General features: G+C 43.2%; 5 protein-coding genes across 13 annotated transcripts; all 5 read right to left on the minus strand.

The window, feature by feature from the left end:
• Positions 1–8,699: 8,699 nt before the first annotated feature.
• On the minus strand, positions 8,700–14,682 carry TLR7 (toll like receptor 7). The gene is made up of 2 exons (XM_068163123.1): positions 14,460–14,682; positions 8,700–12,927 (listed from the first exon to the last, which is right to left on the minus strand). Exons 1-2 carry the CDS (start codon positions 14,460–14,462, stop codon positions 9,787–9,789), a joined length of 3,144 nt encoding a protein of 1,047 aa, XP_068019224.1. The 5' UTR covers positions 14,463–14,682; the 3' UTR covers positions 8,700–9,786.
• A 2,694-nt stretch (positions 14,683–17,376) lies between these two features.
• PRPS2 (phosphoribosyl pyrophosphate synthetase 2) lies at positions 17,377–37,042 on the minus strand. 2 transcript variants are annotated; one of them, XM_068163125.1, is made up of 8 exons: positions 36,880–37,042; positions 31,793–31,976; positions 29,039–29,059; positions 25,447–25,545; positions 24,779–24,903; positions 21,539–21,712; positions 19,018–19,177; positions 17,377–18,114 (listed from the first exon to the last, which is right to left on the minus strand). In XM_068163125.1, the coding sequence occupies exons 1-8, from the start codon at positions 36,999–37,001 to the stop codon at positions 18,022–18,024; spliced, it is 978 nt and encodes a 325-aa protein (XP_068019226.1). In that variant the 5' UTR covers positions 37,002–37,042; the 3' UTR covers positions 17,377–18,021. The 2 variants fall into 2 exon arrangements, with proteins under 2 accessions (XP_068019226.1, XP_068019227.1); XM_068163126.1 differs by lacking the exon at positions 29,039–29,059.
• A 23,033-nt stretch (positions 37,043–60,075) lies between these two features.
• On the minus strand, positions 60,076–346,725 carry FRMPD4 (FERM and PDZ domain containing 4). 5 transcript variants are annotated; one of them, XM_068163129.1, is made up of 17 exons: positions 346,640–346,725; positions 168,465–168,581; positions 127,706–127,866; positions 125,501–125,603; positions 93,171–93,216; positions 83,521–83,625; positions 82,244–82,351; positions 78,884–79,015; positions 77,156–77,275; positions 76,290–76,426; positions 74,835–74,961; positions 72,043–72,132; positions 71,266–71,448; positions 69,495–69,633; positions 67,835–68,896; positions 66,227–67,498; positions 60,076–65,055 (listed from the first exon to the last, which is right to left on the minus strand). In XM_068163129.1, the coding sequence occupies exons 1-17, from the start codon at positions 346,681–346,683 to the stop codon at positions 63,704–63,706; spliced, it is 5,298 nt and encodes a 1,765-aa protein (XP_068019230.1). In that variant the 5' UTR covers positions 346,684–346,725; the 3' UTR covers positions 60,076–63,703. The 5 variants fall into 5 exon arrangements, with proteins under 5 accessions (XP_068019230.1, XP_068019231.1, XP_068019229.1 ...); XM_068163130.1 differs by lacking the exon at positions 346,640–346,725 and adding an exon at positions 312,742–312,963; XM_068163128.1 differs by lacking the exon at positions 346,640–346,725 and adding an exon at positions 190,767–190,817 and having other exon boundaries at positions 71,266–71,445.
• Positions 346,726–432,321: 85,596 nt separating this feature from the next.
• Positions 432,322–448,478, minus strand: MSL3 (MSL complex subunit 3). Of its 2 annotated transcripts, XM_068163132.1 has the most exons (13): positions 448,138–448,478; positions 446,122–446,204; positions 445,489–445,584; positions 444,830–444,930; positions 443,831–443,922; positions 442,953–443,075; positions 442,402–442,562; positions 441,278–441,436; positions 440,592–440,854; positions 440,118–440,227; positions 439,845–439,944; positions 439,335–439,419; positions 432,322–433,227 (listed from the first exon to the last, which is right to left on the minus strand). In XM_068163132.1, exons 1-13 carry the CDS (start codon positions 448,234–448,236, stop codon positions 433,128–433,130), a joined length of 1,572 nt encoding a protein of 523 aa, XP_068019233.1. In that variant the 5' UTR covers positions 448,237–448,478; the 3' UTR covers positions 432,322–433,127. The 2 variants fall into 2 exon arrangements, with proteins under 2 accessions (XP_068019233.1, XP_068019235.1); XM_068163134.1 differs by lacking the exons at positions 445,489–445,584; positions 446,122–446,204; positions 448,138–448,478 and having other exon boundaries at positions 443,831–443,894; positions 444,830–444,918.
• A 3,008-nt stretch (positions 448,479–451,486) lies between these two features.
• LOC137453686 (uncharacterized) lies at positions 451,487–470,205 on the minus strand. 3 transcript variants are annotated; one of them, XM_068163136.1, is made up of 3 exons: positions 469,099–470,205; positions 466,595–466,642; positions 451,487–451,539 (listed from the first exon to the last, which is right to left on the minus strand). In XM_068163136.1, the coding sequence occupies exons 1-2, from the start codon at positions 470,191–470,193 to the stop codon at positions 466,634–466,636; spliced, it is 1,104 nt and encodes a 367-aa protein (XP_068019237.1). In that variant the 5' UTR covers positions 470,194–470,205; the 3' UTR covers positions 451,487–451,539; positions 466,595–466,633. The 3 variants fall into 3 exon arrangements, with proteins under 3 accessions (XP_068019237.1, XP_068019238.1, XP_068019236.1); XM_068163137.1 differs by lacking the exon at positions 451,487–451,539 and adding an exon at positions 454,474–454,492; XM_068163135.1 differs by lacking the exon at positions 451,487–451,539 and adding an exon at positions 465,448–466,508.
• Positions 470,206–475,292: the final 5,087 nt, after the last annotated feature.

Below are 475,292 nucleotides of genomic sequence, written 5' to 3' on the forward strand. Positions count from 1 at the left end.
TTTGTATACCTCAGGTTTTTTTCCTACTCCATACAATTTAAACAGAGAGGCTAGGAATTGAATTTGAATTCATAGAGGGTGTTTGCACTACAAGGATTGCAGAGTTCATCTCGAGTTTCATTGCTACTGTAGAGAAATGACATGCCTCCCTCAATAAATGCCAACAACACAGACTATAGAGACTACTTAACTGAAATAGGATTTATTGCTAATGGAAGATGGAAATGCTGGAAATCTTTCATCCCTCTGAAAGACTCAGCAGACTTCTGTTACTTTCATATGTTTGTGTATGGGAATGTGTTTGTATTGCTCTTACAACGTTCTAAAGCCAGCTGAGGACAGGCAAATGGCTCTCACTGAATGTGCCAGGTCAGGCTCATAGTGCCATCTTTCAGACACCTTTATTTCCCTGGTCAGCTTTGTTCATTTCCTTTTTTGTGTGTAGAAGATTAGGTATCATGGAAAGAGAGCTGTACCAGCCTCAAAACTACAGTAATATTTGTGAAGAAAGACAAAGCTGGGAGTAGGAAATTTTTAAGAGCATTATTATACAATAAAAATAGATGCACATGGTGAGAGAGGATTTATTCAGATGTTGTGGGCACCACTGCTACAACTCAACCTGGTTTATTCTATGTGTATTCTATGTATAACTCCCAAAGAAGAAGAAAAAAAGGGAAGAATGTGATGTCAAAGAGATGAAAGGACTATCATCAAAGACAGACAGTCATGGAAATCATGATTAAGGGGTGTCATGATATCTATTCAGTTGGTATGACCCCTGAGAAGATTATGCTCCTCAACTAGAATGCAGCAAAATGCAGTAAGGATGGAGCAAAAAATATCAAAACCAACTAACCATATAAAAATATTTAATAAAAGCATTTGATTTTTTTAGAGCAGTCTGAAGCAAAGATGAAACATATCTATAAATCAAGGGTGCTATGCTTCAATGGCAGCACTGAATATTTGATTAAAGTACACTGCTGGCTAAAAAAAAATACACCTTTAAGAAATATGGGAAAGTTGTTCTGTTTTTCCACCACGAGTGAATTACCTGGGAGACTTCATCAGGCAATCCCATCTTGTGTAATATCAAAAAGCACACATTCTTATAAAGTTTTTTCTTCCAGCAGCACGATGATTCTTCAGTCAGAGCTGTGAGTTTGATTCCAACAACACAGACACAAAACTATGTGTCAGTGCAAATCAGTTTTAAGAGCAGTCTCAGACTTTTATGTCTCGAATTCCTGGCAGCATTGCATGTACTTTGACAAATGAAAATACTCATCCTCTTGATCTCTCTGCCATTAAAGAAGTCTTTGGAATAAAGGAGAGCAAAAGATTTGTGCATTGTAATGACAACACTGGAAACTGTCATCTACTGATCAGTTGGCCCAGAGGCACCAGTGAATAGGCAGAAGTCATCTGTGGTGTTTGTCCTGGAATAGTTGGAAGTCACACTTGACTTTAGTAATAATTTCCATCTTTACCTGGTGTTCTGCTGACAAAGTATGGCCAAGTGGGACATGGCTTCATGATGGATTGTAACATCAGGAAAGATCACAAAGCTGGATTGGCAAAGGCTCCAGGGAGACCTTCTTGCAGCATCTTGGTACATTTCAAAGAGGACAAGGTGTAATGGTTTTAACCTAAAAAAGGGTAGATTTAGACTAGATATAAGAAGAATTTTTGTACAATGACTGTGGTGAAACAGTGGGTCAGGTTGCCCACAGAGGTGACAGATGCCCCATCCCTGGAAACAACCTAGGTCAGGTTGGATGGGGCTCTGAGCAACTTGATTTAAAGATGTCCTTGCTTACTGCAGAGGGGTTGGACTAGATGACCTTTAAAGGTCCCTTTGGACTAGATGACCTTTAGAGGTCCCTTCCAACTCAAATCATTCTGTGATTTTATATCTACATGTATAATAGGAGTTTGGATGTCATTTACTGTCCCGTTGTGTTTCAAGGTGAGCAATTAGGATGGTTCATTTCAAAATGGTCACAATGTGTTCACCGACTACTGGGTGTAATAAGGAAAACAAAAGATTATTCTAAACAAATTCATTGGATAAGTCTCTAGAATAAGAGGAGCTGGACCATAACAACTCTTCCCTTTTCTCTCCTCTTCTGATCTCTGGCTGTTTTGCTTCACTCAGGAGAGATAACCTGCTTATTGGCTGGCTTTGGCTAAGTCTAACTTCTCTGCTCCTTTCTCTTGTCCCTTTTGTACAGGGGGGTAAGGGAGGCAGGGGAGGAGAAGCTAGTAGCTTCCCCTGGTCCTTGTGCTGTTTATTAATATAAATATCTGTAAATGTTGTAAATCCTGTATATTGTGTACATATTCATTGCATCCCATTGTAGAGTGTAGTTCTTGCTTGTAAATATAGCTCATTTGCTTCTAACTGAGGTGGTCTGGCAAAGCTAATGCTGGGGGGGGAAACTTCAACCCACCACATCCCTATATCAACAAGTACTCATCGTTTGGGTTGGGAAAGGTATGTGCCAAACTCAAGCAGGAAACGTCTGTGATTTTGTGTGACCCATACCTGCAGTTTATACATGATCATGGGTTTCATGGGCATGAACTAAGGGAGCAAACTTGAAAAGGTGATCCAACCAGTGCCTTATCAACATGCCCTTAAACAGGGTAGGTTTTAAATCAAGAAAAAAATGACAGCAAGTTTTAATCCAGAAATTGTGGAGCGTAGCTCAGTTAGCAGCAGATTTCAGAAAGCATTTAGAGACTGAAATTTGTCTGGGCTTATGGAAGCATCTGACAGCTGCCAGTGCAATTCACCCTGGAACACCTTGAAGGTCTATTGCATGCCAACAAAAATCATGAACCTCATCAGAGTTTTATGCCAAGGTTCTGCTTGAACAGTTAAGGTAAATGGGAACTTTCACAAAGAGGTTAATCAAACTTGCCTGTCAAGCACAGACTTATTCATTCAAAATCCCTTTGTCAGACACTGACTTTGTTTGAAAAAAAAAAAAGACTGGAATTGTATGAAATAGGCATGGCAAATCAGAAGAGCACTGCACCAAAATACTACAATATTCAAATGATGCTGTCATGACAAGCTTGCTAAATTACAAGCACAGATGAAAGCCTTAACGGACTGTACTTCCCCACAAAAACAGAGATATCAATCAGCCAGGAGAAAATGGCCTCCAGAAATGGACCTGCTGAGCATGCTCCATAGTGTATCATATACCTTCCCCCTCCAGGTCTGGGGATCTGCTGGAGGTCACCAGCCTTCCTTATTTGCCTGCAGCTCTGGATTTGCTCACTGTGGCAGCTTTAGGCTATGCCTTTAAATTTAAACTGCAGATTTCGAGCAGCCATAGCAAAGATGATCTCAGCCACTGTAGATATTTTCCCTTTTCTCAGCACAAGCATCCTCTTGGCCAGGACCTGCAAAGACTCTTACTGGGTCCTTTTCCATCCTACAATGCTGCCCTTACTACCTTCCCAGGTTTCTCCTATGGGCAGTCACACTGCTCAGCTCCCCCATGCCTCACCATGTACTCATGCATGCAGAGACTCCTAGCTCCTTGGGACTATACTCAAAACCTCTATTTCCAAGGAGTTCAGAATGCCTGAGCTACCTTTGACTTTCCTGAAGAAATCAGTGCTGGGTGGTTGGAGACTACCATTTACCTGGTGGCTTTCAGGTAAGAGGTTACTGACTTCACATAATCACTTTAAATAAAGCTTCCAGAAGATGGAACAGACCACAGTCGCAGATGCACCTGACCTTGTCAGAGACAGGAGTATCTGATAGTGCAAAAGTTCACTGCTCTTCAGCTGTCTAAATATGCAGCTGGCTATCCAGTGGGATTTACAAAAATGCTGGCACCTACATTCATAAAGCTGCTCCTCAGGACCTACTTCAAAGCCGTTGTAGTCAGAGAGAAATTAGCACTGACTTCAGTTTAGAGTAACGTTGCACATGCCCTTGCTGTCTATGCCTGTGACTTGAGTTGTTCCATCATGGCACTGAAAAAAATGAATGAATGATGGAAATGTGAGCAGGAGTACAGGGGAAAGTGAATACTGGTCCTCCTGATTTTGACAGTGTCTCTTCAATCCACAAAGAAAATGATTACTTTTAAGCCTTAATGAAATTGTTCTGTTCCTAATGAAATTGTTCTGTTCCTAATGAAATCGTTCTGTTCCCAATGAAATTGTTCTGTTCCTATCACTATGTAAAACAAAAAAGAATTAAGACAATTATCTAAACCAAGGTGGTGAAGCCTCACTACCTGGAGTAGGCTGACTGAAAAACTATCCCATGCTCCTGCAGTAAACATGGCCATGGAAACCATGCTGATTCCTGCATCTCTGTCAAATAAAGTTTGTCTTCAGAAAAATCTTGTCCAATAAATCAAGGTGTCTAATGTGAAGCAGTTATGTCAAAATCTCCTTCTCTAGCTGTCCTAGGCATCAACCCAAATGCATCAATTAAAACATGACAGTACCAAGCTACATGCAGAATAAATAAGGGAACAAGATTTTTTGAAGAGTACAGAACTGTATTCTGCCTGAATTTAAAGAGGAAGATTAGACAATTAGAGATTAGCTAATTAGCCTTACTAATATATATGATTATTACATCAAATTAGATATTTCATAATTAGACTGGATAAAGAATTTCTTCCTCTTATCTAATGTGAGAGTGGTGAGGTACTGGAACATTTGCCCAGAGAAAGCTGTGGGTGTCACCTCTCTGGAAGTGCTGGAGGCCAAGCTGGATAGGGACTTTGAGCAATGTGACCCAATGGAAGCTGTGCCTGCCTGCAGCAGCAGGGGTTGGACTAGGTGACCTTTGAAGGTCTCTTCCAACCCAAACCTTTATGTGAGTCTGCAATTAAAAGGAAGATGGAGTCAAGAGCTACGAAACAGGAAACTGTTACTTTACAATTCTGTAGTGCAGGGGAGGGGAGAAGGCAGACAAATTGAAAGCAAGCAGAGTGTCACCCGGTTGGTCTGCAGTGGCAAAGAGATAATTGTTAATTTAAAAGACTCAGCATTTATCCCAAGCTTGGTACTATGAGATCTTATGCACAGTGTAACTAGTCTGACTGAAGAGCTATTTCCAGCATCATCTCTTCTTACAGACAGCAGAGAGGAACTGGCTGCAGAAGCATGGACCTCAGGAACGGAGAACTGCTCTTTGTGGGCATGTCCCAGCGCAGTGCAGGGAAGTCTGCTAGTGGGGAAGGGAACTCACTACTGGAAGGAAATAAGTTTATCAGCCATTCAGGTTTGTTCTCCTTGGTCTGCATCCTTATTTTTAAATATATGGACACCAAAGATTTCCTACAGCCACGTGTGTATTCTGGATGTGCACTATTCCTACCACTCAGTCTCAAATGCACATATGAAGTGGCATAGGGCAAGCAGTGAAAGCTATAGCACACACATAGAGCATGCATGTCACAACTGCCCAACAGCTCAAAGGAAAATCAGATTTCCTGCCAGAAAACCTGGACAGATGGCCAGCCCACAAGCAGCAAGCCTGCCTCACCCCAGAAGTATTGGTCAAACAGCACATGTGCTCACCACAAGGCTCTTCGTAGTTGGCTTGGCTGAAGTCTTACATTACAGATATTTAGCAACAGTGAAGACACTTAGCAGCTAGACTTAGGTGCTCACACAAGAGAGAAATTGTACTGTTGATGTAGGCTTCCTTTGGTAAAAGACAGCTGTTGACATCTGACTTTTTCATGAGTCCATCTTCAAGGGGAGACAAAATAGGACTTCCAAAGGATAAGCCTTCTCCTAAAGTAGGTAGTGGAACAAGGTAAGATGGTAGCAAGTGACTATGCTGTGTAAAGCAACAGGCACGTGTCAGGAAACTTAGCAAAATGGAAAACTATGACATTTCTGCATTGGTTGGTTGGGTTTTTAATAGCAGTCTGCAGGACTGGAAGTATCCAATTAAAGGTGTTTAATAATTCCCTCCTGCCCTCTGGCAGCTGCCATATGGCCGTAGCACCTTTTGCATGTTTCTTGTGAGTGCAAACACTTCCTTTCTGCCGCCTTTGACCTGCTGAGCAGAGCTGCTTGCTGTAGCCATACCCAGCTCCCAGGCTCTTCTATCTGAGCAAAAGAGGATCCACTTCACCCCCCTTTCCTCCAGCCTAGATCAAAGCTCAGTGCTTTCCTGGTAGGTCACCACAGCCCCTTGGGTGTCATAGTGTGCGTGCTTGGTTGACTAAATTCATGCAGACAATACAAGACAGGGATTTGGGTTTTCTGGAGTGAACAGGAGCAATGGAAACAGTTCCATTTTGATTTAAGGGAATGTGTATATTTTCCAGTAGGAATATTTTCTTGTTTAAGGCTTGAAGTTGGTTACAAATCAACTTTAGATATAGTGGACTGCAACTCCATCAGTCAACCCAGCAGAAATGTTAGCAATTATGCTGTGTCTCAGACTCAGTGTGAAGCAGCTGTGGTTATATAGCAGTCTTTAACTGCACAGCTACCTGTAGTCAATTCTGACTTAAATCAAGCAGCTCCATGGATCTGAGATAGCTAAGACTTTCCCAGATGAGAATCTATACTCAGTTTTTATTGAAATACAGTTCACTTAAGCTCCTTGGCAGATTTGCCGAAGCTCTCAGAGGGATATATAACACTCCGTTATCAGAAAAGTTTAAATGTGTCAGGTATTGGTGGTGCTTAAAACATCCTAGCCACTGTGTCTCCCTCTCTGTACATACTAACAAGATAGCTCCCTCTGAAGCCTAACTTTTAAAGGGAGTAACTGCTTAGTTTGGCTGAGAGGAGAAGGTGTACTCTCCTGAAACAGAGACCACAGCAAGCAGAGGTCAAGCCCATGCCATGCACAGACTGCCATTACAAAAGGCTTCAGTTGAAATGCTGTGTTTGATAAGGCTGTGCTGGGTGTGGGCCCAAACATTTATGTTTCTAAGCAGTGTTTCTTCCCTTTTTTAGAATGTCTTAACATCACAACCATTCCCAGCTCAGAGCTTTACTGGTGTCCCAGCAGCTGCTGTGGGAGAGGAACCTGCTGTCACTTCCTGCTCAACCCAAGAGGGAGGAACGAAAAGGGAGTGTTTCAGATTCAATGACTTGCTTGGGTTGAATTAAGGAGACCTACACCATAGGTCCTTATGAAAAGAGATTTAGTTAACTGCCTGTCTAAATTTATGTATGTGTGTGTGCTTAAAAATAAAGGGGGCGGAGGGAGGAGAAAGAGGCAGAATAGGTAAAGATCTGGATCACCGCCCAGGGTTGCAGCAGTGTCTCACCTTGTCCCTTCCTTGGTGGTGGGTGTGTAACTGCCAGCATGTCCAAGTCCCTTTTGTTCCTTGCCAAGAGGGGTGGTATTTTGTTGCTCCAGGAATTACCCCTTCATTTGCATGGTGAGCGCTTGAAGGCAGTGCCTATGACTGTGCACATGTGTGAAGGAGGAAGGGCAGCATTAACCCTTTCTACCAATTGAGTCAGGGGACACAGAGACCATGCATTTTATAAGCTTTTCACAGTATTCACCAAACTTCCTTACCTTGGTGGAACGTATGCAGCCTGGGGGGGTTGGAGGGGGAGGCTATACATCCTCCAATTTATTCCAAGCTCTCCTGAACTGGTGTATTTTGTTCCTTCTCTTAACTGCAAAGCACATTTGTCCTAACTGCAAGGCTACTGCCTCACACAACATTTGAGACATGAACTCATTCGCATCAGACTGACACCTTACTGGGAAACAAGGAGGTTGAGGAGGGCTTGAGGCTGCTCTGGAGCACCACAGCACAGCTAGAGAAGCAGTGCTTTCCTTGTGTGACTTGATCTTACACTCTTTGCACTCTGAATGACTGTTGTGTTCTGGAGAATGTCTGCACAGGCAGAGACAAGTGTGTCACTTCAGCGTGTCCTCAGGCACAAGCCCTGGCTGAATCTGCTAACACCATCCCAGTTGAGACACAAGAGTTTGTAAAACATGTTTGGTGGAAACAGGAAATCTGAGCTCCTAAAGCTGACAGCTGAATACTGAAGGGAAGCCCTAAGTCCTCAGGGAGGAACCAGATCAGCCAGAAGCCAAGGAGGCAAGTGAAAGGTGATTACTTGGAAATCAGCAGTAAAAGCTTATTAATGGGTTTCCCCCATTCTTTACACTTCTTCCAGTTTCTCTTCTTTTTACCTTCCTTCCTTTGTTTCTTCTCAATTCCTCTTTCTTTTACTTCATTTTCACAATCTGCCTTTTGCCTTGCCCTCAGTCTATCTGCTGTTCTGCTTCCTCCTCACTCTCACACGGCAGCTCCATGCACAGGAACTCCCTTTAACTCATTCTGACACACAACCTGCAAGTCTGTCTTAATTTGCTTCTAGCATACATTCCCACTTTAGCACATGCACATGCTAGAGTCATTGTCATGACATTTGTCAGACTTATGAGATTCTTGACAATGCAACAGCGAGTTCCCATACCATGCCTCTAAAAGCCCCTGACCACAGTCCCACCAGAACTTCCTTTCCCCAGTGATCAGGGCTGTGACCCAGTCAGGCAGAAATGGCAGGCTCCAAAATGAAAGTTAATTGTTCTTATAGAACAGAATAGAACAGAATTAACCATGCTGGAAAAGACCTTCGAGAGCATCAAGTCCGACCTGTCACCCAGCACCATCTAATGAACTAAACCATGGCACCCAGTGCCTCGTCCAGTCTCTTCTTAAACACCTCCAGTGATGGTGATTCCACCACCTCCCTGGGCACATTCCAATGGCAAATCTCTCTGTGAAGAACTTCTTCCTAACATCCAGCCTAAACCTCCCCTGTGACAGCTTGAGACTGTGTCCTCTTGTCCAGTCCTCTTGTTCTGGTGCTGGTTGCTTGGGAGAAGAGACCACCCCCCACCTGGCTACAACCTCCCTTCAGGTAGCTGTAGACAGCAATAAGGTTTCCTCTGAGCCTCCTCTTCTCCAGGCTAAGCAACCCCAGCTCCCTCAGCCCTCATCCAAAACCCTCCCCAGCTTTGTTGCCCTTCTCTGGACACATTCCAGCAATTCAACATCTTTCCTAACCCAAGGCGCCCAGCACTGGACACAGTGCTCAGTTTTCCCCTGCTCCTAAAATCAAAGCTTGAGCTGTGCTCAGGGTATTTTCTGAGGCAGATATGTGGGGAATCTTTTTTGCATTGTTTTGTTTTCCATAAATACACCAAATACAGAAACTACGGTTTCCTATTAAAATCACTTTTACTTGGAGAGTGATCTGAACAGCAGCAACTTGAGGCCCGGCCAGACTCCTCCCAGCAGTCTGTGTACCAGAGTAAGCCCAACCAGTGACTTATGCACTACACCTGACCCCCCCACAGGAGGTGCTGGAGGCCTCCAGTGAACTAAAAGCTGGAAGTGGAGATTCTGTTCTAAACCATGGACTTCCAGTGGGTAGTGCATCTTGTCTTGCTATGCAGCTAGCAACACCAAGCAAGGTGTATGTCAGCTAAACAGCTGTGCTGGCAGCAGTTTCTGTTCAGTGTTGTCACAGCAAAACAAGTGAACAATCAGCTTTGGGGCTAATTGTGCATTTCATTTTGGGGCATGATACCACAGTTACATTTATCACAGAACCAGCAAGGTTGGAAGAGACCTCAAAGATCATCAAGTCCAACCTGTCACCACAGACCTCATGACTAACCCATGGCACCAAGTGCCACATCCAATCCCCTCTTGAACACCTCCAGGGATCCTCCATGCTTCCACAGTTTCTCCAAATGAAGTTTAGGATTTTTTGCATCGAAGTGTAGAGCTAAACAGTTTCTTGGAGTAGCTTATTGTAAGCCAGAGTGTTGCTCGTAGCTATTGCATTTTTCAGGCACTGCCAGAAGTAGGGCTGAGAGCGAGGGTTAGTTGGCCACTCCAGCACAGAACTTCTGCACAGCCTTTTCCTCAGCCGGACATACCGGGACTTCTGCAAAACCTTCTCAAGAAATATCAAGATAACAACATCCATTTTCTCATCTAGAAGCCGCTGGTGGGCCATGTAAAATGTTGTCTTGAAGCTGCCACTTTTAATATACTTGTTGGTCAGCACAAATATGGTCTTTTTGCTCAGCTGAATGCTGTGGGAGAGGTTGTCAAAGACTGGCTGTCCTGGGAGCCAGTCCCTTTCTTCCAAGCATAAATTGAACTGTCTGGCTTTTTGATCTTCCAGCCTTTCAACCAGTTCTGTCATCACCCACTCATTCACAGCTGGGTCTTCATTGTCATAGGCCACAAAAGCATCATAGCAAGCATCTGGCGAAGAGAAACGTTGATAGCCCTTCAGCTTGGCAGCACAGTAATGATAACTATACCACACGTCCCAGAAATAAAGATGGCTTGTCACTGCAAGGACCATAATGCCTAGGACAGTAGAAGCTGACAGAGCATACATGATCAAATATGAGGTGTCTAGCTCACAGGTGTACAGATCCAACAAAACAAGGCTCTTTCCTTTGTGTGCCCCTGGGCCCGCACAGGTCACATCTGTGGCCAGCAGAGGAATGGTCACTTGAGTCTGGTTGATCCACCAAACAAACCACACGGCGTCACAGTTGCACTTGAAAGGATTGTTGTGCAAAAGCAGCATCCTGAGGTTGCTGATGACATTTTCAGGGAAGCTAGATTTCTTAATTATTTGGATGTTGTTTGAGCTGAGATCCAAGTACTTCAGTTTAAAAGCCCCTCTGAGAAAATGTTTGGTTAGTTCTTGAATGCGATTGTTTCTGAGCATCAGGTTCTGGAGTGTCGAAGAGCAATTAGAGAGTTGCCGGGGAACAGTGGTCAGAAGGTTATTGCTGAGGTCCAGAGTTTCTAATTTCTTTAGATGCTGGAGGCCTCCCCAGTTGAAACTCTTCATGTTGTTGTTGGTGAGGTTCAGGATCTTGAGTTCTGGAGGCATAGATTCAAAAACTCCGTGAGGTAAAAAACTAAGCGAGTTGAAGGAGATATCCAGTTGCTTCAGGCTGGTCAGGTTCTTGAAGAATGACAAGTAGATAGCATTCCCATCCCTCCATAAAACATCCAAACGGTTTCCTCTGAATTCTAAAATCTGGAGAGACTGACTTTCCATTCCAGTGCTAGAAGAAGTAGAAATCGCATTCTCATTCATCATCAGCTTCTTCAGGTGGGCCAAGTTTTTCATGAAACTGAGCACATGAGTGACACCTTCTGCTAGGAAATAATGTTTGTTATAGCTCAGGTCTAGAATTTCTAAAAGCTTTAGCTCTTGGAAAGCAGTTGAGTAGAGCAAATCAACCCTGTTGTTAGAAAAATCCAGGTATTTCAAGCCAGACAGGTAGGAGAATTCACTTCCATTTAAGGTCTGACTTATGGCATTATCTGACAAGTTGAGACACCTGACGGAGCTAAGATTGCGGAAGTCTGAGGGGTTAATAAAGAATATGTTGTTTCTGCTTAAATCCAGCGTCTCTCCATAGCTCAGGCAGTCTTGCTTAACTGGAGATTGGTAGGAAGCAGCCTCTTTGTCTTTGGACCTGCAGCTTCGCCCATACACGTCATAAGTGAAATAATGCATCTCTTGTAACAGTTGCCTGTTGTACTGCTCTACTGAGACGCTAGGACTAGAGCAAAAGCCATAAAAGCTGTTTTCACCTGAAGAAGGAGAAATTTTATTCACTGAGAGGTCTATGAGTTTAAGAGATGGAAATTTCCTGAACACTCTTAGGTCAGCGACTTTAATAAAATTAGTCCCAAGATCCAACACTGTTAGATTTCTCAGACTGAGCAGCGGATCCAGATTTTCTTCTCTCAGTTCTTTAAAGACATAACCCCTGACCCTCAGAGTTTCCAGACTAGTGAGGGAAGAAAATGTCTTAGACAGATTCAAGGAAGGAGAATACATCTTCACTTCAAAATTAAAGGACAGATCAAGGTCTACAAGGCTGGGAATAAACTTCAAAAACTGAGCATCTCCAATCTCCTTCAAGAGGAAGTTTTGGGAGAGGTCAAGGGTTTTGAGATTCCTGGTAGTTTTAAACCAGCTGCTGGGTATGCTCTGAAGAGAGTTGCTGTGCAGTCGCAAAGTTCTTAAGTTTTTCAATGAATCAAAAGCCTTTGAGTGTATCTCAATTGTGCTCTTGGGGCAAGGAACACAAGGATATGGGGCATTATAGCAACGTGGGCAATTGCCACTTAGATCAAGAATTTCTAGGTTGTAAAGGGCACTTAAATCCTGTTCTTGAATCACCTGAATCATGTTATTGTAAATATACAGTTCCTTTAAAGTAGAGGGTAAATTGGGTGGAATATGAGTTAGGTTGTTAGACTTCAGGGACAGAACTGTTAATCTTTTCAGCTCCAGAAAGGTTGTGTTTTCAATTTCAAATGAAACATTGCAAGGATTACGGTAGTAGCAGTTCTGCCCCAGGTACAACACCTCTAAGTTTGTTAGCTCTGAGAAATTGGATTTTTTAATAGAAAAGATAGTGTTGGCTTCCAGGCTCAGCAGACTCAAAGTAGTAGGAAGACCCCGGGGTATTGCCAGCAGCTGGTTTCCATCCAAATACAATGACTTCAGCCTGGTCAAGGATGCAAAACTGCCACTCTCAATCTCTAGTCTGCTGGCGCACACCCTATCCTTGGGCCCCATTCTGACAGGCACACAGTTGCATCTGAAGTCAATCTCCACGAGGTTGACGAGATGAGCAAAAGATGTTGGATAAATATGGGGGATATGGTTAATACTCAGGGTAAGGTTGGTAGCGGTTTTAGGGATCCCTCTGGGGACGTCGGTGAGGCGCCGATCGGTGCAGTCCACTATCACCGTACCTTCAGAGGCTTTGACATCACAAGGTAAGCTTTTGGGAAACCAAGATCCTGACAGCAGCACAGGAAATAGGAAGAGCAAGACAAATGGCAATCCATTTGACATCTTTCCACAAGGTGCCTAAAAATAAGGAAGCAGGGAGGTATTAGTTTAGTGCAATGAGAACAGCTCAGAGGATATCACACCAACCGCCTAGTGGCTCAGGCCAAATGTGGCTAACCGGATGCCAGTTACAACTTCAATTGATGTAAGCCAGGACGTGAAGTGCTGACCTTCAACAGCCATGGACAAGGCACTTGCAGCCACCATGGGAAAGAAATACTGACAACTGCTGCAGATCAAACTCCAGCAGGCCACCTTCCTTTATAAGAAGGAAGGAAAGCCTCTTCTGCAAACTGAGGTCAAACCACAGATTTGCTGCTCTTGAAAAAAATAATAAATTAATTAGAATAAACTTTTAAAGATTTGCTAAACCAAATGAAAACCTTCTGTCCAAGCACTGGAGCAGGACTGGGGCAAGGTGAGATTCCAGTCTAGATTGCCACAAATTTTCTAGGTGAACTCATACTCAGCAACTCATACTCAGGCAACTAATTTCAGGTACTTATCCAGGTTCCCTAATTCGTTGCCATCAACCTGGGCTGCACAGAGATTTACAAGACAGCAGGGGAGAGAAGTGAGAGGCCCTTCTGCTGCAGGGTCCACTCTGATCTGAATGTGGGTGGAGCTCTCCTGCCTATGCACCAGAGATTGACACTGCACGTTTAGGTGCCTAAAATTAGGTGCAACAAATCTGGGCCGTAAAAATATTCATAAATACGTTTGTAGGTTTCCTAAGAAGTCCAAAAATGCCTGAGAGATTCACAGTGCTCAGCCTTGAGCTCGCACCTAGTGCAGTATTTTTAGACACCTAAGTGTTCTTGTAGAGCCATCTTTGTGCCTCATCGCTTTGTATATCCTTCTGTTTGCTGATACCTTTTTGACACATTAGCTATTTTAACTGTAAACTGTGACATTCTGGTGCTGTGCCTATTTGCATGTGTAAAACATTGTGTCTGTTACAGTACCAGAAAATAAATGCAAGAGGACTGATTTAATTAGAACAAGCAAAGCTGACTTATGCAACATCTTTGCAACAAGAAGCCAGCTTCAAAGTACAGGCTAGAAGTATGAATAGGAATTGTCCTTTTCTCTGTGATCTATGCTTCACTTAGTAAGAAGTGTAAGGAGAACCAACCTGGTGATATTAACTAGCACGTGCACAAACCCCTAACCATTTAGGGTATGCTTCAAAAATTCAGCAACAATCCAGCTAGGTGTTTCTGCAAAAGCTTTTCTGTATGTGTTCCATATGTATTTTATGAGGTGACAGGGAAAAGAGTAGAGAAAGAAGGACACCTCAGAAGTGGTATCAGTTAGAGAAGACATAATTGTACAGAATTGTAGCATGATAGTACAACTAAATGTTAGCCAGTTGGTATTACACTTGTAGATACTTTCCTTTCTTACCATCAAGTATTGCAGATTCTAACTAGAATAGCAGATTGTTAACATTTAGAAAGCATACAGTTACATTATGTTCTTGAGAGTATTTCACAGCAGTTCCAGCCAAAGATGTCTGCAAGTAAGTTTAAAATGCAAGTCTAACTTACCATTTCCTGTCTCCTTCCAGGTCTGGCAGATTAGTCATTGGAGGAGACTGTAAATCAGAGCAAAAGAGAACAGCATAAAAGGGTCCTCACTGGTTCAGCTGAGGTGTGGAGAAGAATAGAACATGGCACAACTCACTCAGGACAGCAGCAGTAATCACTACTCCATCACTACTCTTCAGCTGGACTGCAGCTTGAGAAATAATCGAATGTGAAACAACTGCTCTAACCTACTTCCTCAAACATATGTACTTAAAATTAAAGCAACAGCATCTCATTTACTCCTCTACTCTTCATAAAAATGAGTACTCTGGTTTTAAACAAATGCTCCCATTCCTCACACCTCCAGGCGCTGTTGTGACAAAAGCGATATGTTTTTATTCGGTTTTATGTGTTTTGATTGGTTGCTTGGGTTTGGGGTTTTTTTCCTCTTGGTGTCCTGCAGTGCAATTTGCTCTCTTTGCTACTTTTGAATATGGCTTTCATTTCAAACCATAGATTTTACCTATCTGCAGTGTCATACTATAAAGGACTCTAACAAAAGCTATTGCAAGCAGATCCAAGTCTTTGGTAACCCCAAAGGGTTCCCACTTGCAAAACACTTGGTGACAGAGCATAAGACCAATCATCTAGGTGACAAGTGCATTACATAAGGGTAACATTTACTTCAGACAACTAAGGTTTACAGAAGCTTAAGTTCCTTCTTCCTCTCTCCCCCTTCCCCCCCCCCCCTTTTCAGTGTAAGCAGCACAAACAGAGCAACGGAAATTGGTAATTGATACTGGCAATACTTTACACTTTGAAATTCAGTATTTATTATTATGATTTGGAGCTCATTTCTCTTGCAAATACCTTCAAGAATTGGGACAAATATCTTCAGCTGAATACCTTGTGGAAGAAATGTTTATTAAGTAAATGGGACTTCAGGGGAGGGAAACAAATAAACCAGGAGGAAAAGTATAGTTGTAAGTGCAGAGGAAACAGCATACACAAAAGTCCAAACTGTGTGGGAAACTAATCCAGATGACTCACTAAAATCCTGCTGCGTTCTACAAGGCCATTCAGTGCATTTCTGGTATGAGGAAAGTCTTCATTGCAAACACCCTGAAACAGCTATTCCACTCTGAATATTTCACAGCCTGCATATCAGCAGGAACAAAAGTTAGTTTCCACTCATTTATAGTTATTCACTTTATTGTACAGCCAATGTGCTTAATTAGTTGTGAAACTGTGCCCAAGAGAGTAACTCGTCACAAGTCGGATAGTGAAAGTTCATTTCTTCAAGCACTAACCAGGTTCCTGGTATGAGACACTGGAACATCACTTAAACACAAGATACTTAACGCTCACTTGCTGTGGTCGTAAGGAGTGTCCAACAGTGCCCAACTACCCAAGCCTGTAATTTCAGCAGGTGGTCAGTTTCTTTGGAGATCTGCCTTGGAGGCTATACCTACAAACTCTGGAAATGTCAGTAGCTGCACCAACACTTGGCCTTCTCTTTTGGACTAGGCTAATCTTAATTTTCTCATATCAGGAGTGCATTGTCACCCAGCCAAGAGCACATGAGTTTCAGTTCCACACAGAATGAAACTGCAACTTCAGCTGGGCACTAACAGAAACACAGAGTGCTTTTCTGCCTTGTTTTCTTTTATAAACCTAAGAAGTAGCCTGGAGAAGAGGAGGGGAGACTTCATTGCTCTCTACAACTACCTGAAGGGTGGTTGTAGCCAGGAGGGAGTTGATGTCTTCTGTCAAGCAACCAGCACCAGAACAAGAGGACACAGTCTCAAGCTGTGCCAGGGGAAGCTTAGGCTCGAGGTGAGGAGAAAGTTCTTCCCAGAGAGAGTCATTTGTCATTGGAATGTGCTGCCCAGGGAGGTGGTGGAGTCACCATCCCTGGAGGTGTTCAAGAGGGAGTTGGACGTGGCACTTGGTGCCATGGTCTAGTCCTGAGGTCTGTGGTGACAGGTTAGACCCAATGATCTTTGAGGTCTCTTCCAACCTTGGTGTTACTGTGAAATGTGGCAAGCAAAGTATATTACTTCCCTTCAAAAGATGGGGTGTAAATGCAGGGGAGCTCAGTAGTCCAGGACTTCAGAATTATAGTTTAATTTTCAGATGCACAGGGAGTCACTGGTTTATGGATTACACAAGTTCATGTTTTCTTCAGACATTGTGCAAAATCTCTTTTTCCTCCTGTGAAATGTGAAGTAACTGAAAGTGGGAAAGTACTTCCTACTGTGTCCTGTGCCAGGGGAGGACCCACTGGTAACATGCATGTCTTTTGGCACCTCCGCAAGTGAAGACTGCATAATTTGTCCAGGTTACCAATTAAGTTGCTTACAACAGTCTGACAACACTCAAAGATTTGAAGACCTACAATCACAGTATTAGATTGATTCCCCCCCCTCAGAATCCATTGCTGACTGCATTGCCAATAATTAACCATAAGCCTTCTCAGCATACAAAAGGTAAAACTGTTCTCATGATTCTCTAGTTTGAGAGTAAGTTGTCCAACTGCAGCTCATTTGTTGCACAGTAAAGCAGTGTGATACTCTGTAACAGAAACCCAGGACCCCATGGACCATGCACTTTGAAAGAGCTGAAGTTCACTTTCAGACACTTATTCTTCAAGTAAGTGTGGGCAGAACCAGCTTGTGTAAGTGGTAAAAAAATAAACATCACTGCTTGGACTTTGCATAATAAGATTTACAATGTCAAGAGAAAATACTATGAAATGATTCACGCAATCACAATCAGGGACTGTCAAAACTGGGGGAAAAATGGAGGGAGAAAGAGTTGAAACACACTGAACTGCTCATGACTAGAAATTAGTCCTCATTACTGCAATGCATGAAATGAACCATCCCAGGAATATTGAAGCATTAATCTTGCGAGTGAAGACAGTAACTCCATGGAATAGATGTTATGCAAATGATTTAATGGAATGAGAGCTTTACAAAGGAAAACAGCAGCTACATATATCTTGGGGGGGGGGGGGGGGGTGGGGGGGTGGAAAAAAAAGAGAACAGGAATTGTATGAAACAGTTAATATTATGGATGTGTCACCAGTTCCTCAAAATTAACATTAAGTTTATATTCTGTTAGGGCTTACAAAATACTGTTCATGACAGTTAAACATAACAACAACAACAACCACCAACAGCTGCTTGCCAGGCGGTTGAAGAGATAAAAGATACCCCGGCCTGAAGCATTTAGCTTAACAGAGCAAATGATCTTACATGCATACATCCCATTAAGTTCTTTGAACAGTTTCTAGTTCTGTATATAAAAATGGATCTGAAGCAGCAGTTTAGCACAAAGTGAGGACAGCCACATAAAAGAGAACCTACGCAACAAGGCTTACAGACTCTCAAGGGAATTGGGAGTTTCTGCAAGATGGAGATTTATTGCCCATTTACAAAGAAGAAATGGTAATTACAGGACAAATATAATAATTAGCTCTGGAATTGTACAAGGATACTAATTTCTGGTGGTTGAGATGCATTGTTAGAAACAGTGCCAGCTGAAGGGACCTTTGCAAAGATGCAACAATCTCCTGCTGTTACAAGGGGACATGACTGAAGAGGTAAGACACAGATTCACCGTTGTGTGTTCTTCGAATTGCCTCAGCCAGGATCATGGAGATGTCAATGAACTGAGAGAAAAAGCAAACAAACAAAAGAAAAATCAAGAAGATGAATTTTGAGATGCTAAGAACAATAAGCTACGCAGTTTATACACATATGAACACATGTTCAGTTTACTGTAGTGCCCTCATCTCTTTTAGGCAGTAAAACAACATTAAAGCATTAGGTGCTTAACATACAGAATAACTGCATTAATACAAAACACAAACTCAAATATGGCAGAAAGCACAGAACAGGACTGCTGCACAGGCATACTGCTGAAGATTTCTGGCACAGGGCTTGTTATCCAAAAAACCAAACCTATTATAGCCATCAGATGGCAGTGTCCACTTGACACAAATAGCAGTTTTAAGGAAGTATAGGAGTTTAGGCTGGAGGTGAGGAGAAAGTTCTTCCCAGAAAGAGTAATTGGCCATTGGGATGTGCTGCCCAGGGAGGTGGTGGAGTCACCGTCCCTGGAGGTGTTCAAAAAGGGAGTGGACGTGGCACTTGAAGCCATGGTTTAGTTAGTCAGGAGGTGTTGGGTGGCAGGTTGGACTTGATGATCTCTAAGGTCTTTTCCAACCTTATTCATCTATGATTCTTTCCTGTGGTATTCATGACAGCATAACTATTGTACAATTACTATTGATAAAAAAGCCAACCCCCTTCCCCAAGCAGGCAATTTCATATCTACCACCCTTCCAGTTAGACAATCTATCCTGTTGCAAATAGTGTATATTCTGCAATACCCTATTGCACTACCTGCATCTCCTTAAAACAGTTCTATGCCATGCAAGGTGTTCTGCAAGCAATGTATTTTAGAATCTTACTGCCCTCTCAAGGCACAAATTCCAGCATCAGTGAACACTAAAAATACAAATCTAGAATTTAAACAGATGACAAAAAACACCCCAAGACCACTGCTTTACCTGAATTTTTGGGCAGTGCTTCATTTTCTCTTCTTGGGGGATTGTATTGGTTACCACAACAGCCTCAAATGATGCATTATTAATCCGAGAAAGAGCAGGGCCAGAGAAAATGCCATGAGTCAGAATGGCATAAACTTTGGTAGCTCCAGCAGATATTAACCTGTGGAGCACAAAGGGAAAGTAGCCTGTGATGCAGGTTTACACACAGGGCTATAAAGGAAGTCAGACACAAGTCTTTAAAAGTACATTTTACACACAAATTCGTCCTAAAAGCCACAGCAAGATACAAGTACCTACAAAGTCATTCAGAGGATTTAATTTTTTTCAGGTTATACAAATAAGTCTCACAAAAAAACCCACCCCAAAACCAAACCAAACCAACACACAAAAAAACCCCATCACAAAAAAAAACCCAGATCAACAAACCCAATCCTGCTCATTAACTAAAAGTTCTTATCGGTAGCAGTGATACAAAGCTACAATGCTGTACTTTTAACCATACCAACACAATGTAATTGAATTCCAGCACAAATTTTCTGTCTTAATCAGGCAAGAATGCAGTAGGCTGGATGGCAACACTGACAGATTTGTTGCCCCTCCATTATTGTCTACCTTGATTCAAATCTGCAGCTCAAACAAGTCCGCTTGGAAAGAGTTGGAGGAAGAAATGTTACTGATTAAAAGCCTAGCTTGTTGCAGGGTTATGGGAAGATATGCTGCTGATCCAAGTACACAATGAAATGATGCCACAAGGGGAAAATAAAGTAGTGCACCTTGTGAATAAGTCAGAATCTCTAAATTAGGTTTGGACTGGCCTCTGCTTCCACACACTCAGCTGTGTTCTAGATGCTTTAGTAGTCTTAAAAACTGAGGCCCTGAAGAGTGATATTTCAGTGAGCAAGTCTAATTAAGCACAAAGTACATCTCACCTAGATTTGGCATTAATGAAAAGAACTACTTCATGCCAAGAACATAAGGCAGCACCACTGAAGCAAAGGTTTGTGATGGTTTTACAATTTGTAAAAGCAGATGTGATGCACAGGGACATGGATCCGTGGTGACTTGGCAGTGTTAACAGTTGGACTTGAATCTCAAAAGGTCTTTTTTTCAATCTAAATAATTCTATGATTCAAATAGAGTCAGGCAGGAAGTACCACATGGACTTGTTGTGGATGCAAAACTGTGACACTCTGTGTGTACAAAAGTGTTAGACACAAATACAAACTCAAAATGCTGTCAATAGAGACATACTCGCTTCAGGAAGGATTACATCCATTCCTTTCCACTCCAACCCATCCAATGCTACAGTAAATGTTCAGCAACATCCATTTAAAGTATTCCCATGACTTGCTCCTCAGTAGTTCCTTCCCACTTTCAATGTGCATTATTTACAGTCATGGGGGGTGGGCTTTGCTGTAAACAGTATCAAAATGCAAGACCTTTGAATAGAATATTTGAAGACTGAGGACTCTGGCCAAGATGAAACTGCAACCCTTCATCTTCCCAGCTAAATCTGGTAGCACATATTTGGATATGAGTGGAGGCACAGAAGCACTTCCATATTGCACCGCTGTAATACCTCACATTTGTTTGTAATGCATTTCAGTCCATTTCTCCAGTATGTCAAGGCAGTTTTGAAGCTAGAATTACTGCCATAGACACTGAGTTTTGAAGCTACAGCAATGCAAAGAATGAATCATTTCAGAAATTTGCCATTTTTTTAAAGGCTGCAATCATTACCAAACTTTAGTGCAGTCAATAATGCCAAGTTCTGTGTTCTACTGCCCTGTAACCTACCAGCATGGATTCAGCTGGAAAACCAGAAAGTAATCCTTTTTACTTAGCACTATGAGGGCCTCAGTGAAGACAGTGAGTCTACATTTACACACTTCACTTCAAGAAAGGGACCAACTAGAAAGAATCCAGGAGGCATCAACAACAGAGAGTAAGTCTAGATACCATATGGAAAAACTGGACAGACTGAAGTTATAGTCTAGAGGAGAATGAGGTCACTTTTCAGCTAACTTCCAGACAAAAAGACAGGAAAACTTATTCTTGTGTCCCCAGATGAAGAGGACAAGTAGTTTTATACTGAAGATGTACAGTAAAGATTAAACACACATTGAAAGTATTTTCTCCACGGTGTTCAGTGTTAAATCTAGTACAGCTTTGTGAAAGATTGCTTAAGGAGAGTGAAAAGGCTCCAAGGTTTGTGAAGAGAATGATTTTCTTTCTGTGATTTCTGTGCTGGAAAATGCACTAGATGGCCCTTCCAAGTCACATTTATTCTGTCCTCTTTCTAAATACAGATAATACATTTCTGTAAATATTTTCTCAGTTCCCCATTCTAAAGGAGGACACAGCTTGATCGCAGGACTGTGACCTAAAGACTCAAGGATCAGAGTGACTTCATGCTACAGAGGTCAGGTTGGGTTATAAGCATGCAGGGAACAGCAACCCTGTCAGCTACCTGCAGGTAACAGTACAGTGAGGCAGCAGGCCAGCTCACAGCAATACTTACTTGTCTGCTGCATGACATATTGTGCCACATGTGTCAGCCATATCATCAACAAGAATTGCTACTCTGTCTTTCACATCACCAACCAAAACCATTCTGTCCACTTCATTTGCCTTCTTTCTTTCCTTATGAATGAGAGCAAATTCCACGTTCAGTCTGTCAGCAATTGAAGTGACCCTAAGTTAAAAGAAGACATGTACCACATTCAGAGAATTCTTTCACAAGAAAGAGCAGAGCCATGCATTTGTCATAAACCACGGGTTTTATGTGTCCCTGGTTTCCAGATTACCACAGCACAGATTTTTGCAAGCAATGAGCAGGTTAGACACACTATAAATTCACTGCTAGTAAATACAACCAGAATCTTCAGTGGTGCTCCAGTAAGAGATTTCTTCTATTTTTCATTCAATTCCCTTTGATTTTCTGTCACTCAGTGCCTAACTTTGAAAGCATTTCAGCTATTCACGAGCTTTCACTAAGCTGCTGCAGTACTTAGTCACTCTGGATAAGTGATAAGGGTCCTGCATCTGGGTCGAGGCAATCCCAGGCACAAATACAGGCTGGGCAGTGACTGGCTGGAAAGTAGCCCTGAGGAGAGAGACTTGGGGGTGCTGGTGGACAAAAAGCTCAACATGAGCTCTCAGTGTGCACTTGCAGCCCGCAAAGCCAATCAGATCCTAGGCTGCATCAGGAGAAGTGTGGCCAGCAGGGCGAGGGAGGTGATCCTCCCCCTCTACTCAGCCCTGGTGAGACCCCACCTGGAGTACTGTGTCCAGTTCTGGAGCCCCTATTACAAGAGGGATGTAGAGGTGCTGGAACGTGTCCAGAGAAGGGCCACAAGGATGATCAGAGGGCTGGAGCACCTCTCCTGTGAGGACAGACTGAAGGAGTTGGGGCTGTTCAGTCTGCAGAAGAGAAGGCTCCGAGGTGACCTCATTGTGGCCTTCCAGTATCTGAAGGGGGCTACAGGAAGGCTGGGGAAGGACTTCTCAGGATCTCAGGTAGTGATAGGACTAGGGGGAATGGAATGAAGCTGGAGGTGGGGAGATTCAGGCTAGATGTGAGGAGGAGGTTCTTCACCATGAGAGTGGTGAGACCCTGGAATGGGTTGTCCAGGGAGGTGGTTGAGGCCCCAGCCCTGGAGGTGTTTAAGAGCAGGCTGGATGAGGCTCTGGCCAGCCTGATCTAGTGTGGGGTGTCCCTGCCTATGGCAGGGGGGTTGGAACTAGATCATCCTTGTGGTCCCTTCCAACCCTGAATGAAACTATGAAACTATGAAAGCCCAGGTAGCCTCAATGAAGCAGCATGCACTTTAACTTCCTAACTGAAAAGATCATTGCAGGAATGTGAAACCAGACCAAAGGGGGAAAAAACCACAAACAAGTTAGATTAATAATTCTCGTAGCAGCACTTGACTGGTAATCAAGTAGCTCTTTTCATCAGTGATTCCCTTAGCAGTACAGCTGCTTTACGAAGATCTTTCAAAACCATTCAGGGTGACCTCTGGCGGCCAGACAAACCTCCAGTAACAAACCTGGTTTATTACAGAGGTCTGAATGAATGTTTTCAGCTTTTCTTTTAATGGCCCAGAGCTAGTGGATAAGCAGACAGAGGAATACACAATACCATGCTTTTTATGTGCCAGTACAACCTTGTTGCCTGTCTTTTTAGAAATAATTTAGAATGTTAACGACAGGGTTATTAAAGTTAATACTTTTCCTTCTTTACCATTTAAATATGAAATTTGTTTCTTACTGCATTTCAGCATCTGTGTGACAAACAAAAAAGCCAAGTGTTTTGGCACTTCTTATGAACAATACTCTAATTGCATTGCGAGTCTCTTTACCTGAGAGGTATTAAGAGCTATAGAATTTGCATGCCTTTTAACACTCAATATTTAGTAAGCTGAGGAAAAAACAAAACCCAGATGTTATGAAACAAAAAAAGGAACTCAGGTATTTGAAATGAGTGTGGGAACATTGAAAGAATTTATTCACATTTAAAGACAAACTTTCTTCAGGTTCTACTCACTTTCCAATAATCAAAGTATTATTCTGAGGGTCTACATGCCTTAAATGGAAAGGGCTAAAGCATTTTCTTTATGTCACATTACTGGAGGTGAAGGGGAATCTGTGAAATTATTGGAAGCAACAACTTCACCAGTGACTGCTTGGCTGTATTACAGCAGAAATGTACCAAAGATAGAGTCCTACACACAGTGAATGTGACCCTCAAAAAACAAACTCTTATGATCATATACAAATACTTGGTAGGGAAAAAATGCTGTCTTCTGACACACTCCAAACAAAGGTGGTACTTTGTTAAGAAAACCACCAACCAACCAAACAAACCAACCCTCCCACAAACAAAGCAGCTGTGAAAACAGCACTATCCAAGGTAGGAATGAACAAAGAAATTGAACTGAGTCAGCTGAATTTTAGATTACTGTTATTGATATCCTTAACATCTTTAACGTGGTTAATCTAAAATGGAACAACTATGGAGTTCTAATTAAGCTCTGTTTTCTTATCATTACAACAGGAACACACAAAACAGAGCCAAGGACTTCAATTAAAAGCAAATTATGATGGTCTTTAACATTTCCCCTTATACTACAGTATAGATATTTAAAGTCCTGTGAGACTACTGGATTCTGAGTTAATTTGCCATGTTCATATTCAGTTACGTAACAGTAGCAGCATGAGCAATAAAATCTGCGAAGACTTTTGCCTCAATGGCATGCTTTTTCACACTAACCCCAAGCTGAGCACTAAGTTTATAGCTGAAATGCAATAATGTAAAGAACAAAAAAGAAAAAAAAATTAGAAAGAGGACTGAAGCAAGCTCTTACCTACAGGCCAGCAGGCACAGTGGGATAGGCCATATGCTTTGACAGAGGAAGGAAACTTAGGCAATTCCAGAGCGAAGCAGGAAGAGGTGCAGCAATTGGACTATAGAAGCAAGCAGCGGGAAAAATCTCTCCCCTCCTGCAGAGGGATTCAGCTAATGAGGCCACATCCAGGGAGAAACAAAAAGATTTTTCTTTAGAGTGTAGAAAGCTCTTGGCTGTTCTCATTCATGAACAACACTGGAATAACTAGTTGTTCTGTTTTTACAATGCAGTTGGATTCATCAGTGATGTACCCTGTATCTTGCACAATTCACAGAGGTAAGAAACCCCAACAGACTAGTTCACTAACCACAAACTGCAGGGAAAACAAACGTTTTCAGCTTGTATAGTACCTTTTTGCACCACCGGCATCAGGTGAGACTATGATACAGTTTCTCCACTCCATAATGTTCTCTTTAATCCACTGCAGCACTGCAGGTTCTGCATAGAGGTTATCTACTGGAATGTCAAAGAAACCCTAGTCCAAAAGAGAAAGAGTTTTGTGAATATATGTCTCACTTGGAATGAAGACACAGGGAATAAACAAGACTGATTTTCATGTATGGTAGGTCAGGCTTGAGAGGCTCTGTGCAACCTGATGCTCTGCTCACTGCAGGGGGGGTTGGACTAGATGACCTCTTGAGTTCCCTTCCAACCCAAGCCATTCTGTAGATAGTATTTCAGAGAATCATCATCTCTGACTATTATGACCAAGATTAAGAGAACTGGCCCCAAATAAGTATTTTTTATGTTCTGGGAGCTGTTAACACTGCATGTAGCAAATTCCACTTAAGACAAGCATTCAAAGAGCTTGCACAGTCACCCCATGGAATTAAGGATGGTCTCTTTCAATAAAGGAAATTGATTAGAAGAAATGGGTAGCAAGACTTTCTCTTAACTCTGAGAATTACACTTCCATCAATAGCCCTCCAAAACAATGAGAACCCAGAATTATTATTATTAGCCTTTCACATTAACTCAGCAGAGCCCCTGCCCACAGGCAGCAAGAACTCACGGCTACCTGGATCTGAGAAGCATGCAGGTCCATGGTGATGATGTGGTCAGCCCCTGCAACTGACAGCATGTTGGCAACAAGTTTTGCAGAGATTGGAGCACGACTCTGAGGAATAAGCACAAATGTTTAAATATTTAAAAGATTTCAACTGGATCCAAGGAGTCAGAAAATTAGCTACTTCTAGTGATTTATCTTCTTTTCCCTCTGAAATATTTGGAATCCTGATACGAAGAGACTCAGAGCTTTAGCCAAAGCAGCCTGTCAATAGCTAATCTTGCTACTGGGATTCTGAGACTCGGCAAAACATTGAGGACTATCTAAATCAGCTCACACAATCTACCCAAGAATGCTTTGTAGTAATTAGTCTAACAAGTAGACAAAACTAAGGGGGTAACTTTTCAGTCTTGTTTAAAACTTTCACCTAGCTTTTCTATAGCAGAAAGAAAAATCTCTACTTCTCTAAGCCACTACCCTACATCAACATCCAACTCTCAAGCAACTATCCTCTTCTAGATGGGCAAAGACTGAAGGCAGAACAAACTCAGCTTTTGAAAGCACTACTTTAAAACCGAGTCAGTATTGAGTGTTTCTTCATGTTACAGTGAAACTTGTAACAGATCCATGCTGTCCTATTTATTTATGTAGCTAATTCAGGCTTAATTGTTGGATACAATTAGAAGTCTAGAAGTCCCTAAAGAGACAGGAGGGATTAAAAACAATAAAAAAGTAGAAAGAACAAAAGAAGGGGGGGGGGGGGGGGGGAATAAATCTCTAATTAGCCAAGTTAATGCAAGAGATTTTTGGTTTGTTTTGTGGTGGGTTTTTTGTTTGTGGGGGTTTGGTTTTGCTAAGTGACAAAGATGCAGAACAAACACCACCACAAAAAGATAGGAAATCATGCCTGGAGGGTAGCTCACTGGTTGGGGATTTTCAGTGGCTCCAAAGACTTTTCAGATTTTAAACTGGAAAGAAAAAAAAAGCTGTGTGACCCCAGATAGCTTTTTGTGTAACAGAATCACTAATCACAGCCTCCTGTTTCCTTTTCACCAATCTTTACATAAGGGCTGTAGCTGGCAAGAGCATTAGCATGAACTGCGATTCAGATGCTCCACCTCTCTTTCAGGCTGTTTTCAGCTGGTGCTGCATTCTCTCCTGCCATATCTCTTTATCAAACAAAGTCTCATGTAGACTCCCAGAAGCACCCTCACCCCACCACCCATACACAATTATGAAGTATCTCTGCTCTCTTTCCACTGATGTTCAAGGCATAACCTAAAATAAATGGAACCACCGTCAATTCAAACTGGCTGCTTTTATGTCTATGCCGTATCAAGCAGCCTATACTCTCCACGGGACTATTGCTGATTTAGTTGGAAACTCAGCATTTCTCTGCTTGAACCTGCAGATGGACAACAAACTTCCAGAAAAGCAACTGAGCTGTCTTTCTTATGCCTAAATCAAGTTCTTCATCATTACAGAAATTCTTCATTTTGAAAAGCACCCCTTTTGGTTGTGTGCTCACAGAACACTCACCACCTTTGGTCTGTGTGAACACAAAATACATGCAACAGCCAGAGCTGCCCCAGGCCTCTGCCATTCGGACACACACAGCTTCGTTAAGAGTTTGGTATCATTAGTGCTTCAGCACAGATGATTTTCCATTTACTGAGAACTATGCTGCTCCTCATTTAAGCTCAGTTCTGTAAGGTCCAAGTCAGCCAAAGCTTCTTGATGTTTGTATTATTAGTAGTAAACTTTTGGTTCATGCCACTCGAACTCCTGGCCACTTCAGCTCATCTTACCATTACAAACTGACATTTTTAAGCTGGAATAGTCACAAAATATTCACAACTCTCTGGCAATACCTAGTGAAACAAATCTGGTTTCTACTCTTTTGGCTCTACCACAGTGTTCTCTTATCAGCTCTTTGCAAAGATCTTGGGCTAAGCTGGACTGATAGGTGATGCTGAAAACAAGAGGTTGGCTCCACTGCTTGTTCCATCCTTTTTCCATGGCTATGCACTTCCATCACTTTCCTTGCACCGCACACCAGGACTTATCTGAAGCCACAGCAGCCAGGTAAGGCTCTGGTAGAAACAAATAACTAGTTGAGGCTAGCTGCCAAAGGCAAATTACATTCCAGAATGCGGTGAGCCATTTCCACTCCACCTAGCACACTGAATTTTTCTTTCATCCTTTTCCATTTCTGTTCACCATGAATGCCACTTAGCTTGTCTCACACACTAATGTCACGAGTACCACCATCACAAAAAAGATCCCCAAACTTTTCTGCATCAAATACTAATGTATACATTACCATTGGGTACTTCTCTGAGGTGCTGGCCCTTCAGGCTGCCTTCCCAGAAGGAAGAACTGGAAGGTTTTACCACTAGGTAACTCATTTTAGCAGACATGCACTCATCTGATTGCCTACGTGTTGGTGGACAGAGTCTTGAAAGGAAGAATAGCCACACACCAATACCTGTTTCTCAAGAATGGGCTAACAGAAGATTAAGACAAATGAAGTTTGCAGCTATCTGAGTTTCCTTCACACAAAATTGTGGGTAAAAAGAAAGCACATGACATGTTTAAAAGGATTTAAGGCTTGATTGCTTGCGTAGTAAGGAAGTTTTGTGCTACAGCATGATCCCAAGTGAAGATTATTTTTAAATCAAAGGAATTATATTCATGGGAACTTTGGGCAACCTGTTATTCAGAAACGTGGATGGCAAGTTGCTTTGTATTGGCATTTGTAAGGTTTGCTTCTGATCAGAAAGGCAAGAACCCAAAGATTCACTGTATTCATTGTCCCATTCTTTGACACCATTGCAGATTAGTATCAGAATTAGTGTGAAATGCAACATTCTATGCAGAAACTAAGTTGTAAGCCGATCGCTGCTGCTTTAGTTCCTAAGCAAGATCCCCACTTAGTTATTGCCAGTTACAGAAAGAATTTCTTCTTTTGTGATGCATCACAGATTTATTCACAGTTGTTAAAATCACCAAGGGCAGAAGAGAATCCACAAAGCTGCTATAAACCACCTCAGGAGAGAAACTACGCAAAGGAGACAGCTGGCAGTAAACAGTTGTCCATCAAAGATTAAAGCTCTGTTGTCTTTTAAGCACCTTATTGTCTTGCTCAAAATACATCACATGCATCCTGCCAAAAAAAAAAAACATTGACAAAAAAAAACCCCAAAACCCCCACCCCAAATAATCCAAGAATACCCCAAGATATATAACTGGAACTTTCACTTCCAAGAAAGCCGGCTGTAAAGTGTGTGGGTACTGAATGCTCACTCATAGGTGAACTGAATTTGTCATTTAAAGGCTGGGATGCGCTTCGAGGCTTCAGAAGTCGACAACCATTATCTGGAATGTCCAGACAGTTTTCACTAGAATCCAGGAATTTTCTAGCAGCAAATTAATCCCCAGGATTACTGCCATGGCCTAGGTGAAACACAGCTGAAATCAAGAAGTGAAACCGAAAACGTTGCCAGTTATACATAGCGTGACCCGGTAAGTTTCACCCTGTAAGGCCACATTAATGGAGATGCAATAGTGTTAGGTGGGGAAAAGAATAGTAAAGTATACCTACCCAACGCTCCACGGACCCCTTCTACAAATCAAAAAAACAAAGTTGTGTGAGCTGTAGGGCACCAAACTTACCTGGCACTCTACTTCTAACTTATCTCAAAGACATCTCTGCAGCATCCTATATAAACACATCCTGCCAATGGCTTGGAAGGCCAGCCATAAATGCAACTATGGCCAAGGTACAGATACACCCAGGCTAATTTTCTGTTGGCTAACTCGTGTATGAGATGTATTCTAGTTGATCATGCTTGATTTGGTCTGAGTTAGTTTACCAGCTTTGATTTTCAGCAAGCTGTTTTATTATTATTTTTAAACAACTCTGTTTCTCATTCAAGGTTAGTCCAGGTTTAAAGCTAAAGCTTCCAGAATGGATTACAGAGGCCTTGTTCACAATGTTTTGTTGGTTTTGGGTTTTCTTTACTGCATGGCCTTTTCCTTAAATAAATCAAGAGCATTTTCATTATCCTCAATCATTGTAACTACAACAGAGGCATAAAGAATATGGGGTTATTTCAAGCAGCAAGGACTAAACCTATTTAGTTCTTTATGGATTAAAGCCAACTTAAATTCAAATCAGAAAACAGCGTCTAGCTAGTGAAGATTATACTGCCTCACAGTAAGGCAAACTACAACAATCTTTCACCACAAAGAAGCAAACCTGTGTACAACCATAGGAGGGAAATGGCTGGCACTCTACTGACACTTCAGGCAGCATACAAAACTTGTGCACTCAACATGGGTCAAAGACCAAGTGACATGATGCAATGCAACACCAGGAAAGATCTCCCTGTCAATAAGCTGCCCAATGTTGACAGTTATATTATAGCTTACTTTGCAACATGGAGGTCACCTACCAAGGTTAATTTCCAAATATTGCAAACATTTTCTCAGTTGCAAAACAGAAGGGGGGGGAAAAAAAAAGGAGATAAAAAGAGAAATGGCTTGCCTAGAATTGCAGGAGAACTCAGTGATGCCCAGAGAAGAGTCTAGAACAATGCTTAGTGTCTCTTAATCAAAATCACTCTCCTAGGCTATCCGTCTTTGGGTGGCATTTTCAAAGGACAAAATGGCACACTGGGCCACCTCACTAAGTGCTTTAAGTACCTCTAGGAAGCCTGCTACAGGCATTTTGGGTGTTTTTGACAAGACATAACCTAGGTACGTGGGAAATTTAGGACATATTCATCCTTTTCCCAGAATTTAAAGGATGGTCCAGCAGAATCTTCCAGTACAGTCTTGGAAATCAGAACTGATGCTTTCCTTCTCTTTCAACAAAATGTTAATCAGTTCTTATCAGCTCTTTTGATTAAAATAAGTATTTCAGCTCTCCTGATCAAAAGAGCACGTTATTCAATGCAAAACACAGCAAAAGTGAAGTTCCAGATGATGCAGGCAAAGAACAGGGAGCTACTACCTAACTCCTTTTTGGAGCAGTAACAAGTGGGTCTTGATAATGTTAGCATGGTGTTACAGAGCCTGAACTTGAAAAACTAGTATACTAGAAAATATCTTTATCATGGTTTGATAAAGTTGAGTCCTCCAGGAGGTCCAGAAAGGTCCAGGAGGTGGAACCTGGAAAATGCTAACTGTTACTCAATCCCATAGTTCTGCTATCTCTTTATAAGCCAGCAGAAAGGCCAACTCATTCTCTTTTCCTCCCTCCCTTCAGCTCTCTGGAGGGAGTCCTTGTCTGGAAGCATGGGGGAGTAGGCTTGTTTATGACCTTCAGAGGCCTGACTAATTGTCTTCTGCACAATTATAGCCTGCTTAGGCCAGGGAGACCATGAGGGAGGGAGAAAAGGTCAACTGGGATCTGTGGTTTAGTCTGGGGGAAGGCATTTGGGGTTTGTCATGTATCCTGTATATATATATTAGATGTTAAGGATGCATGTATTCTGTATTTTCCTGTACATTTTTGAACAGAATTTCTGTATTTCTCTCCAATTCAGCAAAAGCATCTTCGTTTTCCTTCCTTTGGGAGTGAAATTATTTATGTCTGCTCTTTAAACTGAGACAATCTTGTATGTATTTAGCTTTGTTATCAGACATCACACACAGAGCATTATACCTTTTGTGATGTCTGCTGTGTATTTTCAGCTCCTGTGCTACTTTACAGCCCTGTTATGGTCTATATAAAATAATGTAAAGAATAACAAAAGGCTTTCAGGATGGCTTCCTGATGCCCAAAGTCAAAGGGATGCCTGCATCAATAAAAATAATTACTGCAGATATAATTTGGTTTTTGTCTGCATTGCAGCACAAAATAGTGCTTTTATTAATTATTGCTATGCATTGCTGATTTAATCACTTCCTTCCACTTGGGTCTCTGTTTTAACCACCTACATAATAGTTAGAAAACTTAGGATTTAATTCCATGCAATTAAACTATTTTAAAGGGTGTACTTTCTTCATATATTGGTGTTTAAAAAAGGGCAGCTAGAAAAAGCAGGGAAAATAGTCACCTAAGGTGAGGCTTGCTAGGAAGAGTACTCTGCAGCATATGGCACATACAGGATGTACCTATTTTTTCAAACTGAAGGCATGTCACAAACCCAAAAAGTAATTCATTCTTTTCCTTGATTCAGCCAGAGAGGATATAGTTGCACATTTTACCAAAAAAAAAAAGAGATAAAATCAGCTAATCTTTCAGAACTCCTAAAATGTTTGTGAAAATATATATCTCATCTCTAAAGATTTCATGAGATTACACTGAAACAACAACAAAGCCTTATGAGACTACACAGTTCTTACCTACCTTGTCTTTCTTGTCTTGCCTGGCATATGGAAAACATGGAATTACAGCAGTCACTCTGGAGGATGATGCAATCTTGCAAGCATTGATCATGATGAGCAGCTCCATCAAGTTGTCATTTATTTCTCCACAACCACTCTGGATGATATACACATCTTCTCCTCTCACACTTTCACCAATCTCTACACTGGAAGAGCAAGAGGTGACCATTTAAACACTTGGATTACTGGAAAAGCATTATTAAAGAGCAGAAAAAAGTTTTTGTTTAACTTTGATAGGTTTATCCCCATTTAGAGGGGGAATACCTCTTTTTTTAAAGCAATTTGGATAACTGTCCCCTTGATACAAAAATCTATTTCAATATAAGCCAGTGTAAAATTTACTTTGGTGTAAATATGGTCTTTGTAAGGTCAACACCAACCAACATATAATTACGGCACTAGTACTGATGCAGCTCACATTGCTATTAAGTTTGATACTACTTTTTTTGGTTTAGCCTGTATGTTCTGTGTCCTTGCCAACTCCCAAGGAGATGATCATTTAAAGAATTACCTAGACAAGTACAGAAAAACCAGAGCCAACTTTGGAGCATTGAATACTACCTGCAACAAAATTCCTCCTAAAAAGGGACAACTATTTCTCTATGACAGCGATGTCACTACATTTCTAAAACACAGTAGTTTTTCACAAGAGAAGTATGAAGTTACACCACACCCCCCCCCAGAATTCTGGTTAAAATTTACACCCTGCTATAAGAAGTAGGTACCAGGAAAGCCCAAAGCAACAATAAAATAGCCAGAGATGGGTTTAAGTGCAGAGCTGTCCCCTATCTCCTGACACCCATGGTCTCCTCCGAACTGCCCTTACACGTTAATTAACACCTCCAAGACCAACCCCCAACTGGAGCTTCATTGACAGTTGGCCCATGCTCATGGTGGGCACTGGGATGGGGAGCAACACAAGATGGGAAGTGTGTTCTAAGCCTCCACTCTGGCACTCAGCCTGCCATCACCAGAAAGCACCTTCACTTGAGCAGCTCTGGGTAAGCCATGTACAATCTGAAAGGAACCCTCAAAAATTTGGAATCAGAATCTAAAAGCTTGAGTATATGTAGAGTCTTCAAAGGCTAAACTCTGCAGTTACAGAAGTATGTGATCATCAGCCATTATGCACACAGCTTGATTTGTGCTTTTAAACAACAAGCACTTCGCATTTGCTCAAAGCAAAGCATACAGTATACAGCAAGGTCAAAGTGAAAGTCTCAAGCCAAAAGCTCTGAAGCATTTTGGGGGCTTTTCAGCTTCAGAGCAATGAACAGTGTGATAAATGGCCACAATCACTGCACCTTCAATTCCCTACATAAACAAAACTTCCCCAAGCTGGTAAAATCTTTCTCCATCCTCCCCTTGCCCACTGTGGCATAAATGAGCAGAGAGCAAGGGAAGTGGCTGCCTCCACTGCCACACAGAAAGCACAACCACCCCAGCTGTGAATCACTTGCTCAGCAGCTGGCAGTGTGAGGAGACTTAACATCCCAGAATGCCCCTAATGGATCTCTTGAGAAGATGTGCTAGAAGAGTCACTTCCTCCAGTGAATCTGAAAGGAAGAAGCAAGGAAGTTCACAGGAATGGGTGGAAGCACTATCTTCTTCCACTGGGACAGATGTGTGTAAGAGGATGCTGTCTATAACTCCAGTTTCTCCACTCTGTGGATAACAAGTAAGTCAAGGTCAGAGCTAAAATAAACAGTCTTCAGAGAAGCAAATACACCTTATCATGTAAGAAAATATTTATTTAAGATGTGATGTACATTCAATGATCATTTTATCAGCTGACTCAACCAAAAATACACAATAAATACTATACAGTTTCGATGGAAGGAGAAAAAGAATGGTATAGTGGTTGAGTCCACCAGCAATTTTCTTCACCTGCTCTGGCAGAGATATGACATGGCTCAGCTACAGACCTGCAAGGATACTGAATGCCTAAATCAGAAGAGAAGTAGGATATTGCTACACATACTATTCTTGCTATAAATTAGAGAGAAGCCTTCCTTATTTTAAATGTTCTGGAACTGTGTCAATGTCCTTGTCAGTGGGGGGTACTGTCCCTGGCTAACCTCGGGGTACAGCTTTAGTTCCTGGAACCCATTTACATTTCCTGTGGGTTGGGGTGGAGTCCTAAAGCCTTTTTGAATGGCAAACATAATGCAAAACATTTAATGACTCCACCTTCCACTCCATTCTGCAAGCCAGACTAACTGTAGCTCTCAAATCCTTCAACAAGGACTTAAACCTGGCACTGCACACATTTATCAATGCACACATAATTTACATTCATATTTAAGGGAATGCAGCAGAAACAGCAAAAGAGTTGTTAAGAAAAGCTGAATTTTTTCTGCAACTTGCTAACTTAACAGAGCTGGCAAAGCAAGAGTTTGTTGACCCTCAGGCCCAGGCTTATCTGTTTGCACAGGGGTTTGCCTAAGTGTCATTGGGAAGGCTTAATGTTCTTGGGGCATACTAACTGTCAGGTTCTAGTATGCTGCAATACTGCAGATGTATTTTGTAATGCCAATACCCTTGCTTATAAATATTTAAATGCCACAAAAGTAAGAGAGAAAATCATCTGTGCTGGATGATCATTGTATTGGAAACAAAACATTTTTGCTCGTACGCATGAGGAAACTTTGCTACACAGACTGAACATCCAGATGCCCCAGGAAAGGACCACTGCAGCATAAACATCAACTTTAGCTGTAGCTTAGCTTCAAGTACACTGTTGGAGAATTATTTTATTATTGTTGCCAATTGATTGGTTGTTTTTTGTTGCTGTTGTTTTGGTTTTGCTTTTAGGAACATCAGTCTACAAAACTGGAAGGCCAACATCCTGAAATAAGTTTCCAAGAATAGTGCACAGATGACAGAAATATGAATTTGGGGAGGGGGGAGGGAGGGAAAAGCCAAACCCAAACACTTCAATGTGTTTTAAAGTGTGAAGACATTTTAAGTTCAGGGAAAAAAAAAGGCAAGAGAAGGACAAAAAAAAAAAAAAAAAAGACAATGTGAGCCTCAGTGTTGCAACAGAAGCAACCAGAAATGACGTTTAGATTAGATATATTCCTCATATCTGTACCACACTGCATCCCTACTTGCCTAAGAAAATAAACTGGCAGTGCTAGATTAGCCAAGGCAGCAAAACGCTGCAGTCACCACTGCCTACTTGTTTAATGGCAGAGGCCAACACTGCACACCTGCAAAAAGAGGTGGAATGGTAAGACTAGACATTATTGTATCCTGAAACCTGGCATTTAATTAGCCTACCTCATATAATGACTGTGCAAACTTTGGGGATACATTTCTACCTTATGTGCTTAAAATGTAGCAAAGCAGCAGAACTAAAGATAACTGTCTCTGGAGAACAAACATTTGAAAGTATTAGACATAGACATGGCAAAGAAGCCATGCAATCAAATACACAATCTTTTATCATGCAGAAGAGAGATCAAAGAGAAATCAAGTGAGTATGGGGCTGGAAAGACTTGAAAGAAGACTTAAACCTTCATTTAATCAGGAATGAATAGAAGAGTTAGAGTGTGCAAACATCACATTGCATAAACACCAATGGGGAACGGTTTATAGTAATGCCAGTGAGCATAACTAGGAACAAGAGCAATTAAACTGAGAATGTAGAAACAGACAGAAGGACAAGCTTTGAGAGAGCAATTTCTGAACACACCACGTTAATCTTTCAGAGGAAGCAATGAAAACACGCGTGTTTCAGAAATTCAGGACAAGAACAACTAAAAGTAAACATAGAACAGCCTCAGAGACTAGCCAGCTACTTGAAAGTTGGGATCTTGTGTTTCAGAATCGGCTGGCAGCCTAGTCTCATACACCTATACAGAAAAGCAGTTGCACACTGGTAACAGCTGCATGGGATGAACATACAGCTGTTGGTTCAGTTTAAAACTGTCCATCAAAAGTGAGTGAATAAACTACATAGGTCAGAAAGCTGAGATAACAGACTACTAGAGAGAGGCCATACTGGTAGAAAAAGCACTGGCAAGCACATTCTCTGAGAGTCAAGGTGAGCAAACTGTCCACATAGTTTCACACAGGATATTTTGCAGTGTTTCTAGAGTCACTTCTGCATTTGGCTGACCAGAAACTTAATATCCCTGCACTTTCAGAAGTAAGCCAAGGCCCAGCTTGGCTGCATTACCCTCACACAGGACCAGCAAAAGCCTTGGACTCAGGAGGGGAGTCATATAGGAACTGTTATTAGTCCATCATACACACAATTGGCTGCTAATGCAGAATAAAGACAAGTCACAACAGTTCCTCAGGTCACCACAGTTCCTTAAGTGTGATTTGACCCAGGATTTTTTCAAGTATTGAATCCATCAGCACCATCCTCTTCTTACATCCACTCACGTACAGAATCTGTGTAACATACTCTAATCCATAAAAGCAAGCAATCATTTAATTAGCTATCTGTGCACAGTGGGATGAGCACCACGTTGTAGATGGGCAGCCTGTTGCAAGCACCATCCTCACCCCACCGGAGGATGCTCTTCACTTGGTTGCTTGGGGATGCGGTTTAGGGGTGAACCTTGTAGAGTAGGGTTATCGGTTGGACTTGGTGACCCCGAGGGTCTTTTCCAACCTGCACGTTTCTACGATTCTGTCAGGTGCCGTGCCACCTCCCCTCCAGCGCTGGCGCTGCCGAAGGGAGCGCTCCCGAGATGGGTCAGTCCAGGTGAGCCGGGACCGCTCCGGTGCGGCGCTTGTGCTGCGCAGGCCATTTCTGCCAACAGCCGGAGGGAGGGCCAACCAAGAACCGGTGGTGGGCGCCCGGGTAGGGCATATCTGCCCACGCCGTACCCCTACGGGCGCACCCGCACCTAGCAGGGGCTATTGCTGCGCTTGTACGGCGCAAGAGCTACGCGCGGCTCCTGCAGCGGCAGGACCTGCCGGCCCGGGGCGGAGAGCGGCAGCCCAGCGGCCGCGGGGGTGTGGCCGGGGCGCGCCCGTGACGCCGGCGGGCGGCGAGCGCAGGTAACGCTGCTGCCTGCCCTACGCACGCACCTGGTCTCCTGGTTGCTGAACTTCTTGGTGACCACCTTGCCCAGCTCCAGGCCGAGGCGGTCCGCCACCCGCTGGGACAAGTCGTGGTGGGAGCTGCCGCTGAATAGCACGATGTTCGGCATGGCGGCACCGGGGCTGCGGCTGGAGAGAGAGAACGGGCAAGAGGGTGCGCGGGGTCAAATAACCGGCGCTGCGGGCACGCCCCTGCCCCGCCGCCAGGAGCGGGGAGGGCCTGGGGGGCGGGGCGAGCCGGGGGGCACCGGGCGCAGGTAGCGCCGGCGGTCGTTAGACGGCCGGGAGGTGGTGTTAAGGGAGGGGCGGGATGCGGAGGGACTGAATGGAGCGGTAGGCGCACAGAAGTGGCCGCGCTTGCTCCCAGCCCTCTCTCTCCTCTTCCAGGAGCTCCCTTGCCCAGATGCAGCCCATGCCACTTTCTGGACAGCGAGCTGCCGCCTCGGCTCTGAAGCAGGACGCTGCTTCTCTCTCTTATTTTTCAGACGAACAGAAGATCTTAAGAGGGGCTTGGCTGCCTAGACATTTGGTTATACATTGTACAAGTGACACTGTCACCTAAAAGAGCAATCGCCAAATACAGTTATAGCTAGGTGTATGTGTGGTTAGATAGCTACCTAACTACCTTCAGCTACCAGAGCTGTCCTTGAATAACCTGCAGCCCATTCTATATATACACCATTCATTTTCCATTAACATGTTTGTTTTTCTTGATTGTTGCTTGGAAATAGGCTCATGTGGAAACCATGGTCAGGAAATTGAACATAGGCAAAAAGGTCTTAGCCTTCAGCTAAAGTTATTTTAGCTTGTATGTATGGAAATAAGTACATTGCATTGGATAAGTTAGTTCAGAACCACCTCAGTTTTCCTGCCTTAAGCAAACCATTGCTTCAAAGAGCAAGGTCTCCAACATGTGTTTAATAATGCTCTATCAGTGGGATGATTCATGACTAGGTAAACCCCAGTGCTACATAGTTCACCTTTACAGACAGTTTTAGAGCTGGTCAAAAAGTCCTATCAAAGTAATTTTTCAACTCCATGCTGGATTTCTGATGAAATTTAATTTCTGCAAAGCAATGCTAAGTTTTTTTCCCAGTAAGAAACAATTTTTCCATCAAATATAAAAAATAATTCAAAAATATTCAAAAAGACCAAGTGCATTCCCAAACTGAATGTCTTAATAAACATCTCAGTAATAACGGGTTTGGGTTGTGGATTTAGGTGTTCATAGTCTGGGCTGCCATCATTCTCATTCTTCATGGTCTAGAACATCTAGCCAGGCACTTCCACAACTCAGGCACTCCTTGCTGAGTACTGCATTAGTGCAGAGGCAATATACACAGGACAGCTTATGACAAGAATGGGAACAGTAAATATAGTGACTTGCCACAGCATAATTTCAGAATCTATTCCAGGTTTTGCTACTTTGCCAATATCTCAGCACAGGAGAACTGCTTTATGGCCCACTCACCATTTTGCCTTCTCTGTGTTATGAGGAGTGTTTGTATTATGCAGTTAGAAAGAAATGGGTTTAACTGTCAGCACTGTAGGCTCATAACAGCATCTTGAAAGTCAAGCCTGTGTTTCTGCTTGTTCCTACATCCTCTTCCACAACTAGTTTTACAGGCTGCATTTTGTACTGTTACTTATAACTCCACGTTTTGCCAGCTGCCCTGATTGTGTTGTGATTTTTAATATTGGCAGTTCTAAACTCCTTAGCTTCTGTGACAGGAGATCTCAGCTTCCACTGGGACTGCAAATGTCAAGTGTGTGAAAAGGAAAATTTGCTGGTGCAACCTCACGAGTATCAAAACCAAAACCATTTCTAGCCAGAAAGGCGTGATTTGACTTAAATAATCTAATAAAGGAAAACCACACTTCACTGTAGACTCAAAACAGTTAGAACTTTGGAAAGGATCTGCAAAAGACCTGAAAACAATTTGGCCTGACTAGACTTTTGTAATACGTGTTTAGCAGGCTGACCTTCACAATGAAGTAGCTCACTTGGTGAGTGGCTTGAGCCGCTCTTGCTTTTTCATCCAGTTAAAGTTCTGTAGGTTAGTAAATATTCTTCTATTGGTTGGCTTAGTGGGATCCCCAGACAATTCTTTTCAGCCCATTAAGACTTTTGTTCCCAACAGCTAATTGGTGTTTATCCCATAGCTACAGTGTAGAAACTGCAGCTGTTAAAACCAGTTGTGGAGACTGACATATGAAAGAAGTAGTGCTGAATGACATGCAGAGTATCTTCCACATGGTTGTGATAGACTTAAGCAGCAGGCTGGGATTTGGAAGTTTGTGTCATCACCACTTGAAGCTCTGCACTTTCCTAGAAGAAAAAAAAATAACCCTTATTTCCCCTCGTTCTCTTTTAAGTAAGAACAGTAAAGGAGCTGGCTGCCTAATAGCAGAAAGTAAAACTTCCACCATGAAATTTCTCGCTTGCTTTTATCATCACTTTGTGGTGCCTTGCACAGGACATAACAATCAGTACAGAACTAGTAAATGCTGTTTCCTGGTAACTAAAAGTCAGCAAGTATTGATTAGCTAAGCTAGGAAAAAGACTGCAACAATTACTAGTCAGGCATATGTAATTCTGCTCCTGCAGCAGAAAGCCTTTCCACCAAAGGTGTGAGAGCAAAGGAATAACAAGGGACTTTAAGGTATCAGAAGCAGAAGCTGAACTATCAAGAGACTCTGATTTACATAGGACTGAAAAATATTCATCCATCCTGGTTTCATTGCAGTGCAGAGTTTTGATGGCCTTAGCATATAGCTCACTCTACCATTCTCCTGACAGTTCCCAACTAAAATTGCTACACTCTGGGAACAAAACCAGTAACAATACAAAAGTCATTCAGAGTACCCCCGGCCCTTTGTGCCTTTTAATAGTTTTTAAATGACTTGTGACATCCCCCCCTCCCATCCCCCATCCTCCCTTATTTTTTTTTCCTTTCTTCCAAATTAAAAAAATATCTTTACAGGGGAATATCAGCTGAGGAAAAACCTCCAGCCTGTAAAAAAGAATGAATGACTTCTTGAGACTAGAATACCAAGCTAGATTACTCCTTCCTTTCACGTCATAACTTGCAAGAGACTCTACTGACTGATTTCTGCTCTCCGTTACAGCATTCAATTGTCAAACTTCAGCAAATAGCTCTGGCCACAGAAGAGTTGATAATGAAAAATCTGAGATATAAAACAAACAGTTGTGTTCCTTAAAAACAGTGACAGCTAATATTTGCTTGTAATCACTTGTCTCCAAGGGCTTCGGCTTGAAGAATAAACAGCAGATATTGGAGGGCTTGATATGGAATAGCAGCAGCTGACAGCATTACAGTCACATGTGTCCAAACGTATTATCTCTGCATTTCGAGACCTGTGACTCTATTGTCTTCAAATGCTGATCTGGTTCTTTCAAAGCTTGTTCTATCCTGCAAGTATCAAAACATAAAAAGTTGTCAAATGAATAATGGTACTCAGGAAGCATAAAGTTTTGTCGTAAGACCCAATAACTTAGCGTGTTCTTCATGAGCTTATCCTCCCACTGCTCCCAAATTGCCTGTGGTGTTCCCAGCTTCCATATAGCTCCAGCTATCTTTACTCCCAGCTGTCATCCAAATCCCCATGGTTTCCCTGCTTTGCTCCATGGTTTCCAGTATCTGTGATCATTTCTAACATTACCTCTCGATATTTTCTGAATACTGAATATTTCAGCTGCTGATTCTCTTTCAGAGCCACAGCTCTATGATTCAGCTGCTATGAAATCTCTTTGATCACTTAGCTCCACTTTCTTTGTCAGCAGATACAGCTCCTACTGCCTCCCCTACTTTATTCTTTAAAAACAGCTTATTGCCCTTCTTACATGTACTCTGAGGGAAGATGCTAAGCTAAACTAGGTTTATAAATCTCTCCTAATGCACATCGTAGCACAGCTTTTCCGGCTCTAATCATCATCTAACAAGTGGCACCTTACACAATGCATGATCAATGGAGAGGAAAGAAAGACTTTCCAAACTGCAAGATATATAAATGTAACTGCTCTCTGTATGCATTGTCACATCAATGGCCTAGACTTCGGAGCCCTCGACTTATCTCCATAGCAATGTTCTCTTCTTCTCTAACAGATTTTCTCTTAAACTACCTTTAACTGAGCAACAACAACACAAAAAGCCTTTAGGTGGTGAGAAAACTGGAAAATTCATCACTGTTCTTCCACTCAGGTTTGAAGGCTCTGTTTCAACTGTAGCAAGCAATCATTTCATTATTCTAGCTATGACAGGTTACCAAACTTATGTGTGAATGTCACCTCAGAATGCTGCAGTTTTCCCAGACAGCTTACAAAGTACCTTTCAGGATTCTTATAACTAAAAAGGTACTATCTGGGATTTGTGGTCTGTCTTAAGCATGAATTTTCTGCAGCATAACAGCAGGGAAAATGGTCTAGTGAAAGGATTTTTGTAGATCCTGTAGATGTTGCTATGGAGGAAAGGGCAGAACTAGGTGATTTAAGTTCCTTTATAAACCTTCTTTTCTGTAATGCTACTATTAGTCTGGATTTTGTCACTGCTGGGAGTTTCCTGTGAGTTTCACAATAACATAATGCTTCATCATTTAGACTTTTTCTGTATTAAGTCATCATCCAGTCATGACTTTGTGTTCATATATCACTGCTTCTCTTTGCCAATAAGTACTAGCTAGCATTTATGTCCTTTATGGAACTGCTTTGAAGATTGGCTAAGTTAAACCAATTTTTCTTGTCATTTGCATTTTTTTTCTTCTGCACTAATGATAAATTGCCCTTGTCTGACTGTTGAAATGGCTTCTCATGGGGAACAAGAGGACACAGTCTCAGGCTGCGCCAGGGGAGGTTTAGGCTGGAGGTTAGGAGGAAGTTTTACACAGAGTGATTGCCCATTGGAATGGGCTGCCCAGGGAGGTGGTGGAGTCACCATCATTGGAGGGGTTCAGGAGGAGACTTGATGGGGTGCTTGGTTGCATGGTTTAGTTGGTTGGGTGGTGTTGGATGATAGGTTGGACACGATGATCTTGAAGATCTCTTCCAACCTGGGCTGGTCTGGTTCCATTCCATTCCATTCCATTCCATTCCATTCCATTCCATTCCATTCCATTCCATTCCATTCCATTCCATTCCATTCCATTCGGTTCTTATGGAGCAGAGAAAATTCTAAGCCTGCAGGAACTGTCATGCATTAAAACCTTGTCCAGCCAGCTTTGCTACATGTTTGATTCCCTCTCAAGATGACGTCTCAGATCCTTAAGTTTCTGTTGCAGCTTACCCCTATTAGGAAGCTGCAAGCTGAAGTAACCTACTTAATAGGAAGCAGTGTGATTCTCCTTGTTTTGTCCCAATCATATAGACTGGGGTACTTCAATTTGGCTTTCCCAGTGAATCACTCAATTTTCAAGTTTTTGCACAAAGATTTATTTCCTACTGCTAGATAGTTTCTGAATGGTTTCTAGGCAAACATTCACATGCTGATTTAATTACTCTTTCTTTTTCTTTCCAAAGTTTTTGCAGAACTTCCACTTTCTGTAATGCCCTCTCCTTCCATTCCTTTCCACTGTTTTATCTCTTTTTTTTTTTGCAGAAGTCCAAAGGAACACTAGGTCCTAATCTTCATCCTTTGAAAACTCATCTCTAACAGTAATGCTTTTACCTCTCTTTCCCTCAACCAACCACCCATCTTCAGCACCTTCTGTGCTACCACTTGCATGAGTAAATAAGGCAAGACAGGAGATAATCTTGGACTGAAAGATTTCTTTTGCAAGTCTGTAAATAAACAGGATTCCTGTTGCTTCACAAACATAAGCTCTGGGGACTACACCATTGGAGAAAGATGCATAGGAAGACCAAACTAAGGTGAGAGGAGATTATTGTATCTCATTCATTAAGAGGCAAAGGACCCAGACTCTCCAGAACACCATTTTCCAGCCCTTTAAAAATAGCCTAATTCAAGATAAATGATCAAAGATTTCAGTTTCTGTTTCAAGACTAAAGCTTATGCATTCTGCTTCAGGCAAATTTAGAAGGGTTTAGCATGTCCTTTATGCATCTTGGTTCTAAGTCTAGGTAGCCATTGGACTCCAGTTTAGCCTGCAAGCCTGTCTGCTTGTTCTCCCCTCTAATCTTCTACTAAATCAACACATTACCATGCTGTGTCTCAGTTCTGTCAAATCACATTTTCCAACAGAAAACCATTCTGCATGGACATTCTGACTGGCAAAAGATAAGGAAAAAGAAGCAAACAAGAGAAGAGATCATTATCTGAGACTGCACTCTTTTACATCATACTTTCACAACCACAGGCATTTGCTTTTGGCTCTAGTCAGAGGCAGAATGTCAGATACCTCTGTCAGATTTGGTCTGAGCCAATACAGCTTTTCTCATGTTAGAGAAATCATGCTAGAGGGACATAGCAAAGGTCTACTAGTAGTAATAACAGCAGCAATAATAAAAACAACCAACAAGCCCATTTGCTTACCAGGAAAGGAAAACTCTTTTGATGTTAATTCCAATTTTGACAGACTGATTTACTTCTGGAAGTGCCTATAGCCACTGACTTTCCAGGGAGCCAAGTACAAAATGAGGCATTTCTGTTTAGTGTCAGAATGGTGACAGACAATTCATTTCCAGCAGTGAAAAGGGATTACTCTACACAGAAGAGAGAAGAGGGTGGAGAGGTAGAGTAGAAAATTCAAACAGTCAACTGTAAACATTCTCAGAAAGTAAAATACTCTTGACACAGCCTTCCACAGTATCCTTACAGCCACAACAGTGAGATGTGCACTACTAAGATGGACGATAAGGTGGGTGAAATATTCACTTGCTCATCAGGCTCAGAGGATTGTGGCCAACTGTACAAAGTTCAGCTTGCAGCTGGTTACCTGCTGCTTGCCTCAGGGATTGATACTAGACCTAATATCTTTAAAATTTCTTTATTAATAACCAGAGCAATAGGACAGAGGTGGACATTCAGGAAGTTCATGAACAATACCAAACTGGGGACAGGGATTGATATGCTACAGGGTAGGCATGCTGTTCAGAGGAGCCTCAACAGCCTGCAGAGATAGGCTCCCAGGAGCATCATGAATCTCAACAGAGGCAAATGACCAGCACCTGGAAAGCAGTAAGCCCATGTGGGCACTGACCAAATACAACATAGATTTGCAGAAGAGGATCTCGGGTTCCTGATGAAGAAGAAGTTGAATATGAGCCAGGAGAGCAAAGCCAGCCAAGAGCATCCTGGGCTTCCTGGTCAGGAAGCCAAGCCAAGTGTTTCCACCTCCCTCACTCAGCACTCATGCAGCCGCTTCTGGGGTGTTGTGCCCAGCTTTGAGTTCCCCAGTACAAGAAAGACACTGACATGCTGGAGTGCATCCAGCAGAGAGCCACCAGGATGGTTAGAGATGGTTGGAAATGGTCACAAATACATCTGAGTACTGGCACTCATGTCTTTATTGCCTTGGGAAAATATGGGCATCCTAACAGCCTCTCTAAAGATTTTGTATGTGTCTTCATGCCCCATTATTCTTCACTTTCACAAGAGGTGTGTCATTTCCTCCATTTTTATCACTTTCCTTTCACTTAGTAGCCTGGGGCTGGGTATTCAGGGTCTGACCACAGCTGCATGCATATCCATTTCAGTAGCATTCCAGGACAGAAAGAGAGAAGCAAGGTGTTGTCATATAAAAATGTCAATCCAATTTTATTGCTAGAAGTAAAACAAATAATGAAACTTCCTTGAGAGTTTTGGAGTTTTATTAATGAGAATAAGAAATTAATTTCATGACCTGAGTTGTAGCACTTTCATGAGTAAATACATACTGAAGGCATTCAAGTACTTTTCCCAGCTATTGCATTTGTCTTCTTGCATTAAAATGAATTTGATTTGCTTAGCTTGGGATATGTTATATGACCATGGAAGCATCCAACAGGAAACATTTATGCCCTAAATAATTTAGTTTGTTGGGAGCACAGGGAAGTCCTTCAGTGTTCTCCATTCCAAAGGCAGTTTCAGGCACTGTATTGTCTTACCTATTCTTAAATGTATGCAAATACTCAAATGTGATGTTTACCTGATCATGCCACAGACAGATTAGAGCTTTTTTCTCTCATTGTCATTCTATGATGCTCTGGCACAGGACCACATGATACTGTAGAAGAAGCACCATTTGGGATTCAGATGATAAAACTCTGGATCATCTCCAAGAGGATCCTTTTAGGCCCATTTCAAATCTCCCGGCTTGTTAACTTTCAAAGGTCATTTCAGACTCAAGCAGCACTCAGTTCACAGTATTTAACAAAAGAAGAGTAGCATCAAAGTAATTCTGTTACCCAAGGAACAGTGCAGAGACTGATGAATGGATGGGGAAAAAAGTGAAAAAGAAGGAAAGGAAAAGAGACTGTCTTAAAATACATGAAAAAGGGAACCAAAAATGGAAACACTGCTGAAACCTCAATTCCTAGGTCTCAAGAAAAGACCATTAGCTCTAATTCTTGGCAATGACTTGCAGACCACTGGCTTGGATCACAACACAGCAGAAAGCCCTATATGACTAAGCCCTTTAAACTTGCCTGCATTATTTATCTTCAGACACAGAGACTCAGCAGGTCAGGTGCCTGTTTCTGAGCGCCTAAAGGGACTGTTAAAAGAGAAATTACTTAGCAAGCTTATTTATTGTAGCAAGTTAAAAATTAGCTAGTTTGTGGCTAAAATTGCAAAGCAAGCATTAAAAAAGAGTGGGCAATTTTTATGTATAACCCAGGAGTTTTTAAATCAACTCAATGAGTTACAAACTCAGAGAGGCCGCTGCGCCTCTCTGAAACCCAGATCTCTCCTTGGAGGTAATAATGTGCTGATAAAAGCCTAACTTGATTCTCTTCACAAGTTCCCAGACATTTAATAATTCCCAAGAAATTGCAGCTGAGCTCTGAAAAACTAAATTTAGTTCTTTCCAGCTCTGTAACACTGCTTATGAAGCCTCCATCTGTGCCCTTGTCTACACCAAAAATGTTTTCAGATGACCCAACCAGCTTTGCGACAGCTGCTGAAGAGAGAATAACAGTGCTCCAGAGTGCTGGTCATCCCGGCTGTTTGTCCAGAAGGAGTATTCCATGGGACAGAACGCTAGAATTAAACATTTTTCACCAAATAGTGTTTTTTTGAAGTGACATTTTAACAGCAGGAAAACTCAGCACAACATAATTACAGTTCCAAAACCAGAAACAGTGGAAGACATGGCTTTGCCTCTAAAGCGTCTTTCCCTGCTAGGTGTGGGGCCGCTCACTGAACTGCCTGCACTTCCCAGGCTCAGAGAGCAGTCCAGTCTCTCAGGGAATGCATGGGAAGGTGGTTTTGCTTATAAAAGCCTATCTGAACTGCTCTGCCTGGTGTACTAAATGAACACCCACAGCTTTTACACCTGTACAGCAGATTGGGAACTTTAATGAAGAATGCATGAATCACACAGAACCATTTCAATCTAATTTCCCTCTAGGTGTCACAGGCAGTAATTCTTATTGACCTTTAATCTTTTAAAAATGATTAAATTAACAGCATTAATAAAAAGTTAGTCATTAGTGTTTCCCCATAATTCTGCAGTGAATAACTAGCAATTCACCACTGCTCCAGGCTTCTGTGATTTGATCCAGTCTCACAGACTTAATGGGTCTGATTAAATTATTATATGCAGAGCAAACATTTGCAGTGTTCCTCTTCTTGCCCCTGTCCCAACCTAAGCAAATAAACTGACTGCCAGCATCGATCTCATGCTTCTCATGTGAAACCTATTGTGAACTTTCAAAGCCCAGAACTGTATTAGAGAACCTGATGTACTTCTAAATAAATTCACAGATTAATGTGCTTAACAGTTTTGAACAATTAAGGTTTTGGTCCCAGCCATTTGTCTACTAAGTATTGTGTGGGAAATTGAATGCAGCAGAAAGAAAACAATCCTTCTCTTTTTCTTCCCTGTTGCCTCTCCAGAATATAGCATTTTTCTCACATCCCTTTGCAGTAAAAAAGAAAAAGGGTTTTCTTTCTTGGAATCTGAAGGGAGTTTTCAAGGAACCAAAGGTTATCACTAATACATTGTACTTTTGTAATAAAAGTTTAGGTTTTTCTTTGACTGAGGAAACAATCCAGCACAACTCAATGCAGATTGGTTGCAGAACCATTTACTGAGCATTGCTTTCCTTCACGTGCATCTCATCGGCACCGTCCCTGGAGGGGTTCAAGAGGGCATTGGACGTGGCACTCGGTGCCATGGTTTAGTCATGAGGTCTGTGGTGACAGGCTGGACTTGATGATCTTTGAGGTCTCTTCCAACCTTGGTGATTCTGTGATCCTGTGATCTGGTATTGCCAAATCCCTGATGAGACTTCCGTTTGGATGTGTATACACCACACACAGCTTTGAAACCAAAGACTTGCTTCAAAGAACTATTAAAATCCTTTGACTATCAATCCTTTAAATCCTTTTCATTTGTTATGTATAAGTGAATTATTCAAGATCATACAATCAGTCAGTGGCAAAATTGGGAGTGGACACCAACAGTATTTGAGGATTTGGCTTCCTGTCCTTGTAGGGTAGGAAAAGAGATAACAGGCTCCTGCCATGTGCACACACTTGCCCCCTTCTCTCCCATGCACAGCTTTAACATAAGTAACACTGGTTAGAGAAAGCTGAACAGCAAGCTGTGAAAGAACCTGTTTCAGGACTACCTCTAGGTTATGACAAATGCACTTTGAGACTTTGGTGTCTGCTCAGATCAAGTTTTCACCCTGAACATTTTGGACAAATTCCATTCACTGCTTCCAAGTCAGATGGTGGTAAAAAAAAACCCCAAACCCAACCAACTTTCACTGTTACAAAACATGAGAACTTCCTCAGAATTCTCAAGGAAGAAGTAGTTTACACTTTGTAACCCAAATGTTGTCATGGCATTATTGCCACACCAGGAACTGCAGAATAATAGATTTTTGTTTTCCTAAACAATGTCTTCAACTGAAATTTGCATTTCAAATGAGTTTATGGGAATCACACACCAGCAGCTTTTCAAAGTTCAGACGTGACACAGTGTATTCATTGTTGGAGGCACAGGTGAAGCCTGCACTTATGTCATCAACAGCAGTTTCTGGAGGGTTTGTGCTCTGCACTTTCTGCTCCTGTTGGTGTAAAATGAATGTTCCAATAGCATCAGTGAGATGGCAGCAGCTTGGCTGCAGCTGCAGCAGAGGGATATGCAGGGGTCAAAATTTTTCCTGTGGAGTGTTTCCAAAGGCCAGTTGTTTCTTCCTCCCAGATCAATCATCAGAAAGACCTCATGAGAGTAATGAGAAACCTGGGTTCTGGTGCTTACGATCCCTGCCCTAAACCTCTTGCTTCTCACAATGACTTTCTGTACACATTCTCTGATATTAGGATGTGAACAAATTTGCTACAATGGGCCTATCTTGCCTAATCAGTCGAGCAAACAGAGGATATGACAAGAGTAAGACCTTTCTTTTTGCAGGGTTATTTGTTTGAGGGTTTTTTATCTTGTTAATTCAGCTCCCAGCTGGCGACCTTCAGCGCTTACGAAATGCAGAAGGTAGCAATAGTAACCAGGACAAATGCCTTTGCTAGCCAGGTACTTGCAACACTCTTGTATACAAACAGTCTCTAACTGCTCTTATTCAGGCTGTCTCTTAAAATCATTGGTCAAGGGAGCTGATGCAAACTGTAGCATTCTCCTAATCTTGGGGCACTAGGTGAATGCCTTGGTGACATTATGGAAAATGCAAACAGAATTTAGGGTCTTGCTCTTGACCTATAAATGCATTTAGAGACATTTTTTTGACCATTCATGCCTCTCCTTTTGCAACATCAGTCAATATTTGCAGAGGTGTCCAGCTTCTGAATGTTGCAAAAAAAAAGAAGGATTTCTTTCAGGAATTCATCCTCCAATGGAATCTCTGAAACGGTCATTCCAGTTATTCTGGCCTTTTAGGGCATGCCCTGATGCTTCTCTGGGCTTTTCAGTGGAAGTTTTTTCACTGTTTCCTTTCCTTGGGGATGAGAATATACTGTCACTTTTATTCTTAGTTGGAGTCCCAATTTTCACACCTGCCAGAGAGATTTGGGCAGGCCACTCAAAAAGCAGGGCTCTGAGTAGCAGCTCCCAGGCCCAAGGGGACAGAAATATTTTTTTCAGTGTTGGCTACATCTTAAGAACTGAAGTGATGAGAGCCAGAAGGTTCTCCAGCGGCAAAGGCTGGATGTAGACAAATGCATGTGGTAAGTGTGGAGGAAAAGAGTTGTGTTACAAAGCTGCTGATGTCAGCACTACCTCAGGTTCCTGACTTGACAGCAGATGTTGACCAGAAATATTTCCACACTGGTAGTGCCTGGAGCAGGAAAATACTGAACTGGGGAAAACTATTGGTAGGTAATGGCTGGAAGTCTAAGAATACTTCTATTTGTCACATCTCCAACTAACAAAGACCTGTGCTGAAGTGTTTAGCACAGATAATGATGGATGCCACTTCTGACTAGATTATTAAAGAATGAGCTGGAGAGTACACAGTGATTTTCTACTGAAATGGTCCTGATGAGCTTATGTTGGGGCATTTGAAAATGGAAACTAAAATGCTGCTAGAAAAATGAGAGCTGAAAGAGGTGAGGCACTGAAATCAGAGGATTATATCAAGTGCTTCAAGTCAGAAGAAGTATTCAAGAGTTTCATCTACCTCTGTTTAAGTCTGCATAACTGCAGGACTTAACCTCCAGTAACACCTGTATAATTACAGAATCATAGAATGGTACAGAGGTGGAACAGGAGCTGTGGAGATCATCTAGTCCAACCCCCCCTGCCAGCCCAGGTACACCTAGATGAGGTTGCACAGGAACGCATCCAGGCCTGTAAAAGCATTTGTTTGGCACAAACAATCTGCCTTCTTCTTGATACACTTGCTAGGGCAAAAGCACTTCTGCTGCAGAATTGCCCTTTGCTTTGCTGCTGCCTATAAAGTGAAGGCAAAATGATTAGTATTTGTCTGATGCATGCCATCCTGAGTGTTAATGCAAACCCGTTGGAGTTATGTCTGAAAATAAACAGGTGAGACAAACAACTCTTCTTGTCTTCCACTGTGCCAAAAGATGCAGCCATGAATTTAGAATGAGGCTTTTGTGGTCCAGAAGTGGCAGCAGAGCAAGACAATGAATAAGCAGTCTGTTCAGCCTACACTTTCAAAGCTAAGTGCAGTTAAAACAATCTCTGCAAACCTTTTGTATTTTCTTGCAAGGTTCAGCAGCTCATGTTAAATAGCTGCTTTCCACTTCATCTCTATTTAGGCTGATACAAAACAGATGCTAAAATGTGTTCTTGAAGAGCTATGAGCTTTGGGAAGGTTCAGCTCTGCCTCCCACTCTCATAATCTGCCTGCACGATGTTATTTCTAGGATTTTCCTTAAGTGATTCCTGTGCTTTTTCTCTTGATTATTCCAGCACTTGTAAGAAAGAGAAATATGTCTCTTCTGATTTGCTTGTTTAACCTGAGGTTCTACTGAGATTAATCTTCCTTTCATACATTTGCTAATAAGGAGGCACTAGCAATCAGGAGACGGTGGCATTAAGCATGTGACTCACACCAGACAGAGATGTAGTGTTACATTTCTCTAGCAGCATTGGCCCTGCTCAACAGATCTTAATGAGGGATTGATTTTGATGCCATCTTTAATGAATATGTGAACAAAAAGATTAAGTCTTTCAGTGAAGCTTGTCTGAGGCTCTGAAAATAATTGAAAAGCATAAGGTGACAGACAGGGACCAGACTACTCTAATGTAACGAAACCACCGAAGACACCAGGCTGCCAATACAGCTCTCAAATGCTGGTTGTTTGCACAGAAAAAAACCCAAGCATAAGTGAATATTTGTTTTAAAATTCATTAGTATGTATTCCAGAATGCTCAGTTGTTCTCCCCCACACTTTGTGCATACTCAAGAGATGTCAATAAAACAAACAAAAACCTACATCTAACAAGTGCAAATGCTGCTGCTTACAGCAGAACCTGCTCAGACTGGGGCAGTGTCCACTTCTCCTGGACAGTTTTAGACAATGCAGTCGAAAATGGCACCACAGGTTAACTTTAGATTTTTTTCAGTCTTTTAAGAACATAATAGGTGACCTACTTGTGGCCTTCCAGTATCTGAAGGGGGCCTACAGGAAGGCTGGGGAGGGACTTCTCAGGATATCAGGTAGTGATAGGACTAGGGGGAATGGAATGAAGCTGGAGGTGGGGAGATTCAGGCTGGACATGAGGAGGAGGCTCTTCACCATGAGAGTGGTGAAGCCCTGGAATGGGTTGTCCAGGGAGGTGGTCGAGGCCCCGTCCCTGGGGGTGTTTAAGCCCAGGCTGGATGAGGCTCTGGCCAGCCTGATCTAGTGTGAGGTGTCCCTGCCCATGGCAGGGGGGTTGGAACTAGATGATCCTTGTGGTCCCTTCCAACCCTGACTGATACTGTGATACTATGATAATCACTATCCTCCAATTCTTCCACCACCAGAGATTATTTTTCTAACATAAGTACACCCCAAATAATCCAAAAGCATTGCTCTGCCTAGTTTCTGCCTGCTTTTGCTAAAAGTCAGGTACGGATTTAAGTGTCAAAGCAGAATATATCAGAGCTAGGATGTATTTGGCAGCTTGAGTGTATTTTCCCTCTGTAATAAAAAGTCTGGACAAAATGAAATTTGCAGGTTTTTCATCTACAGCTATTTCTTTTGCCTTGTATTGTGACTTAAAGAATTCTTCTACCAACCTGATGAGGTTTAGAGCTTTTGAAGTCTATCTTTCGAGGTCAGAGAGTGATACTGCAGCAATCAGTTATAGTGAGCTGCAAGTAGGGAAAGTAATAACAGTAGAGCTTAAATGGTTTGTTTTGCTGCAAAGTGAGTAGGTCTAAACTAGTGCAGCAGCAGTGAAAAGAGACCAATATCCAAGTGAAGAATCAACTTTTCTTTTTAATTCCTAGTGACTTGTTTTTTCCCTCCACTTTCTCACTCCCTTCCTTAGTTTAATGGACCTAACGGATCTACACAATTACTGAGACTGAAGAACAGCACAGCTTTGAAATCACAGCCTTGGAAACACTTGTTTGCAAATAGATACACACACTCTGGAAACCTACTCAAATATCTCTTCACCTGTACAGTACAGTAAAGAGCATATAGTATTTCAAGCTGGATACAAGCAAGTGTATGGGGAAATTAAAACAGGTGAGTGGCGGGCATTGTTTTACATTAAAGGAAACAATTATCCACGCACAAAGGAGCTGGCCTTACTAAATGAAGGATGCTGAAATAATACTCATTTTTCAATATTCATTCCATACAGCTTTCTTCTAACTGTGAGAAGACAAATAAGAGGGTTTAAAGTGGCTTTTGTGTTTATTTTTGTGGGGTCTGGTTTACATTTTCATCTTCCTATAAGAGCCATCATGATGTTATGATTGCTTGCAGGAGAGCCCAGAAGTCAACACTAAGGAATTGAAATCAATCTCATTTTAGGTTTGCAGCCTCTCTCTTTCCTGTTTGCAAAAGAATGATTCAAAAGGACACTGTCACTGAACTCGTGCTAGGTCAAAAAGTGTTTGCAGGATCAAGCCTTACATTAACTCTTTTCATTAATGCTCTGGATGGAGCAAGATTGATGGGGCCCGGTCCTAAAAATGTTGGAAGAATTTGATAACTTCAAAATATCTTTAACATTCCTAGATAAATTATTAATACAGAAACAAACAAACTCGTATTTGCTCTTCAGGTTGCTTCTACAACATTTTGTGCTTTTATTCTGCAGTGCCAAAAGAGGGGACACAAGTTAATTAACAACTGTTTCACTAGAGTCCCGCTGACATCACTGATGATGCACATTCGAAGTCAAGAGCGAACATGTCTGGGTTGCTGTCGATGTAGTTCTTTTCTGGCAGAATATTTTAAACCCATCCAAAATGTACTTTGCTCTTTGTCAACAAACTCACAGCTTTAAAAAAGTTTACCTGGGAAGGCTGGTACATCCCAACTCGAATCAGTACAGGCATGCTGATGACAAAGTAAAATGAACACCAAATGTGGAGTATTATCAACGTGATTCATCTGTGCTGTCCTCTGCTGGCGTGGTTATGCTTTTCAGAAGGGCTAAAGGGATACCAGGGAGGAAAAAATAGGGAAGAAAAACACTGCAAAAATAATGATAAATGTTAAAAAAGAAAAAAGAAGTAGAAAACTTCATAGACTTCAATCAGTAAATTTCTATACTCTCACAATATTCCAGCTAAGGTCTTTCATTTGCTGTCATTAGGAACATACAGCTTTAAATATTTACGAGGCAAACATTTGAGCTGATTATCTCTGGCTCCTTTAATAAATCATCAGAGAGAAATGGGCATTTCCAAGACATGAATCCAACCACCTGTTTTTGATCTCTGCTTTCAAATGATGCGAGTAGCATCAAGTAGTGCTGATTTCTCTCCAGTTTGAAGGGAGCCTGGCATGAGCAGGTCACATTTGAACATCTATAATAGAAACCTCTTCAGCTGTTCAAACGAATCCTACATTTTCCTCTTTTACTAACCACATTGCAATAATTATCCAGTAAAAGAAATTTTGCATTTAAGCAAGTGATAGCAAGCCCTAGCAATTAAAAAACCAAAACCAACCAACCAAGCCACTTTAATATTAGTAGTTCAGGACCTGTTCCTTACTGTCTGCTTTTAGATTGAGTTGCCTTTGGTGAAATTAGCATTCTGTTCAATCTTAAATCAGCAGAAAGATCAAACAAAAGAAATCAACTTTGGAATTACTTGAGATGAAAAACAGGAAAATACAACTTTCTGCAGTCAGTTGTTTTGAGAAACTCAAATAAATCCTCACAATATATTAAAACTTCATAAGCAAAACATTAGAATGAATAAGGCAAAGCATTAGACAAGGAAAAAGTCTGAAAAGCTGGGGTATGTGGTCCAACTGGCTAAAAACCCATCCTCAGCCACACATCACTTGATTTGAATGTTTCTTGCTTCATGCCTTGTAAAACACTTTTATGACATAGAGATGGCAGGCATCATCCCTTTGGTGATGACCAGATTTAACTAGTAAAAGTGAAGATTAGATGATCTTGAAAAATACTAAATAATGTGGATTAAAATTCCAAACAGCACTGTGTGAAGACAAACGGGAGAGGGGGATCTTCATGTCTCTATGTTCATCACTGAGACTCAGCTGGTTGTCCCTGTATTGTCAACAGAAAGAGAAAAACCCACATCCAGAAAGTGATTTAAACCAGCTGTCTTAAAATGTGCTTTTGGAGATGTCTCTTTCTCTTTCTTCACTGACTGTAGAGAGTGTTAAGGTGATTTATACTCGATACCCAGCATTTAGACAACTAAAGTCAAGCAAGATGAATTCTACCCTAGGGACAGGAAAAAAGGTCCTCTGTAACCTAGGAGTTCATCAGTTTTAATTGACTGAGGAGAAAGAACTGAGCATGCTAGTAATTCACAGAATGACTCTAAGCCACCGGTGCGCTTCAGGCATGAAAGGCAAATGGGAAGCTGTGATGTGCCGGACAAGAAATTTTCCATAGATCAGGAAGTAATAATACCACTAATATAAAGATAGGTCAGATCTCATCTGGAATTTGCTGTACAAGAATCAGTGACAGAGGAGAACTATTTAAATCAAAAGTAGAGTATTAGAGCTAGCCTTTTATCCTAGGCTTTGCTTAGAAAGCAGTAACAGGTCCCTAAACTTTACATCATTGGTGTTCTGGAACAGTACTTCTACACAGAAAAACCACTGAAATTCCAAGTGCTTTTAAGGTGGGCCTTGATGCTCTCTGTCTGCTCTGAGAAAACACAGCCAGACTCAGGCAGAAGGCAGCACCTATGGACACAAGGTTCTACGGACATAAGAGATTTAAACGATGCAAATTATTCTGCAAGGAAAAAGTAGTCCAAACGTCCTCATGTTTGACATGGGAAGTAAAATGAGGACAGTCAGGAAGAATAATGGAATTTTCAATGAGATTCCTTTGCAAAGGAAGCTCTATTATTCTGAATTTCAGAATAAGCAGGACAGAAATCAAGCTTTAAAAAATAGCAAATTAAAGCCAAACCAAACCAAACCCCCACAGAATCTTCAGATATCATTTGTAAGTTGTCAGTGGGTAACTCAGGTACACAAAACTGAATTTCCTTCTACACTTTTTATTCTCAATTGCACAATTGTTTCAGAAACCCTCAAACCTGTGCTGACTGTATTGATGCACTGCTTTACATGCAAGACAAGCCCTCATGTAAAGCTGATTTAACTTTTTATCATCCAGTAGTTAATTTACTCGTTTTGTGCAACAAGAGAGGGAAGAAAGAAAACATTCAAACAGTAATAGCAACATGGGAAATTACTTTATAAAAGGTAAAAAAGTATTTAATTTGCAGTCTTACCTTCATGCCACAAACAGACCCATGTGGGATGAGCTGGCTGACTACACAGAGACTTCACTTGTCCATGGCTTCTCATGAGGTTCAGCAGAGGTTCTGGAACCCTTACACCAGTTGCAACTTTGCTCTTCTGGAGGGTGTGCTAGCAGGAATCTCCACAGAAGCATGTCCAAGGCAAAGGTTGGTTGTTTTTTTCCCCAGACACCATTATTTTACCTGAGGTCCAATCAGTGTGCAAGTGAAGCAGATGAAAGGCATTCCCCCCTTAGTTCTGGTGAATACTTACCCTTCCTGACTCCTCAGGGAATGCATTGCTGCTGCCTTCTCATAGTTCTTCCATACATTTAAAGAAGATTTTCTGTTTAATATTCTGTTTCAGTGATTTAGAGAGAAGATGCTGCAGTAAACGTTTTCCTTTTTAGAAAGGAGAGGAAAAGCCAAACCCAATGAAGCATTCTTGATGAGAAACATACCCAAGACACAATGTGTAACAAAGGTTACAGTGAAAAGCAGGGGGGGTGTGTGGTGTGTGTGAAGAAAACTAAGAACTAAGAAGAATTAAATACAAATCCCTGCAATGTGTGAAAGAAAATGGAAATCACAGTTACAAAAGCCCAAAATTTAGTATGATAAACAGTTTACAGCTTGTGTTTGAATGTCTAATCCAAGTAGCATCCTGTGTAAGTAACTGTCACAGAGACATTACATTTGTTGAAACTCGGCTAAGTTGGAAGGTACATCTGGCTGCTTCAGGCAGAGACAGCTCAGAACTGATCAGGAGAAAGTCAGCTGTAAAATTATCTGTACTATATTTGTGCTTGTAATCTGTTAGCTTGTAGAACTGACCTATAGCAGAGGCCCTAAAATTCAGTGGGGCTGAAAAGCTTTAATCATCCCTACTGAAACATGCTGCCTTTGGAGTAGAAATAAGAGCGAGATCACAGGCAATTTTCTGCTGTTACTGCAGAAAGCATCTGAAGAAAAACTGGAGAACTTAGCATGGGTTTATATGCTAGGAAAAGTTTGATACTGAGGCTCTTCTTTCTGGAAGTTGTCAGACTTTGGGCTCTGATGAAGATTCAAGAGGCATCAAAAACTGCAGAGAGGATGACAGGACAATCAGTCTTAGCCAGACCCTGAAATTCTTCAGGCATCCATGGCCTCTGCATTGCCAAGTCAAGGACAGACTAGATCCTCTGGCACCTCTTTCAGCAAAACCAGGATTCCCATGAATGCTAAGATCACATCCTTCCACAGACACTGCAAGGCTTCCTTATTTATAATGAAGAACTCCACATATGCTGAAACCAAAGCCTGAAGCACTGGCTGGAGCCTCCAGGCTTTCACCATTAACATCTAAATACACCACTTTCAAACCTATCCTGCATACAAGCTTACCATTTTGCACATGAAAATGAACACTCTTAAGGATAAAGCACTTTCCCCTCTGAAGATCAACTTGCAAAGCACTGTAAAAACCACTGTCTAACACCTCAGTGTCTCCTGTATGAAATAAAGATGGCTTTCATATTTGATGTTGCCAGTTGTCTGCAAATTCTGTATTAGAGGTAAATACCTTATTTTGCCCCTTTGCTTACAGTAAGAAACAACAATAATACTGTTGGTTATTGTAAGCTCAATGCCACCTTTGTTGATCCAGGCATGTTGATCTGTTATCCTTTAATGGCAGCTCACATGTGGAATAGATATTGACCTTTGAGAAAGAAACCCACCGGCAATTAATCTTCAGGATTCACAGTCTATAAATGAATCTGTTCTGAGGGTACACCTACACCTTATCACTCCCTGCTGCAGAGATTTTCCTTTTGCAGTAGCCACAGAGGATCTATTCACACTCTTGTCATCACCTTTGGCACATAACATAGCAAAAAACCCCCCATAGCATGCCAGAGTGTGTTCTAATCCTTTCTCAGCCACAGAGTCGCTGTTTCAACTATTGAAGGAAAGCCTGCTGATACAACTCAGCAGGGCTTCTTCCTTTCTGAATTGTTTTTCCACTCTCAAATGACTATGTGCATTTGCTCACACTCTGTGATTTTATACTATTACCTATCAGAAATTATCTAACACAGGTTCTCATACAAACAGTACTTCCAGACTGGTTCTACCAAGTGCTGTGGCAGCTGTTGAGGCAGCTCATCAGAGATGGTACAGTGCCTGGGGAAAGAACAGTAGATATATAGCAGGTCTGTAACTCAGCAGTCTCACAGAAGCAGCACACTCTGTTGGATGTATCAATTCCTAAGTTTTATAGCACGTACTGAAACACCAACCATCCATCTAGATAACCACTGGGTCTGTCAAGAGATACACACTGTATGCTCTAAGAAAGTCTGGACTACAACTCTAAAGGGAGCCCTTTTGCTATTAAAGACACAGAGTAAGGCAAGTTTCTTAGCAGCATAAAGGAATGTGAAGGAAACATAAATAAATCAAAGTGATGTTAAAACACCACCTTCAGCATAAATTATGGCTGTATCTTAACAGAGGCTTTTGCAGCTTCTGAGACTACTATCTCAGCTCCTGATGCCCTTCCAATTCCACTTTTAGAAGTATGGCAAAGAGATCACACAAGAGCATGCCTTATTCTGAGGCAGTGAAGGCAGCTCATGCTGGTGACAATTCAAATCTCAGACAAGGCAAAAAAGTAATCCTGAAAAAATGCACTGATGAAGATTAAATGAACAAGACATATCTTGGTTGGCTGTTGCAAAAACCATAAATACTTGTAGGTAACATCAGTCAGATATAACGTGCTGAGAAGGGTAAGGCACATACAGAGCAAACATCCCCCAACTGGAGCAATAAGGTCCACAGAAACCCAGGGCAATGGAACAACAACATCCAAAACCAGTAAGAATCATAGAATAGAATCATAGAATGATCTGGGTTGGAAGGGACCTCCAAAAGTCATCTAGTCCAACCCCTCTGCAGTCAGCAGGGACATCCTCCACTAGATCAGGTTGCCCAGAGCCCTGTCAAGCCTCACTTTGAATATCTCCAGGGGTGGGGCTCCAACCACCTTCCTGGACAACCTGTTGCAGTGCTCCACCTCCCTGCTGCCTCCAGGGCAAGCTCTACCCTTCCTAACGTGTGGCAGTTCCTGTGCTATTTATGAATTGTAGTAAGCATTTAGAAGATTTTCTGGGAGGAGCAGGAGATGTGAGACATTCATTCTCACTCTTCCTTAACTGTGCAGGCTCAGGAGAAATGATGATTATTATTTATTTTTTTCAGAATGACAAAGCAAACTTTAAAATGGAGCTAAATATTGCCTACTGCACAGACCTGTGCCATTGGTAGCCTCATCTCTTCACAACAGAAGTGCAATTCTAAATCAATACTGAAAGGTTTGCATTCATTGCAGTACCACAGGCTGCTAGGTTAATTCCCCCCCTTCCCCCCATGAAATTAGAGATTCACTCCCAGCTTTTGTGAATCTAAATTTGCTCCATTGCTTCAGAGGTTCCAACAGAAGTGTGGCTGTCAAGTGCCATGGATTTTCACCCACTTGCACCTCCCAAATCCCAGCAGCAGCGACAGAACATTGCAGCTTTCACCTTGAGGCCACTTACAAGACAGTGTCAGCAGCAGCTCAAGTTATTGAAGTTTTATTTTAAATTGTGAGGGCTTTATGCTCTCTGTTGCTTTTGGCCAAATCTAGGTTTGGGGCTGTGCTACAGGGAGCAGTAGCAGCTTGTGATCACTTTCTTTTTGTGTGGAGGAGCTACTCCTGAACTTCAAGTGGCACATAAAGTGTCCAGAGAAGGGCAACAAAGCTGGGGAGGGGTCTGGAGCACAGCCCTGTGAGGAGAGGCTGAGGGAGCTGGGGTTGTGTAGCCTGGAGAAGAGGAGGCTCAGGGGAGACCTTCTTGCTCTCTACAACTACCTGGAGGGAGGTTGTAGCCAGGAGGGGGTTGGTCTCTTTTCCCAGGCAAGCAGCACCAGAACAAGAGGATACAGTTTCAAGCTGTGCCAGGGGAGATTTAGGCTGAATGTTAGGAAGAAATTCTTCACGGAAAGAGTAATTGGCCATTGGGATGTGCTGCCCAGGGAGGTGGTGGAGTCACCATCACTGGAGGTGTTTAGGAAGAGCCTGGATGAGACACTTGGTGCCATGGTTGAGTTGATCAGATGGTGTTGGGTGAGACTCAGTGATCTCAGAGGTCTTTTCCAACCTGGTTAATTCTGTATTGTGTATAAAGCCTGGTTAATGTTAGTGCCACACTTTGTACCAGTTTAGCACTTACTGCAGCGAGGCTCTGGCTTTTAACATCCGCTGTTACAGTGCTGCAGTTGTATCCTACTGAGGCAAATTAACCCCTGATATAATACCACTAACTTCAACTGCATTTCAGTGCAGTCATAGGGTCTCAGATATGAATTCTGTAAGTGACAAAGTTACTCAGGAGCCCATTTCTCAGCTTTGAATAATGTGCTAGTGTAGAAGAGAGTATTTCACATCTGTGGGGAGCAGTGAGGTCATCATGGAGCGTTCTGGATCCTGCAGTGATCATGAACTGATCGAGTTTCAATTAAACAGAAGAAAAAGAAGTGCAGGTATGCAGCTTTATTTCTTAATTAAAAAAATAAATTAGAAAATAGCCTGAACTCAGGAACTTAAACATGAAGACAACTGCCATTTGGTCAAGCTAAAAAATACACAGTGCTTATACAAACATTTATGAAGCATAGTATGTCAGATGGTAGGATCTTAGTATTTCTTTACTAACTTAGTGCAAGAAATAGGTACACACTGCTGACATTTGTCACATGTTGATGACGTGAAGTTGAGACATACCATCAATGCAGGAATCCATTAGGATACCACACAGGAAGACAAGGACACGTTAATACTTGAACAGAAATAGGTTCTGTTAGCAGTAACTAATGTGTAAGGTCATATACTTTATGATTACCAGCAGTTACTGCTAGTATCATCCAGAGACCTCCATCATTAGACAGAAGAAGCAGAGTCATAGACTCACAGACTACCAGGGACATCTTAAGTAGACCAAATTGCTCAGAGCCCTACCCAACTTGCCTCATCCCTGGAAAGTCAAGCTTATCTACCAACTCTCTGGGTAGTCTTTCACCACTCTCATTGTAATAAATGTCCCTCTTTGAGCTTAAAACCAATTACCCCTTAGCCTGTTAGCAATGGGCTCTGCTAAAAAGTCTGTCCCCATCTTTCTTATAGGCCTGCTTCAGGTGCTGAAAGGCCACAGTAAGGTCTCCCCAGAGCCCAGAAGAAAGATGAAAGTACTTACTGACAGAGGATGATTGTGAGTCACCAACACAATATGCTTATGAATACATGTGATTGTAGGAGACTGCAGACAAATTATTTCCAGCAGCTGTGCCATTGTGCAAAGTCCTTGTAAGGCAGCCTTTAAAAGCCTGCATATAATTCTGTGCAGAAAGATTATGAGAAAGACATTCACATGGGACCAGATGGAGAGATCTGAAATACTGGGGGGGCAGAAGCTGCCTTGGTGACTTGGAGAGGTGACTTGGAGCACTTGGCTAGATGATCCCGTTTATCAAATCTGAGACAGGAACATTGTGGCGGTTTATGAAGTCACACTATCAAGTCCAGTAGAGGGTCACCATGGTGGTCAGGGACTGAAGCACACAATATAAAAGGAAGGGCTGAAGGAACTGGTTTTACTCAGCCTGGAAGAGAAAAGGCTCAGGGGAGACTATTGCAACATTCAGCTACCAGATAGGAGACCACAGAAGACAGAGCCTGACTCTTCTAAAGGGTGCACAGTGGTGCAATGAAAGGCAATGGACATTGCTGGAACAGGAAAAATTCTGATTAGACGGGGGGGGGGGTGGGGGGGTGGGGGGTGGGGGGAATAATAATTTTTACCCTTAAAGATTGCCAAATATTGAAGCAAGTGCCCAGACAGGTTGTAGGACCTCCATCCTTGGAGGCTATCCAGTCCTCAGCTTGAAATGGCCCTGAGCAACCTGACCTAATTAAACCTGCTATGAGCAAGAGCTGGACTAGGAGAACTCCAGAGGTCCCTTACAATCCAAATGATTCTATGAAAATGCATTAAAATGGAGAGGAAAAAACTCCACTAGTTAAACCTAAAAGACACCACCACCAAAAGGAAAAAGACCACAGTTCACTTTAGGGAGTAAAACGAGCAGCTTTGCAAACAGGAAACTTCTTAAACAGCAAGGACAACCTTTCAAACAGAATTAGATCAATTTATGAGATGGAGTGGATTGGAAAAGACTGGACTAGCAACCCTGAAAGTGCCACTTGCCTATGAACTATGTGGATGCTTATTTGTGGCAATCCTAACTCTGCCTTGAAACGTAGCACTTCCAAAGCACTGTCATTTTCACACGACCCCACAATGCTGTCAAGGAACACCTATCAGTACAACAATTCATCTTGTTTTCAGCCCAGTATGAAATACTCAACAACCCACAGGATTTCAGTGGTAATTTTGCAGCAAAAGAGCAGCACATGCAGCCCCACCCTCTGAGGTGAGTGTGAGCACTGCATGGGGACAGGCTGTTTGCTGCCCACCACCACCATCATTCAGCCTGCAGCCTACCTCTGAGCTGCCCTCCAGAGCGGATCCACGTGCTAAGTGAGTTAGTCTTGGAAATGAGGTTTCTCCCCTATGGACAACAGACTAAGCTTCTGATACTGTGTCTCTGAAGAAGCTTCTCTGCATTTGGAGGAAAAAGCCCATCTTGGTTTCATGGCAAAGTGCATCACTCTATGTGAGAAAATATAACTTTGGCAAAAAAATGAATTTTGCTACTTCAGTCTTTCTGGTTCAGCACAGGAAACTTCCCGTGTGCTTCAAGTGAATGGGCAGGTGTTCAAAACAGTGATTATACTCTTTGCATGTGGCATCCTGAGAAGTGGACAAAAATCACCTACATCAGTTTGGAGAATGGTATCCTGCACTTTCCACAAGGGCTGCTGCTGCGTGGTGACCGAAAAGTTTAACAGATGCACTTGTGAAAGCCTGTTTGCCAGGTGAAAGCGAGAGCTTTTGGCTTTGGCTGTCTCTCAAATACCAGACTACAAAATGTTTTCCAGAAAGGTTCAGATGGGAGAGATTATTCACAGCTTGCCTTTGTCATCAGTCAGAGAAGAACTGTCTCTAAGCTGGAAATACTTCAGAGATATTTATTGTGTTCTGAAAACTTCATTTTATTTCTAACTTATTTACAGTTGAACATCGAGAATCATAAAATATGATGTATAAAATACTTAACAAAATAGATGCAGTTCATGTTGCTCAGATGCACCATAGGTATATGATGAATCAGTAAACAGCACAGGAATTTCCTGATGGTCCTCTTGTCTCCTTTACCAGTGAAAGGAATGTGCAGACCTGCCCTATACATTTTAGTCTGACCAGCACGGCGTCAACCTTTCATTGCAGAGAGAACACCACCACCGCTCTGCTTTCTGTGTCCTCAGTCCTCCACAGCTACCTTCCCTCTCTGAAACGCCAACACTAATTTCAGTATTGGATACCCTCTGAAGTTGCTATTTTCAATACCTTTATTTTTTTTTGTTCTTTTTTTTGTTTTGTGTTTAAATACAGAAATTCCTAGAAAAGAAGAATCAGATAATTCAGGCCATATGAACAAAAGAGTCATTTATTTTATATATATATATATATATATATTTTCTCTAGTAAGTTATAATAGTCTCTTGGATTTTTAAATGTCTTTTTTTTTGCTATTTTCACTGCTTTAAAAATGATAATTTTAAAACATTAAATATTGTGTTATTTACACCGTGGTTTCACTTCTCGTCTCTGCACGTGGAGCATCCTCCAAGTGAAAACTTGGATGAGACAGAAAGCAACTTCACTGACATGACAGGCTTCGAAAGTCCACTTCATACAACCGTAAGTTTGGCTATGTGAAAAATAGCCAAACATCAATTTGCTCCTGCATGGGAATCGATTTTTTTTTTGGATCTATTTTTTTGTTGTTCTGGTTGTGGGGGGAGAAGGTGTTTTGGTGTTGGTTTTTTTTTTGGCTTTTGTTTTTGTATAAAGAGAAGGACAGATCTGGTCATTACTTTTGTCAGTGTTCAGCCTTTTAAGTTGTTGTGGTTTTGTTGCTGTTTAAATCTCGTACCTATTTTATACAAAATAACAAAATATACAGAGAAAGCTGAGTTTGTTACATTAGTTCATACACACAGGGTAAATAAAAGTTTGTTGTTTGTTTTGTTTTGTTTTTTTAATGTATGGCTTTGCAAAGGTAGATTATGAAGTGACTTTTTGTATTTTATTTGTTTAAAAGCGTTTTAAGAGAACGTGTTAGTGTGCTTACAATAGCGGCCATGGTAGTCGAATGTCGAGCCAAGAGTTTAATGCTAGGGTCACTGGAGGTCTTGCCTGACACTGCTTCTGCAGCCTTCAGAAGACAAATGTAGTTTATCACAACCTCGTCTATCTTAGCTATAATTTCCTGCTGCTGTGTTTCAGAGTTCATGACTTTAACTAAACGCATGCAGGCTTCTGTTAAGCAACAGAGTACTTGAAAGCTGGAAGTCATAGCTAAAAGCATTTCCTCAGGGCTTTTATCAGCCATGGCCATTTTCCTGCAGGCACTTCCCAACTGTCTTGATTCCATAGATAACAGTTGTTTGTACTTAGAAAGCGTAAGGTCGTATGTTTCTGGATGTAAATCTTCTCTCTTGCCCATACTTGCTCGGACCAGTGAGAGTAGCTCATTGGCATCCTTTTGTGCTGCAATAAATCCATCAGGCATGGCGTACGTCTTCTCCTTCATCTCATTTATTCGTGTGATTCGCGCATCGAAGGCCACGTTGTTGAGATTCGCATCGATTTTACCACCCTGTGTGTCAGCACTGTTCGTCTCGTGCGTGTTAACTGCTTCATCCGGCGGGGACTCAGCAGCCTTCGGGGACTCCAAGACTTTCTGCTCATTTTCACTGGCAAATGACTGACCAGCTGGTTCTGCGAGCTCACAGGGGATCTGTGGTTCAAAGAGACACGAGACCTGATGGCTCTCTTGGTCATCTCCGTCATCATTGTCATCGCTTCCTCTGCCTAAGAAACAATAGCTAAAGGGACCACGACACCTCCAAGTGCTGGTGTCCAGCTTCCGCAAAGGCAAAGCTCGACACTGCTTGGAGTCATTCTGACTGACGCCTGTGCCTGAACACCTCTTACTGTCTTTTCTATCAGTGCTGACATACACAGAACTCTGTGAGTAACTTTTTGACAGCTTTTTGCCCAGGGGGAGTTCCACCTTTCTCTCTGGTTTGGATTCATCCCTTCGGGTGTTGTCCAGGCATTTCAAGCTGGCTGCGGCTGCCTTCTTTTCAAACAGCATCTCGATGCCTGCAGAGCCTCCAATGATGCTGCTGCTGCGCCTCAGCACTTTCCTGTTGTGCGGCATCCTGAGGCTTCCTCCTATCATGTTGCATGGCCGTAAACTAACTGTTGCCCCACAAGCCTGATTTACTTTGGGAATGTCACAAGAGTCTTGATTTTGACTTGGCACCTTTGATTCTGATAGCATGGATGATAGCATGATGGAGTCAGCTAGAGGCTGTCTAGGAAAAGCTGTAGGCATGCCTCCTTGTCTTCCTTTTTCAGGCTCTGTGAAAGCTACACTAGGGGTAGTAGAAAAGCAGACAGAATAATTAAGTATCACTCTGGTAATACTCAGAAACTGAACTTTTAAGCATCTTTAACAGTCAGGACAAACGGATTCCTGGTATTCCCCAGTGGTCTTCACTCCTCAAAATATATCACAAAAAAAGCATTGCTAGTTCCTTGTGTGTTTTCTATTTCACCAAGATACCTCTTACCAATCTACCAACAAACTATAACCTATGAATAGTTCATTGTTCATTCTGCTACAGCAGACCTATTTAAAAATAGGAATAGAAAATCATCAGTAAACCATCACAGACCTCCTCCAGTGTGTGGATTTCCATTAACTGTTTGCGTATTTCCAGATTAAAACACCTTCTTTAACTCCACGTGAGAGTGTATGGAAAGGTACATTCAGAGCAATTTTGGTTTGATTATATGTGGTATTTTAGGAGAGAATTGACATTTCTCGCTCTGTTCCATTTTCAGGCATTCACACACTACTGCCACATGTTGGTTGCAACCCAGGAAGACAGAAACCAATTGAAAGTATTTTCAGGACCTTCTCTGGAAAACTGCATTTTTTTTTTCATAACAGTAGGTTCATAAAACCTCTTAAAAGGGGAACTTAAAAATATGGTAATAGTTCCACGTGTAAGTTATTCTTTAAGGAAACACCTACTGTCAGATGGTGAAGTAAATACACGCTTAATAAGGTAGCAACATTTTCTCACACTTAGAGCATTTTATACCTACTGGCATGCTTTTGACAATCTGCTAGAAGAGCATATAAAATGCATAATAAGTGAATCACAGGTTTTTCTCTCCTACATTAATACACCTTGTGAAGTCATTTTATAATCTAACAACTATCCTGGAACTTAACTGTGGATTCTGGAAAGGCTTGCTAAGACTGAAAGTGAGGCCTCTCTAAAAATTGTATCCCCTCAAGTATTTTTAACTGCTATTTAACTATTGAAAAAAAAGTTAACTGTTCTTTGCAAGCAGCTCATATTCCAGCATGAACAAGTAAAAGCAAGAGATACACTGAAGGTCTAATCCTGCTGCCTGCTACAGCCTGATGTAGTTTCAGGTAAGGGCAATGCAAACGTCTCCCCCAGACCTCAACAGCAGCATGCAGTTTCACAAAGCAAACACAAGAAGCGCTTTATTACTGCTGTACCTGTAGTTTCTTTAATCTTGGGGATCCGATGACATCCTTCTCTCAACGTGCCGAAGAGCGGCTCAGCATTAATTGCCGAGTGCACGCCGGGCACCGTCATCCTGTGGCACACAGCTTCGGGCTGCTGGTGCACGTCCTTGTACGCCGTTCCGTGGCTGGGGAGAACCGCAGCTCGTTCGTCTGCTGGAATATAGGCAATGCCCTTCATTGATGGGTCAGAGATAATGTGCTTAACGTCAGAGGTACAAAGGGGGGATTCCACAGGGGTAGCACACGTGCTGCTGCCTGTGCTGCATCCTGCATCCACTGAAGAGCACTGAGAGCTTTGCAGTGAGAAATGGCCTTCGCTTTGCAGAGATGACATGCGCTTAGCCAAGTGATATTCACAAAGTCTAGCCACGCTCTGCTCAGCTTCTGGAAGTTTTGAGGGATGGTCATCTGCAGATAAATCAGTATCTTCTATGTCGTTTAGGTCTTTGCCTGAAGACACAGGAGTCATATCCGACAGGAAGGTTTCACGTTGGCTAAGCCCCGAGGTATCGCCCTGATCCCCCTCAGGGTCCACTTCATCCTTACAGTCATTTTCTGTTTTACCAAGGACAGGAACTCGTGGAAAAGTCTTCCCGTTCACTGTTTCTGGTCCTGGCTTATCTGCTGCCCCATCATCAGCAGGGTACCATCTTTGGCGGAAGGCAGTTCTCTCCACATTGAAAGTGCTTAGGCGTTGACTGTCTCTTGCTGAGAGAGTTCCAAATTTAGCTTTTAGATCTTCATCAGTCTCTGCTTTTTTAGTTCCCTGTTGCTTTTTCACAGTAGCATTGCCATCAGAGGGTGCTTTTACTTCACTGTCTGCCATCTTATTTTTCCTTTTACTAGTGCAAGAATATACCAAGGATCCCATGTGCAATTTGCTAAAATAATCCGTGACAGATTTTGTTTCCATGGTCTCTGGCTCCATTTCCATGTTATCTGAATGAAGAATCTGCTTTGAAGGCACAACTTTTGACTGCAGGTCTGCAGCCTGACGACCAGCCAAAGGCTGCGAGGGCTTCATGCCTGGCCCTCCAGCCTGATTCTTAGCAATAGGAAATTCAGTCTGCTCTTCCACAAGGGGTTGGTAGCCTTCACTTGTGGTCAGAAACATGCGCGCAGTGTTTTCCGACTGTTTCTGTGCTGCGGCTAGTTCAGAGCTCTCAGTCATTTCAGAGGAATTTGTTTCATTGCCAGAATCTGAAGATGACTCAGGGCTATATGCTCGCAGGATAGCTACACCTGCAAGCCACAAAAAATAAGAGTCAATTAAATGACAGCAGCTGAAGCACCTGGCTAAGTGACAAGCAAAGGGGGTGTGTTAGAGACAAAAATATGCTTTGCAAGAACACTTTGACTTTATTGCACAGTTCCCGGGACAGGTAGGTTAATAACATAATGGTAGTTCCATTAAATAATATGGAATATGGTGTATGCAAAATGATGGCCAAAAAAAACTGAGGTAAACCAAAAAGAAAACACCAGACAACCCAGCCCTCATGAAATGGAGCATTTCCAAAGCTAAATGGATGAGATGGAATGATTTTCAATGAATAAATGTAACTATGGTGAAAGAACCTGAATTGTCATTCGTCTGCTGTTCCTCTGAAGCAGCCAAAGCTTCTAGTGCTTGAAGTGTAGAGACTACAGCATCATCTAGCCCCTTCTCACACTTCCCCTCTGTATTAGTAGGGACAGCATCGATAAGCGACACTGGAATGTCATCATTGCCTAGATTACTGGCTTGCTCCTTGTTGTCTCTAGGTTGTGTTGCTTGATTCTGAGAGTCTTCCTCATCTGAACTGTCCCTGAAGCCAGGTGGGGGAGCAGCAATGGCCATGTTTAAGGTATGCAATAGGAAATCATCTTCATTATCATCACCTTCTGGAGGTGGAAGTGAAGTCAAATCAATAATGTCATCACTAGAACCAGAAAGGCTGAGAAGAGTAGGCCTATTGATTTCTCCTACCATAATGTCTTCTTCACAGCTTACTTCATCCTCATCTTCAGCATCATCTGTGTTTTCTGCATAACAAATATCATGCAGCAAAGGCTCTTCTATCCCCTCCGCAGCTCCGAATATTTTACCGTCGTTTATAGTTGCGTAAACAGAATTTGTAGCAAACTGAATGCTTTCAGCATCTGGTGACAACTCCAGGCCTTTCATGTCATTGGCATTACTAATATAAATGGCTCTTTGTTTTTCTAGTAGTTCTGGACTTTCATCCAAAAGCCTTTCATAGCCAAGAGTCTGGGGATTGATACCATCCAAGGTGTGATCTCCAAAAATAAAGGAAACTTTAGCTCCCCTGGGGGAATCCTGTGCTTTCTTGCTAGACTCCAAACCTGAGAGTGACAGCAGTGAAGGCTGATTAAAATTTCTGCTTTCTTCTGCTTCAGTGGCGTCACTTTGCTTGGCCAGATGTTGATCAAATCCACCTGAATTGTAAGTGTTTTCTATGTACAGATGTCTGTGTTCCTTTTGACATAACAGACTTTCAGAAACATCTACAGCCTTCTGTTTTGGATCAGCAAAGGACATTTGAGTCTCCTGATCTCCTTCGGAGAGGAAAGTGGTAGCTTTTGATAAACAGTTCCACTCAGAAGCAAGGAGATTATGCTTCCCCCTATTTTCAGTTCCTGTAGCATGATGAAATAAAATCAACATTGTGAAATTAAAAAGCAAAGCCAAGTAATTTTTAAACAATAACATGGTTATGCTGAGCAATAAACACTCTGAATAGAACAGCTGAGCCATCAAACACTTTAGAAGAGCACTTTCAAACTCTCTTCTGCTCTAAGTTAAGTATCTGTTGATTTACTGACCTAAAGTTTAACTGGTTGTTTTGTACTTTAGAACGTAACTAAACCTCAGCTAGATACAAACGCTGCTCCAGGAGTGGTAACACAAAACGAAGCCCCCAGCTGGTTTCTCCAACATCAAATGTACTCTTACAAAAGACAGATGCACATAAAATTGTAGCACTCATAGGGAGCATGCATATGTTTCATTATAGTATGAAAGAAACTAATCACCTGGTTTATTTTACCATCAAGATGCTATAACAGGCTGAATATTACAACATTATACGGATGAATTGACCTGCTGTGGTGCTAGGTCTGAGCCAGGAATCAGATCCCATTTGGCACAGCCTTGTGTTTATCTGGAGGTGCACTGGTTCAAGTCAGCTTCTGCTTTCTGCATGGGACCATGGTTAACAGACTGTGCAGTGAGTACCTGTTTCCCGGCTCCCGGTATTTTTCTTGTTGGCCATGTTAAATATCGAGCGCCTTGAGTCAACCAGCAGTCTATAGTATCCAGCTGTGAGGCAAGCAAGATTCATTGCATCTGATGACTCCATCAGCAGAGTAATAGGCTACGAAGAATACAACCAAGTCTTGGTTAAGGCTGTTCCTCCTCAGTGTGTTTACCTGCAGACAATACTACTACACATCACAAATGCCACACTGAAAAACATATACAAAACCTTTTCCTCACTTCTAATATCGTAGTATTGAATACTTATAAAACTCACTGGAGTTGCAGTGAGGTGGAAGACCACTGGACATTTTAAGAGCTAACAATTTTAAGACTCTTGCTTCATCATTTTTCTTACACAGATGTATTCTCTCCAAAGCATTGTTTGCTGTCACTCTGAAACTGCCCAGGGCTAAGAACCTGGCACATTCAGCACTAGAATCTTGCAGTAGTATGGAAATCTGCAGAATTTCCCTGAAAACAAGGTGCTCTAAGCTCATGAAAAGAAACAAGATATAGGAAGCAGACAGGGAAAGTTCAGGTTCAGAAAATGCAATAGTGAGATTAAAGCTATCACTACACAGCAGCACAGCAAACACTGCAGCGATGGCTGAAAAGAGTTCAGTGTTTGTGGCCTGGCATTAACGAAGGGACAAGCAAGGAAAAAAGCAGCAGGTGAACAGAGACAAAAAGAATGGTAAAAGATCCTCAGAAGGGAGATCAGCAAAGAAAACAAACCCAAAGCATAAAAAAAGAAAATCAGATCAAACAAAACTGAGAGACCTCAGTGCTTTGAAAATCTCTGGCTGCCAGGCTAGTGAGAACCAAACATAAGGATTCCATGTGAAACATACTTTCTTTCATTCCCTTTTCTTTTGCCATGATATATAAATTTTGTTGCCTCAAACTTTTGTTCAGGTCTCTGTGGCTTTGAATGCCCCAAGCTGTTTTTCTCAAGTTTATTTTAAGGTGTCTAGCTTCTATGACTCCTAGGGAGGAAATGAAAATGAAGACCTTACCAGGACACATAGCCAGCCCATCTGATCACTTATGGTTTGTAGTGACTCTTCCTTCAAACTCTGATGAATGCTTTAAGCAATACATGAAGCCTTTCACTTCAAAGCCAACCAGAAACCACGCCAAGAGGAACCAGGACAATATAATATTCAGAACTCTACTCATTGGCACTAGATGCCACAGACACAAAGTGTTAGTGTCAAGTGGGATTTAAGAGAAATTAAATTACTATAAGTAGATGAAGAGCATCTGTGAATATATTATGTAGGGTAAAGCACTGAATTGGAACTACAAGGGCAGAGAAAGAAAAGCCTTGGATTTTTATAGTTTATTCCATTTTTAGGCACTGTGGGGTTAGTTGCAGTGACCTTTGAGGATAAAGCAATGGATTACAGGGGACACTGGTCTGATGTAGCTGGTGATTTCCTCCAATAGTAATAATATTGTCTCTTACACTAGAAGGAGCTTCTAGTCCATCAATGAGCTGCAAAACAGGCAAATTTCACCATCACCACTTCTCAATCAAGGAAGACAACAAGAAAGCAAGAGAAAAGTCAAAACAGAATACAAGTGCTGCAAAGCCCCAGTCTGGTACACAAAAGAGGTAATAATGCACCCTCAGGACAGCGTTGACATGAAGATGTTCATAACAGCATAGCTTGGTCAAATACTAAACAAACCCAAACCCACTATTGAAAGATGTTATTATGAATATCATCATCAACAAACTTACTTTTACATCTAAGACATGCAGCTCAACTCTAACGTTGCTTTCATCCTCTGTAAACATCTCAATCCTGTTCACATGGCTGAAGTCTGCCAGGAGAGCCACCAAGTTTGTTTTGGTGTTTATCACGTGACTGATCCCATACCGCGGCCCTACTAACAGAGTCACTTCCGAGCGCTTTTCTCCCTGCTTTAGCAGAAGAGGAAAAGAAAGCAAAAGTGAAAAACAGTTGATAGGTGCTGGATAGTGTCAGAAATTGCCACTCTTTATCATTTTGATGATGCTACCTGTGCATGGCATTTCTACACTAAAAATGATTGTGCTTCTTCTCTCTAAGAAGATAGACTATACAGGAGCATCCTCGATTCATGACAAAAACCAAAAGCAAAGGAATCTGCTGCTGGGTACTGACTATACACTGCTTTTCAGATGGGTGCTGGGATAGACAAACAGATGGATGGATGGATGGATTTTTCAAAAGAGAATCTTTGCCATTCAGAGTTTTCCAGGCTGATAATTTCCTCGTTCTGCAGTTCTTTGGATGTTGCTTTTTGCCAGACAGGTGCTGCCTATGTCCAAATCTCCGGGAAGATTCTGCTTTCCACAGCAATGCTGGTTTTTAATATATAAAAGTTACAAAGGTTCAATTAACAATTATTTTTGAAGTGTAGTGCCTAAACTTGGAAAGAAAATGGTGTGGTCCAGCTTTTGCAAGAAGGCATGTGGATTAAAGAAGAATAATAAATCAGGGGAACAGAGAGACTGTTCCAAGGGAAATCTTACCACCAGTGTTGCCTTGAAAACACGCCCTCCGTATAATCGTAGGTCACTGAGGAACTTCAGGTAATGCACCTTGGCTTGCAGAGCAGACAGCTGGGGAAGGAGAAACAGGGATAAGAGGCAGTGGTGGAAATCAGTACATTTTCCAATTCAGAAAGAAAATGTATTTGTGTAGTCTAAGAAGAACAGACTGCAATGAAAACTTTGCAGAGCCTGAAACTAAATCATTAGATACTTGAGTTTCAGCTATGGAGAAGCAGTTTCATTCTTAACTTAAGACCTTGCTTGTTAAGTTAAAACACAGTGAGGACTCGTGTACGGGTGCAGCAGAGCACTGCAAGAACATCGTAACTGCTCCAATGAAAGGAAAATGTTAAACTATTCCGATTAAACATCTGTGCATCCAGGGATTTCAAGGCCAGACAGCAGCTTCCCATTCACAATCACCATCAGTTCTTAAACGTTTGTGTACCTCTACAAAGCAAGAGAACAAAGTGCTTTTGTCAGCTCTGTGTCTTACATTTTGCTGGGTACTGGTGGCATATGGTGTATTATTCCACTCCATTACTACGTTTCCTGGTTTTTAAAACAAATCTCTTCTACTATAGTTAGCAGGGAATAAATCTGAAAGCTAAATACAGTACATCCATATGATCATATCATGCCCAGGTCATAACTTAGCTCCTATTTTTTTTCTCTTCAAACTTAAATGAACCACTTAAAAAGAAACAACTTGGAAATATTGTGCAAAGCTGAATGGCAACAAGAAGCATTTCGCTTCACCTTAACAGTCTGGACCCAAAGCTTAGACCTCCCTGGTGTGAATCCCTGTATCTGGACTCTTGAACAGTAAGATAAAACAAACTCTTGTCATTTGTTATTCTCAGTTCAGCCACTTGATTCCTAATTTAAAGACTTATTTTGATCTTGAACAGCAATTTAAGAGCCTCTATCCAAAGGTTTTTCTAGACACCATAGACTAAAATGATTTGGAAATCAGCAACTAGTTAATGTTTTCCTCTTCCCTTCACTGGATGTTCAGTTGGTGGAGAAACACACAGGGATTATTGGAAACAGGAGACTTCTGACGAGGACAGGCTTCCCTTCATGCAAGGGAGAGAAGACTCCAAAAAAGGTAAAAGGTGAGCATGAGCTCAGATGCTTTGTTTCTGAGACCTACCTGATAAAAAAGCAGGTGGGCACACAACGTATGTCTGAAGCTCAAATTGAAAAGAATGAAGTGAAACCAATGAAGTCTGCTTGCTCCAGGAAGGGACTGTTGTAACCCATCTTCCCCCAAGGACTGATACTGCAATGCTACTGTCATCACCTGCAAGGCCTGCAGCAGCAGTGGCTTCCAAAAATCCCTCAAATTTACACTACCAGGATTAACAATAATCAAGTGGCATTATTTAGCTTTAGCTTCACAGTACAGGAGATGTGCAGCAGCAGGCTTGTCTTGTCAAAAAGGTGGCTTTTTCTTCCTGAGCATCACAAACCAAAACACACACTGCTGCATTCACAGTCATGATGCAATCTGAAACCTCCAAGCAGGATTTCTGCTGACCATAATGACCCTTAGCTCAGGCACCATGGTGGTGTTTGGGGTCTTTTCTTCTGTTCAGAAACAAAGTGTCGTGAAGCAGGGTGCAGCTCATTTTATGTTTCAAGTAGTCACTCGGTTTCTTTTTATAGTCCATGGGGAGAAATAGGCATTTCTAGGACACAAGCCATCTGACCTATTTTGGGTTCCTAATGTGGGATGGGATGAATTTCCTATCTGTAAGCGCGATTTCTCTCCATTGACTACAAAGTGAGAATAGATGACATGCATAAAGAAACCTCATTATGGTGTCTAAAGCCAGCCTTAGCTGCATGCATTCCTCAGCAACATTGTCTTCTACATGTTTTTCCCCACCTGAGCTGAAATTCAGTGCTAAGAAAAGCATTTTACAACAGCAAGAAGGGTCATTTACTGTAAGAACCAACATCTGAGGACACAGTCTCAACCTGCGCCAGGGGAGGTTTAGGCTGGAGGTTAGGAAGAAGTTCTTCCCAGAAAGAGAGATTGGCCATTGGGATGTGCTGCCCAGGGAGGTGGTGGAGTCACCATCCCTGGAAGTGTTTCAGAAGAGACTGGATGGGGTGCTTGGTGCCATGGTTTAGTTGATTAGATGGTGTTGGGTGATAGGTTGGACTTGATGATCTCAAAGGTCTTTTCCAACCTGGTTAATTCTATTCTATTCTATTCTATTCTATTCTATTCTATTCTATTCTATTCTATTCTATTCTATTCTATTCTATTCTATTCTATTCTATTCTATTCTATTCTATTCTATTCTATCCAGTCCACTCCAGTCCAGTCCAGTCCAGTTCAATCTTGACCAGCAAAAGGTTTCTACAGCAAAATGGAAAACCATGCTGTAAACCAGCATTCATGTCAGACCCGTAGGATAACCTGCTTCAGATGAAAGCACCAAAGAACAGTAACTTTCCCAACAAGTCTGCCATTAACAGGAAGTACTAAATTAATGATAACCAAAAAGAAATCTTTAAGTCACCTGAAGCATTAATGAGCAGTGTTCTGCCATTCTCAGGGTAAGGAGATAGTTTAGTCGGGGTATAATTAATTATTTTTAATTGTTCTTGGCTACGTTGTACCGAGCACCAAAAGTTAAATCTCTGAAAATATAATGGCTAGGTGTTTCTCCAAAGGATTAATTTTAATGTTTCCCATGCAGGCCACCCTTTCTATTCTTTAAAATGCACATTTCATTAAGATGCAAATGCAATACCTTTTTACCCGGAGGAACCAGGTTTTGATTTGCTTTGACAAGGTGTGAAAGTGCTTTCTTAATGTTCTTTTCTTTCATGCTTTGCAGCACAGCAGATGGAAGAAAAGTCTCTAATCCCCATTCTTTCCTGCAATGAAAGGCATATATTTAATTTCACATTCCTGTGATGATTATTTATCTAAACATTGGTGACTGCGATGCCAAGTGAAGGAACACCTGAAAACAGGCGAGTTGAACAAGTCCAGAGCTTTTCAGTAACATGTTATTTGCTGTATTCAAACTACGTGTTACTCACAAAACGAAGATGCTTTCAAATGTTACATAATCTCTCTTCTATCCCACCTCTTCCACTGTGCCATTTGGAAAATAAAGCTGATTTTTTTTCATGTTTAAAGTCAATGCTGCATTTCTCAAACACCACTTTCAAACACAGGTGAGTACCATCATAGGATTAAAACTGCAGTAGGCTTAACAACATAATGCCACACTTCAGTTTCTTTTCCGTTTTTGTTTAAGAACATGCAAACCACCCAGCTGTTGTCTTTGTCACTTATATTGTGCGGATTTTTTTCCCCTCAAAAACAACCTCTCCCCCCCATATGGAATGGGTTGTCCAGGGAGGTGGTTGAGGCCCCATCCCTGGAGGTGTTTAAGACCAGGCTGGACGAGGCACTGGCCAGCCTGATCTAGTGTGGGGTGTCCCTGCCCATGGCAGGGGGGTTGGAACTAGATGATCCTTGTGGTCCCTTCCAACCCTGAGTGATACTATGAATGAGAACACTTCATATTTTACTGAAGCACCCATTTTGACAAAAGGCTTACCTTTCCACTTGTAAGTAATTACTTCTGCTGATTCATGAATAGGCTACAATACAACATGGTATTTCAGTAAGGCTGACAAACTCTGCAAGACTGAGCATGCAAGAGTGACATTCCCAGTGTGCAACCACGAAATGCATTTGGGGGTTTGTGGTCATTTTAAACTCCAAACAAATGCACATGCAGCTGCATCTTGACACTCTCTTTTTCTTTGTAGATGCCCATGCATATTTTCCAACACAAAATAGGTGCCTGCTGGGTTACAATGTCTGTTTAGGAAATCTTGCATATGGAGCCCAAGACCCTGCAGTCTTCTGCATCAGGAGATCATCCACATTTCTACTACTTAAGACTCAGACCATATGAACTTAAGAGTTGACCATTAAATAACTGAAAACAAGCATGCTAATCTTAATTACATTTCTAGGCTATTTCACATGTCTAAACAGATGACCAAAAGGTAAATGGACCAAAAAGTCTGCCTGCTTAACACACTTGAATAAATTGCAGCAAAGAAAAAAGAATGAACCTAAAATGGGTGCACAGATAGAGGCACATTAAAGAAACAGCCCTAAGGAATCTATGGATGACTGCTAACGCTTCCCTTCTAAAGCACACCCTGCATTCTCGACTTACTCTATGTATTTGAGAGAGATTTTCTGCGTTTGCTTGGTGGTCACAGTTGCAATATACATTTGTAATGCAGCCAGCCGCAGGGCAATGTCGTATTTCAGTTCGGGTCCAAATCTTTCCTGCACCACGTCGTTACAGCTCTGCCAAAGAACCAGTAGAGGGAGCATCAAGTTCAAAAATCCTGCACTAAAAATTATTGATTATCTTTAGAAAAAAAAAAAGAATTACTTTTGAACTGTATGAGTATATACACACACTGGGGGAAGGGTGGCCCTGAACTCCCCAGCAGGACCACACTGAAGGTTGTATGGTGCTTTCAGAGGTGTCTGATGCTCAGTAGGATACACAAGGACTTCTGCCAGAGAGCAGGAGGCATTTTGATCTATGTTCTCTTCAATCTTCCCGGGGAGAACAGTAATCCCCTTTCACAAAGGCTGCCAAGAGGATAGCTGGACTCACAACAGCAGGATTCTACCTGGTGAGATACCCAGGAGAACTACATTGCTTGTACGTCAGTTTTCTCACCCATTTTACTGGAAGTTCCTTCTCAGGCACCATTCCTGTCTGATATTGCAGTACCAGAAATAAGTACTAGGAATTACTTCAGCTTCACTTTTTTTCTGAAGCCAAATATATTTTGGAAAGCTGTCAAAGCATTACTGTGTGGAGAGACTTATGAAGGAAGGGGATGGGGATGAGGAAGATTTGCACATTCCCCAAATGTATTCATTGTCTTTATGCAGCAGAAATAAACCCCAGGACTTACTGCAGCCATCATTTTCTATGTGAAGATATAAATCTATAAATACTCTGAGTGCAACTGCCTTTTTATTCTCCTTTACAATGACAATGGCCACACTTCCACTTACCTGTACATAGAGATATTCAAAAGCAACTGGATCTCTTCTTAAAAGATCAATGGGATCCTTTGGGACAAAGCTAATTCTGAAAAGACATCTCATCTTATGGGAGCTTGGCCGCTGGGTCACCTAAGACAGTGCAACAATCACATCAGAGCTTGGTCAAGCCATGTGGTCTGTAGTCTTCGGCAGCATGAACCTGCTCCAGAGCCATGTGGTAGCATGAAAAGTAATTCTAGCCAACAATGAGCTTTGTCAGGGGCTCCTTATTAAATTCTTCCCATGAGAACGTCAACTAGATAATCTTGTGGAAAGATTGTTGGACTCCTATAGGCATGACTGCCCAATACAACCCATCCTCAAAGCATCAAAGCTCATTCATTCAAAACCGGAGTGAAAGGACAGAGAAAACAGATCTTAATGAAAACCATCCAAGTGAAATACAAACTGAGTTGTGCTCCAGCAGGAGCAAACTACTTATAAACAAGAAGAGCTCAACTGTTTTAGTGGAGATGCCACATTCTATTTCTTAGCCTGAGAACATAAGTGAACCACAGCTTAGAAGCTTGTATTCTTCCTTTCTCTTGCTTGTTTTAATCCATCAGGCAGTTTATGAGAAATGGATTTTTCCTGGGGTACTCTGGGTTAGGAGTTCTACCCCATGACTTCTGACCAAGACAAATCTCTCACAATACATTAAAAACATAAACCAAAAAGAATGCTTTGTGTGTTGGTCAGTAAAAGCATGTGACACTGTAATCTGGGTATAGCCACAGGGCACCACCACACAGGTAATGAGAACTGGATGAAACATTGTAATGGAGCAACGTTATAAGGGCAAACTGAAATAGAAACCAAAGCTCTGGATGGGATTTTCAGAAGCTCACTCTGTTGGTTTCCTCCAATCCTTCTGATTTCACTGAACATTTTACCAATTACTTCAGAGACAGACAGCTAAGCCAGAAGAGTCAGCTTTGAGTACTTCTGAGCATTATGCAATCACTGGGTAGCTTACACCCACCAGAAAAGAATGTTAACATGGCAAAGCCAAGCGCTTAGAGGTTAGAAAATGATAACGTTACCTGGTAAACTAAGCTCCTTCATCCCCTGACACAGACTCCAGTTAGAAGATCAGGGGAATTCTGGATAGAACCAGAGACCTTTGCTGGGAACTGTGAAACAACTTTATCTCTAGTCTCACCTCCCTGATCTACAGAAGCAAAGCACACCAGCACTTTCTGGGTCACAATTAATCATCACTAAGATGGCATTGCCGCATAAACAAGCCAAACTTGGCTTCACTGGAAAGAGCATTATTCCCTGTGACCCAGATATGGATCTGTATAATCAGATAGGAGCCAAAGATCAAAATGAGGTTTTTAAAGGCATTTGAGTGGACTGTGGTTCTCAAAATTGCTACGATGGATTTCACAGGGGTTGAGAATGTTTGCTAGCTGGGCCACATATGATATGAAAAAGGCTTGATAAATACTTCTTAGCTTTCAGTCTGAGCTCTTATTGGCCCAGGCAATGAAATAGGGTGCCTGTACAATAGAAAAAAATGATTGTTTTCTGTGAGAATCTGATTCCTGCAGCCACATACAAATACCACTGCAATTTGATAGACTGTATCAAACTATACATCTTGCAGTTAAGTCACCTGAGTAATGAAAAAGATGGGTAGTTTTACTGATTAACCCATTTCATGAATATGTTTTCACATCTTGTTGCACAAACCTGAGTTAGAGTCTCCTGTTCATGCAGCAAAAGGAGTTTTGTTCCAGATCCTTCAACCCTCTGCTCCAGCATCAAGGAAAAGTGTTCAATACACTTGATGGAAAGCTTTTCTTGGAGTGTTAAGATGACATCCTAATTAACAAAGGATGCATAAAATATGCTTAAATTAATGAAGTGCTTGGGACCAGGTTCTTCACCGCTGTGCACCCTGCCTGTGCCTGGCGCAGGGTGGAAGCCCAGATGTTGAATGTCTGCTCTGCACAACTGAACAGGACACCAGACATGTTCACCTGCTGAAAAATCAGCACCTTTGTATTCAGGCATCCCTGGGACGGTATCAGATGTGCATGTGAAAAGTGTGTAGTAGGGATTGCTGTGAATGGAGACCTTTCAGTGCAGCTTCATGTGCAAATTATACTAGCGTGGCCCTTAAATCATCTCTCCACCACCCCAGAAATAAAACCTCTCCATCAGGAGAACAAACGAAATGTATATGTTCATCAACAACAACAAATTTAATAAATGCCCTTTTTGTTTGTGTTCTTATGGCAAGGATGGTTTTCCAAAGTCCTCTTCTTCATTTTTAATGCTGACAGAAAAGTCAACTATAGAATAGAATAAACCAGGTTGGAAGAGACCTTCAAGATCATTGCATCCAACCAATCAACCAATCCAACCCACCTAAACAACTAACCCAGGGCACCAAGCACCCCATCAAGTCTCCTCCTGAACACCTCCAGTGATGGTGACTCCACCACCTCCCCAGGCAGCCCATTCCAATGGACAATCACTCTCCCTGTATAGAACTTCTTCCTAAAGAAAACTGTGATAATCCCTCTGCAGAACAAGAGCTCTAAATTCAGGGACCATGCCTATTTAGAGTATAAACCCCATTGTCAGTGAATGTAATTAGTGGGGTCTTTGTCACAGTGGATCATGTCTAAGGACAACCCACTGGAGAACAATAGTTTGTAAAATAACACTTTGCAAATGGATGCAGAGTATTATCATCATCTAGCAAGGTATCTTGCTTTGGGGAATGTAGCAGGAAAAAGAAATATATAGCAACCTATCATTTAAAAATAGCTTCACATTATGCTGCTGAAAAGATTAAAACATGTCTATCCATCCCAAAGATGTTTCGATATATGTGAGTATCCAGATGGATAAGAATTACTAAAATCATCATGAACTGCAATCCAAGTGTTTTGACACAATTTAGGAAGACTAATTGATCAATTACAGTATGTTTATGGAAAATCAACACCAAATTGGTGGAAGGATGAAAAATGCATGTAGGAGGATGAGGACAACTCTATACATTGTAAAGCATATAGGACAGCATTAATGGATTGCGGGCATCCACTCCAAATAATGGAAGTTAATAATGTACTCTTCTGACTAATGGGGAATTTATTGCTTACAGATTGAATCTACTTTTATTTATACTCCTGAAGTACACCCAAGGACAAGGGGCATAAGAGTAACATGAAGAGACACAATGTGAAAAGTAGTTTTTAAGAAGGTGTAATAATGGCACTATTTTCTGCTAGCGCTCTCAAACCTTTTAAAATATGATGCTAAGGCACACAGACACTGAATTACTGAACTAAAGTTGTTGCTAGGCTATCCTCTCATCCAACAACTTAAGAGTCAGCTCAGGTGCTACCTCCCAGCAATGATGAAAACAAGGGCTGCAGGTAAGGCACTGATTGCACCCTCGTTGTTGACTGGGGAGTTACTGGACAGCTCAGGGCACAAAAGGTCTGCTTTTGCCTTGAGTAAACTGGGGCATGTCTGCTCCTCCTCAGCTTAAGAAAAGAAGCAGTAATGCACACCCACCCATCTGCAATGAGGAATATGCACACATACATGCAAGAATATGCAATGTATGGCTGTGTACAGTGATGGCTTTTATACATATACACAGAATACATAATTGTGTGAATTCACTGAAAGGAAATTGTTCCTATAACAAGTAAGGTCAAAGCAGGCTTACAACATCACGGGTACAAGCTGCTGCTGGGGGGATTCAGACTGGGTGCCAGAAAGCTTTTTTTTCCACCATTCAAACTATTGGACATTGGAATAAGCACCCAGGGGAGGTGGTGGATTCCCCTACATTAGACAGTTTCAAGGCCCAGCTTGACAGGGTGCTGAGCCATCTCATTTAAACTGTATTCTTACCCTAAAAGGTTGGATTAGATGATCTTTGAGGTCTGTTCCAACCTGGTACTTTATGAATCTATGAATCATTACAGCTAGGTCATTGAGCCCACCAATCAAAAAATGGACTGACAGAACTCAGTATCCCATGCCTGTAGGATGGAAGCATCTATCCATTATCTGCATTCAACTTAAGCCTAAGGTATAGACATGAACTACAAACAGATAATGAAGCTCATTTTCAGGTGTAACCAGTATCTGTTGTGCCTTCAAAGTGGTGTAAACGTTCTCATTTCCCATAGCAAATCCCTCTCCTTGCTGTTCTGCTTGAGCATACTGCTGAATCACAGTGAGCACAAAGTCAGTCTTTCTTCAAATAGGCATAGCTTTACAATCCCTGAAAACCAGAACAAGCTGGCAGTGCAGCTGAAAATTGTATCTCCAGCCTTCACTGATCATTCTCACCCATGCACCTCTCTTGTCTCGGCGTCCCAAGCATGCCTGCTACCATGCAGTGAAGTAGATTTGGTAACTAATCTGCATTAAAGCTACCTCCCCAAACAAAAACACTTGAGAGACTGGCAGCATGCTGAACAGTGCTAGTCGTGCTGCCTGCCACGTCACTCCAAGGCGCTCACAGATGTCGACAATGCCTCTGGTTCAGCAACCTACATGGAACACTGTCAGAGACATTCCCTAGCAGCCTCAGCTGCGTGCCAGGGCTTCATCTCTCTATTTCTTCATGTCAAATGTGCAATGGAAAGCATAGAGGGCACTACACTGAGACAAGCAATTATCACCAGCATAACCCTACAATATCCTATCCCAAGTTCACTGGATGACAAGCTAGATGATATTTAATTAGCAACCAACATCTTGATCTTCTTAGTTCCCAATTTTTGCTGACAAATCATGCTAGTATTTGGCAGCATATCAAAATGATAAGATCATGCAATTTTAATTGTGCTCCAGGCAGGTTAAAAACATCCCTTCCATTTCTTCTTCATTGACTATACAATGCATGTTTAGCAGGAGGAAAATAGACCCAAATCTCATTATTTCTGAAGTATGAGTCCAGCCCAAACTCAACACATCAGTAATTTTGATCTTAAAGCGAGCAAATTATAATTACTGAAGGTCTTAAAAAGTTAACTAGCATTCTTGGCACTGCATATCAAAATGTGTCTAACCTACCTTTATTGATGTGCTGCAGTCGAAACGGAAGGATTTGGTTTGTCCATTTTCAAGATACACTTTCAGAACATTTGGCATGAAAAGAAGCGAGTTGTCCTTAACTGTTTCCTGCCAAGTAAATTAGTGAATCAGATTACAACATATAACAAAGGAAATCTGAATAGTCTATAAAGAAGGCTATCATTCAGATGGAAAGGCAACAAGTTAAAGGGAGTGTGTTGGCTCAGACTGAAAGCAGAACTAGCAATGCCCTGCCAGTGTCTAGCCATGTTCATTACCACTGCACTCTGCAGGTCTCTTTCCTGAAAAAAATAGAACTAGGGTTTCTTTTTATGCCTGGGTTGGAGTATTTTCCTTCCCTAAATACCTTCTCTCTGACAGAAAATGCTACCTCTATTGAAACATTTTCAGCAGAACAGCTGTACAGATGTGTCTCGGAATATAGTGAGTCATTTAGTGTCTTCATTCCTCAAGATGGGAAGTGCAGATTCATTAGTAAGGATTACAATCAAGATGTTTTTACATTCCCTTTATAGCTGGATATTAAATGCTAACGTCTGTCATCCTTTAGGAAGAGCAACATGCAATATTGCTATTTAGTTGTGACAATTCATAACAAGTATAGTAAAATAAACAGGAAAAAGGAAGGGAAACAAAGCTTTGGCTGGTTGGCTTATTTTAAAGACAGAAATTGCTTGTGACAAAATGCAGGAGCGATTTATGTTTGGAAGAGAGTTGGATAAAGACATCAATGTAGAATGATGTCCTGGTAAATTATGAAAATGAGCCTGGAGTTCATATTCAAGGAGGAGTTCAGTGCCTCTCAAAGGGAGGCTGACTTTGCCTGAGGGCTGGAAACAACAAGTTCAAGCAGATAAATTTTAAAGAGGTCTGTAAGGTAACGCTAATCTGCTTTCCTGACATGTTACTTCTCTGGAGCTGGTGGGGTTTCCTACTACAAAATCTTTCTGGGGGAAAAAAAAACCCCAAACAAGCATTATCAAGAGTATAAAAAGGGACATAAATGTGCTGCAGCCACACAATGCATTCACTAGCCTTTTAATTTTATTGTAAGGAAGGACAAATATTTCACGCTGTTATAGGCCTAACTGACTTGAAACCCAAATCCTCTGAAAACTTTAGGAGCAGAAAAATGATTCCCTCTGCAAGCCTACCACGCTTGGTCCTACCATGTAAATCCCTCACTTTCCACCCTCGAGGCGTACCTTTGGATTAAATGCTCAGTCCTTCCTGAGGTTAAGTAGTTGAATACTCACCGAGACCTGGCCATTGATAATTACTTCTTCTGAGAAGCGCACCTTAACTGGATTGGACTTCAATCTTGCCTTTTTTGCAGCACTAATAAAAGCTGATTTAGGAGACTGGAAGGAAAAACGATGACAAGATATATCACACACAATTTCAAGTTAAAACATGTCTTTCCTTTCTCAGGCATGCCCCATTTGTCACACACTGGGGCCTCCATGTATACAGCAACTCTGTGCATACCATTCACAGAAGAATGGAGATACAGCCAAACTATAATGCTTCCTAAGATGTTACACACTACACACATATAAAGGATCAGAGGTGCATACTACAGATACTCAAGGGTATCCCACTGTCATACTGGAGTGATGAGAAGAGCTCTTGGTGTACAAACAAATTCCTTGCAGTGCTTCCACAACGACTGCTGTCAGTTAAACTTGTTTGCAGGAACAGGCGCTGACCAGTGACCAGCCAGTGACCCTTCCTTCAAACTCTGAATGGAAAATCATTGCGTAATCTGTGATCCACTAGACACAGATATACACCCTGCTTCTGCCAAAGAGGTATCTGACAGCTCTCCAAGTGCAGTGGCATCTCTCTGCATTGGTCTACTTCAAAGCACAGGTTTGGAACCACCAAAATGCACCTGCAGGCCAGCAGGCTTTCCTCACGTGTATCCCCTGCACACACATACACTGTGCAAGGCTTGCCTTCAAAAATCAGGCACTTTGTGAGACTTCCTGGATTAGAAGTCTACCTCATTTTCTTCTGGGATCTCATTGACTTTTACCTGCCCCATTTCAATGGATTCCCTTGTGATCAAGTGTTCAGTCCTCAGAAAAAAGAGTAATTTGTCCATTTGAGGAGTTTGACTAACAACTAATATTTAGTAACAAATGAAATAGTCACAGTCAACAGAACTGCCATTTTCAGCATCAGAAGCTGGGTTAGATCTATTTTTAGATCAGTTTTCAAACAGTGCTTCTGGCATTGCCTAACTCCATAACCAGGGCAATGGGCAATGGAAGAAATTCTGGCTTTGGCTGGCAATCACTGGGCTCCTTTGGGCCAGGTTTTGGTCCATTTGTTTCAGTAAAATGTGAACTGAGGTTCTCAGAATCTTACTCTCACTCCTGAGAAGCAGGCTTACCAATTTTGGATACTGAAAAGCCTAACTTGTGTCGGTTTGCCTGTGAGAAGTTATTGCAAGCACCAGTAGTGACGATCCTGGAATCACCTCCTATTAGTGACGTGGCATGACAGCAGTCCTTGCAAACATGGAAAGTTTTGTCACCATCACTCACATTGTGACTCAGCTAACAATCTGCAGATGTAATGGAGCAGCCCAAGGCCACTTACTCTCGTTATCTCTGATCTTTGCTGAAACTACCTAAAGAAGTTATTTTCTTTTAATGCAGAAGCCTTGTTTCTAGTAACTACCAGGAAGAAGGCTCTGTCTCATTTCTGTATGCCACTGATTTATTATCACATCGAAAAAGCTGTTACCATGGGGTCAGTATCAACCAGTGAACAAGGAATGAAAGATGCCATATTCTCCCAGGAAATATCAGAGCCATCCGATAATTCCTGGAGCACAAAACAGAACCAAGAAATAAAAATGAATGCCTCTTCACTGTCACAGTTCATTCTTTCTTACCTCTTCTCTAGCAGCTATGACCATATACCTTTTTACTCAGTAACACTACATGACAGAAAATTCAACCCCATGACCAAACCAAGCTCAGCTTTCAAAGCCGGTGCTGAAAAAATCCCCCGGAAGATGAGAAATGATCGTGGAAAAGAAGTAAAGTAGACTAGATACATAATAGATAAAGATAGATAAAGATAGATAAAAATAGATAAATATAGACAAAAATAGATAAATAATAGATTAAAAAGGTAATGTCTGAGGGCAGGGGACTCAAAGCACATCTGCAGTAAGAAGGGACAACCTGGAAATGCTGATGATGTATGCTTATACATTGTACTCTAGAGATGAATTCCTGGAAGCACCAATACACAATAATACTAAGACTAATGTAATAATTCCACACCTGTCTCTTTTAATTTCTCTCCTATCCACAGAGTCCCTTTCTGCAGTGTGTAAATGGGCTATGATCTATATCACACCCAAGTAATGGACAGGTACCTGTAACTGATATTGGGCATCACCGCTGTAGGAGGAGGCTACTGGCTCTCCCTTGCAAGAGCAAGGGGAAAAGAGTGGCTTTCACTTTTTTCTTCTTGCTGGAAAAGGCTTTTTACAGTTGTTTGCTCTTACTGCAGATGAGTCACTAGTCTGGCCTCTCTTCACAGGCAGGCTGCCAAATTTTCTTCCGGATTCTGGCAAGGTTATTCCCATACAGCAAATCTGGCAAACCGCTATGCGGCTCTGTCGTTCTCTACAACCTCTCTCTTTTTCTTTCTACAGCCTCAAAAGTCACTTGCAGTGTGGGCATAAACACTTAAAGAACATTATTGCTGAAATGTGAAAGGGGAGTCTAGCACAAGTGAAAGATCTGAACACATGTGAGTTCTCAAGAACCCCTCCAAGATGTGGTGTTTAACGTACACATCGCACAGCCAGGGGAGCGTGCCATGGTCTGCCGTAAAACAGAGGGCTTCCTTCCCTTCCCACTTCTGCTGTGGCAACGTGGTCAGCATTCTGGCCCCGTGCCAAATGCTTTGGGTAAGCCTGGAAGGAGACTGCTTTCTAAAAAGCTTTAAACTATAAACCAAGGGTGTGAGAAAAACTACAACAGCTGTGTCAGGTCTTTGGGGGGATGTCCTCTGCTGGTTAAAGGGCTGAGTAATAGCACAGCTTTAGTATTTAGCAGCACATTCTCTTTATTTCTACCCCTGCATCAACTTCACACTGGATATTTTCTCTGAGAAGGAAACTTTCAAGAGAGTGTGGCAAATACCTAGGAAAACAGTTGGGCTTGATTGTTGAAACTTGCTGATCTAACAAACTCTCAGCAAGATGATGTGCTGCTCCATTCCATTTTAATGTCATCAGATTTGTAGGCGAAGAATGCTATCAATTAATGATTCTTAGAGTGCCAGGTTCATTTGTTTCTGATACTCTTTTAGCCAAATGGAAGCCATTATCCTCAGTTAATGACGTTAAGCAGGAGGCGTTTACACTAAGGCAGAACATTTATCACTGCAAGTAAAGTGCTTGCATTGTCACAGATAAAAACAGCTTCATTAGAGTGACTTTTGCAAAATGAGAGGACGAGTTCTACCAAGGGGTCCAAATGCTTCAAAACCCCACAAACTTCACACTGTGTGACCAAAGCACTGCTTCCTGTTAAAAGGTCACATGAAATAATTTTTACCTGCTTACATGGCATTCAGGAAAAATTCAGCTGGTCATTTCAACACCACCTGGAGAAACTGCTAACAAGAGAGAAGCAGCACTACATAGCGATTTGCTTGGAGGAAATGATAGTGAGGACTGAGACCCTCCTTTGAACCCTGCTTACTAGGGACTGCATTCAATGGGCATCCCATCAGCAGGGTCAAAGCATGACAGTCTGCTATAACAAAAGAAACCTTCTGGAAAATGTTTGGGGCATTTTGTCTCCTCATTTTCTGGATGCTTCAAAATTAGATTCCATTTTTGACAGCAGAATTACAGAAGGTTATTTTTTTTTTGGATAGATCTCAGAAACAGCATCCTACATCTTGAGAGGAATTGTTTTTCAATGAAAATAAAGACTGTGCTGTACTCTGGCCGCTTTTGCAGGTAAACTTCAATTTGGGGGAGACTCCAAGTGAAATGGTGCTCGAGGTGTTCAAGAGGGGATTGGATGTGGCACTTGGTGCCATGGTCTAATCATGAGATCTGTGGTGACAGGTTGGACTTGATGATCTTTGAGGTCTCTTCCAACCTTAGTGATACTGTGAGACTGTGAAAAGCCCCTCTGAGTTCTCTTGCCAGTAGAGGTGCTGCAACAACAAAACCTTCACATATGCTCAAGAAAAATGAGGATTTAACATTTAGAAGAGGACAGTGTAGTGCTGAGCTACCATAAAGAAACAAAACAAGGCAGAAGTACGCGACAGCCCACAAGGTGAAAAGAAAAATCACCCTGTGACAGAGCAGGCCAAAAAAACCTGACAGAAACCAGAGTTTTAAACAGCCACAAATTGTATGGATGCAATGGATTTTAAGTTTGTTACTTCAAATTAGTCATTAGTTTAACATGAAATACTGTGTCTGCCATGAAATGAGGAAGAATTGCATGACGGCGAAAACGTGTTGACTTTTTCATTCATCCCTACAGGCAATTTTATGAGACAAAATTTAGCAAGCAAATAAAACAGGAATAAAAGGAAGAATTAAATTTATTAAGTAGAACAGTACATAATGCCCACAGGTAAACTAAACACTGCCGTTCATAGCTGCGAGCACGGCTGAGGCAACGGCATCAGCTCACAAGAGCGCTGTAGATGAGCAGGTAGGGACACAGAAGCAATAATGTTGTGAAGTTTTACCATGCAGTAATTTGTTATAACCACAGGGCACTGACAGATCATCACTATGGGTATTTTTTTTGTGTGTTGAACTCTTGGCACAAATTTAGTTGTTGAAATTGCGGTCAGATTTAGGTGATGTCCTAAAAACTGGTGATCTGTCATAGACAATTATATTTCACTCTTCACACTACTTATATTTTACTATTTGTAGGTGGTAATCACAGGATGATCATTAATCCTCTACATGTGTAACATGGATCTGTATGGTGGGGAAGAGCCAAACCTGCTTTAATACAGGCACTGAGAAAATCCAATCCATTTCATCTAAAGCAAGCAACAGCCTAGTTTGCTGCGACTGTCCCAAAACCCATGAGCCAAACCACAGGTCAGCTTCAGACTTGGTGGAACGTGCAGACATTGCAACTCCCCTCCTGTCCAGATGGGCCTGGGCCATCTACCGCTGCGTTTATCATATGTGGAGCTCCTTCATAAAATCCCTACCCCTGGTCTTTTAGGAGTCTGCCTCTCCAAAGTTCAGCCATTTACATTCATAGATTACCCATCACAGACAGGTGACTGCTCTTAGCAAGAGCAGAAAAGTACAAAAAAGTCAGTCATGATGGACTACTTTCAGTCCTACAACTCTGCAAGGATGAGGACCTTTGGGAATGGAAGAAATCTTGGCCTTGTATAGATGTAGGCTAAAATGAACAACTGAAGGACTATATGAGTGCTAATGTACCTGACATGGCAGGAACAGCCAATGAAGACTGAAAGGTGACCTAGTGGCAGCTGGGAGAGGAGTGGGTAAGGAACTGCAAGGAGTAAATGGTGGACAGTGTGAAGGGGCTCTTTTCCACTTTGCTGAAACATTTAACATGGAAATTCACATTGAATTTGCTCACAGTCTACACTGCTGGACAGATTGGGAGTCACCATCACTGGAGGTGTTCAGGAGGAGACTTGATGGGGTGCTTGGTGCCATGGTTTAGTTGTTTAGGTGGGTTGGACTGGTTGATGTGTTGGACACGATGATCTTGAAGGTCTCTTCCAGTCTGGTCTGGTCTGGTCTGGTCTGGTCTATTCTATTCTATTCTATTCTATTCTATTCTATTCTATTCTATTCTATTCTATTCTATTCTATTCTATTCTATTCTTTACCTTGTACAACTACCCTCCAGAAAAATCCATATAGCTTAAGAAGAGGCCTCCAGGAAGAAATGCCAGGACAAGTGGTGCAGGTGGAAGAAGAAAGGATGTGCAGTACTGGTATGAGGCTGTTTCAAACAGTGAAGAGTGATTGGACAGTGGCTGTGGACCAGGCAGCACCTCCAGGAGGCAATGCAGAGATGGCAAGTTTATCATTAACCACACTAGCTATGATTCTCTCCTGTGAAGGATTAAATCTATGTACGGAATTGACCACACTAAAAAGCTGATGTGGAGGTTACACAGTGGAAAAGTTCCTCAGGGCAAGTGAAGAATAAAAATTAAAAAAGCCATAATTTCTACAGAAATTTCACAGCTTCAAGCAGTCAAAAGTCATCTTGTACAAGATGCTCACCTCTGACTTCCAGATGATTTCTAAAGCTACACCTTGGTTGTCCTTTTCACTTTAGATTATGAAGTATTTGTGACAAACATGTTTCTTTTTCTATCCTTCTTTACAACCACAAGTCTAGCTGTGGTATTTGCTGCTGCTACATGATTCCAGAGGGCAAAGCAGCACGAAAAATATTGTGAGACTCCTAAAAGGATTGCTGCCACAATCATTATGATCCATAAATAAGTGTAATTTATTGTAGCTTCTCTGCTAACATCGTGTCTCAGGCAAATAACTGTGTCACAAAAAGAAGCATCTCTTTCAAAGCAGAAAAAGATCTTATCCTTTTCCTGCTGCAGAACTCACATACCACAAAACTGCCAAAGACCTCAGCTGGGTTTGGACTGTGTCCAAGGAGTTTAAGAGATTAATCATAAAAGCAACCTATCAAATGATCTCTACACATAAAAACTGAGCAGATACCAAAACAGGCAAATTATTTGATTTGAGTAATGCTTAAAACTTGATAAAGCAACAGAGTAATAACCCATTTACAGAACAAAGTGGTCATAATTATAAGCTAATGCCTCTCTTTCATAAATCCAAACTTTGAACTGCTTCACTGTTCAGCGACCTCTTTATCAGCAGTGGTGATATGAACCCTGCAGAGATTTATAGATTGATGGAAAGAAAAAGCCTAATGCTCTGGTTTGTCATAATTAGAATGAAATGTTAATGAGTTTAAGCATTAAACAAAACTGAATGCAGTTAAGCAAAAATGATCCACAAGTTTTCAAAAAGGACTAAGTGAACTACAGAGGACTATAAATAAATCTAGGTCACGTCTACTTTGACCTGCAGTCATAAAGGATGGCTACTTGAAAGCATGAAACCAAAACACACTCTGAATAGTGCAAATAAAAAGAAACAGCACTCTTGTAATCCATCTTGGCAGATTGTTTTCTTTTTCATGCAATGACAGAAAGAAAAACATTCACCATCAAGAAGAGAGATCAATTAAATGTTTGTAAGGATGTTTTTCTGCCAAGAATAGGGAAGAAGATCAATCTTTATGTAAAAGCTCTTACTTTTCCTTTGTCTGGTTTCTACTCCATCTTTCCAGTTTTATTGGCAACATAGTGAAAGGAAAAATGGAGGAGGCAAAATTAAAGAAAAGAGGAAAACATATGTGCATGATCATTTTTGATGAGGTAAGTATTGCTTCCAAACTGTAAGGCAAAATATACTTGTCAAAGGACTCCCTGCCCAGAAGAGCAGAGCAGGTACATAGCTGGAGTGCAGCAACATCCAGAATGGCAGAACTGAGAGTGATGTCACCTACGAGGCTCAGGCACCACTGACAGTACCAGTAATGTTGTGGCAGTATGAGGGCATAGATGATCTGTTTAATTCAATTTAGGAGGCCCCAGGAGACTTCACAGCCCAGGGTTTGCATAAACTGAGGGACCCTGCATTGCCTGAGTGGTCATAATGGAATGCACATACTGGCAGCATCCCAACTGCTCCCTCTCCCTGTGCAAACTTTCATTTACACTGCATGAAAACTTGAAAGTTAGGGCTAGAAAGTGATTAGGGAAGGATGTAATGATCAGCAAGACCCTGGTCTAGACAGGGAGGGAGGTATAGTAAGAGTGCACAAACCAGAGGAGATCTGCAGGGTGAAAGGTCTTGCAGTTGAGGCTCTCCCAACTAAGCACATACCACTGAAGCATCCCAATTTTGGGATAAAGATAGGTCAATTAAAGCCAGAATTGATATGAATACATCAATTACATCATCTGAGTGCTGTGTGGACATTCTTGGGGAGGCAATCTTACCTATATGAGACAAACTGTCCACCACCCCTTAAAGCATTTGCTTTGTCTGCTGAGGTAGACGTGGGGGACTCTGACAGATAGGCCAGAGTAGAGCAGTGCAAGTATGTGTGTAAGATGGGTGCATCAGCCCAAATGGCTGACAGGACAGCAAAATGTTTCAGCACCATTCCTAGCTCAGGGACATCGAGAAGTATTTCAATGACCGATTAGCTTTTGGGTGCTACGTAATGATAGGAATCGATTCTGCATTGTTAGGCCTCAAGCACGGCTTGAAGCACGAGAGCTGCAAAGATACCAGGTTATGATGTTCCTTCTTTTCCAGGTGAAAGACTAGAGGAGGGCCATACTTGTGCTTTAAGGGCCTCCCATTGAACACAGAGTGCATAGTTCATTTGTAGAGCACATAGGGGCTTGCTCTCATACCAGCATCACACTGCTAACAAGCCACAACAGCCCCCAGACACGTAATACTTCACTGTTCACTCGTAAGGGCTGTGCATACCTGCACTAAAGCACATGCCCTTTCTTCACCTGACATTTAAAGAGAAGAATAAAGTCTACTAACAGATGAAATTAAGGCACCCTGCATCAAAAATGGCAAGCAGGTGAAAATTTCTTCTTCCCTGTATTATTTACATTCCATGTGATCAAAACAGCTGGATGTAATCCAGCAGGCTTTAAAGGCAGTTAGGCTTCTCTAGTCAGATCAGATCTGTATTTTCATTCAAGGTGGCTGATGTCAACCAGATCCCACCTTATCTTCCTGACAGTGCTCTTAATGCAGTGTGGCAGCCCCTGCCTGGTTCTGCTGTGGAATACATGCTTTCCCCCCATGATTTAGTTGCTGACTTCTATAAAGGGTACTACTGGGTCAGCACAACCATGTGGCCACCTCTAAACTAGCTGCAGAAGCTAGTAAGTAGTATGAAGCCACACAGCCCTGCCCAGCTTGCATTTGCAGGATGTGTATTGTGGCAGCTTCATCAGACAGACTTGCTTTCACATTTTGGTGTTGAATCCATCTCATCTCTCATTCTTGGGTGAAAAGCATGCAACTAGCCCCTATTAATGAAAAGTGCTGTGCATCAGGCTAGCCAGTAGGGAACTGAATGGACCTGTTGAATCTGGTATCACCCCTCGATGCATGGCTTATGCCTCTCAGCAGCCCGCAAGGAATGCGCGGCTGTGTATGGCTGTATGGAATGGGAGAGATGTGCTTCCTCCCCTGGCTTGGCTTCTCTCCTTTATCATGGGAGATGGGTTTGAGCTGACATGCTGTGAACCCACTCCCACAAATCACTGAGCAAGGTGAAAATAAACATTGCATCAGCCAGCTCCAAGGTGGGCTGCAGTTTACCCCAGTCCCTTCAAGCCAGCCTCACGCAATCTCCTATCTGTCTCTCAGCTCCACACACCCAGCACTGGAGATGCAGACAGAGCTCTCCCTTTTGCAAGGTACAGTTGGTTTGACACAGGAGTGTAGCTCTGTGGGACTGAGGCAGAATCAAGAGAAAAAACAGGAGCTGCCCCAAATCAGAAACTGAAGCAGAACTCAGTGTCCTGCTCCACCTATGAGTTTAAAGATGCTATTATTACTTAACTTGCTAATGCAATCTTCCAGTGCAGGACACAGTAATGCTGTCTTAGACATCACCTTTAAGAGACACAGCCCTTATCTCACTTATTTCTTTGTATTGCAAAGATAAGGTAGAGAAACAGAATATAAGTGTGTGTGGGGGGAAGCTGCTATGTTGCTAGGAAACTAATTCAGAAAAAAGCTGACAATACTTACAGGGTAAGGTTGAACAACAGTAAGGAGGATTGATTCTTTGCAGCTTCTGTAGAAAGAGTAAAAAGGTAAAATTAAGTCAAGATTCATATTTTTATTCACTACAGATAACCAGCTGTTCATTTTCATGGAGAGTTCTTGAATAACATGACAAAATGCTTATTACAATGACACAGCAGAGAATTACAGAGATGAATAATATGCCAAAATAACAATGGATAATAAAAAGTAAGGTTTTTTTCCCCCCAACTTAACACACTGAACTGACTTAACTTTACAGTTTATACTATGAAATATTTGCAGCAACAGAGAGACTTGCCTGCTGCAATAATGGCTGTATCCAGCAAAAATGGAGTAACATTTCATTAATCCTATCAGTTCAGCATCTACAGACTAGGAATTTCTTTCACCTACTTTCCAGGTGCAAGTCACCTTTTATACCAACCAGCTCCTGTACACTTAATGCCAGATTTATCTGAGGACAGTAGTGTTTCCAAAAACAAAAAATCAAGGCAAAATTTCTGACCTATTCCTTCTCTAGCTCACCTCTTTTAATAAGTGCCTGGAAGAAGGTTAGCATTTGATGAATACCACCACTGCTGCCCAGGGAGGTGGTGGAGTCACCATCACTGGAAGTGTTTAGGAAGAGACTGGATGGGGTGCTCGGTGCCATGGTTACATAGTGTTGGATGATGGCTTGGACTCTATGGTCTCAAAGGTCTCTTCCAATCTGGTTAATTCTATTCTATTCTATTCTATTCTATTCTATTCTATTCTATTCTATTCTATTCTATTCTATTCTATTCTACTCTATTCTACTCTATTTTATTCTATTCTATTCACCAACATCTGCAACTCTAAGCTTCAATAACAGCTCCAGACTTTTTGGGTGCCCTGCCATCTGAAAAGCTAACACCAACACCACAATAAAATATCATCATGTTTCTTTCATTTCCTGACATTAGAATCAAATGTTGAGAACAAGGCTAAAAATTGATGTGGATATCAGTGATTCATCTCTCTGTCCTTTCCTGTGCCCTGCGTGCTGATTATATTTGTCCATTCTCCCTCCCCCTTACAGCTACTCAGGCTGTAACAAGGGGAGAATACAAATGATTGGGGAATCAAATTGCGGCACATTATAAAGGTTAGAGTTGTATTACTAAGTATCACACATCCTGGGCCACAGGAGGCATTAACATTCAGCTACAATGCCAGCCACTGGCTTTATCTGTGAACGTGGGGCAGGAAATCACAGTCTTTCTTCTGCTTCCTTCTATGGGGAAGAGAGGAAGGGATGTGAGGGGTAGATGAGGGAGATGGGGGGGCCTCCCAGAGCCTGAGCTACATGGAATAAGCTGCTCTGTTCTTTGCTCATGTCCTATAGCAAATATGAATAAAGAGAGGCTATATATATTGCCTGTACTCACTCTTAACATCTGAGAATAGGAAACTGCTGATTATTTGAATGCTTTGAGCAATGTTACATACTAGAAGAGCACAAGGTTTCTCTCTCAGTGAAGATGAACGAATTAGGAACTGACAGGTAATAAATAATATCTTTTACTGGGAATGTAATTAAGAGGAATTTTTCTCTTAACCACAGCCTTATTTCTGTTTCACTCACAATGAACACCCAACTCTGAGACTCTCATTTGGAAATACTTTGTTCTCTGCTATTTCAGGATCCTTTGCTTCACTTGGTGTCTCACTATTGATGAGAGAAGTCTGGATCTCGCAATTATGGAGTGTGATGTCATGATTTGCAGTATACTTCACACTGTATTTTAGAAGTAAGGAAATGCAAATTAGTGGGTCAAAAACAAACTACAGAATGTAAGAGGTTACCTCAGATGCCCTATGGGGAGCTAAGGAAAGTGGAACTCATCTTCAAATTCTAGCATCTAGGCTAGAGAAAATTCATTCAGCAATTGAATGTCTTTCATTATTATGAAGATTGAGGCAATAATCATGAGCAAAGAGTTTGCAAAGTCACTCTGTTGTGGTACATTTTGAAAGGATGCTTTTGATTGGAGCTGTATACACATTTTTACATAAAACCTGCTCCACAGCAGTTGTCTTCACCTCGGGAAGGTCCAAATTTCACTTCTCCAGACTTTTGTTATGAGCGACAGTTGCTGTGGAAAAGAACAGCCTGCCCCAGAGACATGCCTAGATTTATTTCCAGAGTCAGAGGCATCTTCCAGAGGAATCTTGGTGAGACAGAGCAGACCCGTCTTTACCCAGCCCTGCCTTCTCCTCTGCTATTATCACACAGCCCTCCTCCACAGGGTGCCTCTCCAGGTCCTCTAATGATGTCAGCCTGCCAGAATAGACTAGGTGATGAGCTAGGGGACAAGCTCAGGATTTATTGACACCCCAAAAATAATGCAGAGGGACAGAGGGAAGGAGACTTTAAGAAGATTATGCATTTCCCCAAGGCTATTTTTGTCCCAGAAGCAGTGCTATGCAAACATGAGTGCACAAGCTAAAAGCCCACACAGTCCAACTCCTCTGCATCAGAGAACTCCTCCAATAAAAGCCTTGGTGTGTGGAGCTCCATTTCTAAAGGCAACACTGCATCACAAACGACAGACAACATTCCCAGGAGTCGGTCGCTTCTAACTGGGACGTGCAATAGATCAAACCAGGCTGGAAGCTATGATACTGTGGGCAGATTGCTTCCAGCCCCTTGTTTACATCTACCCATAGATGAAGGCTGTTTCAGCGACAGGTGCAGAATCTGACCTCTCCGAGCATAGAAGGAGGATGTTTTCCAGACAGCTTTTAGAGAAACACAGAAGATTATACTTTCTCAAGGGATGTGCAACACATGGCACAAGAACTGTTTGAAGGATGGCAGGGATTTCAGTCTCTGCCTGTACAGCTGGCTGCACTGACCTCTGGCAAGTCTCCCTGAGGACCCTGCACGCAGCCAGAGATAAACATTCCTGTCATCACGTTACGTAAACAAGGCAGATTACGCCATGCGTGGCATTACAGCCCCAACTCCAGCTAGGAAGAAAGCTGCAGGAATGCAGCAGGCAAGAAATGGAGCAAGAGGCTCATGAAATGAGGTATACCAGCACAAAGATGAGGTATGGGGTCCCAGTTTGGAGAGGAGTGATAAAATTATATAGTACATAGATATAGAAGATGGGATGTAAGGCCAAGGTCCTGCTTTGGCAGGATGATAGACAAGGAGCAACTTCAGATATATGGGAGCATCAGGTTAGATGTGGTTTTTATCAGGGACAATAGAGCACAGAACACAAAGACCACCACAGTGTTCAGGTTTTCATTTTGGAGACAGGGAGGGAGTGTTGGAATCTCTGATTTCAGAAGTCAAAGCAACCACGCTCACATGTGGAAAGAGGGTGGCTGCTTCTTCCACTGCTGTTAATGGTATTACCTACCCTCATCCTCACTGTCAGTGATGTAAAATACTATTGACATCCAAGCAGCTTCAAATTGTGAACTCCTAGAATCCTATAGGTTAATTTGAATAGCCCTGCTGCTTTATAATGTCCTTAACATTGAAGTCTGCCATCAAATACGTGAGGACTTGCAGCAGCAGAGGCAAACTGCTGAGGAATCTGGGAATTTTACAGGAATCCTGTTCAAATGTCTGAGGTCTAAAAATGGTGCCAGTAACAGGTGCCTGAAATGGCCACTGCCACTTAAAGTATAAAAAATATAAGGACAGGATTATTTCTCCACCACAGGATCAAACAGCAGCAGAAACACAGCAGAGAGAAAAGATACTCTGATTCAAACATAAATAACTTCAATAATAGCATACAGAAAATTACTGTCACAGCAAACTGTGTTTTATATAAATGTCTTTCTTTTAAAGGTCTGGCATGGTGTGAAAGTCAATCTGTAAAACTGTCATGGTCTGCAGTTGGCACTAATTGGAACCCTCGTTGGCAGTCTCCATAGGGCCAAGAAGCAAGTGTATCTGCAGGCTGAATTACACTCGCTTCCTCCAACAGAAGCGGTCCCTTTAGATGCAGGGCTGTGGCATGCTGGTGGGCTTTCATACAGGAGAAGCCATTTGAGATGCCTCTGCAGCAAAGGCTTTGAGAATAAAAAGTTCTCCCATTCTCTAAGGCTATCTGTTAAGCTTTCACATTTGACAAATTCACTCCATTTCCTCCTTTATTAGCTCTGGGGCCAGGTGAGCCCTGTAAAGAGGCTGCTCTTGAATTTCACTGCTTTATGAAGACCTGTGTTTACCCCTAGCTAAAAAAATCCTACTGTCCATAAACACCCAGAATTGTCCAGTTGCTTATATTTTCAACTTTAAGGCTATGATCTTTGTAACTGAGTTACCAAAATGTTAGTCAAACAGTAAGTACCTGTGTGTGCTGTACAAGAGTGCCTTGGTGGGGCACTCAGTTATGCTGCTAGCTGCTGAGCAATATTACCTGCAGTCCTTTACAAGACAGTGACTTAGTAGCTCCTTCTTACTACATCAGCATTCAATTTATTCTGGAATGCAACTCAGTATCAGCAATATGCAGAAAGCACTACACTGACTGGGCTGCCTTCCTCAGGCAATCGTTTTCCTACTTACACAGATCCATGGTAGTCTCCCTCAGCCCCTGAGAGAACATTGCTTTAAACCTCAAGAAGGAGTCAAGCTTCTATAGGGGTTACTAGCACTGGAGCTGCCTACTCTAACAGGATCAGTATTTTCTTTTGGCCCATGTAAAAACTGAGAGCCAGATGGGCACACATGCACTGAGACTTTCACCAAGTCAGACTGTTAGGATGCTACTGCCACATGATCACAGCATAAATTAGTTCACGCTGCATGAAGTTGCCATACTGCCAAGCCAAAAAATGTAGTGCTTGTTCCCCTATTAATTAATTGTTCAGCTGTCCGCTTCTAATTGGACTTTCTGCACATCAATTTTAAAGGATCAAAGACAGATAAATCAGGATGGTATTGGTCTCTCAGGTCACTCATCCAGGCGGTGTTTCAGTGCTACTTTTCCCATCATTAACTGCCAAAGCCTCAGAAGCTCTGAGAAAAATGTTAATTTCCAAAGTGCAACAAAGTGCAATAGAGGCCAGCCCCAAGATGCTTAATGATTAGACAGCTTGAGGAATGGTGCCATAGAGATACTATACAACACTATCAGAGCGAAGTATTTACAGAACAGGGTGGCCTGGCCAAGGAAAGGGCAGTTCTGCTCTCCTGAAAACTTCTCATCTTTATTTTTCAGGCTATCTTTGCTTAAATCAGACTGCAATGACTTTGAAATGGCACTTCTGTGGGCATTTTGAGTGAGCCCTTTTAGAAAGGGTTTCTAAGGGAGCTGCAGCTCTAAGTAAGTACAATCCCACTTTCCTGTTCTGCAGCTGTCCATGTGCAGAAGGTGGCAGGCATGCAACAGCTGCCCACCACACACACCACTCAGGTATGCTAAACCCATGCAATCAGCGTGGGAGCACTAATCTTTTGCACTAACACACTTAAGGAGGACTTCTAGGAATCTGGCCTAGACTGAAATGCCAAGGCTGTAGAACAAAATGCACAACAATGTAAATGTTATTCCTTCCATAACATCCAAGCCAATGGTGACGTGAAAGATGATACTGGGAAACTGTGGCCACCAGAGACCTAGCAATGATTGTGAAATCTTACCTGGTTACATTGTGATTTCTTAAATTCAACCAGATAGGGTAGGATAGGATAGGATAGGATAGGATAGGATAGGATAGGATAGGATAGGATAGGATAGGATAGGATAGGATAGGATAGGATAGGATAGGATAGGATAAGATAGGATAGGATAGGATAGGATACAGTAAGATAGGGCAGGGCAGGGCAGGGCAGGGCAGGGCAGGGCAGGGCAGGGCAGAGCAGAGCAGAGCAGAGCAGAGCAGAGCAGAGCAGAACAGAATAGAATAGAATAGACCAGGTTGACCAGGTTAAAGACCTTCATGACTTTGTTCCAGTTGCATACATAGTCACAGCAAAACCTAACTTGAAAACTATATTGAAAATGATAACATTTTAACACTGTAACATCTGTCTAATTCTAGACATTTTTTGTTAATACATCTGGATGTTCAAACTAGATTCAGGGTTCATTTACCTGGGAAAAGGAAAGAAAAAGACAATACCTTGAGCGCTTTTCTGTACAGGTCCCACATGTTCCTCTACATTATCTGAATTAGATTAAGAGAGGCTTTTTGTGCTCTACTGAAATCCCAGCAATTGCTTAAAACCTCCTCATGTAGTCCCATAGCTACCTCCACAGTGGAAATAGACAAAATAATGAAGCTTAAAGGACTGAAGGCAATGATGAGGTCTAAAACTTGGTGTTATTCCATTCACTTGTCTAAGTGCAAAAGACAGATTAAGAAGATCCGTCAATTGAAAAGGATGTTTCAGAGCACAAATGCAATGCTGATATTCACATAATGAAACCTTGCTGGTTTCTTCTCTTTTTCTTTCAAAAAAACACAGGATGACTTTTCACTTAGGCAAGAGAGACCCTGCTCTAGTGGTTTATTTTTAATGCCTGGTTTTGATGACTTTATCTTAGGAATTAACAATCACTCCTTTACTTAATTCTTCTCTCAAGTCTGCCTGCATCAGACTTCCATGCCCCATGGGAAGTCAAAGTCTTGCTTTCATCCATACTGGGCTCCTTTGTGCTATGTGTCAGAGCAGCATGCTTTAGGTAAGGACATCTTGACCATGGGGAAAAAAAAGAAAAAGCAAAAGGCAAAAAGAAGAGAGCAATAATAACTCTTTGAATAGTCTCACAGTATCAGGGAAAAGATCAGCAACAAAAGACCAACAGCTATGGTGATGGTTTGACCAGGCTTCCAGTACCAGATTGAAAACGGGTGTCTGCATGCTGCACAGCCCTGGCACAGTTTGTGAAAAGTCTCTGTTCAGTACCAACACGCTGAGAAACTTCGATAAAATTGATTTTGTACAGGAGTAGGTATTGTCATTGCAGCAGCAAAGGCCACAAAGCTAGCACAGAAGTCAATAAAAATCATGGTATATCTTATGGCTAATTTCACAGAAACAGAACTCCACGCTTAGGTTAACACTGCACTGGGGATTGAACAAGCAAGGTGCAGCGCTGCTACCACAAACCATTAAACCAAAGCCGGCCTGACAAGTGACTGTGTACGGCCACAGTGACATGAAAGGATGTGAAGGGAAGTGTGCTTGCTGTGATGGTCACAGAATGTTCTGGCAGCAAGTAAAGAGATGATGCTGCTGCCTTCCACAAAAAAAAACCCAACCCAAACAAACCTTCTTCTAGCAGAGCTCTTTGCCCACTGAGTCTGGCCAAACGTTAGGAAGCTTATATAAAGTTATTAATATGATGCAAATATTGTTTCATTAGTGCTTCCATTCTCCCAGCAGTTTCCCTCTACTCTGATTTTTGTCATAGGTAGACATACAGAGCACAGACTTGCTGTATATACCAGTGCAGCACATTGCATGCTGAAGCTTGATGACTCTAGGTAGCACGGCAGTTAAGAAAGCAACAAAAAGACTACTTCAAAACCCTGCATTCTCTAAGGCCAAATTATTTATCTGAAGAAATCATTACTGCAAGGAATTAAAATAAACACTGGTACTAACTTCTCATCCCTTGCTGAGGGGAAAAAAAAAGGGAAATGATGGGAAATGAAGGGAAGGGATGGGAAATGAAGGGAAGGGATGGGAAATGAAGGGAAAATCACATTTCAAATTAGAAATAAGGAAGCTAAGTAAAAGACAGTTGAAGAATGTCAGAAACTGCAGAGGACTGATGCCTGTAGCAGTAAGAGTGCAAAAGAGATCTATGGGAGTTCCACATTAAAGATGAGGACAGATAACTGAACACTAAAAAATCTTACAGATATTTTTACTATGTGACAAATTAACCATAATCTTTTATGATCCAAGCCTCATTTTCATTTGTACTGAAGCATGAGAAATCATTACAGCTCCTATTCACGATCTGTATGGCGCTGGCATTTTCACATTCGGGTTAGGGCACTGTGTATGTAGTAAAGGTCAGGCACTGACATACGTCCTTCAGTCCAATTGTTCTTATCCTTAGTGCTTTTCAAAAGAGCAGAACACTAGATAAACTTTGCTGATTAAATCCTAAGTGCTTTAGGAACATCTTGTTTGAGAGGGTTTTCATTAATGATGTGTAAGATTCCTTAGGGCTACTTTGTGTTGAAACTCCTTCACAGGCTTCAGCTCTAATTCAGCCAATAAAGAAAAAGAAACTGAGAAGAGGAAGATGCATTCAGGATGAGATAAAACTCTTTCATTCTGAAGAGGCTGTATTCTCAAGCAGTATATTACATACTGTTCTCAGTTCAGTATGATTTTATTATTGCTCCTTACCAACCCCACATTCATTTTCTTTCAGATGCCTGAGCAATATTATTTTTGCCTTTAAGTATTACTTGCTTTTTTTTTGAAGCAGACTATCTCATCCCATCTAAAAGCATATCTATTCTTTCATAGAATCATAGAATCAGGAAGGTTGGAAAAGACCTCAAAGATCACCAAGTCCAACCTGTCAACCTACACCTCATGACTACTAGACCATGGCACCAAGTGCCACATCCAATCCCCTCTTCAACACCTCCAGGGATGGGGACTCCACCACCTCCCTGGGCAGCACATTCCAATGGCCAATTACTCTTTCTGGGAAGAACTTTCTCCTCACCTTGAGCCTAAACTTCCCCTGGTGCAGCTTTGTTATGGAACACATTGCTGTCACTATGCTTTAAAGATTGGCAGAAATCATTTCAAGAAATAAATGTTCAAACAACACAAGATTCATTAAATTCCTCATTAAGAAAACTTTTAGTGGTCTGTGGCTTGAGATTTGTGGGGTTTACTCTTACATCTGCAAGGTTAGACTATTGATGGATGCTAAGCAGCAGAGACTAATACAGAATGACTTTTGCTTACTGAGTCTGGAATAGAAAATCGGTTGGTCAGATGCCAGAGACATATCCATGTGTCACTGAAGCAGTATAAATGATGGCAAATGGGATTTTATAATGACTTGGATGGGTGGCCAAAGAGGTTACTCTTCTCACACCACCACGCACGTGGCACAGCAATTCAGACAGCAGCAGTCCCCATATGCAAGCTGTTTGGCTATCTTTGTGCTCCCACATATTATTTAATGTATTTGAGATGTTGACTGGGATAAGGAGCAACTGAGTCAGAATGGCTGCCAGCCAATTAACCACTTGCTTCTGTCAAACTGCATCAGTTACTGACAAGTTCTGCCACAGTACAATATCTTTAACATTCAAAGGTTCAACCCTCCTTCTTCTTGGTTTGTTAGTAATTTATTGTGCTAAAATCAGTAAGGCCAACTTTAAATATCTATTCTATTTAAACCTTTCAAAATCTTATTGCTGATTTTAATTTACTAGATCTAAATGTTTATGGTGTTTAACTTAACAATGTATTGACACTGTTTTTATATATATACACATACATATACTGTTTATATATATACATATACTCTTTTAATACATACATATGTGTATATATATATATATATATATATATATACACACACAGAGGTTTTTTTTATATATGTGTTTCCCCCCCCCCAGTTTTGTATTACTAGAACTACAGAATTTGCTTTACATTTCCCCTGGGACAAGGAATCACTAACCCAAGTCTCACCGAAAAGTTACAAAGCCAAGGCGTGCTGCTGCACGTAAATGCTGCCCTTAAGATAAAACTTAAATTACACTTCAGGAGAAATTCTTCCTTGACAAATGCAGTAATATTGTAAAATACAGGGGGAGAAGGAATGTTTGAAAAGGGGAGAAGAAAATTACCCTGCAGACTCAAGCCAAGCATAAAATGCTGAGCAGTTGCATTCTTCTATCTGCACAGAAACTGAAGCTGTAATTGCAGTGCAGTTGGACATGCCACTCTGTGCTTTAGTCTAGATACAACGGGGAACGGCAGCAGTAAAAACACGATGCCACTCTCTTCAGTATCAGTTACACCCCCCCAAAACCGCCCACATTTTGCAGAGCCAAGCTGGTGCTTCGTTATCAGTATCAGCCAGATTAAAAGTTCACTCAGGGATACGATTGGTACACGTGCTGCATTGGGGCCAGCCCCAGCCCACCGCCTCTGCAGCACTGCCACGCTCCGTGCTGCAGGAAAAAGAAGAGTGAAAATAACCAGTTTTATCGCTGTTCTCTCCTGCTCCTCAGAAGCTGTGGGTAGCAGTCAGGACTGAAGAGGAGGACAGTAAAACGTCTCCCTGCTCTTTAGGAAAACAGCAAGGGGGAAGGGGGGTGGGGGTAGGGAAGCTGTTCACAGAGGAGGTGAATACATATCTCACCATAGAGCTGCAGCCAGAAGGTGGTAGGAGGGAAGATGAATATTGATATGAGGAAAAAAGAAGAAAGGACTGACTTCATGCAACTTGCCAAATTAATGTTATAGTGTTTTCTAAATAATCTATTAGGTATATTTGTAATTTTTCAGCTAGATTTATATTCCCCATGACCTGGCAGGGCACTGCTGTTTCCCCAGGGGGTGCCAAGCCTCGGAGCAGATAGCAGGACCCACTGGAGCTGTGCCAGCCTGCTCAGAAGGGTTGAGAACCATGGTGCTGGGGAGGGATCACACCATGCTCTGGCACAGGAACTGCCCTGGGAAAGCCACAGCCTCTGCTCCCATCATAGCTGCTCTGCTGTATTTGTCACAAAATGCTTAAGCAAGTAGAGACACCTTAGGGCAAGTCCTCTCTAAGCAAAAGCCTCTATACCATAGGGGTGAGGACACAGCGCCATTGCTGAGTCCGGCTGCAGCTCTGAATCAACTTGTCAATAATACCTCCTCTGGACAGAAGGCTGCAGCATTGGCTGTCCTCACTGATGGCAGATTTCTGGGACAGAGTGCAGGGATGCTTGGCTGTGAATTGCAGATGGGCCGAGGTGAGAGACTGCAGCTGAGGGGGTCGCTCCAGTCAACACAGCCAGTCAACCACAGTGCCCATCCTAACAGGACTTCAACAGCAAGACTCACCTTAAGATGTCTAATAGTGCGAGGTACCACAGCTTCAAGTACATCTCTAGACTCTTTCTGTAATCATAAGGACAGATGCAAATGGTTTCTCCCATTTTCAGCATGGCTACAGGCAACTAGCTTAAACAGCTGGGTCTTGTGAAGGTGAATCTTCAAGCAGGTATGGGAGAAGTTTCACCGTTCAAAAATTACCCTGGCCTGTCACATACACAGACCAGCAGGGTGCTCTGTGGGCTGCACACAGTGTTTTAAGCATCTCAGCTCTATTACCTGACTCTGGACACTGCAGGGCTGGGTCTTTCAGTCTGAGACAATTCAAGTATACTGCATGAAACTGTCTCCATATAACCAAAGAGAACAACATCAGTGAGTCCAAAAACCATGCAACATCAAGATTCCCTTTCCACAAACTAATTCCTGCAGAGAACAACTTCAGGGGTATGCAGTTCTGTTGGGTGAACATCCCATACCTCTCTTGACAAGCTTATACTTCTGTTTCTTCGTTAGCATATTGAGAACTTTCATTTAAAGCTAGCTGATGAAGCTGTCAGGGGCCACAGATATCCCTCACTTCAGCTGCAATCACAAGCTAAGCATAAAAACCCCCAACTTCAAAAGTCTTATCTTCTTCATTTGCACACACTGACAAAGATCTGTCTGCACAAGAATAAATCCCTTGTTCCAAAGATGGGCATTAAAATTCAGTTCTCAAAGTGGACATAACAGAGGATTTAGCATGCAAAGGATACAGGCTCGTTAAGGGCTGCAGGATTAAAAATAGACTTGTCAAAACTGAGCCTGACAGAAATCACCATAACAGCTCAAAAAATGGACATAATATTCTTCTTTCTGCACTCATATAGCAATTTTTCTGGGCAACCTGGACACTTCTCTAGAGTTTAATTAGACTGCAAATGTGATTTTACACAAAAGCAAATTAAACTGTTATTTTAAAACTACATTTCGTGCTGATGCAAAGTGCCAGCTGGCAGTTTCTTCACCTCTACAGGTCAGTGGGTTTTCACATACAAGTAAGTGAGAAGAATAATTAAGAGTCCAGCCTCATGCATGGTTTTGGCCTTTAGGCTGGATCTGTCAGTGAAAAGTGGATGAGAGCATGAACAAGATCTGAACAGACAGGCCACAGAGCTGATCTGATACTTCATCAGCACAGCTACTGATAATGCATTTCTATCACCTGCAACCCAACCTGTATACAACACTCATCAGCTGCATTTCACCCATTCCTTGTATCATGGATGGCAAAAGAAGAATGACAAAATAGAAGAGAGTTCAGAGTTATTAATCTGTGATGCTACAGAAAATGAGCCCCAAAGTCTTTTGCATCTTGCAAATCCTTCACATGTTAATTAAAATTCAAAATCAAGATGCTTTTCATTCCCTAATTCTGTCCTGTTTGGACTCTTTGCAGTTCAGTGATGCTCAAAGAGAATCTTAGGGCACGAGTTCTTAGTCCACAAAGGATCAGCAGCCACAAAATCTTTGTACAAGGAAAAGAGGCAGGGTAGAGAAGTGTTCTTACAGAATCAGATTCTCAAAGCTAATCATTAAAAAGAAAAGTGGAGGAGGGAGATCAGAGAGCTTTCAGAGGATTTATTTGGTTTGCTTTCCTCCCAGCTGCAGCATTCTGGGAACCATTGGAAATTCATACCTTTTTTGTGGCTCTTAAGGAGATCCAATCTCCAGAAGCGAAATTTCAGGAAGGTTATATATGAAGGAGATCTCTGCCCCTCAAAGTCCTCAAGTTCATCATTTGAACCATGTACAATTGGCATTTATGCAGAATCACAGAATCAATAAGGTTGGAAAAGGCCTCAGAGATCACCAAGTCCAACCTGTCACCCAACACCTCATGACTAACTAAACCATGGCACCAAGTGCCACGTCCAATCCCCTCTTGAACGCCTCCAGGGACAGTGACTCCACCACCTCCCTGGGCAGCACATTCCAATGGCCAATTACTCTTTCTGTGCAGAAATTTCTCCTCACCTCCAGCCTAAGCTTCCCCTGGCACAGCTTGAGACTGCGTCCTCTTGTTCTGGTGCTGGTTGCCTGAGAGAAGAGACCAACCCCCACCTGGCTACAACCTCCCTTCAGGTAGTGTTAAATGCAATTAGAAACAATACACTCATATCATTCTTTGCTTCATCCTCTAAGGCTGAATATCTACCTTTGCTGTTCTGTATGCTGCTGTTGCCAGGGCCATTACCTATTTATTCATCCCAATGCACCTCAACATTTTCCACAATGTGGTGGTGACTTTGTGCTTCACTTCCAGTGCTGCCACTGCTTTGTTTCATGTCTGAAAAAATTCTGGCAAAGCCAAAAATCCAGGTGTCCCAAAGGCCACACATGTTTTGAAGGCTTGCACAACAAATTCATCATTTACAGAGAGCCAGCCACTGCAGATGCTTAAGGATCCCTCCAGCAATGTTATGCTGACTTTAGACCTGCCACTCCTTTTATCTTGCTCCCAAATGGCTGGCTTTTGGGAAGGGAGATGAAAGGAGTGGCAGGCTGCTTCAGATGCCTCAGGAGCTCACCATGAATAGCAAGGACAAAATAACTGGTTTTTTTTTTCCAACCTGCAATCTTTTCTTTCTGTGTCCTAGGCTGGGGAATATTCCAACTCCTTAAGATGCCACTTACTGCTTGCTGGTCTACACATTTCTAAGAAGTAACTTGGAAGATTATGCTACCCTATATCACTGCTGTGCTTTGTTTGGCAATATACAGTGTCACCTTAAGAATGGGTTTGCCTAACTTGAAATACCTCATTTTCACCTCATGTTTTCTGAAGCTCTTGGTAGGTGCCCAGTTTGAGAGAAAGGAGAATGATGGCATGAGGGAGAGTGATGGGAAAGGACTCTGCAGTGACTGGCATGGGCAGCCACTAGGAATGGCATGTCACAAAGCCACTCTTTGAACTGCCCTAGATCAAGCAGGCAAACATTTTGTTAAAGTGTGTTAGTACACCATTTGACAGCTGTATCTTAAACAAACTGGCTGGCTGCAAAGTAGAGTGATCTGTGGGGCAATCCATAAACAGCCTGATCCAAAGCCCCTGGAAATCCATCAAAATATTTCCACTGTCTTTAGCAAGCTTTGGATCAGACCCATTTTGCTGGAAGATGAAAACTACTCTGCAGTTCCCATGAAAACTAAGCATAGGTGGCAAAGCAGTGCCTTTCCTGTTGCTTTCAGGAGATCTTCATCAAATGTTTTGCTTAAAAAACACCCCAAACAAGTAGGCACTTATTCCCAGAGAGCAAAAGGTAAATCTCTCTAGATTCAGACAGTGCACATTTCAGCAGTTATAGTCATGGGCACAGCATTTATAAAGTCAGCTTACAGAATGCTAATCATGTTCACAACTATCCCTGAACAAAAAATGAAACAGGCATTCATTCTCTGTGCCTGCCCCCCAAAATTCCTCATGTATCTCACATCAATAAAAAGCTGTGGAATTGCTTTATTTGTGCTTGGCTGTGCAATGGGCAGCACTCTCACTACCACTGTATCATGCTTAACAGACACAGAATGCTGTGTTTTGTTGCTGTATTTACAACAGCGCAGCGTTGTGAGACAGCTATCATAGCAAACACGCTTTTGACTGAAGAGCCACTGAGATTTGTCTTTATAAATTAAGCTAGACATAAAAATTTATGTTTATAGTGACACTGCCTTCTCTGAAATAACAAAACAGTGCATTGGTGGTGCACCATGAGCAGCAACCACTATCCTACTGGGAAATTCATATTATCATTCTTGACACATCAGATGAACAGCCTTGACAGGAGCTTTTTTCCCCCCCTCATTGTTAATGACATATATGCAAAAGCACTGTAATTATGCTAAAGCAGCTGCTTGAAGGAAAAACTCTCATGGAGATACTGGTAATCTGTCACAACCAGAGTGTTATGAAGACAGCAGGCAATTCAAAATCCCAATATTTTTTGCTTGAGACAATTTAACTGTTCAGAAGCATCTATCAAACACTTATCCAAGCACATATTGGACTAATTCCTTAAAATGTACTCAATAAGTTATGATTTTGTGAAACACATGAAGTGCAACATTAATACAGCTTAAAAACATGCAGTGGAGAAGCTATTCAAAGTACCTACTGCATCCTGCCCTTTGGTTAAATGTCTTTCTAATCAAGGCATTAGGAGTAATTAACTCCTACTGTAAACAAACTGCTGCTTGAATAAAAACTAAGCCTTAGATGGCTAAATCCTGACAGATTAAAACACTTATGCCACAATCCTCACAGAATCATAGGATCACTAAGGCTGCAACTGTAACCCAACAACCATGACCACTAAACCATGAAGTGCCACATCTACAAGCTTCTTGAACACCTCCAGGCATGGTGACTCCACCACCTCCCTGGGCAGTCTGTTCCCATGCCTCACCACTCTCTCAGTGAAGAATCTTTTCCTAATGTCCAATCTAAACCTCTCCTGGCACAACTTAAACACATTTCTTCTCATCCCATCTCCAGTTCCCTGGTAGAAGAGACCAACATCAGCCTCATCTCCGCTTAGCCTTTTCCAGACTAAATTACCTCAGCTCCCTTAGCCACTGCTCTCATGACGTGTGCTCCAAACCCCTCACCACCTCTTCTCCTGACATCTTCACTGTGCTATGGCCAAATTATTCCTTCCTACTTCTTTTGATATGCAGAGCTGTAATTGCCAAACCAGAGCTTTTCTAAGCATTCAGTGCAGAAAAACAAACAACCCATTGCCCCCCCAAAAACTAAAAGCTGGAAACACACTGTAAACTCTGTATGCTCAGCACTGTCTGTCAGAAAAGGAACTGCTTATCATACTGCATTTCACTTCCACTCAAAGAAACAAAGGCTCATCAGCTCCAGTGAAGCAATACACTTCAAAAAACAAACCAAACCAAACCCCAGCACACGTCCAGTTACAGACAAGGCTTTGAAAGATAGCCTGTGTGATGCTAAGTGCAGGTAAACAGAACATGGGCATGGGTGACAGCGAGCTAGAGACCAAGTGCAGAAAGTTACTGCTTTAAGATAGGGCTGCTCACTTTGCCACCTTGCTGGAAAAGGTAACACCTTCCCAGGAAAGACTGACAATCCACAGGGACAACACCTTCCCAGGAAAGACTGACAATCCACAGGGACTGAGCATGTAGCCATAACGCAGCTGTGAGATAGGGCAGTGTTAGTGTTCCCATGCACGGAAAGGTTTGAAGACCAACATACAATTCACATCTGACTTTCTGCAAGACACTAACTCCCCTGCTAACCATAGCCTCTAGGTGTTTTGTGAAGGCCTTAACTTCTGCTGGAGCTACAGCAATCTTTCCAAACTGATAAAAGGTCTTCATTTGAAGACTTGGAATGAGGGTGAATGACCACAGCTCTCTGTCTCATCTCTTCTGGTGTTACTAGCTGCAGTAACCACAGCATCAGATTGTATTTTCCTAATGAGATGAAGAGGTTCCTGCTACCCAAGTTATTCCTTGTTCAAATGTCCACAAATAAAGCCATCCTGATCTTTCCTGCAATAACCTAACAAGACTGAGCTTCTTGTGCCTCTCATAAAAGGGCTCATTTTTGCTGCTCTTCCTGAACTGCATCCAGCTGCTGGCACTTTCAGGACCGGGCAGCACTGCAGGCCTTCTATGGCTATGTATAAAGTTTATATTGCCTTCCTGATCCCACTTGCTATTCTTTTCCTTTTTACATTCTTTTAATATTCATTCTGTTAGCTACAATGTACTGCTCTGAAAGGTCAGGCTCAATGAATTATTTAATGCAATGGCAAGCTGAGGTATGAAATGCTGCCTCTTAACAGCCTCTGGTAGTTTCACCCTAGGCTGAGCTTCAGTTCTGTGAGACAAGGAGATAAAGACAGGAACACTCATGATAGCAACTTTAGTTCACTTGCTTCAAGCAACATGCACATCCACTCTGTGCTTCACCTTGGCCAGGCTTTTTCTGAAGCAGAGCTTTTACTACCAGAGGCCATATTCAACCCTGTGCTGGGAAACAGCACCTGCCTTGCCACTCCAGCACATGATTTTCAAAGTTCTCTCCCCCAAATGTCTGAACTTCTGGAACCTGGCCAGCATTGCAACATGACAGGGGTGCCATCAGCTGGAGGTGGGGAGTCTTAGCATGAAGATACTGACCAAGATGTGTTTCCGTCTGGTCAGCAGCATGATGGAGTCCAGGACCTTCAAGGAAGAGACTGACTCTGGGAAAGGGGAAGTGAATGAGCACATCATGGGAGATTACATATAGAGCATCAAGGCTAACATATGTGGTGCCTGCCTCTGACACTCCTGCTGTCCGCTTTGTGTAAGGGATTGGCAGTCCTTAACTGTCTGCTCTTCTAGCGCTGATTTCTTTGCAGCTGTTGACAGTGCATAGAATTTGCTAGAAAAGCTTTACAGAAATCTTGTTGTGCTCTGTATTTACCTGTCTGTGCAGCACGAGAGTGCAGCATCTTCATGCTAAGACTCCCCAGCACTGCTGCTCTTCCAGTGCACAGTGCCATGGGCTGGAGTGAAGTGAGGATGAGCACATGGTCCCTGTCATAAGGCAGATGTGGTATTCAGTCCACAGGCCCAGTGAGTGGACACCTGGTCTTCATAACCCATGAGCAGTTTTCTGATGGATACAGCCCCCTAAAGTTTTCTACTGCAAACTCCTGGAGACACAGGGGGGTCCATCATGCCCCCTGTGGACAGCACCACAAGGACAGAAAGTGCTGAAAGGTTTTAACTGAAGACCATGAGGACAGCTCCATATCTTCAGCAGTATTTTTGCTCCTTCTGGAACATTCTATCATAAAACATTGAAATGCTTAGTTTCTCAGCCTGAAGTACCAGCTCTGCCATGGATCACACTGACCTCCAGCTCTGCCCTCCTCAGCATCTCAGAAGAGCTGTAGCTCCAGCTGTTGCTGCCTGACTGAAAAAAGCCTCATAACACCCACAGCCTCTCCTGTGGGTGAGGTAGTCCCCAAAGGGATTAAATTAGCTCTATCAGGTATCTTTAGAATAAAATATGCAGCATATATACATAAATCCATAGCTAAGCTGTGTATGCTGAGAACACTAATAGTCTAAAAAAATCCCCATAAAATTAGTAATGCTTATCAAAGTTATAAAGGTTGTATAAATATCCCCATGTTCATGTAATTCTTTATCTTAATATGTTAACATGTTGGAATTGGTGCTTTTTATTTATCACTTTTAGGTAGAGATATGAAACTCTCCAAACACAGCTCCCCTCCTAACAGATTGGCTGTACAAACCATATATACCATCATAAGATTAAGTTTAGGGTTCAGTGAGCTGCAGAAACTCAGCTTCTTGTTTTTCAGTAATACACACATTCCAAATGTAGGATAATAAAGCTTTCTCAGTCACATTCCTCTTTCTCCCTGCACAAACATACTAACACATGGAAGTGCATACAAACAAATGCAGAAGACATACTTCATGCAGGGAGGTCATTCTGCCCCTGTACTCAGCACTGGTTTGGCCACACCTTGAGTCCTGTGTCCAGTTCTGGGCCCCTCAGTTTAAGAAGGACATGGAGACACTTGAACATGTCCAGAGAAAGGCAATGAGGCTGGGGAGAGGCCTTGAGCACAGCCCTGTGAGGAGAGGCTGAGGGAGCTGGGGTTGCTTAGCCTGGAGAAGAGGAGGCTCAAGAGAGACCTTCTTGCTCTCTACAACTACCTGAAGGGAGGTTGTAGCCAGGAGGGGGTTGGTCTCTTCTCCCAGGCAGCCAGCACCAGAACAAGAGGACACAGTCTCAAGCTGTGCCAGGGGAGGTTTAGGCTCAAGGTGAGGAGAAAGTTCTTCCCAGAAAGAGTAATTGGCCATTGGAATGTGCTGCCCAGGGAGGTGGTGGAGTCACTGTCCCTGGAGATGTTCAAGAGGGGATTAGATGTGGCACTTGAAGCCATAGTTTAGTTAGTCATGAGGTGTTGGGTGACAGGTTAGACTTGATGAACTCTGAGGTCTTTTCCAACCTTATTGATTGTAATAATGCATTGCTTGTCCAATAAAGAGCCCCTAAGACTTACACTAGCAAGCTGCACCCTCAGTAGATGTACTTCAGAGCATAAATGATACAATCTCCTCTTTCTATAGTAACAAAATGACTGCAAGAGACTGTGCTGAGTTCTCTTTCACTCACATATGCCAATAGGTGGTATGGCTCCCTCCCTAAACCCACAGCACTTTGTATGAATTATTAATGAACTCAAGAAGCCTGCTGGACACTGTAACATGACTATAATTGGTGTAGAAGACTCAAGAATCTGTTTCAATACTTTTAGTATCTTTACTGCCACATTTGTTCCAATATTTAATTAAAGGCTTTGAAGACAAACAGAATTTCAGATAAAATGCAGAACAAAAGGGTTATTTCTGGTCACAAAAGTGTAATTTCCATGTAAAATTGAGCAGTAAGGAGAATGACAAGAGGATAAAGCAGTATGAAGAAACTGGACTGCAAATTCAATTAATGGATACTCCTAATTTTTGTGCTGCCTTCCAAAACAGGTTGCTGCTATTGTTCTTGATAAACTCTTAGGCAGCTCATGTGTCCCTGTCAAGTCTCAGGCATGCTGTAATGACACACAGGAGTGAATACTGAGTAGAAAGACAATGTATGGACAAAGATTTCAGTGCAATGACTAAAGCTCATGACTCCCACAGCTTTTGGAAAACACAGATGACCTCAAGGATGTTAAACTACTTTAGCAACCCTGTTTTCCTCCCGAGAAGAGAAACTGTCTTTTTTAGAACTGCTCTCTGAGCAACAGACCTGCTGGAAAGCTAAGTGATCATCATAAAATGGGTAAGTTCTATGACATCAAATTACAACCTTTGCCTCTCCTAGAGTCCTGTTTGATTCATAAGCTGAACACATTTAGTTTTAACTAAATCTCCAACCAGGTTGAATTCCTCTGTCTAACAATAAAGACAGTGGACTGCAGGGATTTTTCCCTTGTGCAGTAAGTAAAATACATTAAGCTTTAGCCTGAGTGAAGAGGAATAAAAGCTAAGAGGACAACTAACATTTCAGCACACCCTATGTAAGAAATCTGCCTTTGGGGTATGGGAGGTTGAAGGCAACCTGGGTTTCTCTCTGAAGACTGTTTTGGTGTTTGCAGTCTCTATTTTGATATTCCTTACTTCTTGGTTTCTCAGAACCAGTTTCTCTTAGTTTCCCAGACAGTCCTTTGGGTGTCACCTGCTGTGAAATATGTATGATTCATCTTTCCCTTATTACTGTTGCTGAGAGGATGTTTCAAGTCAAGCAAAAAGTCAGAGAATGGGCATAAGCCTTAAAAAGGCTAAAGTGGAAACTAAAATGCTTCTCTTATTTTTCATGTGCTGCTTGCAATACATTGTTTTTCTACTCCATTCAGGCCACTGTTGGGTGACAAACAAAGGCACGAACCCCTTGCTGTATAGCAACAAGGCTCCAGAAATGCAGAGAGCAGAGAATCTCAGAAGTCCTCACACAAGTCCTTTATTGCTGCATTGTAGAATCCCCAGCACTGCAGAGTCTCAGAGTCCCACTTACAGAAGTAGTCCTGGAAGCCCTTAACAGACAAAGCAGCTAACAGAAGTCCTGAGCATATCCCTAGCAGCATCCCTATGCCAAAGCCCTTGCCAGAAGAAGTAGTGAGCTAACCGAAGCAGAAGTCCCTAACCAAAGCTCTAACCAAAGCTCTAACCAAAGGTAACTATTGCTCAGAGTGGCTGTTTCTTAGTTATCAATCCCTTGAACAGGTAAAATCCAACCACATACATAAGCTAAAATCTTTTCCCAATGAGAGGTGCCAGCATGTCAAGGAGGAGGCTTCTGCAGCACGTTGCAATCCAAGGGTGCCAACGTGAGGATGCTGTTCTTGGCACACAGGGAATGTTATTGTTTTGCTCATTGCAGCGTGCTAAGGAATCCTGCACCCTGCACGTGCCCAGCAGCTGCCTTCTGAACAGTGCCTGCAACAATAAATTACAGCTGATCAATCATCACACCTGAAGCCAGACCAGGAAGAGCTGATGAATCCCACAGAAACCTACTGTATTAAACTGTCTGTTGAAACATGCAATGTTTATAAAAGGTGGGTTTATTTTTAGCTATTTTTATTTTCTACTAGTTTTTGTCTCGGGTACTTTGTTTAATGCAAAACTGGTTTTGTCTTTGACCTTCCACTGTAACCCAGAGTCACCCCAATCACCAGTAATACTTAACTGAAAGATACCACATGCAAAAGAATCTTAGAACATGTAAATCCATTCCCCTCCTCTTTTGACTGGGGTTCTGATTGGGCATATCAGATAGAGTTAGATGTAGGCATTGGATCTCCTGGCAATTTTGGGAGTCCTTGCTGGATGTACTATTGCTAAATTAAATATATGATCCAATTTTGTGCTCTGATTTTTCTAGTCCATCAAACACCACAGAAATCCCTACAACACTTCTATTCTAACTGCAGCATATTATGAACTGCTAAGAGAGACTCTGAGTCACAAAATTATTCTTATTGGAGGGAAGCACAGAAAAGAGAGGACTTGCTAATGACAATCTTCAGCCTTTTGATCCTATTTTTCAGTATTTTTGAAAAAGCCTCGAAAAAATCCCCCAAAACCCAAAGCAAAAGCAAAGTTGTCCTTGCCAACACAAAAAGAGTTATAAAAATGTAAAGTCAACTCAACCAGGAGCCAGAGATCAAATTTTCTTACAGTGTGACTGAGTCCAGACATTTCTGAATCAGAAACCAGTTCAGATTTAGTTTTGTCAGGCCAGCATTCAGCCAGGTACTTCATGCTACTGGTTTTGTGATTTCCCCAGCTCCACAGACAACCTACAAGTTACTGGTGTCAAGCACTGACACCCTGACTGAAAGGCAACATTGCCATCACAGTTTGGGCATGAAATGGAAGTACAGAGATAGGTTTTGTAACTGGACCCTAATGTCATGAGGGACATCCACCTTATGGGTGCTTCAGCAGCCACCAATCTTCATTTTATTGTACTTCACAGATTAAATGTAGTCTGGGAAGTAAATAGGATTATGGTCTCAAAACCTAACTCTGAGAGTCAGGAAGCATGAAAAATACAGCATCAGAGGCAGAATAAGTTAGTGCTGTCTTCAGGAATTCCTGACTCAGCTTTCCATTGTACACTTAATTACAATTACACCAATGGACCATGAGCGACCAAGACCTCTCCATGACTCTTTGCACCGAGTAGGGTTTTACTCTTTATCTCCCTCTCACCCCAGGTAGTGCTGCTTCCACCTTAACAGGGAAAATCTGTGCTCCCTTACTGGCAAACATGGCATTGCACCACCTTTCAATCTGCCAGCTGCCCACAGAAGCCACATCCAGAAGGGCTTCAGACCTTGATGCATTAATGTTTTTAAATGCCATGGTTCAAGATTTTCTAAATGCTATTCAGCCTTGTTTTTTTTCCCTTCCACCTTCAATTCTCACAGTGCTATAAAACAGAAATGCACAGCACCACAGCACCAGTTATGCTAGCTTTGTTCTCTCCAATTTGAAAAGCAGGCAAGCTTTTGTAAAATGCACAAAACTCTTCAGACAGAGACACTGCCAGGAGCCTCTACAGAACTAACAGATGAAGTCTAAAGGCATTTCAAATTCAGGAAACTATACATTGCAAATGGCTCACAGTCTTTTCACCCTTCTCTCTCAGCAGTTTAAATTTCCTTTTACATCTCCTGCGAGCACTGGTGCATATAATACTGCCACTGCCAAAACATCATTCCTTAGGAGCAGGAGATTAACATCTTTCTGCCTTTCCCTGACACAAGGCACCTGTGGCAGACACAACCCTGCAAGGGTCAATTTACAAACCCATAAAAGCACGCTGTTTGCCTCTCAGTTCTTGACATCCCCTTTGCTGCCTTTCTACCAAGATACAGCATTTGGGTCTAATTTGCAGTAGCTGCAAGCCTTTTGCTTGATCCTGCCACCCACCTCTCAGTCTTTTGAAGAGACATTGTTCTGTCACCCTGAAACTATTCAGGCAGCAGATAAAAACCAGTTAGTATCTATGATCCAAATGCTGAGCACTGTCTCAGGACAAAAGGGAATGATGTTGCCATAACTGTCCACATTTTAACATAGGCTTTGACAAAACATTTTCCACCAGAGTAGCTTCATTAGCTGATGTGTACTGCATGAATCAGTCAGCACCTGACTGGCAGGATGAGGGACCTGTAAACTTCCCAGTGAGGGCAGAGACACAATTCTGAAATGGCAGAGCTGCTCTGTCAGCTTTGTGCATGCTGTGATGAAGACATCACTGTGATTTTCATACTTCACAGTCACTCCTTGCTGGCAGCCCCAGATGCACAGAACAGTCCTCTCCTGTGACCCCACACTGCTTCTCCGAGAACGGTGCTTCCCAAGCAAGCTCCTGAAATTGTCTCTGTCTTGTCCTCCTTCCTGCTTTCTGCTGACTGAACTGCTCCATATCACAGTGCTTGTCTTGTCTAAGCACAGCTGTCCTGCAGTAATGTCCCCAAGGCATCAATACAACCCACAGAATATTTAAGTACAAGAGCATGATGTGGAGGGCTGGTTTTCCCAACCTGATCTTTTCTAATTTGGCAATGTCTCATGGAGCTGGGAGAGAGAAAGCATGACATTGCTGTAGTCTGACACCTCCCCTCTAAGCCTCCTTGCCCCAAATACAAGACATGAGATTATTAGATACCTCCTGCTACATATTCCAATGGGAAGTAATCCTTTGATGCATGGGGCTTGCAGTGATAGCAGGAAGCAGGATAAACATCTATTGCAGAGCGTGAAATACAGAGAAAATCCGTCCTGTGGAAGGCTGAATTCATAATCAACTTAAAGCTGGGTGTTCATTTGTGTGACTTTACATGGAAACAATTAATTGGAAGCATTCACATCAGTGCATCTGGCTTCAAAGTAAATCCTCCATGCAGACGAGCCAACGCTTTTTAGTTGCATGAGAAGCAGTAAGCCTGCTTGTCAGAACAAGCTAGTAAGAGTAACATTTGCTGGTTCACATCAGAAGAAGGCATTTAGTACAGTTGCTTATGCTTTGAGCACAGCTGCTCCACATCTCTGTCTGTATCCTTGTATTCAGTTACCATAAAGCAACTTATTCCAGAACACCTGACCTCAAATTCATCAGAGCTGACTCCTCTTCCTAGACAGTACCAGCGAGGTGATGACACAACACTTACACACCTCAAGCCTTGGAATTTCCAAAGAGGCCTACACTTGCTAACTCCAGGGGGCATCCACAACAGTGAACATGAAAACAAACTTATCCATTAGGTTCTCATCATTCTAAACGTTTCAATTATTGAGCCCAAGCCTATCTAAGGCATCACCCAACCTTCTGCTAAGAGCAGAGCAAGGACACAAGAGTGCAGGCTTTCACAGATACAACCCATCTAAAAGGCAACAGTTCTCACGGACGGTATTGATCTTAACAGTAACAAATAATATCTCTATACCACTTCCCTCTTAACTCTTACAGGCCTTTGAAAAGGTGGTCAAGCCTTTCTGAAACCATATTACAGATTAATGATCAAAATCTAGAGAAATCGGAGGCGGTTGCGGAGGTGGTTGGGGCGCAGGGAGCGGCGGTTGTGTCAGGATCTCAGGTAGTGATAGAACTAGGGGGAATGGAATGAAGCTGGAGGTGGGGAGATTCAGGCTAGATGTGAGGAGGAGGTTCTTCACCATGAGAGTGGTGAGACCCTGGAATGGGTTGTCCAGGGAGGTGGTCGAGGCCCCGTCCGTCCCTGGGGGTGTTTAAGACCAGGCTGGATGAGGCTCTGGCCAGGCTGATCTAGTGTGGGGTGTCCCTGCCCATGGCAGGGGGGTTGGAACTAGATGATCCTTGTGGTCCCTTCCAACCCTGAATGAAACTATGAAACTATGAAACTATGAAATCTGAATTGTCTCTCAGCGTATTAGCTCCAGCACCAGAAGCACCACCACAGGGCAGCCAAGAATAAAAGCAGACAGTATTAAATCTGTGCCCTCACAGCTAGGCTGCAGCTGCTGGTTTAAAGTACTTAAGTTATCCCTGTATTATGTTGCAGAAACATCTCCAAAGTTAGAAGATAGACATCTAACAACGTCCCTCAAGAAAGAAAGGAGCTTAGTTCTCATATCCTGACTCCCAGCTCTATGTCTGGGACAGCTTGTTATACAAAGCTAATTAAATGCCCTGGCAGAAAGCTCATCTCCATTGAAGTCACTTGTACAATACAGAGAATTTGCTCCAATGTTTTGTCCCTCTGTTCAGCATCATGTACCTAAATCCCAGAACACTGGCAATTCATACATCAAGGTCTGAAACAAAATGTATTTGAGCTCATCAAAATGAAAAAGCCTTTGAGACAGTTCCCCACAACATTCTTCTCTCTGTACTGGAGAGAGACAGATTTGATGGTGTTCTGTTCAGTCTATAAGGAATTGGTGGGATGGTCACATTCAGAGCATAGTGGTCAATGACCTTCTGCCCAGAAGGTAGAGAGACAGATTTGATGGTGTTCTGTTCAGCATATAAGGAATTGGTGGGATGGTCACATTCAGAGCATAGTGGTCAATGACCTTCTGCCCAGAAGGTACTGAGTGACAAGTGTCCCTCATGTGTCTACACTGGGAGTAGTGCTGTTTAATACCTTCATCAGAGATGTAGGCAGTGGGATCGAGTGCACCATCAGCAACTTTGCAGATGACAGCAAGCTAAACTCTCCAACTGTCATCCAGAGGGACATGGATGAGCTTGAGAAGTGAGCCTGTGTGAATCTCATCAGGATCAGCAAGGCCAAGTGCAAAGTCCTACAACTGGGTCAGAGCAATCCTTGGTACCAATACAGGCTGGAAGATGAAGGCATTGAGAGTAGCCCTGCAGAGAGGGACGTGGGAGGTAGTGGCAGATGAAAAGCTGGACATGAGCCAGCAGTGTGGAGATTTAGACTAGATTTTCTACAGTGAGGCCACCCCATTGAAATACTGTCACAGGTTGCTAAGAGAGGTGGTGGATGCCCCATCCCTGGAAACCTTCAAGCTCAGGCTGGACTGCATTCTGTGCAGGGCAGGGGAGTTGGATTAAATGACCTCTAAAGGTCTGTTCCAGCCCAACACATTCCATGAAAATTGCTTGATCCAATATATGAAACAGTCTAAGCCTAGAGACAAAAATTACATTTGAAAAGTGCTATTTTCAGCTGCTGCAAGAAGACAATGATGACAGGCACTGCCACTGAGCTCCCTTTTGCACGTGTTTAGCTCTGATGGTGCAGAGAAAGCAGTCTAGTCCCCTAACACACAGTCAAATGGCAGCTACAGAATCCTCATCCACTCCACAATGATGGCGAGAAGAGCCAGCATTGATCAAATTCATGGAAGCATTTAAAATGCAACACACAGTCTGTAATCCTGGAGGCTTCTTTCTCCCCAGTCTTAAGGTAAGCCAAAATTAAGACAGAAATTCTACTGCAGAACTGGAAGAATCCTCCAGATCTTCCTGATGAAAACTTACAGTGACATTAATTGCAAAAGCAAGAGTTATTTCAGCAGTGTTCTCTTAAAGTCATTTCTCTTAAACAGAAAATACAACCAACAAAAAAGAAAAGCCCTTAATGAATTTCACCTTTTGCAGTTCTTGCTTTGCAATTAAAGCCTTTGACTGGAATTCCACAGAACGTCAAATACTAATTTACTGCTGCTATGGTTTCCAGGAGCGGACTAATCCAGCCTAATTTAGCAACCTGGGTTTCTATTCTAAGATAATTTTCTGTGCTCCTGCATAAATAAAGCTTTCTGAAACAGGGCACTTCATTCCCAAAGAAGTATCTCGGATAGATTCACCCTCTTTGGGTGCCTGTCTCTCCTCACCAGCTGCCTGGGTATCTATTTTAGTTGAAATGTAAACAAAACACCACTGCTTTGTGACCTACCCATCCATTAACATTTCAATAAAGCATCTTGCTGAATACAATGACATTTTACACAGGTTGGGATCCTGGCAGACTAATGCATATGACTAAGTATAATCTAAAATAATCAAGTAATTATTGTTATAGAAAATACCTATAAATATGATATGCAGTACATGGTTTGTTAGATAGAGTTTAAAGGAAGGTTTGGATTGTTAAGCTGATTCTTAAAAACCATGCAGAGTAAACATTAACCAATGATAATGATGTTGAGTTGCTGGAAGGTGTCCAGAGCAGGGCAACAAAGCTGGGGAGGGGTCTGGAGCACAGCCCTGTGAGGAGAGGCTGAGGGAGCTGGGGTTGCTTAGCCTGGAGAAGAGGAGGCTCAGGGAAGACCTTCTTGCTCTCTACAACTACCTGAAGGGAGGTTGTAGCCAGGTGGGGGGTGGTCTCTTCTCCCAGGTAACCAGCACCAGAACAAGAGGACACAGTCTCAAGTTGTGCCAGGGGAGGTTTAGGCTGGATGTTAGGAAGAAATTCTTCCCAGCAAGAGAGGTTGGTCATTGGAATGTGCTGCCCAGGGAGGTGGTGGAGTCACCATCCCTGGAGGTGTTTAAAGAAGAGACTGGATGAGGCACTTGGTGCCATGGTTTAGTTGATCAGATGGTGTTGGGTGACAGGTTGGACTTGATGAACTTGAAGGCCTTTTCCAATCTGGTTAATTCTGTATTCTGAAATACATGCACCTCTGAACAACCAATCAATTGATAGTACATCAATACACCTAACTAATATGCTCATTTTGCATACACACACACCAAAAATTGCTGCATTGTGGAATGACCTCAGAGTGCTTACTGTTCAGTGTGTGTGAAAAGCTTTAAGTCACAAACTCTCCATAAGCAGCAAGAGAAAACCAGGAAAAGTAGTTCCTGCTACAATTTTGAGCCAACTGCACTTCAAATACATCTTACTTCTTTAGCATTCTGCTCATTTGCTCCTTGCCTGACTGTAATCATACATTTAGAAAATGGAGCTTGTTTCTTCCTCTTTTTCCAGCTTCAATAACATTCTGTTTTGAATGGACCACATCTAGACTGCAGCCACACGTGGCACTCGTAAAGGTGACCTCTCTTTGCAAGGGAAGCCATAAACATGACTTCTGGGTTTGTGCTTGAAAACATCTCAAGAGAACATAATATGGTGCAAAAGCCATTCCACATTCCCCAGAAATGATGAGTCCTTTCTGCATTTTGTCTGCAAACCATACTGCATTCATACTGCTGCCACCTTGGCTTTCGAAGGGCAACTTCAACAATAATTAAGTGTTGCCAGTTGTGCTGCTTTGAGCTTTAACTGGAGTTTAAAAGCTCAAAGGGTAACAGGTTGAGATTCCTCCCCCCCATCCTCACCCCTTCCTGGTAAGGTAAACCAAAAAAAAAATCAGGTAGGGGAAAGGAGAGGTAAAATTCACAAAAGAAATGGCCTGGAATTGATTTGGAAGTGCAAGAGGTCATTTTTTAAACTATATATATATATATATATATATATCAAAACCAGGGAGTGTTTACAAAGGTAAGGGATAAGGATAAATAGGAATATATACAAAACTAAGCCTGGACAGCCTTGCATTCCCTGGATGTAAGTGGATTCAGTCCTTTAGGATGCAGCTTGGAAAGTAGGCACTGACCATGTGGTCAGTGCAGGAAGCAGCAGATGATGATTTCTCTTGAGCAGGCAAGGCAAGAAAAGAGAGAGCAGTATAAAGATGTCCACCCTTTTTACAGGCTTGCTGGACAGAAAGGGGGAGTGGAATGGACCACCTTTGACCCAGGGGACCCCTGCTCCTGGGAGGGGGAAAACCAAGTATCTCTCTGCCCATCTGGATCAAGTTTCTTTTGTCCACTTGGGAGCTGGGTTCTTTCAGCCCCCACCAGGGATGGGTGTAACCCAGCACACCAGTAAAGCAGAGCCAAACGACTTAGATGGATGAGAATGACCTACAGGGGATATTCATACTGAGTATCTCTGCTGATCTCCAGATCCGACACTGCTTAGGGCACACCAGTATCCCTCAGTTCCTAAAAACCAGAATCTTCCACTGGGTTCTTGTTCAGCACTACGCCCTGGAGTCGGCAGAGGTGGCCTTAATACAGTTTTCTAATTAAGGAAGCTTATTTTCAGTAATGAATGCTCAAACAGCACACACATAATTAAAATATTACAACCCAATAAAGAGACAATGTGAACATTTCTGTATTATGTACTCCCTTTATCTTCCTTAATTTTCCTGTAGTAAAACTATTACACAAAAGGGACTTGCTTGAAAGACCAGTCTATTTCTAACCCTGCAAGAGGAAAAAGTACACAAGGCATTTGGAGCTCATAGCAAAAGAGCTGAATTAAAAAACCACAAGTTAACTGAAAAAAATTGCTCTGACTCCCTTTGTGGGAAATGGAGAAATCAAACAACTTCACTGCTCAGGGAGATGCCTTTTCCCAATGGAAAAAACATAATAGGTAATGAACAAAGCATAGAATCACAGAATCAGTCAGGACTGGAAGGGACCACAAGGATCATCTAGCTCCAACCCCCCTGCCATGGGCAGGGACACCCCACACTAGATCAGCCTGGCCAGAGCCTCATCCAACCTGGGCTTAAACACCTCCATGGATGGGGCCTCAACCACCTCCCTGGACAACCCATTCCAGGGCTTCACCACACTCACGGGGAAGAACTTCCTCCTCAAGTTCAGCCTGAATCTCCCCACCTCCAGCTTCATTCCTTTCCCCCTAGTCCTATCACTACCTCATATCCCCAGCCTTCTTGTAGGCCCCCTTCAGCTACTGGAAGGCCATTTTTCAGCTACCATTCTTGCTGGACAGTCTGATTTTCAATCGTGGCAAGGTTTGCCACTCTGGTCTCTGAGCTTAGTGGTAGAATTTAGGGAACTGAAGTAAACAAAAACCGAATTAGGGATTGCTGAGGCTAGGGGAACATCACAAGTCCACAGGGCTAAACAGGATTGCTTCTAAGGCTTCCAAGGTAGTTGGCTCATGTCTGGTAGAAACTGCTTGCTATCGTCTTTGAAAGGCTACTGATTAAGAACTGAAACATCTGCCCAGTGTGGTTGTGAGAGCTCCATCTTTGGAGCTATTAAATAGGTGGTGAGCAGCCACATCTAACATTGCCATTAGCTTGCTATGAGTGAGAGGTTAGACTGGATGACCTCCAGAAATCCCACCCCAGTTATCCTATGAGTGTGTGACTATGCCTGTTTCCTAACCTATGCAGCTGAAACATATTCACTGCTTCCAACTACCAGTTGGAGAACAAGACTGCAAAATTGCTTCCACACTCACTGAAAACTGAAAGCAAGCCTTTTCAAAGGTACAGATGTAGCTAACTCATATGAAAACCTTGTATGATACAGAGGGGAATCATTATTTCATTGGTGTAAAACCTTGCTTCTGGTGTCAGGACTACAGAGTGACAGCATCTAATAATTCCAAGTGTCCCCACTGACATGGAAAGAAAGCTCTTCATTTCAAATGCTGTAATATACAGCATTGCACTCTGAGTCTCAGCAAAGAATGACTCTCTGTCAAAATCCCCAGAGCAGGTAGATTTTTGAGAGCAGAGGTAGAATTGCAGTGTAAAAAAAGTGTCGTTAAAGGCTTCCCCTTGGATGGGACAACACTTCATTTTAAATGCTGCCTATGCAGCCAGTGTAATTGCAAGAGTGAAATTCTTATTCAGTTTCTCATCAGAAGGCAGACAGAGAATGAGCCACACAATGAAGTCAGTTTGTCTCAGGCCTAATCAGTCTGTTTTCCTTGCAACTATTACATGTTGCTGGCAGCAGCGAAATGAGATAGAGATCACAGTTCTGATTACTTATCTAGCAAAGAATTAGAGAAAGAATGAAGACTGCAATATGATTGCTTTGAGAAGAAACAAAGACATCAAAAATGAGTTTAAGACCATTTGTGAGGCTTACACTGATCGTCAATAAAGAGCATTGGACAGAAATTTGTTATGAACGGGACAGTTCCTACAGGTCACGGAGTGTCTGTCACAAGAAACAAGAGGGTCAAAGTCCCCTCTTATCTTACTCTGCTTCTGCTTTTTGACTTACAGGTTAACACCTTCTGAAAATCTGAAAATATATTGTATTTTGTCCAAACACAAGCAGCACAGACAAAGGGATCAGTGCTGCTGTATCTCCTGTGGAAGTCTGCTTCATAGCGGGAAACGAGCACCCACTTGCTCAAACTGTGACCTTTAAGAGGAGTACAACTGTCATGGCACCTCCTGCCCAAATTTCTGGGAGCAAACCTAACTTTTCCAAATCCCATGGATAACACTGACCACACTGACAGCTACCAGTTCTGAGGAGAGGCATCTGCACAGGTTACTGCACAGAGGAACAGCCAGGAACCAGCTAGATCCACAAGCTCAGAATCTACGCCAATGAGAAGCAAAAAGCAGGAACCAAAGTGGTGTCCATCAGCCAGGCTACTGGAATTTAATCATTTTTGTATTTAACTTTTAATTACCATCATTTTTCCATGCCATGCACTAACATTTCCTGTTATTCAAAATGCAAAACTTGTGATTTGAACCACATCACATCTTCTACATCCTGAGCATATCAGTCCCTGTCCATTCTTTCCTTCTACATCCCACTGCAAATATTGACATTTCTCCTTTCCTGTACTCTCCACAGTCCCTTGTTTTCTGCCTCCTGTCTACACAGTCCTACCTGTTCTGTTCACATGAACCCATATACCTGTAATCTACCCAAATGCTCTTTGAGTTTTCCTACATATTCCCATTTACATGCACCCATCTGCTCTCAAAAAATCACCCTACTACATTTTCTTTCCTCTTCACATAAGACAGACCTGACTCAGCTTCAAGCTAAAAAGAAGGGGGGAAAACGTAATAGAGCAACAGTGATAGGAGATGCTCCAGGAATTACATTTTCAACAACCCATACCAAAAGCAAATACCAGGAGGATGCTCCTCCTCCTCCTCCTCCTCTCTTGCTATCCAAGTATTTTGGAGCTGTTCCAATATCATACTTTTTCAGCTACCCTGAGGACATCTAAGAGGACACTTCATTCCAGTGCTAAAATGCTTCTTCCTTACTGCTCAGATTATTTTCTCCTTCCTCAGCCACGAGAAGGCGAGACTCACTGTATTATCAAATGACTGCACAGGCAATAAGCCACTGGGTTCATAGTTTAAGTGACAGGACATCAACTACCTGACAAGGTCGATGACTCTCTCCCTTGGAGCAGTGCTGACTGGCTCATCATTAATCATTATGATCTGATCCCCTGGTATAAGCTTTCCTTCAGAGGGGCCGCCTGGAGATAAAGGAAAAAAAAAGGAAGGAAGAAAAAGAAGCAAGCACAGGTTAGCAGATCAGGGGAAATGCACAGACACACTCTGTTGGTCACACACAGGCAATGGGGTTTGCTTCAACTAATGGCACGTTTAACACTAACACTGTTTCTGACATTGCCACTACTTCCTTACCAGGGAAAGCTTCAAAACCAGTGGCTTGGCAGCTTCTACCAAAGTGCTTCAAGTTAAGTTCCAAACACACATCTAGCCACCTAGAATTCATGACTTGGTTTTCTGCAGGGCCAAAGAGCCTGTAAAAGGTAGCCTAATTCAACCTCTAAGGTGTGAGCAGCCATATCTCACTCATCCCTAATCAATGTTTGTCTGACATTCTTATAAGACTATCCTGAGAATGCCTCCTTTTCCTGTAAAGAACCCACCCTGTGTAACTACTGTAAAGATCAGCAAGTCTTTTTCCCCACTGTCTATACCACACATACACTGTAACACTACAGAGTATTTTATTCCTCTTTCCTGAAGCATCACTTACATATTTTTAAGTCATTTGGAGGTCTCTCCTCTGACTTTTCTGTTCTGGGCAAAACAAACCTGTTTCCTTCAGTCTGAAGCCACTAAGTGCCTATAACTCCAACCTCTGAGTGTCTTTTCTTCTGGATTCCTACCACTAGATGAACACAAGTTTTTACACACCTCCAAAAGCACTGCTGCTTTCAGCTGGGAATGGATATTTAGCATTACTCTGAGCAGACAATCAGACACATATGTGTCTGCGTGCTTTGGATTCTGACACTGCTGAAATGTGTACTGAGTTTATGGTTTATAAAGTGAACAATAACACTTTACTTCTCAGCACAGTTACATGCACAGAAGAGGGTATGACAGCACAACTGCTAGGGAAAAGATATATTCTCTGCAGTCTTCTGCCTTTAAACTCTGCAATGGTGACACATAAAAACATAAGAGTATTATCAATTTGAAGAGAAAGTCTTAGAATAAAATGTTTCAGTGTCAAAACTAATTCATTTAACAACTGAGCTAAGGCTGCTCCTTTCCTCTCTTTGGTTTGAAAACCTTACTTCACTTATATATCCAGCATAAGGGGATACAAACCCATACAGCAGGATGTCATCCTCAGCTCATCCTTCCTCCCTTTCACTAGCAATAGAATAAACACCTTTTCCAAACTGAACTTTCACGTAACACTATATTATTGCTAACCTGGAAGAACAGAGCTGTTTGGCTCTAGTTCAAATATTAGCTACACTGCTCACTTCATCTGAAAGCAATACAAATATAATCAATGCACACACGCGGGTAAATGACATCAGAACTTCACAGAGTCAATTTTGCCTCTCCTCTGTTCTCTGTGGGTGTTCCAGAGAACATATTGAACAAGAGCAGTTAAATCCCTGCCCTTGGCTCCCAGGCAATTTGATGTAACAACTGAACTTTTAAGCATAGAGAGCAGGAGCCCAATAGTGGGGAGACTGATTAGTCCCACATAGCTTCAAAAACATCACAAACCTCACTAATTTTCACTCCAGCTGTTTAGAGATCTATTTTGGCCTGGCTTTGTGCCACACAGTTACACAGAAGTATCCATTTAAGAAAGCAGCAGTCATAACATCCTCTTGTTTTAAACCAAATATTATAATTAGAGCCAAGTAGTACGGTTAGAAATCTCCTTGTCCTTGAAAAGATGATTAAAAGAATGAAAAATGTGTGAGTTTCAATCTGGCAACTCAACATACCTCGTGCAAACTGATTCAGTGGCAATGAAGGTGACATCAAACCAATATAAACATAACAGGGAGAAGACCTCCTTTCCATGAATGAAGTGGGTCAAGTTTTTTTTCAGGCAAACAATAGCAATGGCTCTGAGCAATGCCCTAAAGGAGGCTTTCTGTTAGCACATTTACATAACATTCAGAAATGAGTGCAAGGAGAGAAACCCCTGGGTAATACCAGGCTTAAAGTCCTAGCAAGCCGTTGTGATTACTTTGTTTGCCTGAGCATTTTAACAGCATTCAAACTTTCAACTCCACGCCGCTTCAGCAGATTAAATCCGAGTTCACTTCTGGGTCAGTTGGAGAGAACATACCTGGTGTGACCGAGCGCACAACAACTGGCTTTTCACTACCAGCCACAAACCCAAATCCTAGCACAGGATCCCTCCTCATTTCCACTTTCCGAGGGGCTGGAGGGGTTATTTGGCAGCTCTCTATTCGAGGGTCTTCAAATGTGGCTGATTGTGTCATGTGACTGTGAAAAAACATAAAAGATGGAAAAGGAAAACAAAACATTAAACCATGATTTTGTGGTCTCTGCTTGAGCCAAGCAATTTCTGCAGCGATATGAGATGAATACCTGAAATGTTCTCACTACAGAAACTAAAACATCAACTTAATAATTTTCCTATTAGATTTCCTCATACATAAAGCAATAACGCTGCTGGCAGGTTTCGAATGCTAATCAATAGGATCAACAATAAAGAGGTCTCTCTTTGACAGCATATATTTAATCATACCCCACACGTGTAAGAAAAATAACCCAACACTGAAGCCTTTTGCCACCTGTGCTTGAATTTTTCATCCTTCATTTTAGGGAACAGAGAAATAATAGAGTGACCCACTCAAAATGGAAAGCATCACAATTCCTGAGAGCCTGCCTGCCTTTTACAAGAAGAGAGGACACATTTAGATTAGGGTTTCTAAAGTGTTAAGCAAGTTTCCGAGCTCAGCAGGCTACCTAAGGCACAGCATTATGTTTACTACTTGAGTCAGGGCTCCAAAGTCACTCCAGATGGTTGGGGGGGGGGAAGGAGGGGAAAAAGATATATCTAAATCTATAGATATATGTAAAGAAAAAAACATAAAGAAAATGTATTTATCAGCCATTACTAAAATACTTTACTCTCAGCTACAGTCTCATGATGAAGCTTATTGTACCTAGAAGAAGAAAAAAATATCTCATGGTTGCAGGGCAAGATCTTGATTTTTTCAAGCAGAAAATAAAAGGTATGAAATTTATCCACTGTCACTGATCTATGGCAGAGGTCATGCTTTAAAAGAATAAAGACTTCCACATTAACATTAATAAACACTGAAAGGTGACTGATGCTGTATGCAGCCTGACCTGGAACACACTTTGTGTTTCCCACCTAATGCCTGATCACCTAATTCACCTAGTGCTGACTCACAGCTACCAGTTCCCAGTGCTGGTTAGACAGACAGACAGACAACTCACTCGAGTGTCACACTCTTCCAAATTCTGTTAACTGAACTCACATGATTTTGGAAACCTACTCATCACTGCAGACAAGAAGCAATACCTGGTCAGCATAGCATGAGTAAAGACTATAGCTCATGGCATCAAGTCATTGCAGTCTTGGCAGAGCTCAGACAGGATCTGCTCCAGGCTGCCTGGCCAAGAGTTAACTCTGTATCTTTAAGAGACTGTAAATCTGCAGCTGCTGAACTACGTCCAGCTCTTGGTGCATAAACGGAGTAGACAAACAGAGCCAAGTCCCAATCCCATCTGCAAAGAGGACACAGGCTCCTGCACTGAAAGGATGGCCTGGTGCCCAACCTAAGAATGTCACATATGACATCAGAGGCAGATGTCCTAGGCAGTATCATCAGTTTTAAAGTTGGGTCTCCTCACAAATAATTAACAGTATGAATATCAAGTAACTTTCCTCTATCCTTGATAGTCTTACATATAAAATGTTATGAGTTATGGTGCATCCCATGTGACCAGAACTGCTGCTCTCACCTTCTGTGCCTTTTCCACCTTCAAACACAATTCCCTGAGCCCCAGACACTTGGGCCGTAAAGAGAAATGCATCATTTCTAGATCTGTTTTCAGCATCAATGACATGCAAAAACTTCTCTGATCCTTCTCCAACACATACACCTCGAGCATGACATTGATTTTCATTCTCTCTATGGCCTGCTTCTATTACTGATACACACAAGGGCAGCAAAATCTCAGTAAACTCTCACTGGGAGCTTATTCCTAGGACTGGATTTTTCTAGGGCTTTTCTTCAAGGAAACTTTCTATCCCCAACACGAGATTCAGTCTGCCTAAGAATAACACACTACCTTTTTATGCATATGATCAGAGGTGGCAGAAGCTATAAAAATAGGAGAGAGAAATCTCTGTGCTCTCCTAGTATCTGCATAAGGTCAAGTCAGCAAATGTATTTTCTTTCAGTGGGTATCACATCTGATGCTGCATTCTCCTCCTCCTCCTGCACCTCCACTCTTTGTAAAATAATTGTAGATAATTTATCATTATTTTTATCCAAATTAATTGTTAGGAAATTCAGAGAGGTTTATGCAGAGCATTCACAGCTTATGAATTGTGAGGTAGATGAGCGGACAGTGAGCTGGAGTGAGAACTAACTGGCTGATTGACAGAGCTCAGAGAGCTGTGATCAGTGGTGTAGAATTCAGTTGGAGGCCTGTAGCTAGTGGTGCTCCTCAGGGATCAGTACTGGATCCAGCCTTGTTAACATCTTCATCAGAGACCTGGATAAAGGACTGGAGTGTATCCTTAGCAAGTCTGGTGATGATACTAAACCTGGAGGAGAGGCTGGCACATCAGAAGGCTGTGCTGCCATTCAGAGAGAAACAGACAGAATGGAGAGTTTGAACTTGTAAATTTTGCTTTGGTAGAGAATATGAAATTCTGTATTTGTCACCTCTTTTGGGTAACAAACAGCCTTGCCAAACCTTGCAAAATTAAAACGGGCTATTTAATGATTCCTTCCTAATAGTTGTTTCCAGTTTTGCCTTTGGGGTATTACAAGCTGCCACTGTCTCCAAAGAGGAATAGCTGCATTTACAAGTAACTTGAAAGTTCTGCTTGAGCCTTTGAGAAGTCTTTCCCTGCCATTGTACACCCTCTGTCTTCAAACACACAGAGATACACTCAAAAGAGCAGCTGTTGTTGGATGCCTCACTCACACTGCATCGGCTTGCACTGAGAATCTGCAGCAGCACAGCATCAGCCATTCAAAGCCCAAGCAGGAGGATCAGTGAGAAACAGTCCATCAGCATTCTGATTGGCACAGTAGGTTTCATTGATTTTGAAGGTTATTCACACCCTCAAATACTTCAACTAAACAGTCTCTGCATCTCATGCTTCCACAGATTGCTGCATCAGATAATCTTGCATCATTTGAAGTGTATTTGAAGAACGCAGCAAGATAGATGAATGTGATCCCTGAAAAGATTAGATGAAGACTCAAAGCTTTGTGTGATGCTATGTTGATAAACCTGCTTCCTCTTGTGGCTGGCTCATTATTAAGATGCCAGTTGTAGTATCATAGTTCAAGACTAATTTGAATTTTGCATTAATTAGAGGCATTTGATCTCCATCTCAGCTATATAAAATACTGACTCCAGATGAAGAAATATGCTAACTCTGAAGCAGAGTTTAATAAACCTGGGCTCAAAACAGCCACACTGAAGAATGAAACATCTAATTCCAACCCTGGAAACTTCCCATTTGCTTCAAACAGTAAAAAATGTGTTTAGATTATACCTAAAGTTTCCTTTTATAAAGGAAAATTGGAAGAAAAAAGGAAAAGGCTAGGGTTTGAGTATGAACTGTTCTTTCAACATACACAAATGCAAGCTGGCCTTAGATCATCTTTTCAAAAGGAGGTAATATTTCCTGCCATTTTCAGTGACTGAGATGAGTCTCTGTTTTGCAAAAGGCAATCTCCTCTGATGCACTCTTCTTGTGAGCAGTGGGAGACAGCTGCCATTATTAAGGAGAGCAATTCTTGAGCTGAGATTTCAGATACCAACTTCTTCCAAAAGATAAACGACCAGCTATGGAAAATTGTAGCAGAAGTGCAATTCCAAGTACTTACACTCCGAAGCTCTCCATCACAACTACTCTGCTCAAAAGAGAGGGTAACGGGGGAAACGAGAGCGAAGGCATCTAAGTGTGCATGCACAGAGATACAGAGCAGAATAGAGGCACTGCGGGGTGGCATTAAAATAGTGTGTGCACTCATGCACAGAGAGGCCTACAGTCAGTGGAGGAGGAAGAAAATGGAAAAGAAGAACACCATGAGGAACACTTATTAGCTGTGACAAGGCAGCCAGTGCTTGCAAACACAAATCAGCTGCCTAGGACATCATGGGGAGTTCAGTGTGTGAAATGCACACCTGAACTCAGGGAAGTCAGAGACACGGTTCATGGGTGCATATAACTATTAACTTTGTAATTCTTCCTGTGGAAACCTTCTTAGCATTTTCCTCATTAAACTTATATGCTGAAAACTCCATGGAATACCTAAACAAAGTCTGTAATTAAAATTAGAGTTTGATCTAATGAGGCACATGTCAGTGAAAAGCCAAGCATTCAAGCACAATGTTTTTTCAGCCACTGGATTTTGGTGTGTCGTTCCCTGACACTGAGGGATTATCAGGCTAATTCTGAGAGGTTTTTCTGTTGCAGCTAAGAAAGCCTGTCCTCAGCAGGCTGAAATTTGTTATGCAGGAGTTTGCATTTCCACAAGGAAAATGCTTGTGGGTCTAACTCTTCTAAGAAACTGGAAACTACAGCATGAATGCAGTGACTGGTTATGATGCACATTGTTTCATAAACACATGAAAAAGGCACTGAGAAATCTTTAGCTCCATTCTGCAATGACATCTGGGGGAAAAAAGGGCAGAAAATGTGACACCTCAAGGTGGCTTTAATACAGTTGCATGCCCACAAATGCTCAAACATCTTCATTGTAATCAAATGCCTGTTGCATCATAACAGCATGGAGACAGGCTGCATGCTGGTGTTCCAGGTCGTATTTCCTCATCACCATTTGTTTCAATTACTTCAAAGGTTACACCAATTCTCAGTCTGGAGGGCTTCAATCTTTAGCTTTTAAAAAGTTACAATGTCTCTGCCATACATATTGATTTAACTACAAAATAGACTGTTTTGACTTGAGACACAGCAGGTGTAAATCTGGTCAATGACACAGAAGAGTTTGTGGAAATGTCAAACCACTCATGCATGGAAGTGGGTGAGGAGGATGGAAATAGGGACTCCTTATCAAAGGTTCGACTCAGAAATAACAAAACCACTTCAAATTGCTGAGCACTGTCCAAATCCTGTCTCATTGCCTTGGAGGAGGTTGAAGGGCTGCATTGTTAGTGGCAGACCTATGCTATTTAAGGAGACTGAATGACTGTCATTTACAACCGTCCCCCTGCATTCATGAGACCACCAGACCCTAGCCATCTTGCATCAAAACTACATCTTGGTTTATGCTCCAGTACTAGCCTTGGATTGTGACCTCAACATTTCCTTTGCAACTGGAAATTGCAGAAGCTAGTGCAGCAACAAAAGGAAGTAGATCTGGTTGACAGTAAATCATCTGTCTTCTGGAACTAGCTGTAAGTAAAATGACTTGAGGCTCAAGATGAGAAACTGATAATAACATGAGGGTATTTTACAGTTTTCCCCTTGATAATCTGGAAAACAATAACAAACCAATGATGCCAGTAAAAAGGAAATCATCAGACATGAGAACAAATACAAAAGCTCTCCAGGAGATGAGAAATTGACCTGCACTTACCTTAACTAGTAGGTAAATACAAAAAATAATCTTTTTCCTGCACATGGGTCAGGGCAATTCCAAGCATAAATACACACTGGACTATAAGTGGATTGAGAGCAGCCTTGTGGAAGAGGACTTTTGGGAGTGTTGGTCGATGAAATTCTCAACGTGAAACAGCAATGTGTGTTCACATCCCAGGAGGCCAGCTGTGTCCTGGGCTGCATGAAAAGAATCATGGCCAGCAGGTGATTCTCCCTGTCTACTCCCATGAGACCCCATGTGGAGTACTGCATTCAGTTCTAAGGCTCCCAAGACAAGACAGACTTGTTGGAGCAAGTCTCGAGGAGGGCCAAAAAATGATTGGAGGGCTGGAGAACCTCCACTATGAAGACAGGCTGAGAGACTTGGCATTCTTCAGAGGATCCCAAGAGAGAAGGCTCTGGGGAGATCTTAAAGCAGCCTTTCAGTATCTAAAGGGGGCCTACAAGAAAGCTGGAGAGGAACTTTTCACAAGGGCATGTAGTGATAGGACAAGGGTTAATGGCTTTAAACTTAAAGAGGGTAGATTTAGATTAGATGTAAGGAAGAAATTCTTGACTGTGAGGATGGTTAGACACTGGAAGCGGTTACCAAGAGAGGTTGTGGATGCTCCCTGCTTGGAAGTGTTCAAGGTTGGATGGGGCTTTGAGCCTTCTGTTCTAATAGAAGTTGATGGCAAGAGGGTAGGAACCAGGTAATTTTTAAGGTCCTTTCCAACTCAACCCATTCTATAATTCCTTAGTCCTCCTTTTCTCAAGTTTCTGGCACTCTCATTATACCTCCAGTTCATCTATTCTCCACAGGAAAGCCTGAAAGGATGATTAAGAGCTAGGACACGTGTCAACACCATGCATCAGCTGTATCTATCTGTCTTATACTTAGAAACAGTAGTTCAGTAAAAAGAAAAGTGCCCAAATAGTTAATACATTGCCAAGGCAAACTGCTGCTCCTCCAGAGAATCTGAGGGCTTGACAAACTCCTTTTTGCTCCATTTTGCAGCAAAGGAGAGAGTTGTTCACAGCTCCAGAGTTCTTTTCAGACATACGCCACAGACAAAAGTTTTATTTTCAGCTGTTCAAAACGAGCCAACTTTTAACACTTCAATAAGATATTCCCCACGTTTTCACTGCTCTCATGCAGGTGTGTGCATTGAGAATTAAATACTGCAGGCACGAAAGATAACTGGGAAGACATATCAGAGGGTTCCCCCTCCCCCCTTTCTTCCTAAGACTTTTTCTGCCCAGTATCAATTCTATTTTTTTCACAAGCTTCTTCAGCAGTTAAATCCTCTGAAGTCAGGCCATTTTCTAGCACCCTAGAAAATGTTTGGCATATGCCATCTGGATGAACATATGGTAAAAAATGTAATTAGAAAGAAAAAGGTTTGCTGGTTTCAGGAGGAGTTGGTGACAGCTTTTTGATAAAATTGGATACAGGGAAATCTGACACGTAAAAAATTTCAAGCTCTCCTCTTCCTCCACTGCTGGGCATGATGTGTAAGCCAAGGCAAGAAAAAGAGAAGCAGAATTGCTGTGCATAAAACTGACATGAATACGAGTTAGGGGGACAAAGATTCATGCAACCTCGAGGCAGGCACTGGGAGAAATACATCAGAAGTATATTTTACAATGACAATTAGGACTCTTCATCTTGAGAATATTAATGGTGTAACATGTGAATGCTTCTGCAATCTGCATAGGCTATGTGTGAATGCTATACACTGGGAAGAAAACAGGCTTCTGTACTGGAGTCCCACACAAACACAGAAATAAGCCTCAAGCCCCAGCTGCAGACTAGCAATTGTTTGCTTTGAGTTTTGTATCACAGACTGCCAGAGAGGTTCCTTTGTATTTTCCTTCTCTCAAGATGGCTGTAAGCATCTCTGGTGCTCTGGTCACGATGGACATCCAGCTTCCTGCCTGCTGTATTGAGATGGGGCTCTTTAGGCACCAGCTGAACAGTACCAATTGTATACACACATATCTGTGAAAACTGGCCACGGCAAAGGAAGGGCTACAGTGGCAGGGAAGAAACAAAGGGATCCTGCTAGGAGGAGTTATGAATATTGTAAGATGAGTTACAAAACAACAACAGCAATAAAAAGGCAAGAATGAATAAAAAAAGGGAAAAAGTGTTTTTCAGCACTGTGTTAGGAAAAAAAAACCCACAGGAGAATCCAAGCAAGACTGGACACCTGAATGCTGGACTTGCCTGCCCTGTAAGCAGAATACGATGCCAGCCTCTGCCTTCCCTAGTGCATGAAATGCACAGCCAGTATCAGGATCCCAACGATGAGCATGTGCAAACTGCACCTCTGCACACATGGCAAAATGCATGTTGACAGTCCCCTTAACATGGAATTCTGCTGCCACACACTTCACTGAAGGACATCTTTTCATTTAGCATTTTCTCCTGTCAATATTTTCCCACCAGGGTGATGTTGGCTTCGGCAGAGATGTTCCCAGTTTGGAAGCCTATAAGTGGAAGGAGATTCAGCAGCCCACTCTGTTGGCTTCAGCACACTTTCATAGCCAAAGGAGGCTCACAAATGATTTGCATTACTAGACCATGGCTGAAGAGCCACCTGCCTTGCACATGCAATTCCAGACAAGCCCTGTGCTGGGGCTGTGAGAGCATTGGCAAACCTCAGCATCAGAGGGAGCAAGGCATCAGAAAAGGCTGGAGCTAACATCAGCTGGTTATGCCAAGGGTCCCAAAGCACCAACAACTAGGCCTTGCCTTTTCCTGGAATAGAGATTTAGGACTCCACCAAACCACTGGCATTTCCTTCATGAAGGGAGCCTTTCAGCAAGCTGGTTCTCCTGTGTGCAGCATGGGCTCATGGTGCAGTTCAGGGAGGTAGGGTGTTTGGCTATCAGCCTGGCTCAGGTCCTTCAAGAAGGAAATCATGTGAGCTGGTTTTGTTTGAAAAGAGAATTACTGGTTCTCCTCCAAAGCAGGAATTTCCCACACTTACTGGGGTAGGATCTGAAGCACACCTTGTTTTTTTCCCAGAACCATCATTCTTCTCTATGTGATCTTAGCAACACCATTCAGGATAGTAAACTGTGTTGGGGCCTTTAAAGATGAGCTGGAATGTTGCTTTCTATACAAGCACCAATAAACACTGTGGCAACTAAAGACATAGCAAGGATGAAAAAAGAAGATTTACTGAACTGAAAATACACAATAGATTACTTTGGGCCCGAAGATTCCTCTGGAAAACAGAATGCACAGTTCCTATTCATCCTGCTTTTGAGAAGTTTCATGGTAACACCATCAGCCACAATCTGTCAGCTCCTGCCTGGCTGAGTTCTGCAGCAAACAGCACAGACCTGCGCTGAGGGTCACCAGCGTTTCTCATCCAGCAAGGAAAAGCCACTGCCATTTCCAACCCAACACAAACAATGTGTCCAGCTGAAATGGTTTTTAAACAAGAAGGGGTGTGGAGAAACACCATGGAAATAGCTTTTAAGGTGCTGGTTACACCAGAGAAGCTCCTGACTAAAGAAGAACTGGTCTGGTGCAATGCTGGAGGCTTGTTCCAACATGGACATGTCAGTCTCCGTACATGCTAAGTGTGAGTACCTCGATAACATCGTAAGAAGACAGAATCCAGGTTTAATGTGCCCACTGCAACCCCCTGGTACAGCTGGGATTGGCTTGAACAAAGAGCTGAAATACTAAAGCCTGTGCTTCAGCATCTCTGTACCTGTCTGAGTCCTGGCAATTCAGTACAGTGATGAGCATACAGGGATAACAATTTACAACAGGAGTGAAATCCTTTTCTCTTTTGAACTTAGTCTTTTTCGTTCCTCAGCAACTGAATGGATGATGGTGTCACAGAAAGGACTCTGAATTATCCACTCATTTACTTCCTTTTCACAGTTTATGCTGGAGGGGCTCCTGAACCAAAGCCAGTCCTTCTGGTGGTAGCACATCAACCCAGCATTTCATCTACTTCCCCTCCAGCAAGAGGTAGCCTTTCTCAGGTGGAAACTAAACAGCTGGAAGCAGCAATCAGCAGAGAGTAGCACCACACGGGTTAGCAGATACAAAGTGGATACTCAGTACTGCAGCTGCTTAGTTTATCCACAATCACATATGTAAAGGTTATGGGATATGAATGGCTATATCAGACAGTATCTCAGCTTTCTGCACGCAGAAGCAGGTTGGAAAGCTGACTTCAGCAAAGGGCAGCACAGCAATCCAGTTAGAAACATGAGGGTTTATGAATTCAGGGGCACGTGGAGGAGCAATCTGTGTATCAGCGCAAAAAGCTGCCTCCAGTTTCCAGTCTCAGACAAGAAGTCTCCTCCCAGGAGGCTCGAGCACAGGGAAGCTTAGGAAGTTGCTGTGTATCTATAAAGAAGTCCAACTTCTGCACTGAAGCAATGAGTACATGAAAAAGCTTTTCATCTTCTGGCTACCAGAGAGGAGTCAGTGTATGTAAAACGAAGGAGTTCTACATCCAACCCAGGTGTGTAGAATGAATTTTAAGGACTTTAATAATCACCCATAAAAGCCCCCAAACCAAGCCTCCACATTCTGTAACTAAGTCTTCACACTCAGCCTTCAAAGCAGGTCTTCCAATTGTGTAATCACTCTGGAGAAGGACTCCAGGACAGAGGAGAAAGAGAAACTATCTCCTTCTTTCCCCTTTCTCTTAATAACATACATATAGAGAGGATTACTCCTCTTGAACTGTTGATTTGGGAGTGAGCCATTACAACTCCTCAGCAAATGCAGACGAGAAAGAGAACTTAATTGAAATAATCCAGAATGACAGACTGCACTAACAGGAGGGTGAGGCTGCCAGGTAGAGCTGTCACACAAAAACTGAGTTTGGGATACAGAAGAAAATCAGATACAGTTGAGCTTTTTCTTTCCCCCTGCTAGATTATTTGCTACAACTCAGCAGGACACAGCTCAAGGATTTCTGTAGGCCTACTTTTGCATTTCAAAGTAAGTTGCTAATCTTTCTGAGTGAGAGCACTTCTAGTAGCCACAAGGTATTTTACATACCCTAGAAACAGGGGTGCTGCTGCTGGTATTTCTACTTCATTAAACCCAAGGAGCTTTTGCTAAGCCCTGTGGGTAATTTCTATGTACCTATGTATGGAAAAAAAATGAAATGCCCAGCTACAAATCTGTTATGTTTGACAGTATTTATATAAATATTATTAAAGGCAGTATGCATGGTAGTGATGGGGGGGGGGGGGGAGGCGGGGAACAGGCGAAAAATTCTCCCCTTGCATTCAAAGCTGCCAAAAAGCTTCCCCAAGAGGTAAAGGAGCTAAAAGGCACCATTTGACATTTTGCAACAGACCCATTGGGATTAAGCTGGGTTGACAGCTGCTCCAGAGCAGCCTATTCAGATACAAACCCTCCACTTACAGGTAAATGAAAAGGTCAGACACAAGTGTTCTCTACAGAACCTTGAGGGGAAAAAAAAGATTAAAAAATAAAAAGGAAATTATGATAGAAGCTGCAGCCAGGCTGATCAGCACATCAGATCTCCCTGCTTATCTCACTAAATCCCAATTCAACTGTGAACAGAGTGTGGAAACTCTTAACAAGGCATGCACACTGAGTGTGTCAGGATAGGAGCTCAGACACCATGGAATGAAGGTCATACCTTCTAGTAAAGTATTCTGATTTTGACATGTAAGAAAGTGAAAGAAAATGCTATGTTGGGGACCCAAAAAGGAGAAGGCTTTCTCCAAAAAGGAGAAAGCACATCTTCCGATGTGCTTTCTCCCAGGCAGTGGCTGAGTCACCAGAGTAACAAACACTCATCACAGAATCCTCCATGCAAAACATATGGAATTGTCGATCCAGTTAATAATCAGCCACTGTCTACCTCAACTTTAGTAATACTGCCAATATACCAAATATATGTGTGATAATTGATACAACTTGATGTAACAGAATCACTGAATGTTGGAAGGGACCTCCAAAGATCATCAAGTCCAACCTCCCTGTCAAAGGGAGATCACCTAGGGCAGAAGAGCTGCCCCCCCCAACACCTCCAGTGCTGCAGAAGAGCTCCCCCTCCCTAACACCTCCAGTGCTGCCCCCCCCAACACCTCCAGTGCTCCAGAAGAGCTCTCCCTCCCTAACACCTCCAGTGCTCCAGAAGAGCTGCCCCTCCCTAACACCTCCAGTGCTCCAGAAGAGCTCCCCCTCCCTAACACCTCCAGTGCTCCAGAAGAGCTGCCCCCCCTAACACCTCCAGTGCTCCTGAAGAGCTGCCCCCCCTAACACCTCCAGTGCTCCAGAAGAACTCCCCCTCCCTAACACCTCCAGTGCTCCTGAAGAGCTGCCCCTCCCTAACACCTCCAGTGCTCCAGAAGAACTCCCCCTCCCTAACACCTCCAGTGCTCCAGAAGAGCTCTCCCTCCCTAACACCTCCAGTGCTCCAGAAGAGCTGCCCCTCCCTAACACCTCCAGTGCTCCAGAAGAGCTCCCCCTCCCTAACACCTCCAGTGCTCCAGAAGAGCTGCCCCCCCTAACACCTCCAGTGCTCCTGAAGAGCTGCCCCCCCTAACACCTCCAGTGCTCCAGAAGAACTCCCCCTCCCTAACACCTCCAGTGCTCCAGAAGAGCTGCCCCCCCTAACACCTCCAGTGCTCCAGAAGAACTCCCCCTCCCTAACACCTCCAGTGCTCCTGAAGAGCTGCCCCTCCCTAACACCTCCAGTGCTCCTGAAGAGCTGCCCCTCCCTAACACCTCCAGTGCTCCAGAAGAACTCCCCCTCCCTAACACCTCCAGTGCTCCTGAAGAGCTGCCCCTCCCTAACACCTCCAGTGCTCCTGAAGAGCTGCCCCCCCTAACACCTCCAGTGCTCCAGAAGAACTCCCCCTCCCTAACACCTCCAGTGCTCCAGAAGAGCTGCCCCCCCAACACCTCCAGTGCTCCTGAAGAGCTGCCCCCCCTAACACCTCCAGTGCTCCAGAAGAACTCCCCCTCCCTAACACCTCCAGTGCTCCTGAAGAGCTGCCCCTCCCTAACACCTCCAGTGCTCCAGAAGAACTCCCCCTCCCTAACACCTCCAGTGCTCCAGAAGAGCTGCCCCTCCCTAACACCTCCAGTGCTCCTGAAGAGCTGCCCCTCCCTAACACCTCCAGTGCTCCAGAAGAACTCCCCCTCCCTAACACCTCCAGTGCTCCTGAAGAGCTGCCCCCCCTAACACCTCCAGTGCTCCTGAAGAGCTGCCCCTCCCTAACACCTCCAGTGCTCCAGAAGAACTCCCCCTCCATAACACCTCCAGTGCTCCAGAAGAGCTCCCCCTCCCTAACACCTCCAGTGCTCCAGAAGAACTCCCCCTCCATAACACCTCCAGTGCTCCAGAAGAGCTCCCCCTCCCTAACACCTCCAGTGCTCCAGAAGAGCTGCCCCTCCATAACACCTCCAGTGCTCCAGAAGAGCTCCCCCTCCCTAACACCTCCAGTGCTCCAGACAAGCTCCCCCTCCATAACACCTCCAGTGCTCCAGAAGAGCTGCCCCTCCCTCCATAGCACCTCCAGTGCTCCAGAAGAGCTGCCCCTCTGTGCATCAAGGAGAATTTATCATGAAATTCTGTATTTATACCTAACAGTTTTCAGTTAAATCCCAAGTATGATGATCCTCCCTTTAGAGTTCAGAGGAATTCTACACATAGCTTGCTTTATGATTAAGCCACAAACATAACACTTTCTTCTGAAATCTAAGCAGCTGATGAACTCTGCAAAGCCCCATCTCTTGAAAAAAAAAACCAACCAAACACAACACCATAATTAAAGGTACAAAAGGTCCAAAAAAAGTATTTTGGATTATCAATTCATTTATTTTTTGTTTAGTAATGCAAACCAGCACCGGCACATTTCTCACAGTAAATACGGTGCTAAACCTGTGTGTAACTAAGACATCAGTAATTCAGACTTTCAGACAACCAAGCACAGCTAAAACAAGACCTTGGTCACTGATATGACACGTTTTCAGCCTACTATAATACAAGACAAAACCTGGAATCTCTGTACAGGTGTTGGTCAGATTCACAGAACAGGCCAAACACGAAGCAAATCACTTGCCTGAAGGAAAAAAGCTCTAGTGTCCTGAAATGTGGTCATTTCTTTTGTCTTAATCTTATGAAAATGGATGGATTTGAGCCAGTGAGTTGGTTCAGCTTGTAAATGTTGGTCACCTTCAGGCTCAGGCTGCTCTGGGGTTCAGGGTTAAAAGGAAAAAGGACCAAAACAGAACAGAAAATAATGGAGTGCTGAAATACATACCAGTGTAAATATTAACAGTGATATGATCTTGACTACAGAGTAGTAGCTACATTTAGGCCAATACCATCCCCCATTAAGCTGCAGTTTCTACCATCAGGACAAATCAATTTTGTATGAAATGTTCCAGGGAAGAAGTCCCAAATTTGCTCTGTCTGAATTAAGCAGGGTACTCTATAATGATGTTTTACAGACAGATTGTGTTTTCTGGTCACTAATTTCCACATAACACTAATTTTCACATAACTCAGTACTAATTTTCACATAACATCACTGAGTATAGTGGCCTTTAAAACATATGGCAGAATGCAAATTGCATGGCATAGCACATGAGGAAAAGGAAAAGAAAAGAGGGAAAGTTCTGCACAGTTACTACAGTTAAACACTCAACTCTGTATGTAATGTATTGTTGCCCCATTCTAGTGTCCACACAATGCATGCTGAACTTTCTCTGCAAAATCTAAGTATCACAGTATCACCAAGGTTGGAAGAGACCTCAAAGAGATGCCTGGCAACCAGCTGGAGTACCCAGGTGTGAAAGAAGAATCCCATCCTCACAAAGAGGTGGTACACTAACACTGTCTCAGGGGAATAAAAACCAAACCCAACCCAATCCCCAAGCATCAACCAAACCACAGGCCACACATGCAGTGTCTGAAGACTGGTGGAAGAGGAAAAGAGTAACTGAATTACAGAACTGCCTAGATTGGAAAAGACCTTCAAGATCATCAAGACCAATCATTAGCCTAACACTGGCAAGTCCTTGACTAAATAAACCATATCTGCACTACGTCTACATGTCTCTTAACTACCACCAGTGATGGGGACTCCACCCCTGCAGTGGGCAAGCCATACCAATGGCTGGTAATGCTTTCAGTGAAGAAAGTCTTCCTAATATCCAACCTAAACTTCCCTTGGTGCAACTAAAGACAATTTCCTCTTCCCCTATCCTTTGTTACTTGGTTGAACAGACCAACCTCCAACTCCCTACAACCTCCTTTCAGGTAGTTGTACAGAATGATAAAGTCTCCCCTCAGCCTCTTTTCCTCCAGACTAAACAACCCCAGTTCTCTCAGCCACTCCACATAAGACCTGTGCTCTAGGCCCTTCACCAGCTTTATTGTCCTTCTTTAGACACACTCTAGTACCTCAGTGTCCTTCTTGTAGTGAAGGGCCCCAAAAAGCACTAAGGAACATAAACATATCAGGTCTGGGGTGACTTTTTTCACAGTCAGATCATGCAACAGAAGGAGGAATAGGAAGGAAGGGAGAGTTGGTAGAGACTAAATCAGAGCAGAAACCACTCATCAGCAATATCTCAATACTTTATAATTTCATGTAGCGTGGGAAAAGTGTTGCTGCTACCAAGAGGAAACTGACAATCAAAGTTTGGGGCTACTCAGAACACTCCCTGGTATACCCATGACATTACAGGCTCTCACTGCTCCAAAAATTACATGGATAACTTTCTCCAACCCCCATGAGCTCCTTCCAGCCTCCTCCCAGAGACTGACCAAACCTAACTTGTTCTTATCCTGCCAGGATGCTTTCTTCTAGCTTAGCACAAACATCAATCAATATTTAGTTCCTTTCTAAGTCCACTGGCAGCCTGACTTACAATAATACCTGAGTGATGCACAGGCCAGGCAAGACAAAGGTGGTGTTTGTGGGAAGGGGAAAAACATTGGGAGGCAACAATGGCAACAGTTGTTATCTCACCATCAATCAAACTCTACTGTCCTCAGTGTGCTCCATCCACCTGAATTCACCCACTTCTGCCCACACTGAAAGGTCATTTCTCACTAAGAAAGTAGGTGAGGCTGTGAAAACTCACTGTAACAAGACCAAAATAGCTTCTAGCATTAAAGGGTTCTAATTGCTTCAGCACACCAAAGCCCAGGCACAGCCACTGGCATCTTCTTTTCTCACAACTACAATGGCTACACTGCTTGGTGAATCCTTTACAGTAGAGCCTAGATCCTTGGAGGAAAAGCTGTCTCTAATCCAACACTAAAGCTGTGTACTTGTTGCCAGATGAAATAAAACATGAGCACAAACTGAACATTTCTTTTTGCAAGAACAAACACTGTCTCTTCCTCTTAGATCTCCTCCAAGATGCAACTAAGGGCAATCAGAAGACTGAGGTTTCATTCTCTGTTTTGCACAGCTCTGGTAAAATTGTGGCTGCAATACAGCTTTCCTTATTGAACAGCTGGGCATAACCCTGCATTTATATGCCATTAGGGGCAAAGCAGTCCCTTAGGCTGAAACCATGTGGCACAATCCCCTTTGCAAAGTCTGCTCATCCAGGCTGTCTGCTGGTGCTTGCCTTCTTTTGCCTTAGCACGGGCTTTCCTTTCAAGATCTTCAGGCAAAACTACACATCCAGTGCAATCCTTAGGAGAAAATGAACTCAATTGTGCTAGAAGTATCTAATTTGCTTTCTAAATCATGGTTCACACTCTCTTTTACTGAGAGTTGCAGGGCAGGCTGAGAGCAGGAGGGGAGAAAAGGAAGTTTGGAACAATTAATCCCTTCCACCAGTGGAAGGTTGCTACAATGGTTTGATTAGGCCCTTGGAATTAAGAAATATGGAGCACTTGGGATTCTGAGCAGACAACTCTCTGCAGCAAAATTAGCTATTCATCTCCATTGTTCTGTATATAAATGAGCAAACAAGCTCCAGCCAAAGTGTCTGCCTGCATAGTCTGCTTAGCAGTTCTGAATGCAGGACCATCCGATGCACAGACACCCGGGATTAATGGTGAAAATACCCGGGCAGCCAGTTATTGCAACTGATAAATATTAAATTAGATGACAGACTGTACTGCAAAAACTGTGAGAATAAAGAAATAAAATGGCTGTGGTTTGACCCAGAAAGACATGCCCTTTAAAAGACAAAACCAGAACTCTTCAGTAAGTACAGATAGGGGACTAGCTAATGGCTGATCAGAAGAAACTTTAAAGCAAGTAAGTCTACAAAGTAAGGAGATCCATCACACACATCTGAATTCTGTCATAAAACTTATCTTGTGTACTTGTATCACATGGCTGATGCTGGTGGGTTGAGCACAAAACACAATGGGTGCTGGTCTATCCTATCCTATCCTATCCTATCCTATCCTATCCTATCCTATCCTATCCTATCCTATCCTATCCTATCCTATCCTATCCTATCCTATCCTATCCTATCCTATCCTATCCTATCCTATCCTATCCTATCCTACCCTATCCTATCCTAAAGTGCTGTCCTCCATTCCATGTAACTGCATGTGAAAATAAAAGCAATGTTCCAGGATTGCTTGTACACTAATAATCTTCTGTAAGCACACTCTGTGCCTGCATCAGAAAGCAATGAGGTCTGATGCAGTACTTTGTCCTAATTATGGACAAGACTCTGAGAGTTCAACTTCTAGAGCAGTGAGTGCTAAGCGTGGTACACATTTCTGTGCCCAAAAAAAGTGAAATCAGGAACAAATGACATGCTCTTAGGAAAGAAAATTACTTCAATCTCAAGTAATTTACAATCTTAGGAGAACATAGAGGAGACCTTTTCCATGGTGTTTGCAAAGGCCGTAAGCAGGAAAGGAAGATCCAACACAAACCTCCTTATGGATGCTCTACAAAGAGCAGTGTTGTCTGTAATAAGCTTATCACCCTCTAATCAGGCTGGATGTGTAAGGGAAAGCATGCTGCTTTACAGCAAGGCTCTGTTGTACCTATTATTTTTTTTAGGCAGGAATGGTATCTTGGAAGGCTGGCAGTAAATGAAAAAAGATGAGCTTAGAGGCACAAAACCCATTTGGAGTACTAGCTTGCCTAGTAACAAGTTACTACATAGCCAGAAAAACAGGCAAGCTTCTAACCAGAAAATATTGTTGCCCAAAAGCATGGGATTGGTTTTGTTTGTTTTTCTTCTCCAAGCTACCTTTGTCATTCCAGTAAGACACTCTCTCTGCTAACAAGCACTGCCTCACTTCTATTTCTAGACTCATCACAGATACAAAAACACTACCAGCAGAAATTTATTCTCTCTTTCCCAGGGAGGGCTTTTCTGACTCATTGTTTTTAATGTACAGGATAATATACTGGATAGAGGCTTATCCAGCTGTATCTTAGAGCAGATTCAATTCAGCCATAAATATCAGAACCTATCAGCTGGAAAGTATTGCTAGGCTGCCTGTTCAGTGTGTCAGCAGATGAAGCTTCCTATACAGCCCTCTACAGCTTCAGGATGGGTGAAGTTTCTACATCCCCTTTGTTTTGCAGCCCATGGTGCTACACATTTTTTGGTTACTTTTGCATAAACAAAAGTGCAAAGTGCCACACCTTGCTCAGAACAAAAGCCATCAGACATCTTTTGGGTCTTCCCTTTAATACAGCTAATAGGTAACCAGGAGACCTTTTCTGCCTCCAATAAAAGGGTTAACTTCCATTTGCTCATGTTTGTCAGAAGTATGGTATAACTAATCCCTTCTAAGTACAAAGCCAACCTGTATCTGTATCTTAAAGGAATTTCTGAGGTCTTCTAAGCAGCATTAAAAGAATAATTCACTATAACAATAAGGTGCCAAGCAAGACACAGTGGCACATAAATCAAGCTTGAGAACAAACTAATTCATGGTCTTTCTCTGCCATTCAGATCATGAATCTCTACTTTACACCTGCCCCTGCTGCACTGTTGCTCTTACCTGCCAAAGCTTGCTATTGACAGGCATCACCTTTGCAGGTGGCCACAGTGGCTGTGGACTGCCATGCAATTTTTAACCAATGCAAAGCCTGAGGTAGCTCAGTTCTAACATCACACATCATAGCTTGTGGTAAGATTCAATGACAAGATAGTGCACCTTTTCAGATTGACACAGGTTGTGCTTAAAGTATCCTTTATTAAACCTTGAAAGCAAATAATTTCTTTAGCAAAGGGTCTCTAGGAAACTCTGCTTTAATAAAAATTAACTTCAGCTAGCTGGAGTACCCACAACATGGATACTCACAGGTAATGAAAACTGAAAACAGAGTTCTGCTAAGACAGAAGAGTTCTCCAAGTGCTTCCTCATTCTCATTCCCCAGGTACTTATCAAGAGGTAACCAGTCTTGCTCTGGAAATAGACTAAAAGTCTCCCAAGATCTCTTACCTCCCTGTTAAGTATTTCCCCCTCCTATCCTCACAGCAGAACTCCTTGCTTCCTGGCTGCTGTTTCACACAAAGGACCACTTGTCTTCCTTGCATTCAGTCTGCTCTTCCCAAGAGCCTGTACTCCTTTGCATCACTCCAGGTGTGTGAGGTATCCCAACATGCCTCCATGACCCTGATGATGCAATAGACCTGTAACTGCACACAGATACAGACACACATTCCTTCCCTTTGCTGCCTTTGTTGTGGGAATTAGTGGGGGATGTTTCAGAGAGGCACCACAAATGTGCTGATTCCCCAGGAAAGCACATGGGAGCTTTCCACGTCAGGGCTGGCCCACAGGCACCTTGTTTTTCACATACCTATGTGCTTCAGGAGATTCTACATCAGCCCTGTGTCATTCTGTTCCTGTCAGCCCAGGCTCTTGGTATGACTCGAGCTAGTGAGGAATCTCCATCTTTCCTACTTTAAAGCTTTTCTTACCAGATTGGCCAAACAAGATTTCTTTGACTCTTCTCCTAAGCATCTGCTGCTAAATACTGTCAGATGCAAGAGTATGGGCTGGGCATGCTTCTGGTCTGAGCTAACAAAGTTTCACTTACAGCCTCCCTTAGATGCACAGACAGGCATTATAAACAAATAATTTTATCTTTTCCCTTAGGCAAAACTCAGAGTTTATAATGCAGAAATCTCTCTCACACCAAGGTAAAATATGACTAACTTATATCTAGCCTTAGACACACATTTTTAGAACAGAATAGAATAAACCAGGTTGGAAGAGACCTTCAAGATCATCGTGTCCAACCCATCAACCAATCCAACCCACCTAAACAACTAACCCATGGCACCAAGCACCCCATGGAGTCTCCTCCTGAACACCTCCAATGATGGTGACTCCACCACCTCCCCGGGCAGCCCATTCCAATGGGCAATCACTCTCTCTGTATAGAACTTCTTCCTAACATCCAGCCTAAACCTCCTCTGGCACAGCCTGAGACTGTGTCCTCTTGTTCTGGTACTGGCTGCCTGGGAGAAGAGACCAACCCCCACCTGGCTACAACCTCCCTTCAGGTAGTTGTAGAGAGCAATAAGGTCACCCCTGAGCCTCCTCTTCTCCAGGCTAAGCAACCCCAGCTCCCTCAGTCTTTTGAAACAGCTTGCATTACTCCATATATGCCAAACAACACAGCCCAAAGTACTTCTCTGAAATGAGTAGAAGTGAATGGAACAAGCCACATGACACAGAGTAAATGCAGGAGTCTGTAGCAGCAAAGTGCTGCTGCTCATTACGGACCAAGCAAGGGTTTGCAATACCTTTGTTTCCTAGCTACCTACCTCCAAGACAAGCCATGATTTTCAGACACCAGAAACGCTACATAGGCCAGGGAAAGGCACACTGCTGGCAACAAAAATAAGGCAAAAATAGCCACTATTATTAGGATTATTCATATTTACCTTGGTTAAGATATGCCTGACTACAGCTTAAGCTCTCTCAGCTACCCTTTTCTTAGGATAAGCGGTAAACGCTTTGCACTTTCACAAGCTCTGAATCGCCCTCTCTGAGGCTTTACAGCACACATGCAAAATGAGTGGTTGCTTTATGAAAAAACCTCACTGAATGTGAAAAAACAAGAAATAAGGAAGTGTGTAGGGCAAAAAACCAGACTTACTAAACTATTATTTCTGCAAAAAATATGTTTGGGGAGTGTGTGTGGAATAAATCAGTGACTTCTAAGCTATTTTGCAGGAGAAATTGAAACTCACCAGTTTTGTTAATATCAACTATGGCCTGCTTCGAGGTAGCTAATTTGTGTAACTTTGTTTTAATCATTTCAGACTCCTCTCTTGCCTTCAGTCTAAAAGATAGGTGGTTGTTCCACTTCACTGAATAGGGGGAAAAAATGATTTAGTCTCCATAAATAGCTTTAAAAGAAATATGTTGAAGACCAAGAGCTTATCCTGTAACAAAGAAGGTTTCTGTAGAGGTCAGAACAGATCTAACTGCATTTTCACATTTGCTACATGTAACACTGATACTTCTTGATTTATCAGTCCCCATAAAAACTGCCACAGCTGCTCTCTGCTTCCTGATGCTCCCCGTGGGAGCGCAGAAGAGAGGAAAATTGAGATGCAATCCCTCAGTCCCCCTATAAAGCCAAAGTCCTGGAAAGCAATGAGCCAGTCCCATGGTAACTGCTGTGGGTTTGGGTATAGATTTTAGTCTTGCTAGTGAGGATCAAAAAGAGAGGAACTGAAAACTCAAGATCATCAGAGGAGAAAAAAAACCCTGGGACTCTGATTTGACTCACTCCTGCCCAGATGAAGCAGTCCCAAGCACTGGAAAAAAAGACCCAGCTTTTCCCTCATCTCCCTAGTTTCTAGGCACCAAGCAAGCTCCCATGAAGACTCACTGTTACCTACTTAGCATAAGGCTGAAGCATAAGGCATCAGTTAAGTCTCATCAAAACATTACCCACAGGCAAGCCGAAGCAAGGCAGGATGACTCATCTGACAAGTGTCACACTCAGTCCCACCTCTGCTTCACTGAGCAGTTCATTCACGTTTACGCAACATGAAGCACCAGGACCAGGAGTGCTGGGTGATCCTCGCACAAGGAGCAGGAATCATCAGCTTACCTCACCAGGCAGAGGACAAAACTGGCCACAATGAGGGCACGAATCACTCTGAAAAGCAAATGCAGCTTCCTGTCTTTAGGCAGTTCTGTGAATTTAGGCCTGAACAGGCTATTTTGAGTGGAAGAAAGTGAATTTTGATCCAATCAGGGAACAATCAGGAAGAGAGGAAACAGTAACACACTATAAAGCAACAAAAGCTGAAAAAGCTGCTCACAGAATACAGCTGCAAGTTTTCCTGGAGCCTGTTAATTGTAAGGAAGTATTTTCTCCCATGCAGAAAGCACTACCACATCCCTAGAGCATGTTTCCATCAGAACAAAGGTCAGGCTGAAAATCTGAGGCTTATCATTAAGGACAACTACAAAAGTAACTGCTTGTGGACTGAGTTCTAAGAAACCCAAAACATAGGAGTTTTCAGCCAGTGCTCTTGCATGCCATGGGAAGCCCGGCTATGACACTGCAGAGAACAGCACAGATTTCATCTCCTCAGGTTCACATCATCCTAAACTTGATGCTGCCATGGCAAGATTCGTACTGGTAGCTGAGCCAGCTCATTTCAAGTTGACTGGGATATGCTGATCACAGGATTCACAGCACTGCTGTGACTGCAGTGCAGGAAGATCCTTGGGTTTTGACTACATCTCCTTTTGCTCCCGAGCCACAAACGAGACCCCAATCCAGGAAAAGGACCCAAGACTAAACTTAGCTAAGAGAATTGTGTCAAAGTCCCCATAATGAACTCAGCAGACCTAATTCAGCAAAGGAGGTGCTTCATTATTTGCAGTTTCAGTTCTGTTATGAGGCTGACAGGATATCCATTGGCATCCATAAATTTATCTGTAACATTCATTTAATTCTACTCTATTTATTCTACTCTATTTATTCTACTCTATTCTATTCCTTCTATTCCATTCCATTCCTTCTATTCCTTCTATTCTATTCCATTCCCTCTATTCCATTCCATTCCTTCTATTCCATTCCATTCCTTCTATTCCATTCCATTCCTTCTATTCTTTCTATTCTATTCCATTCCTTCTATTCCATTCCATTCCTTCTATTCCTTCTATTCTATTCCATTCCTTCTATTCCATTCCATTCCTTCTATTCCTTCTATTCTATTCCATTCCTTCTATTCCATTCCATTCCTTCTATTCCTTCTATTCTATTCCATTCCTTCCATTCCATTCCCCATTATGACATATAAATATATAACACACAAAAACATTTGCATCCATAAGCAAAGTGTGGTTGACTGAAGAATGAATCCAGGGAGGCTGCAGGCAGCCAGTTTGCCAGTTCCAAAAGCCAAGCCCCCACTTTGACTATTATCTCTGATTCAAGAGTTAAAATTAAAATGCCTCCATAAAAGCTATGGACAAACAGTATCAAGCCCTTCCCTACAGTTATTCAAACTAGAGAAGGATATTTTCAAGCTCAAGTGGCTGACAAAACAATGAAAGCACAGAGAGGGAAAAATGGGGGGAAGAATCAACTTCTTGTTGTTCTAGGAGTCAAGAAATGCTGCAACAGCGCAGCTCACGGGAGAGGCAGTAAAATAGTAGAGGCACTTTTGTGTCATCTCTGTTGGTGTAAATCAGTGGGACTCTGAGAACATTAATGAAGCTCAGCTGAGAGAATTCAGCTCTTTCTTCTTTGTGATGATGATGATGGTGTCTAAACTCAACGAGAGTTTTTATACAATGATGATTAAAGGTCTATAGTAAATTCCAACACAAATGTAGCCTGTGCAGGAGAGCTGCAGTACTGCATTCATCTCATGGCCTCGTATTGCCAGTGGCACTGCTATACATAATTAAAATATTAATAACACCTCTGTGAAAGGTAGCAACACAGCATGAAACACATACTTTAGAACAAAGTACTAGCAATCATATTTCAGGACAACTAAATAACATAATTTTATAAGATAACTTTTGATTCAGCTACCAAGAACTGCAATATTTAACTCATGTCACTCCTGAACTCTCATAATGTTTTAATAATGTAGACTATCTATCTGCTTGCAACAAATGGCTATGTGTTTGGGGCTCTTGACAGGGTTAAATATGAGCATTCAAGCTGCAGTACTAATGCTGCTCTCCATCTCACAGGCATAAAGAGAGTTTACAAGCAAGGAATTTATAATAAAGCAGGCAGCACCCAGACCAATATCTAAGGAAAGTTGGCAGAACTCTATTAAGGATTAATACAGGTCACAACTTGATCATTAATTGATGCCACTGTGTTGCCATTCATATAATTTGTTACTTCCTCTATCCTCCATCTTTCCAGTTCCCAACTCCTGGTCAGTCAATTCTTTTCCATATGATCTCCTCCACTGTTTCCTAATGACTACCTTGCACTCAATTCATCCAGCTGTTGCCATTCACACTAGCTCTTTCTCAAGCTGTGCTGTCCCAGCTCTTCCCTGCTTCTCCATCAGCTCTCCATTTTGATGGCTGGCAGCCATTATTGGCATACATCTACTTTGCCATGCAATTTTTGGACACACTGCGGGGATGCTCTTTTGGAGATTTCAGTCCCCGTGAGATTTTCAGCACCCCCATGGGGTACTTGGTGCCATGAGTTAGTTGTTTAGGTGGGTTGGATTGGTTGATGGGTTGGATGCGATGATCCTGAAGGTCTCTTCCAACCTGGTTTATTCTTCTATGTATTCTACTCAGCATGTCCAGTTCAAAAAATTCAGAAGGCTCCTCTACCTGGGAGGGCTTCACAACAGCATCAGAAATGACAAACCTGGCTGAAAGGTGAGGTGTGGGTCAGCTTTCAAGCATCTGTCTCAAAGACTGGGACCCAAGCTTTGTAATGGCCTTGGGCAAAAGTTCTGTTTTTCCAGGAATGGGATGGTGATTTTAAAATTGCCAATTAGGGCTCAGAAAAGTGAGTGGAACAAAACATTTCAGCTCAGTCAAAGAAAGGATGGCAAAGCTACAAATAACTAAAACGAGTCTGCAGATCAGAGGTATTCAGCAGCCCTTGCACAGCAAAGGGAGTGAGGCCAAGCACAGCCTGGTGCCTCAGCATCAGCTTTTCTCAGATTTTTCAACATGCACAGAGCAGTACATCTTGGAAAAAAAAACAAACCCTAAACTCCATTATCTGGCTGAGACAGCAACCCCTATTTGCTGGAGAGAAAGCACACAGTAACAATAATACTGCAGGTCCTGAAGTACTCTTAGAGAGGACTCAAAGGCAACAGTAATAATGCAAAATCAGGACTCCAGCATCACTGAGGGGAAAAAAAAAGAGAGCAAAGCTTTTACCTCCCTTTCCTCCAGGAATTGTGGACAGAATTTGGAGCTGACACCTTCTGGGACCACACAGTAGCTTCAGTTTTCATAATGGGTCTTCCCCCCTCGCCTCCCCTTTTATTTTTCACTAGGTTGAGAGACTGAGGTTTAGCTAATTGGCCATGAAAAATCAGTGGCCATGTCAAGAGAAACACCTGGCTGCAACACACAGCAGAGAAGTGCTAGAAGTTAAACAGAGCACCACAAAGGTGTTTTAAGTGTAACTTTTCCTTGGACAGTTGTGGCAGTTACTGTGATTCTGTGTGAGTGTGCTTCCACGCTGTGCCCAAGAGCATACCTGCAGCATCCCAAGTTGGTGATGGGCCTACTGGAGGAAACTGCTGTCTGTAACTGCCAACAAAAGTACATTACTGATACTGAACACTGAGAAGAAAAGTCAGACTTTGAAACAAAGAGAAAACACTAAAACCAGCTTGTGTGAAGGTAACTTGTATCATTAGATGAAAGAAAAACTTTATAATTACACAGGATGCTTGAAATATGGAGGCTTTGGCAACTCGTGCCACAGACATGCCAAGTGAATTCAAACTGTTGTTTTTTGAATCCCTGAGGAGCTGTCAAATTAGCACACTGCCATTTGTATTATTGGCACTAAAAGTCTACTCATTCAAAAATGTCACAGCCCTCACATCATTTAAAACGCTTTCCATGCTGCTGCAGAAGCTCACACAGGCCAACTGAATCCCCCAAATGGCACCTCAGAAAAACGGCAGCAGACACCAGCAATCCTTTTAATGCAGGTGAGCAGAAGAGGAGAGTCAACCTATCTTGGTGCAATTAGTAACTCATCCTGGTTATTATCAGACAGCAGTATGCAACTCAAAAATGCCAGCAAGAAATCCTCCTGATCCTTTGAAATTGTCCTTGCACTTGCAGCCTGCCTTCAGGTCTGTTGTTTCAAAAAGATTGATGAGAACATCTGTTTTCCAGGAAAAGAAAAACATTGATTCTGTGCATGAGCACTTAAGGAAAGACACATCCTCTCCTATCTTTCAGTGAAAGCATTTTCAAAATGAGAGTTACAATTCATCATCCTGTGACAGCAGTTAGAAAAGAGAATTCACACAGTAATCTAAAAGCCTGGTCAAATCATATCGTTTCCATGAGTATCGGCCCTGTTAAGTACTTTTATCAGCCATATCCTTACTAAAAGCACTGATCTTTATTCCACTTCTTATGTGGTAATGTAAATTGCCTTAAGCAATCTGTCTAACATAGATAATTGCATGTATTTCATTAATATCTGCAAAAGGTTCCAAGGGCATACAGTGGGTTACAGTTGGGTTTGCAAATGTGTTGCTCAGATTTCATCACCTACATGCCAAAGGAACAAGTGAAGCGCCATGAAAATAAGAATGGAAAGGAATTACTTTGCCATCACCTCCAATCACTTGGAATTTTCCTTATCATCTTCTGTAAATATTTGCCAATGATCACTGTAATCCTCTTTCTGTATCATCCAATATGGTGCTGTGATGAAAAGTTGGGGAATTAACTCCATTGCTCTTGTGTTTAAAGGTCTCCTCCCTCGCAGTCTAAACGGATCGTCCCTCCAGCTCTTTGCCACAAACAATGCTTTGTTTTAAACATTCCTCATTTCTGGCTGGTGTTTATTCCCTCTTGATCTTAGCTTTGCTGTGTCAGACAAATTCATGCCTTCTAGCCCATCCCCCAGTCACCCTGAAAGCGCTCTCTAAGTTTGTTAGAATTTGAATACCTCCTCTAAACCACATCTAGCCATATTTCTAGTGCTTCCCTGACTCCACAATTACATTTACCAGTGACACCCCCAAAAGACAACACTTGGATGTCTTTCAGCTGATCAGTATTCCTCTTCTCAGTCATTTTTAACTTATACTTCTAGATCATTTGGAACATTTTGTTATTTCTCCTCAACTGAGTCTTGACATTTTGCTGTATTCATGTATGTTCTCTGCATAGAATCTCCCAGCCCTCTTTTGCTTATCCTTCATGTGGGTAAAGTCACTTCAAGGTGCCATCATGTTGAACCTTGAAGCTGGCACTTTTACAAGGAATGAAACACTCTTGGCTTTCTCTCTCTCTCTCCTCTTTGAGACTTTCCTTGAGAAACTCCCTTAGTCTCACACACATCTAGATTTAGCTCTCCAGTAAATCCATAGATTTTCAGGTTTATTGAGAGTGGTAGCCTGTCTATAGACCATCTACACCTGCTGTCTTGCACAGACGTACCAGAGTAATTTTGAGGTAGCAAAGTCAAATGCCAGTACCAGCTTAGCTGCCAGAGCAGAAAAATCAGCCTTGGTTGCAAAGCCTTCGTGAGAAGCCAAATAAATTTTCAGATAGTCCATGCTGAGTTTTATCATAGCCTGAGAAGGGCAACAAGTCCAAGTAACTTATAACCTCAGTTGTCAGTGTAAAGGTGTCTTTGGGTTCTCTTCCATGTAGCAGAAGCGCTTGTGCTGTATTCCACATAAATCTAGACAAAGATTCTGCAGAAGAATCACTTTTTTACCATTAACACCTACATTAAAATATCATTATGACTTTCAAACATGGCACAACACTTAGCCTGGCAATATGTGGGTTTCTTAGCTTTTTTTATCTGCCACTGAATGATAGTTGTGAAAAAAATCCCAGGTCATTGTAACCACCAAACAGATGAAGGTCCCAGTTTTATGTGCCAGGCTGCATGTGCTCCTACAGCACAAAAAACAATCCAAGAAAGCCCAACCAGCAGAGCCATAATATTTTGGTTTTTTGACCAAACTTCTCTGGAGTTCTGCTCAACTCTTTACATTTGAGCACAAATTCAACTAACAGTCAGAGTAAGCTAAGCACTATCTGGCTAACGTGCTCTAGGCTCAGCATGTGAAGCCTTGACGTCTCCCTAAGGATGTCAGGGAAACAACAGTTTACTATGAGCAGAGCTTGCTGAAGGAGTACCTCATGAAAAGGAAGCAGCACCCTCAACCAAGCTTCCTGCACTGAGCAGCTACACAGAAAGCCTTGTGCTGCCACTCTTCCTAATGTCACCCAGGCTTTCAGCACAGGGCTCAATTGCCTATGCAAGTCACAGAGGCGAGGCTGAAAAAGCAGCTGTGCAGCTATTACACATTATGTTCAGGTGATAGGGTTCCTCCTCCAGGAACTTTATTCCTGAAGGCTCCTGCCACGAAAGCAGCTGGTCCCATGATCTTCCCATTAGCTTGTGCTTGCTTTAATTAATTCAAGTCAGGAAACTAACAGCATTGTTTATAGGCGGCGTTTGAAGGTACTGATCGTTGGATTCTTCTGACCCAGCATTGTTCAATGGCTTTTTGGGAACTTCTCACTAATCATTATGTGACAACCTGAGGAGCCAAGACCTGTTCAAGGCCTAGCCACAATCTTAGCCCATATATGATGCATGGAAACCTCTATTGTTTTATATGCATGCTTTAAAAAACAAAAGCTAACTTTCCCAATTGGGAAGTTGTGACTTTTCCCTACGCAGCACCAACAGTGAGCTAGTGTTTTTATGGTTTTGTTTTCAGAGGCAGACCATAAACTCATCATTCCCTACTACTCTGTTCAAATGGTAGAACTGCATTTTAATTGGATGCTGGCAACAGGAACCGGGCAACACAATCCCCAAATGTCATTGTTGTGAGCTTCTAGAATCAGCCCCTCGCGGCCTCAAACAACATGTCTTTTATCAGCACGGCTTCTTGCCAGGTCTCTGCTGCCCAGCTCAAGGCACTAACTGGATTAAACAAAAACAAGAGAAATAGCAGCAAAAAAAGAAAGGAAATTGTGTACAAAAGGGATTTTGAGAAGGAAGAGAAATACAAAGTGCCTCTTAGACTCCAGGTAAGACTCTGCTGCTTCCACCTGATCAAGCCCAGGGACAGCACTAATACAGCATTGATAAGAAACTGCCTCCTGTATCTCACAATGCAATTGTTAAGAAGCTCCTCCCATATGTCACTGACTTTCTGATTTTGCCTTATATTTCATCAATATTTCACTACCTCTTCCTTCTGCATTTGCTGTATGCTTAAGCCAGGAACTAACTTCAACAGGGCTTCTGCATTTTTCTGTGACAAAAGAGTGCCACCATAAATAGATACAGAAAATGTTCCCAATATTCATCTTCTCCTTTAGCAACTCACCACATGCAATGATTTTTGTACAGAGCTGCAGTATTTATCATGAGTCTTTAACAAAGGCTTTTCATCCCAAGGTTTAAAAAAAGGTAAGTTAAAACAAATCCTGCATTTCAGTGTGCAAGGAAAGGGATTTTACCTTGAAGGAGACAAAACTGGGTGTCAGGCAAATATTAAAATGGAAGTAACATCTTTTCATAAGAGCAGAGCTAAACAACCTGTCTCTCTGCACACAGAGACCTAAGCTTATGCTTGAAACAAACAGGAAACCACAGATGCCAAAGACTGTATGAATTCCCATAAACAAACACCAAAACGCACTCTGACAGGTTTGGCAAGCTCTGATTCCTACAGAAAAGGTGCAGTTGTGAGCCCATCTACCACCAGCTCTCTTCAAACAGTTTCTGTTCAAAGCACACATCTGTTCTGCAAGGATGGGAAGCCCATGCTGCCATGAAGAACAAGAACAGCACGATCCTAAGAACAACTTCAGACCAGCAAACACTGGTGGGAAGCACATATCTTGATCTCAACATCTTGTGAGCTCAAGTTATGACCAACTATTCAGAAAGCAGAGCCTACATCTGTGTGGTGGTTTAGGGTTAGGGTCAGGCATAATACAGGTTGAACAGCTGCAGGACATTTGCACACTGAGGGCAGTTCAGATGAGTTCACTTCTCACAGAAAGACAGAAGACATCTTTGTAAATTTCACCTCATTTATTTAGCACAGCCCAAAATCATCAGCAGGTATTTCTTGGGCAGAAGATCCCATGACCACAACATGACCCAATCACACTGAACATTTGCTGATAAACCTAAGTTAGGAATTAAGGCTCCCAATACAGACCAAGGTGTTCAAGCTTTCTACAGCAGTGAGAGACCACATCACTGTGATCAGAACAGCTCTCCTACAACCAACCCAAAAGCCAATTTCAAACCATGTAAAACAAGCCAAGACTAAAGCACACCACTAAAAGCTGAAAACTCCACATGCCAGCAGATTTAAAAAGCTAGGAATAGAGACAGGGACAAGCAGAAATATGCTAGGAATGATTCAAGCACCTTCCTGTGTCTGCGCCGAATACCAGTGCATCTCTCTGCACTATGAATGCTGATACATATTACAGATTAGAAACATTCCTTCACAGCAGAGCTGCACATAATCATCTTTCCAAAGTAACCTCAATTCACTTAAAGATTAAAACCAAAATGCTGCTGCTCTTCTGCTCAATTCCTTAAACTCTGGCAAAGTTTTTCTCTGTTATTTGTACCCTAAATAATATGACTTTCTAGGTTTTAATTATGAAACACTAAATAAATCCCAGGAGCAAACACTTATTCGCATCTGTCTACCGAGTTCCTATTTTTAATTCCAACTAATTACTTCCCCTGTCAGGAAAATATTCTCTGAAGTCCCAAGGTGCCACACAAGTACCTCAATCTCTTTCATTTTGTGCCTCCCAACGTTTGGCACAGAAAATGTAAATTCCTGGCTCTGCAGCTGGAAGGGTAAGAAACTTGAAATAATCTCTGCAACGTCAGCAGGTCTCTACCTTGTGCGCCTAATCCCTGTTACCATGGTGATATTTAATTGTGCAGCCACACAGTTTTGATTGGTTTCTTTTAAATTGAAGTTTTTCTGGGGAATGGCAGAGGATCCCAGGGAAGAATTAGATAAAAGGCTTTCAAAATATTGCAGTGAGTCACAGGGCTGTCCGTGACTAGATTAATTGGAGTTTGGCTAAACTGCTTCTTCCTCTTAATCTTACACATGCAGGACAACATACATAATGTGAAGATTTTTAGCACTGTGTCTCTGAGCTGAACATTTGGAGTATAATTAAGTAGTGTTTTATTGTCTGAAGGGCAATTAAAATCTAAATGGGAATTAAAATCCAGTGAGCTTTTGTTGGTAATATCATCTTGTCTTTTTAAAACAAATTACCTCGCTGTTCTACCACACCAATCCAGATAAGAACCTTTTACAGCCTTGGACTTGATTATTTTCTTTAATAGAAAACTGTAAATACACTAATCTGACAGAAATTAAGCCAAAAGCATACACAGAGCTTCTTCAGCGCTGGCTTGCATATATCTGAGCATGGAGTTCCTTAAGTACATGAATGGCTGCTGGGAAAGCATCATCACCTGCGTGGTATTTCTTAGCATGGCCTAACATCTTTGACAACCTGTTTTAAACTCTGCACATACACTGTCAGGAACTGGTGTGCTTCAGCAGTGCTATTTAAACAGCAGCAATACACTGTGATAATTTTCATTCTATTTTTCTGCTCATAACCTCCCTCTAGCACAGTTTATTCTTAATTAAGTAAATGAAGACCTGGGGGGGAAATTTTTCCTAGCCTTTGCTGTGAAAGGTCCCAGTTCCATCACTGAGTAATAGACAGCTTTACTTTATTTACTTTTTCTCAAGCTTGTGGCCACTAAGCCTGCAGCACCATTCTACCTTTTGCATGTTTCAGGGGCTACTTTACCCTTTTTCTTTTTAGGAACTATCAACTCAGCTTGGTTCTGTTTCGTAGGCAGCGCCACTGTGTTTGCACCGCTGGGAATACCACCCTGTGACCCAAGCTAAGGCTTCATAGCTTCTTAGAAACCACTACTAGTCTCCCAACCACCTGCATGGCTTCCAGAGCTGAACATCAAGCTTTTAATCCATATTCTGTAGGGACCACACTGTTTCATGAAAGACAGGTTTGAGAAAGCAGACTTTGACTGGGGGTATCACTCTCACACTAACTGTTTACAAGAATTAATTTCTCTTATGCTCCTGGGAAGGGTAGCTTGGTGTACTGAACCAGTGCTTCGACAGATGTATTTACATCCTGTAATGTGCAGATGAGATGCTGTTAAGTCATATGAAACATCCACCCAGAAGCACGTGAACTCAAAGAGTAACGAGGATTTCATCTTCTCACCTCCATATATTGTGACCTTGGGTTACCATAACTTGATTAATTGCACTTTTCTATACAGGTTCTGCTCCAGAAGTTTTATTCCAGTTCATAACCCACCTTCAAATACAGAAGAATAACCATTGTGGGGATGCAGTGCTTCTCTGAATTCCATGGCATACCCATCCTGTTTGTGTTTGGAGAGAACAGTGGATACTAAACCAGAAATACAGATCAGAAACCTGAACTGTAATAGAGGCCTGAGGTACTTGCTTCCCTGTACTTCACTTAGGTACTATTACATCCAGGCATCAGCAGCCTAGCAGGCAAGCACAAGCTTCATCTCTGAGTAGTCTGATCTACATTCATGCCTTTTGTGTAACTCCCCTCGCCTTTCCAGGGTGAGGAACCCTTCTGGGTTCATCAAGTGATGACTGCAAATATGTACAGAGAGGACACAAAAAGGGCAAGTGAGCAGATAGGGCAGGAGCCATGCTTCTGTGGCTAGCATCACTGGGCTTAGCTATAGACACCTTAGCATGCAATGAGCTCTGCATTTTGCCACACTGTAGTTAAAATAAGATAATCCCCCAAAAGCAGCCTCTCCTTGCTGCCATCCCCTCCATTATAACAATGATTTATCCCAGGCTTTGTTAACATCATTCTGTCTGTTGTACTTATGCCTGCCATATTTATGGCTAGAGCAACACCTGCCTGTGAAGGAAGGACAACTGTTAAACCATCCTCCCTTTCGAGGAGCTTCAGCTGATTTTGCAAGACTTCTCTTTTTCACCATATGCCTGAGATGCCTCCAGCAGACCACTGACACAAACAGGTTGCTAGATAATTTTTTCATCTTCTCCTTTCTAATTGTTCAGGTTTCCTTTAAACAAACACTGCTGCTGCTGGTCCCTTCAATCCCACTCCCCCTTCCACCATACGTTCCTGTCCTTGAGCAGGTCAAACCCTTAGCAACAGAAAGCACAACAAAAGCAGTCTGAAAGGAGCGCTCTTAGTCGCACTCTCTCTCTAACAGCACACTATTCATCTCAACAGTCCAGGTTAGTGACAAGGGAATTAGAAGGAAAAAAATAAAGGTGGGGGGAGAAACCCCCCCAGAATAGTCATACCAATCAGACCTGTTGTCCGCCGGGTCCGGTGTCCTTTCTCTGACAGCACTCGGTACCCGCTTCAGTGGAAGGTGCAAGAACCCTTGTAATTATACAATAACCTGATTAATACAGGAAGTTTCGTCCTAGCCCGAGGCAGTCAGCAGCTGACTCACTCTCTTGTCTGAAACATAAGATTTCAGATCTGCTCTAATTTTTTTTTCTATGCAATTTTATAGTGGAAGCCTCATTAGAAGCATACATTGCAAATGCACATTTGAATCTCAGGAAGCATTTTAGGCTTTGCTGTAAACCTGTAGCTGAGAGTTATATTTGCTAGCTAATTATATAGGTTGTACTATTTTTATCATTGTTAAAGTGCCTGCCATTCAATCTCATTGGATGTCCCTTTTAGGGATACGTGAATAAGTGGGCCAGAGAGCGTGTCGCTCCTGCCTGTTCCCTCGGCTCTTCACCTGCGAGTGGAAACACCCAACAGAGGCACACCACAGTCAGCCTCTGCCTTGAGGCACTATCCTGGTGTACAGACTACCTCTATTCACATCCCTAATCTGAATTGGAAAGAGAAGGAAATTAATCCTTTTTAGAATAGAATAGAACAGGAAAGAATAGAATAGAATAGGAAAGAATGGAATAGGAAAGGATAGAATGGAATAGGAAAGGAATGGAATAGGAAAGGAATGGAATAGAAAAGGAATGGAATAGAAAAGGAATGGAATAGAAAAGGAATGGAATAGGAAAGGAATAGAATAGGAAAGGAATAGAATAGGAAAGGAATAGACCAGGTTGGAAGAGACTGTCGAGATCATCAAGTCCAACCTATCATCCAACACCATCTAACCAACTAACCCATGGCACCAAGCACCCTATCAAGTCTCCTCCTAAACACCTCCAGTGATGGCGACTCCACCACCTCCCTGGGCAGCACCTTCCAAAGGGCAATCTCTCTCTCTCTCTGAAGAATTTCTTCCTAACATCCAGCCTAAACATCCCCCGGCACAGCTTGAGACTGACAACCTGCATAGGAGCAAGGCTGAAGGAGAAAGGACTGAATTACCAATAGCTGTGTACAAACTGCATAACATCCAGACGAGAACATTAGGGGCAGGACTAGACCAAGCAAGACAATTTCTTTCTGTTTAATTTAAATGGTCTGATGATCTTCTGTGATTATTTATCTTGGAGTTAATTGACAGCAGGCTGCGAACCTCAGTTTTGCATCTGGTATAAATTAGTGGTCCCCAATGAACAGGATGGTTGATTGCTATGCCATTAGTATCACCAATGGTTGTGTTCTGTCATTCCACACAACTGGCCAGCTATGGGAATGGGCCACTCAGGCCAGGCAGGATGATAGCAACACATGTAGGCATTCCACCTCTCAAAACCATAAAATTATTTTCTTCTACTGAGTAGAGCAGCTCTGCAAGAGTAAGAGAAAGACTGATAAAGAAAACTGAGGTAAATATTTGATTATGGAAGAACAGAATGGCTTTACAGTGTTGCAAATAGTTTACTTACATGCTTTAAGATTTCACAGGGCAAAAACTCATGGAGCTGATATTTTATGTAAGGTAACACACTGTAAGAGACTAAATCTTGTCTCTCTCGATGTGAATCAACAAAGATAAAATCACCTTTGCTCCTTGCCCAGACAATAGCTGCCAAGGGAGGGGATGGTGAGTAGACCCTCTGATAACAGGAATGTGTAGTGGGACACTGACTCTCTGGAATGTGCATAGACAAGATCATCTCTACCCATCAGCTACCCTGGAAAGGGAGGATGGTGAAAAGGACAATGGATTCACCACCTGGACACATACCTAAAAACCCCTGTGACGAAGAAACAGTATGAAAGACCTGAGCAATGCCTGCTTAGGAGAAGAAAATACAAGGAGAGAAAGGGACAAACACAGGAGAAAACACATCACCATGTAGCCTGGAGGCAGCAGACCAGGAGGAACCCTCTCTCCAGGTCCTAAGTTCTACCTGCTGCAACTCATGGAGCTGAAGACACCACATGTTGGAGGCTGCTCAGAGAAGGACTTGGCCTTTGGAATCTCTCCCTCCACTCCTCCAGGGAGGACAGCACAACCCAACAAGGATGACATCTCCTCCAAGCCTAAGTGGCAACACTTTTCCTTGGACCACATCTTGGGGCTGTGGTAATATAATTCCTTTCCTCTTCTCTATTTTTCCCCTCTCTCTCCCTTCCTCTGTTTCCACCTGATTCTCTTAATAAATAGCCTTGCTGGTGGTATTTTGGTCTCGTTTGTGCCTCTAATTTCATAACACAGGGATGTTCAAAAAGAACCAAGTCTCCTTCCCTCTCTGGACTGAGACACATACTTGAGAAGAAAAAAGAATTACATTTGCCAGATGATCCTGGAAGAAGTCTGGAAAAAGTTAGTGTCACTAAAAGCAAAAATACCTATGAAAACCAGCAGGTGCTCAAGATCCTACAAGCACCTTGTGATCTGTTTCAACTGGCGTGGTGACCATGTCATACTAACATAACAAGATTCACAAGGACTTCTGATGGGTAGGTCTCTCCCAGCTCTGATGTGTGCTCTGGGAGCTGACGTGGTTTCAAGCCAAGCAGTAATGCTGCAGGCTTTGATCCCTGGGTGTGCTGCTTTTTATTTCATGCCTGGTGTCCCAGATGTTTGCTCAGTTCGTTCCAGACTGGAGCACAGAAGCAAGATAATATTCATGAAGTACAGATGGTCAGGGTCCTTGGAGTAAAATGGGGAGCAAACCAAACTGCTAATGCAGACAGACCCTGCCACCCACTCTGAAGCAATGACAAGAGTTAAAGCAGAGATGATCAATAGTATCTCTTGCAAATAAGGCTATGGCAACGTGGTGACCTAACAGAACTCCCACAACATTTACTTCAAGAGTGTAAGAACTATATACACCTTACTGGGATCATTCTGTTTGGAATCCACATATGAATGGCTGCCCTTCCTTTCAGTGAGCCTGATTTCAGACTTTGGTCTTTATTTGAACAACAGAAGCCAAACCCTGAAAAACACCAAGGTACTTATTATCTTAGACAGGTACAGGAATCAACAGGGTATGCAATCCCAGGGCAGCAAATGTTGCTTCAACTTGCACCTTAAGAGTGCACTGGTAGGGCAGATTTAGACAACACAAGTCTGTTGCAACCTTGTTCCCCCATCAGTAAGGTATTTCAGTGTGCCTGTAATGCTGCTCATCAGGAGGCATCTGCCATGCTCTGAGCAGGAAATTGGACCAGATGACTTTAAGAGGTTTCTTCCAGCCTCAACTATTTTGCAGTTCTACCAAACCCGGCAGAGGACTGGGCCAGGGAGCTAAACTGACACAAGATTCACATCTTTCTCCACAGCACTGTTCTTTTTCAATTAGCTTTTGCCAGTTTACTTTCTTCTATCAACTTAACTTCCAAGTCTGACAAGCAGCAAAGCTGATGAAGGGCAAATATCTGAGGGGTGGGTGTCAAGTGCAAGGGGCCAATCTCTTCCAGGTGACATGCAGTAATGAGACAAGGAACAATGGATACAAATTTGAGTACAGAAGATTTCACCTCAACATGAGGAGAAACTTCTTTACAGTGACAGAGCTCTGGAGCAGGCTGCCCAGAGAGTTTATGGAGTCTCCTTCTCTGGAGACTTTCAAAACCCACCTGGATGCATTCCTGTGCAGATTACCCTACATGATCCTGCTTTTGGCAGGGGATTTGGACTTGATGAACTCTGGAGGTCCCTTCCAACCTTTAACATTCTGTGATTCTGTGAAAGAGTGAAGATGTACAGCTGTGAAGATCAGCAATATGGTAGCAGTGACAAATTAGGGAAAACAGAATTGCCATGAGGCTAAAGCCTTTGTGGGCAAAATCAGCCAAAACCTTCCTGCTTTGCACCCTATCTCCCTGAAACCCTACATTCACACAAAATGCCCTTTAAATAAGTCTCAGGTTTGCATTCACATTAGCAGTACAGAAATTTCTTGTAATCATACACTACACAGAGTGCAAAATGGCTGCAAAGAAAACAGGCCTTTAAAATGACTAAATAGAGATTTCCAACTATTCATATTAAAGGTCCAGCTTAATACAGCTTGGGCAGTACAGAAACCCTCTGGAAGGATACCAGATGATTGCTGTCTTCACCCACTGAAATGCACTATCTCATAACACAGTTTCAAGTAAAAGTGGAAAGTTAAAAGCAAACAGATGAAGTTCTGAAACTTTAATTTATCATGGCCTCAACTTAAGAAAAAATACTTTAAGAGTTTTGCAGAATGACTCCAGTTGTGCCATCTGTCCAGAAGAGATAATGAATTGATAGTGACATCTTGAAATACTTTGGTAAAAGGCTCTTCTCACACTTGCACAAAAGTGCTATCTGGCAATGGAAGCTGCCCCTGATTAGCTCAGGTCATAGGAGCTCTGAGAGGTTTGAAAGAGCCCAACTCTGCTTCAGTAGAAAGAATTAACATCTCTTCCCATTCTGGCCTTAGAGCTTTTGCACCAACACTATGTAATTATTTTTCCTTTCACCAAAAGCTTCTCCTGGATTCTCTGTTCCTGCCACAGCTTCATCATCACAGTGTGTCTGCTTGCAGCTGAATGGATACCTACACATGCCACTAAGTACATCATTTGACTAAAAGACAGTTAATGTTGCTATGAAATATGTTATTTACTTGTAGAACTCATGCACACATCTCCTTGTGCTAATACCTGGATTATACAACTTCAATCAAAACTCAGCAGAGGATTAGAATTGCTTTTTGCTCCTTCAGTGTGATGCTATTTGTTAATCCGGGTGGCTGTAAAAATCCTTGGATACAGTATGAAATGCTATCTCACTGATCTCCCTCCTGCCTTCAGTGGTGTAACTGCCAACAACCATCTTATTTTTCCACTCCTAAAATCCAGGGCTGAAAAATGAAGGAAAGAAACTGAAATTCTGATTTTATTTATATAGTTTCATGCAGTATTTCCAAAAGTAGTTGCTTTGAAAGCCAGAGAGGGCTTCTCCTTGGCCAAAGAACAAGCACTGTAAGGCCAGGTACGACATTCCCCCCCAAAGGAACTGCTGGCAAATTCACCAGGTCAGTCTTTGGTCATTTGGTCTTAGATCATAGAATCAGTAAGGTTGGAAAAGACCTCAGAGATCATCAGGTCGAGCCTGTCACCCAACATGATCTCATGACTAACTAAACCATGGCTTCAAGTGCCATGTCCAATCCTTTTCTGAACACCTCTAGGGATGGTGACCCCACCACCTCCCTGGGCAGCACATTCCAATGGCCAATAACCCTTTCTGTGAAGAACTTTCTCCATGTCACATAAGTACCCAGTTGCACTGTAGTAACTACCTGGGGTGATGTTCACTAGCACCAGAGAAGAGCTGGTGATTCAGTACAGCAGTATGTGATTCCAAATGGTTTCCCCAAGCCCATATCGATATTGGGGATTGCCCCAAGCTAGGTGCAGGACCTTGCACTTTCATTTAGTTTATGAAGCTACTGGCTTCAAATGTATCCCAGGGGGCTGTCACTTATTTTAGGATGCATTACTGCTCTAGAGAGATGGTTACTACAGGTGTTATAGCCAACACTGTTGCTTAAAATTCACACTGCACACATAGGCAGCACTATTCAGTTCCACCTAAGGCTGCTCAGAGATGGGTAGGGAAGAAAGTCTGGCTACTGCAGATCAGCTTCATCAGAGATCTCATTCTCTCTGCCCCTTAAAGCAGCCTATTTTTTTCCCCCCACATCATCTGCTATCTATGTGCAGAGAAAAATGGAAGGAAGACCAGGACCCCAAAGAAAATGGTGAGAAAGCAACTTAAAAGAACATGGGAAAGAAGAAAAAAGGGGGGGAAGGGGGGGCACAAAACCAGCCCCAACAACAACAGTAACAACAAGCCTCACACTACTTAAGGCATAATTTGGCACTGCCTGTTAAGGATTTTTGTTCCTGGATACATTTTTCTGCATTTAACAGAGAGGGATGTGGCACTTGAAGGTACTAAAAGGCAATTAAAAAACCAAACAAACTAATCATTAGCTGCTGGGAGCTAGAAAGCATTCTCAATGTGCAAAATTAATGAGCACTAACACACTGAGTCCTGTAAGCCGCAGCTGCCTGTAGCCACCCAAGTGCTGAGTCCCATTCTGTGACCAGCGAGGAAAGAGAAGGAATCCAATGTGCTGCCTGTCCACAGGAGAAGAACATTCATTTTGCAGATGAATCTCCGTCACACAGAGGAGACCATAGCAACAGCTGGCAGAAAAAATGGACAACAAGGCGTGCAAGTCCCTTCACTAACTACAGGAACAGAAGCAGCACAGCCACGTCTGCACAGTACTTTGGAGGCTCACCTATATTTCTTGATAAGTCTAGTAAGTTCAGGCAGAAAACTTATGCTAACACAATTATACTGTGCCTGGCATTCGGCTTCACAATATCCAGTGCTGCACCTGGTGTCTTACAGACATGCAAAGTGTGACAAACACACATTCAAGAAAGAAAGTAACATCTCAAAGGCAGCTTTTGAACCCCCATTGACCCAGACAACTTGCTCCAATTTGGACAGGTCTGAAATCACTCTAAATCCAGAGAGCCTGCCAGATACCACACTGCCACAAATCTTGCTTTGGCTCCCAAAGCAAATGTCTCCTAGGAAGCCAAGGCACACGCCCTGGGCCAAGAGGGTTGAAGGAAACAACCAGAGTAAGAGATCCTTGTTCTTAAGGCTGTAAGCTCTGGTTTTGCAAATGAAGGGCTGAATGAAGGCTTCAATGGTCAAGTTAAAATGTGTCCTGCCCCTTCTACTCTGTGCTAAAATAAAGAATTACATTTCTCACTGAGGACTTTTCAAAGCCCCCTTTTAAAGGACTTTTTAAAGTCTAAACAGACTGATGAACAGAAAAATAAAAGAATCATTTCAAAACAACCAAATTCTTCATGTGACCAGAATCAAAATGCTAGACGTGAAGAAATGGGGTGCAAGCTAAAGCAACCAGTGCTGCAAATTCAGACAGTGGTTGTGCTAACTCACCACCATCACCTCTTTTTTAGGGAAGAAGTTCCAGAGCCATGTTAAAGGACATTTGCTGGAAAAGCAAACTGGATTTTGTCTGAGCCACCTCAGTGATTTCAAAGAACAATCATGCACTGTTTTCACTGGGAAAGGAAAACCCAGTTCCATTTACAACCACATCATCCACATTTTGCAATCCCTGTTACCTTCAAAGCTGTGGGAAATCTAATCATTAGAATACTTATCATACAGGATCAAAGCATGCACCACCTCCTTATCAGCATAATGAGCATATTCCACAAACAAAAAGACCTCACGTGGCAGAGATGGAGGAAAGCTGTCAGTCTGAAGTCAGGACTGGCCTTTTGCCTCATTCTTTAAACATGGCTTTGAAAAGGTTTTTGAGGGTTTTTTTTGTTAACATTTGTTGCAATCCCTCAACAAATTCAGATCCTGCTACTGTCAGAGTTTTCTTGGGTAAATGAATTATCCAAGCACCGAAATGAGGCACAGTAAAGTACAGCCAGGGCTGTCTCTGTGCAATAAACCAGAACAGCTGAACTTTAACTGCATGGGGCTGAAGAAGGAATTAGGGTTCCAAGGAGATACAGCCAAGAACGGGGCTGCAGTGCTTGCACTTCCCACTTACTTGATGAAGTAGTCTCGTCCATCTCTGTTTGCCGTCATCTCCCATCCATAAGGTGTCCCCTGGTTCAAGCTCCAGGTCCCTGAAGGGTGAGGCCAGCCTGAAGACTTGTTCCTGTGGCTGCAATTGTGGGAATAGGGGTGGGAAGAAAAGAGGGAAGGGGAAGGAAAAAAGGAGGTTATTTTTCTGTTGTATTTATTCTTCCAATTTACTTATTTCCTGTCACTCAGTTGGCATTCAAGCAGTTTGTGGCAGTTGTTAAATGCACAGCCAAAACCAGGCAAGGGAAAAGAGGTTAGCAGCCTTCCTTATATGTGTAATATCTTTTCAGTCAGTGAAAAGAGTCACCGGAATTCGTAACAGTCCTCGAGCTCAAGCCTTTGGCTAGTGAATCTGTCATAGCCCATCCACAATAACAACTGTCAACAGTTTGTAGTACAAGGGACAGAGAATTTTCATTCAGCACCATCCCCTGTTCAAATGTCAGCTCAGTACAGTCTTGGCAAAAAAGCCCAAACAAACAAAACCAGCGAAACAAACAACCCATCAGGTGGCTGCACATCACACAGGGGGCACCAGCCACCTCACACCCATTCCCACTGCTAGCAAACCATTCTTTGTTTCACCTTTTGGAATGAAGGCAGGCTGTACCACTTCTGCATATGGATGCTAAGTGGATTCAATATGCAGATTAAACATTACCCATTAAGCAATTCTTCCCAATCACTTTCCAGATGCTGCCGTATCCTGTTACATACACACTGCTACATACCACTGCTCACTTCCAAGCAAAGGCCAAGTCACACCACCTTGAACAAGCAGTTTGCACAGCCCATCTGAGGGAGATGAAGAAGCACTCTCAAGTGACAGTATTTCCCCTAGAGCTGCAACATTTTGTGCGGTGCCATCTACCGACTCCACGCACAGATAAAATACAGATAGCAACATTCCCCCACAGTTTCCCAGACAAAAGCCCAACACTGCACTGAGGGAGGTTTTACCCTTCACTTGCAGGAATTAAGATGGATGGTACCATGTGCTCCCACTTTCTGCTGTGGGACTCAGAGGTACACAAGGCAAAACCAGATACTGTTAAAGGCAACAAACAGATCTTTCAGCAAAATTACACAAGCCATTACTATCTATGTGCAAGCTGGGGGGAAAAAGGAAGAGCAGGAAAAGAAGGGAGGGCAACCAAAGACTCTAAAGAGCATCTGAGAGTGCAACACAGACAGGCAAAGATGAATCAGCCCACAATGAATATAACCTGAAATTTAGACATGCAGACCAAACCCACTCAAAGTAAGAGCATGTTTCAAATGAGTTGCCTTCTCACTCTCTACCTTTGCTCCACCCAGCAAGCATACTGCAACACAGTTTTACTTGCTACCAGCACCAGAACAAGAGGACACAGTCTCAAGCTGCACCAGGGGAAGTTTAGGCTCAAGGTGAGGAGAAAGTTCTTCCCAGAAAGAGTAATTGGCCATTGGAATGTGCTGCCCAGGGAGGTGGTGGAGTCCCCATCCCTGGAGGCATTCAAAAAGGGATTGGATGTGGCACTTGAAGCCATGGTTTAGTTGTCATGAGGTTTTGGGTGACAGGTTGGACTTGATGATCTCTGAGGTCTTTTCCAACCTTATTGATTCTATGATTCTATATTTATTTAAGTGAAAATGCTAGCAAGGAAGTTACTATCTCTTGCCTTAGATAGAGATGTAAGAAGTTATTTCCTGTAGAGAAGCAGAGCGCAATGTAACCTGACAAAAACTCTTCTGAAGAAGCAGAATTGGTCTCCATGGACAACTCAACAATTCATTTGGAATTGTTAAACTCAACAAAGTTGCACACAGGTAATCTTTCCCAAAGGGGGAATGCATCATTAGAAACAAACTACCTGTTTCCTCCTCCCCCTTTATTTCAAGGATTAATCACTACTGAGAGAAGATAAGGTGCTTCAGAAGATAATTTCCATGTAAAGCAGAGCATTGCAATTGAGTGCTAGATATAATCTGAATTTTCAAGTGCATTAAGTATTCTGTCTTCAACGAGTAGAAAAACATTTCTGTTGGCATGTTGAGAGGAAGGTATCTGCCATAAGACAGGGGTTAAGGCTAATATTTGAAGTTGCTGGAAATCTTAACAAAATTACACTTACTTATGGCTAACAAAACACATAAATGTCAGATGCATTACATTGCCTCAGATAAATGAAACCAACCCATTCCTCATCAAATGAATGAACTAAAAAATAGGCACCTGAGGAAGAAAACAATTCTTTTCAACACTGTCATGCACTTTGCTGTAAGGTTGAACCTAAGCATTCCTGTTTCTCCATATGTTTGAAAGAAGGAGAAAGGGTGGTCCCCTCTTTTAGCTAGAAGCCATTCAACAGCTAACTACATCTACAGACTTCAAATTATACTTATTTGGGATCCTAAATACTGAAGTTAATTGAATCAAGCAGAAAATAACTGATTTTACCTGGTCTATAAGGGGACAGCCATGCATTTAACACTCATTCAATCTGGTTTACAATCTGTTAGTGTCTCTTCACCTGTAAAATGGGGACAGTGACATTTAAAATCCCACGTAAAGCACATTAAATTTGTCTTATTGGGTAATTTTTAGGAGCACAGGGCTGATGATGAACAATACTGTTCCTCCCTACATTCCAACTAAGGGCTAATCTTTGTGTGAATGGTAGCATTAGTGAATTTTAAGGTAAATTTCATTCCACTCAATGTTTCTTTAAGCCCTTAAAACATTAATGGCATCAGAAGCTATCATATATGATAGGTCATAACTGTCCTACTTAACTATAGATATAGATATATCTATACCTGATTTAGTCCTCCAGACTTCCTTCTAATCAGAGGGAGAGAAATCAGCACTTGAGACATTCCATACACCTACAAAGGATGTGTGCAAATTTGATGGAGGTGGCCCCACAATGCAGAATCATAGAATCATGAAGGTTGGAAAAGACCTCTAAGATCATCAATGCCAACCATTGACCTAACACCACAATGGTCATTAAACCATGTCCTGAAGTGCCATGTCCACACATTTCTTGAGCACCTCCAGGGATGGTGTCTCCATCACCTTCCTGGGCAGCCAGTTCCAATGCCTGTCCACTCTTTCAGTAAAGGAATTTTTCCTAACAACCAATCTAAACCTCCCATGGCATAATTCCAGGCCATTTCCTCTTTACCTATCACTTGTTACCAGGGAGAAGAGACCAACACCCACTCAGTACAACCTCCCTTCAAGTAGTTGTAGAGATCAGTGAGGTCTCTTAGCCTTCACTTCTCCAGACTAAACAACTGCAGTTCCCCCAGCCACTCCCCATAAGACTTGCTCTCCAGACCCTTCACCAGCTTTATTGTCCTTCACTGGACATGCTCCAGCAACACAATGTCTCTTACACTGCAGTGCCCAAAACTGAACACAGTATTCAAGGTGTGGCCTCAGCAGTGCTGACCACAGGGGCACAGTCGCTTCCCTACTGCTGGACACACTATTTGTGACACAGGCTGGGATGCTGTTGGCTTTCTTGGCCACTTGAGCACACTGCTGGATCACAATCAGTTGGCTGTCAACCAGCACCCCCAAGTCCTTTTCTGCTGGGCAGCTTTCCAGCTGCTCTGCTCCTAGCCTGTAGCACTGTGTGGGGTTGTTGTGGCCCAAGTGCAGGACCCAGCACTTGGCCTTGTTAAACCTCATACAATTGACGTCAGCCCACTGAATGTTTCCTATAGTCACTGTGCAATATACTAATAAACACTCATAACAACAAAATGCAGTTCTTTTACACTCAAAGGTGACTCACACTGATGATTCCCAGCTGCCTCTACAGCCTGAAAAAGTGAGCTAATGAACTGCATTATTTCTGTTAATACACTTCAATCCACTTGTTGAATGTTACTCTGCTTGTATGTAAGGATTCTAATCAATGGCCACTACAAAGGGCAAAAGACAGCAAAGATGAGATAAATCCCAGAAGGAATATCAAAGGCTTCTGAGAAAATTCTAAGCACCTTCACCTGGGGGAAGTACGAAGCCATCTTGGCAGGCTTTAAGTCAAAAGGATGCTTCCAGTGAAGATCATCTGGCCATAAGTCATCCCAGTCCAAATCCTTCCTGCAGCTGATTGTGGCTAAATCTGCCAGGTTTCCTTTCCTCACAGGCAAAGGAGGAGAAGCACACCGAGTCTGCCTAGCGTTCTGGAAGACTTGCACGACGAAAAAATAATTGAAAGCTAAAGATAACACACCTTCTACCTCAGCAAGCCTGCCTCTGGACAAAGACTGTCATTGCTGTAACTTGCTGTTTGCTCTCCATCACCACAACTGGATTTGCTGCTGGAGTGCCTGTCGCAGCACACATCTTCAGTGGCAAACTTAAGCGAAACTCAGCAGGTCTCTGACATATTCCACCACCCACCCCAAGAGACTCCACTGCACACTAAGGAATCTGGACCTATAAGGCTGTTCTTGTACAAAGGTTTTCATAGGCTTGATCACTCTCTTTGTTCTCTTCCAAAATCTGTACAGCTCTGGGCCTTTGTTGAGACTGGAGTTTGGGCTTGCACTGAAGTTATGGTTTATAGTGATGGGCTGCCTCTGTGAGAGAAATCCAGAAAGTATCTCAAGGTATAGCTGAAAATCATCTCTGGCATCTAAGGTCTTAATGAAGAGCTAGAGACTAAGTTCTATTCTAAAGCAGACATCTGAATGTGGAAGCTTTCTACTCATATTGACTAGCTCTCCACTAACTGTAATTAGGAGCTTCAACATCTCACTCTGTGTAGAAAACAATATTGGAATGTCAAGCACACAAATCCAGAGGTGCATTCTACACCACCATCAGGAGAATCCTTTACAGCAAATGGTGAGCCCTTAGCCTCAAATTGCTTTATAATATAATAAAATTGGCAGATTGTATCATCTTACTATATCTTCCCGTTTCTAGAATGCCTTCCAAGACACCTAAGAGCGCTAAACTAAGGGCAAGTACCTTCAAAGTTCCTGGTACCATTAGTTAAATGAGAAAGGCACACTGCATTTATCAAATGAGTTTTCTTAATATGGAGAGCTTCAGAATGTTGGGGTAGACTCCATCTACAAATTTGTTACTACCTGCTTCAATGATCTGAATTTGGAGTCTTGGTGCATACCTTGGCTACACTTCAGCTCTCTGCTGGTACAGAAGCTATTTCTCTGCCTCTCGTATCCCAGCAGAAGCAGCCAGTCCCTTTCCAGCCCATCAAAGACACCCTGAACAAAAGCCACTTTACACCTCCAAAAGTTGACTATGAAGGGAGCAAGGCTGCACAACACGCCCTGGGAGCTATGTCTGGCCACAGCAGCCCCTAGGTGGTAGTGGGAGGAACACCTGGGACACAACAGTTTCTATTATTAGTTTTTAAAAGTAAGAACACTGTGCCCAAAGCATCTGCAGGGCACACCTGTCTGGGAGCAAGAGACATGCTTGCAACACATGCAGAGTTCACTAACAGTCTTTCTATTAGATTCAATCTTCCACTGCCTCAAGAATAGAAACCTGCTCTCTCAATCCATTTCTCACTGACTCCTGTCCCAGAAGGCTACCACATCACATCTTCCTCCATCCCACCATTTTATCTTGAAAAAAATGAGAAAATGAAACTTTTAAAGACTTTGCAGCTGTGCTATCAAGAGCAATCATCAGAGCCTGCTATTGAAACTCTCCTGAGTGGCACCATGCAAAAGGACAGACGTGCCAGACAGTAATTTCTGGATCCAAGACCAAGGACGCTGAAAGGCATGTTGTCTCTGCACAGATGAGTCCTACAAACCCTCACAGAAGCAGTCCTATCAGGAAGCACAAAAGAGGAAAATTAGCTGCCCCAGACAGACTTTGCTGTGCTACATCAAAAAAGGAATTCATACCCTGCCTCCTGTCACTAAATCATGTAAGGACAGGAAGGAAACCTAATGACTTCAGGTACCCACAGAGTCAGACACTCTTCATATCCTACATCCCACAGGCTTTCAAATCTTTTACTGGGTGAGGTGTTTAGTCCTCCTATAACTGTGCACACTTTACCCAAAAACTCTGAAACAACTGAGAGAAACACGAGGAGTATCATCACCCAAGCGAGATCAGGGTTTCAAGTCAGTAGGCAAGACAAACAATTAAATTACAATCATTGTCTCAGTCTGTTTTTCTTATTTAGCCATAACAGCAAAGCCCTGTGGTGCCAGTTCCTCTCAGCAGCCTTGCCATCCAGGAAAACTCTGGGCAAACATAGGACAATGTTGCATCATGTTCCAGGCTTGTCCTGAATTTTGTCCCTGGGTCGTACATCATCAGCTAAACACAAATACCATTCAGAAAACAAAGACAACCTCCTTTCCAGTACCTTCTCTGAATGTTTCTCTATGTTTCTAGTAAGAACCACAAATAAAACCAGGCTGCCTTGCACCACTTTTTCAGCAAGTCTCCAGCTGACAGTTTCACTTTTTTTCTAGGCAGCAACTACTTCACATACTCTGGGGCTGAAGCAAGTAGCTCCACACTTTTTTTCCTCTCTTCCCATCTTCCACCATAGATGCTCTGAATTACTCACAGTTTCACAAAGCACCACTCAGCCTTGCTCCATTCAAACTTTGAAACCTTTGCTGGCACAGAAAAAAAGTACAACTCAAAACTTCACACTGAACTCCTCTAAGCCATTCTGCAGTACAGTAGAGGAGATACATTCTGTCAGCCTGTTCTTGTCACAGATTACATCAGCTTCCATCTCCTCAGTGCCTAAACCTGAGATGTCTAAGTGGCCAACTGTGCCTGAGCTGAGGCTAGGAGACACTCCAATGAATTCCTCTACCAATCATTACTACTGTGGCCAGTCATGAGATAATTAGGGCACGTGACTGATCAGAAAGAGAAGGGATCCCTTTCACTAGGTATGGCTTTAGGCTGCCAAGAGAGATCCTGATGCCAAGCCCATGCCAGACAAGCAGGGAAAGAGTTTCATCTGCTCATCACTAGGTGAGGAAAGAGGGGCAATTTCACATGACCAGAACAGTCCCTTCATGAGCTCCCATCACTTCAGCATCAATTCCAGACTCCTGTCTGTATTACAAGATGGGCAGAACAAAAGCACTGGCTGTTCAGAATGCACACTGTCCCCACTACACAGCTGGCTTTGTGAGGAATAAATACCCTCCATCTGAAGCTACAAAAACATAGCATCGCTTCCTCACAAACTTCCTGCTAATGGTACACACAGTGACCATTTCTCACCATGGATCTTCCACAACTGCTCTTTTGCTGTCCTCCCTTTGCTCCACTTCATGTGGGAAAAGATGCAAGTACCCAAGCAGTGCAGTAAAGTAGCACCTACTGCATGTGTTTGCCTTCAGTTAGGTCAGACAGCTCCTCATCACTGAGTGGTGTGCCCTAAAGCCACTGTCGTCCACTAGGGTCCCAGAACTAATAACGTCATGATAGAGAGTAACAACAGGCCAGGCAACACCCTGGGAAGGGGGATTAAACAAACCCTGGAGGCAATGCTGGCTGCTTTGTTCTGTGTATTTTGGTTGTTTGTTTGGGCATTCCTGTTGCTTTGTTGGTTGGTTTGTTGGGGGTTTGTTTGGCTGGTTTGGGGAGGTTGCTTTGTCGTGTTTGTTTGGGGTTTGTGAGTGTCTGGTTTTGTGTGGGTTTGGCTCTTTTTCATACTTGATAAAGGTCACATTTTCTCTGTTTTCCTGCATGCTATACTTCCATTATTACTAAAGATGTGCCTGCATTACACACAAAAGTCTCCATTAGGTTTCCTTTTAGACCGCCAGGACTTTTCCTTTAAAGCACAGTGAGAGAGATGCAAAGTCCTGAAGGAATTACTTCTCCCTTCAGAATCTTGTACTGCAAAGGCCAGAAGGTCCCCAAAGCAGCAAAGTAATGGCTGGAACTCAGATTCTTCTAAAGTGCTTTTTGACTTTCTGTTGTTTATGATGTTTTAGGTTCCTGCTGATATGTCCTTGAGAGTAAAAGTCTCTTAAAAACTGCTGTGTGCAAGATGTTGTGGGGGGTTTGTTTGCTTTCTTTCCTCCCTCTTTTAATAGGTTTTCTGACCTTAGGCTTTCTTAGGTTTACTCAGTATTTCAAGAACAAAAAGGCCTGTGAAGCATACCTGATTCTTCTTCATTTAGAGAATGCATTATTGGTATTTCTTCCTGAATTTTCTGGAAAACCTTTTTGAAATGAGTTTGTCTTCTCTCAAGCTAACACACTTGGAGGCTCAGGGGTGGCCTCATTGCCCTCTACAACTACCTGAAGGGTGGTTGTGACCAGGAAGGAGTCGGTCTCTTCTCTCTAGCAACCGGTAGCAGAACAAGAGGACACAGTCTCAAGCTGCACCAGGGGAAGTTTAGACTCAAGGTGAGGAGAAAGTTCTTCACTGAGAGAGTCATTGGTCATTGGGATGTGCTGCCCAGGGAGGTGGTGGAGTCACCGTCCCCGGAGGTGTTCAGGAGGGGATTGGATGTGGCACTTGGTGCCATGGTCTAGTCATGAGGTCTGTGGTGACAGGTTGGAGTTGATGATCTTTGAGGTCTCTTCCAACCTTGGGGATACTGTGATGCCAGAAAAACCTTATCACATCACAGCTGGCATTCCCCTAGAGCAGGCACCAAAATGATTTTTTACACAATGCAATCTTCACCATTTCTCTCTGACAAATTGCCAACCCTTGCCAGATGCTGAATTTTACCCTAAACAAGATTTTTATAGGCTTCTTTCATTGCTTTGAAGGTGTTGTTGCTCTACTGTCACGAATACCTGTCTCACCAGTTTCCCAGTGAAGTGTAGCCACGATTCACTAAGTTTCAATGAGTAGTTGTCACGGATGGAGTTGAACCTGCTGCTGTTACTCACACCATGCTGCTCTAGTGCCAGCTTCAACAATGACAGTCCTGTCTGGGGCAAGTATTATGGGGATTCAAGTTCAGACTACAACCTGGGAGACTTCCTGTTCCAGTTGCTGCTTCTGGGTCCCAGATTTTTGGGAGTTGTCTTTTCCCCTGGGATGGTGGTGGGACAAGGATGGACAAGTTTCTGGCTTGGGCTGTTGGGTCACTTGCTTCTGCCTGCTGCTGCTTTGTGCTGTGCTTTTGTCCTGCAAACAGGCTAAGGGAAGTATGCTTTTTGTATCATGTTTTCCTGATCTTCTACTCTCATCTCACTCTCTTTTTGGTGTCTCAATCCTGACCTTTTGTGTGTTACTTTTTGCCTCACTTCTGTGCTGGGAAGAAACAGACTTGTGAACCTGCTGGTTCAGTTTGACTAGTTTTGTTCTGATTGAAACCATTACAGCAGTAGAGGAGTTTTGCCATTTCTTCCTTGTGTGAAAAGAAGTCCAGTAATACCTGTGACAGAGGTGCTGCTCAACTCATTGCCTGCATTGTTACTTACAGTGAGAGTTTATGGTAGTATAGAGTAGAACATTGGAACCACAATGCTGTAACGTGTAATCTTATTTTAGATAGAATAATGCCCTGTATACTTTCTCACCACCTAGCACACAGCTGTTCCTTTTATTCCATAAACATGGGAGATGGACATAGCAATGAAAATTCAACTGTGCACACTGCATTTGGAACAGCAAAAGGGAATCTCACTTTAATACAAGGACAAATTGGTACTTTTCAGTACCTTGGTATGAACACAAGCTGCCTGCTGGGAACCAACACCTTTTGTATACTCACACACTAGAAAAAGCAGCTCAGAAAATTCCCAAGCACCTCTTGGGAGGTGATTTCTGTTGTAGTTTCCTGTTTCTATAAAGGTCTCACCCACATTTCAGGCCTGTGGCCACCTGAAAATTCTTCACAGTGTGGTCTTGTGATGCTTTACCCTGTGGAAGAGTGAAGCTGCATCAGAAGAGCGCAGTGAACAAGGACCAAATGGCCCAAAAGGAAACAGTTATTCTTCTAAAGGTGAATCAAAGCCCAAATTCCTACTGCTTGATTTTGGTAGGAAGTCTTATGAGGTGTCTCAAGATGAACCACATCAACAAAACAGCAGAATAAAATGTCTGGCTGGTTCTTAAGAGGAGAATACTGCACATAAAACAGAAAGGGAAAATAGCCTCATACTTCTACTCATTTTTCAGGTTTCAACTATGAATTATTCTTCTCCCTGTCAACGTTTTGGGAAATCAAGAGAAATGACCAAAATATTAAGTAGCAGCAGCCTATGTTAAACCTGTTCTGTAAATGACATTAATACTCTCCTTCTAACTTTGGAGGAGGGGAAAAAAAACCCACAAAGCACTACTTAGATTATTTTCCCTGCCAAAAATACTGGTAAACAATAAGCATCACTGCCCAGTCAGTGATTCTGGAAGCAGTTCCAAAAGCCCGAGTCCTCTTCTTTAAAGACATGTGATGACCTTGAAATGAGATGTAGCCTCTGATCATTGGCTGTAGTGGTTTAGTGCAAGGGCTAAACTTCCTGCTCCCCCAACACAAGAGTGAGGGAAAAAGTAACACACACAACTCAGGGTTGAGACAAGGAGATGAGAGTTTAATATATCATAATCACAATGCACAGTTACCTTAGCTAATAAACTATTTAATCTAATAATACCATGCACAATTACCTTAGCTTAGCCTATTTGCAGAAGAAGTGCAGTGAAACACAGGACAAAACCCCAGCATAAACCAGAAAGGCAAACCCAGCAGCTACCCACACCACAGACCTCGGCACCATCCCTGCAGAGAAAAGCCAAGACCCAGGAAGCCAGGAGGAGCAACTGGAACCAGAAGCCTCCCATTTTGCAATCTGAGCTTCGAGCCTCATTGTGCTTTGCTCCAGTTAGCACTTCCATTTTTGAAGCTGGCATGACTGCAGCATGGTATGAATAAGTGCAGCAGGTTTGAGTCAGTCCATGACACTGGCTCACTTTATTTCCCATGAACCTTGAAATAATTATTTAGAAAAATTATCTTTTCACAAGAGTCAAAAAAACCCAAGAAATAAATCAACCAACACGGGAATTAGCCTTTAACAGCTCCATTTATCAGAAATCTCAATACAAACATAATCAACCTGATAGATTAAAGTCTATTTCAAACTCTATATCTAAGGCACGTAATTGTAGCTCAGGGCACTTTGTTCTGCTTTCCAGATGAAAAAAAGTCTTAATGTTCCACTTGGCACTCTCCAAATTGGGAATGTGTGAGCAAATATCCATCCTCTTGAAAGGCCTTGAACTCTGCCATGTGCTTTTCTGGATTTCACTCCTAGACAAAAGTTGCAAAAACTTTAGAAAAGGACCACATCAAACCTATGTTTACATTGATAAAAGATAGGCAAGGCAGTCTGTGTTTCTGCAGCTAGCACATGACAAGGATGTATGTGTGTGTGATAGAGTGGAATAGAGTGGAATAGAGTGGAATAGAGTGGAATAGAGTGGAATAGAGTGGAATAGAGTGGAATAGAGTGGAATAGAGTGGAATAGAGTGGAATAGAGTGGAATAGAGTGGAATAGAGTGGAATAGAGTGGAATAGAGTGGAATAGAGTGGACCTTTGAGATCATTGAGTCCAACCTATCCCCCAACACCATCTAATCAACTAAACCATGGCACCAAGCACCACATCTTGTTGAGTTCCTTCGTCTTTTTCCATTAAGGAAACTATGGAAGAGAAAGATTAGCTTAGCCTATTGTTTGCTGTATATGCTGCTGCTTTTCATATCAGTATTTCCAAGCCCTACACTGTAAAGGGGTTTTTTGTTTTTCTTAATGTATCAACTCAAAAACACTCTGTGGGTAGATAGTACTTTTAGAGAAGCAAAAAGGTAAGTGTGAGATCGTGTTGAATAACAAGCTCTTGGAATACTAGAGCTCCAACCATCTAAATCCCTGCTATCTAAAGATATTAAACTGTCTAGTTAGATGTCTAGTTAAATTTCTTGTAATAACAGGTACTTAAAAATGAAGCAACACAACCCACCCCCCCCCATAACCTAAATACTTCCTTCTCCAGTTTACATCAGTTCTTGGTTATATACTGCGATGGGAGTAGGGGTACACGTTTCAATACATCCTGGCAAGCTACATTGCATTGCCATGTCACAGCTACTAGAAAGACTCCCCCCCAAAACAAAACCTCTCTGCTGTCTGCAAGTGATAGCTAAGGAAAATGATACAGGCAGAAATACAGCAGGTTCAGCTAACCTACTTACAGCCTCTGACAAGTAGCTTCCTAAACATCTTGCAGCAGAAATGAAAGTTTCCCTGCAGCCAGAAAATTAGAGGGACTCTGGGACTTACATGGGCTTAATACTGTTCTCTGACACAAGGTTGTAGTGCTCCTGGATATTTTCCTGTAGTAATAAAGATGAATCTGGCTGCGGATTGTAACTGCCTGTTCCAGCCAAGGAGTGCTCCTACACACGTATTTAGATGCAATTTACTTCTTTGAAATAATGTGTCCTCCACGTTTGCAGTTCTTGGAGCTTCCTAATAATTGTATTGCTAACAGGAATGAAATTAGGCACACTATCGATAGTGGAAAATGTGAGTGAGGGCATACAGAATCACTAAATTTTCATAGTTAATGCAATTCCCAGATAAAAGTCAATGTGTACTGTGCAGAAACAGCTACTGCAGACCCTGGAGTCACCCAGCCAGATCTGACCTTCCCTGTACCTATTTTCTGCTGTTCAAAGACCTACATGAAATACATGTAGGTTTAATCCATTTAATAGGTGATACATGCGTTGTCCTAGATACTACTGTCTCAAACTCACAACACAGCTTGTAAACTGGGTCCCCTCGCATGAAAAGGCTATGTCAGGGACAGGGTTCAACTGAACTGGGCCTGACTTCATAATCAGGAGTATCATATCAGGCTTTCATGAGATGTTCTCAGCACAAAATGCATTCTGCAACCAGTGAACTATAGGTTTAAAGATTATTCAGTGAGAATATGTGCTTTGCAAAGTGAAGCAACGTGTCACCTTCCTGAGGCACAAGAAATGAAAAAGAAGAGAAAATAAAGAAATACAAATTATTATTTATTAGTCTTTTTATTTAAAAGATAAAGTGGAGGGGAATGTATAAATTATGAAACACAATGAGTGGAAAATTCAGGAAGCTCTGAGAAGAGGGAGTAAACAAAACTGCTCTTCTCCTGCTGCCCCGTGCTACAGAGCAAAAAGTGAAGGCCTGTCTGAAGGGTCAGAAGAAGGGACAGCCTATGCCCAGCTACAGGAAGGTTGGGGTGACCACAGAGGCTGCAGAAGCCAATTTCAGCCAGGGAAGAAGGAAAAATGACCTTGAGAATGGACACTGATGGTCAGACCCAGCCTGGCTTGAGCCCCGTCTCCTCATCACGTCCCTTGCAGTGGGAAGCAGCAAAACTTGGGGAAGAAGGAACTAGAATTTCAAGTCAGCTGTAGTTAATAAATTACTTCATCTATTCTTTCACAGAGGCATTAGACAATAGATCATCTTCACAATTCTTCTGTTCTTTTCTTGCACAAACATCTTACTTGAGACAACTACTAGAGACAGAAGCAACCATGAAAAACCTTAGCAAGTTTGATTCAACCCCTGCCCCAACCACTGCAAATCCCTTTACAGATTGATTCTTTTATGGACAGCATAAAGTAAGCCTTTTCTGCTAGCCTAAACTCCTGGCTAGTGGTAAGATCAATACCAAGCAACCTAGCAGATGCTGAGCTCTGTGCTGCTTTGGTCATGCAGATGCACTACTGGACCCCTGCAGTAGTCAACCTCCAGGTTTTCAGTCACTCAGTCAGTCACAGGAGTCCCACACCCTGTGGGGCAGTGCAGGAGGATGCCAGAGGATGCTTGGGATGGGTACCAAGCATTTCATAATGTCATTTCACACAGATCAGCCTTTGGTGGGAAGCCCAAGCAGCAAGTCAGCAGGTTGATTTTTATCACCCATAACTCCATTATCCTTCACAGAACTATTTTTATTTCTCCAATGTATTAATTCTCCCACTCATTTTCTGGAGCACAGAGCCAGAACTTGACAGCTTCCTTACTGTAAAGACAGTCAGAAATGTTACATGTGTTGATAAGGACCTAGTTATTTATAACACAGGCAAAAAAAAAGTGCCTGGTAACAGGAATTCCTCACTGTGGAATTTTTTTATCTCCCTTTCAAAGCTCACCTGAACCTTTAGATGCTTCAAAATCTTTAGAAGCTTGCCCACAATGATTTAAAAAGATAAATACAAGTTTCAAACTACCAAGGGCCAGGTTTTTTACAGTTTAAGCAACCTGAGACCGAGTTAAGCATTTTCAAAGCAGCCAGGTACAGCAACACTATCGCTGAAGCAGTTCATTTTATTTCAGTTTGTCACCGAGCTGAACAAAAGACCAAGTTCAGATGTGTCTAGCCTGCTTTAATTAGCATTGTCACTACAATTTGTAAGTTCAGTAAGGGGATTATATTCTGTTCTGAAAGGATAGTATATTGGTTTTTAAAGCTTCACTTTGGAGGAGAGCATTTACAGGTAAGAACTACAGATCCCACACCACCATGCCTGAAGATAGAAGGAAATTCTAATCCCACCCAAGGGAAGTGGAAATTTTACTCCTGCCTTCAGCAGGGTCAGGGTTTTGAACCTGGAATATGGTCAACAGCAGATCCTTCTGCCTAGCTCAGTGGAGCTGCTAAGCTCCAGAGCACAACTGACCTTCTCATCTCCCCCAGCAGGAAGATTTCTGCAGCTCACGACAGGGGTATGCTGAGACAGCAGGCGCCGGCAGCGCATGCCCAGAAACGCTGCCCTCTGCATGAGCATCTACACCCAGCAGAAAATCAGCTCCATGGAGCTGACAGTACAAAGGAACAACACAGAGTGGTTTGGATGGTAAATATTTACAGACTGTCAACTTTGATTGCAAGAGCATTAACTCTGCTGCTGGATTAAACCTAGCTGATTCAGAGTCCTGGAGCCATGAAGTTGACTGACTTTACGAATAGCTGTTTGTTCCTAACAGACATGTATTTCCATGTAGATACTCCTTTCCCACACCCCCTCAAAAGTAAATAGTTAAGAGAAAGCTGAGAAAATGAACTTGTTTTCTTAAAAGTCACCACAAGGCAATGTCTTTGCTTCCATCCCCTCTGTCAGGGCAGGCAGACATGTAGGCACATTTGAAATCCAAGCAGGCAGCAAGCAATGTTATTCAAACTGGGCTTTGTGATCTGCTGTGGCACTGACAGGAGCATTTCAAACACGTCCACAAGTTTACAGGACAAGGTGTCAGATTATACTCCTGCCAAAACATGTGACCATGGTTTCTTGACCTCTTTCTCTGTCAAATAATGTTTGCACAATCATTTAAAATCCTTCAAGCATCCTATCACCAACTGATGAACAAGCATATCTACTTGCACATTAAAAGGAAAAAAGAGAGATAGGAGAATATATAGAGAATAGAATAAACCAGGTTGGAAGAGACCTTCAAGGTCATTGTGTCCAACCTATCATCCACCACCACCTAATCAACTAAACCATGCCACCAAGCACCCCATCAAGTCTCCTCCTGAACACCTCCAGTGATGGTGACTCCACCACCTCCTTGGGCAGCCCATTCCAATGGGCAATCACTCTCTCTGTGTAAAACTTCCTCCTAACCTCCAGCCTAAAATGTGTGTATATGTGCCTAATGTGTGCCTATATATATAACACACACATGCACTGCATACATTATGTACTGCAAATACACATCCTGCAAAGTACTTTGCTTTCCCACCACACTTCACCTATACACTTGGTGCCATGGTCTAGTAGTCATGAGGTCTTGAGTGACAGGTTGGATTTGATCTTTGAGGTCTTTTCCAACCTTGTTGATTCTATGATGTGTAACTTTCCACCACTGGGACTCTTCTTCCCAATTTCATTATTTTAGAACCACGATCTCTGGTTTTATTACAAGTTTCATGATGTTGCCTTTTAATTAAACCTTCCAGGAACCTTGGCCCTTTTTAATGTTAACTTCCATTCTGAGCCCAAAATAAGCTTTGTAGACTCAAAAGAGAAAAGGGAATTTTTCAGCTATGAAATGCCATAACAGAAGACTTGCATGGTAACTTCCAAACTTCTCTTAGTGAGACCTCAGACAAACTTTTAATTGCCCTTCCAACTAAAATCCCTCCAAATTTTGTTCACCAAGGGACAGAAAAAGAAACAGCAGCAAGCAGTCTAGCAAGAGCATTAGCAAAAGGTATCCAATGTCAGGTATACAGTAGTAAGGCAGCAGAAGGTCCAAATACTGCATCACTTATCCAGCAATGGAAAAAAACATGGACTCAAATTTAAAGAGAAATAGGTTTCATTAATAAGTGAACAGAACCTCTCCTTTGTAGCAAGTGTTGCTCAAGGCTTTACTTCTTCCAACACACACAACGAGGCACTGTGTGACGGAGCAGCCTTGCTGCTGAAGCAGCCTTGCTAGTGTTTTCTGATTCTAAATGGTGGTAAAATGCAAGCTACATCCCTGCCCCTCTGAAGCTGCAATTTTTGTCTTACCCTTTAAAGTGCAACTTTTGAAAGAAACTGTCTGTGCCTGCTTCTTTTACAACCCTCCACAAACTCTCCTTCATTGCCCTGTAGAAGATTTCTTCCAGCTCTTCCCTTCATTTCCTATTCAAAGCAACACCTTGATTTCTTTCCATATGTCATGGTAAAGACTTTTAAGTTTCTTCTTGTTGGAAGAAGGATTCAAAGAGTAAAGCAGATCAGCTCTTGCAGTATGGGACAGTGACAACTTGATGTGATTCTCCTCCAGGAACAGTTTAAAATCTAGATCTCAAAATCTGACATCTATATTAATGTCTCCCTCACATCCAGACATCTTTTTAACATATCTTTTCCCAGTCAATCTCACTGGTAACACCAAAGGACTTTTAAAAGGCATAGTCTGTAATGACTGTACAATTGAAGAGCTGAAATGTGGCATGAGAGTCCTTCATTAAGCAGCAATAACACCATTGTGTGGCTGGGCTCAGTTTCGCTTTTGTAACTCCTGCATCCATTGCCACATCAAGAGGCAAAGGTGACTCTAAAGGTCCTGCTGACAAAAATCACCACCCTTCTGAAACAGGTAGCCTTTGCAACCATGCCTTGAAGAAGTAACTCACTCCTCAGAACACACTTTTTGCTGATGGTTTTGACTTGCACAGTTTCTCTGCTGTCACTTCTCTGCACTCTGACCACCACCTGTCATGAAACATGGCACAGTTGATGACCACCCTTCAGCTGCATCCTTCTGAGGAAGCCAGGAGAAAGTTTGACTCCCAACAGCCGGCATCAGGGAGAGCAAACCATGATGGTCTTCAAACTTCTTCCCTTCTCTTTCATCAGGCTGAGCAAAGGGTCTCCTGCCACAAGCGCTGCAAATTGACAAGAGCCATGGAGGCATGGGCTAAGCCTCAGTTGAAAGCAGGAAAGAAGTGGTGTGGGGTACAAGTAGGAAGCTTGAGTCTTGCTCTGGCAAGTGCAAGAGCTTCACTTACGTGACCTGAACCTTCCTCTGTACAAAAGCCAAACATCAATTTGCATTTGGCATCTTTGGGTTTAAATTAAACTAAAGTGCCTCCCACCCAGCTCTGGTCTCTGGGTCACCATCCTCTGTTAAGGACTTTTGGGTTAGGCATTTCACTGAATCAAAGAATGATAGGGGCTGGAGGGGACCTCTAGAGATCATCTAGTCCAACCCCCAGTTGCACTCATGCATGGGGCAGCCACTGAACTGAAATGTTCGGGGCATCTAGCCCTGAACCCCGCTGTTAAGTTTGAAGCTGTCTTTACCACTGCAAATGCTGCTCCCTTGCTTCCAGGCCCTGGGGCCTGCCTCCCTAGCACAGCCATAGGTTGCTGTAGTTAGACCTAGCACAGCCTGTTACAGCTTCTGCATAGAGACTGCCCTAAATCAATCACAGCAGTGTCAGCAGCAAAGAGATTTTTTTGCTCCATATTCCTTGTGACTCCTCCATCATGCTTGTTACTGCACATTCCCTTTTATCTGTTAAAAGGAGGATGATGCTCCCTTCCCTTCAGTCTCATCTCCCAGCTCCTCTGGAGTTTATAAAACTCTGTTGTGATTTTCTTTTGTTGTTGATGCTGTTGCATTTTCCTTCACCTTGCCCCTGTCAAAAACCTCTGGGAAAGCATCCATCACTCCCTTCCAGGGTCTGCCTTTTATAACTGCTCTACTTCCTTCTGTATTTACTTCCGAGTGCACATCTCTGCGTGCACCACCTGTGTCTTCATTAATATTTACTGTCTGCTGAGGAGGAAGGTGCCTCTCAATTTACTGCCAGATTTGCCTCACGTGCTTTACTGCACACAGTCATGAAACAGTGTCTTCCTCTGCTCAAACAAGGCAAACTTCATCTGACACCAAATTTCCCTTGCCACCCCTCTACAGCTTTCCTTACTCGCTTGGTGCACAAAACAATTTGCAGCTGCACAGATGCATAACATGATGATCCTCAAACACATTTCTTGGCTCCCTCACCCACCCTCCTTCTCCTGTAGCTTCACTACCACAAACTCGGCAGAGCCAGCAAGCTCAGTGCTCCTTTGCCCCATGCTGCAGCTGGCTTTGAAAGCTGCAAAGCAGTGAGGAGAAGCAGCCAGCTGGGTAGCAGGGCAGCAAGGGCAACCTCTGCAGCACCTCTCTCTTCGCAGAGCAGCAGTCTCTTCCCTCAAGAGGCAGTGGCAAAAGGGGGGAAGCAGGGGAAAGGCACATCAGTTCCAAGGCACAACTCTTCTTCTAACATCGCCCAAGGCACTGAAGCTAAACACTTCCACTAAATAGAAGCACAGGCCTGCAGGCACAGACTTGCTCTGTTTGTGTGCTTTATGGAGCTCTTTTTTTCCTACTGCAATCTTGGCTTCTTTGATAATTTCCTCAGTTGGCTCTATTTAATCCAATTTCTCCCCTCTTGCCACACCAATCATCTTTGACTCCTGATCTCTTCTTCTACCCCTTCCTCACACAGCAAGAGCCAGGCATGCATTCCTATCACCATGCTCTGCTTGCTTGTGGAGCATCTCCACTCCCAATTCCCTCCCACACTACCCCTTACACCAGCCTGAATCCCTCACCAGACTTCAAACCTTCCTCCACAACTTGCGATTCACTCTCTTAAATGAACCTCATTACTCACAAACTAATTCAGCATCCATCCTCCAAGCTGCTCTGAGAAGTGCTCCCCTGCACAGAGGTGCCAGAGCTGCTCCAGGTAAAATGAAGACAGGTGGAATGCTTCCTCGCTAACAGCAAATTAAACTACAGGAGCTTCCTTCTCAAATCAAACTTTATCAAATTATTCCAGGTCCCAAGTCACCTGTGGATGAGTTCATCAGGCTCTGTTTCATCATCTAGAAGGGATAAAACGTGATTCAAGAAATTCTAAACAGCCTTTAGAGATAAATTGGCAGTGTCCTTGACTGGTGGATACGGTGACTCCACTTCATCATATCCTTCTTCTACTGCCTTCCCCCAAAGAGGTGAAAGTGTGCACACACACACATCATCAGAACTCATTCCATAAGAAACTTCTCTTTATTGTTCCCACAAGAGGACTGCAGCACTGGGTGCTGAGAGGGATGGGGCAGAGGGCTAGGAAATCTAATTCAGGGATTGTCTGCCCAAGAAGATAAATGGAAAGTGGACTGTGGAAGCCAGTTAAACTGCAGAGTGTGGAATGAAAGAAGGAAATCTATGACTAAAAAGGGCATGGTGAGTTACTACTTAGTTCCCAAAGAAAGCCAGCTGTTCCTGGCCCTCCTCCTCCTTTCCCAGGAGGATGAAGCATCAAACATTCCAACATTGTTTAAACAGACAAAACACATCTTAAATATGGTAACACATTCCGTACACAAAAGCTGAGAATGCCTTAAGGTGAACTTAATCACAGCATTGTGCACCATATTTACCGAGTGGCATGTGGAAAATTAGGCCAAAGATATTATGAAAATAGTTGAAAAGTATTGCAAAGCAAAGACAGATCAAGGTTGGCAAGACTTTAGATACCAAATTGATCCCAAAATTTTGCCAAAGCAATCTTTCTAAAGACAAATATTAGTTTAATGCCTCTCTCTGCAGCAGGACCACAGGCAGGAAACCACCAGAGAAGACTCTGCTCTTTGGGAAGGGCTGTCAGCACCCAAGAGAAACATGGCCACATCTTTCACCACCAATGCAAGAGGACACCTAATTCTTCCTAGGGGTGAGAATGGTTATGAGTCACTGAGTTGTTGCATGCCTCCTCTTCGTTACATTCAGATGGGAAACGCAACTGCTTCGTTAGTCTTAAGCACTCATTTAGGAAGTAAAAATAGGACACTAGTTTAATTGGTAGTTCAGAAACAAGCAAACCAGGGCAGAAATTATTGCCAGGGAAGCAGTTAGCTGTGTTCACATGCTTGGAGTTGGGTAGCTTTCTTTTACCTTTTAATGAAACACATGAAATGCAAAGCAAAAACCAGGAATGAAAGTGCACTGCTTTGGGAACAGAACCACCTTGAGTCACAAAAAGGGCAGTGGTGTGAAACCCCAGTGCTCACTCTAAAGCATGCCATCACTAGGCAGTATTTCATCCCATATATTCTCAAGAAAAAACTGTGTTTTCAGCTGTTAAGATACCTGTCTGAGTGCACACTGCACCTACCAAGGGCAGCCCACTTAAGATGTTTTAATTCATTCACCTGGAAGCACTGGGCGCAAGCAAACTAAACTCTCTGCTAGCATATGAAAAAGCAGGAAAACAGCTTCTGCCAGAAAAAAACCACATCCAATTTGTACTTTCATTGAACTCAGCTCATAAGGGATGTCACCCTGCTTCCTCAGCACCAACTCAGATGATCCAATTAGTTTAAAGTGATTGGACCACAGTTAAATAGGGAGAAAGGAAGGGGTGAGGGGGGATACAAAGGTGTGTCCTTTCTTTCCTCCATTTGTATGGAGAGGGAAGTGAAGTAAAATCCAGGAAAACTAATCCAAAAGCTGGGATACTCCAAACTTAGCTAGGGTCCCTGTTTATGAAAAGCCATGTTAATAGTCTGTGTCCTAACAACTAGGAGACTCCCAGATCCATTTTTCAAGGCATTGTTGTGAAAGTGATGATTTCACTCCCAAACCCAATTCCTGGGAGCAGGGCACGACTGGCCAGGCCACAAGACAGCAGATGAGACACTGTCCCACAAGCCCCAAGGCAAGGCTGACCCTGGAGCATGGACACCCCCAGGACACATGCTGCGTGGGTTAAGAGGAGCCTCAGGAACAAGCCTGACTCTGCTGATTTTACAAGTACCAGGAAATACTACTTTAGAATTTCTCTCAGCTATTGCTAAGTGTCATTCTTCCAGGGTTCACTTTATTAATACTCTGAAACTGTGTGCTATAATAGAACAGATGAATTAGCCTATTTTATATCTTGCTTGGCAATACAGCAACAAATTATACTTGGATCCCACAAGGACAAAGTCGTTATAGAGGCCACTCAGTCATACTCTGAGACATCTGCTCATGCAGTTTTGGAAGCTCCCTGAAGCTGAAGAACACATTTTATTTACATCTAGCAGCCTTGAGACAGCACGGGCCCAGGTGACAGCAGAGTGGCACCAACCATGAACTCCCTTCATGGTGGTCATACCCCCATAGCCTCTGGCAAGCCATGAGAGGTGTGAGTAACAGAACAGGGCATGCACCACGTCCTGGACATGCACTCTGTAGGAGCAGAGAGTAAATGGCTAAGTGCAAAGGTTTTGATTCTTCATTAAAAGAAACATGCAAACAGAACAAACACCCCAGACACCTCCTGTGCAGCACAGACCCTCAGAGGTGCTCTCCCAAATAGAAGGGAACAGAAGTACAGTGCTGCACTTGTCATTTTCTCTCCAAGAGTCTGTCTTCAGATGAGGATAATTTATCTCATACTGGATGAAACATTAGTACTTCCAGATCCATGTTTTGGTGCTTTTATCCTTCTGTTTCCTCGGTGGGGATCAGAAGTCCACTTACAGCAGTGCCAAGCCCTAGCAAATGCAGCACCAGCACCGTCTTGTTTTCCAGAAAGGTATGTGCTTGAAGCCCTTGAATCAATTCTCTATTGATTACTTACAAAAGCACTTTGGAGAGACTTCACTTCTCCCTAAATAGCTGTTTTGCTTAATTGAGATTTTTAAATCCTCCTCTTCCAAATCTCATCTTTCACTTCAAAATGATACCCAGAGTGCATCTAAGACGTATCAAACTCACCCCTTCCACCAGCCTGCAGCCCCGTGTTTAGCTGCCATCTTGAGTTGCATGAAGTCATGCTGAGATGCTGCACAGAGAAGCAGAAGAACAAGCATGAAATACCATGAGTAAAATGTTAATTTCTGAGTTAAGGGAATCAGTTGACTGATGCTCCAGAACAGAGATGAATCTTGGGCATTCTGCATCCTTCTCCTTTCTTGGAGCAGCAGTAAAGCAAGGAGTCATTTTTGCCTTGGAAAGGAATCACAAGCTGAAACATGCCTTCAGGTACCACATTCTTCATTTCTCTTAGACCACAGGATTTAGTTAGTTTAGCTGAGACTAAGCTTATTTTAGTGGCATCAGTGACAAAAATGAAAGGTAGACACTGGAAGAGAAACTGCCATCGGAATGGACTGCCTATGAAGCGCTTAGTGCCATGGGTTGAGTGCTCGGTTGGACTTGATGATCTTGGAGGTCTCTTTCAACCTGGTTGATTCTGTGAGATTTAAGCAGAGACAAACCAGCAGCAGACCCCATAGCTTCCCTTCTTCTTCTTCTGCCATTTAACATAGTAATGCCTTCCTGAAGACACTTCTGAGGGCAGATCTCTATCTACTCAGAAAACAGTATAATGAGAGTCAGTGGCTGCAAATGATAACTAGGAAATTAAAATGAAAAATGAGGGCTACATTTTTATCATTATAGAGCAGGTAATTAGCCAGGGGAATCACTTCCACACATTAAATAAAACTTGGAGGTCATTTAAAACCAAACCAAACCAAAAAACCACCACCAAGAGCATAAGCACAACAGAAACTACAGGCACCATGAAGAAATCAACAAGTGGAAAGGTTTTGACTGTGCAAGAAGTCAGAGCAAGAGATCAAATTAGTTCACAAACTTTACTAGGTGATCCATGATAGCTTAAACAAAAAAAGAAGATGATTTAAGACATTCTTAAAGTAAGCCAGCATGAATCTGTGGGAAGCAGAACAGTCTTTGCTTCAGACCTAATCTGAGTTAAAGTTTAACAACTGCATATCTGAGAAATTGTGCAGCTTCCACAATCAGTGGATGGCTTCAGGAGAAGCACACAGCAAAGGGAAGGAGGAATGGTTATTTCCCAGGCAGAATGGAATAAAGCAGAGAAACTGAAGGAAAATTCAAGTTACACTATGCCACCAAAAAGAAATAAGCTTGACTAGTCTTTGTTAAACTAGCACTCAGAGAAGGAATGCACAGAGAGGATGTAATGGTGAAATGTGAAGACAATCCTAGTTCAGGGAGCTTCCTTATCTCAGTGACATTCATACATGACAGATCTTGATAAGTAACAACACAAAACTTTCAGTTAAGATTCTTCACCCTTCTAGGCACAGAATTACAGAATGGCTGCAAATACAAACACCTTACTCAAGGACTATGCACTCCTTGCTCTATGCAATCTGTGACCCAACTTCAGAGGCTACAGTGAAAAACTCCAGTAGTGCTTGTATCTACAATTGCTAAAGCTCACCCAAGGCTACCTGTAGCCTGCTCTGTCTGACGGAAAAACTAGCCCTAGACCATGCCCTTCTGACACCATATGAAAACAGTCATCCAATGTTCACATTAGGCTTTTCCCAAACACTTCAGATCTGCCATGAAAAGACAAACATCTTCAAATCACATTCTGCCTGGAAATCTGACAAACCTACTGGATTAAAATCTGTTTGGTTTAAAGCAAAGCAGTTGGAAGCTGTTTAGCTTTGAATTTGACTATGTATAACATAACTGAGACCTTAATGTGTAATCAAAGAATCATAGAATTGTTTTGATGGGAAGAGACTTCTAAGATTATTGCATTCAACCACCAACCTAAGTCCACTGTGATCATTAAACCACATCCCAGAGAGCCATGTCCACACATTTTTTGAACGTGTCCAGGGACACTGATGATTCCACTTCCCAGGGACACTGACTCCACCACCTCCCAGGGTATCCTGTTCTGACCACACTTTCTGCAAAGGAATGTATCCTAATATCCAATCTAAATCTCCCTGGCACCATTTCAGGATCTTTCCTCTCATCCTATCACATGACACTAGAGATAAGAGACCAACCCCCACCTCACTCCAGCCTCCTTTCATGTAGCTGTACAGAGCAATGAGGTCTCATCTCAGCCTCCTCTTCTCCAGACTAATCAATCCCAGTTCCCCCAGCCACTCCTCAGAAGAGCAGTTCTCCAGGCCCCTCACCAGCTTTGCTGCCCTTCTCTGGACATGCTCCAGCAGCTCAATGTCTTTCATGTGAGCAGCCCAAAACTAGACACGGTTTCCGAGTTGTGGCCTCGTAAGTGCGATCGCTTCCCTGCTCCTGCTGGGCAGAGATGTGAGTATGAATACACAAACACCACCCAGTACACAGAAAAATCCCCAAACATATGAGTTCCCTGTCATTCCTTCGATGGTCATCTTGTTTTCTAAGCACAGAAATGTTTTCAGGAAAGGCAGCACTGACAGCACTAGCAAATTCAGATTAAAACCATAAGCTTACTCCTATTATTTTGCAGAAGCACCATTTGTCAACTCATTGGAAACCTTTCACAGTGTTCCTGCATTTGCTCTGTCTTCATGCTGCAAAATTACTGCTGAAATTCAGATTAAAGTACAGCAAGTGTTATGCTTCTGCCTGCACTTATTCTCCCCTAGTTTTCACTCAAGTCTGGCGAGATCAATCTAATACTGCATGGAAATAAACCAAGTACTCTGTTGTTCAAGACAACGTAGCATCCTCTAGCTGACTGTCAACCATTTCTGGATATCTTTTTGTTTTAATCAAGAATGTTCTGACATGCCCTACATTACCTTTAACTCAAACACACCATGCTGCATCTTTGCCAGGCAAAATCTGATCAAAGAAACCAGTCAAAAAATGTTCATTTCATGCTGAAGATCTTAAGTTTAAAAACACAGATTTGGAATACAAAGCCTACATAAAAGAGCAGAGTCATGCCTAGAGACTGCCTATCATATGCTGCTGCTGCTGCTGCACAGGAAGGAGCCTGAGCCAAGTCAGGCCAAGAGGGGCTGAGGCTGATGGAGAGCTGCATCTTCCACTACGGCCAAGTGAATGAATCTCCCTGTTGATCAAGGGCAGTGCAGACACACACACCCAGCTTTGTTTCCAGCTTCAACTTTGACATGAGAACAGCAAAACCCCTCCCACACTGAAACATTAAGGAATCTTGACTTTCAGAGTTTGAAAGATGGCAAATTAGCACTAAATGAAACAAGAGTACTTATTGCTAGACATTAATCCCTGGCATACTTGGCAGTTATGGGGATGAAGAATAAGTTGTGCATGATCCAGTTCAGACCAGCAGAGAAGAGAGACTGCACACGTACTGCACAATACACACAGCTCAGGCTGTTACTCCAGTTGTAACTAACCTGTAACACCTGGAGCTGTAGATTATAAGAAAAGAGAAGATATATACTGCTGCCATTCACCATCTTGCAAGAACTGCATTAAAATCGAGTTCTTAAGAGTACTTATGCACAGCACTATACCCGCTCAATTCTCCATGATCTGTGGTGAAACAAAAACCACTTTAAGATTCAAATAATGGGATTACAGAGGGACAAGAGAACAATATCTGCCTGGAACAAATTGACCTGTACAGAACAAATTCATGTCTCTTCACTCATGGCATGATGCACTCCGAATCCAGACAAATTTATTCAGGCAAACTAATAAATTTCTCCATGATGTATGCAGCACTGTTCCCATGATAAAATGTTAAATAAACATGCTATCAACTGTTTAATAGGGATTTTGATGACATTGCCTATGCTCTGTCAATTCTTCAGTACAACTACCTGAAGGGAGGTGTAGCCAGGTGGAGGTTGGTCTCTTCTCCCAGGCAACCACCAACAGAACAAGAGGACACAGTCTCAAGCTGCACCAGGGGAGGCTTAGGCTGCATGTTAGGATGAAATTCTTCATAGATAGAGAGATTGGCCATTGGGATGTGCTGCCCAGGGAGGTGGTGGAGTCACCATCACTGGAGGTGTTTAAAGAAGAGACTGGATGAGGCACTTGGTGCCATGGTTTAGTTGATTAGATGGTGTTGGGTGATAGGTTGGACTTGATGATCTCAAAGGTCTTTTCCAACCTGGCTAATTCTGTTCTGTTCTATTCTATTTCAAGCTCAGAGCTTTCAAACACCTACAACTGAAAGAATTCAAATGGAAATAATTTGTCCCTGTGAAACTGTAACTTCTTATGCTTGTGTGATGCTACTGTCCTGTGTGAAGATTTATTTCTGAGACACTACTTTCCCCCCGCCCTGATTCTAATATCGGTTCTACCAAAGGCAACAATTTCCTAACGTCTAGAGTTATGAAACTTTCATTAGCATATGTTTTAGATGATCTCCAGGTGCATCACCACTGAGTAATGTAATTATGCCAAATTAATGCAATGTGTCATTATACATTCTCTTTCCTTATTAATGAATTGCTATATAAAACTCCCTATTAATACACAGAAATCTCAGCTTCTTTCTGCACAATATAATTTGAAATTGCATTTTCTTGCCTCGGGTACAGAACCTGGAACACAGTGGCAATAGAATCCAGTTTTATATACGATGGCAACTAAAGGGAAAAAAATAATACCATGTAGAGCAGAACTCTGGGCTGCAAGGCACAAGGTTTTCTTTAAAAATAGAGCAGTAATTACTGAAATTATTGTGATGAAAAGCCAACCTTCTTCACTTTTTAATGGGACTACATGGGTAATTCAGCACTTACTAAAACACCACACTGCTGGCCTTTATTTTTAATTTTTTTTTTCAAAAAGAAAAGAAAAACAACCCTGCAAAAAGCAACTATTACTACAACAAAGATAACAGAATCCTATGTTCTTCTCTAAATCTGGTAGGTTTGGATATATGTTCCTCAGATTACAACTGGCTGTTCCGCTGTAAGCATTTTCCCCTTCTTTGCTTTTTGGCCTTCTACAGTGGTATTTTAAACTTAGTTGAGTAAGAAAAGGTAGGTTGGCTGCCCATGTGTTATAATTTTCTCAATTCTGGCAGTACTGGTGTTCAAGAGCAGCAATAGCTTTTGAAACAATCACGTTGCACACACAGTACGATAATCAGCACGCAGGCTTACACTCAGCACACCCGTTTGGCGTGATGCTATTCAAAGTATTCCCCTACATCTGTTTTATTTTCAGCTATTAACAACTGAGGAAAATCCAAAAGAAATAGCCTTAGAGGAGTAACCTCATGAGGTTTCCTCTACTCTCAATGGACTGAAGATTTTTCCAGGAGCAGACCAGCAGAGGAAGGTGCAACACTATTTCCTAGAAGAGCTTCCACCTTCTCTCCACTCATTACAGGGGCACTCTACAAAGACCAGACTCCCAGACTGAAAATTCACCATGGGAATATGACTCTTTGTTTTCACATTAGCAGCTCAAGAACCTCACAGTTCAAATATGAAAGTTAATGCTACCTGACACCAAAGCAAACAGGAATCAAAACCACTGCTAAGTGAGATTCTTCAGAGACAGATGAAGTGCTCTTAAAGCGCTCTTCTTACTCAGAGAGCTGAATAAGACAAAGTGCACTCACACAGAGGTGCTCATTAGTAAGACAAACCAAAGTTTCTCAGCACTGCTCTCTGTGGTCTGAAATCAAGAAGAGCAGATCCTGCAGGTCTCATCTGAAAATATATTTTGACTGAATACAAGGCTGTAGGAGGGAAGAATGAATTAACATCTGGTATTAGTACTACCTTTTCAGAACTGGCAAATAAGGCTTTTTATTTAGTCTAAATAAACTTGTGTCATAAGAAAAATCCTCTACATTAGTAGCTATATAGTGGAAGAAATAGGATTAGACTTAAAGCTGAAGTAACAAAAGGAAACAACAGCCTCCAGAAACATCTTTCTTGCAGTAGAACAATTATGCAAGACTAACATATTACCCAAGATCCTTATCTGCTTAAGACAAAACCAGCTGAAATCCAAAGGCGGCCCTGAGTCATTAGACAGTTTTGAAGGATCATGTGCATTGAGCTTTGGGCTAAGTGAGTTATTAATGCTTTGCATGGATGATGTGAAGCCATTTTTAAGCAATTAGTCTGCAAGCATTATCAGCAGCCTACCTGCTGAGAGTTACCTGTGCACTCTTCAAAACCAGTGTTATGTATCTAGTGAAGGCTATACAAACCTGGTTTACACTTCAAAAGGGAGTCATCATGAGAATGAAAGCCTTAACATTTATTCTCCCAACTGGTTTGATTTGAAAGCAAAAGCTATAGAGGTTCAATGGGACAAGAATCTTCTTTTCAAAGAGCAGTTTTTCAAACCTTTCAAAGATTTCAGGCATTGCCTCAGATCCACACTTGAATATTCTTTGCCATCAAACATTGCCACCTCAACATCTCAGGGAATAAGCATTATTCACTAAATGCAATTGCTTTCTTGCAGGCCCCCCTTTTTTCTTCCTCTTTTCTTTTCCGGAAAAATAGGAACAGCTCTGCTCCCAAACCACAAAAGACTGCTCCCAGCCTCTGGATGCTTCACAAGTTCCAGCTAAGCCACTCAGACAATGCAATTCCATGTTCACTTGCAGTAGTTTTGCCAGACTAGAAGAATATGTTTCATGAGGTTTAATTTGCTTTGGGAATTAATCTGTAACACAGATAGGGGCTCCATCCATAAAGGTTAAGAGGCAAAACTAACACTGAAGTTCTGACTGTGCCTATCACAGCATAAATACATTATTACAGCAAAAGCTTTCTAAGTGGAAAAAATAACTCAGAAAACTTCTTATGGGTACAGCTTCACAATTGTCTGTAGGGAATACATGGAGAGGGCAACAAGGAATAGTGCTGAAAGGCTACAATACTGACTTCTTGAACATCCTCTGCTCAAGCAATGCATGATAAACATGACAGAATTAATTAAGAGAGAGTTGGCAGCAAAGTCAGAAACTATAAAATCCAGACAGCTCTTTGTATAATCACATAATAATGAAGGGGAAAGCAGCAAATACATTTGTCTAGCACTAAGATACAATGTTCAAATATTCAGAAGAGCAAAAGCTGTTTAAAGCTCATCTACAGCAAGAGATTAACATTTGTTTTCTTGATGTGTGCACCACTTAATTTCTTCCTGGAACTATCCATGTAGTTTTTAAATTGGCCAATCATATAGCATTCAATACTATCTCCACATAATAAGCAATCAATAAGACCTCACTGACTCTTAGTATTTTCATTCTCATTTGCAGTTACAACCATCTCTATGAAAAACCCTGTTAAGCAGTACCATAAAATTACATCCACAGTAATACCACCAGACACGTTGTGACTAGCAGCCAGTTCTTGCAGGCTGTACACATTCTCCACCCCCACCCAGTATTAAGCTGGAGTGCTGACATCAACACCTTGCTTCTCAACCTTGTGCCAGTTGTCAGATAAAGAAGAGCCTTTGCTTGATTGCTGTTCTTACCAGGAACCTGTACCAGAAGCTAATATTTACTCAGTCCAACTGAAAACAAACAAACACAAACTTTCAGATCCCAAAGGAATTCCTTGCACACACTGCACCCAGTTTTCTTCCAGTACGTCGATGCAAAAAGCCGAGGCACACACTGCAGCTAAAGAGCTGACTGAAAAACAATGACCATGAGCAGTGCACCAGAAGAAGCTGTGCTGCACAATGGGTTTTTTTTCTCCCAGCTAAAACTAAATCAGAAACTTAATCACCAGTCTCAATCAGACTAATCTTATATAAGCATAGGTCAATTTAAAGGCTCAGTGGGAAATTTTCCTTTGCCAAAGACCACACATCATTTTCCAGGAAAATATGGTGCCTTGATTTGAACCACAATTTTCAGAGTAATTTTATTCCTATTCCTTGCACAGGAATATTTACTTTTGCATTTTCAGATTGTACCACAGGCAGCCATAGCCAAATACTCAGTTAAAACACACCTGTGTATAACACAGGCAACATCTGAATAATAACATGTAACCTATGCCTCAAAGAGCCCTTGAAAAACCCAAACCTCTCATAGCAGAAGTTATTTTAATATGCATGATTAGTAAAGCTTCAGTTAAGTTCTGTCTGTAAAAGGAAAGGGTATGAATGCAAGAGAATGAAGCCTTCAGCCTTCACATGAAGATTTTTCACTCAATTTCGTTTTGTGGCAGTTTACACATTGATAACCATACATTTTCATTGTATTTTGGGGGACCAGATATTTTCCCCATCAAGGAATGCAAACAGCACAAAGAGATTCTTTGGCAAAAATCCTACTTTTGACATTAATTTCACAATCCCTCATGTTTGTAGAGAAGTACAGAACACAGAATTCACCAGGTTGGAAAAGACCTTCGTAGATCATCGAGTCCAACCTATCACCCAACGCCATCTAATCAACTGCACCACGGCACTAAGTGCCTCATCCACTCTCTTTTTAAACACCTCCAGTGATGGTGACTCCACCACCTCCCTGGGCAGCACATTCCAACAGCCAGTCACTCTGACTGTGAAGAATTTCTTCCTAACATGACAAATGTGGTGATGTTTTGCCATTACTTCACACTAATTCAGTTAATTCATCACAGCTTGGCTCAATAACCTCTTTCACTTCCAGTAATCGTTTATTTCCTGGTGACACATTAGCTTTGAACTTTATTTAGCTTAAAACTAGTTGCCTTGGAAAACAAAGTGCTCAATTGTTAATTATTTTTTGCCCTTTATACTGTAATTTCACTTCAAGGAACTCAAAATGGCTTAGTGACCTTAAAAAATTCAGCCTCATAAAATGCTGCTAATGCCACTCTGTCCACATCTGCTTTAATAGCGGGGAAATTGCAGCATGGGCAAATACAAAGTGGCAAGATGACTCAAGAGCTTTCCACGCTGATCAGAAGCAACACCTCACAACAGCTCCCCCCTTCTCCACTCCCAGAACTGATCCCTGTGAGCCACACCAAGGCATCTCCAGCTGCATTTTCTTTTGAGGGCTTTACTTAAGTAGGTAAACCGAACCCAAGCAATTCTCCAGCTCCTTTCTAGGGCCTAGGCCCACAAATCTGGCAAAGGTGTGCGCAAAAAGGAAGAGGAAAATTTACCTGGAAGCTATCAGAGGATTGGTACCCTATGCCTAAGTCATACACGTCACACATCTGACTTTGACATCAGCAGTGGGAAATGAATAGCACAGGGGCACAAACCGCGCCCAAGTGCCACCCAGTTCTTGCTACCTCTTTTACTTGCAGACTTTGGATTCTGTCCCTGTACACATCTGTATTTTGTGGTCTATGCCTCAGAAGCCTGCAAGGGGAGCACACTTACTCGGGACACAGCCCATCCCTGCTGCTTCCCCGCACCATCACAACTGACACAGGTATAACAGTATCTCCACAAAGGCACTGGGAGCACAGAACTGCTGCGGTAACAACTCCCAGCATGGAACTACTGGTGAACTAACTCCCCTGCTACCACCTGAATAAATTCCCACTGCAGCTCATTTGAATGTAAAGACTAAATAAACAAATAGCCCCACCTTTACTTTACTTAAGCTTTTTGATCTGCCATGACACGAAATATCAAGGTGTTCCAAGGTTTTCCTGCATCTGTAGGCAACAATGTAATGCTCAGGAGAATTTGAAGTACTTGCTCTCTGTTTTCAAATGACAAGCACATAAAGCATTTTCTTGAATTTAACTCTTTGGGTTTGGTCTTTTTCAGGTTTCAGTGGTTCCCTGGGAAACATTTTCACAGTTGAAAGCATGCAGTGTCACCTGTTATTTCCCATTTCAAAATCTTAGACTGTAGTGCAGGAACACACATGAATCATTTATTACTGTATAAATACATGAAAAATTAATAGCCCAGCTAGAATTCCAAGGCATCCAATTAATGAGCTAGGACTCAAGCCTAGGAGTATCATGTCATTACAACTGCATATATATAAATGAGTGTCCAGAGAGCTTCATCAAAGGAGACCTGTTCCTGTGAAACCAGCACATCAGACCTGTGAATAAGTATCCAAACACCATTTACCTTCCCCAGGCAGAGGGAACAATCTTTCTTCCTAATTGCAAACTTCTTGTGGAAGACTGAAAATCCCATCTTAAGCTTTTGCAGGCAAGAATGCAAACAGCAAATGTCATCAAATATACAGGAAACTTCCTTTCATTTTTAGTTGGTTTAAAAATCAAAGCCACTAACTCCAAAGGAGAGAAGGCGTGGCAATTCTCAAAATGTTTGGATACACTTTGCAAATGTCAGTGAAAGCCATGCTGCCTGCTGCAAGCACCAGCTGGTACAACACATCCCAACACCACAGCCTCAGCTAACGAAAAAATAATAACAAGCAAGAGGAAAATGATGTAATTATGATGTAATTATTTTGTTCCAGTGTTCTTTCTGAATTGTCATCTGCTTTCACAATCCTGAGTACATATAATTGCATTTACACAGACTACGTGGGGCAATACAACCACATCATTTCAAAGACTACTGCAATCAGGGCATCTCTTGTAGTTTGACCAGAAAGTCTGTGCCAATGCCAACTTTATGTGAATGACACACTGAAGCACCTACAGGAAAGCCTTTCTTAGAATCAGTAATTTTTCTTATCATCAGTGGTAATTTAAAAGCTTTTTGTATTCATCCCATCACCATATCCCATCAAGAATAATGGAAAGAGCTCAAAGTGAATAATAAAAGCAGGAGGACTGGTTGCCTTTGGAAGGGGGAGGGCAGACAGGTGAGAAGAAGCTGGTGGAGGACACATCATTATCAAGTAAGGCAATTGGCACAACGTAAGCCCTCTGCCACCAAGCAAGAGTTTCTAGAGAAGGCATTCATGAATTTCCAGAAAAACATACAGATGTAAGATGTAGAGCTGGAAGAGATCAATGATCAGCTGAAACATTAACTCCTAGCATTGCAGTGTCCCAAAAATTCATTTCCATGTGACTTAGGGAATAGTGAGTAACCAACGCTGTGCAAGAAGCTCTGATGATCAGCAACAAGTTCTGCTGTGACCTGCAAGTACTTTACAATGATGGGCTATGTTTCTGTATTTCCTTAAGCTAGAATGATTGCTCTAATTTATTCCCAATTAATTTACATTCTCCTCAGAGCAATTCACAGAGATAGTACCAAAAAAAAAAAAAACAAAACCCAAAACACCACCAAGAGAGAAAAATCTTAAGGAATGAAAATCTGACCAGGCTGCTCGCAGCCTTTTAACTAGAAACCACGGCAGAAGCTTTTATGTGGCTCAAAGGAAATGTGTTCACCCACAAGCCAAACAAAACTCTACATCCTAGTAAAATGAAAACTACAACCTGGAAACAGCACCATGATCTTCTCCGCCAGATTGTGAAGACCCTGTTTGGAAATGCTTTACCTCAAGAGAAAGCCAGAATTTCTCAGGTCTAATCCCCATTTCAAGCAATCTGGTCCTGTGAGAGCACACGCATACGCAGATGTATGCATTTCACTGCTAACTGCCTGTGTGTTTGGCCCCTTGACAAAACAAAGTGCTGCTGATCCCCTTCAACTACAGAATCTGATGAGGCTGCCCTGCCCTCCTTGCCTTAGAAAAGCCCAATATTCTCATGTGTCAGAACCTGACACTGCTAATTTCAGGGGAGCATTTAGAAGTTAGTGGGGCAAGGGCATCGCTTGCAAAAAGAGTCAGAATGAGAGAGACAGACTGAACAAGGAAACCATAATTCTGACCAAGGCTTTCAATAAGCTGTTCTCATCAAAGCAGGATTAACTTTGGGTTCCAACCATGAAATTCCCCCAAACTCATACTTTTCACACTAATCCTAACTCCTTCAATCTTCTGGGCCCCTCAGTTTAAGAAGGGCATTGAGACACTTGAACATGTCCAGAGAAGGGCAATGAGGCTGGGGAGTGGTCTTGGGCACAAGCCCTATGAGGAGAGGCTGAGGGAGCTGGGATTGTTTAGCCTGGAGAGGAAGAGGCTCAGAGGAGACCTCATTGCTCTCTACAACTACCTGAAGGGTGGTTGTGGCCAGGAGGGAATTGGCCTCTTCTCCCAGGCAACCAGCACCAGAACAAGAGGACACAGTCTCAAGCTGCACCAGGGGAAGTTTAGACTCGAGGTGAGGAGAAAGTTCTTCACTGAGTGAGTCATTAGTCATTGGAATGTGCTGCCCAGGGAGGTGGTGGAGTCCCCATCCCTGGAGGTGTTCAAGAGAGGATTGGACATGGCACCTGGTGCCATGGTTTAGGCATGAGGTCTGTGTTGATAGGTTGGACTCAATGATCTTTGAGGTCTCTGCCAACACTGCTGATTCTGTGAACCTCCAGCTCTGCCAGATGAGAGAGACAGAAGTGTTTCAAGGACCCAACATTTTTAAATGTCAAAAGCAGCACCAACTCACATTAAGTAAGAAGTACCACAATCCAGGAAGCACACACCTCAAGTGCGTAAGTCATGCTTTAATTTAAAGAGGTATATCATTCTGGAATCAATAGGGACCATCGATGCAAGAGCATTGCCTTTCAGAACAAGAAACAAAATAGGTATCATTAGCTATAAAAAGAGAGTGGCTCTTGCAACACAGAAAGCAGCATGAGAAGTTGATACAAAACCAGCTGAGGAAGCATGCCTTAAGGCAGAGACTCAGCAAAATAATGTATTATTCATAATATTAGTAGTAACAACAGATGCAAGAGAACTTTACAGTAGGTCCTGAAAACTACAAGTTTCACAGACAATGAGGGCATCTAGGTTTTGTTTTCTCTTGTCAACAAATTCTTTGGTCTGGATGATGATAAACTTCCCCAAACTCCTTGCTGCTTCCATATTTCTAGACACTGGGAAGAATAATAAAAAAGCTACAAAAATAAGCAGAAAAACTGTCAGGAGGAAAGGAGCACAAAGCTGTACTTAAAATTAACAACAAAGGAAGACAGAGGAAGAAATGAAAAGGAAGCTCTCATCATAGCTTCTATGAAGAAAGAGCTGCACTTGGAGACTTGATGGGGTGCTTGGTGCCATGGGTTAGTTGTTTAGGTGGGTTGGATTGGTTGATGAGGTGGACGCGATGATCTTGAAGGTCTCTTCCAACCTGGTCTGTACTATTCTAAAACTGATGGGAAAAAAAAGGCATACAAAACAAATTCTGAATTGACAGCAATGAATACCAGAGCAGTCACCATTACATTAGCCCTTTAATAATGACTAATGGTTTTATTGGATATTATACTCTGAGGCTAATCATTAGTTTACAATGCAAAGTCTACGAAAGTAAATCAGTGTAACTATTGAGCACCAGATGGGTTGGAGCTGAACCACCTGACTCTGGAGAATCAAATTCTGACTCTCAGGTTCTTATTTATTTAATTTTTAATGCATGAAAAATCAAAATCCAATTACACCCAGTTTGGTGGGAAATGACATCTCGTAAACACGGAAGGAAATGTGACAAAAGGCTATGGAGGAATTGGCCTTTTCAAATGTCATAGACTGCAGCTCTCATTCAGGCCAAATGCCCATGCAGTTCACAGTCAGCCCCCTACAATTCCTGCAAAAAAAGAACACTTGAAACACAATCAGAGAGTAATTCAGGTTGTAAGGGATTTCTGGAGGTCTTTAGTTAAACCTGCTGGTCGAGGTAAGGTCAGACCTAGTTTCTCCTCAGGGATCTAGCAAGTTTGTCTTGAATACATCAAAGGATGGAAACCGCATAGCCTCTGGCCAACCTACTCTGCTGCTTAATTATCCTCCCAATAAGGCTTTCTTTCCTTACACCCAATATGAACCTGCCCTTCTCTAGTTTATAGCTATAATCTCTCATTCCCTAGCTACACACATCAGTAAAAGGTTCAGTTCTGCCTTCCTCATAGGAGACGACCCCTGGAGTCTCCAACTCCTCCTAAACTGAGCAAGGACAGGTCCTTGCATCTATCTTCACAGCTAATGGGAACAACCAACCCTTGTATAACTCTAACCCTTATCCAGCATTTACCACTGCACCAAAAAATATGTTTTCCTTCTGGTTATTTAATCATACAAATTTTCTGACTTTACACTCAAGGGAATTATTGCCATTACTTCTTCTACTGGAACCAGTGGGTTTACATTCAGACATTTCCTCATGAAATGAGGAACTGAAATCATTAAATGAACGCACAACTTCTCATTTTTTTTTAAATACCAATACTATAACCATGATAGGTTTTAAATAAAACCAGGATCAAAATCCATTCTTCCCTTATCTTTCCAAAGGCACTGCAGTCTGTACTGTCAAAACCCAGAAATTACAGCATGCCTCTCAAGTTCATGTGTAAGTTCATATCATCTTAAAGCCTTCCACAGCTTTCTTCCCTCAGCACAAAACACAGGAGTCCAAGAGCAGACAACCAAGAAAAATGAAAGCCGAGTACCAACTCAGTAAAGCCTGTCTGGTATCTACTTAGAAGAACACACTGTGGAGATAAAGGCTGCTAAACTCCATTACAGCCCAAGTAGCTTCAGCGAGCAATGGAAGACCTTGGATAGTGATCTGTCCCTTCAGAAAGGATTTAATTATCCTACTTATGCTGCCACTACCAGTTCATGGTTTGAGAGGGACAAGCACAGAACCACAGTACAGAAAACTCTCTTCAGTAAGTCTTGCTGGGTTTCTATGTCACTCCCATTCATTTACAGGGTCTCTTGGAAAAAAGGGGTTTCAAGCTCTGACTGTCTAAAGCCTAAGCATCCTGATCTGACTGCAGAGCCAGTTGTACTCTGGGAGAAGAGGCCCCCAACCCACCCCTCTGGGACAGTTCTGGTAATAAGGCACATGACAAATTCAGAAGCTGTTCTGAATCACAGTTGCTTGGACTGGGCAAAATGCGTGGCATGACAGCTGCAACAAGATCCTATCTCTCTGCTGGCTTTCTGTGCTGAGGCCAGGGCACCCACCTCCTTGGATAAAACTTCTCAGGCTTCAGAATGAAAAGAGCATGTGAGGAGGGAAAGTACTGCAGAGTGAGATGAAAGGCTTTAAGTGGCAATATATATATTTTCTATATACTTCACAACTTCTGGACAAAACCCAAACCAAACCATAGCAAAACCAACCCTCATTAACAAGACTCAAAAGCGCCACTCAAGCGATTGTAAGACACCTAATCTGTAGTCCATGCAGTGCAAAGCCATGTTACTTATTTTACTGACACCACAAACCAATTCTCTGGGATAGCCAAATGCCTGATTGTGTCTTCTTCAGGCTGATTTGTTCTTGTTCTACTTGGTGTAGTTACTGCAAGTGACAGGCAGCATCACAATGTTATTACTACCTTAGCTACAACAAATCAACAGGACGATGGCCTTGCCACCCAGCTGCTGGCCTTCTTTTGTTCTACAATTTAGAGACATCAGGAGAAAAATGATTTTATTTTAAGAGACATCACTTCATGAAAGGTGGATTAAAGCAATTGTATTTTCATGAACAACTAACTCATGCATCAGCTCACAGCAGCACCAACAACCAAATTATCCTTGCTGAGTTGCTGCAGCCTGGCTCAATAGCATAACGTGGCAATGTTTCAGTATTGCAGTCTCCACCAGAGTGAATTCAATGGCAAATACAGTGTATCAGCCACAGGAATCAGGACAGCACACAGTAGCTTCAGAGAAGCTTCCCCACCTAGGCCAGGCTCCTGTGTGGTGTTGACTTCCTCACTTCTAGGCTCCCGAGCTTCTCCTGCCTCCTTTCCTCATCTGGCTCTGACTACTTTAGCTCTTGACAGAAAGAGACTCCAATGCTCAATACAACAAAGCATCCTTAAATCTGCTTCTATTCGGCAAAGATTCCTCCTAACAACTTGCTTTTGCAACCACATCCTGTTTTGACTAATCCCTCGAGCTACACGAATGCATTAAAGCATGGCAGACAGACTGCACACGTACCTGCACCATAGGCACTTAGGAAAATGAGCCTACATATATCAGAGAGCAATACCATTTATTACTGTGTGATCCTGTATTCACTAACAACCAACAGTGAACCAACAGACCATTCACACAGTATAACTTCTCCTCCTTTCAAACGACTCATCTTGTTTGAATGCAAACAAGTTACATTTTGCTTGGGAATTAACCCCCAGAGCAGCAGCAGTTTTCCAGCTCCCTCTGCTCCATGCTCAAAGCATTCTAAAAAAAATAAAATAAATTAAGACTAAAATCAAAAATCACAGTTTTAGTCACCTTCCATCACAGAGAAGAGCAAATCAAGGATCCTAACAACCAAAAATAATAATTAAAAAAGCCAGATCTATAAGCAGCACACAAAATCTGCATGCAAAAAAGTGCTGGTGGGAACAAGGCTGCAGCAAACAAACCGTCCTGATTTCCTTACAGCTTTCACAGGACTCCATCTGCATACAGATTGAAGAGGCATCATTTCTATAGCACACAGCATCCTGCTGAACATTAATCACCATTACCCACTTACATACTGTAATATGCACGACTGATTGCTGCTCCACAAGTGCTCCCTGGCTCTCTCAAGCATTCTGCTCTCAGTACTACTGCACGCCTCTCCACTACCTTCCAAGGAATTTAAAGGAAAACATTGTATTTTCATTCTCCAAAAGGAAATGCAACACACGAGTGGCACACAAGTTCAGACTTATCAGCACTCCACAGCAATTGAGTCAACAGGTCATTTGGGGAACCTGTAGTATTTTTCTGTTTGTTCATTAACCAAAGTAAAGGGGGCCAAAAAAAACCCTGAACTCCACATAGTCTATATAAGGAGTCTTGTGTTCTGTTGGGTTTGTACTTGGGGCTTTCTGTTTGCTTTCTTTTTACTCTACTTTTACCATCATCTTTTTAAGAATATAAGAAGGTCTCTTGCTAAGGAAGCAGGAGAAGTTTGGCCATGGAGCAGACTGAACTTGCCCCTGCTGTACAGGGAATGATCTTAGTATCTTGTCAAGGCACACTTAGGCCATTTCAGACACAGAACAAAACACAGCTTTCTGTGCCCACTCTTTAAACTACAATAACGTGCTGCCCAGGGGGCTGGTGGAGTCACCATCACTGGAGGTGTTTAGGAGGAGACTTCATAAGGTGCTTGGTGTCATGGGTCAGTTGATTATATGGTGTTGGATGATGGGTTGGAGGTGATGATCTTAAAGGTCTCTTCCAACCTGGTTTATTCTATTCTATACAATATCTGTATCCAAGGTGCAACCATATAAAAGAAACAAAAGAATGGAGAATGTTATTCAACAGTGGAGGGAAGGTAGCAACCACTCGTGCTGTAGTTTCTACCCCTGCCACATCCTAGCTTGTACTTCATACTCTGATGAGGACATGACTCAACTCTCCCCTGTTCAAAAGAAAATCTTGCAGGAGCTGGTTCTTGATGGGTGTGGATGTTTATTTTACAACTATACTTGCAGAGATGTGGAGAGGTCAATATACTTGATGGCTGTAAGGCATCTAATTCTGCATGCCACCCACTCTGTCCCCTTTCAGCTGCTGAATCACTTGTCTAATTGACATGAGATGTTGGATGACCAGCAACTGTACTTGCCACAGTTGACCCTGATGATCAGATGTGTGGGCTTCAGATATTAACCTAAAATTGCTGAAGAAGTGACAAGATCATGGAGGTGACATCTGTATGAAAGACAGATGCTGTATGCAGCACTTGTGACACTAAAAAGCTCTGACCAGAACTGTCCCTCCCAGTCCTCTTCACTGAGGGTCTGAAGGGAGGACAGGATTAACCCAAGAGCCCTTGCAGTCCTCTGTTCTTCAAGTTCTGCTCCACAGGCACCAAACTGCTTTGGAGGCTCCATCAACCAGCAAAAGGGACCCCAGGATCATTGTCCTTACAGACTTCAACCTTGCACTGCTGCTGCACAAAGCTCATGCAACTGTCTCAAATGTACCTCTGATCCTTGTTGGGCACTCCTTAAACTTTCATCAGGACTTGCCTTTACCTCATGGGATGTCTCGTAGAGACCTAACTGGGAAACAAAGAAGTAGTTGGCTCTGGATTCAAAGTGCATTATAGTTGGTGATCCTCTTACTAAGTGGATGCCATCATCATTTGGTTACATGTGCTTCCTCTGGGAGGTGTTAGTTTAGTCAGAATGATATAGGTCTGTGAATGTGTGTGCTCAATGAGAAAGAAGGGTGTCACACCACACTGCCAAAATGCAATTCCCTCTCTCTAATCTATTTGGAAAACATTTAACTTGGTTTCAACATGCAATTAGATTAGGTTCTTATTGGACTATTAAAATCTTCAGGATAACCATCCATCTAAAGCTATTCCACAGCCTGAATTACTGGGGTGTTCTATTTTAATAGAATGGATTTGGTAAGAACCCAAATAACTTTTAATTTTTTCCCTGTAGCTGCCAACTCATAACACAGGAGGTCAGAGAGTGCCTGAAGCAAAAAAAACAATCCATGAGGTTTTTTGTTCCTTCCTTTTCTCCTGCGGGCCTGGGTAATGGATGGGCACCAGCAGTTTCACATGCTGTTCTGCATCACAGGGTTTAGTTAGAATTAGCTCACTGACATAATGAGGTTTTTTCCATACTTATATTGATTAATGAGGGAAGCAGACTAGTTTAGACACTAGACTGGAGAAGATAAAAGCAGGAAGACCTTCTGCACCTTGCTGGGGGCAGGGGACGATGATGCCCATTTCCTAAACAGTTTACAGTGTATTTTTATATTACTACAGTCCTACCAGCTACATCAGCCTATGAGCTGATGCATACATTTGGTGCCATGGTTTAGTCATGAGGTCTGTGGTGACAGGTTGGACTTGATGATCTTTGAGGTCTCTTCCAACCTCGGGGATTCAGTGATATATGCACTCAAAGTTATGTCTCTTTGAAATGCACGAGATGGCACCAGCAACTGCTAACTGAAACAAGGTTTGTATGTGTGACCCAAGGAGGACACAGGAGAGTGCATGCTGGGACTGCAGGCTTGGAGAAATCATTCTGAAGCAACTCAGTTGTTCCTGTGTGCTTAAAAGAATGTTTTCAGCTCTGCTTTCTTATCCTCAGGATGCTGCCTGTTTTGTTTTCAAAGGCTGTTGTGTCTTACAGTTCTGCTCTCCACTCATCAAAAAATGGGAGAATAAAGCCACCAGACACCCCATGGAGCGTGTCCAGAGCAGGGCCATGAGGATGATCAGAGGGCTGGAGCACCTCTACTGTGAGGACAGACTGAGGGAGTTGGGGCTGTTCAGTCTGGAGAGGAGAAGGCTATGAGGAGACCTTATTGGGGCTTTCCAGTATCTGAAGGGGGCTACAAGAAGGCTGGGGAGAGACTTTTTAGGGTGTCAGGTAATGATAGGACTAGGGGGAATGGAACAAAAGTAGAAATGGGTAGAGTCAGATTGAATGTTAGGAAGAAGTTCTTCCCCATGAGGGTGGTGAGACACTGGCACAGGTTGCCCAAGGAGGCGATAGATACCTCATCCCCAGAGGCTTTTAAGGCAAGGCTGGATGTGGCTGTGAGCAACCTGAGCAACCTTGATCTAGTGTGAGGTGTCCCTGCCCATGGCAGGGGGGTTGGAACTAAATGATCCTTGAGGTCCCTTCCAGCCCTAACAATTCTATGACTACCCCAGTACAAAGATCATCCTCTGCTCGGTAAAATGAGCTATGGTTTAGTAGTCATGAGTGACAATTTGGACCTGATGATCTTTGAGGTCTTTTCCAACCGTATTGATTCTATGTTTTAAACTTTGTTTGCACTAGAAATATAAGCAACTGGGGGAAAAAAAAATCAAAGCAGCTTTTCAGAAGCAGCTTCTACAGAAGCAGACTGGTGACCCTAATTTTCAAAGATGACAGTGCTCTCCTTCAGCTTGCTACACAAGCAACCAAACCATAGCAAACAATAAGCAACCCCCCCAAATCAGAGCCACTGTTATCTGACAACTTCTAGTGGTGCAAAAATTACCCAGAAATTAGCACCAAAGTGGCTATTAACTGCCAGCCTTCTTGTCCACAGGAGCAGAGGGAGAGTATTAGCAACACACCACCCCTGAGCTTCCATGTCAGCATCAGAAATTTTCCCATTAGGCATACAAGAGCTCAAAACCCATAAACAGGGACCATTTAAAATGTCATGCTTTGCAGCTGCTTCAGACTTCAGTCACCATGCATCAATAATACATCTAAATACACACATTTATAATTTCCAGTTAGCTTTCAGGTCAGATCCTGAGCCTATTCGAGGAATATCAATCCTGCATTCCAAAGGGTAATTGCACTTCGTGCAGATATAAACACTTCCCAGACAGGCACAGCCTCAGTCCCCTGGTGTCAGGATGGATGGTACAACAAAACCACCTGCAAGCAGTATATGCTCACATCCCACATTTCCTCTATGCATTCTAGAAACAAAGACTCAGAGAAAAAAAAGAAACCTCCCAGAGGAGCTCAGCCCCATGAGGAGCCCCAGCCAGCACCCGAGGAGGATATTGGAGGAGGCATCAATGTAAGCCCTAACAACCGGGGGGCCAGCAGGCCCCCCGGCCTTTGGTGTCACCACCACCATCACCCAGTGTGCTCCAGGGGCACTCACCAGAGATGAGAGGAGGATCCTCCAGCCCAAATGGGCTCAGCTTGGGGCTTCTGCCCTTCCTGGTGGGCATTAAATAGGGGAGTGGGTGGGGAGGGGAAAGTGGCCACACCTGGGGTGGGAGGAGACTCCAACAGAGCCCAGGTGCTCTGGGTTTGAGTGGACAAAGGGCAGGTGAGGGACTACTAGGGTGTCAGGGAGTGATAGGACTGGGGGGAATGGGAAAAAAAATAGAAATGGGTAGATTCAGATTGGACGTTGGGTGGAAGTTCTTCGCAGAAAGAGTGACTGGCCATTGCAATGCGCTGCCCAGGGAGGTGGTAGAGTCACCATCACTGGAAGTGTTTAAAATAAGACTGGATGAGGCACTCGGTGCCATGGTTTAGTTGTTTAGAGGGTGTAGGGTGATTCCAACCCTAACAATTCTATGATTCTATGAGTACCCCAGTACAAAGATCATCCTCTGCTCAGTAAAATGAGCCATGGTTTAGTAGTCATGAGGTCTTGGGTGATAGGTTGGACTTGATGACCTTGAAGGTCTTTTCCAACCTGGTTAATTCTGTGATTCTGTTTTCCCCAACTCCCCAAGGTAATTATGGAGACACCTAGTGTGTCTGGTCAGTCCCTGTGGATCACACCTTCTTACAGTCTGAGTGCATAAATTGCTTGTACAAAGTTCATGCAATGTGTCCACCACATTCCTGCACTTTGGGCTTCTTGCTTCATCTCTCAAGTGCTCCCTTAGCCCCTGCAGTAACGCTAAACCTCAAGCAATAACCACATAAATGGTAGCAGCACATGATTCTGCCAACAACTGCCCTGTTACTGACAACCAGGCTCAGTGGTATTGGAAAAGGTGTGACTACACTTTAGGCATACCCTAAGGAGAGTATTTCAGATATTCCTCACTCCTTAGCTATTAAACATGGCTTAAGAAAAGTCCAAGCAGTGTAACTGGCTAGCTAATAAAAACCAGATGATTATTGATGGGATTTAGCACAAATTTGCATAAACACCAATAAAAGCAGTAAACAGGCTCCATGCACCACGATGACATTAAACAAGAAGTCTGACAAACTGATAGGAAGCTCTGCAGTTTGTTTAATCTCTCAAATAGTAGTCAAAATCTCTCTTTATTACTTTCACATCACACTGGTATTCACCCAATAATCTCAGGAGCACAAAGACAACTTTTGGGGAAGATATAAGCAGGATTTAGAAAGAAAAGTAAGCAGAGCACTCAAAAATTTTATTACAGGTATATGAGCAGACATACAGAGTGCATTTTGCAGAGGGAGATCTGAAACGTGAAAGAGAACACAAAGATGGTGATACATTTACTTCCAGACTATCTCCTTAATCTCCCAAAGATGAAGCATATAAAAATACAACTACAGGCCATCACTCAGTGGAATCCAAATGCTCTGCAGCAGATGGTGAGACTAGGCAGTGGCACAGTGAAAGGCAGTCAAGCTTGGAATTACATGTGTTTTCATCAGTTTTCCTGGATCCAGGCAGCACTTACCAAATGGACCACTTTTTCAGGACTCCAGACCCTTAGCTAACCTGCGCTGACATAAGAGATGTGCTCAGAATGCATGAGCAACACTCACAGCATTTCAAACTACCTGTCCTAAATGTATTCATGTCTCCAACAAAAACAAGAAAAAAAAGGTGTGGGGGGAAGTGACTGAAAACCTTTCAAACTATAGCTGCAGTGTAGAAACACTGAGCTGCTTTATTTCAGCTTGACTGTGACTAGAGATCCACAGGTAAAGCCTAGCTTGCTAAGGCCAAGAGCATGCTCCTACAGGGGATGCACACTGATGCTGACAGTGACCATCCTTTTGCACATAACTTTAAGGTGTTTTAAAAGATCCACAACAAAGAGGTTGTTTTCCAGGCATCTGTAAAATCTGGGATGGTAACACCATGCAACAAAACCCCAACACCAAGTGGTCCATGAAAGCATTCAGCTGAAAGAAGACTGTTTTCCTACAGCTTTTGTGCCTGAACCAAACTGTCCTCATAACCCCTGTGACTTGAGACTTCACAGAATCAGTGCTGGCTGGACAAACTTCTTCCCAGTAGTGGAAACTATTGCTAACAGCAGATCAAGTCAGACACAGCTCTGCCCAAATGAGTCTCAAAATCCTCTGAGACTAGAGATTACCACTTTGGTGGGCAACCTGTTCCAGTGCTGCTCTGCTCCTGCAGATGGAAATGCCTCTCTACTGTTCAATCCCAATACAGTTTGTGCCATTACATCTCTCTTTTTGCCCTCTGCTACTACTGAACAGAGATCAGCTTTAACATTTTTCTAAATACCCTTCAGATTTAAGCTGCTACTGGACTGTTCTTCAAGACTCCTCTTTGCCAGGCTATGCAAGCCCAGCTCGTGAACTTCTCCCTTGTTGCCCCATTTTTTAAGCCAAATGCACTCTGCTAGGCCTCTAAATGGTCCCTCTCCAACTCTTCTACTGACCTCTTGAAGTGAAGGGTTTCTAAAACTGAATGGAATACTCCAGCCAGCCTCACAAACACTTGGTAGAGGGGATAAGAACTTTCCCTGCAGTCCTGCTTCTAGTGCAGCCCACTGCCTGGTTTGTTCCATTAGCAGGGAGAGCAGAGGTATGACTCATGCTCAATTCAGTGCAGCACCCGGGGTTAATTTGCACCAGGTGCTGAACATTCTGTTTCCCCTAAGTCAGTGTCAAGTGACTTCTCCTGCTCCAGTCCATCAGAATTTTTGAGATGTATCTAGACTGAAGCTCTACCATGCAGCATGTTAAACATCCAGTTTAGCACATTTGCAAATTTGCACAACTGCTTCATGACCCAGGCTGCTGCTGAATATTGTTAATGGTGTCACTCACAATATCATCCTCTGGAGTACCCTGCATGTTAAGGACCACCAACTGGATGTAAAGCATCACTAACCTTTCAGCAGCTCATTTTCAGCACATCTAAAATTCCACTTGCCTAGCCCATACTTCCCCAGCTTCCAAATGAAATCTCTATGGGAAACAGTGACAAAAGTTCTACTGAATTGAAGACATTTACTGCTGCCCCTCACTCCTGTAGCAAGGCATTTCATCCAAGGCAGCAATAAAGCAAGTCAAGCACAGTTTGTCCTTGCTAAATCCTTGCTGACTGTCTTCTTGATCTTTGTATGTTTGGAAATGAGAATATACTCTACAAACTTCTCAGGCCATTAGGATGAGCTGATGCTTACCCCTCTACAGTTGTGCAGCTGCTCCTTCTTGTCTTAGAGACAGGCAAAATGCCAGCCTTTTCTTATTCACTGGGGACCTCCCCCAACTGCACAGTGGTCTCCCATCTGCCAGCTCTTTCAGAACTGTCAGCAGCTCCCATCCAGTCCCACTAATCTGAATATATCCAGCTCCTCCAAGTGCCCCCAACTTGTTGCTTTCCAGCTGCTGTCTGTGCCCCTCTCTCTCAGAAAATGTTGGTATTTACAGAGAGAAGGGAACAGGTCCTTCCCTGAGGCAAATCAGGCATTTAATGCTTCAATTTGTCTGTGCCATCAATGAATGTACAGCTTTCCTGAACTTCCCTTTGCTATCAATCTACTTTAAGAATCTCTTACTGTTACTCAGCTAGTTCTTGCTCTAATTGACCTTTGTTTATTCTTGATTTCATTTTTGCCCGAGCTATGCCTTTGTGCTTCTCCGTTATCTGTCCTTATTTTTGTATGCTCCACTTTTTGTGCGCTGCCTTTCTGAGTCTCAGATCCCAGAGCACATCCTTGCCTAGTCAAATGGGCCTTCTTTAAAACTCCCCAGTCTTCTTGCACAATTGGACTTTTTTTTTCTCCTGAGCTCTCGATTTCCATTAAAATCAAGCCTTACGTGGGAGGACTAAGAAGCCTGCCACTCAGGCATCAATCCTTCTCACCTCTGCCCCCAGAGCTCTGCACTCACCTTCAACCTGCTGAAGGCTTTTCCTGGCAGCTCCACTGATGCCTGTCTAGATGAGCTGCTAGGGAAAACAGTCAGAAAGCCACAGATTTCTGCAACAGATACATCCGGGTTCCAGGCAAGCAGCAGACCTCCCCAGGTGATTGATCTGGCTGGCAAACAGGATGCTCTGTCCTAGGAAGGGCGAAGTTACAAACTAATGCTTGTCAGGGCATCTTCACAGGATGGATCTGAACGTGGTGACATGAAGCATCCAGCCTACCATCCCCTCTCCAACAGACATTATCATTACTCCTCCACCGATGAAGCGCAGGCAAACAGTGACGAACAGAGTTGGAGCCTTCTGTGTGTGCATCTGCCAACCTCCCCCCCAGTCCAACGCTTAAAAACTGGCAGGGGACATTCACCAAGGTTAATTTGACCTGATAGCTGGCAAGAAGGGAGAGCACCACAAGCTGGGGCTAATCCAGCCCCGTGCAGGCACCGGCTGGCCAGCCACATGGCAGCTGCCTGGGGCCACAGGCACTTGCCCCTCTGCTACTCGAGCAGGTCAAAGACAAGCACCAGGAAGAGAGTACTGGTCCTCTTGGCTTTGACAGACTATTTTTGGACCACTGAGCTCACCACCCATCTGGCCAGCTTGAAACACATTCGACAATGAGTTAAAAAGTGTGACAGGCACAGAAACAGGCAGCAAAGTTACGCAAGCCTTTTCTCCCTTTGGAAACCAGGCTAAATCACCCCCACACATGCATACGTCCTCCATGTCAGCAAACTAGTTACACCAAATCCCAATTCAGCCATTAGCATGCATTTATTTCAGTTACCAAACAGCAATATCACCCTGATTTCCTACTCTCTTCCTTGCTCCTCAAAACCCTGCTAGGCACTGTTGAGACCGTGTCCTTTTGTTTCTACCCCATGGAAGAGAAGTGCAGGATGTATCCACAGTACATGATTTTCCCTAACCCTCTTCTTTCAACACTCTGCTATAGAAAACCCAGGATTTGTTCTATGCCTAAGCACAGAAGATGAAGCAGGTGCTAAAGATCTGTGTCTTCCTGCTGGACAGTTTTATCTATTACTCATTTTTATCAAGAGACAGTCTAAATGGCATAACAGCACTGAAAGGTTACTGCAGATTGGCTACCATAATGTTGAAAAGATAGCCTTACAGAACATAGCATACTTTCCCCACATGAAAAATAGGACAAAAAATATCACCCACTACCAAGCCTAAGTGGCTCAATAGCTCATTATTGGGAAGTAACACTTTCCACATTCCTCAAAGTAGATTTAATCCAAGATACAACTTAGAGTAAAATGAAGAACAAAAATGAAAGGCCAAAAGGCTTGGATCCAATCCACTGATTGGTGGTTTAGCTGCAATGTAAAAGAAAACAAAGGTAGTGCAGGCCTTTGTGGGATTTAAGCAAATAATGTAATGCAAGTAGATGATGCTGATTTTTCCCCCCTCAACAGCTATGACTTAGAGAATGCAAACAACAGCATTAAGAAGAAGAGAAAGAAGAGCAGGTTCAAGCCAGGCTGCTCCATGTCATCCTTTTTATAAATAAAGTTCAAGCAATGCTAATTACTTTTTCCTTCAGCACTCATTATCACATGTGTCACACTTGCTGAAGTCCTAGCTAACAACTGAAGCTTCAGGGTCATAATTTCTGACATGTGGGTCATTGCTAGCCAATGACTGAGAATTAGTTTTAATAGATGCCACAGAGCCTTCTAATTCCATTTAGGCACTCTTTAAAGTCACCACAAAAAGCCTTTGTGTGCCGAAGCCAGCAAGTAATCCTATGAGGAATGGAAGGTGATAGTAGCAGAGTATTTAATGCACTATAGGGTGAGGGGCAGAACATGAACCAAGCTGTCATTGCTTAAGAAGCTGGACATAAGACATGTTTTCCTGACAAGTCTAACTGTCAAATTGCAGCTCAGCATTCAGTTTTGGAGGAGATCAGACTGCCTGCTCTAAGCAATGCTAACTAGCTAGATGCAAAAGGAAGGTGCCAGTCCAGTATCAGTTTATCCAAAGCCATTGCAATACTTGGGATGTAGACAATAAACTTCACCATCTAGATTGCAGAAAGGCAGGTGTTTAAAGAAGGGACAAACCAACCTATGCAAACTACGCAGCTAAACACGAGAAATGTTGTCCTTCCTTCCAAAATGACACAATACTCTCTGGAAGTCAAAACAACATGACTGTTGGGTGTGAGGGGGGACCTGTGGAAATACTTCTCCAAATTACCACACAAACTAGAATAGAATAGGCTGGAAAAGACCTTTGAGATCATCAAGTCCAACCTATCACCCAAAGCCACCTAATCAACTAAACCATGGCACCAAGTGCCTCATCCAGTCTCTTCCTAAACACCTCCAGTGATGGTGACTCCACCACCTCCCTGGGCAGCACATTCCAATGGCCAATCTCTCTTTCTGTGAAGAATTTCTTCCTAACATCCAGCCTAAACTTCCACTGGTGCAGCTTGAGACTGTGTCCTCTCAATCTGTCACTGGTTACCTGGGAGAAGACCCCTGACCTGGTCAGGACCCCAACTTTCCACAGAGGAGTGTTGTCTCAGTATGCATGTTGGAGGTGGGCTTACAGGAAGAGCCCCCCTCCCAAAACAAAGAGGTGGAGGCAATGCATTTTCAGCATCACCACTCTAATTTCAGGAACCATTGTATTCTGGCTGTTCTACTAGAGTTCATGGTAGAATGAATCTTACAATCCATAATTATGATTCTTCAAACACTGTCTTTTGTCACAAGGTCTTCAGAACCTTTGAAGAGATGTCAAGCAGACAGGCAGACTATTTTTTGGCAGACAATAGAGATATTACTTAAATCAATCATGTAGGAAAAGGAAATAACTGCCACTTTACTATGTAAATATCATCATGTTCAAACACCACCAGTCCCTAAAATAAGAATAAAGGTTCAATAAAAGAAATGATGGGGAAAAAATACACAATTGGAAGGTTTGGATTTGTAAGATTTACCTGTGTCTCAAAATCTGTCAGATTCATCTTTTTTTGTGTGTTCAGTTACCTTTGTTTCCACTTTTGGAGGTTGCTTTCATAAAGTTACTTTCAATAACATAAAAGCTGATTTATAGTTAATTATTGTCTACTAATAAAGACAAGGAACACAGCCTCTGGGTTTACAGATACCTAGTGAAACATCACAGTCATGGTGGTCTCCAACAGTTCAAGGGGCTCTCCTCCACTTTGCTGCAAAACTTGAGAAGGAACAAAGGCTGTTAAAATCTGCCTGGCAAGCACTGGCCAAGGATTCCAGCATGCAGCATGAGAAGGTGGAGCCACAGACACAGCTCTTCCAACCAGCAAGTGTAGGAAGATATTACAGGATGAGGACATCCAACTTAAAGTAATCAATACAGCAAGAGACAAACAGACTTTTGAGACAGCTTTTGGAACCAGCTGCTTTTTGCAGAGTACAGTAGTTCAGGTTTTAGCCTTCTGAAATTAGGAAGCTTTTGATTCCTCTGTGCTGCTTGCTAAAACGTAGACTAAACTGAAAAGAAAACCAAACCAAACCAAACCACCACCACCAAAACAACAACCACCAAAAAGGCACCAAAACCCCCAAACAGGACAACCAAACAATAAGCCTCACACACAGGTTTATCTAGACTTTTTATTTCTCATTTCTCAAAAACTCATTGACATCCTGTAGATGCTTTCTTTTTCTCCAGACCATTCCTCTTCTGCATTCTTCTCCTCCTGCTTCATTCTGCACCAACTTTTGGTGCTGTTCAGCCTCCAGAGCCATGAAAGAAACAGCAAACCCTGAGGTCCTAAGGTCCCTCCTTGGCACACACACAAAGATGGCCTTTCAGGTGGATCCTATTGGTTGTCCCTCCCAGGTACTTTTGTCTTTTGTCAGTGTCTCAGCAGTGACTCCAACACCTAGTTTGCACTCTTGCCTCAGCACAGGCAGCTAGGGTGGCTCAGAAAGATGCCATTTCGTCATAAGAAAGGAACACACAAAGAAACTCAAAAGCTGCGTCGAGAAGCTCGCGCTCCTCCCCAAAAGTCTCCCACTCATACCCAAAACCCAGGGTTCTGCTGACCTCTTTCTACATCTGAGGAGGCTACTTTTACAACCAAAACACAACACTACCCACAAATGTGCAGAGAACAAACACCATGTGGGCCTATGTACGTCTCTAGTAAGCTCCTCCAAGGCTGATGAGGCTCAATCAAAAGTAACTTTGAGTCATGCTTTTTAGGTCAGAGCTCAAAACGTTTGAGTTGTTTGGCACAACAGGGCTGCAATGTACTGCTTGGAATCCCTGCAAAAACAAGGCATAGGCATGCTGATCACTGCTACTCCACACTGCAAGCCTTCTGGAGCAGAGCCATCACAAGGAACGTGCTTGTTGATCTGCACCATGTCAGGCCTCCTTTAGATTCAGCATCAAGTCCTTCAGGTACAAAATAACAACTCTTAAGGTTTCTAAAACAATGACACATGAGCATGCATCTCCTTAAAAAGGAAACTAATTAGCAAACTGTAACATACAGTCAAACTGCAAGCTACCTCTTGCAGTGTTTAAGAAGAAATGTTTAATTAGCAGCTATTCCTACACTCTGAAGCCAAAGACTTGTTATTCAGAAATGATTTCACTGCCAGCAGTTTCCAACTGTAGCAGACTTCAAACTTAAGTAGATCTGACTGCAGATTCAGTGCATGCACCCAGAAATGTGATGCAAAGTAGGCTTAGACATCAGCATCTCTGAGACACTCAAAGCATGACATGTTGTACAAATGCAACCTCAATGTAGTGAAAGGCAAAGGTGCAAACAGAAATGCAGCTGTAGATTGAAACGTGAAGACATTCCTATACAAGGATCAATTATGCTACATGATGTGTACAAAACACACCCCCATAGAACTGAAAGCTTATTAAGATTAAAATTCCATCAGATATTTGTTTTTTTAACTAAAGTTATGACAAGAAATAAATGACAAAGCATGCAAATCATTTCAGCCACCTGGCAGGTAGGGAAATTTGCTTCAGGGAACAAACAAGCAATAAGTAAACGTTGCCAGGTTCTGAGAGGAAGGGCTAGGAGAAAATGGACTTTATTCCCTCCAGCAGAGGTCACAGCAGTCAATAGGAATTATTAGCATCATTCTTGTACGATGAGAGCAAGCCAAGGTGCCAGGTAATAGCTGCACTGTGCTAGTTTCTCAAACACCAGCTCTAAGGTGCTCCAACAGCAACACAGAACAAAACAGTATTTTACTTTAAAGAAACTAAAATGGTCAATTCTTCTCCCATGACATTTCTTTCCTTTTGAACTCTGTGCATTTTGTCTCAAAACACCTCTGACAGCCCTGTGTCCTGACACAGGACTTTTCCCTGTAGAGACAATCCTGTCGCCACATAATGCAAGCCCCAAGCACTACACAATAGCTTCCTACAACCTGTAGCCCTTTTTCCCTTTTCCAGTCACATGAAATTGTTCCAGACAAATTCATTGATAGAAACTCAAAGGAGTTAAAAATGGAGTGAAGGGAGGTCTGAAGGTTTAACATTCATCAATACTTTTCCCCACTGATCAGATGCCTGAGCTCATGGTTCCTGAAGACACAGTGCTTGTTCTTACTCTCATTTCTGTCTACAGAACCCCCCCAAACAAAAGCAAGGCACACCGGCACATTTTTGTTTGTCCACAAAACCAAGGCTTAACCTGATGGATCAGATCTAAAACTGATGGGAAGTGCCAAAAATGACCTTTGAAGGAAATGCTGTGCAGGCAATATGCTGATTTACTGCAAGGAGAAATTCTGGGTCTGCTCTTTCTCATGTGATGCCTTTATTCGAACCACAGGCTCATTATGATACTGTGTGGAGGCCATCTATCCCCAGACATGTCTTCCTTAAGTTGTTCATGTGGGTTTTGACCAAAACCAAAATAAATCATCAAACAAATAAAATCCACCAAGTAAACCAGATAATAGTGAACCTGCTTTCCTCCTCCTGCCTGGCAAACTACTTGCCCGTGTTCTGAACACCTTCTGACCTTAGCTTGGTAATGCTAACGAGCACAACTTCCAAATGAAGAGGTGAGCTAAGTGGCTGCCCCCAGGTATAAACTGTTCCTTTGCCATCAATTGTTTTGAAGCATTTAGTTGTAGCACCAATGCTTTTCCAAAGGCACACTAAGGATACCCATTTGGGGAGGAAGTGAGAAGCAATACTGCCTAGTTATTTGCATTGGCAATACCTAATTGTAAATCTCACACTGGATGGCAGGTCATGGAGCAAAAAGAACATTAGAAATGCTGAAATACTGCCCGCTGCTATGAAGGCTGCAGAAAATTAATAGCTGCTTGGACTGAAATGATGAAAACACCTAATTACTTTATTCATTTGCCCAAAAGCCCTGCACCTTGTAGAGAAGGAGATGTGACATTTTCCCAAGAGTACAAATGTTTATGTAGCTGCTCTTGTTGTTTTCTCTTTTTGTGCTTCTTGCAGAGAGAGGACCATTTGGTCCATCAATACATTTGGACTTGTAACCTCTAATACTTCTCTGTTCTAAGCATTCACCTGAGCAGCTAGCTGCCACTTTCCAGATTCTGAATTTCTGATGAGAAATTATTAAACAGATGACCTGGTTTCTCCTCACCACCAGAAGCACCACTGCCATGCACCAACTGCCTCAACTGCTATAGCTGCTTGCATCCTAGACCATCTCCAGTTATTATTTTGTCCAAGAGACACTCAGTAATACATTCATCTATGTCGCACCCCTCACATTAACCTCACCTCTGAACACCTCCCTAGTCAGGCCACCAGCTGGCAGAGGCTTGAGAGCAGAGTGGGAATTAAAAGGACCAGCCAGATGTCAAAGGGAACAACTGCTTAGTGACAGCAACATTGGGGTGGGAAGAGGCATCTCACAGAAATCTTGTGCTGTATTTCAGCACATGGCTGGGAGCCCAGGGCATGCCAGAAGATGCAGGAATGAAATCTCTACTTACACTGAAGGAACACCAGGTACAGAGTTCTCCACAACATGACACTGCCCTCACTTTTTCCTGATAGCAGGATTTGGGATTTTTGTTATTCCTTTTCCCATTTCAAGCCTGGATGCTCACAGTTTTAGCAACATGGGAAGCACATCCCAGTGTCCGTGGCCCATTCTCCCCGCAGGAATCAGACCCCACACCCTTGCGCCCTCACACTCAGCTACCCACATCCCTGGGGACTGGGAGGCATGATTTTCACCCCCACTTTGCCCTCTACTTACCCTGCAAGTCACCTCAATGGAAGCACCTGACAAATCACAGCATGCAGAGCAAAATTTGGCAGGGTGGCTCAGTGCCTGAGCAGCTGCTCCCATCTTTGGGAAAAAGCAGGTTACTGGACAGAAGCCATTTGCATCATTTGCATCTGATTCTGATCTCTCACTGGACAGCCAATACTGTCCAGGAACAGAACAGCTGCACAAACGTGTCAGATGCTCTGTGGCTTAAAACAAAGCCATGGATTTAAAACAAAAATCTAAAGAACAATAAAACAGATAAAGCAGGTCAGAAATGTTTCATAGCATCTGAGTTCTCACTGCAGAACAGTGCTGAGATGTCACACCCTGATGAAATCTAACGTGATTGATCCTGAAGCGCTTCCTTATGGTGGTTGATTTGGTTTCTCTTTGAAACCGAAACCCAAATCAGTTTAGACAAAAAACTATTACCCAGCTGCACTTGCTGCAGCTAACTCCAGCTTCCTGGGAAACGTGAACACAGCTGAGTGTGAAACCATCCAGGCTCAGGCAGAACACTCTGCATGCAGGGGGCCACAAAGGTACACTTCCTTTACTGAAGGTGCAACCAACAATCACTAATAGTTTTGGGTGGTACTAAAAGGTTGTGTGAAAACAGAGGGATCCAAACTCCTACTGGAGCCTTTATCCAGAGAGGTTCAATGTAACTCCACTCCTAAAGGTGCAGTTTGTATCAGCAAACATCCACCTAAACCAACCACCGTTCACCTCAGTCGAGGTGCCTCTGCAGAAGCCTGGCAGGCAGAGATGCCCTTTCTGCAGCCCTACTTCCAACACAACCCCTCACACCTCCCACTTGCTTTCTTCCCTCTGCTTGTGCTTTTTAAACAGATAAGGAATTTTAAACTCCTCAGAGCAAAACTTTACTTTTTTTTCCCCCAGGTGCTCAGTACTGAACTCTTTCAGACACATCTGCAGTATTGAGAAGGATGTTACAGAGAAGGCTGTCTCAGGAAAAAAAAGTAATCCATTTTTCATTCCATTTTCCCCCCACACACACTTGATCTCTTATCTCCACTGCATGGTTTCTTCCCTCTTCTGTAATCCAAGCAAACCCAGAGAGAGCAGATGGCTCTCAATAGCTCTCAGAAATCCCAAGTGCTTTTCACATATATCACTTGAACACTGCCTTTCAAAAGCCCATGGGAGGTAGTCCGCAAAGCAGCCTCTGGTTTAGTGCTAGTTGTCCCCCTTAGCTTGATCTATCACTGACAAAGCAAAAGAGGCTCTTCCAAGTAGTGGAACAGCAGCTACTATCCAGCTTTGAAGCTAACTCATTTTTGGAATAGCCATTTACTCTTCCTTGACTACAGGATGTGCAGGGAGAACAATCTCTGGAAGCCTTTCTGACCTCAACAAGGCCAAGTACCAGGTTCTGCACTTGGGTCACAACAACTCCATGCAATGTTGCAGGCTTGGGGCAGAGAGGCTGGAAAGCTGCTCAGCCAAAAGAACATTGGGGTGTTGGTTGACAGTTGGCTGAACATGAGCCAGCAGTGTGCTCAGGAGGCCAAGAAGGCCAGCAGCATCCTGGCCAGGATCACAAAGAACGTGATAAGCAGGACTAGGGAAGCAATTTCCCCCCCTGTTACGTAGTGCTGATGAAATCACACACCAATACTGTGTTCAGTTTTACACCTTTCACTACAAGCAGGACACTGAGGTGCTGGAGCATGTCCAAAGAAGGGTAACAAAGCTGGAGATGGGTCTAGAGACCAAGTCTTATGAGGAGTGGCTGAGGGAACTGCAGCTGTTTAGCCTGGAGAAAAGTAGGCTCAGGGGAGACCTTTTCATCCTCTACAACCACTGGAAGGGAAGCTGTGGCAAGGTGGAATTCAGTCTCTTTGCTGAAAGAAAAAGATATAGGACACAACAAAATGGCCTCAAGTTGTCCTGGGGGAGTTTTAAATTGGATATTAGGAAAATTTACTTTGTCAAAAGGGTAGTAGCAAAACACTGGAACAGACTGCCTAGGAAAGTGATGGAGTCACCATCCCTGAAGGGATTTAAAAGCTATGCAGATGCAGTGCTGAAGGACATGGTTTAGTGTTGACAGTACTGCTAGGTGAATGATTGGACTTGATGATGGTAAAGGTCTCTGCCAACCAAAAAAAAATAAATCTATGATTCTACCTACACAGCAGATGATTTCTCACTCAAATTTCCAGGCACACTCTCCTACACCTCCCTACCTAAATCTATCAGTCTGCTCCTGCTCTCTAAATCTAGCATGCTAACAAGTGTGAGAGGCCCCTCTAAATAGATGTAGTTTACCTATATGATACTTACTCATCAGTGCCACGTGCAAGCCTGCTAGTACTGGACAGCTTGCTACTAACAGAAAGCTAAGGAAGCTTTTCATAATGCAGTTAAGCTATAAAGGAGACAGCTAAATTAAATTGAGAAGACTTTTGTGACAGAGTCTGTCTGTGAGCATCTTAAAAGGGAAACTTGAGGCTTGACAGCCCTTGCTAGATACCCAGGTTGCAACACATAATAGCATGCTTTTTAAACTATGTAACGTGCCTACTAGCTAGTGGGAGGAGTATGTCTAAATCTATTACCAAGGTCTATTCTGTCTCTAAAGTCAGTAGCACCCATTCCTATACTGCAGTCTCACTAAAGAAATCATTCCAGAAGTCCAGGTTCACAGAACGTGCCAGCAAGGATCAAGTGTAAGTCTCTGCAGAAACTGGATGAGCTTCCACTGAATTCATACCCTGTAGGAAAAACACATCCGAGAGACAGACCCAGAGTTATGGGTCAGTGCCAGAAAGCAAGCAGCACAGTAAAGGACTGTGAAACAACAAAACAAAACAACCCAGACAAGAAAGCTCTGGTGGACGGGATGTTCTGAAGTTTCTTCATTCAGCCATGTTATATATTTTGAAAAGCCTAACAAGCCTCAATTTCAAATGGGCAGACCTGTGTCCCTCTGTGCTGTGACAATGCCCTCCCTTTACACCAGTCCAAACAAGGCTCCTGTGCTACCCTCGGTGTAAAAGCAAGATTTCATTGCTGAAAACAGCAGACTCTGGGAGGTTACCAAACTCAAGACCATGAACAAGGAAATAAATCATTTGTTTTCATTTTCTTTCTGAAATACCACAAGAAGTCCAGAGATCCTTCTTCACTCATCCCCACCCAGTGACAATCCCCCATCAGAACTCTTCTCTAGACTGAGTTACTCATCTGAGTAAAACCAGCAGGTGTGGGGTTTTAGAAAAACAAAACCCAAACAGAAAACCAAACAACAAAAAGCTTTCCAACTGGTGACAGCTTTCACAAACCTCTAAGCCAAAGCCTGCCTTTGAAAGTATCAACTAAATTCAGAGTGTCCAGCCTCTGAAATGGAATGGCTCTGCATCAGCCATGCTTCCACACGCTAATCTTCCACATTGTTCAACAGCACAAGAACAAAAGGTATATCCAGTTCCTTCTTGCTAGAGAAGGCAAGAAACCATTCACACAGAAGTTGCCTTCAATTCTCCCTAGAGACAGGAAAGACTGAAGGAAGATCATTATGCAGTTCTGAATTTCTCCAAATTTTAGGTGGGTACCAAATTACATCATAAACTGAGTTTAAAGAGGAAAGGATATAAAGGGAACTGCTGATCTCTCAGCAACAAGGGGAACACTGCAATCTGGTTGTTATTCTACTGCCAGTATCCAGCACAAGCAATGCAGTTTCTCTCTACTCCTCCCATCCCTTTCAGCATTACAATACAAGCAACATAGTACTCCATAGAGGTGAGGCTCTGGAGAAAAGAAAGTCTGAACCCAGGAACTTGGCCAAGGAGATATTTAAACAAGCTTTGTGCAAGATCACATCTTAGCTGCCCTCATAGAACCATCACACCACATCACGTACAAAATCTAGGAGATTAACTAGACTAAAACAATACACTTTGCTCAGAAAACAAAGATGATCAGTAAGTACTGCACTGCACTCCTATTTGGTCTTGACCCACATCAGTCACAGTCTAGGGGGCATTATGAACACCTTGAAGGCCTTTTTAGAGCTAGATAGTTGAAAGCAAGGTGAGGTTGTTGCTTGTAATAAATAAAACAGCATGCAAAACTACTGTGTCTTCCAGGTAGTATTTTCACAGGCACTTAATGAAAGAAAATAATAGTCCTGAGTTAAAAACCAAACAAATCAACACCCATAAAATCCCCAGGAACAAATCACAGCACTTTAATGCATTACCATATACCAATGCCAGCCCAAGTGCACCCTTGCTCCCTTGACATGAATGGCCCTGATCTTACTCTGATCAGCTGGGCAGCTGCCAGCCACCAGAAGGAAGGTCAGAGTTTAGTTCCTACATTGAAAGAATGTATACATAGAGATATTTATATAGTGGTCTACAGCTACTGCTTTGTATTTACAAGCAGGGACTGCAGAGCTTGGGCAAGCACAAGTGACATGCCAGAAATGCAGCTTGTAACAGGCACTCTGCAAACACATTTTACATTAAAATGGCCAGCTACAGGGGGAAAAAATCCTCTCTATACAAACCCAGATTAATTTACTTGGTATTGCCTTACAACAAATAGCTCCCAAAGCACGGGTGGGGAAGGAAAGAATTAGTTTGTTTTCTGGCTTCTTACTTAGCTTTTGACAAAACTTCATTCATAAGCTTGTTTCTCATCTACTTCTTATGGGCAGGAAGCTCCTTTTTTGCTTGTAAGCCAAAGCATAAGAAGAGAAAAACAAAACACACTTTTCTGTAATTCAATGATCAGATTTTAATCTTCAAATTACTTTAAGCAGCTGCACATTATGGAAGACAACTCTTCCTTCCAAACCACAGGTGTGCTGCTATCCTGCACCCAAACTCTTCTCACATACCCTCATGCTCTGCACTTAGGCAATGCATCAGGCACGAGTCCAAGCCGAAACTGGTTCAGGGCTCACCATCATTTGTGATCCCAGGCACAATGGTGCAGCCTGAGCCATGGGAGTGCTCTCAAATACACCATCACAATTATTATTAGCCAAACCATGGTTCTCCTGGAAGCTGCTGTGGAGCTTCTCTTTTGTTTTTTTTTTGCTTCTCACTTCCACTTTAAAATATTTATTCCTAAATAACAACAACAGTAACCATTCCATCAAAGATTAAGAATGAACTAGAATAAACTAAGCTGGAAAGTTCTAGAATCAGCTTTAATGCTTTCATAGCCATTTTTTCAACATTTCTAGCAAGCTAACTAGTCTAACTCTTACAATCAGTCAGGGTTGGAAGGGACCACAAGGATCATCTAGTTCCAACCCCCCTGCCATGGGCAGGGACACCCCACACTAGATCAGGCTGGCCACAGCCTCATCCAGCCTGGTCTTAAACACCTCCAGGGACAGGGCCTCAACCACCTCCCTGGACAACCCATTCCAGGGCTTCACCACTCTCATGGTGAAGAACTTCCTCCTCATGTCCAGTCTTGCTCAGTTGTTTGTTCTCTGCAAGTTTCCCCTTCAGTTCTCATGTTTCACTACAAACTGCCTAAACACAGAAGCAAAACACTTATAGAAAGAAGTTACAACCAGCATAAACACCACTAGGGTCCTACGTTTCCACCTACAAATAATGAAGAGAAGTTTGCAATGAAAAGGTGTGATCCTACCCACAGATAAAGCTACAGAGAAGCACACTTTGCTCCCGTGCTTGATGAAACAGGATCCCTGGAACACTCCAGATGATGACAGGACTTTTTTTATTCTTTCCTAAAGAAACATCCATGTGCACAGATGAACAAGAACAAGCCATGTCAGCCTCTGCACACTGAAAATCTAGTTATAGAAGCTGGAAGCCCATTCTGGCCACGTTTCACAGTACAGCCTTATCTTCACATCCCAAATGGATCCTGCCCACTGTCAGAAGATACAACAGCGCACAGAAAAACAGTTTCTTCTTTCCCTCACTCCCACCAAACAACCCTTCCCATCTAAAACTCATCTTTGTGCTTATGCTTCCAAATATCACTCACCGTTATTAATGGCTCAGAGCTGACAAGGAGATGCCTCAGCAAATACTACTGTTCCAACGGCTTGGAAAGGCCAACCTCCCTCACACTCTGCAGCATCTATCAAAAATTCACATTGCCATCAGCAAGTAGCTGAAAACATGCCGACAAAATGCAATTACACATCTTACTCTGCGTCTCAGGAATTGAACTTCAGCCCTAGGTTGCTGCTGCTGCAAAGGACCCTATGTCCTTACAATACCAGGCTGCTGCTTTCTTGTTTCTCTCAATGAAGCCTCCAGAGGCTAATTATCTTGACTACATGTTTGTCAATAGGGCTTTTAAAAGTCTACACAATGCATCAGGTTTAGAGAAAGAGGACTGTAATTGTCAGTGGACATTGCCTACAACAATGGATGCCTGTTGAGCCTTTAAACATCAATCTCCAACCTCTGTCCCCAGCAAAACTCATGCTCCTGAAGTAGGTAACTGGAACCCCACTCTGCTGAGCCTGAAAACATCATTCTGCAGTGGCCATGGGAGTAAAGGGCCTGGACTGATGAATTTGCTATTATTCTTTTTCCCCTCAGCACTTTGTTAAATAAAATCTTTCCCAGTTTGCAAAATTACTGTGCTCGATCTTTATAAGGAAACGTTCTGCGTTGTGGATTTGCTATGGTTCAGCACTTTGGCTCAGAGTAGAAATGAAATACGAGCACAGAGAAGTAAACACATGCACTTTAGCTCTGCCAGACAGTTAGGAGGTAGGGATCATCAGCAGCAAAAAAAGAAATAAAATTATGAAGAAAAAATTGGCTGCAGAGAAGACTCTTCCACAGCCCAAGCATTCAAACCCAAAGAGGGCCAACAGCGATTCCATGCCCAGAAAGAAGACACGTGCATGTGTGTGTATATATATGAATATACATAGACACTTTTATATAGTTACATAGATATAGGTCATTCCTTGATACTAATTCCTTTCTGAAGAAACTGACTGGTTTATATTTTTTTCTTCCCAAGAACTGCCATGGAAATTTTGAACTTTTCCTCCCTGTCTGAAGAGGAAATGCACCAGCAGACAGACAAAACACAACCTATCAACAATACACAGGTTTTGGTTGCAAATGCATGCTGGCTTCATCTCACCATGACAGCAGCCTTTGGAGAAGGACCTTTTGTTCAGTTCATTAGCTTGATTCTTATTTTATACTTGCTATCTCTGTCATCTCTCAGCTCTATCACGTTACACAGGCCTATCTCTGCATGGTTTAGTAGCTGCACCAGGGGAGGTTTAGGCTGGATGTTAGGAAGAAGTTCTATACAGAGAGAGTGATTGCCCATTGGAATGGGCTGCTTGGGGAGGTGGTGGAGTCACCATCATTGGAGGTGTTCAGGAGGAGACTTGATGGGGTGCTTGGTGCCATGGTTTAGTTGTTTTAGGTGGGTTGGATTGGTTGATGGGTTGGATGCGATGATCTTGAAGGTCTCTTCCAACCCAGTCTGGTCTATTCTATTCTATTCTATTCTATTCTATTCTATTCTATTCTATTCTATTCTATCTACACTGAGTTGATGTAGTAAGTGCAGCCAACACCAAAATTCGAATGCTGTCAACTATTTTCAAGCTTTCAATGCACCAAACAAGTTACAACTCTTGGATTGCTCAGTACTTTTCCCTTTTATGTGCTTGCTTGGCACTTTTTGGATCGTGTTTGTTTGCAACACAGAAGTTGTAGTGCCAAGGGATCAAAAATTGCAACACAAAATCCCACTATTTTGTAACACAATTCTGATCTTGAACCAACTCCATGTTTCAAAGGGTAGGCATTTTACACTACATAGCCTCACTGGAACTTGTTCCAAGAGATGGCACCATAAAGCATCACAAGCTTTTCATGAAATGCTGTCTCCCCTGCAATAAACATTTCTTCCCCTCACTCTCCTTTTCCTAAGTATTTGAGATCAGGTGCTACAATCATTAGAAACTTCTTTTCCTTTAGCACTGGCTATGGCATATTTTTCTGTTTCTGAATCAATTCAGGTAGCTCCTGAAAAGGTGTAAGAGTTTTCTTAGGTAACTGAGAACTGGAGAATCCTAGACTGCAGCCAAGATGGTCAACAGGCATATGAAGTTTATCCAGATCTTCTTTAGCAACCAACGATCTATTTCTCCACAAACAGACTGCTAAAAGTAGATGCACAAATGGATTCTTAAAAGTAGATGCACAAACACACACAAGCAAAGCATAGACTTATTTATGACCTTTCAATTAACTTCATGCTTTCTTCTCCAAGCCCAAAGCTAATCCTTAATGTGGAATGACATTTACATTTTCTGCATCTTAAATGTTGAGTGGGAAAAAAGTCTAAGAAAAAGCATGACTGAATGAGGATTTTCAAAGAGCAAGGAAAATTTGATGCAAGACAACCTGACCTGCAGCAGGGACTTCATTGTACTATTGCTACTTTACACAACAGCTTCTAACCTTATCCCTTTGACACACACAAAGCACGAACTCCATGACCTGCTTTCACTGGAAAAGAACTTTTCCATTTGTTAGAAACTCAGTGTAAAAATACTGAGTTATAATTACCATTTAATTACATTCACAGCATCTTCCAAGCGCTGCAGCATCCACTTCAATGAAGTTTGACTGCATATGTTCAACCAAATATGCAAGTAGCCTAATATGGCTGCATCGATCCAAGGACTGTGTTCCTTCCCTACTTATTATGGCAGCACTCTAAATACAAAGGAAATTAAAAGCCAGAATTGTTCTTCAGGATCTGAAAGGAAGACTCCTTGCCAAACACCAAGAGTCTTCTACAGAAGCACGTGTCCTCAGACACGGAGCTACCTCTGTTGCCATAAAAAAAGCCTGGAGACTGTTCCCATGAGAACATCTGGGCAAAAAGGCAGCTCATGGTCCACTTCAAGCCGACTGACCAGACACCAGTAAGGGCTGAGCTCACAGCTCCTCAGAGCATGAACACAACTTTTGAGCCTTTTCCCTCCAGGCAGCTGTCAGCTGAAAAGGAAAATGACCAAAACTTCCCTGAATTACTGCAGCTTGAACTGAAAAAGCAACTCAAATATCACATCTATTACCTCAATTTGGCCTGAGTTCCTTCTATAATTAAATAATAACGAGGCAAAAATTGTACATAGATTCACAGAATGGTTTGGATTGGAAGGGACCTTCATGAGTCTGCCTTTGAATTCAGTGGGCTTCCATCAGAGCCCACAATGTAAGCACACAAACACCAACATACAAACCCACTGTGAAAGCACAGTACTAGAAATGGACAATTTAATGGGTAATTATGCCAGGACAGCTGAGAGATTCCCCCTACAAATGGCTAACTTGTCTGTCACCACCCTGAAACTACACAGGGCAACCACATAGCCCCTTTGACATTTCTCTACCAGTGAGTGAACAGCTGCTGACTGCCTGGTTAGTTTTGTATTGGTTCAGAATGAAATCCCCTGAGCTTATCAGGAGGATTGCTTAATGCACACTCTCGAAGCCCCCTTTTTCACATGCAGAAAAGCAGGCTGTCATCACCTTCGTTGTTCTTATAGGTAGTCAGAAGAAAGGAGTAACTTTTAACTTAATGGAATTTGGTGTTAAGAGTTAGTTGTTAAATATTCTAAGGTTAATTCAAATTTTAAACTTGTCCTGAAGGGACAAACCCCAAAACATGCCCGAACCCAGACAAGGTTAAGCACCTGTGAACGTGCAAACCTGGACACTTCCTGGGATGCAGATGGCCCAGATAAATGTGTAACAGGTGTAATTAACCTTGTAGCACACCTGGCCCCTGGCCATATTTGGATATGCCCCATCCCATAGGTTCAGTTACCAGGTTTCTCTGTTAGCAACGGGCATGAATTGTCTTGGGACAGTATTTAAACCAGCTGAGAAGGTAGGCAACTTGCCTTGCTCTCACCCAGAGAGCAACAAGAGCCAAATGCTGCTGGAGTTGCAGCTGAAGAGCCCACCCTAGCAGACCTGAGCCTTGCACCTGGACCAAGGCAACTAACACTCCTACAGCCCAGCAACACAGCACAAGAGAGAGAATCTTTAGACCTCTCCAAGCCAAGCGCTGCTTGAATTATAGTTACAGCATCTGGGAAGAGACCAGACAGAGGATTAAGCTGCGAGTCCCTGGCTAATTCCTTACAGAATCCCCCTTGTGGGAAACCACAGACCAGGGCATCTTTATCTCCAATTTAAATCACTGCATTGGAAACTCCCAGATCTGTGCTTCAATTGCTTAACTGTCTTCACATATGGAATGTATTACTCACAACCAAATCACAGAACCTGTAAATACCCTTGGTAAATAAGTTACAGCAGAGTTTGAAGGTGCCTCCACCAAAAATATTGGATAGCAAAACACATAAAAATACACAAAAATATACATTTTATCACAAAACAACAACCCCAGGCAGTGCTACAGGCTGGGGTCAGAGTGGCTGGAGAGCAACCAGGCAGAAAGGGACCTGGGGGTACTGGTTGATGGTAAACTGAACATGAGCCAGCAGTGTGCCCAGGTGGCCAAGAAGGCCAATGGCATCCTGGCCTGCATCAAGGAGAGCGTGGCCAGCAGGAGCAGGGAAGTCATTCTGCCCTGTGCTCAGCACTGGTTAGGCCACACCTTGAGTCCTGTGTCCAGTTCTGGACAGTTTAGGAAGGATGTTGAGATGCTGGAAGGTGTCCAGAGAAGGGCAACAAAGCTGGGGAGGGGTATGGGGCACAGCCCTGTGAGGAGAGGCTGAGGGAGCTGGGGTTGCTTAGCCTGGAGAAGAGAAGGCTCAGGGGAAGCCTTCTTGCTGTCTACAAGTCCCTGAAGGGAGGTTGTAGCCAGGAGAGGGTTGGTCTCTTCTCCCAGGCAACCAGCACCAGAACAAGACAACAGAGTCTCAAGCTGTGCCAGGGGAGGTTCAGGCTGGATGTTAAGAAGAAGTTCTTCATAGAGAGAGAGATTGGCCATTGGGATGTGTTGCCCAGGGAGGTGGTGGAGTCACCATCACTGGAGGTGTTCAGGAGGGGATTAGATGTGGCACTTAGTTGATCAGATGGTGTTGGGTGATAGGTTGGACTCGATGACCTCAGAGGTCTCTTCCAACCTGGTCAGTTCTATTCTAAAACTCAATTGTCTATTTAAATTCTGGGGAAGAAGTTGAAGCAGTTCTGCAAAGAAAGGGGAAGTGCTTGCCTGAGCAAAGCTTGGAACAGCCCATTTTGGACCAGAAGCAGGACTCTAGCAGTGACATGACAAACAACATATCGCTCAGCAGTAAACAAGAGCATTAATCATCAGATTTCACAAAAGCAAGAAGCTATCTTCTGGTATTGAAAGTTAATTAATTTCTCAGAGAATCTTGGGTTCTGCTCTTCAAAGAAGAATACAAAATGGGTTGCAACAAAAAAAACACCAAAACAACCAACAACAAACCAAAATCACCCATGCCCCCCAAACTGACATAAAATTAGCAGAACAAAATGAGGTGCAATCAAACCCCACTGTGTGCATGGGATAGGAGGGTGGCTCTCCAGCTTATGAAGCATTAGCTTCTCAGCCTTTCAGCCAGGACTGAACCATACAATTGTGCAATGCACTGGGTTGGAAAGGGCTTTGAAAGGCCATCTTGTCCAACTCCCCCTGCAGTAAGCAAGGTCAACCAGATCATGTTGCCCAGAGCCCCATCAGGCTTGACATTGAATGTTGTGGTGGTAGGGCCAAACAGGCCAAACACAAACCCAGAACAAGCCCTGGCATGTCCAGGTATGATCCCCCTCTCCCTTCTCCATCCTGCAGGGCTCTGGGGAAAAAGACAAAGAACCCAGGCATCAGAAAGTCTGGTGGAAAGAGATATATCCACCCTCTGTGGAAAACAGGCACTGTGCACTGCCCCTGCTTCACTTACACTAGGTTTATGTCTTTACCTTCTACGGTCACAGCCTGGTGAAATCCCGTTCTATTGGCTGCCAATTGGCCAAATCATTCTACGGGCAAACGATAAAAGGAAAGCCAATTTGTAAACAATGTGCCTTGCCTTGCCTAGGACCCAGGAAAGAAGCCACGAGCCCTGAAACTCAGAATCTTTGCCATGCCTCAGTTTACCCAGACAGATGCAAGCCCCTTCGTGTGAGCTGCACGGAAACCGTAGCCAGCCTCTTTGCATCGTAAAAGCCCAGGGGCAGACAGAAGTGTCTTGCCAGGCAGAAAGGACAAATCCTGGGTGAGCTGAGACCCTGGGAACCATCCCCTTGCAGCAATAAGCTGCTGCCAGCCTAAGCACCTGCTTCTCAAACCCAGACCTCTCAGCAAAGAATCAAGAGAAACAGGCTGCTGCCGAGAGCCTGTAACCCCAGAGAGCCTGCAAAGCCTGGCAGGATTTGAGGGCTGCCTGCTGCTGTGCCGCAGCCAGCCTGGCCACCGGGACAGCGAGACATCCAGCACCTGAGAGTGCCCCAGAAGCCATTACTGGCTAATGCACAGCAACAGTACCACCTCCACGTGGGTGGAATTCCCATTGCTCTGTGTAACCTGGACCATACTGCAGTCCCAGAGAGAATTCCAGATAAATGATACTGTAATTGGTTATTGCTACTCAGCCTCTCTGTGTAAGGCTCCTGTCGAGTCTCCCCCTAGTGGACAAGCAGAACAACGCCATGGCAGAGGCTCTTTCCCGGTTTGCATAATACTGTTTAAACTGTTAATATTGCCTATGTACTTTACATATCCATTGCAAATGTACTACAGCTGTACAGCACACCTAGTAATGTGTTTTTATTCATTTTAAAATATCGATAAATTATAACCAATATTTTTATTACTCGCTTGTTTGCCTTATTAATAAATCATAATTCATATTCATACCAAATGTTTCCAGGGATGGGGCTTCCACCACCTCCCTCAGTAACCCTCAGTGAGGTGCAAGCCTCAGCCTGCATCACTTTTCTCCCCTCTCAAACACTGGCTTGTTCACAGGAAGCTGAACACCACATCTCGTGTTTTCTCAGTGACCTGCTGCAACAGAGGGGGTAGGGGAGAGTATTCAAACACATCTGAATAAGCTGTGTGCTGGTCACATAATGCTTTCATGTGACTGCTTGGTGAAACCATACCTTTTGGAAATCTTTTTAACAGGTAACTGGGAAACTCACAGAAAACATTTATCTACCTCGGGATCATGCTTTACAGTCTCAATAGTCCAGGTTCACTCATTTCTATATCACTGTAGCCCCTACCATACACACAGAACCCACTGCAAGACTGTATTTCCTATTACCAAAACCCCAACAAAACAAAACCACATTCCAGAAGAAAAATGCTTATAAGCTCTGTAAGTTTAATCACAAAAGAACAGTTTACTCCAAGGAGCAACAGAAGGGACCACCTGGTTTCTGCTGTTCACCTGATACCACTAATGCAAGCAAGTTGCTCAAGAAAACTCTGTAGAGAATATGCCACCATTTCCAGCACCTCCATAGTAAATCATCTGAACAGAGCCAGTCAACCTCATATTAGCTGAATGCAAGTTCACCTAATTCCTGCAGGAATCCCTGATCTGGAATGTCCATGGAGCAATGTCCATGCCACCTGAAGACTGTGTCATCTCCACAACTACTACAAGCGCCTGGTTTGGACAGACAAATCAAACCCAGCTCTAAACTCCATGTGCATGTCAATAGACACATATTAGGACCATGCATATTTATATGCATGTATGAAATACACACACACATTCTTCAAGACATTCCCTCTTATTTTGAACATTTTCTCATAGCAACAACTCCCTTGGGCAAACTTTCATTAAACAAGCAAGATTTCACATCCAGGAAACACAGTTTGGTTGTACAGCAGTTGTCTTGCAGGACATCAAGACATTGTATTCTGTCTCAGAGAAAAATAAAGGAATAATAAAAACAACCAATCGGCATTAAAGGCCTGGAAAGGCTGCTTCCAAAAGAGTAACAGAGGAAAAAATCTGCTAAACTATTAAACAATAAAATTACTTTTTAAAAAACCCCAACCAAACAAGAGATACACACACGTGGAGAAAGGATTTAAAAACACCTGAAGAGCATTTAACATCAGATTCCCCTTAAGTGCTAACTAAAGGCCCTCCTGAGACAGTGAAAGCATTTCTGCCTGGTGTTCACCTGCATGCACAGATGTGTGACTGTTGCAGGGGAGGGGGGGAGTTAAACAGGCAAATAACTGAGAAGAACATAAAAACTCCTTGGTTCATACATAGTATCAGTCAGGGTTGGAAGGGACCACAAGGATCATCTAGTTCCAATCCCCCTGCCATGGGCAGGGACACCCCACACTAGATCAGGCTGGCCAGAGCCTCATCCAGCCTGCTCTTAAACACCTCCAGGGACGGGGCCCCAACCACATCTCTCTTCACTGTCAGAACAAAGCAAAATTGAATCCAGTGCACACACATAGCCTTGCCTTTTCTTTCTGTAATTAAGCAGTGATGCTTCTGAGATATACCTAAGGCACTGCAAGATGACGCTGTGCTTTGCCCAGCAGAGTGCCTATGTCTCTCCTCCACACAGCCGCTCAGAGTATTAAAGAGAAACATCAGCACATTTAGGTGAGCTCTGTGTTATTCTTGGAACAGCAAACCCAAACAACAGAAACAAAACATTAGTAGTGCAGTCTAGATTTAACCATTTTTAACAAACGTTCTGGCTAGTAAACGTTCTCTCTAGTGAAGTTTCTCTTGTACTACGTAGCTCTAAGCAAAGCAGTGCCATCAGACAGACAGGGAAAGGAGAAGGCACATCTTACTCTATTTTCCCTCCCAGCAAAACAATCTGACTATCCTCATACATAAAAACAACTTACAAAGCCACTTAAAACTTAAGAAGATCTAAACTTTATTGTAGAAACAGCCTTAGCTTAATATAATCCTGACCTGTGCTACGCAGCCATCCGAAATCTTGCCAGTGATGCTTTCAACACCACCTTCAAGACACACGGTCAGCAAATAAACATCCAATAAACAGCAGTTTAAACAGCAGACAGCTTAACCTTTCTCCTGTCTTTAAAAAATGCCAGTGTTCAGTGTTTGCTCAAGACTCTTCTTTACCAACACTCAATTTGAACGAGCTGGTGCAAATGCACTGTTCGTCCTCTCATGAGAGGAGGATGCATTTATGTGAAACATGAGGAGAATGCCTAATGCTGAAAAGTACTCTCTGCATTCTCAATGAGATTTTATTACAGGGCTCTCTTTCTTTCCAATGGTGTGTGTCAGCAAGCCTGCAACCATTCCACTTCTTTTATGGCCAGACACTATCTGCACACTTGTATTTACGTTTGGTGCTCTACAGCAACACTTCATAAGGCACATGGATTATAACCCAACTGGGGCTATATAAAGAATAGCCAACCCTACTCCTTCAAGCACTTGTGACAGTGGCATAAAGAACTATTCTGCTAATATACACACAGCTAACTGTCTGCTTATTAACAGATTGTCAAACGATTTTGGCTTCCAAAAGCATTAAAGAGCTTCAATTTCAAATGAGCCTAAAGGACTAGAGGTGAGTTCATGTGATGAAGTAGCTCTGTGGCCTTCAGATGACAACTGGGTAGTTTAATTAAAAATGCAGACAAGCCCTTAATTAAAGATATGTTCTCTATTGTACCAGAGCTCCATGTGACAAAAAAATTGTTCATTTCTGAACTTGTCAGCAAAATATTATGGACTAAAAGCTGTTTAAAAACAAAACAAAACCAAACAACCCCAGACCCCCCAAAACTACACAACCATAGTCAACTCCCTCCAGCCTGCAGCCCTTTAGAGAACACCACTAGTGCAACTGTGATTTTTGCTTGAAAGAATGGCTTTTACTGAGATCTTTGAGTATCTTGGGCTGTGACAAATAGATTTCACCAGCTTTGATAAATAATAAAAGAGCCTGGCAAACATTCTGCTTTTCTAGTCCTCCACCTACATGGTTCTACAGTTCCTATCAATACATTATTTATACTTCATGAGCATTCTCCTTGCAGTAAGAGCTTTCTGTACCTGTAGAGAAGGAGCGTCTGTTGCAAAGAGCTTCCATTCCGAGGCCGAAAGGAAGTGCAAAGCTCTTCCTTGAAAAATGCAGTTTTCTAGTAATAATAAAAATGCACAATGCAAGTAACAGGAACAGAGATGCTGCCACTCTAAATGAAAACCTCTTAGCACTAGTGGGTTTGAGAAAGGCACTATCCATGGCAATACCTTTCGTTATCTTCTTTGTTAGAACAATACAAGTTCAATAAAGTAAAACCTTGAAAATATAACTCATCTTGGTGGCTTCTCTATCTTCCTTCTTTTTCCATTTACTTGTTTCTCTTCTTTTCACTGTATACCTAATATTCAGTTCTCTTAACACCATATTTCTCATTCTATCACCATTTCTTACTAAAACTCCATCCCTGTATCATGAATTGTGTAGTAGGATTGACCCCAGGAAATTTCTGCAGGGGCAAGGAGTGGGTTTATACACCACACATCTCCACTGACTGTCCTGGATTGATATCCCTGAGTGTTCAGTGTGCCAGGGAAGGGATCCCCTCTAGTATAGCCCCATGAAATGCAACTGGAGCTTCAGAAAGGTCTCACACCACTGGAAACAAGGCTTTCTCAAGGGCTGTAACAAAACAGGGTGTGCTGTGTTGAGCAGTTATCACGGAGGCTGTTTGGAACACCGTGGGCTGATATGCTAAACCAAATCCCCAAATTCCTGGTGGTCCTTAAAGTTTATCAAGGAAAGCTGGTGGCAGTTTAAGAGCAGCAGGAATACACGCAGCTCTAGCCAACTGTGGTTTTGAAAACATTTAACAGTGGACTAAGGTGCTAAAATGAAAATAACCTGATTTCCCCACCCCCACCCCCAGAGTCCTTCTACTCTATCTTTAGGTTTCATGTTGAGCTGTTATGCAGTTCATGCTGATGTTGGCAAAGGCTCATATGCTTAATCAGTTAGGCATAAGATAGTCATGTGTGTAAGTGTTTGCTGAACCAGTGCTCCAGCACTTCCATTTGGGATCTTTTTCTCCCTGGTTTATTGATTGCAGTTCATATCTGAAACGAGTGACTAAGATGTCTTCCTGCTGTATAGGCAGAGTTGCTGATTCCATATGTACTGTACTTCCATAGTCTTTTAAGGAAACCCCTACCTGGTGGGGAAGCAGAACATCCTGGACTCTGGTGGTAGAGCAACTTGCAGATTTTTTCCTCGTTCAACACTTAGTCACCTATTTGTGCTTTTCAGCCTCAGGCAGGTCCCTCTTTGTTCCTCTTCTGAACAGACTGCTGCAGATTAATTATTGCCCTTTCAAATATGGAGGGTTTGTGGGTTTTCAATATGAAGACTGAGTAAAAGCTTAAGGCATCTATCTGTAAAAACCCTCTCTCCCCTAAATCAAATGGAGGGGGGGAGAAATCAAAAAACAAAAGAGTTCACCAATAAAACAGAGAAAAACAGAAGGAAACAAAAATCCCAAGACAATAGAAGTATTCCTTTCTTCCCTATCTGAAGTAGAAGACAGATTGAAGAGCATCTATTTGATGGAAAGCAGATCTGCTGAGGACTGCTGCCTGCAATACAACTTAGTTAGCATTACAGATTTGTGGGAAGACACGTGTAGGAGGGAACAATCTAAGAGCTGAAAGAATGCCAACTACCTGGTAGTTCAATATTTGATTTGTTCATTTTTATTCTGAGCTAAGTCACCCTCTTTCTAGTATAGCCCTTGCTGAATAATAAAAAGAAAAGTAATAGATGTTTTGTGTTCAGATCAAGACTTTCTTATTTTGCCTGCTACAAAAACTCCTCTTCAGAACCACTTTCCCTGTAGTTGTAACAAGCAGAGACATGCAATAGGGGATGGATTCAGAACTCCAGGCATGTGCACAATACAGCAGCTGTTCTATTATGCCAAGCTTGGTTTACCCTACTTGAACCAACTAAGTTAAACCTTCTAAGCCCTCTTTTCTGCTATTAACTCTCAAATGGAAGTAGACAAGGAACTAAACCACTTCAGCACTTACAGTCTCTGTCACATAGCCATGCTTGATTTCTGCAGAAGGCCCCAGACATGGCCTAGTGTCATTCCAGGTCACACACACACCATCACATGCACCAACAGGCAAGTGAGTAAGATTGCATTTTCCTGTTTGTACCAACCAAGGATTCTACACAACACACTAGAATCTGTATGCTTGGAGGAGACTTGATGGGGTGCTGGTGCCATGGTTTAGCTGTTTAGGTGGGTTGGATGCGATGATCTTGAAGGTCTCTTCTAACCTGGTCTATTCTATTCTATTCTATTCTATTCTATTCTATTCTATTCTATTCTATTCTATTCTATTCTATTCTATCAAAGTAGCTCAAAAGATCATGTCAGCTGCCTATAGTCACCATCTAGTTAATGTGAAAAAACACTCCAAGAAGAAGTAGTGATAGTTCACAAGAACCTTGACAGAACATAGAGCTATCAGCAGGTGGTGGTGGAAACAACCAATTCATCTCCATGCTGTATACAAATACTCCCAAAATTTGTACACAAAGGCATTTGTTACTAGAAGATCAGCAAACAGGCACTTAGCTGAGTGAGTGCTCTGCCATGTGTCAACAGAAAGGTCTGACACAAAGAGTTCCCCAAAGAGATGACCTTGGAAAACACTTCTTCAAAGAGCAATACCAAGTATAACCTAAATCAGCAATGAAAACTAAGATCACCGTTTTGTTCATCTCTCATGCTAATCTAGATTCATTCTCATACATCTGATAGAGCTACACACATACTCAGGTCTGATTTAGTATAGCTCAGAAACACAAAGAGGAGACTGAGTGACAGCACAAACCAGAGCAAAACAAAGAATTGCAGGGGGACATTTACAGCTCTGTGAGTCTAAGGACCAACGACTGTGACAGAGTTTATGTCCATTACCCCTCGCCCTACCACTGAGCATCACTGAAAAGAAACTGGCTCCACCCTTCAGATAGTTGTAGACAATTAGAAGGCCCCCTCTCAGCCTTCTCCACACTGAACAGCCCTGGGTCTGTCAGTCTTTCCTCATAACAGAGATGCTCCAGTCCCTTAATCATCCTCACAGCTCTCCCCTGAACTCTCTCCAGTAGCTCCCTATCCCTCTCGAACTGCAGAGCCCAGGCAGCTCGTCTCCATCACCTTCAGTAGGGTATTAATCTTGGACCTAAAAATACAGAACTGAAAGCTGACGAGGAACATCAGTGGCCTTTCAGAGAGCCCATTTCATTGATTAACTGTACTCAACAGCTGTGAAGCTCTTTTCAATGGTCGGTTTAATTATGTCTTTGCTGATGCTTAAAGACCATTACTTCTTGAAATGTTTGTCCTGGTTAGCCATCTAAATGTGTTTACTTCACAGAACATGAATAACTGAGGGAACTAATCACAATGCAAGTGTTACATAGCTTCACAACTTATTTGTTGTCTGGCGTAATGAGCTACCTTAGAAGAGGTCCTTGCTTGTGGGTGCTGTTTCTCCTTCAGAGAATTTCTCCTCATTTAGTAAATCCAGACTAGCAGTGAACTCAGTCATGAATGGCCAAAGCACATCCATCCACAAAAGCTACAGACCTTCATTTAGGCAGTTCAAAGTACTGCCACGGTTTTCTGCTCAAAAGATTAGGGGTTTCAAGACTGAAATCCCTAGGCAAACTGAACACTTGAAATGTGAAATCAGGAGTTAAAGACTCCTACAACCAGTCTATCAATCACCACAGAGAGATGAGGAAGGGGTTGACAGCAGACCAGCACCCAGCTACCCTTCCACACAGCATGCAAAACCATTCCTGCAGCTAAGAAAATGGTTTTGCACATCAACTCATTTTCTGGTGCTCAGATGGTGCTATTTTAAGTTGGTCTGAGTATCTTTTGAGCAGAAAGTGAGAGAAGACCTCTCCCTGAACTGAAGCTCTTTTTTCCTGATGTTCAGACTACTCCAGTAGTGGGCAACTTGTGCTCCTTCCTGAGCACAACATCTAGCAAAGTATTTATCCCACACCTCCCTAAGAAGGCAGCCTGCTCTCTGCCTGTCTGTTGGGTTTATTCTGAGCTGAGAGCAGCTTCCTCTGCTTCGGATGAAATCCCACACTGACCAGCTTGTAATTTTCTACTTCTCGTTCAACGACCTGGGCAAAATGTTTACACAACCTCTCCAAGAGGCTGAAGGAAAAATCAATTTCTTTTCCTGCCTCCTGGTGAGTCTCAGCACCACTAGAAATACAAAAAATAGAAAATAACTATTTAATCCACATCATCTCCAGGTTTTCCTCCAGGCTGCGGATCCTCTGGAAGTCCCTGAGCAATATTAGCTCTCCCGGAGCCCTCACTGCTACTGTAACATCTAGCAATGCAGGATTTGCCTAGCCTTCCTCACAACAGGTGAAAGTGCCAACTGACAGGAAATTAGCAGGCTTTGATAAGTATAGGGACCTCGGGCAAAATGAAATGGGAGATCAATGCACTGCTGAAACCTACAAGCTGTGGAGGAATACACAAAAAGCAGAGAAGAGGAGAAAGAGACAAACACTGATATCCCTAGGAAGGGCACACAAGACAAAACCATGCAGTTAGGTGGGAAGTCCATTGAGAAGCTAATCATTCAGAGGGACACATATTCAAGTCAAAAATGCACTTAAATATCGTTACATGGTGCAAAATGAGAATAAATGCAACTGCCCCACACTGCTCCATGCTTCCTGCTTTGGGTTTTTCTCAGTTCCAGGTCTGGTTTTTTTTAAGCTTCAGCAGCAGATCCTCATGCTTCCCCATGCCCTCTCAAATCAATCAAAAACAGTAATTAAAACAGGAAAATCCACTTCAACGTGCTGATATGCCTGTGGGCAACACCACAAATACATCATGGAAAGAGTTAGCAGGGCAAAAAGCCAGCTATCAAATCATTGACTGCTGCTCAAAGCCTGTATGTTCAGGACCTCAGTCCCGGTCTCCTGCAGTACAGAGACTTGCAGCAAAAGCCAGTCTGCCACAAACATTATCACACAATTGATTTTAATGACCAGCTCAAAGCTATTGCTTGTGACAGACCAGGTAAGCCAAACAATCTGTGTTCAGGGATTAAGCAAACTGCATTTGCACTTGAAATATTTTGACCTTGGTCCTACAACTGCCCCAGCAAAGGTATCATAGTATCAGTCAGGGTTGGAAGGGACCACAAGGATCATCTAGTTCCAACCCCCCTGCCATGGGCAGGGACACCTCACACTAGATCAGCCTGGCCAGAGCCTCATCCAGCCTGCTCTTAAACACCTCCAGGGACAAGGCTGCCACCACCTCCCTGGACACCCCATTCCAGTGCTTCACCACTCTCATGGGGAAGAACTTCCTCCTCACCTCCAGCCTGAATCTCCAGCAATGGTGGTCCAGCAATGAATACCGAAGTCCTTTTAATCCTGCCTCTGAGCTCCCACAAGTTCCTCCCTCTTACACACTTAAAAAGGAAAAAAGAAATTCCTCAGACCCCAGTAACAACCTCAAAACATAACTGTCTGCCAGAGGGCAGGAAAAAAACCCCAACCAAATCCCCTCCAACAGAAGAAGACTTGGTAGCCTTTGAGAAGATGAGGGAGTGAAAGTTCTATGTTAAATTATGTGCAGATGTCAGAAGGTGACAAAGATAAAAACAAGCACTACACAAGTTCTTAAAGCATCAGGTTCTTCCTGCAAACCAGATCACTGCAGGGCATGGGGCGAGCCAGCAGTAGAAGCACATGAGCCTTAAATGCAGCAGCAGCCTATAAACTGGAGCAGTGATGATGCTCACCAGCTCCATACATGCCTCAGGGCTACCACATCAAACCTCAGCCATACTTCCAGCGTAAGCCCCATCCCAACACAGCCCTGCTGCCAGGGCTCTGCATTTTGTTTCCATTGCAGCACAGCACACCAGAATACTTCTTAGTGTTTGGGTTGGGTTTTCAACCTGGTCAAAAAATACTAGACATTCAAGAGCATCTTCTAAAGAGAACTGCTTAGCAATCAACATCTCAGCAACAAACAGCTAGACCTAAAGCCTTGGCTGCTCTCGTACAAGTGCTCATGGATCTCAGGAAGAATTTTGTCAAGTATTTCTTTGTGCTAGATGTACATTGCAGGTCAATTTTCTTCCAGTAATGCTTTTGGAGACACCCCACTTTTCTTCCAGAAGTTCTATTAATCATGGAAGAGAGAGCAATAACCTAAATTAGACCAGATATGGTATAAAATATTCCTGCAGTTCTACATATTTTTAATGCCCTTTGATGTCTGGGCCACTGTGCATTCACTTCCATGATCTCACAGTATCACTAAGGTTGGAAGAGACCTCAAAGATCATCAAGTCCAACCTGTCACCACAGACCTCATGACTAGACCATGGCACCAAGTGCCACATCCGATCCCCTCTTGAACACCTCCAGGGATGGTGACTCCACCACCTCCCCGGGCAGCACATTCCAATGACGAACGACTCGCTCGGTGAAGGACTTTCTCCTCACCTTGAGCCTAAACTTCCCCTCAGAACTAGGTTTCCTGTAGAATACACATGCTAAGCTTCCACAGAAATGGAATTAAAAAGCTAATTACCAATATGCATTCTCACCAAAACCTCTAGCAGAAAAAGGGTTCTCAGCCAGATCAGGGAAGTTAAGAGATAATGTGTTTATCTAGTCCACAGGAGGGCAAAGAAGTTGGCATTCTGGGTAGAAAATGTGAAGCAGTACGGGCTCAAAAACTGGAAGTGTTCTGAAGAATGGAACATTTGGAGCAGGCTGGTGCTCTGCCAGTCATATCCTGAACAGAGGAAGACAAAATTCATTAACTAAATTATTCATCGGCATTTAACAACTCAGCACTGGCTCCAATATTTCTCTTGGCTAAAGAACTGTGCTATGAAACCATCCACTTGTAACTGCACTGTTGAAAAAGTTAATGCTATTTATTGGCAGGTTAATTTATAATGGCACTTTAATTAAAAAAATAAAAAAGGCTCTCTGATCACTTTCTGACTGCAAGGAAACTGCAGCTGATTGGGAACAATGAACCTACAGGCTAATGAATGATTTGAAGTGATTCAGTGTCCAATTAACACCAGCATCTGGTTTAGAGATGGCTTTTTTCCCCTTTGTCAAAGCATTAGTCCTATATTAATTATACTTTTATTTAGTAGTAAAAAGGTTTTAATCTCAATGTTGTCCTTCAAGCAGAAAACAGAGCATAAAACCACGAGGCCTTGGAATTCACACCTCTAACTGAAGGAATGAGGTAAGTGTCCTTTGTGCCAAAGACACAAGAACAGTGACCCATCTGCTTCCATCTTAAGGATCCTTACTGAAGCCAGCTTCATGATGCACCAAGACTTTGGTTGGTCAAGAAGACAGCTTCCAGAGACTTTTTTAATCAATCTTTGCAATAAAAAGGCAATTGGATAATCCACTGATCTTCAAGATTGAACATAGCTGGGAAATTTGAGACAGGGGAACATGGGATGAGTGGAGGAAGTAGCCCTTGACTCCTTGCAGGAGGTACCCTTTGACTCCTTGCAATCTCAGAGCATGTGAGATAAGTGGACCAGCATTTGCCTCCTGCCTGCTTACCAACACTGCACTTAGTCAAGCAATTTGTGAAGTACAACAGCTTCTTTTCCCATAAAATATTCAGCACTAATTCTCTAATACCATAACTATTAAAAGGTAAAAATTGAGATTCAGTATTTCAGTCTAGATTGGGCTTGGTACTTCAATACTGTGAGCATGGATGGATCCAAGTGTATCTTATTCATATATGATATGCTAGCTCTGATATTGTTTAGGAAGGGTATAGTGTCATTTCTCTAGGATAGTCCTGCAGCTACACCAGGCAAGAGATGTTAACTTGCTGTACCAAATGGTCCCTTAAGAGCAAAATAAGTGCTCATCCCTGAGAGAGAGTGATTCAGAGCGGAGTCACTCTCTGTAGTTGCCAATCATGTTTGTTCATCGATCCCAGACTCCCAATACTCACTGAATAAATTATTAAAGCAACTAGGGAAAAAAATAAACCAACCACACAAACAAACTTTTAAATCTCTCTCTGGGGCCAAGGAGCAGCTTTGCTGTGTAACTGGGTAATAGTATCCTGTATCTCTTCTCTTTCCTCTTTATTATGAGTGTCACTACCATACTTCCTGACAGAAAGCTTTCGAACTGCAGCCAGCGCTGATTTGAATCTAAACAGTAGATAGCTTCACACAAAGGCTTCAATGATCACAGGTCTGCTCCCACCTGAAAATCTACAGGAGAAACACCAGCCCAAAATCCTACCTTTGCTTCTCATGAATGCCCAGTTTTAATTAAATGTCATCACTCCAACTCGATCACACTTCATCTTTCTTTCAGAAGCAAGACAGAAAATCTATGCTGCTTCTTTTTAATAGAGCTTTAACCATGCTTCCAGGTCCCACTTTGCCTTTTATTTACAACAGAGATTTCTTACCCATCCCTGTAAACTGAAGCAATTTTTTCCTGTCCGTGTAGCAGGTCAATGCAACTGTTGCCAAGCCAATAAATTAACAGACTCTTGGACTGATCATGCAAGGTAATAATTCTTTACTTGTTTTATCACTAAACCACAGACAGCATTCCCCTTCCAGACCTGAAGCTTGAACTGAGCTCCTGCTCTCCATTATTAGGCTATTGCCTACCAACAGTTTTAATACAAAGAAACAATACATTAAGCTTCTCTCTACCACTCCCCAAGATAATGAAAATTGCTTCTTTTCCTTATGCTGTAAGAGGTCTGCATTGCAGATTTAAAGGTCCAGGATTCAAATTCTGGCAACAGTAGACCTAGAAGAAACTCAAAGTTGCACAGCACTTTTCAGAAGGGAAAGAAAGGGGAAGGGAAGGGGGGCGGGGGGGGGGGGGGGGGGAGCAGGGAAGTGAGTTGTTTTAACTTCCTTAGCATTTTGAAAGTGAATCCAATTCTCTGTCAAAAAACCCCACCACTTTCTGATACATGGGTAAAAGCCAAACTGTATGCAACATGAGCAGATGTATGCAACTTTCTGCTTCTCCTTAGCCCAAAGATGCTCCTAATCCAACATACTTTCACTGTCTCACACCTCTCTTCATGCTATAATTATCTCCTTCTGCCCCATGGACCAAATCTGAACCTTCTTCCCTGAGTTATGTAGACCCTATCCATTCCCACCTAGTTCTGTTCCCAATGTCTTTGCCTCCTGCACTGTGTGCTGCCAGAATAAAGTATCAGCACAAACCCACTGCTATTCCAGCAAGTCCTAGCCTTTAATCTCTACCTCTCCTCACAGAGTTGAGGATCACTTCTTCAATACCAAGATGTGCATCAGGAATTGCCTGAAGGCCTTCATAAATCTCTCAGTCTGGAGACACAGCTTGAAATTATTTATTAAAGCTGTAATAAAAATCTCTTAGAAAGTACTATCCACACTTGGCAGGCTAGTGGTGACTACACAAAACTACAAAGCCGAAGTTGCCAGGGTGGAATCTCACTTCATTTCTAAATGAAGCTCTTTGGAAAATTGGAAATAAATGAAATTAAGTCAACGAAGCTGCTCTGAACCATCTTGTGTAGCAAGTCCCTCTGGGTCTGATCTTGAAATGAAGTTTCCAGACTGAAATTAAACAAACAAGTAACAATAAAGTACTTTTTCAGTTCAAAATGCCCACCTTCTGTTTCTCTGACTTGGGAAAAGGGGGAGGGTATTCTTTATGACAGCTGCCTGGGGCATACAACTATTTGCACCACAACAGAACCAGGAACAGCTGAACTGAAAGTGTTTATATCAATGGAGAGAAACCAGGAATGATGTTTCAGAGAGCAGAATTAGGATCCTGTCTAAATGAAGAAATCAGGAGCCAGAAGTATCTCCCACTGAACAAAGGAACTGAAAACAACCCACACATGCATAGTATCATTAACAATAATCATTTGGCTCTTCATGTGCAGTGACTGCACACTAGCCTCGTTTTATATTCTTAATGGCCATTAGCATCTGGAGCAATTGTGCACATGGGCACCACGCTGCCCCGGCGCTGCTCCGCAGCCTGCGATCTGCTTCGGAGAGACATCCACCTCTCCCTACCTCTTCATCCCTCTAATCCAGCTCATGAATGGAAACAAGAGTACAGCTGAGGGACCTGAACTAAGCCAAATGCAGCAAATCTGATTTCTTTTTCTGCTTTTTTATTATAGAAGATGACTTCTTCTCACTGCAAACACAGCTTGGTTCCTGCTTTGACATCCGGCCCCAAGCCTCTGCAGAATTTCTGTATCATTGAACATATTCAACTTGCCTGTGGTCTCCATCTTGCTTTATTAGGGAAACACTTTTAATACCTCCAAAAATGAAAGCATGTGGAGGAGGGGGGTATAAGGAAGGGCACTACCACCTCCTAGAAGGTAAGCAAGAGAGACAAACCCCATTGGAGCTGCAGAAGGAATAACCTGTTTGAAACACACTGCCCTGACCCACCCTTTGCACAGTACCCTGTCCCTGAAGGTCTGGAACTTCAATACCTCTGTGATTATCCTTGTCATTAAGAGTTTTCAATTCCTGTACCTTGAAAGGTTAATAAGTTACACTTGCACAAGACTGATCAAATCATAGTAAAGATGTATTTACCTTTGGATAAAACCCTACATTAAAATCCTTAGATGTTTAACAGTGTACCTCCCCACCCCCAAAACCATCCAAACCGAGGGCACTTATGCAGATAAGTAGCTAATTGTTTACCATAAAATCAGTTGATCACATTTATTTTTTAATCAAGAGGAGTTCACTGAGGAATCATATAAAAGCCCTACTCCAATTAGCTGAATAAATTCTACAGTAATCCATACCTCCTTTTTATGCTAAAAAAGGACACTGCAATTACAAGTTAAACACTGGATTTGGATTTTTAATTGAAGAATTGAAAGAATTGAAGAAATCAAATCCCTCATCACTGAGAAAAACTATTTGGCATCATGGCAAAAAAATCCAAAACACTGATGAAAAAGCAGTTATTTCAGTAGATAAAATTACTCTTCACTTCCTGCAGAGATCAGATAACCTTTGTAATTCTTCTGTTGCTTCTTCACATGAACATCCAGGTTACTATGGAACACCAAACACCATCGTGAACGGCCCACACCCTCACCTGGCACCGGGAGAATTGTCCCTGCTCTAGTGCTAAGTCATCTCTGAATGTTTACCATACAAGAGGGAAAAGCTCTGGAGACTCCTGCAAAGGCAGATAGTATCATAGTATCACAGTATCAGTCAGGGTTGGAAGGGACCACCAGGATCATCTAGTTCCAACCCCCCTGCCATGGGCAGGGACACCCCACACTAGAGCAGGCTGGACAGAGCCTCATCCAGCCTGCTCTTAAACACCCCCAGATCACCACTGATCCTTCACTGGCACACCTGTCACCTCAGAAAACACTCAGCAAGAAGTTATTTTTAAATCTTATTTTTAGGAACCTTGGTTTTTTTAACCCTTTTCCTGCCACAGTCTTTAATGCAGAGCAAGTCATTCAACATGTACTCAGCTCTGGTGAGACCCCACCTGGAGTACTGCCGCCAGTTCTGGAGCCCCTATTACAAGAGGGAGATGGACAAGAACTTTCCATTTCAGCTGAAATGGTAAATTTCACAGTGTATTTTGTGTTCATCTACACTTTGGCAGACTTAACAGTAGTGTTGTGGATAGCCTGTCAGAGCCCAGGAGGGCAGAGAAAGAGGCACACCTTCTATTCAGCTGTTGATTGTAAACTAAAGGGTAATGGACCCTCATTAACTCAATGCATGCTAGTAAGCCCAACACTGAATTATTAAATTGCTGTGAACAAGTTCCAGAACAAATAGCATAAAAGGCTTCTTAACTGCAAAGTGTACTTTGCAGCTCCTGTGTGTTGACAGCTGTAACACAACTGTAATTATTTATTGTACTATGGAAGTCTTTTAAAATCCAAGCATGAACCTTCACCAAAGCATCAAATACTGGCCTTCTGCTGAGCAATTCTTTTTCAATTGCTGTTTTTTTTCCTGACTTAAGTGAGAAAATTAAGAGATGTCCTGTCATATATAACAAAGACACTGGCACAGGGGGTGGGGAAGGAATAATTTGTATGGATTTTCTTCTAAGAGAAGGATTTCTCCTCACAAAAATACAAGCCTCCTCCTGCAATGCCTTTTCTGTAAGATGGGCTAGTTTGGAAGGGGAGAGGAGTATATTAAGATGTCAAGGTTATTATTAGCCTGATAGCAAATAATTGATGCCTATTTATACCACTTGGCAATGGAGACTGCAAACTCAGATGGGAAGAGACTGCAGAGCTGTCCTCAGAAATCAGTAACATTTCACCAACACTTCAAAGAATGTGCAATTACCTTTTTTGGGTTTATTTTATTTGATGTCAGCACTTCAGCATCCCTAAAATCCAAAAAAAGTACACTGACTTGAATGGTTTCTGCACTTTCAGTATGATAATAAACCAAATATAAGCCTGCATCTGACTTCAATCAGGACAGAACAGTGAGGAGGGAACGAAGCCAGCTGATCTGTTTAGAGTAGGCGAAAAGTCACCTTGTAATCCAAGCTCCTACAACCCAACAGAATGAGCACAAACCAAACCAGGCACCTTAGGAAGAGGAACTCTTATATGTTTGTACATATTTTTGGAGCAACAGCCAACTAAGGAAGAGCATCCTGAACACTGGACCTGCTAAGAGCTGCCCAGTGAGGACCAAAATACTTGTAGAATTTAAGACAGATATACAGAGTCCCCCTAAAACATTTAAAGGCAGGCAACACCCACGAGATCGCTGGATTTTAAGATCTTAAGAGGAGAGGCAACATCCATGAGTTTGGGGTTTTTTATGGCCTTTCAAGAAGCCAGAACTACCTACCTCTGTTGGAGCAGGCAGTTGAAACACAGTATTACCTCCCTAGGTGATGTTACAAAAGGCATATGCAAGCCTTACCATGTCCAAATGGTCACAAAATCTACACCTTTTCATCACATTTCTGTAGCACCCAGCGGCTCAGACCTCATCAAACCATTTTTAAGGTCCAGATTTACAAAACACAGTGTTACAGCACAGCAGCCCAGTGTTACACAAAACTGTTGCTGCTGTCTTCAGCATTGGAATGCACACGATAATCAAGAGGCCTTTCCAACAGCAATATGCCACCTCAGAGAGAAGCTAAGGCTCTTCTAGCAACATTCCAATGGGCAAAGATTAGCATAATGATGCTGCCTTCTGCTTATAAACAGAAACATAGGCAGAGAAGTTTCCTCATCCCTAGAAATGTCACACTAAAAACCAGAGCAAATAAACAAAGCTCTTCCCCACCCATAAGCTGTGCTATAGAGACCTGGCAGGTGTCAGGCAGCAACAGGGAAATTGGCTGGAACTAGGGAAGTTTACTGGCTGCATCCATTTCACCAAGGCAGGATCAGCTCTGCCTACATCATTGTGACAACTGTCCTTACCTATCCTTAAAAGCCCTTAAGGATGAAATGTCACATGGAACTGCAACAGAGTACATGTGCATCCCTCAGCCTGCTCCCAGAAATGCAGAACAACGTCAGCCTTATGCAGAACTTCCAGTCTGCAAGTGAACTAGTGACAGCTGGAAAGTTTTCCAGACATACTCTGCCTTATTTTGTGTCACCAAACACAAGTTTCCCTGCTATATTCACTACATTATAGCAAGAATCATACTTTGAGTTAGCAGAGGAAAGCATCTACTGCATCTAATTTTCTTCTGAAAAGCTGACTTGGTTTCGTGTGCTTTGTCCTCTTGAAGACTGTTTTCTTCCAGGAGCCTTCAAGCAATGCAATTATTTCCCTCTAGTATTTTTCTTACAGGAAGTCAAGACAACTAGCCTGAGGCTCCTTTAGCTTGCACTTCCCTTAAAGGGTGTGGGGGGGAAAAAAACAAGCCACTGCATCCAATTTGGTACTTGAAGTGACCTACAAGTGGTAAATATCCTCTTTGAGTATAGCTACCAGTGAACTGCAAAACAGTTAGTGGGTGAACTTCTCCACAGGTGTGCTGGTTGGCCTTACACCACATCCTGTACACTGCATCACTTGATTCTGTGATCTATGCTATCATCAACTTCTGCAACTTCGTTTATCCTTTCACATGCAGGCTCTCTTTTGTCACATCCATTTCACTTCCATTGTGTACAACAGCAGTGCCTGAACCATTTCTCAAAGTATTTTCATTTTATGCATTTTAAGAAGCTTTTAAGGAAAACCATGAGACTGTCAGAAGAAGTAATGACTTCTTCACTTCCACTGAGTTCTCTGACATACTTAACACTCACTGGAGTATTTGAAGGTTTTGTTACAAGATGACCCAGACATCATTGTACTAATGTGAAGCATTTATAGTTGTGAAGGTCAGCAGTTCTTTCTACATGACTGAAAAATTGAATCATAGAATTGTCAGGGTTGGAAGGGACCTCAAGGATCATCTAGTTCCAGCCCCCATGCCATGGGCAGGGACACCTCACACTATATCAGGTTGCTCACAGCCACATCCAGCCTGGCCTTCAAAACCTCCAGGGATGAGGCTTCTACCACCTCCCTGGGCAACCTGTGCCACTGTCTCACCACCCTCATGGTGAAGAATTTCTTCCTAACATCCAACCTGAATCTATCCACTTCCAGTTTTGCTCCACTCTCCCTAGTCCTACCACTACCTGACATCCTAAGTCATCCCTCACCAGACAGTATGTCATCACAAGCTTTGTTGCACAGCATTTTCTAATAGCAGTAATATTCTATTGTCTGCTCCAAGGTGAGCAAGGAAAACCAATATCCCTGTCTCTTACACATCCATTAAAGCTTTTTAGTCAGTGTATACAACTGCTCCTCTTTGTGCTCTGAAGACCACTGAAAGATTACCATCTGCAGCGCTCTTCTTTGGAGAAGAAAGATGAATTGCTGTTGAGCACACTCCTGAAAAGATCCAGAACCAGCACCTTTCCTTCTCTCTTCCAATAAAAATAATCTAGTTGTACTATTTCCGTTTGCACACTGCCCAAAGCATGAAACTTTGAGTTTTAAAATCAGCTTCTTTCTTAAAATTGCTGCTTCTTTTTTTTTCCTTTTTGAGCAGAATAAAATGGATTAAAATAGTTTTAAAAACTCACTACCTATGAACAAAAGCACATACATTCTGCATTCCTTTTTGTCCTGCAAGGAAGTCTGGCAAGAAACAATGGGTAATTGACTTCTGAAGTGCAAAGACTTACGCAGAAAACCTTCACAGTTCACTTATGACACCAGCTGTCAAGCAGCAGCAGATAAAGCTGGAGGAGCTTACTCAAGTACAGCACCAGAGCCACCCAGCAAACTCCAGCACTGCTAAGTATCACTAACGATCTGTGAGCGCACTCTACGGATGGGCATGCAAATAAAGCATCCTGAACAAACTTCTCTGCTTCCAAATTTGCCACATCTATCACAGCCTGAAAAAAGACTTTGGAAAGTAGGCCAGGTTTTCACTCAGCTGTACTTGGCCACAAACACACAGACAATCTCTCAGGGAACAGCACCAGCATCACAACGAAACACAGCCGCTATGGTGTGAGATCGGACAGCGGAGGAGCCTGCAAAAAGAACAAGGTAGCAGAGTTTAAAAATAGCCAAAACAACCAAAGCTACTTAACTGCCTCAACAGATTTCAAAGCACAGATGAGAGGACAGTAGTCTTCTTTTGCAGACTGTAACAGGTGGAGTAATATAACCAGAAGTACAGGAATGTGTGTGATACAGAAGCAACACAGCACATAAATTATCATCTGCAGGAGAAATTTGTGCTCTGCTTTAGATGCAAAATTTCCACCAGGAACTGGAGCTCCATTCCTTTCTTCCCTTATTTTATTGCCTCTTTCATACAGCCATCACACTGACCAGCTTGCTTAGCTTCTTGAATCGGAGTGCTCCAGGTGGAAACCAGACAGAATTTGCTCTCGTTCCCAGAAGATTCTCCCCTGGACTAGGTTTATAATACTCTTAATATTTCATGCCAGAATTCTACAAATAAAATTCCTTATAACAGAGGATTTGCTTTACTGCAGGTATAAATTTAAATCAGTTTAGAGGCAGACCTGACATAAAAGCCTCATCATAACGGCACGTGACAGGCTGGATTATCTGACAACCTAAGAAATCTGTGGATGGTAGGGAGGGAGATAAGAATCACTGTTCTGGGTGCCACATGAAACTTTCCATCTCAGCTTGTCCAGTCTAAGAGGTACAGTTCACCTGCTAGCACCTCATCCTGCAGCATCTGCACACTCAGCATCTCAACATCTCTGACAAAAATGTGCCAGAACTACTCAAGCAAGAGTTCCAATTATCTGAAGGGAAGAGAGAGACAAATATTTTGCTGTGACTGGTGTTTATGCTGCTTCCCTGGCATCATCTAATCTTCTGAATTTTGCAACATGGCAAGCAGCATAATTTCTTTTTCCTGCCTCTGTCCTCGAAAGAGCCACCCGACAATGACTCATGAATTAACTCAAGACATCTATCAGCCACTTCTCCAGCACTGCTTATGCTTTAAAACTGCATTAGCAGGAAACCAGCCTCAATTCAAGTGACCTTTCAGATGACTACGTTTCTCTAGAATAGAAGCTTCATCATGCCTCTTCTTCCTTGCCAGTCACCCATCAGAATTCAAAGCTCTCTCACTTCTAAAGAGGTCCCTTGGGAAGATCAAAAGCCAAGTCTCTTTGTAGCAAAAATTAATTCAGAACTGAAATCTCTTTTCAACTCTGAAGACAAATTTGCTTTCCCAAATGCTTTTGTTCTCCAGCTGAGAACAGCAGAGACATGAACTAACTTCAGACTACCTTTCTCTGCTGTTCTTGGGAGCTTACTGAGAATGGTGCTTCTCATCCCAAGAAGCTCCTGTTAAGGTGACTGAAATTAGCTTGTTAAAAAACAACACACACACACCCCCAAAAGAACCCCAACCAAATCACAAAAAAATCCATTGAGATTTTAGAGGCAAAGTGTTTGAAATGAAAAATCTATCCCACAACAGAATTGGTTGCTAAATATTGCTGTATTGCCTCTAATGCTGAAAATGCAGGAGCAAACTGACTTCTTCAGCTTCTTTAAATGTCCTCTTCCCTCAGGGCATGGTGTCCAACTCTTCTGCACCCTTCACCAGCTCACTGACACCACTGCTACAGAAAAGTAGGCAAATGAGTAAAATCCATTAAAAAATTACTCCAAACCAAACTTCAAGGAAGAAAAAAAAGGGTGGGGGGGAGGGAAGATCAATTTCCACAAACTTTTCTACTCAGAATAAAAACCAACACTGAACAATAGCAAAGTGAAAGTGTTTCACATCTTAAATTCAGTAAAACTACTGAGCCAAACGAATACATGATCTCAAAACAAAACTAATGACAATAGTGTGCACGCACAAGCTTACAGTTAACCTTATTCTGAAGGCAGCAGACACTGTTCTCAGTTGTCAGCTCTCTCACATCCCAGACTCCCTCTCTTGGTAGCCCTGCTCCTTCCAGCTTGCTCATTTTATCACCACAGATGCATTTGTCATCTTCTCTCTTACCTCCCCTTCTAAACCATTCCCAGTCAGTATACTAATATATCAATACTTCATACCTGTTACTTCTACCATACTCCAACTTCCTACATTATTCAAAATCAGGATCTTTCTTTAGCCCTCTCAGTGCTCTAAGTCATCCCATGTCTTGTGCCACCTACTTTCCCACACCTGCTCTATTCCTGCATGCAAGCTATCCACCTCCACAATCTCTGTCCTGCCATACAGCTCCCTGTGCTCTGCCACACCAAGTCACCAAGGTTGGGCTGAGGCTTGAAACTAGGACTTGTTGGGACAGGTAGAACTGTTGACTTCAAATAACTGAAGACTTCACTTTCCCTTCTGCTCCATAATGGCACATAGCAGACAACCAGCCATCGAGAGCTGCTGCCTGGGCAGAAGGCAGGCAAGATGGAAAAGTCAGTGCATGTGCACCACAGCAAGAGAACCAAGGAACCCTTTCCATAGGCCCTTGAACTAAAACAGGCCTCACTGGAGGGCTGATCTCTGAAATCTCTGCCTCTTGCCATGCAATATGTTCAGTTTCCTTGACAATAATCCCTTTCCTACTGACACTCCAGCAGGGTAAGACCTCAGTAACGAGATGCATCTTTGAAACACTGAGCTGATGAAGTAGTTTTATTTTATAGTGGCCATGTTGAGTTGCTTAATCACAGGAAAGGCAAAACACAAATCCATTATGCAATGGCATTTGTGTACATTCAAAAACTTATGCTCCTCCTCAGCCTTCCCCCTTCCATGTTATGATCTCCAGTTTAAGGTAGTGTTACTCAGACCCCAGGTTGCTTCTCTTGTTTCACTCTGGACTGAAATTGGTCCACATCTTATCTACAATATCTTACCAAAGCTGAATAGAACAAAAGAATTACTTTTCATGGCTTACATAAAGCCCTCCTTAAACTTAGTGTGATGTTCACACTTTGTAGTTGCATGACATCCTCACAGAGGGTGTGATTTCCATACTTGTTTTTTCCCTTGGCCAACTACATTGCACAGAGACCTTCACAGCACCCTGAGTCCCCTCCCACTACCTCCTTCTGATGTCTACTAATCGGCTCCAAAAAAGTGACATGCAGAGCTGACACTTACAGAGCTTGAAAGCTCTCTGTGTGACTCTTCTGCCTTCAAGATGCATCTGGTCTCAGATACACCAAATAGAGTGCTAACAGAACCATATTGTTATTGCATTCACAAAGATCCATGCCCTCCCATATCAGACAACTCATTCAGTTTCTTTCAAGAGTTCATAAATCATTTACCTTAAGAAACAGTTGATATGCAAAGACCTTATTATCACCACAGCAGGCAATTTTTTTCCCCCAGCATCTCAGAGTGACTGACTTTGATAGGAGAAAAAAGAAAGAAACAGTCATAATAAATATCCTATGGCCAACAGGGTGTGTGGTGGAAGAGCACTCCCACACCATGCAGAGCAGTCTCTGGAGACCTCATTACAGTTTTTGTCTTGACCTCTTCAGTCTTCCTCATTCCCACTGTCACAATAAAAATGACAAAAGCTCCTAGTAATAAATGTGATACATAACTTACATTCACAGCCATGACATCACAGTCAACCCATGTAGATTAATGAAAGGAATAATTCCTTCTAAACAGCAAAAGTCATTATTTAAATACAACAATGTGAATTATAGCTCAGTATATTACCTGCAGTGTCAATCACTCCACTTACTTCTGAAAAACAGACTTGAAATTAAGCTGCAACTGACACCAGCATCATTCCCTCACACTTCTGCTTGCCCTTGCTGAAAAGGCTTCAAAAAGCAACTCTGGAAGAGCACATTTCTAAATGGAATTTAATTTAATGTTTTTCTGGATCGCTTTGTGCTCCACATCTATTATCAGGTACAAAAGAATTATGAATAAATTCAACTAGAACCACTATAGTGTCAAGCTATGCAAAGACTCACAGTCTGTTCACTTCAGGGCAGTGTCTTGTATTCTCACACCCCTGAGGCCATTTATTAAAAGGAAAAGGAAAAAAACCTAATTCATCAATTATACTATTTAATTAAAAGACCAAACCAACACAAAACCAAAACCAAAACCAAACCTTAATGCAAAAGGCATTGCAAGATATTTGTACTAGAATTAGAACAGAATGGAATTAACCAGGTTGGAAAAGACCTTTGAGATCACCGAGTCCAACTTATCACCCAGCACCATGAACTAAACCATGGCACCAAGCTCCCCATCCAGGCTCTTCCTAAACACCTCCAGTGATGGTGACTCCACCACCTCCCTGGGCAGCACATCCCAATGGCCAATCTCTCTTTCTGTGAAGAACTTCTTCCTAACATCCAGCCTAAACCTCCCCTGGAATTCAGCTTGAAGAGAGAAGAAAAGGTTTTCGTCATCCATCCAAAATGCCAATTTTGCTAAACTTAAAATCATTCTGTGTTCAGTCAAGCATGACATCTATAAACAGATGCCTCATCAATGTGCCCTTCTGTTATGTATAAAGTTTTAAATTCAAAAGTATTCCAGAGGCCAAAAAAGAAACCTGCTGCTAGTGAGGCTGAAAACAGGCGAGGGGGAGTGTTTTGTACAAAACCCAAACCTCGGATGCCAATTCACTGGTAGGTAATGGAGCTATAACAGCAACACCAAAACAGAGATAAATCTGAAAGCAGTCCATTAAGGTGCCTTTTGGCTTTCTCTTTCTTTCTTTTTCCTTTGACAACACACTGATAACATAGTAGAATTTTTTCTGCAGCAGCCAGCACTGAAGAGTTCTTAAAAAATGGTCCAAGGAGAATGTATCACAGAATCACAAAGGTTGGAAGAGACCTCAAAGATCAAGTCCAACCTGTCACCACAGATCTCATGACTAGACCATGGCACCAAGTGCCACATCCAGTCCCCTCTTGAACACCTCCAGGGATGGTGACTCCATCACCTCCCTGGGCAGCACATTCCAATGACCAATGACTCTCTCTGTGAAGAACTTTCTCCTCACCTCCAGCCTAAACTTCCCCTGGTGCAGCTTGAGACTGTGTCCTCTTGTTCTGGTGCTGGTTGCCTGGGAGAAGAGACCAACCCCTTCCTGGCTACAACCTCCCTTCAGGTAGTTGTAGAGAGCAATGAGGTCACCCCTGAGCCTCCTCTTCTCCAGGCTAAGCAACCCCAGCTCCTTCAGCCTCTCCTCACAGGGCTGTGCTCAAGGCCTCTCCCCAGCCTCGTTGCCCTTCTCTGGACACCTTCAAGTGTCTCAATGTCCTTCTTAAACTGAGAGGCCCAGAACTGGACACAGCTAATATATGTGTATGTAGATATATATATATATATATATATATGTAGTTAATATATATTAATTTAAGGAAAAATGTTATGTCAACTCAACTGCAGATAGATTTCTGCAATGTCAGAAACTTGTTTGCAACAGCTCTCCAATGGCTATTACCAACATGCCAGCTTTGATTGACTGTATTTCAAGCAACATCCTACAATCTCCAGTGCTTTAATTAAATTACTAGGAAAGAAATTACTACTTGGCTATTTAATGATGCAAAAACAGCTAATAAATAATTAACCCCCCCCCCAAAAAAAAAAATCAGTGGCATGGATCAGTGGAGACAGTATTTGACTTCAGTAAACAACGAGGCTCAAATAAACAGCCAGAGATTTAATAAATACATAAATAAAGCAAAAGAGCAACAAAAAAACTACCAAACAAGCAAGCAAAAAGAAAAAAAACCAAAGTTGCACTTAAAGACTGATGAACTTCAGTCTGAAAAGCCTCTGCACGAGATTCAGGGATCATGAGAGCTAACAAACCAAGCAAAACTTCCTATGAAAACCTTCAGGGAAATGAATGAATTGAATCTCGAATCTATACACTGTAATAATCAAGAGACTGTGTTGTTGTGGCAGCTCCCTCAAGTCTGTATCAGAGAATGATATCCAATTCAGGTGCCCACATGTTGTTCAGACAAGAGGCACAAGAATGACTGAAGGGACTGGAAAGCAGGTTTTGCAACGAGCAAACCAAAACATGTAACTGCGTTTGCCAGTCAGAAAGAAGGCTAAGAGGCGAGTTAATACAAATTGGGAATAAAGAGCTCCCTAAATCAAGAGCTACAGCCATTCTGCCTCAGATTAGAGAAGGTCGCCATATAGTTAATAGGGGGGAAAAAAAGGGAGGGAAAAAACCCAAGAACAAGAAAAAAACAAACCCAAAGAAAACAGACCCCAGACCAAAGACGATATGAAACTAGCTACCCTTTGGAAGTACTCAGAAGATGAAAATAAAGGATAAAAGGCAGGACTGTTTTTCAAGGGAGAACATGAAGTAGCAAAAGGAATTGCAAGAGCACTAACACAGACTCCTTTCTCTGTATGCCCCGCGCTACAGCTGCCCAAAAGAGCTAGGAATGATGGACAAAAGGGAAGCTTTGTTACATGAAGGCGCCTTAGTTAACGCACTGGAGGTATGAGAAGGAAAACTGAAGCTGTCAGCAATCACACAGCATAAATAAAGATGATATGCAAATATACTGATGACAGCAACTTTTCAAGCAGTATTTATACAACTCCTTGCATATTAAGGGCTTTTTTTGTTGTTGTTTTGTAATAAGTCAGCTAGAAGATGAATGTAGAGAAACTAATGGCAGTATGCTTTTTCTCCTGCAGGCATTAGGCCAGCTGTGCTTCCCTACCCAACCCTTTGAGATGCATATTTAAATGAATATTTATAATTTTTCTCTGAAAATTATATTTAGCAAAAACACTCCAGATGATGCTATTGCTCTTCCAGATGTAAGATGCTGTCCCAAATCAGCACTCAGCTCTGATGGTGCCCCAACTCGCTCTGCTCCTTGCCAGGCTGGCAGCAGCACACCACAGCTCATGAGGCGAGCAACGTGGTGGCACCAATGTCGCTCCATATAGATTCTGAGACTTTTCTACCAAGACACTGTTACCTCAAAAGCTTTATGCACGTGACATCTGTGCTGACAAACAGCAGCTTTTGCTTCAGAGACTTTTATTTTGTGATACTGCTCTATGATATTATTTCAGAAGGGATCGTAGGATTTACCATGTCAAACTGCATCCCAGCTCTATACAGTCAGAGCTACAGGGGTTGCATACCTGCTTCCACTACTGCATGGCTGTTATGGACTATCTGCTATTGCCAAAATCTATGGGTGCACCACAGCATTATTCCTTATAGGTACTCTAACAAAGCAAAATCATTCCACGAGTGTTCAAACACTGGAACACGTTGCCCGAACTGGAGCAGAGTTTAAGCATCTCATATTCAGTACTAACCTTGCTTTGAGAAAGAGGCTGAACTAGAGTCCTCCAGAGATCTCTCTCCAGCCTGAATGACTTTAGGTGCTCATTTCGGTCATCACCAGCCTGACCCCTGCTGACTCTCCTCCCATGACAACAGTACATAATATCTGATACAAAACCTGACTGCAGTAGAAAGCCCAGGTACCTCGGCAAGTTTCCCTCCTCAGATAACAACTTTTCCAGCTCATGCACAAAGCATGCTGCCACTTCTGGTGACACATGCCACATTTAGCATTTTCCAGAACTTTTTCTAGAGAGCAGTTTTACAGAGCACGTTGCCAACGTGAGAAACACCAACTACACCTTTCTATTTCTGTACAGAAGTGCCACCCAGCCTCATGCACCCCAGACTGCCAAGCAGCTGTTCTGCCAGCTCCATGGCCTTACGCGGCAGAAATTCTCAACAGCAGGCAATTGTAGTCAGTTTCTTCAGGACTGTGCCACCAGATTCTCTCTCATGTCTCCTCCCCTCACACATTCCCCTTATATATAGATCTGGTTCTTTTCATCTGCTATTTAATTGGCTCATCAGAAAATCCCAAGACAAAAATAACATCTCTCCTGTTTTCCCTTCGTAAGTACCCCAGATCCCAAACTGGTTAGCTGCCATCTTGCACATTATTGACAGGTTTATTATAAACAAGAGATTGAAAAACAACAAGCAACAACAAAAAAACTACAGTCTCAGCTACACAATATGTTTCCAGCCCTAAAAGCAGCCACACACAAAGCCAGAACCAGGAACTATTTGGCTATTCCAGAGGCTAGCAAAGAACGAGCTCAGACAGATTGGTGAACTGAATTGTTTTAACCAAGTTTTGGTTCATTGCCTCTTTGAGGCACAAGTCGTTTTTCTGAAAGGCTCTTGTGTATGTATCAAACTCAGATTTATCCTTGTCCTGTACCCATTCCTATCTCATGATTGGATCTGCAGCTATATTTCTCTGAGACCATTAAAGGTAAGGATTTGCCATGCTTTAGTTGTTTAGGTGGGTTGGATTGGTTGATGGGTTGGACGCGATGATCTTGAAGGTCTCTTCCAACCTGCTTTATTCTATTATTCTATTATCTAGCACAGACAGATTGACCATTTCTGGAAGGTAATGCACATGCCTGAAGGAGCACAGACGTATAAACAAAGTGAATCCCAGCCCCTTTGTTTAATCTAACTGTCTGCACTTCCTGACAGAATAAAGGAAGAGACAGATGAGCACTGGACACAGAAAAAAGGCAACAAGTCATCCTTTGATAATACCTCACTCAACTGAGTACTATGCAAAACTATCTCAGACTAGATGCTAATTTCTTCTCTATCCTCAATTCATTCCTAGAATTCTTGAGCTGCAGGTAAGCCTGTGCTTCAGCACGAGTCTGAATAGCTAGGCACAGCTAAGAAAAGCCTTCTTGTCCTACCTGCAGTTTACAGGGTCTGTAGGTGCCCAATAGAGAGCAGATGTAGGAAACAGGAGTGCTAAAGCCCACTCAAAGACAAGGAAATGAAGATACCCTGATCTGACCATGAGGTTCAGGCACCCCAACCTCTGAAACTCACAAGAAGTGCTGCTCAGCCAATCCTGCACACAGGCATTGCAGCACTATTACCTACTGACAATTCTGCTACTGTGGTCTGTGTTTCAGAGTTTATTCATCACATAATTAAGTTCTCATAAGTACCCTTGAGTTAATTTGGAAGAGCACATACACATGATGAGAGAGAAGGAAGAAAAATAAAGAGAAAGGTTTATAAGAGTAAACACACAAGTAGCATTTAAAAGGCAAAGCACTCCACAATCACAGTAGTAATTATTATTACAATAATATCAGCTATAATATAGCTCAGCAGCGCAGGCCTGCAGCACACACCGGAACACTGAGAAGGAATAATCCATTATAATCCATGTGTCTCATGGCATCTAAAGAGAACCTGCCACAACAGGGACCACGGGAAATGGAATTCAAAATGAATGTGAAACTACTTTTCATATGCAATCAGGGGCAAATCCATCAAATCAAGATCAATAAAAATGACAGTAAAGCTGAATTAACACAGAGTTCCTTATCATTTCAGAGAACATAATCACTCAGTCTCTGCAGTACATGACAGGCTTTTGTTTCACACACCTCACCTCTTCAAAAGCCCGTTATCACCAATGGAAGATCAGGCTTTGCAAGGCTGATATCATTAACAGCATAGATGAAATACATGCACTAAAACACCCTCATTTGGGGACAAAGCAGAGAGAGGAAATAAAATTTCATGATGTGTATCGTCTTCATTCAAGCTACACACATCTTAGTTGAAGCTGCAGGACCACTGTTAGTTTTGTCACAGGAAGAAGAGTCATTGCAGGCCTTTTCATAAGCTTGGGGGGAAAAGAAGGGCTGCTTATTTTAAGCTCTAGAAAGCACACAATTTCTTACAAGCTCCTCTTCCTCCAATCTTTATAACTACAATATTAGTCATACAGCATCAAACCCTACAACTGTAAAAACCCCCAATATATGCATATGTAAGTGCACACACAGATTCTGCTGCTTGTTGGGAAGAATTTTCAAGGAATAGAATAGAAGAGAACGGAATAGAATAGAACAGAACAGAATAGAATAGAATAGACCAGGTTGGAAGAGACCTTCAAGATCATCGTGTCCAATCCATCAACCAATCCAACCCACCTAAACAACCAACCCATGGCACCAAGCACCCCATCAAGTCTCCTCCTGAACACCTCCAGTGATGGTGACTCCACCACCTCCCCAGGCAGCCCATTCCAATGGGCAATCACTCTCTCTGTGTAGAACTTCTTCCTAACCTCCAGCCTAAACCTCCCCTGGCGCAGCCTGAGACTGTGTCCTCTTGTTCTGGTACTGGCTGCCTGGGAGAAGAGACCAACTTCCACCTGTCTACAACCTCCCTTCAGGTAGTTGTATAGAGCAATAAGGTCACCCCTGAGTCCACTGAAGTAATTTCTACATGGACCAGACACTTAACTTGCCTTGGCCTGAGGATTCTTCCCATCACTCCCAAATAGTAAATAGCTGCACATCACAAGGGAAGTCTGTTCTGTTGCAAGTTTACAGTGAAGCAGCAGCAAGGATAGCGTTGCCTTCTTTCCCAGACACCTTCCATAGTTCAAAGAGTGAAAAGAATTAACTCATTTTTGCTTCTTCAGGGGCAGTTCTTTTAAAACCACAACATTTCAGGTAGTTAAACAAAGAGTCATTAGTGCAGGATTCAATTTAACTCATTCTGGAACTTATCTCCCAGTCCAGCTTGCTTCACTTATGAGTCTAGTTTTCACTAGAGAAAGTCTCTGGGAAGAGGAGCAGCACAGTACCCAAGTACTTCATCCATTCAATTACTGGAAGTTTATAAAGAAAAACTGATTTCTCTAGCCTACCTAGACAGAGTAACACAAGGTTGAGGACAATAAAGAAATAAATCAAAGGCTCTTCTGAGTGGAAGCAACAGACTCCGCAAATGTCGTGTGCTACATTGCCAAGAACACATTTGTATTTCTTATTATTGGTAAGTTTGTCTGCTTCAAAGGAAGGAAAGCAAAATGTCCAGTGGAATATAAAACCATGTGGAAAAGTAGCATGGAGAGAATTCCCTCCCCCAAAAGTCATCCTGTAACAGCAGCCCCATTTTCAACAAACTCAGTTGGACAAATTTCTGTGTAACCATCTACTTAGGTCACATGCACACGCTTTGCTTTGGAAGTTTAACAGCAACAAACAAACAAACCAACCCAAACCAACAAAACCCCCAACAGCCTACACACCTTCTTGAACTCATCTGATATTTGGTAATGAGCTTTGTAATTCTCTGCCTGAAAAGCAAACTCCTCTGCACAAGACTTATTCAAAAGCTATCAATTTTCATACAAGACTTGTGTCTCAATCAAGTGAGGTCTGTTTCACTCCCATATGGGATCTAGTTAAGTCTGCCAAGTCAATAGGCTGACTCATAATAATTAAAAGTAAAAAAACAGAACTACAGTTTGCATTCTTTAGTCCCTCATCTACCCACTAAGAAGTATTCTTGCTAACACCCTGAGACAGAAGAAAAAACACAATAAAACCCCTCAATTAATAAGCCAGCACACATCACTGTGCTGCTAAAGCACAGTAACTGTTAAAAGGATCTAATTTCTGCAAGATGAACACAGGCAAGAAAATCTTGTACCCATTATGGACAGTTACTTTGGTTCCTGCTTTCATCTTTAAGTAGCTTCTCTTTGGCACAAGAGATTTTGTTACTTCCTAAATCCTGCTATTCCTTATGGATGTGCTTCTCCCAAAATACTCTCATTTGAATGCCAAATCACCTGGTGTGCCAGACAATTGCTTTGTAGAGGAAATACAAATGATTTTTCTTTGGCTATCATCTTGATCTTTTTCTAAACTATATTAATTGTGTCTTCAGTTTACCTGACAGATGTCTCATTCTGCTTTAATATCCAGGGGTGGTTTTTGTCCCTATGATACATCAAAAATACACTTGTTTCCTGCTCAGCAGGTGCCACACAGCATTACTTCATGGTTAGCCAGTCTGTTTGATTTATCAAGCACAGCCTGCAAAGCCTCTTTTCATTTTTATAGAGGAGGTTTCAAATAAGCAGAAAAGAACTGAAGGGAAGGTTAAAGAGCCTTACAAACACTTAATATTCACTGCAATCATTTCCAAGGTAACTTTTCTTAGACGACTCTGCTGTTAAATCTGTGAAACCTGGGGGCTTTCAGCTTGTTCACAAAAGACATAGATGCCAAATAAACCCAATAGAGTGATGACAAAAAGTCAGAAAACATTTAAAGGCAAATCATGCCAACCAACCTGACCACCTTGTACAACAAAATCACCTCTTCTGCTGACACAGAAGAATTTACATCCAAATGAATTAAAGAAACCAGCTGTTATTTCTCACAAGCATTCTCATCCTAAAAGGACAAACGAGATGCAGAACTACTTAACTCTGAAAGCTGTTCCTTGTTCCTACCTCTCTCATCAGCACAAAGTTTGATGTTTACATTTCTGGACTACAAATACACCTACAGCATGGCAAACACTACACTACAGTCTTAACAGAAATGTTTTTGACAAAGGAAGGCTGGCCAAGCAACATGTACATCATGTGTGATGAGAGGAAAGCTGAGAACGGCCAGCATGCCTCACCCTGCAACCAGCATCATCTCCTGAGTCATTTGTTGAATTGTGTCAAGCAGCTCAACTAATTTTAAAAAGCAAAAGGAGCTTTTCCTACTCCATCCCACTGCAGGTGCTCACCAAAAGTCCCCCAAAGAGGACCATACAGGCCAGTTCAGGGCTTGCTACACCCACCGCCCTTGCACTTCTCCTCTGCGCCCAGACAATGGCTGTGCAGCCCCTGGAGGGGAGAGGAGCACCTGAGGAGACAGCAGCCCCATGGCTTGTGCAAGGCACAAGAACAAGTCACCTTGCTCTGCTAGTGCTAAACAGGGAAACAGCAATGAAGCACTCAGCTGTCAGAGTTTGCTCTGAATGTTCACATCAGCAAAACTAAGGAGAGTGAAAACCAAGTGCTGTCAGTTGTCAAACTAAACTTAAACTGAAACTGTAAACTAATTTATAGACAGTCTGCAACCAACTTCAGTAAAGTTATTGACTCCATTTCCCCCAGCATCCTCCTGGAGAAATTGGCTGCACATGGCTTGGAGAGCAGATGATTCACTAGGCTAAGAACTGGCTGGATAGGCCCAAAGAGTGGTGGTAAATGGAGTTAAATCCAGTTGGTGACCAGTAACTAGTGGTGTTGCCCAGGGCTCAGTAATGTCTCTGTTCTCTTTAATGTCTTTATCGATAACCTGGACAAAGGAATTGAACACACCCTCAGTAAGTTTGCAGATGACACTAAACTGGGTGGGAGTATTGATCTGCCTGAGGTTAGGAAGAGACACAGACAGGCTAGATCCACGGGCCAAGGTCAGCGCTATGAGGTTTAACAAGTTGCCAGGTCCTGCACTTGGGTTGCACCAACCTCATGGAATTCTACAGGCTTGGGGTGGAGTGGCTGGAAAGCTGCCCACCAGAAAAGGACCTGGGAGGGCTGGCTAACAGCCAGCTGAACACGAGTCAACATGTTCAGGTGGCCAGAAGGGCCAACAGCATCCTGGCCTGTATCAGGAACAGTGTGGCCAGCAGGAAGCAATTGTGCCCCTGTCCAGAGCAGGGCAACAAAGCTGGCAAAGGATCTAGAGAACAAGTCCTACAAGGAGCAGCTGAGGGAACTGGGATCGTTTAGGAGAAAAGGAGGCTGAGGCAAGACCTACAACTACCTGATAGATGGTTGAAGTGAGGTGGGGGACAGTCTTTTCTCTCTAGTATCAGGTGATGAGAGGAAATGGCCTGAAATTGTGCCAGGGGAGGTTCAGATTGAACATTAGGAAAAACTTCTGTATGGAAAGAGTGGTCAGGCATTAGAGCAGGCTGCATAGGGAGGTGGTGGAGTCACCATCCCTGGAGGTGCTCAAGAAAGGTGTGGACATGGCACTACAGGATGTGGTTTAATGGCTATCATGGTATTAGGTTGCTGGTTGGACTCAATGCTCTTAGAGGTCTTTTACCACCAAAAGAATTCTATGCTTCTCTGCCTGACAAGCAACTGCACAATCAGTTTAGGTAGGTTCTGTTTGTTTTTCAAACAAGAAAGCAGATTCCATTTTTCTTTCTATTACTGTTCCCATTAAAGAATGGTGTCCAAACAATGGTTGAGTGGAGTGTCTCTAACTAATTCAATTAAGGAAGGACTCTTCCTCAAATCTCAGGGTGGGAAGAAAACAGCAAAATAACAGGCCAGCATTTGTCTGAAGATAAAGCATTACATAACCTTTTGCACGATTTACCACATCACTGAACAGAAAAAGTTCTAAAGTAATCCTCCTCTTCAACAGATTATGATCAGTTCTTCCACACAACAAACCATCCTAATATAGTCCTCCTGAAAAACGTGCTTTGGATATCATTAAGTATGAACCAAGCTCCAAAACAGATGTTCAAAAATAAACTTTTGTACTTCTAACCACTACAGACTGCACCATTGGATTACAGATGCTTTTCTGAATACCAGTCTGGAAATAAAACACAGCTTTAAGTTTTACCTAGAAGGGAAAAAGAAATAAAGGGGGAAAAAAAGCCAAGATAAACATCCTGCAGTCATAAAGAGGATGTGGCTCTCCTGAGACTGGAACTCAGCACTGCCTGCACTGCACGAGAGAACACAGAATCATGCAAGGGTTTGGGTTGGAAAGGATCTCCGAAGGTCACCCAGTCCAACCCCCCCTGCAGTGAGCAGGGACATCCTCTGCTAGATCAGGCTGCTCAGAGCTTTGTTGAGCCTGGGAATGTGCACCAGAAGAGAGGTGCGTGGTGCAACACAGTGATGAAAGAGTTAAATGTCACACACAAAAGAAATAAAATCTTTTCAGACACCCTCAGGCAAAGCAAACATATCAAGAGGGAAATGGAAAGCAAAGCAGGGCACTGCTAATGGAATTTAAGTGTCCTTTATTTCTAGTTTTCACAATAAACAAGAACAGAAGTGAGAGATTTCCACAACATAGTGAGCAGCTGGAGGACAACCAGAAAGCACTGATATGACTTACCAAAACCACCACAAAATACTGAAGTAACAGAAACAGCACTCAATATCCTGCAGCAATGCTCAGAAGAAAGGGGGAAACCAGGAAGACTTCTTAAAGCTTTAAATTACTGTGATCAGATCATAAGAAATACTCAGCTACAAATGAATAATCACTTGGGATGGCTAAAGAAAACCTTCAGAAAAAACCCAACCACTTACAACATTAGAAAACAAGAGAGATCTTTGTGCTGATACAACCATGGAGACAGATGCCAACATCAATGCACCTTTGTTGCTGTTAAACCAATCTCACATAATGAAGGTGTGCATTGTTAAGGGCTTAGGGGAGGAATTAAACCAGCTGGGCAACATGTCCACTGATAAGAGAAAGTCCAACCTTGAGCATATAGACAACTCTACCATCAACCATCACACATTTTTTTGTCCCAGTCGACAAAGCTAGGCTGCAGGCAGAACAGACATGATTGTACACAGTGTGGAGATCCTACAGTACACCTCGCTGAACTCTGGAGAGGGAAGGATGTTACAGATCACACCAATTAGTTTTAGAAAAGACCTCTCTCTTTAATCCAATTTAAGTATGCAAGCTTTTAAACAACTGTTTGTTTATAACCCCAGAGTCCAAACTGGGAGAACCACTTTCTGTGATCTGAAATAGTGACAAGTCACTGTGCTATCAGACATCTGATTACAAGGGATAGGGAGGGGCTGCTCGGCAGGGATCACACTGCAAGTCAAGCTGGCCTTTGCATGTATAGCTTACTCTAATTGTTTATGTTACACATGCACCACATGGAAAGAGTCTGCCTGCTGCGCCTGCAACACAGGTTTAACTTTTGTAGACTTCAGTAGTGTGCAGGTTGATGTTGAACACATTGGGTTCAGAATGTGTAGTACAGTAGAACAACACTGAAGAGGCACAGAGGTACAGAGATGTAAAGACAAAATGTGTATGGGAGTGCCCTCCCATCTAGGACATGCCTACCTGAGCCAAACAAACAAAAAACCCCAGCAAACCCCTACAAAAGTCATCCTTAACAAGAGGTATTTTCTGCCCTGCCTACACCAAGACTTTATGCTATGCAAGGAGATTCCAGTGTGATCACTGCACGTACGCCTCTGTACGAATGCATACAAGACCAGAGCGAGACCAAAACCAGGTAGCCCACCCCTTGCACATATGGATACATTTGTGCTGGGTGCTTTGGGTTTTTTTTGGGCTAGGGTTTTTAGGTCAGAGCTTTCTTCTGATCTGCTCTTTGTTTAGAATAGGCAATGCCAGAACTTTCTCAACTAATTTGCAAGAACAGAGAGTCTGTATGCGGAGCATAACAAAGCACTGACGCAATACAGAACTCCATGAACGCCTGCATCCATTGTCTGAATCCAGAACCCAAAAGGCTACTGCCATTTGCTTTTTCCAAAGGCTGAAAATTACACATTCAGATTCCAGCAGAAGATAGGCAAGAGTTTAATAAAAAATAGAAGTGACAGTCTGTTCATCACATGGTTGCCAGGTACAAAGGCTTTTTGTGCTTCTTACTTGCACAACTCAAATCATGCTGTTTAGAAAGGACATTTTAAAGAACAATAACAACTCATTTGCTTCACGTGGACTTTACAGTCCCCAGGCTTTTCTCCCGCCCTCATTCTCTTCCTCCCCTCCATCATAATGAGACTGGATAAATGAAAAAAGTTGTCTCAGTTCTGGAGTCACTGTTTAGATTTCCATGTGACCTGGCAGGAATTTACTGCAGTATGGTCTTTCATCAGCATTACATATAGACTAGAGTAGAATAGAGTAGAGTAGAGTAGAGTAGAATAGAGTAGAGTGGAGTAGAATAGAGTAGAGTAGAGTAGAATAGAGTATAATGGTTGGCAGAGACCTTTGAGATCATCGAGTCCAACTATGACTTGGCATTCCTTCGAACCTGGTATGTTTAATGGTTTTGGTCAGTCATATGAAGTGACAGTAATGCCTCTGCAAAGCCAGTTTAACTAAAACCAGATGAGCCTTTACTGAAAACACCTGAGAATATCAGAGCCATTCTCTTTGAATGCTTAAAATGGTGTCTTCACACTTTCCAATAGATAGCTTTCAAAAGTGTATTAAAATGGATGTAGAGATACACTAGGTAAAGCCAAAGAAACCTAAGTAAGGATTTGGTTCTGTTCTAACTTACCACCTGAGAAGCAATCTCTGAATAACCTCATGAAATGTTTCAAAGAAAGTGCTTTTTATGTAAGGAAAAAACAATGCAGCCTCTCCTTGAACATAATCTCTCTTGACTATTTCCAACTTTCAAGGTAACTTTCTTTCATGTTGTATTAAAATCCAGGTGAACAACCTAGGCAACTCAACAAACACCTTCCAATCACACTATTGCTCATCCAAGCTGATACATGTCTCCAAAAACGACACATGGCAGTTAACAAGAGCATGGAGGCACAACAAATGCAAAATGGTAGGGAAAAGCAACCCCCCCAAAAAACCCAAACCAACAAAAAAAACCCCAAAACAAAACCCCACCACCACTCCCATGAGCAAGAGGTGACAGGACAGTAAGGCAGACAACACAATTATCACCACAACAGCCTCTGCACTCATGGTTCTAGCAGAGCTGCCACCTATACTGCAGCCCTATTGAACGTTATTTGTACATCTGTCCCCAGCTTTTGCATCTTCATCTCTGTTGCATTAGTGTGCTGTGCAGCAAAAGGCCAAGCCATGTGAATTTCCTCATAATGCAAAGCTGTAAGATGCAGACACTTTTTGACAATCACATTGAATTTTGTGCCTGTTTTCAGCTGTGTCATCATGGAGGCATAATGGGAAAGTTTCAAGCTCTGTTACACAAATTCACCTTCTGAAATGCAACATGCTGTGAATAGCAAACACTTAAAAGCCACTATTAGAGATGGTCAGGAGCTGCTGAAAGCTGCCTCAAACCTGCAGCACAGGTAGCAAATACAGGTGGCACTGGGGGATCCTACTTGGCTCCCACCAGCTATGGGAGACTGACAAGCATAGTGCTTTGCAAGAGCCCCAGCTCCTCAGTTGCTTGCAAGTGGTTGAGTTTTGTGGCTCCCTATATAGAAAGATTATTTTTATACACAAAACAAGATTGGTCATACCTGAATGACTCCATTCTCTATAGATATTTTATCTTACTGTGTGAAACAAAAATGACAGCACTGAGAATGGAGTTTGTTGCTAATAATAATAACCAAAATAAAAGAACAAATAGAACAAATGCTGGAAAGTTTACATCTGGGAAACAAGAGCATAGCTAATTCAGCTTCCCTCAGTACATGATGTGGCAGATGCTGTGTCATCTGGCCACTAGTCTGCATCTACAGAGCTAAAAGATGACTGGATCATCATGGCCTTCACTGACTTCCTTACTTGTGAGGCCAGTTTTGACTAAAGGCAATGAAATACAGATAATCTGGATGGAGTTTGTGATACCCTTGTCCAACAGAGGTAAAGAACAATCCCTGGTGAGACTGAAAGCTTTACTTCACTGTTTGGTGCTTTCTGTACTAATATGCACACTTTACTTTCAAATGTTGTGAGAGCATACAGAAATAAACTGAACATATAGAAAGCTGCAAAGCCTTGAAGGAAATAAACAGTGATGAAATCAAGCATGGCATCAGCATCCAATTACATCACAGTGTTCAGAGGCCACTCTGGGCTTTTGTAACAAAATAGGGTTAGAGAACAAAGGATACAGCACCAACTGCACCAAGCTTCCAGAAAGTTGGTTTAGCCTTGGCCCCAAAATTTTATGAGCTTTCCATTAAGTCTAAGTTTCGTAACAGCATTCAGAGCTCAATGACCATTCTGTCAGTAGCAGCGAAGCTGATGCCTCCCAGTTCCTTCCATCAAAAACACAGCACTGAAAGCAGCAGTTATATCCCTCCTTCCTACTCACCTTGGTACTGCTCCTTTCTTCTGGTCCTTCTTAAAAGAAGAAAAAAAAGGTTTTTGTCTGTAATGTTGCTAGCCAGCTAATGGGAAGAAGGAGCAAAGAAACTGCATGGTAGTTTACAAAGTCGTTTACTAAAGAAAAACTGCAACCAAACCTATTCTGATAGAATATCTTCTTCATTCTGTTCCCTTATTACCATCCCTACCAGCTTTCCCTGAGTCCCTACTGTTCATTTGAAGCTTGGCATTCCCAAACCTTTTCTTTTGGAATGTTTCAGACCAAAGACTGTTAGCACACATGATCAAGCATTTATACAAACATATTTCATTGAAAGTATTTAACAGTTCGATTGCTAACTAATATTGAGGAATAACATAGCATGCAAGAGAAAGAGCGACAAAGCAGGAAGGTTCTTCTGCTGTTACACTCATTTAGGGGTTTTTTGTTGAAGGCATAAATTGAACTGTCCTTCAAAAGCTATTAAAAACCCATTGTTTTACAACTCCCTGCTCCCAGGACGTTTGGGTTTTGCTAAGCATAAAGAGCACTCTAGTTTCTCATCATGTTGTGGAATCCTGCCCTGTCCTTCCCTCTGCCCATGAAAGCCCATGGTGCACAAGTTGAAGGTGGTGCAAGTGACAATCAGAGGAAGCAGGCAAAGAGCCCAATCAACAGCGTAGGAGGCTAGGATGAGCAAGAGAAGCAGATATATGATCTGACACAGGCTAGCTGGCAGCATTCAAAATAAAAACAAAGGAGCCAAGGACCAAGAACAAAAAACTAATTCATTAATTATTTCTACTTCCTTGCAGACTGACAGTGGGATGGACAGGTACTCAAGATGATGAATCTCTGCAAACAGCTAGATAGGAAGGCAAGCAGCTAGGAAGGAAGACTGAAACGAAGATTTCAGATACTTTAAACAGTGAAGAACAATTCTTTTCTTCACAGTGTTGCTCTATATTAAGTAGAATTCTCAGGCCCTCCAAAAGAAAGCAAGCACGTGCGTGAGGCGGGACAACACATCTGCATTGCGAAACACCCGCAGCTTTCAGCCCCACTCTCGCACCACAAGTGACTGCTGTCCCATCCTCTGGTCCTCCCACCTGTTTCAGCAGACAGCAATACCTAACACACTGTGTCTCACAAGATCCTACCTCGGAGATACGGTCTAATAGCAAGTAAAGTATTTAGAGTTACACGAAGTGATCACTTGATGTGACATCCTCTGTTCCATATATGATGAAGGATTGTTAATCACCTATGTTTCTCTGAATACTGCTATCTGAACTTTGTTCATTGTGTAAATATTTCTACACCCTTATTTTCCATGATCCTATCCTATTTAAAGTGTCCTCTGACATCTCTCAACTTTTCCTTATACTTCTTTCTTCACACTTCTTGAAAATTTCACATAGTTCTCAGGCTTTATAGTAAGAACTTAAAGGGTTTAAAGTATTCTCTGCATTGGGTAACAATCTTCTGCACAAGACACCAAAATACATGCAACCCTGCCCACTAAACGCAAAAAAAGGAACAAGAAAACCTAACACGGTATTTATATGAGCACAGCTCATGAAAAACACAAGTCTGGTGAATAGAATAGAATAGAATAGAATAGAATAGAATAGAATAGAATAGAATAGAATAGAATACAATAGATTAGAATAGAATAGACCAGACCAGACCAGACCAGAAGAGACCTTCAAGATCATCATGTCCAACCCATCAACCAATCCAACCCACCTAAACAACTAACCCATGGCACTAAGCACCCCATCAAGTGTCCTCCTGAACACCTCCAATGATGGAGACTCCACCACCTCCTCAGGCAGCCCATTCCAATGGGCAATCACTCTCTCTGTATAGAACGTCTTCCTAACATCCAGCCTAAAATCCAGCCTAAGCCTTTCACTTAATGACAACACTGCTGCACTGACATAAATTGTCCAGATGTGAACAAATGTCACTCTGAAGGGGATGAGTATACTATGAAATAAGATGACTATATGTAAAATGAAGGTCTCTTCCAACCTGGTTTGGTCTATTCTATTCTATTCTATTCCATTCTATTCTAAAACTGTGAGGTATAATTAGAACAGTCATCTAAATGACAATTTCCAGAGGAAACAGTGAAGGTATTATATTAATGTAACAGGAAACTAGATGAGAAGAATCCATCTCCATAATGATCCAAGGAAGGAAATAATGAATCTCAGTTCCCCAGTTTCTATATGGAAGTATTAATTAGCAGCCTATTTAAATGCATTCCTGTGAGAAGTCATTACTGTACAATCTACTTTCCTAAGGGAAGGCTGTTGATCATGAAGAGCAAAAACAAGAAACCAAAACCAAACTTCATACCTAAACAGAGCTCATGAATGGTTTCACATTCTTAACGAGTGTCTGAGTCACACTAGCCACATGACACTTTGCCTCAAACCTGTGTTTACAATTCTATGTGCATGCACAATCCTCCCTAAACAGAACACATCGCTCAGCACGGATGCCCAGGGAAAGCTAGCTGATGCATCCCCTATGCTCACCTAACTGCACCACAAGCTACTGAAGGGAAGAAAATAAATACCCAGGGTTACAGCTGATGTTTTCATAGTGACTGCCAGGGACTCTGACTTTGAACTGGGACAGATAGGGTGAAGCCTGACATATGTAAGCAACAGCTCACAACAATGGCAGAGAACTACATTTGGCATTTTGATTACCGCTCTCTGATGAGGCCAACTGGCACTGTCTGGAGTCAATGATTGGGTTTTTTTTCTCTCCTTTTTTTGTCCCTTGCCAAAAAGGAGCTCTTCAGCTGGTCAGCTTTTCTGGCAAAGATGCCTGCTAGCTGTCATTTGAATCTAGCAAGCATCCATCAAAACAACAAAAACACTGATCAAATAAACCACCATAGCAGCATGAAGCAATCATTCAGTTCCCCAGGTGTATCAGCAGGCATTCGATTCTTTGCATATTTACTCCCAAGCTCGGTGTGACATCTGGCAAGCTTTAGACAAAGGAGCAAATGTGAAATATGGCACTTCCCCCCCACCCCCAACTGTAGATAAAACTTGCAGCTTTACATCTCAGCTTAGATAATCTCCCTGTGCTTCTGCATTTGAGCTGATTTACCAGTGAACCTAACGGATACTACAGAGTTATGCCAAATGACAAGAAGGTAATAAAAGCCATTCATTTTGTAATGCAAAACAAAGCCTCAGTGGAAGCAACAGCAGAAGTTAAGAATCAGAAGTATTTTCAATTCTGAGTTATTGCCCTGATATTATAGCTCTGATGATACTCTGGCATTGAGCTTAAAGGTTTAACATCCTGTATTATTAAAAAACTAATGCAATGGGGTTTGTTGTTGTTGGTTGGTTTAATTCCCCAAGCCTCATAATAGGGAAAGAGTAGAAGATGTACTTGATGTCTGAGATGGGAGCAAACTCATGAAAACACAGTTCTTTCCCATTTCTAGAGCATACAATGATCAGGCCTGATCACACAGATCACACAACACAACTTTTTTTTCCCCACTATCAGAAGGTAACTTTGTGATCAGAGACACAAAAACCAAACCAAACCAAACCCCAAACAACAAACCCTAAATAAAAATATTAGTTGTTCAGTTTCCAGATGTTACAGATGGAGATTGGGGAACAATAAGAAACACCATAAGATTTTTCCCCCCAGCCTAAACAGACCTTAAGACAGATCACTGTCTGTACTTGACGAGATCTGGTCTTCAGCTTATTCCTTCTACCCTGAGCTAAATACAGGTTTGTTTCCCTCCATTCAGGGAAGTTAATTTTAGTCATGGTTGCAATTTGCAGACAAATCTAAACTTGACAGCTGGACCACCAGGTTTCAAAATCAGAAATTCAGAGCTTCTGCACGTTAGTGACATGCAACTCCTGTGATTCAGCACACAAACACTAGGAAAAAGGGAAAGAAAGGGTGAGTACTGATGTTTCTGAAACAGCCATGCCCTCAAAAACAACCCCAAACACCAGATGCACTATTGTCAGAGCTGCCCTGACATGCAATGACTTAGGACTGGCTTTAGCTCCTTAATACAGTTCCTTGACCACAGCTATGCCAGGTTCTGGCACAAATACCACCCTCACTATTCTTCACCTGCTGGTATCACAGTTGGGATCAAGATTTCCATTGTCTTACCAGTAACCAACTACTTTGTGCTTGTTGGGTGTTGGTTTTCTAAGGACAATTAAGAAAAACCCATGCTCTTGCTGTGGAAGGCTGGAATATCTGAAGACTCAGTAACAGATGAGAAAGCTGATGAAAGTCAAGCATACAATTGATAAAATACACAAGAAAATAGTAAAGTAAATGCAAGACTGTTCTCAGAGGAGAAAGTTTCGTGCTTGCAGGTCTACAAATAACCTTCTTAATGGCAAGTAGAAGAGCACCAGCCCTGAGCTGCACAAATAAACAAGTAAGAAGGCTGGCTGTGCAATTCAAGGTGGGACAAGGGAGATAGTAGGGGCTCTGGAAAGAAGAATGACTCTGTAAAGCCAAGGGTGACTCCTTTTCTTTCTTGAAGAAATTCTAAGTATTCTGAGCACAACTTGCACTTCAAGAGTTACCAACCTAGAAAACCTTATGTCCTGCAAAGGAATGTCCACAGTAAGTTGCAGGTAGAACTAAAAACCTTTACATTTACTAGAAAAAACTGAAGACATTATTCCTCCATCATGAAAAAGTAAGACAGTTTGAAGAGAAATCTTGGATACAAATTCCTAAGGGAGCACTTAGAAACCTCAGAAGGAATTGTTAAGTTCATCTTATATCATGAACTGTCATTAACCATCTAGGGAAAGGGAAAAAAAGCTACACCATGCACTTGTGTGTGCATGACTGTAGCATGTATACACCCAGCAGAGCCAAGTGAAACCACTGCAAAGGACGTGGCCACCTTGAATACAAAGCCTGGACGCCATGGACCTCAGCAACAGCTTCAGTGCCATGACCCTGAGCCCCTTTATCTTCATTTTATTATTGTCTCATTCTCTTTAGGCTGCTTTTGTTACAAGTGGACCAAGGAAAGCTGTGTACTCCAAGGCACGTTTTGTTCACACACTGTTAACACAGCCCATACATGTGCCCAGACCTTCAGAAGAGAATATTACAAAGGAATCAATACAACACACAAATCATAACCAGCCCTGTTGCCTCCCTTACTCTTACCTTTCAAGACTAGCATGCTGCCAACAGCTTAAATCTCTGCAGCTGGGCCAGATACAGAGAGAGTTCAATAGAGGTAAAGGTTCAACAAGGCAAAAGAAAAAAAACAGAACAACAGCAAACTCCTCCATGGTGCTCCTGCTTATTCACAAGGCCGGTGTTCTCTCCAAAGAGCCTCAGCTGGCAGCACTCCAGCTCCTGTTCCCTCACTGTGTGATGAATGCCCCAGCACTGGGCATGGAGCTAAGCCAGCTCTGCCAGCACCGGTGCTGCATGCCAGCTCTGGCTCAGCCATTCAAATCCTTCCTCTCATGAGGACCTTGCTTGCTTTTTCTGTCTCCGAGATTAGCTCATCTGAAAGAGCAGAAGTCCTTCAGGTCTGGAAGGGGCTTGTGGCTGTTTTGCAAAGGTACAGGCCACACTTGAAGCCCTTGCAAAGAAACCAGCAGGAAAAAAATATCCCAATGCCTCCAAGCACTTTGTGGCTTAGAAGGATTTCTTTGATTAGGGACCACTACCTCAATTTGCAGCAGTGTTCCAGGGCTTCATTTTGGGGCCAGTGATGAAAACATCCTACAGGATTTTAGATCAGTAGTGGATGGCTACATCCATTCACCTACTGCTTCTTTCATTGACTACATCTGTTAGGTCTGGAAGCTGTAAGTGATTATGTATGGCATACCATTACCTACAGAGCACCATCACAAGAAACAGAAGTGGGAGACAAGGGCCCCTCATCATCTTTCATCTAGGTCTCCTTCAAATAATAGAAAGCAGTGCTATAAGGTCTCCCTAGAACTTTCTCTTCTCCAGGAAAATAGCCCAAACTCCCTCAGCTTTTCCTCATAGGGAAGGCTATGCAGTCCTCCCCAGGCCCACTTGAGCAGGTCTGTGTCTTTCCTTTGCTGGGGGCCCTAGAGCTATACACAGTAATCCAGGAGTGGAATAGAGGGGCAAAATCACCTCCCTGAACCCACTGGCCACAGTTCTTTTGATGCAGCCTAGAATGTAATTGGCTTTCTGTGCTGCTAGTACACACTGCCAGCTCATACTCAGATTTTCATCCACCAATACCCTCAAGTCCTTCTCTGCCGGTCTGCCCTCAATTGACTCATCACCCAGCCTGTATTTGTGCTTGGAATTGCCCCAAACCCAAGCACAGGACCTTGCACTTGGCATTGTTGAACTTCATGAGGTTTGCAGGGGCCACTCAATACCATACCTAGTCTTAACTTTCAACTCCTCTCCCAAAAGAAGATTCCAAATCCAACACAAAGAAAGACCAAACAAACAAAAAGAGAAAAGCCACCCCACTCACCCTCAAAAACCCACTGAGTAACTACTGATTAGATTTTCTTCCTTAAACATGATAGAGAACAGACGTGAATGTGAAGCTCCTAGATGAGTGTCCGGGCCACCCCACTACAGTGTGTGTGGAGGCAGGCTGCTGTTTCCACAGCATAAAGTGTCAGAAACCTTCTTTGACAGAGGAACTAAAATAAATATTAAATTCTGGCTTTACACTGCACAAAATTAGATTTTTCCATTCACCTGCCAACCCAAAAGACTTCTTGCACAGCTCTTAATACAGAAGATGAAGTTGACAGAGTTACTGGTCTTGGCTAATCAAATTCAACCTCTCATTTTCCTTCACTTTTCAGTAGTGGATAGTACTTCTTGTTCATAAAAAAACCATCAGATCAGAGACATATTCTGCAACTGTTTCACATCTAGGACTCTAATGTTCTGTTTGCATCACCAAGCAGGTGCTCCTGCTACTTAGGGGAGGCCAGCTACAGAGGTGATCCACAAAGACTTTGAAGTGAAATAAACCACACATTAGACTCCAAGAGAACAAAGAGAAGGAGAGAAGGATTAGATTGAATATTCACTACAGTGAATCATATGCAAGTGACTCTTCCCTATGAATAAGCAAATCACCTAAATGTTCTTTAAATGTTTGGTATTGTAAAAAGCTGGAGGAGTTGCAGCTTTAATAATCTCTGCAGAATGACAAATCGTTTCAAATCTGAATTTGCCCTCCACAGACTGCATTACTTCTGGTAAGCCTGAAGAGATCTTTATACAGTGCTTAGTCAACACAATAATGAACCAGATTATGCCCAAGCACTGAACTCTGCACAAAAATGCCATCATAATACCTTTGCTTCATTTTCTGAAGACCCTTCCTCCTGCAACTGCTTTGTACACATTTGCAGAGCTCTGTGCATTACCAGCAAGCTGGCCACACAGCATCGTCTCCTCCACACAAGATCCCACCCTGCCACAGGTAGCAACCCTACAGAGGATCAATCACCATTAAAACTGAAAGGACAACTAATCTGTTTGGTTTTTTTTACTTAAAGTAAGACTGTAAGTAGCTATGTCCTTTGTTACTGCACTTGACTAGATAGCCAAGAATAGAGACTTAGTTGTAAATTAAGGCAAGTCATCTCGAAATTGTGTCTATGACCTTGTTAAAAGACATAGCCCTTTCACCCCATAAGAGGCACAGAATGTCTGATGCAATACCATCTCAGTAAATGCTGCATAATATGGAGAGAAAAATATGCTGGTGAATTATTAGAAGATGGTGTGACTATGCACTTGTAAATAAGGTATAGCAAGCTGAATGCAGCAAGATTTACTTTCAACCATTACACACATGCTGAATACCTCCAGTCAGTTTCACAGCAGCTCTTCTGCAGGATGTGCTGTAGGTACAGTAACTATTTGCAGAGTCAAATACTTCTTCAGCACAGCAAAAACAAACCCACAAAACCAAAACAAAACAAGAATACAAACAAACAAAACCCCCAAACAAATAACATGCAAACCACCAAAACACACCAAGCACAGACAAAACAAACTCACAAACAGGAAAAATCACTGGAAGGAACTAGCCACACTTAGACAGGGATCATGAGTTGAAAAGCTCAGCCAGGAGGCAAGTACCAAACTTGGCTCTCAGTCCCAAACTGAAAGCAGAAATAACTCTGTAGTTACCAGAAGAGATTTTTTTTGGGGGGGGGGGAAGAGATAACCACAAATAAATGCTATTTTGATCAAGCAGTTGTCCTTGTAAGAGGCACATAATGCACTGAGACATGTATACACAGCCAGAAAAGCAGACTACTTCAACAGCCAGGCACAAGTAGGCTTTCATCCTGCTCCTGGCTGCGGTCACTCCCTCCCCGTTATACAAACACTGAGCAAGTAGCAAGAGCCAGTGGAGACATAAGTCCGTTTTTAAGAAGCCACAGTCACACAAGAAATCTACTACAGCTTCACAGCATGGAAAGATGGTCCAATGGGAAATGATTTGCAATCACAACACCTGTATTTCTCCCCATAATAGAATAATCACTTGAATCTTGGGCATCAGTTATATCTGCCTTCTGATGACAAAAAGTCGCTCAGGAAGCATTTTATCATTCATCCATTTGATAGTTTGGGTTGAATTTTTCAGGTGAGTTGAGAGAGTTAAAGCAGTAATCACATATGAATGAGCAGGTGCATAAAAGCTGCCCCACTACAGATAGTATTCATTTACAGCTACTAAGTTTTACAGCTTTAAATAGATGGTAAAACGCATTGGGCACTTTTTTCTTTCTGAAGTAAACACAGCTCTTCTAAGTCATGAGGCTGCAATTGCTCCCAGGAGGAACTTAAGGAAAGACCTCTCAGCTCTGAGGCTTAGAGGGGGAGAACAGCTCATTGCTCCATCTAATGGTGAAAGCGAATAAGCACCTCCCTTTTATCCACCTCATAAGGCCAACCCAAGGCAACTCAAGTCCATTGTTTTACGATGTATTGGTGCACGCTTAGGCTGTGTGTTGATAAAGCGCGGCACAGGTACACAGAGCTAGAGAGGAGACAGTTGCAGGCACGCTCCTGGAAAAGGCAGGTCACACAGGGACCGCTGGATGCCACTGCTGACGGCAGCGCTCAAAACAAGAGCTAGTTAGTTTCCATGCCTGTCCCTGTTCTCCAAGCCTCCAGACACTGTGCAGGGTATCAGCTGCATGTGTTGGACCCCTTACCATGGGACGGTTAGAGCAGGCGAGCTGGAGCAGCCCTTATGACTGTATGGAGTAAACAAGAAAACTACTTATGCACAAGGGAAAAGCAAGGAGGGGGGCAGAGGTAAAGACTGCTGCACCAGGAAAAAGCCCACATTCATAGGCCACACATGTCAGGATCTCCCTATAGATAACTACACCAAATTTCTTCTGCTATTAATAAATCACTAGGTCTTACAGTTCCTCTACTGTATTGGTCAAAAGAAGAGTAATGCCACCTGCCTAGGGGTGCATCAGTTAAGAAGTTAAAATGACTGTTTATTACTGAAGTTTCTGGTGCTATTCATATCGAAAAGAATTACAGCATCACAGAATGTTAGGGGTTGGAAGAGACCTCAAAAGACCACCTAGTTCAGCTCCTTTGCCAGAGAAGGATCACCTCTACCAGATCACCCAGGAATGCATCCAGGTGGGTTTTGAGTATGTCCAGAGAGAGAGACTCCACAACCCCCCTGGGCAGCCTGCTTCAGTGCTCTGTCACCCTGGGTCAAAAGCCAGGTGACACATTTCCCCACAGAAACGTGCCACCAGAGCATTTCATAATTTAATGGGCAGCCAGTTGGCATAAGATCATTACTGAGATCAAAGAATTCACAACTTCAGATACATATACAGGAAACACCTAACTTGCCTCAAACACAGACAAGAAGGGCATTCATATTTCTAGGCTTGTCAAGGATGAGACCAAATTTGCTAGGGCAAAGCTCTGAAAGCTCTCATATCTTACCATATAATGCAGCTGCAGTAGGCAGGGATAAAACACACGCAAAATTTAGGGGTTTGAATGGGAAGTGGCAAAAAGTTAAAAGGATATTCAAAGTGCTGGCATAGGCTGTAAGAGAGATAGGAAGGTTTTGATGCATAGAATGACTAAAAACTCATAATCTGATGATTAAAATTGCTATCCGCTTTGCAAGAGCAGTTTGAGGTAAAGATTTCACTCCCCTCAGCAAACAGGCAAGGGTATCTTCCTCTCCTTTAAGCATCCCTTGCACTGCATACCTGCTTAATTTGGGCATTCTCTAGCTCATCTCTAACCTACTTTTTCAGGGTCTCCACTAATACTACTTTTGAACAATGAAGGCTTCCTCTTGCAAACAAGCTTCCCAGAGTTAACTTTTGCTTCATTATATTCTCAGCATCAGATATACCTAAACTAACATTAGTGTAGTAACTGTGGGGTTAAGTAGCCCCTTCCTGCCTTGCCTCCTCTTTGGTACATTACTGCTATTATTACACTTAGACTTCCAGCACTTGAAGTCTCTCTTTTTTTCCTTTCTTTAAAACAGTTTGCCTTTTATTCTTTGCTTCAAATATCTATTTCAGAGTTTTGTTGTTGTGGGTTTGCTCTTTTTTATAATGAAAAAGGAGTTATAATCAATTTTATGTAGGCATTTCTCTCCCTCTGCACCTCACAGGCTCACTATGCTCTCATACACATTGATGAAACACACTCCAGTTTAGTCTTGCTTTTGTTTACTGACTCTTAACATTTAAAACACACTTGTTTAACAATAATTCAGTTAAACAGTCTGTTTAATTCAAATGTACTCATTAAAAGAATTACAGCTGATTGCTTCCCTGGCTTAATTTTTTGATCTCTTTTCTCCTGCTTGCTCCCTTAAAATGTATGAAAAGCAAAGGATAGAAGGAATGTAAGCAAAAGAACCTTCATCACTCCTAACTGTGATGGATACTTACTGGGTTTTTTAACAAGCTTAAAGTTCTCCCAGGCAACCAGCATCAGAACAAGAGGACACTGTCTGAAGCTGTGCCAGGGGAGATTTAGGCTGGATGTTAGGAGGAAATTCTTCACAGAAAGAGAGATTGGCCATTGGAATGTGCTGCCCAGGGAAGTGGTGGAGTCACCATCACTGGAGGTGTTTAAGAGGCGACTGGATGAAGCACTTGGTGCCAGGGTTTAGTTGATTAGATGGTGTTGGGTGATAGGTTGGACTTGATGATCTTGAAGGTCTTTTCCAACCTGGTTAATTCTATTCCATTCCATTCTATTCCATTCCAAATTAACACAAGTAACAAAACCTGAGTAACTCAGTAAAACGATGGGTAGAATAAGCAGTAATGGAGGAAGCATACCATGCAAGTCACTGCATTACATGGCATTGAAACCAATGTATCCTTAACATATGTGATATAAATCTTATTTAAATCCCAAGATCAACTGGATAAGCAGTTGCAGTTTATCACTGTATAGCAGTATGTGATCTTATATCACTTACTGACTAAAAAGGGTAACTTCTTAGTCTGTCATTGGCCAGCTTTAAGACAACGTTTTGCAAAAACAAGTTAACATTTTAATCCAAAGTTTCAGTCACAATACCAATTGTTTGTTTGTTTGTTGCAAACCAGCTTCCTACCTGCTCCTGCTTCCCATTTCCCAAAGCACATTTCTTGAAATTGTCTTCATCATCCTCTATTTCATTTGAAAGAAGGAAGGGTAAGAGAGAAAGCAAGGAACTTAGATAAAACTGCATAACCATGAAGCACTGCACTTGGCTTCAGGGACATTTCAGTTATGGCTCAGGAATTTACAACACGTGTTCCAAACAGCATACTGTGATAGACCAATCCCAATCCCTACCATGTGTCATTCAGAGGAAGGAACTGTGAACCACAGCTTGAGATGAACCTGCTACCAGCTCCCCATGGTTTATGAGGACTACAGGTGTGCCAGCTGGTGACACTTGCTTTTTCCAAGGGGCAAGATTGCCCAGACTGATCAGACACCTTCTCAACACAGTTCACAACCCCCTAGGGGCAGGCAAACGCCTACTGCACCAAGAACTCCTAAGTTTGTCATAGCAGTTAGGTTCCTCACCTCTGAAGAAAGTGAACTAATCTTCATCATTGCAGTAGGTAAGTATGGACACACTCCTATACCTCCTAGCTAATGGGTGATAGCTTCGAGAAAAGGAGTTAGAGTGAGGGTGATGAGTCACTGGAACAAGTTACCCAAGAAGGTTGTGGATGCCTCGTCCCTGGAGGTGTTCATGGCCAGGTTGGACAGGGCTGGAAGCAACCTATCTAGAGAAAGGTGTCCCTGCCCATGGCAAGGGGGTTGGAACTCAATGATCTTTAAGGTCCTTTCCAACCCAAACAGTTCTACAATTCTTTGAAGAGGCATTAACCCAAGGGATTTCAATTTATCTATTGTCATTGATTTTTAACCAAGCCCCAAATTAGCTCTTTCTCCACAGGGATTTTAGTAAGACTTTGAGTTGCTGTGTATCTCAGTGTATACTTACTCTCCTCCTAGAATCATTCCTCACAAACTCAACACACATTGTTTAGGATGAAAACATTCCCTCATCCCTCCACCACTGAAGTCATTTAGACAGCCTTCACTACATGTACTTTGCAACTTTCTTCCCCCTCCGGACCAGCAAGAACATAGTAAATATGATGCTCTAATATTGTGTGCATACTATGCACAAAGCCTGAGCTTTGGAAGCATGTTCAGAATCATAATTATCTGAGAAGTAAGAATTTAAACACTGTTCCTTTAATCACAGTTGTAATTCCAGTGTTTATCAATAACTGGCTAACGTAGCTTCCTGTGAACATATATGAATGACAACTCACTGCATCTACCACACCTCTTGCTCCTAACTGGAAGGGAGTTTTTTATCCTCCAGATACTACAACAATAGCACAGAAGTTTACAACAAAACAAAGAAAGAAACCCCAACCTCACTAACCACAAAACCCACAAAGAAATCCACACCATAACACAGAACAGATGAGCAACAACACCACAGGGTCACAGAAATACCCATATGTGACACCCTAGTTATCACAAATCGAGAGAGGATCCACAGAGTAAAAGTTATTCTGATAAAAGAGCAAAGTTTTCTCATTCTCTGAGCTTTTCCAGGGTACTTAAGAATGACCCAAATACAAGCATTCAGATCCCACATCTCCAGCAGCAAGCGACAGCTGAATCCTGAGGCAAGCAGTCTTTCACATAAATCAAAGGCTAAATCTGGTAACACATTACAACATGCTTAATAGTGGGGCCAAAGGAAAGAAAGGATAAAGAAAATGAAAGCCAGCCAGTCAATATTTCTGGTGCCTTTCATTTCATACAAAAATATCCACAAAGCTTCCAGCTTCTTAGCATTCATGTGCCACTGCATGGTAGTAACCATTGGTGTGCACACAGCATTTCCCAAATGTTAGGGAAGAGCATGAAATGCACACGTGCACAAGGGGAGGCGTAGGTGCAAATGGGACCAAAGGCACCCCAAGGACAGGTATGGCCAAAGTTGTGACACCAAGGATAAAAATGAGGTTTGGGGTTAACTGAATGAAATGCATTTTCCTACTACACCTCTTTTGTGCAGGCAGAGGCATATAAAGGAGAGTGTCATGACTTAGACATTTACTTTCTGTCCAATAAACCTGTCATGGTAGTCAGCATCTATCCAAATGGAAGCACCTAAGTGACTCCCACTACTAAAGCAATTAGTAGTGAAGTACCAACGTGGAGTACAATTGCAAGTAAACTGTAAAACAGGTTAAAGACAATTAAATGTGAGACATAAAAGATCCATGAAGTCTCCCCACTCGTTGTGCATCTACCACTTTAAGCTCTTTGTAAGTGTAGTGCACTTCTCCAGTGCAGCACAGAACTGGGAAATTAATGGTAGAGACTTACAAGCAAGCTGAAAACTAAAATAATTATGAAGCCTAAAAGCATTTCTATTCACATGCAGGGCTGAAAAAGGGTAGGACCATCATAAAAATTCTTGTTCCACTTTACAGCAATTGTTTAAGAGCAACTACTGCAATAAAGCAGAACCATAATATAAGAACATACCTGAAGTGATTTGACAGTCAAAGATACAGACTAAACCTGGTTGTTCAATAAACATATTACATGTTCACTGAATAAACTATCAGGCATGAAACCACAACGAGGAACATAACATTCTAGATCAGGAGCAAGAGAGAGGATCCTGCAACCCTACTAACATGCACAATTCAAAACATTAAAAGACAAAAAAAATATACAACCAAAAGAGCAACCTGAAGAATTAGTAAGCCTGCACACAGTGCATCTTACTACCAATTCAGAGCACTAACTTTATTTGTTATGCCAAGAAGGAACTTATTGAGTTGAATTCCTGCCTGGAAGTATGTACCTGTGGGAACTGAAGCCTCAAAACAAACTCTTAATAGAGCAGACAAAGGTCAAACAAGACCTAATAGCTTAAAGATTAAGTTGGACCAACTCAGAACAAAAATGGTTGGGCTTTTCTTTTTGTCCTTGTGAGGGCAATTATCCACTGCAATTATCACAAGCCAGTATTCAAAAGCAGCTTCAGGTGGTTTTCTTAAACATAAGCTCTGATGTAAGCAGCAATGCAGGGAAAGTACTTGGAATGTGTTACATAGGTTGGATTAGAATATTGCAAAGTTCCTCTTTCCTTATGATAAAGAAATACAGTGATAAGGCAGCTTCCAGTTCATTAAACTATACAATGAATCTGTACTTGGAAATACTGACCCTAAACCAACAGATAAAATATTCAAGGGCTACCATCTTCCCCAAGCATCAAGGCACTTAACTGTCAGGGAGATCAATGTAAAGTGAACCTGAAGTATGATGCAGGTGACTAAATGTTATTTATAGCAACAGCTGTCAGATGATGCAACCTCAAAGTAACTGTCTCCAACCACATTTGCTGAAGTTATCAATAACTTTGAACCTAAAACCATAGGCACCACTACGCTTTTAGTGCTGCACATGACCAAGTCAAGCTAGGAAACAGGAAAATATGCATACTTAAAAGCTGAGAATCAACACTGATCAGGGGAACTGCGGTTTGGAAGAGACTTGGAAGATGGTCTCCAGCAATCAGCACTTATAAGCAGCATTAGAATTCATGAAAACAGATGATAGTTTTTTGAAGACAAACACTGCTGTATGCAACACCTGAGGTAGCTGCTGGCTGTCTCGTCATCAGCAGTCACAGCAGGGCTGCTACTAGCAAATATAGCAAAACCCCAAGAAGCAGTAACTCACTAATGTCTTTGGGGGGTTTATCATAGAATCATAATCGTAGAATTGATAAGATTGGAAGAGACCTCAAAGATCATCAAGTCCAACCTCTCACCCAACACCTCATGACTACTAAACCATGGCACCAAGTGCCATGTCCAATCCCCTCTTCAACACCTCCAGGGATGGTGACTCCACCACCTCCCTGGGCAGCACATTCCAATGGCCAATCTCTCTTTTTGTGAAGGACTTTCTCCTCACCTCCAGCCTAAATCTTCCCCTGGCACAGCTTGAGACTGTGTCCTCTTGTTCTGGTGCTGGTTGCCTGGGAGAAGAGACCAACCCCCTCCTGGCTACAACCTCCTTTTAGGTAGTTGTAGACAGCAACAAAAAAAGCACAGACCCTTAGACACTGTGCCTAGCAGATTCCCTTGTATTTCACCAAGTTCTCTTGAAAGGTTTCACAAAAGCCAAATAAATGTTAAAAGACAAAAAGCAGTAAGGGATGCAGCTGGGGAGGTTTCACTTGCAACAGCTTCATGGGAAAGCACTACACAGCCTAAGCCCTAAGCACATAAACTCAAAGAAAAAGCAGTTGCCATTGTGCAGGTACATTCTCACTCAAGGTGCCAATCAAATCAGATTTCACCACTGGTCTGTAACAAATAGAGAAAGAAAGTCTGAAAGATTCTGCCTGGCAAAGTTAGCACTCGGAGTAATCATTTCATGACCCGGCTTTCTCGAGGCAAAATTAATTTATTCCAGCAAATATAAACTTTATAGCTGGACATAAAATATTCTAACCTACTCTGTAGAACTCTCCACGTGTTCTGAAGAGGAACATCTCTGAAAAATTCCTAGTGAGCTTGTAGGTGAATCGAAGCTGCTAGGATGACGACATTAATGAAGAGGCAGAGAGCAATCCTTCAATAAATCAACAGGAAAACAGCCAGAGAATTGATTTTAGTATGTTGCATTGCACTGTGGAGGCAGATGTTAACAGTGTATGTGCAGTTCTCTTCAAAATCTTACAGAAACACAACCACCACAATTCATACAGATGCAGCAGTAACAAAATGCTAGAGGAAATGACTGACAGCGAGAGTTAAAGAGCTGCCCAATTAGTTTAGAACAAGAGAACTGAAAGGTGGCTTCATTAGAGAGTATAAACATCTTACTAAGAATAAAGTACTGGAACTCTGAAGCAGAAACCAGAGGCAATGCCTGGAAACTGAAGCCAGACAAATTCCTATTAGAAATGGAGCTTAATTACATTTTTCGGCAATGAGGGTCATTAGCTCCCGAAGAGGCTGGAGCGAAACACAGCTTCTTTATCCTTTCCCAGCTGCAAGGGAGGACCAAACACCTCTAGGAGATTCACTCTGTGGTAGCTTAATACAAAGGTAGCTGCATAAAGTCAGAAAATGCCTATTATTACCTATATGATGCAAGACCTTAACATTTCTAGTGGATATGAATCAGTGTCAAGGTAAATCAATTAGCAGTAATAAACCAGGCAGGACTACACAGCTCCATTACAAACTGATACTCCGTTTTCAGTAGTCACCCAGCCTTTCTACACTGGATCCAGAGAACTTCATCTTGTAACAACAACATATTTCCCTAATATGACCTCATTTCACAAAAAAAAAGGTTTTTCTTTTCATGCCTACCTTAGAATTCATATTTAACCTTTCTCAGTATTTCTACCACTTAGTAGCTGTGATAAATGTCACCTAGGTATTAATGCAGCATTACTGAAAATTAACACTACAGCAAAACTAACACAATTCAACGAATGCTTGTTAATATAACACTTCAAAATGTTACTGCTGGCTGGCAAAACTCATTAGGCTTTGAAATAACTACGTTGATAAAAGGAGAAACATTGATTACATCATTTGCACTCATTTTGTCACTTCTGTCCTTTTTATTTTATCATTTTCTCTTCTGCTGCAGAGTTGTTTGACACTGCTGACTCACAGGCAGCAAATATATTCCCAGACTGAATGCAAATGCATCTTGTGCCCCTAAATTGGCATTTTCCAGATACTCATCTCCTTCTTAACACCACCTGTACTCTGAAGGTGCATCTGAAAAGAGATTAAGCAAAGAAGCAGCACTGGCCTCTGAAATAGAATTGTTTCTTGATTGCTGTGCAGGAAGCCATTCCATTAGGTAAACAGCTATTCCTCCAGCATACAAAAGCAGAAGCAGAGCAAAAATTATCCCAATTTGGAGAGTGTAAATACCAAAACACAGGCAGGCACTGGACAGTGGTGCTCACTGGCCCGTAAAATTTGATTGCAAATAAAGAGCTGGGAACTTCAGCTTTGTCCTTCTTAGCTTTCTGTTAGCCTTTGCTTTTTTTTTCCCCTTTTCTTTTCTTAAATACCTAATTCACAGTTCAAGCTTCTTGTCCTATCCATTACAAAGGGAAAGTTGATTATTGCCTTTCTCCAGGCTTCATTCAGTCCTTTAGATACTTGAAATTGTGTTTGTCCCAAGAGTAAATAAGCATGATTCATTCTGACTTCTCAAAAGATCACTTTTCTTAGATACCTTATTACCTGTTTCCTTCCCCTAGACCAACTGGTCCACATCTTTCTTGAATCCTAGTGCCTTACCCAGAGCAGCATACAGGGCCAAAACATTATCACACTTACATGAACAGGCTGCGCTGAACTGGAGTACAGCTTCACACAACCTGCACAAAATCAGAGGTCAAGAAGACAGTGATAGAAAAGAGGCACTATGAGAGATCCAAGACCCCTAGACCCCTGGGCAAGGGTAGTGTTGTTTTAACCTTCACCATCTCAGGATAAAACCATCAGGCTTTTTGACACCTGTGTTCTTATGGGGAGAAAACACAGTGCAACCTTACGCTGCAGAACAGTCTGGAAACTGCTGTTGATGAAACTGTGGAAAGAAATTTGTCTCCTGTTGAATTCTGAAATGGTGAACTTCTGATTTTCCATCAGTACTGAAGACATGAAAGCACAATCTGGATGCACTGTTTTGTCATCAAGCTTTGGCACTGGCTTCGCACACGCAAGTCCTAGCGATGCTGAAGTCAATGGGGTTTTTCCTTTCAATTCTCTGGTGCAGAGTCAGATCTGGTATCAGCAATAGTTACTTACTCCAGTATTTCAAAAGACTTTCTGTACCACAAGCAACTTCCTTGTTCTCAGTCCTTCAGATCTACTTACGCACACAAGAAAATGGAATAAATCAGATTTATTTAATCTTCATCAATCTGCCAACACTTTACGTAGCTGGACCTGCAAGGATCAGATTAACAAATCAAGGGAGCACATGAATGAAAAGAGAACCACCTATCACCCATCCCAGCATGTTAAGTACACTGCAACACTCATCTAAGTACATATCCTTATAAACAACAGCTGAGGGTTTGTAAGACCCTAACATGTATTTAAATATGCCATAAAATATGATTGATAAGCAAATACCGATACAGATGGCTCTCATTTTTTTTCCCTACAAAACCTTTAACACATCAATCAGAACACGGATTACACAGAAGAGGAAAGAAAAAGTAGATTGCCACAGAAGAGAAGAGGCAATTTGGCAGCTTCTCAACAAACAGAGATTAAAGCACACAAGCTCTAGTGCACACAAGAAACAAGATAAATAACCCCAAAAGGTCACAGAACATACTCTGAAATCCGTGGATACTTACATAATAGAAGATAAAACCTGCCCCTGTGAATAAAACTGAGTAATTACAGCTTTCAGTTTCACTAAGACTTTAAACATGTATAACATAAACAATCATTTTATGTGCTGCAATACTTTTCCAGTGATGCTATAATCCAGTGAGAGGAAGTACAGCGATGGCCACAACTAACTACTGCAACCAACTGAACTCAACGCCAAATGCCTCCACTAAGTTTTGCCCTATGCAGGATGCTACCAGTAGCTTTCCTATTGGATCTGTGTTTCCAAGCCATTCAGAACAGTGTGCTATTAAGTCCTATTACTTTACACTGCAAAACGCTGGGGATAATAAATTACTGCAGATCTATTGTTAACAAAATGTATAATAATGTTCAATTATTTATAATGATTGAAGCTACAAATGCAGATTGCTTTCAAAAGCAGGAAGGGGCTGTTGAGCTCAACAGGAATGCTCTGGTATAGTTATGCATACGTTGGGAAATGCTAATTCTACATTAACCCCCTCCCCGAATCCGAGATATCCATGGAAACAGCAAACAAGAGATGGACTGCCAAGTGCAGCAGAGCAATCCTCTTTCTTTCATCAGCCATATCCCTGTGGTTGGGCCAGTAATGGCCACCCCCTGGCAATTTTCAAATATTTGCTGCTCAAAAAGGAACAGAAAGAGCTACCAGGGAGGGCCCATGCAGCTTTTTGCATGGTTAGCAGAGTCTGTACTCTATTGCAGATTTCCAGCAGTACAACAGGCTGCTCCATCCTTACCACATCCCTTATTCCAGCATTGCTTACCAGGAACAAGAAACAGTTTTTTGCTTTTCCTGTCCTCCTCCCCCTTTCCCAGTATGTCCTTTAGCATTTCCCTGCACACAGCTTTGTTCACAGACTTTTAATTCCACCTAGGGTGAATACAGTTTTGTTAACTAGGTTAAGCAGTCTCCTTGATCTGAACCAGCGAGGCTGCCATTCTCCTGAAAATGTAACAAAATTAGCATCCTTTTTAAAACAAAGGAGTTGGCAGGGAAGAATCTCCCTGATAAGCATCCTTTTGGGAAGGCCTGCAGCACTCTCTTACCCTGACTGCAAAGGGAACTCTTGTACCCATCCTTACCTGCTATCCATGCATCTGCTGAAGAAAACAGAGAGAGCCACTGAGGGTGCCCCACCACTAAGCTGAAGCAGCTGAGCAGGATTTCACTTATGGTTGCTCATCTTCTTGGCTGGGAGCTGTTGCAGAGAACAGCACAAGAACTGAGCACACAGTGCTGCAACAGTGGTTCACCGGCAGAAAGAGATAAGGTGGCAGAGGCAGCCAACACAAATGGGGGTTAGAGAAAAGTACCATGGAAGTGTCAGGGAAGCAGATACCTGCTGAGGAGAAAAGATGGGATGGAAGAATTCTAGCAGTGGTAGAAACTGGAAATAAAGCCTGGAGTCAAAAGATGCAATTGCAAACTGCTGTGAAGTCCAGCAGAATCCTACATTTGCTATCTCGATCACAGATACAGAAGGTAGCAGCCAACTGCTGAAATGTTGGGTCTTAGGAGTCAATACATGACACAAGAAAAGATTACTGTTATTCCATATCACAGATGATGTGTTAATAATATAAACAAACCAACCACCCAGAACAAAGAACATACACAATATCCATACAAACAGAAGTATGAAATGTCTGCATTTCCTAGATAGGCTGGTTTAAACCAGAAAGGAAAATATCATGGTCCACAGAATAAACAGGACCACTATCCAGGATCTCCCAAATCACTTCAGCCACAGCATCTACAAACTACAGCTGTGGGGCTTGTCCTCTGCAGGCACTGAACTATGGCATCTTCTTGCAGAAGCACTAAGCAGTCACAAGTGCTACACAATACAAATGTCACTAATGCTGCTGGAGAGCAGCCAGGCAGAAAGAGACCTAGGGGGCACTGCTTGACAGCCAGCTGAACACGAGCCAGCAGTGTGCCCAGGTGGCCAAGAAGGCTAATGGCATCCTGGCCTGCATCAGGAACATGATCAGGGAAGTCATTCTGCCCTGTACTCAGCACTGGTTAGGCCACACCTTGAGTCCTGTGTCCAGTTCTGGGCCACTCCTTTTAAGAAGGATATTGAGATACTTGAACATGTCCAGAAAAGGGCAATGAGGCTGGGGAGGTGCTTGGAGCACAAGCCTGATGAGGAGAGGCTGAGGGAGCTGAGGCTGTGTAGCCTGCAGAAGAGGAGGCTCAGGGGAGACCTTCTTGCTGTCTACAACTACCTGAAGGGAGGTTGTAGCCAGGTGGCGGTTGGTCTCTTCTCCAGGCAACCAGCACCAGAACAAGAGGACACAGTCCCAAGTTTAGGCTCAGGGTGAGGAGGAAGTTCTTCACAGAAAGAGTAATTGGCCACTGGAATATACATTAAGAGTAAATGCCCATCCTGCTCGATGCCAAGTAAGAATGGAAATACAAGCATCAGCAAACAAAGACAGTTAATTAGGTGTCCAGCTTAGAGCTACAGTGAGTGGGCAGAACTGAAATAGCTAGAACTTTTGCTAGCAATTTGTTGGCCTTGACCCCCTCACTTAAGGTCCCTTTGCTGTTTGATGAGGCAACATTTTGCAGAGCAAATTTCTGGATTCAAAACACCAGTGTAATGAGTCAAGGAGGTGCCAAGTTGGCCTCCAAAGCTGAGGAACGGGTTGGTTTATCTCAAATTCTCTTTCAACACTCATTCTGCCCCTGCTATTTCCCTCCCCAACAAGCATTTATTGCTCTCATTTCTTCTGCATGCTGTTTAATCTTTTCCATCCGTCTGGAATAACCCTCCCCTGTCATCACTGCGTCCTGAATCACCAGCAAGTGACATTCTTGAAGTAGTAATTTAAGAGCCATTGTCACAATGCAGTCCCTGCTTCCTGCTCTACAGTTTCACACTAATTTCTATTTTTTTCCCTCCAAAAACAAAAGACAATGTCATCCACAAGCATAATAAGATCCCCACTGCAAAGCTGTAATTAGTCTTCTTTCAGGCCTTGCCAACAGTTCTTTTTAAGGTGGTAGCAAAAATAAGTACAAATAAGCACATCTTGCCAGGACCCTGCCTGGGAGTGCTTCTGAGGCAGGATCTTGCAAGAAAGCTGTGTAAAAAGTGAAGTAATTTAACATACCCTATTGCAGTGCAGGTGATTTATAGCAAGCACTTTTAAATGCTGCTACCAGTGAGTACTGGCAGGACAAGAGCAGGTGTGCTCTTTCTAAGGATAAATGATTTCATTTCTCTTCCCACTGGTCATTTGCCCCTCTCTCTTCATCATTTCCACTTGTTTGCTATTTCCTCCTCAGCTCTCTTACCAATCCAGTCTTAAACTCCAATTTTCACTGTTTATAGCTGATGTTGCTACTGGATATATTCAGGTTAAAAAAAGAGGACACTGCAAATTGTGCCTTAAATACTAATCTCTGTAAACCACAGGACTTTCTGCACGCACTAATAGCAATGCCTTCCTCACTACTCTTTCCCTGCTGCTCCTTCATCGAGATCTCCAGTGGCCTCCTGTGCTCTTTCAGAACATAAAGGTATTGTTTTCCAGGAAGGGTCTGAATAATTCCTAATGAAGTGCTATTAATTTTGCAAAAGAAGATTGAGAAGCAAAGAATGAATGCTCAAGGCACACCTTTTACTTCCAGCTCAGAGCAGGAGAAAATGCAGCATTTACATTTAGAGCACATAAGCTTAGCTGTTCCTGTGTGAAGCTGAGAATGATAGTAAAGCAATGTTGTAAATTCCCAGGCAAAGCATTTTATTCAAAAACAACAGTGCTGCCTCAGTAGCCTACAGCATGACTGCAGATAAAATCTCTCCTTCAACTTCAAGCTGCACCACAGAATCACAAAATGGCTTAGGTTGGAAGGGAACTCAGAAATCATCTCCTCCAACCTTCCTGCCATGGGCAGGGATGCCTCCCAAGTAGATCATAGAATCACAGAATTGTTGGTGTTGGAAGGGACCTCAGGGATCACCTAGTTCCAACCCCCCTGCCATGGGCAAGGACACCTCACACTAGAGCAGGTTGCTCACAGCCACATCCAGCCTGGACTTAAACACCTCCAGGGATGAGGCTTCTACCACCTCCCTGGGCAACCTCTGCCACTGTCTCACTACCCTCATAGTGAAGAATTTCTTCCTAACATCCAATCTGCATCTACCCATTTCTAGTTTTTTTCCATTCCCCCTAGTCCTATCACTCCCTGACAGCCTAAAAAGTCCCTCCAACCTGGGACAAAAAAAGTGCCTCCTTCTTATCCTTTGGCTTGAAAATCACCAGGATTTTTTTCCCAAGAAGTCCTTGAAGTTGCAATTGCATTGTGACCTGATGAGAGCCAAAGCTCACTCTAGCAGCCTATTGATTATCCCTTCTCATCCAACCAACCTTGACAACTACAAATTCTCATAAACAAAACATTTTATTACCTGACTCCAGTCACTGGCAAGTTCATGCTTCAAAGGTACCATCACACTGCACAAACCTGAAAGCTGTCCTTCAAAGGTCCCTTTCTATCCAAACTCTCCTCTAATTCTGTGGTTCTAAAACATCATATATAGCATGAGCAGAGGCACTGTGACAATAGTCTGAAACATAGTTCATTTATGTGCTAAAGAATGTGAAATTAACCTAGATTCCCATCATTTGCTGTCATCAGCCCAGCACTATCTTGATATAGGCATAATGAAATCCTTCCTGATGTGAACTTCAGGTGCTTAAAGCACTAGGATCATGGGATATAGGCATCCTGATAGAGGAGTGGTCCGTCATCAGAGGATCAAGGGATCTTAGGGGTTGGAAGGGACCTCCTGTGACAGCAAACAAGCTGCATGAAGAGACAAGAATTATTCTAGAGCTCCCAATTTAATGGTGCCGTAGTGTTATAGCAAGCAATGTTACCAAGGATTGCAGTTGTTCTAATGGATTGCCTTTCCTCACTTAAGCACTAAAGCACTCTTTCATCAAGTTCAGTATTGTACAGCTTAAGAAAAATGTCTCAAGAAAGAGGACACCCTTAATTCATCCCTGGCCTGCCTTCAGACTGGCAGTGTTCCTAAATATAATCCAGCTAGGGTCTAACCTACAGTGGACTTCTGAGAGGCAACCTCTTCATAACATCCCTTTTCCAGGGACCACTGATGCCATAACATGTCAACACATCTTCTCTAAAAATTAAAAAGGGAACAAAAATAGTCTTGGAGCTTTCTAAACTGATTTCAAAGAGCCTTCAGCTGAGTAGCTTCAAAATGACAGCTTTGCTTTAGTCTCCCGGATTAGCTTGTTAAGTCTACCAGCGTAACGCTGCAAACGGCACATCTGAGGTAATAAAGCAAATAGCTGCAGACGTGGAGTTTGGAGTTCTTCCCCAACAATACACAGAAAAACAAAACAGAAGAACAAAGGATGGAAGGGGGTAATAAGATTGTGGCTTTGCTTTTTTAATTATTCTTTTCAAAGTATCATTCATCCATATCACATCACACTCCTCAAATAAGCCAAGGCAGATGAAGTTAGAAGTCCCAGAAAGCACTCAGCAGAAGACTATACTCTTGGAAACTATCCTAATTCGAGTAGGAAGCAGTTTGCATATTTGTTAACAGTTCCTTGCAAACAAAATGCCAATTGCCTACACCAAGGAGATCGATTTACAAAGTATCAACACCTCAGTGTCCCTCCTGATTTGTCATTCTGATTAGTTTCAGTGCTGCCTGTGCTCATCACACCGTGTTTGCCTGTTAGTGTAAGAAAACACATCACGTGTAACATTACACACCAACATCCATCTACCTGAACACTAGCAACCCTAAAAATCACCATGCTTACAAAAATGATGAATAAACCCCAAACACATTACAAACATGCAACAGGACCTACAATAAGCTATACTGAATAAGCCACATCTGAGTAAGCTCTAGACCTTTGTATTTGCTGAGGTGTTTGGTCTGCAATGACACACAGAACGTTCTCGATTCACAAGGCAGACTGCTGACCTCACATGCCAAATACATTGGGTTTAAGTGCAAACAACAGGCTTAGTAAACCATGTAGGACATCATCATTTGGTTTTGCTTAGAAAGCCCTCACATCAAGTGCAGCTCCTCCTAATCATTTCATTTCTTCCAGCGTGTGCCTATCCTCTCTTTTTGAGTCCACACCAGGACATTGTTTCCCACTCGCTATGCACACGTGTCCAACAGAGTGAGGTACTCAATATGTGTGACCTCAGTATTTCCATTGCTCCAGATCAGTCGCACCTTAGAAACAAGGTCTTCATTTGTGCTCCCTCTTCTGGCTTTACGAGCACACAGCACAATCGCTATAGGGTGACAGAGACCACCCGAACACAGCCACCACAATGCTGTTTGCAGTTCCACCCCCCCATCAAGAAAAACCCCCCCAACACAGAGCAGTAAAGCAAGCACTCCAAACCTGCACCTTACTGCTTGCTGAGGTGGAACACACTATAGAAATAACTCCTATCAGGATCCATGAGAGTGATTTGTCTTACTTCACTGCTCAGCACAAAAGATCAAGTACTCAAGTTCCAAGGACAGCATAAAAATAGCTTCCACATAATTTTTTAAGCCCATCCTAATGTTAATATTAGCTCTGGAAAACCATCACATGTTACAGAACAAACAGCCTGGCTCCTTCCACAAGGGAAAAAAGCAGTAACATTAGGGCTCATATTTGGATATGAGTGGGGTAAGGGGTCTGCATCTTCAAGCTCAGAATGCATTTGAATCATTTTTACATTTATTTTCATAATAGATAGAAGAATTTAGGTTATTTATCTGTATCAACTTTGGTATCAAAGAACAAGAGGGAAAGGAAGCAGGGAAAAAAGCCAGCTGCACAGTAGCTTGCTTTCCTAGCCTGATGCTGTACTGCAGTGGAAGTCTATTTTGAGACAACTGTAGTTGCCAGTAGTGTAGCTTTCTCAAGTCATTTTGGTAGAAGTTGTCAAAATATATGTTCTTGGGAGTCTTGCTGGATTTGGAACACTTTATCTGGCTTTATTTTACAACAGAACAGAAATTTGTGCCTATCCTCTAATAAAAGTATTTGAGGAAATGTTAGGTTTCAGTGGGAAAAGGGCCAGTAAAATCACCTGTGTTTTTCTCTGGAACACATGGGATGTGTGCTACAAAGTGGGACTAGACAGAGGCAAAGGTTGAAGAAGGGAGAGAGAAATGTCATTTAGCCACCTTTGTCCACAAGAACGATTAGGGAATTGTTAACAGAATGAGGCAGTGCTGGCAAGAAGCTGCAGAAGCTGTTGGCTGCTGCGAGCCCAAAGCCCTGCCTCTGCTCTGCATGACTATTTAGAATGTGAGACAATAAAAGCCACATCTTTTGTTTTACCCAGGAAAAGGGAATGGGAACCAAGGACCCCCTTTCCTTAGCAGACACCCCAGCTACTTGCAAGTTCTTCTGAGTTCCATTTGCATTCCTGCATTTGCAACTACGTTCTTTCTCTCTGGAATATCCTAATGCCTGGCAGCCAGGAGTGACAGATGTTGGCTCAGACCTTGAGCCTTCAGAGGAGACATGAAATACACAAACTCCAAAGAAGGGCTGAAATTCTGCAACTCACTCCATTGTGCCTGATAATAATTTCTTCTAGCTACCACCACATGTCTTCCCATTTCTGCTCATCAGGGACATCTGGTATTCTCCATTAGCCAACATGAACTGGTCTAGAACGCTCAAGAACCTCAGGAATGTGCTGTAAATTCTCATACTTAGAGATGTTTAGGTTTTTGTGACAACAGAATTACTTGACTCTTCTGAATCTTAGGAAGTCAGCAAAATATTAGATTGTATCACTGGAACAGGTTGCCCAGGGAGGTCACGGATGCCTTCTCGCTGGAGGTGTCATTATGTTTGCCAGTTTGGAGACTGGATCACATCACCTAGGAATATAATGCAAATTTCACATCCCAGCTGAAGAGTCTGCCAAACCTGGGAACCATCACATTCAGAAACACTCCATCAGCACATGAAGCAGGCCTAAAAATGTATAGCCGGCTTCCTTCTCTCAACCAACCTGACAGCAGTAGCTACTGCAGCACTGTGCTGAAGACGCTTCATTAATTCCACTCAGGGTACGTGGGGCCTGCTGTGGTTGACTAGACAGAGAGAATCGGCATCTGGGACAGGCAGGTCCTACCAGATGAAATCAAAGCAACAGTCAAGCCTGCAAAGGAAGTTTTGGCTGCAGTTCAAGCTACCCCATTGTTTACTTAGTGAGTAAAGAGACACTGTAGCCAGTGAGTGTGTTTGTGAAACTAAGTAGCCATGCTACGCTTGCTTACCAAACTTTTGCAGAAGATCATACAAAAAAGAGTTACATTTCCTTACCATCTCACATAATAACTTTAAGGCTTCCTGTCACTAAACACTCAAGACAGAAGCAAAAGTGAATTTGCTGTCTAATGCTCAAAATTTCTTCCTCCTGAATATGAGTCCAAAGGAAAGCTCAAACCACCGAGTCCTTCACAATGCTTTTTGAAGCCATAATATTGAATTAATTAATAGAAAAAGCTGTGGTGCAAGATGTCTCCTGGAGGTCAGGGCCCCCACATGCATGCACACACCCCACTGCCAACACTGAATCACCACCAACTACACATCATGAAAGGGGATATCTAGCTTAAGAAAGAAGGAAAACTGGTGGGGAGTCAGGGCAAGGGAGAAAGCAAAGCAAGCAGCAAACCACACCACAGAAATGGAGACAAACCATTTTCTGCTTATGACAGAGAGGAATGAAGAGATGAGGTGTGTGTGTGGGGGGGGAATAGTATTTTGAACACTGGGTAGAATAAAGGTCAGTTGTTAGCATTGCAGCTTGGTAAACACATGCTGCTACAGTAGTATTTTATCCACCTAAACCAAATTTCAACCATTTTGAGGTAATGCCTAGTAAGCTAGGTAGTGTCCTCTGCTTGGAAAGCTGCTCATTACAGCTCTGAACTAAGGACCAAAAAAATCAGATTAAGTGATGCTTTATCTTGTCTCATGAAAGAAACATTTAATATATTTAACATGAACACAGACTTTCTCTTTTTGAGAAGCAGCATGTAACTGGAGGGAACAGGGTGAACCCTGACATCAATGGCTAATGAACACAAATGAGAGAGAAACACTTTCACAAGCGTACACTTGTCTACGCGTTTCAAGGCCTCAGAATGCTATGAGGTTAAGAGAGGCTTTAGAAAACACAACAAAAACCAAATCAAAGTACTGTGGTTGAGACGAAGGATGAAGCTTGCACTGACATCTGGAAGAGGGAAGCAGGCTACCACTGCATTTGCTCCACAATCCTCACAACACGAAGGCCCAGGTGCCATGGACAGCTTGAACCCCAGACAGCAGTATAGAAAGAATTTGCAGGGGCACAGATTCTGTCAGCCTTCCAAGCTGCCATCTCCACTACCTTTTTGGAATAGACCAGGCCTGTCACAGTACCTTAAGGCCTACCAAAGGCATCAAAGGAAAAGGACAATCAGTGTTTTTCTTGGAAAAAAAGCCTTTTTTTCCTCCTTCTCCAGTAAACAAATATGCAATGTGCTCAGCAGGAAAAACAAAGATACTGGAAATTTTGTATCTAGGCATGTCACATTAAGCAGAGGCTTCTTTTCTGCTGTTGGTGTTCCAAGAGAAATACTTGTAAAGTGGCCTTAAGAGACATTAAATACCTCTTTAAAACATATTAGTCATCCAGATGCTATCTAGAATAGCAAAAACTATGGAATTTTTAATTGTGCATCCTGACAGTACTGCCTTTGATGTACTGCACTTTTATACAAGAAAGAAACAAAAAAGGATTGAGGAGTTCTTAAAAATATAATTGATTTTTTTTTCAAGTGATCCTTTATATTTATTGTTCAAGATCCTCATGACCACCACCACCTACATTTTCAATGAGGTGATAGTGTTGATAAGTAAACACCACTAAGTATGAAAGAAGAAAATAAAACCCCAAAACAAACCACACAAACAGAAACAAAACCAAACCAAACCAAGCAAAAGAAAACAAACAGAAAACCAACCCCACACCAAACCAATTTTCTAGTGGTTTTACCATTACAGCTGGGTTTTACCCAGAAGTAGTTCACCATAGTGTGAGAGGTACTTAAAGACTGCGAGAATGAGGAGGGGGAGAGGAAGAAAGCTGAGAGAGATCCCACAGTCGCATGGGGTCTTGTGCCGTCAGCAGTTACATCAGGTTGACCATACTACAGAAGCGCCTCCTCTAAGTGCTTCACAGTGCCAACTCTTCCCCATACCAACGTAAGAACACAAAGGCTTTTTGTTTTGAGGGATCTTTTTAAGCCACAATAAAACATAAGCATGTTCTCAAACTGCTACAGAATTTGCAGTCCAGTTATCTGCATTTGAGCATGGAAAAAAGTAAGTCACAAGGCTCAGCAATCAGGGCATCCTGATTACAGTGTCTACTAAGCCACGTATACAGAGGGAGATGGAGACCACCTTAATTAAAGCTACTTCAAGCTCAATCACCAGAAATCCCTTGGAGAAAGGAAAAAACAACAACTTCAAGATGACACTCAATACCTTAAAAAACATACCAAAAAATCACACAGATTACAGCAACTAATTCAACCAGCCTTCAGAAGGAAATAAACTCCTACCAAGATTAAAATGCAAGTTCATCTTCACATAAAGATTGGCTTCTTCACATAAAGATCAGCTTCTTCACATAAAGATCAGCTTCTTCACATAAAGATCAGCTCATTCAGCAATAACTTCAATTCACTCATGGTAAATAAGCCCTTAACCTTTCTCAAACCTCTCATCTCTTTCTACCTCTGCATCTGATACTCTGGTACACACTGTAGCCCCTATTCCCCAGCCCTCAAAGCAAAGTCAAACACAGATCAATTCCTACACTGCTCTTCTCCGTCTCTCGTTGCTGTGTGCTCGGGCAGAGGAGGATGGATCCCTTGTAAACATGGCAGGCAATGTATCATGCACAATGTAAAGTACAAACCTAGGCAAATAGGCAACTTTATGAGAAATCCATCTGCCTCTCTCCCTGGGGAAAAAACCAAACTCTTCAAAGATAAACATTTTGGTTTTGGTCAGGTTTCTAATAAGTAAAAGATAGAACTCAAGGAAAGCAGATGCCTTTAAATGCCAATATTCATGTGACCCATAACCTAATGTCACTAAACCCAAACAAAAGCACAAAAAGCAGGTGAATTTTCATAACATGTACCTGGGCATGAGAACTACATCTTGACTTGAGGAGTCATATCACACAGTTGAAAGAAGCGAAGCCTGTCTTTTCTGTGCTGCAAAATTAAACACTGTAGTGCCAAACAAAAAGATCACTTCTTGCCAGAGCACTCCAGCCCTTAAAGGCAGTGCTATACTAACTTTTTGTGGGCTAAAAGCTAACATCACAAGCAAAGAAAGAATTTGAACTTTAACATTGAGACGTGCTCCTCAGCACAACTGGCATCTCCACTCTCTTGTGGGGTCCTGGTACGGATGCTTCAAGAAAATTCAGCTTGTGATAGCCTCATTTAGAGCAAGCCAAAGCCAGTGCCACTGCTCAGGCATTCAGGTAAATATGAAGCATCCCATCTCTACTGTTCTTAGAATAGAATAAACCAGGTTGGAAGAGACCTTCAAGATCATCGCCGTCAACCAATCCAACCCACCTAAACAACTAAACCATGGCACCAAGCACCCCATCAAGTCTCTTCTTAGATACCAACTACTTCCAGAGCTCTTCTCCAGCTCTCCACTGCTCTATTTCAGGTAAATACAGAGCACAATTGAAACACACAAAGCTCAGACTTGTACCGCTTGTCTAGCTGCTTCTACACGGCCGGTACAACTGTGAGTGCTTCTGCTAGCACCTACAGCCCCAAAATAATGGCCATTTTCCCCTCTGAACAGATGAGTACTGCCACACCTAGAGTGGTATATCACAAATTCAAGATTAAAAACAAATAGTGGAACTGCAGAATCTGTGAGCAAGGCAACTTCAGAGGCAGCAGTAACGCTGTGAAAGCATTGTATACAAATGTGCAAGCACTTGCACAAGAAACACTGACACTTCGTTTGAACAATAAAAACCTGAATTATGCCAACAGCTCTGGCAAACCTTTATCCTAAACAGGGTACAATAAGCACTAGAAACTTTACAAATACTGGGTTTACATTTGCTTCCTAAACAAGGTGATTTTCAACAATTATGCCTTCCCTCCCACGCCATCCAGAAGCACAAGCACAGCAATAAATTCTGAGGAACAGAAGGCATACTTTCTTGGTCTGTTAACATACATCACCAAGTAGTTCTCATCAATCCACACTTGCCTTTTGGGTTTTCATGGGGTTTTTTTGGTGTTGGTGGGGTTGTGGTGGTTGGGGTTTTTTGTTTTGTTTTGGGAGAAAACTCCCCAAATATTTCTCTATATAAAAAAAGGTCAGAGAGTCTTTTGAGTCCTGAAGTACTTCACAGCTCTAGCGCCAAGGTACTTTCACATGTTTAGATTTTAGGCAGTCTTGACATCCCTAGGATCTGAAGATGCAATTAATTACTGAAATGTGTGCTATTGGCACTGTTATTTCCTTCATTCCAGTCAATGGAATAAATCTCAGAAATGAGTCTCACAGATTACTTTAAAAGTCTTGAAACATCTTCAAAAGTCTTCACTAAACATACAAGCCTTTGAATTCACACCTTGTTTCAAAGCACTCCAGAAAACTTTAATCACAGTATCACAGTACATTAGAGGTTGGAAGGGACCTCCAGACATCATCAGGTCCAACCCCTCTGCCAAAGCAGGATCACCCAGGGTAGTCCTCACAGGAATGCATCCAGGTGGGTTTTGAATGTGTCCAGAGAAGGAGTTCACAACCTCTCTGGGCAGCCTGTTCCAGTGCTCTGTGACCCGCCCTGTAAAGAAGTTTCTCCTCATGTTGAGGTGAAATCTTCTATGTTCAAGCTTGTACCTGTTGTTCCTTGTCTTATTGTGCATCACTGAACAGACTGGCCACCTCCACTTGACACCCACCCCTCAGGTATTTATACACATTGATCAGATCCCCTCTCAGTCTTCTCTCCTCAAGACTAAACAGCCCCAGGTCTCCATAAAACGTAGCTTTAAGTACAATCTGATATTATCAGAAGTTCATTCCTACTCAAGGCAATATTTAAACACTGCTATCAGCACCAGAAGTTTCCATAATGTGGCATATCCAAATAGGTAATGTGCAAGCAGTCATAAAACCAAGTAACTCCTGTACCTGGATGGTCTCACCTAGCTTAACAGAGCTACTTGTGTATGACACAGTATGTAGGACTGCAAATCAAAATTGCTTTTCCCTTCTTCACATTTCATTTTTTGCATTACTTGTCTTCAACAGTTACAGATCCTTCCCAGATGATGGTTCATTTTATAGGAGATGGTAGCTCCTACATGACTTTACTCAATTCTTATTACATCAGTCAGACACTAAAGTTGTGATACACTGACATAACTGCTTGAAAATGCTGTCGAGAGCACTAAAATATCCTTTCTCTGCCACATTACCAGCAGAGCTGAGAGCATGTATTATCCACTCATTATTTCAGGTCATGGCTTGTATTTCTATGAGCAGCTTGGTGCTCTTCCATAATGACCTAGAATGTTGTAAAATATGGAAATACATCCTCATTCTCTATTACTGTTATGGCTAAGGAACTTCCAGTTTAACTGAAATTCACCACATGAATCTGTCAGACTGAAAAGCCAAGCAGGCTGCTCAGGAAAAAATAAAATAGGATAAAAGCAAACCAACCAACCTCCAAAAACCCCAACCACACAAAACCAAACCACCAAACATGTTCAAACACCAAACCCACACAAACAAACAAAAACACCAAAGAATTATCTTAGAATAGAATAGAATTAACCAGGTTGGAAGAGACCTTTGAGATCATTGAGTCCAACCTATCATCCAACACCATCTAATCAACTAAACCATGGCACCAAGAGCCCCATCCAGTCTCTTCCTAAACACCTCCAGGGATGGTGACTCCACCACCTCCCTGGGCAGCACATTCCAATGGGCAATCTCTCTTTCTATGAAGAACTTTTCTAACATCCAGCCTAAACCTCCCCTGGTGCAGCTTGAGACTGTGTCCTCTTGTTCTGGTGCTGGCTGCCTGGGAGAAGAGACCAACCCCCACCTGGCTACAACCTCCCTTCAGGTAGTTGTAGAGAGCAATGAGGTCTCCCCTGAGCCTCCTCTTCTCCAGGCTAAGCAACCCCAGCTCCCTCAGCCTCTCCTCACAGGGCTGTGCCCCAGACCCTTCCCCAGCTTTGTTGCCCTTCTCTGGGCACCTTCCAGCATCTCAACATCTTTCCTAAACTAAGGGGCCCAGAACTGGACACAGTACTCATGGTGTGGCCTAACCACCTCAAGCTCTTCCTACTACCAGTGCATACTGAGGAAAGAAAAAACCCAAGCTTTTCTATCTTCTCAAACCACACAAGAATATTAAACCTTTGACTTCAGTGTGCATACATGAGAACATCAGTGCAAGTGGCAGTTACAAAAGAAACTCTCCCAAGGTTCTTGATTCCATCACATGACTAAGGGCTCATCACAAAGTTCTCAAAAAACCCTCAAACACCAATGAAAGACCAACATTCCTAGAAATTAAAATACTGTTCTGAACCTGCACATGCTTTGATTGTTCTCAAATCACAGCACCAATCCTCAGCTGTCATTCCGTCACCTATAGCAATTAGCAGAAGAGGGGGGGATGGAAAGCATTGCTTATGAACTCCAGTTTCCATTTGCTTTGCTTTCTCAAGAATTTCCAGAGAAAAGGTTGCTCTTAGTTACACACTTTGCTTCGTGATAAAGAGTACTTAAAGATCACATACATTTAGCAGAGCTGCATCGTCATTCCCTGGCCACTGAACAAGTTTACAGCAGCTTGTGATATAAGGAGTGGTTGTAATAAATCTCTAAACTGCTGAAGCTGTGATGACATACAACATGACTAACACCACAGACATTCAGGCACATTTCTTATTCCATGTGTCAGCTAACAAAACAGACAAATAACATAATGCTCTCATATTAATTTGGAAGCACAAATATTTCACTAAATGTAATGCAGCCCTCGAGAAGAAGTCAAAAGATGAAATGCGTTCACGGGTATTTGATTTATCATCCAGAATAATAAAATCCTGTTTAGAATTAAATTACCTCCTTTGAGCAGAAAAAGGATAATCACAGGCTTGCTTACTGGCACAGGCTTCTGTAAACACTGAAAATCACTTATGAGCTATGATACTGTCATATCAAAGAGGACTCATAAAAGTTGTCCCAAAAATGATGCACAGAATAGCATCAGTCACTTAAGTACGCTTTTAATTGCCTCACCACTGAGCTGGCTCTTTAAACATTATGGCGAAGCAAAAACATAACAAGGAAAATCACAAGTGGAATAAAAAAGATGCTATTCTGGTAAGGTAAAGATAGAGGAGCATCCCAAAATAGTTTCAAATCCCTTTAGGAAAAAAAAAAGAAAGAAAGAAAGAAAAACACCCAAGAACAGACTGACTAATCTCAGAACCTTAAATCTGGAAAACATGCATCTGCTTGGCTACATAAAAATAACTACACCATGAAGCCAAGCAAGCTTGTTCCCTGTGAAAAGCAGAGCCTAGTACTCAGAATCCACAAACAGTTTCTGGGTTGTTAGATTTTAAGGCAGATCTAGGACAGAACCTTTCACACCAGTTTGGCAGGCCATTTAAAGACAGTATCTGAAGACAACAGGAGCAAGCACGGGGCTGGGAAGGCTGGGAAATAAGACAGCAAAAGCAACACTCAGTAATTTGGAGTCTGTTTAGACTTACTTCACTTTTATGAGCAATAAGAACCCAAAAATCAAAATCATTTGTGCAGGTACCAAGTCAATCTACCTGTTTAGAGACACCCAGCTACAGAAGTCTTAGCACAAAAAATGAGAGTGAGAGATTTATCCATCTCAATGAAAAGGGACTTTTTAAGAGGTTCCTTCCCAGTGAGAAATCCAGCTCAGGTTTAGCACAGTTCCAGGGGAAAAAAAGTGACATTTGAGTGCTCTCCTGAAAGAGGAGCTTGAAGGTTTGAGATTGCTCTGCTGTTGCTGGTTTAAAGCTGATTCCAAAGGGTACAGCAGGGGTATGGCTATTTTTAATGCAGTAAATTGAATCTTAACAATAGCTGAGGGCATGCAAAACTTGGGCAGAAAAGTAAAGATCCAGATGTAATAACTCTACCTACCCCATACCAGAAGTTGGCACTGCTGTTAACAATGGACCCAAATCTTGCCATTATAATCCTGTTTGTTACATGGGGCTAATCCTCCAATACTTACACTTTTAAGAGACACAATGAGCTAGTGCTGATGTCTACTTTCTTCCCCCATATTGCAGCCCTATTTTGGGGAGCCTTTCTTACTGGTGACAAAGGACTTGCATGTGCTCAGATCCTCCCCTGCAAAGGTAACTGTGCACCAGAAACATCCAAGCCACCCCTACAAGTAATGCCACAGCTTACAGACCGATAGCCACTCGCTGACAATACCATTGTTGTCTATCTAGTGTTATTTGGCAGAGCTACAAAAAGTGGCAGGGGCATAGAAGCTGGAGCATCAATACCCCACTCAGTCACATTCAGGTGGTACCTGGATGACCATCTTTCTATAGGAAAGTTTTACATGCTCCTCTGAGAGCCCTGAAATAGAACTGACCTCTACAGCCATCACTAAAGAGTGGTTTTCTAACTAAAAGTATATTCTAATCAATAAATGCTTAAACCCCTGCTAACCTCTGTTCGCTGTTCTGACCTACTGTTTTGTAGTTCATCTGTCCAGTACCAGCTAGCAACTTGAGGCTGTGCTCTTTACTCAGGTTTACCTAGATGGGAAAATGCTCTATTTCATATGCACGCAGCAGCACCATCATCCCTCTACTCCAGATTCCTATGCTCCAGAATCACTACTCCTGCTCACTCTGCTCTTTCACCAAGCAGCTGCTGAAAGCAATTAAGAGACAATAACAGAAAGTGAAGACTTCTGATGCAACCTAATCTGGCAATTTTTATGTGCACCTTATCTATCCTACTAATCCTTCCTCTCAGATTACACACACTATACTACAGAAGTATTCACCTGCCTTGTACAGCTTCACGTCACTGATCCATTAAACATGGCTTGTCAATCATTCTCTATACATGGAAATCCATTACAAAAAAAGAAGGGGGTTGGTTGGTTGGTTGTTTCTCCAGAGAGTGGCACCACAGGATTTATACCAAAACAATTCTTCTGGACCATTACTATATTGTTGGTGTTGGTGGTATGGGTTGGTGAATTTGCAAAAGGGGAGGTGAGAGAGAAGCTATGGCACTGAAAGTGTGAGCAGTATTCCTCTACGATCAATATTTTTGTTTTCAGTGTCAGATGGATGTCTCCAGGCTTTAGACATCAATAGAAACTTCACCATGAAGCATCCCTATTTGATGAGTAGGATGTAACATGACAGGGGCAGGGGGGGAAAGACTACCAGAGATCACATCTGTCATAAAAGCACTTTGGCATTCCCTTCCATTGCTGCATACATTCCTTTGCCAGATCATGGCCATATTCTCCCCTTGCCTAGCAACACTGGAGGACTGTTGAAGCAGTTGCAGAAGTAAGAGGCATGCACAGGTACCACATTAAAAAAAAACCACAACTGCACAGAATAATTATACTACTTTTTGTAGATAAGTCATGTAAACTTTTACATCCAGTCCATGCCCTATTCAGAGATTATTTTCAATTAAAGATTAATTGATCAAGGCAAAGTTTAAATTCTTGCCACATTATTAAAACTACTGTGACTTTAAGAAGTATCCCTCCAGCAGCCATGCATAACAGAGCTTAGCTGTTACACTGCCTGCAGAATCCAGGCTGCAGAGCAGGACTGTAATAGCTGACTTTAAAACCAGAATGGAAGATCTGAATGTATAACAAAATAAAATTGGGGGGGGGAGAAATACCAGAAGTCATTAAAAAACTCAGCAACTGCCAAGTTCAAACCAACTTTCTGCAGGTCATCTGCCTGCCAGATCACACTCTCCAATCCTGCCTACCACCTCCTTCATTTCTTTCAGGAAGGCCTGCCTCATAACAACAAAGAAGGAACCAGCATTTTCAGGCAAACTAGTTCGTCAACCCAAACACCCAGAGGGATTAAACATGGGGTTTACACTGGAACCTGTCTGCTCCATGAAGCCCTTGTAAAATTGGAACAGATACCTAACTGTTACCTAGGAAACAGCAAGTAAAGTCCTGTGCAAACTATCAGGTCATTTAACAACCAGAAAATTAGAAAGGAACAGTGGCTAAGTATATAAATTATTTACTGCAATCTGTAAGACAAACTCAGTCCCCCCAAGTACTTCATATCTTTGAATCAAGCAAAGCCAGATAGGAGCTTTGAAGCTTGGGATTTCATATCAGAAGGAAATTTCAGGTTCTTCTGGAGAAATGCTATGATCTGCCTTCACTGGGACACAAATCTCAGCATTGGTAACAGCGGTGTTTTGAAACATGCAGAAAGCTACAATTTTTGTATGCACCAGCAGAGACCAAAACTTTATAGATATAAAGTACCTTGCACTAGACAATAACATTGTGTAGTGGCATATCCCTTCCTCTCCCTTTGATCCTAGCTCCACTGTGACGTGAAATCTGGGAGCTTTTCTACCACAGTTTCCAAAGAAACAGAAGAGGTCAAGCAATTAAGTTACCTGGAAAGAAATATACTACGTCACCGGGTCCTTATCTGTCTGAGCAAATTTTCTTTCTCCTCCAAGTTTCCACTGTAGTTACTGCTGCAGCCCTAGTGGTATCAGCTGGGAACGCGACCCAAGGAAAAGCTAAGTGGGCTGCTAGCCGCCTCACTGTGTAAAAGAGCTGTGAGCAGGATGGGAGAATGATGTGCTTGACTGATAGCAGCATCTCTGCTCTGGCACTGCCACAAGCACAGCTGTAATCACAGCCAGGTACAATGGAGGGAATCTGGAGGAATAAAGGCTATACCTGCCCCTATGGCACTCTCTAACGTCCAGCCGTGCAGTATTTGTTTTTAAAGACCATCACAGTATCACTTAGGTTGGAAAGGACCTCGAGGATCATCGAGTCCAACCTGGCAGTATCACAGTATCTCTCACTTTGACGTGCTCTGTACCTGAGGGCCACTGGAGCAATCTACCTTTTGTATTTCCTCGCCAAGGCCTTTCTCCCTTTTGTACGACATCCACTTTCAGCCTTAGTATGCGCTCCATAAACATGAAAGGCTACAGTAACTATGGTGTAGGAACCACTGAATCCTAAAAATCTGAAACACCCCTGGTTACTGTGATCAAAGCCAAATCCTTTAGGAAGATTATCTGCACCAGAATCCTGAAAAATCCTGCGACTGGAATACTTTTATACTGCATATTTAAGATAAAGCACGATTTCCCGTTATTGAGAAGGGCTACCTCCAGTTACATTTAACTACAGCGAGAACATTTTAGGAGAGGCTGTTGTGCTTCTTGATCCAGCCAGACAGCTTCGGGCCTGGCAACTAGCTGCCAACGCAACAGTCTACAGATAGACCACAACTCCGAAGCCATTGAAAGACAGATTTATCCAAAAAGTAACATAAAAATGCTCCTAATCAAACACCCACTTAAACAAGACGCACATGCCTTGCAAGCAAGGGTTAAAAGACGCCAAATCCACTCGCGCCCCAGCACCCATCATCGTGTGAAACGTTTGGCAGAGGGGCAGCGCTCAAAACCTGGCGATGATTTCACCGCTTCTCTAAAAATATCGCTGCTGGCGGGGCCGGTGCGCCCGAAGCGGCGCTTACCGCGGAGCGGAGGAGCAGGGGCAGGGCGAGCGCCCTGCACGGCAGCGCAGCGCGGCCCGGCGGTGCCCGGCTCCCTCCGAAGTTCGCCCCCTCGCCACGGCGGCTGATGGTCACTCGTACCGCACGCGCGGAGGCGGCGCGACCCCCCCGGCCCAGTCCTGGCTCCCGCCGCCGCTTCTGCACGTTCAGAACCATTCTGACCAACCTTTCACGCCGCCGCTTCCAGGCGGGCACTGCTCTCGACCAACTGCAGCCGTACCGCGGCGAGAAGCGCCCGCTGCGGGACGCGCTCATTCTGCCCTGGGCAGAAAGACGGCCAGGAGCCACCCCGCGCAGAGCCGCGGGCGCGGCTCCAGCAGGTGCCATGGGCAGCAGGAGCCCACCGCCCCACCCCGACCCCGAGACTTTCACCCCGCTCCGAGGGAAGTTGAGCGCGGTACCGGCGCTCCCCACACCGGGCAGCCCCCGACTCCTTCCTGCCCCCGCCAGGCAGGGCAATGCCTGCAGCCGTGGGACGCCCGCGGGTAGCGAAGCGGCAGTAACAGCAGCAAACACCTACCCGGCAAGCTTCCCAATCTTCACAAAGCTAAACACATCCATCCATGCAGCCGGCTAGCTCTGCCCGTCGCACTCACTCACTCCAGCAGCGGCGGTGGCGGCAGCAGCTCCATGTCGGGAGAAGGTTGCGTCCAGCGGCAGCAACAACCCTTGCAAAGGCAGGAGCGGGTGAAGGCAGAGGCTGCTACCCTCCTCCGGCAGGCAGCTGGGCGTGCAGCATCTCACAACGATCATCTGCGCGCAGCCCTCCCCTTTACTCCCCCCATTCCCCCGCCCCGCTCGCTGCCTGCCTTGCCCCTTCCTGGGGGTAACTCAAGGAACGGGGAGAGCGCTGGCAGCTGCCCGGCAAGGGGGCTGCAGTCAGCCCGGGCCGCCGCGCACCTCTGAGGCTGAGGGGTGGCGGCCGCGCTGCCAGTTATCTCTTTGCAGTATCCCCAAAAGAGGAAGGTGCAGAGGGGCTAAGGAAGGCGGAGGGTGTTGAAGGGGGAATTTCTCCTCCCGCTGGCAATGTCTCCCCCTCCTGTGGGGGAGTGGAGGGCGCAGGCGGCGACGGTCCGGGCGAGCGCCGCCCGCTGGCTCCAGCCCGAGGCGGCGCTGCGGCCGCTGGGAGCGGACCGGACTGGGGAGTCTGGCCGCTTTCCGCCGCGATCCCCCCCGCGCAGGGCTTCGCGGACTTGCGGCAGCGGCAACGGAGGGCTAGGGGTCGAGGCTTGAGGGGGTGCCCTGTCGCGGCACGCTGGCACTCTCCCCGGAGAACGGGAGGCACGCCTGAAAGAGAGAGGAAGGGCAGCCCTGAAGAGTAGGAGGCAGCTTCTCTCCAGGCAGGGAGCAGCACCCTGGGATTTGTAAGGAGAACGTAGCACACAGCCCTCCTCGAAAGCAAAACTTGTGAAAAGCAGAAAACCTTCTTCCCCACCGGCGATCTTCCCTCAAATATCATCCTGCTCCATGCTTCCCTACAGGGTGGGGAAGTGCCTGTTGGCCTTCAGCCCTCGCATTGGGTGCTTATCGATGGGGGAGCGGTGGCAGGCAGCAGGGCTGTTTTCACCATCCTGTGACCTCTACCCACGCCAGAAAAGAAACTTGGAGGACTGCAGCCCTTGTTACAGGAACGTGGAAAAGCCGGTCTGTGGCAAGACTTGTAAAATAATCTTCATCTCACGTCCGGTGGATCCACATCCTGATACAAGAACAGGACAGCACCAGAACAAGAGGACACAGTCTCAAGTTGCGCCAGGGGAGGTTCAGACTCGAAGTGAGGAGGAAGTTCTTCACCGAGCGAGTCATTCGGCATTGGAACGGGTTGCCCAGGGAGGTGGTTGAGTCATCGACCCTGGAGGCGTTCAAGAGGAGATTGGACGTGGCACTTGGTGCCATGGTCTAGTCATGGGGTCTGTGTTGATAGGTTGGACTCGATGATCCTCGAGGTCCTTTCCAACCTAAGTGATACTGTGATACTGTGATACTGTGACAGACACCTGGCCTGACACCCCTGCCCTGCATCAGGCTTCACAAGGGACACTATCCTAAACTGCGGAGCTCCGCTATCCGTAAGCCTCCTGTGAGGGAGCAAGAAGGAAGGCAGGTGAAACTCAAACTCATCTTCACGCAAGCTCTCCGCTGCAATGCAATAATTCTCAGCATGAGAGTGGATTTTCTCCACCTCAGTGTTTTTGTTCACTGAATAGATTGATACGCTCATTACTTCCTGCCTTTACAGGGCTTCATTCTCTTCTGCAGACTTGCACCTGCATTCTCCAACCAACCAAGAACTTCAAAAATGACAGTAGAGCCCAAGAGGTAGACCTCAGGAGCCAGCTGAGAACAATGCACTTTTTTTTTTAAGTATTAAAACCTGTATTGATAAGAGAACCAAAAGAACATGCAGTACAAAACTCACTGTGAACTAAGTTTCAAACTATTCTTTAAAACAATAACAACAAAGAATGATTAATCATCTGTTTACACCGGCAGAACATTGAACTGTCAGCTGAAAAACTCTTGCTGGCCTACCGTGGGTATAAATGGTTTGTGCATATTCTACAGTGCCATGTGAGGTATTTTATGCTAGGGCATGGAAAGGGTTATGTGGTTCCTACCTGTAACTATTTATTTATGTTACAGGAGGGTTATTTAAACTGCAAAGCCTGTGCCTGTATTCACGCTGCTCTACTCATGGGTGAAATTTACAAAGACAACACAGTTTCAGCTGGTTAGAAACTGATTTATTTATAAAACTGTCATTGTTTATTTATAGGCTGAGGAGATAGGCCAAGATCCTACAAAGCTAAGTGAAGCTGATGAAATTATATACCATGTATAACATCAAGCACATATGTTCTGTATCAAACAAAGTTTCTGCCCTGAGCGTTTCATTCTGCAAGGTGTGTCACGTGAGAGCGCTTTAAAATACAGCAGAGCCAGAGAAGTGAAGAGCTGAGGGGTCACTAGAAATTCTGGGGTTTTGGGGTTTTTCAGTGGAAAAGCAAATGTGATCCTAGGACTGATGTATTTACAGTAGAGAGAGATAGGAAAAGCACAAAGCATAGGAGCTGGTCAGAAATGCCATATCCCTCGTGTTGGAGAAGGACCTTTAAGAAGAATAAGCACAGGCGCAGGAAGATACTAAAGCAGTGTTAATGGCAATGAAGAGTCAGTCTGATGACAGGAGGCTGAAAGAGTTTTGCCTATCAGAACAAAGACTCAGAGGTAAAAAACACTAATATATGGGTATGGTAAATAGAGAGCATGTACCCAAAATGGTAGGGCTTTGCAGAAAGTCATTAAAGTTAGAGACAAAGCTGAAATTACCTTCTCTTTCTTTGACATTACAAACAGATAGCTGGAGCATTGCTCTGTCTAGAGCTACTTTTATGTTGTTTTCCTGGGCAGAAGCTGTTGCAACTCTACAAATTTCCAGAGTACTGTGGAGGCACGTTGGAATAGCTGGCTGATGCTATGATACTATGACATCCTAGAGGTCACGGGAGTCTTACTCCCAGATGTGCAGACGTGAACAAAAAGCCTGGACTAGTGTGCCTCTTCCAACTGTGCTAAATGCTGGTAACTTCTTGAAGCTTTGCTGTATGAGAGTCAACCACACATAGGGGAGGAGACTGGGAATGACTTCAGTTCATGGTTCTTTGGTCACAAGGAGTTCTTCTGCCCATTTGCTCTGCCCCAGTAAGATCACATCTGGAGTGTTGTGTCCAATTCTGTCCAGTTCAAGTGGGACAGGGAAATGCTAGAGAGAGTTCAGTGGAGGGCTACAAGGATGATTAAGGGAGTCTTCTGAGGAAGGGCTGAGAGACCTGGGGCTGTTGAATTTAGAGAAAAGAAAACTGAGATCTTACTAATGTTTACAAAAGGTGGGTGTCAAGCAGAAGGGGTCAGTCTCTTTTCAGTAGTGCCCTGTGATAGGATGAGGGGCAGCAGGTACAAACTGTAACACAGGATGTTCCACCTCAACATGAGAAAAAACTTAATTACTTTGAGGGTGACAGAGCACTGCAAGAGGCTGCTGAGGGAGGTTATGGAGTCCTTCCCTTAAGACTTTCAAAACCTACCTGGACATATTACTGTGTAGCCTGGCCTAGGTGATCCTGCTTTGGCAGGGGGGTTGGACTGAATGTTCTCCAGGGGTCCTATCCAAACCCTGCCATTCTGTGGTTCTATGATTCTTTGGGTTCTGATGTCACAGAAACTGGATATAAAACTACATCAGAGCCATAGGAAATTTGCCTACCCAAAGAAGCAAGGTGCTGGGTGTAAGTTCTATTTCAAGACTAGTTGATCTGTGTGGTTTGGTCTAGCTTTGGAGCCAGTCTGTACATTGAAATCATATTTCAGTATGGCATCTTTACTTTTAAGAACATCAACTGGACAGTTGACATATACATTTTGCCTTTTAGATGCCTTTAGCTATCCTCACTAATTACCAAAAGTCAGGGATCCAACCTCACCTCACCAGGCCCTGTCTGTATGATGGACAGACACTTAACTCCCCTAAACCATCACCTAAAAAAAAAGTGGCACGCATTGCCTTTTGCAGGTGCTTTGTTTTCTCTGCCAACTCCAACTCCTGCCTTTGACTAGAGGACTGTCTTACAGCTATCTAAAGCCAGGTGAAATAAAAAGCATTTGAAGGAGACAAAAGTGCATGTAGATAGTGAATGAGAACAGACAACCAAAGACAGCAAAACAACGTGTATTTAGTATCTCAGTAACAAACAGTAATTGAACGTGAAATTCTTACTCCTGAAGCCAGAGTCTGACATCAGTGCCTGGCTGAATGCTTAGCTGGCTTTTTGCAGAGCAGCACAGCAAGTATCACTTCTGCAGGGATGCTTCGTTGCCATTTACTATTACATTTTTATTATTTTTGTCCAGAGTAAATCAAATTCAGACACTTGGTCCTGATGCTTTGTGTGATCAGGGACATCCTAGTGTAGACTGTGGGCCAGTAAAAGCTTTCATTCCATATCATATGGCAGTTCCTTATGCACTTACAGTGAATCCCTTGGTCTTCTTTTGCAACACTCCTTGTTCTACAGGAAATAACAGACACATGTAATGCTCACAGGAATGGTATGTTCTCTTACCTTTAAAATCAATTACATCATTGTAAAGGCTTTTTGTTTGTTTGTTTGTTTTTAAGCTTTAGTTGTTTTGGTCCTAGGGAAACTCTTATGAGGGTGCAATGTAAATAACTTTATGAGGGATGTGGAGAAACATTTAGTTTTGTGTTCCTGGGTTTTGGGAGGGTTTCATTTTTCCTTCTGAGGCAATGAATACTCACCAGAAGAATATGCTTTGGGCTTTCCTGATTTCTACACAGCACAAACTTTCAGCCCTGCAGCTGGACCAGTACTGTCTCTTTTATTACCTGAGGATGAGCAGAATATGAGCCTAGCTAATTTGGATGAAGACAGATAGGATCTTAAACCAAAGACATCCTGGAAATGGATGAGGTCTAGTTACCATTTTAGTACTTCTGGAGGTCTCACAAGTTTTCTCCTCTCATGTAGCTTAAAAAAATATCTACTGTTTTTTAAGGCTAGTCAAGGGGGGTTTCATTATTTGGAATCTGAAAAAAAGAGCCTTGAGAGTGCTTTATCCTACTTTCAGAGTGGTTTTAAATGCATCAAGCTGGAATGATATTTTACCCCTTAAGACAACAGTTGAGGATTCCACCATTTTTATGCAGTGCTTGGTGGTATTACTCATATCCAAATGGCAACAGCGTTGAGAGGAATGGGATAATAAGATCCATTGAGTAATGAGGTGTTCATACATAGCTGGTGATGCGAAGTTTCGAAGGCAGATATTCTGTCATTGTGATCTGGTACTTACTGAACACTCTTGCTAAAGATAGTTGCTTATGACTGTCTCATGGAGTAAGTTCTGCAGTACTTTGAGCTGCTTGCATTTTAAACTGATACTTTTTTTTCTCAGCCTCGAATCCATTTCTTTATCCTGGTACTTACTAGTCCATATAAAAACATTATAACTGTTACAGATTTTCTCTGTTCCCAACATTCACAGCAGTACCAAGAAATCCTTCTGCTTACCTTAAATCTACACACCCTGCTTCTACATGTCATTTTTGGCACCTTTATCAAATAGGGGTTTGTCAGGCGTCCTTTTTATTGACCCATGCAGCCTGTTAAGCACGAAATGTGTTCCATTGTGTTGTATAATTTAGTGTGGTGGGTATGACAAGCCACATGCAAATGCAAAATCAAATCATAGATGGTTGAAAACTTAAATAGCAAGTAGGATTTTCTTTCTTGCCAGTCAGGAAACAAATCAATCTAGGAGCCTAAAGGAAACTGGATTGCGTGAAACAAAATAAGCAAGGATATTACAACTGGCACAACAATTGTGATGAAGCCAGACATACACAGTCAAACGTGTACAAGAAGGTTGCTTAAAAAGACAGCTTACCAAAAATACTGGTCTCTGCTGTGGACTGAAAAGCCTGACAACATACAGAACTTGTGACATTACAGTCTCAAGCTGTGCCAGGGGAAGTTTAGGCTCAAGGTGAGGAGAAAGTTCTTCATTGAGAGAGTCCTTAGCTATTGGAATGTGCTGCCCAGGGAGGTGGTGGAGTCACCATCCCTGGAGGTGTTCAAGAGGGGACTGGATGTGGCACTCGGTGCCATGGTTTAGTCATGAGGTCTGTGGTGGCAGGATGGACTTGGTGATCTTTAAGGTCTCTTCCAACCTTGGTGATTGTGTGATTCTGTAATGTTTTAGTACGTTGCAATAGGCAGGTGAGATGAAGGCAAGGAATGGGACCTTAGGCAACCTAAAGATGTTCTGCCTCAGCAGAACTAATCCATTAGTTATGTTAAAACACACTAGTCTTTATAAAAAGTGGATTTGCCATTCTCTAATGGGTATGTATGAAACATTCCAAGCAGGATATGGAGAGAGCAGAGTTATCTACAGGGGCTCTTTTACTGACAAAAGACCCAGATAAAGAAAACATTTAAAACACATGATCAGCCCTATCCAAGGCATCACTTAATCTGAAATGTAACTTGAAATAACTGGAAAGTTAAACAGGCTTTTAAAGTGTTGTTTGCATAAATATGATTTGTAAAATCACAAGATGAATCAGACAAACTGAATGCAAAATGTTATGTGCAGGCAAGTGGGCTTAAAATTATTTACAATAAAGGAAAATTTGAGGTTAAAGTAAAGCCTCCCCCGCCGTGTCTCAGGATCATTCTGAAGTCTAACATCATTACTTTTTTTCATGCTCTAACCAACCATGGAGCTGGGGTTGCTTAGCCTGGAGAAGAGGAGGCTCAGAGGAAGCCTTATTGCTGTCTAACTACCTGAAGGGAGGTTGTAGCCAGGAGGGGGTTGGTCTCTTCCCCCAGGCAACCAGCACCAGAACAAGAGGACACAGTCTCGAGCTGAGCCAGGGGAGGTTTAGGCTGGATGTTAGGAAGAAGTTCTTCATAGAAAGAGAGATTGGCCATTGGAATGTGCTGCCCAGGGAGGTGGTGGAGTCACCATCACTGGAGGTGTTTAGGAAGAGACTGGATGAGGCACTTGGTGCCATGGTTTAGTTGATTTGATGGTGTTGGCTGATAGGTTGGACTTGATGACCTCAGAGGTCTCTTCCAACCTGGTTAATTCTATTCTATTCTATTCTATTCTATTCTATTCTATTCTATTCTATTCTATTCTATTCTATTCTATTCTATTCTATTCTATTCCATTCCATTCCAATTCTATTCTACTCTATTCTACTCTATTCTATTCTACTCTATTGTCTGCAGACTGAACAAACTTTTTTGACGACTTCAGAGCAAATGAGCAAAGCAGACACTTGAAAAGTACAATATTATATTAAATTAAACCCCAAAGGACTAACACTGAAGCATTCAGTACTCCTCTTCCAGTATTATTTACTGTGTTACTCAGTTATGACTGAAATTATCAAACATGTGTTGAGTTTTACAAATTGGAGTCATATCCTATCTTTTATTAAGATGTGACTGAAACAAACCAAGGACAAGTCGGTTATATTAGAGACACATTGGTGTAGGCAGCCTTTATCTTCGTTTGTAGTCTGAAGTTTAAAATCCTCATAAGTATTTTTAAGTTATGAATCGTTTTTGCCAGTACCAGAATGTGATTTCAGTTACAGCTTAGAAGTTGTCCACTTCTCTGTCTATGAACACAGAGCAGAACATGAAACCCATCATGAAACAGGAGACCCTATCAGACTAGAGCATGAAGCTCAAGGAACACCGAGAACTTTTGTCCTGTGTGGATTTTCCCAGGAAATCTCCACAACCATCTCAGCTGAGGGAGAAGGAAAGCAATTTCCTAAGAGCAAAGCAGCTTACACTCAGAGAAGCAAATTAAAAAGGCAAATTTTCACAATGAATAGAAGCTTCACAGACGCAGTGTTTGTGTCTGGGTGCCAAAACCTAGTTTTCTCAGTCCATATTTAGACACTTGCAGATAGGTGGCCTACTTGCCAGTAATACTAAACATACACAAATGAAAAGGAAATTGCTACTTGCTTCTGAAAACAAAGCAGCTTATACAAAATGTCCTGAGTATCTGCAGGGCCAAACTCCAGCATGGAGTTCTGCAGTTGCCAGAAGGTGTTTTTAAACATCGCACACCCCATATTTTGTCCACTCAAATGTGTGTGTGTGGGGGGGTTGATTTTCCTGGCTTTAATAAATCTACACTCATTAATTGTATGTGAGGTCTCAGGCAGAGGATAATTACTGTTAGGTTAGGCAGGTCATGGCACACTGCAGCCGCTCTCCCTGACCACAGCAGCAACAGAACTGCCGCTCTGTGTGGATCTGGGTTTGTTCTCAGCGTAGCTATGTGTATTCAAGGTGTGTACAGGCAAGTATATCATGTGGCTTGCATTAAGAATGCTGTTTCTTCCAGACAGAAGAGGAGACTGCAAATCTGTCTGTAGAATAAACTACAGTAAGGTAGTAGTTACCTGTTCGGCATACTGAGTGGCGTGCTAAGGAGTCTTGCGTGCTCAAGGTGCTTCTGTTTATTCAAGTGACCCCTGAGGGGATGGTCAGGACTCATTGAGGATTTTGATTTTGTTCAGGCTATGTAGTGCTTCTAGGAGAAAAACTAAGGCTGTAATGTGGCTTGACAATAACTACTGGATAAAGAATCGTCATGGGATTTTGGTACATGGAAAGATCAGGGGGAGCTGCAAAGCTGAAAGGGACAGTAGCATGCCACAAGGCTCACAGAATTCTCTCAGGAAAGCATGTGCAGTTTTTAGAAAGGCACTGCAGTTGATGAAAGAGTTTCTGTAAATACAGTGCAATTAGGAAGCTACTTACTTACCTCATTGTACAAACCTAATGCTTTCTGATAGGAGGAAATAGAAAGCTAACCTCAAAATGCCCATCAGCAAGTGCCTCGTCACATGGCTGAGTAATCTGCACGTGAAGGCACTTATGCCATGTTTCTGCTAACAGAAATCTGTTGGCTCTGATCATTAAGAAACATAGAAGAGAGTGTTTCACAGTCTTCTTCAGCTACCAGCTCCAGCCTGGGTGAAAGTTAAGGACCTGTATTTTCTCTATAGTCATTATCTCAGACCTTAGCTTACCCTTAGCCCTTTGCAATACTCTACATCCTGCAGTTGAAAGCAAGGAGGTCAGCTGCAGAGCATTCCCTAAGGGAGGCCATTTCAGCCTAGATCATGCACCTTGTTCACACAAATGGACCTACTCACCTTCAGGAGTCAAGAGGGAGTCAAAGAACCAATGGACGGCATAAGAGCCATCAGTCTGTGCACATCAGCTTACAGGGCAGAGGCATTTTAGAGCACAATGCAAGATCACTTTCTTTGTGCTCCCTAGTAGAAACAGTCTTTAGAATTCTCTGACATTTAATCATCTGCCTCATATCACTCCTTTCCAGGGGAGCTATTTTGGTGCTGTGTGGGGGTTGTTACAGAAGTGGTTGCTTAATTCTGATCTAAATTTTGTGGTGTGCACCCAGATCTTCTACTGATAAGCATTTGACATCCAAATGCAATAATAAAGGCATTCTGTTTCATGAAAGAGAAGTGACACACTTACCAGGTATCCTTAGCTCTTGCAAAAAGAAGCCTAGCACAATTGCCAGGAAGCATATGGGAAAAAATGGTCATACATCATTACACAAATACCCACTGCCTGCCCTATCTCTTTAGCTTCAGGAGTTTGAGGTGAGCGGATTTTCAGTAGGGTGCAGGGAATCAGGACTTGTTCCATGTGAATGGCAGGCATTGGCATTCTGAAATCACTGCTGGCCTCATGAAATGGCTGAGGTTCAGAACTATTTTGAAGCTGAGCAGTCAGAAAAGTATCAGTGAAACTGCCAAGAAGCTTGCTGCTTCATGCAGCAAGGAACACAGATCTAAATGAGATTTTTTTTCGTTTTTTCTTGCAGAGGAGCAGTGAGGAAGGGGGTGGGGAAAGGAGCTGCTCAGTTTGTTTTCCCTGAGATACACCGTGGCTGTAGATTTGAATTAATCCAAGGAGTGCTTCATGAGTGGTTTTAAGATGATATAAATGTTCTGTTAAAGGCTTCTTGTGCTCCTCTTCTGAGATTAGTACAACTGTGTGTTTACAATGTGCCAATAGCATTATTTTTCCCTGGGTGATTCTTTCAAAGTTAGGTTAGTGCATGCCTGCAGTAGGCTCAGAAATGGAAGCCTGTGTGAATTAAAATTGAATCTTAAAGCCAGCTTTGTAGAAGGGAGACAAAAGAAAACATAGAGATAAATCAGATTTTCCACAGACTTCTTCCAAGTCCAGTGTGTTATGAAAGGTAGTCCATGACTGCACCTAACTTGACATCTTTCTGAAGAGCAGTAAATTCTGCACTGTCTGCACTAGTCCTCGAGAAATTCTCCCCTTCTCCTCCAAAGCATGCCGGGCTGCTTTCTCATCCTCACTGTATCCTTTCAAACCATGCATGAGCTCCAGCCCCCCAGGTATGGCTTTCTTGCTCACTCCATCCTGCAGTCTCTGGATCTCTCTCTTTTTGAGAACTTTCAGTAGCCCTAAGAGGAGCAACAATCTCCCTTTCCTCCAGGAGAGCTTTTTGTCTTAAAGAGAACACAATACATGCTTAGGAGAAATAAGCAGGATGCTCATGAAATTCCAAGTCTGCTCCAGCCTTTGAGTACCAAGTGTCATACTTCCAGGCTGTCTACCACATTACATTGATTTATAGGGAAGGGCAAAAAGTAAAGACCTCTAATAGCATTGCTAATACTTCAGCTTTATAAGCAGAGGTACTGAGGAAACCTGGGCTGTCAGCAATTGGTATGCTGGATTGGACTCCAGATGCAGTATCCCTTCTCTTGCAGTTCCAATGTTATGTTTCAAGGGAATCCCATAATAGCAAGTGGGGAACAGTCTGCAGGCACACATTAAAACACATGCCAGTCTCATCTGGCAGCCTGAACAACGATGGACTTCAACTTCCAAGCACAAGGCTTAATACCCTTGGCAAATGATGTATTGCATTTAACTGTAATTCTGTGCAATCTCGATTCTCTTGTATTTAAGAGAGTTGTGCCACCAGGGTTTGTTCATTGATTTCTTTGTGTGTCTGTCAACACTTGCACTTTGAACTTAAGAAGAGACATGTTACATAAAGTGCATAGTGCAAAGCTGCTCACACTCGTTCCAAGTCCATCTACAGAGATGCGTGGGCAGACAGACTTCCTCAGTGTAGGCTTCTGGTAGTAAACAAGAGTATTAGCTTTGGGAGACTTCTGTTGGTGTATTTTGATGAAAAGATACAAAGGCCAGGGGTAGCATCAATGTCACATTCATGCCATGTTCATGCCATACATTTGGGTTCATCCCACTCTTCACTTTCCACAGGAGACATAAGCTACAAAAATCTGCTCCTGGTTGATCTCCTGCAGTTTTTGTTGGGCTGCTTGGTAATGATACTCATAAGGTAGAGGAGCAGACACAAATTCTATTATTAGCAGCCTGCTAGTATCTTTCCCCTGTCTCTTGCATTAAATGCACTACAGAAATTCTCACTGAAATCCCAGGTTTGGCCCAATCAGTGGGAAAACTGAAAGACCTTCATGCTGGTTAGTTGAGAAATCACTGAGGGCTATTAGCCCAGCCATGCCGATACAGCTTAAAGCACTCATGACAGAATGAGTAATGATGGAAAGGAATAATGATGAAGCTGATCTCCACAGTGTCCTCCACAACAAATCATTGGTGCAGAAGAACAGCTGATCATATTTTTTGGTTTGCATCTACTCCCACAAAGCGGAAAAAGTAATAACTAGTAGTTGCCAACAGGGATTGAAGGCAGAAGTAAGCTCTGATGATCACCCACAGTATAGGTAAATATAGATAGTGTAGTCCAAAGACACAAGCCAGTGGCTTGTTTGTTTATGCAGCATTTCAGAGACATTTAGAGAACAACATGAAGAAACAACTGTAAGATTTGAAAAGAATTTTAAAGTATATATACTCTAGTGCCTCTCTCTACAACATAGTTGCCTAGTTACAGAGTCCTTGGGATGACAGGGAAAATAGTATTCATACAAATGTAAAGCCCCCCCAGAATATCAACAAGAGCTCACCTCTGTATCAGGGCAATGCAGACATGTAGTGTGACATCTCACAGTTTGCCAGAACTAGACATAAGCATTTTACAGAGTTTAACACCCTGTTTGAGATACAGTATCCATTTCTAGTTCTAGGTTGTTCAGATCAAATCCTCCACCTGGGTCACAACAACCCCCATGGTAAGCTAGGGACTTGGGGATGTGTGGTTGGAAAGCTGTGACTCAGAGAGGGACCTGAGGGCATTGGTTGACAGTTGACTGGTATGAGTCAGCAGTGTGCCCAGGTGGCCAAGAAAGCCAATGGCCTCCCAGCTTGTATTAGAAACACTGGCCAGCAGGAAGGGGAGGTGATCGTTCCCCTGTACTCGGCACTGGTGAGGCCACACCTCAGGTGTTGTGTTCGGTTCTGGACCCCTCACTACAAGAAGGACATTGAGGTGCTGGAGCGTGCCCAGAGAAGGGCAGTGAGGCTCGGGAAGGACTTGGAACACATGATCTACAAGGAGCATCTGAGGGAGCTCGGGTTGTGGAGTCTGGAGAAGAGGAGGCTGAGGGGAGAGCTCATTGTTCTCTACAACTACCTGAAGGGAGGTTCGAGCAAGGAGGGGGCAGCCTCTTCTCCTTTGTGTCAAGTGACAAGACTAGTGGAAATGGTTTCAAGCTGTGCCAGGGGAGTTCTAGGCTGGATATTAGGAAATATTTCTTTACAGAGAGGGTTATCAAACATTGGAATGGTCTGCCCAGGGCAGCTTTTGAGGTGCTGAGGATGTTGTAGTATAATACACACAATTATGCTGTTATTCTAGAACTGATTTTAGGACTCCAGTAATTCAGTCTGCAGATGCTATGAGTGTGTGTGCAGTCTAAATTAATGGCATGTCTGATCTACACAAGGCTCACCAGCAGTGAGAATGTAGACTTAATAATGTAAATTGTTTTAAACTTCTAAAAATGCCATTTACAATTTTCCTGTCCCCTCTACACCCCCACTGCTTTTCATCTATGTCTGTGCACAACCAACTTCCCACCCCGCTCATGGACTCCTCCTAGCCAGATTTCAGGCCAGTATGGAGAGCAGATACACCACTGACTGCAGTGATGGATGAGATCCTCTTGCCCCTTTGAAGATCTCTCTGTCTTTTTACCACATTCAAAATATTCACCACACTGAGTAGTTATTTTACCTTGAGGAAGTTAATGGTAAAGTGCCGAGCTGGAAAACATTCCCTGCACAAAATGTAATCAGGAGACTGATGGCCTGCTTTGTCTTACTCACTGAAGATAGGAAGACCTTCCAGGTTCTACATCAATCACTCTTTCTTTTTAATATCCATGTGAAGGCACTGGGGAAAATTATGAGACATCATCTAAAATGTCAGCAGCATGGATCACTTTCTGTTCCAATGGATGCTAAGTCTCTTATCCTGTAAAAGTTAAGCTCTGGTAGGTCACAAGTTAGGATGAAAGCTGATTGAATCCATGGGTGATGCCACAGAAGATTCACAGGACACATTACTTTTCCTACTCTCTTTAGATAAAATTCCTTCCCTTGTTCCCTACCAGACCTTCTTTAGGAACCTCTAACTGCTGATATTTGCATGATTTCCTGCTCATTAATGTCTACCACTCCTGAGGATGAAGATGGTCCTTGAGAATCAACCACCTCTCCCTGATCTCTGTTTTCTCCAGGGACATACTGCATGGCATTCTTCTGAGCAGAGCTATGTAAAAAAGACCACCAAAGCCTGCTCTGCAGAAGTCCAGGGTTTTAATCCTACCTTTTGCCTTGTTCCCTCCTCTCAGCCTCCTGAACGCTGGTCATTGATAGGCATTAGAGCCAAGGTTGCTCCCAGCCTTCACACCCCTAGCTGGCCCCTCCTGGTCTGTAAGTATGACAAGAGTAATGCACCTCCTGTCACTGGCTTCTCAGTCAGATGTCATCAGTGCACACCAGAAGGTACCAGCATGGTTCAAGGCTCCCATGAGGACCAGGACCTGTGAACATAAGGCTTTTTCCATTTGTCCAAAGAAGACCTCATCCACCTGTTCCTGACCAGGAAGTCTGCATCAGACATCCAAACATCATCCATGGCCCTCAGCAATCTCATCTCTCATCCCACAGCTGAGGCCCATGCATCTGTGCTGCTGTCTCACATGCAGCATAATTCACCCTTCTCATCATCCTTTCCAAAAAGCCTGTATCCCTCCATCACAACACTCCAGTTGTGTTAATCCCACCACATCTCTGTGATGCAAATGAGATCACAGCCCTGCATTTGCATGCACAGCTCTAATTCCTCCTATTTGTTCCCTGTGCTGCAGGCATTAGTGTACAAGCACTCCAGACTAGAGGCACCCAGCTGTGCCTGTTTCCCAGGAAGAGTGTAAGAGCTTCCCCCATAGTGCTGCAGGGAGCACAATAAGGATGGGAAGAGAGGAATATTAAGAATATATCACATCACAGCTCCCTTTTTTGCTGCCAGGGGACTCTACTTGCAACACTAACTAAATAATGTTGTGAGCTGGGACTTCTCCTGTATGCCTCACAAATTCTGCACACAGGCTGATAAAAATGCTCTTTTATCTCTGAGTGACAGAAAGTCTAAATTGCTACTCATGGATAACAAACGTGGTCACAGTGGCCTCAGACTCCATGATCTTCAGGTTCATTTTAAGCCAGGTTTCCTAGGGATACGTCACCAACTTGCCAGGGAGCTCACCGCTAGTTAAAAATGCAGAAGCCATTTTGGGGAGACAACTGGAGACATCTATTGTCCTGTTGAGTCCTGGCTGATACCTCTTGTAGAAGTTTCTTATGTTATACCCCATGGACAGATCACTACCATGAGCCACAGTATACATCATCAAAGGAGCAAGACCCCCCTCAGCATTTCCATGTCATACTACAACAACCCAATTGTCAAAAGCAAGAGTTAAATATCTGAAAGCTCTACATCCTGAAACCACTGTATTCTGTGCTTGCTGGCCTGAGAGCAAGGATATCCCCTTATTCCAACAATCCATAAGTCACAGCAGCTAGTATTACCTAGAAGATATTTTCTTTCTCTTAGCTCTTAATCTTGCATACACACATCAAAGGGCAACAGGGATGGAGATACAGAAATGTTCCAACAACATCACAGGGAGGCATAGATCCTGCTGTCAGAGTAATTCTGGCTTTGGGAGGCATCTGGCTTGGCAGCACCTACTCTAGATCTAGAAGGAGAGGCAGAGGGGAGACACCATCCAGAGAACCTAATGCAATAAATGCATATGGAAACAAAAAGTCAGTGTGCCCATGTCACATGCCTCTCATCTGTACAAGTTTATGGTTTTCCTGCAAAAGTAAACCTGAGCTTATGTTTAGAACAGCCTGACAGAATCCAGCCAGGTTTAATTCCCAAATCTGCTGATGCTTTCTTCTTCAACATAGTATCTTACTGCTTCAGCAAGATGCAATTCTCAGGTGAACTGGTACTTATCACTAATGCTGATGTCTCAACATCCATGATGTGAAGCATTGCTTTAGAATGCTTGCAGTTCCAAACTTTGGAAAAGTTCACATGACACAGTTTATCCAAGAAAGGATGAAATCTGTGTATAGAATAAAGAGATTTAAATGTGAGATAAAATATCTCTTCCTTTTACTCTTTTCTCCTTCCTCAGCAAGACATGAAGCTTGAGAAGTACTTAGCAACACCGTATCACCGTAACAAGCGAATGTATTTAAGTATATGAACAGGGTACTGGTGAGTGCTGCACAATCCAAGCTACTACTAAACCATTCTTCCAATGTCTGAGCAATTATCTTTCCAAAAGGATACAGAAATGGAAATGAAGTTCTTTAATTGCTGGCAACTCATTCCTCAGTGGTTGCTTTCATTGTCATTTTAAAATGTGAGGAATCATCCACTACACCTCCTTCCACGTGAAGATGATGCCATATTACCTGAAAACAGCTGGATTGCTTTTTTTCAGGGCTAGGTATAAACAGTAATCAGAGACACTGGGTAAATGTCAAGTCATGTGACTTGAGCTTGCCAAACCTTACATGTCAAGTTCCTCGAGGTTCTGCACCTATTCAACACATGAAGTAAGAGCAAGTGTCTCCTGCAGGTGCCTGCAGTGAGCACCCATTTTAGCAGGGGATAAATTACCCTTTGAAAGTTCCTATCCACGTTGACTGTAGCAAATGTAAATGATTAATTTACAGAGACTTAAATTACTGGAGACTTAGTCCATAGAGGCAGTAAGTTGAGAGGTGAATTTTATTTGTAAATTACATCTGTGTTAAAGTCTTACTCTCTTTTAGTGAGACAGCTCTGCAGCATTTGTCCTACTTCATTACAGTGTAGCTTAAAGGTAAGGAGTCAGAGATGCCTGGAATAGTGCAAACATAAGTAAATCAAAGGATTGTGCAGAGTGAAGACACAGGGGAAAAGCACGGCCAAAAAGCTTCCTCACAGGTGTCAATTAGCTGGTTAATCAGGAAAGAGAATGGATGCTGACTTTCATGGGAAAATCTAGTAATAGTGCCTTGGAAAATGGTGAATAGACCTTTCAGCTGACTGGAGAACCAGGGAGCAGAGAGAGGAAACACTAAACGTGGGTGGTTTAAGGAGACTGGAAAGTAGTTGTGTAGTCTTGTGATTAATTTTTTTCTGAATGTGTTTGTTTAAACTGTGATGAAAAAAACCACAAACCCTTAATAAACCCAGCGTGAGGACTGTTCCTTAAACACTAATCACATACAAACAAATTGAGTAGCTATTGTAACCCCCTTAGAAATGGTTAAACATGTGCTAAAAATGGGGATTATTATGCTGGCTCTGCAGTAGGTTTAGGATTAAAGTAATCTGTTTTATTTCTGGAAACAATGTGGCCCCTCTTCTTCTTGTGGCCACGTTAGGAAGAGAAGCGAGCTGTTATGCAAACAGACTACAGGGAGTTGCTGCCGTTCCCCAGGGAGGCTTGGCACATCCTGGTGTCAGGCTTGACTGGACAGACACAAAGGAAAGGCAGGCTTGAAAGGGTTGCATTATGGAGTTAATCTCATGCTGGCTCTAAAACTAACATGTCTGAGAGAAAGGGTCACAACAAAGGAATGATACGGAGAATAGGGTGAGGAGCAGGAAGTGAGTGAGGTATCATCATTCAGTGGGCAATCTGACCTGACACATGCAATTGTGTGGGGTAGACAGTATCTGACTTACTTCATGCTGTACATTAGGTGTATGTTTTCATCAAGGAGCAGAGCAGAGCTCCTGGTATGAATAATGGGAAATGTCTCCAACAATCTTTGCTCATCTCCCTGGTAGCTCATAGTTTTGCATCACCGTAAATTCTGTGAGCGCTGTGTCTACCACTGCTACTCTCAATGTCTTGTCTCTAGGGGGAATAGCTGGGTTTTTCCTCACAGCATCAGTATCATCAATGGTGAATGAGTCTCAAGAAGCTGAAATTTCATTTCAGTTTGTATAAATGCCCTAACATTTAGATGATCCTTTGACTCATACACGAACTGGAAATGTCTGAACCTGAGCTGAAAATGTGACAAGTACAGTGGGTTTCATGAGCCTTCAAACACTTTGCTTTGAGTTACACCTGAAAGTAGACAAAGCAATGTCCTTGTAGTATTCTGGCGTTTCCAGTAGGGGGTAAAGGAAAGGCTTGAAAGCTCAGTCTAGTTTCCATAAGAATAAAGTCCATCTTACCATATGCAGGATTACAAGATGAGCAAGGTTGTATTAAAAGAAATAATAAAGTGAGATTTTATATCATGGGAGGTGGGGGGGAAGGATATGTTGTCTAAAAGTAGCTCAATGGGTGAAAATTACCTTGTCTAATTACAGACTTCTAAAAGTTAAATATCTAAGTCTACCCTTCCTTTATACTTAATAGACTCATCCTCAGAAGACCATTTTCTGACCTGTCTTAGATGCCTATTTTAGGATGAGATGAATGGCTCTCTGGAGATCTCAGTTTCTCTCTATTGAAAGGAGCTGAGGGTAACAGCATTTTCAAACCCCTGAAGCTGTGAAGTAGAATATAAAGAAGTTTTACTCAGCCCACGTGGAAGAGAATGACAGTGGTTCCTGGTGTGTGCAGGGATCAAGGGCAGGAGCTCTGGGAAGCAGAGTTCCACTTCGGTTTTGCATTGTTTGGTTCTTTTATGAGTTTGTTACTGGTAAGACTGAAAGGAACACAGGTAGCAATTTCTTCCACGTTGGCTTCAAAATCACTTTAAAACATTTATTTGTGTTCCAGTCTAAACATTTGTTCCTTTTCCTTTTATTTTTGTTTTATCACATTATTCCTGGAGCTTCTAGCAGCAGTCTGTGAATTCAGGAGTGGCAGTCGGATGATGAAGTGCAATCGGATCACGTCAATAGAGTTTCAGGGGTTTTAATACCTCTGAACCTTTCAGAACAGCTCTGCTGACTACGTGCCCTACATCATATGTTTTGTAACTCTTAGAGAGTTGTACAGCTTTTATGAGCTTCTCTTCTCATCTGTAGTAGTTCATTTTTTTCAGCAATGCAGCCACTCCACGAAGCTTTCCCTCTCTCCTCCCTGATGTTTACTTACTTGGAGCTCTAAATGGACAATATATATATTCATAAGCCAGTCACAGCTTTGTGGTGTTACCCAAAATCCAGTAGGGCCCCAAAACTGGAGTTACATTGTACTGGGAACTGCCAAACTCCAGTTTTTCAGTTGGATACAGGGTGTTGGTTGCAACACAGTTGGTGAGACTGTAACCATCTTACTGTTACTCATTTAGGTAATTCAGAGACCTCAGAGCATTTACCACTCATGGGTTTTACTTTCCATGCTGTAACTATAAATCTGGACACAAAACTATTTAGTTATCAAGGTCAGAAGTCAGGAGATAAAAATGACTTCATTTCTGTGGCTATGAATGCCAAGTAGTTATATACATCCACAGAAACTGCATGCTGTTCTACCATTTGATTTGCAATGCTTCAGGTCCAGTCTGCAGGAGGCAGGAACTGTAGCATGCTCAAAGGATAGTTAACCTCACAGATTAGAATAAACCCACCTCTGAAACAGACTAAGTGTCATAAGTGTAAGAGGTGCTCAGCACTGAAGTGGTTGAATGGAACAGTAAGCAGGTTTTATATGCAAATGTTTAGAATCATCTGCAAAACTTTTATGTGACTCTGCTTCTCAGTTATTGAGGTTATCTATTTTCCTCACTAAATAATAACTGTGTGGTCTCATTGCTGGGGTTCTCTAGCAAGCCTAAAAGCTGTAGAGCACACTATGACACTGGGCACGCAGAGGATTAAAGCCATCTGTGAGGAAGAGCTGCCCCACTCACCAGCCCTGTCCAAAATACCAAACCACCACACTCACTGGAGTCTTTGGAGCCAACTTCAGCTGCCACATGAGGGAGTAAACTCGAGTGGCATCTGTCCACGTTAGGTCTCCCAAGGGCTCGAAGAGAATTTAAATGACCACACTTGGAGAGGATCTCAGTTTTGTGTTGCATCCAAAAGCTGATATTATATTCTCAGTTTAGTTCTGGGGCTTTGCAAACAAACTGCCATGGTCTTGTCTCAGAGGGGAAGAGTGACATGTCTTTAATCACTGCTGAACTCCATGACACCCGAGAGCTGCTGGAAGCTTGCCATCTCTCTGTCAATAAGACCTGGCTCATCGAGTTCAGTGAGCTCTCACAAGATCTCATCCTGCTGCAATGCTGCTGCAAATGTTCTGAATGTGTCATCCCTCAGCAGAAGCAGGAGGAGCTTTTATTTATTTGCTATCAGTCTTTATTGAGCAAGTTCCTCAGCTGACAAGACTGACAGAGCTGTGCAAGGGACACACAGCACAGCGTGCATGGATGTCTGATCACATGAGCTTTATTTTGAAGAGCAGCCAGAATGCTTGTACAACTCATCCTTTGTTGTTTTAACTATGTAAAAGTGTCCCTGTGTTGACCTCCTGTATTCTTTGTTAGATCAGTTGCTCTTCTGCTGCAATGCATGCTGGTTTTTTTATTCAAATAAAGATATGAAGTTTACCAAATGAGAAATTAGCACTCTTTAAAATGCTTTTTTAACCTAATGATGCCCAGGGGTGAGATTTGACCATGCCATTTAAAAAGTAAATTAACATCTTCACAGAGAGAGTTGTTAGCCATTGGGATGTGCTGCCCAGGGAGGTGGTGGAGTCACCATCCCTGGAGGTGTTCAAGAGGGGATTGGATGTGGCACTTGGTGCCATGGTTTAGCAGTCATGAGGTGTTGGGTGGCAGGTTGGACTTGGTGATCTTTGAGGTCTTTTCCAACCTTGTTGATTCTATGATTCTATGTTTAAATTACTTCGATAAACAACAAAACCAATGGGAAACATAACTGAGGTCCTCCTTGGTAAGAAAAATACAATAATCCAAATGTATTTAGGTCAGTGCTGCTACATAAGAGAAAGCAAAAAAACTTTTCTTCTACTAGAGAAGTAAAAACTCCAGATGGCATTTCCAAGAGATTGTGGGTTTAGTACAGAAGCAATGAGAAGGCCATGTCCAAGCATATAGAAAGTTTATGTTTCAAGGCCTGCCAGCAGCTGCTCTCGTGAGCTGTGTTGGTAAATTTGAGCAGAACAGGAGCTGTAATCAGACATCCAGGAGGTGACAGCAGAAAGATCGTAGACCTTCTGGGTAGGATGCATTCTGACATTATCAAGCTGAAAAAGGAATGCAGGGAAAAGAGTCCTTTTGCCATGGAGTTTATAAATCACAGTATCTCCAGCCATAAATATTTTTAACAGCCTACATCTTATCTCTTTCCAAACACCTATCAGTATCAAAGCCTTCCTCAACAGAAAAGGACAGACATGTGAAAGAGTAGGTACTGTGCAGGAAAAAGAAAAAGCAACAGCTTTGGTGTCCCCAGTTGGCTCTCCCACATTTCCCATCTTTGGTGGCTGCAGAAGTGCAATGCAATTTCAACAGGCATTTTCTTTGTGCTAACTTTCTCTTCCAGCATGTTTGATGACATTGGCTCCCTTAGAACATCCAATTACATGGATGACTTAGAAGCCTGGAGTTAACCCTGCTGAGAGCAGTTGCATATAATTAGCCATCTTGGGTCATGCAGGTAAATAGAGTGTTCCCATAGACAAGTGATAACTTCACTGCCTTTAATAAGTCACAAAGCTGGGGGTGGAGAGGGACAGACGTCTGAATTTCTTGTGAGTGGCCATTAAACCACAGGAGCAAAAGGTCAGATGACATTTGCAAAAGGTCCAGTGGTTAAAGGATTCTTTGCCAAAATCTTTAACTTAAATTCTTTATTTAAATGTAGCTTAAAGTGGCTTCCTTAAAATGCAGGAGGATGACTTCTATGATGGACTGCTTCCAGTGACTCTGGTGAAACAAATAAACTGCAATGGTGTAGTTTTATATTTACAGGATGCAGGTTTTATTTAACACAGCAGGTGTTCTATGGCAGAAGCTTTCAGGAGAAAGCAACAGCAACAAAGAAGATTCTGCTTTTACTCTGCTGTTAAGTGGTGTGTCCATAGTGACTACTGGTTATTAGTTAGTAAAACACAGGCAGCATTGACCTTTTAAACCTCTGTTTTTAAGGGATCCCCAAAACTTTCCTTCATGACATTGCAGGTTAGGAAGGCATAATACAAAACCTGCACTGCTGAGTTACTCTGTTTCTTATGGTGATTTCATTTTTAGGGAAATGGTTACGGAAAGAATGACAGCAAAGCCTAAAGGTAGTTGTTAATTCTCCAAGGAACTGCTGTGAAATTCTCTCAGGACTTTTCTTCAGGATAATATGAGGCCTTTCCATTTGCCACTGCGCTGGTTTGCATTCTCCAGCTCCTAGAATGTAGGCTTTTTATTATATAGGGTACTAAAGCAACCTAAAACATCAGTCTGTGAACCTAGCCACTAAATAATTTCTGTTTGAATGGAGAAGTTCCTCTGTTGTATATCCCACTAGCATGAGAAGAAGAGAGAGAAGCTGAAAGGGGAGAGAAGTTGGAACCACATCTCAGAATTGCTGTTCAAATTGTTATTTGAATTAACTGCTGTCATCGATTTCTGGTCAGAAACTAAAGCCAGAAGTAAAAGTCTGGGAAGAAACACCGAACGAACACTCCCTCCAGCATTTTTGTGTAAGTCAGCAGGAACTAAAATTCTTGATGGAACTCTCTGGTTTTATCTAACCCTTACCTGCTTCTGTTAATAACTATTTTATTTCAGTTATGTCTGGATCACTTGGGCCAGGACAGTAAAAATGCCTCAAATGAGCTCCAAATAGACATAACACCTCAGGAGTAATACATTTTTATACTCTCTAATCAAATACTGTGAGTGTCTAGGGGAAGAGTTTTTATCTCCTCTTAAATGCAGCAATTCTGAGGTCTTCTTTCATGCTTGTCACTGACGTCACTGGAAAAATGTGATGTTGGTTGTATGTGTGGTTACAATGTCAGTCTGCATTGCTAACACTGTGCAGATGTGACCCTTTGTTATTCAAGCCACTACCGAGCCCAATGAGTACTGAAGGTGTCTGGAACAGGAAGTACTGCCTGCATCACTGATGTCTGCAGCTGGGCTTAGAAAGACAGAAGATATATCCCAGACACATTCCAGCTGATCAGAAAAAAACCCAAACCTTCACAACCTGCAGGAAGTGATTGAGTTTCTCTCTGTCCTCTTCTCCCTGAGGAAACTGGTCCTGGACTTTGCAATTCCCAGGATTTGTGAATTAAAGCTGTTCAGGTGTTTCATGAGCAAACATGTCATTGTGCTTGCTTTATTAAGTAAAAGCCACACAGATCCATGTAATGTGCAAGAATGGGGGGGGAGGAGGAGGGAAAAAACAACACCTATGTAGGATGAGTTACCTCATGTCACAGGCAAGAAATCTAATAGACTGACTTGCCTGGGGATCAGAAGCGAGTTTGTGGCAATAGCCTGTCTCCTGAATGCCTGAGTTGCAAGATCATCCTCCACCAGTGCTAGCTGTCATTTTAATGCAGAGAGGGATCTTCTTTTTTTAAGATACATATATGATCCATGCTAAACAGGAAGAGGAAATAACTTCCACAGAGAAAAATACTTTCCATCCAACTGGTTGAAAGCACATTTTAAAGGAGTAAACTATCTTTGTGTCTGAGCACATTTTAAAGGAGTAAACTATCTTTGTATCTGGAAAGACTGTTTTCCTGTCATTGGCTTCTTTGTATAAATTAAAATCATCCTGTGCAGGTCAATAAAAAAGAGATTGTAGGAACTATTTCCAACAGCAAACTAAAATTCTGTTGAAATCTATGGCATAACATAGGGATCAAATCCTTGGAAAGGCTGAGCAGCTGGGACTCCTCTGGCCCCACTGCTTAGCACCATCTTACTTTGGTGGCCCAAATTCTACACAGTAAATGATCTAATTTATCTAAATGGCCTAATCACCTACCAGGGTTTAGAAGTCTCACAAGTTAATAACAGTACTGCAGCCATAGCTGCAAAATATTACACAATAAACCAAAATAAATGGTAATCATCTCTCATGAGTGCCAATAACTTAGATTTACAGGGTAATCCATAGGTATTGCAACTCCTAACAGATTACCAAAGTACTGCTTGGAGACTTCTATCTCAAACCCAGTACATTCTATTATCATTTCGAAGGCTAGGAAATTGAGGAATAAATTAAAGAGCTAAAATAGGGAAGGCAAACACAGACTGGATTTAAATCTACGGAAGTGTGAAGCAAAACTCCCTCTTTTGAAAGAATTTCATTAATGTTTAATTAGCTTAGTTGCTAACTGAAGCTCACTCCCCAGCGTCCCCTTACCCAGAAGCAGCATGTATTGCTCTCCTACATGAGCAGAGAGGCAGGCTTTGGCAGCTCATGGATGACATTTCTCACCAGCTGGTCCAAAGTCACCTCGCAATGTTATCATTGTGATAATCACCACAGAAGACAGGGGATGGAGAGGCATCTGCCTTAGGGACACAAAGTGAATCGAGCTGGAGATCTGTGTGGTGAACAAGACATTAGGCCATGTTCCCCAGATTTCTGGGGGTGACAGGAGGCCAGGCATTTTGGATATCAGTTCATCTTGCTGCCTGCTTGCTGTCTTTACTGGCTGCTTACTGACTAGATCAAATTTGAGAACCCATAAAAGTCAAGAGTCCATTCCTATGTGCCTAAATAAATCAGCACATTTCTTCCTGAGCAGAAAAGTATCAGTATTTACTCTAAAAAATGCAGCTATTAAAAAACACCTTAGAAAGCAAAGTTCTTTGATGAACATCACTACACAATACACTCTAGCAAGGTAATTTCTGTTCATGACGGCTTAAAAAAATGAAAACCAAGTAATCTGAAAACTAAACTTCAGTAACCTCTTCCCAGAGAAAGGCTACAGTGTTCATCAGCCAGTGTCTTTTGGTCAGAGAAGTCAATTTTGGACACTTCTGATTCCCCTAAGTTAAAATACTCATGTTGTAGCAGGCCTTAAGCAAAATAATCATGAACAAATCCTGGACCTTTGCTGAAATGAACTCTGGAGTGTAGAGACTCTGGACAGGAGAAAGTGATAGCAGCTCCAGCAACGTTAAGAGAGGAAAAGAGGAAGCATTAGAAAGCAGTGTAAACACGATGGAGCTTTCAGGATGTAATCTTGTTTTCCTTTTGGTTACAGCAGCTGTCAGGAACAGTCTGGGGAAAAAATAATTGGCATTGTAGTATGGCACACTGCATTAATATCAAAGCACACAGTTCTAGATCCAACAGGAAAGGTTAAGAAAATATATGACTGAAGAGAATCATCACAGGAAGGAAGACATAAAGGTCAGGTATTTCCTGTTACTGACTGATTGGCTGGGTCAATGGCTGTGGCCATTAACTGCCAAGCAATGCCCTTCTGTTCCATAAAAAATGCAATAGGAAGCAGCTATCAGGTGATCACGTGGAAGCTGCTCTCCAGAATACCGTGGCATTCACCGTGCTCAATCTCTCACTCTTGGCTTTCTCTCTAGTTTACCCTCTCTTTCGCTCCATGCAACTCACACCTCCCTGTCGGCTGCACAAAAACCTAAGAGCATGCCCCCAGCTGGCAGGTGGCAGTCACTGTGCAAGAAACAAATAATCTGAGATTAATCCAGGGATTGACCTTGTGTTAACAGATAGGAGATGTGAAGATTTTAAAGCCAGGACAAAAGTTATAATTGGATATGGTAACTTTTGTGCTGAACAGAGCAGCTGCTGGGAAGCAGAAAAACAAGTAATTATGAAAACAAAAAGAGGATTAGGGAGATATTTTTTTTCCTGCTGGGTACAAGCACCTGGATGGCAGAGAGCCTAGAACTGGATTACCTTTGAATTTGCTAAATTGTTTTCATGAGAGGAACTTTTTTGACCTGTATGAATCAGAGAGAAAGCTTCTTACAGACAAGGGAAATTAATTTATATGAAACCTTTTTCCTATATAGGTGCTCAGGGTTACCCTGGCTGCTCAGTACTTCTTCATCTTGTAAAAAAGCCTCTTCCTCACTAAGTCAATGAGTTGCAGAGCCAGAATTCATGAGCTTTGGCGAGGAATAAAACTGCAGATCTTGAAAAGAATGCATTCCTTCCTCATTTTTTGAGTTATCTTTTCAAAGCCAGCTTAACTGCTTAGAAACAGGTCAATAACTCACATGAGACGATCTTCTCCGTGCTGCTACTGATGCTTTTGCACAGGAAAAGATACAACTCTCCTAGTGCCATTTGGTTTATTTTGTTTGTTTTCAGTTTAATGTTATCTTTGACTGTTGAAGTTTATTTTCTCTATGGGTATCACATTTGCTTACAAACACCAGTAAAACTGATCTGTAGTCACAGCAGACCGTGCAAGTTTTTCCTCCTGCAGGAGGCTGAAGGATTGACATCTGGAGAGATGTTTTCCTATGTCAGCCTAAGCAGGGATGTTGAGCACTTTTTCTGGAGAAGGCTGATGGTGCCTGTCCATATCCCACAAGCACACCTCCCCTACACTACTGAGTGCAGCTGGTCAAGTGTGGCACTAGATTAGCATACCTATGTCTTCCATTTATACAAAGTTCATTAGCATCCATTAAGCTGTGCTGTTCCAGCTTCAGTACATCACCATTAACAAAATATTAATGTTAGATTTTTTGCTGTAAAAAAACCCAAATCTCATTGGAAATGCAAACAATTAATGAGATGCAGCCTGTTGCCTCCACTCCAGATCCCAGGGATCGATGGCAGGATCTTAGGAAGACAGCAGGCAAGTAGTGTGAGGTTGGCCTCTTTGCTAAAATGTAGCTGAGAAACACAGGTGTCTAGAAGTGGCTGTCTCTCCCTCAAAAAGCTCTTGCTGTGGCATCATGAAATAACTGCTGAAGCTTTTAATCTGGCAATTCCTACCTGGGAAGTGAAGCTTGTGGGGAACAGCTGTTGTAGAAGCCTCTTCCAGCAGCGCTGAAAGATGTGACCAAGAGAGGAGTAAGAACATACAACCCAGCATGCTCAGATGCCTTTGCTTGGACAGCCACATCTACAGCAGCATCTCCCAAACAGGAGCTCAGAGCCTCCTTAACCCCATCCTCCCCATACTGAGCATGGTGGAACTTCAGCAGATGCAGCTCTAGGAGGTGCTTGCAGAAGAAGGCCTCCAGCCATGGGGATTCTGACCTTCCTTTGGAAGGAATGATTTGCTGCTAAGGCCTTAAGTTGCCCACACAACAGCGCTGTGGACTCTTATAGCAGAGTGGATTTGTCATAGCAGGACCATGCAGAAGTGTTTGGAAGAGAAAGATTACTGAGTAGCCTGTGCTGTCCTAGCCACACTGCAAATGAAGCCTGAAACTGTGCAGGGATAACTCGCCTTCACATTACACAGCTCTGACGCTGCAGCCCCAAGATAAACAGGATGCTATTGAAATGGATGAGTAATATATAACATGCATTGATTTTGGAGGGAAGCTATTTATTCAGCATTTCAGGATACTAGGCTTGTTGGTTCAAGAGGGAGAGGCTTGTGCTGTGCTTCCAAAATGCTCCCCAGACTTTACCTAGAGAATCATTGCAAGAATAATCAGCTCCTGTGTGTCTGTTCATCTGGAAAGGCAAGGGGTCCATACGGACACTACAGGTGTAGAGGGTAACTGCTGTGTTAGAGAAAGCATGAGCAGATTGGCTGAGAAGAAAGACATGACCAGCTTTTGTGGTGATAAATGCAAAGTTTCCTCCAGTTACAAGATTTTGGTGGGTTGCTTGTTTGGGTTTTTTTTCCCAGATAAAGCATATACTGGAAAAGTTGAAAGATTTAAATGAAATTGCTCCTCTAACTTGCTCTCTATACACAGCAGTTGTACAGAGGAATGCAAGTGATGCTTATGAAATGTGTTTTGCATGGTATTTGTAGAAAAATAAGTTTGAAGTCTGTGTTCAGAGAAGAAAAGCCCCTTTAAACAGTCACTCATATCCTCTCAGAAGGAAGAAACCACACCTCGTGACCCGGGTCACTTGACTTTTGTAAAGCATTTGCCATGCATAGGCAGCAAGTGAGCAGCATTCAAAATATTGCTGCTGAGATGCTGCTAACAACTGTGTTAAATATCATGCTCCATGTTTGTAAACAGAAGGAAGGAAAGCAACCAAGTGCATTAGATACGAAATGGTTTAGAGCAATTATTTGGTTTGGATGAGAAATGCATTGTAAAGCGTTTGCAGATGTGTGCACGTACGCATCAGCTAACTGCCTCCCCCTGTGGTACAGTCCTACCATGCAATGTGAGGGTCCCTCATACAGGGACTTCACAATTTTCAGCCTGGAATTAACAGGGGTATCTGTGACATGCAGCATAACACTGGCAAAAAGTATTGCAGAAGATTTACTGCAAGGGCAAGAAAAGGACTGTTACATGAACCAGTAACATCTTCACTTAATCCAGGAATACAGATAAAAGGAGAAGGGAAAATTACAGTTAACAACCTTCCCCAGGGTGTTTGAGTGAAGAAAAGTGCTGAACTGTGAATTGGAATTGAATAGACAGAAACATTAGCTCCTTTCAGAAGGATGTTTGCCTTACAGACATCAGATGTTGTAATAGCACCGAGCTGGCTCCTTGCCTATCCTTTGCAGCATGCAAATGAATATTTTTCCTTTCTCAGCAGCTCTGAAGTGAAAAAAACACCTCTGAAATCACAGAAATATACACAAGAAGCCTTGAAGATGACCACTGATTCTGCTGGCAAACACTAGGAATGTCTGATGCTCGATTTGTGGAGCTGCAGGTAAGAGCCCTCCATTCCAGACTCACTGTGGAAGCGCCAGGTATTGATACCTCTGAAAACTGGGCTCAGAAAGGAACATTGTCAAAGTTGACTCAGGGCACAGGTAGGTGCCAGGCAATGTTTATTTGTTATTTGTTAAATAAAGCTACCTGCTATTCAATAGATCTGAAGGGGAGCAAGAATATGTGCACATGGTGGATGACCCCTGCTTGCTCTCAGCGAGGACTAATTTGCTGTGCTAAAGGCCAGAAGGTCTAAACCCACACTAAGCTCTGCTGTGCCACATCCACCTCATTGCAAGCCTGAGATAGCTGCTTTGGGGCAAGCTTTGATACTGAGATTTTATGTAAAATCAAAACTGAACAGTCTGAGGATATTCTTCTGCAGCCCAGCTGCTTGAACACTTAGGACCACTGGAAAGCTGTGTGCCAGCTGAGTCTCCTAATATGACACCAAATAGTTGGCCACTCTCAGTATGGAAGAAAAACCATCATCTGTTTACAAGCTTTGCCAGTACTGAAGTCCACATTACATTCTCTGCCACTGTTGTGTTTTGGCTGTTAAGGTGGAAGGAAGGACATCACAGAGGAAGGACCCAAAGTGTGTTATTGCCAGATGAACCATGTATCTGATTTGCAAACACAGTCTTTCCTGCTTGTGCTGTAGTTGCCTGCATCTCTCTTGATTTCATCAACATCAGAAACCAGTATTTGGCTTACATTTGAATGACACATCTAGGACTTCTGAAAGGTACATAAACTTGTTCTCCATAAGCTACTTCTAGCATATTTCCTCTCCACTGGGAGGAGAGGAGGGAACTTTCATCCAACCTCCCACTCAAAGCTTCTGCCAAAACCTAACACCTTACCAGGTGACCTTCAAAGGCCTTGGTCTGTGTTTGAGATAAGTAGTGCTTATCTCAAAGCCAAATTATTTGTTGGGCTTTCAGTTGTACATTGCCAGCTCAAAGACTACCATTGTATTCCTATCCAAAAAGTCCTCAGTCGCCTGTGTGAGGTCACTTCCAGGCAGACAGGCCAATGGTCAAAGGTGAGATGATAACCATGACCACGTACAGTACTCTCAGCTGGTTGAAACAAAAGATTGCATAATCTCAAACCCCAACCATTTAAAACAAATCTGAGTTTTCCAGCTGACACAAACATAACTCAGATTAAGAGTGAGGTGGGTTTTGTTCCCAACCATACCTTCTCAGTGAAGTATCTGGCACAGAGTTGGTCACAGAACAGTCCTATGCATTTAGCTTTTCAGAGGCTTTACCAGAGAATGCAAATATTTCAGGGACAGGAATGGGTTTAGTGTTTGTTGAACATGAACATGTAGGAAAAGGGAAAACAGCAGGCATGAGGTATTTAGGGCAGCCACTGTGAATTCACTCTAGGTCTGGGAAGACTGTCAATACTGAGGGCTTGTGGCAAAATGCTGTGAAAGTACAGGAACAAAATCAATTTCAGCCAGAATTTTTCCCTCTCAGTACACATGACAAAATTATTTACAAGTGGCTTATTTAAATCTAGCCAGAAGTCAGCTATTTCAGGGCCCTATTGAGCAGAAAAGATCCCCTGTGAGTTAAGGAAGGTCACAGATCCAGTTATATCACTCAGATGATCTCTCTGACAGTGGTGGAACACTTGCCCTACCTTGCCTTTGTTTCAGTTTGGATGGCTTGTGACAGTGGTTTTTACTGCCTTTTTTTTGCCTGCATTGCCAAGAACTTGCTCCACATATTAAACACTAAAAACGAGAGAGAGAGAGGGAATATCTAGCAGTAAAATAAGTCACAAAGACCACTCTTTTGGAAACCCTCATCTAACCTAAAGCTAAAAATTGCTTTAAGCACCACCCACACTGCAGTCATACATTTCCTGCTCAGTACCTCTCCATAATCTCAATGCAAACTACTGCAAAGGCTGGCAAGCTAATAGCTGATATGGCTCAATGCCAGCCTGATTTTTGCTGTCCCCTTTAGAAGTCTAGGGCATCTCTACATTAGCAAGTAGCACAGCATAATTGGAGTGGATCTATAGACTGAAAGAGTGGGTGCAGAGCTGCTGAGGGCTGTCCTCTGCATATTTTAAGGATTTTACTTCAGACTAGCTCTCATTTGGACCCTTCACAGAATGTCTAGTGGTTGGTCTAGAGCAGATGCCTTGCCAGATTTCATCTCCTGGTGTCATCAGAGATGCATCCAGTCTATGTGCTCCAAGACCACTTGACAGAGAGAATGCAAGTACAATCAATGGGACAGGATATTTTCTTCCCAAGTATATCCCCAATCTGAACCAAATTGCTAATTTAAGCATGTCTTTGCATCTCTTAGAAGTGGGCTTGGTCCAAGCAAATCCCTTGTATAGGAAGAGATTCCAACTGTAGTTAATAAAACCATTATTCCCTATTCCCACTATCTGCATAGGGTTAAACACAAGACTTAGGAACTGCTATGACTCCTAGTGATTGTTTTTTTCCTTCTTTATTGGAAAAGGAAGGACTACAACCTGCTTATCTTTTGCATAGTTAAGTGTCTCAGAAGACATTCAAATTATGAAACACTTGTCTGTCTGTAATCTGAAAATTTCAAAGTGAGCAGTACAAATCATGGGTTGATGTCCTTTGACAGCAGGAGCCTTTGCTGTCACAATTTGATACTAACTGGCTCCTAAAGCATATTCAGCTCAGACCATCACTGCCAGAGATCGTCAGCTTCCAAGCATGTCCGGGGAAGGATGCTTGTTCTTATGATGCTTCATGAGTCAGGAGTGGTGCTCTGGGGACAGCACTGTGTGTCTATGAAGGGGAGGTGTTTATTGCTTCCAAGTCACAGAAAGCACAAGCCCTGCTTTCCAAAAAGCTAACTCCTCTTGAGAGATCACAGTCAGCTTGATGGGAGTTCAGAGAAGAGCATGTCAGAAACCAAATCAGAAAAACACCCCAGTACACAGTCATGATCCTCACTGCTCAGCTGTTGCTTGACTATTGCAAAGAAGACAAGGAGAGAGACTTCGGGGTTCCTTGTTTCTTGTTTGGGTTTTGGTTGGTTGGTTGGTTTTGGTTGTTCTGGGTTTTTTTTGTCTGGTTTGGGGGGTTTTGGGTTGTTTTGTGTGTGTGTGTGTGTGGTGTTTCTTGGGGGTGTTTTTTTAGGGGCTTTTTGTTGGGTTTTGTTTGCTTCTTTATAGAAGTAAATGGCTTTTGGAGAGATGAAGCCTCAGTCCTTTTCATCAAGGAGCATAAGCCTAATCAAGGGTTGCAGGTAGCTTATTCACAAGCAATTAGGGAGCTACATTACTGACTTCCAGGTGGACAGCTGGTTCTCTGGAAAAATCTCAGCCCATCTTTCTAATGACCAAATTCTTGTTCTGCAACAGATAACACAGGGGCTTGAGGACAATACACAGTTCCCCATTTAATTCACTGTGTATCCCTTTTTTAACCATGGCACTCCTCATCCAGATAATCAAAGAACTGAGACTGTAATGTCTGATCCTGAATATATCCTTTCCTTTTAAGCTTTGAAATTCCTCATCAGTATTACTTCTGCTTGTGCAGGACTTGCCAGCTTTCTTCATGCTGTAAGGGGAATGTGTATAATAAAGAGCTCTCTCTTTTACTCATGGCTTCATTGTAGAACCTGAACAAGCACTGCCCACGCTTTCCAAGCATCTTTTGTTCTGACATAATTTGCTCAAAGTGTTACACTTGGGGGGAAAAAAAACCAAAGCAAAACAAAACAAACAAAAAGCCAAACCACAAAAAGCCCTCAACATTTACTGAGCAATTCTAAGCCTACTAAGCATAACTCCAGTGCATATGGAGTTCAGTAGCTGCACCCATTGTACACAGCTTTGGGGTTAGGATGTTCTTTATCCTTCCTCAAAAAAATGTGAATTTACAAACACACTTCAGCCTCCCTGAAGTGAGAAGGAGCAAATAGTAAGATGATCCTATCTTTCCAATTGATTAGGAAAGTCTTTCTGCAGGGGTTTCTCTGCTATGCTCCACTAAACGGCAGTGGTTGTTTTGCTTTACATAGCAGCTCAATAGGCCTCAGTGGCAAGGTATCTGGAGCATCTGGGAAACCAAGGACAACAACGTTATCCCAAGCAGGTCCCCAGCGTGCCTGGAGCTGAAGTAGACACTGCACCCAGGAATGTGTCGATTAGGATTCCAGCTGCCTTTTCTATTTCAGGCTCAGGTTTTGTTTTCTTGTCTTTGGGGAGGGGAAGGTGGAGAAAGGGAAATATTTATGAGTATGGCTCTGTATTTGCTCTCCCTTTTTGTGTCTCTGTTGCTGTTCTTTCTTTTTTCAGTCTGTACAGTTCCTGTGTTCAGCTGCAGGGGGGAAGGTGACCCCACAGCAGTGGCCAATCTGCCTTTGAGTGCAAGGAGAGGTGGAAGGATGGGCTTTAGGTTGATAAAGAAACTATCCAGGACTCCAGCATTTATTTTAATGTGCTCCAGAATACACTAGCCTTTTCATTGGAGACCTGCAAAGGCAGTGTCCTTATTCAAAAGGATTTATAGCATAGGTTTAAATCTTGCCTTAATCAGTTAAAATAACAAAGAGCAATGAAAAGGGAACAATGCAGAAGGAAAAGACACACTAAACCTTATGATTATATGGTTAGGAGATCTTCCATATAGAGATGCAAGATTAAACAGAGGCAAAGGGAGTTACATAATTCACAAACCCCCCACATTACTGAAAGACTCATACTGGAATAGTTCAGCTGCAGTCTGTTTCCACAAGAAAAGACACTTCTGTTCAAGTAGAAGGGAACCAGTTGAGTCCAAAGCTTTACAGTCCTGGAAGAGGATTTGTAAAGAGGAATATGTATTTGGCTGAAGAGTTGTCTTTGGTGGAACTGGAAGCTAAATCCAAGCACACCAACTCCCAGCCCTCACAAATGTTGGACAGTCTCTTTTGGCAAGGAAATGTGGTGAGACACACTTTAAACACACGTTTGCTGTGCTATGACCCCAACATATGCACAGAACAGTGAAGTCTTGAATAAGTTATTTAAGATATGAATTCATTCTTTAGAGACAAACACAGCACACAGTGCAATGGGAAACTAGCTTCATCGCTTTCAGGATCTTTCAAATGCTTGTGTGAAATACATGCTTGCTAAAACTGTTAAGGATTCTTCAAACTTTCCAGAGGGTCAGCATTCTTTGGAGAAAGAAAATGCCCAGTGCCCTCGGTTCATAAAGTTCACTGCAGTTCTAGGGCATTTTCAATAGATGATTCTAGCATGCCTGCATTAGTGTTTGTTGAAATGCTACTTGGATTAGTTTAATTCAAAGGTCAAAACTATTTTCAATGTTTAACTAAGTCATTTCAAAACATGTCTTATCATTAAGGACACAGAAGTCTGAGTATGTGAGACCATATGGCCCTGGCGAGCTATGCATACATTTAAACAGTTATATTCCCATTAAGTTATAATATGATGCATTGGCTTACTCACTGAATCACAGTAAAGATTCCCAGTGGGTTTTCATAAACGTCCATTGTATTTAAAGTTGATGGAAGCAGCTCCTAGGGACTCAGCAGTCTTGGTCAGCGTGTCTGTGCCTCCTCTCGCGCTGTAGCCTGTACGTGCATGCACACATACACACAGCCCTCCTCTCTACCTTTTGCTTGGCTTCCCCTGGCTCAGCTTTTCAGGTCAGATAGGCTATTGCACTGCTAACGTTGCTGTTGGTTAAGAGCTACCAGAGGCGCTGTAGCCAGTGGCTGGGGACACAGGGGTTCTGCTGCAGCGATGCTCCCACATGCCAGCCCATGTTGATGTCGCTGACAGGGGAGGATCAATGTGAAAATTGCAGTCCCATGGTCTGGGCTGTAATGATTTAATGGCAATTTTAAACACTGTTGTGCAGCTTCACCTTGAAACAAGCCTTGAGATTAACCCCAACAAATATAAAGAGGTATTTTTGTGCATCCTCTTGGACCCCTATGGTTCCCTCACATTTACTGTTAAGTTAGATAATTTGATCACTTACACCCTCATGTTTTCTCACCCCTGCATGTGTTTAAACCGGATCTTTTCCTTACTCATGTTTCAGACTCTCTACTACTCCACATAGCAGCCTTGCTATTCCTTCACACTACACAGGGCATGCCTCTGCAGCTATACAGGTACCATTAGGCTCCCAGTTCAAACTCATTATTCTGAAGGAATTCAACAGATCCTTTTAGAAATTCCATGATACAAAATGAAATAGGTCCTAGAAGCCAGCTTCAACATAAGCAGTTTCCCCATTCTGGACTTTCCTGTTCTAAAATCTCAGCAAGGGGAAAACTGACAGAACTGGGGAGAGGGGAAAAACCAACCAAAAAAGGCAGGGGGGCATATGTTAATTTGTCTGTTTTTCTCAGTGCATCTCTTGTGAATGAACCAACACAGAAATAAAGCAGCATAATCCTTTCTGCTTGCTACACTCTTAATAGCATCTCGAGAAGCATTTACTAAACATTTGGGGCTGGATGCTCATCTGGCATGGATTGATGCAGACACACTGAAACCAACAGAACAACAGTGGTTTGTATGCACTAAAAGTTGCAGCAACTAGACCTTAATAAAGGGTTTCATAGGTTATGTAACTGGTCATTCTGGCACAGGATTTGTGCCTAATACGATTGACTCTGTCAAGATGAAAATGTCTGTCACTTTTAACTTGGGAAAACACAGCCTGCTATTTCAAACAAAAAGGACAAACCATCCACTAAAGCCACAGTAACCCAGGACAGAATGAATTCTTTCTTGATTGTCAGTCCAGGATTTTCCCACTCAAACTGGAAGAAAGGGACCCACCCTGCAAAGTGCAGACTTTTAACACCCTCCCACAAGGCTTTGAAATCATCAAAACAACAGAACAAGGCACTATAGATTATCTCAGCCTCACAGAGATGTGTTTGAGTGCAATGAATCCCATTGTTAGAGGAGGGATAGTCATCTAAGTTGAGAGAAGGTGAAGTCTCATCCCAGTTCCTATGGCTGGTTCCGTTACAGAGGAGCCAAGCACTGATTTTTTTCTCTGTATCAGCTTCACTCCACTGACTCCAGCATGGTTTCTAAGGATAAGGTGTCAATACCCCTCAGCACAGCCAAAGGCACGCTTGCTGAAGAAATGAATACACAGAACATTAGTGGTAAGTTGCCAGTGTGATGGGATGGTGCTGCTGGAAAGAAGATTCACTACTGCTTTAAAAAAATGAGAACTTTCTATGTCATGTCATTGACTCAGGCCTGAGGGCATTTTGCTATCTAGAAGCTTCTACTTCAGTAACCAGAAGGTTCTATATGGTGACAATACCACAGGACAATAAGAAGCAGGAGAGGCAAATTCAGTTTGGAAACAAAAAAGAAATATTGGGGAAATTATCAATGGCAAGAAAGAGATGAATAGGCAATCTAATCACTTGCTGCACACTAGCTAACCTGGACATGCTCTTCATCTGTGGCCTCATTTGATCTTGGCAACAGCTCTCACAAACAGGACTCATTGCAGCTAACATCAGACACCTATGCTGCAATTGACTGACTGTGCTAGTCACCCATCACTTGCTTCCACAGTGGCATCTATGATGTGATTCATCTGACCTAATTCAGAGGGCTGCTTTGCAGATGAGATGAATAATGTCTAGATGGCTCCATTTTTCTCCATGACTATGAAGTGAACTCACAGCGACAAGCTATGAGTCAGATGCCTGCACTGAGTCAGGTGGACCCCAAAGTGGTGTCTTTACCATTTTCTAACAGAGTCATTCAGAGTGAGGTCCTCAGGTGGCACCTGTGTGCAATAAAGAAGAGCCAAAGATGCAGGAGGAGCTCTGAACTTTAAGTGAGGGTCTGTGTCTCAGAGCGTTCTGTGAGGCTGTGCATTAAAATTGCATGAAGCCAATCTGTAAACTGATCTTCAGTGCTATGCCACTCTGCAAAGCTGCCAGCACCAAAACTTGCTGTCCTAATGCAGCACTCCATAAAGTCCTGCTTGGCTGCCTGACTGAATTTGGCCTTTTGGAGTCTTGGGAAGAAGTTTTTTGAAGAAAACCTTGAAAACTCTGCTCTGGCAATAGTATAAGAGAATATTTATTGATGTTTTCCAAAGCCCAGCCCTCTCTCCTAAACTCCATCAGACTGAGTACTCACACACTGAGTTTGGGCATAATCTATCATTTCAGCTAGACCACAATGTCGACTATGTTCAGCAAGAGTTCTCTTCCTGTTGCTTATCATATTTCCAACCCCTGTCAAAACCTTTCATACAGTGTTTCTCATTTGCAGAGAGCTCCTCCTCTCCTTCAAGATCATCTCCAGCCCTGGCTGCTAGTGAAAGGAACTGAGAAGTGGGGAAAATGAGAATGAGCAATGTGTACAGGCTGGCAGCACTGGAGTTGTGGGCATGCCCCAGGCTCACTGAAAAGAGTGGGCAGAGCTGGAGGAGAGCAGTGATGAAGCTAATCCTGTATCTATCATTCATTTGGAATTGCAGAGTGTTTGTTTAAGGTTTGGCTTGTGTTTGACTCACATTTATTGACGTTTACATTAAACAGAGTATTATTTTCTGTGCTTGTGTTCTATCAACAAAACTATGAAAAGCATTTTACATCCTTATGAAAATTCTTCATATGTTACTATTTATCATCTTAAACCCAGTAAGTAAATCAGCAAAACAAACAAACTGATTTGAGGTGCATCGTGGAGTTGCAACAAATGTTACTGCTCTACATTGTTCCTTAGCTACTGAGAAATGCAAAATCAGGGGAAAAATATTAAACTGTGTTTTTCCATCCTTCCACCTGCTGAAGGAGATTCTATCACACAATCCCATGTGCAGGATTAGACACAATTCATTGTGAACATGCATGACAGAATCAGTCTGGGATACGCAAAGGAAAATGAGAGAAGCCTCAGTGCTGCCAGAAGTGTTTAACAGTTTTTTTCCCCTGGTTTTGATGAACAGAAATCCCAAGTGATCATTTACTTAGACACACTCCTTACTGCCTTGAGCAAACAGAAACTGACACCATACTGTAAGCAAGCTGGGACCATGACTCCAGAAGTCACGTTCCACCAGAAGATTTATATCCACCACAACAAGTTTTGGCACAAAGTTGCCTCACCAACTGGGAGAAACAGATTATGACCAAGGGTAAGCAGCTCACAGAGAGTTTTCTAATAGCTGACCAGACAGGTCTGCTCAAAAATGAATCTAGGGCTAGTCACTGTCTGTACTTTTCAGTGGCTACTGGCTCCTTCTGGTAGCTGAACTGGCATCTGAAAGGCGTATCCAGAGCCACGTCACTGAGGAGTTGAATGTCCACTCCTCGTGTGCAGACACACGTCACCGTGCACACCTTCTTAGCTGCTGTGCACAGAGCAAGCATGGAAATGTTACATCAGCAGGGACAAGCAGCATTCCTCATTCAAAAATGGCTAATGAGCAGCTCAAGGAAATTGCAAACACTTCTCCCAATGGGCAAGAGGGCTAAAGGTGATACACTTGGAGTTCCAGTAACCCAACAAACCACAATCAAAGGTCCCCAGATCCAGGCATAGCAATAAGCCAAGCTTTATTATATATGATCACACCTAACTTCTATCATGGACTTCCAATGAGCCATGGAAGGTTGTTCAGATGTCAGAATAACAACTGCCATGGAAGTTTTATGACATGAAAACTGTTCTTAAACTCATGCTTATTCAGAGTGATGTGACTCAGCACTTCTACCTGATAGGAAAAGGCATGTTTCTGTTTTGTAAATATGATGGGATTTGTAGCAACTAAGACAGCCAGACAAATGATGCTCTCCCAGCTGGATGGGAGATTCCAAATGCATAATTAACTAACAAACGGGGAACTCTGTCAAAGATGAGCATGACAAAGGCAGTGATGAGTTGAACAATGGCACTAACGGAATTACTTGCAAAGGTTTGCGGTAAGTCTCATTGGCCGATACACTTGCCACCAAAAACTGAGTAAGATGAAAGACAAACTTTGCTTCCAAGTCAGTCTCGAGTCCTCCACCAGCCTCAACTCCAGGAAAGGCAAACAGCAGGGCAGATTTGCTGTGGAGCTGCTTCCCGTGCTGGAAGGCTGTGAAGCAGTCAGTCTGACAGGTCAGTCTGCTAACCAGAAAATAATTCCAGAGAGGACAGAAATTGTCCACAACAAAAGACATCTGGAGCAAGCATTTGACATCTCTGTATCTGCCCTTTTAAATGGAATGGATAAATTCTCACGTCTTTCATTTTAATACCCTTTTTGCTTCCTATATTTTCTAGTATTTTGCCCCCCCATTTCCATGAGGGAGGTATAGGCGGTGGGCTTGCTGACCATTGCCACAGCCACTCTCAAGTGACTGAGAGATCACCACATGACCACCTGGGGACCTAGTGGCCACAAGCTAGTGTTTGCTAGCCAGAGGTTCTTCCACATGGTGTCTTGGTTACAAAGCATCCTCCAGATGTGAAGATACTCCATTAAAACAAACATGGGAGAGGATAAAGAGCTGCATTTCTCACTGTCTCCTTCCCGTCCCACAGCAACTGAAAGGTAGCATCAGCATTTTCTCTCACACATCTTATGTGGCCACACTTCCCATGGAGAAGGGAAGGGACCTTTTTTGCATGTTTCTCCTCTCTAACACTCTAATACTTTAGCAGAGCATTGTCATATTAGCACACTTGGGCTGGGCCATCTCCCACCAGCGCTAAAAGTCCTATGTTGCAGCCTCCTCCTCCCACTGATTCCTGCTCTTGCCTGGGAAGGTATTCAGGCAAAGCAGCAGCTGAAACAATCTTTTTCTAATTACTAGCAAGTGCATGTACCAGCAGAGATGTGCTATTGTAAATCTATGTGATCACTGACCCCGATGCACGTTAGCCAAAGCAGAGCTCCCTTGACAGAGCTCATCTATATACACACTGCTTTTTCCTTCTGCTAAACAGGAAAGTGGTTTAGCTTTTTAAATCTAGGGTGCATGACTGCACAAGGACTTATTTTTGAGTGCCTACCTGTCTCTTTGTCAAACCACAAACTCTCTCTCTCAGCAGAAAAAGCTGGTTTTCAAAAGCAGTTAGTAATCTGAGGAGCTTTATTGTGGGATGCAGGAAAGAAGTCTCTTTGGCAGTGGCTCTTTCCATAAATCATTCCTACTGAAACAGGTGAGTGATCCTCAGGTGGGAGAAGTTGGGAATTACAGACTTTGCTGAGATTGGGAACTTTGTCTTTATTCTTGTGAGAAACTATTGTGAATTACTGTGGAGAAAAACTGCTGTGAGGGTGCAGGTCTCCACTCAGATCTGTACCTGTGCCTGATCTGTGCATCCTCATTTATTCCCTGTGCATCTGATTTACGTGCAGCCTAGTTTCCTGCACTGAAGGTTGTGAATAACAGATGTAACCTCGTTGTCCTTACTGACTTCACTGAGCTATAATTGAACACCGCTTTTGGTATGCTCTCAGCAGTGTTGCTTGTATACTGCAAGTCATCTAAGTACTAATATTGAATTTCTTCCATCAAAAACTAGCCCCTGGGGGCAAAACCAAAGCAGAAATAATTAAATTCATCTAGTAAACCACAGGCTCATTTGAATAACATTGCATTCTCTTAATGCTGTGTGTACATACTGTAAGCATAGATCATTACAGCCTGGCATCGGCTCGAATGCTTGTGAAGCCAAGATTCTCCATTTTGGCTTCACAGATAACTAGTGCTTTGAACAGGAGCAAGACATCTGAGTTGCTTTATTTTCCTTCCCATGCTGCACATTCTACTGCCAGGTTTTCCACCCAGCACTCCTGCTTTCTCTTTGAACTCCTTTTATATTGTGCTAGTAGTTTTGTTTCTTGCTTCCAACCTGTCACAGTGAAATGACAGTAGCCTTATGTCAAACCAGTTATACATCCGATTGCAATACCTGCACATTTCACCTGAAGCCCTTTAGTTCTCATTTCTATGCTGTTTGCAGAACAAACCAAGTCACCGTTCAAGCCTTCCTGGGATCACTCATACCTGTTGTGTGCCTCAGAGGTGCAAGCACTGACCAACATCCTATGGGATTCCACTAAATAGTTCCACTCAGTACAACACAGCTTCTTGTATGGATCCTTCCCATTCAGCAAGTTGTTTGTCTTCCTGTTTAATTTGCTCCACTGCATTTGTCCTAGCACATATGGTAAGGCAGGCAGAAACCTGCAACCAAGTCACACTCATCAGGAGCCTTGCTGCAATTTAGGTCTGTATACAAAGCTTAGCAAATGCCTCCTCTTCAATCTTCCTTCAGGTCCTCACACAGAAAAGATTTTGTAGTCCAAGATTTAGCAAAAAACCAAGGATGTGTTATGGGTTTAAGAGTGGATGTCTTAACCAGGGAGCTGAAATGTTGTGAAAAGGGAGGGGTTTAATTTAAGAAATGTTCAACTATGCTCCTTTGAATTGTGCATACAAAGCAAAATCACAGAGCTACATATCACACCTTGCACATTAAAACACTACTGTCAAATCATAGAACCACAGAATTGCTTTGGTTGGAAAAGACCTCCAAGATCATCAAGTCCAACCATTGACCTACCACCACGATGGTCATTAAACCACATCCCATCAGGCCATGCCCATGCGTTTCTTCAGCACCGCCAGGGATGGTGACTCCATCGCTTCCCTGGGTAACCTATTCTGATGCCTGATCATTCCTTCTGGAAAGAGATTTTTCCTACCATCTGATCTAAACCTCCTCTAGCACAATTTCAGGCCACTTCCTCTCATCCTATCACCTGATACTAGATAGAAGAGAACAAGATGTTGGTCTCTTCTCCCAGGCAGCCAGCACCAGAACAAGAGGACACAGTCTCAGGCTGTGCCAGGGGAGGTTTAGGCTGGGTGTGAGGAAGAAGTTCTACACAGAGAGAGTGATTGCCCATTGGAATGTGCTGCCTGGGGAGGTGGTGGAGTCACCATCATTGGAGGTGTTCAGGAGGAGACTTGATGGGGTGCTTGGTGCCATGGGTTAGTTGTTTAGGTGGTGTTGGATGATAGGTTGGACACGATGATCTTGAAGGTCTCTTCCAACCTGGTCTGGTCTATTCTATTCTATTCTATTCTATTCTATTCTATTCTATTCTATTCTATTCTATTCTATTCTATTCTATTCTATTCCATTCTAAGACCCACCTTACCATGGAACAAAGAGCAATCATCAAAGGCAGACACACGTTCTTATGCATAACAGTAATCTTAGTTTATGGTACATCACTTGCACAGCTATTTATTTGTAACAGCTGGTGAGCAAATTAATGTTGAATTTCTTTCTGTTGCTGAATATATTTTTCCACAGAGGTCTGATCCAAAGTCGAATCAAAGTCAGTACATCTGCAGCAGTTTACAAACCAGCACTCTGTTCTGCATCAATCCAAGGTCAGACCATAGTCCTGCTCATGCCAGTGATGAATCTATCACAGAATCACAGAAACAGTCAGATTGGAAGAGACTCTCAGGATCACCAAGTCAAACCAATAACTCTATTCTGCAAGGTTCACACACACACACAGTATCACCATCCCCAAGCACCACATCCAAACTACCTTTAAACACATGCAGGGTTGGTGACTCAATCACCTCCTTGGGCAGCTCATTCCAATGCCTGACCACTCTTGCTGTGAAAAACTTCTCCCTAATGTCCAGTCTAAACCTATCCAGTTGCATCTTGAGGCTGTTCTCTCCTGTTCTGTCACCTGTGAGAAGAGATCAGCAGCAGCCTCTCCACATCATCCTTTCAGGTAGTTTTAAAGAGAGCCACCCAAAACTGATAGAAATTTGGCAGAAGCTTGAATCTTGGACCAGAGAATACTTCAGAAGTTAGAGCTAAACTCATATTTTGATACAGCATCCATGTGATGTCTCTTCAGTATGCAAAACACCCAGGAACATAAGCTAGTTTTATAGTGTGAAATAAATGTCAGATGAAAGAATTAAGATGTCCAAATTTCATAATGACAATGACACAAATCATTCTGTGGAATACTGTCTAGAGCCTTATTTCTAGAGAGAACTATATCAATTACTAGAATATTATTCCAGTGACATGGAATTGCTTAAAAAACCTCTCAGATGATTGCTTAGAAAATTTTGTCCACATCATCAGTGATCCTGAAACCTCAAATTGTTAAACTGTATTAGAAGTATTTTTTCAAACCTACCAGTCTACATCAGTGATCCTGAAACCTCAAATTGTTAAACTGTATTAGAAGTATTTTTTCAAACCTACCAGTCTACCTCTCCTCAGCTTTCCAAAGAGGATTTAGAAAGGAAGTGTGCCTAGGAGCTATCTCTGTATGTCCCCTGTAGTATCGTGGCCCAGGCTTCCCCCTGAGGCAGAGTGCTAACGCCACTAATGTGCATGTTTCCAGCCTCTGTTCATCATCCAACCCTTACCATTCTATGGCTCTATGGCAGTGACTGAAAAAGTGTCTCCTCCTCAAACTGTTCCTTGTTGCAGAACTGCTGTGGCAGGAAAGAAGAGTAAATCAACTTGTATGTACCCTAGCTGCCTTCTTTACCTAACCCACTCCTCTGCAAGCCAGCACTTTGCTCTTCTGTGTTCCTTAATGACACACAATCTTCTCTTGCTGGTATCCTCTCTGTATTTTTAGTGTCATTATACATGAGTTTTAATTCTCCACCTTCCATAAGTAGCAGGTATCCCTGCTAGCCCTCCCAAGATGCAGCACAAGAATGCAGGATCTCTGTACCTGCGAAAGTGGATGCATTGATACTCAGCATATATGGCCGAGGTTCAGTGTACCTGCTGTTCAACCAGCAGACCTCTAAGCCTGACCTCCAGGAGGGTCAGAGCCACATACTTCAAGATGTTGCATGCCTGAATGCAATAAGATGATTACCATGATCCCTGGTGTGTCCAGACAGGATGTCTGTGGGCAATCTGCAATCTGCCAAGCTCATAAGATATGGACTTGAAGCAGAACACGCTGTGTTGGCTGTTGTTTGTGAGATGATTCTTGCACAGATATTTCTCTCTACAAAGATGCTATCACCTCTGTTCTTCTTCATATCTGCAGGCTGTTAAGAGGTCTTGTGAAGAGATATTAATCTTCCTCTAAGCATCAGTGACAAATCTGTTGTTATGTTAGGAACTTGCCTGCTTGCTTCACACTCCTCAACTAGTGTGGCAATTGGAAGATGTGTCTGTGTCCAAGGGAAATGTTAACACTCCAGTTTATGTTCATTGGTGGTGATGACAAAAATCTTCTTCAGCATATTGAAATGCCAAGGTAGAAATTGTGATGTTTATGGGAAGCATTCAAGGCTTCTTATTCCTACAAGAAAAGCTTGATGCCCCAGATGGGATGAATGTGCAGAGACAACTTCGCAGTAACACCCCAAAAAACAGGCAGCGAGACAGGTAGGCAATAAACAGGCATTAGCTGATAGACATCACATTTCCCACTTTCCTTCTAGGCCTTGGTTTCTGCCAGACAAGTAGTGATCTATGCAACAGCTTCTGCAGTACACATACTGCCTCCTCACAAGATCATCCTGGTGCCCAAGATGGCTATCTCCTATTAGAGATCTTCCTTGCGATACGTGCCAACTCTCCCTTTCATCCTCTAACACTTCTTTCCATTACTCATACTATTCCTCTGAAGACAACTTGCATGCAGCAGTGACTAATGCCAAAATTCACAACAGCCAAAAAACAATTTTTTTTTTTTGCCTTTTAATAGCTTTAATAGCTTGCACTGCTTTGCTGGCTGTACGTGAGGCTGGTACGTGATAAGCCTGGTAAAACTCTCTCCAGCAGCCGCCTTCTGCCAAGCATCGTATCTGCTGCCGAGCAAAAAGAAAGGGCCAAGAGCATTTGCTTTCCTTACATCAGGGAAAAAATAGAGGAGGTGAGGGGTGGGAGAAGCGGGGGCTGTCGTATTTTTATTTGAAACCTACGTACTAGAACTGAACATTACTGGGTTTAGGCTGCAAACCAAAGAGTCCTGGACGAAAGCCAGAGCGTTTCAGCTGAGAACTAGCTAATGCTTCATCACTGTGGTTAGCAGATGTGATGGATCCACACAGGGAGTGAATTTGTTCAGCAAAGCTTGACATTTTTTCACAGTCACATTTCAAGTGGAAAAAGAAGCCTTTGAAAATGCAGTGTTAGATTAAAAGGTGATGGTCCCTTGTTTGCAGAGGAAGGCCAGGTATGCACGTGTGAAGGGAATTGGTTTGAGAGCTCTCCCAGGCTTCCCTTGCTCGTTCTCCTCCCTGACACATGCACCTGCCAGCCTCGCTGCAGGAGAGGGCAGGCAGACCTGTTGGATAATGGGCATGCACAAAGCTGTCACTTCACATCTTTGCTTTTTTTTTCAAGTGTGTTGGCTTTTATAGCCTGCCCCCACAGACACCTGATGGAGGAATACAGTTGGTAAGGCCCTAGCCTCTACAGAGTGTAATGATTCCATATGCTTGAGACACTCAGATATTTCAAGATTTACTGTGTGTGGCAAGCTACAGAGAGCTCAGAAAGGCTCTCCTCTCAGCATGTCCTTCAAGATAGGAACCAGAGGAGTTTCTAAAAATTCAGGAGGCACTTAAAATGGCAATAACTCAGGATAGCCTTAGACTGCTCTTTTTCTCACACAGGTTGAAATAAAGACTGATGTGTTTGATGCTGCCTCAGTTACAGCCTCTTCTAATCTGTATGCATGCAATTTATTTGGGTTAATTTGCTACATTTGTGGTGCCAGTCAGGGAGGCTTTCTTGCAAAATGATCTAGCCACCTCCTGACTCCACATCTTGAAAAGCCTTAAGCATGGCCAAGCACTGTCCCCTCCCTGTGCAAGGGAAATCTGGCCACACGGCCCAGAAACACATGCTGAAGCCTGCTGGTGGAGGAATGGCATGGCACAGTATGGCACAGCACATCTCATGGCACAGGATGGCACAGCACATCTCATGGCACAGTATGGCACAGCACATCACATGGCACAGGATGGCACAGCACATCTCATGGCACAGTATGGCACAGCACATCACATGGCACAGTATGGCACAGCACATCACATGGCACAGGATGGCACAGCACATCATGTGGCACAGTATGGCACAGCACATCTCATGGCACAGTATGGCACAGCACATCACATGGCACAGGATGGCACAGCACATCACGTGGCACAGGATGGCACAGCACATCACATGGCACAGGATGGCACAGCACATCTCATGGCACAGGATGGCACAGCACATCACATGGCACAGGATGGCACAGCACATCACATGGCACAGGATGGCACAGCACATCACGTCACAGCACAGCATGCTGCACCAGGGAAGTCTAGCTGCCATCGCTTCCGAGGGTGCTACTCTAGGGAGATGCATCTGCTGTCATTTGTTTGACTTTACTGCTTGGGAAGAAAGTAATGGGTTGGGTTTTTTTCTTCTCTCTTCATCCTTCATTTCTCCCCTCTCCAAACAACAAACACTTTTTCTTTTAACAGTGGTTTTGTTGTGCAGCCATAAAGAATGCCTGTTGCTATGGGGCAGGATTTGCTCGTGCTACTCAAGCTCTGTATGTCACCCAGCTGGGGGAGCTCTACAGCTGAGGGACAAAGTTCCTACGGTAGCTGGGTTGCCATTTGGTATTGGTAGTGAAACCATTTTGCTCCTTAGAAATAGACGTCCTTGCATGCCCCGGCACCTGGCAGCTGCCTGGCAACACTCTGTAGCTGTTTCAAGTGCTCCAGTTTAAGAGAGTATTAATCTGGCTGTTTTACACATGGTTATTTAGTAATTAGTAACACTGCTGCTATCAACAACACTACATGAGTGAAAAGTTGTTCAAGGAACAGGAACTTCACCCTTTTGCTAAATGCATCATTCACCCCATGGCAGGGTGAGCTATTGAGCTGTCTATGGGTTCATTACAGTGGGCTCCTAAACCTCTTACCTGCTACAGCTGCAGCACTTGCGGGGTGTCAGCAGAGCTCCTGAGATTACTCCAGGGTGTAAAGTCCCTCAGGGACACCGTCAGCTCCTGTGTGATGAGTGCTGAATGGACACCATGCTGGTCATTTTCAGAGGTGATTTGAGGTTTCAGGTGTTTGTGCCTCTTCAAGAGCCAAACACAATCCTGCCCAGCACAACCCCAATCTTCCTCTTTCAAAAGCAGCTCAATGCCTGTTCTCACAGCAATTTGGTACTCACAAGTTAATCACCCAGGTACCTCGACTCCAAAAGCTCATGCACAGGATGAACTGCTGTCACCCCATGGAGCTGGCAGAGGAGGTGGCTACAGCATGGTTGCAGTGGAGGAGCCAGCCTTGATATTTTGAGAGACCATAACCTCAATCCCAACAGTTTAGTGAGGCTGTTGAAAGATTCAGTTTGTCTCTTGGAAAAATATCCAGGTTTTGCCAGTCAACAAAATTCCCCCCTCCAGACTGATGCTCATCAAAGCTTGAAAGACTTAAAGCACAATCATCTTTGAAACAGTCTGTACTTTACTGTATTTCCTGTCTAAGTACTAAACATTGTCTGCATTTCATATTTTACTCTGGGAAATGGATTTCAGATAAAGCAGATGCCTCTCCAATACTCCACGTACCGCCTGACCGCTGAGCACAAGGAGCTGCTGCAGTAGTGGTGCAGTGCAATGGCAGGTGAGGGACTCCCCATCACCTTCTCATTCACATGGCGCTGCAAGGACAGCTATATTCCAGTTCACCTCATCACCTCTCACTGTCCACCTTTTACAGCTTGCTTTCACCACCAGAAGCAGAGGCCTGCTTTGTTTGCCCTCCTCCTGACCTGAAGGACTGTGGCATTTCTAGTTTTTAAACTTTGCGTCGTGACTTTACAACTGCCTGGGCTCTTCCACCACTTCAACCAGAGAAACATTTGCTGCTCCTTTTGAGCTTTTAAACATTGATAATTTCTAATGAGCTTCACTGTAAGGCCCCCTTGTGTCCCTTAGCAAGGACACGGTGTAAAGGCCTGGCTGCAGTGATGTTCACCCCGCATTCTAAACCCTGTAGCTCGTGCGTGCTCTAGATGAACAGGCAGGGCTCTATTACAAACACTCTCTCACACAATGTGCTGTAGTAGCAGCAGCCTTAACCTGTTGTTTTTAATTAGAGCCACAAGCAGGACCTGGAAAAGCATTTAGAGCGGTTTGGTTGGTTTGTTTTTGTGTTCTCACACCGGAGAGCTGTTTGTGTAGGACTATCATCTTTTCAGTAATGGGCCGAAGCAGTGCGATGTGCAATAATGTCTCTGGCATGTTTTCAGTGATCATAGCAGCATTTCTTTCACTCCTCAGAATGAAGGAACACATTCTAGTGGATAAGGAGTGTTCACTATTTTAGGCTTGACTCCATACAAGTGTATATTAAAAAAAGAATATAACTAGCTTCAGCCCACACAAAGCCATGAAACCAGATGTCTTTTTTTGCCTCAAATTCAAGGAGCTCCTTTATAAACTGATGTGGGGAAAAAAAAAAAAAAGCAGAAAGGGAAGTTTTAATTATATGCTACAATCAAGAAGACATTTTACATCCCAATTGGCAGAGCTCTTACTGTGTATTTTAAGCAAGATGAAGATGACAGAAGAAAGCAAAGGAAAAAAACCACAGCTTCTGTACTAGTTCTCTGGTGCAAAGAACAGCTTAACCTTATTTATGGTACAGTTGTGGCAAGTTCAGATAGAGCCCATCTTGGAACACCCAGGAGAAGTCTTCACCAGATTAGAATGAATTATAAATGAATTTCCTGGAGCCATAGCCACAGCTCCTGGATGGATGTTAACATATCTGCCATTTCTTTTGGCACCTAAGGAGGCTCCGTTAGATCTTGCAGCATTCATCTTCACAAAAGTGAATAAGGATTAAGGGGGAGGGGAAATGATTTCAGTGTTCTTTTTATAACTTCATGCTATTTTATCAGAAACAAGGACAATATTATCATTTTCTTAATTAATTTGCTTTGGCAACTGCCAGACCTATCTAACAGCTTTTTTAATATATCAAACCTGCAGGATCCAGAATTAATGCTCAACACTCATTAAAAAACAAGGCATTTTGTAGATACACACCATTTAGAATAGAACAGAATAAACCAGGTTGGAAGAGACCTTCAGGATCATTGTGTCCAACCCATCAACCAATCCAACCCACCTAAACAACTAACCCATGGCACCAAGCACCCCATCAAGTCTCCTCCTGAACACCTCCAGTGATGGTGACTCCACCACCTCCCCGGGCAGCCCATTCCAATGGGCAAACACTCTCTCTGTATAGAAATTCTTCCTAACATCCATCCTAAACCTCCCCTGGTGCAGCCTGAGACTGTGTCCTCTTGTTCTGCTATTTGACTTCCCTCCCCTTCTAAACAGAAGACTGATACAAACAGTCAGTTCTTTGTGCCTCAGTACAGTTACTGTGCAAATTTTATGTTCAGTTCTCCATTAGAAAATAGGATTCAGTAACAAGCTTCTTAAATAGAGCTGCCTGTAGCTTTTGGCTAGCAGGTTTCACACAAAGGCATTCCCTCCTCATGTAAAACAAGCAATAAACATGAGCACAACTATTAGCTTTATGTATAAACAGTTGGCAATGCTGGGTACTAACAAAATACTGGAGACTTTGCTTGACACATCTAGAAATTGGTAATGTGACTACAAAACACTAAAACTGGAGTTTCCCTCTTGGAGAGCCTGGAGTAAAAAGGGTTTTAAATGATTTAAAATAGCAGAGAGAGCCATTTGAAGTCAGGTTTCAGATTTCACAGATTGACTTGAGTTGGAAGGGACCTTAAAAATCATGCAGTTACAAGCCTCCTGCCGTGGGCAGGGGCAAGTCCCACTAGAGCAGGCTCTCAAAGCCTCATCCAGCCTGCTCTTCAACACTTCAGAGAAGAGGTGTCCAGAACTTCTCTGAGCAGCACAGTTCCAGTGTCTCACCACCCTCAAAAAGAGCAACTTAATATCTAATCCAAATCTACCCTGCTCTACTTTAGAACCTTCAGGTACTGGAAAGCCTTCTCATCTCCAGGCAGAACAGTCCCAACTCTCTGTGTCTGTCCTCACAGGAAAGGTGCTCTAGCCCTCTGATCATCTTTGTGACCCTCCTCTGGATCCTCTCCAACAGATCCCTGTCCTTTTCAGTCAGTATTCTTAGTTCTCTGCAAGTGCTGAATACTTAAGGCTTTTATTAATTTGACTTAACACTACAATCATTAATGTAATTTCAAGTATAATTGTTGCAGTGCTGGAGTCTTTAGAACTCCATAATGTTCAACTGGGGGAAAAAGTGAGGGCCAACCATATGTCTAGAAAATGTTACCCAAACAGTTGAGGGATCCTCCATGCACTGGGAAATAGTTTCTCAGTTCTGCATTAAAGAATATCCATCATGCAGCTGCCATTTCTGGGAGGATCTTTACAGCTGCACACAAAAGGGTTGGTGTCATTTCACCTGTCTGCAGTACAGCTGTCCTCAGGTACATGTTGCTTACCTAAGGTCCGAATACATGGAAAGGAGATGTAGCTCCCATGGTCAGTACTGTCTTACTAACTGTATGCCTCACTCAAAACTCACTGAATCACTCTTTAATGACTCCACTGATGTTAATGGGAGCTGAGACATCTGTATAAGTCATAGCATATCTAGACACTGCAATTATAAAAGCATAATGGCACACAGTGGGAAACAGAAGAGACTGAACCAGCAAACCTCAGCCCAAACAGCCTTCAGCTTTGATGATTTGCATGTCTCCCTCACTGAACACTAGCATGCAGTTCTTGTCAGCACAGTAAGGCTTGGAGCACTTACTAAGGAGCTGCACCACTGCATTTCAAAGGCCTAATATCTAGTTGGCTATGAGTCACATCCCATCTGATGAACCCATGCCATCTGAAGGCACAAGCTCCAATAGCTACCATCACCTGGTGGAACTTGGATAAAATCAGACTGTCAAGATATTGCAAGTTTCAAGTGTCTGAAAGTGTTATGGGAAGAATCCTAGCTGGCCACAAGTACTTGGGGTACAGGGGTGGGGGGAAAAAAGGGATTTTTATGGTAGTGAACAGAATGGGACGAAGGCAGAATAAGCTCCCTTAAGATAATAGAGGATAAAAGTAAAGGAAAAAGGGGTCAAGAACAGTCAATAGCTGGAACAGAGGATTAGGGATAGAGCCATTTTGGTGGATTTGGGCCAGATGTAGCCCAGGGCTGTACTTAAGCTGCTCTGAGTTGGATGTTTAGATGTTAGTTTGAATGGCTATGAAAGTTTAATTAATGTCTGAGGGGCTTGAGAAGACAGATGAGCAGAGAATTAGCATCCAAAAACTGCTGCCTATAATGAAAACCTTTTGGTCTCTCACAAACCTTAGGAAAGCAAAGAGAAATCTATTAAAAGCCTCTTTTTTCCCCCTATTTATATAGAGCTTCTGAAAAATTCCTTCCTAAGGCTTACAATTCTTCCTGTAGCTGCAGTAATTACTTCCCAGTTGCATCTATTTCCTTTTGAAATTAAATTTGTTTATAAATATCTCTGATTTCAAAACAGGGTGAGCAGAAAGGGAAAAGCACCTTCACATTTACACATTTGTTACACCTAAGACTGAGGGTGCATTTCCCTGACCCTGCACACCTCGGTGTGCCCCACTCAGCAGCAAAACAGCTGCAGGATGTGAGGCCATGGTTTGTAGCTGCAGAAAACATTATTGCTCTTGGTGCCTTGGACAGGTATTGATCACTGCTCCATAATGTAGTGTTGCATAGCTGGTTGTGCATGGCATTTGCATCTTCCTGCTGCAGCATTCAGCACTACTCAGTTCCAGATACAAGATATTGTGGCCTTAGGTCCTCAGCATGTTTTGTTAAGGCAAGTATTTCATTTGCATGGTTATAAATGCTATTATGAATGCATTCACTACAGGATACAATGCCTGAAAAATCTACCCACATATGCAACAGGCACATAACACATCCTCTTCTCGGGTCTTGAAGCAGATCTCTGCTAAGCCTCTTTGCTTCTGCATGCCAGCTCACTTTCCCAGCAACCTGCTAAGTTAGTCCACATGTCCCTCACCTTCAGCTGGATGCGTGGTCAGCCAGCCTCTCTTTTTCCTTCCGAAGCAGGAAGCCCTCTTTGCAACCCAAAATAGCACTGGTCACTGCACAACCTGACAAGCCAGCATTTAGCAGAACAACCAGGGCAAGGAACTTTCAGGTTTCTATCACAGTGAGTTTATAAGATTGGCTGAGCACATTGTCCTTCGTGTTGGCTAGAAGCAGGAGAGCTATGCTGCTGCAAAGTGGAGATTTACTGTTTTCCAGTGTATCCACAGGCACTCATTTGACTTCTTCATCTGTCCCCCAGGACTGCCTCTAGGTAGCTGGCTGGTTGGCTGAGTTGCTGTCGAAGCGCTGCTCTGACGTTGTGAGAATGTATTTATTGTGTGGTTAATGATAGAAGAGATGTGGAGCCTTGGATGGATGCCTCTTTTTTTGTTCCCTAGATCTAAATAAATGCATGAGACTCAACCTATTTTTCTTCCTTGTTCTCCTCAGTTGCTAATAGTGACTGGTACCCAGGGAGCTTAATTGGAATTCCATGTTTGATGGCATATTTTTTCACCTGTGCTAAATCACCATGTGTTTGCTTTCTGGGTCAGAACTGCAGGCTTGGCTTGGGAGCCACGTTTGAAATACCAAACTCATGTTTGAAATTAAAGAAAAAACCAAACCCACCATTTTTTCTGTAAAATGCCTACAAAAAGACACATTTCAATGACCATCAATTCAAAATAAGCATGCTCAGATATAAGATACTTGGGTTATTTTTCAAGCACCTGAGTGAGAGTGGCCTGATTTTCATGAATGTCAGTCAGTAGGCATATTGAGTGGAAGGGCCATGAGGATGAGCAGAGGGCTGGAGCACCTCTCCTGTGAGGACAGACTGAAGGAGTTGGGGCTGTTCAGTCTGCAGAAGAGAAGGCTCCCAGGTGACTTCATTGTGGCCTTCCAGTACTGAAGGGGGCTACAGGAAGGCTGGGGAGGGACTGCTCAGGATCTCAGGTAGTGATAGGACTAGGGGGAATGGAATGAAGCTGGAGGTGGGGAGATTCAGGCTGGAGGTGAGGAGGAAGTTCTTCCCCATGAGAGTGGTGAAGCCCTGGAATGGGTTGTCCAGGGAGGTGGTTGGGGCCCTGTCCCTGGAGGTGTTTAAGGCCAGGCTGGATGAGGCTCTGGCCAGCCTGATCTAGTGTGGGGTGTCCCTGCCCATGGCAGGGGGGTTGGAACTAGCTGATCCTTGTGGTCCCTTCCAACCCTGACTGATACTATGATACTATACAATGAATTCCCTGGGATTGTGGATTCCTCTGCCATTCCCCAGCCCTCTCCACATACCAGACAAGTATGTGGGCTTGAAAACATTAGCAGTAACATGGATATGCAATTCTAAGGGCAATTATTTTGAGACTTCCAATGAAGGGAAAAATCAACAAAGCTGGTCAGCTGTGCCAGTGGATGTATTAGGGTGTGAGAACACAGCACTGTCAGCTGATTCCTGCAAAAGTAAGTCTGAATGCACACACCAACGTGTCAGCACATATGGAAAGTAACCTTGGCTTGCAGCTAGTATGGGAAAAAAAGTTCCTAAGAGAGAACTTCCTGAGTTGTTCTTCATCTGTAACTGGGCCATTCCTTGAGCTTGCAAATCCAAAGTCTCTGTCACCTCTGTGTTAGGAATGGGAATCTCCACTCCTCTGAAACTCTGGTGGTTTAAGCTTTTCAAACGTAGCTTATTTGGAAGACAAAATATATCATGAACAGGCTGCAGGTGATGCTCATAGAATACATATGGGAAACAGAATGGTAACTTTGATTTTTCTCATGCAGTTGTTTTGGGGTCACTTCTCTTCTTAATTCCAAGTCTGGATGTCCATGGAGACATCTCCTACAGACTTCTGATTAAAGACTTGCAGACTTTTGAAGGAAGTTGGTCTATAATACAAGAAAAGCAAGGAGTGAGGAATCACAGCCTCTGCATTGTGTGTCTTTGGCTCCCAGGAGGGAACACCTCTAGTGGCAGTGCAGCACTTTAGAAATCCCTTTCCCTGTGTGGAGCAGTGGCATCTGCAGGGCAATGGGAGTGCTGACATTATCTGCTTGGGCCAGTTCCATCCTCCTCATCAAATAATTACTTTTGGTCATCAGGGCTTTTCAATATTGCTGATGCTGTTTGTGACCTTTTCATCTCTTTACCTACCCTTTATCTATGCAGGGGTAATTCCCAGGAAGTTTAAAGAGACAATGACTGCAAGAATATTTTAGGACTCTTCAGCTATTTTCTCTGTAGGATGAGTGGCCAAAGAATCATAGAATGGTTTGGGTTGGGACCTTAGAGATTGTCTAGTTCCAACCTCCCTGCCATGGGCAGAGACACCTTCCACTACACCAGGCTGCTGAAAGACCAATCCAGCCTGGCCTTGAACACATCCAGAGAGGGAGCATCCACAGACTCTCTGGGCAACCATCCTCACAGTGAAGGACATCTTTCTCAGATGTAATCTAAGCCCACTCTCTCTCAGTGTAAAGCCATTGCCCCTTGTCCTTTCACTACATGCCACTGTGAAGAGCCCAAGACCAGGTGGTCCATTTGCAGGACCTTTGCTTTATCTGGACCTGGAGACATCACAGCTGTAAACCACTGGCTCCTTATCTCTGTCCCAAACACTGCTACATTGTTTGTTACAAGTTCTGCCATGTTACTGGGGACACAACCCTTCATACTTGCCTCTGAGGCAGAAAAAAGGTAACATCTGCTCCTTTCTAGTGTCTACTGGTATCCTTGTAATGCACAAATTCATTATTAATGATAATGTATTTATAGCCAATTCAATGGAAATCAATTCATTAGGCTGAGAAGTTTTGCTGTATGACCATCCCTGAAGCCTCATCATACTCATTAATTAAGGTCAGGTTTTGTCACTAATTACCCTAGCAGTGTGGCCTAAAGAGAATTATGTCTAAACCCCAGCTATTACAGCCTACAGCTTGAACCAGAGAACAGAAACCCTCCAGAAGCAACTGAAGTTCTGTTTCAAGTCAAGTTTCATCTGTACCAGCCTAGGGGAACTTTTTGTCTGTTCTCTTTACATAAGTAGCTGCAGAAGTGGTAAAAATGCCTTTTAGTCTGAAGGACCCCAAAATGCTTTACAATCAGAAATCACTTCAACACATTCTGAAGTGTAGCCTTCTTTGTCTTGAGAGGGAGCAGCTGCTCAGCTGTGCACAGCAGCAGCAGCAGCAATTTCAAAGTGAACAATATCAGCTCTGACTGAAACCACAGAGACAAATTTAGGCCAACATAATGTGGTTGCCCAAATGCACTTGTGCCCAGAATACTGTCCTCCACCAAACCTTCACAGAGCCCTGCCAATGCCTAACTGATCACTACATTTCTTTTGTAAATGCTTTCTGAACAGAAGGGGAGAAGGGGCTACCACCACAGTGTGCTGCAGCACAGATCCTCTCACTGCTTCATGTCTTGCTTAAATGGGAGCTGTACAAAGGCTCCATCAAGATCAATGCTCATAAAAAGCACATGGGTGTGCACTCCACATGTAAGGTGCAGATACAGGATACAGCTGGCTTTCTCATCTGTAAGTGCACATTGCTGGCTGATTTCCAGTTTTTCACCAGCCAGTACCCCCAAGTGCTTCTCTGCAGGGCTGCTCTCAATTCCTTCATCCCCCAGCCTGTATTAATACTAAGGGTTACCCTGACCCAGCTGTAGAACCTTGCCCTTGTCCTTGTTGAACTTCATGGTGCTCGTACAGGCTCACTCCTCAAGCCTGTTAAGGGCCCTCTGGACAGCATCTCTTCTGTCAAGCATATCAGCTACACTGGCAAAACTTTCTGAGGGCTCAGGCAGTCCCAGGTAGAGGACAAAGTGGATGATGAGTCCTTTGCAAAGCCGGTGCATACTCTGAAGTGAAACATCGTTGGCGAAATAGGCCTCACACATTCCACAAAGCACTAAATGCTTGGTTAAAAACCCAATTGAACTGACAGCAGAAACTGCTCTGCAGACTGTCAGGGTGTGCATGGAATGTTCTAGTGGCCCATTTGGTGCCAAAAAAAAGGGAAAACTCAGTGCAGAGTACTGCACAGACATGCAGAGCTTATCACAGTGGAACTGCACATGGTAACAGCTGCTGATTGATTAGGGGTTTCATTGTCATACTTAGGATCTTTACTAACTTTCATCAGCTTTATGCTGTAGCTTTCATTCCCATTAGAAACCACTAATAGAACATAATGTGATCCTTTTATAATTGGTAATTTGGTAATTGCCTGTTCAATAGTAGATTTGTCATGCATATTAGGAGGTTGGTAATAAAATTTCCTGCAGGAAAGAGAGGTCAAGAGGTCTAGAGAAGATATGAAAAAGCCCCAGCAGGGCACTGTGTGGGAATAATCAGGTGTGACAGACTTCTTGTAACCACTTTTAGAAACGCAGGGCTTGGGAATTGTTCACGAGATTGTCACTTGGCTGCAGGGCACTCACATCTGTGTACCGGGAGGACAAAGGGACAGCAGATGGCACTCTCCATGTGCAGCGCTGTGCATGGCCTCCCAGGAGCACCAGAGGTGTTGCTGACAGCCTCCAGAAGGAAGCCTTGCCTGCTTTATTTCCTAAAAACACAGTAAAACACTAGTGGCTCTGGCCAAGCACCGAGAATAAGGCCAGTCAATCAATAAGCCAATCAATAAGGTTGGGTGGAGTTCAATCTTTGCATCAAGGTCATAAAAGGAAATGGCAGCACTTGCTGAACACCAAGATGGCAGGCTGTGCCTCCCAGGCTGTTTTGAAAGCCTTCTGACTTGACTGCAGCAAGGGCAGAGGGTGCATAAGCATCACATCCTGCTGAAAGAGCCTGGTGAAGTACAATTCATTTAGGGCTTGGCAAATTCTGAAACAGAGGTAGAGAAAAGCAAAACAAAACCAAACCCAGATGCATTCATATGCTGGAGGCAATCCACTGCATTTTTAGTCTGTCCAATTCTTAGCTCAGAAATAGCAGCTATTCCTGACAGACTCATCTTTCACATTCATTTGTGTACATGTAGATGGGAGCTCCTCATCTTAGCCTGCTCTTGGCAAGAAATGATCATGGCAGCTGGAATCGTCACCTGTACTCCGTAAATACTGACTACAATTTTTATCCTCAGCCAAGCACAAATGCCCCGTGAACAAGGGCTTGCTACAGGAGACCCTGCTGTAACTCTTCTGACCTAAATCTAAACTAATGCTGAACTTAGAGTGTGCATCTCAGAGCCTGACATTCCCATGCTAGTCAATAACAGCCTTGGGTGGGTGGCTTATGCCATCAGTAAACACCACAACCTCAGCTTTTGTGATGGTGACCTTGTACCGCAAATAACCTCGTCTGAGACAACCACTGCCCCAGCAGTTAGGAGCCCATAGCTTGTAACAGCCCATGACTTACTGACATTGGTGGCCATATCCTATTTATTTTTGTGTGTTTCCACTGGAGGGTGACAACAAATGCTTGAGAGTGAACATGTTGAGTTGAACAGGTTGTTAAAAGGACCTGCCTGACGTTCATCAATTGGCAGATCAATGACTTTGCTCAGTGCAATGGAGCCAAGCTGGATTCAGCTGAGATCTTCCATTTCCACCATCCACCAGAGAAGTGACAACTCAAGCTGAGTAATAATGCTTTGGGTTTGTTCTTGGGATAACTGGTTTGGATTTGCTCTGCATGTCCAGGGGAAAGGTAGGGTCATGTCTGCTCTCTGCTGATAAGTTGTGCTTTCAGGGCCTGTATTAAAACAAGGGGGGGAGTGGGGAGGAGAAAAGGAAAGTTGGAAAGGTTGGCAGGGATGAGAGTGAAAAAGCTGTTTTCTCTGAAGGGGTCTCAGGCACATATTGACTGCCATGCTGTGACTTCCATTATCAAGACCAGACTGATAAACCAAGGGAAATACCTTCTCCTTTATTAATGTAATACACAAATATTTGTGTTTAAATGTGAACACATGCAAGTGCCTAAGTATTGCACTGCTCTGAGCTAGGCCTTCTTTTTGGTTGTTTCAATTGTAAATATGCATTGTGTATATTGAGTTTCTATCTAAAAAACAAAGACATCAATTTTCTTGAGGTTAAGGGAAAAACAGGTTTCCCTGTTTCCAGCATTATGGCCAGTCAAGGAGAGAAAGCTGTTACTCGAATTGGTGTTATAATTGAAGTCTCAAACCCCATCATGCTGTGCAAATTAGAAGCAGCACTAGAAAAGCCAAGGATACAAACCAGTAAACAAGTGAAATGGTGTATTGTTTTCAGTCAGCACTTCTGAAACATTGCTCTCTATAAGCTCTCTAAAGACTGCTCAAAAAAATGCAATAATCTCAGCAATTGCTGCTCCTTGGAAAAGATTTTCCTTAAAGCTGCAGAAGCCTAAAGCAGAGATTTCATTGTTTCTGTTTGCATCATAGTCCAGGAGATTTGGACAAGGGCAGCACACCTTTGCATCATTTTCTGATCTTTAAGAGTAAATAGAAGGTCTAAGGGTGAGGGGTGGGGGGTTAAAATAGATGTTTACACCCCTGAAATAGCCATTTTAGGGTGCCTTGAAAGATCAAATATTGAAACCTTCACGGGGGAAAGGCAATACTGTTAAATGTTGCACTTTTAGCTACTGAAAATCACACAAATGTGTGATCCCCACCTCCAGCTGAGGGCTCTCTGACTCTGGGAATTTCACCCATTGTGAAATGCTGCAGCCCCTCTTCAGGCAGCAATTATTCACAAGGAGACAATTTGTGGCAGTTTAGGTGAGCTGGCTCCAACAAACAATCCTGTGTGAGGGCCTTGCCAAAGCACTCTCCTTTTCTCTCTTGAAACAAAAACATAGTCACTGCCTGTTTGACTGGACTTTCCACCAAAGTTTCTTGAACAGACATCCTAGAGGACAGCAAAGCTGAAGCTCTCCATTTGCTGAGGTTCAGGTGGCATGCCCTCAGCGACTGCTGTTATGCTGCCCTGACCCAGCTGTGCTAGCACGTTCCAGAGCGAATCATTTCCCTTGGAGAGCAGGTAGGAATGTGAGGCTGGCAAAGGCTCACAGGTGTAATGGTTACATACCCATTGTTCTCCTTGGTATTCATCTCTGGGGATGCCCAGTAATGGCTAACCCAAGCATGTGAGATGAAGGGTTTGTGATGCTCGTCCTTCCCCTGCTCCTGCCAGCAAAACACAGTCAAATGGGTACTCGGGAGCAATCTCATTGGAAGAGCACCCAACTGGCACACTGAGAAGCTGTCCTTAAGATACCTCTCATATCTGCCTCCACTCTCAATGCACTGTGAACCAGTTTGAAATATGCATGGGTTCAAAATGCAAATTGATGTGCAAATGTTTGCCTGTAGGCTTGAAAGACAGGAACACCTGATTTTCTGCTTTCACAGCTTTATAGCAAGTTCATATGAACCTGAGCTAAGTGCCCCCAGAGCATGTGCCAAAGCTTTACATTATTAGCACTGCTGTGTCCATCACAGGCAATATATAGGTAAGTAAAGAACATAATTTCTAAAAGCACCTTCTTATCCTTGGGTAAGATGCACTTGCCTTGTCCCAAAGGAATCAGCTTGTTGTCACCCCAAACGAACAGGCAGTGTGTGCAAATGTGCCTTCTAAATAAATGAAAAGTAAAGAAAAAATAACATATCATTAAATGAAATGTTGAAACATCCTCATGCAGAGTGTGGCTCTAAACTGGGACACCTCAGACTCCAGGTTATTTCTGCAAGTCTTGGCATATGACTAGTGAGAGATCACCCAGCACATCAGTGGCTAAACTGTGACTGAATTCCTCGCTCATGCTGGAACCACACCCACCTCTTAAAGCCAACTCTTCTAATAAATCCAAGGAATTATAGGCAAGCCACTTGCAATGACTTTAAAACCTTCATCCAAAGCAAAACATACATGTCCTCATTGCGCCCCAGGCCACACAGACTCACTGTTTCGTTTGCCATTTTCTGTGCCACGCCTCCATCACTCTCTCCGAGTGCAGGCTGTGTCTCAGAGTAAACAGGGCACCTGTGAAAGGGAGGACAGCTCTACCAAGAGTTTCACAGACCATACCCAATTCTACCTTCTGCAGAGTCACCATAGTAGTCTTTTCTGGAAGTGAGAGTGTCCCATGTATTTCAAATCAGATGAGGAGGGGAAAAAAATAGTAGGTTAATGCTTGTAGCAGAATGAGAGCATGGAGGAAAGACGCCTCAGGATTTCGGATACGCTCAGGCGAGAGCTTGTGCTCAGGTTCTGGGAAGGCAGAATAGGGCTCACTAACATTTCCAGGTATCCATGGCATACAGAAAGTCCATGTGCTCTTTTGTTTGTTGTCTTTTTGTGTTGTGGGGTTTTGTCTGCTGTTTTTGTTGTCAAATAAATATTGGTAACAATCCAGTGGTTTCCTATGGTTTTCCACCCATCACTCTTTCCTGAAATTGTAAGGAAAAGATAAGGAGAGGCTGAAATGTTGGGCAGTAACCAAGAAAGAACCAGGTCCTCAGCAAGATCAGTGTCCAACATACCAGGCAATAAAACAATCCTAATGTCAGTCTTACTCTCTCTGCAGCTTTAACAGAATAATTTAGGCAACATAAATCAATGTTTAAATAGCTTGAACACTGCAGACCTTAAGATGTACCATAACTGAAGAGACTACTGTGATTTATATTAGGAAAGATTAATCCTCTTTAAAATATAACAGCAAAAATGCATTTTAGAGAGGCTAATGAAAGAAGATAATAGAGATGAATTTTAGAGGATTAGCTAAATATACCTGCTTTGTGTTCTGAAACAAATGAAATCAAAGTACCCAAGAGATACTTTGCAGCTAACCACAGCGACTCCTTTGAAGAGAGAATAATATTCACACACAGAGCCTTAGCTTGTTACTTGGAGATGTCTGAATCTGCAGAAGAGCATCTGCAGTTGCCATTTGCCTAAATTTGTTGCTCTCCAAAATAACAGCCTCTCTGTTTCCCTGAAATGAAACTGTAGTTCCACTGACTGAAAATTACATTAAGATAAACACTGCCCTACATTTCCCATCAGGTTGTGTTCTCTTTAGTTTACACAGCTTTCACTCAGATATATTAAGAAAGGATTTGAACAAAAAGCCTCCCTGGCACTCAGACCTGGTTGGAATTTATGATCTTAAAGGTCCTCTCCAATCTAAATGATTCTATGAGCTCTTGATTTAAGGGTCTCAAAAAATAAAGAGGTTAGAGGACATATGGAAGAGCCAAAAGAGTCACTGTTACTGATGTGCTGAGGGGATTAAAACTGCACTTGAAAAATAATATTGACCAGCATTATCTAAAGGGTATTGATTTATAATTGTGTAGGAAACACCTTTTGCTGATTCAGTTCCCTGCCCAGCTCTTCTGCTAAGGCACAACGAGCCATGCCCTGTTAGACAGAGAGCAGCACTACACATCACAAAGCATGGCATGGAGCCAAAGGGCTGTTGGGGTGGTTGTAAGGAAGGATGAGACCCAACATCGATTTCCTGGGTGCAGGGAATGAACCACATCTTTTTTAAGCTAACACCTTCTTTCTCCTGTGTTGTGGAGATCAGACTCTGAGGCCTAGAAGACAAAATGCTTTGGTGCTGGGAAGGAAACAAAATAACCACCATTTATTCTAGCCGGCGTTCAGCTGGGTCTTCACCAGTGATGGAGCAGTGTACTCTGGATTCTTCTAATGAAGGCCATTATTTGTTACTTGAACTCTGCACAGTGCACATTAGATGTGACTTTCTTGAAAGCTTTTCAAGGTAGTGCTGCCCTTGGCTGTACACTCTGTGGCAGTCGTGTGCTTTTCCATCTCTGTGAAATAGTTCATTTGGGTAATGAGGCATCTCTACCATGCTTTTGAAAACTACACTTCATGGGGAAATCTGCTGGCATTAAGTAGCTAATGCTTACCATTTAGACCAGGAGCAGTGAAGATTTTTTGTATCAGGAAATAGAAACTGTATTATGAGGACATCTCCTTTAATTATTTCTCAGGAAAACAACCTGTGGAAAGAAAGCTCAGACTGAAAATCAGCGAACGACAGTTTATGTCAGACTCTCGAGTGCTGGGCCGAAAGGCACTCCCCTTTCCACCCCTCTCCTCCTTTGCACTGCTCATGGTTACAGCCCTTGAGCACCAAAAGCAGCATCTGCCTTTTAGACCGGTGGATTAAGCAGAAACACTCCCAGCCAGCTTCATTGTGTTTTTTCCTTGGGTCACACTTTCGATCTCGCTCTGTGACACAGAGTCAGGTCAAAATGCCACCTACAATCACTCCTTCCAAATTTAAGCTTGGTCCGGGTTTTTTGTTCATTAAGGAGCTCCTCAGGAGAGCCCTTTTCAGTTCAGTTAACATCAAAATATTGCAGACTAAATACAATTTACTTAGAGCTTCTCAAGTGGCCTCAGCTTCAGGAGGAAAAGGATGCTAAATATCAGTAAGAGCATGATCCGTGTCCTGCTAGAAATGCACCAGCGTTTCGACAAGGCTTTCCGCTCTTACATAACGTTAATGATTTCACCCTGTATGAAAGTGCCTCTGCTGCTGGTTTACATCATTCCCTAGATCAGATTATTTACTCAGAAATCGTTCTGGTTTTCTTATCCTTTTACAAGCTGTTCCTGTTTGTTGGAAGTATCACACTGAGTGCCTCTATAGTCCTAAATAAAACAAGGCCAGGGTGCAAGCTTGATTACTGACAGTCCACACAGCTTAATTGTTCCCTGAGCCCCCAGATCCGGTCTGGATTTCTCCAAACAGCTGTCTGTGTGGTAGCCCTGATCTGCAGGAGGCTGCAGCTTCACAGTATGCACATAGACTCTGTTCCTGTCACTTGGACTGGGTTTGAAACCAGGTCCTCTCTTATATGGCAGGGTGATCGTAGCTCTGGAAATCAGTGCAAAACTGCACCCAAACAAGAGAGAGTAATGTGTTGGGTTAAGTATCAGGGAATATTGGAATCACCTACACTACCAAGTTATGTGCTTAAGATAGGGAAAGTGAAAGTATCTCCTCATAGGAGTCCACTGAGGTCATTGAAACCCTTCCTACTGGACTTGGGTTGGTTTTGTACCAAATGAGAGAGTCTTTGCAGGAGCATCCTTTAAAACATCCCTGCTTCCCAATCAGTGGAAATCTGTTTCTGTTGCACACAGAGTCAGGAAAGAAATAATATTTGTTTTTCAACTGCAGACATGTCATGTCATCAGAACTTTCATTCCAGGCCTCAGGTTGGTTTTATATGTAAAGGTTTCAGGTGTGGCACTGCTTTTCTGTCAGCTTACCTTCACAGTTCACTGTCTAATTTAGAGAAACTCATATGAAAAGTTGCCTTTATGAACAATACTTTGTATTTAAAGAAGATGCTAGCAGAACAACCTGTGAGCTACCTCTCAACCACAATATCTTTTTTACCTTACTGCATTATTCATAATTGTCAGCTGTTTCAGAATTCATTGCCACCAGTTACTGCGTGTGCTTTTTTAGATGATTCTGTATATCTGGATGAATTGACAGGCAGAAGTATTTAGCATCTCTTCCCACACCAAGTACCAATTAATTCAACCAGTTATCTGATCAAATCTACTGGGGGAAAGCTATACTGGATCAAAAGCTGCTTTTCAAATTGACTCCTTTTGATTTATTTTGCATGTTATGATTAAAACTCTCTTACCTGCTGCATTTTCTCAGAAGAAAAATATTCCTTTGCCCAGAAGAGACTGTACTTCAGCTTATGGCAACAAGAAACTGTTACAGTACTGTAATGTGCATGCTGCTATAGAAAAATGAGATGGTATTAAGGAAATAGCAGCCTTGGAAAGACCATGTGCAGCTCACTGTTCCCCAGGACTCCAGCCTTTTCTGAAATAAAGCAAGGTGACACTTCCACTTGGTTCAGCTTGCTGCTAGCACAGAGGGCCCTCCTTATCTCTCCTCTCACTAGTACACTCATTTGTGCAGTTATTTCTCTCCATATCTTCTCAGTGCTATTCCTGACAGGAAAGAAACTGCCCACAGGTATGAGCATTTAAATGGGATTTATATTAATACCATTTCCCTTAGTAGAAAGAAGCAATTTCTCTAATTTCACTTAGACTGGTCTTCCTGACAAGTGATAAACCCAGGTGCAAACAGCAGGGTAAGCCACAGTGATGGTTTTGTACCCTGCAGTACTCTTTACAACGTTCACATGTGGTTAATTCATATATTTATATATGTTAATAAGCATTCAAATTTGTTCCCATAGTTTATCAGAGGGCAGTGGCTACACTCATTAAACATGCTTATCAGTGCATAACAATCACTTAACATAACACAAAACACTCCCAGGAAACTTAGGTGACCATAAAAACATCATTGACTCTAGTCTCAGCAAATTTCAGGATCACTGCCTTGCCTTCCAGCTGTTCCCTACCCTCTATGAATTACAAATTGCCCTGAGAGACAAAAAGAGTAAATCATGTTCAGTGCAGCATGTTATTGCTGGCTGCAACTACCTGAAGGGAGGTTGTAGCCAGGAGGGGGTTGGTCTCTTCTCCCAGGCAACCAGCACCAGAACAAGAGAACACAGTCTCAAACTGTGCCAGGGGAGGTTTAGGCTCAAGGTGAGGAGAAAGTTCTTCCCAGAGAGAGTCATTAGCCATTGGAATGTGCTGCCCAGGGAGGTGGTGGAGTCACCGTCCCTGGAGGTGTTCAAGAGGGGATTGAACGTGGCACTTGGTGCCATGGTTTAGTTAGCCATGAGGTGTTGGGTGACAGGTTGGACTTGATGATCTTTGAGGTCTTTTCCTTACTGATTGTATGATACACTACTAAGTAGCACAACTATTAAGAAAGATGGAGGAAAGTTGCAAGGGAAGAAATTGCCCACTGTCATTCATAAACTCAAACGATCCAAAAGAAGTCTTTTTGCCTCTTGGTGTATGCCATTGTAATGCCTTTTGTCCAGCACATCCATTGCAGTGGTTAACAACCCTAAATAGGAACACCAGCGTAGCTGAAACCCACTGTTTGGCATCTCTGGGTGACAAAAAAGGTCAAACACTCGAGAGAGCTCTCCATGGACAGGCAGTCTGCCTGCCAGAGCCACTTTCCTTCAGGAATGGATTCTGATTCTGCATTAGGAATAGTGTGGCCAGCAGGAGCAGGGAGGTCATAGTGCCCCTGTACTCTGCTTTGGTTAGGCCGCACCTTGAGTCCTGTGTCCAGTTCTGGGCCCCTCAGTTTAAGAAGGACATCGAAACACTTGAGCGTGTCCAGAGAAGGGCAACAAGGCTGGGGAGAGGCCTTGAACACAGCCCTGTGAGGAGAGGCTGAGGGAGCTGGGGTTGTTTAGCCTGCAGAAGAGGAGGCTCAGGGGTGACCTCATTGCCCTCTACAACTACCTGAAGGGTGGTTGTAGCCAGGAGGGGGTTGGCCTCTTCTCCCAGGCAACCAGCACCAGAACAAGAGGACACAGTCTCAAGCTGTGCCAGGGGAGGTTCAGACTCGAGGTGAGGAGGAAGTTCTTCACCGAGCGAGTCATTCGGCATTGGAACGGGTTGCCCAGGGAGGTGGTTGAGTCATCGACCCTGAAGGCGTTCAAGGGGAGATTGGACGTGGCACTTGGTGCCATGGTCTAGTCATAGGATCTGTGTTGATAGGTTGGACTCGATGATCCTCGAGGTCCTTTCCAACCTAAATGATACTGTGATACTGTGATACTGTGATCCAAGAGTAAGGAGAAGAGCAATGTCTCATGCTGCTTGTCTAGCTTGCTCAACTCAGGTTAGAATACATAGAATAAAGCAGGTTGGAAGAGACCTTCAAGATCATCGTGTCCAACCCATCAACCAATCCAACCCACCTAAACAACTAAACCCTGGCAGGTTGTCTGAGGCTTGCACGCCAGAAATTAACAATTCAGAGTGTTTTCCTGAAAACATATTTACTCATGTGAGGGGGAGAATTCTGACCACCTACAGGAAATAAAATCACCTGGCTCACCTTCCAAACACTATTTGAAGTGATAGCCTGTGATGAATAATCCCAGTGGAAGCAATGTGTTATTCTGATGGTGAGCAACAAGGGCCATGCTCAAGAGCTTACTGCTGCTGGGAGAAAAGGAGAGAGCGAAAAAAGGAAGCAAGAGAAAATGATTTTACAGCAGCAGAGAGTGTTCTGTTTCTCTTTTGGTCTGCAAATAAAAAGATCTACTGCTGATTTTTGATCAAAATAGCCACCAAAAAGGCAAGTAGCATGGCAATTAGCACACTGTGGGGATTAGGAACAGAATTGTAAGGCAGTGTTAAGATACATATTCAAACACAGAAAGCTGAAATAACAGAACGTTAAGGATCTCCCAGAGAATATAAAGTAGTCCTTACACAAATGGAGAGCAAATTAGCCTGGTTCCCACTTCAGTGCTGTAATGAACCTGTACAGAGCTGCCATTGGGTGATTGATTTAATCTATTTGGCAACACGTTTTACAGGCAATCTTTTTCAGTGTTTGGACTTTATTGCTAAGGCCCAGAATAAATAAGGCAAAAAGAGCAGAACAGAAATCAATGTGAGGCACTGGCTGAGCTCACTCTGCTCCTCCTCTGGGGCAGTCTCAGGTGATTGCACCACAGCTGCTCCAGAACATGTTGGGAACTACAATTCAGGAACTACATGAGCCCTTTAAATTTAATCTCTGCATATGCAAAAGAAGCTTCATTCCAGTAAGGAAAGAAAACTAAATACTGCATGAATGAACCACATGGCTATTATTAGGATCTGGTCTATTCCAGTTCTTATAATTAGGAGTTGTTCACAGGCAGAGTTCTACTTGTTGTGTCCTGGAGGACAAGAGAGGGAATGAGGATGTCCTGACTCCAACCTTGCATACATTGGCACTTGTGGTTGCTCTGACTTGGTCCCGAAGCTACCAGATCCTTTTATCGTTGTGGGGCTTACTCAATTACTGTTATGGGTCTGGGATGCAAAGGTATCAGGGCTACCTTTGTAAAGGGAACTTGAGTACAGATATAGGGAGATGCTGAACATGCTACCAAAGGTGAACAAATATGCCCAAGATACTTCAGGGCTTATCTTCTAGGTCCTGGCAGCAGCCTGGGAAGGGTCAGAGGCACCTGGTAGAGCTAGGGTGGTAGGGGCAGGAGGAGGAAGAAAAGGACAAACCAGCAAGTCCCATGACCTCCAAGTCCCAATGCAACCTGCTTTGTTATGGATCCATGATGTGTAGGCTGACTGATTTTGGTGTCTAAACTTCATTTCTGATTCTAGTTTTCCCTGAGGGGATTGCCTATTTCCTACAGAAATGAAAAACCAAACAAAACCCCAAAACCCCCAACCAACTAACCAACCAACCCCCAAAATGAACCAACAGAAACACCCAAGAGTGTCTTGTTAGATGAAGGTAATCACAATTTCTTTCTCCTGTCACAGGCCACTGATTTTCACCAGCTGTGGAGTCAAAACTTCCCAGCAATTTCAGCAGTGGAAGGTGGGAGAAAAGCTAACAGTCCCAGTGCAAAAACGTAAGCCATGGGTTGCCAAAGGAGCCAGCTCCTCTTTCAAGCACTTCAGTCACCGGCCCACGGTACCAGAAGGAAAACTGTCACTGGCAGGCATACATGACCCTAAGGACTGCACACAGAAGGGGCATCTACTCACTAAATAAGGCATGCTGAGCAGAGGTAATGATCCCTAAGTCATCCAGCTAGACTTACAGTTCTAACATGCAAAATCAGACTGATAAATTTGCTTATATCGGGCGCTCGAGCCAGAGTAGACCTCTCCTCCATTCCTGCAGCTGTGGCTCCTGAGCATGCTAGACATTTAAAGAGAGTTGATTTATTTTCATACTTGAGTGTTATAAATGAGAGATCATCTGCTTGTGAGCACCTGCTTGGGACATTTGAGGAATTACAACTGTGTTCAAAAGCAATATGACAACAGAATGTTTGTCTTTTCTGTTTACTGGGATTCCTACCTGCACTCAATTTTGTCCATGATTCATGACTGTTGCCTCGTGCAAGAGACCATCCTCTACAGAGCTCAGCAGGACACTGGAACACTCTTTATTGGATCAATAGGTGTTGAGTTTTACTGGAATCTGAAGGAGCACTTTTTGGGGTATAGCAAAGTGGAAATACAGTCATCAAAGTTACTGATATTGTCTTCAGTTACAGGAACACAAGGAATTGGGATCTGTGGCACTGCCTTGCCAGATCACACTGTTGCCCATATTTTCTCGTGCCTCAAACTACTGAAGCAGCAGCACAGAAAGCCTTGCTGCTAAAGGAAATAATTTAGCCCCATTGTCTCTGCATCTGCTCATTCATTGCTTTCTATTTGATGCATAGTTTTGTTACTGATACAACTGGCTAACTGCTTGGAGAACCTCACTAAGCTCCTGGGCTCAGCACTTGTATGGCATTAAGTTCTGTGGGTTGGTATTTCAGTGCTAAATGGGAGAGTACCGCTGTGTGTTTCAAGTTTTTTGCTGCATCTAATATCTCCTCACCACCTGATTTGCCTTCCCCCCACCACCTGATTGCCTTCCTCTCTACCATGATTTCACAAATATTTCATGCTTCTCTTCATCTCCTCCCTGGAACAGGGTCCCTGTCCACTCTGTTTATATTTCTGTGGACATTTTTGATTGCTTCTCATAATTCCTGTAAGAAATCTATAAACAGGTAAAATGTTATTATAAACAGGTAAAATGTCACTACAAAAGGCAGTGAGAGAGGGGGAAACCTTTGTTATCCATGTGCATACTCTATGTGCACGCTCCCGTGGGCACGTGTGCATGTGCAGATTGCTCAAAGCATTGGCACTTCAGAGGGATAACTTCACAACACTGCACGGAAAATCTAAATCAGAGGACTGTCTTATTGAATATTACAGCTCCTACAAATTCATCTCTGTAGATAAGGGAGTGTTTTATCTCGGTACATATATGGACTCTGATGTGCTTGTGCACTCCCACCCATGCACCCACATAGTATGTCTTAAGATCCTCTACATGTGTAATAAAGAATGCTACATATACAATGTAGTATCATTTTTATGATGACTTATATCCCCATTTAGACACCCAGTCACACTTGAACCGTCACTGCAGATAAAGAACTGGTCTTTTCAGGTCCTTTGCCCCTCCAAGTGGTTGGGGGTTATTGTTCATTTGGAAGCGAGCAGTGCTGTCCATGGTACTGCTTTGTTGCCATCTTCCATCTGTCACCCCGCTGCCAGTTTACCCAGCTTTGTTAGGTCCCTTTGCTCGGTGTTTTTCACAGTCTATTGCACTTCAGGTGAGCTCTTCTGTCATTTGAAGAGTATTTGACAGCAGTCATAGTGCAGCTCTGCAGTCATCACTTGGCTGGCCTTTTGACAGCATGACACTTGGGTATTTACTGAGATTCTTTGCTTTTTTTATGGTTTGCCAGTTATGATCATACTTTTCTTACCTCATGATTACTTAATTTCCTCAACAGCCCCTTACACTTCAGCCATTTTGGCAAAAGTAGTTTATAAAAGTGCAAATTATTTCAGACTTTGCTTTAGACTGTGCTGGCACCTACAATAAATTGCCAGCAGATTGAAAACACCACTTCCTTTTACAGCTTCTATGCTGTGAGTGTTGTGTATCTTTATCTTCCTATTGGCTTCTAATGACTTCACATAATCATTTTTTCATCTTATTACTCAATACTGATACTAGAAAAGCTTGTTTATAGTTTCCACAGTTACCACAGAGCTTTGTTAGAGAGGGGACTGAAATTTGCCACCCTAAGTTGTGCTGTTAAAATAACATTGTGTATTTTGTTAACAACACAAATCGTTTTGTTCTTGTGTTTCCATATGATACTTGGAGGAGCCAAGTGTTCTAAATATGCTGTTTAATAAAGCTGCTTGTTCCAACATCTCTTCTTTTGACACCTCAGTCTCACAAGGTTTCAGCTTTATCAGCTGGAAAACATCTGTTACCTATGTTTTCTATGTGAAAACACACATGGCAGGGGGGTTGGAACTGGGTGATCCTTGAGGTCCCTTCCAACCTTAGCAATTCTATGATTCTATGTTTTTAGGTAAGCAAATGCATTAGGCAAGCACTGAAAATTCCTTCTGAGTCTGGCAACAGGATCAGGTGCCCAGGTATTCCTGTTGAGACTGAGGCACTCTTAGACATGTAAATAAGCAAATCTGGATCAGTCCCTGATTTTATAGACTTCCAGTACAACTGCCAACTAGAGAGCTGCTTCATATCTGCAGGTGAGGACCCCCAGTGGGTTGCTGCAGCTGGTGGAGGGTGTAAGCATGAGGAGGAAGAGACAGCCCAAAGCATTGAGGAAGATGTCCCAATCAGAAGAGAATAGGAAGCTAATGCTCTGGACCAGCAAAATCTTCTCTACAGGCAGTGGAGCCAGAAATGAAACTCTGGCCCAGGACTAGCCTAGAAGTTAGGAAAAGTTTACTCTGGCTGGTCTGCACAAATTTGTTAAGAGATGACTAGATTCATAACAGCAAGCATCCCTTGAACGCTGCAATCTTGTACATAGTCAGCCTTTCTTCAGTGATCCTGAGAGAACCGGGACTCAGATCTGTCGAACGCCCCTCTCCTGTTGACAGCTCTTCTGTTCTGTGGAGAACAAAGATTTGGCCACTTGTTCTTTTATGCCCTCTTTCTTGGAAACTTTAAACAGAAACGGTCAAAAACTAATTAAGAAAGTCAATTAATCAGAGCAATGCAGAGAAAAAATCCCCATCAAATTGTGCTGCAGTGAGGACAGGCATGTTTGCATGAATATTCACATCAAACTCCTCTGCTGCATCAGTCTGACAACCTCTGTTTATTCAAAAGCAAAGTTACAAGCCACTGGATGTACTAATCAAAGGATGTGCTCAATAGCTTTGTCATATATTGTTCATGAGGCTGGACATTTACTCCATTCCCTTGAGTCATTTCATACTGAAATGGAGCTCCATTCTAGCATTTCATTAGATTTGTAAACAATAAGGGCTGAAATGAATGAATGGAGGCAGAAAGGTATTGGATTTTTTTGCAGGCAACTTTCCAGTCGGAATGTTTTTCATTTCTGTTGAGAACTCAAACTTTGCTTGTGTTTTACCAGTCCCAAATACGACTCCACACACATTTTTATCCATTTCATGGAGCACTGGCTCTAGAAATTCGCCTATATATTTAGGATGACATAAGGTAATAAAGGAGAAGTGTCAGAGTCACTCTTAATTTCACAGAGCAACTACAGCAGCAGGAAATGCAGTTACCAGCAAATAACAGTGGCCTGAAGGTGAACATATGGTATTTGTCATACTGCTCAACTGTGAAACTTGCCAATATGGCCATAAGGGGGGGGGGAACAAAGCAAAGCAAACCAAACTATTTTGTTTCAGTGGAGTGTATTACTGGTTTGATGTAAGCCAGCCCCCTTAGCAAAGTTAAAGACAAGTGTCAACGATTCTGAAACACTTCAAATGAATGAAAATGTTATCTCCCTGAACTGTAGGAGCCCATGGGATCCCCTGCTGTAATCAATGGACATAATTTGAAATCAGGATGTTTAATTATACCCCAGTTCAGCAAATAATAATCTTTATCTCATGCTCATATGAAAGGTGGTGTGGGTGAGCTTATGGATGTTAAAGATGATTAAATTAGTGACTAATTTACTGGGGGGGGGGGGGAGAAGAAAACATATATGTAAATAAAAGTTGGGAAAGAAAAATGTCTGCTCTGTGACATACAGCATGTGACTAAAAATAGAGTACATACCAAATTCAGTATTTTAGGAGAGGGTACTAAGGCTCATGTTTAAAGCAGAGTATTCCCTTAAATCTTAGCACAAGCGACACCTGATTAGAAAAGGATGGTAGATCTTGGCTCTTCTGCCAAGACTTTATCAGACTAAGGGCCGAGTACAACAAAGTTGTCTCTGTTTAAAAACACTTAGTGATTATCACAGTATGATGGCATCATTTCAGCTCACCTCCCAGTCCAAAACAGGGCTAGCTCCTGGGGCAGACTGGGCTGCTCAGGGCTTGGGCTAGCTGGGACTTGAAACTTTCCAAGCATGGAAATGGCATAACCTCTCAGGGTGATCTGCTCCACTGCCTCTCTCACAGGGAGACACTTCCTGCCTATACCCAGCCTGAAACGTTGTCATTTCAACCTGTGCCTTTTGCCTCTTGCCCTCCTGCTCTGCAATGCTGCCTGACTCCATCCTCTGCATGATCTCCTTGAAGGTACTAAGAGGTGGCAGTTAGGTGTCTCCAAAGCCATTGTCAGTTCTCAGAGTGAGTCCTTTGTTCATAAAAGCCAAAGCTGTCCATGGCAACAGCTAAATCCCCTTCCCCTCAGTAGCAGGACTTCCTGATCATGTCTGTGTGGGGCAACAGTCTATGAGCCCGCCCAAGCACTGGGCAGCAGGCTAGACTGGGAGATGTGGGGAGGGGAGGTCTTCCCCTGCCATCTCCCTCTGCTTCCTCTTGGTGTGTCCATGGGTCTGGGATGCCTCCCTGGGCATAGCTCTCTGTCCCTACCTGCTGCAGGATACCCACCCTCCTTGAAGGTCTGTAGATGGCAGGACACCCCCCTGCCATTGCCAGGAGTCACAAACCTCCAGCCATCGCTGCCATGTGGGAGCCTCCACATGGCCCACAGCCTCTGCCTTGGCCCTTCTCTCTGCTGAGGACCCCCCTGTGTCACCTCCCCCTGGGACCCCATTTCCTCCTCCTGGAGTCATCCCCATATGACATCTGCTCCTCGGGATCTGCTGGCAGCAAGAGGTAGCTGGATAGAGGTGGTCAGAGGTGTCCCCTCACCCCCAGCATGGCTCTCCTCCCCGGTGGCCTCAGAGCACGACACACTCAGCCAGCACCACCCTCGCAGAGAACTTCCAAACCGGCTCAGCACACTCCCACTAATTTTAGGCATGAACTCTAGTAAACTGGTTTAAATTCAGTTTGCAGTGATTCAGCTGGAATCCACAAACACTAGCGTAACAAACCCCTAATTTTAAATCTGCTGTCTTGTGTACGGATGCATCACTTGAACCACAGAGGCTTGCAGGCAGATTGAAGCTAAGCTGGTGCTGCTTGGTTGCAGAAGAGCCTAGGTCTGGAAAAGCTGACACGCTGATATGAGTAAGACCATCAGCTGTAATTATAAAACACTTCAGCTTGGGCATCTTCCTGCTGCAGGGCATAAATTAATCACCTGCTGCCACACTGAAGGAGCCTTTCTTCCCGTAGGTGCTCTCAGTGGAGCGGACCAACACGCTCCTCCGAAACACCTGCCGTCAGCCGAGGCCTCGGAAGCGCTTGTGAGCTGGACAGGCTGCTGCCCAGCGCCATCAGATAATTAAAACTCTCCAGTAAAACACTGTGATGTTATCATTACACTGGGACTGAATCCAAGGCAAGAGAGAGCATGGAACAAGCGGTCCCCTTCCACCGGATCAGATGCCTTTCTTGGCATTAATTGGGAGTGCGTCAGCAGGGGAGGTAACTGTTAGCTAAATGAATAACGTTACTGAAGTTTCTCAGGTTGCCAGTGCCAAATCTGTGTTTAATCGGCCTGACTTGGAAAGCCTATAAAGGATCATTTTTATTACTCTCTAAGGTCAGGATTTTAGCAAGGAGTTTGAATTATTAAAGAAACTGGCTGATAATTGGGGCAGGAGGCAGAGTCACGCTCAGCTTCAAAATCACAGCATCAGCAAAACTTTCTTGAGACCTACTGCTGGATTCAAAGGGGCTGAGACATGCAGTTAGACACAAGAGGTGCATTTTATGTTGGATGATTTAAAATACAGCAGCAAAATCCATCTGAATCAAGCATGTTTTAGGGTTTGCTGAACTAAATTGTCCACGCTACTTTCATTGATTAAGAGACTCAGGTACATGACTGCAACCTGAAATTTACCATTTGCTAGCCTCCATCAAATGAGAACCATCAATCGTGAAGCCATACCAGCTGGGACAGCTGTACTGAGCTAAAAACCACGACTTTGACACTTTGGGCTGAGAACACCTCAGGGATGCAGGCAGGAAGAGAGAGTAGATGAGGTCTCCTGTTGAGGCAGCATGAGCAACTTCCTTTCTGCATTGCCTTGAGCTTCCTCCACGAGAATGATCCATCTTCTGTTCGTGCCACCAACAGGATTTTGGGGGTTTTGATCTTGGGGAACTTTCTATAGCACCAGGTCTGCTAGTAACAGATGGAATACATCTGTCCCAGAGGGGGAGAAAGATCTTGGCATGTGAGTTGGCAACAGATAGGAATAGCCTATCCCACTGGGGGAGAAAGGTTTTAGGAAGGGAATTAGCAGTGCTCATTGACAGGGCTTTAAACTAGATTTGAAGGATGAAGAGGCTGAAACCAGTCTCTCCAGACAGGAATCTGAGGGTGGTAAGCAGGAGTCAGGGGTGAAACCAGCAGCCCAGCTGCTGTGCATGTACACTAATGCACACAGTATGGGTAACAAACAAGAGGAGCTGGAAGCCTTGGTGCAGCAGACTTTGGCTTATTTAAGGCACTAATTCAGAAGGTACCTTGGGAAACAGCCCTTAAAACCAAAAGGGGTCCAGGAAGGCTGGACCTACTTCAAGAAAGAAACCTTGAAGGTGCAGGAACAGTTTTTCCCCATGTGCATTCAGACTAGCTGAGGTAAAATTTCTGTGGCTTGAGGTAGATGTTAGTGCCATGTTGTTGCAAATTCACATTTCCTGTGTGGAGACACAGGTTGTGTTAGCTCAGCTTGTTAATGGGGAACAAGATTCGCTGAAGCTCTGCTCACCGCAGCAGCGCAGCCATGGCTGACTGGACTTCTCTCAGCATAACCACACAGTTGACTAAAACATTGCAATGTCAATCGCCTGTCGCCACTAAAATCCAGGATCATTTGAGGAGATTAAAGTAATAATGTCTGAAGGTTTCTTTCCTTCCCCCAGATCCACACCCCTTGCAGATGAAATTGCATCCAGTTGTTTGGAAGGGGGAAAAAAATTACATTTCTATAGTGCTTCCTGCACTGAAGTCAGTATTGCCTTACTGGAAGCAAAACCTTGCACCCAGGCTTTGTTTTCTTTTAATAAGAGTGGAACACTTGCTATCTATTTTCCTCTACTTAAGAACTGCACAGAAGGTATATATATACCTTATATATCCCCTAATAAATTTGGGTTTTGTCCCCCACTTTTCCATTGCCTTTACTTTCTCAGTACCAGCCTTTGAAAAACACTCCAACAGTTCTTTCAGTGAGAATAGTCAGGTTGTTTTAATTGCTTTGAGCTCTTTCCTGTGTATAAACCAAGATGTTTGGAAAGGCAATATGCTATAATGGCTACTACTATGGTTCTGTAATTGTTTTTCACCGAGATCAGCAGCCACAAGACGTTACTAAAAGTATTTCTGAACACATTTAATGTTCAGTTACAAGGCAGAGGAGAGGGCTCAAAACAAATCTCATGATGGGCAGACTCCTCTGGGGAATGCCATCTCCAAATGAAACATTTTTAGATGGAAGGGCCATAAGCCATTGGAATATGATCCCAAAGGGTAGAAGCACCATTCTATTGTCTGGAGACTCAAAGTCTATATTGGAAACAAAACCCTAGTCGCTCTCTTTGGCAGGGGTAGGATTTCACTCTCGATGTTTGCTGAACACAGTATCTGATCGAGGTACTTAAAGTTGTGGTTTTCCTGAGAAGAGAGAGCGATGCTTTAGGGGGTGGTATGTGCGGGCTGGAGTAGATGTTCCTAATGGATGGAGGAGAGGATTTAAAACCTCTAAAAGATTCTCTGAATATTTCAGTTAAATCTTCTAAATCATCTCTATTTTCTGTCTGGGGAGCACAATGTGCTTTTCAGTTATCGATGAACAGCAAACCGATGAGGTCAGTAACCACGCACTTGCTACAGACGAAGAAACTGAGGCATACAGCATTGAATTAACTCCTCAAAGGTCACAGAAATGAAGAAAAATGTCATCACCCTGTGATACCTCTGCAGCACTCCCAGCCTGGCCTGACACCTGACTCTCAGGGGCGATACCTACCTCTCACACTGAGCTGCACACGAGGACAAGGCTAAGCTACAGCAGGACGTAGGGAGGGGATACAATCCTGCAGTTCACACACAACCCTTTGCCCATTGCTCTTCCAGTTCCCAAGCAATGATTGGGCCGGGGGGGGGGGGGGAGGAAAGGATACAAATGACTATATTTTTAATAAATAAATGAAATTTTTAAAGAGGCTAAAATCACATCAGAATAAATAGATACTTTGAAAAGTGGAGACTAAGGGCTGGAAAGGCCCCAGGGAGGTGGTGGGGGTGCCATCCCTAGAGGTGTTTAAGAGCAGGCTGGATGAGGCTCTGGCCAGGCTGATCTAGTGTGGGGTGTCCCTGCCCATGGCAGGGGGGTTGGAACTAGATGATCCCTGTGGTCCCTTCCAACCCTGACTGGTGCTATGATACTAACTGTGATCTTTCAGTCAACGTTCAGTATTTATTTAAGGACAATGTTTAACAACAGCCTTTGAATAAGTTTCCTAATCTCTAGCAAGGCAATAGTACAATAATGTACTTGTGTGGCAAAGATTGACATGATGTCACTTTCCATCACAAAGAGCTGAGAACAAGAGAGGTACAGCAGGTACTTGGACAAGAAACGTGTGGAAAATATTTTGCTGATTTATCTCTGGTGATTTCTGGTCACTAATATTTGAAACCAGCACATTTAGCTTTCTGCAGGTGTGATAGGTCATAACTGCTTCGGGGTTTTGTTCACCAGCACTTGTATTTCCAGTGAAAATTAATTTCCTAGGAATACATTTGACCTGAAGTTCAATGACCATAAACAGGGTTTGCACAGCAGCTGACCTGTGTAATCTCCTTGCTAAGGAATTACAGTTTGGAACAATATCCTGAGCTGCTGGGTTTTATGATGTCCCTGACCATGGCTCTGAAAGGTTTTTAGCCACAGTAGTCCTCCATTATATATGGAGAAAAAAAGTCTAATGACTTCCACTGGGATGATGCTATGTTCCAGTAGAAGGACTCTAAAATCTATTTCTTCTTGTGACACCTCTGGTTTTTAACTCCTTCCTCTGACTTTGTTACCTTGAAGAGCACAAAAGATTCCCAAGAGGCACTGAAGCGTTTTTTGTATCCACAGCAGCCAAAGGAAAGCCATTTTTCCAAAAAGCCTACTGGGAAAACACATTTTTAAGCTGTAGGGGGAAAAAACCCCACCCAAAATACCCTCTGAAAAGCCCAGGTATCCATGAAAATAAGAGAGTAGCAAACGATGATTTCTGCTAAATTCATGTAGTGAACACCCATAAATCTTAAGCTAGTTGTTTGCAGGTGCACACGGCTATGATAATAGCAAATGTCTGCACATTCAGCATCCCTTCAGTTAGTTACTTTAACCTGTTGTAAGTGGTGCTGCTGCTACATATGTGCTAGTTAAATAAATATATATCATAAGCTACCTGTGGTAACTGCTGGTAACTATGAGCTCTGCTATCTATGGTTGATTCAGCATCCTGATACTTTCACTTTCACAACTTTGTGGATGCCAACATGTAATTGCCATTGTTGCATCATTTTCTTGGTCACTTTACCTATGTACTTGTGTCCTGCTAACACAAATCAATGTCTGCTTTAAGAAAAGGAGGGTTAAAAAGAGAAATAAGGCAAATATTCCTTGTTGAGGTTAACTACCTTCGGAGAATCATAGGATTGCTTTGGTTGGAAAAGACCTCTAAGATCAGCGAGTCCAACCATCTACCTAACACCACCATGGCTGTTAAACCATGTCCCTAATGCCATGTCCACACATTTCTTGAGCATCTCCATGAATGGTGACTCCACCACCTCCTCTGGCATCCTGTTCCAATGCCTGACCACTCTTTCAGTAAAGAAACCTTTCCTAATATCCAGCCTGAATCTCCCCTGGCACAGTTTCAGGCCATTTTCTCTTCTCCTGTGTCCTGATAGTAAAGAGAAGAGACAGATGCCCACTTCACTTCAGCCTGCTCTCCAGCAGCTGTAGAGAGCAATGATGTCTCCCCTCAGCTACCTCTTCTCTGGAGTAAACAATCCCAGTTCACCATGCAGTCAGTTATTACTTGGGTACGTATTCAATTGTGTACCACATCTGTTTTCACCTCTCAGACTTCAGCAGGCTGTGTCCTCTCTCCTGGCCTTGGGTATATAAATAGTGAATGCTTCAGGAAGGGAAGACTTTCATGGCTAGCACAGTGATTGGTGGTGTTTTGATAACCTGTAGGTACAAGAGCTCATTTAGTAAGGAAACTGAAAACTTGGCATGATGCTCTAGCAAGTTTGCCAACCTCTGCTGTACAGGAGGGTGGTCACTCACAGGAACTTTGACATAAATAGGGCTGTTAAACCTGGCCCTCATACACATTTCAGTGCATGCATTTCCAGTTACTCTCCATGTGACAGGAATAAACTAAAGAAAGGTAAGTGAGAAGGAGCAATGCATTATCTGGAGAGAGGCTTCTGTGAGTGAAATGACTGCTGTGGTGGCTGTGTGTACAAAAGACTAAGGAAAGAGGCAGAGGGGACAATTCTGGTTCTCAGGTTATGGTGCTGGTAGCAAAGTGCTGCCTTTGAAAGAATGGATGAACAGACTGCTCATAAATTTGGAGCATCCTTCCAGGCACTGGATTCACACATGTGCATAAAACCACAGGGAATAAAGCCATTATATCTGCATGTAGCCCTTTGTCATATGTGTAGGGCAGAGTGATGAAGGCTCAGGCCAAGTGCATGTAACCTATTAGTAATTCCCAAGGAAAAACGTCTGATACTCAAGCAGTCACGATCAGAGGGGGTAGCTTGAGCTACTTATTAAGACTGGTTATAGAATACATGCATTTTTCCTACATTTAGCAAGAGGAGGAATAAATTAAATCAAGAATGAATTAGACAGTGTTTTTGTATGAATAATTCAAGCAATCTCTGTCTAAGCCCTGTGAGGTACTAATGTAGCTTTAAGTTTCTGGTCATCTAAAACCAGGCAGGCAGAGCAGAAAACCTAGGCAGAGAGATGAAACACTGTTCAAGCTATACACTTCTCTAGGTGACATATAATGCTAGAAACAAAGGAGGAGGGTGAGGTATGAGGAATGAGGATGCTGGCACTGGTGGAAAATGGAATAATAAATATGCCTGTTCCCCTAGAGAGAGGTGATGGAAGAATGGGACTATTGTTACTGACTGTGTCCTCGGTGCTGCTGTCAGACCTTCTAAGGCAAGGGGAAATCTATTAGAAACTCTATGCTGATTTCACTAAAAGGCTATGTCTAATTCTGAACCTCTGACAGCCATCTCAGAAGGCCCTTTGATTTATTCTGGGACAAACCAAGGAACTTCACTTGGCAAATACCCCTGGTTTCGATCCAAATTACCTTCTGCTTATCCTTCAGTATTTATTACTAGTAAGTGGATCAAGCTTCAGCTGTGTCAAATGAGAGATTTCATCCAGCCACTACCACAATAGCTACACTTACCTTGTACAGCTTTACAGGAAAGAGTGGGGACAGAGGAATTTCAGCTGAAGGAAAGGGTTGTTAACAGCCTCAAAGAAAAGGCAAATTACTGAAATGCTGTAAGTTTGCCCTTTCAGGAAGCCTTTCTGTCACCAGTGACCTTCACAACTGTACATTTCAGTCACTTCCAAATAAGCTTACTAACATTTGGTTCTTTTCCTTCACTCCTCTCTCTCCAAAACCAAAATGAACCAAGCAAACTAGAGAAAACAATTTAAGCCTTGAAAAGGATGCAAAACTTCGGCTGCTTGAAGGTCACTGTGTATACTACTGGCATATGGAAGGTTTAAAGACACTACATGAAGAACTGCTGGTCCTGAAATAGACTACTTTAAAATATAACCCACCTTGATTGTTATCTGTGGTGCAGCAAAAAGCTGCAGTCTGTCTAATTCAGACAGGTCTCTTCATTTTCCTGTACATCAGCCCAGCAAATTGAGCAGCTCCTCCCTCTCTTCCTAGGTCCAGGAGCCTAATCTCAATGCTCCCTGAGCTGGCAGTGTGGTGGTACTCTGTCACTCATCGCTTCAATATGTGAGTGAGATGTTTATATGCAATAATAGGGACTGACTGACTAGGGCTTCAAATTCTCCTCCTGGGGCTTCTCTCCTAGCATGTTTCCTGCACGCTCTCACCATAGCTAGGTAAGAGTTTCTCTTAAAAAAAAAAAGACAAGAAAAAGAAGAAAGTCCAGTTGGCCAGGGTTCCCTGCCAGCCCCTCTTCCCATCCCAGCTGTCCCTCTTGTGTCTCTTGGCACTCCACAACTACCTGAAGGAAGGTTGTAGCCAGGAGGGGGTTGGTCTCTTCTCCCAGGCAACCAGCACCAGAACAAGAGGACACAGTCTCAAGCTGCACCAGGGGAGGTTTAGGCTGGAGGTGAGGAAGAAATTCTTCATAGAGAGAGTGATTGTCCATTGGAATGGGCTGCCTGGGGAGGTGGTGGAGTCACCATCACTGGAGGTGTTTGGGAGGAGACTTGAGGGGGTGCTTGGTGCCACGGTTTAGTTGATTAGATGGTGTTGGATGATAGGTTGGACTCAATGATCTCAAAGGTCTCTTCCAACCTGGTCTATTCTACTCTATAAAATTGGGAAGGGCAAGGACTGAGTGGGGCTTGTTGTGGTGCAGGGAAGAAGGTGGCTGTGCTGTGGTGATTTACTGGGTGAAAATTAAAATGACATATGCATCCCCATGCAAGCTCCCAGCTGCCCTCCTCCAGCTCTGGCCCAGTGACCCCCCCTGCAATCCAGGCTCAGCCCCCTCCCCATGTTACTCCTCTCTCCCCTTCCTTTTCCAATATGAATGGCTTCACCACAGTGCACAACTGCTTCCCCACCACATGGGCAAGGGTGAGAAAGGGATTTTGCTTCTATTCTTCAGGCATCAAAATTCATCCTGACTCTGCTGTGGCTGTGCTCTGAGCTGCTGATAGTTAAGTCATGGCTTGATCGCATGCATCAAGTTAATGTCGGGGGTGGAGGAATAATCAGCTAAGGGAGAAACAGCTCACTGCTCATTGTACTCAGTTAGAGCTGGGGCTCCTGAGTTCTACACCTTGCTTTTTTGCTAGGTTTTTGCTTGGGCTCACTTGATACAGTCAAGTCTGATAATAATCCTCCAGATAAACAGTTCTACATCATCCTTTACAGAACTGCACAGTCTCCTGTGAGAGGCTAGTCTCTGTTTGCACTGAGCAGCCTCAAGGGGATCCATGGCACCATGTTGCCCTGTGCCACTGATACAGGAGCTGGGATGGGAAACTTTGCCTGTATTTGCCATATTTTGGCAACACCAGCTTGTCTTAGGGCATGGTGTGAGAAGGAAGCAAGACACATTTGAGCCTGGAGGGCAGAGATGGTTAGAAATATAATTAACGCTGAAGAATGTGAAGAAAATGGAAGAGAGAGGAGCACCAACATGGAAGAGAGTTACCAAGATGGTACTAGGTCAGGAGCTGAGAGAGCAGAGTGGGAGAATTCAAGGGGCATGGATGGGAGCACAGTGTTGAGGGGGACACCAGCCTGACAGTCAGCTTGGAGCAAAGGTATGAGTGCTGAGGCTGCGGTGGGATGCATCTATGCTGGGACTAAGCAACAAAACCTAGGGGTGTGCAGTGTGGGGTGGAGATGAGGAGAAAGAAAGAGGAGTACAACAATGCAGGAGGAAGATTTTTTTTCTCCACACTGAAAAAAAATGTCCTTTTAAATTATTTTTTCCTCAGCAATACAAACCAGTGCCCCAGGAAGTTTTCTATGCTGTGACCAGATTCCCAGGTCATAACGAACTGGAGTCGAAGGCTTCGGCACACGAATTTCCATTGTTTGTTGCTGTTTTCCATCACCCCAGACCTTCCTGCCCACCACATCTCCCTGCTGGGAAAAGCAGGTATCTGTTTTGTCCTCAGACTGCCCATGTGTTCACCCTGGGTTGTGTGAAGATAAAGCAGGTATCCGTTTTGTCCTCAGACTGCCCATGTGTTCACCCTGGGCTGTGTGAAGAAGTTATGACACTTAGCAGACACAGACCTTTGAGGCTCACGGGTAGACAGACCTCACAACATTAGCTATGAAGGTGTGTTCAAGCAGCAGGGACAGTTTCCTTCAGGGAAGGAGCACCTTCTGAAAACTGGACAAATAACGAGCTGGGGAAAGGAATGTCAAATAAAACAGAGGCTGTTTGAAAGGCTGTGATAGAAGATGAAACAGTAGGAGAACATGTTGGGGGTTTTGACCAGTGCTCTTTGTAGTGATAGGAATCCAAGCCAGACTCCCTTTCCATGCCAAATACATCTATTGAAGTCCAAGCAAGAGACTTAATTGCAGGAGGAAATTGCTGTTTCACAAAGCTGTAAAGAATGGAAGAATGCATATGGCACATATGTGCCTCGACAGTTTTGCTAAATAAACCATGAATTTTGACAAGTGGGGATCTGTAAGTTTGCCATGGAAATAGGATTGTATAACATCACAGCTGAAACAAAAGTTCAGCCTCTGAAAACTGTGGGGGTGTGCTGCTAAAATGTTTGCTTTGAATGTTAGCTGACTAGTTTCATAACTCCCATGCAGCTAGTTAATGCTCTTTTAGACAATACGTGGAAAGGGTGGATGCCAGAACTGTACAACAAAAGCATTAAAATTGTTCTATCTAATGGCCAGAGCCAAATTTCCCTGTTTCAGAAAGCGGCAGAAGCTTCTTGCATTGGAGAATTGAAGAGCTGAGCGACCCCAGCTTGTTTACACAGGGTTCTACCAAGCGGAGGTGTGGAAAAATATTTGGTCCTCTGTTTAATGAAGAAATTTCACTGTGGGAGTGTTCATATCATCTGGGGGGACTGGGTAGTTTGGCAAAGCAAGAATAAACAGGCTGTAAAGGCTTTCTCTTTCAGGTTGTTAGCACAGAGCCATTCTCCTAGGGCTGGGAGCAGGACTCACAGTGAGAGGAGCTGTTACTATTAGCGACCGCGTGCTTTAGCTCAGGAGTCTCATCCAGAACCCAGCCAACAAGTCCTCAGTCCACAAACCACTGGCATGGTTGGCAAAGTGTCATCTGTTCCACCAACAGCAGGTGAAAAAGCACATTCCCACGAGGCTCCTGGAAGTGCTAATTTGGCAGAGGTTCGGTATGCTAACTGCTTCAGAGGACAAACAAACTGCCAGCAAGCAACAGCTCAAGAGGGACATTTTCATCCATGAAGCTGAACAGCAGGCTGAGGGGTCAGAGAAGCTTTTGTGGTGCTGAGCACTCCACGTCACCCTGCACTGCCTTTGTAGCTCAGTCACAGCCAGCCCCTCGGCTTGCATCAAGGGGATGCAAAATCTAAAGTAAGAAAGCCAAGTTTTGCAGCTTTCCTGGTTCCTCAAGGTATTAGCATGACCACAGCATCCTTTCCAAGTGCCTTTGGCTGCCCATTGTCGGAGAGGGCTTGCTTACCCTGTGGCTCAGCACACAGCAAAAGCAAAGGCATCCTGCCCCCGGCATGTGCACCAGGAATGACCACTCCTCCATTCCCCAGTTTTGCTCAGTCCCCAGAGGAGAGGTGACTGGGGTGGGAGGGAAGGGTGACAGTGCACATGTGTGCACACCTGTGAAGGCAGGTACATGCATGCACACATGTGTATGTGCACATGTCAGTAGACATGTGGTGGGCCTGAAACTACCACAGCCCTGAAAGGAAACACATTGCTGAAAGAGCCAGTACCCATTTTTCTTCTTCAGTAGCCATAAAACGTCCCAGGCACTGTCCAAGGCCTGCCTTAACACGTGCTTCACAGGCTGGCAGGACTTGCCCAGGTCCAGCCATTGTTGTGGCATCTTTGGTTATCAGTCATTTGTTTATTAGGATTGTATAAATGCAGGTGTTCCCTGTCATACAAAGCAGGAAACTTGTAAGACACATCTACATCTCAATTCAGTCTCTCTAGGCAGTGCCCTTTCCACAGTGGGATGCTGAAATTGCTTGGTTTGTACAGAGCTGATGACCCAATTCTGCTTTTATTTGGTGTCTGAGGTATGTCTGTGCCACAAGTTGACTAACACACTGCATGACCAAAGCTGGGCACATGAATGGTCAAATTGTGCACAAGGATATCTTTGCATAGAGAAACAGGCCACTGTGTCATGCCCTTTACAGCTGTCCTCTCCCTCTACCACATGAAACTGCCGGTGGGCCACGTGCAGTATGAAGCTGTCGGAGACAGGCGTGCCACAGAGGGCTGAACCACAGGATTAATGCACCTCTTTTCTGATGGATTGGTTGGAGAGAAAACTACATTGGAGTTTCATCAGCATAAAGCTCTGAACAGCTCCTGAAAGCTGTCTCTGACTGCACCCTTTACACAGCTATGCTCCACCGCAGGAGAGCGTTACTCGCAAGACCCAGGCAGCAGAAGTGTACAGTAAACACAGGGCATCTCACTAGGAAACCTGAATTCACCAAATGACAAAGATCCCATTACAATAGTTTGTCTCCCACATGGCCCAGACACTTGATCTACTAAATCATGGAAATCACAAACCCTGCAGTCCCAGTGCCCTGGGAGGATTGTATGAAACTCAGTCAGCAGCTATCGGTAATATGGGACAAAAATCTTTACTCTGAAAGCAAGCTTTAAAAGGTCATAATGTAATTGTTGTCACTGATGGTCTCTGCAGCGGCTGCTGGTCTGATTGCAAAGGAACAGAGAAGAAATGCAGATGCCTAAGCTGAATGCAAACCCTAAATGGCTATTTCCGTGCGGCGTTATTGGCAGCATTAGAGGCACAGCACACAGCAGCGCTCCCTGCGCTTCCTGGCCTCAATACACTTACCTTTATTCTTCACCAAATTTCCCCTTCATTGTTGCTCTGTGAATGCTCATTATGAGCAAGCACAGAAATGCCAGATGAAACCAGCAAAGTGGGAAGAATGCCAAGGAGTCAGTGGGAGATTCAGACAAGTCTTCCAGGCCCTTCTCATTACTCACAGAAAATGAAGTACATGAGTTAGGTCTGCACTGACAGATTAGATCCAGAGCTGGACATGGTGGCACCTTCCACTGCAATGAGGTGTGAAATGGAGACATTTGGAGCCTAACTGGGGTGTTGGGAATTTGCACCCTGACAAGCACTACAAGCTGCCATCTTGCACCAGTGCTGGCAGTGCCCAGCTCTCTCACAGGAGGTTCAGCAGCAGAGGCATTTCTTGGTGACATTTCCTCACCTGGAGGGCACTCTCCACGCAGTCACATCTGCAATTCCCTTCCCAAAGGGGCCCTGAGTTCACTGCCCTGCAGTTCATCCATAAGGCTACTGGCAGAACAGATTTCAGCTGTCCCTTGACTGCCTCCAGAATCCTGCTCACATACCACAGCCTGGCACGCACAGCAGCCAGCAGAGCTAATCCTGATACCTTTTTTAAGGCAGCACAGGTAAACTTCATTAAACTCTCTTGCAGATGCTCTCACAGAGAATTAAAAAGGGCTTAGAGTGATTTAGTGCTGGGACTACAAGCTTTGAGGGAACATGTTATTACATGCCAGCTCTTACACAAGCATTGATGTGTGCTTTCTGCCTTTGCACCACTCCAGCTTACTGACTTCACATTGCTATATATTAAGAATCATTGGCAATTACTGCAGATCCCTCATACATAACAATTTGCAATCTAATAGCTTGCTGTCTCTACTGCTCTGCTTCATTTATATCACTTTGAGAATAATTCCTGTTTAATAGAGTTAAGGTCAACTCTTATTGAGAGAACTGGCACAGTGACCAAAAGCAGTTCAGCTTATTTACTCTTAACTCATATTTTCACATTCCTGAGTGTTAATGTACAAGAAGCAGATTCTTCACACAGGAAACAAATCATCAGGGGCAGCCTGAGCAGTGCAACTGTTTAACTTCACTGTGCATTGTGATGCTACACCTTTGTCTATGCCCAGTGAAACTAAGATGGGCTCCATCCCCCCAGCAAATCAACTTCTTATTGTAAAATCATTCAGTAAGCTACTTCTAACAGTGGCTTTATAAATGCCTCATGTGCTGTTGGAATGGCTCTCATTTGCTTAATAAAGGAGAATTTTTAGTTAATCAAAAGCTTCTCAGTGGATAATGAATTAACAGTTGGCTTGCTGACAGGTAAAATTAATTAGATTTTTTCCCCCTCCTGCTAAAAGACTAAAATAATCTCTTGCTCAAACACATTTGTGGTAGAAGCTACCAGGAGGCATCTCAGGCACTTATTTTCTGAAAAGCTAATAATATTAAAGCTACCAAAAATAGTAATTCTTGAACCCCAGGTCTTGTGTGCAGCTATCTTTGCTATTGAGGTGATTTTCAACCACAGTAGTTTGCAGCCTTAAAGCTGCTCCACCTTCCCTATTGCACTTTGTCTTGACCACCAAAGTAACCTACCTGGCCATAGCGAAGGCCAGCAGGTCCCACAGCCAGCCTACTTGCCTTGCACAAACTCACAAGCACTCTCTTTGTTGCAAAGACAGTGCTGCATGGGTCTCCAGCGGGCATCAGCACACTGACTGTGGTGCCAGAGCCCAAATGCTACGAGGTTCTGTGCAGCCATCACTCCTGCGGCTCTCAAACCAGGCTCAACATCTCTGCGGCATAAGCTGGGGCTTGTAGCAAAATGCAGCCTCTTAGACAAAACCCCAGCTGGTTAATGTAACCACCAATGCTCTGGGGAAAGATGAGACAATTCCTGTATTGACCCAAATCTAAAGCAAGCCTGAATCTAAGGTGACCTTCAGCTTTAGAAGAGCAGAAGTTGCAGAACACCACACTGCACATCAAGATATCAAACACTCCATGATTCCTCTCAGCCTTCTTGCCTCCTTTCCAGGCACAGCTGAGCCCTCCAAAGAGCAAGTGCCAACACAGAAGCTGAATCTGGACGTGCTGGAGCGTGTCCAGAGAAGGGCCACAGGGATGATCAGAGGGCTGGAGCACCTCGTCTATCAGGACAGACTGAGAGAGTTAGGGCTGTCCAGTCTGGAGAAGAGAAGGCTCCGAGGTGACCTCATTGTGGCCTTCCAGTGTCTGAAGGGGGCTCCAAGAAAGCTGGGGAGGGACTTTTTAGGGTGCCAGTTAATGACAGGACTAGGGGGAATGGAACAAAACTAGAAATGGGTAGATTCAGATTGGATGTTAGGAAGAAGTTCTTCCCCATGAGGGTGGTGAGACACTGGCACAGGTTGCCCAGGGAGGTGGTGGAAGCCTCATGCCTGGAGGTTTTTATGGCCAGCCTGGATGTGGTGATGAGCAAGCTGCTGTAGTGTGAGGTGCCCCTGTCTGTGGCAGGGGGTTGGAACTAGATGATCCTTGAGGTCCCTTCCAGACCTGACAGTTCTATGATTGTATGGTTTACATGTATCTGTACAGAGCTGCTATAGCTTCCTAGCGAGGTTTATCTAGCATTGCTACGAATACACCAACCTGTCATTCCTAACAGCTTGTGAAGCTGAAATTGGTTTCAAGGAGATTTGACAGAGTAGCAGGAGAATCAAAGGTGACTGCTTTGAACGTGATCCATGGCAAAAGGAAGTGAGGCACAGAAACAACAGCTACCCAAGCTGAACCAGCGTCTGCATGGTGGCTCAACCTCAAGACACAAATCTTCAGGGAATTAAAGCATAAGACTGGCTTCACTGCTCATTGAACTGCTTCTCTGCCATCCTGAAATCCATCAAAAACATCTGCTGGAGGCTTCACTGCAAGTGCAGCAGGAGCCTCAACAAGCCAGAGGTATCACAGGCAGCTAACAAAACACATACACCTCTTAATGGGGAGGTGAATCAGCTCCTGTGTTTCTATTCACATATGTATGGAATACTTACCCTAGGAAGGGAAGCAATAAGGCAAAGCCATGTCACTGCCAGGGTTCATCCTGCCAGCAGTGGCATTGACAAGTGTTAGATCAGTGAATTAAAAATACTAATTTTCAGCTTAAAACCAAACCAAACAAAAAACCCAAACCAAATGAATTTGAGCATTAAAGTCACCCCAGCATCTTAAAATCTTTATCCTGCAAGGTGGAGGCACTGCAGGGCAGGAGTCAAAAGCAACTTCATGTGATGGCATTTCGGTGTGTGATGTATATATTAATTTGAAGACTTGTGAAGAGGATTAGTAAAACCTCCTGAAACCTCTGTACCCTTTCCTCCCCTGTTTGCTCTTCAAACACAGTGGAGTTGACCTCCCCCGGTAGGAATCCACATGATTGCAGCAGCAGATTGCAATTGCACCAGTGGCTCACTGCATAGGGCTCAGTATTTTAAGCATCAGAAAACATTTGAATGGACCTTGCACGTTGTGTCGTGGGGAGAGGGTGCAGGTATGCCACCTGTGCAAGGTGAAACGCATGCTTCAAGATTTCTTTTAGCTGAGACTGATAACAACAATAAAGGGCAGACATGATAAGAAGCGAACATGGTTCACTGTTACAAAAATTTGTATCCACAGGTCCCTTATTTGTTGTCTTTCTTCAGATGCTGCCCTTTACAGGCTCTTAGTTTGCTCTTGACAGTGGCAGGAGAAGTGTAATTACTCTTGTGAGAAGCTGATGGGGTTTGTACTACCTCCTTCCCTTTCCCCTCACCTCCTAGGGTAAATGAAAGGACAGTCTGCATGGCAGCAGAGCTCATCTCTCCTTTTCTCCATTACAGCTTCTTTTCTTTAGGTGAAATGGCCACGAGCAAAGAATTACCTTCAGCCTAAGTGAACAGCAGCTGCTGTGGCAGCTCTCCCATGTGCCCCAGGGGGAGTCTGGGCCCTGGTGCCAGTGCATACTGTGGGGAACCTCTCAAGCCTCCTGTTCCCAGAAGCCTTACCAGAAGGGCCAATTCCTAGGGCAGTTTATCCCAGATCTAAGTTAGGATATATCATTATACATCTCCCTGCCCTGCAGGCCTGTGTGATAGGAAGGTCAGTTGTGGCCAGTGCCTTTGCAATGCCTGGGGTACCTGCTTCCAGTAACCCCCCAACAAAGTTCTGATGTAATTTACAACCCCTGGGCTGATCTCTGTTAGTCCTGCAGGGCAAAGATACACTCCATGTCCCCCAAACCAGGAAAGCATAGGATGCCTTGCAAGCAAACAGGCAAGAGCACACATCCAAGTGCATCTACCAAGCCTTCAGTATATGAGCCCGACTCAGAGGAACGAGCAAAAGAGATTTGATTCTCCCCATCCCCTTGATTTCCAGTGGAAAGAAAATAAACCACCACACACACCCCCAAAAAATAGAGTGTCAGGTAGTGCTAGGACTGGGGGGAATGGAACAAAAATAGGAATGGGTAGAGTCAGATTGGATGTTAGGAAGAAATTCTTCACCATGTGGGTGGGGAGACACTGGCACAGGTTGCCCAGGGAGGTGGTGGAAACCTCAAGCCTGGAAGTTTTTAAGGCCAGGCTGGATGTGGCTGTGAGCAACCTGCTCTAGTGTGAGGTGTCCCTGTCCACAGGAGGGGGTTTGGAACTACATGATCCTTGAGGTCCCTTCCAACCCTAACAATTCTATGGTGAAACCCCCCACAGTAATATTGTTATGAGTTGATACAGTCACAGCTGAAGACAGAGGCACTGGTCAGCTGTGCAGCAGCACATCAGCTAACACACAGCCTGCTAAAAACAATGCAGAGCAGTCCTCCCCCCTTCCCCTTCCCTCCTGTGACCCAGAGCTTCCTCTGCATAAAATCCATTTTAATCTACAAAGATCAAAAGAATGAAGAGCAGGTGGAGCCAGGCCAGCTTTGGGGATGAGGGAAGGCTGGTCAGACAGAAGGAGATTAGAGGTCAGCAAGTGTTGTTTTCACCTGACAGCTGCAGCATCAGGGAAACATCTTTTACACTTACAATGCCTGATTCTTTGTATTGCTTTATTATTGGTTGCAAAGGACATCTGAACATCTTTGGGCACTGTTAAGCAGTTCTAAAGATTTTGCTGTGTGTGTACAGTGATCAAGAGAGACACCCCTAATTAGTACTGAAATCCAGCCAGGACTGCTTGTCTTGTTGAAGATTGAAACTGAAGTTTTGATTTCATCACTATGTTAGCCTAAAATGCTGGCAACATCATCTTCTTCATGCCAACCCTTTTCTCACCCCTCAAATCCATCCTCCCTGCTGCAGTTTTGGCAGCTGAATATTCTGGTCTTCAGCATCAAAAGCCACCAGACCTAAGTAGAAATAAGTCTTCTCTGCTCTCTTGCACTGCAAGGGACTCCTGACCTTTTCAAGAGAATAAAGACACAGATTCTCTTACAGCCATTAAAGAATTAAATGTACACTAACACAAGTTAGTCAGGAATTGTCTTCTCTATCTGCTCTTCCAGCACTGCATCTAGCTTGATCTCTCTTCCTCTTTCAGAAGGTTTCCCAGCCCTCTGCATCCCTGCACAGGCACAAGGAGTGCCTACATCCTCTGCTGAGGTTGCGCTCCGGGCAGGGGGGAGGCCCTGCTATGTGCACAGCCCCACATGCTGAGGGACACACAGACCTCATTTTGCCCCCCACAGCTAGAGGGGGCTGCCCCATCCCATGGGACAGTTCTCAATGCCATGACTTGCCTGCACTGAGGCTCCACCGCCAGCGCTGAGAGTGGACACCAAATAAAGCATCATTACTCACGGGCAAAACTGCTCCTCTTCCATCTCATCTAGGACTCCGCTGATCACCCAGGGGATGCAAAGGCTTTGCTTTTTCCCACCACCAAAGTCCCTCTCCATGATGTAGGTGAGAGTAAGACACCAACCCTTCCCTTTGTGGGAGCAAGGAGCGCATGAAGCCACTCTGCTCCTGCTGCCCCTCCGCTGGAAAAGGCTGGAGGCAGCTGGGCTTACTCTGCCAGAGAAACTCAGGGGAAGGAAAATCGCAGAGAGGGAAGAAGGGGGCAGAGTGGCAGTGAGCCCAATCACCTTTCATCGTTTTGTGAGTTGGAAACAAGATACTGCTAAGAGGTCATGTGCCTGAGTGATTTACAGATGTAATGGATGCACAGGAAGCCACAGGAGGTTTTCCCCTCAACAGAAGCGGAGAGTTGTATTGATATTTTGCCCCACACTCAGGCTTAGAGATTGTCCATCACATATAAGGAAGAGTGTTAAAGCACTTAAAAATATATAAAAACAGGCTTAAAACCCACACAGCTGGGGGATGGTGTTTCCTCCAGCCAGTCAGCAGAAGTGTAGGATTTAGCATTTTCAGTAGCAGACTGAAAAACCTCTCCCTGGCAGCCAGCAGAACCTTGGATCCCAAGCCTAATAATTGTATTTGAGAAGGAAAAAGTAGCCTCTGCTTCTGAACTGGGCCAATTTAGTACAGGGATAAGGAAGGTGACACCATGAGTGTGGCTCTGTGTGTACCCACACTCCCCTCTCAAGTGAGGGGGAAAAATGAGGACAAACAGCACCAGTCTTCCACTTGGTATTGAATTAAGCCAGGATGCTAGCAGGGGAGTCTCATACAACAAAGGGGATAAAGCACATAGAGGTGGAGCTGCACAAGGAAAGCTGTCCCCATTGTGTGGGGGAGAGGGCCTTTGCTTAGAGGACAGCATTGTAAACTCATACAAAATGTTTAAAGTCCATCTAAAGGGAACTTTAAAGGTAGCACAGCCAGAGAGTAAGAGAAAACTGTCAGGTACTCAGCCAGCAAGAAGAGGAAAGAGAGATGCTGAGCACAGGGAAGAAGGCTGAATGTCTCTGGAAGACTTTCCTCCAATTATAGAATACACAGAATGATTTTAAGGGGTACTGTAAATTCAATTTAGTGTTTTAAATAACTTACAGTTGGAATTTAAGTCCCTTGAACAGTCTATCCCTACACTGGTTTGTCTTCTTTCATCTCATAATATATTTCACACCTCTCCTCCAGCACAAACTGAATTTCAAGAGGCTAGAAGTTTTCCTCAGGAAAACAAGTTCCAATTTGGTAGAAAATGCAGGCAGCACTTTGCACCAAAAGAAAAGGGAGTCTTAGTCAAAGGAAGCTCCTAATGAAATTCACAGTGGGCTCATTACCTTGTGGTGCTGAACGTCCACTCCATGGCTTGAGGGCTCCTGCTGTCTGTTGTGCTCTGGTTCACACGAGGAAACTGTGCAGGATCCTTGCACACCAGCTCCCATCACACACACAAAACACTGCTAGACAAATCTCTAGTGCTACAACAACAGCTGAGGGATGGACCATCAAAAGCAACCCATGCACACCGCATCTAGTGAAGTAGGGCTCTGCAGCATAGTAGGTAGGAAGTGTGCAAGAGGGGCACTGCAGATGGGAAGAAGACAGAGATCCCAGGAGAAGAGCAGCATCCATCTTTCAGCCACAGCCTTGGGGTGCCTGCAGAACCAGAGCCTTATGATGGGAGTTCAGCAGCAGCCTGCTTGCTGCTTCTGCAAGGTGACCAGATCTTTCACGTGTTCTGTAACCAAGCTGTGCTGGAAATCACTGACAACACTCTCAGGGCAAAACCTGCCCACTGCAGTGCCTTCAAGCAAAACCAGCCAGAGGTGAGAGGCTTCCTGCTGCACTCAGAACATGGCAGCAATTGCAGTGCAAGCCTAGCTGGGCATTGCCCACTTCTGCCTGTCCACCTCCTCCTGGTTGTCTCTTGTTGTATGCAAAATACCTAAGTCTGGAGGCAGAACTTTCACAGTTTGACTACCATTTGATGCTGTCAGTCCACAACATGCAACTGACACTGAGTTACAACTGCAGCATGAACAGATATGAAGAGGGTGCATGGCATCTGGACTGGGGCCCTTCTGCCCTGCACCAGAGGTGTTAGAGTCTCAGGGATGGTAGAGTCATACACAACACAGCAGCCCCTGGACTCCTACAAATTACCTTGGAAGGAGTCCTCATTGCCAGCACCAAAACATGTTTGAACTCATGATATGAAGCTACCTCTTCCTTCTGTCTAGTCCCTCTTTCCCAAGGTACTTTAGGAAGGTTCCTATAATACCTCTGGCACTGCAGAAGGCCTTGGACAGCATCACTTAATCTGATGGCATTTCTGTTTCCCCTTCTAGATGGGCTGCTTGCTGTTCTCTCTTCCTCCCGCATCTAAAATAAGGCCAGTGCAGGCATTGCAACAATGCTCATCCTGAGATTCCAGAGGGTTGTGAGTGCATTACAGAACACACTTGGAGGGACTGTGGCTCTTCAATTATTTATGGCAATATTACACACCCAGATTTGCCTTAACATAAATAGTATCAACCAGGAGCAGAAAGAGAATAAAACATTCAAGCCTATTTTTAAGGCACCTAACATGCCACAGAGCTCCACACCCGCCCTCCAAGATCTGTTCATTCTGCAGCAGAGGCTGTGTTGGTAATCCTGCCAGGGATGAGAGAAAATCCTCCCTGGAGCAAATCATACAGTCTGCAAAGTCCTTTGCAATTATTCCTGCAAATCCCACCTCCTCTCTTTGTTTCTCTTGATGAAGGCCCTGGATGCATTTTGTTTCCTGTTGAAGGTCTAGTCTGACAATCCTAGCTTTATTGGCACCAACACCAGTGCCTTTTGTCCCACTAGGGCACAAACACCTTCACAGGCGGTCAGTGGAAGGTCAGATTGCTTCTCTAAGCAATGAGTAAGCAGGCTCCCCTTTCCCACTTAGGATACCCTTCCAGACTTCTTACTGCTGCTTCATTTTCCATGTATCCAGTCAGGGGAGATTTAGGAGAAGTTCACTGTGTAAGATGAGCACTGCATTAGTATTCAAAGTCTTTAGCAGATGATTGGTGAATCCCAGGGTCTGGACAATCTATCTTCTCTTGCCTGCATGTATTTCAATGTTAAGAAATGCAAGACAGCACTCAGGCTTCCTTGAGTGTTGACAGGACAGTCACCACTTACTCCTCGGGGCTCTGTGGCTTTGAGCCATTTAATGCAGGTGAGACTGCAGAAGTGAGGTAGAAAACAAAGTGTTCTCTCTCTTCTGAGACTTGCTTTCTAAAAGCAAATGTCATTCCAGAAGTATAATGATGCCTTTATCCCAGAAAGCCAGTTCACTCTGACATTTACAGGAGATACTTTACCTGTACAGGTCCCCTCTGGGACAGTTCTGCCCACCTTGGGCATGGCCATATTCCCCCCCCCAGACTCTAACAGCATCAGGCCTGGCTTTGTTCCTCTCATTATCACCACCCAGAAAGGCAGACAATCTCTTTTGGAGAGTTCAGGAGAAGATACTCAGAAGTGAAAGAAGGAAAATTTACTTGTTTTCATCTTAGGCAGCTGAAAATATCTCCTAGCTTAATTATATGACTGAGTTGCAGTAATTTGGTCATGGCAATTAAGGAAACCTAAACACAGCTCAGGGAGATGCATTCATATTCCTAATTTGACTTCCAAGAGCAATTCTGGGGAAAGTCATGGGACTGCTCATATAAACAGAGTTAGAGATGTGCAAACTCCTATGGCAATGGATTGGTCTATATCCCAGGGAGTTTTGCAGACCTGCACCCTTGCTGATCAGTGCTCATTCTTGCAATTCCTCCCGGAGCCAGGTTGGAAAGAGCAGGAGCTAGGTGTGCAAAGGAGTCACACAGGCAGCCTGTGTGTGTTGATGATTCACATCCTGCATGGATACTCATCAGAGAATTGTATGCAAACCTCATGCTCTTAAACCCAGTTCATAGTTAAAGAAGGGAAGATAAAGGAAAGACAAACAAGCCAGCTTGCCTGTTGGTGAGAGGCTTCACAAGAATACCTCAGAAAGCTCCAATAAACTCTTCCTTTACCCACTGAAAAGAAAAACATCCAACCCAAAGGCATTTTAAGAAGCTCCATCTGCTCTGAGCATGCTCTGGCATACTCTTCCCCTCCTGGAAGCAAATTCCTTGGGGTTTGGGTTTTTATCCTGACTTTTCACTAGGAGCAGAACATTTGGATGCAGACCATTCCCAGGAGATTTCATAGAACTGTCAGGGCTGGAAGGGACCTCAGTGATCACCTAATTCCAGCCCCCTGCCATGGGTGGGGATGCCTCACACTAGATCAGGCTGCTCAGGTTTGTATTTCAGTAGATACAAATCTGATTTGGATCCCTTTCCAAGGCAGACTTCTGTCTAACCAGCATCTGAGACAGCAAATTGGCTGCTCCCCATCTTAAAACAATGCACCAAGCTGCACCACTCTGTGCTGTGTATTCTGAGCCCCAAAGTGTTTCACAGCACGGCAAAGGAGATTGGCTTTCCCTGTTGGTGTCTGCCTACATTTAGCCCATATTCAGGGCTACACTCTGGCAGTTGCCTGCCACCTGCTGACCCCTCCCCAGCTGAGGAGGGGATCAGGAAAAGGAGAGGACCCCCATGGATTGAAGTGAAAACAGATTTAATGAAACAGCAAAGCTAATACTGATGCTGGTATAAAGGATCCAAGTTCACTGGTCTGTGAGTGAGACACAACAGCAGAGATTTACTGAATGATGAGACTCGAGGAGCCTGCAGATGAAAACAGTGCAATTAGCATATCATCATCTGGCTAAACAGCTCCTGCTCCACCACCACCAGCTTTGCACCCATCCCAGAGCCTCACCAGCCAAGATACCTCCCAGAGGAGCTCAGCCCCATGAGGGGCCCCAGCCAGCACCCATGGAGGATACTGGAGAAGTCATCAATGTAAGCCCTAACAACCGGGGGGCCAGCAGGCCCCCCGGCCTTTGGTGTCACCACCACCATCACCCAGTGTGCTCCAGGGGCACTCACCAGTGATGAGAGGAGGATCCTCCAGCCCAGATGGGCTCAGCTTGGGGCTGCTGCCCTTCCTGGTGGGGATTAAATAGGGGAGTGGGTGGGGAGGGGCAAGTGGCCACACCTGGGGTGGGAGGAGACTCCAATAGAGCCCAGGTGCTCTGGGTTTGAGGGGAAAAAGGGTAAAATGGGGCAGGTGAGGGACTGTTGGGGTGTCAGGTAATGACAGGGCTAGGGGGAATGGAACAAAACTAGAAATGGGTAGATTCAGATTGGATGTTAGGAAGAAATTCTTCCCCATGAGGGTGGTGAGACAGTGGCCCAGGTTGCCCAGGAAGGTGGTGGGAGCCTCATCCCTGGGAGTTTTTAAGGCCAGGCTGGATGTGTCTGTGAGCAGCCTGATCTAGTCTGAGGTGTCCCTGTCCATGGCTGGGGGGTTGGAACCGGATGGTCCTCGAGGTTCCCTCTGGCCCCAGCAATGCTATGACTCTAAAACACTTTTGCAGGTTAGGCTGGATGTTAGGAAGACATTCTTCACAGGAAGTGATTGGCCATTGGCATGGGCTGCCCAGGGAGGTGCTGGAGTCATTGGATGAGGCAGTTGGTGCCATGGTTTAGTTGACTAGGTGGTGTTGGGTGATAGGTTGGACTGGATGATCTCTTTTCCAACCTGGTCAATTCTGTGATTCTGTAAAGCTTCTGAAAATAAAAAGCCTTGGATAATACATAATAGCAGAATCTTTGTAGCTAAACCACCCCCTGCTGGGGAGCCTCTGCTGGCTGCAAACCTGCCTGTGCAGTCCAGGGAGGAGGGTTGCTGGGGAAATGACATTCCTATATTTTTCATAGGCCAAGCCTACCCTTTCCCAGCCTGTGAGGGGAGAATACAGTGTTAGACATTGCTCACTATGCAGTGGTAGTCAGCCAGATCTAAGCTCCATTTACAGACCCTCCCATGATAACCATGGACAGATCCATGGGGTGTTCAGGGACACCTGCCATCCATCCTTTGTCCCTGTTATTATGTTCTACAAAGCACAGAGAAACCCAAGCGAGGTTCTATTTCCATCAAAGCCAGGGCACGAGTGCAGGACAATGCCAGTAGAAGAAACCCAATGGGATATTGGCCTGAGATCTTCCATTAAAGACAGGCAATGCCATCCTGAGTGCACTGGCTGTGTCATCAAGAACTTTCCAATCTCAAAGAAAACCTCAAATGAGAGATGAGGAGGAGGGATGAGAGAGTGGTGGGAGAGAACAGTCATACAAGGAGATAAACACTGACTGTTTAATACTAAGAAACATTCAAACACTAAGGAAGGGACTTAGAAATGACAGGCAGTAAGTGGATCTATGTGGCTTGGAGACTTCTGAAGTAAATTAGCATTTGTGCCTGTGCCTGCAGTCTTCAGGAGAACAAAGCAGATCTTATGTGAGCTACAATATCCATTATCTTCCTTCTCATCTGTGTTTCCATTGTCTTTTGTAGGGAAGCAAAGTCAGTGAATGAAGAAGGTGCACTGGGTTTGGCTGAGCTGTCAGGTGTCAGGTGCCTCAGAATAACTTTGTCAATTTGCATGCTGTGTGACAAGGTGGAACAAAAGCCCAGGGAGGAATCTTTTCTCACAGGAGAGGAAGGAAATGTAATGCTTTTGTAATTCATCAGGTTTGGTCTGTACTTCTTTCTAGAACATAAACCAAAGGAGAAATGCTTCTAAAGGAATGATTTGCATGCACTGCAAGGCTTTCCAGAGGCTGTTCAGGACCTAGAAGGCCACCACGAAGCTTTTCATTCCCAGGCAGCCTTCAAAATCACATTTTAATTGACATAAGGAACATAAGTTGTGCCTTGCCTGGCTTTTTAAGCTTTTTGTTCGTTTACTCTAGATGGAAAAGAAAAGCACTTTGGAGATGGCACACGCTAGTGATCAGCACCAGTTTGTGCTGTTCACTCAGGCACCAGCTGAAAGCACAACCTGTCGTTTTCAAGGTGAATGCAGGCCCTGTTAAGGGCATGAAGGCAGAAGGGTGCAGGCTGTAGGTTTGGGTATCCTTGGACACACAGTGCCTCCTACAGGTACTGGCAAGCTTCTTTGGATGTCCCCTTTCCAGGGGGTCCCAGCTGACTATGGGCATGTGTTTCTACCTACAAATTGTCACCAGGGCAAGAGCAAATCCTGGTGCCAGTTCAGGGGACTAACCCTTTTAACCCAGTCAGTATCAGAAGGGAGAAAGCTGGTCACTGGTCCCTGAATTTTCTGTAGCTTGGTGTCTGAATCAGAATGCTGGAATTGAGATTCCCCTAAAGTGGGCATAGCACAACAGTAAGAGGTAGTCAATAACCACAAAAGACTGCAATCTAGGGAGATGGGAGGCAAAAAGAGAAACTAGACAGGGAGGGACATAAATTGTCCAGACCACACAACAGCAGAGAGCAAGTCAGCATCCCACGGATGGAACTGGGTTTCGCCTTTTACTCTGAAACACACCTCAAATTTTTTTGGAAGTATATAGCACTTCACTTCCAACCCCAAATGACACCTCCATAAAAGCAAAACCACTTCTGGGTTCCTCATTATCCCTGGTAAGAGAAGCCTTACACAGAAAAGCCACAAATCAAGGAGTAAATAATTAGTGTCGTCGCTTTTGGTATTAGCATAGCTGCAGCTCTGCTCCTCACAAATTCCACAGGCAGCTGTGGTGAAGCTTAGTGTTTGCTCCTTTCATGGAACTTGCCTGGTAACTCACCTGTGTCACATCTGAACTCAGTGTTGGTGCTGCCAGCAATTATGTGTGCTGGTGAACAGCCTCTGAGAGTGGCCTATGGGCGTGGGCAGCTCTGGAGGCAGCCAGCACCACACTGCGTCCCTGTGCCTCTGTGGCTGCCTTTCTCACAAGTTACAAGGTGGGGGAAAGGCCAGCACCAGCAATGTTGCTTTTCTCTTCCCCTCCAAGCATATCTACCCTCCAAGGGGGCACTATCTGAGTCTGCAATGGTGACTTTGCTGGTGGGCAGAAGAATTTTTTCAGGAGGGGGGAAAAAAGGCATCTTTTCCAAGCCAAATAGAGAGAGAAAGAAACCAGATGGACAGCATCATGTGCCTCTGACTCCATTGTAAAGCTGGTGGAAGAAGAGTAAATGGAAATGACAAATGCAGGACCTACAAGAAGTCAGCATGAGTGCCCTCCCACCAGCTCAGTGCCCAGCTTGCTGCCATCCCCTGACCCTGCTGCACCCCAAGGAGGGCTCCCTTAGAAGTGCTGAACTCTGGTTTTGAAGGATTGTTAGAAAACCTGATCATGCTTATTCTGTAAACAGTGGTCTCTTTCCAAGTCATTATTTCATTGGATTAGCTTTTTCTCTAGCTCTGAAGAGTGGAGAATGAGCTTCCTAGATAACAAGAGAGGGGCAGGTGAGATTACACTGCCGTGCCCATTAACACACCGAATTCTATGTACCTCTTTGTACCTTACTCATAAATGTGACATCTTCCTCAAGACTAGGTGGCTGCTTCAGTGCTTAGCAGGCCCTCACTTTTCATACAATACAGCATTTTGCTCCTGGGACAATAATGCTGTCACATACACAGAGCTAAATTCATGAGAGAGAAGAGGAGCTTTATTCCTGAACAACAAAATTATTGTTTTCATCCAAGTGTCCTTGCAGAGGACAGATTTGGCTGCTTTTGTTCATTTGGACTAATCCTTTCTTTGCAGATGGGTGAGTCAAGCTGCAAGAAGGTGGGCAGAATTTGGCAGGTGGAAAGCAGCTCTCCTTTCTCCTCTAAGCCTTCACCTCCTCCAAGCCAGAGAGAAGTATCTGGAGTTGAAGTCCTAAGCAAAGTTTTTGAATGCTGGTTTGATTTGGCATCACAGGGCTGGGTTGATTTGGCATCACAGGGCTGGTTTGATTTGGCATCACAGGGCTCCTTCAGACACTTCATCAGCTCATGATGAGATGAGCTCAAAGATGAGCTGAGCGGATCGAGTCAGTCTGATCAACCGAAAATGAGAAGCCATAAGAAAGGAGGTAATAAACACATTTAGGCTTCTAATTAATCTATCAAAAGCTCTGCTTGCCTTTTGGTCTAAAATAAAAGAGAATTTAATAGGATGTTGGTTTCAAAGCAGAGTTGGATGATTTTTGTGCTTTTGTTGACATTGATTTTTAATCTTTCCTTATAAGAAGAGACTTAGAAAAGCCAAACCAAACCTTTATGTAAGGAATATTATTAAGCAGCTTTTTCTCTTTTCATAACATCTGCATGTGTGAATGGCAGACAAATGAGTACTAAAGTGCTGAAGGAACCTCAAAACACACTGCCTATGCCAGTGCTACCAATTAATAGATGAAGGATGCAGCAGTTTAACCCACAACTCCCCAGACTGTTTCTCCTCTCCTTCATGCACCTGTCTTTCCTGTAGCAAGGAGAGGAATATTGAAAGCCTATAAAATGTCTTTTGCCCTGGATAAATGACAGAAATAATTACACTTTAAAAGCAGACCCAGCCAAACAGGCTCATCCTCCTGCTCCACTGCCCCTCGCCTCAGGACAGCAGGTGGTGACCCCTGGTAGAGACCACACTGCTGTGCCCTCTGCATGCACACAAGCTTTTGTTTCCACAAGCAAGCGAGGTTGCAGCACCAGCCCGGGGAAAACTGCTAAATGTTTTGACAGTTTGAGAGCCAGCCCAATACGGCAGTTTGTTCTCACGTTGTTAAGTGCAACGCTTTGCACAAAAATTCAACGAGAGGCTGATGGGGAACAGGCTTTAATTGGACTGCAAGATCTCATTACATCGCAGAAACAGTGCGATCAATAAGCCCTGCCTACAGCTGCTTAAAAATGGAAGCCATTCCGAAACAATAACAGCTGACAAAACCCATTTAAACCACCACTGCGCTAAAGGCCTTAACACTGCTTTGCATCCTGTGCCATAAACCTGCAGACACAGGGGAGACTTCGGGTTTTGGCTCGGCTCTGTCGAAGCCAGGGAAAACGGGAGCCAGACGTTGCACAGAGGGCTGCAAACCTGAGCACTGTACATTAAAAACAAGGATTCAAATACCTCGCTTTCCAAAGTTAACAGCAGAGCAGTTACTGTCAGCCGCACAAAGAGAATGAATCTGAAGTCTGTTGCCAAATCAGACTTGAGCCTGAAGATGAAAGCCTAGATTTTATAAAAAGGGGGGGTGCTATTAAGAAGACAGCTGATCAATCAAGTGCCGAGACACTCGGCTTCTCGCTGAATCTGGTGCGTGTGTAAAACATGTTCAGATCCTTGACTGGAATGAGATGCAACAGCAAGGCAAGGCAAGATTGTGGGGAATCGCTCTCTGGTGATGAAGTGCTAAGGAAACGTCAATAACAGTCAAATAGTAATTTTCCTGATGCCAGCACGTAGTCCCTGCTCCCCCTTCCCCGGGGCTGAGGAAGAGTTTCAGATCAGCTGCTTCAAACAACCCAGCCACAGTCCTAACTGGGCTTTAAAAGAACACTTTGAAGCCTACCTTGGCAAAGTTCTCTTGAGTGGAGCATAAGCACATCCTTAGTTTTACAAATGTGTTTAAGTACCCTCCTGATGGGAATGGGTTGTTAATGAGGCTCATTACAGTAATTTGTACTGGAGTCATTCACAGGCCAGAGTCCCAATGCGTTTGGCATAGTGCAAGAATTCAGACGGCACTTTCCCTGCTCTGTGAGTTACACATTCAAAGTGCAGGAGAGAGAAACGACTGACTGGCAGAAAGAGATGGGACGTGGAGAGAAAGGAACAGGAGTGTACACAGCGACGGGACAGTGGAGCACAGTAAGGCAAGCAGCGGTCACTGCACACAGAGAATGGCTTTCACCTCTGTCACCTGGCTTCAGCTTTTACAGAGGAAATTCGTGCCCCTGAGCTTGTGGCCCAAGCCTCGCTGAATCTGATCCATTTCTCTGACTCACCATTTTATGCTGCAGACAAATCACACTTTAACAAACGTCTTCATCTCCAAGCTCTACAAGGGAGCCCAGAGTGAATGCCCATAAAAGAGAAATAATCACAATAACAACAAACAATGACAATCCTGCCTCACGCTGTAGCTGTTCAGCTGAAGCACTGACATCCACAGGGGAAAAGTCTGGACTCTCAGTTGAGATAGAAGCAACTGTGCCATGAGTAGACAGACATACTTGCACATCAGTAACTTGGTGAAGGCAGCTGTGATTCACTCTGAATGAATTAAAGCAAAGGATATTCTATGGAGGAAGGCAAAGAGGAGGTTTACACCTGTAGGTCTTTTGACTTCATGTTTACATAATATAGATATAAAAGCTTTACAATCCTTCAGGTACAAACTGCTGCTGAAGCCTCAGCTCCTGCATTTGTCCAATTCAATTGCAAGTTAGACAGGAGCTTCTGGGAAACTCTGGAGCTTGATCAGAGGAAGCTTGTTCCTGCACAACCTGTGCTGCTGGCCCAAGTGGCTCCCTGCTCAGCTTCCATAAGGAACCCTTTTCCCAAATGCTCTGCCCTGCTCTTGCAAAAACATTGTGTAGGTGAAGCCTAATCAGGCAGCAGGTCCCTCCATAAGGATTTTGTCCATGCCTGAAGTAGGATGTTTGCTGAGACTGGAGGGGAGCTGCCATCCATATCACAGTGAGCTTATCTGACCCCACTACAGGTTAGTGGTTGGCTTTTCTGCAGTCATCTTGTTCTCCCAGGGAACAGATTGGATTTGGAGTATGTGGCACTGCTGAGCATGTGCCTACCAGATGACTCTTGGTGTCTGTGGTGCCACTCAAGTTAGTGCATCAGGTGGCATATCCACCTCCTAACCATGTCCTCTCCTCTCCAAACAGGTAGACCTCCTCACTTCTTGACACCATCTTGGCTGGATGAGGGTGCCCAGTCCCAGCTTGACTGCCAGCATTGTCTGAAAGCACTCAGCATTGTGATCCACAGAAGCAGAGGAGCTGTCTGAGGTTATACTGATTCTAGACCAAATCTGCCAGGCAACAGCAGCCCTAAGGTTGTTAGATTAAATCTGGAGACAGGGGCACTTCCTCCCTTTGCTTTCTCCCTGTGCTGTACTCCACCAAACAGGTGGCTCTGGACCAGGACCTGCTTCTGCTAGGTACTGCAAAACAAAAACCACAAAGTAGCCTGTTGAATCTGAAGACACACAGGCTAAAACAGAGCAAATAAGAACACAGACCAGATGCCCCCCGTGACAGTTTCACAGTCTCATTATGCTAGTTTCACAGTTTCCTTTGTACCCTTGGTCTGCAGAGATATTTATGAAGAAGGCATTAGCTTTGCTGTGAAGAATTAATTCCTCCCTAAAGCACACTGCAAATTATGTCACACACTCCTCAGCATGCCAGACTGCAGATAGATTCCTGAAACATCAACACATCCTGAATAATTGCCAGCTGCATCCATGAAAATGAAATGCTAGTAGGAACAGCTATGTCCTGTTGTTCTCTAGATGCATTTGCTGCTTTGGACAATCTACTGTGCTGCAAGAGAGGTTTCATGTTCATTAGCTGCTTCTTGTTTGTCAGAAGAGTTGATCTACTAAATATCTTGCCTATTACTGTGGAGATGCTGAACTGAAGGCAATACTTCCTGACTGCTCTTTGATAAACAATGCTGAATAGTTTATTTTTAGTAAGTAGTGGGCAAGAATTAGGCTACTGAGGGTTAATTTGTGTGAAGCACTTCAGCTGATAGCATCTGATGGTTTCTTTTAGTTGACCGTGTCCTTGGCTGTTGTATTCTGTCACACAGTTCTGACAGCCTTTCAGCCCAAGAGTCCTGCCTGTGATAGCTGTGATGCTATCCTTCATTCATCAGTATAACTTCATCAAATTGCCAGCTGTGTTTTTACTTTGTCTCTCTTCTTTCTTCTTACAATAAATGCTACCCCCTCATATTGGTGAGATGTACTACATACATGGGTGCCACTCCATCCCCACCTTACTGGCCCTGCTGGATTTCACTCTGTTCAGGATTTTGCCCCAGGATGTGTTTGTACATCCGTGTATGTGGCAGAAGGCACAGGGAAGGGATTATTCCTCACTCTTGACAGCATGCAGGATTTGAGCACCAATGTTAGGCATACTGAACCTCCTTGCCAAAAGGAGATGAAATCTGCTGTACAGAAGCAGTGGCATGGCAGGGACTGTCAGATGCATGCTTTAAGAATGTCACTGAAATCAGGCAATAATAGGTACCAAGTGAAAAGGCACTGCACTTTGCCTGCTTAGTCCAGCCAGAGATCAGAGAAACTTGGCTGCTTTCAGCCTGTTACTTTCACCTTTTTCTCACCCCTGTCTTTTCCACACACCAAAAATCAGACAGCATGAAACACAGGCTTATTTGCAGCTCTGGACATCATGCTTCTTAAATAGGCGATGGGGTTTAGAGGAGAGTGAGATAGGAGAAAGGTGAAATGGGATTTGACTGTAAGAGGATGTTTTCCACATGCAGCCAGTCCAATCCAGGTCTCCACTGCCTCCTTAATTCACAGACCACTGGGACCACAGGAGGACTGCACTGACTCCACAGGCTTCGCAGTTCAAAACCTAAATGACCAAATTACCTTCAGAATTTTCTGAAGCCTGGATCAGTTCAGCATAAGAAAATGTTATAGCACAGTGACCACTACCAATTATCTTCTGCCCACATTTACTCTTCCTTTAATTGTACATTTTTGTTGTTGCTTTGGTTGGTTTGGTTGTTGTGCTGGGGGTTGTTGTTGGTTTGGGGGTTTTGTTTCCTTAGGGGAAAAGACAGATGAGATTTCCACTCTCTTGTGATTGTGCAATGCCAAGCATTTCTGGATTATGCCAGCTCTTGCTCTACTTTGCTAACCATTACCATAGTGTATGGGGAACATTAAATCACAAGAATTGGAAAGTTATCCTCGTTCCATCCAGACAAAGCATTAGAAAACATCATTCTGAAGAAGAAAATGGACCAGAGTCTAGTTGCTGGTTTTAGCTTTCCTGGGAAACAAATCTTCATAGCTTTTCACTAAGGTTTTTAATCTGGAAGTGACCACATGGTCTGTTTGCAAGCATAAACAAAAGAAATGCAGACACAAAACCTGATCAGGCAATAAAGTTAACCCACCTGGCACCCTGTGCTAACTGAAGGCACATCCAGATATCTCTGCATGGCTTTCCAGGGAGAACTCGCTGTGTAAATAGTAACTAGGCCAAGAAACTGTCTTGGCAGTCCTAATCCTGTCTCCAGATAAAAATCAGTTGCTAGATGAACTGTAGCAAGGCTGGCCAGATTGCTATACACCAGGCTCACATTCCATCCACAATTTTTTCTCCCCTGATAGCCAGAAGACGTTCCAAGGATCTTTCCAAAGGATGGAGCATGAAAGATGTGTGACTAATCTCAAAGGCATCTACTGCTGGGGAAGCCGTCGGTCCAGAATGATCCACAGTAAGCTTTGGCATAAGGATCAGGCCACAGCGAGGTGCCAACCTCCGTGGCAGTTGTGCTCCACAGCATCCCTCCAAACGTGCCTGCATGCTTGAGGAACACACTGTTCTGTTCTCCATAGCTCTGCGTGCTCCCAGCCCATTTGTATGCTTTTGAAGCACATCTATTGCCTTCTGAACGCTGGGATTATTAAATGCTCGTCTTTGCTACTATTTCTCTCTCCAGAGGATGAGTGAGAAGCAGAAATTAAACCACTATATTAACACAGAGGCAGGAGAAGGAAGTTACAATGGGCTCCCCCAAAGACTGATGATTCATATATCTCATAAAGATGGTGCCATAAGCATTAGCTATACTTCCCAGACAGCGCTGGTGTCGTAGGCATTGGCGCACATCAGAACTTCATTTGTCTAAATTGAAGCTTTACCCTCCACAGGTTTCAGCCCTGCTACGAGGGAGCTACTGCAGCAATGTATTATAGTGTCAAACCAACTCAGGGTTTGTATTTGTAACTAAAGGAGGTCACAATGCAGCCAAGGAAGGAACAACTGCTATCATCTGCAGCTGTGCTGACAACACAGCTCAACCCCTCTGCATTCTTGAGGATGTTTCCAGAGTTGCTGCAGAAGTGTAGAGTGATATATTGTGGAAGACAACTTGCAGTTCTGAGAATCTCTATTTTCAGATGCTCATGCTGGAAGCCTTTACACAGTACTGATGCCTGTGTAAAAGGTATTCAGCACTTCTGACAAATGGGCCAGCTAAGCTCCCTCATTTAGATACTCTCAAACACACACTCAGAATCATAGAATCAATAAGGTTGGAAAAGACTTCAGAGATCATCCAGTCCAACCTCTCACCCAACACCTCATGACTAACTAAACCATGGCTTCAAGTGCCACATCCAATCCCTTTTGGAGCACCTCCAGGGACGGTGACTCCACCACCTCCCTGGGCAGCACATCCCAATAGCCAAAGAGGAATCTCTTGTTGCTTGTGAAAATGAATTAGCAAAAAACCACCTCAACACCCTGACACGTCCTAAAGTAAAATATTTTACTCCATGAAGTACTATTTTACTGGTTTGCATTAAAATCAAACCGCAAAAGACACTTTTATTGTTTCTAAAAATTAAGACTTATTAAATAATAGCAAGAAGAGAGCATGAGGATGTTGTTGCTGACACCCTGTAAAGGCTGGAATAACATATTTGTCTTTTATTAGTCCACTTATTTATTTCTGTGAGATGAAGTAGTATAATTCTACTACTTTTCTGGCACCCAGTATTCAGGAGCTTCCCTCTCACAAACTATGTTTTCACTCAGTCTGCAGGGGTTTCCCTTATCCTCCCACTGCACTGGCCAATGCTTCATTTCCCTATGCATAAAGGTGAGGATGCCAGGATAATCTTCCAGCCTTACAAATGTATAAGCCCAGGGACTGCCTAGGCATCTCTCTGCAGCACCTCACCTTGGTGCAGTACCAAGCACTCCTGCAGTGTGAAGCCAGGCACTCCCAAATTCTATCTGAAGAAAAACCACAGTGGGCACAGAATGGATGCTCTCCTTTTTGCAGTTGTGGTTTTCATTTGTGGTGATAATTTTGACTGACCAGAACAATCAATTCTCATTTTCAAGTCTTTTTTTTCCCCTTTTCCTTCCCTTGAATACCTTGTGCTGATAAATCACTTAAAAGTATGACTTGGGGAGTTTATCTTTTTGTTCTGCATTTATTGCTGCTGGAGAGTAGAACTCCCTAACTGCCTTTTGTGGCAAAACTTTTCCCCACAGCATTCTTTGGAATAAGGAAATGACAGGAGAATTGTCACTCCAGCAGTGCTCACCCTTCGTGATGCCCCTCCGCATTCAGCAGCCTTTCACCAAGCAAGCACGTAAAGAGTGAGTGCAGCAGCGCTGCTCTGCTGGCCACACAAGCCCCTCTGTCAGGAGAATATTTCTGCTCTTTGCATGCTCCTGCAGAGTCCCCTCAGGAGTGGCACTGAAAGCAGCACAGACTGTGATTCCTACTCTATTTAAATTACTGCAAAGTTGGAGCACTTATCCTTTCCAAGCTTTGAACTTGTCTTACATCAAACCAACCCCCAAAGAATCCAGCACACAAAACTGCATTTATGTCACTATTTTAGGACTATTGCTGTGCAGCATTCTGTAGAGCTCTACACTACTCAGCTGAGCTGCTCAATATATTTCTGATACCAAGCAAGCATCATAAGCCATAAATGTAGCAAGTGATACTGAAAACAAAACGTGAAGAGACTTGAGCTTAGAATCAAATACCTTCTCATTCCTAAAGATAAAATTACTTCTTTCACTTGGAGACCTTGTCTTTAGTGTTTAGAGTGAGAAATATCGAACCACCCTGTGCTAAAGATGTTTCAGCAAGGCTGGAGATCACCTAGCAGGTAAAACAAAGACACTGCCTGAGATTTCCAGACTGAAGAGGGATGTTTTGGGGAACCTGATCTTTCAGGCAGACACGGTATGAAACCTTTTCAAAACTGGCTCCAGCTTTCAAGCATCACCCACAGCAAGGGCAAAGCCACTGATGGAGTTTCTGCAGCAGGGTGAGCTACTGCTCCTCAGCCCAGCTGACCCCATGCTTGTTCCTAGTCCTCAGCAGGCGTGAGGTAAGAAAGGGTAGGCTGTGTCTCGGTGAATGAGGCTTAACAAGAGAAAGTGGAAGACTGACAATTTATGAAGCAGGAAATGGTGGTAGTTAACAAGCATGACACCTGAAACCATCTAGCTGTTTTGACAGGACATGTGGGTCTGTACTTAATCCAAAAAAGGAAAGCTCAAAGCATGCTGTAAAGCCTTCATGCCACTGAACCTCCACAACGAAGCTGAAGACCACATCCTCGTCTTCGATTTTCTTCTGCAGACTGTCAACAATTCCATTCTGAGAGTGAAACCCTTCACAGGAGGTTCTGGTAAGATACTCCAGAAAGGAGATGATTCCTCTGGAACAAGAGGACCACACACTTCTATGCCAGGGTGCCTACAGTTGGGACTCTGAAAACAAAGACAGCTTTTATACTGAGATCAATTAAAAGAGTGATGCACTTAGGCTGAGCAACAGTGACTTCATAAACCCAGCAAGCCCTACAAGCACACACTCCAGTGTTTATCTTCAGATGACAGCAGGGCCAGGAATGCATGATTTTAAACCAACAGAGTGCATCTGCAAAGAGTATCGATTAATTCAGGTTTACTGGGGGTTCACTGCTCACTATTGCCAGCTGCTCCTTCAAAAGCCTCAGCCAAAACACTGAGAGAATGTTTTAGAAAGCACTCCAGCTCCAGTAAAACAACTGGAACCTTCTATGCTTTACTGAATTGTTACACTGGGGTTGGCTGAGATGGAGTTAGTGCTCCCCACAGCATCTTCCATAGAGCTGTGCTTTGCAGCAGTAGCTGGCAGGGTGTTGATAACACAGCAGCGTTCTGCCTGCTGCTGAGCAGTGCTCACACAGCACCAAGGGTTTTCCAACATTCCCCACCCTCCAACAGTAAGCCAAGGGGTGAGCAAGATCCTGGGGGGGGACATGGCCAGGTCAGCTGACCCAAAGTGACCAAAGGGGTATTGCATACCATATGACATCAGCTCAGGTATAAAAGCTAAGAGAAAGAGGGAAATGTGAGGGTTAGTTGGTGGTGGCATTTATCCTCTGGGGCAACCACTATGTGTACTGAAAGCCTGCTTCCTGGGGAGGAGCCAGAGGTTGTCTGCTGATGGGAAGTAGAGAATACTATTGTTCTTTGCTCTGTGCACACAGCCTTTGCTTTCACTTCTGCCCTATTAAACTGTTTCTATCTTGGAATAGAATGGAATGGAATAGAATAAACCAGGGTGGAAGAGACCTTCAAGATCATCTTGACCTATGGGCCTTGCTTTACGTTTTCCCTCTCCCCTGTCCATCAAAGAAGGGGAGTGGAAAAGTATCTTTGGTGGGCATCTGTCCCTCCCAGAACCAAACCACCACAATTACACAGTACTGCTAATCCCTAAATCAGTGGTGGAAAACTTAGGTTAAACACCTGAGAAGGGCCTGCCATTTCTTTTGAAATGATTTTTTTTCATGCACTTTAATTTCCTTCATATATGTTATGAAGTTATGTTGCCCTGCCAAGTTAAGATACTTGACAGGCAGACAGACTTGTTGCAAGCACCAGAGGAAAAACAAACAAACAAACAAAAAGTGAAGCTGCAATAAGGAGATCTTATTTGAGTCATTTTATCCAAGTAGTGATTTCTAAGCCTATCAACAGCTACAGGCAGAAGAAGTGTGTGAAATCATTCAGGCTGACAGGTTCAGAGGTCCTCTATCACCAGAGGTGAAGCTGTAATTTCAACAGCAGATCAGCCATTATACTGAAAGACTGCAGTGCCTGCAGCTAGGCAGTGGTCAAACCCCTTCTATAACACACTGTGGAATTAAGATATGGAATTACAGTTATTACCCAGTTAAATACATTTCAAAATGTACAACAAAACCTTTACAGAAGGTTTGTAGAAATAAAGGTTCATTGAGCAGCAGCTCATGCTATGCAGAGGCAAGCAACTCATGCTATGCAGAAGCAAGCAACTCATGCTATGCAGAAGCAAGCAGCTCATGCTATGCAGAAGCAAGCAATACATTTTCACATCACCTACAAAAGGCTGACATTCATGACATGTGCCCCAAAGAGGCATGGTTGTAGCTGAGAAGGTTTGCTGGCTCACATCCATCCTACCAGCCCCACCCCTATGCAGCTCTTCTGCAGCCTGGATTCCTTTCCTGCCGGCAGGAGGGAGGTGAGCATGCAACACAGCACAGTGCACACAGCATCCAGGAGACATTGCGACAGGCCGTCCAGGGCAGTGGTTGAGTCAACATGCCTGTAGATACTCCAGAGATGTGTAGAGGTGGCACTTAGGGACTCAGTGGACTAGGCAGTGTTAGGTTTGTGGCTGGACTAACTGCTGCTCCAACAGCTGTTTGTGAGTGTGCACAGATGCAAAATATTAAATGCTCCCTGACTATAACTAGGAAAAATTGTGTATCTGAAGAATTCACTTAGGGTGGAGAATAAGGATAAAAAATTGGCTTTTAAGATTGCAATCCTTTATGAATGTAGGCCAATAATCAATATGACAGGAATGGCAAACAGGAACCACAAAGTTACCTTCTCCATCAGCTTCTCCCACTGCTCTGTAGATAGCAATGATTTATATGCACAGGCTTATTCATTCTTGCAACAACATTGCTGTGACTATTGGTCAGTTACAACAAAACCAAGCTCTTCCAAAGCAAAGCAAAGCAAAACAACCATACAGCTTCTCATGGTGAGTACAGTGGCTGCCTTAGATGCTATCTCGGTCATGTGCACCATGTTCACCCAGTCAAGTCCAGGTAGGACAACGACACTCTTGGATCATAAGTAGCTTCTTTCTGCAGCCTGCTTTCCTCTGTCTCCCCAATGAAGTTTTACACATTTATGACAAGCGAGTCTGCAGCAAAACCTTGGAGTCTCTGCAGGCAGAAGTTGGAAAATGAAAGGGAACTTCTTGTTCTTCTAGGAAAAAGTAATTCCTCACTGTTTGCAGCCAAACATTAAGCATTACTTGATAAACACCACATAAGGAAGTTTAATGCTGCTTATATAAATACTTTTCAGTAAACAGCACAATTCAGTAGCACAATTTCCACCCCAAAGCAGAGAGCACAGAGGATGCTCAATATCCAGACCAGCTGGACTCTTGCTGCTCCTGTCATCTTTTGCCGTGATCAGAACTTCCTCCTCTCTTACTAGCTGATGACCACTGCTAGCCCCAGCACTCGGGGCTGGGTAGCATGCACATCTCCATACCCTTACAAGAACCTGTACTTAAAATCTTCAAGCTATTTATCAGAGGCAGAGGTGCTGACTTCACTTTGCTCCAGCACATTTCAGCTAAAGCACAATAAATGTTACAAGATGACTGGAAAAATACCTAGCATAACCCTGCCTTCAAGGAAATGTCAAACTAGAGAAGAGAAAAGGGGGGTTAAAATATTTTGACTGACTTGCCTCTTGTGCTTTCATATCTAGCACTCACAGCTCCACAAGGTTCATCAAATTTGGTTTTTTCCTAAGAATTTTCTTCCTGTTTTGCTCCAAGATGCAACCACAGAATAGAGAGGTGTCCACAGGGGCCTCTGCCATCTTTTCATATACTAAATATTTCTCCATCTGCACTTGGACAGCATAATTAAGGAGCTCTCATTGAGAGTTCAATTCTTTAATCACAGTATTCCTAATAAAATCCTCTCTCTGATAGACTTCATATTAGTTCTCCTCAAGTGAACCTCAAACTGATTACTTGACAGGGAGCATTATCTAATTAATTATTTAGGGAAACAACTACCAGATTACACCCAGAGATTGAGCAGCATATGGTGATTAAGTTCTAATCTTCTGCTCCAGAGTCTAAATTCCAGGTGGAGGAATACAGCCTTATTCTGGATATTAATCTATTGGCATCTATATTGTCTCAGAAAATTAACTTCTTGTCCTTATGGATTTTCACCATCTCATCCACAGTGACAGAGAAGCCTACAGCCCTCCCACTTTAGAAAGCATGTGTGACATGTCCACAAAATCCCCTTGCTCACCATAGTTCTGAGCAATTGCACAGCATTTCTGTCCAGTCTCAGCTCCAGAATTTGCTCCTATTGTCACCCCTGTAGTGCCACCAGCAGCATTGTTTTGCCCAGGCACTCACTGAGTGCCCTACTCCTGATAACCAAGTCTCCTTCAACTCCCTAGCTGCCAGCATCTGTTTGTTGGGCTGAAAGCTACAACACATGCTCGAGCAGCAAGAGAAAGAACAAGTTTTGGGTTTGTTGTTGTGGCTTGGGTTTTGTTATTTGTTTGCTTGGGTTTTCTGTGGGGTTGGTTTGGTCGCTGGGTTTTGTTTGCTGTTGGTTTGGATTTCAGTTTCTTTTTCAATGTTCTTTACTCGGAGGACTCAGAAGTTCAGGGTTGTAGTGGGACTTGGATGTACTCAGAAATCTCAGTCTGGACTCAGACAAATTACTTTAGTATCCCTTAGGAGGGTGATGGTATGGAGAAACCACAGTAAATAAGTAAAATAATACTCTCCAGCTGAATGAGGAAGAAAATTCTTCCTTCCAGGTCTGTGGCTCTGGCTGTTCTTTCTGTACAGTTAGTGTTACAGGCAAGGGAGGAGCTGGCCTTACGAAGCAAGGCCGATAGAGGGCGCAGCAAAACTCTCAGGTTAAGTCGTTCTCAAACCCAGATCCACCCCTTCGGTATCAACACTTAGTGAGTAGTAAAGAGATTTACCACTGCCTCCTCTGTCTGCTCCTCCTCCCAGCTTTCATTAGTGACTACTCTTGCTGTAACATTGGTGCACTGCCAGTGGCAAGACTCCTGCATCCTCCAACAGATGTTAGGTGCAAATGAAGCTCAATCTGTACGTGCCAAGTGGCCTTGCAAAGCTGACACAGGTGCTAAAACTTCAGGTCAGCTGTTTAAGTAACTTCACTGGAAAAATTTAGGCTACTCCCATCATACAGGCTGCCAGAGCAGATTTGGAAAGAAAGGAGTGGTGGGTTGCTCCCTTTGGCAGATCTGATCCCAGTCTCGAGTTTCCTTTAGACAGCTCCTGTCTTTGAGAGAGCTGGATCCAGGGCGACAGTGACAGCTTGTCTCTCTTGTTGCAATCAGGGAGAGACAAAAGTCAACAAGTGGGTCTAACACCATCAGCATGTTACTCTTGCACATAAAGTGTTGAAATGGCAGAGTTCTCATCTTGCTTCCTGGTTTCTTCTGATGAATGATTTCGTCAGCCTCATCATCATGCACTGGGTAATTCTGTTACTACAGTAAACAATACATCTTTCACTTCATTGTCATTCTAAACCAGTGGAAAGAAAGGAACCTACAAATGTAGATTGATGCCTTTGGCAAAGAGAGAGTGTTTTGCAGAGAAGCAGATATAACTGCCCCAGCCGGAAAGCCTTGTCATCCGAGGCTTGTGTTATGAGCTCACAGCTGCTCACAAATAAATCCAGTCTCTATTTTCAGATTAATGGCATCTTGCTCTCATACAGCATTGCCAAATCATCATTTTAGTGCCAGCCTTGCAAGGTTTTGTGCCTTCCCCCCCAAACCCTATAAAAGTTAGGATTAGTGAAGAGCCTCACTTTTCCTTTCTAAAGTCTCAGGCAAACTTTGTCACAAGCTTGACTCACGTTACCCTAGGGGCCCCAGGAACAGGAACTTCATCTTCACATTTTCTTAATCACTCTCAAGACTTTTAAGGGTCTGACTCATGATTTCTAATGCCTGCAGTTCACAGTACTGCATATACATTACATGTGTCACACCATCCATCTGCCAGCAAGCAGAACTTTCACAAAATGTTCAATTAGTTACTACTCACAACACTTCAAAAAATAAAACAAATCTTTTCCCCTAAAATGCACAAATCCCTTCTGCCAAAGAAGTTATTCCACTGCAGTAGTCATGCACAGCAACAGGAAACAAAACCCTCATTAAGACTGTTAGCAAAATCTCTCTCCTGTTCAGCTAGGCCTGTGAGACCTAAACACAACTTCTGCAGATTTCTTCACTCCACAGCAGGTTGTAAGCCACGAAAACTCTTGCTAAATATCAGCTATGGACACATCTGCTGCACTGCTGTCATAAAAATACAAGTGTAAGAGGCAGCCTGTGAAGGTTTAACCCAGCTGAGGAGTCACTCACAGCGTGGTTACCATTGTCCCCAGGCTGTTAGTGGAGCGCAATGAGCACCTTCTGTGTGGGCTGAAGGCGCTTTGTGAAGAGCTACAGGTTGCCCTTATCCTTCCACTGAGACAGACACACTTGCCAGGTCAGCCATGTGGCAGCAGATTTGTTGCATTTCTAAGGAGCTTCTGCAAAAAGACCACCAGAATGTCTCTCTGCCCTTAGCATGAGGTGATAGCATGTCTATGCTGAAATTACATTTGATGTAGAGATTTGATGCTTTGTTTACTCATGTTGACATTTAATCAATTTTACACTTTAGAGAGAGGCCTTCAGTTGCAATATTTGGCATCAAGTAACCAAGACAAATCAGGGAGCCACATTTAGAAGAGAAAACACAGAAATGCAGACAGAATAACTCATTTCAGACATACCTAAATTATCTGGTAACTTCAGTAGGTATTCACAAGGTTTGATTCACCTGAATTGTTTTGGCTCTACTTCTGAGCATCCAGGTAAACTCCTAATGGCCTTTAACACACATTCGATGCTTGTACCTCAAAATGAAGTTAGGAACACATAAACACTAAGAAAAGAACGTGCAACTTGCTTGGTCTGAGTCAGAATCATTCTCCTCCTCTCCACAAACCTCATAAGCTTGTTTTTGTAATGTTCCAGGCTACTAAAAACAAAAAAGAGCAATGAAGAAGAAAGGGAGTAAGGTAAAAAAGTACTCTGGAGATATCTTTTGTTTCATGTCTTAAAGCTTAATAGTTACTTATCTGATAATTAAGCTAATAAAATGGGGAAAAAGTAGTTTAACATCTACAATGCTCAGAGATATTGGTGGTGCAACCAGTACGCTGCTGCTGCTGTGAGGGAAATGCCACAGTCTCACAGCATCACTAAGGTTGGAAGAGAGCTCAAGGATCATTGAGTCCAACCTGTCACCACAGACCTCATGACTAGACCATGGCACCAAGTGCCACATCCAATCCCCTCTTGAACACCTCCAGGGATGGTGACTCCACCACCTCCCTGGGCAGCACATCCCAATGGCTAACAACTCTCTCAGTGAAGTACTTTCTCCTCGCCTCCAGCCTAAACTTCCCCTGGTGCAGCTTGAGACTGTGTCCCCTTGTTCTGGTGCTGGGTGTCTGGGAGAAAAGACCAACCCCTTCCTGGCTACAACCTCCCTTCAGGTAGTTGTAGAGAGCAATGAGGTCTCCCCTGAGCCTCCTCTTCTCCAGGCTAAGCACCCCCAGCTCCCTCAGCCTCTCCTCACAGGGCTGTGCTCAAGGCCTCTCCCCAGCCTTGTTGCCTTTCTCTGGACACGTTCAAGAGAAGGGCAACACATTCACATCTGCTGGTCATTTTGCCAGGAACTAAACATGTTTATCCCTGTTTCTTGCTACACAAACACACTTTGCTTTCTGGCACTGCACTGATGTATCCCCACAACCACATTGTACCATTTAATGCTTTCATACCTGGGTTGCTTCCCTGAGAAGTAGATCAAATACCTTGTATTGGTAAGAGAGAAAAAATCAGCCAAAATCCTCCACCATTTCTAGCAACAAAACAGTGGAGAAGTGTATCCACCCTCCTGTAGGGACTGGTATTGTGAGAGCTTGTAGGAGTGCCAGGATTTACCAGTTTGCATCTCGCAGGTTCATTCCTTGCTTTTGGTGAGGTTATCCACTTCACCTGGTCTGAGCAGCCACTCCCAGCTGATGTACAGGTGTAACACCACACACTTGTTCTCCCTTTGCCTTTTTTCTCCTTTTCATTTCAAGGCACGTGTTTGTGCTTCACTGATTTTATTCAGCTTGCTATAATCCTTAGCCTTAATGCAAAAAAAGTCATCTGCTATATGAATTAGAAGATACATACATAATGCATGCAACAGGGAGGATGCACTGAGTGAGATCTTAGTAAGCATCTACATATGCCACTCAGTCACTGCTGTAGCATTTCCCTGAGGCAAGATGTATTCCAGTTTCTCAGGGGCAGTTGGGTGTGTAGGGGTAGGGGGTGGCAGAGTGGGTGCTAAAGTGAAAATCACCAAAACTTGAGGCAGAAACAGGGCACTGGTCGCTCAGAGTGTAGAAATGTATCCACAAACTCCACACAGGAAAATGATGCAGCTACACAAAAACCTCTCCGAATTCACCATTTCATAAGCAAGTGAAAGTTTGTGACTAAGTAAACACGAGGGCTGTACTGATTGCAGTGAAACACACTGCAAACATGACACACCACCTAAACCCTTTGTTCCAAGGAATCTCACTACACAGATTCATACAGAAAAATAAACAGGCAACAATGCAGTTAAATGCAATCACCTCATACCACAAAGGAGCTTCGACAGTACACAGGACAAAAAGGAACTTCTTTGGCCCAAGCATGCTTGCATTTGTGTCACCAGGCATTTCCATCTGCATTTAGAGAGCAGTGTTTGTGCACCCTGAAGGGCAAACTTGCTTTCCAGCTCTCTCAATAGGTCAGGAAATCAAAAGTGATCACACATGCACCAAGGCAGAAGCTAAGCTGTGGCTGTACAACAGCTGTCAGCATTTTGCTTGATTTGTGACTCAAGTAAGGGTAACACACCCTGCTTCCCTCCCCACTGCCCTGAAAAACACATTGCCACCCTGCTGCCCTCCCCACTGCCCCCAAAAACACATTGCCACCCTGCTTCCCTCCCCACTGCCCCCAAAAACACATTGCCACCCTGCTTCCCTCCCCACTGCCCCCAAAAACACATTGCCACCCTGCTTCCCTCCCCACTGCCCCCAAAAACACATTGCCACCCTGCTTCCCTCTCCACTGCCCTGAAAAACACATTGCCACCCTGCTTCCCTCCCCACTGCCCCCAAAAACACATTGCCACCCTGCTTCCCTCCCCACTGCCCCCCAAAACACATTGCCACCCTGCTGTACATCATTTTTGGAGACACACCAAGACTCCAGGGGAGAAAATGCATGGTTTTCAGGAGATTAAGGATTTACTATATTAATATCTATTTTAACTGTGGTAACAATCTTCCCAGTGTATTTCCCAGCTGTCTTGATAACACTTTTTATGATGCAGACACTGAAAAGCAGGAACAGCTTTTTATTTCCAATCAGCTTTTTATTTCCTCTTTGACTGAAGACATGCCTCTCAGCATAATGCAGAGCAAGGTCATCCTGAGCCAGTGTCTGACAAGTTACCACTGAACATTTCAGACAAGGGTTGGCCATACACATGCTCCTAGCCCACACCAACTGCCCAGTGTAAGCCCTAACACCTGCAGAAGCTCACCTTCTGAGCAGGACATGGAATACACTTGAGCACTTAGCACCATCTGCCTCAGTCATCTCAGCACAAGAGGACACTGGCATGAAAGCCTGAGCTTTGAAACCAGCTGGAAAAAGCATAGCAATACAACAGCAAAGTGAAAGGCAACACAGCAACTCCAGAGGGTGCACATGGGAAGAGTAGTATGGTTGGTTGGTTTGCTCTTGGTGTTGTTTTGGGCTGTTTTTTTTTGTAGGTACAAAAAAAGCCTAAGATTAGAAATGAAAATGAAGACTATTAGAAGTTACATTCTGTAACTATATTCTTCTTTGGGAATCTTTACAATCTATATAAAGCACTTGGCACACAGTTCTGTGCTTCTGTAGTGCAGTGCCAACTTACTTGATTGCCTTCACGCTGGCACAATAAGGAGGCAAGAGCATTCACGCAGCCTGAGCATGGCAGGTACGCACAGGGCAGCACACTTCGGTGCCGCTGCAGCTGCTCCTAATCCTACGCTGCCATTGTTCTCCTCCGCCTTCTCCCAAGAACGTCACACCCCAAACCCTGTGACCACACTTCCTGGGGAGCAACCTGTTCTTGTAAGCAAGTGCAAGGACTTCTCTTCAGCAGAGAGACTTACCAGGTTAAGTCTGCACTGCAATTACACTGGTGTGATTTCCTTAGAGGCACAAACCAACCCCCTTCATTTGGAACCAGAGCACACTGAGACATGCATACAGCAACCCCGGCGTACGTTGTCCTGCCCATTAACCTGCTTTCTTAGCACAGGAGGCTGCCTCTGAAGTCTGCTGGCAGACTCGCTGATATGAACACTGCCTAGCCTGCTTCAGTCAATCTTTTCACATTTCTTCAGCTAACCTAAGCAGTTTTGACTGAATCAGGTGAAAAAGAATTGATACAAGTAGCTCTATAAACAGCAACCAAATGACAACAAGCTAGGTGCAGAAACCGCTCAGCAGGTTGGATAAGAATGCCACCAGAATTCTGGTCAGTCAAGGACATTCAAACAGTTCTAGATTCACACCAGCAGGTGACCTACACTATAGAGCTTTCCCTATGGCCACACAAGCCCTTGAATACTCCATTCCAAGTCAACTTTAGGGGCCACACGAGTAAGCCTCCATGTTATTTCCAGACCAGTACTCATTGCCCTCCCAGGCAATCAGGTTCAAGGTTTTGCAAGTCTCTTGCACTGCTTCATCTTAAAAAAACAGAAATTAAAAGTCAGGTATAAAAACCCCAAAGCAGTAAAGGCAGTGTGACAGCATGCAAGGGGGGTGGCAAAGATGTGCATTAATGCAGCTGAATAGAAGTCCAAACTTTCTGACTGCAGAGAGATGCTGGTCCAGGGAAGGCATGTCGATTCACGTGTTGCAGTTGGTATCAGGACAACCTAGTTTGCCAGGCAATATCCAACAGCAGCTTCAAGACATTTTCACAGATGTTTGTCCACACAAAAACTACACTAATGGGACCTTCAAAACTGTCACCCCCATCACATCTGTGAGAATCACACTGTATTGACAAGGCAACACCAACAGATTTAACAGCAGGAAGTGGCACTTTAGGGGTTTGAAACAGTGTCTCACAATAAGGTTTAAACTCTGTTCAGAACTTGCCTTATACTCATAGGTACCAACAGTAGAACACACAGGTTTGCCATATTACATACATTAACACTCCTGCAATAGAAGGATAAAGGGTGAAGCTTCAGGCAGTATTCCAAGGTTAACCTCATCAGACTGTCACTGATGATTTGTGGAATTGTGTCTTCAGAGTAACAGGGTCAAAGCCTAGAACGAAACATGTCTGCAAAGTGCATTTTGAGGTACCTGTGTTCTGCTAGCTTCACAACTTCTGTAACTTGAAAAAGTGACTGGAGCTTACAGGCAGGGGGGTTGGCACAGCAAACATCAGAAAAATAAATGCCACTGAAGAGCAATCTTTAGAAATGCTGATCCCCAAGGCTGCATGCACCCAGGCCAAGCATTTGCTTAACAATCAACAAGCTTTCATAAGAAGTTTTTCTAGCAAGCAGTTCTAACTTGCTAACACCAAGGTAAGCTTTACCCTTCCAGTTCAAAAGCTTTAACACACAAGCACACTGAACAAGTGAGTGACAGTAAATGCCAACACTGGGTTTCAGATTTCATCTGGCATCTCAGACTCAGCGTGCCATTTACGTTTGAAAGAGGATTCCTCCTAACTACTAGTTTCTGTCAATCTGGGAGGATTGGGTTGAGCTCTGCTCTACAGGTTAGGTGCTCCACTGGAAGTCTTCTGAACTAGGCAGGATTAGAGAGTGATTAAAGCAGTGGAGTCTGTCAGCCTTGAGTCCTATTTTGTCTCAGCATTTTAAAACCTGTGTCTGTCTTGACATAGCAGAGGATTCTGGAGGCCAGAGTTCTGAGTCATGGATGAGGGTCTGATGACAATCAAGACAAGAATTATTCCAATCAGTTTCTGCTGAATGTGCTGTCAGGTCTCTAGGAACACAGTTCTCATTGAATTCCTACTTCCAGAGAGCAAGCATTTAATTATGTCTAACAAGACATCCTTCAAGTCTGCAGAAGAGAATCCAGTGATACTGCAAGGGCTTCTCCCTGTGCTGGCGATGCTCCCAACCTCTCACTCCATGCACAATTTGCAATCCCAAAACCACTAGCCAAGCACAAACAAGATGCTTTAGACTATCAAAACCACACATTTACACAGCAACCACTGTGGACTTTATTAAGAAAAGAGTTTGCCAGTTGAACTGCCATCACTTTGACTACTCCACTTACTTTGTAGAAAATCACCTTTCAGACTGGCTCTGGGAATCATTTATCGCCAGGTAAACACTGGCCCACTGGCAACATATATGCTTTCCTTGGAACTCTGGCAGGCTTACTATGGAAAGAGTATATACATCTATACACACCTTTGCAAAATGCAAAGTAAGCAGTACATCTTTCATTCAAGCAAGGAAGTCATTGTTGAGGCAGATGTCATGCTAGCCAGACAACAAAACCACATTTACATCAAGCAACACTTTCCATCATGACTGCTCCACGACAGAATTAAAGTGCAATTTGTGAGGAAAACACAGTCCATAAGGTATCAGATGTCCATTCTCTTCACTTCACTGTGTAGTCAAGCCTTATTTCCCAGGTTGCAGAGTTTGAACTAAAACAAAGCACAGCATGATGATCTATCTTCATTAAAATGTCCTGTTGCTAATGCATCTGCTTTTGCCTCCTTTCTTCTTTAATAGTCCTATGCATCAGAAGTCAGAACAAGGCTTCTTTATTCATCTGAGTCATATTCAGTCCTCTGTGCAACTCAGTGCTGTCTATACACATCTCTGAAAATAAGTTCTCTGTTCCTAGGTAATCCAACCACCACAGAAGTTATTCCCCTGCTTCTTCAGAAGTTGTTTTAATTCCTTTTTCATCTTCATCCTGTAGCCACATGGCAACACAGCATGGTCACGGGCTACACAGAGCAGGATTTAACCTTCATGAATAGCTTCAGTAGATGGCCCGAGGGTTTTTAGTGCTGTAGTAGGCTTCACATGCAGCTACATAAGCAGATTCTGGGAAGAAATCATCATGGTATTCTGCTAAAAACCTGAGAAGAAAGCACACCAAATAGAAGAACATGAAACACTTAAGAGAAGAATTCTTTTCACATTCATTTTTAGGGTCAGCAAAACCCCAGTCTGGGAAGTCGGAATTATTACACTTGGAAATTGGGCATATAAAAGGCTTGCCCTATTTTCCAAACCTCCAGATAGTGAGAAAGAGCATTCCTCTACAATGCTCAAATCCAGAGGACAATAAAATGTTTGCTAAACTAGAAAACAAACAAACAAAACCCCAAAGCGATCCAGGAGTTGAAGCTATGCTTGGCAGAGAGCACACACAAACCCCCTGCCACAGAAGTTGCTCTGCCACAGACCAACATCACAAACCATCGTAACAAATGTGTAAGTAAATGTACAAGTTCCATTCTCCACTCACACAACCCTACTTCAGCACACTTTTTACTTGTAAGTATTCATACTGTGCTAGTTTCTCACGGGCTCCAACAGCAGCTCCCAGGCTCACTACACAGCACAAAGCATTTATGTAATTAAGGTTGAGAGATTATTTTTGTTTAAAAAAAATCTATTACAATTCTCTTGCTAAATCAGAAAAAGTTCAGTATCACAGCACATCAGAGTTGAATTATAATCTCCTATTTACAGAAATGAAGGCACTTAAATAAACCAAATAAAACCAGCAGTGAAGTATTCTCCTCGGCAAGAACAAAATGCAGCCACAATCAATGCACAAGTTGCTAAACATGGAGTCCAAATTAGCTAAACTTTGGCACAAGAATGAGCCAGAAGAAAAGAAGTTTTACTATTTTCCTGAACAAAAAAACCCCAAACCAACACCAAACACACAAAGGACAAATCCAGATTACAATCACCAATATTTGACTAATACATTGTTTGAACCAGCCCCTCGTTAAAACCATTCACCACTTACTTTTCTAGGTTTACCAGGACATAAACTGCTCCAATACTTCATAAAATATTTGGTTGTTGTGTTGTACACACACCCCCACACACACCCCCCCCCACACACCCCCTTTTCTCTTTCACTCATGAGGTAGAGATACCTCTTAGGATACAAACCTAAACAAGAACAACTCAGAATCATCCCTGGAATGTGTCATTCATCTGCACTACACACTCACCAACACCCCACGGTGGAAAAACCACTCCAAAGGAGTATTGAAATGATAGTAACTTAAATCCTTGAACCATCCACTGCTGTGACCTCTGACTGCAGTTAGCTATGAATCACCTTCTGGGTTATATGCGAGAGGCTGGTATGTAGTGAGTATGATAGGGCCTAGAACTTAACAGACTTGAATTGAACTTTTGGTATACTTAGACTGCCCAAGATTAAGATGAGACAAATGAAACTTGATTAGTAACTCTTCATAACACACATTAATGACTTCAAGAGATAAACAGTAAGCACGAACTATTGGGGCTGAGCACATTCTTAGCATCAACTAACATTTCATAGAACAGAGAAGGCAGCACACCTTAAAAGAACATCACTAACCCAAAAGAACCTTCAGAGGACACTAGATAGCTGAGAGTTCCAATAATTTAAGGAAAACAAGTTAATTTTCTCTTACAATCCTGAGCTGTAAATGCCAGTGTGGTGCAAGCTAAAGTGACAGCTGGTAAAGATGAGAAACTGAGCTGAGATGCAGGCAGAAGGCACGCAGTCAGATGTACATCTCCATTCTCAATGTAACACTTGTGAAAAGCAAAACACCCCAGAGCTAGCAAATACAAATTGCTTTCTGCAGAGAAGTAGGAAGGAGCAGACAAAAGAACACAATGTCAGCTTCTGTCCCACTTCCTTGTGGCTCTGTACAGAAAGAGCAGTGGTCCTTCTGAAGCTGCTTTCTATTCTCACTACATCACAGTGCGGAAAGCTGCCACAGGAATGTTTGGAGTCTCATGACTCTTGGCCACTTCACTGATGTTTTGCTCTTGGAAGAGCTGAAATAGCACAAAGATGAACTTCACAGGCACCTGCAAGTCATGAGCCAAGATTTAAGAACAGAGGGAGCAGTACTTAGCAGGCAGAGCTAAGCCACCAGAACAGATTAAGTGAAAAATTACAGATGCTGATTCTGAAATGCAGCATCTCAAGAATCACACCGAAGGAGCCAACAGGCTTGTTCTGTTGACTGGATGCTTGTCATTCATCTGCATACAGAAACTGAGATCAGGTACTGTGGCCTTTCAAGGGCAAGGGGAGAGAATTCTGAAGATACCAAACTACCACTGCAACATTTCAGCTCATTAGACAGAGAAATTTAGGAACTGTAACCCCCAGCAGAACTTCTAGGAAAACATTCCTGCAAGGTTTATTACAGTGCTAATTGCATGCAAGCAGAGTTCCTCCCTTTCAAAGTGTTTCAAAACATAGAGAAAAAGTTCCTTCACATTTTTGTGCCTTTAAATCCACCCCTGCCCACTGCCACTTAGAATCTTGGGGTTTCTTGCATTCAGGCTCCAGTTCCATGAAGTTTTCTAATATGCCAAGATTTCCATGCAGCATAGGTACTCTTCTGCTAAGTAACAGGTTAATCCCCAAACTGAAAGGCCCTAATCAATATAAGGCAGAGTAGCAGAACTGCATTTTTATTATCTTTCAAGAAGTGATTCTTGATAAAGTTGAAAGATGCCAACTGATTAAATCACAACCAGCAGGAACTCCGTCACAAGCAGCTTCACCTGGAGATGTTCTCTACTCACTCACCATAGGCAATGCTCAGTTTTTCATCCTCAGGAGCCACTGGCAACATCTCATTAGCTGCACATTAGCACAGACTAGTGGTCAGCATTCATCACTGCAATTGTACTACACCCAAAAAATGTCGTGTTACCAAACCCCCAGAGCTAAGTCTAAAGGTTATTTCAAACCACTTGTCATCTTTCTATATGCACACATTGCATCATCACAGCCCTCTAGTGTGGTCACATTCTGATCTGGCTTTCTTCTCAGAATACTCGACATTGTTAAAACACTTTTCTACCCATGAAGCAGAAACACAATAGATAGCAAGCAGGCTGCAAAACATCAGGATAAATAGACTGAAATGGAAAACCAGAACTTACAGGTGACACAGTTTGAAATATGAGTGGGTTCAACAAACCCAAGTGTTTGCCATTAAGAATGTAGCTTTCCATTATCTGAGATACTGTATGTTGGCCTCCTATGGAAAAGTGCCTTGTACATTTTGGAAGCATTGCTTTAGAATCATTCCATCACTCATTCTTCTGTTATTTCATGAAAGTCTTAAAACACCTGTGGCTTGCCTAAGCACTGCATCATTCTGGTTGCCTTTTTCTCCCTGAAGTGCAAAGACATTGACTGAAATTACCTCAGTGAAGATGAGTCTTGCTCTTCTAAAAACAGACATGTTATAGTCTTCTAACTTTTAAGCACCTCCTTTGTGAACAGCCCTGAGAAATTGCCTCTCAGATCCCAAAACAGTGTTGCACATCGAGGCTCAGTGAAAACCAATGGGGATGGCAAAACAAAACCTGGCACCTTCTTGCCTATCATTTCTCATCACTCAAGCAGTCTCTGGAGAAATGCTAGGTACCTCACAATACATATTAAAAAAACCAAACAGCTGAAATAATGACACAGTTAGAAGGCAATACTCACTCTACCTCAACAACTCAAATGAAAGGTTTACTCGGGAGTCCTTTGCTGATAGGATTACCAGTCAGTGTGTGAGCTTCCACTTCTTGCTCCTGACAACTAAACTCAAAGTGGTGAAACTCAGTGAAAACATGAGTTAGTCACTAAGGTCTCTTTCAGACTGCTGTTCTTCTGCAAGTATTAGAAATTACCTCAGAGCTAAAATATTTGAAGACTAAGAGGTTTGTATTTAATTGGAAACAATAACTTTCCTTCTGCAAATTCTGTAACTGAGGCAATTTACTTTCGTGTTCTCTATTAAGGTATTTTCATTATGCACATTTGTAGAAAACTACACTGAGCAGAAAAAGTACATCTTTTTGAGTTTCATATTAACTAGAGGCTGTATTTCATACACCCCTGAACAAATGCATGTTGTCTGGGAAACTGGGATCAATCTTGTCTAGCAGCAATCTGATGGCACGGCTGAAAAAATATTACCCATGTAACATCTCAAAGAGACTTTAATGCATCTATCAAGTGCTGACTAAACTCAATAAAACAAGCTTCTAGACAAAGTGTTATATTAAAGAGGAATCAGTCTCTCTGCCCACATGAGATTAATGGTACAAATGTTAAAATGAAACTGTAAATTTTAGCCATAAAAATCATAATGCAAGATGAAATCAGAGTCGACGCCAGAACTACAGAGTTGTGTACCACATGTTCTATGTAAAACCACACATGGCTCTTGTGCTTGGATTACTCTACCTGGAATTCAAAGAAGATTCAGAAGTATTTTTATTAATGCAAGATGACAGCTTCAGTCCCTTGTCTGCCATTAGGAAAAAAATCAAGAAGAGGGCAGCATTTCAGCTTGTCATTCATAAGCAATTCCCTAAAAGAAATGAGGCATCCTGAAGCAAACCAGCTGCTGCCAACCAATGCAGCCCTGCAGACTGTGCAAGGCAGTTTGTAACATTCAAACAGTAAACCAGAACAGAACTGACAAAGATTTGTAATAAAAATCCATTGGTCTTTTCCTTCCCAAAAAGGAAAATAGGATGTGAAAATGGAAGAGCTAGTGCACAGTGTGATGAGAGACAGACAATGGAGAAGTATTTCTGTGATGAAAGTCAGCTCTGAACAAGTGTCTACAAAATGTAACTGACTCCTTTCAATGACATGGGGAAAGAGAAAGAAATGCCCAAATGACACATGCAGAGTCCCCATGAACACAAACTGGGGGAAGACATTAATTTGCATTGATTTCTGTGCTGTCTACTTGAACACACAGTAGCAGATCTGCTAAGGGAACTAGTCTAAGAAAAAGATCTACGATAAAGCTGCCTAAGATCAAGCAGTTCCTACAGCAGTAACTAACTTGGAAGCCTTTTCAGGAACAGTCTCAGTTTGATCAGTCTGAGAAAGCCAAAAATCATTATTTCAGCACAGAAAAGAAACCTTGAGAACAGCATCAGCAAAGGAGATGACACTGGCTTAGAAAGCACTTCAAAACAAGCCAGAGTGCTCAAGTACTCTGTTGTACCAGACAGGAGACTCCCTTGCTACGCATGCCTCGGGGGCTCATTCTGCCTTTTTCTTACTATTATCTCTATTTATAGGTCACTACACATCTCAACAAGACCATCAGATGCAAAAATAAGACACATACAGATACTGCCACTAGAACTTGGGAGTTTAATAAGCTCCTTACTTGTGTGGAGGACATCTCCTCCTCCTTATTCCACACTGCCACAGCTCATCCATAGAATGGGTTTGAAGACACAGCAGTTAAGATGCTAAAGTTTAAAGATCTACTCTGACCAACACATCTAAACAAGAATCTAAACAAACATGGATTTGACAAAAATTGATTTGATCCACAGTAAGTGGATCTCCAGACCATGAAGCTAGCGTGGCCAGAAAGCATTTTGAGCTCATCTGAAAGCCACTACAGTGCATCACAGAGCAAAGCTCAGTTAGGAGGGACTTTCCTTACCAAAAAAAGACAAAACAAAACCAAAAGCAACTACAAACAGCCACCAACCAAACCCAAGCAAACAAAACCCCCAAACCTATCCTTATTCAAGACATTCCAGAACCCAAGTTTCTCCCCTCTGATACCAATGCACTGTCAAACCTCTCAGTTTAGTCTCAAAACTAACAATGCAGAGTTTGTATTTCTTCATAAACATGCTGCTTAACCACAGCAGATTTGTCACCCTACACATGCTAGCAAACCCTTTTATGCTTCAGTTGCCTAATGCTCTATTTATTGAAGTTTTAAGTAAGGAGTTCAGGTCCCCTTCCATCTGAGTTATAGAATCAGAAATTCAGTACTCATCTTTCTTCAAATTGCTATTATTAAAATATTTGTATTGGTTTCATTAACATTCTCATAGTTACAGGAAATTAACATTTCATTTCCAGAACCCTCCCTCATCCCAGGACACTTAGGTCTACCTAACAGCACAAACATTGCCGTGGTACATTGTGTCACATTACCTCAGAAACATTTCAAAGTGTTTCACTAAAGCCTTCAGGTTTTTGTCAGGAAAGCACATCTTCCCCAGTATTTCTGGTAGCTTTACTGTAAATAAGAGAAATAATGTTTACATTTGTTCTTTGAAAAGCAACTCCTAACTACTTTCACTAACTACATAGAAAAGAACATAAAGGTTTCTTCTCCTGCAGCCTCAGCTTCTCTTTGCAAGTTACTCAGTGATCTTTCAACACCTTACTGAAATGAAATATGCTGAAAAGGTGAATGCTGCTTGGCTTAACTGATGTTTCACTGATCTTTCATACTGGAAGCAATGCTTAAGTGAAGGCTTACAGAGCCAGAAAGAGATCAGCAAGTTTATGAGCAGCCTAAGAGTTTTAAACCAATGAAAATGTGTGCTTCTCCAGAATAGAACTAGATGTGTTCAATACATATGGTCACTAAGAAAGTAAAAACACCCTAAACAGCCAAATAAAGCACTTCTGATTCAGCACAGTTCTCCATCAGTTTACCAAACATCCGTAGCAAATGTTGAGATCCATAGATGTATGAGGGAGGTGGTGGTTGATCACTTGGTGGGTAATTGTCTGGCATCAATTTCCAGGATAAAACCTAAACAAGACATGAAAATGTTGGTTATGAAAAGGCTGTAGCACTGTGGTAATTTAGTCTGTGAAGAGCTTCACAAATTAAAGCTGAAATAAGTAATGCAATTACATAGCCCTACTGTGAGAGCTACACCACCTTTAATCACTGAATCTAGGACAGTAACACAAAAGTCTTACCTCATTCAATTCATTGTTTCTTCTACCTTCAATGCCAGTAAAAACTGCACTCCCCTCTTTGCTAGGAGTCAAAGTTATAGGAGAAGATGATCCACTATGGACAGGAGTTTCTTCAAAAGCCAAGAAAAAAACCCAAAACAACAGAAGTTAGAAATCTGATTACCTGGTTTATGGAATTCTAAGCTATTAAAAGTAACAGAAGCCTGCAACTTCAGTGTTTGAAGATTTAAATGCCAGAATTTCCTAAGACAGCCTCACAGAAAAGCAGCTCCCTGAATCTGTGGAGAAATACAGTACCGAAGTACTGAGAATATTGCTTTCTATTTCTCCCTTTGGTCTAAGCTTCAGAAGTAACTGATACAAGCAGCAATGAGTATTTCCTTCCATCAAGCAGCTCACACTCTAGAGGACAGTTACAAGAGAGCAAGACTTAAAAATCTTGTTTAAAGCAGTAATTGAAGGAGCAAACCCTACTTTTTTCCAGGTGCAGGAAGAGCTTTGGCATGGAAGCCGGGGTCTCAAGGTGCCGCCGCTTGGGCTGGGGAGAAGCGCTGCTCTCCGATAACCTGTCGCAGTTGGAGCTGTGGCGCGTGGAGCGCCTCAGCGACTGCATCATTTCGGGCTCCGCTTTTCGCCTTTTGGGGGTGGCTGGCTCTCCTGTTGTGGGCTGGCTGTCAGTTGACTGAGGTGTTGGTGGATTCAACAAGGGAGGACTTGGGGAAAGCTCCTCTTGATTTCTAGGAAATAAAGGCAGCTTTACAGAAGTGATCAGGGCTCTCCCCCAGAACAGATCCTTCCACAGATCTCATTAAACACTCATTTCAGTGCAACAGCCTCCCTCTCTCCTTCCACTACCAAAATGGAAGCAGATTTATTTTTCAAGTTTTGAATCTAATGAACACAAATCTACATTTCACTCTTAATTTTTTCCCCCACAAAGTTGCAGCAAAACTTATCTCAGTCAGTATAAACCTCTTCTGAAATTAACAGAAATTCAGAGCCTGAATTCAGGCAAGCAATTCACAGCAAAGTTTGACATTTCTGCAAGATGGTTTTTAAGCCCATCTGTGAGACATCATCCTATTCTGAAGACAGAACCACATCCTATTGCATTTTTCCTCAGGAGATAAGCAGTATTAGACTTCATATACCAAATCTACCTGTTTGTATTTGTTGAGTTTTCTTTGATGGGAAGAAAGAATTTTGATGAAGTCACCTTCTTAAATTGAGCTTGCTCATAAGGATAGAGCAAAATTAATGGAAGTGTGAAGTCAAAGGTTATTCTCAGCCCATCCACCATCTCTTTGCACAGCTCAACACTAGAGAGGAAAAAGATTGTGTATGTCAAAATTGCATGTCAACATTTTTCAGTGTAGTTGTAGGAAATTCTCTTTTATTACAGATCATTAACATCTTAACTATGATACATTGGCTTCATCACTATGTAATACTGTTTAAAAGAAAGCTCAGAGGCAGTGATTCTTGTTGATAACTTCCAAAAACTACAAGTTCTATGTCTGCTTAATCATGTCAAACAATTGCACAATTGCTCTGGCTGGATGGCCAGGCCCAAAGAAGGGTGGTGAACAGAGTTAAGTCTGGCTGGTGCCCAGTTATTAGTGGTGTCCCCCAGGGTTCAATACTGGTGCCTGTCTCCCAAACTTCTTACTTGAGAGATCATATTAGAAAGAAGAAAGATATCAATCTGTCAAATAATGAGTGACATCAGTATGAACCAAGACACTCATACAGCCCAAAATATTGCAAATAGCATAACTATGCACCACTGAAATGGAATATGGTAATAAAACAGAGTTACTAGGCAGATTGTTTCCCTACATATTGACTCTAGGATTCATGATATGTCAATGAAAAAAATAAGTCAGTCACCTGCACTAGTTTTCTGCAAGTGTTTGTACAAAGTTTTTTACCCTTCATAAGATTTGAACCTTTTCAGTTTTACTTAAGCAGGGAATTCTAGTATCAGTTACTCAGCGCTCAAAAAGTTCTTCACATAGACAAACAGGAACACATTCTTCCAAAATTAGGCACACTACTTACAAGAACTTACATGATAAAAGGAGATATTGATGCCTCTGCATAATGACTTCTCAGTTAAACAAATAGTCAGCACTACTGTACTATAGGTATCTGTCAAATATTTTAAGCCCTGTGACTAGACATCCATCACACTACAAACTCAGAAATGAACAGCCTGTAAACAGAACATGGAATGCAAGGTCATTCTTCTTGTGACAACAGTGCTGGACTGACTAACACTTACTTCTTCTCTGGTGGCACATAATGAAGATTCATGTTAGCATGTGCAGTCATTTGATGGTGCCGAGACCTTTCATTGGCTGAAAAGGCAGCATTAATAGCAAAATGTTTCACATATGACTCCAGGATGGTTATGATATTTGTCTGACAAGGCAGCTTCACCAGCTGAAAAAGAAGCAACAAATTAATACCTTACAAAACCAATTAGTAAATATAAAGGTAAATGTACTGTCTAGTTTAGTAAGTCTCTATTGCAGGAAGTACTTAATGACCAATTTATTTGAATCCTTGAACTGCATTTCTGATCAATCCTTTATAAATGTCTAGAGAAACAAAAATATATCCACATTAACAAGCTTGCTACATTTCCAGCTTTGGAAAACAGCCTGCACTCTAAACCACTTTGGGGTATTGAAATGACACATTCTTACAACGTTTTTCTTCTTCTCTGTACTGCCTGAGCTTGCCTTTGTAATAAAGTTCAAAGAAACCAGTAGTTATATGTAAGAAGTACTTGCAATGGCCTCCCCAGCCCAATGCACATTCATTCCATACCCGTTTTCTTCTATTAATATAGTAGCAATCTTCCTCCAGCTTCTTCTTCAAGACGTCCGGGATCTCGATGCTTATCGCTCGCTCCTCCATATCCCTTTTGGTGTGAGTGTCTTGGTCTTCTTTCTACCACAGACCAGGGAAGAAAAAAAAATACAGTGGTTGTGCATATGAACATTAGTGAGAAAGAATTCCAGGAGTCAAGATTCAATATGACACAAATTTTCTAATGAAAGGATCAATTCTATGAACTCTAGCAAGCACTTAAGGGGATTGTAGCCTTACTGCAAGCAATGTAATAGAAGGGCTTTGAAGTCACCCCAAATTTAAGACTTTTTTTTCCTTCTCAGTATTCACTTAAGTATTTAACACCAAAGAATGAACAGGATTTTGGTCTGTTTTGCTGCTTCAGATCAGCTAGATTCTACAGACATTCAGTACAACTGTACTTAATTTTTGAAGTACAGTTTTCCTTGAAGTCAGTTTTAAGGGCAGAGTTGAGCTGACAGTGCAATACAAAAGCCAGAAAGATCCTGCTGCTACTGGGATTTGTCCAGGCTGCACAGACCCACAGTTTTTACCACATCCACAAATCTGGATAATTTAGTTTGCCAAATTTTCTCTACATAAGCCTTATGTGTAGAAACAAAGGAATAGAAACAAATGTGTGTGTTTAGCTTAATCTCCAGGAATTCCACAAGAGCTCCCCAAACTTCCACGATTTTCAAAGAAAAAAACCAAAAGCAGCCACAGCAAGCACCAAAGAAAAGGATGCTTTTAATTCCAGCTAAATAACTACCTGTGGCCTATATTTCATCTATTCCCTATTCTCCAGAGTTTCAAATACAGACATTGCAATGCTATTGAGCTCAGGAATATACCATTTCTGTCCTCTCTTCTATGTCGCTTTCTTCGCTTTTTATTTCTTCATCGGTTCCTTCATCACTGTCATCAGAAGAAGAACTACTTATAGCTGTGTAAAAGAGATTTTACATATTTATCTCTCAGTTCATTGCAGAGGTTAAGATCAAATCATTTCAGGCCTCAATCAAAAAAAAAGGCAAAACCAAAACTAACCAAACCAAAACCCACCCAAAATCCCTCCACAACTACCAAGTCATGTTTAGTAAGGAGTAATACTTCTGACTGAATTAGACAAACAAGTACTATTTATAGCACACTATACACTTTGTAAATATATAAGACAAGAAGTTTGCAGAAGTATTCTTGCATCCACTCCCTCTGGAAAACTCACTTCTAAGAGGTCCCTGCATTTCTGAACACTCACAGACCTTTTAAATGTTTATTGGATTTTAATTCTGACAGAGGATTAAGGTACTCATCAGTAAGACACCCTGGATCAGTGCAGCAACAGCTGTCAGAACATCAGCTAAATGCCAGCCAATGTTCCTGGTATTTTTCAAGCCACAACAAAAAATGCTATGAAATAAGAGTGAAATCAGTCATCTGACAAGAAGTAGACCTTTGTATCAGGAAGACTGGGGAAAAAGAAAATCTTACTGCCTCCCAAAATATGTAGAAACATTAGCAGGGAAAGAATCTTGTTTTCTAACACCAAACAATCAAAACTGAGGGCTCCTTGCACCTAATACTACACTAAACCTAGCATCATTAAGCTCTGAAATCACTGGAATAGTTGAGTGGAAGACAAGCCTCTGGAAGACAAGGAGAGAGGTATCTTAATAGATGCTTAGCCTGAAATACAGTGCTTAGTCTTCATATGACTGCCTCCACGTATTTCAAATAGTACTATGTTACTCTCATGTCATTCTAACAGCAAGTCAGAGCATGCACTGCAAACCTAGGTCAACAAGTTAAAAGGCAGCATGCCAGTTATGAAAGAAGACAAACAAGCTCACAGTTTTCACTGCTCTCATCATTTTCTTCAGCAGGAAGGCTTTTTAATACAGAGTCAACACCAGGCAACCTGCAACGCCTCTTCTTTCTTCCCTTTCTTCTCCTACAGAAGATAAAATAGTTCACTGAAATTTGGCCAATATTATTTAGTTTCTTACTCCTAGCTAATGACATTACATGCACAGGAAATGTATTTTTGAGATACTTTAATTAATGTTGAAATAATTTGGACAATGCATATTTTACAGTGGATACACTGATGGCCGTACATTACCTCATATTTGTGCTCTCAAGCAGATCCTCAAGCCATGGCCAACCAACACTAGATTATTGCCTTTGGCTGAAAATACTTCAGGTTTTTCTAAGTTATTTTTCAAGAACATTTCTTTGGGAAGGTGTAGATCCAATACACAGGCATTTCGCAGCAACAGTTAAGAATAACACAGTTATTAAGTGTTAGTCATTCAGAGTGTTGTTGATTAACAATATACAGGCATCTACCTTTAGGATGACAAAAGTAGCTCTCTAGAACGCACTGAAGAGGTATCTACCATCTACAGCGTGATCTTAGAAGCCAAGCTCACTTGTGAACACTTGGATGTATTTGTTTGAATCTGAAAATGAATCTCTCATTCATTTTGAGACCAAAAGTGTTTCTTACATGCGAGCCACAGCCTTCCGTGCCAATTTACGCTGTAATCTGCGGTTTTCGTCTGTGTCACGAAGAACATGATCTTCAGCTGCCCATCTATCCCAGCTAAGGATAGGCCAAAAGAAAATTATTAATGGCTGTGAAAATATGCCACTCATGATTACTAATCAATTAATATACACTAAATCTAAAAAAGACTCTTAATGTCATTCAGAAGCATCACCTGTACCACAAGGTTTGCAACCTCTTGTATTCACACGGCTTTAACTCTCTCCCTACCTAAAATCTCTCAGACCTTGACTTAACACGTGATAGCATTTGCAGCACAAACTCATGCTCTAGACTACAATCAGACTGCACTCTAGGTTTAACAAAGTATCAACTCCTTTCTTTGATGGAAACCTTGGAGCCACAAGTATATGCCTGATATCTCAAAGTTTACATTCATGGCTATCAAACCGATCCACTGAAATGTAAGGATACAGACCAAGGTGTCACCACCATCAAGTGAACTAAAGGCATTCACAAATCCAAGAACATTCATTCAAACATCAAAGTCCTTTGATAGCCTATGCACTGTTTGTCTTTGCAGAATAGAATAGAAGCAATGGAAAAGCTGAAACTGTGCATACAGGTTCTTACCTTCTGTTCCAACCGTTAAAATGGATCAGATATTCTGGAATCTTTCTGCCTTTCTCATCTTTCCCAACAACAATATCAACGATCTGAAACAATTATTGAATAGCACATATTAAAAGGCTTGGGAGGAAGTGAGCTGTCCAGTATTTAGGGAATTAAATGCACAAAGAAAAAAATAGTATTTATGGAAATAAAAATAATTTTGCCACTGAATATTAATAGAAGCAGAAGAAATGGGTTAAAGTGTCAGAAAAACCAGCTTTTTCTGCTGAGCATTTCTGAAGTAAGAGACTACTAACCATCTTTGTGTTGTCCTCAAATATCTCATGCTTTCAAAAGAGACCAAGAAAGATGCAAAGTACTGCAGTAAATCACAATACAGATATGCAGGGATACATTTGGGCTACTAACGCATTCTTTGTACTGTCTCTTCATGCAGACAAAGCAGGAAGCAATAGTTCAGCAAACAAACTTTAGGAACAACTGCTCCATTGAACAACACGAACTCTTAGCCACAAACCACTAAAAGGTTTTGTAAATATATTGGGTCTTTGTTTCTTTCTTTTCTTTCACACACGTAAAAAGGGCCCGCGCCTCAAAAGGACAGGTGGCTGAGCATCAGGACTAGTAATAACAAAGGCAGCATTGTGCCTGCACTTGAACAGCCCTCGATAAACAATGTATCTCCAGATGGACCAAGCAGTTACCCAACAACCCTGAAAGCTTGGGGACTACAGAATTTAACAACGATTGATGGAAGCAGGGACAGTTATGCAGAAGCTTTGGGTATTTAAATGTAAGGAAGAAAAAACCACTATTCTTCTTTGCACTCAGGTTACCTCTAGGGCTGGCATTTGAAGTTGCATGGGGAGTCAGGCCATAAGAACACATATGCAAACAAAAGCCCAAGTACTACAGGAAAGAGGCGTTCCTCGTTGAAGAGGTTTGGAAAACACAGAGCTACACAACTGGTAAACTCATAGCAAACAAGGTTGCGATAACTCCTTTTCACCTCTAAGAAAACAAAATCCCCGTAACTGCAAGTACAAATGAGTTACAATTTCAAAATCACCTCTTGTCCCACCAATATCCCAACATGATTATCTTTACACAATGCTCTACCCGTACGATCACTACTCTTAAGGCCACCTCACAGTGCACCTGGCCATGGTCCGTCAATCGCTGCGTGCTAACACATCTGTACATTCTCTTGTGCCGCTGGTACCATTTAAAAGCTTCTGAAAGGCAGAAGGGCAGGAAGGGAAGGAAAGGGAACAAATCGAGCTACGCTACTAAAGAAGCGGGTATGAAAGCAAGATTTCAGCATTACTTTGCAGGTGTTCAGCCGAGAATGGAAGGCGGGAACCGAGTCCGACAGTTCCAGAGCGCCTCAGCAAGCCCGCTCTCTACCCGACCCGAGAGCAGGACAGCGACGGGCTGGGCTCCAGCGCCTCTTTGTCCCCCGGGCAGAGGGACGCCGCCACGCTCAGCACAACCACTACGCGCACCTCCCACCGCCGGGGCGGAGAGGCCGGGGGAGAAGGAATCGAGCCCCGCCGAGGGGGCTGGGCTAAGACAGCCGGAGGGCAATGACGGCAACACAAGGACAGAGAAGTCGAGGTCTGGCGAGGTGGGCACCGCCTCGCTTTGTCTCTCAGCCCCGCGACGGCGGCCGCCCCCCGCCCCGAGGCCTTTTCGCTCTCCCCGGGCCAGCACCCGCTTCCCGCAACAAGTGCTGCTGGCGGAGCCGCAGCGCACACCCCCTGTCGTCCCCTCCCGTTCGTCGGCTGGGTCCGCAGTCGCCTCCCTCTCGCCTCCCACCCGGGGGCGCGCGCAACGCCCAGCAGCGAGAGTTAACGGCAGCCACGGCCACGAGCCGGGTCCCGCGCCGGCCCCGCCCCGCCGCGCCGCGCTTCCTCCCGCTCGGCTGGCTTCGCCGCTGCCCCGCGGGCGAGGCGGGGGTAGGAGCGTTCGGTCGGTGAGTGGGAAGGAAAGGCAGGGTCGCGCGCGGCAGGTCACCTTAGCATCATAGAGCACTTTGGCTTTGGTGGGGTCGGGCTCGAAGCAGAGAACTCTCTCCCCTCGGTGAAACTTAAATTTCATTCCCCGCGAGGTCATTTGTTCATCATGGCGCAAAGGAGCGGAGCCCCGCCCCCTCCCCTGGGGGTGGTGCCGCGGCCGGCCCCGCCCCGCCCCTGCCGGCCTGCCGCTCCTCCGGCGAAGGCGGGCGGCTGGGTGGCCAGGAAGGTCTGAGTGGGTGCGGGTGGTGTGTGCGGCGGTCGCCTCAGCCCTGCAGGGGGTGAGATGCGGCTGGCTGCGGCTGCTGCGGAGTCGGGCTGCTGCCTTTGCCCGCCCTGCTGCCTTTGCCCGCCCTGCTACCCCCGGTCACGCGGGCTGCGTGTCACGGGCGGCTGGGCACCGGCCGCGGGAGATGCAATGGCGAGGGGACACTTCCCTCCGGGCGGGATGGCCGCCCTCTGCCTTGGGCTGGAGAAAGTGTGCTCGGCCCTGGCAGTCACCCGGCCTCGCCGGCGGTACCCAGCCGCCCCGCGATCGTGGGCCTGCGCTGGGTGAGCCCTGTGCTGGCGAGCCTGAGTGCACCCCGGAACAGCAGCACCTCTTGTCTGCGGTGCCACCGCCGCTACACACCACCGCGCATCTGTCCATCACCCTGCTGCTCCTCCCCCAAACGAAGAACGGCTCTGCACTCCTGAGATGGCTATCTTATGACCTCTCTCAAGATTCGTATTCTGTGAGCCTTCCTGCAAGAAAACAAGCTAGACATAAATAGGCTGCTGGACTTGAAGCTCGATTGCTTGTGGTTCTGTTGAGCTTTCCATTTCAAACTCCCCGAGTCTCAAATACGATGCAAATAGGGGAAATACATTAATTTGCATTTTTCTTGCTCATGTACTTTATGCTGACTGATGCTTGGAAGAGACTGGGATCCAGTCAGGGGAATACTGCAGTTTCCTACACAATGTTATTAGATGCTCCCTTAAGCCATTATAGTTTCAATGCCACTTCAGCATTTCTGCTCTACAGCTGACCACGACAGAGCCAGGAGGCTTAGCAAGCCTTGTATAAAGAGTTGTGATTATTTGTGCTTATTTAGCATTTCTGAAGTTGGCTTTCTGTAAAAGCTCTTCAGAAAGTGGATGACTCTGAACGGAGAAAGACAACTGTGCAAGTGAGCAGACACTAGCCCTGTGCTCATGGGAAGAGGTTTACATCCTCTTTCCAGTCTTTGAGGCTGACAGCAAAGATAGAAACTGGCAGGATTGCCCTGGGATAGAACAGAGAGCTGCTAGTGTACTCCCAGAGCAGAGAGCTGCTAGTGTATTACCAGAATGTTTCTGAAAGGAAAATGTGATAGGGGATGCCCAGACAATGCGATTCTGAGAGGACGGCTGCTCCCTGGGGTAGGGTGGATCGAGTATTCCATTTCTTCTGATTCAAAACTATTTTGGGGGTAGTGGAGAAAACTTTAAACTTGCTGATAGGACAGAATGGACTGAGAGAAGCCAAATGCATGAGAAAATGAAATAAATGTTCCTGAAACTGTTCAGAGCTCACTGCTGCTTAGGTTAAGAACCAGGCTCCAAAAATGTATGGTTGCAATGTCAATTGTAGAGCATGTTATTGAACCTTTCCTCTTTTTCAAGAGAGGGAAATGGTGCAGCACTTGCAGAACAAAGCTGTTTCCAAGGGACAACCATGCTTTTTCAAATGGGGGGGGGGGGGGGGGGGGGGCAGACAACAACCTGTGTTTGTGCCCCTGCCTCCAACCTGATGTTGAGTACTCACAAGGAGCCTGCAACCATTTCTGCACAGCCTGATGCATTTCTGCAGTGTCTCCTGGGTTCCCCTTTTCCTCCTGGTGAATCTCCATTTGCAGACTCTGCTGCTCATTTTTCTTATCTAGGTCTTTCCTAGTTAACCCCAGCCCACTTTCAGTGGCTCCCACCCAAGCTACTCAAGTCTTCTGATTCGAATCTGTACTCACTTAGGTTTCCTAACACGTGTGTGTAGCTCTATGCCGTAGTATTTGAGGTTCAGTTGTTGCCCTGTCTTCCCTCTCCTTGCTCCCACGCTCAGCTATGTGCATCTGCCCTTATCACCCTGAAGCACCTTGCTGTAGATGATCCTTGCCAGCAGATCCCTCGCCTTGGCAGGTCTCCCAGCAAGGGTCCTGCTCTAGCAGGATTTCAATAAAGCTGTATGTGGGCTGCACTGCACAGCCAGCCAGAGCCCCAGGAGCAGAAAGGTTGTGAAGTTTATGAACAGTTACCCCTGAGAGTGCTGCCCAGGCAATGCCTGGTTCTACTGGGAGGTGAAATGCAGAGTATGGATTTTACACAGGTACCCAGTTCTCCACAGCCAAGGCTGCCAAACGGCTGTGCAAAAGAAATAGTTAAACAAAACCCAACCACACGATGGGAGATGGTGGCTGTGCACTGCAGGTACATAACGCCTGGGCATGTCCTGGATGAGTTGCAGCTGCCACGTGTGCCGCACTAACGACAGGCCAAGCGCCAGACCCGTGATTCATCGCAGCTTGACCTGCAGCTCCGCACTGGCACCCCCGAGTATGCCCACAGGAAGCAAGCAGAGGCAGCAGGGCTCTCAAGATCTGTGCTTGGGTTCAACGTCCCGGATGCTGAGGAGCAGGGAGGCAGCAGGGAGCTGCCAGCAGCAGGGCTTGTTCCATGTTCCGAACAAGGAGAGGAGCTGACCCGGCGCACGTTTTGAAGAGATTCCCAGGACACTGCATGGCTTCCGGGAAAGAAAAGTGGTTTAACGGCTCCTCTGGGAGACACAAGCCTGGGAGAGAAGGCCTGGGGCTGCTGTCAGGCACCCCTTGCCAATGCGTGCCTCACCAGTCAGGAGGGCTAAAGGTTTCTCGAGGAAGCATTTCAGCAGCCTGTCCTGCTGTGCCTTTCCTTAACGCAAGCACCAGGGCGTGAGGAAGAGCAGCCGGCGCCGCACGAGATGGAGGCGCGGAGGAGGGCTCCGCACGGCATGCTGGGAGCTGTAGTCCGGTGGCAGCGGCCGGCCGGGTCGGGATCGTTCTGCAGCTCTCGGGAGCAGGCGCCACGTTCTCGCACACAGGAGTATCTGAGGCAGGTTGCTGCCTCGTCCCTTTCTGTGCAGCGGTCTGGATAAGACCGAGCCTCAAGCTGGTCGGGGACGAGGAGTGCCCGCGGCAGAAGGCGGTTGCCGCGTCCTGCAGCGAGGGGGCGGGAAGCGGGGCTCTCGCGGGAAGCGGGGCTCTCGCGGGAAGCTAGGCTCTCGCGGGAAGCTAGGCTCTCGCGGGAAGCGGGGCTCTCAGCAGCCTGTGCGTCCCCGCCGGCGGGGGGGCAGCGGAGGCCGCCCCGGGTTCCGTCGTACGTTTGCAAAGTCACGTCTTGGTTTCCGTACCTGCACACAACAAATAAAAATAAGAACAGCTTAAAATGTGACCTGATTATGTGGATGCATTTGTGGTGTGCAAACCACGCGGGTTGTTTTTCAGTCAGTCAGCATTAAAACATGAAGTCAAGTTTGTGTGGGTTGCCACTGAAGAGTTTTGAAGGTAGTGCTGTTCAAATTGATGAAGATACAGCAAAGGTCTTGCACAACTACAGCACAAATAGCAAAAGTGAATCTCCAGAAGCAGCAGTAGGGAGACGTGCACAGACATTGCTTGTAGTTAATAGTAAAGGATGCAGTCGTGGTAGGTTGGTTTAAATCGCCTTACACTGGGGGATGTAGCTGCTGCTCTTAAGAAAACAGTAAAGGTACTTCTCAAACACTAACAGGCCAGCAGCCAAGACACATATTGCAGGACATGTGATGCCTCAGTGGCACACTACCTATCTCATCAACAAGAGTACCACGTAAGACATGAGAGGGCCCTGTATGATTGCATCTCAGCTGAAGAATTCTGTTGGGAGCTTCTCCAACAAAGCACTGGCTGAAAGGATACCTAAATCAGCAATCAAAGGTGTGATACTCTGTCGTGTGGAGATGCTCTGCATAATAAATAAACAGCTTTGCCACCACAGAAGGCCAGTCCTGTTAGCAGCTTCTCCTAAAGTGAGCAACTGCATTACCCTAAATATCTCTAGTGGAAGTCTGTTATGTATAGATATCCTTAGCTGTTGAACTTGTAGTAGCCTAAAGACAGACCCAGTTAATGTGAGAAGATGCAATGTCTGTAGCTGTGGTGTTGTTTGACTGTATCCTGATCCCCATTATTTTGCTGGGGATCAGTGCTGGGGTGTATGTAATCACCTGGGCCACCCCGGCCGGTTGAGTGTTTGCCCTCACACAGGGAATGAGGAGGCACATCAGCTGAAGCAGTAGAGTCAAGTGGTGTTTGTCTGAACTCCAGCATTCACGGTGTTAGTGTGCTGTGTATAAATTCTGGTGACATCAATGGGGTTTTTTTATCTCTGCAATAAATTTTCTTTAAAATTGTTCCTTTGTTCTTTGAAGCTGTAAATTGCAAGCAGAAATTTTCAATATTCTGAGGATATATTGGCTTCATCACAGTGCCAAGATTGGATTCCCTTAAGACTGTGTAACTTGTATTGTAAACCTCTACTGAACAGACATCATCTGCACGTGTTCTGTTGTGTGTTTTCTTTGTTAGAAAACAAAACTGTTTGGTTTGGAGTTGGCCAGGGTAAGAGAACACATTCCTTCTGGCAGAGTGCCATTATGCCCACTCAGTTTTTCACAAGTAATTATAACTGCTAGTTTTAGTAGCAGCATCATGGAAGTTTTCCCATTAATATCAGAGGACACTCAAAGGAAGCAGAGGAGATGCACAGTGAGCGGAGGAGGCAGTTGGAATCAAAGCACAAGAAATAGATGAAATTGCCCTTTGAGAGTATTTTACTGTGTAAGAATCTTGCCAGATTGTGATGCACAGATAATACAATGTCTGTGTGTTTACTGAAGTAACAGACCAGATGTAGTCTCCCTGAAGTTCATAAAACTTGACTTAACACCAGCACCAGCATTGTGCTATCCTTGATTCTTTGAGCTGATCCTCAAAAAACCCAACTGGTACATGTTTAATAGAGGAACACAGTTTGCCAGTATCTCTAGACTATGTAATCTAATTGCTTCATTTTATTAAGGCAAACCCTGTTCCTTTCAAATCTCCTAAAGTTAATCCCTGGTGTTTATGCTCATTTCTGCTGTTTACACTGGCTTCATAAACCTTCAGCCTAAACAGAAAAAAAAAGGAAGTAAGGATTCTTCCCATTAAATGGCTCTAGAGGGAAATCCAGACATTGCTTAAATGAAGTGATGAATCTGCTACAATAGGATTTTTCCTCATGTAGCTTTGAGAGTATAAATTGGCAATTCATTAAAGTAAATAGTGGCTGAAATAACAATGTGACCCTCTGCACTTTTTCAGGGAGCCAGAAAAGTTGATGTGAAGTACAAGTAAGCAAACTGAGCCTTCTTTTACTGAACTATGAGATTCCATTTTGCTAAGAGAGGCATCTACTCGTGCTGCCAAACATACTGGACACATTCAGTTGATATGCTGATACAGTAAGTCTTTCATTTCATATGCTCATTCTTTTGCTAAGCTCTGTTTCTCATGGTCATCTCTTTCCAAAGTGTAAAGAAGGGGAGAGACTTTTAAACAAAATCCTGATATTACAAGACACAATGCAGCCTTTTATTCTGTGAGGTCACTCAGTCAACCCTTCCCGTTCCTCCCTTTGCATCTGTACCTGCACATTGAACGAGTCAGACACAGCAGAGTTTCTGAAGTCAAGGCAGAGAGTGTCATTGAAATATGGCTTAGCATTCTTGACAGGTTTAGCTGTCTCTAGTACAGCAGGATCTGAACTATGCAATTTGTGAGACATCAATGTAAAAAAAGTTACCAAGGTAACCCTTGGAAGAGACAAATGAGAGCATCTACTATAATGAAAGTATACTTCCATGAAGCATTCTTGACAGTTTTTCATCTGACATGACAAGAGCATTCCTGAATTACTCCTAAGGGAACTGACATGGCAACATTCATTCTATGGAAGTTGTTTCTTAACTTAATCTACTTTTATTCTTTTCAATAAAGAAAAAATAATCATGGAGGCAAGGCTGGTTTAGAAGTTTTAAGTTCCTATTTTCATGGTGTAAATCCAGTTCAGCAACATGCCACTACTCACTCACTCATTCCTCCACCTGGTGGTATGGGCAGGAGAAAATTTAACAACAGGCTCATGGGCTGAGACAAGTACAGGGAGGAATCACTCACCAATTACCAGTGAAATCAGAGGAGCATAGTGGGGCTTGAGATGAGTGTTGAGGTCTTCCCAGATTGTGAATAACATAGGAGAAGAGCTGAGGAAGGCTGAATGATCTGTGAAGTGAATAATTTCCAATAGTCAGAAGATTGCTCTTGCCAATGCTAACATTGGAAAGACAGGATGTTGGGATTATAGAGATGCTAGTGGCTCATTTCCCATCCCATATTAATATAGTATTTGGCTCCCAAAGGATGTCATGTTGCACTTAGATTCCTGTGTAAACTAAATCACTTGACATGACACTGTTATTGTTGTATTTCTACTTCATTTACTTATTGAAGACAATTGTTTGTATCAGACTACTCATGCAATGTCCAAACTTCTTTGGACTGTGTATACTAAGATGCTAAGCAGAATAGCCTTGGCTACTGAACGTGGGGTAGATTTATGTCTCATACATATCTAAGAATACCAAGGGCTAGAAAAAAGTTCCCCATAAATGTTTAACATACATTTTGAAAAGGACATGCAAGAAAACTGCCTTAAGTCCTAGGGCATCATATAGACAGAGCATAAGATGTAAGAAACATCTGGTCTACACCTAGAGTGTGAACTCAAAAATGAACACTGTTTGAGTTCCAGAAGAACTGACAGATGGAAAAAGATTGATGTGGTTATTTACAGGCTGAGAAAAGAGCACAAATGCTATTAGACTGTGAGTGCATTTCAGTGAATAAACAAATGCAGTCCTTACTCCACAGTAACACAACATGTCATTCCAATGCCAAACAGTTCAAGGTAAGTAAAATGCTTGTTTACCCTCACCTCTCACATGTTGATGATACATCGAAGTGAAAGCTAAGTGTGGGCAAGGAAAAAGAGACTATACAGCCTATTCACTGTTTAAAGGGGCTGTGATTTGCTAGTTTCCTCCCAGGGTGCTACTGAAGCTCACTCATCTCCCAGCAAGCAAGCCTGGGGCACTTTGGTTTCAGCACCCTGCCGGGAATGCTGCCACTTGGCTGTGGGCGCCACAGCTCTACCTGATCTTCCCAGCAAGAGGCTGCTGCCAAACCTCCTCCTTGTGCAGGCAACCAGGACCTAACAGAGAACCACGTTTCCATTGAGTCAGTTGTTCTATCACCCAGTGACCCAGCATCCTCCAGAAGGGGAATCTGGAAGAGCCACCCATTGAACTGTTTGATAAAATAACAAACTCCCTCACATTAATGCTAATGTAAAGTACACAGAGTTATCCTCAGCCTGTGCAGTGGTTGCAAGCTCTGCATTCCTAGCAGTAAATAGGAGATGTCCAAGCATTGTGAGCACCACAGCTCACCAGTACATTGGTTGCAGCACATAGGAGAGTAGGCCCTGAGAGCAGGATGACAGGAGAGACCTACCAGGGATAGCAGCCACTGAGAAGGGAACATGCACAGCAAACTTCCAGTGTATAGTGGGGGTGAGGTTTATGGTATGAAATACTTCTGTTGGCCAGCTGTGGCCAGCTGCCCTGGCTTTTTGCTCCACCTAGCTTTAGCAGCGAGGTAACTCAACCTTGGTCCACATACAGTGGGTGACAATGATGAAAACAAAGTGTCTGAGCAACTTCATTCTCACTGGATTGGGTGCTGCAGTCTTCCAAAAAACACAGCTTTCCTGAACAGAAAGCTGGTTCTACCCCAGTGAAACCAGGATGCCACAGCTCTCACCAGACTCTTCCAGGATTTCTCTGCACTGCTGTACTTTGTTTTCTGGGGTAGTTTTCCTCACTGCAGGAAAGCTCTGTGTGCTATTAAGATGGATGCAGTAACGTGTATGAAAATGTCTTCAGCTTGGCATTGCCTTACTATAGCTTGAGCTCCAGGAGTTAAAGTCATGTTCTCCCCTAAGCTGGGTTCATGAAGATGATTTCAGGGTAAGGGCACTGCACTAAACTGATTATCAGCATACATTTTAGTTGTCAAATATTGACTACCAAACAGCTTACAACCTCTCTGGAGACAGATTATGTTTCCCACACTACTATGAAAATAAATCTCTTGTTTTCAGGATGCCTTTTCTGCCTAAGCAAAATTAAATACCTGAGCTTTGGAGAACCCTGCTGTGGTTACATTGCTGCCATGTATTTATTTGAGTAGTGATCTCAAACGAGTTTTGGAAGACAGTAAAACTTTCTGTGACATACTGATTAGTCCTTTAATTAACAGGGCTGAATACACCCTAAAAGACAGTTTCAAAGCCATCCAGCCTCAGCCTAACATGGTTCTGTGTTGCTTCAGGTGTCATTTGAGCCTGCTGGAGTATTTCCAGGAGCTGTCTCTTTGCAGGTGATGTAGTTACAAATAGGACAGCATTTCTCAAACATGACTCTTAGCATAAACAATTTGCAAAGGCATCCTTGACTTTTGTGAAGGTGTATGCAAATACTCTCCCTGATAGCTGGCTTCTGCTAGAGAGCCAAGTAAGGGAAGGAACAGTGCCTCGTATTTCAGTGACAGGAAAACATCCATCTGGTCTGGGCCCTTCTTTTATTTTCAGGTGTGAAATGCACCTCTGGACCTCTTGGTTCATAAACCCCTTGGGAACTGCTGCAGAGACTGCACAAACATGTTCTTAGCAGCAGTGTTTGAACCTCACCATGCAGAAAATGTCATCTTGTTTAATATCTCCAGCTGAGGGTGGAAAGCTATCCTTACAGCCTGGAATGATTTCTGGGGTGTTAGCTAAACACTGCCAGGTTTGTGGCCAAACTGAAATGTGGAAATCATGGATTAATGCCCATTTTGTTTGACTTCCCAGATAACAACTTATTTCTGAGCACAGGAGGGGTTCCCCTCACCACGTGTGTATTTTCAGAGGAGAATGCAGCTGCGTGACTGTGCCTGTAAGATTGAAACCTTGTATGAAATAGTTTGCTTTATTATCTGCTTATGCTGTGGTGTGACAAGATGATTTAGGATGTCTCATACCATCTCTAACAGGCAGGGATTGCAAAGTCCCTAGACAAACTCACTCTGCTGGTTCATACTGGTTCAAGAACATGGAGGCAGGAGGTATGTTGTGTCCTGGAGCCTCGCACAGTCTGAAGTGTGCACATGACATGTAAAGCATTTTAACACCTCCTCTTGGCTGAGGGATTGCTCTCCTGTGGCTGCCATGCTTTGTTTAATCAGGAAAAAGAACTTTTTTTCAGGAGAACACAAAGTTGGCTCAGACTGGGAGCACTTTGTCTTTCAATCTTTGGGTTTGCTTAAGGAGCTGAAAAAGCAGCTACAGGTCCTCTGCAAGGTGCAAAAGCTCACCCCTCTCTGAAGCACACTAAAACACATCTCATTGCAGGGCAAAGTAGATCAGTTACTGACCAGTACAACACCATCACTCATTGATGTGACTTGGAAATGTGCCTTGTTTGCATTGCTTGGCTAAGGATTCATTCAGCCCAGCTCAAAGAGAATGACAAAGTGCCTTCATACCCACGAGCTGCTGGCAGCTGATCCTGAGGATTACACTGAATTACACTGCTTTGCAGTAGGGCCCCTCATGCCAACAACAGGCATATTTCAGCAATGCACTAACTGTGACCTTTTGCTTTCAGCAGGCATGCCTCTGATGCTGGTGGAAGGCCAGGCAAGTGCCATATAGGGTCAGCTTTGCTGGCTCACATTAGCCATACATCCTCCTGCAGTGGTGAAAGCCTTAGCTGACCTGTGAACAATGCAAAGGAGGAGGGATCTGTCCCTAATGCTCTATCTCAGAACTCCTCAGCCTAGTTTTTATGATACTGAAAACCTTATCACTTAGTGGTGAACTGCAGGATGGGTCTGTACAGCTCAAATCAAACAGAAGAGCTTGCATGTTTCCAGGTTTTCAGCATGAAAGTGAAATGTAAATCTAAATCTAACTCAAAATGTAATGGGAAGAAAACATGTTGGAATGAACAATGCATCAGATGAACCATTTCAATAGGAGTTTGGCTGGCCAAGACTCATGAAAGTGTTCCTGGTTACACCATAAACACAACCATTATCTGGATGTGAGCATGCAGGCAGCTAATGGAAAGAAAAGGCAGTGTGTTCTTTCTCTTGATTTAAGATACCAAACTACTGCACATGTTGGTGAAGAAATACACTTGAACTCTGCTTTCCACTCTGGGAAGATGCTAACTCACTGTTTCCATTCCAAATGCTTATTTACTTTATTTATCTCTTCCTAGCTTTTTTTTCCCAGGACACATGGTTGTCCTTAGAACAAAGTCTCCCCCTTAAAGCTCCACAGTGTATTGGAACTCACTTCCCCAGCCAGAGGGACACTGTGTAATAACTTTTGTGTTATGAAAACATACTGTCTACTAGAAGTTGGTAAAAATCAGAGTACTCATTCACTATTTGCTTTGTTATCCACTGGGAGATCTGAGAGCCTCAGAAGGGTAACAAGAACTTTATTGCCTAAGAAAGCAAAGTTTATATTGAGGCTTAGTAGATACCAACCCTATGCACCTGAAGATGCATCTTGTTTTAAGACAATTCTTTTTCTGATGGTGGGAGATTTCCTGAGATACAAGAATGGTGTGCACCAAGAGAGCAATCCAAAGACACTGTATTCAGTCCTCATTCCCCTTACCCAGGCTGGTCCAACAAGAGGTGCCCCAAGTTTACGTAAGAAGCTCTGTGGTGCATTGGTGAGATGGCAGTTGCCCTCCTAGGTTTCAGACAGGGGCTGCTTTTGCAGCACATCCACAGCTACTAGCAGTGCAGCACCCAAAGCAGACAACTGACAGAAGATTTGATCACAGAGCTGGGAAAAGTCTCCAAGAGACATTTCTGAGTTGCAGATGTGGCTTTGAATACAAGAGGCACATTTACCCATTTATCTATGCTGAGACCATAGACATTAATTTAAGACCTGAAAATGCAATTAGCTTTACACTTCCATACCTGCTTTTTATGTACTTGTGTAAAGTTAGCTTTCAATCTGGGGGTAAAGAGGAGTAAATGCCGACAGGCACAATGCTCTGCTTGCCTGTACTGTAGCTGACAGCACGAAATGTCATCACAAGCACATCTAAGCATTGCCACAGTTTGGACTGATGTGACTTGGATCCAGCACATTCATGTGCTTAGACTGCTTGTGAATGAAGTCCTGGCTCAGTAGCTCACACTGCAGAGGGGGGCATCTGCCTTGTCCAAAAGCAACAGATGAGTAGCAGTTAACCTCCTTCATGTTTCTGTCTCACTTGGGGGCACTGTTTACAGCAAGCAGTTTAGCACAGCATAGGACTTGGATGTGACAGAGCTATGTCACCAGGATGCTGCCACAGCTTTGCCATACTTAAACACCAGGGTTGGCTCAGTTTTCTCTGCACTGAGCACTTCCTGTTCCCCACAGTGACAGTGAAGCTGCAAGGAGTCTGTCATTCCAGTGCCATAGTCAGACACACGGCTTGGGCTCAGCTTTCTCTCCTTGGCTTCTTGTTTGCACAGGGGTTTTTCAGGTGTTTCTTTTTGTATTGGTATTAGGAAGACTTAGTATTACTCTGCTTGGATGTTTGGATGAGAGAAACTCAGTGCAGTGCTCCAGAGGCATGATACAGGCTAGCTACACCAGCTGCCTCTCAAGAAGCAGCACATTGCAATCTTAGGATGGTTGGTACAAGTTATGTCCTGGGAAGAGCCAAGACAGTGTCTGAAAGAAAAATTCAACCATCTGGAAGCACTTGCAGGAGAGCCCATCATGTCTAACCCCCTAGGTACTAGATCTCACCATCCACACACAAATATGATTAACACTGACTTGGGAAATGGCTGCATCAAACAAGCTTGAAATGAGAACTTACTGGTGTTAAATACAGACTAAATGTCGAGTTTAAAGCAGCAGTCAGCCTTTCTGATTGCCTCTTTCAGCTGTGGTTTTGTAAGCAGCAGGAAATCACTGCACAGGCATTGGTTAACTTAGCAGAGTTGACTCTGAAGAGAGATTTTGCAAACGTCATTAATAACAAAGCAGAGGCACTCTGACCTTGTGCCAGAAAAATGCCCAGTTCACAAACAGTCTGCCTTCCAGCCAGACCACCAAAACACAAACCAGAGAGAGTGCTACAAACACAGCCCTAGAAATTGGTTCTCCTCAGCTGGGTCATCCTCTCAGCTGAAAATAGAAAATGAAGTAAAACCAATACTGATTCAATTTCTTACTTGACAATGCTTTGGAATTTCTCACTTGTATTGCAGGCCATTTCCAGAGCCAAGACTCATTGTTGTTGTTGTTGTTAGCATGCAGGGAACTGCTTGAAAGGGTCCAGTGCAGAGCCACAAAGATGTTTAAGGTAGTGGAACATCTCCTTTATGAGGAGAGGCTGAGGGCTCTTTAGCTTGGAGGAAGCTGAATGGTGACCTCATTAATGTTTATAAACATCCAAAGGGCGAGTGCCAAGAGAATGGAACCAGGCTCTTCTGGGTGATGCCCAGTGACAGGACAAGGGGCAATGGGTGGAAGTTGAGGCATAGGAAGTTCCATGGAAACATGAGGAAAATTTTTTTCACTGTGATGGAACACTGAACAGGCTGCTGAGGGAGGTTGTGGAGTCTCCCTCGCTGGAGATATTCAAAACCCATCTGGATGTGTTCCTGTGTGACCTGGTGTAGGTGTTCCTGCTCTGGACTGCATGATCTTTGAGGTCTTTTCCAGCCTTTAACATTCTGTGATTCTATTTGACTGGAAATGCTTTTATAAGTACATGTAACAATAAACATGCACAAGTGTGATGCTGAACACAAAGGGCCCAGTCACTGAGAAAGTGATTTTCATGGCATTGAAGAAGGGGCAGCCTCACTTTAAACAAAATGGGTTGAGACTTGGTTTGTTTGTTTTGACATGAAGCTGACTCTAAGGCCAGGTGGCTTTGTTTTAGAAACATGAGCAGCAGAAGTTTGTCCTGTAAAGGACAGCATGCTGTCTCAGAAGACAAGAGACCTGACAGGAACAAAATAAACTTGAGGACATGAAAGTTGCTCTCTCTTACTCGCTAGCCTGGCAGAGATACTTAGAAATGTTGAAAGCAACTGCATCCAGCAGAAATTAGAAGGAATGATGGGATATTGTAAAATTATGCAGATTCTTGACAAGAAAGATAAATTTGACTGGAGTTGCTAACATCTGTAATCCCAGCACCTCTGTTAAGCACTTGTATAAACCTCATTCACTAGCCCGAAGGAAAAGGTCTTTTTAGCTTAGCACTGCATGGATCATCTATGGGACACACACACAGAGTGGAGAGCAATCTGCATGCACTGGTGGTATTTCTTCCTTCCAAACTGGCATGAATGACATTTGACTGTTGTGGGGTAAATAACAGGAGGAAACAAGCGAGGCACAGTCCCAGGTGTACATGACAGAATGCCCAAGCAGGGGGGAGAACGTAGGCAGAGGAGGTAAGAATTCTTGGGCAATGTTACACATTGCAAGGAGCTGAACCAAAACCCCAACCAAAACAAACAAAAAACCCAAGTGACTGTGACCTGAGTTTTAGACTTCTCATGTAAGAGCAACAACAAAAATGCAGCTGAACAGTGACTGAGTTTTGTGGAAAGGATTTTTATGGACAAATGTTTGCAATTAAAAATTGCAGAGGAAACAGGTTTTGTTTGGCTGTAAATATTTCCTTGCTGCCCTGGAAATACTAACGTGGCAACACTGCACTCAGACACTGGGAAGAAAGTGGCCTTTGAATTACAGAAAGAGCAACAAGCACCAAAAAAGGTAAAAGTACTTCTTGAAAGATTTCAAGCTCACAAATATGTAAGATACAGCACACATCTCTCCTGCTTTTTCAGTCTCAGCTGCTGTTTAGCTGACTGCTCAGTGGAGTGCCTCATGGCAAAGATGCTCATTGGTTTTGATGAGTATTCCTAGAAAAACAAAATACAACCCAAACTAGCAAACAAATGAAACAAAAAGCAAAGCAAAGAGAAGAAAGTGTGCTGGACCCAGATGATACATAATAGATAAAAGTGTATGTAATGTACTGCTGTAGTGGGCTAATGGACACTGAACTTCACAACAGGGTAAAAGCAAAATCTGAGTGTCAAAACAAGAGGAGAAAAGCAAGATCCAGCTTTATAATTTCTCTAGCCAAGTTCTCAGGAACATAATCTCTCTGTAACTGCCAAAAGCACTGCAAGACATTATCAATTGCTGCAGTCCCTGTTCAGCAAATGACCCAAAAAGAAGTTGGATAAATTCACTAGCAACATTCCCACTAACATTTAGGCTGCTAGCACTGACTCACATCTCTCCCTTCAAAGGTTTTAACAGTCCCCAGGATTTGGGGTTTGCTTTCACCCCAGGAGTGAACAGGAAGCCCTGCTGCAATGCCACTGGCTTCTCAGAAAACAGGGAAGTCTCCCCCATGTGCTCTGTCCAGCCACACTCGGATGCATACTGAATTTCTTCATGCTAGACCATACCAAATGGGCAGAACTACCTAGATGGGGGGGAAGTACCCAGGGCATGCAGAGCCCCTGGTCAAACGCTGCCTGATCCTACTGCTGGCCCTCAAGACACTCTTGCTGTGTTCACCAGGTTTTTATAAAGAAGAAAAGCAGCTGGTCAGATGATGAAAGCTGAGAAAGCAACAGTTTAAGCTAAACCTGGAAGTTGCATTGAGTAAGTGATCAATTTCAAGAGAGCTCAGAAGTAATAACTGTGCTCAACTGTAGATGGGACAGGCTACACTGCATGCAAAATGTTCTGTTGTCATTTTACCTTTTAAGACACATTATTATACTAATGAGGCCAGAAGAGTAGTAGTACAGTCTTAATTTTCCAGCTGTTCCAAGTATCTCAAACCTAGCTGCTGCATACAGGTGGAAGGTAGAAATCCCATTTATTTCACCCTGCTTTTGCTGAAGCTCAACCCGGAACTGCCCAGTCGTGTCAGCCTGCTCAACAAGTTCAGTGTTTTAGTCATGCCACTTAAGGTGCAACACATTTTGTGCTGTCAGAGCCACACTGCACTGGTTTTACTTTGTCCTTTGTAATAACAATGCATATTGACCCAGGACATGAAAAAGTACATCTGTAAAGAAGAGCAAAACCCACCAAAACTAATGAATCCTGTCTTGCTAGAAAGCCCCCCAAATAAAAATGTATCTGAGATCACTCCCCAAAAGTATGTATTACTTAGTTCTAGTCAACTGACAGAAAACTCTTTTTCCTCCCAAATTCCCACACTTGCTAGTATTCCCATCTTCACAAAAACCTTGGTTGCAACTCTGCACAAACTCTCAAGGTTTTCTGAGAAGGGCCTAAGGAATGGCAGTAACACTGAAATCATAGAATTGTTTCAGTTGGAAAAGACCTCTAAGATCAAGTCCAACCATCTCATCCCCCCATGCTAATTCATAGGACTCACAGAAATAGTGTAAAACCTTGCAGCTCCTGGGCTTCTCTCATTTGAGCTGCAGAACTCAATTACTGGAGGAATAACAGAATCACAGCTCCTATTTCAACACTAAGCCTCTCAGTGACCATGAGCGTTACCTTCACATGTCACTTGAAGCGTTGCCCTCAATGTCTGCTTTCAGACAGCAGGCATCTTCAGCATCTCTGTGCTGCCATACCATATAAATGACAGCAAGTTTGGCTTATAATCACTGAAAGAAATACTCATAAATCAGAGATGAAGAGAGGACAGGAATTTCTGCAACATGCTTTCAGTACAGCCAGCACACTCACTCAGCAAGGACAAGGCAACAGCAGGAGCTGTAAAGGCAAGATTCACCCAGTGTCAATGACATACAGAAACCCATGCTGCAGCTAACTGTTGGAATCTGAAGAAACCCATTTATGTCCAACACTTCAAATTAAAACCTGATTTCATGCAGAAGCTTACAGCACAGCAATGAGGGAACACACAGGTGCAACAATGAACCCCAGAGCAAGGAGACTCAAGTACCACACTGAAATTATTGGGAGGCTCAAAGACAGTGATGAAAGCCAAGTTTATGACCAAGGGGGGAAGGGGGGGAAGAGGGAGGGGGTAAGTCCCACATGACATAAAAACGCCACTCCTAACAGTTTGAAAGGCAAATTTGCTTATGAAAGCACACAGCAATTTTAAAGCAGGCAGTCACAAGTCAGAGCCCTGACAATCGTCTGCTGCAGACACGGAAGACAGGGTGGTCCCATCCAGCACCAGTAGCAACCAGGAAACTGGGAGATGACAAGGTGCCAGGAAGGGCACCAGACTGTATGAAGTGTGGAGAGAGTTACAAACCAACCCAACAAATTCTTGGCAGAAGGACTGCCAAGAACATTAGGAAGTGTTTCAGACTTCAGCTGGGTATGCTGCTCACAAATAGGACAAGAAAAACAAAACTGTTCCTCCTTTGCTGCTCCAAGTCAGTAGGTTAAGACCCAGACTTGTGCAATTCGTCAGTGGGACTGAGGCCAACATCTACTCATCCTTCCTCCACAACTCCACTTGCCACACCTTCCCCCAAAACCTGCCACTATTAGAGCACTTCTTCCTCAGGAGATGCCTGCAGTGGTTCATGTGTAGTAACAATGATGAAGAAATGCACCACAGCCCAGCATTTAACCCAGTTCTCATTTCTTACCCAAACAGAACAAAGGGAAAATGCCACTGGTAGCCATGCCACTGGTAGCCTTACCACTGGGCTTAAGCCCCTTCTCTGAAAATGAAAGGCAACTCTATAGCCTGTAATTCCAAAAGTGGACTGAAGGCAGGTATCTCAGCATTCACTGGATCAGAGTCCCAGCTTGGAGGCTGTTGAAATACAGTACAGCAGATCAAAGTCTGATGCCTCTCACTGTCCCAAGAACTGGCGAAGAGGAGCGAGCCACAACCACTAGAGTTATAACACTACTGAGCCTTTATGGAAACTACTGGAAGGAAATTTCAAAGCTGATTGGTTTTCTGTCAGCAACTCACAGTTCAGTTGTGCTTTAGTAACTAAAAGCAGAACTTTTTTCTGAGCTGTCAGGTGATGGGGAGAAGCCACTGCAAAGAGGGAAGCAGCAACAGAAGGACAAAGGAGGCCAAGAATAACGTTTATATATATAAAAATTTATTTAGGTGAAGTCACAAACAGTGTAGTAACAATTTACAAACACTTCATGGTATGCATATTACTGAAACTACCAAGAAAGGTAAGAGAGCAGATAATGGCAGCTTCTTCCTGAAACAACTCGAGGCATACCCTTACCATCATGCGCCTTACTGGATCATAGCATTACCTTGATCATACTCCCTAGTACGTAGGGGGAAAGAAAACAAACTCCTAAGATGCAGAATGATTAAACTGTGAAGCAGTGAATGATTTTTATGAACACCAGACTGTAAAGGTCTGGTCTGGCGCTCAGGATCTTAAGCGTTCTAGGAGGCTAAAGCCAGGATAATAATTTAGGTCCATTAGGCTATTTGTTCCAGAGCTGTGTAAAGCACAGCTGGCTGTAACTGACTTCTGGCAATGACAGCAATGGTTAATGCATGTTTCATAAACGAATGGAGAGGTGATACTGAGCCTCACAGAATAGTTCTGTTGACAACCTGAGTTATTATACCAAGTGTAGGATACTGCTTCGAGTTAAATATACATTTGCTGAAGATATTCTCCATGAAATGGTAAAAAGTAACAGCTGTAGCAAGACAATCTATGATTATTTGTTTCTTGAAAAGCAAATATAGTACATAGGTTTTTGAAGTGTCCGGTTGTGATCTGCAAAGATCCAGGATTGCACACGAGTTTGCTCAAATGACAAGGGTTAATCTGTGCACTGAATTGCTTTATACTTTCAAAGTAGTGTTTTAGGGCAGGGTTCTCCTCCAGGAGACCGGTCCTGACCTCATTCAGCCAATGTTCAATTTATTCACCTTCCTGAATCTTTGCCCTCTTTGGGTAGTCTGTGACAAGTGCTGCGCTGCAGGAATTCCTGTTTTCCAGCCAACTGGCTTGCTCTGCAGGTTTGTAGTCCACTGTTACAACTGCTGATTGGGTAAAATCAATTTCCTATGTCTTCTCTAGCTCAGCTTGCAACGCAACAGAAGCAGAGGTAAAAGAATGCACTAGAATACCAGAGCTCCACTTAAACACCAACGGAGTCAGGCTGTTGGCACCAATAAGAAATTCTGTATTTAACAAATCTGCAGATATTTAAGACTCAAAGTTAGTCAGTTTGATAAATAAACTCACCCACTTAGTCTGACTGCCATCCCAAATGGCCTTCTGTTTTCATGGAGCCTGGAAAGAAAAAACACCAGAGAATTGTCTGAAGTTATACACAGACATGAATTCTCAGGAGCCAATCTCAGTTATCCTTTCTATGTGCCAATTACCTCACTCACACTAAAAGGAGGATTTCTCACTTTGCTCTGTGTAAAGCAAGTTACAGCACTTCATCTGCGCCTTAGAAAGGACGGCTAGCCTCAAACACAACACACTCATCTTCCTTGACTTTGTTTTCACTGGTTAACCTCCTGTGGAGCTGCAGACCTAGAGATACATGCACTACATCACACTGAAATTTCAGGAGCCTTCAACCGAGAGGGGAACTGAAATCCAGTCAGGCTGCCCAATGCTATCACTTGGAATTATGGAAACAAAACCCATTCAGACAAACAGTCTGGAAGAAAAGGCCTTTGTAAAGCACCTCCTCTTCCTCTTGCCAGCATGAATGTGGAAAAGCTCAGGTTCTGGCCAAAGACATAAGCCCACAAAAGGCTCTTCAGCATCTCAATTCTATTGCCCAAATGTGAAGTGACGTTTCACTGCTCTGAAGTAGTTTTAGACAGCATAAAGCTTGCAAGGACCTGCAGAGGCAAGGGGAAACCCCCCACAGGTCACCTCTGAAAGAGCAACACTTCCTTGCTGCTGTCTCACCGATGATAAACTCATGCTTTATCCTAGGCCTCAGCGACATTTAACAGCAGCTCAAACCATTACTTGAGTTAAGGACATATTTCTCTTAACCAGTTGCAGGAAATTAAGTGTTACCAAGTCAGTAACAGACAGGCATGATACACAGTACAACTACACAGCTTTTGCTTTTCATGGTGCTGCTCAAACATACATGAATTTTCTGGGATTTTAACATTTGTCTTTGTACATTCATGGGGGGATATAAATAAAGGATCAATGTCACTGCTAAAAATCAACTGAGAAATGTCCATGAAACCCAAGGAGACTAAGACCTCTGGTGCCTCGGCAGGCAACAGTGCAAAGTGCTGCACTGAGGTGTCGGCTGCTGTGGAAGAAGTTACAAGTCTGGTTAACATGACAGGCTGAGGATCAAGGACTGGATGAGATAAAAACTGTCAGCCATTGCCCATCTAGCGCTCACCTAAGATCTGTAGCCAAGCAAGAACTTCACTGTTGTTCTCAAGAGGCATCAGAAAGAGCTGTGTATATCCGGACCATCAACCACAGAAGGCACCAAGGTCAAAAGGCCCGCACTGAGATCTGTTTATCTGTATTACTGCTTGCTTTTTGGTCCCTTTCTTTGTCACAGGTTGGCCCAGAGAAGTCACTTTTGATAGGCAACGAAGTCTGGACTTGGTGTGACGCTACAAACACTTCCAGATGCTCTGAAAAGGGGCCCTCCCTTTTCCAGTTCAGGCTAACAAGAGTAGAACAGTTTAGCTAGTCCTCTGCACCAGAAATCCCCAAGCAGCACAGCAACTGATGAGCTAGCAAAAACCTTTCAGGAATGCAAAGGTCCTAAAAAACCAGTTTTGAAATAAATACAACCAATAAAAGACAATCTCTCTACCGTCATTCAGCTGACATGAAACCTGAACATTCAGCATTCTGTGCTGACAATCTGACAGACTACAACCACCAGTTTAAGAGCAGCAGCACAAACCCTACCACAGGCAGGCAGCCCTTAGTACCTGTAGAGATTGCTGTCACAGCTCTGGCAGCAGAAAGGGTAAGATCTGCCCGTGTACATCAGGGGTTAAGCCAATTCAGTGACACTCGATTGCTATACTGAAAGCAAAGCATACACAAAATCCTCCCAGTTACTTCCCCTAATCACATCCACCATCTTTTCCCACAAAATAGGCCAGAACTTGTGGATTAAAACTACCAAGTCCCAAAACAGAGTAAGCCTCCACACCACAGTGCATTTCCAAGCTCTGGCTATTCCTACTGAAGATTATCTTTATTGACAAGATTTTTTTCTGGCCTCCCACACAGAGTGCAGCTACCACACGCTCCTGTAGTAACAGCAGTCTGTACTCTCTGTCTTACACACAGATAACTGCGTTCCTAGGAAAGCTTTTGGTTTGGTTTTTCGGGTTTTTTTACGACAACTCAAAGGACAAACAAAGCAGAGCACCTTTCTCCCAACGTCTGAGGAAAAGCAGAGTTATACACCAGGGGAAGGAAAAAGTGAGGTTTGTAATTTCCGATGGCCCAAGCAATAACTACTACAAACAATTATCTGCTGAGAGCGTGCTTTTTCCTCCAGCAATGCCAACACTTCCAGCGGTGGCCTGCTGGCTGCTGGTGTGACCCCACATCTTGCCAGCTGATGCCACGGCCCTATGGTTAGCACAAGCGAAGGGTCAGCACCACGAGGCAGGAGCTGCTGACCAACCCATGGGCGCCCTAAGCGCCCCCATCTCCTCTTTCCCACCGAGAGGGCACCATGCCCAGCCAAGAGGCGTGGGAAAACGCGCTGTCGTTCGTCACACCTGGCTTTTCTCCTCCTGCTTGGGGCTCTGGGAGGGTGGTGGCGGCTGCGGGGCCGGCGAGGGCTGCGCTTCGCTCTCAGCACGCGGCTGCCTGCTGACAAGCGACTTGAGGGGCGCCATCCACTTCATCCAGAGGTCCAGGTCGACGTCACCCCAGGGCAGAGTGGGGTCTTTGGCCGCCCGCCGCCGGAAGTCCTCGTCGTAGTTCATCCACGAGGTGCCCCCATAGGTGGCATGCAGCTTGCGGATGGTGTCCAGGTACTTGAACATGGCTCCGCAGCGCGCCGGGTGCTTCTCGCACAGCACGCTGGCGTACACCAAGAAGGCCGAGACCCACTGGTCCAGCGTGTCCCCCGGGCGCGGGCCGTGCTCGGGGGCCAGCTCTGTGTGGAGCAAGGAAAAGAGGTCAATGAACTCCCCCCGCCAGATCCGCTCCTTTGTGGCCTTGGCCAGCTGGTAGCCCAGCGGTCGCCGCAGCCCCACGTATGGGGTGGCTGCCGTTTCCGCCGCCGCCTCGCCCTGCCCCGCCGCCGCGGCCGCCGCTGCCGGGCCCCCGGCCGCGCCGCTCGCCGCCGCCGCCGCCTCGGCGCAGGGGCTGGCCGCTGCCGCCGCCGCCGCCGCCGCCCCCAGCGCGGCCTGCCGCTCCAGCCAGCGCGGGTTCACGTAGACAGTCCGCAGGCGCGGCGCGGCCCCCGCTGCCGCGGCCGCTGCTGCCGCCCGCGCCGAGCCGTCGGCGCCGGGCTGGAGGCGCAGCACGGCCAGGGTGGCCGGCGCGCCGGCGGGCAGGTCGCTGCCCTCCCGCCGCGGGGCCGGCTGGGCCGCCGCCGGCACCTGGAGCAGCGAAGGCGCTGCCCAGGGCGGGGAGCCGCCCCTAGGCCCGGCCGCCGCTGCCAGCGCCTCTAGGCCCGGGAGGCCGAGCCGCGAGCCGGGCGCCACCGCGCCGAGCACCCATCGGGTCTCGGCGATTCCGGCGCGGTCCCGGGGGCTCCGCGACCTCCCCTCCTCCCGGCGTCCGGCGAGGGCCGTCCCCAGCGTCAGGGGGGCCGCGGTTCCGGCCCGGCGCCGACGGCGGCTCCGCCGCCTCCCACGTGGCATCGGCGCGGCGGCTTCGGGCAGGGGGCGCGGCGGGGGGCGGAGCTACGGCGCGGCGGAGCCGAGGCGGGGCCGGGCCGTGCAGGGCCTGTCTCCCCGCCCAGCGGCTCCGCGCCCTGGTGCTGCCTCTCGTCCCGCGCGGGTCTGCCGCGAGTGACACGGGCCGGGGCAAGGAGCCGCTGCCGGGGCAAGGAGCCGCTGCCGGGGCAAGGAGCCGCTGCCGCAGCTGGGCGCGCTCTGCCGCCGCCTTAAGAGCCGGCTGCTGACTTTAAGCCAGGGGCAGAACGGTCCCCGGCGTGTCGCATGGGTTTGTAATGCTCAGCACTTAAACGCTGGGCATGCAAAGTACCAGATACACGCTCTGTCTCAAAATACATAGTCACTATTACGTTGCGTGTATATACACTATATAGATACAGAACTGTATCTATACTGTACGGTCCATATACGTTATAAGTCATTCATGGAATTACTCTTCCTTCAGGATTGCAAGTGTGTGGAGGAGTAATGACATCCCGTCACTGCTGGGCTTTTCTGTTCGTTTCGGGTTTGATTTTTGTTTGGTTGTTTTTTAAAGGATGCTGTCACATAGATCCTTCTGCCCTAGCTAAGCCAGTCTGGACAAACGCTGGCCAAGACTACTCAGGGTGTCTCAGTGACTAACCTGTAGAGTCCCACGCTGTGTCCCATAGGGCACACGGTCCTAGAGGCAATTTCCTTCCTAGTCTTGCCAAAACACTTTCTGTGTTACCATGGCAAAGCCATACACATCAAGATCACTGCCAAAACACACTGTGGCCCCTGTAGAAACAGAAACAGGCAATCACAGTACTTGGTTACCACGAAGGTGAAGGTCTAATACTGTGGGAGCCAAGCTGGGTGCTGGCTCCTCGCATGGACCCAAGTTATGCACCCACTCCCACGCTGCTTTCACCAATGCTTCTGTATGCAGAACCTTCTCCTCCGGGGAAGGAGTTCTGAACACTATGCTGAAATGCCTGCAGATCAGTTCCACTGTCATACAGGCAAGAGTTCCACAAGGAAACATGACAGCTCTTACATCTTCACAGAAAATCTTGAAGAGCTAAATTTTGTCCAAAAAAATCAAATCCCTTGAATCACAAAGTTATGAATTCTTGTGTAAGAAAAAAGTGAGGTAAAATAACAGCTTCATTTTCCTCTGTGTTTGTTTTGTTGTTGTTAATAAGTTCTAAAGAAACAATGAAAGTAGCAAAGGATCCTACTTTCTAATTCACCCTTATTTTCACAGGTTTGTTCCAAGGTCTGAACAAAACAGACTTTGCTTAATTCTTGAGATGAATACCCTCATGTTCTGAGTTTTCCCCCCCTAACCCTACCCAAACAGGTCCAACTGTGATGAGTTTTAAAATCTTTTTGGTTTACATTCTGCTTGGCGTCTCATTCTAGTTGCAGATTCATGGGGCATTAATAACACCAGACACTGGTAAAATGACACTCTAAACATTGCCCATGCAGCAGGCTTGCTAGTCAGTAGGGTGCTAGGCATTTATACAAAACTCCTGAACATTTTATGAAGGCTAAGGTTTTCTGGCCTTTAATCCAAAATCTGTATTGGCTTAGAACCACAGAGTCATTCAAGTTGGAGGGAACCCTGAAAGGTGCCTAGTCCAACATCCTGCTATGACAAGGTTGCTCAGTGCTTTGTTAAGTCAGGTCTTGAACTCTATCAATGATGATGATTCTTCAACCTGTTCCAGTGCAAAATCCTCAGTGTTTTGTTTGTTTTTTTTCCTTTAGATGCAGGCCTGTTTTGGTTCATAACCACTGTTCATTCACTTTGCACTTTAATGCAGAGCCTGGCTGCACTCTTAGAAACACTGTTGCAGGTGCTGGAAGGTTTAGCTTTCCCTTCCCCAGCTGAGTAAGTCCAACTTGCCTGGCATCTTCTAACAGGGCACCCAAACTAGGCAGAGTGTTCTAGATGAGGGCTGTTGAATGCTGTGTCAAAACAAATAATCACTTCCCTTTGTGGCCAATGTATCACAGTATCACTAAGGTTGGAAGAGACCTCAAAGATCATCGAGTCCAACCTGTCACCACAGACCTCATGACCAGACCATGGTATCATGCTTCTGTTGATGCAGACCAGGATGCTGTTAGCCTTCATCCCTGCCAGAGCTCTCTTATGACTCATATTTGGTCTACCAACCATCAGAGCATGTGAGATTCTTCCCATCAGAGCTGATCCACAGCCTCAGCACCTCGCCTGGAGATGAATTCCAAGTCTTGGGGACCAAGACTGTCTCTGCTCTGTGCTTGTACAGTGCCCACCAAAGCCCTGAAGCCTAGCTGCATGGGTTGTGGTGCCAGGCTGCACAACAGTGTAGTTACCAGGGGTAATATTAGCAACTTAGAAAATAATCACTACATGCTGCTATTGCTGTTGTTCCTGAAAGATACAGACAGCAGCACAGCCAGGTAGTGAAGCATCTCTAGGCATGTGCTGGCTCTGTTCACTGAATCACAGCTGGGATGATTCTCCAGGTCTGTATCTCACCAAACCTATCCTCCACTTCTTTGTGAGGGCTCTCATGGAAAAAACTAGTAGGGCAATAGTAATACCTGGACTGAAGTAGATAGAAATAAAAATGCTTTGCTCCCACTTAATTCAGTCACTTGCAAGATGAAGCATGCCCCTAACATGGCACTTACCTGACCACTTGTGTCTTCTTTGACAGGTTGTGTGGGTTTGCACATACAGGCTTGGCTGCTGGCACCTGGGTTTGCCCAAGAGGGGCAAATTTGAAGCACCTTACCGAGAATGGCAAGAGCCACTTCCATCAGAGTTTGGAGGTAGGCATGATTCTCCTCTGTTTCTCACATGATTACAGCTCTGCATTCCCCCCACGCTGTGCCTTTTCCCCTCATGTTTTCCTGCCCCTTCGTGTTCCAATGCTACGTTTGTAGACGATCAAAGTGAATGCTTGGAGCCACACCACTGTGTTGTAGACATGTCCCTGTCAACAAAATTGCTAGCACAGAAACAAATTTGGATCACTGTTTTATGGTTCAGACCTTCTTTTTAGTCTCAAGCGTGAAACCTTACTGAAGCCATTAATGAGGAGGCAAAATGAAATTTTAAGCAGAAACAGCTGCAACCTTTACTGTGGAGGAGTTAGCAGGCTTTGGAATTAGGCAATAGAACATTTTATTGAAATAAAGGGGAAAAGCTCCTTCTCAGACAAAACAACAACAACAAAACCCCCACCAACAAACCAAACACAACCAACCACAATCCAACCAAACACAAAGCCATTTGGAAACAAAGAACACCTGCCTTTGACAGCGGATGGGCTAGAGTGCCATTCTCCACCTTGATCCACAGGTGTTTTCTAACCTTAACAGTTTCCTGATTCTCTTCAATGAGCCTTACATGTAATGCCACAGAGGAAACAACTATCTGCTCCCTTCACTGATGAAACTACAAAATGCTGCCCAGGCACACTTACCTCCACAGGCTCCAGGATGACTGGCAGGACAAGACAATCCTGCACTAGGGTTTGAGGAGAAAGTGAAGCATGAGGAGAAAGACCCCTAGTGTGGTGCTCAAGGGCTGGTTTTCAAACTATGGAGTGTTTTCTACAGTACTTTTGGGGAGACTGTAGAGATAGTAATTTCTCAGGTCAAAAGAAGGATGGAACCTGAAATCTTAGGATGATTTAATCTGAGATGGGTGATTTGAGACTTGCACTGGAGCTTCCAGCTTGTCTCTCCCTAGGTGTCTTCCACCCTCTCCACAAACCACCATTTGGGTTTGCATGTTTTGCTTTTCCTCTTAAAAAACGTAAGGGCTGTATTCTTCCCTGACAAAAGGGCAACAGCTCTGAACTCACCTGTGAAGGTAATGGTTAGCTGCAATCTAACAATGCTCAAACAGTAAGTAAACAATGGTGTGGGGCCTCCAGAAAGAACCTGACATACATCATTGTTGAACTGCTTCCAGTGAGAACTCAGCTGGGAGAGGGAGGCAAGAGTCAGCTCCTGGGACTGGAAGGCTATTTTCCTCCACTCCAGGTGGGGAAGGAGGTCACTGGCTGCCTGCCTGCCTTTGTGGGGCTGTGTAGTAGTATTCCTCTGTGTGCATTCTGTGCTGTGTTTCTCGGAAGTTTTGGCTTTCCCAACTTTGTTCTTTTCTCCTAAGTTTCCTCATCAACGCTTGGAGAGTGGGCAAAGTCTCTACAGATGATTGAGCAAGTCTAGCTATTTATCTTGAGGAGGCTTAGCTTCATTGGTTCCACTCCCTTGGGTTTTTTTCCTGACACTACTGTATCTCCATTGCAGCAATGAAAGGTGTTGGGTTATCCATGCTGTCTATGGGACTCACATCCACACGGGGTCGTTCTGCAGAGGCTGTCAGGAATAATAGTGCGTGCACTCAAAGCAGGTGTTTGTTGTGGTTAAATATGCAAGACCACCTTCTCAGACTGGCACTCAGAGGGGGCTCAACCACCTCCCTGGGCAACCTGTTCCAGTGTTCCATCACCCTCATAGTAAAGAACTTCTTCCTGATCTCCAGTCTAAATCTGTCCTTCTCCAGTTTGAAGCCTTTGCCCCTCATCCTGTCACTGCAGGCCTTGGTCAACAGTTTCTCTCCATCCTTCTTGTAGGCCCCCTTCAGGTACTGGAAGGCTGCTATCGGGCTCCTTGGAGCCTCCTCCAGGCTGAACAGCCTCAGCTCCCTCAGTCTGTCCTTGTAACAGAGGTGCTTCAATGCCCTGATCATTTTCATGGCCCTCCTCTGGACCCTCTCTATCAGATCCATGTCCTTTCTATATTGAAGGCTCCAGACATGGACACAGTAGTCCAGGTGAGGTCTCACCAGAGCAAAGTGGCAGTATCACCTCTCTGGATCTGTTGGCAGCACATCTTTTGATGCAGCCCAGGATGTGATTGCCTTCTGGGCTGCAAGTGCACACTGCTTGCTCCTGTCCAGCTTCTCATCCATCAGCACCCCCAAAATCCTTTTCCACAGGGCTGCTTTCTATCACCTCATCCCCCAGTCTCTATTGATAGCCAGGATTTTTCCAGCACAGGTGCAGAACATTGCACTTGCTCTTGTT

Source organism: Melanerpes formicivorus, unplaced genomic scaffold (assembly GCF_026170545.1).
Source record: "Melanerpes formicivorus ecotype bairdi unplaced genomic scaffold, bMelFor1.0.p_v2 SCAF_70, whole genome shotgun sequence".
Taxonomy (NCBI): domain Eukaryota; kingdom Metazoa; phylum Chordata; class Aves; order Piciformes; family Picidae; genus Melanerpes; species Melanerpes formicivorus.

Coding starts and splice junctions, on each gene's coding strand:
- PRPS2 (XM_068163125.1), bottom strand. CDS start 37,001: ATGCCGAACATCGTGCTATTCAGCGGCAGCTCCCACCACGACTTGTCC. Junction 25,546..29,038: donor AGGGGTCCGTGGAGCGTTGG/GTAGGTATACTT, acceptor CTTATTCCTCAG/AGTCGTGCTCCAATCTCTGC. Junction 19,178..21,538: donor ATATGTCATGCAGCAGACAA/GTAAGTATTGCT, acceptor TGTGCTCCACAG/GTTAATATCTGCTGGAGCTA.
- FRMPD4 (XM_068163127.1), bottom strand. CDS start 190,816: ATGCAACTCAAGATGGCAGCTAAACACGGGGCTGCAGGCTGGTGGAAG. Junction 125,604..127,705: donor TGTGCGCTCGGTCACACCAG/GTATGTTCTCTC, acceptor CTTTATCTCCAG/GCGGCCCCTCTGAAGGAAAG. Junction 83,626..93,170: donor CTGTTGTTCAACCTTACCCT/GTAAGTATTGTC, acceptor TTTTCCTTCCAG/TCTCCTAAATCAGCTTTTAT.
- MSL3 (XM_068163132.1), bottom strand. CDS start 448,236: ATGACCTCGCGGGGAATGAAATTTAAGTTTCACCGAGGGGAGAGAGTT. Junction 441,437..442,401: donor TATGTGCCACCAGAGAAGAA/GTAAGTGTTAGT, acceptor TTTCCTCTCTAG/TGTTGAGCTGTGCAAAGAGA. Junction 439,945..440,117: donor GAAACAATGAATTGAATGAG/GTAAGACTTTTG, acceptor TGTCTTGTTTAG/GTTTTATCCTGGAAATTGAT.
- LOC137453686 (XM_068163136.1), bottom strand. CDS start 470,193: ATGCCACGTGGGAGGCGGCGGAGCCGCCGTCGGCGCCGGGCCGGAACC.